This window comes from Calonectris borealis, chromosome 14 (assembly GCF_964195595.1).
Source record: "Calonectris borealis chromosome 14, bCalBor7.hap1.2, whole genome shotgun sequence".
Lineage (NCBI taxonomy): Eukaryota > Metazoa > Chordata > Aves > Procellariiformes > Procellariidae > Calonectris > Calonectris borealis.
The window spans coordinates 12,069,630-12,592,877 of NC_134325.1; the positions used below are offsets into that span (position 1 = coordinate 12,069,630).

Consider the following 523,248-nt stretch of genomic DNA (forward strand, 5'->3'; position numbering starts at 1 on the left):
CTTGAATGAATACAGGTAATGCCTTAGAACTGCTATGCAATTCTTTATTGATGTTATAGGGCAGAAAAGGAGATTTATATATCTATATCATGAGTGGGCATATCCCCAAGCACTAAGTCAGAGCCTTTGAATGCACATTTATTTCAATATTTTCTGAAGTCTCTTTTTAAGAGTTAGTATTTCTCAGTAGCTATTCTTCCTGGCTATTTCAAATTTAAGTAAATCTAACAAGCTGAGCAAATATCTGAGGTACTGACTGCCCTTTCTCTGGAAAAAGGATTTTTCATTTTGTATATCATTCACAAATCACTGCAGAGCTCACACAAAGTCAAAATATAGGCTTATCACAGTGAAGGCGAAGCAGATTTGGTTTTGATTACAAGTTAGATATGAACACCACCTTCAGTGCACCGGGTTAATAACAACAAAGTCACACATTCAAAAGTTAGGAGATTATTGAGCACCTTCAACTTCTATTTGGATCCAAAGTAATTTAAAGGTATAAAGCACATTGCTGTATTGGATGACACACGAATAAACAGTGCAGTAAAGAACAGTAAAGAACTGCATAATATCAGGAGACATTCCTTGATTTACCTGATTAATTTCTGTACAAGATGCTACATGCTCAGAAACCTTAATCCCTTGGCTATCAAACACAAGTAGGAAAAAAAGGTAAAACATTTCAAAGTAGTCATCGCTATTAATGTATTCAGCTGCTATCAGTGGAAGTCTCTTCACTGTGTACACCCATATAAGTAGTCTTGGTTTGGGTCATCATTACAGGTCGCAGCTTTACCGGTACATGCTCTCCAAGATTATTACTACATGAGAGGAGAAAGTAATTTTTAAAAATAGTTTTATTAGATTTAAAGGGATCTTCATGATGATTCAGATGCATCTATAAAACTATTTTGTATTTTCCAAAATATTAGAAATCATTTTCATATACGTGTAAGTTTTAACTTTTGTTCTTTTAATAACACAGACAGATCTAAAACTCTAGTTACTCTGTTTATACAACTTTGTATGATTCCACTGTGAAATAGCTTAGAACGACCTGAAATATTTTTCTTAAAAAAGAAATTATTTAATTGCAAGACACCCTAACTTATAAGCTAAGGAAAAACAGAAGTGGCACAAGCTGAGAAAATGTAAGATAATAGTAAAAAACCCAAAGCAAAACACCACAATTATTTGGGAAGTATGTCCATTCATTCTGAAATCAGCACTTCAGTTCTACTATATTGAACAAATGTGTGTTACGGTCTGTGGCAAAGAGCCAGAAAATTATGGTCATATGGTTGATTTTGAAGAAACTGTTGTACCCTCACAGTAATAAAGCCATTTTTATTATGAATACATTATTCATAATAAATCATAGGGTTATGACAAGTAAGTGGCATTACAAACAAAACAAAGGCAACTGTTTCAATTTGTTTATAATCATATGTTATTATGCAGAAATCACTGAAATTAGGAAGGAGATAGCTGTATGAAAATATAAATGAGCAACTTGGAAGTAGTTATTGACCTGCAAGAAAAGGTTTTCTTAAAATAGTTAAACAAAAGCCGTATCACTTTAAATAAACAGCTCCCTAGAGTTGAACCATTAACAAATTGTCCTCTTTTCAGAATTCTACATGGATAGCATTCTTACTCTTAAAAAACAAACAAACAAACATAAACAAACAAAACCTACAGGAAAGATGGAAAAGGTTCCTACAGGAAAGATGGAAACTGAGGACAAAACTTAATTCATTGTGTTCCCAGAATTGTATCTCTATGATCAAGACTACACAATACAAAGATAATAGCAAGAACCACTGTCGTCATTTTTCAACCTAATTTACACTCCACATTTAGATCTTTTCCCATTCATCCCTACTTCTGTCACATTAAACATTTAGGTTGCAATTATGAGAAACTGTTCCACGTGACAGAGATGGTAAGAAATAATATATTGTAGCTTGAAGGGACTGATATAACTGTGATGATAGTGGGCATTCCCTCACAACTACAATATAAAACTTTCATACGAAAGGATATAACAGTACAAAGACCTAGATGTAGATAAATATTAGAAAGAATACATTTCAGCTGAATGTGTTTATAGCTATATTGGGGCATTTAAAGCCATCATATATATTTAATGGGTAGTGAACAGGAGTCACAGAGTGTAGAGTCCTTAAAGGCAGGCAGTTTGACTAGGGTATTAATTTATCATGGGAACTTTGCCATCCTTTGAAATGGTTCAGTATGCTCTCCCATCTATTTTATGGACAGGTTTTAATTCTAGCAGCATAAGAAGGAAGAATGTAGTCATGATCATGCTTCCCTTGAAATACGCTTGCAAAAGAAAAATTAGTAGATTGTAAGTACACTGGCCAAACCATTTTTATTTGCATCACTTAGCACCTACACAAAAATATTTGGGTTTACAGAAATTTTAATAGATCTATACTAATGCAGAGGTTGTACTTTTTGGTTCTAGAAATGCTGAAAAGAATGCACAATTTTTATCCTGTATGATTTAATATATTTTTACTCCTTCAAAAAACCTCAACTGGATCTCATTAAAAATACAGAGAAAAAAGTTTTCAAGTACATCTCATTATTTTTTATTCTTTGTTTACTATTTACTTTATTTCAGTGTAAATATTTCCATTTGTTCAAGGTCTAGAAATATTCTTTAAAAGGAGCATTTAAAACTATTTGGCCCTGCTTTCTTATTCTTTAGCCGCCAAATGCGATATCTGCTTGAGATCATTCACTGTTTTTCACCTTAATTAATTTCCTTTTTCATTTTTCACTCTTATTTTTCTAAACCTTCTAAATCAAAGAAAAGTGGAGTCTAAAAGCATCAATCTTTCACATTTAATCAGTAACATTTCTGAACCACTGATATTCAGAAAAGTTAAAATGGAAAAGAAGAAAAAAAGGGAAACTCCCCTAGATACTCAGTTTATTGTCTTCCTAAGAAAACAAAGTACAGAAGAAAAAAGGAGAAAATTAAAACTCTGAGTTCCTCTGAGGGAAGAAATCAAAACTTTTGGAAAATAACATTTCTGTTTCATTAATGATTCTAATCTAAAATTTATCTCAAAATTGCTTTTCCATTTATGACTTTTCCTATTATCTTTCCTATTGTGATTTTTCTACTAGGAGCAAAAGAAATTTCCAAGATTCTCATAAGGTAATAAACACACAGAGGTGCCTGAATTGAACAGCAGTGATATTTTTATGGAGGGGAGATCAGGGGCATTCTAGCAGATGAGGGTCCCAAGAGTGCTGCAATAATTTTGCCACATCCCCTTTTCTGAAAATAGTACACATGTATGGCCTCCATAAAAGTGGCTAGGAGGATAATAAGAAGCTGCTTAAATTAATTCTTTCCCAATAGAGGAATCAGTATGCAGAGGACATTGTCAGCAGGACTGATCAGCAGATCTGGGCCACCAAGAGAGCTCGAAACATATTTGCAGGGTGTCATCATCTGTCCATTATGTTCGCTAAGGCAGAAATTAAGAAGGCTTCCAAAAAACATTTTCATTCTTTGGAACATGTTTAAGGCTCTGGTGACAGTAAGATCAAGACCTGAAGTCAGGAATCATTAGCATTGCCTTAAAAAATCTGAGTGAAAACACAAGTTCAGAATGTTAAGAAGCTTAATCATTAATTTCTTGAACTACAAATAATATTTGTCCCTAAAAATATTCCTTGCAGAGCTCCTAAGAGATTAAATTAGAGTAGATTACTTCTTAACAAATTGCTAGTGGACAATGCCTTTCAAATGGTTTATATACATAAGTCTCCTCAAGTGAATAATCACATTTACAAATATGCAAGCATATCTCCATAAATATGCAAGAACAAGCCCTTGTACAAAACCAAAGTCCTGCTTTGATAGTTATTAAATCATCACCCAAAAACAATGCTAGAATAATACTGAAGTGGCAAACGTCAATCACGTAAAAGCTAGCAAGACCCAACTAAAACCTGTTTGTGTTTATGTACTGTAATATTGTTATGATCACATTTTCCCACTGAATCACTGGCTAATTCCATTTACAGATGGATTGTTCTCATTAAGCAAGAAGCCATTAAGTATTTTCAGTATTTTTTTTACTACTAAGCAGCTCCATAATCTACTTACTAAACACTATTCAAACTTCGATCATAAAATTATTCATTTCCTCACGGGATTTTATAAGATGGTTTTCACAAACACTAATGTAGTTTCACAGCTACTAGGAGATAAGGGGATAGTAGAGCCATTCTGCAAATGGGGAGCTGACACCTGCAGAAGTTATGATCAAAAGTGCCTTTTAATTTGTGGATCCAATTTAAATGCCTCCCATCGGATTTTTCAGAGTAATTCTCATTATATAAAACACTATATTGAACGTTCAACACACAGTTTCCATTGCTTCTGTTGCTACTAGGAATGCTTAACACTTTGCAAGTCAGCTCTCTAAACCTCAAACACAATTAGGAAGTTCTAATAACACAAAGTTGTAATTTCTTTGTTAATAGCATTTTGTGAGCTATCAAGAACATATTATAGCATGGGTTTTCAATTTTTTTTAGTTAGCTTAATTTTGTAAGCTTTGACAGGCATCTACTTCAAGCTAGAAATTGCCAAATTCGATGTTCCTGAGTCATCTGCTTCAAGTTAGGCAGCCTCATGGCACCCCTGCAATGCTAAGGCAGCGGTAGCAGGAATGTGGACAGCAGACATCTCCTCGTCCTCAGTTCCCACCATCTGGGACTGATTGAGGGAAACTCCTGCTCAGGTTCAGGTTCTGCAACTTCGGCCTCGAACACGCCCAGTACTGATGAAAAGATTTACAAGACTTAAGCTGCCAAACTAACACACCTTTACTGCACATGTGCAAACTGCAATTTTGTGAAGCCTTTTAAGTCGGTTAAATTCGGGTTATTTTCAGCAAATGTCACATTCCTGATTCCCTGCCAAATTTCAATCCCTGCTCCAAATTATGAACGTACCAAATTTCTCCACAACTTGTTATAAATGATTTTTAAAAGTATGTATAAAAGAGTGGTTTTGCCCAGGCTTATTCTCAAAAATATTTGAGTCATTTTACCTAGAAATTTCTATGTTATCCCTAAGAAAACATCTTGGGAAAGGGGAAAAAAATACCTGCCCAAACTGTCACAGTCTGACAAGGGTATGAGCATAACGCTGTCTTGACCATAAGCATCACCAGCAAGTTCCATCTATAATATATAAATGAACAATGTGGGGAAAGACTTAAACAGGGTCTTCAATAAGCAATCCAAATGAACCAAGACATAGTGTTGTAAGGATTGCAGCATTGTTATTTTAGAGTTACTATGGGTTGCTCATCTGTTTCCAATTTGTTTTGATGAAGCTAATTTTATAGTTTTTTGGTCCAATTTCCTCTTTTTCAGGCCATCTAATTAAGTACAAAAGAATTCCAGTTTTATGACATGGCTTAAAGTGGTTCATTAGTTTTTATACATTGATAGTAAATCTGCTAACACATCACGATTCTGAAGGTGATCAGAAACACTGAGGCTGGTTCCAGATTCACTCCCCTTTACATCAGGGGAAGCTTCAAAGAATCTTAACCACCAAATACAACAGTAGATATGCATTGCAACCAAATATTAGTTGATCTGCAACTACCAATATTAAATACTTTATTATTGAAATTACAGCTACATGCTATAGTCTAATGGGGTGCAAAGGTACTTAAATTACTCATTATAATTGCTAATTTTAATGGGAACAGTAATAAGAACCATCTTGAGCCAGCCACAGCCCAGTGATGCTCAGGTCAGCAGTCCTTATATGGCTTAAGTAAACGAACTCCAGGACACTGCTAAATGACCTCAACTTCATTTCTCTCCTGTTACTAAATATGCATTTGGAACTGCACATGTAGAGACTTAAGAAAATGGATTTTTTTGCCCTTTTCCTTAAATTACAAAGATCAGCGTGTGAAAAATACTTTTAAATTGTTGCTTCTTGAAAGCCAACAAGATGTTCAGCTCTGCAGTGATAAAGCATATGCCATCCCTGCCCCTAGAGGTCCCAATTCAAATTAACAAGAGTAGTATAATGCAAGACAATATGCACACTTTGGTGGTGTATTATGGACTGCACTACACACCCAGCACTTGTTATTGTTTGATCAAGATATTCTTCTACACACACTACCCAGACATGGTTTCTATGGAGAATAAAAGCCACAGTTTGTATACATGTAATAATATTAAAGGAAATACGCTAATGGATCTTTATGAGAAACGAATGTCCTAAAATGACTCGAACCATAGAGCACATTTTTTCATTAAGAAATGCTTAAAAAAAAAGGTATTTGAGTAGTACTGCCTTTCTGCCATACCAGCATACAACTGCCTTTATAACTGGAGTGGAGAGGGGCTCATGCATTGCCTAAGCAAGTTAAAGATTAGAATTAAGCCAAAGGCAAAGAAATACATGAAATGTGGTTATAACACATACAAGCATTGCTAGGCACAGCTGTAAATAGAAGAAAATTATTATACTGTGATGGCAAAACACACACCTACAGATTTGGACAAGATTGCAAGAGATTTTCAAAAGGAAAATGAGAGATATTTTCTTTTCTAGGGAGGTTAATGGAGCTACTGCAGTAGGTGCGCCCTAGCAGGTGGAGGTGGAAGTTGTGGAGCATGCACACACTTGCGCGCTCAGCCACGTAAACGTCACATTAATAGCTCCCTGCATGTGTTAGTGGCCCAACAAAACCACCACTCGTTGCAAGTAATAGGACAATCATGAAGTGGAATACATCTTCTTGAAGTGATCAAGAAACTGTTTTTGCTTGCTGACACTGCCAGAATTACACGGTACAAGCAGAAGTGTTCCCGTTCTAACAAATATTGTCATGCATAGAACAAGTAAACAATACTCCTGTCTGACCTCAAAACTAATGACAATACTATCCTCACAAGCTTTGTTCTCCTAAAAACAGATCTCTCATTCTATGCTTAGTGCTTTTTCTATAAAGCTTTTACTTCAGAACCTATGACTTGTTTGTGCATCAGACAAGGACATTTTTAAAGAGTTAATTTATGACTGGCTTGAACAGAATGAAAGTTTGCTTACCTAGCGTCAGCAGCATTATCAGACTACACAGTCATCGATGAGACAAAGTGAACAAAGTTCATGTGCTACAATAAAATTCTAGATTGAGGATAGACTCGTCCACCTTCGTTGAGATACGTTTTAAGACCAAATCAGACTGGTTGTCATAATCTACTTTTCTCAACAGCATCAGTGAATGGAAGGTGTTACTAGAGTTAAAAATCCTTAAAAGCCAGCCAGAAAATCACCTCTAAAGATAATGATGAAAATAAAGATGTATGCTTAAGGATAGATACAGTAAGAATTCAAAACAGGGAAAAAAAAGGCATAAGAAGAAAAAAATCTGATGTCCCTCAAGTTGGTTCAGAGTAGCAAACACTTAAAATATCTGCTTTAAGGACTCTAAGAACTAAATGTTTACAACTTTACATCCTCTAAGTAACACTTGCACTGAGAATGCTTTTAAACAGTAGAGTTACTCTTAGAATGATGTCCAGAATTTGTCCAGAAGTTTCAAAAAACTATATGGCAAACTCAGTTCAGGGTATTCAGATATGACATGGCTGATCAACCCTTTTTAATGAAAAAGAGAACTCATTATAATAATATCCAACTTTTTTGTATTTCAGTCTAATCTTCCTACAAAAGACTTATACAGGATAAATACACACATACAGTGCACCTCAGTCTGCATTACCTTTATTCTTTCATTTCAATTATGCATTAATTTACATAACATTAATTCACAACAGGCAAGTTGTATTTATAAACCAAGGAGAGTATATATTTGCTACTCATTTAAAAAAAAAAAAAACATTATGGATATAAATTATATCCAACACATTGAACAGTTTCTTATGGTATAATGCTATTGCATGTAAAAAAAAAAAAAAAAAGACAAGCACAAATAAATTAGTCTGTTTACAGTATTCAAGCATTCACCAAGCCTAAAATTTCAGCACATTTCAGCTTATAGGGTTTCATGAATCATTCATGAATGAACACCACAAGCTGCAGAAATATTTCACATCTGTAAGTATTCGCCAACTAAAAAGGACAATTAGTTCTCAGACATTGTTTTGTTTTCAGGTAGCTCTCTGTGATATGTGATTGCTTACACAGATATATTGTGATCCCTGAATTTCTAAAATATAACTTCTTATAAGATCATCAATTTCCAGGATATGCCAGTATCTTCATGAGTAATCAAGAGCTATCCAGTTATTCACAATCACAAATTGTGTGACCTTTACATAGCATTTCAAGCTCTATTTTTTTCAGTTCAGGATTTTATGCAACCTCTAGCTAAGCGACGGAGCTGAGCACTAAATGTCACAGAAGGGTACACCACAATGACCGAAACAGATGTGGGGGTGGCACAGCACCTTCTGTTCTCGCTTCTTCTTTTCCCAACATATTCACACCCACCACTGGTGGATAAAAGCATTGCCTTAATCCTATCTCTATTTTATGTTCTTTAGTTTAAAGTACCTCTAGCATATCTCAAATTAAAAAAAAAAAAAAAAAAAAGAAGTATGAAGAGAAGTGGGCACAATTTGATATTAACTATCTTTCCATTTGAGACATCCCAGAAAGAAAAGCATATTCCTAATACAAAATGACTGACATACAAATCTAGAACTCTTTCCTTCTTAGTAGTTCATAACTGGCAAGTTCTAACTGCTCATTTTGTATATGCGTGATACACAGGAGTTTAAAATTTTTCTTTGTGTTTATTATCACCACGTTCACAACATACTATATTTTAAAAGTAAACAATATGAATGCATATTTTCATAGATCAAAAAATAAAGTCAATAGGCATTTTTATATTGAAAATGAAATTAATTAAAATAGCTAAATACAGCTCAACAAAATAGTAAAATTAGTTGGAAATTCTGCCACAGAATTCCATTTAAAACATAATTTTACATTTTTCTAATAGAGACCATCTTATATAAAATTCTTCCCTTCCATCTCTTGACAAATCAGGACACAGGGTTATTTTAGGAAACTCTAGAACACAGGACTGCTAGGTCTGCTTGCAGCACCAGTGCTCTTGCAAATAATATAAATACAGGATGCAACATCCTACATAGCCAATAAACCAAAAAGCATGTTTTCAGACACCATAAATTTTAACTTTGAAATTTATCTTACAGTTATCTAACAATAACAGGTCTGAATGGTTTATACTGCTATAAAATTGCACTTTTTGAAGCCTTTCATTTCCCCACATTGCTTCTGATGACTGTAATGGCATTTGTGGATCCCCACCTATCACTGTCATATGGTGATAAACATTATGCCTTCCATACTGTTTGTTGAACTTGGTTATGTTATATGACTTCCTGTTCTGGAACATTAAATGTAGCATTTTAAAAAAAGTTATTAATGTTTCAGTTGGAAGAATGCTATTATTTTAATTGCAATCTGATGTTCCTTCTCCTCAGCAGAGATGTTTAATTCCACGCAGGAGAAATGTAGACTCTTCACAAAAGAAAAAGGGCATGCAACAATGGTGAAGAATCACTTTCTTCTAGTAAGTGAGGATAGAAGTAGAAGAAATACAAAATTCTGTTTGCTCTTGCACGCTCTTCGACTCTAGTTCAAAGTTCCCAAGTAGAAATGTCTCTGCTTTCTACTAAGTAGCTTCATAAAATAGATTTAAGCACAAAACCATAAGTAAATCAGAAAGCAAAGGTATCCAGTTGGTTCATAGCTGATAATTTACAATGGATACCACCAGCATTGTCCCTGTCAAAGTCATAGATATGGAATTCTGCTATACTAGTAAATATAACTGATAGATATTATTGCTTCAGGAATGGATATACAGTCTTTTAAAACCAGTATATGCTGATATGCTGATCTTTCACAATATTATTACCACATGTGCAATTTATATATGAAACATAGCTATTCATGGATAAGAGACAAGGAGTGGCAATTCATCACTTTCCCGATCCACACAGACCTGTAAAAGACAATCTCCTTGGGGAAACCGAATTATCGAGGATAGTTGAGACTTAAAGAAATACAAAATTTATCACAAATAGTGTAAACATAATAATCCAGTATGTTTAAGAATCTATCCTTATCTTTGAAAAACAAAGTTTGGTATGTAACTAATTCAAAATAAACAGACATATAAGTTTAACAGAGATATCCAAAAGGTGAAATAGCATAAAACGCCAACACTTTTCTGTTGTCAATTGACAAACAGATAAAAGTAAAACTCTGCTTTTGAAATTGTGGAAATATTCTAAATCACATTTCAGGGGATATTGCATACTTGCAACAGTTTCCAGTTCTTTTTTTATTAATAAGCCAATTTAAAAAATAAATGTAGACATTAAACTGTTGCACTTAAGGGGAGTTAGACTTCTAAATTTTCAAAATTGCTTTCGTAACAGTTTAAAGATCATTGTTTCTTTTCTTGTCATTATGATTGTGATAAGAAATATTCACTTTTTCTTTTGCAGATGCCTTTCATTCATTTAAAACTTAACTGAAGTCTCCTCTGAGTCTTCTCTATCAGTTCCCACCCTTAATATGGTGTTAAAAGCATCCAGAAGCTCCACTGGCTTAGGTCTGCTTGAAGTTCTCAGTGTCTCAGTTTACACTGTGATCACTTTAGGAAGAAGAGACCCAACTTCACTATAGCTCAGAGCTATGAATCTAAAAATCAACAGTTAGCTTTAAAATATGTTCTTACAGGACCCCAATTCATCCAGCTTTGCAGGGATCTACCTAGAGCTTTTCCACATAGCAAGACACCCAACAAAGACTCAAATGCAGAAGAGCCAAGTTTGGTTAGAATAAAAACCTAGAGAAATAATTTGAAACAGAGAAAGCTCAGAGAAGTTGAGGAATACAGAGCAGAAGTGAGGAGGGTTTATTCATAACTGTCACCTGCCCACTGTATGCCCATTACTGGGTCCTTGCATCCAGCCAGCACAAGCACTGCCTGAGTAACAACACGCTCCGCTCAGTGCCCTCCATTTCCCAGGACTTTGTTTCCTCCGAGAGATGCCCAGGCAGACACAATTTCCCTCTCCCTCCAGAGGGACCTGCCTTAGCCAGGAACACAGATGTTTTGCAGAATATTTTGCTCTATGGACTACAGTTCCTGTGGAAAGCAATCAGCATATGAATTCCCAACTGGAACTCTCCCTGAACTTGCTAAAACCATTAGCACTCAGATTTTTTCAGAGGCAGGTATTGCTTCCTACATATTTACATATGTTTGCTGCGATACTAATTCCGTATACACAGGCCAGAACAAAAAGAGTTGAGAAAAATCTCTTCTTCTGGCAGCTCTGGCAATCTTGTAACCCAAATTTCAAATTTATACCTTTGGCATGTAAAAATTTCACTGAAATAGGGAAGACTTCAAAGGGTGCGTAGATGTTCAGAGCTAAACTACAGGGAGACAGAAGCAGCAGGGACTAATTCAGTTGTGACAATTTTTAAGAAAAGGTAACACCGTAATTCTACGTCTGGCTAACTCAATGAGTCAAGCAATAACAGTATCACACAGTAATTTGTGTAGTGAAGGAATTTTCTACCTTACATCAGTGAGCACTGCCACACCCAATCAGCTGTGCTGAACTACGTCTCTTTTAGAAAGCTCTTTTTGAAAACTTATAAATAATAGTAATAAATTTATTACTTCCTTTATTTTGTGGAACATTATCATCATGTTATACCCTCCAAGAAGTCTTTGTTTCACTTTTGACCCAGTCTAAGAAACCCTTTTTCAATCCAATTTATAGCTCTGCAATTTTGATGGCGATGTACAATGAACAAATGGATTAAATAATGCTAAAGAGAACTGGCCTAGCTATGGCAGTCCCAAACACAAAATAACTTATAGGCATATGATACGGGAATAAATCGTTAGCACAATGGAAAACAATGGCTGGGAAATCTTGTTTGTAGAATCAATGACAAAGAAGTAGCTGTTCAAGGTAACTGATCCATGATTCAACCATGATTGCATCTAAGAGCTAAAAGAAAATGCTTAACCTGTTGCTACAGAAGTTGTGAGAAGTCCTGCCAGCCTTGACTTACCAGAATAAGGAACACAGGACAAAACTTGGGAAGAAGAATGGTCCTAAATGGGTCCCTCTCTTATCCTGAATTTTTCATGCATAGTGATATATAGAGGCAAGCATATGAAGGTCTCCATAAGAGAGATTCCTACAGTCAAAAAAGGCAAAAGTCTGGAACCATTAAATTACAGCTCAAGATCCTTTGGGAAATGCAAAGCATCACTAGAACTACAAACACTTTATTTTCAAAGAATATTCTACATTCTGTATTTACACAGGTATTTCTATATCCATAGGACTCTTCAGAAAACTTTATATAGAAATCAAATTTTCATTCACATGTGTAATTAAGAATTAGTAGACCTAAGTCCTAATGATATATGTCATCCTGAGAAAATGCTTTGAAAACTTCAAATGACAGGCATGATAAATTATAACTATGGGAAGTTATAAAATTCCAAATTTTCTATAAAAGAGCCTGAAAAGGAAAAAAAAAAAAAGAACACTCTTTTCATGTATTTGCTTAGAAGAAAAGTCTGGCATCTTTAACACACATTGCTCGTGAAACCCTCTGCATTCAGAAACACTCTCTACATCTGCATTCCACGGTCATCCTTTGTGCTCCAGCATTTTTACAAATTGCATCTGTAGCTCACCGCACATGTCATGGAAAGTTCCTGCAGCTACATTTTCTTACTTCTATTGTTGAAGGTTATTGTTGAGCTGTTCAAGGCCTCTGCTCTGAGTGACTTTCTCCTTAGAAAGGAATATAATTAATCACATTCTCCAATTGTCATTAAATTGTCTTTCAATTCATGTTTCTATTTTAAAAACGTAAATTGCAATCCATATAAACAAGATAGCCCTACTACACTACTAGCACTTCGACACACACTAACAAGAAGCTGTGTTCCACATTCATTTTTGAAAAGCAGATGTTGGCTCAGCAGAAGTCCTTTCTAAGCTGCCTTCAGTATATACCCCTTTTTATCATAAATGATTACCAAACTACATGGCTCAGAGTTGTGCATTGCGCATATTAGATGAGAGCTACATATCAACCAGTTTGCTTTCTCTCTGTGGCAGGAGAAGAACCTGCTTTATGTCACTTGGCGTGTTATTGAGCATAGATCTTCATGGACCAATGTTTAAGTTTCATAAATGGAGGGATATTGTGGATAAGGACCTATTAAATTAGAGTGCTTCATATTTTTTGTTTGGTTGGTTGTTTAACAGTCCAATTACAAAATACAAGGCATTTCTAGTGCCTAAGTTAGTGTATCAGTTACATCAAGATATTAACAAAAATATTATCAGCACTGACTGGTCTATTGTTTCGACTAATTTGTGCAAAAGTGTGGGTATGAAATACCATCAGGAAATACTCAAATACCTTATTCAGTGGTGGTAGAATTCTCTGAAAGAAGTTATCCGCTGAATGAATAATTCATCAGATATGAAAAGTATCAAACAGTTGAATTAATATGTGTTAACATTACCAAAGGTTAAAATTTCCTCTCCAAAATGTTTAAAAAAAAAAGTGCCTTGCACTTTGAGATTCATCTGGCCAACTGTGGACATCTACAGTACAAAAACCCCTCTACATTTAAAAAAAACTAGCCTGCATCAGCTAGTCATCTTAAGTTCCATTTATAGGCAGCAGAAAGAAATGAGCACTTAAATTAACCATACACTAAGAATGTTTTTCCTTTTCCTTATCTTCAAAGGGAGCTCGAGGCGAGTAGCTCAGACAGATATCAGACAAAGATATTGCACAGTAGACATTAAAAGTGAGGTGAGTCAGAGTTCCTGTTCCAGAATTTGTCTCGGCAAGGTGGACAGGATTTTCACATTATCCAAGTCTTTAAAAAGAACAGTTATGTTCCTACATTATGTTACAGAACTGAAATATTGTGTGGACTATTGTATATATTGTAAGTCTGGCAACAGATACCTGGCCACAAGCTCCCATCACTGTGACGTAAGTGGACCTCCAAAGTGGGCAAAGCAGACAAGGTGTGAACCTGAACTTCACGCGTTTTTCCCTTTAAAATAAAAAACCATCCTGAAAAAATCGATGTCATCTTCTAAGTCTGAAATGCTCGTGCTGTGAGCAATACAACTGAATAACGTCCAACTACAGAACAACAGTTCTTCAGCACTCCCGCACTTGATATGCTTCAGGGCTTCTGCAAATCAAGCTCCTCATCATGGCATAGCCATGCTGTGTCCCAGTAAAGTTCTTGTGCTATTTATAACTAAGACATTGTCCTGGTTTCTAGCTGGGATAGAGTTAATTTTCTTCCTAGTAGCTGGTATAGTGCTGTGTTTTGGATTTAGTGCGAGAATAATGTTGATAACACACTGATGTTTTAGTTGTTGCTAAGTAGTGCTTACACTGGTCAAGGACTTGTCAGCTTCTCATGCCCTGCCAGCGAGAAGCTGGGAGGGGGCACAGCCAGGACAGCTGACCCAAACTGGCCAAAGGGATATTCCATACCATATGATGTCATGCTCAGTATATAACACGGGGGGACTTGGCCAGGGGGCAGCGACTGCTGCTCGGGAACTGGCTGGGCATCGGTCGGCAGGTGGTGAGCAACTGCATTGTGCATCACTTTTTTTGTATATTCTTCTATCATCATTATTATTATTATTATTATTTTCTTCACTCCCTTTTCTGTCCTACTCAACTGTCTTTATCTCAACCCATGAATTTTATTTTTTTGTTTTCCTGATTCTCTCCTCCATTCCACCAGAGGGGGGGAGGAGTGAGCAAATAGCTGTGTGGTGTTTAGCTGCCTGCCGGGTTAAACCACAACAGACATACATAAAAGATACACCCAGGAGTTATCTGAACTGTCAGACAGAACAGCAGTCTAGCTCCTGCTGCTAAAGCTCTTTGTCCCATCCCTTTCACAGTCTCTCTCATTTCCTCACATTAGCAGTTTTAGCTATTTAGTGCCGCAGCCTACACAGCGTCCACAGCGGTACCTGAGAAAATGTCTCTGTTCTTCGCACACAGAAGTAGAGCACTATCAGCCATTTCTTCCTACTCCAAGGCTCAATTTGAGCTGCACTCTTTCTTTGTATTTTTAACTGATGTTGTCCAACAGAATATCACACAGTGCTATTTGTATAAAGGAAAGAATTACGGTTTGTTCTTGTTTTCGTTTGTTCTATGTACTTACTTCAATGCTTGTAAGTGGCACAAAAGAGCCAGCTGAGAAAAGCATAGCAATACTTTATGTATTTTCTTGAATGGGCATGATAAACAATATCACTCCTGCCTATTTCTAGACATCCTGAAATTCCTCTGGAAAATAACGACACACATTATTTTTCACGTCTGCTTTTTTCACTTTCACTCTGTCAATTAATTTCCATCCCATTTTAACTAATAATTTAACAGTGCTTTAGCTGTGCTTATCACAAACCTGAGTTAAACATGTTCTTGGCATTGCAGTGAAAAGGGGCAGTGTCCTATCCATGAATGTATGCCTATCTGAACATCTTATTTCACATTTATATTCTTCTTGAAAGTTGTCAGATATATTATGTTGTGTCCAATAAGTACTTTATAAAATATAATCATCTTATTTTAATAAAAGCAATCTTTTCCTGTGTGTATGCATAAGGTGATGCATCTCAGCAAATAAAATTTCTGATTGAAAGATTATTTCCACATCTGCTTTGTTTTCCTTATGATATTAGTTCTTGAACTATTGAATTTCTTACCTCACGTCTCTACAGTACTTCAACCCTACTGACAGAACAGAGCAAATTCGACTCAAACATTTTACTCGTATCTTGAAATTAACTTTCTCGAGGCAATTTCATTCTTTTTCATTTAAATACATCTAGGCAATTTTGCCCTTCATCTGGATGAGATGATTTTTGTATCATTGCTGAATTGAAGCCTATAACACGAGTTGTCATAAATTCATGTCATAAAGACAGTATAAGTGTGACTTCCGCTTCAAGATGTCAGTCAAAACATTTCCCCCCAAATTTGATTTATACGGGTAGCATTAAAACACAGCATGGTGTCTCCAAATTGAGATTTAAAGCACATAATTTCCACTAGGATAGCTCCATACCCATTACCTGGTATAAATTCACTTTAATGTTGAACCATATTTGTGACATGTCTTGCAATTTTTTAGGAATTTTTTTAAGGACTTGGATTAAGCTCTGGGCTAACAGAAGGATTTAAAAAAATTGTCACTTTTACAATTTAAATAAATAATTTTTTACTGCTATTCCAAAACTTTTCAGCTTTTTATTTTTTTACATGAAAATGACTGAATAGTGCTTGCTATTTTAATTCATTTGAATCAAGGACAATCAATTAAATTTAATACAAACCACTACTGCAGGAGCAGTTATGTTAACAATACCTAGAAATAAAGTTGGCAAATATACTGTTCCTTGAGGTTCAATTCCTTTATGTGGCTTTGCAAGTAAGACTTGAGGCTTACTTTGAATCCTCCTTCAGTCAGAGGACTTCTTTAAAGTATTTCCAAAGTGCCCAACTTTCTGCATAGACCGGAAAATGAAATCACAAATTTTATTCAGTATCTGCAGAGAATGAATATTGCATTTAACTTAACTATAGTGCAATGAATCAATTTAACTTTTAAAGAAAAATCTGGGTTTGGATATCCTTTTTTCTCAACCTTTAAATTTAAGAAAAACACAATAATAAATTTGTCAAACACGTCTGAAATCTTAATTTCTGATTTTAAAAAGGATATTGCTGTAAGCACGCCATCTGTAGTACCCAGCTAATTAGGGCCTTGCATTCCAATTAATCAGGAACCACCTGAAATAGGGACAGGTTTTGACTGAACATGAAAATTTCTAGCTATTTTGGCATATGTGTTTAAAATGTTCACTGGCTTTTTATTTCTCTAAAATTCATCAGTGAAGACAAGATAATTTGAAATCAGTTGTCAAAAATTCTTTCATCCAGGAAGTAGTATGACTATTAATGGACCAAACTAAAATAACACATAATGTGCACGTTTTATGCTGATTTAATGCCAGTAGATATAGTTAATATTGATTCATAGTCTGACAACAGTTCCAAAAATCACAGCTCAAACTGGGAGGATAAATGCTACTCTGAGTCCCTAATTGTGTGGATAGCAGGTACAAAACTGGCTCTCTTATATCAGGCAACTTTCCTGATGTTGGGTATGATGATATTATATCTTCGTTCTCCATTTTGCAAATGATACCTAAAGTACCTAGTGATACATTCTGAAAATGTAAAAAAAAGTAAAAAATTTACTCAGAACTGTTTCAATTTTATCTTTCCCCCCTTTTTTTTGGCAATATATTATTGCAAAACTTAGCCAGTTTCAAAGTGATAGGTTTCAGTTGCCTCAAAACTTCATTTCTCATAGATAAATAATTTCTCAGAATGTTTATATTTTACTATCAAACTTTATTATTATGCTGATTCCATACTGCTAAAAAATAGTAGTCTGCAGTACGTCATAAAATGTGTATTGAACCACCAGTTTAACCATTAACAGATAATTAGACTAAATTCACAGGGGCGAGAGAAATGCCTTAAAGGCATTCTGGGGGAAAAAATGAAGGGAAGATGATAGAATTAATATCTGTTTGCATAGGTGTTTCTCTAAATACAATATGTTTTTTTCTTTCCTTGTGGCACACCTACACCGTAGAGAATCGCTAAAATACCACGAATATACTGATTCCTCAGTATTTTAAGGCCGTCAACTGGTTTGACTCATTTATGCACAAAAAATGCCAGTGGAAAACAAAGGAAACAAATAAACCCAAACACATTCCAATACTTGAAATACCAGTACCAGACACTGCTGGGCATACTGTATTGCTAACAGACTGTATGCATATGGACATCAGTGGGAGACACCATCTTACTACAGCGATATTATTGAAGGGGGCTCAAAAAGGGATTAGATAAATCTACGGAAAAGAGATCTCATCCCTCAGTGGCTATTAAGCATGATGATTCAGATGAGCCCATTAAACTGATAATCAGATGGTAATTATTCAAAACAAAACAAAACACAACACAGCACTTTACACTTGCTGTCTGTCTTACACTCTTTTCTTTATCTCCCTCTTTTGCCAACGGTTTGACACAGGACACCAAGAGTCCTTTGGGCTCGATCTTATCGTCTTCAGATTTACTCTTGCTCCAAAGGCCTGTCAGCTTAAAAGCGTATCTTTAATGTAATACATTACATTGTGGTTTACCTTAATTTTCCATATCAGCTCCATAAGTAAACAATAGTCACTGTCATGAGTATGACTTCTTAAAAGTATTTAGGGGCATATCTGGATAGATAGTAAGTGTTTTAAAAGTGAATTCATCAAAATCTGGAATATCTATTAAATTTTAGTTGAAGTCAGGCACATAATTTTTACTTAAATCCCTGTATAGGATGATATTAAATGCAATTCAACTGTTAACATGTCTATGTAGCTCTGTATATCTGCTCCACATCCCCAGCCAGTACAAACCGATAGACAGTAGCCATACGTGCATAGTCTCTGCATTCTTATGTTAAAGAAAGCCATAAATTATTTAATTCAAAATACTTCGGGCATGCATCACAGAAACAATGCTTTCAAATCTCAATACACAAAGCAATACAACACATCACATGCACTAGTTGTTAAACTCTCCTTGTTTCAAAACGTATTCGGCCTTCAATGGCAACACCACAAACTCTGCACTATACATCAATAATTGTAATTTATACACCAGAATTAGTACAAAAATACCATATTTGTCATTCCCAAACACTTCTACAGAAAGAAAGAAAGAAAACTGAATTTCCCTTTCTATATGCTGCTTCCATTACAGCTGAAGTCAGTGCATGAGTTGAATCCTGCAGCAGTGTGTTCCTACTGCTGATTCCTGTATAGATAATATTTAGGACGACTGTTCATCTTTGCACTCAAATGACTGGGCCTCTGCAACCTGTTTAGAAATTGTGATGTGATTCAGATCTTTTCTTTATTTTGCAATCTGATTTACAGTGCAGAATTTTTCTCCAGATTAAGAAAGCCTTTGCTTATCCAGCAGATTTCTTAACTCCTGATACTATGAGCAAATTGACAGCCATTTTACAACCTCGCTGCTAATTGTTATTTGCAAAAGGATTAGCGCTCTATGCCAGCAGTTGCTTTAGTTACTATATGAATATTCATTAGGATTTCATACATAGCACCCTCAGTACTTACAGCTTAATTTCTTTATTTTGTGGCTTTGTTTTCCTGCTTTACCCATCTGTACAAGAAACTGCCATTATCACAATCATGTACTATCTATGTTTTAATCAGAAGATCTGTTTTGTCGCTACTCCTACACAACCTTCTGCAGGTGCCAATACAAATTACAGTCTTCACAGCGCCTCATGGATTTTATCCAAAGACACAAAAGTACTTCTGGTGATCATGATAATGCATGAATAACTTTACAACAATGGAAAAAAAAAGTGTTTACATGTAGTTTTGATGTGACTATCAGCAGTATTCCCAACACTAAAACAGATTGGCCTGTTTAAGACACAAGTATCAAAAATGGCAATGCCAGGATGCACGGGGCAGGCAGTCATACTGGATGTGAACAGCCCCTTTCCCAGGAGTGATCAGATTCTCAAATCCTATGGTGATGTTATAAAACACAAAAGTAAGTATAAGGTCAGAGTATTTCCAACCTTGTTTTATAACAGGAGAAGTATATTTGCTTACATGTATGTTTTGCTGTCACCAGCTATACCTTGAGAGCAACAGAAATCTGAATCTAGATTACTTCATGATATTGTGATCCTTGATTTGGCACATGTATTATTAATAGACTCCTCAAATAATAGTCATTTCAAATTTGATCTCAATGCACTCTTTATTTTCAACTATTGTTTCATGGAACTATTCATCTTTTATAAAGTGTTTCTTTTCTAAGATTTAGATTTATGCTTTTGTGTGTTTTCTTTAGCCATTCCATGTTTTTTTTTTTCCCTATTAATAAACTTTGCTATCCACAATGGCTTTTCTTCTGGTAGCTTTATGAGTTTACTGTTTCTTAGTCATCTGGTTTTTTCCACTAGATATTCTTATAATTTTTGTTATTGCTTTGTCCTCCTATCTCTGTTTCAAAAACCTCCCCGAAAGCCTGATTTATTGATACGAATATTAATGGTAACTATTTCATACTGTTTTCCTTCTTACCGTGAATAAACAACAAAATGCAATTGGGGAAAGCTGAGCACACCTGATAACACCATGAGATAGAAGAAATGTTACCTATAGAAATGGACAGATTTGTAGCATATCCTACTATACATAGATGGAGAAGTCAACTATTCAAGAATAAACCTCCCCAAACCTGTCTAGGTTGAAACAAACAAAGTATTTGACCACTGCAATTCATGGCTGCACAGTACATTAATTCTACTCAATCACCAAATATTACCAAAGGCACCTTATAGCCATATCTTTACAGCAAACAGCTATGTTTTTTTCATAATAAAATCCTGCAATACCATTTCTGTATGATTTTAACTAGTAAAAAGAAATCCTCGCTGATGGGGTACACAGCTGATTTTGACAGGCTACCATGAATAAAAGCCATCTCTATCTTGGTGCATACAGAATTTTACATCATGATAACTAATCCAAGACAATGAAGTACCATAAAGAGGTTTTGATGTCAAAATCTCCCAGTAGTTTTCACTTCTATCCAGTCAGTAACCAGTAATGTCTGTGTTCAGAGTTCAGGTACCTGCTCTCTGCCTGTGCAACATCATGAGCTCATGTTCTTTTCATCTTGAAGCTGCAGCTGTTGGAGGTTTTGAGCAGCTATGATCAAATGTAAGGTGAATAAAACTAATTTCTATGGTCCCTGCTACAGCTTACAGATAATATAATGAATCTTCTCAAAACTTCTGAAGTTACTTTCAAAGCTATATAAGCAACATTGCTGACATCTCAATTCATATGCCACCCCTGAAAACCGTTTTTGATGTGTGGTTTCCTGTGTCTTTTGAAATGGATCATGACTATAACAACTTGCCTTTTTTCCTGTCTCTAGTTGACAGCCCCGTAGCTTCAGGAGTGGAAGCTGACAGCCCTAAGAATAGTTTATGGTTCTTTAGTGATTTGGTCTTTAGTGATCTGGTAATCGCAGCCTTAGAGAATTACCTCTACCATGCCATATTGTCCTTTAAAAACTGAAGCTGCAGAAAATGCATGCAGTAACAGAGAAAATTGCAATATGTAACACAATCTGCTTTAGAAGTTCATGAGAACTTTTCTCTAGAAATACAACACAGGTTTTTCCTTACACAACAAATGTCATCTAGTTAGCACTGCACACAAATACAAGTTACAGTTTGTGTGCAAAATACAAAAAAATACACAAAAGTATGTATAGGAACATTATATGCTATAAACCTAGCACTTCATTTTATAACAGATGCAAGACATTTTATTTCAGTTCACCACTTAGGATAAAACATCTTGTAGAAAGAGAGTATATATTCAAATGTGCTATATAAGGATGAAAAGACATACTCTTCCAGCCTACCAAATTATTTTGCTATTCACCTAATCTCAATGCCAGAGAAAATTGTCATGGCAAGAGAGGATTCATCCCAGAGGTAAAGTAGAGGAAGGGAACTGAGTTAACAAATGAAACTATGTGAGACCCTTTCATGGGACAGGGTGGATGGAGTGGATCAGCTATAGGATACACTCAGACACAAACCTTCCTAAAGTATTGCCATCATCCCATTGTGGTGACTGTTTTAGATGCTTCCTATCTCTATCTGACTTAAGAAGAGGCATGTTGTTGAGAATTAACATTACAGAAAGATACAATGAAGGAGCCTGAGGAGTATGAGTGAGGACCGGGAATGAATCCTGGCAAGTAAGTCTTCGGGATTGAGAAACCCAGGTGACTGGAAGCTGTGCTGGGGACAGAACAGTGTCTCCTGTTTGATTACTTTCCCTTCCAGTGTAAGAATTTGGTCATTTTTTGTGAATAAAGAGGATCACACCATAAAAGCTCTGGAGCCAACTACTTATTTCTAAGCCAAGCTAGAAGAGGACCACAAACACGCAGGTAATTGTGAAGTCAGGTGGAAGAAATTAAAAATTATAGGTCAATCTAAATAATTTGGAAACTTGCTTAAATATCAATAAATTAAGAGGGGAGAAAAGGCTTCAGTTCTTATCTGTATTTTTTTTTCTGCTTTTGGAAACTCCTGAGTCATATTTTCAACATTTCTCTGCAGTCAATTAAGCCTGAAAGGGCAATTCTTTTAAAAATGAAAGCTGAGAGTCTTACACCGTCGAGTGCCTCCAGCAAGCGGAGAAATATTGCAAGACTCACAAAAAAATCCTAAAGAGTAATTTTATATGAAAACAGAAGGGATGTGAGACTTCTATAAATTCCATTCACAGACTCAATTGTATTCCTATTCTTCCAAAAGTCACAATTTTCTAGAGGGCAATTATTTGGAAAGATAAAAAAATAGCAGCCTCACTGATATTTTCAAGACAGTTTTCATTACCATATAGTACTCTTTTTATGTATCTAGTGACACATCACAATAAGAAGACTGTTTTATTTACTATCTCAACCAATATGAGACTCCTAAACAATATTTTAGCAGTACCGAAGAACAAAGTAAAGGGACAGATGTTAATTTATGCATCCATGTTACAGCAAGACATCAGAAAAATTGAAAAGGACAAAATTCAACAAACACTTGTTCATTTAATTGTGTGTATTTCCTGAATTTCCTAATAAGAAAAAAAATCCAGAACTGCAATAGGAAAGAAAGATTTGGAAAGCAGGAAGTCTGAGAAAAAGAAAAGTGTATATGCAGTTCAACTTAAATGGCAATGTGGCAGGACAGAAAAAATAAAGCTGGTGCACCTATGGACAGCTCAACGAGTGGTGTGAGAGCACCAATCTGTAAGGTTCTGTAACGCACTCCAGATGATGCTATTGCTCAATAGCTGTCAAAAATGTGCTATCCACAAATGGGGGGGGGGAGAAAGAAAAAAAAAAAATGTGAAAAAAGATCAACCACAGAAAGCTTAAGGGGACTGAGCATAAATCTATGCAGAAATGTTAAGATTAGATACCAAGCAAGCAACAACTGAACTAAGTGTGAATGTAGATGTCCAGAAATATTTGACAAGCTCACCACTTAGGAGGTGGAATTGTTTAGTGTGATACCTAGGGCTATAACAGCAAACAATGGGATGAAATTAGGAGGAAAGATTTAGGCCAGATATCAGCAAAACATCTCAGCAGAGTTATTGTACTGTGAAATAATCTCCCAAGGGATGTAGCTGAAACCCCATTGTATGGGAAATTGAAAACTAGCTCCAATTAAAGCTAAAAACTTCAATGCAGCAAACAATACTGCCTCCGTGGAATGATGGCCTGGATTGACTTAATAGCTTTTTTTCCAATTTCTATTATACGCCATTGTGGAATGCACAATGCAAGACAGTTTTAGAGGAAGAATGTTTTTCTCAACAAAATATATTGTTTTAGCTAAGTATGCTTCACAGTTTAAACATCTATCACTCCACCAGTCATTACTATAGTATCTGAATATGCCATATGGACAAGGATATTTTTTAAAAAAAGTGATCCTGGCCTTCAAAATTCTGTTTGATCTCCCATTTTAATAGCTGAAGCAGATCAAGTTTAAACTCCATCTGAAGAGATGATTAGGAGCATTCATGATATATAGCAGCATATCAAACACAGAACAATATTACTGCCAGTTTAAAAAATGGCAGCAATGTTTATCACACAAAGCTAAAAAGCCTCTAGAAAGATGGTAAGCTAATTGTAGCAGTCCTACAGAGAATACACATTTCAAACCTACATGTGCACAAATAGTTTGCACAAAACAGCTTGTATTTTGCTTGTATTTTCTTTCCAATCGTGTGCTTACGTTTTCTGCAATGCCTTGCTTTGTATCTGTGCAGAGCTCCTTGGGTGTCCCTACGAGCGATAAAGCCGTGTAGAAAACACTCCAAGGGGCATGATCCCTCCGCACAACATGCACAAGTCACTGGTATGACTGTTGGATGTAGTTTTTCCTCAACAAGCTAGAACATTTCACTAAGCATGAAATGAGAAGCAGCAATAAGACTTGGTACATATAGGATTTTTCCTACATATATATGTCTCTGATAATATAATTTTCTACTGCTGTTTACATTTACCTTTTCCTCATTCGATATTTTCTGCAGCACTACCTCTGGTCAAACTCTGATGTGACTGCAACACGATGAGATACAGGCAAACTTCAGAAATGACTAATTATTTTACACTATGCATGAGCAACTGAAAAAATAAGAAAACACAGCAATTTCATCAAAATTATATGAACTACTTCACTTCCTTTTCCTTATGGATAAAAGGACTTTTTGTTTGATCTACTGACTGAGTCCTGATAATAGCTGCAATACTAAAGGACCTAAACTAAATCTCCCTGAGAACAGAAAACAGTCTCGTATCTTGACAGCTGGCCATATTCAATAACTGGTATGGTTATAAGCAGTATCACAGAAAAGCTGAGGTGGATTAAAAATTTTTTTAATAGGCACTTGAATTAATCTACAGAAACATCCTCTCTTTTGACAGTACGTAAGGCAGTACATAAGTACATCATGTGCATATTTCAAATTAAAATTTAGTGTAAAAAAAAAACCCTATAATATTTTCCTTTAATTTTAATTGATTTTCACTTGCTTATACCACATATATGCTATGTTACAAACAACACTAAATGATAACCAAAAAGCAATCCACCTGATATTCTGAATATATTTTACTCCTATTCTAGCAACAGCTGCAGCAGGCTGTTCTTTGTGCACAAGAATAAATTGGTCTACTAAAGCAACACAGTATTTTCCTGTTTCTGAATGGATTCAGAAGGCTCCAGGCTGAATTAACAGCTGGCCACACCTTGTCCAGATTTCAAAATCTTTCAAGAGATACACCAAGTTGCAAATTTTACACTTAAGGTATGATTTAATAGCACCCTTATGACCTACAGGGTGTAATATAAGCAGGAGCTGTTACAGTGCCAGGGATGAAACTCTAAGCACATTTTCCATGTGTGGCAGCCATTCAGCCTGGAACAGCATTAAAAGCCACAGAATATTATAACAATATCAAGACCTCAGCTCCCTTTAGCTACTTGTTGAAAAGCCACAAAAGCTGTGTGGACTTGCATCCCTGGTTTCCTAGGAAACTTTTCTCTGTCACCCTGGCTGTTCCAAGGTGTCTTGGAAGTATGCAGCTGCAGAAAGCGTTTTTGAGCTGACGAGCTGTGACCGGTGCTGTCAATCTCCCCAGAATCCTCCCCATGTCTGGAAACATTAGTGATTTCACAGGGCATGTTCATGACGTTCATTCCAAGTAGTTACTGCAGTCTACCAAACGCATTTAAATTATCTATAGCAAATACGTGGCATAAGGGCTGGTACAAGGCTAATATCCATTTCTTGAAATAAAACATTTGGGAAAATCTTGCAGCTCTCTTGGGCTAAAGGTGAGTTTTCACCATCTCCAGTAGCTATAGTTTGAGGATCCAGAGAGACCTGGCAGCAGCCTTGTAATATAGGAAGACAATTACATTCTCTTTGGCTTCTAGAAAGTGTATCCCATCATCTTCCCAGGAACAGAGAAAAGTTAAATCCATGGAAACTGCTGACACTTGCAAGAATTTGCAGAAGAGGTTTTTTCTGTTTTAAATAGGAAAACACACGGGAAGTCTGAATCCAGCAGGTAAACAACCAGTTTCCAGAGCAATGATGCTTTTGCATATACGTAGCACCTTTCACCCAAACTGAGCCCAAATTAAAATGTGGTTGCATAGATTTAACAAAGCTACAGTTTGAGGTGTTATTAACCAGAAATCTAGCAGTAGATTTCTAGTTGTATGAGAAAATTGCCAAGAAATTTTTGATGGACACAAGCAGGAAGAATTTTGGTTTCATGGAACATCCAAAATGCAGGAATTGCCACAGCAGAGTACTTACCACCACGTTCAGAAGAGAGAGTCCCCCTCGCAGATCAAGGCTTCTTGTAGTGGATAGTTCTCAAGATTGCTTTCAGCCAACTATTATTCTATCCTATCCCTCCTTAATAGGATTTGTGAAGAAAAATAGGACTATTTATTTTAATTAAAAATTATTTAATTTAGTAGGATTTGAGGTAGTAGTAATGCAGACCAGTTTTGATATCCATACATATATAAAAATGTGCAGCTTTATGTTGCTAAGATTGTATATTTATCACATTTATTCCCAGTAAAACCTTTGCGTTCCTATAGTAACAACTGGTTACTACCTTAGCACTCCTGAAGTTAATGAGCAAACCTCGCACCACTTTTTCTGTCATTAAAGTGTGTGGCACCGTCAGCACAGGGTCTTCATGCCTTTATTCACAGAATCACAGGATGCCGAGGTTGGAAGGGACCCCTGGAGGTCACCGGGACCAACCCCCCCTGCTCAGGCAGTACTACCTAGAGCCAGTTGCCGAGGACCATGTCCAGATGGCTTTTGAACGTCTTCAAGAAGGAAGACTCCACATCCTCTCTGGGCAACCTGTGCCAGTGTCTGACCACCCTCACAGGAAAAAAAGGGGGGGTTCTTATGTTTAAATGGAACTCCCTGCATTTCAGTTTGTGCCCATTGGCACAAATTTGGCTTTTTTTGGCAAATTAATCACTAAGCTCTACTAAGGCACTTGTGAATAAGAAACTGTGTCCCTTTTTAAAAAAAATAATCCTTAAACCTTTTATTCCTTGGTTGTTCTCTTTAAAATGGAGACAACACAACTTGCCTTACCTGAAAAGTGTGTTATGAAAAAGAATGATATGCTCAAAACCTAATATGATAAAGACCAGATAAGCACCTTAGAAAGACAATATGGTTTTAACTAATTTATCCAAACTAAACATTGCTTTCACTGCTTCCATAGGAGCACTTCTCAAAATATAGCAGAAGTAATAACAGACTGCAATTCTTTAAATACACCTCCATACACAGGAATCTGCATTCTAATCCACGAGACTGCTAACTATGCCAGCATACCTGCTCTTAGCATTGAGGCACTTACTAATGGCCTTTGATATATCTGGTATCAGAGATATTTGATATCAGAAAAAAGAAGGAAGCTTGTCACACAATAGTGTCACAAAGTGACTGAGGGAAAGCGTTATCCCAATGTTTGCCGTAACTATATTGCCATCCCAATTAAACTTCCCTGAATACGCAAGGGAATTTCAAAGCAGTTTGCAGTGATTTAACTGTGCAGCTTGCACTGACATTTCTGGAAGTCAGGATGATAAATCCTTTCACATTGCTCTGAAAGTTCCTCAGCACGTTGGAGGCATGCGTCAAAGTCAGGAGAGTTCTCCTAATGAGCCCTGCTCCCTTTGATGTTTCCACTGGATAGCATTTCTGGCACCGAATGAATATTTTAGATGTCTTATGCAAAAAAAGTCAAACAGTTTTCACCTGATAACCATACATCTTACTTTAAAGGCCTTAACTTCTAAATACTGGGGATGAAAGGTAATTCTTTTATGTCCTTTTTGCCATTGAGAAGTAATGCTTTTGTTATTAAAAATGAATAATGTTTCACATTTTGTAACCTTAGTACACATTAGTCAACCAATGGCATTGAGGTTAGAAATCAATATATAAAGTTAAGCTGTGTTAATGTAGTGGATAGCTCATTTCTCAGTTAAAAGTGTTTTAAAACTGAGCACATTCATTTTCATGTAGTCATTGAAAAAGCCTATGGAGAAAATATCTGGAATTTCAAGCAGATTCACCCAAGATTTTGCTGAGCCAAACTTCTGAATGCAAAGTTCAATTGACATGTCTGATTTTAGTATCCTTAAGTACAGTGTTTGCAGTTCACAGCAAACAGTAAAATTTTAAGAGAGAGAGGACTTCACCATTATTGAAAATCAGTGCCTAATCGACTGCATTAGGATGCACTTGCAAAGATTAGAGCAGAAAATATTCTGCCTCTTTCATGCAATTAGAGAGACATCAGAAATGCATAGCAAAGGAAAAAGGTTGCATAGACATAAATTTAAAAGCCCTAAAGAGCAGGAAAATTATTTCTCCTACTGCAGTTTTTTTCCCCATATTTGCAAACCTTCCCTTAGTTTTAGGGGAATGAATGACAGAAAACCTTCCCTTAGTTTTAGGAAAGAATGACAGCCCCTGAGGTTTTGAGATGGTCATTTAAAATCTCTTTGCTGGTCTAAAAGGGTCTGTGCCTTTGCTCATTCAAGAAGGTTCAGAACTTGAAGAACTCATCAGATCAGCACCAGCTTCAGAAAAATCCTCAGTAGGTTATGGGTATGTTACAATGGGAAAGCAAAATCTAAGAAATCAGAAAGCACACGATAAAGCACATCTGGGAAAGATTTTCAGATAGGTTTTTAAAGTACAAAAAGCCGATTTAGCACACTCATCCTCTAGCTCTAAAGGCAAGTCTCCTTGCCTGGCTACAGCACCAGAGCCTCTGGAGAGGCAGCCGTGCCAACACCGAGTGGCACACAGTGTAACAGCATTGGTAGCTTCTGACTTCTGCCCAGGTATCTACGGCAGTAAATCACATCCTAATTCTGAGTCCTATTCAAGAAACACAACCACCAATCTAAGGAAGATTTGATCAAACAGCACATGCAGAATCTGACCTGGTGCTTTGTAGTGACATCTCCTGGAGACTACACCAAAATCCCTGTACTATGACAGAGGCTGCCTAAGGAAATGGAAACCTTTTATTATGATTTCTTTGCGCTTTTTGTTCTGCTCCTGTGTAGGACAGAGGTCTCAAAGAAGGTGTAAGGGCAGGTGTAAGGACCACCTCACATACATGAGAGTTTTTTCCAGTCTCATAGATACCTCCCATGAGAAGGCTTCCACTGCTACAGCTGAACACAAGAAAAGCCAGAAATAAGAGCTGTCCAGGTGGTTTCTCACTCTCAGCCCTGCTCTGAGCATTATCAGTCTCATCCCACCAGCTCACTGGCATAGGCTAACCTTCCCAAAAGCACAGTCAATGACATGACTCGGCCACTCTGCCCAGTCACACGGCTCGTTAAAAGCTACCGAGGCTCCTTCATTCCTGCTGACTTTATGTCAGAGGTTACATTCTTAGAGATACACCAAACAGAGGAGCTCACGGAGACTCTCCATCAAGTTTGGAAAGTACAGTAAAATGTTAGAAGATGATGATCACCTCAATTACGAGGTGAATTTTTAAATGTCAAACTCTCCAGCATTGATGAGATATTATGAAAGCTAGATTTTAATGTGTGGTGTATTCTCTGAGTATTTTTGGGTCATATGTGACAGATAGGTAGAGGGGAAAATTGTTATTCTTCATCACTCTGACAGATATTGCTAGATATACCTTTCAACATTTTAGGTATCGTCTGAACTAAGTGTCATTACCTATATAAGCAACCTTCTACTTTCCATTTTACATCCCTAAGCTCATGTTTCAAAGTGTCCCACTGCATCTGCCTAGCTAACAAGGAGGAGCAAATGATCCAGAACACATTTAATGTCTTCCCCTCACGCAGAACCAAGCCTGCTTACAAACACCAGCTATAAACTGCATTTACATTTGGCAGGTTTCCAGCAATACACAGCACCGCCAACAAACAACAAGAAAAAAAATGCTGTACTCAGCAGAAACTATAGGGAAAGTTAATGTAAAAAGCAGCTTAATACTATTATCCAAGCTAGAGTTTGGATGATTTCCAAAAAATTCTGTATCATCTGACATCTGAAACAAGAAGCTTAAGCACTGCAGCACCAGTGCAGCACAATCACAAGACTAATGCACTGAGTAATAATGAATTTTAGTATTTCTGCAGTAACAAACACTTGAACAGCAGTAAATAAACGTAAGAGAGAAAGACATTCCCTGCAAGGTATCACAACTATTGCCTTGGATTCTAACACATTTCAAGACATTAGAAATTGAAATGAAGTTTAAATAACAATCTTTCACAGGGCCCCATGTAGAGCCAAATGTACACATTTGAGCATAATTCCTTGATGACACATTTAGAAGAAATTAGCTTTGAATGAGAGTAGTTGGGAATTCTTTGCATCACAATATCTATAGTGGGAAAGTCCCCTTATCCTGGATGACCTTCCAGTACGGTATCAAAAGCCCAGGCCTTCCTCAGTATGCTTTATGCATAGTACACACAAAAACTGTAAGAACGTAAAGCTGGCACAGCTAAACTCAAGAGCTACAAAATGAAAACACTATGATTTTCAGCATACATGAAATGAAAAAACTGATTGTTAGCATACATTTTATTTGCCACTCATTCCCTCCTTTCAGCCATCCATTCTGATGCAGTCTATAAATACATGATCCGCTATTTCTCCCCACAAGATTTTGATTCATTCAATACACAAACACCTGCTGAAGAAAAATTCAGCCTTAGCAGTTAACATTTGGCAACATTTTACACAACTGACAACAGGGTTAAGCTCAAAATAGAGCAGCAGTTCAACCTGAAATCCATTAAAATTATTGCATTGTAATTAGCATCAAGAAGACAGTAAGCTTTTAAAAATAGTCTGAGACAAAGCTGCATATGCAACAGATAATCTACATGAACTCGTGCCGCTTATCACAATGAAGATTTTTTCTACTAAAACCAAGAACATTCATTAAGGTGGCGATTATCATGGCAAAAATAGTGCAAGATTAGAAACAATCTGAGAAACTACAGTAAATGAAAGTTAAATTGTTCTTATCTGCCACGTCTAACCATGTCAGCCTATGAGCACACAACCGAGAGGACTGAAAAAAAACAAGTCCACGTAGGTTGTGTGAGCGTGACTTTGCTCTTATTTCTACAGCAAAGGGTTTAGCTCGGTGGGCAAGAGGAGAGCAGTGGATGTTGCTGGCCAGTGGATCTTCATTGACAAACTGATGATGTACCAAATAAATGGACATTGAGCTGGACTGGTAACTGGCCAGACCACGGCTTCAAAGGGTTGTGACCAGGGGCACAAAGTCCAGCTGGAGACCAGTCACTAGTGGGGTTCTCCACGGGATCAATTCTGGGGCTGGTGCTGTTTTAACATCTTCATTAACAACCCAGTCAGTACATTTTGGAAAGTACTTTGCCCAGGGACAAAGTGGTTTTCTGCCATTCTTTTTTTATATATATGTTTAAAAAAAAAAAAAGAACACGACTGAATGGGCAACAAGACTTTTGGAAGAAGGAAGCTCTGAGCTGAGAAAAGCTCTAGTTATTCAAGTTATTCAAGCATTTTCATCATTATTGTTTTTAGCAAAGAGTTTAAAACATCAAACATAAATTTAAAGTTCTAGTTTACAGTCACATTTTACTTTAAATCAGCTTCTGAAACACCAATTTCAGTTTTGCTTAAAAAGGTATAGATAGATTTAAATTCTTAGGGAATGCACTTAACTCAGGATAAATCACATTTTTCCACTGGTTTAACTAAACTAATTTAAAATTGTACTATTCGTGAAACTGGAACAATTCTGAATGTCTGTGACATAATCTGGGTGCCTAAAACTCATTGAAATCTAAGGGAAGGCAACCTCTAAGTGACTTTTGCACAATTTTATCTCAGACCTCAGGTACACTTCCAATACGTGCTCTCTGGATCAAGACTGATCAAATGGACAAGATACTACTTGCAGGTGCACATCTTTGTAGCCTGTTAAAAACTGTTACGCCTCCTAAACACAGGATTTAATCAGAGTTGCCTCTTTGCCTCTAGGTAAGAACAGCTTTTAGAAAATTGCCAAAACAGTATTTACTAAATCCCTTGCTAAAAGCACCTCTTCTTATAGTTTACCTTGCTACAGATAAGGACAAGGTCACATGCTTTAGTCCTCAAATGTTTTTTTCAGTCTGTTTATTTTGACACAGCAGTTGTCAGGTTGGGTTTGGATTACAGCCTAGTGAATCTCTGCTGCACTAAAGCAGGGGTTCTTCCTCCTTCTCAATCCATCCTCCCAAATCCTTACAGCAAAACCTTACCCCAGCAGACAGCTAAGTGCCTGCCATCGTGCATAGTGTAGGTCAGCTTCAGCAAACAAAGTAAGCCCTTTGACAACCCAAATGAAAGAATTTCATCTTTATATCATGTTTCTCTAACACAGCCTGTTCTTGGTGTTTTCACGAAAGGCCACCTATGCCACTTTACATAGAGAATATATTTTGGTGTATGATTAAGCGTGATTTACCTGAAGGGGAGATTTGAGTACAAGGCACAAATATGCAAGGCATCACTCAGTTATCTCTCATTAGCAGTTGCTCTCTCTTCTCAGTTTCTGACAGTCAGTTTAGTTATGGTTAACGCTCCTTAGAAAGTTATCAAGGTCATGTAATTATCTACTTTTACTGGGTCCCATGTCTTCAGCGTCTTCCAAACTAGCATTGCCGTATTTGGGGATAATACACACCAAGAGAAGGACGACTGAAGTCACGTTCCAAGGAGAACTCGCTAGTGCTATGGACTGCATGCCAAAGATATTAGCCTAATATTCCGCTCTGGTATTGCAGCTGATTATCACCTGCACCTATTTTAATCAAATGCAAAGATCTTTACAGCACCCATTAGAACTAATGATGTAGGATAAATATGAAAGAGCATAGTCTCACTGCTACTAAGACAGATGTCAGACACATGTTACAAGTACCTCAAGGTAATACAAAAGTGGCTATTAGTTGTTATTTCAATAGCAAGACTGCTTTCTTGGCTGTGAAAAGCATGAGTTGCACAGAATGCAACAATTTTCTATTCTAAATCTAATTTTTAAAAGTACTTTACAACTCCTGCAGAGATAGATCATTAAGCTACAATGCCTTTAACAGATTGTGTAATGATTAAAGCTTTAAAAAAACTGCTTTGCCATTTCAAGAATCTCCTTGAAAATTCAGAAACTTTTCTATCACTACCCAGACGAAACAGAGACCTCCTAAAATTTTCATGCACCAAAAACCCAAAAGAAACAAAACTAAACCCCAAACAGGAAAAGATATATTATTCCTTTACAAGCAAAAGGATATTTGCGTGGACTCTGAGTGACCTGGTTCATGTCCTTACTGTGCCGTTTGCTTACATCACAAGTAAAATGCCTTAGGTGTCAGACTGCATGTTACTTTAGGGAGGGTCTTTTTCTTTTCTTCTGCCTGTTTTCTTTTTGACAGCAAAATCTGTCCAGAGATATCTTTTTGATGGTTTTTTTTTTCCCCCCATAACTGGAACATTCCCAAGAAAAGTTCTGATTTCAATAATTCAAACATTTCTGACAAAATAAGTTTCATAGAAAATAATAATTCCTGAGCAGTTCTAGTAATGTGTGATATAAAAAGAAAGACAAACAGACTGAAAACCTAATTACAGAATCTCTCAGGGAAAACTGGTTTCCTTCTTACAATGGGCAGAGGCCACCACTGTAAAACACAGGGGATTGCAGAGAGAACTTCTGCCATAATGAATGGGGCTTTACAGGCACACAGAATAGCTACAAATATATTTTAAAATATATTTAAACAAAATATGCAAATAAAAACATATTCAAAATGAAGAAAAAAAATCAAACCGATGCCTTAAAAAGGTTCTATTTGAAGTTGTTTCTAAAAATGGACAAAACCATGCAAAACCATAAGTTTTTCTTAGATCACTATATAGGTAAAGAACTTGATTCAGATTAGCCTGTGGTATAAAGAGTGCGCTAACCTCTTTGAACTGATTTGAACATCAGTTAAAGTAATTACTAAAGTATGTATACCACATCTTTCATCAAATCATTTTTTAATGCTCCCTCGGGACCTTTTTGGACTCTGGCATTTTCTCCAGGACCTCGTTATGTGAGAGAGAGTTACCTGACTAGCACTGGTCACAGGAAGATGCTTCTTCCAGAAAAACACCTGGCAATGTAAGGTCCCTACAACGGCCCCAGTTGCTCTATGGCTACATCTGTACCAATAAATTAAAAATACTCTGAGCTGTTCTCTAGCACTGGGGCCAAATCCTCTGGAATGGTCCATACAGAAATTAGTAAACCTCCAGCACTGAGCTGGCTGCGTTTAATATGCCTATTGGGAATGCTCACATTAACTCTCAAAATACGCTCAGGAATTGTCTGGCAGGGTGAAGCCAAAGCTGTGTCAGGGACCAAGAGAACTATTTAACAGCACCTTTAACAACTACGTTCCTGTACATGTGCCTGCAGCCTGCCACTGTTTAATTTAAGAAATTATATGCTATAGAGGTGGCTTTTGCATATTCTTGAATTATTTGAAGTGCCACATGAATGATTCAGTGCCACAGTTTAATGGGTCACACACATATAGGAATGGAGCGTTTTGCAATTTGACAGATTTCTATGGTTCAGACTTATCACTAGATAAAATTTAAATTAATGCATTTTTTCAAAAACGCAGATTTACAAAAATAGGACAAAGTTGCAATAGAACCAACATGGTATTAAAATTACGTTTTACATCACAGATTGACTCAGCTTCTCAAAGGGCCCCTAAGGTAGGACAAATGTCTTCTACAACATACCCCTGAGTATTCTGGGAGTTAAATACTGCTTGATTCTGTTGTCAAAGACCCCAAGGACATTCAACATCCTTATGCAATGATATATAGCAATAAGTCTATAGTTCCTAAGCATTCTCCAAATTCCCCCCAAAAAGCATTTCCTTTCCCATAAAGAAGACACAAACAAGAGAGATAACGGGTAGAAACTGCGCGCTTTCTTTTACATCCAATAGACTTAACCATGCTAGCAATGCAGAATTAGGAAACTTCCAGCTTCTGCTGTTGCTGATATACCAGTTACATTAGGGAGACTGGAGTTGCTCTGATATAACTTGTCTCGAAACTTCTGCCCATACTTTTCCATTCCTTGACTTAAATTATTTTTATACGTGCTCTGAGCTATGGGAAACCTAAATTCCTTTTCCCAGGAGCACCATGAGAGCTTGCAGAGCTATCACTTATTTCACAGAATTTGTTAATTGTTTGTTTGGTCTAGGGGGAAGAAGATTTTTATAACACTTTGGTTTAAAGAAGTGTTTCAGGAGCACGATTCCTTATTATGATAGTGGCTATATCACAGCTTATTGTATTTCTTATCACCTCCTTTGGTAAAAGAAAATAGCTTATTTTAGAATAAACTTTCTGTGGCATTGAATAGAATGCATAATCCCTGCTTCAGGGTTTTCAGAGACTCTAGAGATCAGCACGAATATTATTCATTGTCACAAACTGATATTAATGAAGCATTTTATTTGAGAATTTCAATGCCCAAAAGACAAAAGACATTCTTCAGTTCCCTGGGGAGGGGAAGGTTATATACTGGTGTCTGTTCTACATTTAGCACTTCACAGTTAACATGGTTCTGTCAGGCTTGTTCAGAATAGGAGCAATCAAAATGAGTACATCAAACCTATGCTTGAAGTTGTACTTTGCAGTGTGAGAGGAAGAAACTTTGCTGCAATATTAGATTCGTACCACTAAAATATTAGTTCAGATTTTGCCCTGCCTTCACTTACAAATCCTTCCTAAACGATGGAAGAGCCTAACTGCTGTCTTCCAGTTAATGGAGATTTGTTCTTAGAGGAAGGTTTACTGAGCCCATGTACAAAACCAAACCCCAGTGGCAGGACAAAATGAAGAAAAAGTTCTCTGCAGGGGAGAAGTTCAACATCTGTGAGGACTGCTGCGCTCCTGCTGCTTTAATAACTGCCAGAGCTGACTTCACTACTCTGCCCAGCCTATAAAAGGAAAATCCTCATTACCTGTTAGAGTCATTCTCTTATATAAACAGATTACTCAGGATGTCTTTTGGTAGTTGTATTTGTCCCTAATGGAGAAGACAGTATGTTTAAATGTCCAGAGAATATGTTCTACCCACCTGCCTTCTTGCAATGGTTAACAAAATAGAAATGAGAATAATTACCAGTGCAAGCATCTCCGATGTTACTTACTAACAGGCTTTTCAGACCTGGGGAAAAGTTTCATAACCTGTAAGGCAGGAGATGGCTGAATTCCACCAGTGGCTGAATTTGAAAAGATAATCACTTGCAAAATCCTCACAGTCAAAAAATTCATTCTTATGTTCTTTCAATAAATTTGTAACACATGTATTTATTTACTTAATGCATCAGAAACACGCTGCTTCTTGCCCAAACACTATAATGCACAGGAAGCAGCAGTGCTTCATAACCACTGCAAACAAAAGCCAATGCTATTCTGAAAAAAACATAGGCTTTGACTTTTATTGAATTCTAAAATCACTTTTATTCATTTTTATTTTGAATTTATACCAGAAACACATTAATCTAACTTTGGAAGCCAGTAGACTTTGCTTGCATGAGGGAAAAATCTGTTTAAGAGTTGTTATTTTTCCTCAGAAGAAAATGGAAACAAATAATATTGTTTCGGACCAATTTAGGGTTGATGGGAATATTGGAATTCCTTGTATCCCCTCCTGTGAGTTACATGGACTTCAGTAAATTACATCGTGTTCAGCACAGCCTCAGATTGGGAATTACAAACAATACACCAAAAGCCTCCAGCTATCAGGCTTATAATAGTAAATATAATCCGCAGTAGGTTACAACTTTCTAAAGTTGTATTATTTTTAGCTAAAGAATGATGTGTGCAAAGTCTTTTTCAGTTTTCTTATTTTATGTAGTATGAAAAAAGTAAAATAAATGCTTCACTGAGCAAATGAAGTATATATAAAATGGCGACAAGTAATTATCTGCAACACTGTCTTAGAGAAATAACACATTCGCTATTTTTGGCATTTCCTGCTGCATAGAAAATGTCTTAATATTTAACTGTGATATGTCAGCCACATTCACTGACCAGCTATTTTCTAGACAGCTCCCTGAAAGGATAATTGTTCTTTTTCTTTTCTACGGACTGCCAGACTGGAATAATGTTTACAGGTTTTGACAGACACCTTACAAAATAAAATTAATGTTTGCAGGAAGTAGATAGAGCACAACTTGCAAGTGACTGAGAAGTCTTGTTCTATATCTAATCTTCAAATTAGGGCCCAGACACCTAAGGAAAGTAACTGTTTTTACACGACAGTTTAAGGACTAAAGGTTGAAAACTGATGAACATATTTACTGCCGTGATTAGGAATAAATTTAAAAAAAAAAAAAAAAAAGGACATTTTTGCCAGTAAAGAGCGTAAGAGTGATAGCGTTTTTAATATCCAGAGGAAGTTACTATTTTCAGCCACCAAGTATTTCCCACCAGGTTCAGTGCATCTGTTATAAGTAACGAGGACCAAGAAAATAAGGCAGGGATTGCAGTCCAGAACTGGGCTGTCTGCTGTGGTATTGGCAACGGACGTAAAACATCTTCAATATCTTTTTTTAGAGGTGATTGACATGTTTAATTTATTTGATGTACTTCTTAGTTATAGGAATAGCAATAATGCAGTGGAAGGATGCTGCACGGCAGAGTTGCCGTGGCAACAAAGCAGTCAAAGTTAAGGCATGAAACATGAAGGGACTGGATACAGAGAGCAAATTCTCTCTTGGCGTAGGAGAATGAGAAGTTTTACAACAAAAGGCAAATTGTAGCAATATAACACGACACTTGCCTGCGACACTGGTAATATCTAGAATTTAGGCTTTAAACATCCAACATTACAATTCCGAATTCGTCAACACTGATAGGCAGTCTGCAAACCATGGCATTCACTTAAGAAAACATGGAAGTTAACAGCCTAAATTAATGGGATAAACCAGGACATCAGCACCACTCTTGTGTCTTACGGCTGCAAAAATGAAACCTAGAGGAAAAGAGATTTCACTTTTTTCCTGTTACACCTCTTGCCCCACACTACGAGCTCTGACACAGGTGAAGTTATCAAACCGCCCGCTGGCTGCCAAGCTGCTGTATATTCCTCCTAAGGTTATGACAGACAAACACCATTCTCGCTGCTCTCTTTCCAAAGCAAGTAATATTTTTGACAGATGGATATAACAGCTTCCATTTTCATTAGCTTCATAATCACTGGAAAGTGCCAGAAAAACACACTGTATTTGAGCCAGTAAATTTTCATGGCAATATTTTTAGGCCCCACTGAAAGTATTTCCTTGTTGCAGGCGCTTCCTTTGCTTCCTTCGCTGGAAATCAAATGTTAACCAGAAATGCTAAGCTTTGCATACTAATGACTGAGAAATAATTGAAATACAGTACAGTTACAACAGTGTAAACTCTAAAGGACTCAAACAGCCTTCTGGAAATACTGAAATCCCCCATGTTTCATTAGTTTGACCATTTCTGTGATGTTGCGCAGTGCACAGCAGGGAGTCAAACCTCCCAGGAGTGCGCATCCCAGCCGGGCTTCCCGAGGCACGGCGTCAGCCCAGACACAGTGATGCTGCGCAGGGGAAAAAATTACACCCTCTCAGGGAAAGAAAATGACTGACCTTTTCTAGTCACCAGAGCTGCTCCGCAGGGAGGCCAGACGTCGGCAGAGGATGAGCAGAAACGTCATGTCAGGTGGCGGCCAGCTGATGTGGACCTTTGTAGGCCAGATGCAAAGGAAAGGAAAAAGGTTTTTATTCAATACTTCTTTTTGAGGTTCATTATTTCTCATTGCACCTGCAATTTGCAACAGAACAAGAGTTTGGTTTTACTGTTTATGTCGTCTTTGGAAGTTTGGAATCACTTACATCCAGTATAAAGGAAACAATCACAACTGTGACTTACAATGTAAATATTTGTGCTGTAGAATTTGTTTTCATTATAAAACATCTGCCCTGCTATTAAGCATAAATGTACCTTTGTTTTTGGACCACTTCATATAGTTTATGTAATACTAAAGCTTAAGAAATCTTCTGTTCACTTTGCACATGGCTTTACGATGAGCAATAATATCACAATTAATATTTCATCTATATATCTTTTACCTGGACTGAAACTGGATCAATACTGTAAACTTCAGCCTGCTGCATCTCTCAATTTAATGAGTACAACAAGCTGCATTAATCACTGCACGGTCAAATTGATAGCACCAGGCATTCTTGAAATGTCTCTTGATATTTAGCTACTACCATTTTGGAGGGCTGTGGAGTTCATTCTATAGCAACCATGACAAAAGTGTCTCTGCCAGGACTCCCCAAGTACAACTCACTAAAATCCTTATACTCGCTTCCCATTCAAGAGCTCTGTAGCAGCTTGACACCGTTAAGCTGAACAGCAATTATTTAACATGACCACCGTATCCTTTTCTACACGTGAGAAGCTTGGGTACAGCATGCTGAAATGTCTTCATCCACTTAAAACTAAAAGTTTTACATATGTAAAATGATAAGTGGACTACATGTTCCTTTGCACCGGCAGAATCAAGCAGAGAAACTCAGTACCAAGACCCCAAACGCCCTACCTCAAAGACTGAGCTACTTCATCCAGTATGTACTTAAGCACAACAGAGTGCCAAATGCCGAAAAACTAATGTTCTGGAAACCAAACCCATTCTTGGCCATGACTGGCACACGCAAGAGTGAAATAATACAGTTTCAGTTTGCAAGAATGATTTTCTACCTACATTTCATATTAGTATGGTGAATAAAAGTGTGGTAATAATTTGGAGGAAATTGTAGTTACCATGGGATCATCAAAATACATTTTATGTGCTTTAAAATTAGTTTTCTTCATTAGCATTATAAATCTATAATTTTAAAAAATGTATCACTTATGTAAACAAATATCTTAAATAAACTTAAAAGTTAAAGTATGTGCTCTTAACTCTACTAATCACTGAGGAAATCTGCTTCTTAGTGACTTCAAACAGGGAAACCATACTGCACTATACGTGCTCAGCCAGTGGCTTGGTAAAACGACTTTACAAAACGTAAGTAGCACAAATCTGCAGCTGAAGAAATTTCTGCTTATTGTACCTTATAATTTCCAATCTCAATCAAGTCGTAATGCTCTACATTTCAATATCCATTTTGTTATCTGTTCCAATAGAATTTCTTAATAAAGTTCACTGGAAATTCAACTTTATTCTTTTGGTGATCACCAGTCAAACTACTTTAAAGAAACTAAAAAGTAACCTAGTCTTGAAATTAGTTGTGTGCCATCCAATGGCTCTATTTCTTTTTCTGTCTTTCTGTTTTCATTAAAAGCATGAAAAAATACCAAAAGCATAAACATTTGCAGTAAAAGTTTTAAAAAAAGAAAACCTGCTAAAAATTAAACTTGACATTATGGCGATGTAAAGGCCTAAATGTATTAAATTATGCTAAAATACTTATTAACAAAGCAATTTATAAAGAATTAAAGGTGTTGCTTTCTAATTACAAGTAAAACTACAAGGCAAATATCTGTTCTCATGTCAACACAACCATTACACCCTTTTCAATGTTCCATGCTATATTAATATCCATACAATATAACAACGAAACTAATGTTAAGATACCTCTTTTTTTCAACTGGTGGTAACTAGTTTCTGTTGTTTAGAAGAGTTTTCCTCGATTACGTTTGCTTTCAATTTAGACAGCAGGTGCTAATATTCATTAAAATTTAGAAATTCAATGGGAATGTAAAAAGCAGATATTTTTAAATTATTATTTTCCCTTTCCAATCTATGAATACAAACCAGGACATATACTTTTTTTTTAAACTTTGGGGTTTGGGTCATATTTTAAGATAATTACATACCTAAAATTAAAATTCCCTGTCAAAGCACCTGCTTCTTGCTTTTCAAAATTTGAGTGGGAACTTACCTGAAAAAGTAGCTTTAAATATTGGGGACACAGTCACCAGAAACATTTCATTCACCTGTTTTGGTGAATTTCCTTTGTTCACTAAGTTTAAGTGAAAAATAAGTGTCAATTTTTTTTTTTAAACTATTTCTATTTAAGTAATGTTGAATGTCCATTTGCAAGCATACAGGTGGACGAATTCCAAGTAAATAAAATTAAGAAAAAAAAAGTTAACCACGTAGTGAAAATATAAAAATGAAGGCTCTGGATAAATGCATCTAAAGCTACGTAACTCAGCACTCTCCTGAAAAGAAGCATAACTTTGAGTGCTTGGTTGCAAATAAACTTTTAAAAAATTATATGCAGTGAGAAATAACCTTTACTTGGGGGGGGGGGGGGGGGGAAGTGTAAAGCATATAGTTTTAACTAAGTTTTCCAACAAACCTTTCAGGGGAGAAATACCTATGTCCTGTGTTCGTGTCCAGCAGAGCAGAGCTGTGAAGCCACTGGCCTCGTCTGCCATGCAGCTATGCAAATACAGTGCAGAAAGTGTCTTTTTTTATTGCAATGTAGCAAACGTGGGAGGGTAATATTTTCTTCCCTTTCATTTGGTTTTGACTGAAATGTTTTTAGGAGCCCATGATACTCCTGGCTTGGCTACATTTTCTCATTATTACAACACTGCAGACACACAGGCAGAAGGTTATTCCTTTGAAAATATATGGTATTTTCCTGAAAATAAAAAATAAAGGGGATGCAGAGGGGAGACACATCATGTGAGGCCTCGGAAAAGCTTGCTTTATAGAAAGCTTAAATTACAGCCAAACTGGGACTGAAAACATCACTTTACCATTCCCACTCTTGGGAAAGTACGCCAGCTCCCAGAAACGCGAGCTGAAGCGTAAAGATAAATGAACTCCATCCTGCCAAGAGAAACCTGCAGCATTGTGTCCCTGCCTGCTGGGGCCAGCCCTGCCATTGCAGCTCCTCCAGCGGCCAAAACAGGCGACGAGCACACGAGTCTAGCTGCTGGGTAACGGAGGGTCACGATTCCCCCACCTCTGCTCCACGCTGCCCGGGAGGGGCGTAATTGGCACTTGAGTTGAAGCATACGCAAGGTCCTTTTGGATCCGCTGCTTGCTTAGCTTGAAAATTAAAAGAAGCTATTGATAGCAATTTATATGCACCAGGATGGCTGCGAGGGGAACTTGAGCATGCCAGATTGCAAGTAGTAATTCACCATTCTGTGACAGCTGAGCAGAACGTAATCACAAAATTTAAAAAGTAAGATTGGGAAGGAGGATGAGAGGACATCAAGTCCTTCTCTCTGCTCTTCTCACAGGGTTTCTATTTATAAGCTTTCCAATAAAATCTCTGTTTGGGGATGGGAATTTAAAAGTGCCTAAGTCACTACAGTTACCTGCAATTTCTGCGTGCAGACAGGTACATTAGAAACAAGTCTCTCTGCTTGTGACAGTTTAATCCAAAATCTGTACATAAACCTAACGTCCTTCTCATTTCCATACTAGAGAGAATGCCACTTTGATAGAAATTACATGCACTCAGATGGATGAAAGACTAAATTTTGTAGACTGGATTTCACTTTTCTTATCTTTATGTTAAAAGACTTCTTTGTGCCTGTAAAAAAAACCCCACTTTTCACACATGTCCTTTCTGCAGAATGTCCATATCAACAGCTAAATACATATTTCCAGTTGCCAGCGCTCCAAAACCCCCATTATCTTAGGAAGAGGGTTTTTCTTCTTATCTTCAATTGTGATTTGAAAATATTTGTTGTCCATTTCTCTTATCTTTTCAGCTTTAAATCAATTTCAGCAGCTTAAGAGAAATGTGGATACTTGGTGCAAAGATGAAGGCATTGGCAAAAGGCTGAAAAATCATACTGGAGAGAGCCAAATCCCCTTTTCAGGAGTAATGCTAATCCCTAAAACCTCAGACATCTGAGAGACTCCACACATCCCTGTTAAGTTACAACAGCAGAACAAACCAAATCTTTTTAATTTTCTATGTCTCACCCTGTGTGAATAAACTCATTTAAATTGCTGATTCTCTCCCTCACCAACGCACATTCACACACATTATTTATTGTGCTTAAATCATACCATTCTCAGATGGCAAATTAAGGTTGAAAAGACTTCTCACGTTTGACTTCAATTCATCTCACTTTCCTGCTCATTTCATAAAAGCGAGAGGGAAAAAGACATTTCACCTACCACCTCTTGCTTATTCCTTTTAAAATGAAAAATGAAACAGACTTAAATACATTCCGGATTACTGCACAGAAGAGAATGCTTTTACCACCAGCGCCTGAATGAGACAGAAAGTATCAACAGCAAATATATTCTTATATGAGTTTTGGTATTACCCAGATGGTACCACTAGTCAGTAATTAATTCGAGTAAAATAAACCGTATTTTTCCACAATCTTGAGATGGAAGAAATATCAGAGGGTAAAAATCTTATCTATGGGGATTCTTTATACTCTTACAGTGAGCAGTCACTATGTATTTTACTTCATATAGAAGAGATTTTACCCGCCTGCTCTTCTCTGCCTTTATTTCCAACTTTCCTCACGTAGCTGCTCCGTGATTGCAATTGGTGCCATAAAACAGTATACCGAACAACTAATACAGGGAAATTTATTGCCAAGGGCAACAACAACAGATACTTACCAATACTACAAGTGAAACTAATCACATTAACCCTTATAATTACTACTGACACTGAGTACAGCTGTGAGCCAAATTGATCACACAGGGGTGCCCGCAATGGCATTGTCACAGCTGGCGCCTTGCAGAGCTCGGGAGGCGGGGGGGGCGAGTGGGAAGTCACTTTGCATCCAAGTTAGCATGAGGAGGATAAAATACTGTCTCCTGAGTGATGTTTGTATAAATTGAAGGAAAAGCAAATCCTCAGCAAAAACCCTGAGACCTCCAGATCCAGTCAGTAAAGGAAGAGCCTGCCTAGCCTGGCTGCATAGGGTCAATAACCAGCGCTAAGCTCTTTTTCCATATCACTCGTAAGCATCTTGTCCAAAAATGTTCTGTCTGACGCAGAAGCCTACATTTCATCACTTTCAACAGACGTTGAAAGATACCGTATCTAGAAATGCCCTATCTTCAGCCTAGACACAACTGAATAAAACACATTTCCGCAGCAGTTATTCTTTTTTGCAATCGAGATATTGATTTGTAAAATATCTTCATGTCTTGCAGAACTGATTTTCCACGGGCTAAAGATTCTCAGAAAGATTAGCACAGCACAAAGTGGAATTAGAGGGTGGATCTGCTTTAGCATTTAATTTGGATGAGGAGTAGACCAGTAGACCCTTAAAACAAACCTCCTGATGGCCTCCACTCACAGTGCTCTGGCTTACTTTGGCAAGCCGCTCCAGAGCAGAAGATCTGAACTCCTGCCGATGAAACTAAATTGGGAAGCGCACCCCAGCCACGAATCGGCGCTCAGACCAGAGCCAGCCTGAAGTAAAATCACCAAAAAAGTGTACAGTGCGGATGCTGAATCCTTAGTAGAATTTTACTCTACATCTGGGTCCACAAGAGTATTCACACACCTAACTACCTTTAATTTAGTACGGTACCAGGCTCAGGTGGGGAGTTCAGGCTCAGTAACTAAGCATCCACAGGATGTTCGCAAGTTAACAGTCTTCATTAGGCATAGCCAGCAACAATTAACCCCTTAACTACAAAGATGACCCCTGAAGGTCAAAGAGCCCTTTGCTAAGTAGTATGAAAAGGAATGCTGTACTGTCGTCTACATTATATTTACTCTGAGACCAAAGGAAGATTTTCACCATCACAAATCTCAGCATGGCAATTTTCACAAGAACAACTCTCACAAGATATACAGAAATACAGAATCAGAGTAAGAACATGTGTTTCAAGCCTTCTATACTAAGGGTTGTGGTATATGCTTGTTGCTATTGCCTTTTGCAGGTTTTCATTTAAGTAAACTCAGAAATACTAAAAATTACCTGTGAAGAAAGCACGTAATATATTCACTTGAACAAAAGGTCCTCTTCAGGTCAGTATTCCAATGAATTTTATGTTATTTCATTTTAGAAATTCCTTACAACGGCACCTAAAGTGCACCAGTGGGTAGAAGAACGAACAACGAAGGAGCACATTCTGCAGAATTAATCCTTTTATAATCTTAAAACAGCAGGTCATAATAATATCTTAAGCACATTATAATGTATATTACCTTGTTATACATTTGAAGTGCTCATTTATGGAGGCAAACAGCTACTTCAGCTGAAATTTTGTAGAAATCTTAATTTTATCAATAAATTGGAATAAAGAGTTTCTACAAACGACCATTCCAGGGATAATCATGTTCAGCATTCACATCATCCCTGGAGATGGCTGGGACTGGAGGACACAGACTTTTTGTCTTTTGGAAGAGGAGGAGGGTGGTAAGAAGAGAGACCCAAAAATGCAGTTGGGACAGAGGCGGATTATCAGTAGCAAGATATAGAGGCAGAGGGGACAACTCAGGAACTGACAGAAAGATGAGATAAAGCACTAGATGTTTTGAACAAGGACAGAAGAATGCGAACATACTTTTACAGGGCAGAAAGAGTCTATTTTCAGCCTGCTTTTGCCATGCTGGAACTTTCCATGATGGAGAAGAAAATAGCACTGTAGCAGAAAATGATTGTGACCTCCTCAACGAACCTGACCTCTGCTAGAGAATGTGCCAGTGTGATGAGGGAAATGAAGAATCTTAATGAGGTAAGAGGAAAGCCGGTCATCCTAATGCAGTGGGCTCCTCCCAAGACATCAGCTAGAAAGCAGCATTCACTGTATTTTGCAATTTTATTTGTATTCATCCTGATTCATCTTTTTTAAAAAAAAGCAAGAATATTCAGGTAGTGACATAATCTATTCGTAAACTTCTTTTTTCCCCTCACATTTTTCCTCTGAAGAATTAAAACGTACACGCAAATCCTGGCAGCTGTAGTACAATCCTGGGGCAGAGGGGTCTGAGGAGTCTGTGCAAAAGGCTGGGGACAGGGAGGTGGCCACCGGTTCTGCCTTGCAGGAGGAAGACAGGTTAACAGATGGCTCAGGAAGGCACTTCAGCAGTCCGAGACACAATCATGTCCCTCAGATCCATTTCTGTGCTACAGGCAACTGGCAATCTCGCGACTCCATTTCCTAATAACCTGGAGAATTAGGTTAGACTGTGCTATAACAGGATCTTTATCACCTTTCTCACTTGTCTCACACCACGCAGACCCAAATGTAAAGGTTATGTATATAGTACTAAATTAAACAGGCTTGTTATCTGCCCCTGAGGGCATATAGCTCAGCATAGTTTGCATTCATGCATCTATGTTGGTTTTATCCCCAAAACAGGTCTCATCCATCCTGCTATGGGGAGCTGTCCATCAGAATTCACACAATTCCCCAAATCATCCATTTACATTTTCAAGGAGTTGCAAGGGTCCCAACCCTGCCAAAAAGCATACAAGCATTTAAATACTATAGCTGACCATGTGCCAATTCTCAAATCTGTTCTCTAGCCCTGTTTAATTTATTGGTATAGACATGGAGATGGAAACCACACAGCATGGACATAAGTCCTTTCTCAGAAAAATAACCAAAAAATTCCCACATGGACAGATTATGCCACATGGCTTGAGGACGAATACAGACAGACATTATTGTCAACATTACCATCCATTTCTCTTTTGTCTATTGTTTCCTTTCTCTATGTCTCTTTCACAGGCAAGGAAGCAAATCTAAAAATAAAGCCCTTTTTTCCTTGAAAAAAGTTACTTGCTGGTAGCCCTTTTTAATCTTCTTCCTTTGTTCCCAGTCAGCTGCTCTTCTAACACAACCTGAATTTGATAAAAGAAAGCTAAAGATGGAGGAGAAAACTTTTTTTGAGAAAGCATCTTCCACAGGAAAGCTACAAGAATGATGTTTTCTTATCTAGACAGTAATGTTTAAATCACATTTTCAGTGCTAGGAAAAAAACATTGATTATTCTTCTCAGAACTAGCAATTTAGCAATCTAGCATTTTAGAAATGTTACTCTATCACACAATGTATATGCCTCTCAAATCATCTGTTTTGCTCAACACTTGTGAAACAATTTCTGATAAAGAGTCAACAAGGACCCCGGGGCATGCCTGCTCTGACTGTTCCTCGCTGCGCCGGGACAATGTGCGTGTGCTGCCAAGCGAGCACAGTAGGACTGGAACCTCCGTGAGACAGAGCTATCTCACACTTCATTTTTTCCCACTCAAGAGACAAAACGTGCACAGTTCCTATTTACAGGAAAGACAAGTCATGCGTTTCCAACTCTCTCTACACAGCAAAAGCCAAAATACATTCCTATTGCTGAAAAATGGAATATCTTTTGCCCCCATCTGCACTGCCACCTCATCTGGAGCTTGCCAGGTAGAGCTCCTACGCAGCCCTGCGGCACGTAACCTAGAACACAACATAGTTCTCAACAAGGAAACACAAAATCAAGAATAACCCTACCAAGCCTTTCCTGCAGTCTGTAAGCCCATTTCTGCTTTCCACCATTTCTTTGCCTTCTTGAGCTCCTGAATATCAGGAGATCAGGTGTACCAAACAACTCAGTTTAGAAATGGCAATGTCACCCCCAGACTCTTTGAATGCAACTAATCCCAAACCAGAGAGATTTGCCTCCAAACTTTTCAGAGGGCCACGGCCATCCCTGCCTGAACCCAGCAGTCTCTTGTGAAACATTTCTTTCTCTCATTGTTAGTCCCCTTTTCTCCAGTCATCACATACACATCTCAGTGTGTTATTGCCAAGGAGCTGGCACCCCATGTGAACACAGTATCTCCCCAAGGTGACCCGCTACAACCAACTCCAGCTCCTGCAGAGCCAACGGCAGTGGCTGGTGATGCTACTGCCCATCAGCTGTGGCTAGCAGCCAGCCAGAACTGGCTCAGGTTGGCACGAGAGTTGTTTGGTGGAGAGGAAAGGAAGGTTTGCTGGAGTAACCAGAACTCGCAGGTGTGTGCAGTAGTTGCCAGGGGCCAGGTCTAGCACCCTGGCATTTGCTTGTGGCGCCTGATTTCTGACAGATTTAGTCCATGTGGCTCCAGGTCTACACAATACCTGCTAAGCCAGGGATGCCTTGAGATGCCTCCGATGCATCGCCCTCCCGGCAGGCATCCTGCTGCTGCTGAGTGCGTAACCAGCTCAGCTACGGCCAGGGCTGAGCAGCTTCCCTCTATGTTTTTGAAGGAGGATGCTACGCACAGGGCACCAGAGACCTGAAGGAGAGGAGATGGTGCAGGCCATGCTGCGTGACTGTGCACCATACAGTCACCTCGAGTGGCCACAGGCAGAAACAAATTAGGTACCCATGCAACCCAAAAACCTAAAGAGCAGCAACAGAATGAGTCCAAAGAATCTTTCTTCGACGTGCCAGTGGGGTGTTCTCAGTATCTCCCACCCATTACACCTTCCTAGCTGTGCTCCAAAGCCAACACAGCGCGGACAGTTAGTAAATCCCATCACTCAGGTATCACTTAGAGCGCTTCAACAGGATAGAATAAATCCAACCAACCTACATCAGTCTCATGCAATTGCCGTTAACATCAATCACAGCTACATCAGTTATTTGCGTAACTGAAACTACACCAGGGACTGAAATCCCAAAGGAGACATGATCTGTGTCTCCCATCTATATACTGAAAATTACACCATTCTATTTTAATTCCATGTATCAAATTCTCACATGGGATCTAGAGCACACAATTTAAAGACCAAGAAAGTGGTTGGTGAATAACTGCAGACTACAAGATTCAAAGAAAATCTGTGCAAAGAAAATTTGCAAATATTAAATCCATCTCAGTTGTTGAGATTCCCCAAGTTCATTTTTTTTTGACAATGGACAGACAGGAAAATCAAAACCATTAACCATAGAAAATAGGTCTTCAGTACAGAAGTCTTTAATCTGGTTGAATGACTGAATTTTGTCTGAAAAGCTCTTACATAAAATATTTCTCTATGATTAGTAAGTAATTACCATGCATTGTTATCAATCTAGAATGTCTTATGATGCAGGGCATAGATCTATTAAGCTCACAGATAATGGACTGAATCATGAAGTCCTTCTTAACACTTTTACATGAATTATTGTTCCAGGTTCCTTTCAATGAAATTGGTCATTTCTAGCATTGTGTTTCTTTTTCTTCCTTTAAATGTCTTAATTGGAGAAAATAAGCAGAAAAGAAACCATCTTAAAGACTAAAAATCAAATTCAGATTAATTCATCCATTTGTTGTTTTGTTCTAACAAATTAGTCACAGTGGAACTACAGTGTCAGAGACATCCGAGTTGGAAAAGAGCTACTAAATTATCTACTATGCCCTCCAATTCCTTAATTGTCAAGAAACATTTAGTTGTATTAAAATATACTACCCTTAACCTATTGTTTTATTTTTCTCAATAATGCTTCTTCTCATACTGCGTATTTCATGAAATACCCATCTCCTTGCAGTCCTTCAAATGTGGGTTTTTTTAGTGCTGAAGAGGAACACCAAGAGCTGTGGTCTACATTTCACCTCCTGCAGTCTAAAACTGCATTCTGCTGGCAGAGTGCTTACTTCTATTTTTTCACTTTTAAGCAACAACTATTTAAATTATTAATGGTATTTTTCTCTGCTGCTTAAATTTATCTATTTTATTCTCTGGTGCTTAAAGAGAATAGTGGAATTAGAAATGGGTAGATACACTTAGTGAAAATCTTGCCTTTTAGTTCCCCATAGCTAAATTACAAATCATCATTTTAATAGACGTCCTCAGTAGTTCATCTTAGACTTAGTGATTACTGCAGCCAAAGTGACTAGGTAAGACCAGAAAATCAGTTCTTCAGTCATCTGTAAGGGAATTAAAAATGTTTTACTTGAGCTGTGATATTCATTAATTTGCTTACCTTTCTGAATTTGACTGGCTAGCATTTCCTTACATTTTGTTTTCTTTCAATAATTTATGTATTCCTGAGAACACCGAAAATATCACGGCCTGTGATCAAGTCAAATCATGTCACGCTCAATAAATTATGATTCAGAATGCTTGCCAATTCCTGAAATATCTTTAATCTTTAATTTGCAATTTAAGGTTAACATCCAAAGAGAAACTATTGAAAAGGAGTGCTACTAAGAAAAGCATCAACCCCCCGAAGACAGAGATTTATCAATGTCACATAACTATTTTAAAAGAAAGCTTCAAAGTTAGATATGTAAGCAATATACAGAAATGTAGGTTTCTGAAAAAGGAGAAAAATAACTTTCAAAGAAAAGCAGAGATAAAGAGGTATTGATGTAGTGCAGACAGCTGCAACAGCAGTATATACTGCAACAGCAGTATATTACCTTTAAATAATATATAGAAACTGTGTAAATGCACTTTAATTATTAGCATTTTAGAGGAGACTTTTTTCCTGTGGTTGAAATCAGTGGTCATTATGTGTTAGCATAATATTTTACAGAATTTTTTTAATAGATGTTTAAATGTAGACATACAATGGTTTTTGTCATACACAAATACATAAAATAAACAACAGAAAAATACAATAATTTTTATGATGTTCTAAGTAATAAATGTAAAGCAAGTAAAGCAGCATGTTCTTTCTTGACTTCCTCCAAAACCTGCTGAGACCATCTCCACCTCAATTATATAAATACAATTACCTTCTCTTTGAAGGGACATATATGAAAAAATCTAGGAACAAATCATACCACACTTACTCACACAGTATGGTAGTTTACTGCTTTGTTTCTTTCCCTGGAAGAAATTAATCACCTGGCATCAGATAGCAGAGTTAGGCCCTTTATTTATTTTGAGAACACTCCCAAAATGTCAAAGTCCCAGTTCACTTTAGGTAGTGCCCTGTTGAGTTAGTGCTCCATTGTTAATTAGAAACGCTTCTAGTTAAAACAATGCAATTAGAGAGGCATAAGGATGGACTAAGTGAAATCAGATGGAGCCATCCTCTCCAAACCCCTCCATCCTGTTAAACGGGGATAGAAATCATACCGAAAATAGATTCTTTCATGAGAAATATGCTCTTCTGCTTGTCAGAAGCAATGCTTTTAGGAAACCTTTTTTCCGTTATTTCAATAGTTCTTTAAAACATGAATGTAAATGTTGAGCTGAGAGAGTTAAACAAGCAATTCAGATCATAAAAAAAGCATCAATCTGTTTTACTCCAGATCATATAAACTGGACCGTGTTACTTCCACGTTAGCATAGATACACTTCTGTATGTTTTGCCCAAGGCTGGATAAACAGGCGTATCACGCACTCTTCTTAGGAGGCATTAGCTGGTGTCGCCAGCGTAGGGAAAGAATGAAAGTTTTGCACACAGCAAATAGTTGCCATGTTATTCCACGTACAGCTATCAAGAAATTCCAGCAGCCCTTATCTCACACATGTATTAGCTTAATGCCGTCCCCTTTAGCACTCTCGAGGCCCCAAGCAGAAAAGGACCCCAGCACATCCCACCTCACAGGATACAGCTCCGGAGGAAGATTCCCACGACTAACCTCTTCCCTGGCTAAAATTACACATTTGAATGAGAGCTCCTTTAATCAGTCCTCAAATTAGAATATTTTTCCTTAACAGTAGCATGGAGAAAACTTCGTGCTGACTCCCCCCGCCCCAGCATGAATCAACTCAAACACACAGCGTACCCGTAGCACAACTGACACCTAGTGCAAACCATCAACCCAGCGCTATAGTCACTGCCAAAAAGACAAGTAGCTGGAAAAATAATTCCTTGGCCAGAAGAAGTAGGAATGTTTCCGGTCTTTGACAAGGTGGGAGAGTAGTGCTGATCAACTTGCTGGCAGGCAGTATGTATACAGTGTAGATGGTTCAAAAAGGAAGCGGGGCGGGGGGGAAGTCATGTGTAAACAATTAATGCGTCTGTGGCAAAGTCTCAACTAAATGGGTTGGTGTGCCTTCTGGTACTTAATTAGTACGCTCTGTTCAGTACATACTGTGTCCCCAGTAAGCAATGCCTCCAAAGCAAATTAAAAGCAGCATAATAAATCTTGCTTTCTCTCCAGACATACAAATCTCTTACTACACATATGTACACAAATACATGTATATGTAGGGACAGAGAGAAGATAAAAAAATAAAGTTGCAGGAGGAAACCAGAGCAACAGCCATCATGTTAATTTCTTATCTTTCGGAGAAATTAGCTTTGCAGGGCTGTGGACCTGATGACAGCCTGCACAAGGACAGAGCTTGGTGAATAATTCAGACCCAGTAATTTTTAGATATATCTCACAACTTCATCATTTTGCAGATCAGTTAAATGTACTTGTATGTCTAAGAAAAAAGCAGCAAAATGTAAACCAATTCATGTAAAAGTTTGAATGCACATCCATGAAAAAAAGTATGTAGCAATATATCTATTTTCTCATGTCAATAATTTTATAACAGTTATAATGCATTTCACCACTAAAGATAAACCTGCTACCTACCAGTGTCTTGGGTTTTTTTTCTGCATTTGACTCTAGTGGGAGTAGGCTGTAACACCTGAGTGTTTTCTCACAAGTCATCAATGCAATAACGAGAGGTTTGGGCTTCTCAGCATTACTATCCGTGTGCTTTTCAAAATGGCCACACTGTAAAAAATGGTTCTCACCCAGCAAGGGAGAAAAAATGATGCTGTATTAAGGCAGAATAGTTTACAAAAGCAACGAGAGACTTAAAGTTATACACAGATTGTGTTTATAAAAATTCATAAGCATTTCAAGTGCACTCCTAAAGGAATCATGTAGATGCTGCAACAAATTATTATATAATATAATTAAACACAAAAATCTGCAACAGTAAAATAGCATTAAGGGACAGATTTGCATTACTGTAGCAGTGGCAGATTGCAAGCAAAGATCCCATTAGAGGTAATGGGAGCTGAAGTTATGATCCACTGTGCACAGTGTCAAAAATAATATCCCTGTGGCTTTGGCTTAAACTGGCAGAGTTAAGGCAGCAACCTGATTTCTAATTCTCCCCATTGTGTGCAGACAGCAACCCTCACAACACCCCTATTCCCCTCCTCCCTCCCAAACACTTTTTCAAGAAATGCACATTTGAGCACAAGGGAGGGAGGGAGGATCAGGCATGCTGTATATAAGTGTGCATTTCCTTTGCTTTTGTTGGTTTAAATCAAGCTTTTACTTTATTTTAGCATGGTTAACGGTTAGAGCAAAGGGCTACCACTGAGAGCTCTGATGTTTTTCACTTTGTAACCATGGGTAAATGACCTTTGGACTGCTGTAGCTAGGCTGTTAGCCAGTAGAAGTAAGCTGCTCTCCCTCTCTAAAATCACCCTTCACTCTTACAGGAACAAATTGCACCAGCCTGTGGCCAATGCATATCATTGGGGACTCCACAGTCCTACGGCTGGTAGCAGTATTTCTGAAATGAAATACTCCCTGTGGGGTCATTTCATACCCCCCAAGCTCTTGTTACCTGCTGTAACAGGTTGTACTTTGTCACTTAAGCTCTTTCAGAGGATGGTCGGCTTTAAACAGACTAGATGCCCACACGCAAATGCTGCAGCCCAGATCCAGTCCAAACCTGTGGGCTGGGACTGTCTCCCATCCTTAAATTAGACCTGCCGACTCCAAAGTGCTGGAATAAAAAGAATGCACATATAGAATCTGTACAAATGCGCATAGGGTTTTTAATAATTTTCATAACTTCTAAGTGTTTGGGGTAACAAGTTTACATTACTGCCGGAAAAGAGCCTTACCCATGGTGAGAGAGGAGATGGGCTTTCACACCTACATGTGGTTGATGGGATGGACTGTACTCTCGACAAGCTTGCAAATGACACCAAGTGGGGGAGTTGGAGGGCAGGGCTACCATTCACAGGGAACTCAACAAGCTGGAGGTAAGACCATCAAAAACTTCATGAAGTCCGAAAAAGGCAGATGCAAAGCCCTGAATGTGGGATGGACCAACCCTGTGAATCCCTACGCTGAGGGGACTGACTAGCTGGGCAGCAGCTCTGCAGAAAATAACCGCGGGGTCCTGACGGATGAGTTGATGACCTCTCACTTGAACCCCCCAGCCTAAATTTCTGTATCGTTCTGCCTTCTAACAAGCTCGCGGCAAAGCCGTCTTATACATATAACGCGTTATTTGCCCTTCTTCTCCATCCAAACATGGCAGGGAATTAATCCCATATTATGTCAAGGAAAACAGACACATACAGACATCTGCAAACTTGTGTCTGGCTCAGCAGTAGCTCTGCTGGCACCAATCATCCAGTGAATCAGTGGTAGAAGCAGAATTAGAAAACAAGAATTACTGGCTCCCAGTTCTACCCGTTATCTGTTCAACCATAATGATTTTACATGAAAACCTTGTCTTGCCTGGGACTGCTTTTGTGATGTGTTTTAACAGCACTGAGCACAACAGCTTTCTGGCCTACAACTGATAATTCTTGGCATTACTGTAATGCAGATTATGATAATTATTAATAATGTGCTGGTGTATGAATAAAGTATGTGGAATATACAAAATTATTCTGGTGCAGAGCAGTGAGCTCTAACACAACAGAAAAAAATAACTCATGGCAGAGGACGTGTGATAAAGTAATAATTGTCACACAAGTGATAACCACTAGGACAAAGGTTTTTTGGGAAAGAACTGGCTTTTTCATGTATGTTTCTACAGTACTTAGCACTATCTATAGCCCATACTATTATGGTCCAAGTAAATTAAAAAAAAAAAAAAAAGATGACAGTAATACAAAATTTGTCTCCAATACGGAGAGAGAGAAAAGGTGAGGAGAATTCATACAGAAGGGGAAAAGGTTTGCTACACCTACACCTCTTCCTCCTTTTTGACCATCTTGACTGAAAAATTTAATAACTGAGTAATCAGAATGACAATTTCTGAATCAATATTCAATAAAACTAATGAACTCTGTTTTCAATGCAAGGCATTTTTGGATTTGGCACACTGTTCAAGCCACTTTTATACTCCCCCTATCACAAACTAATTACAAACATCAATGTGAACGTGACAAGGACAATAAAAGGTTTTGAAGGTATTGTCCTGGCCTCAGCCATTCTGTCATTTCTAAAATTTCATAGACCGACATTCTTGTCCAGCAGATTCAAAAGCTCACTCAAAAACCAGATATATGTGACCTAGGCTCATTTCCCAGGGAGAATACTATGATACTGTTAATCCCCTATAGTGAAAGGGTCAAGTACAAAGTCATGTTTTACTTGAAGTTTGTTCCTTCCTGGAAAAAGAGGTTTTCAGATGAACAGAAAAAAGAAAGAAAAAAACCCACAGTATCATGTGTACTAAGTCAGAGGCAAAGTCTATAAATATCACCCTGAAAGGATGAGAGAATTCTTTGATCTTTTCCAAGATACCTTGGATGATTACTCCACTTTCTGCATTGCTTCTGCCACTAACTGTCTGTTAACTGTTTGATTGTTCTCTGCTGTTGCCTTTTGGAATATCTCTTACTACATTCTATGCTTATTGTTATAACACACAAATATGAATTACAAATGAAGCAGTAGAAAGAAGAGTTGATGGCACAGGCTGAACAAAAATAATGTTTTGATAAATAATATTTAATACCTTTCTCAAAATCCAATGTTCGAATCCTGCCTCCAGTAAAGTAAATGGCAGAACAAGGCATTTCATCCCACTTTTTGGTACAGCTCCATGAGTGTGCTTCAGAGATGAGTGAGAAATCTAGGTAATAAAACAGTATAAATCCTATCATCCTTTGGTTTTCTAGATGGCACCTGCTTGAACAGGTGCAATAATTACTGATTACTGGGCCCTAAATGTCTCTGATCGCAAGCCAGCAAGGATGACTCACAATTTATTTCATATATAGACAACTGGAAAGAAAATAATTTTCAGCTCTTGATTCTATTTTAAGCATTTCTAAAGCATTATTCACCATAGTATCAGTGAAGAGGCTAGATTCTAAAATTGAAAGTCTTCATAGACAACCATTAATCCCCGGGTCATTTATACACAGGGCAACACTAATCATATATCCTTTAGGGTATGCAAACAATATGGGCTCCAATCTCCATATTCAAATGTAGCTCTTACTACATATGAGTGCAGTACATGCCCAGAAAGACCATTAATCTCTTGGGTCTTTAAAATGAAGGGCACTTTTCTAGCAATGACTTCGAACAGCTTAAGTCATGGAAACATATTTATAATTGGTTTAAGTAACTAATTTTGGCACCAAATAAAATTGTTGTTTCATCTTTTAATGCAGCGGAGACCTGCTTCAAAATTAATAATTTAATATCTCTATTAAACAGAAGGAACCCATATAAATTGTACATTTTTATAAAGCTCTAACAATTGTACAACTAGAGCTACATCATCGGTATTGCAACAATCCACCTCTTTATTAAATTTATGTTTCAACAAATATTCATTTCACTTTTTTTTAAGAATTCATTTCTTTTTAGATAAATCTAGAGTCATTAAGTGGATGATGGTAATTCCGTGCCCTGGAATTTTTAATAACACATAATATTAAATGCCTTGAAATGTTTGCATATCTGAGAGGAAATAAAACAGGATCTTTAAATAGAAGTTAAAAATTTATTTGATTCTTAAACATGATATTCTTGAACATGGTATTATAGTTAGCAATAATAAATACTATGGTACTACTCTGATATCAAAGTCAAGTTGTGCTAGACACTGCACAAACACACTAACTACAAGAATTGCCAATGTGAACAGACAAATTAGCAAATGGAGAGGGAACTGCGTAAAGCAATTTGACTCCTGTATCATTAGCCAAACCTGAAGCGGACTTGATCCGCAGACTCCATTCAGTGGACTACATTGCCTCTTAAAGAAGACTGGGCACAATTACATGTTGGACTTTTACCACCACAATGTAATTAAACTGTGACATTGGCACTAGTCCATAAGGCAAATACAGAGTACACTAGTAGTTCTATGCCCTGAAACGGCAAGTACTTCCATGCAATAAATATCTATGTTATAGCAGCTACTGTGAACCCTGTAAGAAAAAATGCCCATTTGGTAAACCTCCACAAAGAAAGGCTCACACTTACAATTTATTAGCATTTCCACTAGAACAAAAAAATTCTGAGGGTATGCATCTTTAACACAGCCCAGTACCCACCTTCCATATTTTATTACTTTAAAAGGCTCAAGAAACAGAGGAAAAGACAAGAATATCAGTAAACCTCATTGTTCTTAGCATCACCAAAGCAAAGGGAGACAGGCAGTTAGATAATAAACATGAAATTAAACAGCAGAGATTCATTCTCTACGCTCAGAAGAGTTCCTTCTAAAAATGAAACTGTCAGCATTGACTATAAATGTTTGTTTATTATTGATCTTTTGGGACCTGCAGTTGTTATGAAGTACTAACATTGCAAACTCTGTATTTTGGAAATCAGGCACTGAGCATTTTGATAGCAGAAGACAGGGGAAATAATTCATCTCTTTAAAAAAAAATTATTATTTTCTAGCTCTCCTTTCATCAGAGCTTCATTTGAAGTTTTTAGTCTCTCTTGTATTAAAAAAGAGTTCTGATTCTGCAGGAAACACTCTCAGTGGGAGGTATCTTCTAAATTAACACACAAAATTGAGGACACCTCTTACAGTGCAAGAGTATAATCTAGAAATAATTTATGGAAACCCAGATTAAAGAAGACCAGGGAAAAAACATAGAAAGTTCTCAAAAGTGGACAATAAGTTAAACATTAGAACAAGAAATGCTGGTTAAAAAGACTGTAATCATGCAAAACCCTGATTACAGTCTCAAGCCTAGACAAAGGATATCCAAGTTGGCTTGCAAACCTTTCACTGAAGAAAATATCTTCTTCAGTGTTTACAGAATTAGATCTTCCAAATTTTTTTTCAAGCTTTTGTTCTAAAATTTCATCCAATTGCATTAAATAAATCATAGGATTAAGTCTTCTGGCTATGTCTCGTCAGCCAGGAAGAGAGGCAATTCCACCACACTGCAAATTGGGCCATCACAGGGGTACTGGACCTCCCAGTTGGGAGCCAGTTTGTCTACTGGGCTGTGCAAAGTTACTTGTTCCAAAACACATGCAGGACTTCTAAAAGCTAGTGACGCACTATTCTGACATTACTATCGTACATCATACATGGAAAGTTGGAACGGAAAATTAGGTAGGTGCGTAACTTCAGGCGTTCCAGCACAGCTCATAAACCTTACTGTGCTGAGCCGGAGTCAGCTTTTTAGGAGCTTCCTTGGCACCCGAAAGCTCTCCAGGGAAAGATAAACTTTGGCAAGGAGAGACCAGGATAGCACTGCTGGACGGAAACAAAAACTGCAGGGAGATGAGATGGGGTTACTCTCCATGCTTACCAGAATCTTCCACCATGAATCAGAGACACTCCCTGTGCAAAGGGTGAATCATACTGCAAAGCAAGCTGAAAATGGAAAACTGGTGTGCCATCACAACGACAGACTAGCAGCCCCCTCCTGAAAATGAGCTGGTAAATAAAGGCATGCATCCTCCTTAAATCCAAGGTGATCCTCACAAAATGCAAATGGAGTGGCCTTGGATCCCAATGAGTCTGTGGAAATGCTGTTTGGGAAGGAAGTCAGACCAAGAAGGGTTGCAGATCATTCCAAACACTTGGACAGCGTTTCAGCCCCCAGTGCTACAGATGGACCCACTACCAGACGTGCAAGGACTCCGTGACCCTGGAGGTCATGGCCTAGGAAAGCGCACAAAAGGCATCTGTGGTCCACAGCACAGTGGATATAATACTCCTCAGGATGTCAATTGGAGCTCAGTTTTCTGCAGGAAGAAATGAGCCATGCTTGAAGGAAAGGAGGATCTTCAATGACAATGGCTGTATTCTGTATTTTGACGTACATTATTTCCATTCAGCTGAAACAGCATGTGCAAAGGCTGCAGTAGAGTGAAAGGGAGAATATGTAGCACAGGGCAGGAATTTAGTCTCTTTCAGATTTTTTCGTCTTTTTCTGCAGATTTACACGCAGTGTTTTTCAGACGGGAAGCGGTAGCTGATGCCATCCCATCCTTTGCTTTTGATTCTTCTAAATTGCTATTAGGTTAAATTCTGATTTAGTAGCTTGACGTACTGTGAAATGACTATAGATTCCAGCTCTAGCCAGGCAAGAAGCCAAGGTAACTGCATTGTGAGAGGGATGGGCCTTGGCTCTGCTCTTGAAAATTTAACACATTTTAACAATTGATTTTCAAATGAAATACGCTTATGTCACATCAAAACAGTATTAGGTTTCCTCCATACTTTGTGCTGCTGAATTCAATTGCCTCATTTGATCCTAATTGCAGTAAAAAAAGACAAATGGCTCCTCACATTAATAATACTCAAAAAAAGGTAACTGCTTAAATTGCATCTAGCAACAACCTGGGATTCAGCACAACCACTACAAACTAACTGCAACGTATATGAAGCAACAGAGACACAAACTTGTATTGGTTATAACCAAAGATTCAAAGTCATCTCTAAGCGTAGTATTCCCAAGCACAACAGAAGTAAAATTTTGCTGTGACAAAGCGTAATTGCAGCAAAACTGGTCCAAGAAGCCTAAAACAGCCCAACACTGGCGTATGAGAAAACAGAGCCCCTGCTCATCTCTAGATGTTCAGGAGCATCTTACAATAAAGCAGAACAATAAACTCCAAATCTCAAGATTCAGATTGCAAGGCTATTCCTATCATGTCTTACTGCTGTTTTGAAAAAGCAATATTACTACTTTCTTATCCTGGGCAGCTCTTTCTCATCCAGCCTCTGCCTGAAGGAACAGGTCAAGCAGACAGGGCCGTCTCCCATCCACATACCTTCAAAACACATAGCTCCCACTGCTTCTTCAGCTTTCCTTTAACGTTTTAAAATATGTACGTGACTTTTGCTGTGGACTGGGTATTTCCAGAAATGAAAACACAACATTAACTACATGGATTTCTTTTTTCCTGAAAAGACTTCATTACGACTGCTATGTTCTCTCATATGAGAAGCAACAAGCTTAAAATATGTTTCCCTGTAGAATATCTAATTATAACTACAAAAATAACCGGGCTGTCTGCTTTGATCTTCATAATTGCTGTAAATTCTAAGTATTGCATTAATTGTATATTCAAGCACCATGAGCAATTGTGTTTATTTCAAACATTTTTCAATTACCAAATCAATTTTCATAGTCACCTTAAAAAAATGTTTCTAACAAGGAGCTTTGGGTATTTTAGCCTAAAATGACAAAGAAAGTTCAGATGCATAATTACGAACCAGGATAAATTGTGACTGCAGTATATATTTACTAAATTTTGCAGAAGTATTAAGGCAACAGTTACTGGAATACAGTATCACATGAAGTTCATATATACTGACAAAAATCATATTAAAATAATATATTAGCAATAGAACACAGAATGATGAAGGTCAAAGAAGTAATGTTCACTTTGATTCATCTTAATGTGAATGAAACCTTGAATAACGGCATCCTTAGTTTGGAATTTCTTGGCTCTTGTTGTTTTGTATCAGATTATCAAATAATTCAAAGGCAAATTTCAGATACTACATAATAGATTTGACAAAACATTACAAAAATTATTTCTATCTTTCTAATGACACCATTTATATAAATAATACTACAAGGCTTTTTAAATGAGGCTTATTTTAACTTGATATTTTTCTGCAATGCTGAAACCAAAAAATATATTGTGGTCTTAAAAGTAATAAAAATGAAACTGTCTATACCCAGATGTGTATCTACTTGAACTTCATAAATGAAACACGAAAGGAAAACAAAATCTCATATGGTGAAAAACATACTGATTTCTAATATCAATCAGTATTAATAACTTAAACTGTCTTAAGTAGCTTTTAAAACTCATTTTATTAGACATTATATGCAGTTTTTATACTATTTTCCAGCAGGTTTTATTTCCCCTAGAAAAAGGTAATTCTAGAAAAGGATTTATTTTTGAAGAGTGCAATTACATAAAAATTAAGAAAATTTTACGTTTTTTACAGTAAATGAAAATTTATGTGTAAAAAGTCTGACCTAACCCTTATTGCCACCAATAAAAATATTCTCATTCACTTCAAGAGGTCCATGTAATAGAATATTTGGACTGATTATCTAAGTTGTTTTTCCATTTTAATTTTTATTTGTTAACAAATGAAGTAGTAAAGGACCACCAATGTTGCATGACTTGTTTGCATAGTTGTCATCTCTAGAAACGGTACAGAAAGTTGTTTCTTATCATAGAATATACTCACAGAACAATTTAGGTGGGAAGAGACCACCAGAGGCCACCTAGTCCAACTGCCTGCTCAGAGCAGGGTACACAGAGTAAAAAGGTGCGTGAATCAGCGCAAACCTTTCCTCCACCCAATACTGAATGCAGAAGATGAAACAAAATATTTATGTGCGGTACCTGTTGCGCAGCACTATATAAAAACAAAAAAATTCCTTTTGCAATCAGGTACAACCAGCAGAGATTCTGGGCGTTATTTGATTAACATTTTCTCCATCTTTGCAAACTGCAGTGCTGTTAACAGTCATAAACTAATTGACCATCCATCTTTTAAAGCCCAGACATCACTTCCCACATCTTAATATCCATGGCAGTAATGAACATGTGTTGATCTATATTACTTCTATTCAGAGAGGGAAAAATGATATGAGATTGGGGCAAGGCTGACGCAACAGGGATGTTATGACTGAAGTGTCCTTATTCTCTTGCCCTAATTCCAGAGTCAGATTACTACTTAAAGTCAAACGACTTGGATTTCCACAGTACATGGTGAAAGCAAGGAGAAGTTTCTCCCTGCAGCACTTTCCGATCCCTTCTGAGTAAAGCACGGTAATTCAGTAAATCATTGTTGATGTTATGATCAGCAATTTAACCAAATTCCTTATCAGCAATTACTTATCCTTTCCTACCAGTAAAATCCACAGTCAGTATTCTGTGTAATATTCACTATATATATACACACACAAGTGGAGTAAGGTCTGACCAGCTGTGCAGAAATACAGCTTCCAACAAATTAATTTGTGTTAATCTAGAGAGAGATGTTCCTGGATTATGCAGAGCAGCAGGATGCAGCAGGACAGCAGCCCTAAGCAGCCCTAAGCAGCCTCTCTTAAAGGTTAGAGTTGTAAGGAAAACTCCATGGCTGACATTTGCAAAGCCAGCTAGGAAAATGGACACCCATTTTGCATTCATTTTAAAGGTAATTTGCCACCTAGGTATTTTTCTCCCTTCCGCATACCTAGAATTCTACACTCATAAAATTGCTGCTTACAGGCTTGGAAATAAGAATCTCTTCCCTTTTCTTTGTTGCAAAGTTATCAAGGGCCTCTTTGTTCTTATATTGTGTGGTTCATTAAAAAAGGAGAACTTTCATTTTCCTTATAATGGAAGTTGCGCCCTCAGAAACTACACATATCCCTGAAACAACCCTATGTGGAATCTGTTGATATCAGATACGTATTTCCCACAGAAACACTCTCACAGTGAAAGAGAAATAGCTTTTCATAAAAGAAACTAAAAGAACTTGAAAAGTAATACAAAACACAATAAAGGAATTTATTTCTAGCAGTGCATTTCTGAGGTAACTATCCTTTTGGAGATGTGTCACAGTTTCCTAAAAGGTTTGTATTAAAAAACACTTTTAAAATACACAGCAGGTTTCTTTAGGGATTCTATCAGACTTCATTTCTAACTGATTTTCCAGAAGTGTATATTTTAATAGAAAAAAATCCTGCTACACTAAACACTAATGTCAGGTAGCAGACGAGCTCCTCCGCTCTAGCCTTCCGCTCATGCTGCACCTGAAGAGTAGTCAGTGGGGAAAATTACTTGGCTCGACTGTTAGACAAATTAATCTCTGCCCTCACAGCCCCCCCAACTTGACCATTATTGAGTGAGCTGTGTGTAAAATGTATCTGCATTTCAGTGACATGTATTTTTAAGCACGTGCTAATGCTGCACACGCTTGCTTGGACACACCACCTCCATTTGTATTCGGCATGTTAAAATTGGAACCTTTCCATTATCCCATTTTCACGACTCAATAACCTCTTCCATTTCTGAAGTTTCTTATCCTTCTTGTGAACCTTTATCTAAGAAGCAGACAGAAGCACCAGGCTGTGCTAGTAAGGAGAAAGTCCCTAGTGAATCCATGTCTATTTTAATCCTTATTTTCAAACCACTTCTTCTGCAACATACACTAATTAATTAATTTCCACATTTACTTGCCAAACTGTATTCCATAAGGAGTGAACCTCCACTGTGACTTCTCTCTCTTTCTCTGTGGACTTCTATAGTATGTACCCGCTCCTTTTCAGCATGTCAAGATTTCTGCCACCCAACACAGCCGCTGGTATTTCAACCACATTACATTTTGATCTGTCCTTCTACTGATAACAAGACAACTTAAGCCTTGCCTTCATCTTTCCAACATCTCATCAACATTTAGTTTCCTGCCCCAAAAATTCCACCAGTTTCTTCCTTACAGCAGCAGCTGCCCCCTGTAAGGCTTTTCCATTACTGTACACGGGACTTACTCAAATTCCACCCTGCTCAAACGTCTCCTCAAATTCCACCTTCTCATTCAAAATCTTACTTCAGTATTAGTAAGGGTAAAATATAAAAGGTTGTACTATCTATTTGCCACCTCTGCTTAGACTACTTTCTTATTTCAGCTCAGAATATGAATCAGGGAATAGGATGTAAAATGGCACGTGAGTAATTTCATGATTATACCAAAGACGTTTTCTCTAAGCTTTAGGTAAGAGATTTTTTTTCTGCTAGATTATTCAAGCCTTGTCTGAGCCCTCACTTTTTTGTAATATTCTTCACCAGCAAAATCAAACGAGGTATTTTTCAAATTGTCTTTCCTGCAATGCATCATTCCATTATTATTTTTTATGGAACTGAAGCACATTTGGATTACATTTGTGCATATTCATTCTTGGATACCATTAACTCAGTATATTTCTAGATGTCTGTGTGCAAAGCCACATTGCTGCACAGAGCAGCAGAAGAGAATTTCAGTTAATTCAGTTCAGCTAGAATGAGGTACTTAACAGCTGTACAACCTATGGACGGACCTTAAATCAGAGTTAAGGTTATCAATCGTCATGCTATGCAATATTCAAGAGAGACATCTGCTGGCAATAAAAGGAAAGAGCACCGATCATGAACTATCATGAAAACGCTACACATTTAATTATGCAGATATATACTTATCCATGAAAATGAACTATTCAGGGCTAAGTAGAAATACCCAATCTGCTGAAATCATACATTTACTTTCATTACACCATTTTCCAGATGCATCCTGTTTCATTTATGATGCATTTCATCTGTTTATGTTGGATATGATTTGCTACATTACACTGCTTCACAAATCTTGTCGTGGGATGGATGCAGCTTAATACAAGAGGCATTTATTTACTAAAAGGATCATACATCTGGTTTAAAGTTTGAATACATGCTCTGAGTGCAAGGTATTTGTAGATGAGAGTCCTGTAATTTTAACAGATCAATGACAGGATGCCATCCAATAACTAATTAATATGTATCAATTAATAGTAAACAATCAAGCTTTAATGCTACCTTAACCAATGTCATCCACAGCAATGGCACTGAAGCCAGAGCAAGTTCGATCATTAGCACAGCACCAGTGAGACGAGATTCCAGCCAGCCTTCCAGTGCTGAAGCTATTTCCCTATAATCGGGCCAAAGATTATTTTTAGACAACTTTCATGTGGGCTAAAGGAACAAACCTCCTTAGCCAATGTCTTAAAATGACACTTAGCCACAGCCTTGCTGGCTTGGTTTGTTTTAGCTTGTGTTTTAGTATTCGTATTTTGAACTTTGTGAAGAGCCAAGGAGGAAAACGTGCCACAGGTGTCAAAACATTTCTGACTGTCCAGCAGAGAATATTTCAAAGAAACAGCGAGGCACAGAATTAGCCATTGCTAGTGCAATATTGCTGATGCAGCTGCCTCGTATTTTATTCCACCTACTTTTTAAATTTTCCAGCATTCTCTTCCCAGCTCTGAAGCAATTTCTTTCAGCCCTGCTCAGGAAGGAGCCCATTGTTCCACCACCCCGCTGCAAGATGGGAGAAGGTATCCGTAAGCAACAGCCATGCTGTTCCCTCTCCAGGATTTATCCTTGGGTCTTAGGAAAACATTTGTGACCAGACTTTCCATTTTCTTTTGGAACACAGATTGCACATAATACCTTATTTTTAAAAAACAACACTCTGGCGGGGTATCTTATGTTCCTAACAGTACCCCTGTTCACATGGTTCTCCTCCTTTCCCCTCTTACTTCTTCATCCCGGTCATTTTCACAGACAATTGATATTTTTGTGACCGTGTGACAAGTCAGCAAATCTTCACTGTATTTGCCCTCCCTCTACCCCCAAACATGTCCTTAAATTAGATGCCCTTTTCGCATTCTTGCTAGAATTTAGTCCTTAAAGGAAGAAAACAGCAGAGGTGCCCCAGAATTAATTGAAAGCTCGTCTTTCATTGCATTAAGGCATTGAACTATTGTTCAAATGAGTCAATTGAAGAGATGGGAAAACAATTTTCCAAGAGGCAGCGGAAAATGGACAGTAACAGACCTGCCTAAACAGTAAGAAGCCCTAGAAAGAATGCTAAAGCTTCAGGGAAAATATATTTTAACCAAAGTTAAAGTTAAAGCAAGGGGGAAAAAAATCCCCAATTATTTCCCTTTAGGAGCTTTAAACTGTTTTCAAATTGTTTTCATAATTTCAGCTACATAATAAAAAAATCATTTCTATGTATACTACTGCAAGATTCCTGCTAGGCTTCCTTTCTAATTCAGTCTTCTTATCCTAAAAAGCCCAGTCCTACTTCTCGTCATCTCTCTCCCAGATTAGAAAATGCTTTAACTCTTAATTGGCTCCACTGAATTGATTTCCATGGCTTTACTCCAGTTCTTGCCATCCACTGTCATCCACATCATCATCATTACTACAGGAACCAGGCTTATCTAAAAGTTCTTTGTCGGAAGTGACCATTTTACCTGACAACAGGCAATCCACCAGAATTAGTATTTCTGAGAGGAATACTCATTGCTTTACATAATCTGTGTTTTTGAATGTGTCAATGGCTCGAGGCACAGGTATTGTCTGAAACGCACTAACTTTAAATGCACGGATTACAATCTGCCCGGTACTGAGAGACTGAAGCTTCAATCAAGCGTGTAGGTCGTTCTCAGGCAGCTAATGATTAAGGTCATCTTACATCTGCTTTTACAGACAGTGGTACTTGGTGATCTTTTCAAACTCTTATGCTTATTAATCAGAATTGGCTTGACATGATGATGGATGGGCACTCCTTTTAAAAGAAAAAGTTATTTATTTTGTTAATGATTTAGTTTATTCTGTTTTCTCCTCCAGATTCTTCGTACATAGGGTTAACCTCTCTGCTGGATCATCTGGTTTTTCATGATTACAGAAAGAAATATACAGAAAGAACTGCCAAAAGCACTGCTGCGGCAACCAGACGTAAAGTTATCTTCCAGTAGAGGGAATAAGGTCACAGCAGCTGAAGATGGAACTGCACAGAATCCATTTAAACCATGATATAGTATTGATATAGTCCATAAGTCTTCCAAATACTTAAACTGATGGATCTTGCAAAGACAAAAAGAAAGAAATTCAACGACAGACCATGATCATCTCAAAAGCCTAAGACATGGCTAAAACATAAGGTCATGATTTTTCCCGAGAAAAATAATGGCCTAACTCTTTCAGATTCATCTAAGCTGTTTAAAATAAAAGAGGAAGGTTAAATAATCAGTCAACATACGCCAGTTGTTATTCCTGTTTATGAAATATATATCTTGTTTGTACACTTTAAAAAATCAGCCTTAAGTAGCTTCAAAGAAAATGCTACCTTTATCATAATTTCTGTTCATCAATGCATGGCAGTAGTAACGGTGAGCAAAGGCATATTGGACTGAAACACTTGAATGACATTTTTGCTCTGAATCAGGTACGCTGTATGATGAAAATGCCTCTTAATGAAACTCAATGTACCATTATAATACAGTTTCACTGCAATCATTGTACTTTTATATTTGGCATGAGCCAGTCTCCATTATTCTAAGTAGTTTATGTAAGTAGCGCAAATTGTACTCGCTGATATGATTTCACATTCCTTGATAGGATGGGCTGCAGCTCTGAAGAGAATTATTACTGAGTCAGAGACCACTCACATTCCAATGCTGCTATAATTAGAAACCATCTACATCTCCAAACTGTGGCAATTCTAATTCTGAGGATAACTGGAACCTATCTTTTACAGTAACTATTGGCAAGTATGAATAAAAACTCACTTTATACACCAATAATATTTACACAGTTCTGAAAATATAATCTTGCACAATGCTAACCCTTAAAGACGTAACAGGTTTTTAGCACAGTGCTTAGCCCCTAAGTATAGTGTAAACTAATAAAGAACAAATCTTACAGATCCATACAAAGGCTTTTTCTGTTAATGCCTATTTGAATTAAGTTATGAGCATATGCATATTCACAGTAAAATCCATCTGAATTTTAGAGGCTTTGCATAAAATCTCCCAAATAAATTTTGACATCTATAGAGTACATCATCATCTGAAAATGCATGGAGCGTCAATTCCCAATACACAAAGAAAAATATTTGAGTGACATGTAGATTCTCTTCCAAGCTCTTTCCCTTCACAACAGGAAAAAAACAAAATATGCAAGCCATTTCAGTACTATTAAATAAACTTTATTATTTTCAAACCTATTAGTATTTATTGTGCCAAGATGAAATGGCTCTGCAATAGGAATTTTAAAAGGTGTTTGGAGTATAGCATATGAACAGCCAGGAGCAAGGTGCAAGACTGCCTTCAGGATTATTCATGAGTTCTATTATTTCAAAGCAGACATGGATTGAGCTCTCTTTAATTTTTTATGTGGTGAACTGTGCCTTTTTTGTGCAACCTTATCTGCTGTGATGACTCATTTCACGTATGTGTGAGGTAGCACCGAACCCAGATCTCTAGTTTAATGCTCAGTGGAATTCAGCTTTCCCACTCCACAGGAGGTCTCATTACTTTCCTTAGATTGCCAAGTATACTCCTAAACCAATATGATTTCCAGAAAAGAGACAGACTATCAAAAATAACATTTCAGAAATGAGGTCATCCTAGATATATTTGGTGGCAAGAAGCAGGGTTTGACAAAGATTCACGTTTAAAGAAAAAGCACCTAACCCACATGCAAACACAGCTAACCAAAGTACCTATCTGCTGAATTAACATGCAGACATTGCTCTATCAAAATAATCTCATTCCTTCTCCATCACCCTACACATACTCATACACAGATACAATGCATAAAAACAGGCAACTTCAAAAGATCTTTTCAGAGAGTCTGCAGGGAGATTGTTTTTTAATGCTACTTTTATTCCATTTATGCACCCTTCACCACTTTGTCTTGCAAAATGCAGCATCTAAACCACTTCTGAAGCCACTGGATTCCCATTCCTGACATTCCATAGAAGAACAGGACATAATGGCAAAGAGAAAAACCTCAAAACATACAAAGATCCCCCAGTTACCAGACTTGAATGCCTTTAAACAAGCAAGTCTAAGTCTTCCAGAGAACTGCTATCTTGTTGTTTCTTACCTCATTTTGTGTTCTTGGAATAAGGTAGGTGTTCTGAACTCAGTAGCACAGAAATCATCAGAGAGATGCAGAGAGTCAAGGTCTCTCTGTGAAAATCTCCAACTTCTGTGATTGAACACACCGTAAACATGTATAAGACTGAAACACCAACACTGAAAAATAGTTTGATTTATACTTTCTATCCAAAATGGTGTATCTTCTTCTGATCCTAAAGATTGGCAGAGACCTACCAGAAGAGAAAATTAAAAATGTATTTCTTACACAGCTAGTGCTTTTTGCATTTCTGCTAATCAGTCCAAATTTCTATTTCAGGCACTAAGTCTCTGGCTAATTTTGTATTTAAATTGAAAACTCATCTCTTAAGAACTTTTTAATTAGCACTTCTTTCAAGTTGTATAATTGTTAATTAGTTGCTCACTGTTAATTTTAAGTTTGCTGGCATAGTGCTTTGAGACTTTATAAATAGCCCTCTGCATATTGGTTTGTATTGTTGTAATGTGACAAATATAGCAGACCAGACACACACATCAGGGAAGGGAGTGGCATACTTCTGAAATGAATTTCACTAATAAATCCTACAGATTATAAACTGAAACCAGTATGAACTCAGTAAAAATGATTCTATTTTATTAATAGCAAATAATATAGATTAATTTATTGTGGTGGGTTGACCTTGGCTGGCTGCCAGGTGCCTACCAAGCCGCTCTATCACTCCTCCTCCCCAGCTGGATAGGGGAGAGAAAATATGACCAAGGGCTCGTGGGTCGAGATAAGGACAGGGAGCGATCACTCAGCAATTACTGTCACAGGTAAAACGGACTTGACTTGGGGAAAATAATTTAATTTATTGCCAATCTAAATCAGAATAGGATCATGAGAAATAAAACCAAATCTTAAAACACCTCCCCCCCTACCCCTCCCTTGTTCCTGGGCTCAACTTCACTCCCGATTTCTCTACCTCTTCCTCCCCGAGCGGCACAGGGGGATGGGGAATGCGGCTTGCGGTCAGTTCATTACGCGTTGTCTCTGCCGCTCCTTCCTCCTCATGCCTTCCTCTGCTGCAGCGTGGGGTGCCACCCCCAGGAGACAGTCCTTCACGAACTTCTCCAATGTGGGTCCTTCCCACGGGCTGCAGTTATTCACGAACTGCTCCAGCATAAGTCTTTTCCATGGGGTGCAGTCCTTCAGGAACCGACTGCTCCAGTGTGGGTCCCCCACGGGGTCACAAGTCCTGCCAGCAAACCTGCTCCAGGCTGGGCTCCTCTCTCCACGGGGCCACAAGTCCTGCCAGGAGCCTGCTCCAGCATGTGCTTCCCACAGGGTCACAGACCTCCTTCGGGCACATCCACCTGCTCCAGCGTGGGGTCCTCCACGGGCTGCAGGTGGGTATCTGCTCCACCATTAACCTCCATGGGCTGCAGGGGGACAGCCTGCCTCACCGCGGTCTTCACTACAGGCTGCAGGGGAATCTCTGCTCTGGCGCCTGAAGCACCGCCTCCTCCTCCTTCTTCACTGACCTTGGTGTCTGCAGAGTTGTTTCTCTCACGTATTCTCACTCCTCTTTCCCAGCTGCTGTTGTGCAGCAGTTTCTCCCCCTTCTTAAATATGCTATGATGGAGGCGCTACCAATGCCACTGTTTGGCTCAGCCTCGGCTAGCGGCGGGTCCGTCTTGGAGCTGTCTGGAACTTGCTCTGTAGGACATGGGGGAAGCTTCTGGCATCTTCTCACAGAAGCCACCCCTGTAGCCCCCCCCCCGGCTACCAAAACGTTGCCACATAAATCCAATACATTTATTCAAATTATTACAATTTGTATTAATATACTGTGGTAGTAGTCACATGTCTAAATCAGGACTGGGTTAAACAGCACCAGTATCTTTTCTAATACAGAGAAGAGAGGCCTTCTGGAAGGGACTCCAAACATAAAGAAACAGAAACAAGTGACAACTTAGATGCAGTACAATAGTTCAGAAACATAGTGGGACTCTTCTACTTATCATTAAGAGACAGCACGACAAATGGCACAAGTGTGAGAGACAACATGCATGAGGAGCAGAAACAAACAAGGAGAGCAGAAGTGTTACAGCTCACTGCCTGCAAACCTATGCATCTGAAGTACAGCACGGCAGTTCCTGTAAAGATTTTTAGAAGCTTTTCCCCTAGAAAGGAGAAAATCTAGTCATTTTTGCTGGAGAATCTGAATGACAGGCAATAAAGGCTGGGGATTTGGGTGCTGACAGTGGGAAGTTGATATAAAATACATTCTTGGAACACCAACATAATGAAATAAACTAAAAAGGGCAGGAAAAAAGACAACTAAACTAAAAATCTAAACTAAAAAGAAGAGATGGCAGAATATTCATACTGGAAGGCCAACACAACTCTCAACTGAGTGCAAAAAATGTCATTTATTAGTATATATTTTAAATAACACATTAGATGTTAAATCCAACTTTTTGACACAACTTTTCAGGGTATCTCAGTGATAAAATCTGCTTTTTTTTTTTTAAAAAGCCATACAAAATTCATGTAAAAGTGGAAGAGCTGTAGCTTTTGTGGCTTTTACAGATTTTTAGAGCAATCTGTGTGAAAACATGAATTCACACACATGCACACTCAACAATTCTGAGTATCAGTATTTAAACTGCATATGTTACCAGCAGCTGTAACTTTTCAAACTGTAAGTATCAAACCAATGGAAGACACTATCCTAGGTATCACTGAACGTAAGTACAAATTAATGTGCATATAAAATGCAAAATAAAAAGTCTATATAGCTTAGATGGTGACACAAGCAGTTAACAGCATAGTTTACCATTCCTGATATTTTAAATGTTGATATTGTCACTGACGCTGCAGACTGCATTGCCTGCTGCCGCTAACATAAGAATATTTTAGTTGCCCTGAGACTTCATAACTTTAATAGACTACCCTCAACTTCTCTCAACAGAAAAGTCTTTCAAAAAGTTTTTAAGCACTGTAGAGGAGTGGTGATTGGGATACTGTCACTACTGTCTTTGTTGGCTAGATAAGTAAAAATTTGCTTCTCCAAAATTAACATTTTCATAAGCACTTCAAATACCAACACTTAAATACACAGAGATGAATGTGCTAAATTTATCAAATTATAACACACTACCAAGTGTATGTATATTACTCCCTCTATGGGATCAAATCTGTATAGTTATTACCCATACTGCAATTGCTGGCCTACAAAGCACATATATACATTTTTTGTCTCAAAACTCTGATCTTTGTATCATTTATGGTCAGTTTAGCTACACAGAATTTCTGTCCACATGATGTATTCATTTGCATAACCCAGGACTTTGGAAACAAATTTTGAATGCCAAAGAAGGCGGCACATGTCTGACCGGTGTGTAACACTACATAAATAGGGCAAATGAACATATCTTTCTTAAAAGCAGAGTTTTTCTCACATCTCACAGCATGACATCCTTTCTCCACCTTGCACAACTAGCCTTCCTGGCAGGTAGACAGAAGTATTTCCTCTCCCTTCCCTGCCTCTTCCCCGATGTCTCACCTGTTCGCAGGAGGCAGCATCCAAAATGCAATCCTGCTTTACCACTAGCTCATGCTTTAAGTAGGACCTTGCATGGACATGTGAAAAGGACCTTATTCCTGAGGCCTAAGTAGAAAATAATATGCTTCTAAACGACAGTATTTTCTCCCATGGGAGAAGTCCTACTGTAACTCATATAATTGACTCTTAAGTCCTGAAGACGTCTAACAACAATGTACATAAGATTATTCTACTATAAAATTTACATAAACCCCTTTGCTATTTAATACAATCTTTGGGGTTATATTAATAGCAATGCATCACCTAAGATGCCTGTACAATTACAAAAATAAACCCTAAAATATCTTGACAGCATTCCCCTCAAAAAAGGTTAGACTGTAACTCTGGAATGTCATCATCTTTATTTCAAAATATCATTACCAAGAACATTATTTGCTTTACAGTAAAGAGGCTATCACTAATTATACATTAAATGAAGGAGAAAAATTTAAGAGTTATGAGAACTGGAAATCTCTAAAACCCATACTATAAAGAGATGCATTATAATCTGACTAATTCTCCCTGCTGCAGCCTTTGCTCTCCCGGTCATCATCTTTATCTAATCTCTGCATCTCTAACTTCTGATTCTTGCAAGCAACCTTTTCTGTGCTCAGCACATACTTATCTGCATGACTAATGCAATCAGAAAGAAAAAGCAGCACTTCTAACATGCTGTAAAACTCCACCAGATGGCACCTAAAGACAACATGACCCACTACTTCAGCATTAGTATCGCACACTTTTTTTGCTGTAAGGATTAAAAAAGGAACCTTTAGGTTCATGATTTTAGCATCCAGCATATAAAACCACAAGTTTTAGGAAAATATAAATGTTTATACATTTTACTTTGACTGATACCAAATGATGAAAGAAAAATGCTAGAAAAAGTGTGAAATTACAACACTTGTATTATGCGCTCTCCTCCAAAAATTTCCTTTTCAGTGAATGCAGGTATCTTCCTCTCATTTTTCAGCACATTTTTTCCCATTTTGTCCCTTTCAGCAAAGGGGCCTTTCTCTTTTCACTAAGATCGATCTTCAGAAACTTAGAATTGCAATGTATCAGGGCCAAAATTGACCTTGACATCTCTTAGCATCCTATCACTGCTAGTTGTAATAAATGACTAAAACTTCACAATATACACATCTGTGTTAATGAATATCCACATTTCACGCCACTTCACTAAAATACAAATGTCAGTCATAAGAGCTATTTCATAAAATAAACACTTTTACTAAATACCTAATCTTTTTCTATTTCTCACTTCTTTTGAAAGAACTCTCTTTAATTCTTTTTTCTCAATTCTTTTGAAAGCAGATGCTTTTCCTTATCACCCCCTATATAAGGAATACACTATACAAATTTAAGATTGGGCTTTAAAGTCATGAGAACCTTACTGGTTTTCTAGAACTCCTTCTTTTCCACCTACATATATACTGACACACAACTTGATATACTTACATTTTGGTTTTCCCTACTGAATATTAAATAATAATATTTTACCTAATCTTTAATAGTTAAGAGGTGGGGAATCAAGGGTGTGCTAGACAGTGCAACAGCAAGACAGTAGTTACTCTACTGTGGTGATAGAAAAGGCTCAGAGAAAAAAAGTCCAAATCCAGTTATTCAAAGTATTACTAATTAAAAAGCATGCCAATATTACCCCAATGACAAAGTTAATTGTATCAATGAAAAGGAAGCTAAAATAGAGCATAAACAAACACAGATATTGAATCAAATTCAAATAAAATAGCAATGTATCTGTTCATTTTGCATGTTCACAGATAAACAGAAACTTATTTTAGGAAAGGTAAATGGAAGCACTGGGCCTCCTGCTGGTTTCAAAAGTAGAGCTCCCTGCAAGGTCTGCATCAGCGCTGTTTTGCTTTCAAAAGCGACCCACAAAGACCTAGGTGAGGAAGGGTTATTGACTTTTACTATACATTCCCCAATTATCGGGCGGCGGGGGAAGAAGAGACACTTACAGGTGCTGTGCCCACCTAATGCTTAGGCTCATTCCTCACATTGTCATACAGAATCAGCTATACTGGTGGTTCTTGTCTAATTCACTAAGAACGGGGGGGGGGGGGGGGGGGGTAGAGATCTTATTATCAGACTTCTCATCTGATCAGTGCCCATTTCAAATATGTGTGTTCCACTCAGAAAATATGTAACCTGTACTGGTATTATGCTGGTACTGGTATTATAAAGCACACTCATATACTGCTATTGCTTCTGACTCCAAGTCAGAGCACATTTCCTAAACAGTGCACATGAAAATAAAATACTGAACGACTCCTGCCACTATCTCTCTCTCCTACCACTTTTCAGAGCACTGACTGTCGCTCTTGTGACAGCTAATGTCTGTAGATCTGCTGAATTTCAAAAAAACATTCACATCAGTATTAGCTCCCACCACAGAGCACTACACCTAAGTACACAGAAGTCCACTTCTAGGAATAGGTAATACCAAACTTCTCATTTTATTCAAAGGAAAGCTTTAAAAATGGAATTTACTCCAGAGCACACAGCAGTCCCTTAGGGGCTGTGTATTGTTGAAGTCTGCTCAAGCCTGCATTAGCACTGCAGTAGACTTTTCACCTCATTTTAAGTGAATTTACTGATCGTAACTAACCTCCACAGGCCCTGCAGTCATCAATCCTCTACCAACAGCACTGGTTCGGCACCTCTCTTACTAAGATTGTCCAGAACACCTCAAATCACCTCAAATCCATCCCAGAAGTCTTCCTGCTGGAAGCCCGAGAGGGTCGTTTTGGCCTGTTTTGACCTCCGCAGAAGTAATCAGCAATGCCCCCAATAGCTGCCGAGGGCTGCAGGGGGGTTGTCATGTTTAATGGAAACATAGCTAAGGCTAACAGAATGCTTTCCCATGAAATAGCAATGAGCCAGCAATGTCACCCCCAAATCCAAATAAAGGATGGAAGGTTTTCATGGGGGAAAACAACCAAATAAACCCCCCAAAAACCCACCCTATAATCCTGAACATCAGATAATGCTGAGCAGTAGCTATCCGTGAGCAAGCACCTTGAAGATGAAATTTTCCCTCACCAATATCCTTCCATCCTCAATATCTGGTTCCCTTATTTCACATGTAGCCTGGGGACAAACTGCTAAGAGACAACTTTTGGACAACACCTTTGTCACTTCTCTTGACAAATGCTACTTCCAGAGCCTAAGGCACCCCTGAAGTATCACGTCCCCGGCCCAGAAAAAAAACTGCTGGGTGAAACACCTGCCCTCTCACAGGAGAACAGCTACGTTCGAAACGTCACCCATGCTTTGGCTCTACACGCGTCACCCGTCGTGTCAGACGTTGGGAGATTCAAAATTTACCCGCCGTCCCCGTGCCCGACCCCCGGCCCGTGCCCGCCCCGGGGAGGCGGCTGCCCGGCTGCAGCCCCGGGGCGAGGCCCGGGCGCCGCGGGAGAAGGGGAGGAAGGAAACGGGCCAGGGCCGGCCCGGGCTCTCCCGGTGCTTGCCGCCGGCGCTGGGAGCGGGCCCGCGACGCCCGGCATGGAGGGGCCCGAGCCCGGGCCAGCCGACTCGAGGCCGGCCCGTCTCCAGGACAACCGCCGTTGGCGGCCGGGGGCTGGCGGGCGGCGCCATGACCGAGCAGCGCCCGCCGCGGCTCCTCTACTTCCCCCACTTCCACGACCGCGCCGAGCCCGCCCCACCCCTGGCCGACGGCGGCGGCCTGCGGACGCCCTTCGCAGCCGTGTGCGGGCCGCGGCAGCCCCCGCCGGCTGCCGCCGCGGCGCCCCACTGGGCCGCGGGGCTGGCGCCCATCGCCTACGAGCCGCTGCGCTTCTTCTGCCCGGCGGCGGCTGCGGAGGAGGGCGGGGGCGCGGCGCGGAGGCCCGGGGAGCAGCCGCAGCTGGAGAGCGAGATCTGCGAGCTGGGCATCCGCCTCAAGGAGCTGGAGCTGCTGGCGCTGGTCGGCGACGGCTTCGACGCGCAGCAGTGTGCGTCCCCCCCGGGGCCGGGGGGCGGGCGCGGGCCCGAGGCCAGGCGCGGCTCCCCTCGGTCCGGGGCCGTCCCACGGGGCCCGGCGACGGGCCGCCGCTGCCTGCCCCGGCCTGTGGAGCGGGGCCCCCCTGCCGCCTCCGAGCACACCTCGGCCTCAAAGGCAGCAGTTGCTCCCTCAGTAACCCCGAAACCTGGTGTGAACAGGCAGCCTGGGGTACCGCCGCACCCGCGGCGCCGTAAGCCCGCAGCAGTGCCCCTGCGGCGTTGGGCGTGAGGCGCCCCAGGTTTGGGGCGCAGCACCCAGCTGTTCCCCGCAGCCGGTGGTGGGGGAGCACATGGGGCGCAGGGAACAAAGCCCTTGTCCGGTGTCATCTACCGCGGTCACTGGTCGCGGGCAGGTGGCTGGGGGCATAAATTAAAGGAGGCACAAGAATTACGGATATGGTTACTTCAGCGCAACGGAACAAAACCCCCGAAGTCATAAAACCCCCGAAGTCATTTAAGTGTTAGCAAAAACCAATTCAGGCGCCATGCAAATCAGGGAGTTTGTACATGCAAAATGTATCCACTACTAATGAGATCCTGCAGTTGTAAATTGGCATTGATGTAAAATAAAGGCCACTGATGACCGCAGATAGCTGGAGACGTAGGGGAAAAAAAAAGTTAAATTAGTTTGTCATTTTAATTTTAAAACCTACTGGCCTTGAAGGAAATACAGGAAATAAAATAGTTCAGCAGATAGTGATTACTGAGGGTTCCAGTAGGGAGGCCAACAACTGTAAGGATGTGATGCTCGTCATTTCCTTCAAGGCCACAGGCTGCCAGTCAGGAAACTTTCAGGAGCGCAAAGGTTACAGGAACACAGAAAAAATGTCCATCAGATACACACATTGAACGGAAGATCTCAAAGAAATTGTGATACATAGTTTGCATACATTTACTTTTCAGAACAGGAGATTAATAATTTGTCATAATTAATCCTTTGTCATAGCAATACATACCTTGTTCCATTTTAATACCTATTATTTAGATTACATGTGAGAAAGTAGTTTTCAGATATTTGCTAGACAAAAAATTGTAAGGAATATTACTGGTTTGCTTAACACATTATTTGATTTTCTTAAAAGTACTGTTATGTATTAATGACAAAATTAATGACAAATTATGTTTCGTTCCTGTTTAGATAAACTTCTGAAGGCACTGAAAGAAGAAAAGGTACAAGGCATGAAAGCAAGGCAGAAGCTGAAGAAATAGCCACCAAGATGATGAGGATTATTTCAGCTGGATATTCTGTCACTATATCACTATAGAGTATTTTAATGGATCTTCGATACTATTTTTCTACTTATTATATGCTATTCTTCTACCAAATTAAAACATACAGTATATTTTCTTGTTGACTTTTTTTGTGTATTATTTATCTGGTACTAGTGACTGATAACCCTACTATGTATTTTAACATTTTCTCTCCAATTACTATAGGAAAACAGGATGGATAATATTTTCTTCAAAAACACTAAGAAATCAACACTGCTGATGTCAGGATTCGTAGCAGTCCATTGATGATGTTCAAGACACACGTAGTAGGGAAACACAGTAATTCCAATACAAAATACAGGGTTTTTTTTTGTTTTAATTCTAAGTACATTAACTAAGTGCAACTGAGAGTGAATAGGCATGGTCAAAAGTCCTATGCCTCTAAGCAAGCTTTAGAAAACTACTTTCATGTTAGCATAAAAATCTTTGTTACAATCACAGTGTATTCTTTTTTTGTCTTTAGTGTACCACAAAATTACAGAAGTTATGCCTTGAGTTAGTTTTTAACAGAATAGTTGTAGAACATTAACTTTCAACTAACATTTTACTATTATTTTAGGACTAATAGTGCTTAGGCTAAAGCCTGTGGCAGTTTTTGGAGTGACAACATCCTTATGTTTGGAAGGCATGTCCTTTCATGAGAAAAAAAAAAGGACAGAGGCAGCGATGATAGATTGAAGATCTGGAGACGATCTGCCATTAAAAAAGTAATGCCATACAGGGCATCGAGAATAACCTAACAAAGTAGTAAATAGGCTCATCAGACTGATAAAAAGATACCAATTACTTTTTGCTGTTCTAATTCAAGAGCGCTAGGTGGCAGCATGAAATAATAAAGTTACCAACCCTGAGGCTAGCATATTTTGGCAAGCAGCTTTTTTTTAAATATTTTAATCTGTTTTTTAAAAACTGCATTCAAGTTGCTCAACTGTGTAGCATTTTAACACAATACGATACCAAAATTTTATTTCCTGTTACTGCTTATTGCAGCATTCCCTCTTTTACTATCTTAATCTTTCTAGCCAGATTTTGATCTGCCCCACACAGCGTTTATATTAAAAAAAAAATCTAGTTTATAACTCCCATTTGTCAATCAGCAAACTACAATAATCACATTTTATCAGAGCAGCTAGGAGATCTTAAACAGGATCTTACCGTCTGCAACTTCCGTTGTCAGCCGGGTGTCTCCGGCAATGTGGCAATTCACGGTTTCATCTGCTAATAAATATGTTTTTTAACGAAACAAGGCCTGAGCAGGGCCGGGGGGAGCGTGGCGAGGCCAGGCTTTGTGCAGTGCTGCGGTGCGCCTCGGGCAGGGCGAGGTGAGGGACCAGGCCCCGGGCCCGCGCAGGAAGCCCAGGGGCAGGGCTGGAGGCAAGTCTGTAACACAGCCCCATGGAGGGTCTCGCCAAGGCAGCCCTAAAACCTCGAAGCCCACTCACAGCCACGCCCGCAACACAGCCCAGGCCAGGGTGGGAGCCGGGGCCAGAGCTTAAATGGGGCTCCTGGGCCCATGGGGCAGAGAGGAGGTGGTGGAGGGCCCGGAGGAGGCCGGTCAGGCACCTGCGGCCTCCTGGTGGGCCCCAGGCCTGGCAGCCGCCCGCACACTGGGTCAAGTGTTCACAGATCGATAGCAGCGACCGCGAGCTTCCTCCTTCACACTACAAATGCATTATGCACTCCCATATAAACATCCTTCTCTTCAGCTTTCTTTAATCCCCTCTTCAGGCCCACCTTGGCACCATTTAATTGCTGCTTAGCTCTTTAGAGCCTAATTAATGACATTGTGCTGCTGGCTAAACAGTTCTGTTTTCACTAGTTGGCATCTTTTAAGCTATTTTACTCCAGACAGCACACCACAAGTAACTTCCAACGTGGGCTTCTTAAACGAGGTGTTTTTACACCTGGCTGGGAAATGCTCACATAACCACCGATGATTTATCTCTCCTTCCAACCACGTCTTGGAGGCTGAGGCAGTAAATATACAAAAGGTAGGTCTAGGTGCCTAAAGAACCAAATTATTACTGAAATACCTTGGAAATCTGGGCTTCGGTGTCTTACAGCTCCCTCTGCAGAATGAGGATAAGAGGTGTCTCAAAGAGTTTTGAGGCTAAACCTATGAACAGATACTGCAATGGTTAATTACTATGAAAATGGGAATCGTATTAGTGCTTAACGAAATGCCACAAGACAAACTTGGACAAGACAAAAAGGGCCAATACACAGAGGCCTTCGAAGGCTTCGCGCAGAAGTAAATTAAGTTAGGTAGCAGAGGAACTATCTTCATTTTCCCAAATCTCCAGAATAATTTCACTCCTAAACCACTCTTAACTTTCCCATGGTTATTGCAAGGCCTACAACGATTTCCATTACATACCATCACTGCTCCGTCACGATTACTTCCCCTCACCTTTTAGGAACTCTTTCACTTTGCATCCAGCTTTCATCAGCCATTACTCACTCAGGTTTTCTTGGCTTGAACAAAGCTACTTTTCCCAGCACACAGTTTAAATCTTTTTCCATCTGTTGTTCAGTTTGTCATATAGCCTTTATGCTAAAACAACACTTCATGTTTAATTACCAGGTGATAAGGCAAAGAATAACATCAGTTAATATGTAATCTCAATTAAAGTTGCCTGGGGACACACATCTACTGAAAAAAATCATTTGGTTCACGTGCCAAGACAAGGCAGAATGGTTTCCCTTGGCCAGCATCAGCCACGGCACTGTGCTATCAGGATGCTTTGGTCAAAGTCCTTTCACCGAGGCATCACAGCGTTCCAAGATCATTAAAGGATCTTCACTGGAAAGCCAATTTGTCCTTCTCCATGTGAAGTAGCACCTACAAAAGTAACTTAGAGACTGTAGGGAAACGTGGGACATACGATGTAATATTTCTGCCTGAAAGAATCCCTGTTTGTACTTTCGGTTGGAAATACTAACACATGCCTGTGCATAAATTTGGCAAGAGAGTAATAAGCTTGTATTAATAGCCTGGACAAACAACCAGTTAAACATAATGGTGCATATGTGTTGATTCTCATTTGACCATGAACATTTCATTTACCTCTATTTTTCTCTGTTTCCACCTGATCTTGTTACATCCAGTAATTTGCTCTCATCTTTGCAGGCTTATGGGTTCATCTCAAAACTGATCTATTTATTGTTTCTTTTGTAAAAATTAAACATATATTAAACAAAATAGAATGAGCATTCTTTCTGCAGTTTTTTTTAATTCACGAAGTATATGTCATTCTTTTTTTTAATTGTTTCTGTTCTCTTAGGCTGCTTAAGGAAGGCTAAACCTTTAGATGCTGGCACAGCTCAGATCTCTTTCATGTAGCTGCCTTGTGACTTGACAAATCTCTCTCTATTGCATTCAAGAAAGAAACATTAGGCTATGATTTTGATTCATGGGCAGAGATCTCAAAACATCAGTAGGCTGCTCCCATTTCCAATTCTTACAAAGGCGGCTTCTCAAAAAGCAGAGTGTCACGTCTTCTCAGCCAGCGTGAGGGCTGAGCAATGACAGCTGTCTGGCTGAGAGAGCCGTCTCCACACCTACAGTGATACTCGCGTGCTCCCCAAGAAGTGCCCTCAGGTCTTTCACTTCTGAAACCTGAAGCAGCCTTGGCTGCTTTATGATAGGAAAAATTAGTTACAAAGCCATTTGAAAACAAGAATGCATTTAAGCTTTAAAGAATTTTATACCAAACAGTTAGGTCCATCAAATTTCAGACTGCTTTATTTTAGAGTTTGCTATGTTAAAATTCTCCAAATAGATACTCAGCCTTATTAAAATGGATCAGTAGAATGTAAATTAATCTTCAAGTAAAGCTGCCTTAATTAGCTCAGGAACAGATTACAGAGGAAATCCAAAAGTACTAAGGTATCATAAAATGATTTTTCTGTTTTCAGCAGAGAATGCTGCATGATAGATTCACCTGTCCTGAAAATTCAGAGCTAATATCTCAACAGAAAGTCGGGAAATCAAGAGCAGCACTTTATGAAACTTGTCTTCTTTTGTTTGTTTGGGAGGTAGAGTTTCTTAAGATCACTGACATCTAGATACTGAATCCAAGAGGTGCCATAAAAGGTGCTAATCAGGAAGCAGTCGATAAGTGGTGCATTTGGCCTTTCTAAGGAAATACATAATTATTAATAACATTAGTCAGTTGTTTAATGTTACACACTAAAACATACATTTGCGAAATAGGCTGAGATTTTGGTATATCTTAAGAAAAGCTAGAACAACCCTTTGAGACAAGTTAAGCACTCACATCACAACTTGTATATATATAACTGTATCTCCAGTATACCATCTGTCCAGAATCTTAGTAGTGATATGCACACTGGAAACTTCATTTATTCTCTATTTTGGGAAGATCCTTTCCTGCCTCTTTTTTTCTTGAAACCACAAAAAGAGGGAGGAAGGATTAGATGTGTTTCCTTGTAGTAAAATGAACTTTTTATTCCAAATTTCTTGCACCACAAATTACACAAAAGCAGTACTGTCAAAAGCATGTACCTGCATTTTCCTTTTTCTTTTCATTTCTCTTTAGACTGACAGCAGGAAACTTAGGCCTGAGTAAATACCGATAAAACCCACAATAACTGACTGAGTAATAGGGGAAGGCATAGAGGACGTTAAGTTGAGAACAAAAATTCATAAAGGAAACACAGGATCACGAGATGATCAAAACCCATGTGCTTGCTGGTGACTTTCCTGCTCACCTCTAGGGTAACAAATGCCTTTCTTCAGAGAGAATGCCACTGCTGAAATGCATGGTTTTAACTTGTGGAGTTCTTAAAACTCCTTTCCTATTCTTTGCCAGGTTCTGCCTCGAGAACATGAGCAGTGGGACCCCTGTGTAGCCCAGAAGGCTAGCAGCTCCAAGGGAAAGGCATACTCGTGCTTTAAAGCAGCTGATCTACATAAAAGGACACGGCAGGAACAACCAATAGGTAGCAACATAGATTATAAGACATATTTTATTTAATGTGCAAATTTGCCAAGAAAAAACATGTACAACTTCAACTAAGCTACAACCACTAACATGAAAGAAACTATTCTATGTACTTGTAAGCTTCATTTGTAGAATCACCCTGTGATTCAGAGTAAAAACAAGCCATTTGGTAATGACCCAGAACATTTTAAATGCCCCCTTTTCAGTGATATGTAAAATTCTACCATTGGTATGGTTTTACATCTGTAATTGCAAAAGGAACCAGTTCTTGGAGATTTCCCTTCTCATGGCATAGTATAAAATTTTAATTAACTATTTCCTTCCTCTTTCAGTTTAATCCCTACACTTGACTTTACAAATCACTCTCAATTTTGCAGCTCTAACTGGCTTCAGAAAACTAATTTTCCCATTTAGACCTGAAACACTTACAAATTTTGAGCGATTTTTACAGACACAGCCATTACACAGTTTAGTTGAATCAAGCTGTGAACAACAAAGATAACCTGGATATTTGTAATCATGCAGAGCTAGACCTTCCCATAATTCAAAGAAGTAAGAAAAGTTCATTTCATCAGAAAGTGAGATCTGTTGCATGGCAAGTGAGACAATTTATTGATATAACATCTCCATAAAAAAAGTGTAGAAGCTGTTATTGGAAAGGCTTCCTAGAACATACTGAAATAGTATCAGGAAGTGGTTTTTTTTTTTCCTTGTAAATTCACATATATTTTAATGCTACCAGAGGAACAGGTAATTTAGAGTCTTGAATGATTACCAAGCTCCATGAAATAATAAATAGTGCTTTGTACTAAAATATCCACTTCCACTCCAGGGTTTCAGTTCCTCTAACATTATCAGTTAGTTCAACCTCTCACCAGGGCTGTGAGAAGACACAGTCCCTTCACCCTGCTTTACAGATGGGGACACTGAGGCATAGTCAGATTAAGCACCTTGCCCAGGACCAATCCAAAATTATGAAGAAGGGACCTCTTATCTCCTAATTTCCAGCTACCCATAACTAGATAGCATCCTTCCTATCTTGGCACAATTTAAAGATACTTGTGATAGTTAATTCACTGAGAGAATACTGGATCAGTCCTGCTCTCCTTGAAACGAGCAGGTGTTTTGCCAAGACTTCAATGGAAGACGTTATCTATATTCATGTCACCTTAATACTAATATGACATCTGTAAGTATCACAAAGCAGAACATGGGCCAAAGCCACACAGTGTCATAGCTAATTAAAAATTATATCACGTATGTTGGTTACTACTTCTATCACACCAGCAGTATATCAGCGAGCTAAAGAGCATACCTGCTTGTGTACACCAATGTAAAAGTCAAATTCAAAATGGACAGCTACAGCAAGACAGACATTAAATGAAAATAAAAAGTCAAAGAACATAGGAATATCTGCGCTGTACATGTGTCCTTTCTAACGAGACCCAAAAAACTGCCAGAACAGACCCTTGGTTGGGTCTGAGCTGTTTCTGCTGGGTTGCTAAGTCCTAAACCAAAATTGAAGCCTCAGTAAGATGGGTTCTATCTTATTATTAAAAAAATTTTTGGCTTCATTGTCTTTTTTTTTTTCTATCAAATATGACCTTGAATACAGTTGGAAGAACCCAACACCAACATGAAGTGAAAAAAGCCTTCCCAGTCTCTCTGTCATAAAAAGAAATACTAAAATTAATTTGGTGGAGGGTAAAGTGGTTTTTTCTCCTACTTGCAGTGTTGAAAGTAGTAGATGAAGGCAAGGACAAAGAATAAACCTCAAGTTTACTTACATTCAGATCTTCCCTGTTTATAACTCTGAAATAGAATATGCTGTTAATATTGCTATTTTTGCACTGTTTAAACAAATGAAGAAATCAAAAGCTAACCAAATTTGATTCCAAGCAGTTAACTTCAAGACTCTTTGACCTGCCATAGTAATAAATTCATAATTACTTAGCGTCCATCCACTGCTGAAATAAAAGATGAACCACATATTCTTCTACTATAGTCACTTGCTTTTTAGATCCTGGTGAATCCCTGGCATAGGCTGCTGTATTCTGCTGCATCACATCTCAAGGTGTCTGTTGGTTAAGTTTGCTGGTGATGCAGGACCTAAAAGCCATTGATTTCTTACAAAAAGCCAGAGTTAAGGACCCACAAATTTCTGTTTTGATAGTTTAAAAAAAATAATCCTATACACAGGCATTCTTTACAAGGTCCCACTGGAGGCTGCAAAAGTCAGTGCTGCTTGCCAGATACACGAGTTTTTAACTGATGCCAATGTGTGTTATGGTGTTTAGACACTGGTTTACAAAGCATAGAAATGCATTGAGCTGCAGTGAAGAGGGACATACTTTGGAAGAAAAAAAATCACCTCCTCTCTAAATATTGTACTCAGTGGAATCGATTTTCTATATAATTTACAATCCTTTGGACCCATTATTGCCTAGTATGTAAATGCGTATTTATAAAGTTAGAAAATTATTTACAGAATGTAATATAGTTTCAAGCTACTCCTTGGGAATGAATCGAGCATGGAAATTCAGAAAAGTCAGGCACTTCTTAAAACAAGAATTATTTTTAACAAATGCAAAAAAATCAAATTCCAGAAACATCTGTTCATGGTATTTGTAATTATTTTCGAGACGTCTGCTATACATTTGACCACCTAACTATTTAAAACCCATTTCTCATCTTTCATGAGCTTCATAACAGAAAAACTGGGAACTAACTCTTCATTACTGCCTCTGTACACCTTAAGGAACCTGAAATATATGGGGCCAAATAGATGGATCAAAGAACTAGTTTCAAAAAATATTTTTGGACATATATATACATATATGCGTATGATACCATATTCCTATTGAAAATCCTTGAGGATTTTCACCTAAAATTTTCACACCTAAAATCAAGGTGATTTTAAAAATATGAAATATTTTACGATTTTGAGGCATCTCAAGAGTTCTAAAAATTGGGACCTAAACCACCTTTCTGCCATACCAGTTTGGTGGCTGTAGTTTTTACATCTGTTGGTATTAAGGGCCACTCAAAGGGCAAATAAGGGTTACATAGGGTAGCCTACCCACCTCAGGGCCCCATTGAAATCCCTGTCCCATCTCCCATGTCTTGTATACAGCCCAAGCAAAAATTTTCCCGGATAACAGGAATTTCCAGATGCACAGTTTTCCAATTGCTTTTCACTCATTGGGCATGGCAAAACATTTTTGATCCAGGATGCGCAATGCAGTTACTCTCAATAGAGATTCTGCAGTATTAACCAGGTATGCCTTCATCACTTGACCATCTCGAAACTTTCTTTTAAAGAGCTAGTCAGTCCCCGATTCATTTACTGACCTATATAAATCTCATTTCCACAAGTCAAGTTTTGCATTATTTATCTGTAAAAGGCAAGAGTTCAAAAAAAAAGCATTCTAAATGAGTACTCTTATCCTCATTTTACATGCCTACACTTTAAAATGGAAAAACATAACTTTGAAATATTTTGATAAGCAAAAAAACCAATCGTACTCAGTCCTGGAGTTATGGCCAAAAAATTAACCCATGAAAAGAAAGTCTAGTACAGAAAGTGTAAGTTACCATTTGACATACTGATTCCATACAGCACTGTTACAAAGTCTACAGTGCTATGTCTAAATAACATTGTAGTAAACAAGCTTGAGCTAATTCATTTCTCTTTGAACACACACTGCTTTGTAAAATTTGCTTAGCAGACCAGTAATGCATCTAGAGTGGTCACAGTGAACTAGGTAGATGTTATCTACCCCATCTACTTATTTTGAAAATGATGTCTGTCTTTCTTACTCAAAAAAGCTGTGTGCTTGTACCCTTCTATGGAGGGGCGGTGAGTGGCGAGAGGAGAGATCTGCTGCATCAGCCCAAGAGCACGCTGAGCAGGAGGGGCTGTTGCCCCGCACGCACCCTGACGAGTGAGCAGTCCTGATCTTAGCAGACCAAACTTTGCCTTTTTCACAAAGCCTTTAAAAAAAAGGCTAATGGTATTAATATACTAACATACTGTATGATCGTCTTTTTTTCCTCCTAATAATAATGCAGTAGAATATATATAAGATGCCATACTACTTGGTGTTGTATTACAAGAGATTACTCTGAGTAACTGGAAACCACTCGTGTTAATTATGCCACTCTCTCATGTGGAACTACACAGAGAATGCACATGGCTTACACGAAGGAGTGGAAGCATTGATTGATACTCTCTCTTGTGGTAGGACTGAGTCTTAATTTATACATATCGGTCATCGACAATGAAAGGAATGCACCTTGCTGAGGACAGCTGCCAAACACAACCATTTGCTAGTAGTTAGCATGCAACAGAAGATCCATGGCTTCCAGATCATTAAGGTACTCCTGACTTATTAACATCCTTCATATTATCTCACACTTGTTCTCTTCCTATCCCATTTCATGTCAGTGAGGTATGGGAAGCCACTGAGATTTGTTTATGTACAAGAAATGCAAGGTCAGGACCGTACCTGATTTACAGCATCCTTGGGTACACTACTCAGAGCTGCTCAGACGTGTACAGGATGCACAAGGTCAGCAAAATGAAGTGACTTCTCCTGCTAGCTCAGAAAACTTGCTGCTTTCAAGCTCCCTCAGACTTTTACTAGAGCTAACTGCCAGCTTCTATTTGCGATGCAGGACTAAAAATGTGCATTAAAATGTAACTAATTCTTTACAGTCAGACATCTTGAAATATAACAAAAACTATAGCTAGTTTATATGTGTCATCCCTTAAGACAGAGGCCTCACTTCAGTTCTGCCACTCAATCCAATGCTGCTTTTTCTACCTGCTTCACATTTTTATCTTACATTTTCTTTCCTCCATGTCTCATCTTTTCAAAGTTAGTCTGAGAAGGAAGTGATCATTGCTTATGATAATTTCCCCATTTCTATATAGAGGATTTACATGCACTTCTGTCAAGTTCTATCCATGATATTATTAGATACAAATATTACTCATATTTCTACACTGAGTCCTAGAGCTTCTCTCAAATCCAGATAATGTTTTTCTCAAAAAATGACTGTCAAAGAGTACCATCTTATCCTCTTACTGTTCTACTGATGTTAATAAATGTCACACATAGTATACTTACTGAGAGCGGTCATTACAGACATACCGAGCAGTAATTTTACGTGCATTTCATTTGCAGATGTTTCTACTGATGATTTACAAGTTTGAAGACAAATAGTGGTGAGAACATCAACATTTTTGTACACAGAAAACGGTATTTTCACCTAAACATTTAACATAATTTTAAAGAAAGTTGGGACATATAATAGAAAAACCTTAATGACTAAATTTTTATCGGTAAAAATGGCATGAATATATTTTGATGAGGTTATAACTTTAAACAGGTATACTTTCTTCTTTGAAATCAATATTGAAAAATTATATTGTAATTGTAGCCATACAAAATGTTTATTATATTACAAATTATTTGTACACTATATTTTCACTTTATCATTGCTTTGTGCTCAGACAGTATAAATATTACAGCATGATTTTGCTTTCCCAGGAATGTCCTTACTGTCTTGATATAATCTTACTTTGTACTTAAAAAAAAAATACAGAAACATATTACAAACAAGATAAAAAGCCATTATGAATGGAGAAGGTAAAATGTCTTTGTGAATAAAGTGCACCACAATGGTTTTAGAGCGATGGTTGAAGGAATATTAAATAGACTGCACATCATCGATACAATAACAAACAAAATTAATTTTGAAAGTCTAACAGGTCTTCCTCAGTAGTATGAAGAGTACTTTGTTTAACTTTACTGAAATGGTTTGTCTTTCTAGAAGGCTATTTAAACATTTTTGTTTGGGGTTTTTCTGTTTGTTCATTTTGTTTGCATGTAGGCATTCAAACCCTGTACATCTACGTAATTTCCAAACTTTTTAATTACCAGTATGGCAAGATATATGCTTGGCTTTATCCTCTATTTTTTGTTAGAACTACTAAATCGCTTAAATTTAAGAATTGATACAGATTTACAAGCAGAACTAAGTGTCCCAAAGATGCTGTTTAAACCTGGTACGTCCTACCTCCTGTGACTCTCTTGGGAATTCATCATAACATTACCCTTCCCAGCTTTATTGCTTCAGCACTCCCATCCATGTGATCGCTGCTGCTTCCATACTTGCAGTTTTAGGATAACTCTGCAAAACTGCAGTCTAAGAGAAATTTATTTCACAGCACGTTTCACTCCTATTGCATAGAAGGGCCTATCTACTTGCAAAATTTCACTGGGCTGAATAGACGAATCATTCAAAAACTGAGGTAATAAAGCTGATGCAAAATGTGGCTGGCACAATTTAGTGTAGATTTCACTTACCAAGTTAGCCTAAGCCAGTTATGAACGAGCTTAGGCTAAATAAAAGTAAGCCGCTCTTCAACTATGTCTGCACTTATGTTACAGCGATTTAAATGACTGAAAAATAAGCAGAATATTGTTCAAGGGATTCTAGTGAAACTTGCACGTATAGACCAATCCTAATAGAGAAATTCAGCCTTGCTCTCAGTGAGTGAAGTTCCCAGAACTAGTCTTTTTATGGCACATTGAGTTTGGCGCAGTATTTTTAAGTTGTTATTTTAAAGTGTGATACTCTTAGGCAGCTATTAATTCAACACAAAACCACATTTGGATGTATTGTATTACACTGATAAGATCAGTATCAGTTAGCTGACAGGTAACTGAGACAGCAGTCTGTCTTTACTAGACTTATATTTATATGAAAGATTGAGTTTCTTTGGTTGTTTAGTATCCAAGTCACCCAAATGTATATTTGTGTACTCCAGACATAGCATGTTTATATTGATCATTAAAATTACTAGGTTTTTTTTTCTTTTTTTTTGCACTTGGTTTATGGAAATTTTCTGACTATAGCAGACTAGTCACATATAAATATACAGCACATATATACATAGAAATTACAAAAATACATTTTATTTATATCTGATTTTTAAATAATAAAAATGAAATTTCACATTTGTTGAAAGATTAGCTATCATTCCAAAAGCTTCTGCAATATTTAAGGTATTGGAGCAGAAGATATCTGTATATTCTAGGATAACTATGTATCACAAGCTCAGTCAGGGTTTATAATATAATTATTTGGGGAAAAAATAGCTCTGCTTTAAAAGTTTGTGCTTCATCAATTTCTTCTTCTATCCCCTATTCTAGTCTCCTGTCTCCTCCTCCTCTCATTTTACTGATGGCCAAAAAGCTAAACGAAGTTCCCTTTCTCACCCCAGTAAAGACCAAAGAAACTCAGGGAAATGAAATGATCAGACAAAATAGCATAAGCAGCTGAAGATAACTAAAAAACTTACTGAAATGAAGGACATTACCTTTAACTCCAGTTGACATCAAACATGCCCAACACAACATATTTTGCAACAACTTCAGTTCCCAAAGCTAATTGCTGAAGGAACTGAAAATAATTGTTCATGATCTCCAACTGTTTTGTACAACTGCAAAAGATGAACTATTGTCCCATTCAACTGGTTTGATTTCTTTTGGGATTGGATTCATACACCAATGCAGTTTAACAATTAGTGACCTTTATCTTGCACAATATAAAGTCAGCATAATTTCTGGAAATGCTCTCTTTTTCACAGAACATTAGTATTTTTGTTAATCCATGTAACCATTTACTTATTTACATGTTAATATAATAATCAGGTCCTCTACATTCAGAACTTCCTAGGTGTGCATTCACTATTCCAGCGTAATCAAAATCAACTGCAGCTTCAGGTAGCACTTTCTGGTGTCACTTTAGTAGATACCATTATTTAAGAAAGAGAAAAAAGCACTGTGTTAAACAGAGGTTTTCTTGTCCAAGCAGGTGTATTCATTATTCCAGGTTGGAAAGACTTGCTCAAAGGTCTCAGGCTTACCAGCTTCACATGCATTCAGAGTGAAAAGCCTGAACATACAGCAAATGCGAATAGCCTTTTCGCATTTCTCCTGGAAGCTTCTAGCACCAATATCCTTTGTTGGCTCTTCACACCGTATTCTCTCACACTGAAAGAAATCTCCTCCATAACTCGTCAGTGGCATTCAGGGACAAGGTAGCCACCGGTTATCAAAATATCATTAACCTTCTTCACAGTCTTCTCTTCTTTCACTTCTTTGTACTGTTAATAGGATGAGGAGAATTGGGGCTATTTACAGGACATTTATTTGTATTACATACTCATCTCAAATTCTTTTGGTTTGAATACGGTCTTTAGAATGAAAAGGCTGAATGACTCTGCTTTGTGAAATCAGCATCCCTTATACAACATCCTGGAGCAAACAATTAACATGGCCACCGCCACACCTACCGTGGCCTTTAGCTAACCGTTTTCTACCGTATTTTCTTCTTTAATCAAAGTTTTCACATGCAGAAGTTATTTTCAACAGCTGTACCTTTGGGTCTGCAAATGAAACATCGTGTGGTGCAGACATGTTCAGCAGCATCTCTAGTGATGATGGGTCATAATACGAGAGCTAAGTGACAAACAATTGCATATGATCAATCTTATCCTTATTAATCAGTTACCTGGCAGCATTTCCTTAGCTGGCAAGCAGAATTATGTATCTTCAGAGCCCTGTTGCTCTACTTTAAGTCATTTCATAGTGTTGACTTTTCAGACAGAGAAAAATGCCATCACTTTGGCACAATTCACAGCAAGTTTGTAACTGAACATTAAAGGAGTCGCTTTCTTGGCTACCCCAGGTTGCATGATATAAGTGCTGTGCACAAAAGACGTTAGACCTGGAACTCAAACATATCTGTTTGCTTCTTGGCCAGTTTAGCAACTTCTTCTCTTATTGCCTTTACAAGGGCAGCTGTAGAAATGTTGGTGAGAGGAGCATCAGACGGGTCATTTTCTGTCAGGCTCTGCTGAGAAGCTGCGGTGGATGGCAAAGGAGCTTGTTCCAGGCTGGGATGCATTGCTTGCTGGCTGTATTGGCGAGGAAGTCGCGAAGGAGAGTTATGTTGGTATCGGGGCCTCGGGTAAGCCTCGATGTATCCAGGTAGTGGAACCTGTAGAGCATTGTAATTACACAAAATTATACAGAACAGTTGACCCATAGTGCCACCTGCCAGGTAATACAAACCTCCCCGGGGCAGAATAAGGTGCAACAGGTAGGACCATATAAGGGGAATGTAAACCTTATACTCCTAAGCGTCCGTTTACAAATGTCTATCTTGGCATGTGCCATTTATGCACATATGTCAATGTACCGCATACTCAACTCCCCAGACTGTGGCAACAAAAACACCTAGCAGGGGAACCATTGCATGTCCTAATTTATCACTACAAAAAGTCAAAGGGAGAAGGCTTTTCTGAAAGTAAAGTTCTCTGCCTACTATTCCTGCTAAACATTTCAGTTTTAAACAGACAGCACTGCTACATTTCAGGACACCGAAAAGCCTAGAACAGAAAAGTAGAGTTTGCTGATTTGCAGCCACTGTCAAATCCAAGTCAACCAAGTCTCTGGACTTACTGTTCCTAACAAAAACTCACTAGATCCAGACAACAGGGATAAGCTCAGGTAATGCCAACCTGGAAACTCAACACTGAAAAATAGGTTTGACTTCTCAGAAGTATCAAGATTTCTGGCCACATTTAACAGAATTACATGGGGGATTCACAATTTTACTCTGTTGTAACTTCACTGATTTCAGCCCCACGCTACACTGGCTAAAACTAAAATAATAACATAGGCCCTTTAGTCACTGTGAGATATTAAATTTCCTTCACAAATCCACGAACGATGATACCAGTCTTCATAGTCCTCAGAAGTTTTTAATGCATCAAATAAAAATAGTATTTATTTATGTTTTGCAAAAGTCTATAAAACGGGAATCTACAGCCCTTGTTTTAAAGAAGCTTTATGTTGTTACAGAAGGCATAACTTATTACTAGGACAAGACAATTTCTCCTTGAGAAAAAGCTTACCAGCTGATCATTCTAGTCCATGCCAATGCGAAGTAAGTAAGGAAAGTTCAGTGATGCTTTTTTATGAACTGAGTGACTCAGAAAACTACACTTATCTACACTATGCTCAGAATACTACACTTACAAGTTAACTGATAAGTTTTCACAATGTTTAATCACTAAAAAGTTAACTTTGTAATTCTTTTTGCTTTAAATGGGAAAAACACATGGTTTTGACTTTCCAAATACATTAAGGTCTTATGTAAGCATACAATACAGGCGGCCAGGCCGATGTCTCAGCTAATTTTTGGATTTCAGTTAGGCTGAGGTGTAAGGTGCTTCACCTACCTAAGGGTGGGTGGCTAAGGCTTTGGTGTGTATGCCAAAACAGAATTGCAGAATTGTAGGTGTCTGCAAGCAGACTGAAATGTCAAGATGTGAAACATCTGCCAATTTTATACACCTTCTGGGGAACATGGGACCTCAGCATGGACTTCAGAATGGCAGCTTTGGACTTTTGCTTAAATCCCATTTTGGGTCTCGCCCTGTGAGAGTTTAACAACACCATGGGTGCTTTTGAAAATCTTGCCACTTCAGGCATCTAAGAACCTATGGAAACCTGGCCAGTAGGATTTATACATGCTCTATATAATCTTGGATATCCATCAAGCGATGAAGAGAATGTCAAACATGTTCAGTAGGGTGTGAAGAGACAAACATAGGAAGCAGGCATGATATGAAAGTGATCATTAAATGCAGTTGCCTCTGTTTAGTTTACAACAGATTAGTCAAAAGACAAACATTTTAGTAGTACAACATGCGAACATGCCACTAGAGGCCACCAGGTTACTACTTTCACTAAGCAGCATGTAGCAATTTGGAAAATAAGTGCTTTGTCGGATACAGTTCCCTTCTCCCACAAAACTTAGTGCTTCAACACTTACCTTTTACCTGAGAAAATAGTACATTACAGTAAATTGAGCTTATAAGATAATTTGTTGTTGTCAAATCTCCTATTTCCTATGTCCTCTTGTTTACAGTCCAGCTAGTGGAAATGCATGAAAAGTAAAGAATTTCAATTTTCACCTTATAGATATTAAGCCTCTGTTCTTACTAATTGTCAAGAAAGCCTTGGAAGCATGATCGAGCTGTAATCTAGAGGCTCAGAAACCAGAAAGCATCCAGAAACTCAAACTCTGCGTATTACTTTAGATTTTTATTTTTTGCAGTTTTATTCAGGCTTTCTGACCATATTACGTAGCTAACACTATTACTAGTTCCTCTAGTAATGATTTTCAAATAAAGACAATTTCTTGACAGATTTGCAGTCATTGGGAGGTGCAAATTCATTGTAGAATCTGAAGTTTTGGTTTCACATTTTTTCCTCTTCTCCTGCAAAGTCACAGGAGGGCTGAAAGTCTGAGTAAAAGGAAGTTACTAAAGCTCTGTAATCAGTAAGTGAAGTTAAAAGGAATATTTGTTTCCTTTGAATTCTGTATTGCCACAGTTATTCTTCAGACAGCTTCTCGCATCCCGCTCCATTCCTCTGCGTACAGTCCACCGGCACTAACTGCTCTTCCCACCTCTTTCCCTGAAGACAGGGAAACCCACAACAGGGTTACGCTCTTCTCCTACACTCTTCTCCTTCCAGAGGAAGGAACTGGGGGCTGGAGACTTGCATTCCAAATTTGTCCTGTTTGTTTTCAGTCTCCCCTTTTGACAAGTGATATCTGACTCTTTTTTCATGGGACTGCAGCCAAGGAGTAGGGATACAAAAGGGAAAAAGAATGGAAAACAAGAAAAATACTTTTCCTGTTTTGTTTTGGATTTGTTTTCCTTCTTCTTAAAGAAATAGTTGAAAATGATTGCTCAGACACAACAGGCCTCCTGGATTTAAAATGTCAGTAGGGTTTAAAACAACCCCCCCAAAAAAAAACCCCAACAAATAAATAAAACAATGAAAAGAAAAAGGGTTTCCATGCTGTAAAGGGCAGCTCTGGGAAGGGAATCTGTACAACGGCATCAAAAGCCTCCAGATGTCAGGGGCACATCAGCAGGTGTGCTCAGCTTACAGATGAACATACTTCTTTTTTCTTGACAGTTCAGCCTACAAATTCAGACTTGCATCTGACAGTCAAACTGAATTCTTGTCCTCGCAGGCATCAGGAGCAGCAGTAAAGATCTGGCAACAAATAGCCGCCCCCAGGAACATTTATATGACCGTGTTGTCTCTTGCTTAGCTGCTCAAAGCCAACTATTAGACTCCAACTGCAATTCACTAAAATATTCTGTTGATGATATGCACAAGGAAATAGAATCCATCTCCCAGTTTGTTCAGCTGAATTGGTTCTGCATAAATACCAGATGTGAGCTTAAGCAGCAGAACTGATCTTTTTTTTCCTAGTGGAAAAAAGCCCTGAATTCTAGAAATTGTTTCAAACATGATAAACTACCGCAATTCATTTTAGGATGTCTCAACTTTATTTCTTTGAAATGTAGGTATACTTTGGGCTAAAAATTACATCTGTCCCTGACTAGGATTGTGCAATTAATTATTTAATTTATGATCTGTCACTGCAGCCTGCAGGAGGACTTGAAACACTGCACAGCAGCGCTGCGGCAGAGTCGGGAGTAGGATTCGGGAGCCAGGCTGTCTTGAGAGAAACGTCCAGGAGGGAAAGATGCTCCCCAGCTTCCAAACAGCACAAGGCCACCTTGAGAGGCAGCATCACCTACTCCTGCCACGTGCCTATCCAAATATTTAACCTCTGTCTTGGGAAAGTAAAATGGTACCTAACCCACCAACTTTGAATGGGTGCCAGCCCCTAAACTAGTGAATGATTTAACTCTCTAAAAAACCTTCCTTACAGTTCGTGGGATGGACAGCTAAAGTATCTATGCCCCCTCTCATAACTTTTCAGTACTACAGATTATTACCATCAGGGAAGAATTATCTTGCTCAGATTCTTTGCTGATCACTTAGCATTGCTTAAAACCCTGCCTCTGCAAATCACAGAAAATACATGAGCTGGAAAAGCGAGGATGCTTACTGAGTCTGCCCACTGCCCTGGTAATTCATTCTCTCCAGCATAGGGCATCCAGGCTTGGTTCCTGTATGCGGTGGGTGGTGTTGGGATAAAATAGCCTGTGAAGCCAGGTCGGTTTGCTGCTGGTATGGCAAACACTGCTGGTACGGTATTTCCTGTTAAGAAAGAGAATAGATATAATTAATAGCTGACGTTTTCAGTTATATATAATGCTTATGAAGTAATAGGCCTCAGTCATTTTTTTTTTTTTTATTGGTGAGAATGTGATCACCATCGGTTGGATGTAAGGCTCCCACTGTCTGACTAGAACATCTCTATAATGCTGGGAAATACTGTAGAAGGCAAGATTTGCAGTTGTCTATATAATCATGCACAGCCTTCAGATAAGGATATGAGGACTTAGTCCTTAGCACTTGATCCTTTAACAACTGATCTTCATCAAAACTTTGAATCATTAGAAAAAAAAAGGCTTTTTTTCCTCTTACATTTGCTTCCTTGTATTCAACTTTTAGCTGTTGTCACCATGGGTTTCAGAGTAGTGCACCTTTCTTTTCAGCAGCAGGTTATAGAGCATTCAGTTTACACAGTAAAACTGTCTTAATATCTCTAGGCACAAAACCTACAAAAATGAGTGAGCGATACATTTAAAAGGCTGTAATCTCAACAACCCCATCATAAAACTTCAATGCTTCCATAAAAAATACCAAGGCTCTACCTGCTCAATTCCTTTTCCAGGAACAGTCTATGACTGCAATAAATTATGCACCTACGACTTAAATATTTCCAGGGAAACCTGTTGACACCAAATCTGTTTTATCATGTCTTGATCAAGATGTATGCATAGGGATGTCCAGGAAGCCTTCCTACTAAAATTCCACTATCATACTCCAAGTTGGGTGGGAGAAACCAGCCTTCCTAGTATGAGGTTTAGCCAAATCTCTGGATATGATTACAGCTGCTCTTTCAGGTAGGGTTTATTTCTGGGGCTCACAGAGATGCATGAAACAATGTGGTTCTTGCTGCAATTACTCAAATTATCCACAGGATACAACTAGGCTGTCTGGAGGACCAGCATCTTATCGCATGCTCCCACTATTTCGCTTGAGGGAAGCCATCATAACTCCATGTATTTGCCAAGTTTAGAATAAAATACAAACAACTTGCTTGTCCAGTAGACTTCTTTCCCCTAGTGCCTATTTACATTTGAAGACAGACACCAGCAGTGTACCACTGCTACACTACGGTCATAAAATCCTCATTCCTAAATCCTGGGTGGGAAAGCTCTGTATCATCTTTATCAGGTAGTAAATAAAGCATGTGGACAGTGTGCTTTGAGTACTCAGTTATAATACATGGACATGTATTTTACTTTTCAGATTCACAGAATATAGCAAAAAAATATCATTTATGTGAAAGCAGAAGAGCCAGTAAACCCACTAAGAACACAATAAAGTACAACTCCTTATCACTGAGAAATGGAAGTACAGTAACGTTGCGTAGATGGGCACTGGCTCTGTACTAGAGTCAATGCAGAGAAAATACAATTCCTGTCCCCCTCCAACTGCACGTCACTTGAATACTGCCACTAATTGCCCTCAGTAGATACAATACCACTAAGGTGGTGGTAAGAGGTGCCGACAAAATGGCAAGACATGGGCATTCCCCCGAATTTCAAACAGAGAATAATTGATAGAAATTAGCATCACTTACTGGCTGCTTCAAATATCTGCCCCCCCACCCCTGCCCCCCCAATGTAATTTACAGTGTGTTTGCTACTCTTAGGGACTAAGTCCTAGCTTTCACTCTGACATCGGGTTGTAGGTGAAAAGGCCCTATGTCAGGGAGGATGCTGGAGTCACCCAGCCCTCGGAGAAGCAGTCACTGGAATTGCTATGGACCAGTGGGATCTATGATGTGTGTCTGCAGGTAGCCACAGGGTATCTCACAGTTCCTCCAGCCCCTTGGTTTGCAAGGAGGTGGGCTAAGAGAAGAGTGTGGGCAATCTTTGTTCTTCCCAGGTCACAAACAGCGCAAGGGTTGCTATTTTAAACGAGTTAGCAAGGCTGGCAATAAGTATTCTTCGGCCATGTACAGAGAAGAAAGTGCTGCTCCTGTAGATGACACGTGGCTTCTACACCAAAATGCTCTTTTAATTTAACCACAGCAAAATGAGCTACTATTCAAGATGAACACTCAATTAGCTGATGCAATACCTTATCCCAATTCTTACTGCAACATCATTATCTTAAACGTGATGTTGATGGGCTGCATGAGCCAACATTAGACTGTTTCATGCCAAATCAGCACCTGCAGCAATGTTTCTTCATCTATTGAGGCAATAAAAAATTATTTTCCTATCAGAACTTTAGAAATCCTTGTTTATTACAGCTGCAGGTTTCTCACAACTCTCTTTGTCTTTCCCTGTATTATAGCGATTTGTAGCACCTATCATATACGAAAGTTTCCTCCAGCTACCCCGAGAATAATTCTAGCAAGCTCCACAATGTACACAGAGGTCACTTTGTCTCTTCTGAAATGCAGTCACTCTTCAGTGGTAACACAACGTACCTGTTTTTAACACACAGCAATAAAGTCTCCACATCACTGGAAATTATAAAAAAAGTATATCACACAGAACACATTACTGCAGACGTGAAGAAAGAGCTCTTGGTAGCGTGGCATATTTTATAGCTTGAAATGCTTTAAAATGAAAGGGTGAGCATCTGCTCTTTTCAGATTCACATGCACCATTTCCAGAAGGTATGACAAGAAGTGAGAGTAAAATGGATCTTTCAAACCTACTATATTTAATTAATTGACAACAGATTTGCATATCCACATTATTATTCTCAGCAGAAGATGTTGAATACAATGCAGATAACTATCACTTCTGAGGAAGCTAAGAAAGAAATTTTTGTGGCAGATTAAGAGAGCAATGTCTAATAAACCTACTAATTTCAAAACTTTGAACTGACAACGTAAAATTTTTTTAATCTTGTAAGCTCTTTTCTATAGCTCTTCAAGAAAACATATTTTGCCAATGAGAAGTTATTTCAAATATTTTCCCAGCTGAATGTTATCCAGATACCATCAAAACAGCGTATCAGCTTAATCTCATGATTAAATCAATTAATTCATAAGCAAAATTCATTTCAAAAGGACCAGGAACTCACTAAGCCTTTAAAACTGGGACATTTAGACCCAAAACAAATTCTGCACTTGAGCAGGAACTACCTTCTCCACAACAGGAGCGGAGGCGAGCTAGCGGCTTACATTTGACTATGCAACAGCACTGCTGCCTTGTTTTGAAGGGAAGGGAGCACAGATCTTCTACTTACCCCCCTCAGCAGCCCACTGCTGTGACAAGACGAGGGGTTAAGTTTCTCAAGAGGAAATAGGGAGTCATAAAACTCATCCCACAGTCAGGTTGGAAAACCTGAGTCTCGCACACGCTATTCTTCATGTCCACATTGTACTCCTCCCTTTCCTTACAAACCAAGCAGAGCTGAATGCCATTAAGCCTCCTTCTGCAGTACTACTTACAGCTCCATTGTACCTACTCTGCTTTCAAGCACTTGGCCTGATATTCTTGACTGATAAAATTAGGGAAGGATCCACCTCACTTCTCCATGCCCCTCACAACCCCGTTACCCGTCTCTCCTGCTTTGGTTGTTTCTGTACATGGCGCAACACAACAGGCGAGTCACCCCGCAGTCCCAATACTGCAACTTCTGCTTTTGCCAGCCAAAACCCTCTGTACGAGCCCTAAAAATTCCACTGGATTTTGTGGTACAGATGAACTGTTTTACTGGGCTTTAATAATTCAGAGTCCTTATCAGTGAGCCAGCAGAATGCCATACTTGAACAAAGACCATCTGGTACATCACTGCTGGATCTTACCTTCAGAAATGACCATTTCCTGGTGCTTCTGCAGGTTGAACAGTATTTTACAATGCAGCTGATGCTGCATTTACAAAGGAGCAATCCTTTGTAGGTCTCCTTCAGTTGCACCAGAAAAAAACACCTAATACAGTCTTTTGCCAAATAATCATCTGTATTTGCTATATCCCATACATTCATTTATATGCAAAATAAATTGTGAGGCTCTCAAAGCTGCAAGTTGGGTCTGCACTACTTTTTCACCTGAGTGAAAAGCTGATTGATCAAGTGGACCAACAGACATCGGAGCTCTTGAACCAGGTGCAAAAGATGCCTGATCATGATGCTGGGCCTGATCTGCCCCACCGGACTCGGGTATTCTCACTTTGCTGCCAATATCTGATGTAGACCTGTGCATTAAGAAAGAAAAAAATAGAAACTTTTGTCATTGTGACTGACAAATGAGATTCACAGCCACATACACGCCTATCAGCTACAGTATGACAAGCCAGCTAGGAACGAGCTATCCCCTTCAGGGTTTGCCCCAGTTCTTATTACAACAGTGGTTTTCAGAGATGATACCTAAAATTAAACAACAGATAAATACCTCCTGAGAGAGGCAACAGCCACAGGACCTGTTCTGGGAGGGACAGGAGGAGGAGGAGAACCCATTACCATCTCAGGAAGCTGAGAAAATCTGTAAGCCTGTAAAGGAGAAAAATAAATATTTTCTGAAACACCAATAGATCTCAGTCAAATTAAAAACCAAAAGAAAGTCAGAAATTAAATACCTGCTTCGTGTGCCGGCCAACAGGAAGTTAACTTTTTGTGGCATCAATAGTAATTGCCTTTTATTTGAGAGTTTACAGTGCTTGGGTGATTTTAGGATGTGGAAGAAAACATGAACAAATGAGTTCAGAGCCAAGATGAAGTCTAATTAAAACAAAACATATTAAACACTCTCTCTGTGACAATTGTAACCTTGCAGGCAAAGCAGATCTGTTACGACTATGTGAGACTCAATAGCTGCTTTGGACCTATAGGAAAAAGATCTCAGTATTTTCACTTCCTCCAGAAACAAAGTATTTTAAAGATTCAGAAAGCATCCTCAGAGCAGCATCCAGTGAAGTGAAGCTGCCTGTGAGCAATGCGTATTTCAAGCTCTTCCTTTCAGCCTTGAAGAGATGAAAAGAAAATTCTTCACAAAAAACCCAAGCTCTGTAACTTTCTAAAGCAATAACAAAGGTCTCAAACAGTTCTAAAAAGCAGAGTAATTCAGAGGAACACAGGACCAACTCACTAAGTCACAAAATTAAGCCCATAGTAATTCTGGATTTCATCACTAATACATGTGAAGGACAAAGAATCGTGTACATGAAACCCATGGCACCCAAGGAATGACAAGTAGGACAAAATTTCTCTTCTAAATTTTTTGTACTGGTCATAATTTTGCTAAATATACTTAAAGATGGGGGGATGATATCTCTCTAGCACTTCATTGACACTTTTCTTCAACACGTTGTGGTTTTGTTTGTTTGTTTTTTTTTAATTATGCTTTTATTGGCAATGCTTCAGAGCAGTGCACAGGATTAGAGATAAGATCAGAGCAATAACAAACAATAAATTACGGGGAGGCTGTCCAGTATCAAGACATAGGCATTTTGACAAAAACAAGTCCAAAGTCCAATGGTGGGACTTTGGCCCTCTGAACAAGAGGTATCTGGTTTAGCCAGAGAAGCTCCCTCCACGAACAGCAGAGAAGGCTAAAAACACGTTACCATGGGTGAGTCACTATCTCCTGCCTGTAGAAAGAGCCTACGGGATTTACATGATTAGCTCAGACTTAACACCTACATTTAGGTTTGAATTTGGCAATATAAATCCCACACTAAATATCAATACCTTTCAGTAATCATCTTTAAAAATTACACAGTTAGACAGTGTTCCAATACCTTCTTTCTCAAATAGCTGCAAAACTGGGTTAACACAGAGGAAAGGTAACTTATCAAATACGGACTTTTGATGTCAGTATCTCTAAGTGAAAAGCAATACAGACCAAGCATCTTTCTCCCACTTCTCGCTGCCACCCCTTTTAAAGCAGGGTAGAGTCCCTCAAAGGCATATCTATGAAAATCATTTTTCCTTTCATGCCACCTACAAAGTCTCCTAATATTTACTTTCACCATGCTACAATGGTATTTAAAGTATTTCTATATTTAGATGGGGAAAAAAAAAAATCTAACAGGCAATGGTACCTTTCCTAGCCAGGGGTTGGAAATACTGATTTTTAATGAAAGAACTGTATAGAAAAAACAAATGCTCTTTGCATCAAAGAAAACATCAATTAGATTTCTCCTAATAGCACTGGACTTGAAATGGTCCGCAATGCCTCTTCTGCATCTGAAAAGCTGGCAGTGCTCTCACAGGCGGAACCGAACTCTTCCTTCTGGCTCCACAAGCCTTTCATCCCACATCTTGCTCTCAGCATGCATTTGTACCAAGTATGAAATTCTCTTTCCCCCCACTATTTTAAAGGAACAGCACATGAGCTAATGTTTCAGATCGGTCGGTGACTCCAGATACTGTTTGAGTATAACAGGGTAGACAGAGACACAGAGGTAGATTTGGGTTTTTCTCTCCTACATCAAAGGAGGCATCTTAAGGGATCACAAAGAACAGTTCACAAACGTGCTGTGGCTTGCACTGAAAATTTTGGGGAAAAAGGTGAAATAGAAAATTGAAGCACTTATTTTGCTGTTCATCTCATAGGAGATGAACTATTTTGAGTGAGTGGCAATATTTTGCTAATGGCTGGCCAGAGGAAATCCTATTAAAGTGAAAAATCCTGTTACGAGATCTGCTACACCACGCTGAGGAACAGCCCGTCCTGGGGACAGCAGTCAGTCCTCTTTGTGCTGAGTTTCCACAGACACCAAAAGCGTTACAAGAGGGAACTCCAATAAAATTTCTAGAATTTCTCCAATGGGTCGGGGCATTAGTGTTTTCCTACATGCAACACATAAATGGAAAAAAACCATTCAGAGGCTAAAATAAACCAAAGTTTTACTGAAGAGGCCTGTCTGTTATAGATTTAGATGAGCCCTTAGGTTCTAGGCTAACTGGCATGATTGTGGAAATAAAGTCACTTCACCAAAATCCAATCAGGAAAAAAAAAATCAGCTGATTTCACAGAAAGTTTGCCTAATTTTATTCTTCAAAATGCGTTTATCCTTTTAAAAAAAAAAGTTGCAATACTTTTGTTGTTCACCAAAAAACAAAACAACTTAAAAAGAGAAACATTCTGCATGGATTCCAAACACTATTTCATTGAAAAATGAGGACTTGTATAATACAAAGGCTAACATTCACTGGCAGAAGTAATCAAATGTGAGATTCCGGACAGACTGCACAGGTACCAGACTGCAGACCACACGTCACCCTTTCAGGAAGGAGTCTGTTGTGGCTAAAACACTGACAATTTAAAAAGCAAACCAGTGAAGAATTTTTAAAAGTAGTAAGTGCGGTTTAGCAGAGAAACTTCAGCCTTTGGGCCCAGGAGACATAGAACCCAACCCTCTGGAACATAAAGTCCAGCCACCAGCAGACACCTGCACCAGTGTCTTCTACAACCCCCAAAAGTCTAAGGTACCGCCTGCCAGGATGCAGGAAAGAAAAGTTAAATCAGCACACAATAACTAAAGTCTAAAGGAGAAACTTTGCAGTTAGCTTTAAGGCTACATTTCCCTGGTTGCAGTATTAAAATATTCTTACCACCTCCAATTACAGATGTATTTGTCTTGGGTGAAATTATTCAGTCTTGCCTTCTAATTACAGAAATATCCATCTCCTTACAGCTCACCATAGGAACTAAAAGGGCAGTGTCTTTGTTTACCCATTGAATGATTTAACTGATTTGATTATTAAATCGCAATCCAGGAATAATGCGCACTTACTGATTTCAGCTGGATTTGGTTTTGCTTTGCTAGCTGTCCTGTTTTATACTTAGCTTAGTAACTGTTATTGAAAGTAGCTGAACTTTGGTAAAATACTCTCACTTCACCTCTGTTAAATGAAGAGAAGCTCTGAGGACTTGGATACGTTACCAGTCACTCAGCCTGCCATCAGTGCCTGTGGTACGGTGCTAGGTCTCACCTTGGGACCCAGAGCTCTGTAACTCTCACTCCTCTTTCCAGAGCACTAAAGAGGAGAGATGGGAGCTGGTCCAGCCTTGTATAAAGAGGGTTTTTTTCCCTGGCCATAGCTCTCTGCTCGACTCAGCTGCACAAATTTCCAAAGCAGTAACGTGATCTGCTGAGGTATAACGCTGGCGGTCGGGCTGTAACTCCATCCTCCAGTCATAGTGCACCAGCTGGATGACAAGGACCCAGCCCAGTGTTGCTCATCCCGTTTTTGGAGGCTCCAGAACAACAGTAAGAGTTTGCATTTTACTAGCTTTTCTCTGCCAGGAGATGGCATGAGCCCCAGATGAAGGAATCCTGTTATCACAGGTCACCCATGAATAAGAGCTACAGGGAATCTAAGTATTAATGCTGGCATATAAAAAAAAAAACCAACACAGAAGGAAAAAAAGAAAAAAAAAGATGCACGCATGCTATGGAGAGATACACAACTGTTTGATGGTGGGACTAGCCAAGAAGTTGACTGCAAAAAAATCAAAGATCCATGACTTGGAGGAGACCTGAAGAAACATAGACCTGAAAAGTGGTTCTGGTTCCCTGAAAGCATATGGCACGGAGGGAAACACTGAGATGGAGATTTGCACGCAGATTTTTGCTGTTTTGCCTCAAACTGTTTACTATTTGTGCTTTATAAAGGTAGAGAACGTCTGTGCTAGAAATCTTACACTTGTATCACCTCTGAAATGCCTTGGCAATAAGAAAACCTAAAGTTGCACTGAAGTTACTGGAAAGTTTGTGGGATCTTGTAAAAAGGTGAGAGTCTAATGTAACTGGACTGTGAAGAGCCAGATCTCAGAAGAGAGTGATGGGCTAAAGATCTTTACACTTGCGTTGTACAGAGACCCAACGGTAAAGGCAACATCTGCATTTGTTCCATCTAAGCAGGCAAAACACTTTTGAATCCAGATTTTGATTTATAAATTATTGTTAACATTGACTTTTAATTGCCACTAAGAACTGAATTTTAAGAAAAGGCAAAAATAAATAATTGTTGGTTTGCATCCTCCTCCGTATAACAAACATCCCAGTGCTCAGGTACCTCTCATCCTCAAAGCTGCCGGAGGCTGCTCGCTCATCCTGCGGCTCCCTCACCCCGGACACCGCCTCTGCCCGTCAGCCGAGCGCTCCCCTTTCCAGCACCTCCCCGGAGCTGCTGAGCGGAGGTGTCCTGGGCAGGCACACAGCTGCTAAGGTGCTGAGGGCAGTAAGTCTTCCATGTTTTTCCTACCCACAGGTCACTTCCCACACATGTCTCAGCTGGATATTTTCAATTCCAATCCTCCATCCCCATTTGAGAACAAACCAGTAAATGGCTTAGTTAAAGTACAGCTCATATTCGTGAAACTAGTGCACAGAAAACTATGAATTAACAGCCCTTATCCAAAGTCCAGCAGCCCGTGCCTACCCTAATCTGTGGTGATCAATTATCTTCAGGAAACTTTTTAACACTGTATTCAAAACACCAGAAAGATAAGCAAATGCTTAGAGGTCCTAAACATGCAGATGATTTAGAAGAGTAATGAGTCTTAGAAAGAAAATAGTGAAGCATTCACCAAAAAAGTATGGCTATTACATTTTTTTTAAAAATCTGTTGCCGTATAATATTTTTAATTTCATTTTAGAAAGAGTCTCTGAAGTGTCAAAGTAATTTAAGTACCCATTAGCTGTCTCTTAAGCTTGTAATCGAATTCTAACCATAAAATATGATTATATGCTGTATGAAGTTCATCGGACCAATTTCAAGGTGCCAGAAATAACCTTTAGCATGATTAAATAGCACCAGTGTGAACCTTTGCAGGCAGTGCCATTGGCTTTCAAATATGTTCAGAATAGTTGAGAAGCAGCATCCCTTAATGTATTGTTTTTATTGTCATGGAAGGAAGTCATAGTAATAGTTATTTTGAACTAAGGACATTTTTCTGCATTATTCTTTTAGTAAGGGACTCCATTTGAAATGCATTCTTTCAAAAAATACTAATTTCTGACCAAAAAAGCCTTAAAATGAACAACTTTTCACACTCATATTGATAGATGGGCTATTTCTCATCTGAAAGCAATCATCTCTTGTTTAGATTTGTACCTGATATGAGAAGGAAAATATTTTGTTGAGGTTCACAATACCATGTGTGGGAATTCAGGGGTGGTTTAACATGCCGATGGTGTGCACAGTGCTACTGTGACTGCTGTCTAGATACCTACAAAATTCCATTAACAACTTCCATCCATGGATTGCAGTTCTTCATTTATTTATTACTTTTATGAGGTAAGGACATTAGCCGCGATTTGAGGCTAGAAAACGAGGGATAAAGAGCGACTTACATAAAGTCAACTAAGAAACCTGTAGAATTAAACCATTGCTAGAGTCCCAAGTCAACAGCTATAACTGCAGGATTGTCCACAACAGCCCACATTTCAGGTCACTCTGATTATTACACTTGGTTCCCGCTCTTGTGATGATGCTCTTCAGTGATGGACCTCATGCATGTTTCATACCCAGCTGCCTACATGCTGTTCTACAAAACCAGATTGCTTCCTAATGTGCATTCAGTGAATAGGAGGAGACATGCAAACAAGTTCTTGACCTGTTGAACAGCCTGGAGCTTAGTGCAGCCCATTCTTTCAAGCACAATTTAGACAAGACAACCTGGCTGCTAAAATAGATACTAAGAGTCTTCATGCAAGAGATGGGTATGGGTAAGCATACATACATAGAACCCACCAGCCGTACTTATTTACTGTAAGCATGGCTTTACCTCTGGTGTTAAGCATGTAAATGGGGCTCCGTCTTTAAAAAATGTGTCTCAGAGTAGAAATATCTTTATGATATTACTAAAGAGAAGTTTCACTTACTGGTCTTGGTAAACTGTACTGATACATTTCTGGTCTGTATGTGGGTACCCACTGTACCCCCCCTCTAGGTCGGGTCATGGTACCAGGAGCACTGGTCACAACCTCCGAGTAGGGCAAGTGCGGTGCTGAGCTGTACGCCTCCTGCCTGCTCTGTCCTCCGTGGCCCGCAGAGGCCAGGCTGAAAGCCTCTTCCAAGAGCATATGCATCTGCTGTCGAACCTCATCAATGGAGGGCTGAGAACTTAAAGTTGAGGTCTCCGAGTGGCCTTTGGCCTGACGGGACCTGGTGTAACTCCGAGGCTCGTTGACACGGTCAACATTTGTTTCTTCTATAATTTCAGGCTCAGTCTGTTGGATGGAATAAAAGCATGTATACGTAAAAAGCTTTACAAGACAGTATTCGTGCTGCTTCACACAAAACATTCTCAAACACAGATGTGACATATACAAAGTCAGGAATTGTGACAATATAGACACATGACAAATATTGGAAAGGAGTGATATGATGCAGGGACTATAATAGCCAGGGACTCAAAGACCCGTTTATGTCCTCCATTTTTTTTCTGCAAAAACTCTGTAGCAGATTAAATTGTCAATGATTCACTTAAAACCAGTTAGAATTAATGTTTAAATTCTTTTCTTAGTTGTTAGTATGAATGGGAGTACAACTGTGCCAGGAGGAGTATGGCTCCCTAAATAGCACCATCACTAGGAAGGACTCCTTACAAGGGACGGCTTGTTACAGCTACAGGGACTGAAATTCTTTTGTGCATTCTCACACATTAAGATTTCAGAAGAATTAAAGTTTAGGAGTTTTCCTGAACTTTCTAACCCAGTGAGGACAACTAACAATGACGCCACAAACTAGGTCCTGTACCTTGCAGAAAATATCCTGACCCAGCTCGGTCATCTTACCTAGCCACCGAACAGTACTTACACAGAAATTTATCCAAAACTAATGTGGGAACAGTGAATGAAGCATGTCCTAACAAGCAGATAGTACTCGTGCAGCTTAACTTTAAGGTTTACTCCTAGAGTAATTCCTTCTGTACAGATAAGTACAAACAGAAATCACCCCCCTGATTTTTTTGCCTGTAACTCCAAGACAGAAAAAACCATCATATCATATTATAAGAACTTGACAGCGAAATACCTAACTTCATCTGTCTTCTGTAAGATTAGTTTTACAGACTATAGTTTTAAAAAATACATGTTAAACGGGCAATCTGAAAAAGCAACCAATTTCTGATTCTTTAAATATCGGTAAAATAAATTCAAGATGCTAGGATAACTGGAATGAAGAATAGGATATGTACCTCCTCCTATATCTAGCATGTGGTTAGAATTGTGTTAGTATTTAAAATAGCCACAAATAAAAGAAGACAACAGGATGTTCTTATTAAAAATTCCAGCACTGCCCTGATAATTTACTTGAGTGCTCTGTAGCTCCTGCTGTGGCATACTTTTTTTTCCAACAGCTTTCTATATACCTGACTAGATAAGCAACAGTGCCCCCAACCTTTTGCAAGCTACGTATGGTCATATATATTATAGGACAGTCATAGTACATATTCCTTATTTGCAGAGTCAAATATCAAACTGACTTTCTTCTTCTAATATCAGCCATTCAGAGAAGAGTTACATGGTTAGCCTAAAAACTGACAATAAATTTAAAAGATCTTAATTTGTTTTCTTTCTTAGCTGTTATAAATAAAGCTTTATTTTGTATTTAATGACAATACAGCAATAGAAAAGGAAAATGAAGGCAATAATTAATCATTTGAATATTAGAATTTAACCATAATTTATACATTTATATTTATACGGTATATTATCCAAATTCAAACCCACAACTTTAGGCTTCCTAAGTGGTACACACATCAGATTGGAGGAGGAACAATGTAATGGCACAAAGTTATCTTAAATTGAAAAACTTTGTAGGAAATCTTCAACTAAATAGTTTCCCTTCGTTTTCTTCCTGCATTTTGATTCCACTGTTATCTGTGTTGTTACAGGGTAGGGTAAATAAAAATCAGCTAAATTTTAGAAGCTTGACTATAAAATGCAATGGTAGTTTGTATGTGTAAGTGCAACCAAAGAGCCTCTGAAATCATACTGTCCCAACTGGATGATAACCATGGCTCTACTATTTCCTCCTGACTGTAAAAATGTCAGTGACTGGAATCCCACAAGAGACTTATTAGTACCCAATGCTGAAATAAATCAGGTTCTCTACTACAACCCCCTTGGTGAAGCCATTAGACCTCTACAGAATGTCTATAATATATCATATGAATAAAGGATGCATATTAGCAGTCAGCATTAAGTCAGCTTTGATTTACCAATATAAAAGTTGGCGTGAAGATTTTGGAGGAAATTGGTGACCATTATTTTTCCTCAAGTTTTAAAATGTATTTCAATTCATCCTATCACTTTCTGATCATTTGCTTTCCTATCAATTGAAACACGTATCATAAATAGATGCCATTATACATTACCATTATAAATGGTTAACATTACCATTATAAAAATCCGGATATTGTTCATACACCATTACTGTATAATACACGGAACTGGAATTACATGAAGAAGGAAAAGAAAGTCCTGTACTGAGAGACAGACTTTATACACTTCTGGCATAACTCTGCTGCTGCAACTATAACAGTAAAATTCTTCATGTGAACATTAATCCGTAAGCTTTTTGAGGAGTTGCATTAATTTAACTATATCAATAAAATTATACCAGTAAATTATTTTGTATATTGATCTCTTAGATATGTATAATAAGGTCATTTTCTTCCCTTTACACCAAAACCAGCCTAAATATTTTCTGCCCTAGTATAAAGCTCGTTAGCAGTCTAGAGGTTCTAGACTCTTTCATTATAGCATTTGCTGTACCCACCATTGTCTGTGAACGTGTTGGAAATAATAAACACGTTAATAAAGTCTCCTTAGTCTACTTGCTAGGTGACGATACTGAACCCTGTTGGGATTATTTAAAATTAAAAGATAGGTACTGTTCAATAATAATCCATTTATAAAAAGATGCTATAAAGGCAAATAATATACTCAGAACGTCAAACAGTAGAACATACGCTCCAAAACAATACAAAAAGCTACGTATTCTATACGGACAGGTATGTAACTATTGACCTCATATCCTGACCAGTTTTTAGCTCTGAGAAACAGAACCATGATTCAGAGAAATATCACAAAAAATATCATTATAGGGAATGACATATTTTTAGAAAACCAAAATTGAAATATTAGAAAGGGGAACCATATTAAAAAAAACCTAATAGTATGGAATGGCAGATTTCTGAGCTCTTACTTCCCTTGTCTTATTTAAAGGATCTGCAAAATCAGGCAGATCATAAACTCTCAGGATTTGGTTGTGCATATCAGTCTAGCAGTTCTTTAGGAGTTTTCTTCAAGAATCTGGGGAATCTTAGTCTCTTTCCTTAAAAACAAACAAACAAAAAAACCCCAACAAAACAAACAAACCACACACACCCCCCAAAAAACCCAACCCCAAACAAAAAACCCAAAGCATTTATCATGGTTGGGAAGATAAACCTCAACAAATAACCTGGGCATACTGGTAACAGCTCAAAAAAAAATATAGAAAGCAACTTGTTAATCTGTAGAAGAAATCTCATGACTTGAAGATAATATGGCCTATTCGCTTCATTAATTTGATTATTTGGAACTGCTTATGAAAGACAAATTTCACCATTCATCGGTGGGACTTGTGGCTAAATAATCTGGGAGGAAGAGGTTAGCAGGAGTCCGAGAAAGCTGGAACCTTTGGAACAACAAAGCGGATGTCAAAAAATGATACAAGATGTTATAGATAAAAAAGAAAGGACACAAGATTCAGCATACAAACCAGCCCTTTTTCGGAGCCCTTTTTCACCCATTTTCAGAGGTCAGATTTACAGAGGTGTTTACTTGCACCTCTGGTGAGATCCATACGAATTCCATGCATAAATATGGACATAAGTGCACACCCCTGGGTATCCTGGGAGACCAAGCCTGCCAGATGCTGGGCACAGCTCCGAGGAACCCCAAACCGGAGTAAGGGAAACCAGCCCACGCTGCAAGCCGAGGTTTGGGAACTAAATTTCAATATCCTGTCCCATTTTCCCCTGGCATTTTCTGCTTTCAGATGGGAAATATATTCAGAGTTAGAAGAGGTGCACTGCAGCGAATCTGCAGCACATCGGGCAAAAGGAATTTTACGTAACTTAACAGTAAAAAAAGTGTGTGCCACGGACACTCGCCCAACCGCAACCTTAAAAGAAAGGCGAAAGGCAAACTTGTGTGTGATGCGCACAGATCTCAGTTTATCATTACTTTTAAGACATTTCAGAATCTGCATAAGGTCATTAATCTACTTCCAAGGTTTTTAACAAATTTTCTTTAAAATATATTTTATATATAGTATACACAATATCTTAAAATATATTTTAAAAGTCTTCTGCTAACTACTTAGGGCATATTAATTTTGAACTAATAGCAGGAGGCCATGCCTGCTCTCAGAATGTTTTCAACATTCATTTCAGGAAGATATCACCTATGAAGAACTACCTTTTATTAGCATATTAAAAAAATCTCTTCCTTTCTTGAAACATATATTTTTCAGGATACTGAGGGAAGGCTGGCTTAACAATGTTTTTATTATCTAAGAACGCTTCAATAATAAAGGAAACATTTAAGTGGGGTAAAAAAAAAAAAAATCTCTTTTTGCAAAATGTAAAACCTATTTTAACAGGTTATACTGTTCTTTTTCCAGGCTACAGCGATGTATCCTAATGCCTCAGAAAGCAGTGAACCAGTCATCCCACTTACATGGCACAGCATGACTCACACAATCTGATGGGAAGTCTCCAAACGCAGGAAATCATTTAAGAAATCTGACACCTACAACATGCCCCGAAGAATTCTGAAAGAGATTTAGACTTCGCTGAACACATCCCCTGACTTTGGTACACTCCTTCACTTTGCTAAAAACGCGTCCCTGGCAGCTGAGAGAGTTGACAATTAAGCCCCACACAAAATGCTTGAACCTACAGGGTTTAGAGCATGAGCAACCACCAGATGAACGTCCTTATTCTCCAGAACGGTTTAGACCTTTTCCAGGGATTGATCTTCAGGGATGGCTGAGCTACAGCATTTTGTACATGTGGCAAAGGATTGAAAAATTCTACACTACCCCAGTGTGGGGACTATTTTTATCCTCATTCTGGGTGCACGCAGTGTCAATTTGCGCCCAGCGTATGTTCAGACTGCACAAGAAAACTAATCTAGCCTTGCGTTGGCCGCGTGAGTTCCTTGGACCATAAATCAGCATCTCCTCTGGCTAGTTTTGACATTTACCTATTCAAAACTCTCCCAGTTCTAATATAGTAAGAGGACAATATCTGCTCTTAGGGGATTTCCACAAAACACTGACACTTGGACTTAAGTGAAATTCCCAGAAGCTGGTTGTCCATTCTTCTGAATCAAGAGAGCAGCAGCAGGGGTACAGAACAGAGGATTTTAATCGCAATGAAAATAAGCTCAGTATCATTGAAGTGGCTGCATGCTTAGAAGAAGTATCTAAATTCAAAATTTAATACTTTGGCAAATAATGAGTTTCAGGGCAAAAGTTTTGTTTGCATTTCAGACTGTAAAATGATGTACAGCTATAAAGTACGTGAAAGAGTCTGTGCTCTGAGTATCCTGAGCCTTCTTCAGGATGCTGAGTGCACGTAACATACTGTAACATTAAATACCCAATGGCACTCTGGCTTCTAGCTTATCAATAGTTTCCTTGTTTTAGGAGTAAGTTAAGACTTTGCTGAGCAAATTTCACTGCATGTATCTGATAAACTTACGTCATATCCACTGTTACGGATTCCACGTCTAGGTCTTTCTCGAGTCACAAGAAGATCCATCTCAGTTTCTCCTGGGCTAGGACTGTTCAAAGACTGCCTGCTTCTGTATACTGAGTTCTTCATCGGTTGCCTAGAAAACATAAAACAAGAAAACAGTAAACAAAAAGAAAACAAAAAAATGACAGGCAGCAGTTTTCCATACTTACCTTTAGTCTAAAATGATGAGGTTCATAAAAATGCCACTTTATTATAGGACATGCTTTCTATGTATATGGAAGTGCTAGAAATAAGTAACGTTATTAAGAGATCATTAATTTTGTTTACTGTTAAAGAAAATAAAGCTACGTAAAAGACACGGACATCATATGTGGGAGCTCATCAGATGAAGTATGTCCCAAGAAGATATCAGAACCCTTTTAACCTCAGGTGATATAATTCAAATTCATAAAAAATAAATAGGTGCTGTTACCAAAAAATAATAGGACCTCCCACACACTCAGATAGGGAGCAGAGATTTTGGTTGCTGATCCTGAGCAACGAGAGAGAAGCGGAATAACGCTCCGCTGAAACAAAACCCAGCAAAGTGAAGTGGAAGAGAGACAGGAGGGGGAGGGAACCGCTTGCAAGATGCTGTTTTTAAACAGCCGGTTTGGTAACTGGCCACAACTTTGTCAGAGGGCTGTACTCCCTGGGATTAAACGGCTTCCAGCATAGCTCTGAGCAGCACTGGGGAAAGGCATCCCTAGGCATCGAGCTTCCACCTCCGTGTGCTCAGAAGCAAGGGGAAGCAAAGGTACTAGAAAGACAGCATATAACTCAATACCCAAAATGTGCTGTTATCTTTCCAACGCAACCATTTCTTTCCTTGTTATTGGTTATACAAACCCAAATATAGCTTTCTCTGTAAGATACAGGACATATCTGTACATAAACTCTTCAGGAGTGGTTGCCAAATCGTGATGCAGGAACTTTGTGCTTCATCAAGCTGTGTCGTTTAAGAAGGCTACATCTAAACCAAAAAAGTTTAGGAGGTGCTGTTCTCATAGTGTATCTGGCCGTTAGGCATTTTCTTGAAGAGCTGAAAGCAGAAGTTTGAAAGGGGGCTATTGAAGGGAGAAGGCTTCGGTGACTTTTCCGTCATTCTCCTGTGCTTGCCAGGTAACGTGAGAGAAAATGCCATCCTGTGCTGGGATTTGATTGAAGGGCAAAAAATGCTTGTGTTAAAGTGAGCCTGTGGCTGAGAGCTCTATTTGAGTTAATAAGGGGGGTAAAAATAAGGTCTCCAGAGTTGTAAATGTTTGGGACTGCCTGAACTGATTACAAAGAGATCTACTACAGTATTTGAGATACTGAAGGGCCTAGGACCATTCCTGTGAGTGACATAAGAGGAAACCACGTTCAGTAGCCTCTGCTCCGTTCAGCAATTACAAAGACTTCATGGTTTAACCTCTCAAGAACCATCAATGAAATGAAAAGACAACACAGTCCAAATGAACTCGCTGATAAGAAGAAATAGTTCTTCAGCTGTTACAGTTTTGGTTAACAGAACTTTTTGCCTTGACAGATTAGAGTAGCAGAAACTGGTTTGCAGAAATCCAGACAGACAGACATTTACATGATCAGATAGGATAAAAGGCAGGACAAAAATTATCAATTTCACACTGCTGATTAAACGAAGTACTCAAGCACGTACTTAATTTTAAGGCAACTTTCAAAAACTTTTGTGTGACTTTTAATCACAAATCTCCACGTGCGCGTTTGAAAGTCCCAAATGCACTGCCAAAGCAGAAGACAAGCAGAGGTTTTGGAATAAATTTCCCCTATAAATATAATATTGAATAAATTAAAGTGCCTTATTTTGCTTCTTCTGAGACTATACTGTCGGTATTACCAGAAAACAGGGGGAACTAGGTTATGCTATAAGGCTAATCAGATCTGACAATCTTTATGTTCCTACATTAAAGGTCTAAAATTTCATACACATTTTACCAGAGGTCCATAAATACTTAGCTATGCAGTTGTGACATTATTTTCTAAGGGATTCAAATATACAGCTCTCTGATACATGCAGGTTCTTGACCTGATTACAAACTATTAAAGAAAAACCCAGAATAGTGCATATCATCAGTAGGCTCTTAAAAATTGCCTTGAGATTGCCAATTAGCTCATTTAAGAAAGTTTTACTAATGAGAAAGGAGGTATGAACGCTAACAACTGGCATTCAAATGGGTTAGCAAGTGCCTCTGGGAACACAACTGGAACATTTTAAAACTTGGATTTTATGGTACGGAAGACTCAAAGGTACTAAGAGCACAAAGCTGTTTGTTCTTGAACAAATCAAATTATTTAGTGGTGATGTTTTGTAAATCACTTTTAAATGCAATTTAAAACGAAACCAAAGTGTAAAAGTGATCTTGAGTAATGTAATCAACCGCATCTTTAATTTCTGATATATTTTGCAAATGTTGTAATAACATGATTTAAGTTAGTGGAATGTACACAAAACAGAAAAGAGTGGAATAGACCTTTTCCCTAGAAACTTTGAAATCTTTGACTTAGTCCTAAGTGATAATATTTAAAAAAAAAGAAATTGAATTTTTCAGTTTTTAATTGCTGTAAATATAATGATACAAACAATGATACAAAGCAGAAAAAGTTAGAAATCAAATCTTTTCAATTTTATGCTAACCTAGATTGCTTTAAAAGCAGTTTTATTTCATTATGGAAATACAATTGTATTGATTCATTTATCAATAACCAAAATGCACATTACCTTGCAGTATTATTCAAGGTTTTCCTCCAGCAGTATGCCATTTTAGCCATCTTATTTTTAGTTAGAAAAATGAAGACAATAATGCTGTCATTTGGAAATTTTAGCATAGACTTTGGAATTGGTTTGTTTGCAAACATCTGCAACATCTGTGAAGTTCTCTAAATGCTTTGTGTCTTTACAGAAAGTGCCTCAGAAATGGTTCTTCTCTCTTCCTATGTAGGGATATAGGCTATATATTTAACAAGTAAATCCAGCAGTCAGCCTTTTATGGTTCAGCTACACAATGAAATCATTCCTCTACAGCAGTATACCTGCCTTCAAGCCGTTTATATCATGCCAGTGATCACTATCTCAAATAGACTATGACAGGTTTACACAAGGCATTAAAAAGCACGCAGAAAAAATGTATTCCGGGACCTTTCAGCACATTGGCACGTGAACAAACAAACATCAGTATATTTAACAAAAAGCAGATGGTTAGCGTTAAAGCTTCATGTGTAATGTTGTAAACATTTCCTACATGGCATGTGACACATAATAAATATCCAAAGTAATGCCTCGGTCCTTCACTATCTGTACAGCGCACAGTCATACTGACATTTCTACTATTTCATTTATGTCTTCTGGACAGACTGCGCAGGCAGACCAGGACTCCTGTGTACTGAGGGTTCAGTATCTTACCTTTTCAGTGCATTTGGAGCAATTTATTCCTCCTTCACTGGAAAACTGCACAAGGAAATGATGCCCCAGACCCTCCAGCAAGGACATAACATACAGTTAAGTCAGCATCTTTTTTTCTTCATTGACCAGTGCAACCCTGGGAAATGGCCCATCAAGGGCAGTATCCCTCAGTCATTTAATTCTAGACCTATAGAAAATCTGATCGCAGTTTTTGCCCAGGTTCTGAGCCATTTATAATTCCCATTACAGTTGTTTTTCATCTCTGTGCCCCAAGGGTGATTGCTGAAGTTGCACTGTGTGCAAAGACTGTGTCACCACCGATGCTTTGATTGCAGTCATGATTTATGCTCATAGCAGAACTTTGGTCTGAGCTTTCCAGGAGATGGGATGCAACATTGGACCTCCAGGCACGAGACCATTTCCAGAGGAACTATACTTCAGCATCCCTTTTTCTCTCATGGATCAACTACTGCTGGTCCCTGATGACAGTAAGAACCAGAGCCCTCGTGGTACAAGGTGCAATGGCAAACACACTCTTATAACCCTTCACACCTCCACCACCCCTAAGGAAGAGGAATCTGCTACTGTGCCATTCCTGGGGTAGGACTGGTGCGATCTCCTCTTTTCAATGTGTCAGCTTGTGCTTCCGAGAGCACCAGCAACGGAGCAGGTCCATCCACCCACCCACCCACCGTAGGCTCAGGCAGAATCAGCATGTACACTCCCCCCTTGTTTCTAAAACGGGGAGATGAATATCACTGGTGTGCCATCTTCAAGAGACAGTGAAGTGTTAATCAAACATTAGTACTGGTATACAGTATGCCAGCTTCACCTCACGGATGAGCAAATTGTGACTTTCTCTGTTAAAGGCACAGGAAGATCACCAATACCAGGTCCACACACATCCTTACAGATACCATCCCTGCAGGACTTACTGAAATACATGGACAACGTACTGGTGGTGTCATCTTATGCCTACTGCAATAGTTATATTCAGATAAAAATAATGACAAAATAATAACACCACTGAACTTTGGAAAACAATGAATTCAGATGCTAACTTCTTGGCTTAAGTCCACTCTCAGTATTACCAAAAAAATTACTACCACTTTTTCTGTTTACCTTACTTGGAAAATGACTCACAAGAACTTGCAACAGTCCCTTCCCTTATTTTTTTGTCTTTCCATTTCTTTCTTTTTAACCACATTGCAGCTGTACCAGATAACATATTTTCATAAAGAATCATGGGTTATATGAATTTTTTTCATAAAGTAGGAGGGACGAGCTGACCATACAGCAAACAGTTGGCTCATTAAGAACGGCCCCTTTGATTCCCTACAACCTCTGGACATCAACTTTCCTCTCAGATGAAGAACTGCATATAAAAAGTCTCACCTGTTCTTAGGCTCAGCAAACGGAGACGAGACATCTGCATCTGGATCCAAAATGTGGTCAAGTTCTTTCTGGTTTTTTTCATACATCCTTTTTCTCTCTGTCAGCCCCTTGTTGTTATCAACCGGTGGGAAATCATAGTACCCCTTCCTCTTGGCTTTCAAGCGCAGCTTGTTGCGGTAATGTTCTATGTCAGACTTCTGCTTCAAAGCCTTGTTCACCTAAAAGGCAAAAAGACGTTTAAAGGATGGTGCTGGGCTGGCTACTTCCAAACAGTATTGTTGGAGTGTGCTTGATGCGCTGCATGTGTCATTTTGCAGAGCGCATTTTGTACCACACCGTGCCATCTGTAAGCGGCGAGGAACTGCAAGTGAACAGAGTCGCTGCATTTTTATGGCAGATGGTTAAATAATTTTAGCCTAAAACCTATGTACCATCACAACAGTGACTCAGACACACCCACTGAAGAAAAACACCGATAATGTTAGCCAATTGTCGTGACCCAACGGCCACGCTTGCTTTTGGGCACCACGGGGAGAGCTCACCGATGAAAACTCTTCTAGGGTCTCGTAAGTACAGAGACATCGCCCCTCACTACACAAAACCTTAAATAAGTCATCACTGGTGGCTGGGGAAGAATTCCAATGAAATACCATCTTATGTTCCTCTTATTTATAAGCTTCCTTACAAATCTGTTACAGGCCCCTGTCAGAGACAGGATCCTTAAATAAATGGGTGTTTTGTCTGATCTGGTACAGGTCTGGTCCCATGGATGCTCCTAAGTATTGAGGAAATTTCCCTCCTGCTTCAAATTGTCGTTACATGGAAATGAGCAATTTACTTGGGCTTTGTGCTTCCAGAGTCAAATTCTACAGTCTTCTCACAGATTTCAAGAAACGTATGTACAAGAGAGCGCACAGCTCCGGGACTGCCATCCTGTTGTCTTACAGAAAATAGATGCTGAAATCTAAATAAGCCTTTCTCTGAGTTTGGAAACTACATGGCACGTCCGGGCTTAAAATACAAGTACGAAATGGAGCACAACAGACTGCTCTAATCCAGGCCCACATGGGAAGCCTGATGACACCGTCTTTTACTGGCAGCAGCCTTCCCTGTTGCTTTTAAACAGCATCAGGGAGATTCTGGCTGATCTTTAAATGACTCTTGCAGTGAGAGTTTGCAAACAAGACACCTCTCTGGCTTGTCCCCATCATGTTTAACAACTATATAAAAGCCTCAGTGCTTTGTAAATGGACCAGTCTTGATTAAATCTATGTAAAAACACAAATAATCATAACAAATGTTTGAGCCAAAGCATGGGTTTTGGCCAGCGCCTGGATCAGACGCTTGTGCCATCCCACTTTGTTCCCAGGAAACCACTGCACCCTCTGTGCGCAGGCTGGAGGCAGACTGAGCAAAGCCCCGGTCCTGCTCCACCCCTTCTTGCTCTGAATGAGATGTATTGCTCAGTATAGAAAGATCAGCTTGGGACCCAGATGATCTATATACATTTCCATGTTCAGCCATAGAATTCATAGAATCATAGAATCGTTAAGGTTGGAAAAGACCTCTAAGATCATCGAGTCCAACCGTCAACCCAACACTACTTTGTCATGTAGACAAAGATCTTATTCTGCTCTCTGCCTTCATTACTCATCTTGTTAAAACTAACATGATGGGAGAGAAGGATATTGAGAAGGTAGGAATATAGACAACTGCCACTTCCAAGGTCACATGCATTCACAGGTGCATTGCAAAAGAGCAGATCTTAAATCCTCAGACCTCCGAGCCCACAATGCTAAGGGGACTTTATACAGCATCAGGGTGAAAAGCTCCTACCAGTCCTCAGCTTTAATAGGCTTAAGATTGTTCCACCTGTGGATGTAGCCAAGGCAACAGCTGGAGACACTATCAGACAGTCCTTACCTCTCCATTAATGATGGCAGATTCCTGGCTCCTATCTGACGCAGCATGAACAGCAGGTAGTGCCATGGGTTTGATAGCTATCAGCTGTACTGATCCAGAAGAGGTGTCGAAGGGGTCAATGGCAGATTTGGCAATGTTATCAAAGAGAATGCCTCCTTCCTCTTCGTCACTCACGGGCACTAAAGCACATCAAACTTATTCAGCATAAAGACACAGATATTTTTACTGCGTGTTCAAGGTGAAATTCAGCGAGCACATGTTTTAGATTAACGATGCGCTCAGTACACTCGAGGAGCAGACCTGGGAGACCTTTACACTGGAAAAAAATCCCATTAGATTACAGCTAACATTATGTATTCAAAGGATTATCTGGCACTCCCCCAAAGAAGGTTGATTTCCAATCTGCGCTAATAAGATGGAAAAAAAAGGAGAAAAAGAACGACACAGAAAATTGTATGCAAATGACAATGAAAGTCAAAGTATATCTTTTGCTAGGTTTCACGTGGAAAAGACATTATATGTGCGCGCACACACACACAAGTCTCCACATGCCAAGGCATCAGTAGTTACACCTGATCTAACCCAAGAGTGCAGCGTTTGTTGTGTCTTACACTGCAAAAGCATGGGCATTCTCAAAATTTGAAAAATAAACCTACTGATTTTAGCAAAAGTTATTAATGCTAAAAATGCCATCTGTTAAAATGAAAGCATCATTACAGTAATGCTTTGGACACTTGATGGTGTCCAAGTTTATGTTATTTTTTTTGATTTGCAAAGCAGTACCTCAGGTGGCTGTAAAGTTAAACCATTAAAATTTCTTAAGAGATAGGAGAAGGTTTCTGAAAAATCTTTAAATGGCACGGTGAAGCATCTTTAGTTTTAGATTTCTATATAAATGGATAACTCACATACAATTGGGCCCTTTCTCCTTCAAATTTTGTTTGTAAACCTGCATCACCTTGTCAGTTGTTGAATCTTAAACCTTTTATCCTCATTTTGGAATAAAAGAATGACTCTAAAGCATGAGCACAAATTCTACAAAGAGACTCTTGCAAACATTTTTGAATAATTATGCTATTAGAGGGAAGAATGTTTGCTCCATCTCCTAACTGACAGGAGCAGAGATCCTCTGCTAAAGAACAAAGTGGTCTGCTCTAAATTTATTTCCTCTGAAAATACACTCTGTTTTAATATTTAATCACTGCACAAATTACAATGGACTTGTATAAACTCAGCAGTTCAGGCAGCCAGTGATTTTGGTAAGAAAATATTTGACAGCGGTAACATAAAATATGAACCCACTGAGTAAGCTTATTATCTTTCTGTCTGAACTCAGTGTGGACTGGAGTTGACACTACTTGAGCTTTTGAGAAATAGATAGTTAAATCACTCTGTCATTAAATATTGTCCCTCCGGCTCCACGGAACTGTCCAAATATGATAGAGTAGTCTTTAGTGGGTCTGAAATCCCCTCGTCCCTTCTGGGGTTGTTCAAACACTCTGAATTTGTATGCTCACCGGAGCAAGCGGATCACAAGCCTGGCTCACTGAAATTAACTGCCAGAATCCCACTGACGACCACGCCACCAGGACACGACACCAGCAAAATCAGATGAACGAAGAGATACTTGGCTGTCACAGACCGCCCTTGAACAGGAGGGCATTTACATTACAATGAGTATAGAAGTGAAGCATGGATGTTCTTCCCTTGGGACATTTTGACTCAGTTCTCATGTAAGTCACCAGATGCAGTTCTGGAAGTGTTGGGTGTTGTCCGTCATTCACTGCTGAAACTGCCACACTACCCTCACAAGGTACCTCCGTTGTGACACAACTATCTCCAAGAGAGAAGTTGTCTGAATCATATTTTTCACCGACAAAGATGGTCTGTCACAATGATTACAGCTTAGGTGAGCCTGGATAGTATCTCATTAGTGGTCCAAGTACCAAGAAGTTGTGGAATCGCTTCCCTTGGCTGCCTGTCTCAGCATTTGCCTGAACCAGACATGCCCAAAAACCCTGGCTAAGCATCAACTTGCAAAACACGATTCTTTCCAAACATCCTCTCTTCAAGCAGAAAGCACCAAGAAGTGCAGCTGCGTTTCCACCCCAGTGTTTCAGAAGAACTGCGCTGGCTGAGACCTCGGCAGCGATCTCCAGGCACTCACAGCGAGCATGACTAGCTACAGATGCGTGGGTTGTCTCCTCAGACCTCATTTCAGGATCAGAAGCCAAGAGTTTTGCTTAATTAAACAGAATTCCTCTGGTTCAAAGACTCATTAAAGAAAAGAAAAATTAAGGGTAAAGAGGATCAGGAATCACAGACGACAGCTACTTCTGATGTGGTACATTAATACCAAAGAGCACCCTCAGTATATCAGCCCTCTCATTTGCAAGCACATCTCCTGCATCTACTGCAGTGCTATTGGCATGGAAATAATAGCCAAATGGGACTACAGCAATTGGAAGTCTGTTCCACCCTAGCTTAGCATTTGTTCATTAATTGGCATTTATAATATAAAAGTAGTTTTCTCCATTGCCCTTTTTTCACCTATGAGTGATAAAGAGAGTTTGTGATCTGCAGTTACTGGCACGCTGCTACAGTTTGTATTGGCAGTGAACCATAAGCAAGTACTGTGGGAATTTTAATATTTGCTCCTATCCATCCCTTCCCAAGAGAATTTACAGCAAGCATTTATAACGCGATTGAACCATAGCAACCTCTAAGCTTTAAAAAACAAACCAAAGGGAGTTCAGAGAAAAGTGGGAGTCCTGGAGCGATTGTTTCTGCTGTGTGGCCCTGCCCCGGGCCAGCCCACCCATCCGAACACCTCAGCTGGGCAAGCGACCGACGGGCACGGGAAGCTGCAGCAAACTGCCCAATTGTTCTTTATAGTCCCTCACAATAAGCACACTTGCTTGTTATAATTAGCAACACGGATTTAAAGCGATGCTTTTAATTTCTGTTTTTAAACAGATGCATACCAACATTTTTATGGATTCATTTTATGGACTCTTGCTCGTACTGTCTGCATGCACACATAGTGAGACTTAGAAGTTCAGCAGCAGAAAAGGGGCAAGAAAATGACTTAATCACCTACTTAACAGAAATTTCCCATCTCTGAAACATCTTGTGCCAGATATCTCATGCCACATGATCCATTGAGATTGAATTATTCTTCCTAGTCTTTCTATGACTAGTACATGAAGACATATCCAAAGCAATCATTTATTCAGGTTGAGTGCCGATTGCAGCGAAGATCAGCATGGCACTGGGTTTTTGAAGAGCAGGACCATCGCTGAAGCTTTATCACCACATCACTGCAGGATTTGCGAGCTTAAAGCTGCTTCAGGGATGCCAGCCTCCAATTTGGGTGCCTCTCTGCGCTATTCCCAGCCGGCGATGCCAGCAGGTGGTGCTACCCACTCGTGCCGCTGGTCCTCCAGGCAGTGGGAAAGGGCTGCGGAACTGCAGCTCTGAGCTGGTTAAGAAACAATTAGACAGGTGGAATATTCTGTTTTTATCTAGTTATTAATTTATACTAAAAAGTTATACTTTTGTCAGCCTAAGATTTCAATACGAAGACCACACAAGATTTCTTCTCTCCTCTTTCTTTCCCTCCACCTTGTCTTTCCTCCTCTCTCCCAAATCAAAACATGTTGGAAAAAAGAAAAGAAGGACTGAAATACTTACCTGTAAAAAAAAAAAAAAAAAAAGATTAAGGAAATCTAAATTACCTGCGGATCAGGTAACCACAAAATACTTGAAACAAAAGCGCTGTCCTGCTCAGAAGCAACCATTTGACCGATTTTGGAAGTCCTCAGAATAACATAGATGGAGAAAAACATGTGAACCCAAAACACAGGAAACTCTCGCAAGCAGGTAGACACGCTCTGCCTTTTCTTAGGTCATTCAATGAAGCATGAAAAATTTTCAAAGATTTGTTTTGTATGAAGGGAATGCAGACATTATAACAATACCTATAGCGTGCAATGAATTCTCTGAGTAACGGAAGGGCTTAAAATAATAGTAAAGCAAATAGATTATATTAAATGAAAATTGTAAGTTTGACGAAGAGCAAACTACGCCACAGATCTAAAAGACTGTCTTCTTAGGAAAGAGCCTGTGTATGAGTATTTCAAACAGAAATACTGACTCCTGAATGTAAATTCATAATGGGGAAATAATTTTCATTTTAGAGAAAATCTCTCTATATAGAAAAAAATCGGAAATTTTCTACATCATCTAAGTCATTCAGTTTGTCAGCTGACTATCTCCAGAAAGGTATGAACAAGAGCTCTTAGCAATAAAGAAAGGTATGCTGCTGAAGGAGTTTATAAGCCTATAAGTAAAATACAAGCTTCCTAACATCAGTATCTGAACCTATTCAGGACTGAAATACCTCTCTATAAGATTCTGCAGTGTAACAGAAAACATACTTGTGTACACCCCCGCCCCTTTCCAAAATATACCCAACTGTGAGACAGTGCGATTCTAAGCCTTTCATGAACAGCACAAATATTATATTTTCAGAGAAGCAGACGGCTTACAGACTAATGGAAGCAGCTCATGATTCCTCCTGGATATTATTTTCTCATATGCAAAGTCTGCTAAAAGCCAGGTCCCGTGTCTGAGGAGTTGCAGTCCTGGGTGTGCCTGGGATCCTGAAATAGGAGTTACCTGAGCAGGTCGTCTGAGACCTCTAAACTGACATTTGCAGGTTTTTTATGAAACCGCATACATGGGGTGTCTACTTTTCTGCTGCTTGCAGAAGCTGCTTGCTTCATTCACTTTCTATGAAGGTTTCTTGTCCTTATAAGCAGAGGCAAGGATCGATCTCTCTGTGGTTATGTCTTCTCCTCCAACCACATCTCCCTCATCTATTTAAATATCTGTCTTTCAAAAAGAGACCATGTATTTCATAATGTTTGTAGAGAATCCATCAGCCCCTTTTCTTGGCTGGCACTTCTGTAATACCATCCTAGGCATGTTCGATAATTAAAAAAAAAATTATTTAACTGACAAGGATGATGACTATACAAAGAAGATAGGGAAGGCATGAGAACCTACAAGAGAAGCTGCTTCTTTAAGAAAGTAGTGCTCCATGAGTTTTAAAAAGCTTTGCAGAAATACTTTTCTGTTTGCACAATAAAACCCTGCATTTATCTTCTTCAATGCTGACATATTCGTGACAGATCGCAACCATCCAGACTGCCACAGGATCTGATGGCATGAACATCTACACACTCTCCGCACTGTTGCTTGGATGAGAACTGCTGTCAGACTCAATTAGTGGCAGAGTAAAGCTCATCTGGAGGGGAAGGCAGACGTGAATTAAGAAATACTTAATTGCGCAACCACCTGCAGATCCCAGTTCCTTCAGAGGTCTGCTGCAGCAGGCACCTCAGCAACATAGGATAAGGTAGTTTCTTGCCATGAGAAAAGCAAGCTCAAAAAGACTGGCTCAAAAAGAAAAAAAGGCAAGCTGGGTTAGCCATGCTGACCTAAAAGAGGACAAACAGAAGTATTTTCCGCTTATCTGTGCATGTTCTTCCACGCCTGTGAACACAGCACCTGGGTGGCCCCAGTCACGCAGCATGGACAACTCGGAGGTGCTGTTTGTTCTCCCACTCCCACTCCGGGGAAAGAGGTGGTGGAGCAGAGGCACCTTTTGGTTTTGTAGGAGTGTGAAGGGGCTCAGAAAAGAGGCTCAGAAGTTCACAGAATAGGTTATAACACTTGGCTGCCTCTTGGAAACCAAAACCAAGTGGAGAAATCAGTGGGAAATGGTGTTGGCTACGTCTGAAGAAACAAAGGGTTCACTGTCACCAGCAGGATGCTAGCAGGGTCACAGTGCTCTCTATATTTAAAACAAACAAACACAAAAAAAAAAAACAGTGGAAAAAATGGAAACATGGGGAAATATTAGGTTATGTCACACAAGCTGCAATCTTTGGAGAAAAAAAAAATCAACATGTAAAGCTTCTGGGAGGCTCAAGGAGAATAGCAACTGGTGCCAATATGAGGGATTTCAGCGGAACAAGTGGATTATTTTCTTCTTTTTTTTTTTTTTTTTTCTTTTTAACCCCACTATGGTTAAATGTCAGGAAGTTACTCCAGAAAAGCCTAGGAGTTCACTGTGAGGGGGTGAAGAGTTAGATAAAGATCCCCACTAACACTCTTTCTGGGGCAAATGAAGGTAATGCTTCAGGATGAGGGAATGAATGATGAAAAGAATAGACTCCTCTCTCTACACCATAAATTCTTCCTAGCACTCTGATTTCTCAGCCTTTCAGAGAGACAGGCATCACGAAAGGAATCATCTCTCGTCAAACCTGTGCATATGCTCTAATGCAGCTGTCTGGGCTCCCTCCATACTGGGAAGGAAAGGCGAGTACCTCCGGAGGAGAGAGATCTGTCCCAATTAGCCGTGACCCTCTGGGGTCATTAGAGAGCTTAGCTGGTTAGGTGAGATTAGGAAGCCAACTTTAAAGGACCAAAATCTGGCAAGATGAAGCCCTTTCCACCCTAACTTGTATTTCACCCCACCCAGCACAGAAAAGGCAGAGGAAGGGTGCTGGATGTTTGCTAGGATACGCCAGATCCCCCAGCTAACTCTGTGTCAAAGCAGACTGCTGTATCGCTGCTACTGCGTTCGATTGCTGTTGCCACATTTCATTTTCATTTGAGTCACTACAGACAACTGCTCAGAAATGCAGAAAAGCTGGCTCTGACGCTGAGCTGCCACATCAGACTGTGTGAAAACTGGTGGCCCACACTTCCATAGAATAAAGGAGGCAGTGTATCATAGTTTGGCTGAGTTACATCCAAAAATCCCTTTGATTTTAGCTAAGCCAATAAACAGCCAAGTTTTCCTCCCTGGTACTTTGTTCCTGCAGACACCTGATTTTCAGATATCCCTACAAAGAACAGAAGGAAAAAAGAATTAGAATTTTATATGACAGCTTCTGCCTGGACAGAGAAAATGATAATCTTAGAGACTGATATTTAAAAAAAGGAGTGAGGCCCCTGACCAAACTGCTGCTGAAAAGTTGCATCTATTTTTAAAGACAATGTCCAAATGCTTGGAAGATGAGAAGTGCTCCAGCTGGGATCCCTAGGAGGAGGAAAGGAAGATTTCTTACACAAGTTTGACTCTTTGCAAATATTCAGCTGTGATGTGTGTCCTTTCATGATGATGAGGTTCAAGTACAAAACTGGGCTCAACTATACGAGTCCTCAGCCCAAAAGGTATGGAGTCATATGCTTCATTAAGAACCGCTAGCAAACTAAAGCCTTCATTTTTCTCAAAACAAACAAGCAATCACACCCTCACAAAGATGCCAACGGGAAGGTTGCAAGATCAAGCACTCAAAGTTTGGAAAAACGACCTATATAACTTTCACTGGCTTCATTTTGTGAGGAGCTGGTGAAAGAAAACTTTTTATTGTAGGCTACTATAGTTCTTTAAGGACGTGTGAGTTCAGCCATTTCCTTCTCCCTGAATGACGTCAGGCTTGATAAAACGATAAGCGAAAGTGCTAATATCCTGTTGTTCTCTCCCACGCTCTCTTACAAACCCGCCTCGGAAATTGCGAGTACCTCTGTTGGCCGATTCATTCATCTCTCAGTCCTCTAACATATGCAGTTGGGCACTTTTAAAAAAAAGATTTTAATTCTTTTTTTTTTTTTTTAAAGTGCCTGAAGTAAATAAAAGCCCAACTCACCCACCAATAGGAAACTTCCTATTAGAATACTAATAAATGTTTTCCAAGAAAAACAAAAGGAAAAAAAATGCTATTATCTTACCAACATTTATCACTATTGTAATACAAATAGATATTTCATTTGTGCTTTCTGTAGAAATAAGGCTCAGCTAAAGAGTTCTCCTGATCCCCCAAAACGTCAGGTCCTTAAGCCAAGCCTGTCAGTCTCTGCTGGTTTCACATTGTTCACTCTCAGCCTTGACACGCTCCATTTGGAGTCACTTTTGATACAAGCCATATAGAGTTTAGGTACTGAGGTAACATCCAGCGCTGTCATTTTTCCATGTAACTAAATGTCAGCAAGAAATAGAATCTAAAATTGGTCTGTAACTATGGCAACTAATGAGCCATTCTAACTTGGAGTCCCCAAATCAAACATGTGACCATCAAGGGATTCATTCCAGTTTTAAGATGCTGCTTTTCAGAGAAGAAAATATGCTGCTGCTTTTGCTGACATGCGCATTAGAGGCATCAGCCCACAACCAGAGAGCTGGAGCAGGTTCAGACAGAACAACTAGCAGAAAAGCGGCTTCTTTCTTAAACTGGAAGAAAAAACAGCCAATATGTTCTACTGATGCTAATCATGCTGGAAAAAGATAAAACCCTGCAAAAAGAACAAAACATCTGAGATGACAACAGTGTTTATAATCATAGTGCTGGGGAACAAAGCGTAAGCTCCGTGATGAAAAGTAATGGGTGCCTTGATTTTTGTTTTTTAATTTCAACTTCAATAGGCATTTGGGATCACACAACTCTAAAGTCAAAACCACATCTGCACATGCATATAAAAATAAATATGGGGCCAGTTCTGTAATTCTGGAAAGGGGGAGGCTGTTTCGTTTCCCATGGCCACATCTTCCTTCAGAAGCTGTTCTGAAAGGGTTGTGTCAGGAAACTCTCTTAAACATATCTTAAAAGATATGCCTACAGCTAAAAAGTCCCCATGTCTTTACTAGGGAACAATGTCTTTATTCCCCTTCACACCTGCGCCTGGAAACCACCAGGCGACCTGCAGGGCCATGGCAGTCGGGTGAAGCAAGTTCCTCTAGAAGAGGCTGAAGTCTCTACCAGAAGGAGGGCTCTGCAGAAAAGGTGTTTCATGCACAGGTTCCTTCAAAGCCAGAACAGTCAGATGGAAACAGCCCACCTATTTCATATTTTGTATATATGCTATACTATTACTTTTCAAACAGGCAAACCCAGCTTTTCCTTTCTGCCACAGAAGCTCAAGATCTTGCAGCCAGCAGTGGTAGGAACAAACGACAGCTAACCATACCATGAATGGATTATACACTAAAGATGTTTTCCTAAAAATCATTTAGCTCCTTTGCTGTTCCTAACAAGGAGCACCTTGACCATGTTAAATAACAATGTTATTCAGGCTTTTTTTCAGAATACAGAAGAGAGAAGTTAATAAACACGTAAATAAAGCAGTTATTAGTTTTCTACATAATTTGAAAAGTGCCTAGTTATTGTTATCAAATAAAGTTGAAGCTAGAATTATAATGAAATTAAGATTTAAAATAAAGGGTCAGTATTCCCTTATACTACATTGAAAGGTTTCTTTAAGTAGCACGTGTATGTTCTAGAAACGCGCTACAGTCCAGATCAGAAGAGAGGATGTTAGGTGTTAGTCAATTCTTTAACAAAGAAACTTGAAATTCTTACCAATTTTCTTTGAAGATTTAAAACCTAACAAAACAAAAAAAAAACCTTCACTAAGTTATTTTGCCTACACATGTAAACATCACCTGACACTGGTTTTGAATATTGGCTTTCCTGGGTAGGGAAGAAAAAAACCAGCATAAATCACAGCTTTTAACACTGGAAACCATAAATGTTGTTCTCTTGTAAAATGAGCTACTTTTGAAACAGTAAAAACATAATTACAACCCTTGAAACTTAGAACCACAAAATATTGTTATGCTGTCTACGTAAAAAAAAAAAAAAAAAAGACCTCTTTGAGAAAGACCAGTCAGAATACTTATTATTACAGGTCTGGAGTAATCAGTAAAGTCACAGGTCTGTCAGAAGAAAGCAGTACAGGTGAGAAACACATAACGAAAGAAAATTAACAACTTCACTTCTCTGTGAATGTGCAAATGTGCATTAATCTCAGTGAAGCCGATTTAAAAACCAGCGTCCTACAGTTATATCAGTTATATGGTCCCCACAAGATGCAATGCTTTACGGTACGTGTATAGAAAGAACAGAGGACACTTTAAAAAAGCAGTATGATTTTGCTGTGCAGAACAAAGGCCATCTCTGGTGCTATGTGTCTGTCTCTGTATTGCACTGTATTCCTGCTAAAGCCTTTGCGTGACACTTTAGTATTAGGCATAACGATCATCAAGGGATGGTATGATTTGATACCAAGATCGCCTCCACAGAGGTTACTCAGGTGATTTACTGGAGAAAGGAGAAGAGACCTAGACTAAGATTTTCTCTTTATCCAAGTCCTCCTTTCCACGCTTACATTTTTTAACAAAGAAGAATTACAGATTTGTGTTCATGACAGAATCTGATGAGACCACATCCAGTTTAATTCCCTCCCTTTAGAGGGAAATGATCAATTAGTTCAACTACAGTGTTTTCTGTTCGTATGGAAAATGTAGCTATGGAAGCAAAGCTGTAACTCAGGAGAAATAAGCAGAGAGACAGACAAAAGAAAACCAAGGAAGAAAGGGGATCGCATTCTACTCTCATCAGATGTTCCTGATACATCTCAAGTCACAAGGTCACCACCATCCACGAAGGGCTTGTAAAAACCACCCCGCGTAACATCCTAGGTGCATGAGGAAAAGCTGTCAGTAAGTGTTAATAACAAAAAGGTACGATGAGGATGATAAGAGATGGAAAATTAAAGCTTTGGATGTCTCACGCTTTCTCAAATTAATTTTTACCTAATTAATTCATCTTCATCAGATCTGGGCCAGCTCAGCAACAGCAGTAATGGAAATTACTCTTTTAGGGTTCTACACAGAAAAAAAGCTGTAAACCCTGTCCACCTACTACACAGCATCACGTCTTCATTAGTTTACTGGTATTTAAAGAAAAAAAAGAAAAAAGAAAAAAAAGTAAGAAAGAAAACTTGCAAAGGCCCGCCCAGAGAGTAAACACGACACTGCTTCGTGTGAGGTTGAGAAATAGTTATAGCAGCAAAAGGGAAAAAACCCGAACAGCTATGAAGAGAAAACGCCTAAGTACTGCTGAAGGCATAGGAGGACGGGTTCAACACAGCGAGTGCTGGGTGGGTGCCGCCACGGGGGGAACTGCCAGCGGCTTTCATCCAGAAACACTTCTCACCGTTCCTTTTCCTTCCTTCGTCTTTTGTCACTTTTTGCGGTGCCATTACTTTCTGGAGGGAGCTCCGGCCGGAGCTGGGCTTTCCCGACCCGTTGCTGATGATGGAGCCGTTCTGACTCGGGGACGGGCTGCAAGTAACCATAGCAACAAGGGAGGCTGTGAGTTCTTCCTCTAAACCTCATCTCAAGGTTATTTCATTCGCACAGTTTGCATCACTGAGTTTTCAAGTCTGATTTTGTACCAAAAGGAGACAGAAAATAAACTGCACACAGAAACACAGTAAAGGCAGAAACAGAGCGACGGCAGGAGAATGCAACTTCTCAATTAGCTCAGGGCTGATAAGCATCTCAGTGGCATCGGAAGCAAACACTTCTCATGCACAACCCCCACAATGACAGAAGCGGCACTGCAGAGGACAAAAACTCCTGTTATCAATTCAGTGTTATTTATCCAGCTAAAACAAAGCAGACCTTTGTTTTTATATATATGGCTAAACTAATTCCTTTATTATTTAGCCTGCATTTACACTCAGCTATTTTGTCAGGCACAATGCAAAATTCACTCACGCACTTTACATGTACGCACATGCAATATGATAAGAAAATTCTCCTTTTTTTCACATAACATGGTTTAGGCAGCACCATTATTTGCTGAAACCCCTAGGAAAATGCTTGTTTTACTCAGCCATTGCATATCCTTGCCCTGAAACTGGTCCCGGCACCGGGTGAGGAGGGAGGGCAGCGCAGAACCACTGCCAGCGTTCAGTCCCAACGAGGGGCAAGGGCAGAAACGAGCAGCGTAACTCTGGGCTGCACTGGGAGCAAGCTCTTCTTTTTGGGGTGGGCAAATTACTCAAAATCCCAACGCACAAGTTGGGAAAAGCAGGCCAAAGTAGAAAATGTTAAATTTGGTGCTATTCCATATCCAAACACAGCGTCGCATTATTTCTACACATGAAACTTGCCACAACAGGGAAGAAAACTATGTACAGGAGCTGTATAGTTTCTCATGCACCTATCTGCAATTTATCACTCTGAATTGTCACGGCCAATGACGGGATAATGTAAAGAGGTTCCATCAGAGAAAAAAAATGGACTTAGTCACAAGGACTTCCATTTACAGAGAAAAAATCAAATCAAGTTCTATTGCTATCACAATGGCTTTATATCCAGAAAATGGTACTAAAGCAAAACAACTGTAAAAACCATCCTGTAAATTATTGCCAATACCATATTGCCAGCTTGAAACATTAATTTACCTCCAGTTCTGACTGCCCTGTCTGGTGTAAGTAGAGAGCATTTGCTGTGGTCAGAACAGGAAGGGACAAGTATGAGACAAGTAATTCTTAAGGACTCTCCTTTGAAGATAGCCTAAGTGGAAATATATATATAGTTTGAGACAGGCTTTTTCCAGCTACAGGGCTTTAGGAGAACTCAGCATGCAACCCAGCTCAGCTCAGCCCAGACTGAGGATTTTCTTGTGAAATTCTATTGAGAATAAATACTCTTGAAAAGTAGCATTTCTCCCCTATAAACCTCTCTGTCACTGCTGATGAAGAATCCCAGGCCAGTAAAAAAATTCACCCAGGGACAGACCAACACCTGAAGAAAATCTGCTCCATGGGGAACAAGGAAAAGAAGTGAGCATGGATAGCTTGCACAATGATTTCTGCTGCCACTAATCTAAATATTCATCCTTTTTAAGTGGCCATCGTATTATTAACTGTGAAGTTTCCTTCAGTGGTAATATCAGAGAAGATATTCTGAGAAGTTACCAGCCACTTCATGGCAGTCTGATTTAAATTGACCTTTCCAGGCTGCAAAGTAGCCTGGATGAAAGAGCAAATACATAAAGGTCAAGAAATATTTCTTCATCTTCAGAAACCATTAAATCCACCCCCAGACACGGCTTCTGGGAATGAAAAAAAGACTAAAATTCTGCATGTTCTCACTTACTCAAGTAATCATCCTGAAGGAGGCAAAACTAACTCTTCGTTATTTGCTTAGAAAGGCACGAAGGTTCAACACATTTTATAATGAGAATAACTTCCCTGCGAATTCCTGGATCAATTTGCTCATCAACGTTTGTTTAAAATTGTGTAGATTAAGTAGAGGGGGATTTCTGCACTCATTCAAAGGACTGAGTGAAGTGCTTAATCACTTTTGTTAGAAGATTAATTAATAGGGCTGGTCTACATTTTTTGTGTGTATTTACACACGGTTTTGGAGAGGCTTTAAAACATTTTAAAGAACAGTTCCTGCAAAGCCTTGACCTGTGGTGGCCCAGCACCAGCAACCACAGCCGGTGTCATGGTCATCTTCCATCTGTCATTTCATCAGAGGACGGAAGACTTCAAAAGGGACAAGTGCTGTTTGGTTCACACAGACTATATAACCTGACTCTCACAGTTCGAGAGATTTGTGGTGTGAACAACACATCGCTGACATTAAAGGGCATAATGGCAGTTTACACCCAAACCCAGCGAAGCAATCGCAGGAACCAGGGGAGTTCTCAGCTGGCTTACTCTTCTCTATTGGTACTCCCTGCAGACAGCTCTCTCCGTATTCCAGGCGATTTACCATACAACCAGAGAAGTATGCCAAACCAGACACCAGCTCAGGATCCTTTGGTTTTCATTTTTCCATAGGGAAAACCTCAGCTTATGACCAATGGGGAGGCCTAGCCCCCATGAAGAGCAGCAGCAGCGGGACCTCCAGCCCCGTGCCGTGCGGGCTGGCACCTTCCAGCGCGGCCGCTCCCGCAGCTGCAGTCGGTTCCAGTGCGTCCCTGTCACAGCGTACAGCGACACTGTCCTGAGTTTTCCACGCTTTTCCATTACTCCAGAGGGGCAAATATCGTTGTGCGTGGACAAGTACAAGATGAGGTGACTCAGCTATGAAGATTTGATTTTCTATAGAATTGCGCTGCACTAGCCAGATACTCTTCTTTTATGTTATCAAGTCCCTTCAAGAGGCAAGGACTGTGTAGCGCCAGTGAACCAGACAACGACTGTTACCTCTACTCGGGCTGTTTACCTAACGGTTTTATTTTTCTCTGTTCCCTTCAGTACCATTCTTCAGCAATAAAAAGCTGATGATCCTCCACTCTAAATTAATTTCAAGGAGAGTGGGTCAAGGAAAAATGGACTTGAAGCATGCAAAACAGCTAGGATGAAGGGATAATCTGCTTTCCTTGCCTGAGATGACCAAGACAAGAAATAATGACCTTCAGCTATTCTGATGATGATTGAGGGTAGGCATGAGGTGAAACTTCCTAATGGGAAAGGTAGTGAAGAACAGATTGCTTGAGGAGGCTGTGATCATCCCACCACTGGAAGAGTTAAAAAAAAGGTTGATAAAGTTGAGTTAGGGGTGTATTTGACTCTGCAGTGGAGAAGAGGAAGAGGCAGATAGCTTCCTGAGGACCTTCTAATCTGTGATCCTACAACCCTGTAGACTTACTATGAAGAAACTGCAAACCTGGGACACTTTACCCTAGACACTGACATTGTCTAGTCTATTCTTACACTCTCAAAAATTTTGTCCTGATGTATATGCTTTGGATCTAGAGGTCTTCCATAACTTAGTGGATGTTTAGGGTTTGCTCTTCTGCTAATGAAGACATTGGGTCCAATTCTGGAGTGACAGAGTCTGTCAGTGGAGCTACGGCAGCTTACAGTGGCTGAAGTCCTGTCTTCTGTTTCATTTGAGAAATGATCAGTGTTCATGCTCCAGATCCCATGTTTCGTTTGGGTTCATCTCTTGTACAATACCAGCATGCATCTGAGAGCCACTTCCCATTTACCTCCTCTAAAGTTGAGTTAGGGGTGTATTTATACAATCTGTGAAGACTTCACTTAATTTTATCTTGTATTTTGCAGCAATCTTACGCATCCAGTGCAGACCAGCATTATGCCAAGAATATATCGTGGAGGAACCATCTGCCACACGCAGAGCCTGGGTGCCAAACCTTACAGGTTTTTCCTAAGCAACCAGCAGCATTCCCCATTCCACCCCTCTGCGGAAACATCCCAGCCCCTACCTTTTCCTTGTTTCATTGGATTTGGCAGTTTTGATGGTGCTCCCATCCTGAATAATTTCTCTCTCCTGGGAGGCAGGAGCATCTCTAACTGGAAGTGGAAGTACGACAGTCTCCTGAGTTACAGGTAAAACCTCATCTTCAGCTCCCTGCTGACCTAAGTGTTGCTTGGCATAGTCAAAGCCTTGTACTGGCTGCAAAAAAAGTGAGAGAAAAGAGAAATATCCACTTCAATACAAAATTTTCCACTACGCCTTAACTTCAATTACATAAGTGACAGGTAAAAATATGTAGATTGCCACACAAATGCCCAACAACAAAGCAATTTTCTGATGAGATCTCCATTCCACATATTTTAAACATTACTCGTTAGTGTAAAATTGATCTTGGCTAACCTTTCTTACCCCGCCGTAACACCCCCAGAAATTCCTTTAACAGACAATGGAAGAATGAACGTACAGAAGAAAAAATTAGAAGGCAGAAAAATCTTGTCGTTGCAAAGAGGGTGGGAGTAATTTATTCCAAATCAAGACAAAGTAAAAAAGGCACACATAAAAGTTTCATGGGCAACATTTTCCAGACAAGGATCTTTTTCAGATCAGTGAAATTATATTTCCCCTTGGCTTGCCAGTGGCCTACTGGGAAGGTTGTTATTGACTTCACTTGTTTCTCTCGGGAAGTGGCATTCGCAAGAGCCTTGCAGCAAGGCAGCCGAGGGCCGCGTGCCCCCTCTCCCGCTCCGAAGCGCGGCCGGGCTTTCCCTGCTGCCTCTGCAAGGAACAAGCAGGACTGACATGTGCCTTCCGGGTAAAGCAACCACCAAAAGGTGGATTCTCTTAATGGAAAATTAAAGCATTTAAGCAAAACTTAACTTTCCAAACTGCATTTTCTATTGGGAAAAAAGAGAAGGAAAAAAAACCAACCTGCATTTTCTATTGGAAAAAAGAGAAGGGGCGGGGGGGAGGGAGAATCACTCAAAGAAATTCCTCACCACCTCTGGAAAAAATATGTGACATAAAAAAAAGTTCTTGCTACACTAAATTGAATTAATTTACCAGAAACTGGAAGGATGCTCTTCCTGAAGTACAAAGACTATTGACAGAATGCTTAAAAAGCACCATAAAATACTTCAGAGGTGAGCAATGGTGATTTTAGCCCTCAAACATACTTTCGGAAATACATCAGAATTAGACAGTTAATAACTGAATAGTCTCTCTCAGGTTCCTGTCATGTTGTCATTGAATATTTTAGTCCCGGAAGAAAATCAGCAGGATAAAAAAAATTGCTGATGGCACAGAAAAAGGATGAGCTCTGAAAAAACATTTTCTCTTGTTCTGTCCCTTAGTAAATCTGGGCTATAGCTATAAATACAGATAAATTTCATAGGCGACCTCAGTCTGAAAAAAATGGGTCTGTCTTCTATTCTTTAAAATAAAATAAAACATGTTTTTTTTTTAATGGGGATCTACATCACATTCTCAATCTCCTGTTTGAACTGAGGCTGATGATTTCTAATGTGCTCACGTACTTCAGTGTTCCTCTGATAAGCAGCTCCAGTGCATTAAGGAGACAGTAACTGGGCTAAGGCTGATTTGGGAGAGCAGACATCTCCCCACATTACCATGATGGAACTTGCAACATATCAGAGAAATGCCAATTCACCATCACCACCCCACGGCAAATCATGACGATACCGCCCCGACAGAGCCTTCTGCTTGCCCTCCTCTGAAGGCAGGGTACCCAAAAGCAGCCACCAAATTAGCTACGAAGGGAGAAAAGGAAGAAAGGGGAGGGAATGAAGACAGGGGAAATAGAAGCTGTGTGAAGGACAGCGAGGAAGAACTACCGCACACTATTCTAGATAACAATATTTTTAATCAAAATATAAGGTTTTTTCCTTATTTTAACCAAATAAGGTTTTTCAACCTTATTATCTATATTAAGTGTTAGTCAAGACCCTCCCAGATATTCTGCAAAAAAGGTAACAAAAGAGAACAGCTGATTAAATCGGTTATTTCTCCCTCCAAGCCTCTGAAAGAGTAGAAGTTGTTACAACTTATACTTCATATCTTATTTTTAAAATAAATAAACAAACAAACAACAACAACAAAACCAACCCAAACCAGAAGAAGCAGAACATGAGAATTACTTAGGAACTCTGCAGAGTCCCAGTTCGGATCTGCCAAAGGAAGAAAATGAAGGATTGTTTTAATCTGAGTTCTACTTACCACCATGTCTAGTAACAAACTGCATTGAAGGAAGAGCTGAAAAACCCATCCTCATCAGCGGACATATTGCGTTAAATAAAATTTGATCTTGGAACCCTGCTCTGTAAAACCCCACAGGAGCAGATGGCTTTACCACCCCTGAAGGGAACTGGCAAGACTAAATCACGATCAGGCACGGCTGAAGCACTGCAAGCATAGATGTCCAATGCAGCCACAATACTCAGAAAGACCGAAGGACTGGGATTTGAATATTGCTTTTGAAATAATAAATGAATGATGAGACCATTAAATTACATTGCCTGGCAAAGGGCAGACTGAATATAAGGAGTTGTTTGTGGGACTTTTTTCCTTGTAATGATCATGAAAAAGACACTGATATTTTTAAAAAAGAAAGAAAAGAAGAAAAAATAATAAAAGAAAAAAGAAAAAAGGATGATCAGTCTCTCCCCTCTACATATATACCCATGTACACAGGCAGTTTCTCTAATCTTTTTTTTTCCATGCCCTTTTTCAAATTGATAGTGGTTGTTTTCTCATGGCCTGCAGTATTTGCTTTTGCTTGCGGATCTTAGACTGCAGATCTTATTTCTGTTTACCTGCAAGCTTATTCTTTTATGCTCTAAAAGAAAGGAAAGGTGACAAATCAGATTACAGCCTTTGAAAAAGCATGCTGTGAATTAGAAAGCAAGGGAGGTAAAAAACTAACATCTATCCAAACCTCAAAGTAAAAACAGTATCTCAAAATAAAAACAGCATTGAAAGAACATTAAAATAAATTCCAGCCAGGATTTCACCGATGTGAATTTATACTTCTTTGAATTTTACAACTGGAGAGTCAATTGAAAAAAATTTCCCTGCAACTTAGTCCGGATGTCCCCGACTGCAAAGGCAATTCGGAACAGCCACACAAATCCTCAGAAAGACACTATAAACTACACTACGTATGAAAGGTCATTTTTTAAACTTCATTTATTTAGCCTTCAGTCTGTTACAACAACAAAGTCATTCCTTAATTACCAGGCACAGGCAGCAATCCTGCTGTGACGTTCCATCACCTCCCCCGGCTACCGAAGGATATTTAACGCTAAATGTTTCATTACCCCTCGTGCTGTGTTCGTGCATCCTATCCCGCTGGCGCGGGACGGGGCCCCGGGAGGGACACGGCAGGCAGCTCTGCTCTGCGAGGACCCGCAGCCTCCGCTGCTGCCAGCGGCATAGGACTGCAGCGGTGAGCAGGCAGCTCCGTCTGCCCGTCCCCTTGGTACGGGACTTTTGAAATCCGAACACATAAAATGGCACTGCTGAAATCCAAGGTTGTGGGTATCCCATAATATTCTCTTTTCCTCTCTATGCTGCTTGCTCGATATTCAAAAGGTATCAAAAAATTGCTCCAGTGATTCAACAGCAAATCTCAGATGCGCAGAAACGAAATATTAAAGCTGCTTCTTAAACTAAAAACCACTCTGCTGTGACTCCACTTGCAGAACAGACTGAGCATTAATCAAGCAGTGTCAGGCACTTTTCTAAGCCATGAAATGTAATATATTCATTTTAAATGTGATACAGATATGTGCTTATCAGCTATTTGTATTGCCAAACTGCCAGAAACATAGCAACTACAGTTCAAGTAATTACCACTATTCCTGATATCCCGAATGCTGGAATTAAAAATAAAAATAAAACTGTTCTTTTCAAAATGACCTTATTTCATTATCTTCTCAAAATACATTTCTTAGCTTTATTTTAAGAAAAGATGCTGAAATCAGGAATGACAAAACCAGACCATTCCCAATCCCGCTGCAGAATTTATCTTCCACGGTCCGTATACCAGCGTATACCCTAAACTAGACCTGGCTGAACCTTTTTAAATGGAACCATCATTGTGAAACTAAGCAGAAATCAATTTAGCTTTCATCTTGAAATGCATCACTTTTTATATAATGAATTAAATTAAATTTTATGGAGTCTCAAAATATACCCAAAAAGGGGAAATGCACTCTAATTGCCAATGTGAGCAAGTCTGCAGGAAAATCTCCTGAAACGAGTGCAGTGTGGATGCTGGGAGCTCAGCACCAATTGTTTTCTTCTGCAGATCCAACTCTTGTCTGGCCACATTGGGTGCTGATACAAACGTAACCTGACTGCATAGGTTTTAACCTGACCATGTATCTTACAGCCTGATTAAATCCGATTTCTCAGGAAAAGCAAAAGTTCAACTTTCTCTTACTTTTTGAAATGACAACTGTGGAATATTAAAATACGTTCAAGTTTTTTCTGTGCTGTAGCTTCAACCAGCAGTCTTTTTTTTTTTTAGATAGCAACTTTCTTCAGCTGTTAAGCATCCCATAATGATGGCCAGCTCAAAACAATGCACAAATTTAGTCTCACTTTGTCCTTTAGCTAGGACCAAGATTGCATATAAGAAGAATCAAGTGGTGCATAGTATTTGCAACAGCCCCTAATAAAGCAAGATTTGCATTTTAGAGGTTTCAACGGGACGCTATACGATACCACTGCAGTGGTATTAATTTTTGTTTGTGTTTGTGATACTGCTTGTTTCACTTTTGCAGATCTACTCATGCTAGTTTGGTAACACTGGATAAATAGATGAGCATACTGGAACTGAAATGGAAATGTCTTTTTGTATCATTTTTGATACAAATGTCTTTTTCCACCTGGCACCAGCTGCACCCATCTGCAACTAACCTAAGATGAGGAGAAAAGAGCTGTCATACGCACCATGCCTTCCTTCAACTCTCCCTCCAATCTACATTTTTCAGCAGAAGCAACAGAGCTGAAATCACAATAATCCTGCTGGCTGTAGCATGAAGAAACCAACGAAAAAAATTATCATTTCAATCCCGTGCCAAGGGAGAAGAACAAAGCCAGCTAAAAGGGCGAAGGACTACAGTCATCCTACTACACACGCTTTGTAGGCTAAAACCTCCTCACTTTGGGTGGCCCTATTTAAGAGCCATTTAATAGCAGCATTGAGGAGGCAGACTTTCTTCGCTACAGAGACAAATCAGTATTCTGTGACATTTTTCTGAGACGGAAAATCAAACTGGAAAGACATTTGATTTGGGAAAAAAAAAAAATCTTGTAATGGATATGGGTTAGTAAATTTAAGGAAAATATTGTTGTTTGAACCCAATCAACAATATCCACAAATAAATTAGAAAGTTCAAACAATCTGAAAGAAAAATAGCAGTGGGAGAAATTTTCTGAAAAGAATTCAAAGAATGTCTTTTCTGAATTAGCAGCTGGGTGAAGAACTTCTGGTTAAGACCAGGTCTGAACTGCTGCCAAAGCCCAGCGCTTCAGCCGCTGCCGCTCGCAGGAGGTAGGCGCAGCTCAGGCCATGGGTTTGAGAACGAGGTCCTACGGAGACGTGCTGCTGACGAGGCCGAGCCATGACATCCCATTTCCCCAACTTGATGAGGGAAGCCTGCTGCGCCCGAACGGCTCAGCGCCTCTCATCACCGCCTGACGGCCTGTCACTGCCTCCGTCTGGCAAGGGACGAGCTGCGAAGGAAGTTGGTGAGTCCCGAGTAGAACAGAAGGGTAATTGCCGTGACCGGTATCAAGGACAGAGAAGTGCAAAGATCCAACCTGTGAGTAACGACCATTTCAATTCCAAACGTCCTTCAGCTACACCTAGCCGAGAAACACCGTTAAAACCTCAGAAAGCAAATGGACGTCTGGGATCTGGAGATCGGTCACTCACTTTAGCTCTCTGAGGCAGGTTCATCATGGTGTCTGGTTTGAAGTCGTTCTTGTTCTTTCTGCACAGAACCGCTGTGATGATGATGATGATAACCGTAACCACAGCAATGGGAGCCAGCACCGCTGCAATGATCCACAGGTTGTTCGGGGGGTTCTTCACCACAGCTGCAGGAAATGGCAAACCAACATTGGTGAGTTCCACGGTGCAAACACGAGATTTAAATTGCTTCCAACACAGCCTTCCACTGTCTCCATATAATAACCAGTATAAAAGGATTGTTAGTAAGCTAGCTATACCTTTGTATTCCTTAAGGAAAAGCAAAGAATCAGTAACACTGTTCAATTCACAAATCCCTGGGCTCTCTTCTCTTACTTAGTAATAGCCAGCTGCAAAAGCAGCCATCAAATCCCAAGTCAAATTAGATGCCATGTTATGTTCATTTACAGAATAAACAAAAAAAAAGTAAAAGTAATATATTCTTAATTATTTTTCAAACACAAAACCAGCTTATAGTAAGGTAGCATGTGTGTTACAAGTATACACATGGGGTCCATACCTGGTGTCAAAGACTTACTGGCTCAGCAAGAGTAAACCGGGAGAGTTTTTTCAAAAACAATGAAGCTTAGCATGCTAATAGTTATTATTGATATCAGTAGGGTGATAACAAAATGCTTCTCTTGTGCTCTAGGAATACTTCATCATAGTTAAGGTCAAAATGAATCCATCATTTCTGAAGGAGGGTAAATGGTGAGGTTGGGAAGAGCTACGTGCAGATATATTAATGGCACCAGGAAAAGGGTATATTTCAGAAATGCAGTGATGCTAAAACATTTTAGATTCCATTTTATCAGAATAAAGTCTCTTAGCATGAACCTTCAACTTGTACACACATAAGAGATCCTCCTGTGACACATGCCTGGTTCTCTCATTTCATTTCTTTCTGGAAAAACACCAGATAATCTCCTTATGATGCTGAATTTTGTTTTAGTGAAATATTTTGTGGACTCCACCATGCTATCTCTATTTATTTTCCTATGCAACTGGTTGCTGGCGTGGACAGGCAGTTGTGAGAATACCAGCATAAAGCAGCCTTTCCCATTTCCTAGGGGTCTAGTGCTTTCAAATGTCATTGAGCTTATTAGCTGTCAGAGGCACTCAGCATCTTTCAGGATCAGACTTCAAATGCATAATGTCTTGTTCAGCAGCAGTTACAAAAGCCAGCTGAAAGTCTGTCTGAAGCTTGAGCCTATTTTCTTGGTAGGTCTACAACTTTTTGCAAAGCCAATGTAGTTTGTTGGGTGATGTAGGACTAGCACCTTTAGGTACATATCTTGCGCACAGTGTGACAGTAACCGCATGCTTAAAGACTGCAAAAAGCCAGGTTGAAGCCTTTCAAGGCTCGCTTTTCAATGAACTTGCATAATTCTAAATTATTGACTTTGGACATTTAGTTTGGGGATGAAAGGGCTGTGGGTAAGGAAACTGAATCTGAATTTTATCAGATAACAGTAATTATAATTATAGATTATTGCTGTTGTGGGAGCAGCAAACAATTGTTGAAAAATTATAATCATTCTTTCTAGGGAACGCAGAGGAAACGATGACCTTATGGCTAATAGGACAGACATTGAGGAACCCTGGTTTATGTCTTTAATTCAGTTACCACCTTCCAGTGTGACCTTGAGTAAGTCAATCCATGGTTTCATTCAACTCAATAAGACTTCAGTGGATTTTGAAGCAAGCCTTTCATTTTGCTATAAGTCAGTGCTTGACTTACAAAACAGGAACATCCATCTTTTTTGTTATTATTCATCTGTCTTGTCTAACCAGACTGTGAGCTCCTGAGGGTAGATGTCTTTTCTTACTGCATTTTGGTACAGAACTTTTCATTCTGCTATAACAGAAATTATAAAGAGTAAAAATGAAGTGCACGCAAAGTATTTTCCTTTGGAATACAAAGACAGACTACAAATACCATGTCCAAAATGAAAGAAATGGATTTTTTCTGTAATAAGGTATAAAGACAGTTCCATCTCCTACATTTCAAATACTCTAGCTTTAGAATCTCAGTTACCCGGGGTCGTAATTTCAATTTCTGTATATTCTCTTCTTAAAGTATTCTGTGCATATTTAACTTGTATGAAAATCTACAGATGAACGAGGCTGCCTTATCAGACCATGGAAGTAGAGTTAGATCATGAGCAGCAGATGTCATATAATTACCTAAATACCCATATAAATCACAAAACTGCACAAAGAGCTAGGAAACTGCTATGCATTATCTATAGCTGCCTTAGTAAAAATTACTTTAAAGAAATATTCTCATGGAAAACAAAGTTGTTCAGAATTTAAATACTAGACTTTATGGAAGCAGGAATGGAGATCCCTGGTTTTAGTCCAATCAAAGTCGGTAACAGACCATGATCAAATCAAGGATCAGGTACAGTATATACTGCATTCTCTGGAAATTATATGATACTTTATTCTTCTAACTCAATCATGGATGATATGTCAATTACTTATTACATTGGTTCCTTCTTTTCCTATCACGACTACATGTAGTTATTTCAATATCACTGCTCCTTCAGGCAGAAATAACGGCACCAGGGAGTCCCATTTTGTATGCTGTTTAGCCGGTAAGGAGATCCAGTACAGAAGTCCACTATATAATTTTAATTCCATCTGGATAAATACCGTGGCAAAGTGGACTGATTCAGTTAGCTAAACACATCAATTCATACATTAAGCTGTTATTGCGCAAAAAACCCTCCAAGGTGCACCCCAGGTTTATGACTGTGGGTCAACTATACAGGAATATCCCGAAAATAATTTTTTAAGAAAACACCTGTGCCCACAATCACTCAGTAACAGATGCAAGTTTAAAAGAGAAATTCAAAACCACTTTACTTTTCAAGAATGGATTACTTTTTTGGCCACATTATTCTGAATGATGCTACCATATCTTGAATCTGAAAATTGCCTATATACATAAGTAGTTCTGGCCAACTTCACTTTTCTGATTTGTGTCTAAACAATATCTTTAACAACCATGTGGTGCACTTTACAAAGTTCTTGGTGAAAATGATTATTTAAAAAAAAAAAATCCCGTTGAGATAGAAATAATCTACATTATTTTGAACAAGTTAAAAAGAAGGGACATCTTGATAGCCCCCACATTTTACTTTGGGCCAAGTTATTTGAATAGCAATTTAGCCTCAGCAGTCATTAGCCTGTGGTGTCAGGGCTTCGTTAGCATCAGAATTAATTCTGACTTTACAGTCCCATGAAGTTGTTTAGTTTATAGAACTGTATGTGTGTAAAATTAGTTGTACAGTAGAGTTTACAGTGATTGGCTAAATAACAGTCGGTAAATAACTTTGATTTACTATGATAAAAGATTAGTCTGTCTTCCATACGAAAAAAAGCAGCCTGACTTAAGCAGCTGCTCAGAAAGGTGCAGCTGCAATTTCTGTGTGATCAATGGAGGCTCCCCACACCTACACTGGTGTTTTCACTAAGAAAGAAGAAAAAAAAAAAAGTAGTAAAAAAGGACTAAAACAGAGAATTTTTAAAGGAACTCTTACGATCAGCTTGAACTTGAATAACATAACCTAGTGTCAAGGCCATCCGCTGGGAGTCAACGGTACTCAAAATTTTGGCAGCTGCGGTGCCCAGCAAAGGTTTCCCATTGTATAAAGTGTAGTATGTCAGTTCAGCCGGCTCCTTGGGTCCTGGAATACGCTGGATTTTTACCATCTTTCAGAAAAAAAAAAAAAGAAAACGAGAGAAAGAGAAATAAACTCTGTTTGTATTATACCATTGCAAAAGCTGTCAGAAGCTACTTGAAGGCAGTGCACAGAGGGAACTCCTTCAAGGCCCCATATAAGCGTAAGCTCCATGCAAATATTCTCATAGGATCAGGGCTTCTCTTCATAGCCTAGCCTATTAAGATCAGTGGGGACTGACTGCCGCCTTAAACATTTTTAAACATAATCCTAAGGTAAAACCCTACACTAAGAAAAGCATGCAGTAAAAAAGAGGAAAGAATCAAATGTTAGGACATTACAGTCCTCTGTAAAAAGGGAATTCTTAAAATCTGTCCTAATATTGAAAATTATACTTTTCTGGCATATTGCAGTTGAAAAATTCCCTCACATTTTACTTCTATATCATTATTTTTGATCCCAGGCTGACAATAAAGAGAACCATGTTTTTTCCATTCTATTCGGCAGAACACCAGCAGAATTTTTACATTGTACCTCTGTCTTTCCTCAGAGTAGAGGAGGTGTCAAACACCTCTAAGGATGAGAGGAAAAAGGAGTTTTGTGGTTCTTCTCTATTCTATTATGGTCTAAAATATGTCATGTTTTCATGGAAAATTTTACAAAGGTTCACACTTTTGGCAAGTAAAAACGTGTTCCTTCTTTTAAATTCTTTCAGTGGGAAAACACACAGAATTGTGGGCAAAGAGAAAAGCAGTAATTTGTTTTTATATCCCACAACAAGTAATTCTTGAAAAACATCACGTAATTAAAAAAAAAAGGCAATAACTTGTCATGCAATTTTTGAAGACAGATCCTCTTTGAATCCCTGACAACCAGCATCAGTTGGCTAAATTACTGAGAAAACAAAATAAGATCATTTCAAAAAACTGAATGGCAAATGTTGCTAAATAAGAGAAAGATGATTAATAAATTACTCAGGACTGAAATCTCTATTTCATAATATGATCTGTGGCCACATGATTTGATGACTAACACCGTATAAAGACTGCTTCATACATTTTTTTTTTTTCAACAAAAATAACAAAGTTTAGCTTTTCTGAGTTACGTAGGAAAGGAAGACCTAGGAAAACTTTTTTTGAATTTAAGAACAAAAGCCTGGAACTCTTCATTATGCTGAATACAAGACTTCATGCTATAATATGTGCTTTGTACCAATCCTCATAGCAAACAGAGAAAATGTTTATTAACACTGATTAACTAATGACAATTTCTAGAAGATGAGAGGCATGCAAAACATGGCTGACTGCAGAAAAAGAAACCCATTCGTAATGCCGTGCACATTGCACTGGCTGCTTTGCTATTCATGAGAAAAAGCCAGGAGACCTCAGCCCAGTTAAACAGTTTTTCACACAAATGGAGGCAGTACACATGCAAACAAAGCCCTTTTTTCAACACGTATCTAGGCGCAACCGATGTGGCGTTGACCACCTGCACGGTGTAGCTGCCCACGGTAGTGGCACGTTTGAATCGTCGTCCTTGCTGATGGGACATCATAAACAGTGGGGCCAAACGCTGCTCCATTAATCTTGCAAAGCTCTGGTTGTTCAGTCCCAGTAATGCGATATCAACCCCTTGAATAACTGTGGGAATGAAGAAAATCACGTATCAGCACATTTTAGACGGACAGATTAAGTAAGACGTGGTCTGCAGGGCAGTTTGGGACAGGGCTGTACTAACTAGCTTAGAAGAAAAATAACTGGGCAGTGTTACACCCCCTCGGTAATTCCCGATGGGGATATAATGTGCTTCTGCTTCAGCCCCTGCACTGTTCTACTCAGATAATGTCAATGATGTTTCAGAGAATAAAACCCTCCAAAAACTTTGGGAGGCCTTCAGTTTACCAAAATGGCTCCGGGAAGCACCTAATCTATGATCTTCAATGTAAAAAGCAAGCGAAAACCTATTCGAGAGCTGCCAGTTTTTATGCTTATTGTCAGATGCTCCTGTTAACTAAACAGCAGTTTTTCATCCAGCAGTTTTGAAATCTGAAGTTAGAATTTTGTACAACTCTGAAACAAAACACGGTATGTTTGAGAGCACTGAAAACTGAATAAACATTTCCTACGTAAAAATTAATATAAAATTAAAAAGACACTGAATTTACATGAAGTTCAAATAAATGATATGGTATGCTAATTTAATTCATACAAATGTATGATTTTTCAATATTATTTTTAAAAAAATCTTTTGGGACCATCATCATGATTTTTTTTAAAACAGCACTTCCATTGTAATATCAATCAGTAAATGCACAAAGGCAAGAAACGGAGTATCGGGTTCATGGGGTCCAGACGGGGAGGAGCTGTACCACTCCCTTCAGAGGATCATAATCTCTGCATAAACTTATTTTTTATCTCAAAATGATGAATAGATATAACGGGCACCAAACCACACCAGCTTTTGGAAGCAAAGTGTAAAATTTAATCTGTTTCATGTCAGGCTCCTTTTCTCTTGCCCTCCTGAGCATCAAACAATTCCAGCTACAGACTCGCCGATTAGAAAGGCTTTGGTATCTACCGGCTCAAAGGTGTCTGGGGGAAAGGGTCTCCTTCTTGCCCAGTTATCACTTCTAAAGTCAAAGTGATTGTGAACGAGGACGTGATACCAGTGAAATGACTATGATAAAACAAGTCTTTTGAAGCCTAATAACATTCTCTGCACCTTCTTTTCTACCAACAGAAAGTTATGTGCTTAATGCTTCAGGCGAAAGATGCCAAAATTCCTGGACCCAGGCAGAGTCTGCAAATCATAACAAACTTCTTTGGTTTAACCGATCACCTCTCTTCCTGGGTTATGTCTACAAGCCTCTTTTGATTTCAAATTTAAATCCAAGTCCCAGGGAAAAAAAGAGAAGCCTATTTGTGTTTTTAAACTCTGAGAAGATAATGCTGCTCTCAGAAGTGCTTAAACCAAAGTGGCATAAATTCTGAGGTGAGTGTTGGACACCGGAGACGTCTCTGTTCAAGACGACAAATCACAGTTATGCCCCAGAGTAACTTTAAATGCTGTTGAATGCAACAGGCAGGGTCAGTGGGCAGCCACTTATTTCTGTGTAAAATTACTGCACCGATGTGTTTATATAATCGAGCACTAAAAATTATTAGCTGAAGTGCATGGAGGAGGGAAGGAGGTTAAAAAGTACCTGTTATCACCCAGTAGTCTCTAGTTGACTCCGAGACATCAAGGTTGGGATACTCCAAAGCTTTAAAATAAAAGTTGAAATCACGTCATAATATTCCAACATCCTACACGATATATGTCCCAAAACTATTTGGTTAACCAGACGGTGATAAACAAAATTGAACTATGGCCCAGGAGGAGATCTAGAGGCATAATTTTCAGGGTTATAATTTCTCTTCTGTCTGAAAAACGACATCAAGTGCAAACAGTACAAGCGCTGCCGTACGAAGTAGAACGTACATCTTCTGTTGCCGAAATACTGGCTGGTACATTGTCTGGGGCAAAGCCCAGGACTGCCCATCACTAAAAATGACAGGTAATATGCATGTGTCTGTTATACACATTGCTGCTGCTTTCTCTCTGTGAGCAATCCCCTGGGGAAAACAAGATGAGATTCTGTGGGGATTCTATGATTTAATCTTTACTTAACCCAGACCACAACTTTAACCTGAAATAATATTAAAAGTAACAAGGATCAGATTGCACCAATCACAGAGTGCAGTTCCACATGAATTACAAACGAGACTAATAAAACTGTGAACACACCTTAGAGCGTACCATTTAAAGTATTACTACCATATGTGTTTACATCTGTGAGAAACTGATGTTTGCCGTTTTGGTGCCTTTTGTTAGCTTTTCCATCTCCAGAGTGCATTAGGCTGTAAAGTTCAATATGCTGCTAATTCATTATACAGCTCAGCATTTTTTCAATAGATTTGTGCAATGTGGAAAGCATTAACACTTGGAACGTAATTCAGAAAATATCCATGCCTTGCATGTTGATACACTGCTATTGAGTTACCGTGATTTTCAAACACCCAAGTGGCTTGAAATAGTAAACACTGTAAAGCATCTGATTGCGCACAGTAACTGCTTTTGAGGGGGGCTTTCACGGCGTGTCCTGGGCTGTGCATTGCCATGACAGACAGACAGAAGGCTCTGGAGGAGCCGCCGGAGTCTACTGGGAAATAACACACCGAGAACAGCAGCAGTATTTGTTTGATAAACTGAAACAACTGCACCGCCACATGAATAAGCATCAAGCCCTTTTCAAAGTAAACATTTTCACAAGACACGCTATCAGTCTGAAGCCATAAACGCTATGTGCGCATTAAGTTCATGAGTTTGCAGTATACCTGTGCGCTGGGAATAGAACCAAGAACTCCAAAATGAAATATAAGCCATGAGGTGTTAAAGGAGCACTAGCTAAAGACTTTATAGGGTCAGTTCATCATGTGCAGGGATCGGCAGAGAAATGCAATACCACACGGGACTCTTACTGTGTGACAAATGGCTTTCACAGCTCCTGATTACCAAGCATACGCCTGTATTGCCTTTGTGAGAAGCACCGTAATCCTTTTCCTATGCAACAGGCCTATTTTGGAGGCCAAACACTTGAACCAAGTGCAACCATCATCAAAACTTCCTCGGGCTTTCTCCTCGTGCTCCTGGATGCCCCACGAAGACAAGTCCTGCACACAGGGCACTCTTCAGACAGGCTCGCCTGCCAGCCACGAAAAGGAAGGAGCCTGTCTCGCGATGGACGGTCCACATCCCTTTCTGGGTCCCCCAGCACACCCTTTGTCAACAGCCTCCCTCCACCTCCCCTTGCCTGAGGGAAGACTTGATGAAAACGCAATCCTACCCTGAGATGTGTCTCTTACCCTGGGAAGGAAAGTCTGATTCAAAAGCGCAAGAACCCATCATTGGGCAGTTCCACCTATTTGTTTGTAAATACCCGATTTAGATAGGTACTGCCTCGCGAATATTATACGCTCCTTCTTTTTCCAGGATTTGCACAATCACCGGAGTTAGCTGTGATTCCTGACTGCCTGGCACGGCGAGTGACCGCTTACCCCACAGGCAGCAGAGTGCTCGCTGTGCCAGCAACTGATGAAGAATTGCACGAGATAATTACTCTGCTCTTGGGCTGTTTGCAAATAAAATGGACTGACAAAAAAGGTAACTTGTGTTTTTTCCCCAGTGCTCACTTTCCGGCAGCCTGGTTCTGCTTTTTCTTAGAATCAGAAAATGAACAAGCACCTTAGTAATTTTACCTAAAGCTACCAATCCACTCAGTTCAGTGTTCTGATCATAAAGATGTATTTGGCTCTATCCTTATGTGCCCCATTATTTCAATACTTGCAAAATGAAAAATTACAAACTACTCCATCACTGGTTTAGCCTTATCAGTGAGTTTGATAGCTACCAGAAGCTTAACCAGATCTTTACTGGTATTTGAGCACAGTATTTCAAATTTAACAAGCATCTCATGAAGATTTACACACAGTGAGATCAGGTGAAACCAGCATCCATTACCAGGCACTGACATACCAGCATGTCCCTGTCTCCTCTCACATCCAGTGAACACTGATCTCCGCCAGTGAACAGATAACCCGGCTCTGCAGTGAGCTTAATTTCACATACCAAGTTTAACAAGCAGATTAAACAGAAATCCCCGTAATCAAATGTCTTGTCCCTTTATTCATTTCAGAGAAAACAGCATGCAGCCAGAGGGCACAAACGCCGCCCAGGCTGCCCAGACACACAACCTTCTCTCGCTCTCTGTTCCTCTGACTCGTCATAACAATTGAAATGCTAGCAGATTATTGACGCTAAAGTGCTTTTAGCACTTTAAAACTGAGACCACATTTTAAACTGAGGATGAAGTTCAGCAAATACACCGATGACTTTTTAACAGAGAAGGGTAGACAGAGCTCACCCACTACCCAAACACACGCTCGAGGCGAGCTACCAAGCCCTGCGACTGGAGCAAGCGCCGCGGGCTGAGCCTTCCACGAAGTAAAGGGCTACGCTGAAGACGAACTTCATGTGCTGCGCTAAGTTTTCCTGAAGTGGAGAACTGGAGAAATTCTGTGGTTTGTTTTATATAAAACTACAATTTTATTTTGTTTGGAACCTGGCACAGGCATTTTTTTATTAATAACAGCATGTATGTGTTTTTCTTAGTTATCTGCCAGTGTTTCTAGCAGCTAAAGTAAACACTGAACCCAGAAAGCCCCCCACCTAATCTCCCCCTCTATTTTTTTTTTTTTTTTTTTTTAAATTAAAAAAAAGTTTAAACAGCAGTCAGCAAAAACACCTACAATCTCTGAGCTTGACAACAAAGCTTATGGTGCTTGCAAAGCAAAAGCCCGATGCTGGCTCATCTGAAGGAGCTGTGTGCTGGGAAGCGCATACTTACATTCTGCAATGGTGAGAGGCGGGTAGGTTAGATAGAAACCCACCAGCTCAGCTGACAGCTGATTAAGAAGGTTGCTGGAAATAGTGCCATTTAGAGTTGTGCTTTGATTGTTCACTACATAAAACAGAGTCACAGCTTGGGAGACATTGGAGGTGTTCAAAATCTGAAACAGAGATAAAGAAATAATGTAGCTGTGTTGTGGCTCAGTTGGAAAAAAAAAGAAAAGAAAAAGAAAAACACAACAACAAAAAAAACGCAACCGAAACCAGCGCAAACAAACAGGGAAGAAGTTAACTTGAACAATGGATTAGATACAGCTCCCTCAACACGATTGTGTAAAACAGTTTGTGGTACTTGAATTCCTACTTCAGCCCAGGCAGAGCTACGGGAGGACAGCAGCAGGCAGAAAAGGTGCAGTCAGGACTGAAAATATTTTTCCCTGTTTTTTACCAGGAAATGTAAGAGGAGGGCGATGCTTATCAGAAAAAACGTTCAGTATTTGATGCAGAGGAATTAGGCCTGTATGTCTTGCTCTCTTTGCCGCCTTCCTAGTGCAGTTATCTAGACCTACATCTTCTCCATATGAAATAAAGGGATATGATGTCTCTTCTCTTCCTAGCATCATACAATTACTGGCTCTCCTCCCCACTTTAGCTCTACGCCGGTCTCTTCCTGAGCCCAAATCTGATGACTGCATTTAAGGACCAATTCTGTTTAGTGAGTACTGGATCAGATCCTCAAACATCAGTTTTATGCAGGAAGCAGAGAGGCGAAGGCAAGGCAGGAATGGCAAAACGTATTTTCTCAGAAAACTCATGCCCTAGGACAAGAGCAATGTTTTTTGGCTACTGATACTGTAGGTAGGGCCAACAGCATTCATGAATGTTGTTTAAATACCCCATTTTTATGATTTGGATCACTAAGTAAAAACATAAACCATGGTATAATAAAAGCATCAGAAGAAGAGTTGGAGGTCAGACCAAAGGTCTGGCTAGCCGACGTCCCCTTACAAATGGCCGGGAGCAGATGGTTGGAGAACGAGCACAGGGCAAGAGAAGAGGACTCTCCTCCGCAGTGTGAGGTTAGCCCACAGCTATGGTCTGAGCCATTAATTATATGCTTGGGTTTAAAAAGGGTCGATGACTTTTTATTCTCTATGTTTGGCCAATAGCTTTTGTTCATACTTTTTCTCCAGTGACACCCGGCCATCTTTAAGATCTTATTACCCACTGTGTGAAAGGATTTTTCTTTTTATTTAAACCTGAGTAGTTCAGTTATGGGAAACTCTGTATGATCCCTCCGATTCACTACACCACTCATGGTTGGAGAACCATGGCCGATTTAATTTCTCCTTACGTGGAAGTTGTTCCATGCCTTTTACCGTGTTGCTGCCGTTCTTGTAGCGCAGCAATGCCTTTTCTGAATCGGCTCCGTCTACTCCAGAACCGTTCCTCAGTTTGTAATTAATCTAAAACCCTCGTACTATTTTCTGTTGCACTGACTTAGTCCCTTGCATGGTACTGGAATAATTTCAGAAAAATTTATCATGAAGATCACACCCTTGAGCCTCTTTCTTACTTCCCAGTTTGTATCTTGCCTCCAAGACCTCCACCCTATCACTTCCTAAGTTGGCAATACCCACAGAACCCACAACTACCACCTTCTTCTAGAGCTATTTTTACAAAATTATGTCGGGGCTTTGTAAGATCTACAACTTCTTCTGTGAGCAATTAGGTCCCTTCAGCATCACGGGTCCAGCTCTTGAAAAGCTTGATAATCACTTTACCTGCTGCAGTAGGGCATCTCTTGCCATGCACTTTTCTGCCCCTCTGAGCTCCTCCAGTTTGAACACAAGCTCACAAGAGATGGTACCAAAGTAACTAGGCAGAGCTCTGAGGACCAATTTTCTCCTGCTGGTAAGCTACGTGCAAACTATTCTGAGGAGCGCAAGTCCATACACAGAGTTTTATCACACGTCAAATACGTATCATAATATCACCCAGAGGATAATTTATTTATTCCTGAAGTATGGCACAGAGCATAAGGGTGTTGGCCCACTAAACATATAAAGTTCTGCAAAAATCAGGCCCTTAGTGGTGAATTGGGGTCTGCGAGTGTAGAACTGGAATGCACAGAAAAAAAGAAAGAAATATGTTCCATTAGCTTAGATCTTACAAAGAGCTACGCATGACACTATACCTGAATAGCCTCAACTAAGAGCAACTAATGTGTCAGAATAACATATTTGGTAAAAATATAAATTTGGAAGAATATTTTTATATATTTATCTTTATTTGAATTTCACTTAAATGATTTAACTGCAAACAGTAAAATTCAAATTCATGAAAATAACAGTAACAGTCTTCTATAAATCATGCATTTATAAGTTTCCTGCAATAAATAAAACAATCTTATTTCAGATGAAAGCATAAACTTACTTCCATAGTGGCTATCAAAGACATTATGTTGAAATACAAGCATACACGTAGGAAAGAATAACCCAGAGAGTTTGGCAGCAGGCACTGGCAGAGCACGCAACGTCGTACCTGAACTGTTAAGTTGTTGCTGGTGTTTAAGACCTTTCTTTCAGCATCCTGAAACGCTCTCTGTAACCGTTGCTCCATGGTCTGAACAAATTTGCATGACTGTATATTGTCTGCTTGACCCACAAACTGCAGCTCTGGAAAAGGAACAACGTATTTGTATGTGGACAAAATGTTCTTGGTTGCATAATTCCTGGGATGTCTGACAGCAAGATGACCAATTTACAAATCACGCAGGCGAAAATAATGCCGCATAAGATCAGTTTATGTCGTTCAAGCACTGCACTAAACTAGCCTTAATTAAGACAAAATGTAAGAATTAAATTGCATTATTAGAGCTGATACTCTCCATAAACAAATGGAGATTGTTTCTGCAGTGATAGATACACAAATGGAGATTGTTTCTGCGGTTCGCTGTACAAATACTTACTCAGAGCCAGGCAGTAAGTGAAATCATTCTAAAACACAAGTTATACTCTTAAATCTTGCAGGTCATTTGCTCTTGCAAGGTATAATCAATCATAATATTGATTCTCATTCTGTTTGTGCTAGGAAAAATACACTTAACTGGGTAATTGCAATAAGTACGTGTATGTAAACAGGTAAGCACACACATAAGAAACCTTTCTACACCTGAAGACGTTGTTTTACAGCCCTCTCTGCCCTCTCGTAGCTTATACTGTTCTGCTGCACTGCAGCTGCTCTGCACGGGTGCTTGCCACAGTACAGAGGGGTTAGACAGCGACCCTGGGTCAGATGGCTGGGACCTAAGTCAAACCCAACGGGTCCAGCCAGAATATATACCATATAGTCACGATTCTCATCTGATCGTCCTCAAAAGAAACGCACAGTTACTGCACACGCCGTCGACTAAAGTCCGTGTTAACGGAACGCCAAGTCTTAGTCGAGCGCGTTGGCTCGCCCCTAGCGCAATGGCACCTCCTCTCCCAGCGGTGCCCGCAGGGTGACAGCGGAGCACCACGCGGGACAGGGCTGCACACACCGCCTGTCCTGCTCGCGCCAGGAACATCCACACGTGAAACCAACGCGGGTCCCGCTGCCGCGGCGGGGCGCGGGGCTGCGGCAGGACAGCAAAGGGCAGGAGCGGCGGCGGCCCTGGGCGCTGAACCGTTAGCGCGCGCAGGGCCCGGCGCGAGCGGGCAGGACCTCGCTCACCTGTTTTCAGCTGGAAGTGGTAGGCGGGAAGGGGCTTCCACGGCAAAGCCAGGGCCGCCACGGACTGGAGATGCGGTACGTGCTGCTTGATGTCTGCTGTGGCGTTGCTAACGCCGTACGCAAGAAGCCTTTCAATTACAGCAGCTGGCATAAAAACCAGTCTGCCCCGCGTAACGTAGTAACCCACTGTTACGTTGTTTGATTGCTCCAGGATTTCAACCTAAAACACACAGGGAAACATATTTTTTTTTAATTTTGTTTGCAGTTCAACCACTGTTGGATGGGACTTGTCATCCTGGATATAGCTCCCTGGCAGGTTTTTTACCTGTAATCCCCTATGAGCCCTACAGGATCAGTTACTGTCATATCAGACATACTATTAGCAGAACTGCTCAGGGAGCTTTAGACCCAGCCCGTGCAAAATGTGCTCCAAATCGAAGCAGTGCAGTATTGCTACCGTAGCTCACATACCTCTAATTTAAACTGGAGCTTCATTCATGTATGTATACTGGGACGTTTTACTTATGAATGTAAAAATACAGAGAATCCAGAGAACATCCAGCTCCTACTTCATACCTGAAGTTCACTGACTTTGTGCATGTGTCCGTCATTGCAGGTTTGGAGACAAATTTTTGAAAAACAAAAGTTTCCAATATTTGATTCTTCAACCTCAACTGTCTCTTCTATACTATTTTTCCTATACTGTCCCAGCTATCACCTATATGAGTAGAAATGACAAACCACAAGAACGAACACACTATGAGCCAAAACATGAGTTGAGTTTTACTTCGAAATTCTGTATTTTCCAAAAAGTTTAAGCCCTGGAACAGGTCCTCCACACTAAGTTCTAGCTGGTTGCCTCCGTTAGAAAAAGGCAGCTTCTCTCAGGTTTACAAGAAGGTTGGAGAAAAACTCTGACAATTTTCATTGCTGCTGCTGAGACCCAGGAATATACAATTCCCAAACCAACTAACGTCATCCAAACGTGCAGCAAAACCGCATGGGGACAAAAGTCAACCTGATGCCCTCTAGTTTGAGCAAAATTACTTTTTTCCTTCCCAGTGGCTTGGTGAGTATAACTCATAACAGCCTTGGACTCAGCCCAAACCCCCGCCTAAGCGCACGGGAACCTGTGTTGCAGAGAAGAGTGCCCCAGCGATCCACCTAAGCCTGCCCTCAGGCAGCAATGCAAGCTTCGTGCAATTTAGCTGCAAAGCGATGAACACGTCTCCCTCGTTTATTTTCAATAAAACGTGCTTTCTCCCTGCTCGGTATTTTCATCCCTGTGGAATCGCACTTGTCAGGTACTGGGTTTTCCAACCAGGGAGCGGACGGTCAGCAGCGACGCCCCATTTACCAGCCCTGCTCTTGCAGTTGGTCCAGGCTGAGCACAGCAGCACTGACCGTGAACCGGAATCATTCCTGAGCTGCAGGGGGAGGAGGAAACTGCTGTCAGCAGTCGTTTCCCAAAACATACCAAGAAGAAAGCTGCATTTCTCCCTTTTATTTCATCAAATAAAATGGCAAAAGCTTTGGAGCGGTCCTTACATTTTTAGAGCCCAGAGTAGGTGCTACCTATGCCTGCTTTCCATAGGAAAAGCTGGGTGCTCCCCTCCAAGAGGCTTCCTGCATCCAGAGACACCACTGGAGCTGCAGCCAGCAGGGATTCTCTCGGTGGGAGAGCTGTTTCGGCGAGATCAGGCAGGCAAGCCAAGCATGCTTACCTGAGCGCTGACATTTTGGTTGAAAGCTTGTCTCAGCACTTGGTTGAGTCCTTTTCTCACACTCTCCTTGAAGGGATTGCTGATCAGCATCCTCCTTGTGTTCAGGAACAGAACTGTGGAACAACAAAAGCCACATGTTGGTTTGAGACATTACCACGCTACTGTTTGCTTTTTTTAATTGTTTTATGTTGTGCTAGCTGGGTGGAGATCATCAAAGCAGCTAGGATTTGCAGCGGCTCCAATGGGAGCAAGAACTGCAGGGGCTCAGCAGCGTGGAGTTCCCTGTTCATCCCATGGCGATAGCCCATTGTTTCCAGAGTGAGGTCTAACAAATGCAATTTCTTTAGCAATAACAACAAGTCTTTGCCATGCTGCCGTTCTGAGTGAGATATGATGCCACTCGATGGCCTGCGGACAGACTGGTGCGGCATTCCCAGGAGACTGAGCTGGTGCTCCGCAGGCAGGCCTATGTAAAGGACGTGCGCTTCATACCTTCACAGCCATGGTTAAACAAACCAAGCAATGTGTTACTCCACTGCTGCAATTATTTTCCATTTAGGAAGTGTCTGTACACTTTCTTCATTAACATTATCACTAGCTTTTTCTTTTTCTCTTATAATTTGCAGAAAGGTTTTTATAGCTGCACTTAAGTACTTTCAATCATATACTGTATACAAGCTACTTCTATCTTTAGAAACGGTTGTTGTACTCATCATACTACTGATGTAGATATTTAGCAGCTACTAAACACACATTAGGTCCAAAAGCTGCTTATTTCATTGTCCCCAGTGTCACTCAGTTCTGTACAAGGTCGTAAACTCTTTTAAGTAGCTATTCTTCTTTGCTGAGATCTCCAGCATACACAGATCTTCTGGTGCTGCGCTGAGCCACCATAAGGAGTCCATATGAAGCCTGGGCAAGGGACCTCTCCAGACCCCTTTAGTTCAGAGTTCCTACAGCCAAGGAAAAGCTGTCTGTAAAAAAACAGCTAGAGCCAGAAGTGGTACTGTTCACAGAGAAAGCTCAAAATCCTCCCATTTTGAAGCAGACAACTCTAAATACTAACCATTATTGTCAAATTAATCTTTAATGATAGAATTAGGTGTTCATATGCAAACAGGGCCACAGACTGAGGCAGGTTACTGCCCTGTCTTCTTCAGCGACACGGACTCCTTACTGCAAGGCAGAGACCAAACCACCATGTCACAGGGGCTCGTCCCTCCACAGAGGTGGTTCTGCTAGATCCCTGCAGTGACCCACTGAACTTCAGAGCACCTGATCTCCCTACTTCATTTGGCACGTTCATTGTAAAATCCAAGCCACGAATAAGGCCAATGCCATCCCCACGCCCTGCTTTTAGCTGTCTGGTTTGTCAGTGCAGCAGCCCCATCCCCAGGTTAACCGCTAACCCCTCATCAACCACTGAAGCCCCACTTTATTTGACACTTGAGTGCATTTCCCACTCATCACCAGTCGCCCCTCATAGACAAGCGAGTCCTTTCAGCAAATTCAGCAGCCCCACGTACCTGTCTTAACCATCAGGTTCCTGGAGAGCCGGCAGTCCAGGGGAGGAGCTGCGGTCATGTTAGCGAAAGCGGCTGCTGCCGTGGTTTCGGGAGGAGCAGGGGAGTTTTCCACTGGAGTAGGGGGAAGCCTAGTTGTTTTCGCTGATGCTGTAATAGATGTCAAAGCTGCTGTAATTGTCAGTGGGTACGGGGTTGACGTTTTGGTGATTTCTGAGCTTGGGAACTTCTGGGTGTCAGTTACTGTTGTTTCTATCTGCCTTGGTACATGTGCTGTGGGTGCAAGCGTGGAAGCTGTGACCGTGCTGCTTTTAGGGGTTATGAGCATAGCTGTCGTGTCCACGGGTGATGCAGTTGTGTTTCTTGCTGCAAAAGGAAAATCTGTATGTGTTCCTACTGAGCTCAGAGCTGATGCCAATTTTGTGGCAGTGTTATTTTTTGTTAGTGTCGGTGTGCTTAAAGCCATCACAGATGGCAAAGGTGTGTTTTCAGTGCCTAGAGAAAAGAAGGAAGAAGCTGGCACTGGTGAAGCTGGAGATGATTTTCTTGTTAGTGGTTTTGCTTCTGAAGTTCCTACTGTAGGTATTGCACCAGAAGATACTCCAGATAACACTGTAATGACAGAATGGGTAAAGTTGGTTGTTGACAAAAAAGGAGAAGTTAGTGGTGTTGGTGATGCATGGACAGAAGTTACGATGACTGACTGCAGAGCGCTGGTGGTAGGGGTTTGCAATGGGATGCCCTTGGTAGCTTTATTAGATATATTACTGGGAACTAGACTATGTCTTGTAGCACTTGTGTCCCACTCCTCCACACTAAATGTAGCTGGATTTTTATCAGCTGTAACCAAAAAACCAGAGGACTCTAATTGGTCATCTGCAAATTCTGGCAAATTTCCAGAACCGATGTCTTCTTCGGTAATAAAACTATGCAGGAATGTTGAGCTAGAAGGCTTGGTTATGGGAAAGGGGGACTCGGCTGGCAGTATGCTGTGGATGGCACCGTTTTCATAGCTGGCCAAAAAAGTCAAGTTGTCAGGGAGCTGGGAAGCCAACATTGGTGTTGTGCTTAAGGTTTTTGTCAGTAAAGCAAGCTTTCCAGCATCAGTTGTTTGTGATTCTAGAGAGCTAGGGAAAGCACCTGTATCATTAACAGGAGGCACATGTAAACGGAGAGGTGCTTCATAGTGTATACTGATATTAATATCTCCAACAGTGAAGAAATTAGCAGCGTTTTCAGCTGTGCTTCCACGCTTTTTTTGCAAGGGGTCAGGCACTGTCAAAGCGGTAGCAAGGGATGAATACCAAACAGGAGATGTTTTCAGTGCAAATGCATCTACATCAAATTCTGGAAAACTATTCAACTTCATTGCAGCTAAGAGTAAATTTGAAACGGTTTGACTAGAGTTTGCATACGTATAGTTTGCTGAAGGGGTGGAGAAGAGCGACTGCTTATTTGTATTCATTTGCTTTTGCAGACTTGAACCTACTGAGTATGGTACATGGTACTCTGTTTCCAATGGAGAAGCGCTTGGAGGAACTTCTCTTATTGCCATTTTGACTGAAGTTTTTACCAAAGGAATACTAATGCCAGCGGAAGACAGCAATGCTGTATCGGTCCACGTAGAAGCCAAAGTTGTGACTTCAGGAGAGCTGACAGGATCTAAATTGCTTTCAGAGTCCACACTCGAAATCCCAGAAAAGCTGGAGCCACGGCTGTCCATCACCGTTGTCGTGGAAACCAGTGATGGCCACGTACGCCACACTGGAGGCATGACAGAGGCGAGATGCTTTCTATCAACTGAAGTCTGACCAGAGGCAAAATGATTTAAAGCTTTTGGAGGTGAATATTCTGCATGTGGGGTCACAACAGTGGGTACTCTCATATTTCTGTCTTTATTTGCAGTTACGTCTGGACTTTCAGCAGCACCAGGTGGAAGATGTGCAGTCCCAAAGATACTAGTAGCAGATGTATTTGTGGTAGCAGGTTCAGGTTTTGAAAGGCCTGTAGTGGAAAAAATTAACAGCACTGGAGCTAGATCAGGACTAGTCATGCCTGTTTCCAAAACAGTGCCTAGTATCTTTGATCTGTTGCGGAGTTCACTGGTTTGGACATCTGAAGAAACTTTGGAAAGCTGAGATCCATAAGGCAGAACACTATTAGCATTAAAGTTTGTGGACATCTTTGCTGTCACCCCTCTTGTGAAAGCCTGTTGAGCTCTTCTTGCCACAGGAAAGCCATCAGAAGTTGGGAGAGTACTTGCAGAGGCAGCTGGCAATCGGATGCCGTTTGCCTGATAAGCTCCATCAGTCAGGTCTTCTGCAAAAGTCTGATTCAGAGCCACCACCGAGTGCTGCGAGGAAACAGTCGAGGGGATTTGCAAAGCATCCTCATCAGCTGCCGCTGCACGGGGACTGTTTGTGCGTGCTCTCCTAGTAAAGGTGCCATTTGTCTCAGTTAGCCAGGGAGACCTTCTGCTTGTTGAAGAGGAGTGTGTTGCATTTCTAAAGAGAAAATGTGTTTCACTTCTAAATGCTCGTACTGCCAGCACTGCATTGCGAGCGTGCTTTGCATCTGGAATGAGTGATTTTGGCAATGAAAGGGAAGACGTGCTCTTTGTTGAGCTGGAGACCTCAGCCAGGCTCTGGGAAGCTGATGACATGAAAGGTGCACTGGTAGAGCCTGTAGTGCAAATAGTCAGTGCTGTGGAAGACTGAGGGAGACTCATTTGGGGTATTAGATGTGGAGTACCCACAGGATGGAAAACTGATGTGGGAACCTCTCCTTCATCCTGAAAAACTGGTGATGACAGAGGAGTGATATCACTGTTTCTGTCAGTAAAGGCTGCCTTAAATGGCTGGCTGCTTGGTTTTACTCCAGTAGAAGATACATTATACATACTCTCATTAGGAAACCGTGACAGGCTTCTGGAAGTTACTGGCAGGGAAGACTGATATGGTTTTGACACAGGAATATCAGAGTACACTGACAAAAAAGAAGTCCTTTCTGAAGGAAACCCTTTTCCCACTATTTCTGTGAAATGCACTGTTGTCGATCCAAAGAGACTGAAAGGCTCGGTACCCGCAAACAACTCAGGACCCTTTCTGTGGTTGACCGTACTGGGATGTACTACAGTGACTGTGCTCAGAGGACTATTTCTGCTTTCACTAACCTGCGAGCTGGCTGAATCTGTGTAGAAGAAACCTTCAGGACCTGCAGACAAAGGCACTTTGATGGGCAGTACAGCTGGTTTAGAAAAGTTAATGGTATGAGGTGACTGAATTACCAATGAGGAGAATGATGGTGATGGAACAGCAGCAAGCATGTCTGATCCTGATGTGCTTTCTTTTGAAATGGAGGGTGTTTCTAATGGTATTAGCTGAAATGGCACAGCTGTACCCGAATGTGTCACTGATGGGCTAGTGGGCAATGTGGCAAACGTACCAAGCTGAGGCAAACCTGATACAGCAGCTATTTCATCGGCACCTTGGGATGATCTCAGGGGCAACTCAGCTGAAACTTCAGCGGGTTCCTGGGATGCACTGTTTCCACTGCCTTGATAAAGGGTGGGCGACAGATGAGTTTGATCTGAAGTCCTGGTTCGTGTGCCAGTCAGTGTTGTTTTTATCATCTGAAGCAAGTTTGCATTCTCTGAAGTCTGTCCCATGGAAATATCAGCTACTGAGGAAGTCTTAGTTTCTGTGGAAGGCCGTGTTGGTGATAGTATAGATCTCCAGTTAGGAAAAGATCCTGTAGAAGAAGCAATGTTGATATGCTGTTGCCCGATACCTGTGAAATAATAAATAAAATTAGTATATTTTTCCACAAAAGGAAGAGGAATTGTTGTCTTGTTGCAACAAATCACAACACAAAATGCATTATGTTTAGTAAAAATAGTGAACTTTTTTTTTATTCAAAGGGCATAAAAATTCAGAGAAAGTTTAAAAAAAAAAAACACACCACAGAAAACAGTGAAAGGTACAATGTGGCAGATTATAAACCCCTCAAGTTGTTTCATCTGACAGAACAGTAAGGAAAGCTTCCTAGACCGTACTATTTCAAAATACTACTTTTAACTGGGATGGTTCAACATATTAAAAGACACCCTCTTAAGCTTGGGACAATTCTTGAGGTTATCATCAGTCACCCTCCGTCAAAATATTACGTGAGAAGATGGGTTTAGAAGCACTGTAGAAAGGGAATAGATTTTGACAACCAAGCTTCACTGACTTGGCGTGCAGTCTGACATGGGAATAGAGCCAGCGTTGGCTGGGTTCCTGTAGGATGCATCTGGAGGTGCTCATCTTGCCAGTTCTAATAATGCATGCAATTATAGACACAAAAGGGAGAAAATAAAACAGGGATGAACACGAGGAAAGGTGGGTAAGATCCAAAACAAATTCGGAGATTAAACTCCTTTTTTGATATGCGCAGATGTACAACGCAGCATTTCAAACACCAGCTTACTCTACACTCCACACCATAACGTTCCTAGGCTTTGTTTTCTTAAAATGATTAGTTATTCTAAAATCATAGCATGGGAAATCTCACATTCCTACTAATTTAAAGATTAAGATTCACTCAAGAGTAAAATTTAAGGGTTTTTTCCCCTCCCGCCCCACCAAGATAATAGTTCAAAACTCAGTACTGGCACTTGCCACCACGCCAAGCTGTGCCCTCCGCACAGCTCCGCAGAGGCACAAGACGGAGCCAGGCCCTGCCCCACCTCCAGCGCATCTGGATCAGACACGGAGGATGCCGACTCCTCCATACCCGTAACGGCACGGAAGAGTAAAGAGGGGCAGACCTCGAGGGTCAGACACTAGTTCCAGCCACCGCCGAACCCAAAGGTCAACAGAGCCGACAGCAGTGAAGGGGATCAGCCCGCACGAAGAGGAGCCAGCCGCAGAACACCACACAGCGCAAGAGAGGAAAATGGGTCACGCTGCACCTATTTGAAGCTAAGTTTCTTTCTTGTGATGCCCTTGTGCTACACCGCCCATCATCCATATGCGCAGGCCAAAGTAGATGATTAGACTGGCTCCTTCAGGCTCCTGTGTGCATTCAACAGGAACATGCTGGAATTATGTTCAGTGTGGCATTTTCACTCTATAAACAAAAACAACCCACGAAAAAACCCCAAACAAATAAACCACAGATCTTCCCTTTTATCCCTGTATTTAAAAGCCTCATTAAGCCATGGCGAAGAATCTTTCCTCCACTGAAATGCAAGAATGAATACAGAATCCAGAAACAAGTTGTTTTAGGGGAGCAGCTCCAGGGTGGGTAACAGAACAGAGCTCTGCCCTTCTAGCAACTAAAAAAGCCCCCAACCTTTCTTTTAACATGAGCTAACTTGCACACTAGCATTTTGGAGAAAAGCAAAGGTAGGCAGACACAGGGCTACCTACAGCAACGAGAGATAAGCAGGCTAAGGGGAAACCCAGTCAGCCTTTATGAAGCTGCACCAGATGATCAGCAGGCTGGAGAGGAGGCTGCAGAGTCCACCAGGGAACCTGACCCACCGGGAGAGGTTTGCAGCACTAAAGAAATGCTGTTGTATTTGTGCCGTGGCTGCTGATGTGTCATTGAGGGACCGGAGACCTAAACGACCGGTGTGGCCTGATTTCTGATATTCTACACGCTCCGCCGTACGTTGGGGGGCACATTGTGATTTATACACAATGCGTTTCGGTGGCTTTTCCTTCCCCGTTACAGTCAGGCAGCTTTTCAACAGAAGGTAGGAAAGAAGACAACATGTATTTTGCTCGACTAGAATGGATTCAAACATATGCTTGAAATTAAGAACTAGATGATGTGCTTTGCAAAATCAGGCCTTAGGCAACCTGCAGTTTAAATTTCTGTGAGGTCATCTCAGCTGATGAAGTCATCATTACCTGATCTGTTACACCTCAAACTGTCTAGCTTCACCTCTGAACTGCACGGCCATACTGAAAAGTGAATGCAAAGCCTTCACGTGGGATTTCACCTAGCATTTAGTGAATGCGAGTCCGAAAGGGGAATTAAACAAGTCAATGTTTTCCTGCTTTCTAACACAGCAAAATATGTCAACATCAATCCGCACACAGTCTGCACCAGTCCTCATATATTTCTTCACACTTTGGTTTAATGAGAATGATTATAAGCAGAGGGACAATATAAACCTGTAAAAGTGTTGATGTTACCACATTTTGACAAGAAGTAAAAGGAAAGCTCAAATAATGCAAAGAAGATAAAACACTGAATAAAAACATTCCCTAACTACTGCTTAATGCTAGTCCTTCAGTTCTTGTTTCTTCCATTCCATTCCAACCGGCAACTTTCCTGTTTACGTCCATTAATGAAGTAAAGCTGTTGAGTTACTGACGGTTTAAAAAAATTTTACAATATTCTGCAACCGATATACAATGCTAGCATTCCACTGCAGCAAGTTTTCTTTGATTCTACCTTTACAGAAAGATACTGACTATCAGTATCTATTTCAAACTTCTGCCATAAATTCAACATCCTGGTAGTGACTGGACGCAGCATGCAAAAGGCAAAATTATCTTCCCAATACATGGAGTTTAAACTAAAGTACATACTCTTTATTTGATAATCAGTAGGATGATATCAACAACTACAGATCCTTATCAAATACTGTGCAAACAAAGACTATATCATGGAAAAAGGGCGGATGTGGGAAAACATTTCACTTCTACATCTATCAACAGCTGAAACACTCGGTGAAAGGAAAAGACAACCAATTCAAACCAACATGAAAGTCGCAATGAGAACTTCATCCCGCGTGCATTGCGCACCGAGCCATTGCAGTAGCTGTTTCTCACGTCTCAGGATTACCTGTTATTCCTTCATACTTCAGACTATTGACTAACCGCCACCTCCAACAATCCTAAAACCCATTTAGCAGTAACCTCATTAAAACAACCATCATTGATTAGGAATCTTTCCATTTGCAATAACAAGAAACACCTCCAATATGCCACAGCAGGAAGTTAAAAATTGATCCAGTTTAGAGAAAATCGCGGCTTTATCATTTCTGAGCCCTTTTGTGCACATCTAAAGGAGTGACAGGGACCAAAGAAGAGCACAGAGGTGACCAAGAGGAAGACCAATATCTTCCCCCACCCGCCTCTACTAAAGTAAAAGGGACAGCAATGGGGAGCACATTAGCATATGCACCTTGTGCCTGTCCAAAGGTTGAAGATGATGCATACGTCTAATTAATATTTGACAGTAAATAAGGATGCTGAAGTTATGCACCTCTGGAGCAAGAAGTCTCAGTTATTGTCCAACTTCTGCCCCTGCTCCCGAGACACCACTGTTGCACGTTATTCTTCACACAGGTTTGGTTATTTCTAGTGAGACAATTATTTGGTAAGCAAATCTGCCCTGGAAAAAGTAGTGGCCAATTAAAATGTCTGTGTGTTTGCCACGCCCATAAGATCTATATTTCATAAAATCATAGAATATCTCAAGTTGGAAGGGACCCATAAGGATCATTGAGTCCAAATCCCTGCTCCTCACAGGACTACCTAAAACTAAACCATAGACTAAGAGCGTCGTCCAGACACTCCTTGAACTCTGACAGGCTTGGTGCCGTGACCACTTTCCTGGGGAGCCTGTTCCAGTGACCAACCACCCTCTCAGTGAAGAACCTTTTCCTAATGTCCAATCTGAACTTCCCTGACGCAGCTTTATTCCATTTCGTGTCCTATTGCTGGTGACCAGAGAGAGGAGATCAGCACCTCCCCCTCCGCTGCCCCCCTTGAGGAAGTTGTAGGCTGCGATGAGGGCATCCCTCAGCCTTCTCTTCTCCAAGCTGAAGACGACAAGTGACCTCAGCCGCTCCTCGTAAGCCTTGCCCTCGAGGCCTTTCACCACCTTGGTCGCCCTCCTCTCGACACACTCTAATAGTTCGACGTCCTTCTTAGATTGAGGCGCCCAAAACTGCACACAGTACTCGAGATGGGGCCGCACCAGTGCGGTATACGAAGACATCAGATTGCTTATCTGCGCTGTGACATTTGAAACCATGGTCCTGTTTGATTTATGCCATAACAAGGCAAGGATCTGTAATAAGCAACGTGAGCGTTCTGTGGATGCCACAGCACGTACTCTCTCGCCCGCCCTGCCTGCCCATCGGCAGGCAACCAGCAAGAGGAGCAGCCGCGGAGAAGCCTGTAGGACCCCAACAGCAGAACTTCTTCCAGGACGGATGAGTATCTGTTTTTTAACAGGCTCACAAAATGAATTCAGCTCCAACTGAATTAAAAAATCCCAGTAAGGATTCAAACATTTCCCTCCACACAAAGGCTAAAAAAAGTTTGAGAACTTCAACTGAATAACACTCCACAACTCTACCAAAGGAAACACAATGACTGTCCAGAGCTTCCTTCACACTGTCGTGGCAGACAAGAAATACTGTTTTGCCACTTTTGAGCCATTACAAAAGATCAACTCAAAGGTATCTTCAACCACAGACTATTTCTGTTGTCGTGACTTCACGACCTTCATTATTCAGATCATCTGAGTTAGTAACATTTAAGAGTGAAGCTGATAAAAAGGGCATATGAAAATTTTATTGTATGACTGACCAAGACATCTTCCCATTATACGTCAGGTATATGTCTTTTCACAACCTTCAGCGTATTGAAGATGGGATTTCAATTTTCAAATGAATTTGCTTTAATTATTAATTTCTGAGACAAAAAAAATATTCACAACCTCTCTTAACTATTGTAAAGGCTGAAGTTTAATAGTACAATAGTATCTATAGAAGAGTAACTAGAGCCACCTAAAGCACAGTGGAAATCCAAACATTAAATTACATAAGCAATCTGGATTTTATACAGGTCTAAATCAATCAGCCCTAAGGCAAAGTGATTCCAAAGATAACTTTAAAAAAAAACACAACCCCCCTCAAAAAAACCAAACCACCAGCTTGTCAGAAACATAATTACTTACAACCATACATAAAATAACAGTCTACTTACAAGATAAGTACTGTTGAGAGAGACCATTTGCTACTTTACCCCCATCTACCCAGTAATAACACTATCCTAGGGCTGCATCACCTCTTAAAAACAATGCCACTAGTATATGAAAAATGCATTTTTTTTTCCTTCTCACAAGTATGAAGTTTCCTACTTATTATTGTTTCACCATGAGAGACTGAGTGATCAAAGGTCAGATGTGACCGATATGGGATATGATAGGGAAATAACAGAAAAAGAATCTCTGCTACACCCGTGGAAAAAGGCAGCACCCTACCCAACGGGTTGTGCAGTTTACTTCTGCTGTTGAAGGATATTAAGTATTACACAGTATGTCAGCATCGACATGCATGTTATCTGAGCCACTTCAGAGTTTCCTAAAATGTATCTTTTTTTATTCCTTAAGAGTTTACAATTGGAAAAATGGCATAAGGAATGCCAATTCCATGGGTCAAAGGATATGAAATATGCTACCAATAAAAGACACAGATACTCAGCAAACTGTTTATAAAACTAGCTATGTTGCATATCAAAATGTTACCGTTACTCTCTGTGCAGAATGGTAAAACTCAATTATGCCTTCATAATATCTGTTATTCCAGCCTCACATTGATGAAGTTATTACATCACCACCGACGCATCCCACACATCTCACCTTTGGCACCATTCCACAAAGACATTTACAGCTTAATTTCACACCTTTTGCATAACGTTTAACCTGTGATTCCCCGCCCTGCCAAAAAGCCTACCTACAAATCTGCCTGCGGAGCCCTGACGCACACAGCCGGACCGTGCCTGTTTCTGCGGCCGGTCTGGTTTGGGTCAGCCCTTGGCGGAACCTGCCCAGAGGGATCGCCAGGCTCGGCCAGCGCACTGGCGGGGAGAGCACGCCAATACCTGCATTTTTGGCAGCTGCCAACCCACAGCTACTACGGCAAGAATGGATGGCGGAGAGGTGGAGAACGCCGCTTCCTTGGGATTGCACTAACTTTCTCAAAAGAGCAACGGTAAATGAACCAGCAGAATAAATCCTGTTCTGTGACCTCCTTAATATCAATTTCTTTACGCAGATTCTGGGAAAAGTTTACAGTAATTCAATAGACTGATTCTCACATTTGTTTCGGTTGTAACTTTTCCCAAATTAGATATTGAGCTTCCAAACCGAAAAGTCTGACCTGGAGGATTAAAACACAGATCTTCTTACCAGCACCTGAGGTTGTTCACATCCTAGCCTCTATTTACCTGTAATAGTCAACAGCCACAAGAGCCAGTCATTAAGAACAAGCACTGCCTCCCATCAAAAAAAGCCCTCTTCCCAGTGATCTCAGGAAACGATATCTGAAAACTGTTATTAATTTATTTGACAACCAGGAAAAATATTTTGTCCCCATACCACAAAATTCTGTTTAAACAAAACAGTTTTTCAGTGAGAAAAACTGTATGAGGAGGTACCATGTTGCACAAAGTTTTCCTCTCAACAAAAAAAAGGTTTGAACTTTATAACGAATATCAGAAAAATGTTTGGATACAGTATTTGGTCATCCTAATTGCACAGCCGGATTTTTGCTGATGTGAAAAGTCAAAGCAGCAATCTCTTCTGTTAGGAACGTTTGTGCACCTTCCTCTTCCACACATTACCCACGGAAACGCACCAGCAGCAAAGCTTTGCATCAAAGGCAACCTTTCAGCTATGAAAGGAGAATACAGGGCTGCAACGAACCCGTATTTCTCTATGAAATGTATTTCAACATGTCCTGCCTTCCGCGCTTACACAGCCCAAATATAAGCTGGCTGGGATTCGAGAGCGCAGAGCCGAGCCTGCAAATGCTTCACGGCTGTCACGGATATCGCTTCAGGAGCCGGCAGACTGGTGTGACTGGTACCAAGTGCCAGCCTCGCCTGGGGTGAAACGCGTCTCCTCGGCCGCACGGGCAGCTCTGCCGGGAGGCTTTAATCGTGTCCAGCAAGCGGGGACGGAGATGAAGAGCACTATAAGAGACTATAGATTAGCCAGGGTAAAATAACACGCTCCTGTCGTCGAGGAAACAGTTCTGCCACCGGCAATTCCAGCTGCATCATCTGCATGCTGTGTTCACAGGGCAGATGTTCAGCCGCATCATCAGGAAATGCAGGAGAAGAGCGTGGCAGAGGAGGGTTTCATCCCCACGCGCTGCTGCAGGATGATCGCACGTAATCATATAGAAACCAGAATGTGCTATGGGGGCTCTTGTCCTTGCTCCCGCTGAATGTACCTGTTACCATTTCTGCATGAGGTTATCAGATTATTCACAGAATTTAAGTGAATGAATGATATAGATATATTTATTTATTATTTTTACTGCTTATTCAGCAACACTTGTAGGACCAAGGCTTTTGTGAGCCTGACAGCCTGCTTTAGCACACTGCTTATCTATTTATTCGTAAACACACTTACATACAAACTTTTGTAAAGGAATTGTGTTTATTCAGGGAAGTTTATATAGACACTGCTAGCATCAGCATGAATGATTCAATGAACAATGTAGCAAAAAAATTCAAGGTCATTTGGGAACATACAATACCAAAGCTGCCAGTTCTCATGATTTTACCTTGAGTCTTACAATATTCAAGGGGCTTTTTTTTTGGGGGGGGGGGGAGAAAAACAACACTCACCCCCAAACAAATAAAACCATTCTTTAAGTGAAACAGACTGTATTAGTATTTCAGGTTTCATTCTTTACATGAAAAGTCTGAATTCTTGTGGTTGTAGGATAAAAGAAAACTAAAACATTTTTAAATCCCATGATTTTTAAGCAAATCACATTTTTAGAGGACTTTTTTTTTTTTTTTAATTTCTGGAGCTGGGACAGACTGTAAGGGAGGTACCAAATTCTGAATGAGCATGAGAAGAGTTTTGGGGCCAAACTCTGACCTGCTTAGAGTCTCTGGGAGCTGGCAGCAACGTACAGGAGGTGTGGACTCAGCTTAGTTTCTCCACTAGTAATTACAAGTCAATGATAGCACAGCTTTCTTACTATACACAATAACAATTTATTTACTTAACTACAAGCTACTCCTTTAATAAAGCTTTCAGAGTTTAAACTCCCCCTGCAAAATCAAATACAAGAGGAGACTGAAGAGAATCCCTGCTAAAAGCCAGGTAGATTATTTTACAAAGGAAAAAAAAAAATTCTTTTCTCCAGAACTTTTTTAAAGAAACGATAGTGCTTTCAAAAGGTTGAACTGGGCACCAAATTACATAATACGATATATTTTGACACGCTGGCTGGGTAACTGTGAATGTTCCCTCGAGCCAAAAAGCTTTCCGCTCACCAAACCAAGCACAACTTCAAGGGAACCTTTTTTGCACGTAACGTTTGAGGCCGTAACCCGTGAGCGGAGAAGACCCTCTGGACTACGCTCCACCAGCGCTAGCACGGCGACTCACCGAATCCGCTGCAGCGGCGGCGGCTTCTGCCTCCCTGCCTGGGCAGGCGCCCGCCGCGGGGCGTCGGCAGAAGCCTCAGGCCCCAGGACCCCGGCGCGCAGGCGCCTGTTCCTCTGGTGCCGCGGGTGCGAGAGCCTCCGGCGGGGGAGGGTAACCAGCGGTTGGCGCGAGCGTCGGCAGCCACCGCGACCGGCGCCCGAGCGCAGGAGCGTTACTCCTCTGAGTGCCGCTCCTTTTACAGACGACAAGCCCAGGAGCAGAGCCTGCTTCGACTCCTGCACGTTATAGACCAAAACAGCTTCCGAGAAGAAAATGAAATCCAAGAATCGCCGATTATCACAGCATCGGCTCTTCCCCATACGTGCACGTTCGCGAGGCACCCGCTGTGAAAGGGTGCATCATGCGGCTGTAGCTATGCAGTGTGCAACCCAAATGCCTGACACTGCGCCCAGACAACCCTCAAACTTCTTAATTTCAACTTATTTCATCCATTTCGGAGCTTCGAAGTTACAGTTTCTAGATGCAACAGACATGCAAGCGCCAAGGCCGGGGGAGGAGATGCTCTCTCTGTTTTCCAGTGACTCGTTCAGGCCACAACGTGAAGGGCAGAGAGGGAGGCTGTGCCCTGGGCACCCCCGCGCCTGCCCGGAGGACACGGAGCAGACCCTCTTTGGGGTCTGTGCCAGCAAGATAACCAGGAGAGAAATTAATCCTCTCTAAGGAGAGATGCGGTCTCAGAGGGGCCACGTATGCAGGATCAACACGAGGACAGAGGTTTCCACAACGTCTTTTGCTACCCTCAAGCTCTTTCCACTGCCTGCGGCCTCTGACTGTAATGAAGGATAAAGAGGGGAAGACCAGGAAAGAAATGTAGGTCAGGCACAGAAGCATCCTGCTGTCTCTGCCTGCACCGCGTTCAGTACTGCCCCACTGATAACGAAAGTCACTGCTCTTAAAAAAAAAATCAATATCTTACTGATTTTTAGATTAGAAAAAGTTCTGATCACACTGAAGAGAGTGTCTGAAAAGACCACTCGACGTTTGAAGTAGAGTAAATAACATACCTTTTTTTAAAAAATGCAACAAAACAATAATCAAGTCCAAATTCTATTCTCTCCAAGGTTTGCACCAAATAATCAGTGTTTGTCCACCCTGGTATACAATGCAATTTCTGAATCCAAAAAAAGCAAAGTCTGTTGCTTGGCCCCAGAACGCACGAAGGTTAAATCAGTGAATGTATAAGATCCACTACCACGAATGAGCTAACAGACAAATATCGAGTTGAAGTGTGGCGCATCCTTCTTCGGCACGTGCGCTTTATGTCAATGAATGAGACTACAAACACAAGCTCTTGCTGAGAAAGAGTCCACGTAAAATGGATGGGTTTTTTTCTTAGATTAGAAAAATTCTTTTCCTGAGCAGGCTTGACAGCACTGAAGGTGAGGACAGCACAGAGAGCTGCTTTTTAAGGCTTTGGGGCTTTTTCTTCTCTCTCCACTTAAAAAAGGAGAGAAACTAGGAAGAAAGCCTTATACACATCATCTTAATTTGTTCTTTCTTATGTCATGACTTTTCAGAAGTTATCAATTTAAAGGCAATCCCTTTTAAAAAAATCTGTTTGTAGGTTTTTTTTTTTAAATTTAATATTGCCCTTTGATTCCTACCTTTCACAAATGTAGCTAGGGCCCTCTCTCAAGAGGGGGGAAACCATTTTCCTGTGAAGGAAACTTCCAGCTTCCAGGGAGCTGTCAGAGAGCTTCCTGAGGTCAGGATGACAGAGCAGCAACTAAATTCTTCTGAACAACAAATCAACCTGCAACTTTGCTATGACCTGCAGTGCACAGTCAACATGAAGTGCAATATACATTACAATTAAAAGTTACATCTTAATGAACTATGCCTATCAACTAGGTAATTAATTCTTAAGCTCCTTGTCTGCTCTACAGAGGTGAGGACTTGGCTCAGGCTAGAAACTATCATGTAAATGTTTAAAAGTTATTTCCATTTTCTATGACTTTCACTGTGCTTTGCACAGCTCATTAGCCTTTATTTTCAGGTTCTTTTCTTTGCTGCATAAAAGTGACAGTAGCTCAAGTTTATAGCAATATGTTGCCTCATTTCAATTTCTCACCTCTTGGAAATTGCTGCAAATACTTGTCTGACAGGACACCATTACTGTCAGGAAAAAAAAAAAAATCAGCCACCCCCACTGTCAGAGGACCAGAGGCTAAAAGCACAAAGGGGGAGTCCAGTCCCGGTGGTAAAACGGTTAAACAACTGCCCGGTCAAATCTGAATTTTCGGTCATGAATTAAAATCCCGAAGAAATGTTATACAAATGCAAATATAGGACATCTGCTTCTGAATCTGAAAAATAAATGGTAACATTGGCAGGCTGTGGGGTTCCCAAGAATGCTGGCGAAATACCCGAGCTCCCAGCCCAGGTCCAGCTCCCCGCGAGCGACGCGCGCTCAGACCACCGCCAGGACGCGGGTCCCTGCATCCACCCCTCGCCTCTTTCCCTGCAACAGCGATGGACCTCTGTGTCCTTTGGGACGCATCCCCCACACGGAGAGCCCGGTCCTATACAGGCTGTACCCCTGCACTTCTCCGACACATTCAGATGCAAGTTATATATTCTATAGTGGTTCGGTATTTAATTTACAGGCATCAACGTACGAGTACAGACATCAAATGTAGCCACCCCAGAGCTCACAAAGACGCAAACACGGGGATAAAGCAGGTAGATGTACTTACAGACTGTAGCTCTGCTCTTGCATTGGCTGCCTAAACACAAAAAATGTCAGTACTAATCAGTGATGTGGTATTAAAAAGTTGATTCTTTTCCCTAAAATAAAGGTATTGGCATTTTCTGTCAAGTAATTAGACAACAACATCTTCCCTGTGAAATGACAGGAGTCCTGAAAAAATCATACAAAAAAAAGCAGGATCACTGCTACAGGCACAATCATTTTTTAGTAATAGCTGAAGTCACTTTTAATTGTAAACCCAGTACATAGTTAACGGTTGCCAAAGTGAGCAGCTGGCTTCTCAAAAATAAGAGGCACTGCAGGGAACAAAGGGCATTATTAGAAAGAAAAGATGCTGCTATTCCCAGACGGTGCCTGAACAGCACTGCCCAAGTTGGTGGACCTCCTAATTTAAATCTCCAAAGTCCTATAGAAAGTTTTGGGGCTCCTGATAGAAAACGATTAAAATATTCCCCCTGAAAAGTTTAAAACAAGCCAAAGAAGATACATTTTCTCCTCCACAGCAGTATGGTTTGCTTGGCTGTCTTCTGCTGTGCTTTAGTTCACGGGACTCACGAGCTCCGTCACATCGCACCTTACAGAATGGTAAAAACAGCTCTGGTGGGAAAGCAATTGAAAATGCTTCGCCCTTGGATCCCCAACTGAAATCCGTCTTTCTAACTTCTAATTTAACTCAGAACTAAACCCCGAAAAAGCCTGGCCCTGTGACCCACTTTGGGTACCGCCACGATACTTCTTGTCACTTGATTGCTGCTCTTTTTGCTAAAGTTTCATAAGATTTTGTTCTCTAAAAATTTCTGGAAGCTATTTCCAAAAACAGCCTCTAACCGAACCAGACCCTAATTTCTTTCCAACCACTCAGTTAATCTTTAGAGACGTGCGTGGTCACTTTTAACAAAAAGAGAAAGACTATGCCCAACTCAGACAGGCTTTTCCTTTGTACGTACACTATGCAGACATTTTCCATTTATGTAAGTATAACTGAATATCTGGATTTTAAAGCTCTCAGGCTAACCAGGATTTTAGGAGCATTACTACTACACTGTCAAACACATGCACTACATAGCATTTAAGAAGGTTTTCCATTAACCTGCTTTATGCTGGTATTGCTATTGAAATGAGATATTTCAAATGAGATAGGGATAACTGGGGGAAACTAATGAATAGAGAGTATTTTTTAAAAAATGAAAGAAAGATATACGAAGAGAAAAGGCATGGAGGGAGAAGGTGCTAGAACTGCCAGGTCATGCAGCCATTCATTCTCCTACGATCAATTAAGAGTTTCTCAGTTGTCAAAATACCAGCATTAAGATCAGAGTCCCTGATGCTACCAAAAAAGAAATCCGAGGCTTTGCGCCAGGTAAGATCAGAAGCGTAAGGTGAAAGTTTCTTCCCATAACCTTCCTGACAGGTGACTTATTGCACAGATCAGGGCAGCGCTTAAGCAAATTCCTTAAGTCAGATTTATGCAACTTCCAGGTACTTTTTCAACACACGCTCTTCCTCCCTGTCAGGATTTACTGGCCTGGATGCCAGGAAAACGGGGAACCGTGCGCACAAACATAGCCAGAGGGGTGACACGGGGGGGGGGGGGGCGCGAATTTAAAAAAAAAAAATCAAGACAAGTTCTGGCTTCACGATTATCTATGCCCAATGCCAGTTCAGACCTCAGCAGCAGCAATGCATCCCTAGGGAATGCCCAAAATGCCTCTTTGCACCTGGGTAACAAGAGCAGGACAAGGTGAACACCACTCTCAAGGCAGTCCCGCAGCCTGCTGGAGACTGCTCCGGCCCCCAAGGAGAGAGACGTCTGGGAGACCCCCTGCCTTGGTGTCTGGGCTAAAAGGCAGGTGCTGAGCTGAACTATCTTAAACTGAAGGCAAACGCTGTATTTGCAGGAGAGGGCAGAAATGAGATTGTAAATTCTGGTCACAGTCTAAAGGTTTGTCTTGTTGACTTTCACATTAATTTCTTTTTCATGGTTTTCTAAAACTGATTTGAATCTTAAATAAAGACTAATAATTCATTTCATTCTTCACCGACTACTGCTTTTTCATTAACAGGTGATACTTAAAATAGTACAAGGGATGTATCCAGAATTCCAATTAAAAAACTAAATTATAACAATTTTCTGCATGAATCACAGTTTTGTCATCTCAGAAATTGTAATTTCAAAGTGATAAATATGCTTCAGTCACATTCCCTCTCTGCAAACCACCAGGCACCATGTTTCTCATCCAAAAGCTTCTTTTATTGCAGCAATTATTTAAAACTCTGCCTAGACATATTAAAATGTTGACAATAACAAAAATAAATTTTGACAACAGAATGCAGTATATTACATGACTTAATAGCATCAATCACAGGATCTCAGCCTGCACTATCGCAGCGAGGCTGCATTGCTATGAAATAAGATGGTTTGTGGCAGCGCAAAATTTAGCTCGAAGCCAAAAAATAAATACTACACATTTATCCCCCTGATAATGAAACAATGCTATAGAATAACAGTGGATTAAAAAGGGAGCCTATACTACAGGGTAAGGCAGGATGTGTTTAAGCTCTGTCTCCCTGTGTGTGGCTAGCTGTGTTCTACCACGAAAGCACAATTTTCTTATTATCTGAGTAAGGTTTTGCACAGCGGGAGAGGAAAAACAACATAAGTTGATCTAAGCTGTCAATTCAATTTGTTTATGAGAACTCTTTCAATCGAAATATGGCCTGCTTTCTTCTTACTCAACTTTTTTTTTTTTTGAATTTAATGAATTACATAAACACATGCCAACCTGTTGTATATGTAGTAAACCTAATCCCCGCTGCCCTGAACCTACTGTTATCACTTGTTTTTGCAAAGCAAGCGTAAAGCTCATTTAAACTCAGGTCACTTAATACCATCTCGTCACAGGAGGGGACTGAAAGTGCTAGCATTATATCTTGACTCCTGTTTTAAAGCCCATCCTTTCTACAAGAGTTGTATAAATTGGCCTTAGTGCAAATAAGAATAAATACCTACCTTTCGATCTGGCAGCATTTTGAACTTGCTTTGCACACAGCTGCAGGAGCAGCAGGGATGAACCAGGCCTGCTGCAGCAACCCGCTGCATCCCAAATCCAGGATGTGCTCTTGGAAATTCGTGGTATTTTTTAAAACCCCATAAAAATACCCCAGAAATCATCAACCATTTTTACTTATTTTATTATTTTTACCTCCCCCCCTCTTTTTTTTTTAATTTTGGTCACCAGCTTTCCCAGGGACTTGAGGCTAACGAGAAACTGAAAGTCTAAATGAGAAACCTGAGAAATCACCCAGTCAGGCCAGGTGTAAAAGCCATAGAAACTAGTACATGGATACCACTAAAGACAAGTTATATGTTCTGGATTCCAATGAGAAATACATTAATTTTTATTTATTTATTAAGTCCCTGCCTGTACCTTTTTTCCCCTGTAAACTATTGCGTTAATTACCTTCATTCTCCAGGTATCACCATCATATGGAAAGAGATACATTAAGAATTAGTAACAAAGTGTACAGTAACAAAGTGCAAGTAATCCAGGCAGAAAAAATCCCCAATTTCAATTTGATACTCAGTAGATCAAAATACAGCATGTAGAAAAAGCATTGAGTAGATCAGAGACAGATTAGAGGTTAAAACGGGAGACACCGCACCTCTGCTCAGGCCAACTCAGCAAATCTAATTTACCAAGAACAACATAATGGATGCAGTGTAATTACTGTAACTGTCATCACCAAAGTCTTTGATACCTCTTGGCACTATCATATGAAAAAAGAAATCTTCAGAAACTTTATTTAATTGTAGATGCACATTAGTCATGCTGTCACACTGCGCCTGGTACCACACAATGTGCCTAGAGGTATGCATTTCAGTTATTCGCAAAATACCATAACGAGCTAAGGGAAAACAACATTTGGGAGGCAACAAATATCATTCAGTGGGTCCCCTCAGTGTGGTGAAGGGCTCTAAGACTAAAAATAAATTAGTATATTCAGTCTTCCATAAGAGCTCAGGCATTCAGCTGTGCTGATTCAACCTCCGAACCAACCTGCAGCCAAACCACGTTTGCTGTGGGGATTTAGAGGAACAGTCACCAGTGATTTAACTACAACTTTTCTCAGACTCCAGCAAAATTAGTCCTTGCTGGCCTACGGTTTCTTCAGGAAAATGTGGTCTCTTTAAACAAAGACAAATAAATGCTCAGGCAAGGTTTGCACCGACGCTGAGAATAACACTGCTCCCTACTTACAAGATATATTGCCAAAAAAAAAAAAGCACACCATTTAGACAAATATCCTGAAAATAATACCATTCCCTTAGAAGAACAGGCAGAGGAGGAATCGCTGTTCAGCGATCAATGACCTCTGGTGAATGACCTGCTGCTTAGCTACCGGCTGGCTCACAATTCAACAAGCAGGCTTGCTTGCAGACAAGCCATTTCTAAAAAACAAAAAACAAAAACCAAAAAAAAAACCCCAAACAACAAAAAAAAAACCCAAACCACCCATCACTGCATTTTCAGGTAGATAATTGATAGTGTTTCTTTCGAGATTTTATTATATATTGAATTATATATATAATTGCTTAGGTAAACTGAAATACAACCACCACTTCAACATCCAGGTGAGTCATAAAGCCTAACCAAGAAAGGTTCTCTCCAAAATCTTGAGTATCTACTTTACCTGACCACCAATTTTTTTTTTTTTAAATAGGAAATAAGCATTTTAAGTCAGTTACCCTAACTCTACTTTCCTGTGGCATGCCGATTTCCCCACTTTACCTTCTCTGCTGTCTCTAGAGGGTTTCAGACCCAGCCTTGCGTGCCAGGCGTCCCAGCCAAACTGGCAGTGACCACAAACCGCACGGCGGCACCGACCCGCAGCCCCCCTGCGGGCAGCCCACCCCTACCAAACCCCTTGTGCTGCTGGGGCAAGTCCCATCTCCAAGCTCATCCACGATTACTGGCTCGGGAACCTGTCTGCTCAGGACGGACGTGGGGAGCACAGACACGGAGATCTGTCCCGTGCAGTATTTTCCATGAAGACCTTTATCCTCTCTATGGGAAGAAAAAAGGTTATACAAAAACATTACCGAATTCTGTGCTCAGTCAGCCTCCCCTCTCTGTTTCTAAGGCACGTAGGGGTCAGCCTGGAAAATAAAGCGATGGTGTCGCATGACACATCAAATTAAAACTGTCCAAAGCCTGCCAAGTCAGCAATATCAGTTAGTTAGTTAGGGCAACGTTTACAAACTTGGTGGACTAAATTCCAGACTCAGTCACCGAAACAGGAGTGACCTGATTTCCTGAGCTGCTTATCCCTAGCAACGTCCGCCGATTGCGCAGCGGCCTGGGGATGCTCAACACTTGAAAGATAAGCGGTCTCTACAAAGATAGCTAACTGTGGAATTCGCATCCCAGAGATAAGACCCCAAATACATGGCCTTCAGCTTTTGGCCTAAAGTATGTTTGTTGCTGAACACAGACAAATTAATTTCTAAGAAAATAAAAATATAAACGGAGGAACCCAGAATTAAGAATATTGCGTTCCTGTGGGATTTCTTCTCACCATCCCTCTACAATGAGGTCACTAAACAGTAATTTAAAATTTTATGCATGTACATAACATTAAAGATTTATACAGCAGCTTGGTCTCCAGCTTCTGAAATACATAAATACATTAACACAATATGAAGGATTCTCAGAGATTTATCATAGTTCTAGGGGCTTTGAAAGTGGTTTTTGGTTTTTTCCCCTCCCACCAGGCTCACAATGCCCGGATGAAGAGCTGCAAATCCCAGTTACTATCAAGGGGGCTGAAGCCTCTGGTACTTCAGAGGGAGACAGCAGCCAAACTCCCGGGGAAACACCCCCACGCCACGATTAAAGGCCAGGCGAGAAATATTGAAATAGAGAATCTGTGGAAGAGAGTTGAGATGGCGACGGCTGCAAGGCAACGAGGAGGAAGGTGATGGCATGGGAAAGGGAGCACCCGGCGTGTGAGCAGGGGATGGAGCCCATCATCCAAAGAAAGGGCAAAGTGCCTGGGGGGCTTCTGGCAGCATAAGACAGGCATAAAACTAGAAAGCTTTGCTAATTATTTTAGCCTACCTCTACTCACTCAGGTCGATCTTGGTGTCTTGAAACCTGGCTCACTGATTTTGAAAGTGCAGGAGGAGCAATTACATGCATATACATCATGTATTCTTCACAAAAAGAGGCTCAATTTGCAAGCTACTTGTCAGCTGAAGTGCTTGAAAATAATTTTATAAACATCTAATAAGTACTTGGCATTTACAAGCTGCCAGGCACATAGTGATCAACATTCTCATGTCGAGTATGGACATCTGCCCTCTGTGATCTGCCCTTTCAAAAATAATAATATTAAATTGGTAAAAAAAAAAAAACCCTCAAAACTGATATATTGTGCTATTCTTTGCAAGGTTTAATTTTTTTTTTACCCTAAAACAAAGTCCTGAGTACTTTGCTACTTTGAATAGATAATTGAGTATTTTTGAGAAAGGTGAAATTTAATGCTGAAGGAATACCAGTTTGTGGAAATAAATACACTTTATTTCCAAGCATATGCTAGTCTGAATGGTGCTAGAATTAAAATAAGGGGGTAAAAAAAAAAAATGGGGTGTGATTCCAAACCAGCTGAAGACAATGGGGAATATTTTTTTTTTAAGTACTTCCATTAAAAAGGTAGTTTCCATTAAAAAAGTATTTAATCTATTGAAGCATTTTGATACAAAAAAGCCACAAGGAAATATATCACAAAATTTCAAATTTTCATTTTTGAAAGAAACATTCTTTTTTTAGACACACTTAGAAAGTAATCTGAAGGTAAATAAGATGAAGATTTAGTTAAATACTTTGTTGCATGTCAATCTGAAACACTTGTGAGAAGGCTGATTGACTCCAAACAGATGTTGAGGAAGTTAATCTGAAGCAAAATACCTTTTTCTGGTTCGGCCAGAGTAAAAAGAGAAGGACCCGTGACTCTTCTGAGGCCCTTTGATTAGATTGTTTGCTTTCTTACAAAATGTTGTATATTTCCCATTAGGTAAAGACAATTAAAATAATCAATCTCTGAGCAGAGAACCGCGTTTTGCTGCAAATAGTATTTATGGAAAAGGCCGAACGCTGGACTGTCGTTGCTGTAGGCTCCCATCTGTAGCATCAGGAATATGGACCAGCAGCACCAGCCAGGGAATAAAAGGCCACATGCACCAGTCACACCTGCGGCCAGACTTTCCAAAGATCCTGGCTTAAACACACTCAGCATTCATAACCAAAGTCGTCTTCTGCCCTCGGCTCAGACCCCAGCACCTTCCCTGTGGTCCAGGGACCTGCACAGCAACATCTCCTGGAAAACTTCCCACTCCTGTCCTCAGCCGAGGGGACGCACGGCTCCCCCGAGAGCCTGGCCCTTAAAGCACTCTCTGTCCCGCAACGCCTTACGAAGCAGTTCTGCTTTTCCAGGTTATTTGTCTCCCGCAGCGAGGGAAGACAAGGGCTTGCAATCGGTGTCGCAGGGCAGCCCACGGACCCAGCAGAGTTAGAAGAAACTGGACCATTTCCTGAGTCAATTGGAACGGTAGTGCCAGATGCTAAACACGGCAGTGAATCTGAAACCGTCAGAAGAAAGAGTACTAAATGTCGTTAATGGGGCAAGATACGCAGTTAATAGACCATTAGGTTAGCTCCCTGTTAAATGTGAAGGTTTTGAGCGTAATCTTTTCAAACGCACCGAAATGCATCAGTCCAAGTTAAACGCATGACTAGAGCCGCTACCACTGCCGAGGCCATAATTAAACCACAGACACCCAAAGACGTGACGTACGTACCGCGACATAACTACCACGTAACTGCAGGAGGCACAGCTTCGGGACCAGCCGCTTCAAGTCCCCAGGCCTGCCAGCAGCCCTCGGTGCCCCCGGCCGAGCGCTCTCCCGCAGCCGCTGCCGGAGCCCCAGCCTCCGGGTTAAGGAAGGCGCCGACGGCGCGTGCCCTCCTACCCCTTCGTCAGAGAAGGTACTTGCTACGCTTGGCCATGCTCGTTAACCGCAACGCAAACAAGCCCAACCTTTGATCCTCACACGGCGACAGCTTCTAGCAAACAATGTGCAAATCGCCTAATTGTTGTAAATGGAGTTTATAGGCAGCTTGTTGACACCTAAAGACTCACAGAAGGGCAATTACATATTTCTATATATAATCTCTCTGAGTTGGATGCTTATTTTGGATACAATTTATTAAAAAAACCCCACAAACTACCAAAACAGATGTGTTTATACACCAGAAGTAAAAGCAGAGCATTCTTAGAAAAGAGTTAGGCGGAGAGAAGACAAATATTTTCTTCTGACAGTAATGGAACAAAGTTGCTGCATTTCCAATGAGACCAAGAACAACCTTTCCCTCACGCAGAGGGGCAAGATTTTACAAAGTACTCACCCAAAACTAATGTCACAGTACTAAATCCCAGTGGCTGCTCGTTAAAATACCATAGCATTAAAAGAAAGGGCATAAAATACACATTTTCCTAAATTCTTCAAATGCCAGCAGATGAAGAAATGCCTCTCGGGATCTCACTCAAGAGAAAAAGAGTTACAACTAGAAGACAAACAGGACAGACTTTCTTTTCAAATTGCTGAGCCCATACAAGCTTGCATCATCCCGGCTCTTTAGTCTGAACTTGGTGATTGCGCCGAGTCCTGAGCTGGATCAAGCACTCATGGACAAGCTGCTGACCGTGCAGCAGGGGAAGGGGGACAACTTCCCTGCTTGTCTACTCCTGCACAATAGGAATAATTTACCTTTTTTTTCTAGTTTTTTTTCTCTTTTTTTTTTTCCTAATTTAACTAGATAATTATTTTATTCAGAACCACAAGAAAAAAAAAAAAGTAGTATCTTCTTTACATGACAAGGAGAGTTCTGCATGCATGCCCAGTCTTCTGAACTCTTCCCGTGGAAGACGCAGAAGAGACCAGACACACACGCCTTTTTACACAGCACCGCATCCCGCTGGCAACCAGCTCCGTAAATTCTGCCCGGGGTTCAACAGAGTTTATGGTGGTTTTCTGTGGCGTGCTCTCATCCATCTGCTCTCCCGTGCATATTTTCATCAGTGTTAAAGCCATTACTGTACCATGAGTGAAATCACGGCCAGATTTGCATGGCTCAGGAGAGGAGCGTTTTGGTATTCTTTTCCTCTGCCCCTAGCTAAGCAATCCAGCCTCCTCACAGCAGCCGCTTCACACTGCGATGACCATTTTTCTCCTGCTAGTTCATGCTGCAAAACAAATTTCTCCTCTAGGACAGATACTTTTCCAGCCTGAAATGCTACACATGTTCCCAAAGTACCAGCATAAACCCTTTAGTGAGCCGTCAGATTGGCCAAAGTCTATGGGTCCGAACCCCGCAGCAGGCACAACTCAGCCTGGAGCCTGAAGCAAAAAAAGGGAGGAAAATCAGGTCACACCAGTAAAACCAGTACTTACCTTTATTTCAGATCTGGTCTATACAACCTGCTGTCTTCAGTCTAGCAGAAAATTCAACCTTTACTAAAACAGGTCATTTCTTTTGGGGGTAGAAGCGGAGAGCGCGGCAGCAGGTAACTAGACCATCGCGGTGACGGTCCCAGAGACCCGGCAGCCACGGGCAGCGCTGCTCTAACCTCGAAACGAGCATTTGCAGACCACAGCACCTGCTTCTCCTGATTTATAGCCCTGCCCTCAACGACTCAGTGGCAAACGTTTACAACAAGGAAGCTAATTACGGGAGTGGTGAAAGAGGAGGCAAATCATCCTCAGGGGGCAACTGACCTTCTTGCCTTGATGAAGCTTACTAATAGGTTTAGCAGGTTATTATTAAAAAGATTTTCTATGTGAGGGATTTTCTTTATAATCCACAGTCCCAGGACACAGAGAAAACACACTTTTCCAATTAGTTAATAACCATAATTTTATTTTTCAAACTGCACAAGTAGCCACAGGATGATAAAAATATGCATTGAAAGATCAGACATTTATGCTCAGACACCTGCTTCTGCAGAACATCCCACGGCAGAGTCCTACAGAACGAGTACACCCAAATGATATGAAAGGGAACTTCAGGAGACAGAAGCCCAATTTTGCTCTGACAAAGAAAATTTACAGCTCAAACCTCTAGAGACTTAGAAGGTCAAGTACATTTATATTTATCACCTCCCACCCCCTGTTTACTCACTGAAAGCTAGATATCACTTTTGTTGGTCCAAAAGCAAAGTGATAAACTATATTCTTACCATATTTTCTTCTAAATGAAAGTACCATTTTTTGTAACTTACTTCAAAAGAATATATATTGCACATATTTCTTGCATGTATCGTTCTTATGAATCCACAGACAATTGCAGATTGATAGGTCCTGAGAAAAACACCTCAAATTCCTCAAAAAAAGATAGAAAATACAATGTGGAAGAAGAAAGACTAAAGAATACAACAAATGAAAAACTCAAAAAATGATTAAAATTTTGTTCTTTCTTTTCAGTTTACCAGGCATAATGCATGCCAATTCATTAGGCAGAATTAGGCTTGTTCTCCCATTATCATTAATACATCTGCATGATTCCTTAGCAAATTAAAGGTAATTAAAAAAAATTACCTGCCACTTGTATTGGCAAAACAATATAAGAAAGTAGCAAATACTTTAGGTACTGTTTTTCTAGAGAGAAGTAGTTTCACTTTGGACACACTGACTGACTGTTGTGCATACGCAAAGGCTTAAGCACATTCCCCTGTGAAGCACAAATACACGTTGGCGATGTTTTACATTTTTGTTTTTCTTAAAATGTGCAGAAACTTAAGGCCAAACTAACCCGCACAACTCCGAGGTGAAGTGGTTATCCAAATCTGAGCTGTCAGCGCCACAAGACCATCCCCTCTGCCTTCTGCTTCTAGTGCCCGTTCACCAGTGCAACTCTGCTGTGGGGCACTTTTTTTTTTACAATGCCAGCTGGGGTTTTCACTACACTACTAATTCAAACAAATAATGGGAAATTTGAATCTTTTCTACCCTTAGACCAAAGACCCAGAGATGCTCAAACGTCATTAGTTCAAAGCTAGTAGTATCACCCACATCTCAGGCAGACAACCTGAAGCCCTCCGTCATGGCATTAAACACACCTTGGTGCAGAGATGGTACACTTAATGCTTAATTGACTAAATATACAAAAATTCTTTTAAACATTATTTCCTTACCTTTTTAATTAGTAGTCATATCAATATATAAACACTTTAGAAATAACATCTGAGATGGAATGGTGATTTGACTTGCAGGAAAACCATGCGTTCCCTTTTATTCCCTAACCGCTAGTTACGCAGACCAGGTCTCCTCCCCTTCATCTAGAGAGGAGAGGATTAAAAGCCATAAAATGTCTATAATGACAAAATCCTGGAGTCTGCCGTGATTCTTCTCCCTTCAAAAGAGCCACAAGAGATGTATGGATCTCACCAGCTCTTTGCACGCACCCCAGCCCGCTCCTCTGACTCTCAGGAGCCTGGAGAAACCGGAGCTTTGTCTCTCAGTGGTTGCATCTCACATTTCCATTTAATGGTTGGAGAGAGAAGGGAAAGATCACAAAGGGCTTTCTGAGAAACTGAAGATCTGTGGGGCTAGTAAGTGGTCGCTGCCCTTCTCCACCAAACACAGAGACCAGGCAGGTCCCGCTCCCAGACCACCAACTCTCCAGGCACCCGCGGTCAGGCACCGAGCAGCACAGCCGCGGCCACGCCGTCTGGACCGGGGCTCCCCACATCAACGCTGGGGAAAAGCCCATCACACCTCCAGCTTCTTCCCAGGCTTGCAGCCCACTGCTGGGTTTGGGTGTGCTTTTGTACCCTACGGAGCTGACACCGGGCTATGATTTCTGTCTCCATGGGCTCCAGCCCTGCTCTTCATCTTTCTGCAATCTCTCTTGATGAAGATCTCAGTGATTCCTCACTTGCAGTTTGTCCTTCATATTAGTTTGGGTGCAGGCTCCTCCTGATCGGGGTGTCCTGAGATGTGTTTTGATCCTACACCCCTTTTCTGCTGTCCCTTCCATTCCTTCTGCACGCAGACGTCCCCACTCGCTCTCTGTGCACACCGATCTCACGCCAAACCTCTCTGCAACGGAGCACCACAGAAACGTGTTCTCCGTGTTTTACAGTTTTGACTGTGCCATCCATTACACAATATTCCATTGTGCTTGAGGTCACTTAATACTTTTTGCTTGAGGTCACTTAATACTTTTTCCAACATAAATCCTAAAAAGCAAGGAAATGCCAACCAAGTGGAAGCTTTCTAGTAGGTGTTTCACCTACAACAGTGATTTCTATATCATTTTAAAGAACTTCTTTTTACCCCCCCCGACATGAACACACACATTATGCAATACGCCATCTTTACTAATAGTACGACATACGTTAATAATTACCCCATCAGCCAGATCAGCATGAAGGAGGACTGGCAGCGTAACGCAAGGGAACAACTTGTGGGAGAAGGACGAAGTGGTAATAGTCTTATAAATGGATTGCCAGTTAGGTCAAAACAAAATGGACTTTACAGATTTTCCTCAGTTATCACCCATTTAATGGCCTGCCAGACTTACAGGCCATACAAAGGCAGGTTTGCTGTGAAAAGATGCTGCCTTGGAGAATGGCCCTAGAGTATTCCTGGAGAGAATAACAGCCATCGCGGAGAGGCTGCCGTCCTGCCGCCCGGGAGGCTGCAACACAAGAACAGAGAGCTTAACAGCAGCATTCTCCTCGCTGATAGAAAAAGGATCTTTAATCTCATCTGGCAGCTTCAAGACAATTATAAATTAAGAAAATGGATACTTTGATTAAAGTAAAATTAATGGCAATATAAAGTAAAAGTGTTTGTAAGTCTGATTAGCTTCTCTCAAAGATACATCTGATGTTACCTGACAATGATTTTAATATATAGGAAGCCTGAAGGAGAGCAAACCATTCAGTGGCAAAACCACCCTCCCAGTCAAACACTAAACTTTTAGTCCCAGCTTTAGTATACAGAAGATTATAAAGGAATAGATTTAGTTTAAACATTCCAAAAATATTTCTCTCTGATAAATACGATGAACTTATACTGTGACCTTCATACAAAACAAAAATTTGAATAGTGACATTTAAGGTAGGTGAAAAATTGAATGAAACTTCAATATCCTAAGAGAAATGGTTCCATAATTAGTACCTAAGTGTTCTTTTATTTTTTACATATCCTCTAATGATATTTCACAAAGAAGATCAGGAAATGGTGAATTCAATGATTATGTTGCGTGCAAAATGAAGCAGCGGTTAATCTAATAAAGTACTCATCTACCTGCAATACAAAGCCGATCATTTCATAAACTGATATTTTCAAATACAAACTACGATCACAAAATCCTGTTATTTAACGATCATTACCTGCCCTGTTTCACAAAGACACGTGCCGCAGGGAAGCTGAGGCACAGCTGGCAGGGTAACTGCTCACGGGTCTCACAACAAGTCAGAGGACACGTGCAACACCAAAGTCAGAAGCCTTCACCCAGAGTCCTGGGTTTGAGAAGCTCAACACCATGTTCTCCCTTTCTATTATTTTTACTGACATAACATACAGATTTTGCACAACAGTGCTGAATATCCCATTTAATCAAAAACTGAAACCTGATGTTATAAGTGTTACTCAATTTGGAAAGTCAAGTATTCCAAAATTAGAAAACGTTCCTCTACAACAGCCTTTGATTGCACACAGACATGCCACCCTTTCCTCCCAACCCTTGCCTTATTCAGCAGAAGGACTGGATAGCAATCAGGAATTAAGATGTCTGTTCACTTTTTTTTTAATCATCCTCTTCATACCATATATTTGCCATATTTGCTGTGTGCACCAGATTTTGGTCATGAGTTCTTGTTTCATGTTTATCACTGAGGATGCTGTGCCTAACAAAATTGTCTCACCCATTCCCCAAATAAAAAAAAGATGAGTTTTCACATCAGGAATCTGAGGTACAGGAAAATTAATGCCAAACTTTGTCAACTCCTCACTGCTTTTGGATATAAACTTGAAATCCCAAGAACCTGATTTTTCTGAGTATATTGCACTTGGGATGTCAGAGTCCAAAACAGACACCAATCACTTCATTTTCTATAGTGTCTTTTGAGGGAAGCAAGTATATTCTGACAAAAAACCAAATAGAAAGATAACTGACATACCTGTAAGCACATGGTATCAGGAAACTAAAAGGTCTCAAGCTCTGTACTAGTCATACATTCTTCATGTCCTTACAAAGCAATCTACCTCCTCCTTTCTCTTCTCTGGTAACGTCCCCAAAGACATTTTAATGCGTACTTCTCTAACTATACTCTGAGCACCTGTATTCATGCATTTAGCTTTGAAAGCTGCTGGTTTTCTTTCAGATTTGAAAGATGAAGAAAGACTTGTGCATCTAAAAAACATAATTTTGCCAAGTCTGCAAGCTGTTCCTAATAAAACATCTTATCTCCTCCTATAAAGGTTGTCCTGTTTATATCCCTAGACCATCCCAGTTACAGCAGTGCCATTAACAAGGTGAGTTGAAAAAGTACAAAGCTCATTACACAGAAAAAATATGAATCGTGAATTCACTTCTCTGCTGACGATCTTCTCTGCGAGATGATCTTTTCTGATCCGTCCCAATCAGAGATTTGTATATGTGGTATGCACCAAAGCGTAAGCAGAAGGTGTACGAACACTAAGCCTTAATAAGCCAAAGACACGGGGAGTGGTATCTGAACTCCCTTACATTTATCCAGATCTGTATAGGCAGCAAAGCCATAGGCTTTTCACACTGGGTCTGTGGATTACAAAACGTCAAAGTCCTATTGCAAATAATCCTAGGATTTGCATTCTTTAAAAAAAGTATTTAAATTGTCAATATGGAGAGCAATATGTTCTATAGCTATTTCCTGTGGAGTTGGTGCTAGATAGGAAGGTGTAATCATTTCTGCTGAACTAGGAAGAAATCAGCTATTGATTGCAAGGGGTTAAAAACAGCTGAATCAAGTCATTAAAAAATCATTAGGATTTATATTTTCCTTTGTTCCTGTTGAATGTAACAAATATCTCATTTAGCAAAAATATTCATGGTTAACAGATGATTTCTCTGCAGAAGAAAACGAGACAAATGGCATATTCTTAACAAATGCTTTTAATTTACAGAGCGGGTTTTGACGTGCCTCCGATTATCTGTATTTCTGGCTTGCCCCTTGTTACAGAGAGATCAGTGCTCTTCTAGAGGAGGTTGACTTGATATGTATGCTCCATTTTTTATATGATTCAGCATTAAATCAAGAGGCATGATTGTTTTCCTTCTCTTCAAAAGACTTTCACATGTCCAAGCAATACTTTCATTTCAATAATACTACAAAGTGTTTATCAGGTAGTTTGCTTATAATGCAAGCCAACAGCATATTTGGTCCCATTGAATTAAATGTAGTTACCTCTGATTCACACACTGAAACCAAGAGAGTCAGGAGCAGGGTCAATGCTGCTCTGAAATATGTTTTAATCATTTCCACTATGTCAAATTGGTCAGATTTTTATCCGTTATAAATCAATGTAAATCCACTGGTGTAACAGTCAAATGACGCCAAGGGAAGATCTGTCCACTTCAATATTGTTCCATAATCACTTAAGGAAGTACATATTCTTAATGGAAGCAAGTGCGTAATGTTCTCTTGCAATTACTTAGCATTTTAATGATTTTGTTATTTGTCATCAGCTTGCTTGGAAAGTAGTATTTTTAAGAGAGAATTTGTGATTTCTCTTTGGAATAGATTTAGATGCTTGGAAAAAGAATAGCGATCCCTTCGGAGTAAACGCTGAGCGTAGTACTTGAGCAGCACCAGCACCATGCCCAGGGGGGTTATGGTCCCTTTCCACTCACGGAACAGAAGAAAAAAGAAATCTTCCACAAAAAGCAGGCAGAGGCTGTGCCCAGCCGAAGGCAGCTTTCGTGAGCCAGAGCAGGGGGAAGCGGGTGGGACGGGCAGGCAGAAGGAGATGGGTAGCCCGTAGGTGGTGTGTGCCAGCAGGAAAAGCATGAGAACAGAACTGACGCGGTGGGATCATGGAAGTGAAAATTATGCATCCACACATTTTATACAAATGGTTTCCAAGCACAAGTTGAAGTAATGCTGCGTATATGCAATGTGACAGTAGAGCCCTAAAACCAATCTTGCTGGGTGGACAACAATGAAATATGAAGACATTTTCAGACTTATACTGGCAACTGAAAAAGGACTGTAGTGCTCTCTGACACCGGATGATAGATCTATTATTAACTGAAAGGATCAAAAGAATGCAACTTGAAAAAGCAGCTGACAGAGCACGTGAGAAAGGCTAGGATATTTTTTTAAGACTATCTCAGAGGGAAGTAGACATTTTCACAAAATGTATAGACAAAATACAAAAAAAAAAAAACTTACAATATTATAGAAATATATCAGCAACAAGCTAAATTAGAATGTGAAGAGACTCAGCATTTCCTCTAAAAATGAGGCTGTAAGATGAAGATTTTCAGGGCAGTAGCTTGGGTTGCATTTTGACAGTCAGAGCAAGCAGATATTCACCTGAATATTACCAGCTAAAAATGCATGCGCTGCAATTATATTCCACTTAGAAAGGCGTTTTTAAATGGGTGTCTTAGAAACGCACTTACCTGCATCAAAGTCACAGAATGCTTCAGTACCGCAACAGCCTCTGCAAATATATAACCTTGCCACGTCGTTGTATCAGCTCCTACAAACCCGAGACTCATAAATCAAAATTCTGAAATCTTTTCTGCAATCTACAAATAGTCTTTAATTAAGCATGTAGTAGTTAAATCAGAGATCAAAGATACTTGCATTTTGTGTATCCTGTATATTCAGCACCCAAGGGAATTGTGTGAGGGATTTCTGCAACTCTGAAATGGATTTAGGACTCCAGGGCTCAGCTTTTGACAATAATTCATTGCGTGAGCCTCCAGAAGGTATTTAATCTGTGCTTTTGTGCCCCACTTGCAGCACGTGTAAAAAGTGATCATTTGAGAGCAGTGATCTCATCTGAATTAATTTAGCGTTTACAGAGGTTCAGTGAAATTCTTGAATAAAGGGATGACAGGTAGCGTAGGAAATGCTATCGCTATTTCACTTCCTAAGAAAACAGCAAGGGGGTTAGCATACGTCATTGTAGAAAAGCTTTACGTGAATAGGTAGAAGAGTGAGGTATTTCAGATATGAGAAGAGTGGGTTTTTATTAGGATCGTGAGCCTGCCAACTAGGCTAACTGCCGTGTGAATTAGAGAGCTTTCCAACGAGGGTTGTGCTAGTGCAACACACCAAATGAGAAAGAGGTAAAAGAGAAAATCCTAAATCTGTCGAATAATTAGCTTTCAATGTTTCTGTAGAAAACTGATGTGTAAAAATTCACCAGCACAAAACTCGGATCATGATTCTGTTATTCTGGAGGGTTTCCATTTACCAGAACGGCCCAGACGGTCAGTTAGGATAGCAAACACCTCCGTGCAGTTCCCTGGAAAACAGCTCACGGTAATAGATAAGGCACAAGATAAACATACCTTATAGGAAATTCACTTGCATCAAACACAGTTTTAGAGCTGCTATTATAAATCCATTGCAAACAGTCAAAGCTCCCATCAGCCAAAAAGAATCTGCCCAAAGCATCTGGAATTTGCAGGAGGCTATAGGAGGTGTATCGTGATGGGATTAACAGCCCAGGTCTTTTCTCTGGGATTTGTTGCTCAGAACATTTGTATCGTCAAAAAATGTAAATTGGGCCTTTGAAGTGGTCTTCCTATAATGAACCTCGCTATTTTTTAACCAAAGGGTATAGAAAATGCAACACAAAAAAAAATTAAAAATCAGTTTAGTTGGACCCTTGATGCTGTGACTGAGGCAACAGTATTCATTGCTCTGGATAAAAGAAAGTAATAATATATTATTGGAAGGCGTGGAAGAACTCATTTTACAACATGCAGGATCTAAGCAAAACCATGACGACTTATTTTATGGCCTTAAATAATTAAATATTGAATAACTAAGGAAACAAACAGTTTTTAGATTTCATTTTCAAAGCAACTCTGAAATGGGTATTCTTTGGGTTTGCTGTAATGTAATTGTTTCTGAATGAGAATTGCTGTTGCTACTGACAAGAGATGGAGTCAAGAGCCCTGTCAAGAAGATGAAGATCTTCATGTTTCCCCCCAGTCCTATGGCTAAGAAAATATTTTTACTGACTAAGCTGTTCTGGGCAAAGACCTCTGAATCTTCTCCTCTCCCAGCACAAACAAGCCTTACACATGGCAATAAAAAAAACATAGTTATGAGTCTGGACCCCATCAATCATGAGCTCAGTTGTGCAGCTGGATTCACCTGTTTGGACAGAGAAGGAACCCTAATTCACCCGTACTTTCAACCATTCAGTCACGATGCTCCTAAGACATTATTTCAAACTGGTAAGAAAGGAAGTGAAGCCAGTGATTCCTTTCAGGTCTCTCATAACTTAAAGCTTGTACAAAAATAGTCCATGGATTAATGGACGTTTTACAATTACCACTAAACATTTTTTGGCTGCCCTTCTACTCATGAAGTCTCACTATTGGTAAATATTGTCTGAAAATTACTGATTGTATGTACATCACAAAACTATACCAAGCATGGTAATGGATAGGTTAAATTTGTATTCATCTATTCTGTGGAGGAAAAAGATCTTTAGCAATAAAAGACATTAAAGACAAAAAGGTGTGCTAACATAGACTTACTACTTCCCGTGAGCACAGATTACCACCAAGAGTAGCTGCTGAGTGGGAGGTTGCCTAATGGGCAACAGCAAGCGAGTTGGTAGATGTTTCACTAGAGCCACATCAGCAATTCTACAGTGAAAAGATTAGATACTGGTTACACTTCGTCAGTATTTCCCAAAGGCCTTATAGCTCCTTTTCTGTCCCCAGGCTCGTACATAATCATCACCCAGTCAGAAAACCTGCATTATTCTCCACAGTGGGGTGGAGAAACCTGTCCTAGTCACACCACAGAGCATGCATCCGTAACGGAAAAGTAAGTTGTGAAAGGACTCATGAGTTAGGAGCAATAAATAAAATGATTGTTCTGGCACCTAATACTGATTCATTCTTCTAAACCTCTCTACATTATCAAAATTACTATTACAGGCAACAAATGCAGAAGCAGCATTAGGTAATACCCTGTCAGGCACTATAATAATGTACCTTTCTTGCACCGTAAGTTAGCAGCAGGAGAAGCTCCGAGTTTTTTTGTCCGGAGCAGTGTATTTGTCAGGCTACTCGAACAGAAATGTTTCAGCAACTCCATGTTTTTCTTTACAGCCCAGCTTTCTTACACCCGTTCCTTTTGCTCCCTCACCACTACATTCAAACAAATCCCCCCCCCCATCTCTATTCTTCTCATGTTGTGAAGTGTTTGCAGACTGGTTTCATGGGCTACCTACCACAATCAGATGTGCTTGCCAGAGGGCTTCTGGGTTAGCCCAGAAGTTCTCTCAGTTCCTAAGGTATGAGAACAGCTAGTCTGGGAGATGGTTCTTCAGATGGCAAATGATTTTTAGTAAACCTAATTCCCCAAAAAAAGCAGTGGACAGGACACAGGAATGTTTTTTTCTACCTAGACAAAGCTTAGGACTCAGCAAGTGCTTTGAATGGACGCGCTCAGTGTTTCCGCTGACTCGGACACCCTTAGCATGATCGCACTGGAAACAAATACAAATATGTTTAAAATAAAATACAGAATGAGGCCAAGAAATGTAACAGCTAAGCTATTCCATACAATGATTATTTAAATAGAAGCAAAAAGCCTATGCTAAGATTATAGCAGACTATTCTTATAGCCTGGTTTAATGGGATTACTAAACACAGTTCAGCTGAATTGTGAAGGTCCAAGTTGTATATATTTTTCCTGTCCCATTTCCAGCACTGGATTTCGCATAAAGCATTTGCAACACAGAATTTCTTAGGAGTTTCTTGCTCTTCCACAACAGCACTATCATTTATGTGCCATATTGTTCCATTTCTTACTTAATGCATCAGATTTTTTGCAGTTTATTTTATTTATAACAAAATCTGAAAATATTTGACAGGGTGTAAATGTACCTATACTAACTGGAAAGGATTCTCTACAGATGTTATGAGTGATGTCAAATGATCAAACTAGGATTTCCTTTGTCAATAAGCATTTTCCAGTAATATCTGCTACATCCCCTATGATGCTCTGACAGTAACTGATACTGAATCAGACGATGGGGTACAGGACATGTCACAAAAACAAAGTGAGAATCAATTACCACTTCTTGCATGCCCTGCAGAAGGGAGCTTGAGGTTCTGTACTGATTCACTCCCAGGAGATGCCAACTCAAATACTCACAACTGCAGTTAAAAAAGATTTGTCACCACTAGGGAAGCACAGACAAGTACTGTCAAGGATTTCTCGAGCTCTAAGTAAGCTATGAAATGTATATTCCTCATCTCCACCCTCACACTAAACAGTCAGTAAATATTGTGGAAAAGTAAGTTACCTGGCTAAAATGTAATTTTGGGTTGAGTGAAGCAGTTAACGAGTTCAATCAGCCATTTCAGAGAACATTTTGTTCAGTGTATTGAAAGTTTCCACTTCCCTCCCCGCCACCGTGTGAGCTGAATCTTCCTGCTGCTAGCAGTTCATCTGAGAACACACCCGTTTGGAACAAGTCAGTACGAGTGACTGGTGCGACCCGGCCAACTCTAACTACAACCGAAGCACCACAGTAGCTGTTGACAGATTGAGGGGGAAATGGGAGAAAGCAGAGTGACGGCGATGGTCTCCACTTAGAGTCCTGGGGATACTCAGCCGGTCCGCAGATTGACTGGCACTCTCAGGTCTCATTCACAGTAGGAGTTCAGCGGCAAAGGAGCACGGCTGTGAGAGAGAGAGAATGACAAGGCTACGTCAAGGTTTTTGCACTGCGCCTGACTGCAGCGTAATCAGTCCTGGCCAGCAATAATACCATCAGCTGTCCCTGGGAAAGAGCTGTATTTTATTTCTAATGTGAAATTGGAACCTTTCAGATGTAGGCAATGAAAAACCCTGATGAATCTTAAGTATTAATGGAGTCCACAGTATTATGTTGTCCTTTCAAAAGAAGTCTAGATGGAGAAATCCTCGGTGGAGCTTGAAAAAGACATCCTGATTAGGCTCCAGGATCGCGTGCGCATGGTCAGCATCATCTCATGTTTTCTCTGTTGTTTGCTGGAATTCTTCTGATAATTCATGTAATTTTGTTCCTGTATACCAACTGATCCAATATTTCAGTTGATTTAATTACAACTGTAATTAATTTTATCTTGTCGAAGAGATAAAACAATTTTATCTTGTCGAAGAGCACTTGCCTCTTGAGGAAAGTCAAAACTGGAAGCAAGGTGCCAGAGGGAGATTACTTCAGTGCCCCTGGAGCAGGGAGGCTGCAGGGTGCAAAACCCTCGATATCACTTGACATCCTGAGGACAATAGCAGGAGAGAGAGAGATGGAAGCGATGAAAAATGCCAATAAAAACACAGACCTTCAATCAGGTCCAGTGTGGCGGATCAGTAAAGAACAGCTTTTGACCAAGCGGACCAAAAAACTCAAAACCAAAAAACCACAGATGCTTTACCTCCTGAGAAGATAACTCACATCAGCAATACAACTCTGCGTTGTATTTACAACCCAAACCTTGGAGACCTTTCAGAGTGGGACCTGGAAGCAGCTGTGGGCTGAATCCTGTGAGCAGCACCACAAAACACCTGAGCTGTGCAGCGCCGATTTACTGCAAAGCATTTTGCTGCAAGGCAGCAATAACGTCTACCTTCCTCCCCTCTCCGTTTTGCTGACAGCAGTTTTTATGCGCTACTGGATCACTCTATGGAATGACCCATGTTGAAATTATTAGGAAACAGTTCAGGTTTTTCTACATTAATGACTGACACAATAAACTGTGTCTTATTTAACTGCTCCATTGTCAGAGCTTATAAATGTAATTTCCAGAGCTGCCTTTATTTTTCACTACCTTTATTTCTAATGGCCTTAGCCAAATCACACGGGGATACTTCCAGTGTGAATTAGAAACCTACTTAATTATTCTGTGGAATAATTCTGATATGCACATGGATGGTGAAACTGAAGCTACAAGGCCAAATTTTACCTCCGCGTACCTGCCTATGATGCAAGGCGGCTTGATGTAAACCACTAGGAGTGGTGTTGAAGGGCCGAATTTTAATGCATCCACTTATTATTTTTGGAGTTGTTCTATAAAACGCTACCTTTCTTTGGGCTAATAACAGCTGAGTCCGTAATAATATAATCATATATTTCCGGACTCAGACCTCCGTTTCACTCTAGCAGTCCTAATACCATACCTCCAACCTGCTCCACATTCGAAATTTGTCCCCACGCATGAAGAAGGGGGTTGGAGGAAGGATGGGGCCAAGCACTCACAGGGACAGCACTAATGACAACAGTGCTATCCTTTCCAAAACAAAACACACAGAAGAAAGAGCCAACAGCCTCCAGGGCTGTGTCAGGCAGCGCGTTGCCAGCAGGACGAGGAAGGTGATCCTTCCCCTCTGCGGTAGCCGGTGGGGGAGCGAAGAAGATGGAGCCAGGCCCTCCTCAGTGGTGCCCAGTGACAGGACGAGAGGCAATGGGCACAAACCGAAATACAGGAAATTCCATTTAAGCAGAAGAAAAACCCCTTCTTTACTGTCAGAGTGGTCAAACGGTTCACCCAGAGAGGCTTTGGAGTCTCCATCAGTAAAGCCAGCCGTCCAACCTGATGCACTAATACTTCAAGTATTTCCACTGTATTTCACTGCTGGAAGTTCAGGTGCCAACTTGCACCCTGAGGAGGAAGACAGTTGGCCTCAAGGAGTCGTGAAAATGAAATAAACCTTTGCAAAAATGCATGTCCTCTATTCGGCCGCAGGCTGCTGTCCCTGTCCATGCCTCCCAGCAAAAGTCACCACAGCAATGGTGTGCTACAAAACTACTGGTTAGAGAGTGGGCTGACTTGATGGAGATCGTGGTTATTATTGTTATTCTGCAAGTGAAGAGAAGCGAATGCCCTTCGGAAGTTACTTACAAGCAAAGGTTTGCCTAGCTCACATATGTCCCCTCCCCCTTGAGCCCAGCACAAAGGCCACCTGAGCCAGGCTCGCGATGCCTGGTTAAACACCCCATGAAGTCCCCCCGCCCGTGGCTGTGCCTCCATCCGTATCACCAACATGACTTGTCTCGTTGCAGGGAAGGGGCACGGGCAGCTCAGCCTCAGAAGTGTCCTCTCAGATTGCAGCAGTGGAGAGGACCCTGATGTCTATAATTTCGGACAGAAGATCATGCGGGTTAAGACCAACATGTTTTCTTGCTGCTACACATCCAAGGCAGTTCCCAGGAACAGGTAGTGAAGGAAGGACAGGTTTGAGGGTGCGACGGCTGCCGGGTTAACTGGGAGACCGGCTTCATCGCAGTGCTTTGCTTGCAGCCTCCTTGTTTAGGGATTTCAAACCCACCAAACTGAGATTAAGCACCACGCAAGCAACTCTTAAATTCCCTTCTCTGATGCAGGACTTGAAAATTGCCTTCTGGGAATGAAGCAAACCATAAACAGACATGTTAAAAATGATTTTGCTACTAATTTCACAAACTGCTAAGGAGGGATTCTTGTCTTTGCAGCAATTCTGTGATTTTAAGTTTCATATACTGTGTCGTTTTATTTTGTGGGTGACCTCCAATACTGCAAAGGCTTTTAGTGTGTTGTTATAAATTTAAGTCTGAAATGAACTGACCTGCTTAATGAGGTTGTCTGTAGAGTTTAATGAAACAATTTAGTGCTGCTTTTTTTTCCCATAAAAGGACCCTGATTTCTCACAGCTACAACAAAGACATCTAAACACAAATTGCAGTTTATAATGCTGTTTGAAAAAAAAACAACTTCTGCACAATTTGGCCACATCTACAAAGCCTGTTTCCACAGTTCCATTCATTTAGTTGAAACCTTGCTTTATTTTTTTCCTGATATCTTCCTGGAAATTCTTCGGTCTCTGTGCCCATACTTTGTGGGGAAAAGAGTATATTTGGCAATCTCAGGTCTTCAAAAAATGGTGGACTTGGTTTTGCTGCAGAGCAGGACCTGTGGTGGCTGGTGCATCGGTTGGAGAAGGCGTAACGTCCGCTTGCATAGCACAGGGCATAGCTCCCGGCAGGGGAAGAAAAAATGAGTGGGTGGTCCATATGTTTCTGAACAATCTTTAGTTCAATTCTTTCTTGCTGGCAGACGCAACCTTCTGTAGAGGACACCAGCCTGGACAAAAGCTTCTGTTATTAACGTGCTAACTATTTTTTCCACCTCTGTCTCCTGCTATCTACTGTTTTCCTAACTGTTTCTTCGCTACTGCTTTCTTCCAAGCGAGGCAGCAGAAGTCACAGCTCTTGCGGCTGAGAACTGGTCCCGGTACCCCGCAGGGTGTTCATGGCTGAGACCATCGCTGGTTACGTGATTTCTCCTTCCTGAAGGGGTTTTGTAAATCATTGCCTCAGACTCTGTGCAATGTTGCCGCACAGAGTTACAGTGCAGGTTTGTTATCCTTGGCAATGGGAATGAAACAGGAAAGAGCACAGCTCGTTTTCATTTTAGTGCCTTTTAAAAAAAGAAGTGTCAAAAGGTCATTATTGGCACGGTGAAGGGCTCCTCTGAAGTCACAACAGGTACAGTATTAACTGTGCCACTGTACATACAGGAGTTGTGACGCAGGGACACTCGCCTCTACCTGTTGGTCAATAACCGGAATACTGATGCTGTGCCAGATCGTGTCTAGGAGCCCTGCGAGCAGTGGGTCACCTTCCACGCATGGGTCGCACGCGCATGGTACGCCGGGATCCTGCTCTGCAGGATGGGTGCCTTGCAGGAGTAGGCTGGTAAGGGGAATAGGCAGTCCTTGGTTCTGCATGGACAAGGAATCGTACATCAATGCAATGACTCCACAGATTATCTTTAGTCACTATTTAAGTACTAATATTTATTCTTTGGAACCCTTGAGAGAGGGGATTGTTGTTCAGGACAATAAGGTCGTGGACCAGATCTGTCCTGATAGACACAGAGTTGTTATGAAGGCATTTGGGTCTGGGAGTAACCACAGGTCTCTGCAGATCCTATAGAACAGACCCTGGCACTTTATTGCCTTACTATGGTTCCAGTTGTGTACCTGTGGGGTAACTGGAAGGGCAACACCTTAGAGAAAGTCATACAGAATGGATGAGGCTGGCAGGCGCCTCTGGAGCTCACCGCGTCCAGCACTGCCCATTAAAGCAGGGTCAACCAGAGCAGGTTGCTCAGGGCCACGTCCAGTCAGGTTTTAAACATCTCCAAGGAAGGAGACTCCACAGCTTCCATGGGCAAAGTTGGAGCATTTGACCACCCTTATGGTAAAAATGGTTTTTCTGCCAAAGAGAATGATATCTTGGCACAGTGAATAAGCTGAGGTTGTAAACTATTCTTTTATGGTAAGATACTATGAAATTCAACAGAGAATGATCTGTTTTCTATAGAACTCTTAAATGACCCTACAGGAATCCACAGAGTGCTCTCTGCTGAGCTGAAGTGGTTTTTAAAAGAAGTTCAATTTCTGTAAAACCCACCGATTCCACCCTTCTAAAATTCTACAGGCCTATTCTCCCGGGGTTCGTTATCCCAGAAATCCAGGTCAAGAGCGGTGTTCATCTACCGCTCACTCCAAACCTCAAAACTAACTGGAATAGGTACTACGTAATGTCTGCAAATTGCACGCTTCTCCACAGCGTATTCTGCAGTTGAGCAGTTGCCCTGATCAGCGTTAGCGCTACCGCTGCAAGCACTGCAGGTGATACTCAGATTGTTGTCTCAGTAACGAACCGCAACGATCTGATCTGAGCATAGCAAACTGCCACTGTAGAACTGTTCACTACCAACTAGACATTTCCAAAATAGACATAAAGCCAAATACTACTTAATTTTTGTTGCATATTAATAGACTTTCAGAAATGGCTGATGCAAGCTTTTGAGGCACCAGGAAGTTCGCTAGGGCAGGGGCAGCCAAAATCACAGCTGCATTTGTGGCGCTAACGCCAGTCGCTCTTGCCATAAAACCACAGGAGGAGCATTTTCCAAGCACGGAAGGACAGTGTTTCTGTTCCTCTGTTTATTGCACCAGTGGCTGAGTCATCACAGCCTCAACAAATATTCTGTAATTAGAGTTGTTCATTTTAACAATACTAAAGAGCTCCGGAAAAACAGCAGTAAATATTTATTACCATTTCAAGATTGAAATACTTCTGCCACACTGCATCCTGCCAGGTAACCTCCTTGGCAGCTCATTTAGAGGGGAATGAAAATTTCCCTCTCAAAGTAGAGCTAACACTGTGAAGCCCTTTTTATAAAGCATCATGAATCACAACCAATTGAAGACTTAAAACGAAGGAAAGACAAGAAATACCCCACCGCTGAGGTACTGGGCTGGGACTCAGGACGTGCAAATTCAACTCCTGGACCTTGTCTACAGCTTTGATCTTGACACAGTCAATGTGTCACGGTGCCGTGTCAGAGGCGTCACGGTGGGGACTCCTGTGGCTGAGGTTGCTGAACTCTTTCCATAATGCCCTGTTTTCACTTCATCGTATGTTTGCTAAACTGGAATATTCAAGAGGAGGTTTTATACATAGATGATTCTTAAATCAAACTTGGAGATACAGGGATGTGGGGTTTCTGTAAAACAGATTACCTTTTTTTAAGAAAACAAAATTAGGGAGGAAATTTGCTATTTTGTCCTCTCAAAAATTACTGCAGCTCTTTCTCTGAGAAACATAAGCATACAGATGCTTTTGAGCAGGAGTGTGAAATACAGAGATGGAGCTATCTTACTGTAAGGAATGTGTCATTTACTGTCCCTATGACTATTCAGCCAAATCTACTCATTACAAGCCTCCGAAAGATGACAGTTCATTCATTCTAAAGACCTGTTAGAATTTGGCAGCATTGTCAAAACTCCCTCTTCTCAACACAAAGATCGGGCCTTAGATTTCTCAAGCTAGACACTCAGAAAAAGAGAAGCCTCATATTTGATTTAAATTATTTGCATTAGCATCACGAACGAACTCTCTTGTGTTCACTCTTTACGTTCAAAAGCACAAAGCCTATCTCGGCTGCCTTGTCCCGAGAGACCCTTCCCGTTCTGCAGTTCATTCTCCACAGTGCAAAACATCTTCCAAATCCTACAACGGAGGCGGTGGTCTCGCAGATAGCAACCCTCCTTTCACAACCCTGGTTCATTCCTAGTGCTTGATCCATTCCTTACTGAAATAGAGAAAAGCTTTCAAGGGCTTAAAAAATAAATAAGAGGAGACTATGACATTAAAGACTCTTCTGTAAGCATTCAAAAGGCAACGTTAGCCTACCTGTTTCCAGACTTCTGCACCCTCCTTGCAACCTGATTGCTATGTCAGTGCCATGCTCTGGTTATACACTAACAAAACAACAGCAACAACAGCTTCCCCCCACCGCCAAACGGTTCTCAAGTCTGGATATTGTACATTAAGGTAACGGCATTTGTTCTTTCCAAATATATGACCATAAAGGGGCAGGTGAATCATACAAGGGTAAAAATTAATAGTACAGCTGTAATGCATTAATACATCACTTTACATTTTACAGCCCTACTGCTCAGGCCACTATAAATTTCATAGAAACACACATAATAAGCAATCATCTACTAAAAAAATAAACCTATTTTAAACTACTAACTATAGAATGATCCTCATTTACTTCCACACATAAGACATCAAATAAAATACTAGTTTCACATTAAATACAATAGTAATTTCTAGGAGACAAGAAATTAAAACCTTTAAGACAGATCTAGTTAAATGATTTTACCCCACAATTTGAAATGCTGTCTGGTAATACTACGCAAGCAAGAAAAAAAATTAGTTATCCAAGCAACTATTAAAAACTCCTTACCCTGGCTATAATCAGTGCAGTTTAGTGTGAGCTGTAAATTATACTGGTTACATTGGCAACTTAAAATCCAGTCACCTCACCACTTAATTATCAACATACATAGTTTAACAATAGTTCACGTATTTCATTTCTGTAACAGGGAATTCTGCTAAATATGTAAAGAAGACAATAGTTAGTAAATCATGATGTATCATTGTGGTGCTAGGACCAAACTGGAGTGCTGTCAACAGGAATTCAATAAAAACAGTAACATGGAGGCTTCTCCTATCCTGATCAGCAATATTCAGCAGTTTTCAGTAAATTAATAGCAAATGAATTCTGCTTGCGACGCAGAAACTCTGCAGGCTGGGCACACTTAGCTGGTGAGAAGTTGCTGGGAAGGTGCCCCAGGTGCCGCCCCACCCAGCCGCTCCACCCCCAGGGCCCATCCGGACGCTGCCCTGAGAAACGAGCGCCTGAGAGGTTCCGAGAAGCCAGTGCAAAAACAGGCATCAGACGTTAAGACAAAACATTACCAGGTGTGTATCAAGTTCAGACTTCCTAATGTGATAAACCGTTAAAAATAGTAACGCTATCAATGTACACCTTGAGGCGTTAGTGTAAACTACTCATATCATAAACGACACTAATAACACAGTGAGTACGCTGAAGGTGAGAAAAATCAACACCGCAAAGGTATTTCATAGCTGTATTTAGAAATGAACTGATTAAAGATGCAAAAAACTTAACGATTAGTGCTACACTACACATGAATTTCCATTTTGATATGAATATGAGTTTATTATACTGCACTTATAGTCCAAATATCTGCCATGGCACTTTGAGATAATTGTTTTTTCTGTTAATCTCATTAAATTACTTTCAGTGCTATAAGTAATAAAATGCTGATTCCATTTCACTGCTGACTGACAGACACTGCTCAATGTATCTTGTTCACTATCAAGATTTAAACTATGCTTATACTGTTTAAAAGCTCTGAAAGCCCTAATCCAGCAGAATTGAATATGCTTCCCGAGGATAAGCAGCAGCCTACCTTCATGTCAGGTTTTACAATATCTATTCAGAATTCAGGAGTCTCCCAAGAATTCGAAATGCTGGAAAAACAGTTTACAGAATAAATTCTAAGAGGTTTGATTAAAAAAAATTAGCTTGGCAGAACAGAAGGCATTTTCAGAGAACCTTCCTGTACTATCTCTCCTTTATGTTTGCACAATGATAATTGGAAACCAACCCAAAGCCACTGAGTTTAGTTCCCATGATGTCAATCATGTAACGCAATTTCAACATTTACGGAAAAGATTAATCAAAAAAATGTCCCATGCAGTTCCCTAAAATAATTTGGCAGTACTTTCAGCTAGGAAAAGTGGAAGACAGACATTTTCTCACTTGCAAATGCTGTCATCACCAAAGAACGCATCACTGGGGAAAGGGAGCAAAAACCAGTTTTGTGGTGTCAGAAGTAAGATGTTCACATTTTATTCCCGAACACCCGATTTAGGCAATATGTTAGCAGGATGGCACAAAATACCCACGGAGTCATTTGGGAATCTGAGCTGAAGAGAAGAGGAGAACCACTCCAGATTAAACTCAAAGCAGTGAAGAAGGCTTTGCACCATCAGCAGCAGACTGAACAGGAGACAGAAGCATTATCAGCTGTTGGGGCAGGACTACCTTTTAGTCCGGTATTTGTACAGCAATTAGTGGTAAGAAGCCTGGGTTTAGAGAGATATGTAATAAATAAATACAAATAAATGAATATAGTCAGTAATGATTCTCTAATCACTACCATGATTGCTTCCATCAATGGTAACTCACGATTTCAAAAATCTCCCTTTGCTCACCTTTTTTTCAGGCTGAAGAATTTTAATACGTTTCTTCCCCATGAAGCAAAGGCCATCACCCAAGGATGATGACGGTGATGGAGACATACAGAGAGTTGAGCAGATGGGATAAACAGAAGTGTTCATCCAGCCCCTGTAACAAACGTGTCGCCGTTCCCATGTTCCTGTCACATTAATTCCGTTAATGAGCACAAAGGAAAAACATATTAGGAGGAGCAGGGAACTACCGGGTAAATGCACACAGCCCTTCTATGGCAATGCACTGGTTAAAGCACACGTGCAAAGCGTGCGTGACGCCTTTGGGATGAAATCCTGCAGCATCTGCAGTACGCTGCTGCTTATTCCATACGCAGGAGCACCCCTTCCTCCGAGCAACACCAGCTCTGGCCCCGTGTCTGTGTGCAACGCGTGCAGGGAGCCAGCGGCTGCCGCTGGAACGCTTCCTCCGTTCCTTCAAGTTTTGCAAAATAATTTTGTGAAAGGGTAAACAGGCATGATTTTTTCCAGGTATTCTGCCAGGTTCTCGCTGGGCGGATGCCTAATGCGGTTGTGCGTGGAGGAAATAAAGGGTAGTTGGGAAGGAAGACAAAGTCTGGGAAAGTAAAGGAGCAGTATGAGGTTAAATATCCTGATAACACGAAGAAATCCTACAGACAGTTCCATTTAATATCCCAAATCGGCGCCTTGCAGAGGTGTAACCCTTTGGGCATCCGCTGGCCAACCTGGGAGAACAGCCTTGCTTCTCATTGCAGGGTGAAAGGCAAACGTACATCCAGGCACAGAGAGCGAGGAGAAACACTGCCCCGCGCACGGCTGCTGCAGAGCCGGCCGCAGCTACGGTAGCAATCTCAGTATAACCGACCGGTGTGAAGCAGTGTGGGTGGCTCTGAAGTCAAATGCAAATCGTGAGTGAATACAAATTTGAGGAAATAAAGACAGGGAAAGTGCTAGCTTCTATTTCTTTCATATATTGCAGAATTGCAGTGATTGTTAATCCATTAACATATAAATCACAGAGCCAGGCACCTTATATCAGATCAAATATTCCAGAAAACAACAACTTTAAAGTTGTCACCTTCAGATAAACAGATGCTGGCCTTACAGAAACACAGGGAAAAAAAGGAGGGACATAGAGAAATACGTACATTTGCATACAAGCCATACATTTACATACAAACAATACATTTACATACAAACAAATACATGCATTTACTTAATATGCCGGTCTATCATAGCTACCAAAACATTCATTGCCATATGAAAGAGCAAGAAATACATATGGGCACATGCATGGGGCAAAGATTCTTCTCACCTATAAAAGGGCATTTGTGCACCATCTCAAGAGCCGTAGGTCAGAGACAGAGAAGTAAGCAGCAGTCTCTGCTCGCAGGCAGTACTGAATAAGCCAAGCATATTGTATCAATGTTGCTTAACTACTGCAAAATGAACGTCGTTTTGTGCCAACTATTTTTAATTCTTTAGTGTTAGCAACATGAAGGGCTGGTGCTTTTGGTATTTAACACTAAAGGCAGATATAGATACTGTGAGCTGAACAAAAACTACTAAAAAAATAACCTGCAATACATAACCTTGCAAACAAGATCAGAGAAGCCAGTGCCTGCACGGATGACAAAACAAACACGAAACTAATACAGCGCTTGGAACAATTCATCACGAGTGCCCCAGGGGCAGATTTACAAATGATGCATGTAAGTGCCTCCCAAGACTTGCAGGAGCTGCCAGCCATGAGAGCTGCCTAACACCTACTCACTTGAGAAGCCTCCAGCCCCTTGAAAAGGCAAGAAAATTTCTGTGCCTAATTTACTCCAGGGATCTTGCAGGCTCCCATCGCAGCTGTGGGCACCTAAACGCCTTTCTAACTCCCGGCAGTCGGCACCTACTCTGGTACCTGCTGTCTCACTGAAAATGACTGAGCGCTGCTGCCTGAAGTACCTATGGCACTTTTAAAACTGAGCCTTAGAGACCCTCGGGTACTTTTGAGTATTTTTTTCTTTGGCAAAAGGCCAAAAAGGACAAATGTGAAAAGAAATAGGACATTGTAAAAGCTCAGCTTATGGCCCATGAAAGCCTTGATGTAAATCTTAGTTGCAATATTATACCCACCAATGAGTAGTAATACTCCAATACCTAAAACATCTGATATCAGGACACAGGGAGTAACACTACGGGTTGCCGCATCAGTTTGTCACCTCAAGAGAACTACAGGGACATTTCAGCAAATTCAAAAAAGCAGTGAGTTCTCACTGGCACCCTCCCTTCTCTCTCCCGTAGCCATGGGAGCACCTTCACAAGCCCCGACCCAGCTACCAGGCACTGATGAGCAGGTCTTAATTTCATTCCAGGAGGCAGCACCTGCGATGAGCCAGGGACAGAAGCTTCCAAGAGCCTGACTTGCTCTTTACTTTTAAGCAATTTCTGCAAGCTCCAACTGCAACATATTGATCTTTTTTCACCAAAATTTATGTTCGTTTCATCTTATTTTACTATAAAATCTTAAACCATACTTTGTTACAATGTAAATCACTGATCTGAAAACTACAGATTGGATCTGGTCCGCTTTTTTTCTCTCTCCAAAGAAAAAGCTGAGCACCAGTGATCTGCATTACCTCTTTATAAGATTAACCCATAAACTTGATACTAGTTAACAATTTCTGAATAATCCCTCAGAGAGAAAAACAAACTTATTTTCAGAAAGATGTTGAGTGTTTGACACTTGATAGCTTGACTGCAAGATATCTTGGAAGACAGAATATAATTTTGCATCTTCTCTAAAAATGTGCACTGAGGGTTTTTTGGTGGGTTTTTTTCCTCTTTTTAATAGAATGTCAATAGCATAGTGGAAAACTGCTGAAAAGTTTCAATTACGGCCACAGTGATAAATGCAGGACCTAGAGCTGCAAGTGAATACTCAGCCGGACAACGCACACGGAATAAAAGAGGACCGTTGCGTGTGTATACGTGTTTGTATATACAAGACCATGTGCTGACAGGATTTTTGTTTCAAATAAGAAAAGCCTGGAGATATAGGCCAAACCTTTTAAGAGGTAATTTGTATTTCTTGATACCTTCTGTTGGCTGAATGAATCAACAACTCTGTTTATAATGTCCTTCGAGTTGCGCTGTTAGCGGCTGGGTCCATGGAAGCGATGCCAGATGTTTGGCATCGCTCTCTGTCCCTAAGCCCAGAAGCGGCTCCCGGCTCCCTGCCCAGCGTCACGCCAACACTCAGGTTTGCTTCCCAGGGGCAGGGGCAGGGCCAGGACCCTCCTGCCCCAGTAAAACAGGAATTGCTGGGGAAGGCATCCTCCTAGCCCAGTAATCCCAGCTCCTGCCCCCCAGCCCCAGAAGCCCCATCCCCTCTTCTCCCGTGCTGCCAGCTCCCAGCGCCCCACAGTGTACCCCAGAAACCCCAACCCTTCCCACGTGTTCGGCCGGCGGCTCCCCGCCTGCCCCCCAGCCAGCTGGCTCCAACACACGCTTCTGCTGATGGGGAGCATCGGGAGCCGGCCGGTAACAGCGGAGTGATTATTATCAGCTCCCGCCCATCTTTGCAGGCACAGGTATCTATGGAGGCAGGAAGAACCTGAGACGGCAGATATCTCTATCTCTGACAAACCCGATGGAAACTGGCCAAAAGATTAAAAAGTTACTGAGGAGGGTTGTACGTTTGTCGGTGTTTCAAAGGGACTGAGAAAAGGAAGGAAGGTAAAACCCATTGCTTTAGTTTTGTTTCCCTAGGAAAGCAAGCAAAATATTACAAAATGTTAGCTAGAGTTTCTTGCACGTTACCTTTCAAATTGTATTGAAAATCGATGCATTTACGAAATCCCATAGAAGTCAATAATATTTTTGTTAAAGGCTTCTGCCAGCGCCAGCACCGTCACTTAGTGAAGTGACTAAGGGAAGGTAACTGTGGGGGGGGGGGCGTCAGGCAGGCTCTGCAATACATCCCCGGCGGTTTGGGTACACCAGACTTCAGGGGCAGCACTCCCACCCCTTTGGTGCCAACAGCGAAGCAGCAGAATCCAAATGTGAGTCAAGAACAAAATGCTACATTTGTTTTGATGACATTAAAGTCAGAAGGAGCTATTAAAAGAAGCTGTAGCAGATGACTGGGTCCCGAAGAACCACAGGCAATAAATTCACGTAGCAGTTTTGTTTCATAACTTAAGTCCTACTTATTCTTTCTTTGTCTATTCTAATTACTCGCCGATACAGAACTAATGTAGAAATCAAATTAAATGCTCAGGAAAGTGTACGAATCAGCTGGCCTGAAAAAAACAACTATTAAAAACAATTAGGTAAATACGTCAATTTAGAAATGCATAACGTGTTTCTGCACGAGCGAATGTACAAACACAAAGCCAAAATGGAGACTGTGATGCCGAGGAAGGAGCAGCCTCTCTGGGTCTCATGGAGGTCTTCGATATTACAGGTCTCGGTGGCCCGCGGCCTTCAGAGAGCATCACTGCTTGCAGATGGCGCTGAGGAGAAATACATTCAGACCTATATTGCCTCTTTTCTGCAAAACTTCCCAAAAAAGTGCTGTTAGCCACTGAGATGGCTAACACTGTAAATTTGTCTAAACTGAGTCGACCAAAGTGAACATAAAGCGGAGAAGAAAAATGGATGTTTTACGCTGAGATTAACTCAGCAAAAGCAACCGCGGGTACAGAAATAAGTCACAGCAGAACGGACGGGTGCCTTCTCTCTCCTCTGGATTTACAGTGAGAGAATACCCCATGATAACTGTTTCACAATACATACATAAAGAAAAGAAATGGTTTTCAATACAGCAAGATCTCTGCTCTCTGAATGTATTACTAACTCAGCATTGGTGATGCTCCTACAATTCATGAAATTTTGGAAGCAAAATGTGCAATAACACGGATTTTAAAAGCCTGAGTTAATTGAATGTAAATACTTCTGTCAGTGCAGCGAACGCAAATGCTAGTTAAAGTAAATTAATTCTTTAAAGCTGATATATGAATAAGTGTACATAATTTTATCTCTTAGAGTCCCTGTGATCAGGAGCCGTGCAACAAAGCCCACGCAGACACAAAAGCAGGGTAACTAATACCTTTCAGACACTTGCACACTCCAGTGAAGACCATAAAGTGTTTGACATGTGCCGGTACAGTACTGGAGGAACAGCGGGCAGGCAGTCAACACAGAAAGTACGTGCTGTACAGAAGCCCCACAAAACGAAAAGCATCGCACATGTGGCACAGTTTCCAACATGGAAACATCGCAGAAGAGCTGGAAAACTCCAGATGAATCAACAAATCCCGGCTCCACAGACACTGCCTGTTCTGGGTTGCAGAGCGGCTCTGGCCACTGCCCGTACGACCTCGGGCACGCGGGCGCCGAGCCCCGCGGGCGGGGGGCACGCTCAGCGCAGACCGGAGGACGTGAACCCTCCCGCGGACGGCGTCTGCATCTGCTGGTGCTTCGCTGGGACTTGCTGGTGCTTTAGCTGGGACGCAGCTCTCGCCTCGGAGGTGTGCCCTGGCAGCGGGAGGGCTCACCTCCCCGGTGCCTTGGTGCACACGAGGGCGATTAGAGAATGGGAGTGAGAACTGCGGGTTTAAACGGGAGGTCCAGTGTAAAAATAGAGATGCTACGCTGCAAATTCTGCTTATGTTCATCTCTTTTATTCCAAAACATTGGAAGGATATTTAATATTTCTTCAAGAAGCTGAAGAACCCCCCTGGTTTCCCAGCTGAGAGAATACATCCCCTACAAGCGCTGGGGGAGCCACAGGGGACCCTTGCTCAAGTGACTCCACGATCTCTTTCCTTGAGTATTACTATGTTTTCTCCAGCAAAGATAGCTTAACCAGTGAGCCTAAAAATACTCCTAAGAACAATTTTTACCACACAATGGGATACGTACACATTGGCAAGTTCTTAAAAATAATCCCTATTATACCCCATTGACAAAAATGTGCACCAGAAACCTCATTTAAATGCCACTCTATCAACACTTTTTTGAGAACAAAAAATAAACTCGTGCGTAAAACTCCATTTAATCTAAGTTTTCCAAATCATATTGCCACCTCAGTTATAAGAATCCACTTGTATTAAATAGAAAGCAAATAAAGTACATTCTTTGCTCCAAAGTGAGATTATGTTCCCCTTTTAGACACGGAAATTATCAAAGGTGCAGTGGTAATATTTGTAAAAAATAGCTTCCCTAAGGAGACTGTGGCATCTGCTAAAATGGCAATCCTTCAATTATTTACAAGAATAAATGCCAATATTACCATTGAGAGGAGTACTGATATAACAAAAGGTTTATGAGTGTTACTCTGATGGGAATAAGTCTTCATACAGGAACAGAGTAATAATAGAGCATTACTTTTCATTACATAATTGCTATCATGGTTTTTTAAACTTTCCATATGTTTAAATAGCATTGAAGAGAAAGAATGACATTCCTCTGATATTAAAAAGACTGTAAAAGAGGAAGGTGCTCTGTAATTAATAAATCTTCATTTGCAGAAGTACACAGTCAGTGCTTAAAAGGCAAAACCATGTTACTTCTACCAAGATATGCTGGAACGCCCAGATATACGCACAGATACTGAAAAGGTGGAATCTGCTGCTTGCAGCAGCTTTCACACACACAAACTGACTTACCGTTTTAAGAACCTGGTAGTTTACTAGCGGATGATGTGAGGTAAGAAGTATGCTTTTTTGAAGTTAATTACTCACAAACTATTTTTCTACGAAAGCAAAGGAACCACGAGAGACCACAGACAGACCAAACTTTCTATAAAAGAGAAGCATGAATCAATATACTTGATTGTCTTCACTCTCAACCAAAGCGTATTTGGATTTCAAAACAAAAAAAGCACGAATAAGAACACTTAAAATACACATATCACTGTATTTTTCTCTTCCTTCTAGAAAGAGAAGTCAACAATATCAAAACAACAATTACATGCCACTCTGAACTGAAATAAAGTTCATGGTATTCCTGAAAATGTCATATTCACATACAGCAGAGGCACAGATGTCTCAGTACTGCACCGGTTTAACTAACGCAGGTCACTTTGTACTCCGTTGTCTGGCTAACAATTGTATCTACTGAAACCACCTACCATTTATTGAAGGGGGAAAACCAATTTTAAGGCACGGGTAACTCAAATGTCGCACTACAGTTATTTAGCTTCCAGATTATTCCTTACTGTATTTTATTTGCACTGTCCTAGTCACTGAAGGGCTCAACAGATTAGCGGTACAACTTGTTGGGCACCTTAAAATGGCAACTTCAATTTCTTTAAGCATGCGCTTTAGGAGAGCATTGGTGTCATCCTGTATATTTAATGCCCTCCATACATTTTCGCCTTTTTCCTTGGTCATTATTGTGACACAAACAGGCAAAATTCCCCTTTCTGAAAACACCTCTCCCAGGTGTATCTCTATAAACTTAGTGGTATTTCACAGGAGAAAGAGCCCGTACTTCAGACCCGACTCCCAGATCAGAGACTCAGTCCACACTCTCTGAGGTCCCTGAGATTCCTCCTATTGCTTCCCACGCGAGCAGGACCAGGCCAGATCTGAAAGCTAAGATACCCATGGTTAGACCTAATTAGTCAAGGAAATACCCAAATAGTTTAAACTATCCAACATCAATGCAGTGAATTTAGGCTGGCTACAATGATGTTAAGAATTTTTCCGTGTGTGCACAAGTAGATAGCATTGTTTTCAGCAATAATTGCCTAGAAAGACAATTTTAGAATCAAATTAGCAGTTAAATAATTGTAGAAATTACACAGAGAGATTTCTTTGATTGGACAGTTGTAATAATAGCTACAGAAATCTATCCTACATATACTCTGCACAATACGCTACATTATTGTAGCCTCCCATTAATATTGTTGAAAACAAATTGCGTTCCGAGAATATGTTCCTGTAAGATTATCTTTTGGGGGTAATTTTAATTATCTGAAAATATTGGATATATTAAAATATCTGATAAACTTTGAATATTCCATACTTTATTATCTCAGTCCTGTTCCCATTATCTGTTACTTTTAATTCATCACTGATTTTTCAAATGAGCTGTTGGCTTTTCGACACAGTACACACTGCCCAGCCAGTTCATCTAACAGGGATCAGCGTTCTGCAGCGCGTGGGAGGACTGTAGTCTAATTTCAGATAAGCATTATATGCGCTACCCTTCGAGCATTCGAAGAGTTTCATTAATTGCAGTGGCTGGCTTGGGGCCTTTTAGAGGACAAAAAGGAGATTAATATTAAAACGCCATTCCAGCCTCCCACCTAGGACACCGAGACCCACGCTGCAAAAAGAAGGAAGCCAAAGTCATCACGAAAGGAAAACAAACCAACTGAAATCTCGCCCAGATGAAACCCAGCAGTAGAGCTTCCGTGGGCTCCACCCGGGCCGGGATTTTCACCAGTGTATTTCCAGCTCCCAAACAAATTCTAGCAAGAAGCACAAGAGGTCGAGCTCTATCTAACACAACCCTAATACCCCAACTCTTTAGATTCATTCGAGGAATAAAGTCTTAACAGTGTTCACCTAGCATCCCACTACCTCTGCCTGAAATACCTCCAAAGCAAGGAATATTAGACAGTTTGCAACTGGACAGACTACTCAACTCGGTGTGCTTGTCCTCTTCTCTTTACCTAATCCCTAATTCCCTCCTCTCTTAAACTCATTCCTATGCGCAGCTCTCAGCACGTGGCCTGATAAACCGATCTCAGGTTTCATAGCGCCCGTTCTGTGCAGAGACACCAGGGACACACGTTGGCTTCCAGGTGTCTCCATGGTTGGTCATGAAACAGAAGCAAGGCACGAAGCCCTCAGAAGTGGCCCCCACACCCAAGTAGTGTTTGGTTTTCCAAGAGCTTATTTGCCATGCATCTTCTTATAGTTTATATTCTTTTAGTGCTAATTATTCGAATTTTGGATATTCTATTTGTCCATACAGGAACGTAGGAAATGCCATCCTGAACCGAACAGAGCCCGCCCAGTCTCCATCAGTCGGTGTGGCCAGGCACTGCCAAAGAGTGCACCAGACCTACTTTTTGGGGGTTCTTAAAGTACCCTTTTTTGTGGCAGCGAGTCCTACAGCCAGAGGGAGTGTGAGGCAGCCTTGACTGGTTTTGAATGAGACTTTTTTTTTTCCTCAGTTGCTGATTGTCCCCTTATTCCTAGTGCTAGGAGACAAAGCAAACAAAGAACGGTATTTATCTTTGTTCTATAATATTGTGACATTTAAACAGGGTAAATGGGAACTGTCAAATAGAGATTTTGATATTGCTGCTGCTGATGGACTGGATTAGCAGAGAAAGGATTTGATTAATGATGAACAAAAAGAGGATGGAATAATTAATGCCCAAGAACGAATTTTTATGGACAATGAATCACTTTAAATTAATTTTATATTTCTATCAGACTGCAAATTTGATCTAATATTCTTAGATTTCAATGAGGCATTTGACTTTATATCTCACATTTTGATTAATAAAATATAAAATGAATATGGTGCATATGCAATAGATTTTAAATGATTAAATTGAGCGGCAATGCTTCTAATAGACTCCCGCGGGGACTGATTCTCAGCCTTGCACTCAACATTTTTATCAGTAACCTGGAGGAAGTCAAAACTACCTCTGATAAAAGTTCTCAGATGACAGCTGGGAAGGTGATGAACAATGAAGCAGGCAGGCAGATGCAGCCAAGTATCAGATCACACATCTGGAAATAAAGACTATAGACCAATTTCACGCGGTAAGAGTGTCTACGGAGGGGAACAGTGATGAAGGGTTATGTCTACTGAGCAGACTGCAGCTTCCACAAGCAGGAGAAGCACTGTAGCTTCAGGGGTTGTTAATCTTGCTCCTCTCGATTATACCAAAGTCTGCAGAGTAGACTTACTCTAAAAAAAATAAATCTTGGAAGCAGAGGTGAATAATCAGATCAACGGGAACTCCTACAGGAGTAACCTTAATTCAATTCTTACCTATGGGGAGATCAGCACTACAACAAAAAATTGTATTACACCTGACGCTGATGCCGATGCCTATTCCTGATGAACCAGGAACACCAGACCAGCTCTGGAGGCTGCAGTTCCAGAGGGAGATCAGACTGGAAAGACTTCAAAGAGGACTCACAAGAATGACGAAAGACGTGAAAAATATGCCTTTGTTTGAACCACCTGAGAACTCAGAGCGAACAGCATGGCTTGATCACAGCGTACGCGTAGCTACGCATGGAAAAGAGATTTTGGAGCTCTTCAGGCTGGTAGATAGGGTGGCTGGAAAATGCAGTGAGACAAATTCAGTTTTGAAATTAGATACATTTCCAAAAGTGATAGGAACGCCCCTCACCAATAATTGTGGTGAACTGCCCAGCCCCTGAAAAATTTTAATTAGGATCGCATAGTCTTTTAAAGGTTACCAGAGCTGCCGCGCTTGTACCCGTCACTAAAGCAAAGAGAAATCTTATGGCCCACCTTATGCAAAAGAGAAATTCAACACCAGTGACTCCTTTGTGACCTAAATGCCTAGAAATCTTTTACCAATACAATTTTTTTCCATGTTCTGTACTCCTCCTTATGGCCGATCACTACCCTTCTCCAACTTGCACTAATCTTTTGGATGGGAGATGACCGGAGACAATGCTGCATGTGCTCAGGAACAACCCAAGCTGGTCAACAGGATTTTTGTATATGGCTTCTCAGTAAAACATAAAGGTGTCTCAGAGCTCTTGGTAGGTGACAATCTAGTAAAATTCCTTTTGAAAAGAACTCAATAATTTCATATTAATTATGTGACAGGACTGCATAAGCATTTTATAGGTGTTTCATTAGCCAAAGAAAATAGAAGGTAGGTACAGAAAATAATGCTTTTTTAATAGCAGTAGAGCCACAAACAGCATCCCATACAATGTCTCATCAACACTCCCGCTTATTCGCCTAGCAAAAGACCACTGCCTGTAGCCAATTTAGAGCCCCAGCTCTAAATCTCCAATAAGTCAAACTTTTGTTTTTAAATAGCAATGAATTTTGGATACCAAACCTTGCATAGGGAAATACATTGATAAATTCAGCTTTGAAAACATCTCTGTTACTAACCACTCTGAGCAAAAGCTGGGCAATTTCAAGTATGTTTATGGACTGCCGGTCAACAACGGACAGTTTTTTCAGGTCTACTTTTATGTGAATGTCTACTTCAGCAGCTACACTCAGTACAAAAAAAAAAGGGTTTGAGACTTTCAGAGTCGGTGCATCAAGAAATTCAGACAAACCTAGCTGAGAATACTGAACTGCTACAACACTCAAATTCATATTGGTCTTAAAATCATTCAGCCAAGGTGTTTTACCGCAAGATCAGAGAAGCATTTTTAAAATTACTGGAAGGCCAGATCAGAATATGCTAAATAAAACAAAAACCATCCGTTTTAAGGATTTCTTAAAACTACCCCTAAAAATTTCAGCTTAAAGACCTCGCATCAAAGACATACTACAATGATAGAAAACTGTAAAAATGCATTCCCTTTCTTAACTAGCCATGACCCCCATAAAAATCCGGTTTTTCATCACTGATACATTCATCTGCCAAAGCTACTCATCAGATTAAAAGAAAACTACACAAAGAAAGAAGCCTGTAAAGGTTTCTTTTAAATCAGCTTTTCAGAACTTCAGTGACGAACAACATCACATAATCTAAGTCATTTTTATTATTTTGAAAACAAAGAACAGCTATTTGGTAACAAACTGTTCCCAAGGATAAACTTCCATTTTTCAACTCTCTTCTTACCATTTTACATTGTTGCCAACATATTTTGCTGGCTTCAGTTATTTCATTGTTTAAGAAATACCATGGAAAACTAATACATCTTTGTTTCCCATTCCTTTGGAATCCGTTTTTTGACATTTTAATTTCCATGCATTTAAATGTTTAGGCTTTCTTTTGACTTACTAACACTGAAAAAATCTGTCTCTTAGCATTGAGAGTTACACATATTTATGTAACAATCTTCTTGTGTTATCCTAGCTAGTAAATATAGAAGGTTTAATTTACAAAAGCCATACCTCTCAAACACAGGGCAAAGACTTTTTACTTATTTTCAGCTAAAGACGCTGCAGCGAGATCATCATATCACTAAACAGTAGAGTGCTGCAGGATAGTTCTGCTGCTTTTTTATTACCTGGGATACAGATGGATTTTAATTTATATTGGCTTGCTTCAGGAATTTTTTATCACCACCCGTCTGCATGAGCACTTAGGAAAACACATCCATACATCTTATCGTGTACAAAGACTTTCCTAGAGAGCCACCAAAATCACTACATGCAACACAGAGGCTTTTTAGTCATAGTAAGGAAAAGGCATACACATGAAGGCAATTCAGGAGAAATTTCAAATTAAGAGCTACTGCTGCTTCCCCAACTGATGCATCAAACCTGGTGGTAATACCTGAAAATTGGAGAATATGCCCAGAACACTTACGTTCTGTGTTTACAGTCTTGCGTAGTTTTTCCTCTAATTTCTCCCATGTATTCTTCCTATTTAAAGTCAATAGGAATCAACCGGGGTATTTCCCTTAAAAGACCACACTGGTGTATTGCTAGCAGGTGATAAAATGACAGACAAGGTATTGTAGATAGTTTCAAATCTACAGCAATGTGTGGTGGAGAAAATGTGGGAACAGGCGCTGTCTTCTAAGTCTGGATTTTTATTTTTTCCATCTTCGAATGTTCTTTCATTTTTCCTTCCTTCCTCCTGCTCCCAGAATCCAGAAAGGAATTTTCCCTGATTTGACCTCAAGATCAAATAGAAATCTTATTTGTGTTACTTTTTGCTATACATACTGTATATACCTCGTATCTGTAAAAGTAGTTGTTATTTAAATATTAATAACATAATCATTTCTTTTCACCCCAAAGCAGCCCATAGTACTTATCTCTTCTGACTTTCCATTTTCTGCAATAACTCCTCTTTTTAAAAGGGAGTAGTCAAACTGAGCTACTTATAGCTGCTGTTGAGAGGCCCTTAAAAGCATCGTCTGTGTTCAAAGATGCACATCAGACACCTATCGGCATCGTATCTCCATTTCAGACTTTAAGAACATTACTGGCCTTTCTTCTTGTGACAACAATTATGAGATGCAGATGTTCCCTTTATATCCTTCTGCATGTGTGTAGGACTGCCACTAAAATGTCAGTTCAAAGCCTGGACTTGGCTCTTATTTTCTTCTTTTTCAATTCCAGATCTTTTGTCAAGAGACCTTTTCAAATCTAAAATTATTGAAAGTTATGTTTAGGGAGGGAGAAGGGAAGACCCTGGTGGTTTTCTCAAAACATTATTTCATTACTCCCTTCACAAACTCTGAGGATTAATTTATGGAATCTAAAAACCTTTGCTGTGGATCCCTGTTTTTGTGTATTTGGGTTTTAGGCACGACAGGAAGAGACCAAGCGAGGCATTACCAAGCAATTTATGGGTGTGAGGGCTTAGGCTTTGAAAGAGAGAAAGTTCACAGCAGTTGCCCGTCTCCTGCTCAACTCCTCTTGGAGCTGCCAACCCAGCTGCAGACTGTGAACGGAGAAGACAGCGCGAGAGCGATGACGGGTGAGACCATTCACTGTAAAAATAAGAACAAGTCTTTCCTATCTTACGCATACGTGATCCAGCAACAACTACAGAAGTCTGGAACGCTCTGGTGACAAGGGCCACAACACGCCGCTGCTTGCCTGAGCGGCGGACAAAGGATAACTGAGCCTGGCGCGAGGCCAGCGGCAGCAGGACCCCACAGTCTCAGAGGAGGCTGCAGAGAAGGGGGATGTATCACCCAGGCTACCCTGGTGGAAGTTCCTCACCGCTGGTCCTTCACACAGCCGTGCTCGCGCCTTCCCAAAGGCAGCCTCTGCACAAGCACCTCTCCCGCTCGGGCAGCTACAGCGCCAGCCGCCGTGCTCTGTCCCAGTCTATTGTACCTGGATCTTCTCTCTGTTCTTTTTCTTTTGGTAGGAAAACTCCTGCACACCTTCAACTCAAGTATACAAGGGTTATTTTCTTGAATTTTTAAAAACTAATTTCTAGAAGACATGTTTGCCTTTTCTTCACGAACCTGGCCCTTAATATTCGAGAGGCAACCTCAGGCACAAAGACCAGCTGTGCCAAGAATACTACAACTACTTCAGGAGCAAACTGCTCTGCGTGAGATGTACAGAAATTGTTTGTCCTGTATCCTGTGCTTCCTCTAACTAAACACCCTCACTGGGAATGTTTTTCTGTGGGGTGTTACAGCTGTGAAATGCCCTATGTCCAAAGCCCACCAGCGCTATCCCCCCTGCTAGTAGGAAAGCAGTGTCTTACCCACGGCCCTCAGGATTAGCAGTAAAATGCAGATTACTTCAGTAAGTGCAGTAGTTCCTTCCTTGGACTCAGCAGAAGGGGCTTAAAACAGAAAATAACCACTGAAATGCTCATTTTTTTAACAAAATGTTGACATGTTTGGACATTGAAGCCTAAATTCATATGCAAATATCATCAGTATTTACTTCAGCAGAAACAACCATTCCCACATGACTAAGAAAATGCCATAAACGGAAAATTACCCACAGTCCCCTTCCTCTTGTTCATCAACCTGACCTCAAGCAAGTGTAAAAGACTTCAGAAAATAGTGCAGTGAAGATTAGGAGGATGCAACGTATCCGATACACTGCTGGATGACTGGACATGACTGAAAATAAGAAGATTTTAAAGTTCTTTTCTAACCATAGGTCTCAAACAGCCAGTCAGCATTCCTTACAGGAAAAACGTGGACACCCTTCAACCTCATCTGAGATACCAGTTGCTTATCTTAATCTACAGAGAACAGTTTCGTCAAAGTTGTTTCAGTATATATGAATTTTAAGTATCTGTATCTATATGAATACTAAAACCAGGTTATTTATTATCAGCTAATGTGGGGAATAACTCAGATCCAGGAATGTAGTGGAAGAAGGTAACTTGTGACTGGTGGATCTATACCAAGCATACCCACCAAATCCTCAAATCCTCCCAAAGAAGCATCTTTTTGCATGCTCCTGGTGGCCTAATCTTTCAGCCCGTGCTGTAGAATCCTTTTGTTTTGAATAAAATGAGTCAGAATTTGAAGTTTTCACTATTCTATCACAGGGTATCTGAGATATCTGCACCTATTTTGCTCTGTTGAGATTATCAGACAGAACATTACAAGAGCAACGTGACCAATCTGAAACTATTGGTTTCCCAAAATGCTGGATTGGTAATTCAGGAGGTGCAGAGTGCCTTTTCCTACGTCCTCACCAATCTCCTCAACGCGGAGCTGGATCCAGGGAAGGACTCGCGCCCCGATACGCTCGCAGCCCTCGCCCCTGCGGCAGCTCCTTTGGCATTGGGAATACTGCCCTGTCCGCTTCCAGATGTGCCAATTCTGGTGCTTTTTGTGGAGTTTCAGGGGCTGAGAGGCGTTGAGTCAGGGCTCAGGTAGCTGCCATCCACGGTCCGTAGGAGGCAGGACTGGCAATTTAGCAGCTGGCACGGAGCACTCTCCGAGTTGCTCAATCAAAGCTCCAGCTGCGAGAAGCAGCCACTGCGCTGGAGGGGTCGTTACTGTTTTTGAAATCATTGTTAATTAAGGTGAGATCTCACTGTGCTAGTGTTCAGCAAACACAGGAAGAAATGGACCTTTCCCTGACAAGTTTATCATGCAAACAGGCTACACAAACAAGCTTGAAGGATGATGGAAAAAGTAAAAGGTATATTTTAATGTTTCTTAAAACTTCATTTCCCCAGGCCCCCCACTGCAGCCCCTCTGATGAGCTGATTAAGCTCATGGGCAGCACAGCGGAGAGCAACATGCCTTCTCCTCGGTTTTACTCAAACAATAGTGCCATGTGTATTTACCGGCTGAGAGACAGTCCAGCGAGACCAGATCAGCTTTCAATAGCTGCCGTTCGAAGTTCCACCCATTTCAGAAACGGCCTCTCTCTTCCTCCCCCAAGGAAAATGGTTGCCCACAGTTCGTGCCTGGTTCACGAGGGAGTTTCACCTGGCTGGAGCATGGTAGGAGTCAACCCAAACCCGCACGTTCCCTCATTCGTTTTCTGGCTCATTATTTTTTCCTTTCTTGACAGATATATTGTTTGACTGAATTTTTGCAGTCGTTACTCTATAACCCATCAGAAACCACGGTTATGTACTTCTGATTATGCTGGACAATGTAATTTCATTTTCAACCTGGATTCAAGCAGCGGTCCTGGGGATGACATACTGTGGAAATTAATGATTAGCTCTGCGTGTCACTGAGCAGTTTTGTACGTATCCAGCTAAAGAAGTATAAAATACTTCTAAAATTAAAAATAAAGCTTCTCATCTGCTGTTGAAACCTAATCACTCCGCACTCGATGGTGAAAGTGTCCCGAGGCACCGACCAGCGCTGAGGTCTGGTTCTGAGCCCCTAACACAGAGATTACCAATCTCTCTGCTCCCAACGCCTGGTCCTGTCAGGATCTTTTTCAGGAAGATCTTTTCCCTTTGTGTTGAATTTTATTGAGATCAAAGGAAATATTGTTACCACAGCTATTTAAAATCATCTCAGGGATCAGGAAACTTTTGAGTTGTCTTCTGAAGCACGAGCACCAGAGTAAAACTTCTCTCTTTATCCTCCATGCCCCGAGTTCCCTGCTTCGTCCTCATACACAGCGATGCCACGTGTTGCACATAAACCCAGCAGAAGAACCAAGTAATTATCTGTGAGCGTGTACATAGGTACAGACATAATTTTCCCATAGATGCAAATACTCCCCAGTGGAGAAAGCTGTGGGGTAAAAATGGTGCGTGACAAATGCTCTTCCCAGTATTTAATGCATCACGTAACGCCACTTGGACTTCATGGCAGTAGACCAGCTATATGAACCGTATACATTACAGCAATAATCAGAGGAATCAGTAAAAGCTTGCTTAACAGAAATCCAGAATTACATGTAGACTGCCCTATGTAAACATAGAGAAGTTAACCTTCTTACACCAAACTAATGTTCTTGATTGAAAATCTGGCTCTAGTACGTGTTTGCCTCTGACTTTAACGGGAGACAGTATTTCAGTATCTCACTGGAAGACAGGGCTTTCTGTGTTGATTGACACCCAATTTACGCACCTTAACAATCACAACTAATGGTAAACACTGCATAGGACGAATAAAGTTTTACTTGCATTCTCAGCTGTAACGCTCAAAGCTATTAACTACAACAGACTAAGTACCTTCACGTAACTACCTGATCGTCTAAAATTCCCAGGTAATGCCTACGGGTGACAGTATTTTCACCGTGTGTGGTATGCATACCATCCTTATGTATTTTGGCTTGGCACCACTGTAGCTTCTCACCTCTTTTTTCCAAGCTGTAGGCTATGAGATACCTACAAATACATTTTTTACTTCTATTGGACTTCCTCACTTAAAAGTGAGATAATGGCTGTGTCATAAAGACATACAGACCACAAAGAAAGAAACAGAATATTAATACTTTTCATTCTACTCCTGAATCTAATGATCAAGTGTAAAGAGGTGTCTTGTTGCATTGTCTGAAATACCTCAGCTTTTAAAATTCAGCTCTAAGAAGCTGGCTACCTCCGAGTGAAGATACATTTCATAATTTAGACGTGGTGCGAGAGTTGATGTGAAATCCAGACTGAATTGTCAAGCACAGGTAAAAAAAATAGCCATTCCTCTGATCATGGGTCAATTTATCTTATAGAGATAAATCAAACCGCAGTATTTACATGTTCAGAACAAGTAATGAAGTATGAGGCACTGTTCTGCCAACCTATAACCTGCAAATGAGAACCCTTATTATATTATGGCTATAAAACTGACATCAGTTGTGTATGATTACTGTACATTCATGTTAACAGCTTCGAAATGTGGATCCACATCCCTACTCTTTTCTTAAATCCATGGGATTAATCTAGCCGTATATCAATTTTAGCCTTTTTCTATTATTTTAGCATAGCCTTAGAATTATATTTGGCATCTGTAACTGGCACATACAATAACTACTAGCAACAGTAATCATTTCTGCATTGAGGTCACCGAGTATATCGACTGCTGTAAGAAGTCGGGAGAGTGCAGAATACTGCCTGACTCAAAAAGTCAAGGGAAACAGGAAAAATATAACCCAGAAATTGTTGGAGCTCTCAGCCGCATTTGAGATGTAGCGCTCAGATCTCAGCAGAGCTTGCCCTCTCCTAACCCCTCCTTATCTTCCCCTCCTCCCCGCCACACACATACAGAATCACTAGAAATGATCCTTTGGTTTAACAAAAGCCTCTGCCCGTCCCTCTTTCTCTGCAAGGAACAAGAGCTAATCCAACTAGCCTGTCCCATAGGAAAAGCTGTTATTTGTGCGTTAGCCAGGAGGACCAGGGAGACGATTGCAGCGCAGGCTGCCTACAGGAAAAGGCAGGAAACCCGAGCATCCCCTTTTCACAGGCGAGCCTCTGTTCAAAGAGCGGGTAAAAAAGGATGCAGAGGACAATGAGGAAGAGCCTGGATTTTCCCCCACGCGCAGCACTACACGGCACAGGGCGGATTTCACGTTTTCAATCTCTCGCCTTTGAGAGCACGGCTCAGACGCGCGGGAGACCCTCTGCCATTGCAGCCGGGGAGGCTGTTCTGCAGGCGGCGGCAACTTCCGCGCAGGGAAGCCCGAGCCTCCCCGCAGAGCCGCCCTTCCCGCGCCAACGGCGCTTTCCCCGCGGGCAGGGCGGGGACCGCGGAGCTCCGGGACCGCGGTGCTCCCCGCCGCCGGCCCGCCCCGGCCGCCCGCCCCCGCGCCCCGCGCCCGCGCCGCGCTCCTTACCCTGCTCGGCCCGGGCGCTCGGCAGGAGGGCGACGATCAGCCCCAGCAGCAGCACGACGGCCCCGGCCAGGCCCGCTCCGCCGCCCGACGGCGGGGCGCTGCGCGGGGGCGCGGTGCCGGGCGCTCCGCCGGGCCCCGCGGGGCGCGCCCCGCTCCGCCCGCCGCCCGCCGCCCGCCGCCACATCCCCGCGCCTCGCACGGCCCCGCCGCGGCTCAGCGGGCAGCGCTGCCCATCGCCCCGCCGCGCCGGGCTCTAGAGCAGCGGCTGCGCAGGCAGGCGGCGGCGGCGGCGGAGGAGCAGGAGCGGGGGGCACCGCATGCTGCCGGCGGCTCTGCCCGGGCGCCCGCCGCGGCCGGAGGACGCGGTGCCGGTGCGCCTCAGCGGCGGCGCGGCCCCTCCGGCTCCGGCGCGGAGAGCGCCGCGGAAGGGAGCTTCATCGACAAAGGGCTCACGTCGCCGCCAGTCCCGGCCCCGCTCCCCGCCCTCCGAGCGCGGGGAGGCGGGGAGCGGAGGCGGCGCTGCCGGGGCCGCGGGGACCCCCTCCGCCGGCCCGCGGGGCGCCCGGCCCCCCGCACCCGCCCGCTCCGCCCCGGCGGCGGCGCGGCCGAGCCGGCGCCCTTCCCGAGCCTTCCCCGGGGGAGCGGGGAGAGGCGGCGGGCGGGCGGGCCGGGCGCTGTCCAGCGCGGGCCGCTGCCCGAACCGGCGGCCGCGGCAGCCCGGGGAGAGGGTGGCGGGGGAAAGGCTCCGCGCTCTGCGCCTTCGAGGGCACGCTGAAGGCAGCGTCAGCTCTCGGCCCCGATTCCCGCCCTCATTTTTTGAAGCAACTGTGCCCAGCACTGCGTTTTCGGTGTAAATGAAGCTGCGCCCACTCACACAGTGGTCCTGTGACCTGGCAAGCCTAAGAGTCCTTCTCTGCTCACCTCGGGAGCCATTTATTGCCAGCTGATGTACCTGCGAGTCTCCGGGCCAGGACATCTCCAAAGATGGCCCTCATTATCCTAGGTGCCAGCGAGCACCTCTTCTTCCGAAGTAGCCCAAGCCCTGCCACCGCACAGAGCACCACTGGCAGCATTTCTGCAAGTGCAGAAACAGCTCTGAGAATAAAGAAACTGGAGCGTACCGCAGGGGTTGAGCAAAGGGGCAGCTACGTCCTCAGCCACCCAGTGTGCAAACACAGGAAAGGTCTTCTCCTGTCGCCCCTCTCCTGCACTCACTCTCTTGGTCACTCCCTCCCTGCCCGTGACTATGCTCAGACCTCCAGGCTGAAAGGGGAGCTTCAAAGGACAGAGGTTTGCCTCTGCGATGCTTAAAGGTACACCAGAAGACCAACCGGCACATAAAATGCATTATGGAGATCAGAGAAGGTGAGCCCCAGCAAGAGGCAGAAGCTGCCTCAGTCACAGTCAGACCAAACATCATGGCAATTCATTTAGTGTTTTCTGTAATTAGTATTTTCAGCAGAGGTCATGTGAATTCTTTATTCTAATACAGTTTCTTTCCTGGCACTGCTTCCTTGAGTTCTTTTAGTTCCCAGATCATGTCTGTGGGCGACAGACGGTGATGGTGGGAGGAGGAGCAAAGCGAAGGTGGGCTCGCGGCAGAACGTGCTTCAGGACCCCGAGAGCTGATTCTGAAAGGGCGCAGCGTCGCTTACGTGCGGGAAAGCTGCCCCGGCCTCCCAGCAATTCCAGCAGAAAGGAAGAAGTCATCTTTTTGATATATTCTTAAAAGTCAGGTTTGAGGTAGAGCAAGCCCCAGCACAGGCTAGCCACAGCTTTACGTCCTGCTACCCAGCTACTCACAGCACCCCCGAAGTCCTGATGACCCATAACTACAGATCTATCTGACTGGTTTAGCACACTCAGAATGTCACCAATACAATTACTGGGCCGCTAATACGTCCCATTTGTGCTGCTTTACTCACTTTTTCCTCAAATCACTAATTCATTCTATGCAAAATTAGCTTTCACATGATGACTACTAATGATTATCCACAGAGAAAAGATGGCAGTTGTATGATTATTATAGTAAAATAGGTAGCTTACTCATCACTCCGGTTTATTTAGGGCCAACGTATTTAGTGCAGGGCCCTCTGGTGGAACCTTTTGTTATCTTCAGGGAGTCCTGTGTAAAACCCATTTCACTATTTTCATATTTTTCTATGTTTTGTCATAACACAGTCTTTGTAATAGATCCATCGTTAACTTAATTTTGACAGTGCTTTTTCCTGATCTAGCTCTTAACCATTACAGTCATCTCTTAATTTTCCATTATACAGTATATATATGTGTGTACGTATTTTGTATATAACACAAGTATTTTTTTTTCCCTAGCAGACTTAGTTGTTATTTCAAAGTATTTTCAAAATGCATATTTTCCAGAATGATGACTGGATAGGATCTCTTACAGTTAGTGAAAAATCACCGAAGTTTTCCCAAGGAACTGTAGTTAGCTACTTCCTAAACTTACCTTTCCCAATTCTATTTGTCTTCATGGGCCAGAAAGATCATTTCAACCTCTGGGGGGTATCTGTGCATCCATACTTGGTGCTGAGATCTGCTTTCCTGCATACATGTTCTCCTAGAGTGTGCACGTGCTCTGTATACTTGATATCGGGTACTTTCTGGTTTTTGCAAGCAGCACATGCTTTCCCTTCTGTGATTGCACTTGTGGGAGAGGGAGGTGGAGTGTACATACTTGTACCCTGGTTTCCTCTCAGCTATGGAATCCTTAATGCTAGAAAGTAGTCCAGATTCTAGAAGAGATGTCTTCTTATGGATAAAGAATCAAGATGCCCCATGCCAGTGAAGATCTACTCTAGTTGGCTAAGGAGATGTATTGAGTATTTCTCCATAGGACCAGTATGTCTCTCGCTGGGGAAGAGTACTACTCTACCATGCTACATAACGACAAACCATAAACACAGAGACAAAAATTCATGTTTGCATGGATTCTCCAACCTTTGCCCCAGAGCAATAGGTTGACATCATCTGTATGACCTTGGTTGAAATGAGTAAAACCTAGATCCAAAATTGCCTTGCTTGCCGTAGACCTACCACAATCATTTTGAGTCTTGCTTGTCTTTATGAAGGAACCCATAGGTGAGAATCTCATTAATAAAGGAGAAAAGACTAGTGGCCATGCAGCGACTTCTCCCTGAAGAAGGTGGCAGGCCGTGGTCTCTATCTTTGCAACAAAACAGTTGGCATTTTTTATTTTGATGAATAAACAGACCAAATTTATGAACATCTCACTCCACAGACAAAACAACAGAATGGAGTCCAGTCTCCAGGCACCTCTACCAACAGGGTGTAGATGCTCCCAACCTGCTACTTTAGGATTTAAGGAGAAGAATCCATGCAAATGTATTTCAGCCTCTCGGCATGAAGCTTCACTGTTGTAACAAAGAATAGTCAGTGCTGCTCCCCACCACAGGGGCAGCTAGAATTACCTGAATCTGCTTAGAGCATTGTGCTGGTTTTGGCTGGGGTAGCGTCAATTTTCTCACAGTAGCTGGTATGGGGCTGTGTTTTGGATTTGTGCTGAAAACAGTGTTGATGACACCGGGATGTTTTCGTTATCGCTGAGCAGGGCTTACACAGAGTCAAGGCCTTTTCTGCTCCTCACCCCACCCCACCAGCGAGGAGGCTGGGGGGGCACAAGAAGCTGGGAGGGGACACAGCTAGGACAGCTGACCCCAACTGACCAAAGGGATATTCCATACCATATGACGTCATGCTCAGTATATAAAGCTGGGGGAAGAAGGAAGAAGGTGGGATGTTCGGAGTGATGGCGTTTTGTCTTCCCAAGTAACCGTTACGCGTGATGGAGCCCTGCTGTCCTGGAGATGGCTGAACACCTGCCTGCCGATGGGAAGGAGTGAGTGAATTCCTTGTTTTGCTTTGCTTGTGTGTGTAGCTTTTGCTTTCCCTATTAAACTGTCTTTATCTCAACCCACGAGTTTTCTCACTTTTACTCTTCCGATTCTCTCCCCCATCCCACCGGGGGGGAGCGAGCGAGCGGCTGTGTGGGGCTCAGTTGCTGGCTGGGGTTAAACCACAACAAGCATGTACTCAACTCTCCTAAGAGAGAAAATGCACCTTCTTATAGGTGAAAGGTAGGAAGATACAATTAGCATCAATCACCACCAAATCCTATCCGCGATTTAATATGCCTTCCTGCACAGCAGGATCTCACTGGTGTCAGACTGACCATCTAAGTCATGGCGTCATTCAGTGTGGGAAGAGGGGCAGGAAGGGCTACGGCATTTCTCCAGCGTTCCTGAGCTCTGTACCGCACACGACATGCATTACAGGCCTATAAGGAAGTTACAGCTCTTTAAGCGGGGAGCAGCAGTATTTCACAACCCTACCAAAACTTTGACTCACGCTGCCTCAATTCATTACAGGAGCTGAAGTCACTGTATGTGGGAGTTGCACTGATTAATGCGAACTGACCGTGATTGTCAGGACTGCACTGCTTTGTGAGTGATACCGAACAGTAGCTTCTCTGTTGCCTCCCAGAGACTGATCATTTCTTCAGCTGAAAACCTAAGCTAATTCATTGAGAAAGCATTGCATCATCCTGAACCAGTTTGTCCCACTACAGATCTGTAGCATGTGACAGCTCCATTGGCTCTCAAAGCTTTTCCTTGAATGAATCTGCTATCACAACTGCAGTATAAATTTGTCCTTTGCATTTTAGTGACAGGAAAAATACTGACCAGATTTTAAACTGGTATTAGTCATCCTAAAGACAGCCGAGAGGAAGATTACTTACTGATAATTGTCTGTCCTAGTCCTATCCTTCCACAGGACGGCAAAGAGCCAGTTGGACATTATTACTAATAGAAAGCAAGAACAGAAAGGATTTCAGAGACCACATATTCCCCCTGAAAGGCTCAGGCTGCCTTTCCTTGTTTGCTAGATGTTTCCAAAATCAAGAGTGTAAAATACAGCAATATAGCGGCCCTATTTTCTACGGGAAATGATGGATATAGACACCAACACCAATGCACATTTAAAAGTCAACAATACGCAAGCCTAACTAAAGAACGAAAAGGAAGCAGCTTTCACAGCAACAGAGGTGTCTGTAGAATTCGGACAGATGCGTTTTCATGTAGCCTAAGGTGTAGTGCTGCAGAAGAGCTTTGCAGACAGTACGACCAACTTGCATTGAAGAGCGAGCAGCTGTGAAAGATCAGTAACAGCAGCACCTTGTGTTTAGCAAAGTAAAGCTTTCTGTCAATTCTGAAATAGTTCGGTATCAAAAATATATTGCACTGTCATTTCAGTCTTTTACATTTCAGTCTTTTACATTCTTAAATGCGATGTTAAGCACAGAAACCCTGCTACATCATAAACATGCGTACCCAATAGCCTGCTTCGTGACAGCTTCCAAACCACTAGATTTCAGTAAGCACTGTAACCCCACAGCAGAATGAGCACATTTGGCTGGCAACAGCACCGGCAAATGCACCTTCCGTGGACGTCTGGTCCATACCAGGCTGGCCATCTGGAGCCACCGACCGTGTGGGGCCACCTGCGGCAGCGGGAGCACCTTCCTGCTGGCCAAGCAGCAGTTGCCACAGGCTTGGTACGAACTTCAGCAGCAGCGATGTATCTGCTGGTACCTGGGCCAGATAACCTTTTTCTAAGGTTGTAAAAGTGGGACAACCAGAACAAAGAACCTTCAAGGTTTGGCTACACTAAAGGCAGAATCTTAAGATCCTCCTAAGCAAACCTGGAAAGTTAATAAAATTTAAAATTTCAGAACAAAGAGAAGCTTAGTCAAATGATTATATCAGAATTTTAGAACCATCCCCATGAATTTTCGAACCGTCCCCATGAATTTTCATCACCTTTACCTTAATCCAACCTTGATGGAACACAGCAAAAAATGAAAGCCACCAGAAGTCATCTGCTGCAATATATATTTTAATTCAAAGTGAATCTCGACAGTAATACACCATAAATTCTTATTTTGACACTCACCAAAATAGTCACCTGGAAAACCCGCTTTTTGTGACAAAGTACAGAAGGCTTGGTCACATTTAAATCACTGAGAACTAGAAAGAAATACTATCGCAAACTGTAAGAGACATTACATCCATAAAAAATTTTCCCAGTCCTCATATTGTAATATTGCACAGTGCAATTGCTACATGGCGAACTAGTGTAGCATAGAAATCCAAAGCAAAAAAAAAGCCACAAGTCTACAAATTGTTAAACAGTAACAGTTCAAACTTATTAATCAAGTCTCTATCACTGGGTATTTCTAGAACAAGTCTTCCTACAGCTTGCAGTGTGATTTAACTTTTACTTAACACAAACCAAGTTAATTAGCAGTAAAAACAGAAAATTTAAAAATTAAAACCAAAAAAAAGTTAATACAGTAGCATATTTGACCAATAAAACACCCTGAAGTAAAGTTAAAAACTGAACACAAGAAATTCATATAAAATCTTGCAAATTAAAGTAATATGCAGATATGCAGTTCCATAGTCATGCAGTGTTTTATTTAAAAAAGGCATTAAAACAGTAAAGTGTATAAATGCTTCTCAGAGGATGACTTTTTTCACAGAAAAGGCCCTCGCCCTGAAAGCTTTTTTTTTCTGCAGATGGGCCCCGGACACTTGCAGTGACAAGAGTCCATTCTCTCAGAGTGTATTGCAGGATGGGGGAAAAGTCACCCGGTATATTGAATTTAAGCTGTGGCAGGATCCCAAATATTTCATTCTTTGAAATGCAGACATTTCTAAAATTACAATACATAGAAAGAGCAGCAAATCTAATTTGGGGCGCATTTACAGCAACTTTTTCCTGCATCCGATAGGATACTGTTGTGATATACAGGTAATTGTGTCAATTTAACAAGCACGTTAGCTTAAAACCTTAAGCACAGTAAAAAGAAAGTACAGTAAATACATTAGACCAATGAAGATCCCCATGGCCCCAGAAAAAAATGCAGTATTTTTTTGTTATCACAATACAAAATTCATTTACTCCATTTGCACTGGTGATTCTTGGTGTGTCCATTGCCTGCAATGGAGTAAGCACCAAAAAAACGTCGCTTCCCAACACAAGGGAGTGAACAGAAAACTATCTGCTGGACCATATAGCACAAGTTTGAAGTGGTAAGGTGGATATCCAATTTGAGCATTTTCTTGACTCCTTACATTTAGGCTTTATATATGTGTTGATAAGGTTTCAAATTAATCAGGATACTCCTAGTTTCTAATGTATACTTTATATACACACACTTGTACAAAATGCATAGAGTTGATTACTAAAAACACTGAAACTTTTGGGAAAAGTTAGGTTTCTTAATTTTCAGTGTGATTAAAAATGTACTGCTGGTATTTTTATTATTTTTTTATGATCTAATACTGTTGTATTTTAGTTATTATTTAAAAAATAAATCAAATGTAGGCACATTTATTTCATTCAGACATTCATTAAATAAAACACTGCTTGTGTTAGTGGAGTAAAGAAAAAGATTACCAGTTATTAGCTTATTGACAGAGTTAAACTCAAATGCTTTGCACTCTTATTCCAGTCAACATTGCAAGGATTGTATTCCAGATTTTGTTTTAAAAAAAAGTTAAGTCAAGCCTGCAAGATGCAGCTTCTTAAGTGTCTACACAATGCCAATATGAAAACATAAAAAAATTAAGTTACATCAATACATCCACTTATATGCAGTGATGAGCTCAAAGTTAATGGAGATAAAATACTGATGCAAATAACACACCCCAAAAAAAACATATGCAATCATCTTCCATCATTTACAGTATAGTAGTTACGACACTTCAAACATGAAAACAAAATAAAATAAAAAAAAAAACAAAAAAAACAAAAACAAACAACCAAACCCAAAACCCGGCTTCTATTTCATGTAATTAGACTTGTACAGAAATTAGAAGGCTAAGAAAGAACTAGTTAATCACCTAATTTCACAGCTATCTGAAGTGGCAATCATTATATAGCAGCTTATCTATGATACATTCAAGGTAAATGATACAATTTATTACTTGCCCATAAGCTAAAACACAGCCTCAGCTTAATACCTTCTGTAAATCCCATCTCTACACTACAGTATACTTGAGGTCTATGAAAAAGTAGCTACCTTTTATAGGAAATGGATGATTAAGTCTTTGGTGCTGCAAAAGCAACTTCATTTGAACAAAACAAAAAACGAAAGAGACACACTTTCTAAGGAAAAAAATAATGCAAAAAGCATGTAATTTACGTCCCTGACGGAATGTATTAAATAAGCAAACACCCGCAACAGGCTAAAACAAATACTATAATGTAAAAAGACTAAAATCTCTCCCATGCATAAATGAAAGATTGCACACAAAGAACTCACATCTTTTCAAGCTTCAATAGTAAATATTCTGCTACTAGTTATTAAATACTGCATGGTTTGCTCAAGCTAAGATGAAACCACATCATGGATCAATGAGCACTTGGCTTTTTCTCTCATTAGCTAGTCAGTCATGCCTACCGCACCTCTAAACATTTTATTATATCCAATTAGACAAACACTTTTAAAATAAACTACTTAGTTTGTATTGCAGTTCCATTTACCAGTATGAAATACTGTGTTGTGTGTCACTACTCAATAGCTACTGAATCAACTTTTCTTAAGCACTACTAAAGTCTTGTCTTGAAGCTAGATCATTCTGGGGGAAAAAAGACAGCAAAATTCGGCTACAGCAAAACATGCTGCCTTCTCAAAAAGGAAAACACACCCAATACTAAAATCATACCACACAAAACCCAAAATGAGCATTACGCTATCAAAAAATCAGCAGATCTGAATTTTTAAGTGCTGCAGTCCTCAACATTTATATATAAGTAATAACATTAACAACCTCAAATATTTAAGGCACTATGTGTGGGAACAGTTTACAATGCAGCTGAGATTATTAGGACAACAACATTTAAGAGCAATGTTTAGGCTTTTTTTTTTTGCCCATGCAAAAGACACATGCAATGTGAAGAACAACAGCTCAACTTTTAGATAAGTGACTCAACATTTAAACACCAAGATACGCAATACAAACAAGTTACTTCTATACTGTACTGCTGACATATGTGCATCTGTTGCTCTAGTTCTGTACACTGAATGGCTTCCCAAATGTAGACGTGTCTTGCACTAGTTAGAAGGCAATTTTATAAAAAATAGCAGGAGCAAAACCAGATTTCTGCTCCCATAAGTCACCTGTCTAAAGTTACTATATAAGAAGATAACATGACCAAAGACAAGTTATACCAAATGTGCAAAACACATTAAAAGTGAGTTTTTTAAAGCTCAGAGTTGTTTAAATTGCACCCAAGTCTACATGATTCAAAAAAATAATTTTCCTGTTGTGCCATGGCTAATATTTAATAAATACCATGTTTCTTCTGAAATCAAACTTCTGTATCATTGAGCTTCCTCAATATACTGTATCTGAGTTCTCACATAAATGGATACTGGCTGAGTTTTGTTGGACTCAATGGAAATCCTGTGTAAGCAGGTGATGCTGCAATGTACGAATGTGGTGGGAAAATCGGTTTGTATTGAGTCTGATGAATGGTTGGGGAAGGTAAGAGACGGGGATTTATGCCAACTGGAACTTGGTGTACCATACCACTGGGATGAGATATATTGTACGTTGGATGTTGTAACAAGGGTCTTGAGGTACACGGCGAGGCAAGGAGGTGGGCAACAGGTGCAGCAGTACTAAGGGGTGCCGACGACGGGTACGGAAGAATAGCAGGCTGTCCTCCAAGGTGGGTACTTCCAGAGAGATGCGCGTGCACGGTAGTGTGATTTGGACTTCCTTGTGGAAGGGAGAAAGCATGACCAGCCACGCTGGCTGGGATGTAAGCCTGCTGCCTCCGATGAGCATAATTTCCGTTCCATTCCTGCGGCCCAGATCCAAAGTGCTGAACCTGTCCACACACAGAAATGGGCAGGTCTTAATATTTCTAAGTATAAAGAGAGTTTGAAAAATGGAATAATGCACTAAAACTAGTCAACTTAAAATCAAGAGAAATATAGAGACAGGAATAGTTAAATGCTTAAACAAAAAAAAAATATTAGCTATTTAGATAGTAGCACAGACAGGAAATCTGACAATAAGAGATGATAAACAGAACACAAGTCATTTTAATGCTCTTGCAAAAAAAAAGAAAAAAAAAGATAAAATGCCATGCTGGGCTGTTTTAACAGAAATACCATGTATCACATGAGCAAGGTGCTTATTCCACTCTACTCAGCACTGGCTTGGCATCAATTGGAAGTGCTGCATTCAGTTTGGGCACCATAATGAGGCACAAAGAGGACAAATAGGAGAGAAATTTTAGAGGAGAGCAGAAAAAATAATAAACGGATTGAAAATATCTGAGACAACTAGGCAAACAGAAGTCTAGGGCTATGATCACAGGAAGATGTGGCAATCATTAACAGTTATAAAGAGAAAGACTAAAAATCAATTACTCCCAGTAAATGATGCAGACTTCAAACTACATAGGGCATCTACCAAAGAGGGAAGGATCAGCATAAGTTTTTGTAATGAAAATAACGTTCTACACTTTCTGCCAAGAGGCTGAGGAGCTGCAGTCATTGAAAAGATTAAAAATTAATACTATGCTGATCATATTAAGGTTTGCTTAGAATTAATTAAACCGATCCTTCTGCATAATCATGCAGAAGTGGAGATTGTGTCACCCACCCAAATGTTTCTTTCAATCTAAACTATTCAAGTCATTATTGGTAAATCCTCTTATCTACATATAGCATGCTTGCATTTAGTATTTAACTTACAATTTAATATTCACAGTTACTCTGGAAGACTTACACGAACAGGTACTGCTCTTATATTAAATGTACTTCCAGATATCTAACCAAAAGCTCAATGCAGCTACAGCTCAAAATTAATTAATCAAAAGAGGCTTAAACTTGATGTCATGTGTCAACTTCAGTTCTCAGCCACAGGAGACGTATTTACTATGTTGTCGGGTAATGGTCAAAGTAGCTTTTAAATTAACTTTGGGTATCTTCCAACATTGGATTGAACTACAGTCACAACCTCTTCCCACCCCAGCTTCACTACCTGGCAGCAAAGGTAAGAAACAGTTGGGTTTGCTAAGCTCTATCTCATCTCCGGATACTCAAACTATAAGCATTTTCATGCACACTACTAACAGAACAAGACTGAAATATAGGCCATTTTTAACTGCACGCTATGAGCATTTTAGCGTTTGGATGTAGGAAAAAAAAATATGCTAACATATTTTTCATTTTGTCTCGTGCTTTGATTTTGTGTAGGCATTGGTAATTTTCCCAGTATGGCTTTTCTATCATTTTTAAAAATAAAGTCAGCTGCTTTAAAGAAAATGACCAGAAGTGAAAGATACTTATGACTTGCCCAGTAAGTTGAAATCCATTTTCAAGATTTGAACACTCCTGCAATCAAGTTGTGGACAACCTGCAGTTGCCATTTACAGCAATTGAAATTGTGAGCATTCAGCATGTTTGGAACGTCAGGACAGGAAAAATACTGCTTAGATGTGAGTAAGTACACATACCTGACTGAAGTTTATATGTTGCTGATGGAATGCTGATGCCAGTTTTTGCTGACGGTTTCCTACAATAGAAGACTGGTTTATTCTTCCCAGGACAGACCGACCCTTTTTCAGTGGCTGGCATGTAGCATCTTCCAAGATATAAATGAACAATGTTATGTTTTTGTTGTCACTATTCTCTTCTAACAAAAGTTATACAAAGTTTCATTTGCTTCAGCATGCAAGGAGAAATAATAAAATAATACACTAATTAAAGTCTTAAAAAACAACACAATTTAGAAGTGTTTATTACAGATTAGCAGATACATGAGTAGGTCAAAATCTTCATATGTATGACTAGTGAATAAATATTCAAATTTCTATTCTTACCTACTGGTATAGAAAGAAAAAAAACACCTGAACTAACTTACCTGTATTCACCATCTGTTCATCAAGATGTAACCTGTTTTCAAGTCTCATTGGTGGTACCACTACTGTGCAAACAGCTGATTTGGTTTCAGGATTAACCGATGCTCTTGCTTCCTTATTTTTATTGGTATTGGCTACAAAGCCATTTTCCACAAATGGGCTGTCATGTCCCGAAGAGTCTGAAGTTGGGGAACCATCCACCGTATCACATCCACTTTCCTGTTCGTCATCTGACATACTATCAAAAAATAAAAGTATTGCATTGAAACAAACACATTTTCATAATATAAATGCATTTTATTAAATTACTACATAAAATTTATGGAAGTGAAACTACCCAAAGGTGGATAAAAACGTTACATTTTAATTATACAAGCACAGACATTCAGATGGCAGTTCAATATTCAAACTTTTTCTACCCATAAATTGCAAGGCTCAGAGAAAGGAAGTAACTTCTACATAAAGACTTAGATGTGTAACCCAACTTGCACCCACTTTGTAATTTATTTTTTAAGTAATCTTGTACTTATAAACCACCTGAAATTTAGATTTTTAGGTCAAATAAAAGGTTGAAGAAGATTATTTCGTTTCTTCCTGAATCAAAACATAAAGGTCTCCCGACGGTTATTACACTAGCAATAGACAACATACCGATCTAATTTTCTTCTAGAAATCAGCCACATCCCGGAGTCGCCGAAAAGCTGTCCCTGGGGCCCGGGAGAGTCAGGATGGGCTAGAGAGTGCTGAGGAAGTAATCTGCACAGTGGCAGGCAGCTCCCTCTCATCTGCATATCAACCACCAGCAGCTACACTAGACCTTACCTACTGAAAAATTAGGTTCCTCTGAAGCTCCTCCGGAGAGCACTGCCTGTGCGTGACTGATAGATTCTTTTTCGCAGATTTAGATTAAGGAGGCAAACGCAACCCTCTATTTACACGGCAGCTATTTTGGCACTTGTGGTCTGTGAAATGCATGCTGGTCAAGTGGCGCAAACTCATTCATTATACCACTGCATCTACCAAAGCAGCTGGAAGGGGAAAGAGGTGGAGAAGCCAACTCATAATAACAGCCTTTGCTAACATTTATTGAAGGTCCGTGCTTGTATCAAAAGAAGAAAGGGCTAAGAAGATGGTAAATGCCAGCTGCCAGAAGCAAGACCACAGTCCAATCAGTGGAACCAGAACCAAATACCTTTTAGACAGCAAGTAATAAACAACCTGGGAAAGGAAACTAATTTACGATGAGGTATATTGCCAGAAAAGATACTAATCTCATTTACGTATTATTTATTACACAAGCAAAAGGTACATCACAGACCCATCATTAACAAGAACAAAAAACAAATTTAACTAGTCCTCAACTGGGACTGTAGTGAGTATGGATTATATAGATAGCAAGAGACATCCTTCACTTTAGCTCACTTAATGGAGATAAAATGAACAGTATGGGGTGTGAGTAAGTAAGTGTAGATGCTAACAAAGTTCCTGGTTAGAGAGGACAGACATGAGAATTAACAATTTCTATAAACTAGAACATGAAAACCCCAGTTTATATTAAAAATTGGTAGAATACATGCTTAACTTAAAACATGAAAGTAACAGCACTGAATTCACTAACCCCTAAACATACGGTCAAGTCCTTTGGTGATTTTATAGCTAATGTAACAGGTCCTTATAGCATGGTGATTAAATTAAGACAATATAAATAAAACCATTTACAAAATTTATTTTTTTGTGAACAGTACTTTGACACTATGAGGGCCAGCACAAAAACCTGAAGTCTTAGTAAACAGAGCTAAGTAATCTGAATAGTTTTTTTAAGTAACAAATAGTGATACTGTGACAATTACTGAGCAATTAATTATATTTCTATATTCTTAACTTTTTATATTCTTAACTTTTGATTCAAGTTACTAATTATATGACTTAATATAAGTCAAATGCTAATGAAACCAGAATCTGACACACTCCTCTACTATTGACACAAAGTTGAATTACAGAGGGGAAGTGAATTACAGGTCAGTTCCTCGCAATTCAAAGAAAACACTGTAAAATCAAGCAGGTCTTCATAAGAAGTTGTCTGAAGTTTTGAATGTTTTGTTATTATAAAGGGTATCGTAAGCAGGACTGATAATGTTAACTATCAACCGGTAAGGCTGCCTGATGCCTCCCAGTATATGACATGTCTTGTTACCTAAATCTTTACTAAAATTTAACCATTCGAATGGAAATTCTTCAAATGCTGCTAGTTAATCTCTTGTTTCACAGTCAGAAATTACAAATTCTTGAAAATAAGACCAAGGAAATATACCTGGTTTAGACCATCTATATAACCGGCAATTTTTTATTTTAGTATCTCCAAAGTCCCAGAAATGGCAGAAATTTGTCTGGGACTATCTTCTATACCAAGTCACCCCGAAAAAATGAAAAATCTATCCATGTGCTCCATTATTATACTTTTGTTGTTGTATCTAGCAATTGTGTCCACAGAATGAGTTGGATCGGTTTAGTAACCCAACAGAAAACTAATCCACCCAAACACCTGTGTGACTGGATGAAGCGTAACACAAAGCTGCATCTTGAGTAAACTTAAAACCTTTCCCCAGTCCTAGCACTCACCAGACTATACAGACTGTTCTAAGACTCCTTAGAATACGCCTTCCCAGCCCTGGAGAGAGAATAACAACCCACTACACCTTTCAGTGTATTCAGCGTCCAGTACTGCAGAGATTTGTTCACTGAATCCAAAGATTTCAGGCCTTACATAATACCAAATGGATGACTAAATTGTTCATGCACAGGTGTTTTTATACCCCCCCCTTTTTTTTTAGGGGAGAGGGCTGTGTTTATATAAACAGAATCATTTATATATACAAATTATCCATTAAAAGCATCATTAAGTCAGGCTGTCCAAAATTTAAAACAAATAAAACTGCCTGTACAGACTAGCAGTTCCATTTCCTTGTCAATACATGCTGTGATAGACTCTTTAATTACTTTAAACAAACTTTTTTTTATTAGGACTCCAATCTTACTCATTTTGCACAACAAAACTGCTCCGAGTTTGAATCACTCTTGTCTATATAGAAAGCTATACCACAGAAAATAGGAAGTGAACTGTAGAATAAAAATAAAAGAATTGGTCATGCTTATGGCAGTTGCTTGAAAAAAGTGAATTGTATCCCTAGGTCACAGAATTTCTGTGGGATATTGGGTAAATCATATTAAACCAAACTTTTCATCAATACCAGCAACTATATATCTCAAATGTTTCTTGGTCCACAAACTCGTATCTAGGAATCTGATTTGTAGAAATGCCATAAGTAGCTACAACTAAAATTTCAACATATTCGCACCAGAAGGGCAGGGACTGAAATATTAGGAAAAGCCATTTGCAGGTGCCCCAGCCAGGACATCCCAAGTCAGTGGGAATTTCTGACTGTGTCACAGGTCCGTGTTTTACGAGTGTCACACAGATAGGTGCTTTAGTGTGAAGCTCTCGGGTATTGTAGAAGAAAAAAAAAAAAAGCCGTAAAATAGTTCAGATTTACATTGAATGTTTTTATAAGACTGAATTTTTAATAATGTGCAAAAATGAAGGCTTAAGCTAGACACCAAGCAGTGAAGATAAAAATATTTAAAAGCTGCTCATATGAACAGTGTTCACGTAAGAGAGGCTTATGTTTGGTAGCAGAAAAAAGGCATCAATGTCATTAAAGATTACAATACAAGATACACAATGGGAGAACAAGAGGGTGCAAAAATTAAAGATGTTCTGGTAACTTCAAATCTGTCACATCCTACTTTAGCTTACTTAATTTTGCAACCTTAGTTTTGTTCTAAAGGAATTTGCATGCAACACGTTTATATTTTCTGTGTGAACATAATTCATTCAGTATTCTGAAAACTTCCAACATAGCAAGATGGTTCTGTTAGGAACAATAAAAGAACAGTCTATGCTGTGCAACTGTAGGCCAATAAATTAATTTTTAAATATATCATTTAGCCTCACTAGATGGCAACACAACAAGACCTTCGCATTTTTTATTATAAACCGAGTCTGCTGTATACTAGGATCTTTCTTTTTACTGAAGGGAGCACAGCTTTTTACCTGTTGGATCTCTTGCAAGGAGATGGACTAGACTGTCCCGAGGAGCTAGTACTCAGAGTGCTATCAGGACTGCTGAGAGAACACACGCGGTCAATGTTCAGGGTGTTCTGGCAGGCTTCACAGTCAAGGCTACCTTTACACCTACCACAAAAAAAGAAAGAGAGCAAACATAACATCTCTCATTCGTTCTTTCCGTACACCACTGACTTAGGTGTAGCTATGGAATAAAAAGGGGTCAAATATTAGAAAAGGTCCCTTAAATGTAAATTAATATCCAATTCCTTGTTTCTTTTACATTTGAAACAGATTTTTAAACCTTTTCAAAGTTCTTCTGGAAATTCTAGACTAAATATGCATTTTTTGAAACCTATTAAGTGAATAAATTTTTTCCTGAATCACTACTAAAACAAATAGATAAAAGACTTTACTACAACAGTTCAGAGCCTTGAAACATTTGACAAAGTTTAGATTTAAAATACAAGTTCCTCCAGTTTAGAATCATTACAAGAATCATAAAGCTGAACAAACATTAAACTTTTAAGCCCTCATTTAAAACGATACATGCTTCTTTGATAGCTTTGTGAAAGAAAACTCCTTTGGGGGACCACGATCACCATCTGCTTTTATACCCAAATGCACACCTTTTCATACTGTTAGAGAAGTATTTTTTACCCATATATATGTAATACTTATCTACTGGATGCTACTGCTAGAATGACATTGATTATACAAAGCCAGAAGACTGATCTTCAACAAATAAATAGGGTATGACAATATTAAGCAAAAAAAAAAAAAAAAAAAAAAAAAAGCTGGACCAAAAAGTATCCTGTTTTGACCAAATCTGTTACAAAAGAACAGTAAATTATTTGTTTCCTGTTGCAAATGCCTAATGTACACAGATTAATGAGGTAGACTTTTGAAAGTATTTTTCACTTTCAAATAACACACTGCTACAGAGTTAACTTCTCAGTGAAATTTGGTTAGAAGTGCATTGTTTGTCTTTTTCTAACTCAGATTTATTAAATACAGTAGCTATGCTAAGACAGCTATATTTAAGTAACACCTTAATAAAAGTAAGCATCGATTCTTACTCTCTCAGTGAATGCGTTCGTCCTATGTCATCTTCATCTGTGTCACTGCTGATGGTGATCACGCTGACTGCTGGGCTGGGGGAACCGGCAATGAAGATAGCCTGGCGCCGTTTGGTTGAAAGAGGTGAATCAGGGTCCAGCCTGACCGATGCTTCACAACAGTTACTTTCCTGTCCTTCTGAGTTATGATTGTCCTGTGCTTCTATACAACTTATTCTCTTTACAGCCTTCAGGTTAAGTATCTTTGGAGATATAAAGGCTGAATTTTGGATATTGGTATTTTGTAACACATTGCTCCTGCAAAGAAAACACACCATTTGACATTCAGTGAATCTACCAACAGACCTGAAAACTGCACTATTTTCGACAAAACCAAAGCAAGCAATGTAGGCTAAAACACCATTTTTCTAAACTAATTCAAAGAAAAATACAAAACAGGAAACAGAGTCATAAATACTTGGCACATATGATTTCAGACATTAATAAAAAAAATCCAGAAACATGCTAATAAGAAGCTATGTTGCCGCATCCAAACTAAGCGATATCTAAGACTGAAATTTGCAACAACATTGAATACAATACATTGAAAATCCCATTTTCTTATAAACGAAAAAAGAAACTAAAATCCCGTTTAGATGAAAAACAAGCAAACAAAACCTGGCCAGATTTCCTGCAAAGATTTTCCCTGAAAACAAAAGCTTCTTGATGAAATCCTTGTTTAAAACAAGACTGCTGAAATTGGCCTCTGTAACCCATTATTAGGGCATCCCACACCTTTGCAAATACTTTGTATGGCAGCGAGGCATATTTTCTTCGGCAAGCAGCTAAAGTATTTTTGGTCACCAGTGAAAGACAGACTATTCTTAAGACGATTGTAAGGCATACTGCAGCCCTGTTATATAGTATCTCTTTATTTTTAGTTGTCTAAAGCTGATATATCCTCATGCACATAAGCTTAGGAATATCTCATTAGAACTACCACAATATATTCTTATACCTTCCCAACGGCTATAAAGACAAATTTGCTATCATGATAGGCACATACTAATCAAAAGGAACTAAAACCTCTTACTATTGCAAGTATTTTTCCACCTAGAATGTATTACCGAAACAACACTTAAAACTTAGGGCAGAAAGAATAAATTTTCCCAAAAGACCGTTTAAGTACAATTGTCGCTAACAAACATGCCACTTTTACAGGCTATTCCCCTGCCCACTGAACAGCAACTACAGATACACTATCTCTGAATGTTAGAAATACTCTACCAACCTGTTCTGACAAAGTTTGTTCCTCTTGGTAGCTGCAGGCTGAGGCCAGACAACATGTGCAATGCCCACACTAATTGGCTGAGGGGCAGACAAGGTTATCTGATGTGTTAAAAGAGGCTGCGGTATCATTGAATTGTAATGGGCGCCCTGGGTAATCATCTTCCTGAGAAAAAATAAAGGAAGTTTTAAAATGCAAGACATTCATATCCGTAGATCCTGTTAAATCAAAGCCATTAAGGTATTGCACAAAAATACGTGGACTTACCCCCAGTCTCCAAGCCTCTGTGGACCAGCCACAGGATCAGAGGCCAGAGATGTAGCAGGAGCTGCCACTGGTGCTACTTGCTGCCATGCAGGAACCAGTATTTGCTGGGTCTGATTCGACCATGTCTGTTGTGAAGGAGAGAAGATTTCATGATGCAAAGAACGACTGAATTTACATTAGCTGCTTGTAGTTCAGCACAAAACAGAAGAGGGACTGCAACAGAACTCTACAAGGCAAAAATATTTACCAACTAATAATAAAACAAGTAAGATTTTTATGTTAAAGTAAGCCAACCTGAGAAAGGATTCCTGCTCGAAACTGTAGTGGCTGAATTGCGTGGGCTTGGGTCACCAACGGAACTGCATTATCCACCCTCAGGGAGAAACTGGTGGGTTTACTATGGTTTGTAGGAATTCCTATCAGAGAGAAAAACACATACCCAAGCTTTAAGCAGAACACCAGTCTTGCATGTATTTTCTGAGCAGAATGCAAACATAAAGGATAATTTTACAACATTTTACTATTTTTTTCTTGATATGTTTATGATCTAATTCCATAATTTCAAACCAAATAAATCAACACCTAAAAGACTTTTGTTCCATTATGTATCTGCACAAATATTTGATGCTGTAATTTCCAGAAAGAACTGCCAATAGCCTCTATTTGGAAACAGACTACTAGAAAGCGGAACCACTTTGGCAGGAAGTTCTGCAAAGCTAAGCATTTTACTCTTCATCACAAGTTACATTAAAAGTATTTGAAAGGAAGCAGACAAAAGTAAGCAGAACTGAATTTCAAAGCTTCTCACAGCTGACTCCTGCATGTCTCATGCTCTGTATTTCCAGCTAGCTGAAACCCGTTTCTCTTGGCTCTTACAGCTGGCAACGCCACATTTATAATGCCCCTATTTGTTACCAACTCTTTTGTGGGAAACAATGTAAAATTTTCTGTGTATGCTATCAAATATCTGCAGTAGAATCCATAATCCTGTTCCTCCCTTTATCAAAATAATGCAAACCGTAGCACTGTTGGAATATTACCACAAGAGCATAATAGGAAAAAGATGCATCTCATACAGATTTCATTATTGTTACAGGAAACTAACAGATGTATAGCAATGCTGCAATGTTTACTAATAATAATAATTTTTGACATAATAATGTTAAACTAAAATGAAAGAAGAATTTTTTTCAAGAGATATTGCAACAGAACAGCTGTGCTAGAAGAAAACACTGGCTAGGCAAATATACTAATTTCATCTTCTAACTGCACTTTGTGTCTTGTGCTTTAGTCAAAGACTGAGCAATGGATGTTTGGAGGTAATTACCAAAGAACTAATAAACTAAAGATTAAAAGTGGTTTGTTTTTTTTTTTTTTTAAATCTTTACAATAAAGGATGAAAGAAAATCTTCATCTGATGTAATTCTCTCATGTCATAACACAATACAAAGTTATGACCATGCAGTCCAAAACTTTTAATTTTGAAACGCTGTTGACTAATTTTTTCCACACAGCCATCTAGAACAGCAACATCTTAACTCTGCCAGTAGTAGTGAGCTTTAGCACTTCAGATATTCAACAGAGCAGCCAAGCAGGGAAAAATTGAACCAGTGCCAGATATCATTAATATCCCTTTCCCTCCGTGCCAGCAACTCAACTTGTCACCTATGTGATGAAAACAATATATTCCCTTCATTCAAGCTGTAGCAGAATTTAAATTTGGAAATTTATGATCATACTAAGAATACAGTATACGGATCACAGATGAAGTATTTGCCTGTACTGTTTCCTTTTCTATAATCACTTTATTCATCTGGGTATAATGAAAACAGTAGGTTTTTTAAATTATGAGATATGTCATTGTGTAAAGCATATATACAATTTAAATAAGAAATTACTTAGCCATACTAAGTGCTCAGAAGGAAATCTGAATGAAGCCATGCATTTAGCTCATACAGCCTCTGACACTCTGCATGGTGAATACTCGGAGCCTCCATGAGTTTCCGGAACTCATGATAGATGCAGCAGCCACAGATAACATTACTGATAAAGTCTGCCGTATTTGCCTTTATTTAAAGAGATAAAGACTTCCTGGGCTCTAAGTTTAGGTTAAAAGTGTTCTGGGTTTTTTTTCCAGAGTGAATCTAGTGTGACTTCTAGAACTTCAAACTGCAGAGGGAGAACTAAGGAGGAGTTTGAAAGTCATTCTTAAAAAAACCTACTTCCTATAAACTCCATCATTTCAAGATCTGGTCTAAACATAAAGCTAAACCATCACCAAGACAGATAAATTTCATCTTTGGAAATGAAGACTATAATCAAGCTAACTTAATAAACAAACAATATAAACTACCTTTCCCTCTCTATAAATGACTATTACTAGGATAAGAAAGGCTGTTTTTCATCAGCTCCTCTCTGATCAGCCCATTATAAACAGAACAAACAAGTTTTGTTTGATATGTTCCGCGATCTAAATGAGGTTTTAAAGACTCCTCCAAAAAATAAGACCCTCATTTGCATGATGCAAATGTTTAGGGAAATAAAGGTCAACTGCATTACCATGTGTCCTTCTAGAGATGCATATGCTTATTTGGTCATTTTCTACACTGCGGAAATACTTCTGCGCTAGCATTTCCACCTCGCAGCCTTCCAAATGTTTCTGATAATTGAACCCTCAGCCAATTATTTCTTTCCATATGCTTAAAACAATCTTGTCCTTTGTAAAATAGAAGACTTCAGCCAATCTGCCCTTTCCTCCTCACAGCATGATGCAATCAACATTCTCAAAGATTTAGTTATATGTTTTTCAGCCATCAGAAAGCTGCGGCAGTTCTAGCTAGCATTATAACCATAGGACAGTAAATGTAACACTGTTTATGTAGGGCAGCTACATCCTGAAATGAAGCCCCAGGTTTCCAGATGTTCTCTTAAACATTCACTTGGAAGTCCAATTAAAAAACCCAACTTTATTATCTAGACAGATTTATCACAAGAACTGTTATATTCTCTTACCCTTACCCCTAGGATACCCTAGGGATGGAGGGGTGGGGGGGAGTGACCCACAAAACAACAAAACAAAACAAAACCAACAAAAGAAACAAAAAAACCCCAAACAAACAAAAAAACCCAAGCAAACCACCACAATCAAACCAACAAACAAAAAAATCCCAACACACGCAACCACCAAAAAAGAAACAAAAAAACCACACCACCCAAAAACCACGACACTGATATTCCCCTCATCTTTCTTCTTTCCTCTCAAATTTTATTTCAGAATACCAATGTGTCCCTCTATTTTAGCCAAGATATATATATACACACACATATACATATACATGTGTGGTATATGACAATGCGCTCTGGATATTCTGCAGATGCTGATTTGCTACTTCTTTCAGAAAGGTGCAATGTATCTGGATCGGACTCACACGCTAATTTTTTTATGACATAATTAAATTCTTTTAAATATATAGCTTAAGTGAATATAATGGAAAACTGCTATACTGCTAAGAGACAGACAGCAATGCTCATATTTCAGGAACTGTAACAATTAGAGTTCAACATACCTTGAATAGTTGGAGGACAAATAATCAATGCCTGTTGGAAAACATCACTGCAACCAAACTGAGCAGTTCCTGCCTGCAGCGGTATCCCTTGGTGCAAAACTGAATGGGCAGATGCAGTTATTGCCTGTGGGAGCAGATTCAATACAGGCAACATTATAACTGTGAATCTAAATCTCTCACACACTTGTCCCACCAGCTTATATAATAAACAACTAAAATAACTTATAGAAATTAAAATTTCAAATACATTTCACAGGAAGCAATCCCGTTTGGCCACCGGAGGGCACCACAATACAGCACTGCTTTGCTATGGCAAAGCCAGTTTGTAACTTAATTTTGAAACCTGCTGAATTCTAAACGGTTGGTTTGTTTGTTTGTTTAAAAAAACATTAGGAAAAAATGAGAGTAAAAGACAGAAGATTTTGGCACTTTCTAGATGTACTTTTTCAATTATGAAATTAATTAGAGAAACAGCATTAACACAATTTGTATTTTAAAAAAAATGTTTTTACCTGACTTCTTACTGGACCAATTTTGGTAAAGCTCGCAGTCAGATTAGCTGCACTGCCTGAGGCAACTGGTCTCATAAGTGATGTTTTATTGCGATTACTTAAGTCATACAAATTTGATCTGCATTTGCAAACATCCATGATATGAAAACAGGACTTCACTCTATCAAAACCAGAAAGTAAGTTGCTTTAATTAGAATTTCATGTTGTTAAATGTATAAAACAATTCCCCAGAACAAGAAAAAAAGAGTTCAAAGCCCACAGTTCCCAATTTCACAGAACAGCATCATATACAGAAGCAGAAAAAAGAAATACTGCTATTACTATGTTCATGTCAAGCCTTTGTAATGCATATTTTAAAATCAAGAAAAATACTGCTCTTTCCTGCTCCTTGTAAATAACACCATTTTCTAACAACCGCGTACAAGCAGGAATGATAGTAGACTAAATGGATGGGGAAAGCTCTTTCTTTCAGTGAAATGCTTGCACTTTAGGAAATCCACAGTGAAATACACAGTTCCAGAACTGCAAGACAACTTTCAATATATTCCATATTACCTTCTTTTATGCATTGGTTATCTGAGATGTTCATCTCAAGAGGAAGTGCCTACCGTAGCTCTCAATGACTGACAGGAACTAAGGCTCTTCATACTTCCAAAAATCAAGCCCAAGTTTCTGCAGTGTTGGAATTTTATCATATAAATGATGACTTAGAAATCTATTGCTCTAAATGTTACTTTTCAGAAAAAAACATAGTTATTCAAACAGTTTCCTTGACCAAGTAGACGTGTGTAATATTGCAAGCACTTGAAAGAATTCTGTAAGACTTTACAAAAATGACAAAAGATTTTTCTCTCCGATAGCAGATGAAACAACACTGTTATACACATGCATCATGACAACGGAGATTTAAAAAAATAACTTTTGTGTGTTACATACTGGTTGCTATGAGGAAAATCAAGGAGGTGCTTCATGGTAACAAAAGAATGGTTCAGGGTCTCAGCTGGAGTGATTCTTAAATCAGCGTCGATCAGCAACATTTTCTTCAACAGACTGACAAATTCCCTCCTATCTGCCTTCTCTGCCAACAGGTCACTTCCTTCCAAATCCATCACCATGTTCACCTGGCATTGAACAACACAGTCAGACAGAAGACATGCATATTCATTTAACTCTTTCTGTTATTGCTTTCTGCTATAAAATACTAATATTCCACGATTTTATCATGTGGAGCACGGTGAATTTGCTAGCTTAGCCCAGTACAGTTGGCTTGGAATTGGAATTTTTTCTGCACACACTACTCCCCTTGCACCCTCCCCAGCTAAAAACCTCTGAAGGCTTCATTCCAGTCTGGGACTTGGAATTTAAAAAGTAAGGTTTGGGATAAAGATCTTTATATGGTCTAACTTAAACTACAGAGGTAGTCTTCAAAAAAGAATTTCAAACATGTATTAATACCAATCTTGCAAAAAGATTTGATTCTCTTTTCAGGATATGGAAAAGAATGAAAAATTTCCTTTTGTTATTGACTAGAGAGCTATAAAGCTAAAGAAAAGTGCAGAAACCGCTAAGTTTTTTTTAAAAAAGGAAAAAAATGATTATATTGAGAATTATATTGTTAAGATAGCAGAATTATACTGGAAATTATACAGTTAAGATAGGATCCATATGCATTCTTTTTTTACCCAGAATGGCAGATAAGGTAGAATAGAAAGTATACATTATACATAAAATTAAAGGGTTCCCACCACAAGAAGAAGTACCATTGTTTAACACAAGCAATGACAAAGGAAGACCTTTGTAAAAAGCCAAAAGGACCGACATAGCTAGACATTTTCCTCAGAGCAACATATACAGAGAATAATGGATATGTCTGATATACAATAAATAATATTCTAAGAGGTGTTTATTTCAAACTAGTAAAATGTTTTAAAAACACACATTCCTTTTGCAAAGGAAGAATGCTTTAATACTCACATGCACTATATCATCCAAACTGTTGAAAATATACTTCCGGGCCTCTTTAGACTTCATACCTGTCTCTGCCTCGTGCTCTTCCAATGTCTCAAAAAAGAAGAGGAAAGCTGAGTTTACAAGTTGGCAATAAAGGACACTTACAGCTACAAAGTAACTTTACATATTTATCAGCCTACTAAACCTGTTTTTTAAAAAAATAATTAATATTTCAACTGTATATTTGTATGCTGCTTTGCTGACTACTTTCATTTTCTAAATCAAAATACAAAAACTACTGAATTTCACAGCCGAGTGATCACAGTACTGGATTACAATAGATGGCTTGTAAATCACACAGGAAGTGCTGAAAGCCTAGCAAAACATTGTTTAATGAAACTCTCTTACGTGCTTCTGTTTTTATGTATCACAGATTTTCTATTACTTCTATTTTACACATTTCCTCAAACTCAGACTTTTAACTCCAAACAGCAGCAACATCATATCACTGTTAAAAAAAAAAAAAAAACAAAACCAAAACCAACAAAAAACGACAACAAAACCAAACAAACAAACAAAAACACACACCAAAAACACCAGGCAGGTTCTGTTCAATTCTCTTTGCTTTCTCTTTTCTTTTGTTATTTTTATACTTTTATTCCTTTGCATACACAACAGGTGGTGTACGTATTTTAAATACAGAAGTATGAAACAAACAATTAAATCGCAGAGAATGAATGCGATCACCTATCCGTGATTTATGAGCTGGAATACCACTTTCTGTTACAATTTTCCTCCTTCAACACGGACAGCACCAGGAGGCAGGTTTTGTTTTAAGAGTCCATGTTGCAGGGGGCAAGGCAGGACTGCAGGGAAAAAATTTTTTTAACATGGAGATTACAGAAAAGTTTCCAAAATTAACTCTGACAAAAACTGCAAGTAATGACCAATGGTCCGTACCAAAACTCCTTTCTTCCCCCAAAACAGCATTTAGTCTGCTGTGAGAGATTTAACCTCTGAAATATAAGAGCTTCTGAAAATGGGGAGAGCTGTGTGCATCAAGAACTCGTTCAGGTTCTCCGATACGGAAAAGGCAGATCAACTGCCCGAAAAACCAGAAAACTGGAATAATCAGGATGGTGTAATCGGAGAATCCTTACACAACCCAACGCGGCAGCGTTACAGCAGGGCAGCACTGGGCCCCGGCCGCTCGGCCCCACGCGTGCCGGGGATTTACCAAGTTACTGCGGGGAGTTACACAACTTGTGCTTTGAGCTCGTCAGCTGTTTGTTACTGCAGAGGTTTTATGTCAACTGTAACTGTTTCCTGACTCCCCAAGTAAATTTGGTGAAGCAGCGCCATGAAGTACTACAATTTAAAAAACATAAATATTTGCATAGGAAGTTAAAGCTCTGCTTATGGTCAGTGTGCAATAATGTTGCTTAGACAGAAGGCGTGCAGACCATAAAAGCACATTTTTTTTAATTTCATCTGCTTTCATTGTATTGCAGCTTTCAGCCTGTTTTAGCACGAGACCGAAGGAAATGAGCTGTACACAGTCATATTGTTTCTTAATCCCCTTTCTCCTAGGAACTTCTGCTCCTGAAGCCAGTTTTGACTATATTTTGACAGAGCAGTTTGGGCCTCAGAGACAAATTCTTTAAAGGAAAGTGAAAACCAGTGACCAAGAAATAGAAAAAAAACCCCTAATTTAGTATCTCTGGAGATAATTTGAATTATCCCAGAAGTATCTCTGGCTTAATTTGAATTCAATGCTCTCTCCACCTGGCACCCGTGCACTGGTCGGCCAGCCACCACGCAGCCTCTGGGCCAGCCGGAAGGGAGGAAACATGGGCATGAGCTCGGAGCGCTGGTTTTGGGGAATGGGAAAAGTGGAAGGGATAGGGAGCAGGGACTGATAAAAATCACAGGAGATGTGGAAGGGAGCTAACAACATCATAGTGAACGTTGGCCTCTCTGGCTTCTCTGCTCACAAAATAATACGCTGTTTTCTACTATATTATACTGTTTACCTTTAATCTCCAACTAGAATATGGTGCATCCGTTTCTCTACAGAAGAATCTTGCAGTTTTCGTTCCCATGCTTAACAACTGCTCTCCTGGCAAACCTTGAGTCTGTGAAATGTAACGAATCTGAGGAAGAAGGGAAAAAAAAAAAAAAAAAAAACCATGGGAAATAATTTACCTCTGATTTTCAAAATCAGATCCACGCAGTTAAAAATTTGACATTTCATTTCAAAAATGGCAAAATGAACCACCCTCAGAGCACCATAGTTTGACAACTACATCTTACATAGGAGAGAAACCTAACACTGAGCGCTTGATACTGCTCTCTCCATCTCTCAGAGAACGCCATACATAAACAATCCTCTGAAGTGACCTACATAAGCAAGCTTTTAAAGTTCAGACACAGAAATGAGGAGCTGGGGAAAGTGGCTGTCATTACCTCCTCAACCCATTCAAATCCTAAATGTAGGATTAGAAAATTAGTAAGCGTGCTTTGCTTGTGTACAGAAGTTTGATGATTTTTTTTTGGCATACTCTCATTATACAACGCTATAAAAATCTTCCCGTTTGCTGTTTCCAGTGTATCTTACGCGTCCGATACACCTGCATTTCAAGCAAAAGCTCCACTTGGAAAGGGAGTGCACATACAACCTCCAGGCATCCAGCAAAAGATCCTGTGCTCGTCTCAGAAAACTGCTACTGAATGCGATGGGAATGGAGTAGCTTTCTGCCTGAAATGGTCAGATGCTCTTTTCCACTGAAATGATTAACACGCATTTATTTTAGAAGATAATTTACTATGCATTTTTCATTACCTTTCTTACAGTTGATGATACAATGTATTACCTAAAATAGTTTAGATTCAAGGCTTCGACGGAAATCTGTTGAAACAACACGTTATGATGTGTTTTTAATTCCTGTGCATGCAATGTTAACTCACTGTACATGGCGGGAATTATCCCAGAAGTAATACTTCTTTAAAAATTAAAAAAAAAACTTGCAGAAAGATGAATTGGAAGAATAATTGGCAATAATGGCAAACTGAGCTTGTTGCAGGTCGGGATGGAGGGAGTACGGATTCTAGCAGCCAGGGCTGAAGGTCCGGGGGGAGCGAGGGCTGAAGGGCGCTGGGCAGGGTCCCCCACCACGCGTCTCCACAGAGCGGCTGCTGGTGTGGGCCAGCCCCTGGAAAAGGGGGAGCAGCTGGGGAATAAGAGAGAATGGAAGAAAGGAAAAAAATCAAAAGGAGAGAGCAGTGAAATACACCGAACCAGAAACTGGGAGATAAGATGAATTCAATGGAAGACAGAGGACTTGAGAGCTAGGAGCACCTGAGAAGAGAAAAACTGATGGGCAGTAGAGAAGAAAGGTACACGCAAGGCTTCTGCTGAAATATGCGTGACAGACCAAAGCGGGGAGGAACTAAATGTAATGCTGCCAACTTTTGGTATTTGGTATCCTCCATAATGATGAGGAAGTAAAGAGAATCCCACTCTGACCAGAACTCCTTCTAGATCATTTAGTTGTTTTCTAAGCCTATTATAAAGTCTTAGAAATTAGAGGGGGAAAGACAATGCATTTATTCAGAAATTTAGCAGTTAAGCACCTGTGCCTGTTTTTAATGAGTATTAAAGCTCAGAAGAGATGGCTATTTTCCACTGAGAAGTACAGCTGTTACTAGATATAATCACAGATGAATATAATAACTAAGAGCTTCCTTTCAAGGGCTTGCGTGTTGGTTGCCACATGCCAGGGGGACAGGGGGAAATGCAGCACAAAGCCCTTGCCTGTTCGCTTACTCGGTGACACACACCACGTAGCAGGAGGAAAGGAATTTCCTTGGGAGCCGTCTCCTACGACTGCTGTACTCGTGTACACTGAGGAAAACCCTGAATCAAATTTCTCCGAAGCAAGTTTTGCAGATCTGCTTAAGCACAATGACAAGGCTGACTAAAGCAAGGTAATTCCTGCTGGTGCAGAGGAGGTTACAGCTCCTCTTCCACCATGACTTCTCTGACATGAAGATCAGACAAGTTGCTAGACAAGTTCTTAACTGATGATTCCTGCAAACTTGAATGATATGTCTTGAAGTGAATGTCTTTTAAACTCAGTATTCACTTGTAAAGCAAGCAGAAAATCTTATGGGCATCAAGATTAGCCCCTAATCCATGCAGTCCTTTGCATGAAGCACAGCATCTTGGAAGGTGGATGTCATTGGTGACAATGTTGTTTACTTGCACTGGCTGGCAGTATCTAGAGGTCGAACCGTGTTGGCCCTGGGCCTACAATGGCAAGAAACAAGAGACAGGAATACGCTGTCATAAGGACCTGGCTGTCTAAAACTGAGAAAAGATGAGCCAACGAGCACCGTGAAGGTAGGCACTGCGCACCGTACCAAACTGCCTTCATCTGCCTGGGTTTCATACATGACAAGATGGCTGCAGTGCAGCAGGGGAAAGAAAGTCTTTTTTTTTTCAAATGAGACTCCTCATTATTCTGAAAAAACATCCTCACAATCATGAGATTGAGCTTTACACTGTTACTGCTCTCTGTACAAAAGTCAGAGGCTCACAGCTATGTAAGCCTGTTGGCACACGTTAACAGTCTGGGCTGCTGCCATCACAACAAATCACAAGTTAATTTGAGGAAAGAATTGGGACACGGGCAGCATTCTCCACCATTCAAATCCCTACTGCATCGTAAGTGACTGAAGATGTGGTCCAAAGCCACGTTCCACATGCAGAAGCAGCATCTGCCTAGATGTGAGATCATGATCAGACGACCATGAACTGGGCTTACAGGTCCTTCCTCACCCACAGCAGCATCCCTTTTAACAGCTACTTAACAGCAGTACAGGGTCAAAAGTGAAAGTAATTCTGGAAATTACATATTTTGGCACTTTTTTTGAAAGTCCAGATCTCCTGCAGTTTCTTTCAAAATAAGAGGTGAACAAATTTGCCAAGTTCTTAGAAATTTTTGAGACAGTATTACAGATTCTTTCCAAAAACAAATGCCTTCACTTTTTCCATATAGAACATCAGGAATTACATGGTTGTTAGTTGATTCCTCTTTTGTTCTCCATTTTAACAGCAATACCCTGCACAAAAATCTTCTAAATGCATCAAGACCTCAACCCGTGTTCCATTCATAGCTCACTTCCTAGCCATGAAACACTGAATTTTGTGTAAATGAAGGAAACCGAAATATGAAATGTTACGAAAATCAACACAAAAATCAATATATCCTCTGACAGTGGTTTTAACAAAAGGATTTTTAGAAAAGTAGGTCTGATCTGTAAGCACAGGGAGCCAAAAGCTCACTACATGAAGATCAGGATTTGAATAACCTAAACAACTTGCTGAAGGAACTGCCCCCAAACTGCTGAATGAAAGATGTAGAAGTTAGTATCAAGCCAGTGCTGCTACATCTGGGATTTTCAGATTTCTTCACTTTCAAAGTTCAAAACCAGGCAGGGACAGTCAGAAGGCTGATTACTTCCAAATCTCCACATTATGCTAGAAAATTAAAGACTTCTCTCTCTCAAGTGTTTTAAATAGAAAATATTCTACGTCTTTCATCAGAAACAACTTTTTTTTTTTTTAAGTCAGCTCACTAATGCCAATGGTATCAGTAGTTGAAAACTCCAACAAAGAAAAGGCACAGCTTCAACAGCTTCAAGCTTTACCATTGCATATATACAGTATTATTGCGACAGCTGATTCTCATTCCTCATGAAGTATAGGCTCTCAAATCTTTGAGCTATACTGGATTTCCAGAAAGCATCAGGAAGTATTCAGAAGGCAACTAATCCTGACATCTGAACAGACATTCCAGAGTCAACCCCGTTCATGGCAAGTGAAAGAGAGATTACAATGCAATGATAGTGGCCACAAACTGGCTTCCATCAGAAAAAGCAGCTTCAATACTAAGAGTTATTTGAGGGGGGAGGGAAGGGGAAGAAAAAAAGGACAAATTGAACTTTAATTCAGAAAAGCAGCACAATATATAGTTTAGTCTAGAAACAGGATTTATGTTTCTAGGACAATCAATAAGACTAAATTAAAAGCATTGAACAGACTTGAAGAAATGCTACTTAATAGGAGATGTTATTAACATTTGAAATCCTGGATTTAATGATCTGAAATTCTTAAGTTGCAGAAAGTATGCATGTGCTTGTGAAATTTATTCTACTACCTGGTCATATTCCAGTGCTCCTGGGTACAGTGGCCATCCAAGAAACAGCTCTGCAATCACACACCCTAACGACCACATGTCTATGGCTTCACAAAACGGCAATCCCAGTATGATCTCTGGTGCTCTGCAAATTAAACATGGTTACTGAATTTTTTCCTTGGGGAAACAAGGTAATTCAACAATCCAACATGACAAAAAAACCCTGTTATTTGAAAACACAGGCTAATTATTTCAATAAAATCGTAACATTGGAAATTGCATTTTTCTTTATCTAGATAATCCGTGGTAAAATTTTGCAGCTCTGAGATGGTTTTTTCCTACAAGTATCAGTTTGCTACATACATCAAAATAATCAATATGACTTAAAAACAGAATGTCACCGATTCAACATTTTTGGCTTCCCTCCATTATGTCCCGAATGATTTGTCCACTCAATGTCATACGCCTGTAACTACATTCTAAACACAATACAGTCATTTTGTCTCAAAAACAAACAAGAAGTTTTATCTGAAAATACACTTGCACACTTCCCAACCGGACAGTACACTTAAAGCTATTTAAAATATCAATTTAATTACTGCAAATCCTTTAATGCACTCAAATCAGTTCAATGTGACCAAATCATTTAAATGAAACCGTTCCACTTGCTAAAGAGACCAGGACTTATTTTTCACCTAAAACAAATGTGAATTATTTAACCAACGGCATTTGAATTTATTTCTGTACTCAAGAACCAGAAAAATTGGTATTGACACAGCTGCTAAACAGGCTTTTAACATTTCTGTTCATGTGGAACAAAACTCAGGTATTTCACAGATATCCATTTTAATTGCATTTGTTCTTTTTAAACCTTCCCTCCCAGTTCATTCAAGCTATTAACAAAAGGAAAAATAATTCAAATATATCTGCATGCTAATATAGAAAGATGCCTGGAGACGTAAAATACTATTTAAAGCATCACACTATAAAGTGATTTACTTTTAAAACAGACAATCTGTTGTTAGCTTAACATGCCACAGAACAGCAGGAAGGTGGTTAAAACTAAGAGGGTAACTCCCACGGCAGCTGGGCAGGACAGTAGCATTCAACTGACCAGGTAACACGCTGGTGGGAAAAAATCACGATTTCTCACCTGTGTAAAAGCTTAAAAATCTTACACTTCAGCACATGCTGATGTATCATATTGACATTCCACATACAAAACAGAATCTCCGATCATAGTAAATTCCTACGTATCTCATTTATCTTCTCCTCTGACATTTTCCTTTATAAAATATTCTTTAATTCACCAAAATGTACCGGATTGGGAACAAAGTCCTATTTTCATGCTACATTGGGACAGAAAAGCTATTTTGTAGTATACAGTAGACCAAGAGCTGAAGCATCTCCATCCCTTTTCACAAGGAGTAGTTGGCAGAAGCTGTACGTAGACATACTCCAAGCTCCAAGGATGCACGTTCACTGCCGGGGACGGATGCCTGACGCTCTGCCCCATCCCTGACCAGTGAAACCACGCGGGCTTCTGCTACAGGGAAAATCCGAGACTTTCCACAGATAAGAAAGTCTACAGGACAGGATATTCTGTTAAATATTCATGTACTTTCCATTCATGCCAGCGCTGCAGTTCTTCCCATCCTTGTCACAAACCGTTTCGGATGCGATTATATGAAGGATAAATCTTGTCACACTGGCGGTGAAACTGGAGAGGCTCAGTTTTCCACTGCTTTCAAAGATTTGATTACAATAAACTTCTAGGGATCAAACATAACGTATTTTTGTAATGCGGGATCATGACATTGCAGTAAGCATTAGCTAGTTTCGTTATCTGAGAAATAAATTTAATATATCTAGATGCCACAAGACTAGAAATAGCCATAAGAAACGTCTGCCTTCAGCTGCTGGCTGGGTGCCAGCCTGCGTTCGGTTGTTACAGATCTCTGTTAAAATACGCTTCCTTTTGTTGTATTATGTTACAGCCCTGAATAGTTAATGAATATACACACAGCCTATGGATATAGGGGCTTTAACAAATGCTTCTGCTAAAATAAGCTCTTTAAAACCTCTTACATTTACTCAACAGTTAATATGTGCACCGTACAAAAATAGCCACAGTCGGTCAGTCTGTCGCTCGTCTCTTTTGAGGGATAGGATTGCAAATAAAAGAAGGATAAGGGTAGATACGATGATAAAAAAAAAGAATGTTTACTGTATTTCACAATATAGTAATCTGTTAGTTTTTCACGGGTACCAAGTAGTTCTGCAATACCAACAGAAGTGCTAACAAGTCTGAGGAAAAGGAACGTACTTAAGGAGAGGCAAGACCGGTGCTCCTCACTTCCCAACACTGACCTACCATCCAGAAAGGCAGAGGAAATAAATGTGCTCCCAAACAGGGCTACCTGCACCTCACTACAGTACAGGGAACAAAAATAATTTTCAGGCTAGCTTGAAGTGAGGAAGATGAAGAGCTGCCGCTCCACAGAAATGTCAAATTCACTGTTTTTCAGGTTCAATGTCTCCTACTGTTGGCCTTATGCTGATCCTTAAAATGGAGCAACTCTCCCACAGCAAAGTTACAAGAGAACTTGTACTGGGTCTGATTATGTTTAGATTGGTTGTAACCAGCTCAAATATTTTTGATAAAGGAAAATAGTTCGTTAACGGTATGCTCAAAAGCACCTTTTTTTTTTCCTCACTCCTTCTTTTAAACTTCCAGTTAAAATCCATTTGGACAACTGGGGAGGAAAGGGTTAAAGAGGAGGGAGTCATTCTTCATTTTTTATTTTTTTAAGATGATCCACAGCTCTTTTTTCATGTAAGAAATATTTTTACATACAGCTTAAAAGGAAGGTATTCTCTTTCCTAACTACAACCATAGACATTACATTAAGCGGTAGGAACTCCAGGTGTCCCAACACAGTCACTTTAACACCAGATTACTCAAAAAAGACTGTAACTTGGTACATCTCTCTCTCAAAACACCACCACACACACACGCTACTGCTTGGTATCTACTGCAGATGACAAGGTGCTCAGTACACCAGAAGCTACTGTAGTCCCCAACTTAGTAAATAGCATCTCTTTTCCCCTACCAAGACATCCTACAAGGAGAACACCAGAATTTTCTAAACTTTTTAAGGATACCAAATCTTACTTAAATGTACTTAAATGAAATTTAAAGCAAGATTTTACAGAGAGAACATCTATTTCCTTCTTATCAATGTTAATTAAACATTGATTTCTTATCAATGTTAATTGAACATTAATTAAAAACATTAACAGAAAGCTTCATTTAGAATTTGAAATGCAATATTACTACACTGGAAAGAGTCGCTTTATTAAGCAACAACTCTGAGATCAACACATCTGAAATCCTCCTTTCTGGCTTGACACAGCACAGCTCAATGCAACTCTCCTGAAGCAGACTTTTCAATTGGAAATATCTAAAAAGATGAAAGACGCCAATGAATATTTGCTTCAGCTGCTTGTTTGGGTAGTCACATTTCTATTTATTACATCACAGACCATGAATATACATATTATTTCACAGGTTTTTGAAAGCTTATGAGGAAAGAAACCACAGAATTTGTTCTGTTAAATTGCTAGAGACCAGAACATTTCATAAAATAATTTAGCTTCAGCATGTTAGCCAGCTTAGAATGAAGCTACAAAAGAAGCACATTTGAAGAAAAGTGAAACAATTCCTCAAGGCAGGATCAAAAAACAAACAAACGAACAAGCAAAAACTACACAAAAATCAAAACCTTAGCATAACAACAGAAAAATTCTTCCAACCTTTACACTGGGGGAACAAAGAATAAAGAGCAAGAATTAGCTGTATTAAAAAAAAAAGTCATGACAAAAACTCTAAAGAGTCAAGCCATTTCAAATGATCACTACCTGTAAGTCTTTGGTCAGAAATCCAATTTAGAACAGAAGTTAAATGAAAAAGCTAAAACCCAACAGCTAATGTACATAATAACAACTGAGGAACAGCATAAAACAATAAAAACAGCAGCTTCCTGGAACAACTAACTTTATGAAAAATTCTGTTGAATGCACGAATAATTTCTCAAACATGTTCCCACTGAAGGTCCTATAACAATTGTACGTACCCCATCACACATCAAGGAAATGAGATTAAAGACTGAGCAATTTTTATTTCTATTTCTCTTCTGGCATATGAAAGGATCAATGTATCTACTGTCTACCACATGCCACTGCTTTATTTATTGACCACCAGGTTGCCACTCTCCAGATGGGAGAAGCGTATATAAATAGCCTTCCTCCTCTCACGTCTCCCACTCCTTTCAACACATCCATGTGATTTCTCTCCAAGACTAAAACCTTTAGCCACCACCTATGCCAACTTCCCTGCCAGAAACTGAAGGTAACGGTGCCACATGAGGAACATGGAGCTACTTCCTCTCCCCAGGTGCTATTGCCTGGACATTGGGCATGCTGGTATATCCTGGGCAGTGTTATCTCTTCATTACAGGTTTTGCAGTAAAATTCCTTTCAAACAGGCATGTAAGCCTTATCAAGCCATTTTGACTTTGCAATTTAAAACACACTGAATAAAAATTTTAATGCTGTCTCTTCATAATTTTTGGCTTCTGTATATTCATATAGTTGAAGGTAAATGCAGACAGTGTTTCTAATATGAGCATGCAACACAAAATTTATACTCTTCTCTCATAAGCCAAACATTACTACCCCTAATTACCACTGTTCATTGCGACAGGGCCTAATACTTCATCTGCTCAGGATACAGCACACTGTCATCATTATAACGAATACTTATGCAAAGAAGTCATCAAAAGGGTAGGATGTTTATCTTTTTTTATTAATGACTTGTTCAAAGCCAAGGATCAAAAGAACTCAGGTAAACGAGTCCATTTTGCAAGAGTTATAATCAAAATGGTTTACAAACCTGACAATAACACTTCTTCCCCCTCCACTACCATTACTAGCATAACACAAGCATTTACTTTATGAAAGAAATAACTAGATATGCATTGAGAGATGCGTAGTTGTTCTTCTAAAGAAAGGAGGTCTAAGAGAAAGATCAGATGCAGTGAATAAGTTAATGAGAGATGGTAATGGGCATTCTAACAAATATTCTCATGTACAATTCATTTTCTTCAACTACCAGTCTTCATCATGAACGTGGAGGAGTGCAAACCTTTCTAAGAGATCTGCAAGAACATAGGAAAGACTCTAGGCTAGAGGGATCCAAATCAAGGTGGCAATACACAGAAAACAACGCACAGGCAAGTACACTTCAATAATCTGAAGGATGCAATGGGAATGAACCACATAATGACAAAATCTGTGGATGATGAAGGATATAAAGAACAGTTGGTTCTCTAGTGCATTTGTGATGGACTTCAGAAGGAATTTCAAACATGCAATCAGATCAACACAACGACATAGAGCATACATGGTGTATAGTAAACCATAGTGAAAATTAATGCATATTATTCATTCATTAATTAATTACCCGTAAGAATTAATAGGTTACAGATTAACCAATTTTCCAATGAAAAAAATCTAGACAAATTTACAGATTACTCGAGAAAAATACCTTACAATTGAGAGCAAAAATAATCAGGATATCAGTGTTTATTTTTAAAGGACATATTGAAAATTATTATGCCTTATATAAAACTAGTGATAATCCCTCACCTTGAATAGTGTGTGTGTTCACTTTTGAATTCTGTGTTCAGTTTTGGTCACCCCCATCTGAAAAAGGATACATCAAATAGAAAAGACGCAGAGAAGGACAATATAAATTAAAGACTTGAAGAGACTGAAGTACAAGAAGAAACCCTGGTTAGAACTATAAAGCTTCAGGAAAGAATGAATGATCCGTAACATTACTCAAATTACATATAAAATAATAGAAGAGAAGCAGCCAGGTGTTTCTAATGCCCTGCCTCACTACAGAAGACCAAGGAATCCCCCACCCCCTTTGAGATTAAAGACTGATGTAAATATAAAAGTTGGGGTTTTTTAAAGCCAGAATACAATGAGCCTTTGAATCATGGGCCACTGTTGAGGTAAAAAAATATTAAAGAGTATTTAAGAATGGATCAACAGAAAAAATATCCACAAGAGCTCTAGATTAAACAGTAAGGTTCATATCAATGTACAATAAAAACAGCCATCAGAAGACACTGAAGTGCAACCTTCTGCTATGGTAAATTTTCTCCAGCAACAAAATACCAGAATACATAGACTACTGATCTGATAACATATGTATCTCTCATTTCCTACATATTAAAATCACTATTGTTGCACACAGATAAGAGCTACTCAAGCAAATCCCTTGATCCAAACTAAAAAGTCTCTACAATCTTCTTCACGGTCAGAATAATTTTTATTCCTAATGCCAATTCGTTAGAATAAGAATTATGTTAATAAAATTTACAGAAGTCTTTAAAAAAGTTGTGTTACAGATAAGATGTTCACTTGAGTGATTTTTTTTTTTTTTTTTTTTTTAAGAACACTTTCATAGTTGAATTGTCTCTTGCTTTTAAGCCCATTGAGACGTTAGAATACAGATTGGTAGTGTCATGTGTTAACGTACATTTGGTCTTTGAAATGCAAGTATGGTACACTCTGCCAGACGACGAGCTTTCCTCCCTATCCTTTGAAAGGATTGTTGCTGTAAATCTATAATGCAAAACTGCACTATAGATTTACATTCACAATCCTGGCCTTCCTTTTACAGTTTTCCAGTATCCTTTTAACTCTGCTATGATTAGGCATTAGGAAGTACAAAACCAGCAAATTCTGATTTTTTTTGGTTTTGTGGGTTTTTTTAACCTCTAAGAAGGTAAGAGGATTTAAACTGAAAGCAAAAATGTAAGTGCTCAGAAAGAGACTCTGGAAACGTTAGTTAAGCTGGATAGGGGCATCTGTGTCTTTGAGGTGGCAGAAAAGAATCAAAAATATCGCTTTGCAATTTAGGGCTATGTCACCATATATCACAAAACACGGGGAGAACAAATATGTTCAAGAAGATATGAGAGGTTATCCCCTCATTCATGATTTCACTCCTCCTTTGAAGGACTTTGGCGCACTACCAGACCCTCACATGGCAAGTGATAGTGAAGACAGGAGGAAATGAGTCGCCGTATCTCCTGTAAACTTCTAAGGCCGCAGTATTGCTGTGGTGGTGTCCACAGCGCTGCGCAAAAGGAATTCTCATTTCCTGGTAGAAAAAACTTCGTTTTAGCATAATAAAATTTTTTCATAGAACTACGCAATGTTCAATGGCTAGAAAAGACCTACTTAACATCACAGCCTTCCACTGTTATATATAATGTACAAGACTGACGTGCAGCTGCCAGTTTAACTTTGAACCCTGATCCGACCTTTAGAAGGAGACAGGATTTAAAAACCTTAAATAGAGAGTAGCCCAAATATGTAATTACTTACTAAAAGAAGCAATCACTGCAAAAAGAGTTAATTTGAACATAGGGCTCACAACAGGGACAAAAAAAGACAACAGGAAATCAAACCAGACAAGTAACAAAAAAATCTTAGGTAATTTCATCAAATAAAACAAAATTACAAGCAAACTACTCTAGCGCTCTTCCCTGATACTGAAAAAGAATTTTGTTTTAAAAGAGCCATCACAAACTTTAACCTAATACATCTTCTCTTACCACTTACAAGAAGTACTAAAGATAATAAATATTTAGTTTTTCCTTTTTGATTTTTTTTCAGCTGAGAATAATAAAATAAGAAATTATTTCAGCAGATTCTTTTCCACTTATTCACTATCTCTAGTGAAATGAGATGTTGATTTTATTAAAACCAGAAGATGTTTATGCTCCCGCCTTTTCATGATTTTGTTTTTCCTCAGAAAGACTGCAACTTACCAAGTGATTTATTTATGTACTTGATATGCTAAGCAGTTTTTGAATTACATGAAAATTAAGCAAAGTAGATACTGATGTAGCAATATAATGAGGAAAATTATGTACAGAGAGACTCTTCAGATGCTTTATTGGTAAATAAAGTTTGCAATTTAATACATTTTATTTATGTTTTGGATAGCAAAGTGTCAATATTCAAAGCATCAAATGAGGTTACTTACCGATAACTGAATTTTGACAATATCCTTTGTGCACTTGCGCTTGTATGCTTTACTCTTAACTGTGAGACCACCTTGCAGTGCTTTATCCTTGAAAGAGTCGAGGGTTGCAAGAGATGGTTGCACAGACGTTGCCTCCGTCCTCACCTGCAGTGGGGAGCGTGCTCTGCCTAAACATCGTGCGCTGCTCGTACCGACAACGTCAAGGTGCTAAATAAGGCGCAGTTTGGATGGCACACCGAAGTCACCAGTGACAAGTAACTCCCTTCTTCTCAAACAGGCGAATTTCCTCATCTCCTGCCTTCCTAGGGAGTACACAGTTGCGTGTGCAGCCTCCCAAATCCTGCCCCAGAGTACAGGGGATTAAAGGCTGTTACAGGTGTGTATGTATGTATATACACACACACACAGAGACTGTCTGAATTCTTGTTTTGCACGTCTCTTACTAGAAAGACCCTTTTTTCTGCAGTTTTGCAAGCAGTCGTATAGCCTCCATGAGCTGCAATAACAGCCTATGCATCTCGTTTAATGAGACTGTCTGTCGTACAGTGTGTTGGTCCTGACATGCATCCCTATACACTACAACCACTTTTGGGGGGTTTTCCCCCTCTCTTCTTTTCTTTCTTTTTATTGGGGCAGGACAGGAGGAGGCATGGGAAGGGAAAAGAAGCAACACCCAGAAAATTAAAACATGCAAAATCTTGTGCCAAAACAAAAACCCAAGCTGAGCTGGTGAATTGTCCAGATTATTTTTGAAGAAAACCTAGCTTGAAGTTATCTTGCTTGGAATAGAGATAGAAGTTAGGGCAAGCACAGGTAACACATGGAAGACCATGCAGTGGGGCAGGTGGCAACCACAAATCGGTGGTTCCACCCCGGAAGAGGATCAAACACTAGCAACGATTTCCAGCTCTGAACAAGCGTAACAGAAAAATGAGAACAGCACAGTGTGGGAGACTTCAAGGCCTCACAAATGAGAGATGCCAGATCTTAACTCCCCCCACCCTTTGCTTTGTTATTGTTGATTTTGTTGGCATATCAACTTCTAACTCTATAAGGGTCTGTATGGACTTGCAGTGCCCAAACACACCAGCTGAAGAACAGGTAGGGAGTTTCTACAAAAGAGCAACAAGCATGGCAGTATTTGCTTGTAGCATCCTCGTCAAAAATAGCAAGACCTTTTAAGTCAGTTTTGTGCGAAGGCTTCTTGTGCTTTCACCCCGCTGACGACACTCCTACATCTGGACTGAGGGTACAAAGTCATGGTGGTCCTAGAGAAGCAAGCAGCCTGATCCTGCCATAAAAACCCTACCAAGGGACTCCCACCAGACGCAAGGCAATGGAAAGAGGTATCAGTTTCTGATATGACTGATTAGCATGAGGCTTTCTCATTTATTTACATTTAAATGGATTCTTGCTTTGGCATAGTTCAGGTAAAATAGCAAAGAACGCAAGAATATGGCTGTTACGTCAAGAATCATGTGAATCGTAGTATGTTACTTTATATTAACTAGCTATAAGGAAAAAAAAAAAAACAAGACAAAAGGAAAATCTACCCTGAAGACACAAAGGAAAATTCCTTTCATTCTGCAGCAACACTTGCAAAAGAGTTTGCCCTCCAACACAGGGCAACAACACGCTTGCCTGCTGCAGGTCTGCAGCTTAGCCCCAAGAGCTCAATAAACCATGAAACTATTTGAAATCATTTTCTAGCACACATCTGTTGCACAACAGTTCTTCAGGTAGGCATACTGCAGTGGAAATGAACACGCCATATAGATACCTGAGAAGGTAAGAAAATCTGATCACATCCTCGTCCACTGTGAAAGATTTTTTTTTTTTTTTTACTGCTGATGTGCACCCATCTGGATGATGTAAAGTGATATTCTGATGAAATTCTGCAACTCAGATTGATAAATTTTGACTTAAAATTACATTTTTTAAATTATTGAAAGCTCACCAAAAATCAACACAAATATTCCCGAACAGGCAGAGCAATGTCATGTCATTCATCTCTCTCAGACCTCCAGATAATTCTGTATTCATACAAACTGGTATGTTTATCTTATTTACCTTCCTAATAATGTTCTACATAGTATTGGAATAAGGCTTTCACAGTCTGTTATCCTGACTTGTAGATAGAAGGTTGTTGCCCACGACACAATCCTGCCCTCAAAGAAAAAATTTGTCAGAAGAAAAAAAAAAAAAAAAGGAAAAAAAGAATTTGTGATTTTAGAAAAATGTCAGTATTTTCGTTACACAAAATTTTTGTAGTGATACTGGATTATAAAAACATTGTCAAATCAAGAATCAAACACTGACAACATGACATCAGGAAAAAATAGAGAGAGTAGGCTTGTAAAAGTTGTTTTATTTTAAAAGAGAAACAAGCAAAAGACTTACAGGAGAAATGAACATTTAAAAATAATTACATCAGATTAACAGCGACATTTGATCACTTAAAATTCAAATATTCAAAGCATATACAATTAAAAAAAAGTAGTGTCTAGCAAAAAGTACTGATGCCACAGCTCCACATAGGGAGATTCGTGTCCTGTTCACTAAATAAATGGAACACCAGAATCCATTTCACTTTGGATATACCCCTATATAAAGTATTACCTAGTCACTTAAGAGCTATGTCAGCTGCTAAATGAAAAAAAAAAAAACAAAAAAAAAAAAAAAAAGAAGAAAGAAGAAACATTACAAGAAAGTTATGACAGAAAACCTACAGAGCAGCAACTGAGGCAGGTGGGTTAAAATACATGAAATTAAATCTGCTTTCTCAAGGCTACACTAGTAGAGACTTTTTGGTGAATAAAAATATTTTTAAACACGTCTACATTCTAAATCTACGGCTAGATTCATACCCAACAGATATATGTCTGGCACAATGTTTTATTGGGATCTGCTGCTTCTATACAACAATGCAGAAAAATATACCCAACATACAGTACACACCGATGTTCAACAACCTCAATTTTAATTTGTATGCTGCATAGTAATTTATGATGCACTAGCAAGTGAACTGACTGGCTGACCTGGTGAGTTTTTCCCATACAAATATCTATGATTAGACCTCTGGGTAAATATGACACCACCAGAACAAGTCACATCCCTACCCACAGTTTAGTGATCACACGAACATAATCACGGGGAAATACTGAAGAGCCTAAGCTTTGGGGCACTATGGAAAATCATCTGCCAATGTTCTGACAAAACTAAGAAATTACATTAGAAAATTTAAAAGGTTATTTTTTCCTCCCCGCTGAATTAAACTTATGGACTGCTAGCAAGGAAAATTACCCAAGTCTATTTTGGTAGACTAGACTGCAAGACTTCAGCCTTCCAGTATGTCACATCACCTGCTTGCCACCGCACTGCAGTCTGCTGAAAGAATCCATATGCAACGGTCCCTTCACGTGTTTCACCCCAGCCTTGAACCCCACCAGTACCAGTCTGCTGGTTTTTCCCTGTTTTGTTCTCCGTAGATACCTTTTCCTCTCTGCTTTTTTTCCTATTTTTCCTTCCCTGGTATCCCATTTTAATTTATTTGTCCTTTCCTGCTGAAAGGAGAGCCTGTCTATTCTTAGAAGAGTGTCGGATCCTAAAATAAACTGCTTAACTATGTATCTATTACATCCAGATTGATGTCATATCAGACCCTGACAACATGCTGCAACAGGAATGCAACTACAGCAAAGAACCCCAGCATTTCTGCAAGCTCTGCTTGCAAAGACTTTTAAAGTAAGATTAGATACAAAAATGTAACACACTCTACCCAAACGTTAAAACATCAGGTAGGTTTTTCTTCCATTTATTCTTCTCACTCCATAAACATTGATATCATTTTTAAAGCAGTTCTTGCCTGATATCTAATACTAAAAACGAGACCCTCTACCATCACACTAAAGAGGAGGAAATCAGGGTAACCAGATTACACAGGGAATTCTTTTTGATCAACCAGAATGTTATAATTTTGCTGTCAGAGCAAATAAAAGCTAAAAACAGGTAGTGCAGTTTAAAGAAAAAAGATAATAATGGGATCTCGATAATAATTGGGTAACAATGGGAGCCTTTCATCCGAATAAACCCTTTGAGTCCAGTCCAGGACACTAATAATTGCGAGCAGCTCATTATTTACGGCTAAAAACTTCATTCTGTTCCCAATATAGACAGACACTCACGTTAGAAAAAGGCACACTTGTTGACAATATTAACAGAAGCAGCAAGGATCAAATAGACGGGGAACTTTCCCCTCATTTACAGAAGTGCTACTGCTCAAATAGGTCTGCAGCACACGGATTGCTCAGTGCCTTGAGCTGGTGTTGTATAATAATTTTTGTCTCCAAGAGAAAAAGGAAAGGTAAGCTATCTTCACTGCCCGCTCTTCTCAACGTACGGAGAAAACATTACACAGAATTTCACAAGACTCGACAAGACACTCTGCTGGTAAAGTGTGAGGAGCAACAAACATTTCCTGAACTTTAAAAAAATAATAGCAGTAATTATTTCATGAACTGCCCTTTCATTTGAACTATTAAAAAATGCATTAATATAATACCAATTATTAAGCCCTCTAAATATGTCCTAAACTAAGAATTGACATATATACCACATAAAATCCATAATCCATCTAAGTACCATACTATGTCAGGGACGTAGTCTAGTTTCAACTTTCAAATGTCTTGCACCAAAATACAAAACATGCCAACTAAAAATTTATTCAAAATGCCAACAACTAACAAAAATTGCAAAAATAAAACCATTGGGAAGTCTGACTATTTTGCATGTGACACAACCTTTGGCCAAACCCTGAACACTGCCCTGAAGGCTAATGTATTATCAGAGTCTACACAGTAGGAGTATTTACTGGGAACTCCGGCTCTTTGAAAAGATGAAAGCTAAAGTTCAGTTAACAAATCTCCTCTAAAAAGGTATTTGTGATTTCCTTGGAGATGTGGAGAATTCACACTTGTTTTGTTTCCAGCATATATGAATTTTCCAAGGAAAAAAAAAAAAATCCTCAAATCACAGCGTTATCTTTTCTTAGACCCAGGAACTATTTTTAGATTATGTTGTCATACCACAAATTGGTAGGACAAACTTTCAAAGGCCAGCCCTGCATTACGTCATTGCTTTTTAGCAATGCTCCCAACGCTGGCCTGGTTGTGCCTTCACTAACAGAGTTAATATTTCCTTTTGGGTCAAATTCATTAAGTTTTCTGTGATTTTTGCATTGTGTTTTTCACTTTTAGGAAGAAGTCGATCTAAAAATGTAAGTGTAACCTGTGTATGTTAAAATTGGGGGGGGGGGGGGGGGAATCTCTTCTTGAAAGAAAAAACCCACCTCCCAAAAGCAGCCCAGTACTGCTCCGTTTCAAACCCCGTTTCCCAAGTTTGCTACCTGCAACCTGAACAGTCCCTACACACACACGCTTCTATCAGTGGGGGAAATCTTTGCGGTTTTCTTCTATATTCATGGAATTCCCGTAGTGTCCTGTACACATCGGCCAAAGATTATAGGTGAAATCAGACAGGATCATTATCATCAGCTCAGGGAGATTTTTGTATAACATGAATTTCCCCGAAGTCAGTTTGTCTGAATGTTTTCCTTGTGAAATCTTGATTTTAAGATTAACAGCAGTCAAGAGTCAACTTTTCATTGACTATACATGAATAAGAAATTATATTATCCATGAATAGGGTAGCATAAACTATCACAAGCAGAGCAATATACTTAAAGAAATCCTTGGCAGTAATCCCACTGCCAAGACAGACCTATAAATTTGTTTAGAATTATCCAGGAAGAACTGCTGTCAACCAGCCTTGAAAAGGCTCTATAAACAACACATACGTTAATGATGCTGCTGGGACATGAGTGGCAAAATTAACCATTATCAAGCAATTGCTGAGATGCTAGAATACTTGAAGCCTTATACAGAAACAACCTCTTGAGAATAAATAGTTGGAAACAAGAACAGCATCAAATCTACATCAAAATAGAAGAGAGTTAGAGGCTAGTAACATAACCTTATGAGGAAGAGAGTCCATTAGAGTATAATGATAAATAAGAATATTTTCATTAGCCATTTCAGAACTAGACTAGATGACAGTGAAACTTTATTATTATTATTTTCTGGCTCTGACGCTGCAAATGCCCTTAGACAAATCAGCTTGTACTGTGATTCAAGATTACAGGTTTTTTAAAAACATATCTAACTAAAAATAGTCAACTGGGAAAGACATAAAACCCAGCAGACATCCAAAAAATCCCAAAAGCTGCATTTTTTGAAAGAAATTTTAATCTGAAGACAAAAATCACTACAGTCTACAAAAAGTACGTCAATGACTTACCAAGTCTTGGCACGGTACTGTGAGTACCTAAACACAAAAAGCTACTTTGGTGAAGTACCAAGGAAGGAGGTCTTTACCTACACTTAGAGACCTCAAGCAACTGTCTTCGGAAATAAAAGGCAAGATGGTCCTGTTCCAAAAGAGAGATCATTACATTCTGCTACCATTTTATGTTCTCCAAGGATGGCCAATGTAATATTACAGTGTTCACTTTAAGGCTTATTAAGCATCACGTAGCAATAAAGTGCATTACGATTACTAAGTTTTCTCTCAAAGGTGGTTACAATTCCATAGAATAAGAAGTGATCATATACATTTTTGCAAGTTATAACCATAACAGTGGAGCATGTTTATGGACCTGCTGCAGTTAAACCTAATGTAAACAGGTTTACATGATTTATAAAACTGCAGGTGTGAAGGTTTCTCAAAGATGCCAGACCTGTTTCTAAATCTTTTGTATTATTTCAAACATGACAAAAATAGACTCATTATCAATTGCATATCCCCGATTTCAGTTTAAGCTCACATGCAGTTCATATGAACTGTGGCAGATGACCAGTTGCCACTCACTTGCTTCCATTACCTTTCCAATGTCAAAGCAGCATGGTGAGCTATCAGGAACACCAACCAACCAAGCAAGCTAACAAGCATCATCAGATTTTATCTGCCAAGATCGGGGGTAAGGAGTGTTCAACTTTTGTTGATTAGTTTCATCAGAGGAAAAAGGAAAGGAAAAAAACCCTACAGTCAACCTCAAACATCCGAAACAAAAAGATTGTGCTCAAATGTTTTACATCTGGAAGGCTTAAGGACTCTATAACAGCATCTTTTAATAGAATGGCATGGTAATCTCAACAAGGCACACTGTTACCAGCTCTACCAACTTCAGGAGAGCTACCGAAAACAGGCTTTGTTCTACAGAATAAGCACATACCTCACTGTGTTGTGTATTTCTTATCCCCCACTGGTGCCAGTGTACCCACTGAAATGAGAGACAAGTGAAATCGTAGAGTTTCTTTGTTTCACTGTTCAGCGTAGAGAAAAAAAAAAGTATGTTAAAAATCTATGAATTGAGAGATTGAAGTTACAATAGGAGTTAACTGAAGTAAGTCATCATGCATTTAACGGGCTATCTTCTTCCTTCTAGCTGATCCGAACCATTGCTTAACTGCCGAACCACTGCCCGTACCCCCAGGAGAAGAGGATGGGAGCCGAACTGTGTCCAGGGGAACTCTATGGTGAAAACGGGCCCCTGGGGACACCTACTTATCAGGCAGGTAAAGTACAGAGCACTGGCTTCATAAACTTCTCCAAATCAACAGTGTGTCTCAATGCAAGCTTGCTATGATTTAAAAAGCAGTGTATAAATGCAAGCATAATTACAATTGTCATAACGTTTGGTATTTTCTAAATAGTAAACGGCAACGGGCAAAAACTAGCTGACAAAGTCAATGCTTACATGTATTAACACAGCTTTAGATAATAATGTCCTGAAATAAATACCACCTAAAGCCACTGACTGCATGTGCTACCGCTTCAATAAGGAGATATTGCTGTGTCATAACTGTGTCAAAAAAAAGAAATGACAAAAATATCGAGGCAATATTTACAAGTTGCATGATTACTTTAAAGGTAATTATTTAGCTAGAACACATGACTCCTATTTCCCTATGAAAGGCTCTCTACTTAACTGGATTAACACACTATTGATAGCTAAATTCCACTGCCGGAGGCTACTGTCAAGTCATCATTTCCAGAACAAACCTATAAGCTATTTTCTTTATCCTGTGTGCGACGATTACAACAAGCTCATCATGAATTTGCTCCCAAAGTGCTCTAAAAAAAAACTGCTGCAAAGAACATTCAAGAGATGCATGACATAGGATTACCTGTTCTAATGAAGTTAGACCGTACATCAGTCACAGGTTGGAAGGCTAAATACAGTTTGCAGCCAAACAAGAAATTAACATCTAATTTTTCAATATTGTCTTTTTAGTTTAAAGACGATTCAATTTTGATGCTGTGAAAACTATCACCTAGAACTCAACTCCAAGATGTTTTCTAGGGAAAGCAAATCCAGCTCTGAATTCTCAGCCAACATTTCTCATGAAAATGTTTATGTTTTTCCTATCAAAAGCAACACTCACAGATATGTACACTCATTTTCTCCACCCACTTCTTAACACACATGCGATACGTGGGAGATTTATTGATACACAGAGAAGTTAGTTAGGAGAGAACAGAAGTAACCTACCTCAAAATAACTATTTCTTGCACAAACATGCATTCAGGGTAATGCTACTGGAAAACACACCCTGTCCTGCGCTGCTCACCTTTGCAGAGCCCTCCCTCGCCCTTCCATTTCTGCGGGATGGTAACGCAGAGGTAGAGCACGGAAGAGGAACTCCTGACCCCTCCATTTTCATGCAATCACCAAGAGCCACATCAATACAAGTACAGCCCTCGGGTTTTTTTGTTATCTCATTCCCACTTGTAGCATCTAACTAGAATCAGAAAGCAGCAAATGTAAAGTGGAGTCACTGTTTGTGCTTCACACAAAACAGAATCAATTTTAAGTTAGGTTTAGTAACAGGAAGAACAACAACAAAAAAACCACCCCAACTGGTTCCAAACTGGGGAATTTTGAAGTCTAACTTCCTTCCTCCTCTCCCAACAACACTCTTAGTTTCCTGATGTTAATAACGCCGGGTGGGAGACAGAGCACAGGCCTTCCTAATGAAGGGCCCCAAAATGTCCTTACGAAAGTCCAGAGGGGAATAACCAGAAAGGTTAAAGTACACCAGGAACACAATCCAAAGAAAACACTTTCGTTAGGGACAGAACAGGCTGATGTGCTAGCTGCAGACAAAGGACTCAGAAAACAAGTTACAGTTCCCTCATTCTGTGCCAGCAAAAAGCACTACCCTACTGTACTCGAACAGAACTGCTCGGAAAATTTCATGAGACCATCTTTCTGACAATTCACCCTATTTTCCTGGGCTCTTGCCTGGCTCAGCAACATCAGCAGCCAACGATCACATTTCAAAGCATTGGTCACTCATGCAATAAAATTGTCTGTTGCACCACAGAGCAGCTTCTCATCAGGACCTCTTTATGCAACAAATACAAAATCTATTTCATAAAACATAACTGGACTGTGGAGCTCCACTGCTTGATTTGGCCATGCCAGAAGTGTACATCTTTCCAAAAAAAAAAAAAAAAAAGGCAACAAAAAACAACCTTTAATGTGCTACTAGACACATTAGATGCAACCTAAGGAAGCTAATGAGCTCAGACTGCCAGCAGCTAAGAGAATATACTAGGAGCTATCAATATAAACGTACCTTCTTTGCTGCTTTGTCTTTGCTTAGGCTTTCACTATTGGTCACTATCAGAGACTGGATAGTGACTGGATCTTTGATCATTCAGAGCTGGTTTTATATTCTTCAGAAGGTTATTAGAGGCTCATATGTGTATTCTGCAGCCCTTTGCCTCATTCCGCCTTTTACTGAATGGGTTACATTTGATACAGGAGGAATAATGAGATTAAGCATAGGAAGAATCCCCCTTTACAAAGGAAAGGATATTGTACTGACATCTAGGTCTGCTTGAAATACATTTGTTGTTTCACTGGAATGTGTGTCTAATAGTTATTTTCATTTTTGTAAAATGTATCAAAAAGATTACCCCAAGCATGCATTTGTCAGTTGTGCAAATTCCACAAGTCAGGTTTCAAAGCATGACAAAGTTTTCATATTTTTCTTAGGCAAGTCATACGTGAGCCCAATGAAGAAAAAAAGACTACGGCTAATGAAAAAAACTTGGAAATTTAGTTTGACTATAAATGAAAAGTACAAAAACTAAAAGATTTTCTTTAAAATCCCATTTAAATTAAAAATTAAGTTTCACAAAGAATAAAAAGAGACTGTTTAACCATATCATAGATTAATGCCCAGGGAAATGGGTATTAATCCCTTTTGGCTACCAGCTCTTTAGTAATGTGTAACAGTCCATTCAATGCAAGAAAAAAACAAACGTGTAAATAAAATAACAGACATATAACAGATTTAGGAAGGAGGAAAAAAAAAAAAGATATTTTGACTTGCAAAAGAAAGTGTTCTTAATTGCACATAGCTCCTTTTTAACAACTCCCTTTGCATTCCTACCTCTTTTACACACTAAAAATTCTACCGAGCCACATCGCCTTGAGCTGGCAAGGAGGATGGGAAGGGTCCAATTGTGTAAGATGTTATTAAGGCAGCAAAGCTGGCTACTTAACTGAAGATACTTAAATACTCAAAAATAATTACACAGATTAGCCAGTTACTCTCAGACTGGAGAGCTGCCTACCTGTAGCGTAATAATGAGTTGTTCAAACGCACCCTCCCCATGTGCATTCTGCGTTAGATATCCATGCCCCAAGGGCTGACGGTGGGAAATGCTGAGCCTTGCGTGTTCACCATGTTTACCACGAGGCAGAATAGGACTTACCACTATTCCTGGTACACCCACATGCTTGATGAAGGGATGAAAAGATTCCCCAACCACAGAACTAATTATGGTATATCAATAAGGTAAATATCTCCCCCCCCCCAAAAAAAAAAGTTAATTTACAGGCATAAAGTGTTTTTCCTTCAGAGCAGAACAGCAGGAACTTGAACTCCTAAGGATACCTAGCAGTACTGATATCCCTAAAGAGGCATCTGCTCGAGATGCTGCGGTTAAAGTACAGTGCCTAGTGGAAATATGTGAAGAATCCCACACTGCAGTCCTTCAGATGTCAAGTACCAGTGTGTATTTTAGAACAATCTGGGCTAATTTTAATTTTTCAGATTCTTTCTCATAGGCTCAGAACTACAGAAGTTAGGCACAAAATACTATATGCTAGTTAAAGCAAGGAAGACATTATAAAATATTTGTTCCTACAAGGGAGGGTGAAAAAAAAACAAATGACACAACAAGAGAAAAATTAAATACAGCAATGCACTGCTCTGAGAAGACAGTCACATAAGTACAGGTATATACAGCTACATTTATCTTGACATGATTCTGAGCGTGCACTCTCTTCCCATTCCCCAACACATTTTTGGGTGGGGATGCCTTTTGCTTTTGGGGGTTTTGGACTTTTTGTTAGTTTGCTTTGGTTGTTGGGTGGAGGTTTTTTTGTTTGGATTTTTGTTTGTTGGGGGGGTGGTGATTTATGGGTGTTTTGTCTTGTTTTTTTTTTTTTTAAATAAAGTTCCCTGCCCCGTATGCATGGTTTTCTGTTCTTCTTGAAGTAGCAATGCCAGTCATGAGAAGCAAGCATCAAGCAGTGAGCTGGAGAGAGAACTCACAACACAGGCTCTTAGTGAACATCAGGAAATTATTTCCATTTTAGAAGTCAGGAAGCTTTTCACACATTTCTCTACAGGTTTTTGTGACAGATTCTGCAGAAGAAGAGAACCTGCTGTCATGCCACACAAATGTGAACAAGCTTATCAACAACTGGACTTAATTAGACTTTGTTGTTGCTGTTTTTTCAGATTTGCACTACTTCTCTCCCCAGACAAGAATGAACAACCTTAGATCTCTATTTTGCCTTCTATAACATGCAAGGGCAACAAGCATATTTAGTTAGTCCAGAGCTACGCATGCGCTGACTAGCCAGATGGCTACTGCAAAACAGCAAGGGTAACAACCAACTACTACTTTTTCACCTTGCAGGAATCACTGGTTTGAATCTTCCCTCTGCTCTGCAGCTGCTGTTCGTACTGCTGGTATTGGCACCTTCAGGACTTTTCATCTGCTGTCAGATTTGGTTTGAAGTACTTGAAAGTTTTGGTGGTATTGGGACAAACGCACACTTATGCACATTAAGAAGTCAGCCAAAAAAGCTCAGAAGTCAGCTCTGAAGTTTTTCCAAAAATCCCCACTAGATTAGACCCACCCAGCAACCACTTTATTTCTTATCGCAGGAGTTTCTTGCATTACCCATTTCAGAACTGTGACTGCAGGCAACCAAATGTCCCCTCCAACAAGCTGGTCACGGTCCATCTTCAAAACGGGTGCTTTCGCTTGTCCTCACAGCTCACCACTGGAAAGTTACAGATGCAACATACACAGAAAAACTTCAGAGATTTATCTGTAACCATTCTCTAAAGATTAATGAAAAAGTCAAAGAAAACATTCAAAGAATCTTTAAGAGGAACTACACTGACAGAGTCTTGTGCAGAAGAAAAATTGAGCTACACCACTATAACTTCAGAACTGAAGAATGAATCCCCTCAGATGACCGCTAATAAGCTGCCGTTAAACTACAGAATGCTTGTACTTTTTGATTTGCTAATACACACTAGCCTGTGTACTGCCTTTCATTTTTGCTTTCACCTCAAACCCCGTCAGTCAGTTGCTTGACAAAACGTTAAGTTTGTCTCACAAACGAGAGAGTTCTTTCTTAAGGCACAGCCCCGGAAAAAAAACTAAGCTAAGGGAAAACTGTTTGAAAATATCTTTATAAACTTCTGAAGCAAAGCTGAAATCAAAGCACAGCAGCAAGGGGAAACAAGTTGTTGCATCCGATTTTATGCACGCTTTAAGACACACAAGTGATGCAATTCATGAACAACAAAGACTGAGGGCATGCATGCGTGTAATACACGGCAGGGGGATGTATAAATAAAACACAACCACACCACCATACCAGCAGCCTTTCACATTGTTTAAGCAACCAGAAATTAACACACTAGCTTTCTAAGAGGTACGCATTTTGGTACGTAGTCCCTGGCTCCCCAAACGGCGTGCGTTAGCCCCATGCTGCGGAACGGCACTGGAAGCAACCAGGGGTGCAGCCCCGCACCAGCGCGGGCAGGCGGGTTTCTGGTTCCTCCTCCTCCCGCTCTAGCCCCGCACCGGTTCCCGTTCACTTCTGTGCCCAGCACAGGGACTCGGCTCTTCAGGAGCCACCCTGAAGATGCCTGACGAGCCGTTCCCTGGCGCACGTTTGAGCATGCCACCGGCAGGCTGCATCGCCTACTCCCCGAACCGCAGGAACGCGGCTCCTCCAGAGCACTCGCCCCGGCGGTGACTCAACACACACCTCCCCTCCAGCGCCAGCCTGGCACCCGCCATCAGGAACGTGGGGAAATCCAAAACAAGCACCATGCACGAACTAGGAAATTGCAGGTCTCCTGGGTTGGGAGGGGGAACAGCACTAATTACAAAGTAATTAACTTTTAATAGAGGTTTAATTCTGTCAGTGAGGGAGAGGAAGGGCTGAGGTTATTGTTCTGCATTTGGTATTCCTAATTGATGTAACACTGTCTTCCGTGAAATGGTTAAAACTGATACAGAGTATCTATCCTGGGGGAATACGGCCTATATACACTGGTTAACTAAACGATTTAATGGGCATTACATCGGCATTATTTCATACAAGCCTGCAACAGTCAGCCAGTGGACTCATGTAAGCTCGATCCTCCATTGACACAGAATGAATATGCTGAAGTGTCAAAAAATAGCTAGAAAACAGGAAACCGCATACGGCATGACCTCTATCCGATCTAGTAAATCTGCATTAAATGCCAGACTAAGTTTTGGGGCTTCTCTTTTAATTTTATACCAGATACCTCTACATTAGAACAGAGGTGGGGGGAAGTAATTTGATATCATTTGTACACAGGCTAATAATGATGCTACAGATAGAAATACACAGAAAAAGGTGTTTCTCATATGTAAATGCTTAATAATCATAGCCAACGTAACCTCAGAACAACCAGAGATGAAGCGAAATAAAATTAGTGCTAATTAGGTTGAAGCAATCCTGAAGTTGTTCTCTCAGGAAAGCAACTGCATGGCTACAAACTGACTATCCCAAATGGCACGTGGCACCCCTCCGTGAGCAACATCCCTGTGAGACAGTAATTCAGAGGGCAGAGTGGAGTACTCGGGCACTAACGACACACACTAATTCCTGATTATCCTTCTATGTAATACCCTACAGTGCTGCAGTTTTTTCCCCTGTTAAATATCTCAGTTTCCTAACTTTTTTGGTAGGTTTTTAACAGCTAAACAACTGCTGCCTATATTAAGCACTATGTTAAATAGGAAAATTACACAGAGCAAGACAACACTGGGGACGTAAGTGGTGTTGGTCATGAAAAAACAGGTCTCCATCAACTCATGAGAGAAGAGTCTCATACAGTTCATCTACTGGTAAGGCAGAGAGACCAGTAAAGAAACAGCAAGAAATAAACTTCAGTATCAGTTAAGCACCTGACTTTTGTTAGTACCTCCCTCTACAGAAATTACTCAGCATAATCAGACAGACATCAACTTTAACTACAGAGTTTTCCCAGCTACTTTGCACGTACAGGAAAGCTTTTGATTTAAGAATAGTTTCTTAATGGAAGTTGCTGAAATAATTCAAGGCTAGATGAAAACCAAAGCACAGTCAGAAGCCGTACCGTATAATCTACAAATTATACCTTCCTATTCTACTTTCTAGGGCTTTTGCTACCAAAAATGCTGAGGCCCTCTAGCTCCTTCTAGCTACTCTTCCAGAGACATAAAACGTCCAAAACTGGCTGCATCTCCACACAACACTGTGCCCAGTGCGATTGCCTCATGATGGGAATGGCAAGTGCATCAGTGCACAGACACCATCCTGCAATCCCCTGTGCTACTGCCAGAAACAGAGGAGCAGCTGGAGGGTCTCTCCAGCCCTGCTCTCACCCACTGGTAGCAGCCAACACAGAATTCATTCATCAGGTAGTTCTCTGGAGAAGCCAAAAACCTATGGTATAGCCTCTGGATTTACCATAAGACAAAGTCCACACCCCACAAACTACAGCCACTTCACTGAACTCAGAAACTTGGCCACGCAGAAGATGTTTTAAACGCACCTCAGAAACCATGCTTATGGTGGGGGGCGGGGACGGGTGTGTGGAAATGCTGATGAAAACTTCAAGGTGTTAAAAACACTCCTAACACAATACCCATAGGCAAATAGCATACTGTATATAAAGAAATACACACTAGACCTTGAGCTAAAACAGTACTGGAGGCAAGAAGTGAGAGATTAATTATCAAGGGTGAGAAGATTAACAGCTCAAAAATTTAAAAGTTACTGGGTTCAATAAAAGGCACTCAGCACAACATCCAGCGCTATTAGTGCAAACACTTTTGACATCAGACCTTTTTGGCAAGTATCATGAAGTGCTAGTACCAATTTGTGACCTACAGCATACCCTAACAACTCAAATCAATTTTAAAAATTATGAAGTTTTTCGGTTGATAAAACTACAGTAATATGCAGTTTAAAAGTTTCATATAGTCTTACATTTATATAAAAGCCTTGTACATAAGCAAGGTAATGCATGCAGTTTTTCAAAGTTATGAAATGCACATATCCAAAAGTTATCGGGGAAGTAAGTTTTATTGAGAAAGTAATAAAAATAACGAAAAAACTGTTCCAATTCAATTCCTAGAGTCAATTTTGGACAATTAAAAGATATTTTAAATTCACATTGATTTTGAACCTGCAACATCAAAAAAATGGAAGTTTGCTTGTGTTCTATATGTTTTTATACACACATACACACACACAGAGAATACTGATATTATTGCTAAAGGAACAGCTCTTTTTCCAAGATTACCTATATGTACTCCACTTGAAACAATAAAGCATACTCTCATGAAAGATTTCATCATGAAGTATCTGGTGTTTTTAAATATTTTGAACACTTAGTATTGAATGATTGACTATAAGGATAACAACTTATTGTTCTCAAAAATATCCAATAAGGCATTCAAAACACTGATACAAATTCAACTACAGTGCAATTCTGAATTACGGGAATCGTGTAAAGAGATGGTATTTTGCGAGAGATTGCTGCGCTGCCCTGGGACAGCAGAAACATCCTTGGTATTTACAAAGAGGAAAATGGCAACATTTACAACAGTCCTTAGAGCACAGAACAAAATTCCACAAACGTTTGATTTTTAGCACCAAGAAAGCTTCCTGTGCAAGCAAACTTCACTGGCTGCATCTCAGTTGCACACAAACAGCACAACCGGCAACTGCTCTGTTTTACCGCTTTAGGTAGTTCTGACTACGGCAGCGCAGCACAGCGTGCACCATGAAGGTAAGAGTGAGAAGTCCTGAATCCCATTTGCCGCAAGTTTAACAGAGAAATGAGAACAAGTTTGACTTGCCTGCTCTGAAGATGCATTGTGACTATCTTTTTTTTCCCCTCAAGGAGTAAGGGCTTTATAGCCAGGCTCCTACGCTGCTGCAATCCACATAATGTAGTGCATTTTACAGAATATCTGATAATTTACATTTGATACAAAATTCCAGATACCATGCATTTCCAAATAAGCTATTTTTAATAATTTATCCTTGAAGCACATATTGTGCACTGAGAAAGACATTCTGGTCATAATTCTGAATTTATCTTTACGCTAGTAAACAAAGCTTAGACTTTTGGAAGCACAAGGGAATTAAGTGAACCCCAATGTATTCTGAATCTACTATCATTTAAGTGGGCCTTCACTAAGAAGTGTGGATGCAGTTGTTTTTCCATTACTAAGCAGGCTAATGGTCAGATTTTGGTATTAAGACACAGGAGCTGAAGTCCGCTCGCAGTCATACCATGCCATACAAGCTGGACAACACCACACGGACAGAAGACAACGCTTCCCACTGTCCATCTTCTGTGGAGGCTTAACACTACTAGCTTGTGCTTCTGCCCGCTTCCAACCACGAGCACGTGGGACAGAAGGCCATAGCATTGCCCCCTCTGCCACATACTTTGCATCTACGCCTGCAGGGAGATTCAGAGTTTTATTAAATCCTTCACAGGGATAAAAACGATTTTACTTTTTGCCTCACCAGCACAACCTTGTCTGCATAAAGACTCACCTACTCGAACACAAGTACTACTGGTTTAAATTACATTATGCCTGCCCTTTAATCAACCGTTGCTGCCCAATTACCAACAAACCAAGATTTTTAAGCACAATGACACTTCACATGTTCTTAAGGTAACATCATAGTTTCAAAATGCAACTGCTTGAAAATCTTATCTGTGAAATGCTTTTGGCTTGCTTCCCCCAGCCACCTAATCCAATTTCACTTTTTAGAAGGTATTTTATTAATAGTCCAAACAAAAATCCCTCCAAAATATTAGCTAGCACTGTAGGATCAAGGACCTTCAAACATACAGTATAAAATTTGACAATATGGACATTTCAGGCAACTTATTTTCATACAAATTTTAATTTTACTTAATTACATCCCAAATACTCATTTTTATGTCAGGCACCTCTACCACTTTCCAATTAATGCCAGAATTCACAAAAGGATTTTTTTCTTGTTGCTGTTTTGTTTTTTAATCGTGATGGTTTTGGTCTGAACCCACACAAGTGTTGAATGTTCTAAGTGTGCCCACATTATCTATTTGCACTTGTTCAACCTGCTTGATTTTTAGATCAACTGAGGCAGTTTGCCTTCTGCGGCTAACGGGATGAGCCCCCAGCTGTGGTACATCCTCTCCCTTTCACAGGCTGTGTCAGCAGAGCAGCGGCTTGGCCAATCTTTGTGTACTCAACCGCGCAGGAAGACTTCTTCCCCCATGCGTCTGCTTCATCCTCCTCACTCGTGTTGGAGACTGTGAACTGATGCAGGAGGTAGCCTTCACCCACAAAACAGCTCTCCTTCGAAGACAAGGATGCCAGAGGGAAGAGACAGGGGCTGATGTATAGGCTTCACTTTCAATCATGTTGATTTAGATCTAGTACTACCTGCTCTTACAACAGAAATAAGCCATATTTTCAAAACAGGCACAGTGGGACCAGTTAGACACAATATTTACAAATACAACTACTGATATTTTCTGCAATTAAAATATCCAATAAATCCGCACTCACATACACACAGATGTATGATGAACAAATCTTTGTGACATAAATATCAGTGCAGTGAAAAAAAGGATCACATTTCAGTAGATCTATTTTAACGTGTGAAAAATAAAAGCTGCTTCCCAAAACTTTAGTCATGACAAACTTAGGTCTATCGTTCAACCTCAAAAAAATGAAATACAGCAAGAACCAAGAGCTCTTTCGCCTTCAATATTATGAAAGAATTTCCCTCTGTTCAAACTGAAGCAATCTAAAGATCAAGAGAACCATCATCTGAACTCTGATTTAAGTTGTTGCTCCTGCCATCACTATTAATTTGAAATCTGGGCTGACATTACTAGAATCTCCAGCAGGTACATGGTACCTTTGAATGCTTCATGTGTTATCTCTGCTTACGTTACTCGGAAAATTTCTAGCTCAGAAAAATGACCAACTCGAAGGTTGGCCGCCATTTCATCCACTCCCATCCCCACTCCTCTGGATCTTCAGAAACAATTAAACAAGGCCCTTTTCCACAGCAAGAAAAAAAAAACCACCCCACAACAAAAAAAAAAACCCACAACAAAACCAAAAAACCACACCATTACCAAAAAAATCTACTCTTATTTTCTGCTTCTATGAACAGAGAATAATAAGGTATTAGAGACCACGTTATGTTGACTAGAAAATAATAAGAGAATTGAAACTACATTTGTTATCAAATAGCTATCTAAGCATGAAGTTATGATGAGCTAAGATTGCCACTCCTGAAGGATACTTATAATGGTTTTGGTAAGGTCCCAGTAATCATGAAATAGAAGTTTGAAATGGGAAGTCAATTAAACAATTAATGAACACTATGCAAAAAGTGCAAACAAAACCTTGCCAAAACAATAAAGCAATTTGTTCGCAGACACAAGCCACAAAAGCTTATCTTGACATTAAGTTCTGTTTGCTCAGATAAGAAAATAAACCAGCAATCACAGCCCTGCAACTTTAAAGGGGGGGGGGGGGGGGGGGGAATTAAGTGTCCCAATTCACTTGTAATAGCAATTTCTTACATTATCAGGACTCTTTTCTTATATATACTACTGACAGTAACCACGCTTACAAGTATAGCAGCTGACTTTGAACATGCTGACCTTGAGCAAGCAAACGACCTTAGCAGCATGTACTTCTGGCTTATTTCATTGCAACAGCGAAACAGCCTCACCATCTATAGTAGTCTAGAGTCTCTGGCCACCACCCCTGACTATTTTAAGATATCCCAATACACTTCAGTGATGCACAGTTCAAAGTGATAGAATAACATCTGCTAGCATGTTGAAGTGCAAGTTGTTTACAGAGGCATTTTTAGCTTGTTCTCATACTGTGCTTCCCTAACTGACAGAAAACTCAATTTACTAACAGAGCTTTGCTTCTCATTTAACACCTAAAACCCAAAATGTTAAAAAAATTTTGAGCAAGAATTTTAGGCATTGTGAAAGGAGAAAAGCTAAGACATCCCACTCTAGATAAAGCTTATTTAGAAACTTTAAGTATGTGACAGCAACGGGTGGTCTTGAAAAAGCAGTTGCTTCCTGAGATGCCAATTTTGCACAAATTCTCCCCTCGGTCGTCCTTATAAAGAAAATCTGTATTAAGATAGGTGTTTATTTGTATACAAGTTTTTAACTGATATTTTAAACATATGTAAGGTATACGTCGATCTGATGTTAGGAGAAGAAAATTGACAAGTTACTGGGATGCAACGGATGTGTTACTGAGTTATAATAACCCATCCTGCTGACAATCCTAACCTACAAAAAGAAAACATGCAATTTAACAAGAACACTCTAGGGACAACTGTCAGTCTGTGTTCTCTGGAGTCCCTGGGGTGACAAGGACTACATCTAATCAAGTTACAAAAGCCAGTGAGAAAACAAGCCTCTCCAGGAATATACGGCCACGAGAATTTTTTTCTAATTTTGAAGGAATGTGTGTAAGAAAGAGGGAGAACAACAGATTAAATAAATTTCATGAATTTGAGGGGGGAAAAAACAGCATAAGTTGTTGGTGGTTTATTCTGAAACTAAGTATGAAGCTGAAAAAGTAATAAATAAAAAGCTGTCCTAGAGCAACAGCCTCAGAGCTCATAGCTCTCGCTGCAGCCCAGCCCATGGGCAGTAATTAAGCCCCAGAACTCAACTACTTTATTCTTTTTCCAAAACCCTCTAAAGCAGAAGAGATCGCACCGGATCAAATCACTCTTCCGAGCTGCAGCAGAACTGACTGGGCGAGTGAAAGCAATGTCAGGACCACAGGACACAATGATTATCACTCTTCCTCCATCCTCTCTGATCCTTCATGGAAGAGGAGGGTAAGCCGAGGAGAGGGGGAAAAGCCTGCTCTCGTCCAACAGGAATACATCCAACAGCAATTTTTCCATCTCTCTGAGCTCCGCTGCAACACTAGTGACATTTGGCATTTTGTCTGGAACAACTCTGTTGATTAGCAACTGAGTTGCTTCCTTAGTTGGAAGACTGGAGGGAGGATATCACTGTCTGATTCAGGAATGAGTTGACTCCACTGAGTGCATCTACTCACATCATTTGCTTTTCCTTGTGGGCACATTGCTGAATAACTAGGATCGTATTTTACTGCTGTCACCAGCGGAGCAAAAAAACGTTTCCAAGCTACGAGCATCCCTTAATAACCAGACACCTTCCATTCAGCCAGCATCACTCAAGCTGTCCATCAGCCTAATGCAGGTTCAGCTGGCGCCCCATTTTATACAGAGATCGATCATATTGCTTCCCATTCATTTCATTTGCCCAAACTAAACAGCAGCTTGCGTACGGGCCGCTGGATGCCAAGAGGAGCATCCTTCCATCCGGAAAGTGAGTGCTTGCTCTTGAAACATATTTTCAGTAAAATTTCCAGTTGTACTCTAACAGCACTACAGTCTGATACAGTGTGATGAAGCAGATGTTTCCTTGGGAGACAGGAGGCGAAAGGTAGGAAATGTAACCGTTGGGGCAGCTACACAGGCAACTGGAGCAGCGACTGTTCAACTCCCTTCGGAGGCTGTGCACAAGGAGCACGCAATGAAGTAACACTCTCACTCCTACAGCCGCAATGGCTACTGTTAAGTCCATGATATTAGCAGGATCTTATGAATGATAAATTTTGTAAGGTTTACTGAAGTCTCATTTTCAAAATCCTGTCTTTTAGGAAGACAACCCCAGATTTAATCAAAATGAAGGTGATTCTCCTTCCCCTTGAAAATCAATTAAGCAATAACTCCTCCCAACCAACAGAAGCCCTAGAAATCACAAAGCTCTGCGCACACAAACACTGCTATAGCTCTCCCTTAGTGACCTACACTCGACATGCAATGCAAACATGGCAATGTGTTTTATGAGTTCAGTTGATATTACAGCCAAGCAACAAGTGGGAGAAGGAAGAGGCTTCATCGTTACCAAACCCTGCCACATAAATGTTACCATTAGACGGAACCGTGCATCCTCTAAATACAATTTTACCCGCTCTGAACAACGATTGCATAGTATGGGCGTTCAGAAGGCATCGCTAACTGTCATGTGGGCATTAGCTAACGAGTGAAACAGAACTCCTTAACCACTGGCGTTGCGCACAGCTATTTCCAAAAGGGGAAATTACACACAGGTTTCAACAGAAGTCCCTCTGGGAAAAAACTCCTGGAGGGAGTACCAGAAGAAAGAAGAGGTCTGCTGTGAAACCAGGGCTAGAGAGTTATCTCTGACAGTCTGAGAAGGCCATTGCCTCTCACGGCAACAGAAAGGAAAGTAACTCGGCTCCCTGAAGCAGATGGTCAGGACTACCTTGACCATTTCAGATCACTCGACTCTCCTTGTAGGTTACTGCTCCTTGGAGCCTGCCATGTCGAAGCCCCTCTTCTCACGCTTGCTTCCCTAAACACATATAACCTCAGGAGAGGGGCAAAGCAAAGGAAAATGCCTTCCACAGGGAAACACCATGCCCTGGGAAACACTTCTGCCTTGCCAGATGAGTGCAAGATACCAGACTTAGAAATAAAAGAAATGTGTCGATTCCCCTCCTCCGCAGCCTGCACCATGCAATAAGGGGAAAAGAAGCTTTTGATTTTGGATAAACACTCTCCTTTTTGTGATTTGGGGCACAGCTGACGAAAAGGACAGCAACATACTTATCATACCATTTCCATATATGACGAAAGCTTGATCACCTCCGCTGTATGTAAGGGTTTTTTCTTTTCAAAATGTATACACTGCCTAGTTATTTACCTACTTAGATCACTCATAAAAGGTCAACAGTCTTAACGGGTGAGGCCAGCAGCAAAGAAAAGGCTTAAATACCAGATCTCTCTAGCCCATAGCTATTAAAATCCAGACCAGCATAAAAACAGCATGTAAGCACAGACACTGTCTTTTAGGGAAAGAGTATTCAGAATAACATCTCATCTTTAAAACAAACAAAAAATAATAATCTGTGACTTAAGACAGCGTACTGTGACTAGTATTTATTCATATCCATACTCTAATTTCTAGCAATACATAACAGCCAGGAGCTTCCAAGAAGTAATGAAATGTCAAAAAGTATTTTTATACTTGTTTTAACCATTTTCTTACTTTCTCTTTGCTTGACAAAGCTGAAACAGAAAAACATCAAATCATTATCACGCCATCCAGTTCATCTCCATTTTTCTGCTTGTTTACACCCTTTTAAAATTCAAAAGTACTGTAATGTCTCCAATAGTCATCATCATGTCACCCCTTCTTCTGCTATAGACTAAAGTAAGTCAGCTCATTATCCATTCATCTGGCTGTATTACGTTCCCTGCCTTAAGTCCTAATCCTCTTATTATTTATTTTTCCAATTCATTACTCACTTCCTCTTACAGATGTAACATACTGATTCTACCGTTCAAAATAAACACCATAACATTAGACTTTGTGGCATTCTCCATTCTGGCGATAATTAGCTCGTGACAGTGCCATGAACTAAAAAAAAAAGCAGCCACAAGATCAGGAAAAAAAAAAAAACAACCCAACCCTTCTCTTTATTCACTTTCACAAAAAGTGGGTTTCTCTTGAGCATTCAACATACGTTTCTACAGACACCGGTGGACATACGCTTTCCATAGAGAAAGTGCAAGTCCTATTCTCAAAAATGACCATGGCATAAGTTAACAGTGCTGCCAGAAATAACAGTTCCTCCCTTCTCCCCAGGCCACCTCCCTCCCTCCTCACGCTGGCACGGGCACTTGGGCAGATGCGGGGCGAGCAGAACGAGGGACAGGGACAGGGTTAGTATCACCCCCGGAGCAGGACGGCACCAGCACCGCAGGGTTGAGAAGCAGCATCCCGATGCTGCGGGGATGCAGCCCTGCTTCCTCACAGCCCTCTCATCCTACACCGTCGTTTAAGGGCATTTCATTCCATCCTTTTCCAAGACCTCTGATCATAAAACAGTCATTTAAAAACAAAATACTTCTGCTTAATACCTTTTTCTTTAAATTCTTGGGCCTGGCTGAGTGCTTTTGCACGTCAGAAGAGGCCAGGTTCACATCACATTGACTTTAATAGGATATTTCCCACTAAATCTAAGGATAATTCCTAGGTGAACGTAGTGTGCTGTGCCTGTCACTTAGTGAATCAAAATCCCAGGCACTGTCACCTCTGACCAGACAAGGATCCCCACTGGTAGAAATTACAGGTAAAGCTCATGACAACACACATACAGCTTGCACAGAAACAATTTTCAAAGATTGTATACAAGAATACAGATGGGATCATGCTAATAAAAGAGGTACTGTAGGGAACAAGAATTCTTTAAAAAACATTTCCAATTTGAACTCTAATTGGATTAATTTAGCTTGAAGCTTTAAAACATTCATTTAAATAGATTTTTATTTCTTGCTAAATAACCTAAACAAACACATAGCACCACTGAGCTGGGGAGGAGGAAGAGAGAGATTTCAATGTCCCAGCTGCTGCTTGATTTTTTTTAAAGGGTTTGTTTCAACATGTCATAGTCAAACAAGTCAAACTTGCACTATCACTCCCACAGTGATACATGGTGGGAGTAACTTTTCTAATACAAAAAACATTTAAGTACAGTTATATTTTATGAAGTAGCTCCTTATTTGATTGACAAGAAGCACAATCTCTTGCAAAATAAATTCCATCTCAATACAGTATATACTCTGAAGGTGCTTCTCATTCCTAAGGCTTTTCTCTTCAAATTTCCCTGGCATCATCTATTTTGAGGCCTTTTGGATCAAATCCCTCTTTCCTGATACTATTTACACTAGTCAGGTGCTTCCAAAGCAATAAAAAGAAAGTTTGAGAAGCTACACAAAGTTAATTTGAATCACACAACTGGTGCAGAGCTATGCATCCACAATGAAATCCAGCATGCTAATTTTCAGAAGTAAACTTTTTGCTGAAAATAATTTTGAGTATAGTATCATTTTTTTTTCAAAATTAAGTCAGTTCCAAAATTATCTCAACCAATATTTAACTTAAATATAATACCAAAACTATTCAAGTAGACAGACCCTAATGTTTTTTTTCTTTTTGTATGTCCTTTTTACTTTCAAAAAAATACCGACTTAGATGCTACTTTATAGAAGGATTGTAAAACTATACAAGATAAAAGAATGTGATCTTCTACTGAACAGCCTAAATATTTACAAAGCACTTAAGTGCAACTTAGTAACTAGGGAATTTTAGGGAATTCTACATGAGTCTGTATGAATATCATTCAACATCATTGAACCAAGAGAAGCATATATACCCACGAGTTTTATTCGGGGGCGGGGGGGGAGAGAGAGATAGTTTTGAATGTACATCCACAACGAACCCCACTTACTCACACTTCAGTGCATGTAATGCAATACAAGTATCCAAAATGGGCACAAGGTGCCAAGGAGTTGCACACTGATCTTGCCAGCATACAGACCTGCTAAACCCAGTAAGCATGTCAAAATTCTATATAAAGTATAGGTGCAAAGGAACATCAAACCAAGTAAAACAAAACTCCGCTAAAATTCGTATATAGGCAATGGAATAAGCACAACAATGCTATGTCTAATGAGCCAAAAGTTTTCACTTCCAACATGAATAGCTGTAAAATATTTAAAATTTTCTTCAAATTACTCATTGTCCTAGTTTACTAGCTTTTTACTGAATTTGCAGAGACAGGCAATACCCAGGACATACTATTGTAATGATGCAAAGCAGAACTGAAAAAGGTCTTCAATCAAGACAAGTTCAGTTCATAAAGAAAACAAAAGGACCTCAGATGCTAAATACTAATAGCTTTTACACAGCTTGGATAACTATATGAAAGGATTAAAAAACAAAATCAGAAATATACCTCCATTTTGAGGCCAATGTAGAATGCAACCATGTACCCAGATCACTTTAAATGCCTGCCTGGCATCACCTTAAACATTTAAGTATCCTATCACTCACTAACTCCAGAAGTTCACTGAAGTCCACAGCTACTGAAGGCACTCAATCAGAATTGAGTTTATAAGAACTAGGCAAAATATTTACAAGTGCTGGAGAAAAACAGAGGCGTTTACATAATCTTTGGCAACAGGATATAAAAATATGGCACTTCTAGTACACTGTCCAGCTGCTTACAGAAAAAAACATCATGTTAGGAAGGCAGGAAAGGCATCCTAATCAAGCAAGTGAAAGCTAAATTTTTTTTCTATCTTCCTTTTTAAAAGTGTCATCAGAGGTCTCAAAATAACAGTAAGTGATGACTTCAGAGTGCAACACAAAACGTACTTCTAGAAAAAAATAGCACTATAAAAACATTCAAAGCAAATATCCACATTTAAAATGGTAACCAGCCACTTAACCTTAGTATGGCCTTCATTCTTAGATGGCCCTTATGTTTTTCAAATTATTCTTATTAGTTATCTTGAAGAGTAATTATTTAAGTCATTAACTTTAATAAATGCTAAAACCTTGTTCCATTAAAAGTTAAAAACAAAGTAAAAGACACCTACCTGTAATACCGAGATTGTAAATAGGTTGAACAAATAGTCTTTGATACATGGCTGGCAGACCCAAAATCTATTACTTTAACTCGGTAAGGCTGCCGAACGGGATCCACCAACATAATGTTTTCTGGTTTGAGGTCAGCATGGATTAAACCCAGACTTTTTAGTTTTTTCAGTGCAGTGGCCACCTGTTGCAGAATAGGCCGTATTACTTTCAGTTGCAGAGGGCTGAATTTGTTTTGTTTCAGGAAGTCATATAAGTTCTGTTCCAACATCTCAAAAACCAGACAAGTATGGTTACGATGCTGAAAGCATTCGTAGGCTCTCACGAAGTTAAATTCATCAGCATTTTCAGTACTTAGTCTCGCTAATATGCTCACTTCTATTTGTCCTTGGCGTGCATACGAAGGATGATTCTTCAAGATTTTGATTGCCACAATCTCATTTGTCCCCCTTTTCCAGCACTTCACTACTTGTCCAAAGGTCCCTCGCCCAAGGAAATCAAGAACCTCATAAGTGTTTTTCACAGAGCACAATACCTCATGCTGTACTAACTGGTAATCTCCATCACCGCTTGTACCACTTTGTTTTGAAGTTGCAGCCGTTGTCACAACCGTCACTGGGTTTCCTATGTTGGTTTGCAACATTGCAGGCAGGATGGACAGTTCATCAACAATCTGCATCGTGCCGTTTTGATTATCCAGCTCTTCACTCTTACGCTTCAATCCACATCGCTGGGGTCCTTCCAGGATATCTGACCGGCTTCCTTGCGTCCCAGCCCGAGGTGCCTCTAACTGAGCTTGCTGCGCCCGCGCTGCTAACGCTTTTGTAGCACCTGCAATATTTTTTAAAGCAACAGCATTTGACTGCAACACAAAGTTCTGTCCTCGAGGTGTGTCAAATGGGTTTTTAGTCTGAAAGTACGTACTAACCCTGTGGGGAGGAATTCCAAAGTTTTTACCATTCACATAGATTTGCGGGTAGGTTCTTTCGTGGTACACGCAACTGCTTGGTTCTAGTTTGAGTTTCTTCACACTACAAAAGGCACTTGACTGGGTTTGATAAACATATGGTGGATAGACCAAGACTTGTGAGGCCATACCTATGGAGAGAGAGAAAAAGAAAAAGCAAGTGAGAATCCTGCACTCATATTTCCAAGCTTTGCAGCAGGTTCCTCTTCTAAAAAAGTCAGGACACGAATATATTTTCCAAATGAGCTAGCCTGAAGTTATTTTGTATTTAGTTTCTTATGGCCAACAGCAAGGTCATCATGCCTTGCCACCGTGCACACTCTTCAGCACACAAGGACTGCGGCAGCAGCAGGTTACAGCAAGAAGTGTTTTTGCTGGTTGCACAGGGCAGGGCTGAGATAGCCTGCAGCAGGCCACTACTAGTAATTTTTCCAGTGGGGAAACTACCTTCATGCTATCAAAAAATCAGCTTTCATTTAAAAACCCCCAGTATTTCTACATACAAAAGTATTGCAGTGTTCAGTAAGGTAAATTAAATATCCAATTCATATATTTATCAATGATGATGTAAAACAACTTAAAAGCTCTTAATTGTGAGCCGACGCTACCTGTTACACAAGTTATCCGACCTACTGATCGTAAGCACCATCGGGTTTCTGAGAACAGACGGACAAATGACAACTGTCACTGCTCCAACAATTTCACCATGATGAAAGTGAAAGCGATCAGGCTGTGTGATGGGGCCCAAAATACCTTAGGGGCATGTGTATGTTCACATAGACAATTGCAGCTTTCTGGGTAAATTAAGATGTACAGTAATCTAATGCATTCACAAAAGGCAAGCGCTTTCTCTAAGTTATACACCATCCCATTGCAGAAGTTTGCACATCAGTGACACAGCTGTAGGGGGTAGAGGCACCAATTTCCCCACCACCACCACCTTCAATTCAGATTTGGAAACTAAATATTAGCCTCATACAGTCAGATATGGCAATTTCAAGAGTTGGGCCATAGAAAACCTGCCTCTAAGGTAACCTGTTAAATTAACTAAGTATGATATTCTACAGACCTATAAAATATGTCCCTGATCATTTCTGAAAACTGGGCTGATAATTGTAGGTAGAGAACTTAGAAGGACAGACTTCTCACGGAAAATTTCTTTTCAAGTGAATGTGAAAGGAAGAAAAAGAATATGTTTATCGATATGTATTTTCTATATTCTGTATAGATTTTTCATACATTTTTTAATATTTTTTTCTGCCAACCCAATTACTTCCTTCCTAAGGGAGAAGTGAAAGTTAGAATAAAAGACTATGGATAATTTTAACTTTTGAATTCCCAGTAAGGCTGAGATCAAAATTTCAACCTGAATGACTCCACCTTCCTTGAGGTCATCACATTTTCGAAAGGCTACGCCTGTACAGCCTCTCAGAAAAAAACACTTGCAGCTTGGAAATTGGTAACGAAGAAGAGTTTTGCCCAAGAGGAGGCAGTTTGCCAGCCCGGGAAGCCCCCGAGCACAGCAGCCCCGTTCTGCATCGCCCGTGTGACGGCGCAGGATTAGTCCCACTGCCTCCCCAAATTCACCCTGACTCAGGACGCTAGGTCTACGGAAAGCAGAGCCACAAGACCGTCCCGGCTCATGCTCCACACCATACCTCCCTTTCCCAGACACTAAGCGGAGCGTGCCAGCACAGCATCCGAGGAAGGAAGACGATGGCAGCAGTACCTGGCCTGCACACGTAGGACGAGGAATCTCAATTCCACTTTAAAATGCAAAGACCCCACCTCTCGGATGCTGTACCTTCCGGCTCTCATCTCTGCACTGACCCTGCTGTGCCCCTTCCAGATCCGTCAAACACCAGCCTTAAACTTTTATGTCACATAACGCTAAACACTAAGAAAAAGGCATTGGATGGATCCCAGTGTAAATGACTGCAAGGTTTCAGGGAAGTTATGGCTTATACCAGTCCGATGAGCTCTCAGAGACAAATTCAATACCAGTAATACTTTAATTGAATCACTTTTTCATACCAAGTGCATGAAGATTCTGGCAATAAGTATTTAAATCACAGATGAATCATATAAAACTTGAGCCAGACATTGCAATGACTGATCAAACGAAAACTAACCAAACGCACGGCATAATTATTCTGAAGCTATGATTTGATTTATGGAAATTAGCATTTAAACATCTTAAGAGTGATTAAAATAATCATACCATCACCTCAGTTTAGCATCCTATAATGGTTTTTGCCCCAGTAGTAGAAGAAAACTTCAAAGCCCTTTCCTTTCCAAAGCTGTTTGCCCAGAGCCAGACAATGTAGAAAGCTGGAGACCGCCAGCAGTCAAGCTCTCTCGTCACCAAACATTATGGGATTGCCACTAGCCTCCTGCTCCACGCCAAGGATTTAAGACTAACTCTCAACCTCAAAACAGGCAAAAATTCTCCAAGTTCTTAAATTCTCCCCTAAATAACATACCCTGTTACAAAGTGCCTGGTGCACAGCACAAGCATATTATGACTACAGGACTTACCCTCTTTGCTAAAATAATTACATTTAAAGGAATCATTTACCCTGATCACATTACTTAGAGCTCCAAAATCAACTCTCACCGATCACCCCGGAGCATGCATACGTCCAAACCTACTTGGAGCTTCCAGTGCCACCTGCACAGCTCAGGCCAAGCCAAACCTTCTGTCAGCAGCCCACCACTCTTCCAGTTCTTCTGAGATGACTCAAATACCAGATTTGCCACGTTTACTCCAAAGACACTAAGTCTCCAAACAGTATTTTTTTTTCTTAAGATCTTTCCTTCAAGGACCCTGTTTTTTAAAAAAACTCCACCTCTTTCACACACATATGCATGAGAGGAGTAAAACATTCAACCTCAAAAAACTTTTAAACTTCAAAAGAAACGGTCCCTCTTTTCAAGGTGACACTACTGTGTTATCCCACAAAGTCTGCAGACAGGAGAGTTCAGATGCCCAGTGCCACCTCCGCGACTCAGAGGCTAATGTAGATGACAAATCTAAATGCCGAGCAGACTCAGGAGCATGGCTACACCGCTAAGCTCCTCAGCAAAAACAGGTCCAACACGAGCAGCCAAAGCTGCGCTGCCCAACGGGAAGGAGCCTGGATGCCTGACCCGTGGGCGAGAGGCCTGCCAAGCTGCAGCAGCTCCAGCGGGTCCATTCGCCTCAGATCTGCTGTAACCAAACAGCAAACGTCTTGCTTGGTTTAACTTCTGGAGAAGGTATTTGCCCATGTAAGCATGTCACCAAAGCTGACAGCACAAAGTCAAGACAATTACTTTGAAAAAGCAGTGATAAACCTACACTGCAATTAAGGAGGTTTTCTGAAGACAGGACAACAGCCTAGTGGGGGGGACTACAGCCCTCGAGCATGGCCAAAGAACCACTCAAATCCTTACCTGAGCCTGTTGGGATCACTGGCATTCAAAAACGTGTTGGTTTTCTATAGGCTCATGCGATTCAAACCAGTCCAGAAGGACTGGAAGCACACAGTCCCAGCTTTCTCCTTAACATTAATTTCAGTTGGATGAGAGAAACTAGGCTATCTTTATCATCTTTGGGGGTTTTTGTACTTCCTACAGGCTTAGCTCCATGACCCTGAACTCCAACCATACTGTTCTCAGTTCTGTTCTCAGCTAAGTAGTGTTATATTGAGTTATTACACGAACATTTTTAGCAACGCCAAGGAAAAAAAAATTAAGCACTAAATAAAATTGATGACACACCCTAGAAGAACAACCTTTGATGCAATCATGACAGACTGAACTAAAAAAGCCCAGTTTTACTCCAGAAAAGTAAAAATGGTCTTAGAGTTCTCGTACTAGCATCTAATTTCTTAGCTTCCCCTAAACATGTTTCCCTTACCCCCATAAATTTGGGGGGGTGTGTGTGTGTTTGTTTTAAATATATACTCCGAGATGCAATCACATTTGGAGAAGCTACAGTATCTTCATATAACCAATGAATAAAACACTTCTATAGGTCTTCCCATGAAACAGGCACATTAAAAATCCTGCAGCATCCTACACCTGAGACTGCTCAAAGACCTCTGCCATGCATGTGCTCAGAAGACGTTTCAGACAGAAGTGCACTCTTTACTATACATTTACATATATGTTAATGAAATACACCAGAAGAGCAGGTAACTATCCAATACAACCAGCTGCTGGAGGTCTTCGCTTTGAGAAGCTAAGTTTATTAATAGAATTCATTTCCCCCCACCCAGATGAAAATCCAGCCCCACATCCAGAGAGCAGAGCTGCACAACAAATCTTAAAGAGAAAGGGAAAATACCATGACAGCCTCTACTATAACAGCACTGCCATGTTATGGGGGCTTTTTTGTTGGAGTGGTTTTTTTGGTTTGGTTGGTTTTTTTTTTTGGGGGGGGGGGGGGGTAGTTTTTTGGGGTGTTTTTTTGTTTGGTTGGTTTGTTGTTTTTTTCTACTATTTTGGGGGATTCAGGTTACAATATAATCCCATGAATAGCTACATTGGAAAGAGTGAAGAGTTACTGTGTTGCAGGATCAGGCTTTTTTGAGCAGGTCTTCTGATTAAAGCAAATAATAGAATGCACACTGTGCCACAGAGTGCATTCCTCCCCGCCTATCACAAACCATTTCACTGAGCTTATACATCTTTCTGCACATTTCTTATCGAAACTACTCCTGCTTCCTCATACAAACTGCAGCTTGTTAATGTAGATATAGCCTGACAAGCCCAACAGCACTGTAAGAGAGGGATGTGCAGAGCAAAGCAGCTGGTGCTAAAGGAAAGAAAAAAAACAACCTCATTCTGTGCTCATTTCAGGGAGGTTACTTGAGCCTGAACACTCATGAGCAGCTGACGCGCATCTTCCTGTTACATTTCATTTAAAACAAATCCAAATGTGTGCACTACAAGACCGCTCCAGGATGCAAACCAAAGTAAACAAATCCATCAGAAGATGGACTGAAGAGCGCAATCCCCCGGTGAAGTACCAGAGGCAGCCCCGGCTACTTGAGTAGCTTCAGACTCGATCTTCAGTTTTGGTCTCAGAGAAGTCTGTCCATTCCCCCTACACACATTTTTAAAGCTCTTCTCCTTCCCGAAGTGCAAGATGACCATCCTAACCTCACTCCAGTGCAGTGACCGCTCCTGGGCACTGGCACACACACGCTGAAGTTGGCTCCGGAGTTCTCCAGCTTGCTTTGCTCCGATATTGAGGTTGCTGCACCCTGCCTCATGTGCCAGCTGCTGGTGAATACTGCAGGGGATGCGGAAAAGAAAGCCTGTCTCGAGACACCTACCAACTATTATTACCTCTACACAGGGTCCCTTTGAAGGAAATGAGCCTTCTTGGCTCTCAGTTTGAAGCAGAGAGAACTGGGAAGTCTGCACTTCTCTTCTTAAACATTACACAAAACGTGTAAATTTTGATCAGAGTTAAGACTGAATTCTGTGTGCTTCTGAAGAAAGTATGAACAAAGTAATGAAGTAAACACATTTTAAATAAGTAAATTCATTTAAATAAATGAATAAACACATTTTGACAAAGTAATGACAATAAACAGGAGGTGCTTCACAGTTTGCCCCCCCCCCCCCCAGCTTCTCTCTACAGAAACTGAACAGAGAACCAGGCAGACATTGCTCAGTGAAATGGAGCACCTCTGGTAATGTCTTGCTAATGTTCACCTTGCTGTAACAATGCTCTTTACTTCTTAAAATTATGTCTCCAGCCTTCTCAAGCAGTCCCAGGCAAATCCATAAACATGACCAATTTGGCAGACTGCAACAACCTCGAGAAGCACAGGCTGTTCCAGGCCTGACCACCATTAATAATTAACTATAAATTGACATTTCCTCATGACAGAGTAAGGCGGGGGGGGTAGCAGAGTAACCAGTTCGTAAGACCACTGCAGTGCAGCTGTAGAGAAATGGCCATACTACACCCTTAATTCTTCTGCAGAATAAACAGCCCTTTTTAAATGCCCGGAGAAGTGCAATTACTACGTTGCTGCTGTTGCAGCAAAATCCCCAGCAGGCAAAGCCTAGCCAGCGGCAGCCACCTAATACTATAGTTACAATTTAACTCAAGAAAACTTGTTTTCCAACTTCTTTCAAGCCTCCATCGGTGGGAACCGGTTCCAACACACTCACAAGCCTTCTCACAGTAGAGCTGGGCATCAAGGGAGACTTTCTAAAAGCTCAGTAACTTCCAGCAAATGCACAATTTGAGCAGTAGCACTCATGAAGTGTTTTATTTACATTGTGCATCACTTTGAAAAGACTGTAAGGATACTAACTGTTGTTTTTCCCAGGTAAAAAAAATTGTTCTTTTTATATGAGGTGCCACCCAATAACTTTTCAAGTTATTTAGCAAATACAAAGCTGAATTAGTTGCCCTCTCTTTCCCCCCAGAAGAAACCTTATTACTGGTAGTAGCAGCACCTCTATGTTATTGTTTATTTTGGATACGTAGCTGAACAAGCTGTACTGATGTGAGCACTTTCATACCCATGAACTGTTCACCCTGAGGAATTCCCTTACTCCAGCTGTACGATTCATAACAAAGCACTGGCAATGGAAGCATCTCGCAATTTGTAAAGGAAAATCCATCTACAGAAAGTGCAAAGAGTTAAGAGATACAAGCCCAGGGAATTCCACCCCCCGGCCACCTCGAAACCAGCTCTGCAAACAGAGCTCTGACCCATGGAAGGGAGGGAGTGGAGCAAAGGAGAAAGCACCGAGGTGTTTCAAGTAACATGTGCCACATGAATCGTTTCCTCGCATAACCACGGAGGCAATACTGGACGTGAGCTGCACAGGCACACACACACTCCATCATCGAGGACAGCGAGATGCAGAGGCGGCTCTGATGCTAGCTCACCAAAGAAGCCAACACCCGGTTCTAGGGGTAGCAACCAGAGACCCAGAAGTTTAATTACAAAAGCAAGGATTACTTTAATTTCTTTGATTAAAACATGTAAGATGTTTCAAAGCTCAGGAATTTTGGCCCATCATACACCAACAAAATTAAGCTGAGCCAACGGTAGCCTTTGCCTGCCATGAAACCTCAGTCCTGCACAGATCAGTGCCAAAGGTTGAGGCTGAAAGGCCAGAGGTTGGTTCCAAGCTTGGAGAGAGTTTTAGCGAGAATCAAACAATAAAGTGATCCAATTTTGCAGTTGTAAAACGCAGTTAATACCTACCTAAGAAAAACATTACAAGGCTGACTTTAAATTTGTGCAACATTTGAGATTTTTTTTAATTGGACACTACCAATGTTACATTGGTACCAGAAATTGAAAGTATAAGTTCATTTAAGTGTGATGCGAACTAGTCTCAATTGCACCATTGTCTCAATACTTGGAAAAAGAACTAACGCCACACACTGAACACAAACATATTTTACATAAAATATCAGAGTGAACTCCTATGACTCAACACTGTCATTCGTACCAGTAGCAGTACTGAAGAATACAATCACTATATTCATATTTTCCACAAATATCAAAAGCTAAATCTTGTGATGCCAATATGACTGCAATCATAGTTAAAAAGACAAATGGACAATACTTCAAGCATTTATTTTTCTGCTGGGCAAGAAGCTGTTATGCAACTGAAAAGAAAGCACAAGCAGCGCAGTATCGGCCACCAGCCCCGAAAGAGAGCACGCCCTCCAAATCAGAATGTGCCACCATCAACACAAACGGCGCATTTCAACCAGCCAGGGCTTCGCCAGCCTAATCTCTTCTTTTAAAAGACTAATTCTTTTTGAACCTGAAAACAGTAGGCACACCGAAATAAAAGTCCCTATCGGCAGTGTTTAGGAGAGCCCACACCTTCGGGTTCTGCATGATGGTACGGTGCCGAAGGATGTATTCAAACTACTGCTACTGTCTGTCACTCTTCACCTGGACCCCTCTTACTGCATTGAGTAGAGAGGTAGCACATAAAGCCACACTTTTTCCATTGCTGTCAGTATTTCCAAAAGATTTTGCCACCTTACCTAAAGTAGAAATAAAACTTAACAGAGGGGTTTAGCTCAAACTGCCTGTTGGTAAACCACTTGCTCAAATGCTGCTGTTTGTTCTTCTTCTTTTTTTTTTTTTAAAAAAAAAAAAACAACTACTTTCTGAACAAATATGTATGCCATGTTTCCTTCGTATTTCCAGCCATTTTATTTTTATTTCATTGCTTAATTTTGTGTTCTTAGTCTGCTGGGCTTTTTTAGAATTAGAACTGGACCAACCTAGCTAAGAAATTTATTTAGGAGTTTCATTTTAGAATAGCTCTAGAAAATATCAAATGGAGCTCCTGTAAGAACATAACTCTAGATGGCTATTTTCCTCATTGTTACTTCAGTGTTGTTCCTTCACCACCTAAAACTTAGTATGGAAAACAGAATGGCTGGTATGCCAGAACATCTGCATGCCCATGAAGGGATCCTACTTACATAAAGTTGATTCTTTGTCAACTCCTCTAAACTACTCAAGGGGGAGAAAGTTTATCCAAAATTCTCTCTCACCCTTTTATTATAAAAGATTTTCAGCTGGACAGAGCAGACATCAGAACAGCGACACAAAACTACCGTTCTCCCCACAGGACTCGCACATTAAGTTTGCAACAGTGGACGCACAAATAACCTATCGAGCTCACCGAGTCTGACGTGATGCAAAAATTTGCAAATCAGGGTCTACTGTAGCAAGAGAGCACGGTTCAGGAGGTATATAAAACTGTTTCCTACACATTGAGGATTACCTAGCAGTAAGTAGCATTTGAGTTAAAAGTTTCCCCAAATACATGAAAAATCATAATCACTTTTCCAATAAAACCAACAAGAACTTAGTTATCAAGCAGTTACTGAGTTGCTAAGACAGCACACCTAGATCATATTCAAATTCCTTCTGCAACAGAAATGTTACAGTAAATACGAATTCTTAATCCTTTTTTTCAAATCTGACTTAACTGTAAAAAAATAGACATCTAATCCAACACACTTCTCTTGATTTATCTTTGAATGCTACAGTCTTCAGTTCATTCACTTCAGCTATAGCCAGCAGCAACTTTCAAACATATACTTAGTGAGGTATATATACACACACATATATACACACACCTCAGTAGGTGTATGTTTGAAAGTTTATGTATCTATACACACACACACAGAGAATGAGAACTCTTCAAAGTCCTAATTTTTATCTTTTTTAGAATACAAATTCCTTACTTAAAACTGTGTTTTAAATAATATTTTTTATTAATTTATATAACAAGTGTTTTTCTTTCATTGTAAGCAACATCATGAAGATATCATTGGTTGCTTTCTGAAAATAGCGGTATAAATTAAACACGGCATATGTAGAACAATGAAGAAAGAAGGGAGGGAAAACAGGGGAAACCACTTCTTTCAGATTTCTAAAGACATGGAGGAAGCGGCATTTCCTCCGGGCAAAAATCAGTGCATTAGAAATGCATACTCTCTCACAGAAGAGAGTGCCTCCTAACAAATCAATAACTGTAATGACTTATATTATAATGTTTCCCAAAGCTACCAGTGCAAGAAATTTCTCCTTCTCCCCTATACAGAGGAACTTACTGATTTAACTATACAGAAAGATGTGCAAAAGGCAAGGCAAGACTACATGCAGCATATGACTCCACTAGCTAGAGCTGATAATACTGATAAATGTATGTCAGTTTTTCCTCTGTTGTGTCCCCTTCCGTGTTTAATAATCCTGCTATTTGTAGAACAAACAAACTTTTAACATTCACTTGTTTTCATCTTTAAAACGAAGTTTAGACATCTCTTCAACTGAGTTTTAAAAACACATTTAGTCTCAAAGAGCACTTGTCGCAAAGAGCTCCCAAAATATTTCTTGAGAAAAGCTCCCACGACGTCCTCTTGCAGGGCTCAGAGCTGCCACAGTCAAAGGAAGAAGTTAGCCCATAGCATCATTTCAAAACCCATGAAGAAAAGGTATTAAAAAAACCCTTCAGAACCTCATGAAAGCAATCCATTCCTATTAGGCTGAATACCAATTAATTTCTTGAATCACAAAATAAGTTAATATTAATAGATAAGGAAAGAGGAGACAAAGAGCTTTTTTCTTCTCTTAGGAACAAAGCCTGTTCCTTCCAAAGGGCTTCACAAGTAAAATCCCAAACACCAAAATTCCCATATTAAACAGATTCAAGTCATAAATAAAGAATAAGATCTTACAAGGACCCTCTCTACCCCTATAAATAGTTTAAATCTTCAAAAACAACCTGTGGAAAAAACTTCTCGGATAGAACAGACAGATTTTAGACAAGCAAGCAATTCTAATCATTTAAAAAAAAAAAAAAAAAGAAAAGAAAACACAGAATAATTGAAAGGAAAAGGGTAGGAAGTAGCAGATGACCGAAGTTTCTAGGAAAACACAGGAAGGAAGAAGTTTACAAGGCAATGATGCAAATTAACAGCTTTTCAGTTAAAGAGGCAGAAAGACATCTTACAAGAAAAAAATAAAAAGCCTTCTGGAAATTGTGCAAGTTCCACCAATTGTTGTGTACCAACAGAGGCAAAGCCTGCACCATAGGGAAGAGGGGGAAAAAAATGAGTACATTTTTACTCAAACTAGTGGAATAAGGTAAAGGTTAACACACCATTTTTTGTAAACACTGACAAAGAACCAAAACAAAGTAGCAAACAACAGAGACTAGGGAAACACAAGAGAAGAAATGTGTTTTCGTATCTACATATGAAAAAGTAAATTACTTTTGAAAAGTAAATTACTAAGGTTTCAGACAAAATTGTACATATAGATAATTTTTATGAATACCTGATGCTAGTGATTACTCTTATCTTCCAGAGGGAGCTTAAATCCCCAGTAAAAAGAAAAAAGTTTCTTTGCTTCCCTTATAATAAGCTTTGCATTGATTACCAGGATTGAAGTTTGTATTCTCTCTGCACTTTTGCATTTATATGACAACCTCCTCATTCAGACCTTGAGCCCATGCTATCTCCTTTCTGTGGGTAGGCACTTGTTTCAGTTGATACCAGCAGGACCGGGGAAAGGTTCAGATGTCAGTTCACATCCAAAGACGCTAGGGAGCCAGCCTGGAGGGATGCGGTCACGCTAACAAAGGCAGCAAACATCTCTGCAATGAAGACACTCCAGCCCCACACAAAGTACAGCTGCACCAGTTATCGCAATCCCAGCTGTTCTACTGGCAGTTTTCCTGCCCAGCGACCAGTTTTGCTATCTCACTTTATCATGCTTCACAACAAGGTGAGCACAAGCTGAGGAGACCCACTTCCATGTCACAGTTCACCTTCTACCCAAGAGTCAAGTAAAACTCCTAAAATAACCCAAAGCAAGTTTTCTCAGGTACAGGACGCCACTTGCCCCAGGGCAAGGCAACAGCCAAGCTTCAGCTTTGTGATAAAAATCTTGACTCACCCAGCAATTTAAGTTCTCGCCAATCTCATGCCTTGGAAGTTAAGTGTCCCGTCACATAAAGCCAGCTGCAGGACAATACAGTGTAGTAACCTAAAGGAGCACAGCCTCCAGTACAGAGAAGGGTAAGTGGATTACAGAGAGTGGTGGATTACAGTGGAAAGTGGCTGTGAGCATCTCCCACCTGCAGCCACACCCTCCTCTTTTAACGAGGATGTTAATAGGACTCTGCACAGGTATTAGGTCCTGAGCTTTCTTGTCCCTAAATTTTCCACCACTTATTCTGAACAGGTAGTTACTGTGGTGCCTATATATTGAGCTAGTAATGTTTATACAAATATGAAGGGATTTGATTTTCATTTGACCATAGTTGACTTTTTACATGAACAGCATTAATCATACTTAATTTGTAACATGCTTTAAAAAGCACTAGTTTTCTAGAACTGTTAAATTATTTTAGCAAGAATGGAAAGAGTCACATGAGTTTAAGATTACTGGTTTTAAAAATAGTTTCTTTGATGGGAGTGTCATTCATAACATGCAATAATAATTCTCTGTACATAAGAACCCAATTACTTTTTTAATATTGAGATAGTTGCTGTAGCTTTGATCATACAAAAAATATCTGAAAATATTTCTTATATCTGTTTTGTCTTCGGATACTTCACTGGGTCTTATTTTATTACTGTGTTTTGGAACTTGAACTTAACATTTTTCTAGGCTTCATCCTGTTATACCCAAATACTGTAGGGCACAACAGAGCTGGAGGAAAGGCCATACTTCCAAAAAACTTCAGCTTTCCCAGATGAAAGCAGCACAGGAATATTTTCTAATTTTTGCTGAAAACACAAGGTGAAAAGAGACTGTACAAAGAGTTTGCATAATGCTGGGACTATTAAATATGTAAAGTTAGTAACACAGGGAGAGATATTTTGAAATTAAACTGATTCCAAGTCACTGAATAAGAAAAAAATCAGAACTAAACTACTTGAATTGACTTGCTTAAAAGACACTCCATTTATTTGGCTCTTCTTCCATTTTCAGGCAAAATTGCTAAGCTACAGATTAAACCCATTTTGTCAGAAAGTTACTCACTCTCAAAATTTAAGTGGAATATTAAGACACTATATAAAAAAAAGGGTCATAATGGGAAAAAATACTACAAAACTGTACAAAGATTATCCCCAAACTGCATCTAAAAAACAAGACTCACACCAAATCTTGCCATCTTTCCCAACATTCACTATATTGAAATAAAACAACAAGAATTGGGGGGGGGGGGAGGGGGAAAGAAAGAAAAAAAAAAAAAAAAGGACCTACCCTGTAGGAAATACTACGCTATCAAATAAAGTCACAGACTAAAACCCACTTTCACAATTACACGTTGTTCCTCTGTTCATCTGTCACTCAAAAGTTAGTGCCTCTGAAGAGAAACAGAGCTTCAGTTTCTCTAGAAATCTGTAAAAGAGATAGAGGCTCTAAATTAAAATGGTCTATAGAGGGAGGCGGGGGAAGCCAAGAACAGGTAACAGGATTTTCCAGGCTTTATGCCTCATTATAGGTTATTTCAGGTCAAATAGAGGGTGTTCACTGCCTGTAGAAGTCAGAAAAGGTAACCCATTGCTAATTTCTTTGTATTTGGTTTCACGCACAACCCAACCAGAGTTCTGAAATACAGTTTCAGATACCTAGAGATCTGTCTCATACTTCACTGGAAGAATGAGCTTTTCTTCTTTATTGAAAGTAATACATATTTTCCACTCCATCTCCGATTTTCAGTCAAGAGATCCGAATAAGTAAAAATAATATTTCAGTGACTTCGAAACAGAGACATTAACTTAAAGTTCCCCAGCATCGAACTCTACTCTTACTTCCCTTATTTTCAAAGGCAAGAAAATGTCATAGTTAGACCAGCTGAAAATAAGTATTTGACCAGCTCTGAGTTTACATAACCCATCTATAGGAGCTTCATAGTTTCAATGAAGAAGTGCTAAGGCTGTTTTCTTCATCAAAATAATCCTATGCCAAGATTTCTGAAATTCTCCTATAACTGCACTATAACATCATCAGGGAATTGAAGAAACTCAGAAAACACAAAAAGGTACAAACAAACTTTTTCAAGGTATGAAAGGCGGGTACTGTTTCACAAAATTCAACAGCGAATGCGTAACTGAGGAGCGCGGGTATCACCACGAGGATGTCCTACTTCCATGTTTCTTCTTCCCTCGATCGAGTATCACCCGTAGATTCGCAGGCCTGCTCTACCTGATTCATACTCCCCTTAGTCAGTGGGGCAGTTTACCTCAGCTGTAATGCTTCTATATATGGAATGAAATAATTATCTATTCAGTGAAGCTAAGGCTTGTCTAATTAAAAAAAAAACCAAAACACCACAGATGTTCTCTGCTTTCTTTCCACAAAGTTTTGTGCAGAAAGCGATACTGCCTACAGTAACTGTTCTGTATGTTCTGTATGGCACAGCAGCCATAGGCCACAGTACCTTAACAGACCTCACACTGCAATAGCAAAATTTAGCTCAACTAAAAGTAGTTTTCCTTCTGTGTTTAACATTCCTCTGAAATACATTTTCGGCCACAAATGACAGCGCTGTGCCCATTACCAATGCTTTTCTTTGCCCCTCACCCCCCATAAGAAAGCCAACTACAAAATTCCTGTTGCAAAATGCACCGTTTTGTCAAAAAGATCTTTGTTGCTACAATCAGCATACTGGCAGAACGGAAAATAGAAGAAAGAGAATATATACTGTTAAAAAGAAAACTATTCTAAAAACAGGAAGAGTGCAATCCCTTAAAATAGTACAGAGAAGTACATCCCTAAACACACACGTTTGGGGAAGCACAGCCTGATATTCCCACATGTTTAGGTTGGGATTTTCACGAGAATTAAGTATAGTTAATTCTGTTCTACGCAGGAGCTGGTAAGCTAACACTCTGCCTCTAAAAGTGCTGCTCAGCGTCCCATCCCCTTTAATGGACACAATCAATCCCACAGATGCTTTTTGAAAAATCACCTCCAAAACAACATTTGTTTTGAAGCAACTGCTCTAAGTTGAAGCACGCAACAAGAAAAGCAGCACACACAAATTCTAATATTTCTATCAGTTGTGCCAACTTCTGTAAGATGAGTTGAAAGCTCATTCTTCCTCCCCACACCCTGTCTTTGTCTCTGGCATTTCGTTATGCAGGAGCCGGTCTCATTTCCCTGTTCCTGTAGGTAGTTGTTTGAAAGATAGGAGGGAAGAAACATGCAAACACAAAAAACCTCAAAGAAAAATCACAGGCACTGGCAGAGACCCCAGGTCAGGGGCAGCTTCCCAAGCAATTTTTTAATGAAACTTTATTCCAGCTGATGGAATCTCCCTGATTACAAAGTGTCCTCAAACCTGGACACAACCTGAATTAGAGCACCTAGCCAAACATATCTGTGAAAAAATAATTTACAAGCACAACCAATGCCACACCCTGAGCAAGCAGCAGAACTCGCACTACAACAGAAGTCCCCGGTAATAAGCGCGCTAAATCAAAATTCTATCTAATTCCTGTTTTACATGATTATAAACATCATCTCACAGTGGCAATGTGCACTACCATAAATGGTTTGCGGCAGCATAGATAAAGCAGTCGCCACTGTTGTATCAGTATCAGTTTTCTCCCGGTAAGTCCATGTTAACACTTTGCTCTATTTATTTGCGATCTCACCATGCCACTTCGTAATACAGTCTTGACCTATTTTCCAGATGCTTAATTAATCTCTTTGCTGGCTGCCACGCTTACTAGACAGTTACTGTGTGAATTTTAAACTTAGCTTATAGAAACCTTTAGCAAATTAACTCTTACTTTCTGACATAACAATAATTCTGTAAGTTCTCAGACTCCAGCCAAGCTTTTCTACTTCGTGTGAAATCAATCACAGCATAAACTTTTTGCAAATGATGTAATGGGAGGTAATACTGGGGGGAAAAAAATAACCACAGAAATATGCATTGTTATCAGCAACTGCAGCTTTACTTAATATAATTGTCTCTCGTGTTAATAACACGTTTTCCCACAATTTAAAGATACTAAAGTAACTGAAATAAACAACGTTATATGTCAGCAGCAAGATGCAAAAACATCAGCCACATAATTTCTGGGAAGGCAAGCCCGGGAGTCTCAAAACAACTTACCAAATTAACAAAAAAGGAAACCATCGCAGTCTTTGGCACTGACATTTTAAGTCAGATGCAACAGTTAGTAACAAAAGTATAGCCTCAAAAGAAAGATATTTTTATATATGTAAGCACACAGTACTGACAATTGAGGGCTTCGTTTAAATTAAAAAAAAAGAAAAAAAGAAAATCACTATTTCCTACAGCGTTAAACACATGCAAACGCATCTGCCAGTTTTATAATTGATAGCATGATGAATCAAGAACCAGAACGAACCCAGCACAATCCCTGCTGCAATCATTACGTTAAAGCCACCAGCAATAACCCCCTCTGTTTTCACAGAGCTAGTTCTTGGGAACTGACCAAATTTTAAAGCGACAACTTCCTTTCCAGTTGTTTTTATTTATACCGGCCCCTCAGCACCATTTGCTCCTCTCGCCCCAGCGCCAGCTTTCCCCACAGCACAGGGGAGGGGGTCCCGCGGGTCAGGGCGAGGGACGGGGGTCGGGTCCCGCCGGGGCTAAGAGGAGCCACCGAGGCGGAGCAGCCGAGCGCAGGACCCGTTACGGGAGGAGCCGCCGCCGCTCCCGGGCGCCACCCGCGGGACCCCCCGCGCGGCGCGGGGAAGCGCCCGCCGCCGGCCGGCCCGAGCGCACCATACAAGGAGGCGGCCGCGGCGCGCCCGGGAGGGGAGCGGGGCACCGCCGGAGCCCGCCTGGCCCCGCGGCCGGTAACGGGCGAGGCGGGCGGCCACGCCTCCCCCCGCCGGGCGGCGGCGGCCTCGCCCGGCAGCCGGGGCCGCGCCGGCGGGCTCGGGCGCTTCCCCGCGCCGGGGAAGGGGAAACTTCGCGGACGCGGCGGAGCAGGCGCCGTCGAGGGCGACGGAAGGAGAAGGGGCGCCGCCCGCTCCCCGCCGCCGCGCTCCGGCAAGGGCAGGGGCGCACCGCGCCTAGGCGGCGGGCGGCAGCCGCCGCCGCGGGGCAGGGGGGTAAGGTCAGCCCCAGCCACTCGCCCCGGAGCCCCCCGCGGGAAGGAGGCGAAAGCCGCCGGCGGGCAGAGGCAGCGCCCCTTTCCACCCGCCGGGGACGGCGCCGCTCCTCTCCCAGCCGCTCACCTTCACGGATCGGGCCGCGCTGGCGTCCGAGCTGGAGCTGCCGCCACCGCCCTGGGCATGTTCCGGGAGCGCCACGGGGAAGCGCCGCTCCGGCTGGGCTCAGCCCCTCACCCCCGCCGCTCCTGCCGCCGCCGCCTCGGCCGCTGCCATCTTGTCCTGGCGGCTGGGAGGGAAGAGCCCCAGCTCAGCCCGCTCGGCAGCCCGGGCCTCCGCCTCATCTTCCCGGGGAGGGACCCAGCCCGCCCCCGGCCGCCGCCTCCTCCGCCTCCGCCTCCTCCCGCCTCCGCCGCTGCCCTGCCCGCGGCGGCCTAGCGGCGCCCACCGACGCCCATCACCCCGGAGCGGCGGGACGAGGCCCCGCCGAGCGCTGCGGAGGGGGCCCGCGGGCTGCGCCGCACCGAGGCCCCGCTCCGGCGTGCCCCGGCCCCGCGCCCAGCCAGCGGGGCCCAGCCTGCGGGGCCCTCCCGCGCCCGCCCGCTCGCTCGCTCGCTCCGCCGCCCGGCCCGGCCCGGCGCCTCGGCGGTAGCGGCAGCGCCCCCGCCCGGCCCCGCCGTGAGAGGCCCGCCGCAGCCGGGAGCCGCCCCGCGCCGCCGCTCTCCGCTGCCTCCCCCGGCGGTGCGAGGGCTCCGCTCTCCCAAGCGCGGCGAGCCCGCAGCCGCACCGAGCCCTCTCTCAGCCCCTAAGCGCATGGACAAAACTCCCCCGCCGGTCACGGCACTCCTGGCTCGGACGAAGCCGGGCGCCGGCGCTGCAAGTAACGCCTGGCGCTTATCCTGCCCTGGCGCTGCGATGAGGCGAGGCAGGTGTGCGGCCATCATCTCCCCTAGCAGCAGCTTGGCGGCGGAGCCGAGGTGGGACCCTCTGCCTCTTCACCACCAGCTGACGGTCCCCCCGGGAAGCCGTGTGAGGACAACTTGAGATGCTCCTACCGCTAACTCCCCTCTGCCCGCCCCGGTCTGTCACTACCTGGAGGAAGGCAACCTCGTGCTTTCGGAGAGCTCCCTGAGGAGCACCTGCAAGACCCCCACTAGTCCTCCAGTGACAGCAATCCTAACCATCAAACACCAAATGGTGAGCTCTTCTCCCCCATCTCATCAGCTGCCAACTCGCATAACATTCACAGGTACGTAACATGCATGATGAGGAAACTGGCATCAGGGAAAAGATCTGACTCTCAAGACCAGCAGCTTAGAAGATGACAATGTGAGAATGAACATGTGAACTCCAAATTCGTTTAAATGAGTGCTCTTGCTTTATGAGGTGAAGAGACTCCCCTACCCAGCCCTGAAAAATAACTGTGAAGCACCAACCTGCTAGAGCCGGTCTGCCATCTTTCCCCGACGAGCGGTCCCTGCCATGTTAGCCAGATACCGTCAAACACACCACTTGCTATACAAGTAACAGGACGGAGCAAATGTAATGACCACTTTGTGCCCCACGTTACAGTTCAGCATTTTGCCTTGCTCAACTCTTGACAAAATAACAGGATACACCCTCAGTAACAACATGCCCCTAATATTATACATCACTTAAATATTAGTGGTTGGTTGTAGGACTGGTCAACTTCTGCAAACAGCATTCTTGACCCTAAATAGTATTCAGCTGATGTGGGGCGAAAAAGGAATTACTGTTTGCCTATAAAGTAGTTAGCCCCAAGATAAATCCTTGGCTAAAGCTGGACATCACATGCTTCTCCACCTCTTGCCAAAAATAACCAACAATTTCTTTATTTACTTGCACAACTACATGTACTCTCCTATTTTTCTCTCACTACTTGTTCCAGTATTTTCAATGCACGTCTGCTTGATTCTGACCTTTATTTAGGTCCAATCCTTGTAATAAAGATTGTTAGGATGCTAAGTCAGAATCTGAATTAATTAATTGGAGAAGGCAGAGTTATTGTACGGAAGTACTGAAGCCTAACATTGGAGTTACTACTGTAACACCACCAATACTCAGTCTTGTAAGTAATGAGACATATAATTTAGGGGTGGGGAAAAATAGGTGGGTGTCAATGTTAGTAAATTATAGCTCTCAAGAGCCACTCATCACATCTTTTGCTTACTAATTTTATAAATATTAATCAAGCTTCTCTTCACACGTCCCCTAAAAAATAACATCCTACAGAATTATTCAGATACACATTTTATTAACATATAATCCATTTTAAAAGACTTTAAATGTTGATAAACATTGTTGATTACTTAACCATACAAACTCTAAAATGACTTAACAAAATAAAGCATTAAGTATATGCTGAATCAACCTGTAAGTGTATTTATTTCATCCGCAAACGTAAATTGGCATACAAGTCACCCCAAATTAAACGCTTGTGATCTACTGAAAAAAAAAAATCCTTCTTTTCAGCTACTAACTAGTCTCGACATATTTTTACAGCTGTTTTTTAAGAACTATTTCTAGCAATTTTCTTATTTTTCACCATGCAACTTCTTATAGTTTGATAACCAAAACGATCCAAATATGGTTGTAAAATTGAATGATACTGATCCTCCAGAAATAAAAAAAATTATGAATCCAATGTTCCACTGACACATTTGCACAATTTTCATCAACTTTCAGAAATAGATTTTAATTTAGGTTTAGAAAAGAAGGAGGTGATTTTGGGGTGATTAACCTCTCCTGTTATACTGGTCTTTCTCTCAAGTTTTGAGTTGGTCACGTTTGCTAAATAACAGCCTCCCAAAACATCTCACCACTGTCAGTTTTGTCCTCGTGTTCCAGTTTTTGTTAATTAGATCAAGCTAGACTTCCACTCAGCCTGCAACAGGAGTATCATCAGCATGTAATCAAACTCTCAAATCTCTTTGAAACTCCTTCAGTTGCTTTTGTGGAGCATAGCATCTGTCTGAAGACGCATTATTTGTCCTTACTTGGGAGCTGTTTTGACTAAAGGCTTCTTTGTGCTCAGTGCAAATTTAATCATACTTAAAACTAAAGGGCCCAAACGACACGAAAGGTCCAGCTAGTGCCATTGCAAGCTGAAGTGCTGAATCTCCTCCTTCAGTCAACTACTCGTAAGGCTTACTTTGGCCACAGAAGAGTTTTTAACTACCCCTAACATATGGTAAGTCTACGTAAGATGTATCAGGGAGTTTTAAACGCTCTGATGAACATTTCTATCAGAGGTTAAATACAACTGTGCCTGAGAAGCCCCTCATGATTTTTTTTGCCATCTGAAAAACAGTAAACACTTCCTTGTCCTAATTTTCTCTTGGCAGGTACATTGGTGCTGGTAGGCAACTGTGGGGTTAATACGGAAACTCCTGTTACACCTGTAAGTAATGTGGACTACTGATACCATTTGGAGAGGAGTGTTTTGTTTCAAAGTACTTAAGTAACTCAGTGGAGGGAGGCCCATGTCATTTAGATTCTTTTATAGACTTCAGCATTGAAACACACACCTCCACAGGCTCTTTGTTCTGCCTTGTTTCTATAGCTTTGCAGAGGATAAGCAGTAGTTAGGTGTGAGTGCTCAGAGTGGAAAGAAGAAACAGAAGTTATAGAAGATGATAATTGCAATGGACGTAATCTATTATGCAGCAAAAAGAGATGATCCGAGGACAAACGCAGGCTAGAAGCTTTTGGCAGCACACCTACCAATGACATTTCGTGCTATTTTTGTTATCAAAATCCCAAGTGTAGACACAGACAGAAAATGCTTTGGCTAGAACTATTTGTTTTACTCATCAAACTGCTATAACCTGTATCATCAAAACACGTTTCACAGCCAGTATGAGTTGTTTATATCAGCTTATGAGTTGTTTATATCAGCTGGACTCTTAATTCTTGAACAAACTTGAGTCCTGAACAAGGCTGTGCTATTAGAGCTGCCCAGAGTAGCAAAACCACAAAGATAAGGATGGGAGAAGGCAAGACCATAGGGCTGTAATTCCATCCACCAGGCCCTTCACTCAGTCATTAATAACATAGGGTGCAATTGCATGAAACAGCAAGCCACACTCAAAGTTCATCACTGTGAAAAGGGAGAGAACTGGTCTTTTACAATTTTCTTGATCTGCTCTCCACCCATCCAGTTAAATTATCCCGGTGATAACTCCCCGTTGCTGGCGTTGAACCCCCCATTTAGCAGATTCAACTCACCCAGCAAAAAAGGGTTTTCTTAGGTGAGTTGCATCAGCTCAGGAAAACACTCAATGAATGTCAGAGGTAACACAAGGAGGAAGGCAGAGTTTTTCTTTGTCAGCTAGTAGGTAGAGCTGTGCAGACTTCAGTTTAGTTTTCTAGGTAGAAATTATGAAATCCACACAACCCGGAAGCGTGCTGGTTGGCAACGTGGTGTTGTGACCACTGAAGGTATCCAGGCTGTAGGTACCTAACCTGAAGAGTAAGAGCAACCAGTACAGATCAACACAAGGAGGGGTGGAATAGGGGAAAGTTCCACTTCAATTTTTCCTTTTTTTTTTTTTCACTTTCAGGGCATAGTCTTTAGTCTTTCCCTCAGTATTTAGCAATATCTGTTAAGCAGGAAATTAATTCGTGGTAGGATTTTAAATTATAGTATTACTTTACTGTTTTTCACATTGGCTGAAATATGTTTACAATATTTATCCTCTGAAAACAGAGATAAGACTGGACAAAGTTAACTTTTTTTTATCCTTGCAATTCCTTATCTAAAGTATTTTTTTTAACTGATGTAATCATCACTGAAGTATGACTTGTATTATGAAAAACAAGCATTCAGTGTGACGCATTTGGATTAAAACTTTTCAAGATCTAAATTCCTGCTGAAACCTGTAAAGGGATCAGAGTTAAACTGATAGAAAGCGCTTTTTTAAAACATAAAAATTTAAATTTACACTTTCCACTGATTACCATCATATTCAGATAAACATAGTTCAAAGTTCCCCAGATCCCCTCCCCATAGATTTGTTTGATAGACATATCCAAAATCCAACCTTCTGTTGCTGGGCATAAATGGAAAATGACTTTCAAATTTAAAGCAAACATACACTTTGCTCTTTTTGCAACAACTGGAAGGTCAGTTGAGAAGCACTGTATTTCCTCAATTAAGAAACTCACACAGGTTTCTCGATGCAGTTTACATTATTTAAGTCATTTGCAAAAATAAGCACGGATATTCAAACACAAATTTCAGCTTTTATTTCCATTTTTTTGCATCAAAATACTACTTTCTTTACTAAAACAGCTTTAATACAGGACTAAAAAAAAAAGCGAGGGGGGAGGCATTTTGTTTATTGCTTGCTGTTTAACTTGCAAGTTAAACAGCCTGGCTCCTCCATAAGATTTAAAAGCGGCAAAGGACAGAAGACACCTTCCATGGGGTAGTGGTGGTTTCTGGGGCTTTGTGCAAGGAGCATGCTCGTGCCGATGTTCGTTTCGTGAAGACATCACCGTTCCTGGTGGATCTCCTAATGTATGCATGAGGAGCGATCCACTCCTCTTGTGAGTTGTAATTTACCATGCTCTGGTTGCATCGCAGAGCAACCTTGGAATGAGCAAACTTTATCCTTTTTGGGTGAAACTAAACCAGAAGATGTGATCCAACCGTCAGTGGATGTTAGTATTCATTTAGTATGGATAGTAGGTCCTCAGCACCAACTCTTCAAATCTGCTTCTATTGGGCTGCATCAGAGGAAACAGCAGAGCTTTCCTGCAGTTTGTTTTAATTTTTCAATGAAGAAACATAACCTAACAATTCTTCAAGGCTGTTTTTTTCTTTGGTGAGCACTTAAAATTTTTTTGAAAGCTGTAAGTCCTTGCACAAAATTGGCTGTTCATTATTTTTCTTAAGGAAAGCAAGAAGAGGCAGTTCATCTTTATAGCTTTTATCTACATGATAACCAAAAAGATTTTAAAGATTCCTTCTACATTTCCTAAGACTTACCATTTTAGTCGCCCTGTCATTATCTTTGTATGCAAGACAAGTTAATTTCCTGAGAGTTACCATTAACACTTGGTAGAATTTGAAATAGCAATGTCAGGATGGTGTATGAGTTCCTTAGAACTGGGTTTTAAGGGCTGAGGAAGAAACAAGGAGAAAGACAGGCAAGCAGAAGAACAATTTCAGTCTGTTTTTCCTCTTTGTAAGAGCCACAGAAGTAGATCATTCCTCATGCATACACCTTAGGAGATCCACAAGGAAAGGGTATATCTTAATGAAACGTATCATGATAATGTAAATTTGTAGTTTGAGACTGCAAATTTTCTTGCAAGAGTCTTTCTAACTAGCTATTTTCATGTAATTATTAGCCTTTGTGGTGTCTGAGTGTCTTTCGCATAAGTATATTTAATATTCACATTTTTCTTCTCTCTCTCCAGCAGGAAAATAATTTGCAGTGATTGTTAGGATTAATAAATGTTAAATGTGTACAAAGATCCAGTATGTTTCTATGTTTGAGGCACTTGGCAAGGACAAGTATAGTATTTTACAATATCAGAATACTACACAACAGAACTGTGAGAATCTGATATAATCTGAGAAAGATAACATCCACGGCAATCAATGAAAAGTAAGAATTATAATACAGAATCACACTGACAGATTTAAAAAAAAAAGAAAATGCAGCTTTTAAATTGCTGGCATTAAAAGCTACACTTAATTTTGGAGCCAAGTAGTAAAAATAATCCATTACCAAATTACTGATATCAAAACATTGGAAAAAAGTATTTTTACTTAACATAAAAAGTTAAAAACACATTGAAACACTTTTTCTATGGAGGAGAAAAATGACTTTTTAAAATAAAAAACTTATTTCAAACTAAAATTCCAATGATCTAGTGCTAATTTGTAAAATCTTTAATAGAGAATATTGTACTTTTTATTGTTGTTTTGAAATGAGCATCATTTCTGCACCCTATACTTGAGAATATTCATAGGGTACCATCCACTAATATTACCAACCATTTCATTTTTACAGTTGAGTAATCACTTCTTTTTTTAGTGACTGATACATTGCAAGATCAAGGGTTGCAGACAGATGAACACCACAAATGTTTCAGCTGACCTCACTTTCCAAAATGCATCATTCCTACAAATAAACGTCATTAAACGTAAGCGGGCAGTCAAATTACAGAATTAAAACATAATCTGGCATTACTCAAGTGAATAGTTGCTTATTAGCAGGTCTACTGACTCCAGGAAAACTATTTACTTGAATAAAGATTTCTGGGGTTGTGCTTTTGGGGCATATTCCAAAGCCTTTTAAAGTAAACAGTCTGATTAACTGACTCCTAGTTTAGGCTGACATTTTATCGTGGCAGGGAAGTTTTATCTTAATGGAGAATATATCACTCTCCTCCACAAACCACAGCAGACAGGAGTGAAGCCTAGTTTAACTCTGTCAGGCACTGAATCACATCCAAGCCTATTTTAGAATTAAATGGAAGAAGACCTCGTTACCTGGGTCCCTCCAACCTCACCGTGAAAGCATTTGAGGACTGAGCCCGGGCTTTGCTATCAGCAGCTAGAGTCCAACCACATTAAAAACAAAAAACAAACCAAACAAAAAAAAACCCTGGTGCACTGGTGTAAGGCCCTATTACTAATCTGTCTGTGGCACAAATCCTTCCTGAGAAGCAGTTTTATCCAAGTCAATTTGCACATGGCTTGCAAATGTTCACCTACACACTCCCTTAATAGTTAAATAAATCAGAAACTTATCCATATGTTTTCCTACTTTTTAAAAGCAGATATCTTAAAGTCTTCCTTATTTTCCCCCCATGAGACATCATTAATGACATAGCAATTAAAAATATCTTCTAAAAATTTAAATTACCACATTAGAGACTCTCCTCCTAGAATGAACAACAGAAAAGGCACGTTTTAATTACATGGGTTATGAAACCAGATCAAACCATTATAAGGAAAAAACATTTCCTTCTTTAGCAAAGAACATATTTTCCTATAAATGTGTTTATTCTGAGATATGAATATTCTAATGAAAATTTTCCAAATGTTAAAAAATTAACTTGTGCTTATTTTTTTTATTTTTCTGTTCCCAACCAGTACCAGTCCAAATCTGTTCCAAAGGAAAACGTGATGTTCAGCAGCAGTTTAATGAATTGTTTTGACCGAGTGAAATACACCATGTCCACTCCTAGTAATGAGACACTTGGCAGAAAGTATCACATCACAAGAACAATAGCAACAGATCGTCATTATGGTTCACAAAATACTGTAACCTCTGAGCAATCTCTCTTCAAACAATGGAGGGGAAGATAAGGTAACATTTGTACTTGGCTAACTGCAAGTGCAGTTGGTGGTGGCGGTGCTTTAGCCTGTAACATTTTAAGTTTATAAGCATTTTAATCACGGGAAAAGGTTTATAAATATTTTCATTTGCCTTTTTTTTTTTTTAAGCATACTGTTGTTAGTAAGACTTAAAACTCATGTTGTTTTCTGACTTAGATACAGAGACTTTTGATTAAGCAACAAATGTTTTAGTGTAAAATACACTAAAATATCATCACAACATCAGTTTTTGAAGACGACATGTCTACCCATGTAACATTTTAATTAGATTTGGGGTGAAGGCAGACAGGAAATCAGTTTGTTTTTCTGGCTTTATCATCTTTTGATATAATTACCACTCTCTGTTATTGGAACAGAGAGTACAACCCTACACATATATGATCTGATGTTTAAAAGAAGATGACAGAGCAGAAGTGGAAAAGAAAATGGCAAATCTGTATCTATAAATAAAAACATGGTCATAGACATCATGTTATGCTCAACACTAAAATGAACTGCGATGAGATACGACAGGTGAGAAAACGAAGGGACAGAGACTGCAAAGCATCAAACATTATTGCTACACCAGGAAGACTGAGCCTTGCTCGATCATGATGAGATTTTACTGAATGTGTACATGCAAAAGTTTTAACGCTATCTTCAGAGTTTTGCCACAACAAGGAAATGATCTTGCTGTAGCTTTCTTGGAGGGAGTCACAAGTAATGGAGGAATTGCCATCAGGACACAGAGGCACAAGAAAAGGCCCACAGCATCAGTCTCAGGTGCTAATTAAAACAGACTAAAGGTTTCAGGAAAACAGAAAATTGGAGAGCCTTCTACAAATATGTTATTTTTGTCAACACTATACTTGTGACTTAGAAAACACAATGTCTACGTGTGCTAATATGTACACTGAACCTCAAGATCATTTTCAGATTTTCTTTTTTAAATACCAACTGCATGTCTCGTAGAATAAGATAATGAACTGGCATGTGTTACATAAATAGTACATCTGCCAGGGATTAAAGTACTTCCATTCATACATCTTGTGTCATATTTTAAAAAGGAAAAGGTGTACAGCTATTCTAGACAAATACAATTTAATAAGTGTAAATTAATTTATCCTTTTCCTACTTCAATGACAAAAAGCACCTTTGTAGACTTAATTATTTTTCTATATGCATTTTATAAAATAATTTAAATAAAAAATACAAATCTGAGAGTAGACAGATCTTTTAATTAAAAATATGCTTGGTTACTCAATTGAATTTATTATTCAATTTCATTCAACATTGTAATCTATAGTTCTAATTCTGGATAATACCTCAAAATGTGTTAAAAGTGCATCTGGTAAGGAAATATATCACCTATCACTCATGTTTCATAAAAATACCTAAAAGCAGCTCAAGGTCATAGCTAAAAGGGCAAGCGTTAGGGCACAGACAGAAATACCCCAAAATTAAGGCATGAAAAAGAGCAGAAAAAAGCACTACTTAACCAACAGGTATGGACTTTTCAACCAACCTGTCTATAGAGTAAAAGCAACACCGTTTAATTCATTGAACATATTTTAAGGTATTTTTGAGCCGTAAGTACTTAGTGTACATGTGTATAGCCAGTTTTATATCTGTTTTTATTCACTTGTTTATCATTTATACTTAAGCAGAGATTTCAAAACAGGGAAAGGACATGCACAGGTCTTGGGAAGCGGCGTCCCAAACCGTAGACGTGGAGTCATGACTTGGAGAGAAATCCTGCGGGTCTCCCCACACAGAGGTCCCAGGCGGACGGAAGGTCCGTGTTCAGCACAGTCTCCATGGCAACAGTGGTGGGCATCGCACCCAGGGTACCACATCCTATACTACAGTCAACATGCAAAAAAGCAGTCCTGTTACTAGTTTTGCTCTCCTCCCTATACCTCGTAGAGTTTCCTTTTATACTTAGTTTTCCTCTTCTAGTTGTTAATCACACAATATGATTATTATCACCACCAGCACTATTAGCCATTAACCATAATGTATTCAGGAACAGGCCGGGGGGATCAGCAGCATCAGGGCTGGGCATAAACTTTCTAAATCTGACTGTAGAAAGGAAGCTAATGGACAGTTATGCACAAGCAACGCTGGCTAAATTAATTCCTGGTGCAAATCCATTATGGTCAGTAAAATTATTTCTAGGCTCCAGATGCTTATTGATTACTGAAGAAGATTTGCACACTGAGTATTTTATTTATCAAGTTTCTTACGTATACAGCTATTTAGATCAATGCTAGAATAACAGTAATAAGTTCCATTTTCATTCAAGTATCTCCTGGTGATTTGTGTGTTATAACTACTACATAAAACTCAACCAAAATCACATAATGCTTAGATTAAATTACTAATTAACAGGACTTAGTGGAAATACGCAGAATGTTAGTATTAATTTTAATAGACATAGAGATAGTAATATTAGCAGAGTAGCCCAAATTATGGACCAGAATTTCATGGTCAGGAGTCATCTAAAATACAAAACAAAATGATGGCTTCTGAATTAAATCTTACAGAGCTTGCTATCTGAGCATCAGACAAGAGACAACAGATGGATTCAGATAGAAAAAGGGGGTATACAAGGGAAAAGGAGACAATATTGGCCAGCACTATAGGCAGAGTCATATCAGTGCACCAGCTGCCCGCCTGCCTCAGGAGTCCTTATTTCCTGAAGGAAGAAAGTTTGCCAGTGCCAGTGCTATTCATTACTGTAGGGCTGCCAACATTTTCCCTCTCCTGAAAGACAAAAATGTGTATACCATGTAAAGCCCAAGAAATATAATACCAGTCTCACTGAAATCTTCAAAAAGTACATCACTGACATGGGTGGGATTGAGATTTTACTGATATTTTCCCATTTCTTCAAGTGCTGATTACATGTGTATCAACATACCCTCAAAAGGCAGTACCTGGAGATCAAAATTTACTCAGAAAAGTAAAAAAATTAAAAAAAACCACAAAACAAACAACAACCCAAACCCCACAAAAAAACCACAAACAAACAAACAAAAAAACCAACCCACTAAAACCCGAACTGGACTGTTAGTGTGGTTCCATTCATCATTACATGTCATATAAATATGGAAATCAGCTTTTTATAGTCTGGCATGATGATAGCTATTTACTTATGAATTTAAAAGCAGTATAAATATTTTTGTTTTAACACATGAAATGTAACTATCAGTCATTAAACATTCTTTACCATTGAAATGCATTTCTTTAGCAGATGCAAATTCATGTATTATACTAGAAACTAATAACTATTTCACAGCAGGGTATAAGTAGCTCTTCATTCATTTTTTATTAAATAGTTGTATCTATTACATGTGTGGAAGATTGCTTTAGCTGCTTATATAAGGCTTTTAAGCCAGAATAGCATTCCACTCAGCAGATGATACTGAAAAGCACTAGTTTAATTCAATAATTACTTCTTTAACTTTCTCATATTTCAATTCCAAGCTCAAAATATTCTCTTTAATTAAAAATACAATAGGAAATTGCTTAGTTATCTAGTTCTTTAACAGTGTACTTCTTAGCATAAGGCACTTAAAACTAATTTAATCACTATCTGTAGCCTTTGCACTAAGTGGTGCTTAAAAATGAGCTGGTTAACTCGTGTCCCTTAACTGATTTGCTTTATAGACCCAAGGAAAAAAATCAGCTCCTAGCTGTATTTCTGATCAGTGATGGGAATGTCTGGATTGCAGCAATGTGGTCATTTATCCTTTTCCCCTTTCATTTCAGTAAGCGTATCTTTCAACAGTAGCCTCAGAAATGCCTTCTGACTCATTCTGTCATTTCTAGCATCAATCGCGTTTACATTATTTACAATGATTTTATATTGCCTTTTGTACTTATTACCCTCACTAAGCAACTGTGGAATCAAACTTACTCATTAAAACATCTTTGGCAAAGCTCTTTTCTGAATAATACTTTTCATTTAGTTTCTTTTCAAAGTATAATTTTTAAAGCTTGATGTTTATCAGACAAACAATAATGAAGTTATGAGGCTTCCAAAGTGATTTTTTTTTTGAGACCTCTTTCTAACCTTTTAATTTAAATCTTAATTTGGAATTAGTTTAATACGAGAAAGTGAAATCTATTTTTCACTCTAATCCTAGGTCAATATTAGATCAGAGAATTATTTTATCTGAGCTAGAGAGCATATATTTTACTATTAAAAGTAATCTGTGGCAGGGAATATATCTAATGCTGCTTAAAAAAAATTAATTTCAGTCCACAGACACAACATTGTATTTCCACAAATCACAATGAGAAGTCCACTTTTTTTCCCCAGACACCTTAAAATAGTTTTGTCTCTCTGTATACTGGTCTTGCTTAGTTGATGCTAATGGGTACCTAGAAATGAGGTAGTTAAGACATCCACTAACAGATTTGCTTTAGACATCTGTAGAAAGATTCTTCTACCTAAGACACATCAAGACAGCCCTCAGAAGTGATTGAGCTGAAGTATATTGGAAAAAAAACCATTATTTAAATGCAACAATTTGATTACATTGCAACATGTTGACATTATTTATTACAAATAGCTACAAAATCACTACACTTTCGTGAATCCTTCCCATTTAGTTGAATCAGTCTTTCTTATTAGAAAATCAGGTTTAATCAGTATTTCCCAGAAAAGAATGGTAAATACTGCAAAACTTGCTGAACCTAATCTAAGTGCTAATAAAAATAAAAACTCTCCTAATATTTTATTCTGTAAAAGAACCTTACAAATATAATCCCATCCCTCGCATTGGGAATGTGCAAGTATTATAAATCGTGTGGTTTGGTTTATGGTTTTGTTTTTTTTAAAAAAAAAGGCAAAAAAAAAAAAAAAAGCTGTTCCCTCTTCCACTGATAGTCATTCCCTTATTATTAAAGCTCTTGAAATGAGTTTGTGTCATAAGGCCAACTGGCACATCCCATCCCACAGCAGGGAGTGCTGACTAAAAATGCCTCAATACCAGTTTCTGACCAAGCAGTGGCTCAGGAAAACCATGGTTGCTGCCAATCATGTATTCATCATGTTGCTCAATTATCTGAAATGCTTCTTAGCAGGCTGGGAATGACACCCTCCAACAACAGTGGATGTGGGGAGCTGCACCCCACCATCATCTAAAAGACAGACAGAAAGGGAAGATACTCATGCCCCAGAGCTTAAGCTCATCTTTCTCTTCCCAGCGGCAAGCTGGTGGGTAGTAATTATACCATTTTGCCAAAGACTTTTCATAGAATCATAGAATCATTAAGGTTGGAAAAGACCTCTAAGATCATTGAGTCCAACCATCAACTCAACACCACCATGCCCACTAAACCATGTCCCTAAGCGCCTCATCTACACGTCTTTTAAATACCTCCAGGGATGGTGACTCAACCACTTCCCTGGGCAGCCTGTTCCAAGGCTTCACCACTCTTTCAGTAAAGAAATTTTTCCTAATGCCCACTTTAAAGCTCTCTTGGTGCAACTTGAGGCCATTTCCTCTCGTCCTATCGCTAGTTGCTTGGCAGAAGAGACCAACATCCACCCCGCTACAACCTCCTTTCAGGTAATTGAGAGCGTGATGAGGTCTCCCCTCAGCCTCCTCTTCTCCAAGCTACACAGTCCCAGTTCCCTCAGCTGCTCCTCATAAGACTTGTGCTCCAGACCCTTCACCAGCTTCGTTGCCCTTCTCTGGACACGCTCCAGCACCTCAGTGTCCTTCTTGTAGTGAGGGGCCCAGAACTGAACACAGGATTCAAGGTGCGGCCTCACCAGTGCCGAGAACAGGGGCACAATCACCTCCCTACTCCTGCTGGCCACGCTATTTCTGATACAAGCCAGGATGCCCTTGGCCTTCTTTCAGTGTTTTTTAAACTGTCCCCTTCAGTCATGGAATGAGAGGCATATGGTGACACCTGCAGAATTTCCTCTCACTGATGTCGTTTCAATGCAGAACTAAACCACCCATGGATGTGTCCACAGTAGCTGTGGTGTTGCTTTATGTCCCTGACAGTCCAGCAACACGGCAGGACTGAAAACCAGCCAAGGAATCAAGAAACAATGGAAAAATCATGCCATTTTTTCCCCCACCAGAAAGCTTTATAGTAAATTTACTTTCCAGTGAAGGGAAATCATAGGGCTCTGTAGCGGACTGCCAGGAAGTACAAAATCAGCTATACTATCAGCGAAGTTTTGATTTTCTCTGAATGAGATGATATTAAACTTTACAGTTAGCTCAGCCAACACTGTATAAATTTAACAACGTTAAATTTAATCACATTTAATCATTTTCTATCCTATATTAAGAACACATTTCTCCTGGGCTGCTTGATTATTTTTCCATTTCCGGAGCTCTCCCTCCCACACACTCAAAGGTTAAGACCCTTCCCTTTCTCCTCGTGTGCCGTAATTCTGATCGACTCTGGGAACTGAGGTTTCTACAGCGCAGTTTTGTGCCACTGCCGTCACAGCCTCCGGCACAGAGGTGTGCCAGGGCACGCGCTGTACTCCAAGCCCACATAGCTGCTGGAACGGTCCCCGCGGGGGCTGCCAGACAGAAGCAAACTGGAATAGTTCTCATCTTTCACAGACACCAACTCAGCTCCTGCTTTAGCTTTAGGAATGGGAAGGCTGTAAAGGTACCATTTAATCATCTGCATTCTCCACTTTTCTCTTCCAACTAGCATTTTGGTTTGTCTTTTACTGCAGGTTTTAGAAACAACTACAATATTCAATTCATTTTCTATTAAAGGGCATTGTATTCTCAGAGTTAAATTTCTAATATAATTAAGTTTTATTTTGGTTTGGTCTGGGGACATGACAGCGGCTAACCCAATTCGCTTTTATAGATCATATTAAATGAATCATAGATGAAGATAAGTTTCCTAGGTCATTCAAGGTGAAACAGAATTTCAGACATAATACCTTCCTGTAGAAGAAACAATATTTAGATGACTATTGAACAAATATTCGCAATAAATTCTAACAAACACATTGCACTGCAGAAGGAGCAGTGAAAACAGAGACACTGTTCTTTCAGATTTTGTGCTACATGTATTGTATCAAATATGAAGCCTTGCCCTGACACGTACAAAGCACTGGATAACAGTATGAAATCCCAGCGCTGATGAAACTCTGATTACCACCCACCGAAATGCCCAATTCCTCCCATGCCTTTTGGTGTATTTTTCTCCCCCTAGTTGGCTGAGCCATCTAGCTACAGTTCTGAAGTGTCTGTTTGTTAGTTTCTGTGTCTCTTGGGGGGGGTAAGAATTTTTATTTCTCCTCTGTTTTTTCCTTTCTTATTCCTGAAGAATGGCACATTCTCTAGTTAAAAAAAAAAAAAGTTTGAGATAGAGTGTGAGATGAGGAACCCTAATTAGTGAAACAACTTCAACATATGTATTTTAAATTTTTCAAGTTTACGCTACACATTATCAAACAAAAAAAATCTAGGGTATATCAACCAGCTAAGTTATTTTGTTCTGACGGTACTACAAAATCCCATTTTACGGAAATAAAATCACAGTTTGCAATGTAATTAAAAAGAAGAAAAAAAATTAAAGGTTGGCCAGAAATATCAGTAACATATGCTTTTTATGAACAGCATACTGCAGGAACCATCTCATCTCCTTGAATAAGCATTTACTCATCCTTGTTAGCAGATATATATGCCTACTTGTCCTGTAACTTAACACTGAAGGCCAAATTAAAAAGATGTAATACATCATTTGCTGAAGAAAACAGAAATTATCCATATAAAAAGTTTATTATTTAGAAGACTCTTAAAAGAATGCCAACATTGATTTGAATTGGCTCCAGGTGTTACTCTGCTTATTATTCGGAAGGCTTAAATTAATTCAGTAGCACTTCACTCTGACACAAAAAAGGTATGCTGCAAAACCGAAACCAGAGTAATAAACTTTGACAGAAAGAAGACATTAATAGGAGCAACCAATGACAAAATAAACTGTAGATCTAAGCAATGGCTAATCAAGCCTAAGAGGATTTATCTAATTAATCCTGTGTTGCACAGCTATCCAGATTGCTTTTCCGTCCAATCCATATTGTAACTACTCATTACTTACTCTTAGCTTTCTAGAAACAAGTGACATATCACGTAACAAGCTAAACAGTATTACCTATTTTTGAACTGGTTTACTGTACTACTGTGTAAGCAGTTGGCTAATGCACTGCAAAAATATTTCCAGCGCTCCAAACTGTTTGGAATTCTTTTTTAAATCACAAACCAAATGGTAACAGTAAACATTAATTATTTGGAGACCAGCATCTGCCTTTAGAAGGGAACCTCTTTTTTTTAAAGAAATTGTGGAAAAAGAACTTCATGTCTGCATACTTCATGTTTGGTTTTAAGTTCATCAAAGAAAACGTACAGGGTAACAAGAAGTGTATTGTCAAAGAAACCCAAATGGTTACAGTTTAAAGGCTGCTCTAATTGATAAATTTAAAATATCTGACAAAGAAGCTTCAGAATGTGGCAGGTGTGTGTCATGTATAGTTTTACTGTCTAAGTAAAGCAAACATATGAAGAGATTAAAAAAATAGATTAAGTGTTTTATAAGCTACTGCTAGCCTACACTAGCCAGCTGAAGGCTTTAAATAATTTAATCCCTTCAGCAACTGCCAGTCCCAACTGCAATACTGAAACAAGGTCTGAATTCAGTTTGAAACCCAACAGGTGCAGTCTAATACTGCTTCCTTAATTCAGCTACTGATCTATGTTTATGCTTGTAGAGGACAGCATATCCTTAAATTCACCATGGCATTAATTAAATTAGTCTAAGTGCCTCTTGTTTTATCCCATCTTCTACTATCAAATTTACCTCAGACAGTACTCTGTTTCTTTCCCCTCCCCTCTAGAAATGCTCTTCGTGCCAGATGGAAGACAAAGAGTTCTCAAAAAGCTTTTAAAATAGATTTTTCTTTATATGTAAGTTATATAGAAATACAAAATAAACCAGGGAAACTGAACAATATAAAACATTTAACACTGATTTTATTAGCTTGAATTTTAATATTTCGAAGTGGAAGGAGGTATATAAAGTTAATGGCAAGCACAGTCTCTAATGGCATACCACCACTTGTACTCGGTCTTTTCTTTGTATAATCCAGGCAATTTAAGTTGCACCTGATACAAATAAGCTATTTCTCATTTTATATGCTAATTATTTTTACCAACATTTGCTAATAGCACAAACTAATGCATATTACCAAAAGTAATAATTCACCAGAAAAAAAGTCAAAGTAAAAAAGCAGCACTACTATGAAGCTTCTACCAACAGTAACAGGGATGGGTTTTTTCCCCATCTCTTTCAAGTCAGGGACAGTTTAACAAAGCACAGGGAAACACTGCTTACTGTCCTACTTCCCACAGACGTTTAAAGTCTAACCTATATTTTTTTCCAATCACAGGACAAGAGAAGAGGAAACTTCCCACCACCTTACTTGTTTCACTCTGCCAACAGAGCTGGAAGATGAGACAATTCAAGGCACAACTTCCTTTCTCTTTGTTGCAGCCTGGGGCATGCTCATACTTGGGATGCATACGGAGAGTTTTCTCTCTCAAGCAATTAAGCATCATGTTTGGCATATGCAAATGAGAGGATAGCATTACCTTTTAATGCAACCTTAACTCAAAATTTTTGCATGCTAAAGTAGTAAGGCACTGAAGTAATGAAGCCAGCTCAGATAGGAGATCATAACTCAATGTCATTCGATCAATCAATCCTATAATACGCAAGTGACATGCAGGCTTATGAAAATGAAAACAGATTAAATGTACACTAAACCAAATTTTTTTCTTAAATACCAAGCTGCTCAAGATATTAATACCTAGCTAAAAATGCAAAGATTGTCATCCATAAAAAAAAGTCCTGTGACTACAACAAAGTGAACTCTGGTGCACCAGCACAGATTTGAATTTCCAATAATCCTATCAGCACATGGACGAACCCTACTCTAAAGTTTATTAAAAGTATCTTTGAAATCAGATAGAACGTAATTATTTCCACAGTTTTGTATATACTGAATGCAACTTTTAATTATTAACCAACAACTATTCTTCTGATTATATGAAGTAATACAGGCACCATCCATTCTCTATTTTAAAACTGAACGTATTGAATTGTACATTTTTGTTTCATAATTCATCTTAATGTTGATGTAATACAGTTTTATTAACATTTACAGTGTGTTCTCTGATCACACTTGTACTTCAAAGCACTGAATGAATGAATTTTTGGAGCACAGAGCAACCCAAACGAATTCAGAGCTAGTGATATGGCTCTACCACTTAGTTTATACAAATCTGAAATTTAAAATTCAGATTCAAAACCATCTATTCCAGGATTATGACTTCTGAAAGAAGGAAAAGTCTGGAGGGGAGAAAATTTACAAAAGACAGATTGTAGGAAGGCTCAGTCAGTGATAATATCTTTTTATTTTATTATTTATTGTATTTTATTAACAAAGCCTAGTTTTAATTCAGAAATCCCTATATATCAATAACTGACAAGATTTAGGATATATAATTTTATTCTTGTAAAAATGTATTTACATGAACAATTTTTAGTCACATGAATAATCATTGCCTAAGAATTTCCAGTGTAATCTTCTGGGATTAAGAGTTTGCAGAATCAGACCTTTGTTAAGTATTTAATAAACATGACGTTAATTGATGCTAAAAAAAAAAACAACACCCAAACCAAAACAAAAACCAAAACAAAAAACCATGGCAGTAAAATACTATACTACTGCACAGAGTTTTGGGGAAAAAGTAGTGGTTTTATGAAGACACTCACTCCCAGAGATGGCTGGTTAGAGAAGGTGTGTAAAAGCTACCCTGATATAGTCCTAGAAACTAAAGCAGTCAGCCAGACATCCAAAAGATCTCAAAATAATAATTAGTGGGTTAGTTTAAATTCCAGCCTTTGTGTTTTTAAAGTTCACTTTGTTCTCTTTTCTAAAACAGTTGCTCAAAAAAACCCAATTAAACTAAACTTATAATGTATTTTTCAAGGAAGATTTAGAAAAAAAAAATCCAGCTGCTGTGAAACTAAGAGACTCCTAAGACTTGCAACTTTTGATCAGAAGGCATTGCAGCCTTTCCCTTCTATGTCTTGTAGAGATTTAAATAGGGGATAGAGTCATCTTGGTCCTCTTGCCCATCCCCTTTCTGGCAACATTTGTCCCCAGGTGTACACACATAGCAGGAGAAATTAATATACTTTTTCTTGCCTACTTGTTGTGTGAAGGGTACACGATGCTCCTGGTAGCTCTTATACCACCTGATGCACAAAAGCCAGGCAGAGTCTGGCTTCTCATCGAAAGCAGCATTCCAAATCCATTTTTCTTTCTGCTAAGCTACTTCTGCTTTATTTTGTTGTTGATTTGTCTGCAGAAGAGTAGTGATACAAGACAGAAAACAATACTGCTTGCTAGAGGCAAGCACAATCCCAAAAGACACAGCCTAACTTTTCCTCAAAGTTCTGCCAATGTACAGTATTACTGACTTGCAATGTTTCTGCTATTCAGGTCCTGGGAAAACTCACAGAGAGGCTGCCAAGCTATTATGATATAGTGACATGGACGTATGTCCAAAACGGCTCCCATGCAGGCTGCTTGGCTATATTACATAATAATGTAAGTATCCTTTTATTGTATCAGGATTATTTCATGAAAGCCATTGTCTTATCTAATCTGGAATCGTTTAGTGGCAGTAAGGTACTTTGGCCTTCATCGTTCCTTGGATGAGCAACAATTGGTCTATGTTCAGTCTTTACTTGGAAGGGATCACAGCCTGAGAAGAGTCAGAGCAATTTAAGGTTACACTGGTGGGAACGCCCTGCTCCCTGTTGTACTGTATCTCTCTTGGACCATTTGTCAGTATTTTGGCCTGTAAAAATTTCTATGGGAGCAGACAAGGCTGCTCTAGAGCTTCCCAATTTCATGATAGATGTTTGCCACAAACCAAACGGCATCTCCAAATTAGCAAATAATATTTGCCTTTGTACAGCATATTTTTTTCAAAGCCTGCAAATAATGTTTCAAACACACACTTATGTATTTTAGTAAACAGAATCTGGCAGAGAAGCAGAGTGTAGAGAAATCCAGCCCTGCCCTCCTTGTGCCAATGTGAACTTGATCACTAGTTCTTTGAAGTGAATAGTGAAGTCTCAAGTGTCCACTATACCTCTGTAAAAAGAGTAGTTATTATACAGGTTAATTAATAGCCTTGTTTTATGGAAATAAGATTAGTAACTCACTTCCTATTCTGTTTGGATTCCATCCTACACCCAGTCACCTCAGCATGACTGTCTTCATCTAGTCAAGTAAATGACAGGACTAACATTTGTCACCTGCAGTTTCTTTTTCCACCCCCTCCAGAGGAGGAAAAGTTAATGTTAAAAGAATACCGCTTGCACTTGGGAGAGAAAGTGGTTAGCTCTGTGTTAGTTCTTTGTTACTGTGGGATTTAATTCCAATGGCAAGCGGCAGCCCCCCTGTTGTCAAGTGACTGTAAGTGATACATACTAAGTGATACACAGAACACAGTAGTGGTCTACATCCAGAACTGCATTACTGCAACGAAAGGTATCATGCCAAGGATTAACCTAAGCTGTGCAACTTTGCGTGTTAGCGTGGCTCTGCAGCCTGTAACTCCTAGTCACCATTCATAGATGTATGATGCAGTACACCCAGGATGTGCATTTCCTCATTAGACTTTCTTCGGGAACGAAGTATCATTGATTATATGAGCTAACCCTCCCCACAAAAACCCTTACAGTTTCCTCTCACCATGACACAGATAGTTACTACATATGTAATTTTCAGCAGCTGACTAGTATAGCACCCACTCTATATGAACACGTGACCACTCAATCTCTCCTGAGACCCATCACATAGTGGCCACATGGCTTTTGTGAGTGCTCTGCTCTCGGTCCAGCCAAGCCCACCTACCACGCCGCATGCAGCAAGGCCCTGCTAAGAAACTAGCAGAGACAGGATTTTTCTGAAAGAAGTCTTAGTCACTTGCAAAGTGTGGCAGAGTAAGGAAAACTTCAAATACTTAAAATGTAATTTCATAAGTATTCTTACTACTATTGTACTTAGGACTATTATTTTCCTTCCCCCCCTCCTATTTTTCCCCTCAAGCTCATTTTCTAGTTTTTCCTCTTCAGCATTTGTACCCAATTCTATTTCAAGTTGTGTATGTAGGGTTTTAATTACCTTCTATTTTGGGGCATTAAAAGATTCTGAATCATCCCACCTTCTGGGAGATTAGTAAATCCAGCGATTACCAACAAAAACGCTGCTGAATGCCTATTATCCATGTTAATTATTCAATTAAAAAATATGCTGGAGCCATCAGCAGGACACTTCCATTTAATGGTTGAATAGAAGAAAAAAAATCTTTCAAAATTGCTCTAAAGCAATTATTTTAAAACTTGTTTTTCAGAGCTAATCTGTCTCCTGTACTTCATGCTGGTACAATAAAACCTGTGCATGGAGGTCAATGGATGTAGCAGCCCATGCAGAAATCATTCAGTAGATACAGAGGCTTGTCTTGGACACCCCACTAAGATGAAGCCCTCATTCGTACCCCTTTTTTTTTTTCCTTTCTGCATGTGTTTTGAGTAGAATACATTTTGTTTCTGCCTAACCTTTTTAGACACAAGGATGCTGCCACATGTGTTAGTATCCTGAAACTCTTCTGGTTTTACTACTTTAAACAAACATTTATGATCATGAAGAGAGTTTTTAGCCTAATCAAGCTTAGGACCATGAGTAATCCAGAGTCTTTAAGAGTGACTTCTCCTCTTTCTAACACTTCTGTGTTTTGACCTTTATTTTTCGTCCATTTTTTAATGTTGATTTTGCATTCAGAGTGCCTATATGCCATCTTGGCGTCTGGCTATAGTGTGAAATGAGTTCACTGACTAAGCTGGCGAAGAAACCCAGCAGCAGGTGGAAGAGTAGCCTGGGATGGAGCCTTTCCTAACAGGTATTTACACCACAGCCAAAGCACTCACTGAAATATGCTTCCTCCCAGGCCTCTCAAGCTGGTCTTAAATTCATATGTGCCCTCATACTTCATCACCATGGCAAATTAAGCTACTCCAAAACTTCTCCAAATCCTACTAACAAAAACCTGGGCGCATTTCAAAGGAGCCTTTCATTTCTGGGATCTGTTTGTGGCACCTGTGGAACAAGTGCTAGGCAACATACAGTAGTTTGCCAAAACAAGTGATTTTGAAATTAGCTAACCCAACAAGCACCACTACATTACCTGTCTGAGGTTGCCATTATAACATTTAGCCACCATAAATAAAGATGCTCTAGAACACAGGATTTGAGCAGAAAATACACCTGGAGGTATACCTGTATTAGGCAACAACTTGCAAGGCTTGTCTGCCTTTTATACTCTCAGAAGGATTTTCAAGAGGACTTTAAAATGGAAGCCACCACAGAACAGTATCTACACATACCCTGCTTCAAGGAAGGATAGGAGCAAATAGTTTTTTCCCAAGAGGTGGCGTATGCAGGAAGCTTGTCACTGCCTTCTAATTCCAGTTACGGTCTCTGCCCATCCTACCAGCAAGAGCAACATGGATGTTAACATATAAAATGGGCTCTGTGGAACAGAGCAGATAAATGGTAGTCAGCTGTGCATGATGCAAATGAATGGGTCAGGGATTACCATTAAAGGGGCCTGTCATACATATTTGTATACATATTTTTATATGTACATAAATATACACACATGCTTTATAATATGAAACAAGGATGAATATATAAGCTTCAGACTTTCTATTTTCAGGTGCATTAACATCTGCTGTACAGACACAAAAAGCCAAAAAGGTTAGACAAACAACTATATGCAACTTATGACTTAATATGAGAGAACTGTGTCTGCTGCCTGTCTCTAGGGACTGTTCTTTCATTTGGGGCTAACTGAAAAGGTTTCTGCTTCCTATCTATTTCTAGCTAAATGTAAAAGCTGTGAATTGAGCAGATCACTTCAACTATCACAACTGCACTTGTTTAGAACAACATAGTCGTATCCTTCATTGGGTCGCTCTGCACCTTCGTGCGGTTAGCATGGACAAAACACTAGTGCTCCATGGAGAAATTTCTCCGTATGAAATAGAGAAATTACTCTTCCCAGGCCAACCTGGGAATGATTCTGCTCAACTTTCAGTATCAGACTTGACAGGTGAGAAGACTGCCATCTGATAAAACCACTCACCCATCAGCTTCATGCAGGCTCAGGTCAGCTGATGAGCAGCATTTCTATTCTCTCCTACCCAAAGTAGGGCACTTAAAAGTAACACAAAATCCAGATATTTAAAAAACTTTTAAGCATTCTTTTTACATTACTATTTCCATCCCCATTTGCTTTTCTCAGTTGCTTAACTTAAAAAAAAAAAAAAGGGCAATTTTCAATCCAGAGCCACTGTGTATGTGTATGTAGACGCCTGACACACCCCTCTGACTTGTTTTTATGGGAGCTGCACAGTAGTCCTTGTGTTGCCTCAGTAACAACTCCTACTCTAGGATACTTGAGGAAACCAGGGCACAATTTAATGAGTACCATGGCACGTACTCTGTAGTCCTAAAGCTACTTCAGTAGTGTCTGGGAGGAGGCTGTTTATTTCTTACCTTGACATTTACAAAGAGAATATAAAGTAGACCCTGTCACCCATGACACATGTGCAAATCCCAGTGCTGTGCAGAGTAATGTGGCACAGTTACTGGCACAAATTATACCAGAGAAATGACCAGAGTACGTGTATTGGGTTTGGAGTTTTTTCCTAAATATCATTTACTTGGTTTTTTTAACCCTTTCTGAATGCAATTTATTAAATCAAATGTTCTATAAGGAAGAAAAGACATAAAAAATAAATAAAGGGAAAAAAAAGACAATAAAAAGAAAATAAAGTCTTATGAGCCTTTAGAGAGAATAGGGAAGATCCTGCAAGGAAAATATCCCAGCTCAGCATCCACTAGACTAGTGACGTTTTACTGCTCCCCAACCGCTTTCTGGATTTCATATGCTGACTTGCTAACAGAGCTAGCCTACAGTAAAGAACCGGTGAGCTGCAAGCACACCATTGGTAGCAAAAACAGCAATGAAAAAAGCAGGACAGATGCTTTATGAAGAGCAGAGATGGATGTGACAAGATTCTCAAAAGCTGGTAGGGAAAATTTAAGAAGTAAGCAAGTAAACAAGTTAATGTCTTCTGCTGGTTTTACCTTTTTGCTCTTTGTACTTGGAACCTTGTTTATAAAAGCTATTTACTTCTCCCCCTACTGAAGCAGTCTAGAGGTGCCATACCAGTCTGGACTGAATGCCCCCTTTTTTTTTTTTTTTTTTTTTTTTGCCTTTTTGCTTTTCTGGTCAGGAAACAGGCAGAGGATGCAGGCCAGGGAGCCAACTCAATAATGATTTTGTGATTCTTGCTCTAGAACAACTACAGCACCTCTTCACATTTTTATAGTAATTGTTAGGGACAACCAGACATTATTCTTGTAATTAGGGGACAAATGCAACAGTCTACAGGATCTGACAGATCTGATGTGCAGAAAACAGCATTGCACTCAGAACAAGATGGCTACTTCAAATATACTATAACCCCATTTTGCAGCCAAAGCTCTGCAAATTACAAGAGATTCTTTAAAGCAGTTGACTAGTAAGATCTTTGTGAGCTTTACAATTAATTTCTCTAGGATCAGAATTTAATCCAAAACCAAGGATAATCTAATGACAAGAAATAAGGATCCAACAGTCAATATGAAATGATAGCTATGTGGAAAGCACAAACTCTCCAGATGGCATGTTTGGACTTTTTCTTCCTTTAGTATTGATGACCCCAGGTCTGGCTGTTGTTTATTTTTATAGTATTTTTCAAATTACACTCCAATTTTAAGCATTTATTGCTCTTTAGAGATGGGTTTGACTGTAAATTTCAGTGCTGGTTCAAGAGTGCCTACAGTTTGAAAGAGGGAATCCCTTCCTTACAGAGAGACAGGCTTTGGCACATTGAAGATTTTAACTTTGTATCTTACATTTTTTTATTTACAAAATTGGATAAAGAGAAAGCAAAGAAGGGCTATTACTCTTTCCTTACTCTATCCTCCCTCAAGCTCTTGGTATCTGCTTTAGCCTATGGCAGGTTTAATTCTAAACATTTTGATACTGCATTCTAAAGATTATTTCAGACAATTTTTTCAGTATGTGCCCTTTTTTAATAGAAACAAACTGCATTAATCACTAAAAAGAACTACGCAGAAGACTAACTAATGAGATCTCCTCTTTACCCCAGTAAAAAATCTGGGCAACTCCTATAAAGGATATTCTATAGTCATTTACAAGTACTCATCATAGAAAAGTAATACAAACCTTTCTCTGAATTTTATCATTTTACAAGTGCCTAAAGTATTCCCTTACCTTTTTATTCTTAGAATATAATGGGAAAATGTATTTACTCAAAATCTTTCTAAAATACAAAAGAAATTACTTTAATTGAATCCTATAATCATTAGGAATAATATTTTTTCTGAATTCACAAAAATAAAAGGTAAAATAGTTTCTCTCAAAATAGCTGCTTGTGTTTCATTCCTCTTTCTTACATTATTGGAATTTCTCAGTCATTTGTTGTTCACTGTCACTCAGATGTTTTACTGAAATAGATGGCAATGCTACCAGAAAGCTCTGTCAGATGGCTCTGAGACAACATGCTATATCACCTTAGGTGTATGTAACTTACATCCCACATTTGGTAACAGTTCAGTTTGTTTTCTAGAACCCTATGTCAAGTAACCAAAATATGAAAAAAATGTATAAGCAATGCCCTGAGTATATAGAAATAATAGCATCAGCCCAAATAGCTCCTAAGGCCTGTCTGAATTAAAATGTATTCAAACATTATGAAATATTTTAAACAGATTTAAGAAAAAAAAATCTGTATTTCCAGATCCAGGACTGAAATTGCCTTTTCACCCAGACACCTTATAGCTGGGTTTTATAAATGCCTTTGTTTATGTTGTTACCATCATGTTCTATATGTCCTCCTTTTTAATATGAGTTAAATATAAAAATCAGAACGAATGAAATACAGCTGGGAAAGAGAAACTGCAGTTGTTTCCTCAATTTTATATATGTAGATATATTTATAGGCATTTTTAAAAGCTTTTATTAGACATTTAAAATGTATTTAATCTAACTAGTTAGTTCTCTCAGATAGCAATGCTTCTATTTGAGTATTGGTGACAGATGCTCTAACTTTTAAGTACAAAGGAGAGGGATAAAACAAGCCTTAACAGTTTTTAATCCATATTATTCTTCCAAGGGCTTTGAAAATATGAGTAAATATGGTTTCAAAATTTATCATGATTGTAAGGGTCATTTACCGCCATATTTAAAATAGTGGCATTTTTCTTCATTACCTCTTGGTATTAACTTCTATTTCTCACAGCGTTCTTACTTGTCTGGTGCATACAGCGGTGTTTTCTCCTACAGACTTGAATATCTTCGGAAAATAAAAGATATGTAATGATTTGGTAAATAGCTTAGGCACGGTTCTTTAACACTGGTAACTAGTACAAAGAGCTAGCTTCTGCGAGAAAAATGCAAAAAAGATCATGAATTTATAAACATATGAAATCTCAACGCAAACCTGAAAAGGAAAGTAGCAAAAGGAAGGAATAGGATTTATTGTGAAAACCAGCAGATAAATGTAACAAAAGCGTATTATAAAAGTGAGTCATACAGCAAAGGAAGAAACAAAAAGCAAAGTGGGAGGACAAAGATACTGCTGAAAAAAACACATTGAGCTAGATAACATACACAATGCATTAAGTCTTTTAAGTGCTCTAACACAACCAGCCAAACCTGCTGTCTTTCAGCTTTTTAAACACAATTACATCCTTGATGAGCAAAGAACTTACGAGACACTATTATGTGCCATCCTTCAGTCTATTACATATGCACACTGTCATCAGTTAGCTTATCATACTCACTAAACATTTGTCTTCAGTATGTGAACCAAGAAGTAAGTTATCAGATGCTTTTCAACAAGATTTGTATATCCCTCCATAATACCATGCCACTGTTGACAGTTTCCATGCTGCTGCCATGCCCTCGATCTCACCAGCACGTAGACAAATAGAGCTGCCTGGCTCCATATTCCAAGACATACAGGACCACAGCATCCTATGTTATTTCTTGCTTGCACACAAAAGAAATTAAGGGATAACTTCTCTGTTCATCTCAGGGATCACGGGATAAAGGAGGCCCCTAAAATTAATTTCTTAGTAGTAACAAAGTTAATGTAGAGGTAGTCTGTCACACAACATAGAAATAGATTCTGTTCTCTCTAATTATTAGTATGGAGACTTGTTGCTCTTTAGGCATGCAACATTTCTACAAGGAGATAGCAATGGGAGTTTCAGAAGCTGTTTTAGAGCTGAAGCCCACAACTAAGCAGCAACTAAGACTGCATTGACACAGATCCATGGACTGAACTGGTTCTGTTCTGACAGACCAGTGATTCTTACATAGGCTGTATTTCACTCAGGAACACAAGCACATACTGCAGAAAGCACATTTTTATGTTTAACCCACAGTAGGTCCAGAGCTTTTTATATGCATACAGCTTTGTGAGAAAGTCCCCTGGTACTTTTAGCATCCAAACAATAGCCCAAAGGCATGTTTCCACCATTCTGTGAAAATAATTATTACTAAATTGTTTCAGATCTGCTGGCAATATGTTTGTAACTGGGAAAGCTACAGTTGTTGTAATGGGCACTTGGATTTACAAGGTAATTAGCATTGACAATATTCCCAAACCTACTCTCATGTCTGAGTGGATGGCCTTCCCAAACTGTGCTGGGATACATACATCCTTCTGTGCTTATAATTTCTAACAAATTACAGAAATTAAAAGGAAAGTTGTGGGATTCATTCACTTTCGATCAAAGTTGCATTGAAATCCTGTTTTTCATACAGTGGAATGGATGCATACTTCTGAAACACAGCAGCTCTTGTTCTGTTGCTTCAAGGAACAAAACCAGGACAAACTACCACAAGAGAGTGACAACAGAAAGACTGAATGATGAGAAATAAAGGCAGATAATTTCTGGTCAAGGAGCAAACAAATATAATAAAAATCCACAGTGCACTCATTTTGGTGTTAAATCATTGCAGGATCATTACGTTTTGGGTAATTTTGCATGCACATACACACGTACGCAACTAAAATTATAGTAATACATGATAAGAACTGCTTCATGGCCTGTTTTGTAGTTCAGCATTGAGGGTTTTAACTGCTTCACTGTATAGCGATAGCAACTCACAAACAGTATGTGATAATGTATACCATAATCAGGGAGGAATTTTCCCCAGGAATTGTCCCCAGACAGTCTTTGGAAAGTTACTACTTGGAACAAGAGCTAATATACAAGCATGACATTCCCTTTTCTGCCTCATTGCCCTCTGTATGCTAATAAAATGAAATGACTGTTCCAGAGTAAACACTCATCCATGTATTATTATTTAAAAACTGTCAAAATAACACAAGGAAAAAAAATAACAAATGCATAAATGTAACATGAAATGAACTGTAATGCAAGATTTAAGTACAATCAATATATAATTAGAGCTGTTTAGAAGAGGCAATACTTTTCAGACTGTTGACCTGAAGGATAATTTTTTCTTATATTTAGGCTGAGACATTTCCTTTAACTGAGATTTCAAAGTGCAGTGTTATGCTATTTCAGAAATACAACACCAAAGCAAATTCTACTATAGCATGTGGTGGTTGAGCTGAGGTATCATGACTGAGGTTCAAATGCTGTAACTTCACTGCTAACGACAAGCTTAGCTAATAAAGAGAATGTAAAAGCACCTCTTTAGCTTTGTGTCCCTATTAATTTACTAAAAAATAGCACACACTAACACTTGGAATCACTGTTTTTACTAGAGAACACAGCTCTGTTAACATGAAGCCCAACTTCTTATGGGAAAAGACCCTGGCATTGTCAGCTAACATTAAGTGCAAATTTAACTGTCTGCTTGTCTGATCTGATCACCATGGTACCCAGATGCTTTATAGATAAATATGAAAACGTAATCCTTAATTCAAAAAGCACGCAATCTGCCAAGGTAAATTTACACAGGGATAAACTCTAAGGGAGCTGTTATTTCAAGTGCAGCATGCAGGTCTAACTCTGGACTAGGTAACATCACCCATATAGGAGATATGCACAGAGGTCAGAAACATTAGTTATTTCTTCAAAATAAACTTTGATAACCATAAACTCTGACAATAATTGCATTAGAGACAGAAGCGTAGCATAAGGTGGGACACACAGGACAGTCACAATAGGTTTTGAAGGTGAACTAAGGCAAGGAGTATTTTGTGGTTCAAGCTGTACACCATGAATGTGGAAGGAGGGGTGATTGCTATTCCAGCACCAGGAGGGTACTGGCATTTCCAAGATTTGTAAATCAAGCTTGCCCAAAACACGGAGATTAAAATAACCCTAAACTTTGGCTTCTTTCACATTGCTTCTAGGTTTCTGAGACTTTACGATGTACTTGGATCATACAAACAAGCTTTGTTTTGTAACAGAAGGAAACTAACTTAGAAGACAGAAAGATTGATTGATTCTTATGTAAACCCTTGTTTCCTGGAGCTGAGCTTTCAAGTAAAACATCAAATACTATAGTTGCATAGCAACCTCCCCACCCCCATTACAGGTGGACTGGTTGGCCAGTTCCACCTTTCCTGTTTCTCTAGGCTGCACAAACACAGTGCTTGAATAGGTACGATTTATGTCAGCAGGGTGAACCTCCTAGTCCGTGGACAACATGTATTTAAGAAAACAAGAGTTCTACCCAAAACAGCCTGAGGTGGAAACCTGTGATGTTCTCTGTTTATGTATTCCAATATATTATGAAAATGAATAGCATCTAATGTCTTATAAACTTACTTTTACACCCTCATCTTATGATGATTGGATTATTCAGCTAAGTAGAAGGCATTTGAGTGCAAGCAACACTATGCTTAGATAGTAAATTTTTATTTGTTGTTAATCACTAACATTTTTGGAAGCACTCCAGTATTAGATCAGATAATCACAATTAACACTAAATTTTGTATCACTGTGAGAAATAACTGCAATCAACACTATGTTTTTAAAAGGCTTTGTCTATGTATTTACAACCAGAGTAAACATACACTAGAAAACAACCGAGGCTGAATACTGGTATGCAAAAGTGTGCAACACCAATTACAAACCAGTATGCTCTGCCCCACCTCACTTTGTTCTCCTTTTTATTTGTTGGATGATGACTACTATGCTAAATACTGGCAAGTTCCCTCTTTGATTTCCAATCATCCTTTGATGCCTCTATTTTCCTTCCATATGCTTCTACTTTCTGCCCTTATAATTACCTTTGAGTATTAATACCCTTAAAACCAGGATGCGCGTGACTTTTTCCTAAAATAAGATAAAGTTAAAATACTTTAATAATGATTCATCGTTGCAAGCTGTGACTCATAGTAGGATTCACAGAAAGCTACTTCTGATGTCAAATAATAATATGGCAGGAAAAAGTCCTGTAATCTAGACATAAAAAGACACGAAGTTACTGCCATGCCATTTTCTCTGTTGGGCGGCTGCCAGGTACGTGCTGCTTGTCCCCTCGCTCTGCTTCCAGCTGCGCTGGAGCGGTGTTTGTCTGCCACCTCCCGGGTGAGTCACAGTGCTGGGGACACGGAGTGGTCGCAAGCCAACAGGGACAAACCGCAAGAAGAGATCTAGGCATGGTAGTGGTCATTAAACACATTTTAACTACTTCAAAAACATTTAGGTTACAAAGTCAAACTCAAAAATTTGAGAACACTGCAATTAGTGAACTGTGCTGCTGTATTTGTATACATTACTTCATTTTTACTCCTCTAGCTGCAAGGCTTGTTTTGGACTCCACCTTAATCCAGTACACAGACAAACAGCATTACTCAGTTGGGGGGTTTTTTGTTGGTTTGGTTTTTTGTTTGTTTGTGTGGGGTTTTTTATTTGGGTTGTTTTTGAGGATTGTGTTGGTTTTTGTTTTTGTTTTGTTTTGTTTTAAAAAAAACTTTGTTCTGCAATTTGAGTTTTTCTAGATTTCTTCTATTTTTCTGCCTGGAAATTTTGTCCAGACAGAACTGGAGGATGTTAGTCTCTCTCTGATTTTCAGACACTTGGACACTGTTGCAGCCTGGTGGCAGGCATGCAGGAATGTCATAGAAATGGCTGCTGGACATGCGAGACGGACTGTGCACGTACCGGAGAACTGATCTGCACATATACTATACGCCTGAAGCATTCAGGACATGTTGGACTCTGTGTGTAGACTATAAATGGTACATCCATAAATATCTGTCCACAAAGCTTAAGTAAAAAACCACTGTAACCCTGCCTTTGAGGATATCCAGCTGTTGGCTTAAACAACTTTCAGCACTATTTTCACTGCTTAATGTTTCATCATTAAAATACAGTTTTAAACAGAGACAGAGATCCAGCTTCAGATTTCATTTCATTATGGTAAATTTTCCAAAGAATCCACAAGGTAATATAAATAAATGTTGATGAATACTAATACTGATCCACAACAGCAAGTAGTGCTGTTATAGAAAGTAGTGTTATAGAAAGAGAACAACTACTTATACTGGGAAAGAATGCCGGAGTAAAAACAGAACAAGATTTAGAAAAAGCTTGTTTGGTCTACATGTGGATTATTTATACTTTTCTTGGAAAGCTGAAAGCTGCTTACAAAAAATAAACGAGGCAATACTGTGTTAAATAGCATTAAATGATAGCCAATTCAAGCAAATGAATTGATGTTGAGGAGGCGAGAATTCAATACATAATTTTAACATCTTATTACACTATTAAAATACATTACTGCAACTATGCAGTCCACTACAATTATTTTCTACTATTCACCCTAGTTATTCACTAATCCATTCACCTTTGTTCTCTGCTTATATACTAAATTTCTAAATTAGTTTCACTCCCTAAATAAACTCATTTTAAAACCTGACAAATTTCTCTCTATTCTCCAAAAAAGAAACTTCCTTTCATTGCATTACACCCACATAATTTACCACTGCATGTCACTGATTCCCTTCTTAATTTCATAACAGACTCTGATCATGAAGCCCGATATACTGGGTAACAGGGGATACAGAATTTCATCCTTTGCTATTGCTGTCATAATTTATGTTTCTGTTCCTGTAATCTAGACACCTTTCATGACACATGACCCTCTCTGCACTTTCCATATTGTAAATCTCTACTGGGACGATAATCACCAGCACCTCAGACACTAGTAACTGGAATAACGCACACACAGCGTATGCCTACCATGCCTTTCTTGCGCAGATTGCCTACAGCAGTCAAATGGGAAAGATGACAACAGAAGGCACGAATCAGAAACAAGACAGAACTAAAACGAAGTAAGACTTCTCCTCCCCAACTACTGATGATAAGCAAGACCACTACTGGATCCAGCAACATAGAAGCAGCAACAGACCCAATACTCAGGCTGCATCATTTTGACATATTAAGGTCTTCCATATTCCAAACCCCACAGTGCATGTATCAGTCTGAGTCTCACTTAATGAGCAAGCAGCTCACTGCTCCAATCTCCTACTTCAGCACCATGTATTTAGAGCAAAGAAAGGCTCTCTGTAGCACTGTGTTGCATGTGACAGGGTGATAAGAGTGAGAAAATGCCCAGAAAGCAAGCTATTTCAGAGAATATTACTTAGGCAACAGATCTGATGCCACAGCTCCTACCAGTCACGTATCCATCCAAATAGTTTCACACATTGACATTCCTGTCAGCTGAAAGGTCCTTACAGGATACCATTTTCAGCTGAGCACTATTGCCTTCCCCTCCCCACCACCCAAGTCCCCCAGCTGCTTCCTTCACTCTTCACTACAAACTCCAGCAGTACGAATGCAGAGCCCAAGAAAACAAATTCAGCAAAGCTTCCTAGCTTGGGTTTTGCTTTCTTCCTCATCTTTGCCATTGATGCAAGCAATTAAAGAGACCAGTGGATGTCAAATGGGGAGCAAAACCAGTTTGGCAGAAAGATGAATTTCATTCTTAATTATGGCCTATGGGAATATAAATTTAGACTACCTTCTTTTTTTAGTTCACAGTATTCCCATGGTGGGATCAATTTAGAAATATAAAAGGACAGATTATGGGCTCTATAGGAGTACTCAAGTACTGCAGAACTCTCAGCTGAGGAAACAACAGGGCCCACCATCACCCTGGCCAATAGCAAGACAGGGTCTCTCAGTTTTCAAGTCAAACTGTCTTCACCCTACATATGCTGAAATCCACCTCAGAGGAGGGGTGACACAGCCCACAGCCTCCAATAATATTATGACGCAGTGGGGGGGACAATTCCCAGCATCCTCTGCATTCAGGTAGCTTGAGATTCAGCATTAACACATAGAAATTAATAGGGCAGTTCAAATCTAAGAGCTGTAAACATTCTCTCTAGCATTGAACAGACATAATTATATCTGTGAGTGAATCCTTTTGAAAAAAAGTTTCTGAACACTGTTTTCAGTTGTTATAGAGTTCCACTTAAAAGGGTTGCACAAAAACTGTGATTTCATAACTAGTATTAAAAAATAATCTGCTGTAGCAGCTAAAATCACTTGGAAGACAGGTATGTCAGCTCTATTTGATAACCACTGCCCCAGCTCTGTGAAAGCAGCTTCCTTTCAAGTTTGCTCCACTTTATGGTTTGCCAAGATCTTGGCCTGGCAGCCTTTAAGGTTCAACATCTGTTTGTTTTAAGACCTCATTTTCTTCCAGTTGTTTCTTCTAAGTGACACGTAATTTTTGTCTATTTTTTCCAAGCAGAAATATTTAAGTGCCACTGAACTGCAGGTACAGTAGTCTTCATGTTCAGTTTCAGATTTGTTTTCGATTTCTGCAACACTCACTCACAGAGCAGTATAATCCACAATAGTTTACTTGTTAACTCATAGCTTGCCATTAAGTTTCATGTCAATTACTGAACCAAGCATGAATCACTACAGCATAGTAAATATTAGCAATGTCCTGTTGCTTTGATATCACAAACCACCTGAAAATTAAAGTGCAGCCTTCCCAAGCAGACAGGCCTGTAATCATGTCTTCACTGCTCCAGTTACCTCGGGCTAGAAGCCTTGAGCTACTCCACTTGAGATGATGCAGCTTCAGAAGGAAGGGAAGGAACAGCCACATCCTAAAGCGACATTTGAGCTACGCAGAAGGAATTAGCAACTAAGTAGTTGTAAGCTTAGCTGTTGCATCCCCATTATTTGCTCCTACACCATCAACAAGAAAGTTCCAAATCAGCCTGTCAAATGGGTCAACTAACATAAACTTACAATACTACTGAACTCAAGCCAGTAGACTTTTGCATGAGGCCCAAATTTAAGTTACAGCTAGGCAAAACTTGAGTTAAGCTAACACTGTTATATCTAAACTCTAAATTTAAGACAAGGAAACACTTTCAAAGTTACTTTGAAACATGATCTATCATTTACACACAGGTTTTATAAGTAATACTGCCCCTTGTGAGATTCACATCAAAACATAAACACCTTCATTATCACACACAGTTGTGAAAAAGTTCACATTTAACTGCAAAACAAGGCAAGCTATTAGGGCTGAAGTGGTAAGGTACAACGTATCACTAACAATTTAAAATTTAATTTTCCTTCTGTACATTAGTGGTCCTTTTAATTTTCTCCAACCAACACACTAGAGTTAAGACCATGTATTAGAGCTGTTAATTCAAGCTATCACAGCAACACTTGACAGAAAGGGAATAGGCACTAGTTGTATTTACAGCAGCTGGGGTTTTGCCCGAGGTCTGTTCTATGCATGGAATTACAGAAATCAAGAACACCACCAGTTTAAGAGATAGCACGTTATTTTATTAAGTGGGGTGAGGGGCTACAGGAGGTAAGGAGCAAAAGTCTTAATGACATTAGGCATCACTTATTTTGCGCTTTACTAACTCGTGCTATTAGGCAAGCAAGATGTCATTGGTGCTGTCATCATTCAAAAACACCTTTATCATTTTATGAAACTGAAGGCAGCAATCCCAAAACCAGAAGCAGCTAAAATTAGACTAGAAAAAACCAAAGAACTAGAACAAAATTTCAACAGGCCACTAAAGCAGCTGACACTCTGTAGACCTAGAAAAACATACCTATTATCTAATTAGAAGTTTCACCAGCATTGCTTTAAGTGATTACTTACAAGGAATTGGTTCCTAGATGGGAAATGGAAAAACATTACACTGATGAGTTGGAAATGCAGTTTTTTTGGAAAGAAATTGTATTTATGTATCAAATATTTTCAAAACGGAGTCTGCTGTGACTTGGAAGAAATAGCCCATAAGAAACAACAAATTAGCCTCGTATCACAAAACCACTATTCTCTAAGAAATCAGAGAACAGGACAGCTTATCTATCAAGACAGATTGATAGGCATATTTGTATTTCACTGTTGAAGAATAACAGAAGCAAAATTCTTCAATATTAAGAAGAAAAATGTTACTCCACAGTTTGATCAAGTAAGTGTTTAGTATCTGCTCCCTTTTTTGGGGGGGTCAAGCTTCAGGAAAAAAGGTTATATATTGTTTTTCTTTGTCCTCTTTCCACACATTACTGTGGTTTAAGAAGGTGACTTTTGGAAGATGAAGCAGAAAGGAACCCAAACAGTGCTAGTATCAAGTTACTTCAAGTATTTTTGCATAAATATGACTGTATTATACAATTTTAAGAACACTTACACTGCTGTTGTGAAGGCAGCTAAGTCAGCTTTCACCTTGGTATCTGCCAAGCCTCCTTCAATGAATTTGTTTTATGTAACAGTTAGTTTCTCTGCAATGGCTGATTCAAAGCTCTCCTCTCACAGACAGGCTGGTGATTACTTTGTAAATAAAGTTAAGTAGCTTTAGGGGGAGCTGCCTCCTGTGTCCTTGAGGTCTTTTGAGACGATGACCTCTTAGCCTGTCTTTTGAACTTGCTTCCTTGATTAACAAGAGCTCTTTTGAGGTGGAAGGGATGGGTCTACTGCCATCAGACATTGCTGACGTTACCTCACCAAGGGCAGAGTGCCTTGCTGCAAAGAAGTGACTGTTCAAGAGGCAACGCTTCGTTAACGAAATAGCCCATGACGAGCCCGCAGGGCCAGGGCTAGAGGTTACCAAAACCTCATAGTTTCTGCCCACTGTCCTTCACAGTTTCAACAACAAGCGGTCCGCCAGGAAACGGGGACCGAGCGACAGCAGAAAACGCCCACGCTGCGACCCTTACAAGCGTCATGAGTACGACTGCCGCGGCCCCCAGGGCCCTGCTCAGCCGCCCTTCAGGGTAGCGCCCCGCTCGCGGCTCCGGGGCGGGCCCCGGTCCTTCGGCCTGCCCCTACGCGGCGGGAGGCAGGTGGGGCTGGCCCGCGGGAGACAGGCCTGCCCCCCACAGCGCCGGGAAGGAAGGCCGGGCCCCGCCACGGGTGCTGGGCCGAGGCGCCCCCCTCGCCGTCAGAGCCTCCCTCAGTCGCCTCCCGCGGGGACGCACTCACTGACCACTTCCGCCCCGGCGCCGCGCGCTGCCATGACGCACTTCCTCCCGCCCGCCGCTTATACCCGCGCGCCGCCACACAGCGGCCGCTCAGCACCGCCCCTGCTTTTCCCGGCGTCCCCCGCGCGGCGCGGCGCAGCTCCTCCCCCCCGCCCCCGCTGAAAGCCGGACCGGAGGTGCCGCGCCGCCATTTTGTCGCTAGCGCTGCTGGAACTCCGGGCCGCAGCGGTTGGCGTGACCGGTGGAGCTGCCCGCGGCGGCAGCGCCGGGCGCTTTTTAAAGGGGTTTTTAATCTGTTTGGGGCCTCTGTGCCCCAGGCCTGTTTTAACACGCCATGTCCGGAGAGGGAGCTGCCGGCGACCAGGTGAGCAGGAGGAGGGTGAGGTCGCAGGCCGCTCCCTGAGGGGAATAGTAGGGGCTAGGGCCGCCGTGGCGATGGGGCGGCCCGACCTGGCCCGGCCCAGGGCTGCCCGGTGGAGGCCGTGCTGTGCAGGCCTCGGCGGGGCTGAGCGTATGGCGCAGCGTGCGCGGCCGCCGGCCGCCGCCCGGAGCGGCCGTTGCGCTGGCGGCCGCGCCGCAGGCTGAGGGGAACACGGCCGGGGTGCGGGAGCGCGGCCCTTGCCTCTTCCCTAGGCCCGTAAGGCCTGCCGGTCTCCTCAGCCGCGCGGTCGGCGGAGGGCTCCCCTCCCCCGCCGCACACACCCATTTTGAGGAACTCGAGTTTATGCCGTCAGCGAAGCGTTGGCGCTGGGGGAGGGTGGTGTGCGGAGCTGCTCCCAGCGCCCGCCCTCGGTAAAACCGGTAACGCTCCGAAAACTATGTCTCTTTCAGTCTTCGCGTTTCTGGTAAGCAAGCTTTAATTCAGGTCGAGGTGGACAATAGACACTCCAGTGAGCTTCGCTTTCCCCATCTCATTTATTCGTGGTCATTGAGTATACCCACTCCAGAAGAAAATTGAAACCCAGATAAGCTGTTTACACTGATATATTTGTAGTGTTTTGTAAAGTGAGCGTTTGCTGAACATATGTGCTTCACATATAAGGCTGTGTGCCTCTTTAACAATACCTTTTCCTCCAGAATAAGGCATTATTAAAACACCTTTAAATTAGAAGCAGTAAAGATATGCTTATTTAATAAAGAATCTTCTTTATGGTGTAGTATTCTCGCTCTTGGGGGGGAAATAACTACTGTTTCCGTTGGTTTTGGCTTGTTTTTTTTTAAATATCCTAAATACATATTTATCACAACTTCTTATTTTCTAGGCAGGTGCAATCAGCGTGTTGTATGTCATCTTTTTAAATTTGGTATTGCCATGAACTATCTCCTACTTACTGGCAGAATTTCTCTAAACAGATCTTTTTAATAGTTAGGGCTATGTTTAAAATCGGTATTAATTGGAGGGGTGGGGACGAAAGTTCCTGACTGAGGGAGGAGTGATTGATAACACTGTGGCATGCCTTAGTGGCCAAGGTAGCCTACAAAAATACTTAAAATTAAGCTGGTGACTTAATGCTCCCTTAAGAAGCTTTTCTTTGTAGAATGTCCATCTCTTTACAAAACAGGTTATGTTTCTGTGTGTCTGGGCCTGTACTCTGAAAGGGTGGCGTATAAACTCTTTCGAAGATCACCGATTCTGGAGGGGCGTTAGAAAGGCAAGTGCTCAGAATGTAAAATACCCAGTTTCTGTCACATAAAGAAAATATCGTATCAATTACCAGCCTATATGCTCAAAGCTGGTCAGGTTAATAAGTATACTTGTAGTATGTTTAAGTAAGAGATTCTTCAGAATGGTTTACTTCATCACAAGGTAGATGGCTACAAAGAAGTAAGAATATGCTACAATAAAATTTTGGTAATCCTGATGTGTGATATCTTTCATATTTGAGCTTACCCACTCCAATATATTTTTCTAAAAATTACATTGATGTTTAATTGCTTAATTAAACTGCTGGCTAAAGTAGTGTGTTTCTGTAGCTTGTAATACATTACTATTTAACTTAAAACCTTAAGTCAGCATTGTTTTTCTTTATTTTCTTTTGCAAGGGAGAATTTAATATGCAAAAGGTTGAATTATTGTCTGCATACTGAAGTAAAAGCTATTCTGGAAAGTAACAGCTTTAATATTGTGATGCCATATCACAGAGGGTTTTAGCATTCAAAAAATTGCAAATCATTATTTGCAGCCATAAAGCATGTAGTTTAACTTATGGCTTGGATTTTGTTTTTTTGATCCGTATTAAGGTTCATCCTTTTTACCCATTGTGATGACTGTTTTCACGTTGGGTGCACTTTAAGTAAAAATAAAAAAAAACCCCAACTCTCTTATAGATCGGGTTAAATTATATTTTTCCTACTCCATCCTCTTTATGAAGGCCTCTGGATTCTGGTTTCCTATAAGTCTCTGATTTTGTTATGGTCAGTTACCTTCCTTCTATCAATTTTCTTTGGTTTCATTAAGTTGTCCTCTACATTTTTTTTTTCTTACCCTGGCAGACTTCTGTTTCTTACTTCTAATGTCAAGGCAGGCCATAATTTGATATTGGTGTCTTTAGCAATACTACCATGAAGCTTTCAGCATCCTAGGCTACCACTCATCCAGTAGTGGGGCAGGTGTACCTTAAGTAAGTGTTGATGCCAGTCTAACTGGTCTTACAGAGCATGATAGACCTAAATTCACTGTGTCTCTGGGGAAGGAGGAACAACAAAGCATTGTGATTGGGGGGTGCCTTGCTCCCTTCCCCACACTGCAGCTGCTATGTATTGTAACTTATTGTAACCCAGAGCTATCTAAAGGGTACTCTGACTTCACAAGCACGATATTCTTAATGTTCCTTTCTGTAGGAAGGTGAAGCTAGGCAGAGGTTGGATTGCGTCTGGCTTTCCTGTTTCAGGTTTCACCTGCTGCTTCCATGACCAGCTTCTGAGTTTTTGGGTGCCATTTTCACTGACAGTCACATAGTTAGATCAGTATAAGGAGGTGACTGTACACTTAATTTGCATCTATGTTGTGCATAAGATATACACATGATAGTGCATAAGATGCAGATGTTAAAGATCTTTGACAAATCAGAATTGTTAGCTCTGACTCACTGACATGCAGAGGTGTCTGCGTCTTGCTTCCCAGATCTTAGGGTTCGGAGGGGACTTCCAGAAGCAGCCAGGTGAATAACCATTGCCATCTCCAGCAACTACAAAGTTGTGGTAGTGTGGGAAGGAAGAACAGTGAGTGGAATGTTGGATGTAGGGAGGGTGGGAGAATTAAGGTATTGTAAGGTTAAAGACCCAGCTGGGGTTTAAGAGGCTTTATTGTACCAGGTGCAGTGCAATTGAAATGTGGCTTTACTGCCTTTAGGCTCAGCTTAGCTCCAGGCATTGTTAGTCTGCTTTACTGTCTAGATCAGGAGCCTAAGCTATGTAGGTTGTCTCCTCCTTGTATCGTTATTGTAGAACAGGCTGGGGCAGGGGGGCAAAGAAATGTGATGTAGCCCCACTATTGGCAGTATATTTTAAATTCTTGCACTGTGTTAGCTATGCTGGACCCAAATTAATTTCTACAGAATCAGTTGAATGATGTCAGGACTTAAAATCTGTTAGGTCCCTGCCAGACTCCTGGCAAGGTCTACATGATGTTTAACAAACCAGAATTTAGAAGGTCGGTTTTTAGAATACCGAACACTTAGCTCTGTCTGTATCATAGAAATCCACATTTGTAGACTGAAAGGCTGCATCTGCCACTGCTTGCCAGAAAATTCCGTGACAAGCTCTTTCCAATCTCTTAATTTGTCAAGGTTTCAAAGAGTACATGCTTGCACCTATGTATGTCTTTACATTTTTCTGGACCTTAATGTACACATCTAGCTTCATTTCAATCGTGTGGTGGTTGTTTCATTTACTCTCTAACAAGACCTAAATTTGTTGTGCTCTCTGCCTCTTTCTACTACGGCAAAACCACTATTCTTACCCACATAATAAATATATACTTGCCAGGCATCAGTTTTATCTAAGACTTGACGCAATATTTGCTTTACCCCTGCATTAGTTGCCTTCTGATCTTTTAAGGCTAGAACATGCATTTCACGCTTCCTGTAACTGTTTCTAAGATACGTACCCCAGTCTGCGATGCATCTTACTTTACATGAATATGAATCTGGTCCAAGACTGAACTGTGGGGGAAAAAAGCTGTCTGTATTGTCTCTGTGACTATAGAAAAGACCTCTAAAGCAGTCTATTCTGGTTTCTTACTGGTACTTTTGTCCTTTCCTACTCCTTCTTCTCATTCATGCCTTGTGTTTGTTTGATATAGTACATCATGTAAGTTTCTGAATTCTAAATGCAACAGTAAATGTTATTGTAGTTAACTTTAGCTTAACATTTTGAAAATAGATGTCATTGAGCACAATACTGAAAGCAGAAGTTTATTCTTGCAGGGTTGTGTGGGTTTAGCATCTCAGGAGGAGCCATTTGAAAGAAACTTAGAATCATAGAATCATACAGGTTGGAAAAGACCTCTAAGATCATCGTGTCCAACCGTCAACCCAACACCACCATGCCCACTACACCATGTCCCTAAGGGCCTCATCTACACGTCTTTTAAATACCTCCAGGGATGGTGACTCCACCACTTCCCTGGGCAGCCTGTTCCAAGGCCTGACCACTCTTTCAGTAAAGAAATTTTTCCTAATGTTCAATCTAAACCTCCCTTGGCGCAACTTGAGGCCATTTCCTCTTGTCCTATCGCTAGTTACTTGGGAGAAGAGACCAACCCCCACCTCGCTACAACCTCCTTTCAGGTAGTTGTAGAGCACGATGAGGTCTCCCCTCAGCCTCCTCTTCTCCAGGCTAAACAACCCCAGTTCCCTCAGCCGCTCCTCATAAGACTTGTGCTCCAGGCCCTTCACCAGCTTCGTTGCCCTCCTCTGGACACGCTCCAGCACCTCCATGTCCTCCTTGTAGTGAGGGGCCCAAAACTGAACACAGGATTCGAGGTGCGGCCTCACCAGTGCCCAGTACAGGGGCACGATCACCTCCCTATTCCTGCTGGCCACACTATTTCTGCTACAGGCCAGGATGCCGTTGGCCTTCTTGGCCACCTGGGCACACTGCCGGCTCATGTTCAGCCGGCTGTCAGTCAGCACCCCCAGGTCCTTTTCCTCTGGGCAGCTTTCCAGCCACTCTTCCCCAAGCCTGTAGCGTTGCCTGGGGTTGTTGTGGCCGAAGTGCAGGACCCGGCACTTGGCCTTGTTGAATCTCATACAGTTGGCCTCGGCCCATCGATCCAGCCTGTCCAGGTCCCTCTGCAGAGCCTTAGAAATTGTAAACAATTTCTATATCTTAGCTGCATTTCCAGGGTCAGTAAGTTCCAGGTATACCAAAAAGAATTTAAAGGGGAAAATGTGTCTGTCTAAATGCTCACGTTTGGGAAATAGTCTCGTGAGGAAAGAATGGTAGTCATTACTAATCTAAACCTCTCGATTTGTTCAGAGATATAAACCAGCCCAGATTATGGGGGTGTGGGAGGGGACAGTACTTAAAAAAGTATCCTTTTTAAATTATTTAAGATGAATATGCTGGGTTATGTCTGTTAATAGTGACCCAGTCTTAAAGAACAAAAATTTTTTCAAGATTGTGTTCACAGCTGAATTGACTTAGTGGTAGAATAGAAGAAGGCAAGGCATTAAAAACGGGTTTAAGAAAGTGCAAGGATTGATAAGGTGTAACTATAGTGTAGTGAAGGGATGTGTTACTGAAGATAGGATTTTAAAACTTGTTCTGTGCACATACAGCTATAACTAAACTTTAGGAAAAAAAACTTAGGCTAGACAAACCTGTAAATTAACCTAACTGGACAATTAGCAATGCTTGTTAAGTTGCATGTTAATGTATTTGAAATTGTATTCATTGGGTCTGTTACAGTCCAGGCTATGCTAAACTGTGCAACAGCCAGCCAAAACCTCCATACAGTAGCTTCTATCTTAATGGACAGAAAACTCCTTTTGGCTGTTGAACCAATTTGACTGAGCTAGCTATTAAAATTCCTGCCTTTTTGTGTACAACGGCCTACATGTCTTGTTTGTAGAAGTTCTCATTTAGTAATTAGTGGTAGTTTTTAAAGCATCTTAAACTGGCCACTTCACAGGTGGAGCAGCTGCTTAAATACATTTCCTTTTCACTGCAGAAGATCCTTTTGTGGAAACAGGAGGATGCTTTAAGCAATTGGATGCATTAGGTGGTGCAAATAGTTGAAAGAGGTGTTTCGCTAGGTATTTTCTTACACACTTTGGAGTCATGAGGGTTCATTCTCAGAGGCCTGGGGAAACTGTTAACTGTTGCTTTTAGCAGTAAGGTATAAACCAAGAATTCTTCCTTGAAGGGGATTGATAAATAACTTTTAGTAAATACTAAAAGTCAACTTTGTTTCTTCTGTTCTTGTTCCCTCAGACATGCTTTATGAATTCAAATTTGGTTTTTGTGCAGTTGATGTATTTTGCAGGAAGGAGCTCCTAGACTTGTTGGATAATTTGGTTTTAGGTCTTTTCAGATTTTGGAAACTGCGGTCCTAAAGATCATTTTACACTCTTAGTATCTGTGAAACTAAAATTCCATTGCTATTTATCTGTGTGTAAATAATGAAAGGGAAGCTGTGAATCGGAATAGATGGTAATAATACAGATACTTGTGGACATGGAACCTTAAGTGCTAAAATAATTCCATGACCTTCAGAGGGTTGTTTGTGGGATAGGAGCCCAATTACGTGGGAGGTATACTGAACACCATTATCAAAAGCAGAGGAAAAAAGTATTTTTTCAGTTTGTATGCAACAATTCTTTGCAGCATTTTTTTTTCAGGCAGTAAAGAAGAGTTAAAAGCCAGTATCTATCTGATTAGGTGCAGTTTTATGGTAGTTTAACCTGATCTAAGTTGTGACTGCTAAAGTCCTGTATGGTTTTGCATCCTTTATTTTGCATCACATCTGATCCTGAAATCAAGGAGTTGAACCATTAGAAAGTCAATCACTTTTCTAATAGGATTATTTTTCTGCTGATTTAACTGTCTGAACTGGCTTGTTACAGGATGAGAATAACTCAAGTGCTTTTGTTAACCAGAGGGAGGGACTGAAAATGCTTATAGCGGCAGGATCATGGCAATGAACAAATACCCAAGAATTAAGTATTCACAATGTTGGATATTGGCTGTTGTGCAAGCAGTACAATTAAAAATACATAATCAAAAGGCACATAGCCTTGAACTGTGATAACAGCAGATCTAAGCACAGAGTGCAGTTAACATGCAGTTTTCAAAACTGGGATCAAATGTCTTTCTGGCTATAGTTGAGCTAGGTTAAAAGTCAAGCTCCTTGTTCCCTTTCACTGCGTGCTTGCAGTGGATGTCCTCCCAGATTTGATGTGTAACTGAATGCATCTTTGCTCACACTCCTAGTTCTGGCAAAACGCTCCAGACTGGAAATCCTAAGTGTTGATTTCTCCAAAATATAAGGAGTGATTATTTGTGAAGGTGCAAGGTAATGAGGCCTTGTTTTGGCTCAGATATAACCAGAACACTGATTTGTCTGCAGTGCAGTTTACCTCTCTGAAATGTGGATGGCTTTTATCCATCCTGGAGAAGGATAGGGACAGGAGAAGGAGTGCTCACTGGCCTTAAGAAGTTGGGTGTTTCCTTCCATATGATATAAGGTACAAGCAATTCCAAGCAGTCCAGTTTAAAACCCTGATCATATCGTTATTTTCAATTCTGTAGAGCTCCTATAATTTTTGTCTTGTATAACTGCATGGAGAACTTTATCTGCTGCTACTAAGTGAGTATGTGCTAATTTAGGAAATTAGTCTTTTTTTTTTCCAATAAAAGAATGAACATTTTATTATGCTCCTTCTACAGATTAGGAGTCCTGTATCATACTTACAAAATTAATGTAGGATTGCTATGATTGTGCATCTTATCAGCATTTATTTTTTGCCAGCTTAATTTATTTCAGCCTTTCTGAGTTTATTGCCCTGTATCTGCATAGGTGAAATCAAATTCCTGGAAGCCTTAACTGTTTCACTGCAGTGTCAGCTGAGTTGTGTGTCACATGGAAAGGTTTGAGATAATACAACTGAACTACTACTGAAATAGTTGAGGTGTGCTTCAGTGGCCCATTCTACTTTTTCCTGTTTGAAAGTCACTACTTACAGTGCAGGACCCTGTGCTTCCACAAATGCTTCAGTTGTTTTTGTAGGGTGGTTTTTTTTTATTGTAGCTGACATTAATAGTACTCCTGATAGGCATTTCTGTCTAATGGAATGCAGAATAATATATGCTTGATTGAATATTTGAGGCAAGTAGATTTCACTGAGATGAAATATAATGAGAAGTAATGCTTACCACTGATATGGGCAAATTTGAATTCGTGCTTTATTGAATAAACAACATTTTGACTTTGGGTCATCTGTGGAGATAACTTACATAAATTAGTCTTTAAACTTTGGAAATTTCAGCTTCAGTGCTGTCTTCCGTAAGCTGAAATATGTTTATGCATGTCATTTTGGAAGAAATAAAACCACTAGTTCATTTCATACTGTTTTGCATCTTAAGTCTGTATCAGTTGAACTATAACATGCAATGTTACAAAGTCAGAATTTTGATGGACTTAGGGATGTAAAGATATTCATATGGAAATTTATAAATTTACTACTTTTGAGCTGACAACTTTGAGCTACTAATTTTTAATTTGATTTTTTAAATAAAATTAATTTTATAATTTAGTTTTCTGTGAGACTTGATACTTGCCTTTCCAGCTACACTGCTTTGCACTGAGCAATTAATGTTAAGAATGACTCAAAAATTTAATCGCAAAGAATAATGGTCTTTAAACTCCTATAAAGCCCCTCCTACTGATTTTTTTTCCTTTTCCCTTTCATGCATGGGTGCTATTACATGTCAGTTTAAGAGTTCTGCAACATTTTTGATCATTTGTCCACTTTATAAGTAAATTTAATTTTAAATCTTTTAAGGGATATGCCTTGAATTATATCCTGCTAGTAGGACTGACACAAAAACTGGTAGTGCTGAAAAATATTCAAAAATATGTAGCTTTTTTAAAAGATCAAGTTGAATTGCAATGTATAACATAAGCAACTGTTGTATAGTAGTGCATTTGCAGGTGTTGACAAAAGCAAAGGGGCAGGGCACTCCTGAAAATAAAGTTGATGTTCCTAAGTAATTCAGGCTTACTGCATTTGCTAGCCCCAGCTTTTTCTTTTCTTTTTTTTTTAGTCACTGTTTTGTACAATACTTCACTGGCAGCTTATCTTCATATAATGCCACTGTAAATGGTCTTCTAGTAAAATCCATTAATAATACCTTGGATTTGTATTCTTTCTGCTTTCCTTCAGGAGTGATGTGCAATAGTGATTGTCCTGGTTTCGGCACGATAGTGATGCTTGTTAATTTTACTAGAAGTCATACCTCTGTAGTGTCTAGTTACCTTCTCTTTCCCTTTATAAGTGTGTGATGGCACCTTTGATAGGAATATCAGTTCTTTGTCCAGTTTACTGTCTTTTTCATCTTCAGAGCTATGTATTGACCCTAGATCCAATATTAAAAATTAAAATTATTTCCTTTTACAGTAAATAAGTCACACTGCGCTATACAATACAGAATCATATATTCTAACAGAAATTATGTAGCTAACTTGTAAAATTTCACAAGAAAGGTCTTGTAGTAATAATTTACAGGTTATTATCGTTACATCTCACGAAGGCAAGAATTTAATTGATCGTGTGATTTGGGACTTCTAACATCTGCCTGAAAATGAGTCAAGTTTGGAAAGTTAGTAAAAAAGCTGTTTGGAGTACAGGTCAGAACAATATTTCATGCTTAATAAAAAACTTCATATAATTTAGGGTTGTAACAAGCATGTATTTTAAGGCTTGTCTGTATGTGGTCATCACATTGTAATTTTTTTCATCTACTTTGTGCTAACAGTGTTAAATCTAGAAAAAAATTTCTGGAGATCATAAAGTAGGATATTTCCACAAGTCTTTAAAAGAACACTTAAACCTATACTGTAATAGTAACAAGTTAACATTCAATTTGGTAAAGCTTTTAGTATCAGAAAAGTTTTTAAGCTCCAATATGAATGTCTGAGTGTAAAAAAAGCGGTTTAAGGTAGTTAAGGTTTAAGGAAGGCAACTGTAAGAATACACTGATGGACAGAAAGTTAACAAATTGTGCTTGGATAACATGTATATGTTGCTGCTAGAACTGTCATCTCCTAGTTTCTTGTTAAATCTGTAATTTGTGATACGAAATACTCACTGTCCTGCATATACAGGAGTAATGCAGTAACTGGATTTGTTTGGCTGAGGTCTATAATAAAAAAATCGGTCTGAATTTACTTTTTGCATCTTAAAAGTTTCAGGTCAGTAAAACTGTTTAAAATTCATAGTACAATAAATTTTCTGGCAAACTCAAATTTGTTCTACTGTTTCAGAAACATTTAGTCAGTTTAGTCTGGCTTTTTAGTCTAGTTTTTTAGTCTGGCTGGATCACCAAATATGTAGAACTTGTTGTGGTAAGAGTGCGTTACCTTACTAGGACAGCTTGTTTTCCAGATAAAATTACAATTTAGTAACTCCAGCATAAAACCTGAGATCTGGAATGTTACACTGTCAGAATGTTGTTGTTAGCTTGACTTTGTAGCTGGGACAGAACTTTTCAAACTCTACTGGTGATCTCTTATTTCTTCTTTCTAATTTTTCTAGACTGCCGAATATGTCCCAGAAAAAGTGAAGAAAGCTGAAAAGAAACTAGAAGAAAATCCATATGACCTTGACGCTTGGAGCATTCTCATTCGAGAGGCACAGGTTTAGTGACATAGGATTACATTTCCTTATCTATGGTCCACTCACACTATTTGGTTCTGGAGTAAAATCAGCATATTCATTTACATAAATCATAATATTGTAAATGCTGTTTTGATTTTCAATTTTTAGAATCAACCTATAGACAAAGCACGGAAGACCTATGAACGCCTTGTTGCCCAGTTCCCCAGTTCTGGCAGATTCTGGAAACTGTACATTGAAGCAGAGGTTAATATTTTTACATTTTTTTCTTATATAACATTTAATAGGAGTTTAAGTTTATACTTTCATAAGCGTAAGTAAGATAGGCACATAATATCTAGGGAAAAAGGGATTTTAAATATGCCTTGCCTTTATTTTGTAAAATAGGTACAAAGGAGTGATTAAAATGAATTCTAAAGTATTGGGTCTTTTATGAGTTGATGATTGTTGCATTATGGAATTGCAACAACATTAAAACCGTTTCAATGGTATTGGAGTGCTTTAGCCTTTTATTTACTTGTCGTGTCAATTTATTGCCTCCCGTGTCATTTATTTAGAGGACTTTTTTTTTATTTATATGTACAAACTTATTTGAATAACTTTCTGTGAATGTTTGGATCTTCTAATTTTTTTGCTTTCTTAGGGAATTGAATGCTTCTGTGAACAGTGGTTTCAGGGAGGGTGTGGGATGGAGGCTGATTTCTGGAATGAAAATGCTGGGAAAATGCATTAGCACAACTCATTAGCTTCTAAAAATCCCAACAAAAATTGTGATTGTTTACATAACTATATAAAACTTCCCACTAAGTGCATTGATCATTTAAACAGTCTTTAATGACACGCCATGAAATGCACTGTATAATCGGAATTTTTTTTTTCTGTAGCTGATATTTAATACTAATACACATGCTTTTTGTGGGCATCTTCTAGCTGCACATTTTTCTTAAGAAACAGATCTTCTACATGCTAAACTAAAGGGGTGGGGACCTGTGTTCTGTATATGAGAAGCGAGATAGCTAATTTTTTTTCCATTTATGTGAAATTTTCTAAGCAGCAATCTGAGTGGCAAAACTGCATTGTATAGTTATCATATCTTATTTTACATTAAATTACATATCCAAATGTGTTCTGGCAGTAAATTTTGAAGATTATTAAATAAAATTGGCGTCATGAGAATCTTAACAGAAATTTTTATATTGCAGTTTATGGTAAGATGTTAAAAGTGCAAAATAGTCCAACCTAAATTTAATATTACCTAATTAAATATCGTAGAATTCTCACTATTTTGCTTCTAATAGTTTGTAGTAGTGGTTGGAATGTCGGTGATTGGACATATTTGGGAGATATTGAATGCACTAACACATACAGATGTATGTTTTTCCTTTTGGGACCCTGCAGCCAAATCCATTCGCCTTTTGTACCCTGCAATGTTTGCTACAGGATCTAGTCTTTAGAATCTACTCTAGTTTGATGATTACATTAAGTTATCTGATATCTGTGCTTATTTAAAGCCTTTATCTTTCCCATGCCTCAAATTTAAAGTTGAATAAGACCACCTCAGAAAGGCTGTACTACATTGTAGCTCTTTCAGCAGAAAGTACTATTATCAGTGTATAGCTTCTTGTCTGAGGCTTCTTGTCTTGAACCATGTTCAGAGATGAATTGACAGACATTACCTCCCTTAACTGATACCTTTTAATTAATTTATAATCTAGCAGTATTTAGAAACATTAACAGTGGCAAAGCTTTAAACAGTCTAGGGTATAATTTTTTACGTGCTTCTTCAAGGAAGGAAGATCAGCTTCTACCCAGCAGGTATGGTAACCGGGTAACACAAGGTAAATTTGAGAAGGAAAGAATTGGCATAAAGATCTCTAGCTCCTCTGTGTGTGTGTGTGTGTGTCTGCCTATAACTACACTTCAAACGTAAGAGAAATGGAATATATGATTCTGTTATTCAAAACAATGGGAAAATGGCTACACTTGAAAAGGGTTGTATTTGAAAGAAATGCAAGAGATTACTTTTTAGAAATTTATCTCTCATCTTAACAGGCAGATTTTTAAAATCCCAGTTATAACTTAAATTTTCAACTTTTCTTTCTTGGTTCCAGTAACTTCTCTGAAAACTCACATAGTGACTGATTTAACTTAAAAGCAACATGCTTATCTCTGCCTTTTTTTAGTATATGTAACCATTTGTAGCTAGAAGCTGAAATAACTTTTTATTTCCAAATTCCTCTCTAAAAATACATATATACACACACTTGGGCACTGTTGTCAGTGTTGTTTTAAGTTGCATACATATGTACAGTCCCATCTGAGAGTAAAGTAAAAGTGAAATGTTTTCTTAAATGGTCTTTTAACAGCATGGTTGAATATAAATTAAGACTTCAATTAATTTTTGAAGGCTACCTGAGATACTGGAATTGTTTTGAGGCTGCTTTTATTGCAGCCTTAAGATGTACAAGGAATATAGGGAAGATATTTTCCAAAAGCTTTTTTCCTTGGAAATCTTAGTAGTCTCCTCCTGCTAGAAAGTTTGTCTTGATAGATATTTCCAGCCTTGAGTTGGGAAAGTAAACCTGTGGTAAATCTTTGTTTAGGATTGCTTTTGATTCACTTTCACTCCCTCAGTATTTAAATCTGAAAATTGCTAGATCTTCAGTCATCTGTAAGCTGCGTTTTTCCTCATGTCAAAACAAGCATATCACTTTCCTCTTTAACGTGATAACGTTTCCTCTTTGCATCACAGAAGGACAAAAAGGGAGAGGAAAGTGGGGGTTGTTTTCTGGCAGGTTGTCTTTTACTAGAGAATTTTGTCCTCTGAATGACACAAATCTGAGCTGAATATTATTACATAGTGGTGGTCTATTATTGGAAGATGAGCTAGGGTGAAGGTTATGATTATGGCCTTACAAAAAAGGAATTAGCCCTTTAACAGCTGTATTCTTTAAAACATTGTTAGAAATCTTTAAATTTCCCTTTGCCTAACTTGAGGAATGTGTTCTTTTTGGTCACTTCCAATCGTCAAGTAGAAATCATTGTTTATAATCTACATGAACAAAAACTGTTTCCTTGCATATGCCAGTTCATTTTGTAATGTAAAACTTCTAAGTGCAGGCCTTACTGCTGTGATTACCTCTTGTTTTTATGACAGTGTTTGTTCAGCTTACTGACTGTTTTCCTTTTTGTGTATGACTTTGTTCCCTAGTGGAATATAGTGTAAAGCAGTGCTCAGCACTTAGTGGATCATCTGACTTGTTGCTATTGATATACAGACTATGCTGAAGTAACTGAGTACTTCACGTTTCCATTTTATGTGCCAAGCACCGATTTACATGCTCTGGTCTCTGTTATGACTGGTTATGACTGGTAGTCAGTAGAACATGGAGATTAACTGGGAAGAGCATGCCTTGACAGTTTGTTAATGGGAACTCCACTATTAAAGTTTGAATTGGTCAAAATGTTTTGATTCTCACACTGGTTCTTATTTCTTCTGACATTCAAAGAAGCAGTTGCAGGACATAGAAATAAAAGAATTGGATGAAACAACTCCCAGCTCACAAAGTTTTTGGGTCATAGCATTTGAATGCTTGAGACTTGTGAGAATAGAGTTCCGTTTGGTGAATTTGACAGACTATGTAGTCTACTTTTGGTACGTATTTTAGCAAGTAAAATAGTTAACTTGCTATTCTGCATCTACTAAAATTTAGGAAGTTGTACAGTAATGCCACTCTTTTTATTCAGACTCTTTGTTTTCTCTAGTTGCTTAAAGCATATTTTTCTCTTGATACCTTTCCCATAAAAATCTACTTCCAGAAAACTTGAATCAATTCACGTGTCAGTGCCTCTTTCACAGTTTTAAAAAGGAGCATGTAAGTCTCAGTCCCACATGTGCCATAATGTTAAATTCATAGATCACATGATCTGGATTCTAGCCTACTCTGCTGATTTGCTGTGTCTTCTTGGGTAAGTTATTTAAACTGTTTTGCCATTATTAAAACAGATACGTACCTACCTCACAGGGTTGTTGTGAGGCTCACTTTAGTGATTAAAGTGCTTTTGGCATCTGGCTAAAAGGTGCTACAGAAATGTAAAAATAAATTCTGATGTAATACACCCTATGATCCCATAGACCCAGCTGTCTATTACTATTTTCTTTGTCTCTTTGACTGTTTGAATCATCTTTTAGATACAGAAAGACTTGATACTGCTTTTCATGCACTTGAAAGAACTTTTACTTTACCAGTGTTGTAAATATTTCAGTAGTTCTGAAGCAAGCATTTGAAGTTGTCACCTTTTTCTCTGCTAGTTTTCTTTGAGAAATCACCAGGTTGAAAATCCTCTTAAGCACACTTATTAAACTATGTTCATGTATTTGCAACATTTTTTTTAATGATCTGAAGAATTTTTAGTTCCAGTTGCTCTAAGTTGAAACTTTAATCTGTAATTGTCCTGAATGTTTCAGGCCAGTTCACACCACACCTTTTTACCTTTTTCGTTGTTGAGTATAATATTACGTTATATCCTGGTCACATTGAACTGTTGTTAGTAGGGGTTGAAAGGTTGCCATAATTAAAGATTTAAAAATCATAAGCACAAGACAGTTGTGACAAATACCCCAAGTCTAGAAACAATAAATACAAAGCTAGTAACATGTGTGTAAAGTGTTTGGCTGTTAATATGTATTTTTCGTCTTGCGAATTTTGCAAGTAAGACTCCTGTGTTACTGCTTGTTCTAAAGAAATGAAACTAGATATATTTGTTCAGATAACTTCTATTTGATATGAACACTTTGAATTTTAGATGTCTCAGTAACAAACCAGATGCTGTATGAGGATTCAGAGGGTGGGACCAAAGCTTAGGGTTGATTGTTTTGCATTTCATCATATGCAATACATCAGTATCTTTAATTCATGTAATTCACACTGGTGTGGATACTAGTCAGAATGTATCATTTAACGTTCTTGTATATGAAAAATGTAAATAAAACCATTTAGAAAAATGATTGTTTTTGTTTAAAATGTTTGTGTTTCTTCAAAGCATTTTCTTCCCCTGTTTTACTTTAATCTGGTTCTGAGTTCAGAAAAAAATTGTTATACATACCACCAAAATTCTTCTGCTGGGGAAAAGTGGGAACTGACTTCTGTCAGGATGAAGTTGGAGTGATCAGAAGTCAAAGTAGAATAGACTTCTTGGCTGAGATTCTGGTTAGTGGTACTTTCAACTGAAAATATTGTATATATCACTAGCTGATCTTTGTTAATTTCTTAATGAAAGACATACCCATTATAATCCATGCCCACCCTGCTAGTCTACCACATTTCTTATAGTAAACTTCTGCTTTTGAGAAACTGCTGTACAGGTGCTCTGTACAAACATCCATATTGCACATTCTTGACTACCTCAGTCTGAGATTTTAATCTTTTTTACAACTGTATTATTTATGATCTTTTCTTACTCATGTGTGGACTTGTTCCATTCCTGTTAATAAATGTTGTTCTGTCTGTGTGATTATTGTAGATTTGCACTAGAAAGTGAATGCAACTTCTTTCCTGTCTTTTCTACTCAATATGTAAATACAGGCCATGTACATCTTGCATAGTTGCCATGGTCCTACAAGTTGTATAATATCAGAAAGTTATCCACATAATTGACATTTGTAGTTTCAGAAGATGCGCGGTACAACACTAGTGGGTTTCTTTATAATTCTATTTTCTGTATTTGATCATAAAAAATACCATGGGAAAGTGTTAGGAATTTTAATTTTTGAAGTTGAAGTGATGCCTAATGAAGAGATTACTATGGACCCTCTTCTATAGTGTGTTGCTGTTTTCACATGAATAAACATGACCTACTTCCTGTTCTGTTGTATTCTTTCCATGTGGGGTGACAGAAACATCCCTATTAGAAGTGTTAGTTACATAAAACTCTTGTTCACAACACTTTTGAAGTCTTGCTTTCAGATGTAACGAGAACAGTGAAAACTTTTCTCATTGTGTGCTTTCTTTTGTTGAAGTCATTTGCTGATCCTTCTGTTTATGATTTGAGGGGGAAATATGTGTGTTAGGTCAGGCACAAACTTGAGCTTCTTTCTCATGTCTGAACCTGAAAGAACCAGAAGTAAAAATATAGAGCTTTCTTGTGTACCCTGTATTAGCTCATTAGACAGATTGGTTATCTTCATCTGCATGGGTGAGGGAACTATAATCATAATTTCTCATTCATTTCTACATCTCTTCCAGCTTCCAGTTGTCAGCTGGTTGAGTTCCCTGATGCTCTTTGTTCCATTTTTGAGAAGCCTGGTGGCTGAGAGAACACTTTCTGTTAAACCTTACCTATTAGTGCTACTACATAAAATAATGTTTGATTTTATTTGCTGCAGAGTTTCTTTGCAGACTATGAAAAGGCTTTGAGTCACTGCTGTGATGAAATACAGTGGCTTCTTTTAGCTAGGAACTTCTGTGAAGGCAAGCCATTCATTCCGGCACTCCTGTGTCCTGTTAGTACAAATGTTCTTCATTTAAGTGTCCATTGTTTTTTCCCCTTGTTAGGGTACACTTTTTTTTACTGATGGCTTCAATGTGACGGGTGTTCTACATTCAGTAACAATTTTGGACTTCTGCAGTGAAGTGTTGTGTACCTAATACCGTAAGCTTTGACATTTTTCCTTTCTTACATAAAACAATTCAAAAGTGAGAAGAAATTATATGCATTGGTGCATAACTGTACCATGGCACAGACGGCATTCACATTTTTTTGTGGCATGTTGTATACATGCAGTTAACTACACATGAGAAGATTTTACGGTGATTGGAATCTGATCTGTCCTGGGGTTTAATTAGTTTTGTAGTGACAAATGTTCATAGTGTAGAAGCATGGGAGCATTTCCAGAGTTCACTGGAACTGTGGCATCAGAAATGTTTCAGTTTAAGGATAGGCATTATAAGTAGAAAGGCATTCTTTTTAAATTTAGTTTGTGGACAGTTTTTAGTAATACTGCTATAGAGTGGAGTCCTATTGCATCTTGAGACAAGACTGTTTAACAGAACTCACTTCTAACCTGAAGTGTAAGCATTTCGTCTGGCTCTGGATCTGTTCCCTTAGAAGCAGATTGTACTAAGCCATGTGACGGGGTCCATGTACTAATCTTAGTTTTAACATGTTCCAGTGAGCATACATTGCTGATCTATTAGTAGATCCTGTCACCAAAGGTCTTGTAGACTGACTGCTGGGCTAAAGTTTTTCCGAGCTTTAATATCTTCAACTTTCTCCAAAAGGAGGAGAGCTGGGATTGTTGGTATGCTGAGGAAGCTTGGTAACTGTACTCATACTTTCACGCTCACTCTGTGTTTCAGCAAAACAGGAGCTCATGCATATATCTAAATTGCATAGGCTTTATCATTGTTAATTCGAACTGTTCCTCTGAATCAACTAATTTGAAAAGTTAAGTAGTGTGATGGAGGGTCAACTGTCTAACCTCACTTGATTCCTGTAATATAACTATGCAAGACTTAGACTTTCTAATGAGGGCAGCTTACTCTCTCCAGTTCCCCATGGTTTGCGTTAGTGCATGAAATGGAGAATAAGAAAGAACCAGTGTGAAACTGAAAAGAGAAGTGACTGTACACCCCATGGCCATAGCTGAACAAACTCTTACTATAAACAGTCTGGTATTTCCATACTGGTTTATGTGAGAATGAATATCGAATAAATTTTAAAAAATACTTTGCAAGTCATGCATTTGGACTAGAAAGATAACTTGCAAAGTGATGCCTAGTTGTTTGATCTAGTATTTTCTATGTCCAGACTAAAGCAAAGCCAAAAACTTCCGTCAGATATCATCTCTCCTGGAAATACAGATTTTTTCAAACACTGATCTTACTGTTTAAGCAAAATAAAAATAAACTCTCTACTCAGAGGTTAAAATGGGTTAGATTTACAAAAATGAGGCAGCAGGTATGTAGTTATGTATGGGCTGTCCTGCAGATAAAACAGACGTGGTGAAGTTAGCATGTGAACTGACTTCATCGTGCTCGGTGGAACTACATTTATACATTAAACTAAGTATGTTTAAGATGTTCATAGTGTGACCAAATAGGAAAAAGGGCAACTCAGTTACAGCTGGGTCTTTGTTTTGTTTCCCTTAGGAAAGGGGAAGATGCCTTGGCAAAGAATAAAAAGTTGCAAGGGCCTTCCCCACTACCCCCCCCTCCCCAACATCTTCCGTGTGTTTCTCCTGCTTGGAGAATTAAAATGTATAACACTGTTGGCTCTGGTTGGTGGCATTTTATAGAGTATGTATGGATGCTGGTACAACTTCCAGATAAGTTCTCTCTTAATTTAGGAGCTGGTTTAACGTGTTTTCAAAATAGTTTCAAATTGGAATTTGAACTATGAAGTGATTTATCCTATTTTAATACTGATACCATTCATCTCAAATCTGCTTTCAGGCTATATGAAGGGGAGGAAACGAATGTTGTATTTGACTTCTGTCAAATTCTGCATCCCTGCAGTTTCTGTTAAGGGCTTGTTTCCCAATATATACACGTGTATGTATTACTTAGGCAAGTGCTAGATCAGAAGTAAAAAAAAAAAAGTGTACTCAGTATTTCCGGAGTTAGAAAGGAAAGTAAAGCAACAATCACATGCACTATTTAAAATTCACTGACAAAGTTTTGATTATTTTAGGTTTTATGGTTAAATGAAAACATGCTATAGGTTCCATGCCTGTGGATTCCTCAGGAATCTCTCAAACTATATATGTATACATGTTCATTGATGTGTATATACATGTTTATGTAATAAGGTCACACAGCATAATTAATGTTCTTTTAAAATCATACTAAATAGAAATCTGAGTGTATGAAAGTTATCAGTGCAAATTGTGTACAGATAATTTACTTAGATTATTTAGAAGTTTATAGGTACTCATAACTTAAATAATTTGTGCATAATCTTGAAGTGGAATATGTTTAGAATAACAACGAATGGAATTATATTATATACAGCTTCAGTCGGAGCGCAAAAACATGACTTGATGTAATGTGTAAATGATGGGAAAACCAGCTAGATTTCCTGCTTTACTTTTGTTGTCTTGAACCCAGTATTGGCCTGCCTTCTCTCCATTCCTCCCTATCCATCAAAAGATTATTTTTGTATGTTTTCCTGGGCAGAATTAGAAGTGTATTTGCTGTAAGAATTGTGGACTCTATCAGGTATTCCTATGGGCCGTATCTTTCAGTGTGCCCTTGCAGTTCATCTTTCCGATGACAAGGAGATCCCAGGAGTCCTTACCAAGAAGCTGTCTTTGGACGGTTCAGACATGTTCTTTGAATTTAAGAAGCATGATTCTACTTAACCATTTTTGATGGGGCAGAAAGCGGGGGTGGGGGGGAGATTCCCTAGTAATGAAATAATATTTGTAACTTTTTTCTGCCTTTCTGTAACTTTCCTGATTTTGTTTAAAAACAAAAAAAAAATCCAAAACTAATCCCATGACAAATCTTTTTACATCCTAATTATTGCAGAAGAAACTTGGTGCTCTTAATGTCTCTTAGTTATGCTTATGGAACTGCATGGCTGCTGGTGAGATTGTAATGGTATTGCGTTTGTAAAGCACATAAACACATTTAGCAGCCTATGATATGCAGTATGTTGTGGGAATAGATCTGAATTGAGCTTCATTTAATCTTTCCCTGAAGTTTGGTTTAGTTAATCTGTACAGTTTACTCTTTTGTACTTTATCACAGATGCTTAGAAGATAAAATTGTAATTACATTGTATCATGCAGGAGCTTGAGGTCTAAGAAGCCCTCTCATTGATGTTACTATTGTGGAGAATAGAATGATGGTAGTTTAATACCTGTAGGCTTTCATCTACTTAAAGGTGTTACGCACTTTTACTAATACGCAATTAATTTAAAGTGAAGATAAGCGACTGAATAAGTTTACAGAAAATTGCTTTTGTAACACATCTTGCTGGTGGAAGTTTAGCTTGCAGCTTTCTTTCCCTCGGCCATGTCAATTGACCCCTCTCCCCAGATTTTCCATAGATGTTGTAGTAATCAATAGTTTTAGTACAAGCAGTATGCTTTGAAAGTCTACCTGCGTAACCTGATAGTGCTGATGAGTTCATACATGAAGAAACATTTCCTTCATACTAAATTAGAATGGCAAGCCTTACACCAAGAGCCTTAGTCTAGCAGTTTTAATTTCACTAGGGGAATTTCATCATTCTAGTACTGACTGACTGTGGCTTTGGGAATTGTAAATTCTGTCTAATTGTAAAATTGTGCTAGAAATGCTTACTCTGTGGTAATGATGATCATTATATAAAAAGTAACTGAAAGAAAGTACAGTTCATTTATAATGAAGAATGTAAAGTTTCAAATGGACTGGTCTTAAATAGACTGGGATGAATCTTAAAAAGGATAAATAGGTGCCCCTGACACCCCTACTAGCTACTTTAACCTACTAGAAAACCTACTAGGTTTTCTTTATAAAAATGCACTCTAAAATAGTCCCCAAGGCACGACTTTTTGGTTGCAAGTCACCTGAAAAAATGCTGTGGATGCAAGCTAAAATGTTTAATACGGAGCAGTGTCCCCAGCCCTACCCCACTCCCTAAAAAAAGGAATTGCTGCCCTGGTAAGTGTATGTTACTTGCCCATTATTGTTGCCCGGTAGCTAGCATTCCTGAGGGAAATGTTATCAATATATTCGTATCATTCTGCACAGTAGTACTTGAGCAGGATGGGCAGTATAAATAGTTGTTTAAAACCTCAGAATATTCCATGGTATTTGCCCTTGATAAAATCTCAGTGCTGGTAAGCCTGAGCAGGAAACTCTACAATTTACTGTTAAAGGATAAAAGTTTAATTTATCCACATAAAATGTGACTAAACATAATTCAGGCTTTTTTTTTTTGTAAATTCAATTTAAGACTGATATTTAAAAATTATATTCCACATGCTTTTTTGTGTGTTAAAGATGAGTATTATAAGAGAAGTACTATGGAATTTTAAAATGAGCTGACAGACTTTTAATTCAGCAGAATTTTCTGGCACTAAGCAGATGGAGGTAAGTTTCTCTTTTCATAATGCCACAAAGTTTCTACTGTTCTTGCTACTAGTTTTAGCTGTTAAAAAAAAAATTACTATTGCGTAAGAAATCTCACCTATTCACAAAAAAAAGGCACAGAGTTAGATGTTACATGTTTGTCATTTTTACTGACATTCCTAAAATTTAGTTTCACCTCCAGAAAAGTTTTGTGATTTTTTTTTTCTTTTCCATTTGCAGAAATTGTTAAAATAAGGTCAATCTGTGGGCTTTTAAAATTTACTAATGAGAAAAATACAGGTATTTCTAAATAATTAAATATGATAATTCTTGTTGATCTTTGGTCTGAATCAAATGGCGACACTGCACTGATGAGGTGTTATCATTAGCTTTCATGACAGACTTGCAGTGATCTGTGATTTCTGCAAAAGCTCAAACATTTTTCATTGCTCTTAGAGTGTACTTTTGTGCCTCCAACACATAGAAATCTTGACCAACTGTTAAGTTGCACTAACTACTTGAATTCGGTAGTATTATCTGTTTTGCCTTTTTCCCAGGCTGGCAGAGTTGCTAAAAACTGTCTGGACTACGATCTTTTTCACCTGTGTGAGCAGAGTTTTCTGCTACGATCTATATTCGAGGTCAGTTCTCTGCCCAAGCACTGGCTGATTCAGTGAATCACAGAGATTTTGTAGTGATGCTTCACCATGTTGCTAAGTCTTCAGACTGGACTTCTAAGCACGCTGCGTCGCCATGATGACATACACCAAAAACGAGTCAAGCACCCGTCGTCTTCCAACGCTAGGCTAAAGTTTGAATGCGGGGAAATTCACCCATTTTCTTTAGAACCTTGTCTGCTTTGCTGTGAGCTGCATCTCCTCAATTTAGGTAGTTTACCTTATGGTGTGATATCAGTTCTCTCTTTAATGCTTGGCCAAATATTTTCTGCCAGTGATAGAGATTATCAGTAAAACTGCTGTGTTAGTTACATGTTGCTTTTACAGATGGTGGTTTGGTATTGTGTGCTTGGTGTCTTTACATCAAACCAAGTACTGCTCTTGGCATCCTACCTTAAAGCAGCCAAATATAACAAAGAAGAACTATCTTAGTATTTCTGAGATCCCTTGTGTGCTTCTGTGCAAATCAGGTGCAAGAAATCAGCTGAGAGCCTGCGTAATATTTTTTAATGCAATGCTTGAAACTGGCAGGCATTTTGCAACATTCTTTAATACAAATGCTATCTGAAAGTATTTTGTATTTTTCTGTCCAGTGTTTGTCTACATAACAATGCATCTGTCCTAGCAGTTAAAAGTAAAGTCCTCATAGTCCGAATCAAATAATTTCCTGTCGTCCATCTACTGAAGAAGCTCTATTTTACAGAAAATTTTAGAACACTTTAGTTGGGGTTTCTGAATCATCAGTTATAGCAGAAAAGCCACAAAATGCCGAGTTTGAAGGGTAGGGGGAAGAAGTATCAAACTGACTGGATCTCCGCTGTCTCAAACAGCAGTTTCCTAGAATAGTCTAATTCTACATGGACACCACTTGTTCGTGTCAGGGTGTAGAAGCAAACTCATTTTTCACTGTGAAAAGCAACAAAGAAATGAGATTATTAGTATCAAACAGTGCTTTACTGAAAAGAAACTAATTATTCAGAGTGCTCTCTAGCAAAGGAGGCAGAACTACCAGCTGTATTTATTTGTTCTGTACTGGTGTACGTAAAAGTAGCAATTCCACTTCTGGTCAGTAACCAGGGTTTTCCTTCTAACTTATGGGTCAAGGCTGACCTTTCTTCTGCAAGTCTAGGGGTTTACCTGTGCCAGTGTCCTTTCGTTACTCCAAAATCAGAGTCTTTAGCTTAAATACTTGACCCTAACTTCTGGTATTTCTTCTCTATATGCTGAGATGGGGAGAGGTGGGAGGAAACTGGGATGTCAGTTGTATTCCATCTCTCTTTTGCTAGGCTGCTTAGGCTGTGAGTTTCTGTATTGCTTTTATGATGGGCTTTCACATTTCATCTTTCTCACAAGACATGAAATAAACTGTAAATGCACCTACCTAGCTGCATGTGAAATGAATGTTAGCACGTGACATCTTTTTGTATTGAAATCAGAAGTCAGAGCAGCTCTTCTCTCTGCTAATCCGACATCGATGAATTTAAAATAGGAACTACGTAATGAACTTGTGAAGACAATTGTCTTTACAAGTCTTCTGTCTTACAAAAAGTACAGCTGACTTAAATGGGTTTTTAATCTTATAATTCTAATTGCATGGAGTGTTTAAAAGAAAAACAACCACAAACCAACCTCACGTAAGGTGTAAGTAATTTTGAGTTGACCTGCAAAATTAAAGGCAGTGTAGAGCTAATCCCCCTCTCCCTTCAGTAGAAATGTCACCTACATAGCTTTCATTTCTAAAGCATGGGAATGTGTAGTTTGTATTTTTATTTTCCAACTTCAGTGCATCTCTGTGTAGCCAATTATTCAAGTGTAAGGGAGCTTAATAAGTTATCTAAGCACTAATACCAACTCATATAGATTTAAAAGTACCTGTATGTATATTTTTGTCTTTATCCTGTTTTATGAATAGTGGGGCTATTCCCATAGATGGAAGCCCGGCAGGCTTAGCCTGCCTTTAGGTTAAGCCTTAGCTTAACCTTTGAAAGCATCAAGCTGAAGTTTAAAAGGGAGGGAGAAGGGGAATCCACTTTGAAAATGGTACTTGTACAGTGTTTAAGTGGGGAAAGCAGTATAGCATTTAAATTTTCTAGAAACCTGTTTTTTAATGTACTAAGCGGTCTCATTAGCTGGGATAGTAATTACACTCGAATTCAAGTATTCTGGAAACAGAGGTCCCAGAATAGTTGTGCAGAGTCTGTCTGCTTAAATGTTTTTGGATCAAGTCTTTAACCAAAAAGATTTGCATTGTTCATGTGGTTTCGGATTAGGCTGTTTGTGATCAGTCCAAACTTGGTAACTAGATATTGAGAAGACCCTGCAGTAAAACTCATATGTTGAAGGAAATTATTAATTCTTACTACTGAATGCTACTTTTATAGTGAATTTTGTTTCCTCTTCATTGCCAAAAGACAGATATCTGGATGTTTAATTCTGTAATCATCTTTCAAAATACAATCTTTCCTTTTTTAACATTATGGATGAGACTTTTCAGTAACTGATTAAGAATATGCGTTCTCAGTAGAGAATTTCCTTGATTTCTGACAGATATATGAAGGATTTTTGATTAGGGCGGCTGCCTGTATTAGAAAAATACGTTAATTCCCTGAACTTGAGCTGGAATATCTCATTGCTGTAGAACAAAAACATCTCAGTCATTAGGTTAATCTTACATTTCTGAGGCAGATTATTTTCCCAGTTTAGCAAATGACTGACATAATAAATGTTTCTTCATGATTTTGTAGGAAATCCATGGCAAAGCCAGGACCCACATCCTTTCCTTATAAGATTATGCAATGCAGTTCAAGTGCACTTGGTTTGGGTTTAGTAAGGTTTGTTTTGTATACAGTGTACATCCTGTCAACTGCAAATTGATGCTGTGATGCAGTTGCAGAGAATTACTTGTGCCTGAGCATTATTCTCCACTATTAACTAGTTAGATTTCTGATTCTTGTTTTCCTGTGATGAGACAACTGTCTTCTGTGGTCAAACATTAAAGCCCATAGGCACCTTTCGAGGCTGATCTAATGGTTTTGAGAACCATTTTTTGGGCCATTTTTGCAAGAAATTATTGGAAAATTGCTTTTTACATTCCAGCCGTGGAGACAAAAATTTAAGAACAATTTGTCCTCTGCTGACAGGCCAAGCTAGTCTTGTGCTAATATTGTAACAGTAAGAAGATTATGCTGTATGATACAACTACATTTTCTAGTGCCATTTTTTACTCTTTGAGCAACTTGTGTTGCTTTTTCTCAGGATAATTGCTTGTTTGGCTGTCTTTATTTTGGAGAGAGCTTTTATTAGACCAGGTCCACTCTAGAAAATGGAAGGAGTTAATGCATGGTCTGTGAATGGATTTGACCACTCAAAAGGGCAGAAGTTCTTTTTGGTCCTAAGATTTCTTCATTTGGACTATTAGACCTTTTTGCTAAGTCAGTGTGGAAACTGTTTAAGGGACCTTTGCTGCCTTCTAGATGTATTGCTTTTTCTTTAAAATAGGTTTTATAGGATCCCTTTAAAAAGTAAGATCTCTCTGAAATTGTAGCTTGTTCAGGTGTATTATTAACACATAATTTTGGTGAATGAATGGAGAATTCTTAAAACGTTCATACAAAAATAATGATAATAATTATTATTATTATTTGATAACTTTATTCTACAAAAATAAATTTTCTGAAAAATCATAATTCACAGTATGAAACAATTACGGTTATCAAACTTATCCTTTTCTGCACTTTTACGCAAGCATATTTGAAAAGAATATATCAAAACTGTAGGCACGCAATGAGTGTCGTGGGAAGTCATCAAACTATAAATCTACTGAGGAACTTAACACCCCCTAAAAAGTCCCGTTTTCCTCAGCTATATCATCAAATTACATAGAAAATCATCACTTCCTTAAAAATTTTGTTTCTTACTTCCTCTGAGATATTTTGAGGGTACCAAAATCAAAGGAGAAATGATTTTTTTCATGAGCTGTATGTTACTGTAATGAACACTGATATCTGATAAAAGTCAAAAGCAACTAGATGAGATTTTAAATTAAGGGTCTTAAGTTAGATCTTAGAGCATTTCAGGGTGCGAGATCTGTGTAATGAAACAATTGGCTTTTATTTTTTCTAGGTAGTGATACCTCACATACCCATTATAATATGCAATCTGTTGCAGCGGTCTGATCCCTGCCTTGTGTTTAAGGTCCTAGTGTTGGCAAGGAGTTTTTAGCTTGGGTTACGGGGTTAGTGCCTCGCTAGTGATGATGGCAGACTGCAACATATCTGTGCTCCTCAGTTTGGCAGCCTTGTGTAAAATACTGGCGCCTATTATCTTAATAAACTAGCTGAAAAAAGCATTAGAGGTGTGCGTATGTCCAATTCCATTATCCCTGTTGAGGGACTGTTTGCTTATGATACGTGGTTGAGGTAGACAACTGGTATAATTTATCTGAGTTTACAAATTGGGGATTGGTAGCCCAATGAGATGGGCCAAATACCTTGCTTTTATGCTTCCGTCTTAATTTAACTTTTTAACTTCAATGATCCGGCCAACAAATACGACAGCAAGTCTTTAATTGCACTTTGTCATGTTAAGATTATCTTGCAATCCACGGTGCTGTATGTGCTTTTGATTCCTACAAATTTGTTCCTCTGAGAGTTAAACCAATATAAAATTAATTCTAGGCGAAAAAGCACTGCTTCTTTGTGAAATGGCTTACTTCCTAATGACTGCAAAGGATATCAGTAGATCTGTTAATGTTAGCCATCTGAAAACACTTTTTAAAACTTGCCACTGCTTCTGTGAAATACAAAGGCATTGAGAAACAGGAATGAGAAGCGGAAGTGAACTGAAGTACGTAGGAAGAACCAAAATGCAGGAAGTCGGGAAGGAAGCAAGGTAGTTTGCAGGAGTGTGAATGTGGGGTGATGTTTTCTGCAGTGGCTTAAAGTGAGTGTGAAGTTGAAGAGGAAACTACAAGCCACAGGGCATATTGAAAATTGACTTTTTATTAAAATGAGATTTGCAGACAAATTGAGAGTCTAGGTATGAAGTTGAATCTGGCTAGGGAGGAGTGGAAAATAGAAGGATGCTTAGCATTTGTAAATGACTGCATGCAGCTAATATTACATTAAATTTTATAATGGGCAAATTGCCTAAATAAAAAAGGTAATGATTTTCCTGATTTGGAGAAGATATTAAAGAATGAGTACCACAGATAAAGATGTGTCGTACAGTAAAACACAATAAATACCGAAGGTGCAAAGAACACTGGATTGTCTCCCATTATTTGGAAAAATGATTGGAGTAGTAGCTCGTACTTCCCAATTATGAGCATAAAGCTAGATGCTGTTACAGAAAATATGCTTGCACATGGCAAGACCTAAACACCTAGAACAAGTTCTTGTTTTCTTGAAGTTTTCTTGAGCAAGGAGTATGAAAGACATCTTCCTGATGTTAGGTAGCAGGTCTTGGTGCTTTTAGACGTGCATGTCGGTAGGAGTTTTACAGGCACATTGTAGAACGTAGAAGGTGAAGTGGATGGTGCAGTTCAGGTGAAATCGGTGGGTAAGGACCGGTATCTCAGAATGACTGTGTGAAGCTGTTAGATGCAAAAAGTGAGCAAAAGATAATGTGGGAGCAAAACTGACTAAACAGGAAGGAATGGATTAAAATTTCTATTAAAATTTTTTTTAAAGTAACTAGTAATAATGTAGTCCTGTCTTTCTCTAACCAGGAAATACTAGTTGCCATCTACTAAAGGTGGTATGACCACAAACAGAAGGTGCTTATTAAAGAGGCCTTATGGTCTATAGATTTTTAAATTGGCATGCAAGAACTGCTTACACTAAGTAAAGAGCAGAAATATGAAAAGTGATTTGTGCGAGAAAGCGTCACTGTTGATTATATACCTAATATCAAATGCTGTTGGGGACAGTTGTCTTAAAACATTTGTGGAGGAAACTTAATCATTTTGCATGGAAGAGTTTGAGGAAATAGAACAAGGAAGAAAAGCAAGCAGTACTGCTGCTTTATATGAGCTATATGTATGTGAGCTCTACCCATACAGCAAAGAACAGTCAGTACGGTAGACTGAGGCAGGACTCGCAGGTAAAGAAAACTTAGAGATGCAGCAACTCTCTCCTTCACCCCCGATTTCGAGGCAGCTTTTAGATGTCAGATCCATAGGGCAGTGAAGGAACAAGGTAACAGAAGTTGTCTATCTTTTTTTTTTTTAAGAGCATGGAGTGTGCTTTTCATCATGACTTGAAAAGGGCTGTTTCTGCAGCTTTACCTGAATTATACTAATCCACAAGAGATATTTGCAATAATGGGACTCAGTTTGTCAGGAAGAAAAATTGCAGCGCAAGTAATAACATGAGGTGGGTTTGGTGTTTAAACATAACCGCAAATCTGAAATTTTAAAAGTGTGTTCTGGAAAGGAAGTAAAATGTACAAACAAGCAAAATGAGAAAAGATAGCAGAATTAAATAGATGGGAAGAAAGGGGAAATGAGCTTGAGAAATCTTCATTTTTATAATCCAGATTGAAAACAAAGGGAAGAAAATAGATATGTGACATCAGAAAGAAATGAGATAGTGAGTGAATCAGTGATTGCAATTCAGTACCATTCTCAACTAGAAAAATCGTTTAACAGTTTTGTCACCACAAAACTTTTCTTTAAGGCTGCCTATAAGGAAATATTGCTCTGTTCAGCCTCTGGCTAGTCTCTTGGTAGTGGTGCCTGGAATTTATGCTTGCTTTTCAAAGTATTAACATGTATAAAATGCCTCACTGCAGGACCAAGAGGCCAGCATTTTCTGTGAGGGAGTAGAGGCAGATGCTAGTCCTAAAGATTTGTCTGGACATGGAAATTAATTCACATTGCACTAAGGTGTAAATTAAAGCACAACAGCTCTTTTTTAGTAACTCCGTCTCTGATCTCATTTCTTAATGAAGTCCTTGTTCTTCTTTACACTGGAGTAGATATTTAGAAATTAGTGGGGTATATAGTTCTTTAATATTCCAAACTATATTAGTAGCAAAGTTAAGTTTCTTTCCTGTGATGCATTAATCTTTATTCACTTCTATTCACTTTATTCTATTCAATTCAATCCATTTAATGTACGTTTGTTCAGCAAGGTTGTCCAGATTCTCAATCCTTGTATTACTGCACTTCTAGAATGCAGACAGTTTGCTGATACCTAAGGATATTATATTCATGTATTCTTCTGGATTAATTTCTTTCCTGATGCATCTGAAAATTAAAGGTATTGGGTTTTTTAGTCTAATAGATTAAACAAAAAGACATCGTCCACTTGCAGATTTTTTTTTTAATTAGTAATTACTTGTTTACGTAGTTTTTTTAATTAAGAATGATTTAACTCCGTTTCAGCTGGGCCATACGTTACTCTGTCTTCGGAGTAGCATTTCAGTTTCTTCGTTTGCACTCTTTTCTGAAAAGACTTCCGCTCTGAGCTGCTCCCTCACCACCCCCGGGCGGGTGCAGCTGGATTCCTCCCTTTCCCAAACTTCCAGATAAATCTATTTTTAGGCTCACAGTTTTGGAAATAGTCTTTTCGAGTCTTCAGGCATGCCTACTTTTTTTTTTTTTACAATTAGTCAGATGGTGGAGATGTTCGTGTAGAGATCTCTCTAGGCTGCTGCCTCTGAGAGGAGAAAGGTTGGTAGAGTGTGTTAACCTAATGTGCTTTGGTTAATTGTTCCTGAAGGCTATTAAAGGCTTGGGCTCATGAGGCTGTAATGATAATTTTCAAGAAGTTAGAGAGTGAGGAACAACCTTGTGTATCACTGGCTATTCATGCAGCAGCTCTCTAGCTCTGCCACTGTCCTGTCCCAGTCTCCCACTGCAGCTTGACTCCTTATGAAAAATGCTGCCCTTCATTTACTAATGATCACTTTTCCAGCAGACAGAGCTGCCTTTTGCTGGTTTTTTTGGTCTTTAACAGAAAATGGTGACCTGGCCCAGAATTTTGCTACAGAAAGTTAACATTTTCACTAGCTGCCCAGTAAGTGCCTGTTGTCATATTTATATATGTAGGATATTATCAGATAATTGGGTTTGCAGAATTACAGGTCCTGTTCGTTAGCTTAAACTTAAGACTTAAGTCTTAGTTACTGAAAAGTTGATTTATTCTTAAATACTGTGAGCAAAAGTGTATCAAAGTATATCTAAATATAAATACAAATACGTGCTAGTGTACATGACAGGCCACTATTTTGTTAATCAGGAAACAACTGTGAAACCTAAAAGAGGGTTGTGATCAGGAAGCAGACTGCAAAATGGTGCTTTTTTTTTTTGGCTCTACATTGTAGCCATGTATATGGCAGCTGTGACTGCATCCTGTAAGGAGACTGTTTTTCAAGTGATGACATATCTAGGTGGAAACAACATGGTTTTTAAATTTTGACGTAATGCCATGGTTGTGGAAGCTCTAGAAATAATACATGTAGTAATAGTTGGAGACATTTCATTTAGAATAATTTTAAGGAAGTTTTCAAATCATTGTATGGCAGACTTTGAAATTGAAACACATAGCCATGTGAATGTGAAAAATTACACCATACTGAATGAAAATACTTAGAATGTCATCTTACTACATTTTGAGAAAATGAGTTTTCCCATACTTGGTGTACTGTATCTCTTCCTTGCAGTCTTTCCTAATAGCAAGATAAAAGCTATATTTTCACAAGGAATATTAAAACTCCGAATGAAGACTGCAGAAATATCGAATCATTCAATCCTATCTGGTACAAATTGTAGCAAAATTATATATTACAGAAATTACATCTGCAATTATATGCTAATGTTTTTAAATAAAGGATTTCATTGGTTAAGCCTTGGAATATCTTGCACAAATGAAAGATGTGCTTTGTTCAGCATACGTAAATTCTACAACCAGCTATCTAGGCAGTTATAATCCAGCCTCCTTGGGTTAATGACCACACACGAGTGCAGTATTAGTCCTGCATTTCACCTGCCTTTCATGCACTTGAGCAGAGCTTGGTTTGCTGTTTGCTATTTGCAAAGGTAATTGCTGTTATTTGACCTGTAGGAAAACGAGTTTGTCGTGTTAAGTGCTCATGCAATTAGTCGCTGACTGGAAGCTTCAGCAAATAGCAAAAGGCTGAATGTGCTAAAGATAGAAGAATGCATTAGCATGTTGCACTCTCTTCATCCTTTCAAAGATTACATTGCTTTGAGGCAGTCTGAGAAGTTTGAACTGCTATGGTCCGAGCAGTATTTATTCTGCAAATAGTGTGAACATCTCTCCAGCCAGCCCTAACCTGTATTTTGGAAACAGGTAGAGAAGCGTGGATGTGTTTTATTACACCTACAGTTCTGTACTAATAGAGACCCAAATTACATCCCACTGGACTTGACAGTGGGTAGTTAATTTAATTACCTAATACCTGGTCATCTAACTGTGTGAATGAATGCAGGTCTTTTAACTGTGAGCTCCCTTCAGTTAATAAGCAAAAGCAATACTTCCAAATGCATGCATGCTCTGGTGTAATTTTGTACTCTGAAACGTATGTTGTGTATGTGTTTTTAAAAAAACATTAAAGATGTTGCATACATGGTAGTATTTATAATGAAACCAGATTTTAGGAGATAGTAGTTCTAAAAATACCAGTCACTATGAACTAAATCCTGGGAAAGTTAACACCGGCGCTGCTGTGGTGTTTCCTCCTCTCCCAGCCTGTCCCTCATCAGCTGGGCAGTCTGCCAGTGGCGCGTGGCCTTTCTCTTCAGGTCCCTCTTCCAAAAAAATGTTGGAGAGCAGTGCAGGGGCGGTGGGGAGGGGAGAGGGCAAGAGGATCTACCTCACTGAGGGGAGAGCTGGAGGCAGCGGATAAGGGAACATTAGATTTTATGCTTGAGAAAATAAATTATTTTCCTTGGAAGATAACCACTGAAAAAGGAGAGGGAGTTGGGATATGGAAATAGATGAGGCCCAGAAGAAGGAAATGAGAGTCATGGCAGAAAAAGCCCTGCAGATCCTTAGGTGCTATGTGCTGACCTTGCTTCCTTAGGAGCTTGGTCGAAACCAAGAAACACTGAAAAGGTTAAAACAAAACAAGCAAAATTTTTAGGTTTGTGTTGTATGTTTCCAGACAGCTACAAGTAGTCTTAAGTCTTTAGATTAATAGAATCACTTGCTTTGCATAATCATAAATGATACATATGTGTTTTAATAGGTCTATTAAAAAGGGTGTAGTGTAATTTATGGATTAAATTTTGCCCTTGAATGTTTGTGAAGCTCGTTACTGGGAAGCATGTTGTGTATTCTGGGAAGAAATTTGACCCTGTTATTATGAATTCATCTGATTACAAAGCTGATACAGTAGTGACATTTCCTATTGGGAGCATCAAATTTAAAGTTACTCTTTCTGCAAAACAGGTGGAATTTCTCATTGTCACAGGCAGAGGAAGGCAAGGTCAGATGTGTTTTACTACAGGAGTGTCCAAGTGTAGCTGGTCAGACTAAGTGGTCTTTGTATAGTCTTCAAGGATGGAGGGGAGATATTCATATATACCAGTTTTACCTTAGAATGGCAATATGCCTAAGCTCATTCTGTAGGTGGTGGAGACACTCATATATGTTAGCGTCCATGAGGGTAACGCCTACCTCTTGAATTAAAGCAATCAGAATAGGGATACAGGCAGCATTAGAAATTGAAGGAGAATCTATTGTAAAGATCTATAGTACACTTTGCTATGTTTGTCTTTAAGGACAAAAATACAGTATTAATATCAATCCTTTAATGCTTGTCCATGTCTCATCCTGTGTCTGTAATAGGAAAAACAAGAAATGTAACAGAAATGAGTGCCGGTGGGTCCTGGAGGCAGTGTGTGCCCTCTCTGGTGATGGGCTTTCCCCTCTGCCAGGGCTGCCAGGATGTTTGCTTGGGCGCGGTGGGCCAAGAAACGCAAACAAATTCCTGCAGGAGAAAAAGCTGCTCTTCCCTCTGGCTCTGGGGGCTTGGTAAAAACTCTCCAGTGAGAGAGACCCAGGAAGCATTGGCCAATATTGCTTTTTCTTTTCCTTTATTTTTAACAAATCCTGCCAATCTCCAACCTCCTAACTTCATCGGTACCAAGATTTCTGAGTTTTCAGATATCAATATCAAACCACTTGTGTGGATTTAACAAATACATAAAACTGACTTGAAGTCCAGATGTGGACAGCAGCTTTTCATATATCTGATAATTCATGTAGAAAATATTTTATTCTTTGAGTCATGACACATGCAAATAAAGAATATATTTTTCTTAGCAAATATTTTACTTTTCAAGATCATTGGTTATTGGAAGTGCATGTAGTCTAATTGATAAGTATTCCTTGCGTGCCGTATTTTTGATGTTGATGGTGGTGCCACGCACTAATAGAACTGCTCTAGTAAACAATTAAGTGGGATTACTGCGCACTTACTTAATGCCGTATACAATTACTGAGGTCAGTCTGGGTCACTTATGCTGAGCAATAGTTGCCATTGGGCTTTTGGGTGACAAGGGGCAGGAAGATGTGCTAAGCAGGCAGACAGCATTCACAGCCCTGTCAGCTACGTCTAGGAATTGTCTTTGGCGTAGTAACTCAAGGCAGATGTGGAAAACATTTTTTTACGTGGCTAAACCTGGAAGGCGCACTAATTTTGGCCCTGCCTGCTTATAGCTTTTCATTCTGAGCTTTTAAAAACTTTTTTGGGTCTTGTTGAATAACTACAAGGTGATGCCTTTTGTCAGTGGCAAAGCCATGGATTAATTTTATTTAATTTTCCCAAAAAAAGGATTTATACTATCTCCTGGGGATTCATTCTTTTGTTTAAAAAAAAAAGTTTCTGCTCATCTTCATCGTATTGAAGATTTTACATGAGTAAGTACAAGGGAAGAAAAGCGCAGGCAGCTGTGCTCTGTGCTAGACACACAAACCAAGATTCATTTGTTCTGTTCCACCCGGTGACCAAGGATAAAAGGAGTTTGCAGGGGGTGGGAGGCGTAGACTGAGAGCTCTTGCTCTTTAGTGAGATTTCAATCCTTTTCGTCATATTCTAAGAGGTGCTGAGAATCCTGAAAAGTTACTGTCAAAAAAGGATGAAGTAAAAATGGGAGATGTCTTTTTTTGGACTTTACGGTGGAGGACAAATTTAAAATACAAGAAGTTATTTTCCTTCAGCTAGAAATAGGGCAGGATCAGACTCCTTAATTTGTGTCCACAAAAGACTTCTGCCTAAACAGCCCTACAATTATTACGATAAGTGCTTTTTAAAGGTTGAAAGATTGTGCTCTTCTCGCAAATAGCTGTGAGAAAGTGGCAGTAGGATACGTTCCCGTCCCTGAGGGTGTGTTGGGTCTGCGTGTCTTACGGCAGGGGTTAGAGGTGTTCCCCTGGGACAGGCCACCTCCTGGTTTGTTCTACTTAAGTGTTATTTCAGAGCAATGGTATTTCTGTAATCAATCATTTCTCTGATCAGCTATCTTTTATCTGAATAGTTTGCAGAAAGACTTTGTGAAAATCCTGTGTGCAAGGCGTCATTAGGCTTCACTTCCTGCATTTCGACCCGGGCAGGGTAGTGCTCCAGTTTGAAAGCGGTACGGGCACAAGGGTCCGCTCTGCCATGTGTGACATTAAAGTTTTTCTGCAAAACTTGTTTGAATTCTCTCATTTCTAATGATCTTTTTCAGGAGTGAGAGAACTGGGGATACTCTATGGGACCCCTATGTTTAGGGGTCTGGGAGGCCGGGGTGTTGCAGGGGTGGAGAAACTGGGGAAACAGCAGGCAGGACAGGCAGCGCACGGTGCGGTACAGGACTTACTATTTATTTTAGGCCTCCTGCAGATGAGACTGTGTTTCCTAACGCATTAAAAATTCTCTCGTGCTTTAGAATGAGAATGATAGAAAAATTATGTCATTAATACGTGGTGCAAAAGGGTGCTGTTTACTGCCTACCGCCGTGCTCCTTGGGGAAAAGGAAAGGCTTTCAGAGCTGTTTCTGTGGCTCTTGGGTTTCACACCAAGAAAAAAGCTGTGAATCTCCTAAATAAACAAAGAGCAATGAGATTTAAAAGGGAGTTTTGATACTTTAAAAAAATGTAATACAGCGTAACAAATCCTTATTTCGTTAAAGATTCTTTATTTCAACGCAGATAAGCATCTTCTACAGGCATTGTAGATTTTCCTTGTTTCTACAGATTGCCTAGGATGTTAACGTAACTGGAGCTAATAAATAAACGAAGGGTGCCAGTCTGCCCTCTACATCTGCCTGCTGCTTTTCTGTGTCCTATCTGAAAGGCAGCCTGTTACTTCAAGACTAGGTTCCACCCTCTGCCCTCGCGGAGTGCGTGCTGTCTGAATGAAACCAGTGCCGAGATGTGAGCGCGGGTTGGTCCCTCCTGGGAGGGAGCACCAGCACTGGGGGCAGCTGTCAAAAAACAGCGTCTCCATGGTTTAGTGTTCCCTTATTCAGCATCAGCGTATTATAGCGAAGTGTACTTTGAGAAATAAATATTCAAATAAAATACATTTATTAGCCTATTAGTTTTGTAAATATGGTGGTTTACCCTTTATTTACTAAATCCTGATCTAGAGGCTTTGGTACCTAAGTCAATACATGCACTTAAGGCAACAGAGTACTTTAAAATAAGAGGCTAAGTCTGGGCGTCCAAACCAGAATACAGGAAAGCAACTTTACCTACTGATACCTAAATTTTGGCCCTAGTGGAAGTGAAAAATAATAATAATAATAATAATAAAAACCCACTAATTTTGAAAAAGCTAAGCAAAGTACATGATTTTTATATGTTTAATTATATTTTTGCAACATTATATGGTGTTACAATGTTATTAGTTTAGGCAGCCGAAGTGCAAACTGGAATGCTATATAGTACTGTTTGAAGAATATATTCCTTCTCTTCTAAAATAGTTTCTTAAGTGATTTGTTTTTTTCTGCTTCCCTATAGATTAAAGCAAAAAATTATGACAAAGTGGAAAAGGTGAGTCCTATCAATATATGTAATATACCTTTATAGCAAGAACAAGTATCTTGTGATTAGGCTAAAGCAGATTGAAACGAAGTATAGCTGGCATTGAATGCGCTGTTCAAAACCACAGATAAGAAGTATCACTGAAGTCGATCTGCTGTTGCTACCAAGCTGTAATCAGTGAAGTGCGCAGAGGAATTTCTCTGCTTAATTTGCTTCAGTTCCTTTGCATAGCACGGAGATGCTTTGGTCAAAAGGAACAGTAGTTTAACTTATTCTTTCTTACAAATCTCAATCATAATTACAAAGATTATTTTAATTCATACTGTATAGCTTTAAAAGTAGAAACCTAATTTCTGTATCTGGAATCCTGATCTCGTCTTCTTGATGTATTAAACAGTTATTTCAGCGATGCCTTATGAAGGTTTTACACATTGATTTATGGAAATGTTACCTTTCCTATGTACGAGAAACCAAGGGGAAGCTACCTAGTTACAAGTAAGTTAACAGACCTGCTCTGAATTATTCTAGTTTTATGGTGAATCTCTTCTTGTTTTTTTGACCAGGGGGTGGGGAGGAACGTGGGTGGCAAACCTGCCTGGGGATCTTCTGGTAGAGTGTCGGGGGCATAACATATAATCTGCATTTAGAAAACATTTTCTTTAAAGTTTCTTTAATTGAGCTTGCTGAGTAAAATGGCTCCCTTAGTCTGGATCCACATAACGAGGTGGGACAAGAGCGGGAGAGTAGCTGGGGTATTCATGCCGGTTCCCCGCAGACGAGGCTGGTGCTGGAGCCAGACTGAAACACGCTTATTCCTCGCTCGGGACCTTTTGCTGTCCTCCCCTGTTTAAAGTCTCCACAAAAGTCAGCACTGATTCTAGCTGAGGTACTGTATTTGACGAGCAATAGTAAATAGTTCAGCAACTAGAGAAAGTTTCGGAAGGCATAAAAAGGCATAAAAATCAGGGTGTCATAACTTTGGGATGCATTAATCTTCATCCCTTTTCATTTACTACGTTTTGCTTGTTTAAAATCCTGCAGACTGAGTTTAATGCTTTTTCTTCCTGCTTGAGGTTTCAAAAAATATCAGTACCTTTCAGCATCTATAAACTGTTTCTTTCCCAGCCCACCATAATTTCTTTATATTATAACTGGCAAGATAACTAATGCATTAACAGGAAAAAAGCAGATTTTTTTAAAATTTATTTTTACAAGACTGTTTTGAAACAATTCAAAAAAGTACCAGCGCTGCCCCTATCTTTTTATCTAATTTAACTTTCCTCTATTTTTCCTGCTAATATGGTCAAGGAGGCAGTAAGGTACTGAAAGATGTTTGGGAGAAAAGTGGGAGAGAGAAAAAGCTGTTTTCACTGAAACTTGACCAAGGAAATATTCTGTGAACATTTTAAATTTGGGGAAAAATACTTTGAATTTGGGGGGATGAAAATCACGTGCAAGATTTTGGCCAGTTTCCACATGGGGGGGCTACTCCTAATTGCCCCAGCCTTCTGGTGTTCCTGGAGAAATACAGCAAGGTTTGGGGAATTCTGGCGGGGGAAAGAAACCACGGGTAGATCTGTCAGCTAAGAAGATGTAGAGAGCGTTGTTTTCTATCTTCTCAACTTCCAGTGCACACAGTACACGTGGATTTCCACTTAATTAAGGAGGGGGAATCTCAGGAACTGTTAGTGTGCTAGATGGCCACCAATAGATATAAATAATTTTCTTAAAAAAATAAAACAAACAAAACCCTAAATGCAGAATTTAAAGCTATCTGAATGCCAATTTTTACTCTCAGCTGTTGAATGATACTTTTCATACCTCAGTGTTTGTTTAGAATTTGCTGCACAAAAGAATACTCTTAAATAAAGAATTTTTTAAATACTAAAGACTTGCTCTATGGTCTTTGTGGTTTGTTTTTTTCCTCAGAGAAAAAATGGCTCAGGCATATGATTTTGCTCTGGATAAGATTGGCATGGAAATCATGTCATACCAGGTATGTTTTTTTTATCAAAAACCATTTTATTTCTTACTTTATAAGAAGTACAACTAAACATTGGTTTCATTATATGTAATATTTTTTCTCACATAGATCTGGGTGGATTACATCAATTTTTTGAAGGGCGTGTAAGTACCTTAAAAGAATTTTTTTTAAGCTCAGTTAATGTAATGTTGATGTTCATACCAGTTATGATCTGTAATAGCTGACATTAATCTCTCTCCCCACTATTTAGAGAAGCAGTAGGATCTTATGCAGAAAACCAGAGGATAACAGCTGTCCGTAGGGTTTACCAGCGTGGTTGCGTGAATCCAATGATAAACATAGAACAGCTCTGGAGAGATTATAACAAATACGAAGAGGTAATCAAGAACATGAAATTTGTTTGTGACACTTAAAAAAAAAAATTGTATAATTAAGTGTGGTGCCCAAAGTGTATCCACTAAATAATTATGTGTAAAAGAGATGACCGGCAGTATAAACACGTTTTGCACGTGCAGTATGTCCCAAGACCTGTGGCAAAACTGTACAGGTACCTGAATGGTAATTATTTTTTATTTTAAAGACTTTCTGTAGGATACATTTAACTGTCCCATTTCCCAGTTGGCCCAGTAGAATTGCTGTTGAATTAGAAATCACTGGTATCAATGACAGAGAATATATTTAATGGAAGCTAGAGCAGATCAGCTGGCAATGAGGGCTTGCTTCCCCAAGGAGGCGCTCCCCTCCTTTCAGTTATGGTTGAACAGGTACAATGGCATTCAGCTATGATGGTTTTGACTTCCTTCACGGTATTAAGTTATGTGGTCTCAAGTACATATAAAATGTTCCTCACCATCCTTCACCTGAAGCCATCACAGCATCAATTCAGGTAAGTCTGCTGCCACGCTGTCTTCAGCAAGCGTAACCTCAGCTCATTGACCGTGCAGGCTAATTTGTAGCTGCACCTTTATAGTGTATTTGTAAACACGTTTGGTAATGGCTTGTTAACCTGTCCCCGTCAGCAGAGCTGAGATTGCAGAAGTGAGGGTGGGTGCCCTCGTGCTCAGCACCGTCAGGCAGGGACGCTCACACAGCACTCGCCCTTATCCTGCACGTTGCGCCCGGAGTTGCGGGTGCCGGCGTGCTGTGGGTCAGCTGTGGGTCAGCACTGAGCAGCAAAGAAGGGACAATTTCTCTTCCCTTCTTGCTAATTGTGCAAGTTGTAGGGTTGGTGACCTGACACTAACAGAGCCACTGTGCTTAACCAGTGGGAGTCCCTCCTGGCATCCACAGCCACGAGCGGGCTCATCACCCCGTCGGGATTGAGGGATACCACACGTAGCCTGCCGGCCACCAGGGAAGATACTCAGCAACGTGCCTTCTCCCGCGTAGGAAAATCCCCAGTACAACTTCCCAGTAAACCTCCTCTTCCCCTCCCACGTAGCAAATGAAGGCTGTCACTGCTGGTTCCTGCTACTTCCACCAATACGTAGGGAGACTGTCAAAACGATAGCTGAAACCTGTCCTACATTCGGTCTGTATCTTCTAGTCGAGGCAGCTCTGGCTGACACCCGTAACACAAACATAGCTCGGGCTGTTCAGAGTTGCTGGAAGCCGAGGGCCGGCGCTCTGCTCGGACACGGGTTTCTGCACGTCCCGTTCCGGCTGGGCTGGCCTCGAGGGAGAGGGCTGCTGCACACAGGTGTCCTGGCACAGGGAAGGAAACGCTCCTCACCAGAAGGCTCTTTGGGGGGGAATCATTCCTCACATCGGTAGCCCAACAGCACAGAGATCATGTGCAGGTCTCGGTACGAAAGGTTGCTGGCTGTTTGCTGCAATTAAAACACTCTCAAGCTTCCCTTTAGCTCGGTTGGTAGCCACCAGGTAGCAATATCAGCCTGTCGGTCACTAGTATCTTTAAACAAATGGTCAAAAGTGGCGACACCCCTAGTGAGACAGAGAAGTGACAATCTTTGGCTCGCAAAGCCGCACGGCTGCACCTCGCGAGGCTGGGCTGCATCCTGGGAGAACATTGCTGCGTCCTCAGCCCGGTCCTGCGTTAAATGGGGCATTGCTGGTTTTGTATGCTGACTGGCCCGGGAAGCTACCCCAGACAGCCCTCACCTTGCTTCTGTAGTGAGTCGCTTCCCAGCTCGGGTGCCTGTTTGGAATAGGACTGAAAGCTGTGCTCACCTTCCTCAAAGTCCTGGCAAGCCACGCCAGCAAAATACCCCCCGACACAGGCGTGAACAAAAGGGCGGTTGCTTGTCCTGCCATAAGAGCGGTTCTTCGAGATTCTGTTTGTGCCCGGGACCCCATGACCAGGCCTGTGTTGCTGATGTTGAGATGTGGGTCGTGCCTGGGGGCCTGCCTGCCCCAAATCCCCGCGGCTCTTGCACGGCAGGGCCCTCCGCAGGTGCCTGCGGTCCTGGGGGGGTGTCACTCTCTGCAGGGACAGGTCTCAAGTCTCTCCGCTGACAAAGGAAGGTGTATGGCAGGGTGTGTGTGGAACATAGCCTCTTCTAAAAGCTGTCAGTTCCTTCAGGAACAGAGGAGAAGGCAGAGCTTTGAGGTCAATCTCTGTTATTTCTTGTCCAAGAAAACTGAATTGCTCATACCCTGTCTCAGTCTTCACCTGGTGAAGAGAGGCAGCAGCAAGCTGTGACTCTGACTAGTCACTGACCAGGGTTTAAAAGGAAAAATGTAAATCACAAATACATTCTTTCCACTTTCTCCCCCAGCAGGTTTATGTAAAGTTCGTTGTATTTTTGAAAGCTGTAAGTGATTAAAAATATACTGAGGTGCTTCAGGTCAGTTGATTTTTAGTAGTGAGTTTATTCTCTGATAAATAAGTTCTTGCCCATATGTTTATTAGGAGAAATGTAGTACCTTTTGAGATCAGTATTTTAAAATAACTTTGTCCTTTTTGCTCACTTTTGCATCCCCTTTCAAGCTCTTTTCTGTATGAAATGAGATTATGTATTTCCGAAGTGAAATTGCACATTCCCAATTCCTTTTTTCACCGTTCTGCAGGGCATCAATATTCACTTAGCTAAGAAGATGATTGAAGACAGGAGTAGAGATTATATGAACGCACGACGTGTAGCAAAGGTACAGCCTTCTGTTGACTTTTCTTTGTTCTATTTAATTCTACAAACTAGCATTAAACTTGGTTCTTATTTTCAAATAAAATTGTGTGTGAGCCTAATAAGGTTGGTATGCTAAAATATTTGTATCCGTTTTATAAAGCGTAACCTAAAGTAAGTGTTTAATGTACTTAAATCTGCTGTTCAAAACATTGCTTCTCTTTCAGGAATATGAGACAGTGATGAAAGGTCTGGACCGCAATGCTCCCTCTGTCCCCCCACAAAATACCCCACAAGAGGCTCAGCAGGTAGACATGTGGAAGAAATACATCCAGTGGGAAAAGAGCAATCCTCTGCGTACAGAAGATCAAACTCTCATAACAAAAAGAGGTAACTAGGTATTGTGCTAGGACGTGTAGAATTGTGTTTCTTAGCTCCATTAATGACCTCCAGCGTAAGTAACGATGTGATTTAGTGTTCAGGGATCATGCTGGAGCAGAAGTTGATCAAGTTTCTTGAATTGTGTGGGTGTTTCTTTTAAACTACTCTTTAGTTTTTGCTCAAGCCAAGCTGAAAGTAATACGTGGATTTTGGGGGACAGTCGGTGCTACAGTCGTGTGCCACCGAACTTTCATTGGGGGTCAGGAAACGGTGGAGCACAGCCTGATTTTACGGCTGATGTTCTTGAATGAGTCCTGCTTCTTCCTCTGTGGAGGAGGCAGGTTTTAGCTGCTGGTTATAATTCATAAAGTTCCTGGCAATATAAAAGAACTGCAGCTGTGATCACTGTATTCAAAGCCAATTACTGTTAATATCGTCTGATTTATTTGCTGGGTTTTGTGTTTCATACTTCCATTGTGCAAGATGGTACCATTTCTGCGATAATATACAAGGAGCATTTCTTACCTTTTTTCCCCAGTTATGTTTGCCTATGAGCAATGCCTTTTGGTTCTGGGACATCACCCAGATATCTGGTATGAAGCTGCACAGTACCTCGAGCAATCTAGTAAGCTGCTAGCTGAAAAAGGGGTAAGCAGATTGCCATTGGTTTTCTTTCTTATTTCATTGCGTTGACATGGTGTACTGTTCATTTTTCCTCAAATGCTTAAGAACCGAGGAGGGGGGTGTGAAAAATATTTAGCACCGTATTTTGTGTCATGTTCAGAATTTTAAAATTGGGGCTATTTTAAGAAATGAAAATGTTTGCATTTGAGGTAAGAATTACGAAAAACTATTTCAGTGTTGGCCAGTTTTAGGTCTGGGGCGGGGGTTGGCCTGATTTTGTGATTCCTTAAGTACTGGGGAGCTTATTGTCTCTTTATTGGAGTACTGCATGGAAGTTCACTGGGACTTTTCACACACAGAAGATATTCCGTAGATTGGCCTTCATTGTCACAGATGCTGAACAATTGTATTATCATACTTATTTTATAACAGGACATGAACAATGCTAAACTTTTCAGTGATGAGGCTGCTAATATTTATGAAAGAGCGATCAGCACTTTATTAAAGAAGAATATGCTTCTTTATTTTGCATATGCAGATTATGAAGAGGTGAGCAAAAATAGTGATGTACTGACATCAAAACCCAAAGACATCTCTCATCAATAATGTCATTTATTTGAAACATGCTGAATACACAGAATTCTATAGAATTAATTTACTGATTCTTCTAGCCTTAACCTCATTCAGTGTTTCTGAGACTGAGCTGACAAAATGGAGGGGAAAAGCCCATAGTATGAGTTACAAAATTTTTGAAAATCTACTGACTTTCCACTTAAATATTGACTATATTTTTCAAATTACTATGAAGTTGAAAGACTGATAGATTTACGTTTACCAGAGCATCAGCTTCTTCACTTTTAAAATGGGGATAAAGAACACCTTTCTTATACAATTCTTGGGGGTTTAATGTTTGTATTTGCATGGCTGTGAGGGAAGATGGGAGGCACCCGATACTGCAGCTTTCTCGAGAAATCTCTTTACCCAGGCTGCCACCATATTGCACAGCCTCCGTAGCGAGCAATGCCCCGACAGTGCTTGGTTTTGCACATGAACCATCAGCAATAAAGGCCGTTTCCCACCGATCAGATGAGGACTATGGAATGCTCTGCAGGATATGTTTTGCCCACTTATCATAACATGGAGGAGTCTTTGCAGGAAGATCCTGAGTACAACAGCAAACAAAACCCCTTTGCCCTTAAAAGAAGAAGCCTTCCTTGGCTTTCAGTGCAGCCTCTTGTATCCTAAGCGTACAGGCGATTTAATTTTTTTAAGGTTGCACAATACGACTTGGAGGGCTGCAGCTGGCAGGGAACAGAATGGATTATTTGAAATGCGTAGGCTGGAGAGTGAAGAAGGTGGTTTTCCTAGCTGTCTGCACGTTACTTTTAGACGGAGGTAAAGGAAACAGTCGTCTTATTCCAAACACCTACCATGGCAGCTCTGCTGCAGTATTACTAAATTAGAAAAAGACTTCAGAGATACTTGAAAAGCGTGTACGTAAGCACTAGTGGGAAATTAATGTAGGAAGTAAAGAAATGACTGCACAAGACAAAAAGATGTGTCTGAGTAAAGGGACTGATGTACGTAGTGTTCAACTGGGGAAAAAAGGAAACAAAAATTTCAGTTTTTTCTTCAGATTTTTGCATTCTCACAGGTGATTGTAATAGTATTACTAAGCAGTCTGTATTTCCTTTTTATTTACTTAGAGTCGAATGAAGTATGAGAAAGTACACAGCATATATAACCGACTCCTGGCTATTGAAGACATTGATCCCACCCTGGTAAGATGATCCTTAGTATTGAATTTTTCCACGTTTGCATGGATGGTCACCTGCCTACACTCAGAGAATGGGGAAGTACTTACAGGAGGTCATTGGGTTGCAAGGATGATTGAGCTGGTGGGGTACTGAGATGACAGAATTAGATTAAAATTTCAGCAAGGTTGTTAATTATAGCCTTTAATCCACTTAGATACACTAAGTCATGTGCACTTTTCTCCTCTGTCTCTTTTGGAGAATCTCTTAAAACAAGCAATGAAGATATAAGATATTAAAGATTTCATGATGCAGCTCATAAGAATTGGTGTATGTTTTGTTGGCTCAACTAAAATGTCACTTGGCCTCTCCTTAACTGATTGAAAGCACGTTGCCTTTGCCCGTTGTTCTCCCTACATAGAAATACACCATACTGTGTACATGTAGTTTGCAAATAAATTCATAATGCACCATGTAAGTATCAGAGAGTATTGCTGTACATCTGCTTAACTTCTATAGTAAACAACATTGTCTGTAGTGCCAGCTGTGCTAGTACTGAACAAATGGTGTGAGAAAGTAACCTGCCCTCAAAATGTTATTTAGTTTATAAATAGACACAACAAAGCATGAGAAGGAAAAAGAAGGTCCGAGGTCTAAAATTAAACAACAGGTCAGTGTCAGGGGAAAGGTACCCATTTACTGACACGTTCTATTCATTAAACACTGATCATAATGCTTCCCAAATACGCATTTTCTGAGAAACCACATACCAGTTCCTCCTATTTGAGGAATGCTGTTATTTGTGATCTAATTCAGAGTGGAGGAAAGTTAAATCCCAAAGAAATGCAAATCACAAATTGGCCATTGAATTAAATAGCACATTCCTTATTTCCTTGATCGGGTATAAATATTTGCAGACAGGATGATTTGTATCTTGGATTGTATAACGTACAGTAAAATGCTTCACCAAGCCTTTTGACTGTTCCTTAGCCTTACGGACATCTTAACTTTATTGGAAAGTTACCATTTTTACAATAAGCCTCTAGTTCTCTGAAGGCACCAGCTTATGTAAATTACATTCATCTACTTGCCTCCCCTTCTTTGAAAAATCTGTGTATTAACTATTGTCATTTCAGAGGATCAGTCCTAGGTATATTCCATTTTTTAAAAAAAAGTATATAAAAACTTTGCCTCAGTATTTATAGCAAAACAACATAGAGGCACAACACAGTCTTGTTTCTATTATGACTTATTAGCTGTATTTTGTGAGTAAAGATTATTTCAGATATAGTCAAAAACTTTATCATATCCTGGTATTCTTTGTTAGCACTGATACTATATAAATATTAATACGCACCTTAGGTTTATATCCAATATATGAAATTTGCAAGGCGAGCAGAAGGCATAAAATCTGGAAGAATGATATTTAAGAAAGCAAGAGAGGATGCCCGGACCCGCCATCACGTCTATGTTACAGCAGCTTTAATGGAGTATTATTGTAGTAAGGTAATCATGTATGCTTAGATTGATATTAAAGTGTCAGGAGGGTGCATAGCTCGCTGAAGCTAATAACATTTTTTTTTTTAATGTTTGCAGGATAAGTCTGTGGCCTTTAAGATTTTTGAGCTAGGGCTGAAAAAATATGGGGACATTCCAGAATATGTACTGGCATATATCGACTACCTTTCTCACCTTAATGGTAAGTTTTAAGCTTTGAGAGGTCTAATGAAGCATTCATGGGCCTTCTCTGTGAGTTTAGGTCCAGGCCAAGTTCTTTGTATTTTAGTTTTAATTCTTCCTGAAGAGCAATGAAACCTCTTCATAAAACTCCGCAACTAATTTGGAAAAAACTCTTCTCTTTTGTCCTTACTGAAGTTCCAGAAGTGCATTGACATTAGATCTTGATTCTACTGAATAGAGGAGAGTGAACTTTCCAAATTGCAACTGGCCTGCATTGCAGCAGTTTTAGAGCACCCGCTATGAACAGTGGGGAGTACGCGGAAATCTAAATCCCGAGAAAAAAGATCTATAGGAGGTTGAAATCAGCATGAGAGGAGTGACGGGTTAGTTGGTCGCTACTAGAATTAATTTAAACTCGTTCTCCCCAAATAGGTGAGATGAGCAAGATATAAATGCAATATTGTGAATATCGGTCCTGCTTGGAAGTGGCCGAGGAGCTGGTTCGCAATGCAAAGAGCGGGGCACGGGCAAGGCCGGCAGCTCCCTGCCTGTGCCAGCACCGGGGCCGCGGGCTGGGAGCCCCGGGCAGGAGGTGGTGGCGGCGGCGGAAGGTCTCTGTGAGGGATTCCCTGCTGCAGGAGTTAATGGCGATGTTAGAAGAAACCCGAGCTGCTGTGGGGAGCAGGGGCTGACAGAGACCTCTGTGTGGAACTGTCCTGCTCCGTGTTTCACGGGGAATTAGAGAAGAGGGAGAAGAGCAGTTCATCCCGGGCGCTTCCCCTGCCCAGTCCTGTCTGCCAGATACCCATTAGATTTTCAGATTTCTTCAGGTATTTCTTCAAGTATTCAACGCTCCAGCTCAGTATTTGTAGCACGACACCACAGAGGTGTAACGCGATCTGGCTTTTATTACGAATAGCTCAGTTTTGCGAGCCAGCCGCCACGCCGCTGGTGTGAGCGGTGGCTGCAGGTAGCCGTGCTGCTGGATCTTCTGAACCTCCCAGTGCGTTCTTAGGCGCCGGGCACCTGAATCTCTCCTGTCAGACTACAGTACCTTTTTTTTTCAGGCTCTGAAAGTTTGGACAGGTTTAGAACTTTTTTTCTTCCTGTGAGCTGTAATCAGAGAGATTTTTTTCAAGTCAAAGTCTATTTAATTTTGAAAGAAATTATTTTAGGTCTACATGAATATTTGCGATGCTTCCGTAGACTGCCATCAGAAAAAGTTGTCTTAAAACTTGCCAGTGTATTGCTCTGGCTTAGCAACCCCGCAGACTCTACTGAAAAACAAGAGAATTGATCACTGAACTCCTGTAAATGTAAGATATGGTAAAATACACAGCGAGAGAGACAGGGCAGAAGCTAGCAGCGTTAAGAACAAACCCACCAACCGCTCCATTCCCCCAGCTGGCAACGTACAAAGGCTGACTGCTCTGTGGGAACCAGGTCTAATAATTTCGGGAGGACTTCTGAGGAATGTACAAGTATATTAATATTGCCCTAATTTAAAAGGGAAGTAATGAATTGAAAGGCCAAACTTGAAATTAGCGAGTTATGCCATTGTGATAATTAAAGAAAACAGAAAAAAACAGAGATCCTGAAGAGATGCCAAGCAATAGCTGTGCTGTTATAAAAGAACCTGTATTAGGATCGGTTTGTTGCTATCAGCAAAAATAGACTTTCAAATAACAAATTCACAGTAGAATTTAACACTGGTAAAGTTTTATGTAGGCGTTCAGATTTTTTTTCTACTTACTGAAATTCAAATCCAGGTATCAGAATGTCAGCCTTATATTTAATTCAGTGTACACATTTCTTTGAATGGACATGATTTTAAATTGTCTTTAATATATCTTACTCAGTGTGATTTTTCTTTTTTCTTTCTATTTTTAAAGAGGACAATAATACCAGAGTTTTGTTTGAACGTGTTTTAACTTCAGGGAGCCTTCCACCTGAGAAATCTGGGTATGTCTGCAAAAGCAGTTTCACTACACTAAAAAAGATACATAACCCCTTTCAACTACAAACATCCTAAGGAAATTAGAAAAATGAACAGCAGGACAAAATTAGGTACAGATGTTCCTTCCCCTCTTCATGCTGTCTAAAATAGCAACAACTGTGACAGATTTGTGAAAGTCCCTATCCCACTTGCAGTGAAATTCATTGATTTATTGACTTTAAAACCTCATTGACGCAGGATTGTTGAGGATAGAGCGCAAAATCCTCCTGCGCAGACAGGATTCAAGGGTTTGAGCAGGCGGCGTGGCTGATGACACGTATTGCTCACCAGATAGGTGCCTTAGCTAGACGGGGAGGGGGAGTGGAGGACATCTTTCAGGAGCATTATGTTAGAGAAGGTGAGTCAGGAATTTATTGAGGAGAATGCTGAACAACTCCCAGCCAACTGAAAATAAAATAGGGAAAGAACCAGAAAAGACTTGGATTAACCACTCACCACCACATTTTCATTACTACTTTTAAGATTTATTTCTCTGAAAAAATGCTTATCAAACCCTTTGTAGTCCAAGTGTTCAGCATTATTATTCTGGTAGACACGGTCATCAAAACTAAGAAATCAAACAGCGCACATTCATTCTGTACTTTAATTCTGGTCTTTCATGAGAAATATTTTTATGTCCATTTTAAAAGTGAGAAAGACCAAGAATTTAAAAGCTGAATCTTCTTCAAAGGTGAACTCCGAAGCTAAAATGGAAGTTGAATCAAGTCCAGAAATATGGTCAGATGTTGCTTAAGTTATGTATGAGATTTTCCACAGAGAAATAAGCAGTAACTGTATATATTTTGGGCTACATAGAATTCTGAAGTGCTGCCTATTGTGTTATAGGGTATTGCTCTTGCCTGCTAGAATATGCTAGTCTATGCAGATGAACTACATCATAATCCTATTCACATATCAGGATCAGAGTGAAGTTCTATGTAGCGGGATGAGTGAAGTCTATTTGTGCATCTTACACTGATGATAAAAGCTCACCTCAAATGCTGAAGTCATTTACACCCGTAATCCTTTCCTTTCCATAACAAAGTCCTTTACGATCCACTAGATTGAAAGCTTTTACAGAAATATATAAGGCACTGGGAAGGTAATGCATGTTATAGATGCATCTAAAGTAAATAATAGAAATGGTCGTGTGTTCCCAGATTACCTCCTTTGAGTCTCTCCTCGTGTGTTTTTTAATTGGGTGTGATCAGTAATTCCTTCTCCTTCAGCAACCGTCTTTTCATCTCTTTTATAGGGAAATCTGGGCTCGGTTTTTAGCTTTTGAAAGTAACATTGGTGATCTAGCTAGTATACTGAAAGTTGAAAAACGGAGGTTTACGGCATTCAAGGAAGAATACGAGGGTAAAGAAACAGCTCTGCTGGTAGACAGGTACAAGTTCATGGATTTGTACCCTTGCTCTGCTAGCGAACTGAAGGCCCTTGGTTACAAGGTAAGTGGATAAGAACACTTAATTTTACTGTTATTCTTTTCAGCCCCAGCACACTTAAGCAATTCCTTGTTTAGGGCTTGCCTTACACTTTTTTCCCTTGGTAGAAAAGCAGGTAAAGCGAGCCTGGTGTGCCTCCTCCTTCTTGTCCTGTTGGGCAGCGCAGTGCCAGGGGTTGTGGGCCAAGGGCAGAAAGGAGCAAGGAACGTGACCAAGAGGTGCAACCTGACGTGTTCATATTTACCTCGCATCTTCCCACGGAAAGGTCGATGTGTTAATGCCATCACCACTCAGCTACAGGCCTCCGCTTCAGACTGAAACCGGAGCTCCTTCAAAAACCAAAATTCTTTTGGAAGTTTGTATGAAACATCGCTGGCTGCCCTTCCGCTCCAGCTGGCAAAACTCCCCTCACTTAATTGAGAACTGTATCAAGGCAAACATACTGCAGTCCAGTGATTGCTGCAAATGGCTGAGGAAAATTATCTGTAGAGATCAGCGGCTGCCTGCTTTTTCTCAGTTGTTTATTACGGCTGAAGTGCTTTGATGCTGCTACTCGGAATTTAAAGTCTAGGCCAGACACCTGTATCTGGTGGTCTCCCATCTCGTTTCGGACCACATGTATTTTAACTACTGTTTTAGTCATGTGGAAGGCCATAACACTTTCGAAAACCATTAGAACAGAATAAAATGTTGATTTTATTTTTTTTTAAGCACGATGTAAAATAGGCTGCCAGAGAAGCAGCAGCGGCTCTCTTGGAGGAACTGCTGTTTCCCATTTGCAGGAAGAGAGAACAGGAAGAGAACCTTCAATTCGTGTCTCAAAAATAGTGCCGCAGCTTCCATTTATTTCTTATAGAGAAAAGTAATCTTTGAAAAATACAGAAGTCATCACAGTTAGCAAAGCAGCTGAATTGTTGGTCTTCACACAGTTGTAAAATAATCTGATAGGTGGAAGTAAGTCACATTGAGCCACTGAATACTTTTCCTATAACGCAATTGGGACAAAGTTATTTTGAAGTTACAGGTGTGCTTACAAGAAAGTACATCTTGATAAATGCATGCGAGGTGGTGTGTGCCTAAGATGATTCAGCCCTTGGGCTGATTTCTGTTGCTTGTAACATGCCAAAATATAATCCTGTTTGAACTGATGCTTTGCATGCCTGCTGACTGCCTTATGCTTTATTTCTTTTCCAGCGAAAGCAATCTATGGAATGAAATGAGGGAGAAATGATAGTTGTGAAGGCCTAGTGGTCTGCACCTGTTCACCTAAATCTTTTTAACCTAAAAAAAAGGAGCCACTCAAAAATGATAAATACAGTCCCATTCGGTAACAAAAACAAGTGTTTTCACTCCCAGCTGGGACACTGTAGGACTAAAATGTTTGATGAAAACATGCAAGTTTTGCCCAGATGGTCTTCTAAGAGGACATCTGAAATTATAATGATGACAAAGTGAGAATAAGCGACTGGTCTAGAGAGATGTTTTGTTCTGCAATTTAAACAAGCAATGTGACCCTGCCAAGTTCAGTGCTCTCTAATTGCCTTTCGCAGGATGTCTCCCGTGCCAAGCTGGCAGCTATAATTCCAGACCCTGTGGTTGCACCTTCCATCGTGCCTGTTCTCAAAGATGAAGTAGACAGAAAACCCGAATATCCAAAACCGGACACTCAGCAGATGATTCCATTTCAGCCAAGACACTTAGCACGTAAGTCAGATGTTCAGTCGGAAGTGGTTATATTTCACCTGGCGGCAAGTTATTAACCTGTGTGTTTAGCAAACCTAATCACAGAGACTCTTCTAGTCTTCAGTCCTCTGAACATGTACTTAAATTTTAGGCTGTTATTTAATCGGATTGCTAAAGGCATATATATTTTACTTACCTAATACTAAGGTCACACAGAAATAAGTACAAGTAGTTTGGGGTCTGGTAAATGGTAATGAGCTGTTATACACACTGCTCATAGACTTCAGATCACTGACTTAACAATATGTAATTAGTAGAGGCAAAAGTGACAGGGTAGTAATTACTTGCATGAAATAATAATGCTGCAAAAGCAATTCAAGTCTAGCTGCCTTGCACTGGATTCATACAGTTTTTCTTCCCACAGCTCCAGGTTTACATCCCGTCCCAGGTGGTGTCTTTCCTGTTCCACCAGCAGCTGTAGTTCTCATGAAGCTCCTGCCACCTCCTGTTTGTTTTCAGGTTTGTTTGAACGAATTCTGAAAACTTCAAAAAGTTGTCGAAGTATCACTCTATTGAAAATACTCTTCTAAACTTTTTTTTCCCCCCTCGTAACAAATCAGGGTCCCTTTGTTCAAGTGGATGAGCTCATGGAGATATTTAGAAGATGCAAACTGCCAGACAGTAAGTTATTTGTTCACTCTGGAGTCTGTGATAGTGCTGCATATGACTTTGTTTTACATATGGATATTGCTGTCTAAAATCCAGACCTCATTTACAGATGTGTAATTATTATTTGAGAGTATACTATTGAATTGGCTACATTTGTAGGTTGGAATCTACGTAGAGATGTTTGTACATTTAACTGTGGGGAGATCGACAAAAAGTCAAAAAGTTGAAAATCACCAGCTGCTACTTTAATAACATTTTGTTGGTAACCATTAAAAGAAGGAAATGAAGATTTTCAGAACAGCCTTTAAAAGAAGCAAGGCATTATTTCTAGCAGCATTGTAACTGTAACATTAAACTACACATTTGCAGTGTGGTAAGTTCACTGGTAGGCATAACTCTGAATGCACCTGTTGCAGTGCTTGAGAACAATCCAACAGCAGTGTTTTCTGAGCTCCTGCAAAGAAGGTAGAGTTCTGAAATATAAAACCAGGACAGATCCATACTCCAGGCTTCATGTAAACGATGGCAGGTGATAATATGCTACTTTTCACCCCCTCTGTTAGTTTAAGGAGCAAATGATCAGAGAGAAAGCTAGCTAGGATTTAATTTCTTCTAGAGTGAAAATAAAACATCTATTTAAATTATACATGGTATTTTTGAAGCTTTCTCTGTTGATAAGCAGAAACTGACTTGCTATGCATCCTTTCTCATGAATCACAAACTGGCTACACTGTCTCCCCAATAGGCTTTCCTGTTTTATTAAGCTTGCAAATGACCTCGATACTTGTGTAAAGGGAGGTCTCAAGCTGAAGCAGCAGCATTTACTTTATAATTAGTGTTTGCCATAGCTCGGGGTTTTAGACAGTCAAGACTTGATTTTTAACGTTTGTAGGAGAATAGGGTAGGAAAACGTCTCATGTTCCAGAAATCTCCACAACCTATCTATCTTGATGTCCCTGCTTGCATGCTTATTTCTAATCAGGGAATTCAGTTGCACCAATTAATTTAATCTTTTTCTCTTTCTAAAGCTGTTGATGAAGCTGTACGAATAATTACCGGAGGCCTACCTGAAATAGCTGTGGAAGGCAATGGACCTGTGGAAAATAACGCTATGCTCAATAAGGCTGTTAAGAGACCACATGAAGATTCTGACGACGATGAGGAGAAAGGATCTGTAGTTCCCCCTGTACACGACATTTACAGAGCACGACAGCAGAAGAGAATCCGGTGAAACAAGTTTGGAGTTCTACTGTGACAGACAAAGACTTGCATTGAGTCCGTCAGTCTCTTAAAAGTCAAGCATTTAAAAGGGACAGCTGCAAACAAAAAAAATCTTGAAAATGGTTTTGTTACTGTGGTGCCTCTTCTCCCATATGGTTCTTGATCTGAAAACAACCGGAACAACCTTAGAATGTGCTCTGAACAAAACTGGGTTTTCAAAACCAAAAGTGCAAAATGTCAGAACTGCATTTTGTTCTTCAAGGGTGTTCACATCTACCACTTGAAATCTTGTGGGTTTTTCAACAGTTTTATTTTAAAAACTGGATGGCTTATACTTGTGAAGCATTTTTAATTCACATTTTCTGGAAAACAGTTGTTCTCAGTTTGTTCATGTAGTGTCCTGCCTTATTGTTCGTTTTTATTTATGGCAGAATGTATGGAATCTGTTTTGTAGTTGAAAATGGAAAAAAACATTCCTTTAAAATAAAAGGATATCCATAACATCATGCCTCATTCTGGTTTTATTCAAACACAAGTTATTTCTTAAATATTACTCAGCCACTTCAAAAGCGATGTTAATAAGACCATCACAAGAAATTGATCAGAGCATACATATTAGAATTAGCTTTTTTTCCATTTTTCTAGAGGATACAGTATACTTTTGCTTTTAATTCCATGACTGTTTAAAGACGACAGCATCGTAAGACAAACTCGGTACGTATTTCTAATGTAGATTGTCCAGGAGTACTAGCTAACAGGGTCTGTTCCTGGATAACTGCATTGGTCTTCCACTTAATGTACAAAGCTAAATGTTAATGTATTAGCTACATAGTTTAACCTGTTACTTTCAAACAAGCTAACAAAAACACTATATGAACTTCTGAAGCAGTTTCTATGCATACTTTAGATTTTACTTGTAATTGACTCTGGTAAAACCGTAAGAACCCCTGTGGACTACAGGAAATTCAGATACTTGGACAAGTGGAAAAACATTCCCGCCCCCAGCAGTATAGATGACTGTAGGTCAGTGCTTCTATCCCCTACCAGGCTGAAAGGTGAAACAGCGTACGTATAACCATGTAAGTGTTCACGTGGAGGTAGGGTCTGGCCTTATCAATCCTAGAATTTCTTTTTTGCCTTGCCGCTTAATTGTATCTCCCTATTTTCTTTAAAGAGGATGTAGAGAAACTATTTGTCAACTGCTATCATTAAAAAAAACCAACCTGGGAGAATCACTAACGTGATTTGCGCTTGTGGGCTTTGATTACAGTCTCTTCAGATCCGTACTGTGGCAAGGCCCGCACCACCACCCACGGAGGCACGCGTTCCCAAAGGTGAGATCGGAGCCAGACGCGAGTACTGCGCTTTTTTCTACATGAAGCCTTAGGATCTGCTGCGAGCAGAGATGGGACTCGCCCTACCGACCCTGCGAGCAATGCGCATGGGCTAGTGGCCGCACAATCCACGCTTCCATGTCAGAGTAAGCAGGAGTTGGCCATCATGGACATCTGGACCCTGAATTCCAGACTGGGAGCAGCCACCTCCTAGATTAAGCAAGTACAATTTTATCTATTGATAATGCAGTCCCATTCATACTTTTCAAAGCCTTTTCCAAGTATGTTGTTTCACCATGATGCCTCCTCCCCCCATCCTTGAAATCATCCCTTAGAGCATCTAAATTTTTGTAGTATGCGTAATTCACAGGGGCCTTTAAAGGCAGCTTCTAGGCAATACTAAAATATAAAATAACAGCAGCAATTTATAACTTCTGCAACTCTCATTTAACAAAAATGAAAAAGGCTTTGTCTTGGTTTTTTTTATATATCTCTAGCAATAATGTTTCTGGTAGCTCTTTTGTTACGCAGACTACTGAATTAATTTTTTTGGAGCTGCAGAGCTATAGGCTGTATTTTGAGGTGGATCCTGCACTAATAACTGAGTACAGTAAGCAGATGCAGCAATCTTGAAGACCTCTGTAGTATCCTTTGCTGATTCAAACAATGAAATAGACCACACCAAAAACCTACTCAGAACTTTTTTTTCTGGCTAACCAACCTACTCATTTTTGAGTTATCAAAGAAAGATTCAAAGACAGACATCCATTTTACTATCTGAGTACATTTAGCCAAGAGAAAAATCACTTTTCTGAGCTGGTGATCTACAGGGTTTTGGTGGTTTTTTTTCCCGTGGGGAACGGGGTTTGTAATGAATGAGAAAAGATTTGGTTTATAGGTGCATAGGCTAATACGGAATAAAAGGTCTTACTTATCCTGCATTCCTCCAAACTCGAAGTTAGCGCAGCTATATCCACGCTGACATTTAAAGGAAAACTGGAAAGGGAATCAGCAGTGATTCATAATCAAGCGCTTCCTTCTAGAAGTTCTATTATTTTTGGTTGGCGAGTTGATTAATAAAATGAACCTGGATGTTAGCAATAAAAGGGCCCTTTTATTTATTTATTTTACATAACTTGCTGGGTTTTTTTAAAAAGAACACCACATTCTATTTTGGGTAGTCTAGTACTTAGGACACTTACTGTTTATAACTATGAACTTTGCTTTCATAAAATCATCAAATTTTGATTACTGTAATACAGCATTGTGCTCAACTAGAGGAAAGTTTCAAATGTACTTACCTCCTAGCTGAGTTTGAAATTGCAGTAAGGCTGTAAGATCATTGAGCTCTTCTGTGAACACTCATCTACACAACATGTAGCTAATTAAATTCAAGACCTACAAATATTTTAAGTTTCAAGAACACCTCTACAAAGTGAAAAAAATCTACTGAAAATATTCCCTGTATATTCAAACTAACATTAAATCACTCACTTCTCACAGTACATTAAAGTCACTTGTACTTCTGATAGTGCTCTGCACTTCCTGGATATTTTTGAAGACATAATTGAATATGCAACCATCTCCAGTTGTAGTTTTAAAAAACAAGTAAAATTTTCAGCCTAAAGTTTCACACACTTTAAATCCACCTTCTGAAAATGACAAAGATTTACTTTAAAATTAGTATTTCACATAAAAAGGAGTAAACTACTAGCAAAAAAAAAGGTAAGAAATGCCACTTTTATCAAAACGTTTTAGCTCTGCCCTTCTGAAGTCTTTACAAGAGATAAATACAGCTGCAATCTATAAGATTGCCACCTTTGTAAGTACTGTACATAGCAGAGGACAGTTACCCAATAACCAGAAAATTTGCTACAAAAATATATATTATGTGTTTTGTAACATCTGCAGGTAAATGGCAAAAAAATGCTATTAAAAAATGCAGTAAAATGCAGAAAAAACTAGTAGCCTACCATGCTAACCATAATGTTACAATAAAGTGCTGTTTGGCTTTGTTTTTTGCCTGTTAAAGTTTCTCTTACCTAGAATTTTAGCTTTCTTCTTAAGTCTTTAAAGTAAAATTTTTTTAAAGCCAAATCACTCCTTCTGGGAAGGACCATTGCTAATCTGCTCTGGATTAATTAAACTAAATTCACGGTAAATTAGAGTAAAATGCCCTAAAATGAGCCACTTAAATACAAAGTTTGGTTCTTAAACTTGTCCTACCTAGCATCAGCTCAAAAATCCAAAAATTGCAGCCAGAAAACTACCAAGACATCCCATCCCAAGGTGCATACTTACATTAAAAATACCTCTCTCTCTTATCATTTACTTCAGAACCCCTTTTGCATCTCATGTATTTTCCTCATCAGTCATCACTAGTGAATTAAAAGGAACCAGTATTTACATGGAAAGCTGTTTTCCTAGACAAATATTGGTGCAATTTTTTAAAATAGCTGACAATACCATATTGGTAGCATACAAACTGGTTTTATGATTCTTCTGACTTCCCTGCAAGTTGGGCTTCTTCCTTAGTCAGTATTTTGCCAAGGACTGCATCATAGTAAGGGCTGAAGACCATTTTGTTGTAGTTGACAAGACGAACATACTTGACAGCAATCTCTTCCAGCTCTCTTTGAATAGGGCCTAATCCTCCAGGAACAGCAGGTAATGATTTCTGGTGACTAGATGCAAGATAATTCTCCAGAAACTTTTCAATTCGAGAATCTGGAAAAATTGGACCAAGGGTTTTGGTTTGTTTTCAAAAGAGACAGTCAATTAGAAATAGTGCAATTGCATGTGAAATACACAAAGCCTGAACATAGTAAACAAGTAGGTGAAACGTAAAATGAGAAGCCACGCATGACATGCCACCAAGAGTGTTACAAAGACAGAGGAGCGGTCACTTGCGAACAGAGCACTTTTGCCAAGGCATACCTATTAGCTTGCATATGGTGTTATCCGCACTGGCCACTGCTTGGATTTGCCCTTTAAGTCCAGACTCTCTCTCAGCCGAGAATGGCGTAAACCCATGCTGGGAAAGGCAGCTGTTAACTTCAGCACACACCTTTTCACCGATGGTAGCCAAAGATTCCTGCAGGTTAAAGGAGCTAGAGAACGTGGAGTAGAGCATTACTTAGCTATATTAGCTATTCACTTTTTTCCCCACCTTTTAAAAGTAAACTGTCCAATTACAGTTGCCTTATTTACCAAATGTAATGGGAGAAGCGTAATCCAAAAAAGCCAGAACTATAAAGAATAATACATTTTATATATGTGAAAAATAAAGTTGAGATATAAACCAAGGAGGCAGGATAGCATTAAAGATTTCCAGCCTGAACAATCCATACAAATAAGAGCTGACTTTCTGCCTACGCAGACAGCTCTGACTAATGCAAAAAACAGTTATCGACCCATAACGTGCACAGCAATCATTCTAAATCTGCGAGCGCTCAAAGTCTCGAGGGAGCCTGGCCCAAAACGTGAGCACGGTTAGCTGCTTGCACTCTCATGCGCCAACCACGAAAAACATCCTCTGAGAAAAGGAGCATGTACATATCAGAACAGAGCAAGAAAAGACAGTTCTGTCTGAGTAAGTTGAATAAAAATTGTCAGCCTGGACTCATAAAAACCCTCATCACTTCCTCTACGTATTCTGCAGTCCACAGCCAGAGAGAGGCTTAAACTGACTATTTACTAGGGTGAAAACAGAACTACACCTGCCTCTCTGTGAGTAGGATTAATCAATACTCACGGAAGATGCATTCCTGTCAGCAGCACCTTGACAATGGTTTTGATTTTCTCAGCAAATCCAGGCATATCGACGAGTGCCGGGCCTGCTGCACTGAACGTGACCAGAAGGACAGTCCCAGTCAAGAGGAGCTGCTCCAGCTCCAGCTGTATTTCCTGAAAGCGGCTCTGGTCCATTAGCACCGTCTGCAAAGAATGAGGAAGCCAGCACAGAATAAAGTCAGAATGCTGGGCTGTGAAGTGACATTGTGATGCCTACCTATTGACAGCAGCAAAGATAAGACAAAGACACAGAAAAGAGCAACTTATGCTCAGCCGGCGAGTAACAGCAACAAAATGAAAAGAATTAACTCCTTTTTTGCAATGACGTAAGTTTCAATATTGAAAAAGAAGTACCTATTACAAGAGCTACAAGAGCTCTCAATCAAGAGAGCTTGTACTTGTTGCAAGGCTACAAATCCAAATAGCTCCTGCATATCCCAGAAATAGAAAAGTTGAACAAGCACAGAAATCAATTTTTCTGTTAAATACCTACTTCTGGAAAAGGCCTGTTCACATGATCCCACTTTAGGAGCTTCAGATAGGCCTGATTTTGTACAGCAGTGGAGCACAAGGCGGAAGCTCCACCAGTAGCACCATCACCACTACAGTGGGGAGGCAACATTTTACATCTCAGCTTTGCAAGATCGTCTGCTGCTTCTTGCAACCACCTTGTGACAAGGTCTAAAGAATCTGGAAAAGCAGGGGAAAAAAAATCTTGTTAAGAAAATTCCTTTTCAAAGTTAGGTTTTTCCACCAATAATTTCCAAATAATCCCATTAGTTACTATTACTAATACCCATGATATCGGTTATTGACATGCATTTCATTTATTACATTAAGCAGGACATCTAAAACAAAATTAAAAGCACACAGCTACAGGAAATTGGAGGTGAGATGATACTAGCTAATTATGCCCTAGACTGTATTGAAATGAAACTAAACTCCAGTGTACTAAGTGCAGACTGTTGTTCCGACAGATTTTTTCAAACCACAGTTTTGGGGAACAAGCTGTCATTTACCACATGAATTCTAGAACTTACAAAAAAATCTGATTTCTTTTCATGATCTACAAGCAAAGACACGCAGTTTACTGGGAGGTCAGAGGGGAAGAAAGAAAGGAACAAAGTCATACTTGGCTGTTTCTCAAGAAACTCCTGAAACTTCTTTCTTTCATATTCAGCAGACTGCTGCATTAATTTTGGCCTAATACTACTGACAGCGAAGTTTGCCATATCCATTTTCATTAGGTCTAACACAGAGAAAATTGCTCTAAACAAACAAACAGAAAAAGTTATTCAAGGCTGCAGATGTTTAAGAGGTACTATTTACAAGACTTATTACAGATTGTCTAAGGAAAGAGCAAAAACATGCATGGGAAACATTAACAGGGTGCTTAACAATTTAAGAGCATGAGACAGAGAGAAAGCTTGAGCAGGCATGTACATGCACGCATGTGCCTCTTCCAAGTAAAAAAGCTCCTGTAAAGCTCTCCTGTAAAAAAGCCTCCATGGAATTAACTTTACTAGCTCCATAGATTATATTTCCCAGGATGTGCAATATCGTATGTGGAACACATAAAAAGACATCTGGATTTCCAAGCTTGCATACTATCTCTGTTGGCAGCCTATAAAGCCAACCTCAGTGGGAAGTGAACAGTCAGACCCAAGGCAAAAAAAAAGAAAAGGGGGGAAAAAAAAAAACCAAACCAAAGAAAAACACCTTAATTTCAAAGCAACCTAATTCCTGCTGGCAAGTCAATCCCGAACTCTTGGAAGCTTATCAAATTAGAAAATAACAAGGTTAATGCAATTTCTTCTAACTATTGAGACCTCGAGCTGTTCAGGTGAGAATATGGTGACAAAGCAGAAGCCTCAGTGCTCCCAGATGTGGTGTGTACACTCCCTTTAGAACTGAAAGGATATTATACAGGGAGTGGGGTGGGGGGTAAAGAGAGCTCAAACTGGGAGGAAAGGAAGAACTGGTTGGAGAACAATAATACCTTTTTCCTATGCTCCTGCTTGCTTCTTTTCCCCTTCTGCTGTCGATACGAAATTCTGATACAAACTGACCACTGACCTGCTATCTTAAGGCCTATATGCACTTGGCATGTAAGAAAATGTCCTTCAGTGCCATGCAGGAGCCAGACAAATATTCCAATTCAGCAGAACAAAGAGGGTCCTTGTTAAAGACTTCTGGAGCATCTCTCCCCCTCACACCACAACTATATCCCTTTCCCTATCACTCTTTTTTTCTACAAAGATTTGCAGGTTGCCCTGCTGGACACACCCTCCCCCCCATCTAAAATTATTTAAGGTACTCTCAACATGACTAATAAATAGCACTTCAGTACCTGAACAGAGGAACTATTTCATTAATATCTTTCAGTTTCTTAATTTCTTCATCTCGAGCAGGAGCACAGAGAGTCCCCATCATCCCAATAACAAATTCGACCAACTTTGAAATGTCAAGGGCCCCATTCTCTGCCTCCTGTTTTATCAAATCCAGATCAAGAACTTCTGTAATCTGGCTTCTCAGTCTAGTATGACCAGGCAACAAGAAAGACAGGAGATTCTGAAATGGAAAGTTTTTGACAGCGCATTAGTTCTACATATCAAAGACTACAAGGATCAAAACGCTTATTGAACCACTTTTTATTTAAACTAATTGCCCTTTACAAGTGGAATCTCTTTTTTTTCTTTTTTTTTTTTTTTTTTTAACCAACTATTCACCAACTCCAAGTGTTTCAGCTCATTCTGTATGATACTGAAGTTACTAAGTGGTAAATACTCTGTAGTACAGATCGTACTTAAGACTTTTGTACCTGGTTTTGTCAGCCCAGTGTTGGGGCATCTCATTGATTCCGTAACTAATACCACTGTCATAACATGAAGGAAGCTTGGAATTATGAAACTAGTATTGCTTACCATTTATTCATCTTACATGGTTTTGCATTTGTTTTTACATTCAAATTTCTCCTCTGGGGTTCTACAACTTACATACGTTCACAGACAATGATATAGTAATGAAAAAGATCAAGAGAGTCCTTTATGAAAAGCCAAACTTCAACCATGTTTGCCCATTTGTATCAATGCAGCTACACAAATTCAGTAAGTTACCTTGACACCACATCATCTTACCTCTTTAATTTCTCCCAATAGTTTAATTGCATGGTCGTATGTCGGTGGATCTTCCTTTAGCTGAGCTTCCAGACAATCCCAGAAAGCTTTATGCACAATATCTCTCACTTTTTTTTCTAAGCTGTGGGTAAATATCACCAGTTAAAAAGAACAATACTTGTCTCCGCACCACCTTACATAGATAACCTGCAGCTCCTGAAGAACAGCATGTAATAATATGAATGTAATGTAATAATGAATATATGACGATTAACAGAGAAGAGATCTGTCATTTTAAGTTACTCAGAAAAGCAAGAAAAACTGGACACGGGATTTGGAATGGCTTATATCCTAATAAAGGGTTACACACAAGCAAAGGCGGCTACAAATTAAAATCCTTCAAAGTATCTATCATATGCTACCTCTAAAGTAAACAACTGGAAGAAAAAAAAAAAAGAAATCACAAAAATTACAGCTTGTCTTCAAAAGACCAGTATTCATGTTCCTTTTAAAACCCTCACTAAGGAAATGCAATTCTACCAAGTAAAATTCATTAAGTAGACCTAACAGAAACGAAGTAACTTCCCGACACAAAAGCTTCTGCATTTCAACGCATAAATATTGCGACTACTCTGAGATAAAGGCCCAGTTCAGTTTGTGCAAAAAAATGAATGAATTCCACTGCTTCAGAAAAATTCCTAATTCAAAATACTGAAAGTTACTCCTCTTCAGCAGGCAGGCTCCTGTTCACGCCAGGTTTAACTCCAACACCAAAGAAGATGCTCACAGGTACGCGCGCACACAAAGAACACCCACAACAAACACCAGATTCCCAAGGCTCCGACTCCATGTGCAGCTGACGTTCAGGCAGCGCCCAGAGGCACTTACGCCCTGTGGCCCCCTGACTGGCCAATACGTGCTCTACTGACAGCGCGTACAACTGCAAATACAGTCACAACTGCTTTCTCCTCCAACCACTCGTCTACACGTACATTCAGGCCGCAGGGGACCCTAAGCTATACAGACACACACAAAACATTTAATCCAAAGAAGATTCCAGAGTCCCTCTTCAAGCAAAATCTGAAGGACTGCTCTTTCTTTTCTAGGTGGTAAACAGCTGTACACAAAACCCTCACAAAAGCCAAATAAAGGGATCATCTAAAGCAGCCTGGCCCATCACAAAGCCCAGGCACCCCTCAGCAAGGTGACCTCTGCAGTACATCTGTGCCTTGATCAGGTGAAGAGATGCAAAGCAGCCACTCTGGTGAACAACTACAGCCACTGCTCAGCATCAGTGAGCAAAGGCATCCAACCTTCCAAACTACAGCATAGTTTCCCAGCTCTTTCCCTACCTTTTTTTTTTTTTGAGGGGGTGAGTTAAAAAGAAAGAATGGAAAAAGGAAAACATGCTAAAATTCTTCTTCCCTGAAAAATGCCAAGATCAATTTTATGGCACTGAGGCATACCAGAAGAGTTATCCATTATCACAGCACATTTTCATGTGAGAAGTCCTTGTGAAGGAACACGGAGCAGAAGCGGACACTGAATAGAACAGCACTCTCTTAACTGTGGGACTTTAGATGAAGCATTTATTCCCAGCCATCAACTGCCAACACCTGACAGAAGTTCCCCCAAAAGCTGCTGGGACAGAGAAGATAACGTAGAATGGGGAGAATGAGCTTTGCACGTCTCAGGTGTACTTTCCAAACGCTTGCTTCAGAGGCAGCATTTGTGCAGGCTAGAGACAGGCCCCAGTTCATGGGACCACACATGAATTGCACGTGACCTGCAAGTAAGGCAAGAAAGGAGGCCTGGACTACACCGCCTGGGTCTGTCTAACAGACAAGGCAGACACTGGAAGACGGTCTGAGAAGACAGATCAAATCATTGCTTGAGCTCTAAAGTATATGAGTCTTGATGGACAACAGAGATGTCTATTGTCATGCGCTAGCTCAGTTAAATGTTGTTTGTCCTCAGCATTTAAGGGGGCCACAATTCCATTTCCTACCAACTCAGAGGCTGAAACAAGTGAACAAAGTATAGGAAAGACCCTCATCCGCTCCATTCAACCCTTACTCAAAGGCAATTCCTGCTGGGACCACGAGGTTCAGTGTATTTAATAGCACGCGCACATTTTCTGTGGTTACTATTGTTCAGCAGCCCACAGCCATTAATAAACCACCACTGGTATAATACGCCGGTGTCAGAGCTGGAAAGACAGGAATAGTCCAGGTGAGAAGGGAAGATGAGACTCTTCCCATTACTGCCCTTCAGTCAGGGACGATTCTAGTTCCAAGCAACATCCTCTCATTACTAACGCTAACGAGAACCACTGTCACCTTGTTTTGGTGGAGATGGGCATCAGACCTTTTGTCTCAATACGACCACTTTCTACAGAAGACAACCAATGCCAGTCTTCTAAGAGCCATCTGTAGCATATTCTCCTGCAGCACCCGTGAAGGTAATGTGCTCTGGGCTCTCTCTCTCTCAAACGTAGACACGTACAGGCAACACTGGTTCCAATGTGGACCAAGTTTCTTCCATGAAATGTGCACTTAACTTTTACAAATTAACCCAGGAAACACATTGTCAGCCACATCTCCCTCTGTGTGAAATAAAAAGGAACAGCAGATGAAGCATCTGTCGATAGGACTGGATCAGCTACGCGGGCCAATATGCGACCAGACATCAGAACTGGGTCAGCTACACCGGCCCATATGCAACCAGACATCAAGGCCTCTTCTGTTCTTCCTCTCCCCTCGCAGCAGGGGAGAGAATTACTGTAGGTCAGAAAGAGAAGGAAAGACTTCAAACTTAAAAGGAGAAGGGACTAACCTAATAGAACATAGGAATCTCTTCCCAAAAAATACCTAGAGAAACAGACTGTAGACTCAGAAAAAGCTAAAATGATCAGTTTCATCTTGCTCCCCCAGGCAGTGAAAGCTTAAAAGATGCTAAGAGCACTACCTGCATCTGCCGCTAGACTTGGGTATTCAGAAGCCTGCAGGCTCCTAGGACAAGGGGACACCGACAGAAACCACACCACACTGGGATTCGCCCCACACATGCCCAAACAATTACCCCAAGAGGTTCAGCTTTCACACACACACATTTCTGAGGAAGCAGAACTGCATGCTTACATTCTTCTTCTTATGCTCTTTCCTATCTCCTGTCAGGCACTGCCAGACAAGATACTAGACAGAGCCTTTGTCTGATCCACTGGAGCTGTTCTGCAGTTCTACAAATGCAAATTTAATTGATGTATCTGTTTGGTAACAATCTTACCTGTGTTCTGGTAATTCAGCTGGTTTTATCTGGAAGTCTCCATTAACAACAATTTCGTGTGCTAATGCCATGTTGGTTACTCCCTTAGCTGTTTCCATGAGCTCTTCTATTGACACAGGGCGAGGAGGACTAGCTGCAACATAAATTACACTGTCAGACAGTTATCTATAAAAGCCTGTGGAAAAAAGTCTGCTAATACTTTTCGACCCTTTCCACCTTCTTGACAGTACAAAGGGCCAAAAGACAGTATCATCTGAAGATTCTTCTCCTTTCCTTCCCCTCCTCTTCCCAGCTGGTGGAAGAGACAGGTTTGGAGTATTACAGGAAACAAAGGAGTGAACCCAAGTTGATATTCTGGGCTCAGTATGTCAATTGCTTCCAAGTTCCATCAAGCTCTTTTAAGAAACAAAAACAAACCTCACACCCCAAACCCCCACTTCTTTAGGATTGCTTAACATCATTTTTCTCCATACTATAGGAAGAAATCATTAAAAATACTAGTATTTTCACTGCACTATTTCCCCAATTATCGTGCAGATGTTGCCATTTCAATTCTACATTTTTCAAGGAAGTGACTTCATCTCTAAAGCAGTCGGCAAACAAACCACCATTAACATTAAGCAATAACGTACTAGTAGCTAATTATTCTCACTACTTCCAGTGCAACTGGCACTTCTCCAAACTCCTTTTCCCCAGGGGCCATCCTCCAAGTGACAAAGGACATCAAGACCTAGCCCCAGCACCAATGCCTACGACTTCTTCCTCTGGCAGGCATTTGGGACTGACAAGGATGAACAAGCAGCTTCAAATTGGGCCCTGGGGCATAGCAGCGAATGGGAGGAAGCGCCAAACCTGAAAAAGCAGGCCAGTTTTCATTAGGCAGGAGACAAAGGTAGTGATGACTGTAGAAATCGAGAAGGTAGAAGAGGGACAGGGACAGTTTCAGAAAACTTAATTTGCTTCCTGGATGCAGTGGGAATTACAGCTCCTGATTGTTCTGGACTACATACCATTCTCCTGGGACACTACTGGCATTGCTGTAGTGCAGGAAGTGTCACAGCCCTAAAAACAAGTCAACATAAAGGCAGAGAAGGTGCCAAGGCTGTAGGCCACGCTGGTTAGGGAGAGTAACCCCATCCCCACCGAAGCCAACTGAAACCTGTTGCCACTGATTCTTTGTGGTAAAGATTCCTCCTAGCTGTGCCAGCATCAGTGCAAGCAGTGCGTGTGGGTGCCCTGCAATGCCTTGCCAAAAGTTAGGAGAAGCGCCACAGCTCTTCCCTGGCCCAGGTATTTGATAAGAAGGAGAAGGCTAGATCATTAGTGTCCTCAGGTGAGGCAGACAAGAATGGCAAGCTTCATCTCGGCTCCTCCAGAAAACTTCTAGCGGAGCAGAAGCAGGGAAAAGAGCCACAACAGAATTGCCCTAATGGATCGATTCCTCTCTGTAGTTCATTCGCTTTGACTACACTCCGGGCATAGGAGCGGCATACTAATTTTCAAAATGAAAGAAACCAACCAGGGATCTTCATAGGCTGGGTTCACTGACATATGTTTTAGGCAAACTATCGTGTCTGCCTCATTTGATAATCCAGTTTGATGGGATTTAAGCTAGTAACATAGAAAAGGTCCTTTAAAAGTAACTGTCCATCACCTGTCTGCCATTCAAAGCTGTTCCAAGTATAAAGAGTATGGTTCCAATGTGCTAATTTTTCATTAATATCTTGTTCTTTTCATGCAGTGCTCTTAAATGCTTATTTCCTTCTGCTTGGAGCTTAATCTTGCACAGTGACTCTGGGAACACAGCAAGGATTGATATTCTGAGAAGAACTAGCAGGACAAGAAAGTTCACAGCTGAATGAGAGTGCTCTTGTCCAACTGCCAAATGACTTCACTCCAGCAGTGGATGCACTAAAAGCTAAGACTCTTTCATTTACCAAAGAATGCTCTTAAATCATGTTACTTCATTCTCATATTATGTCTGCTCCCTTACAAGAGGGGAGGGTTTGAGACCAATGACTTCTTTGTGGTACAATGCAGTGCAAGACTGTGCTATGCATTTTACTTTCACGTGTTCATAGCTTCCCTCCACACACACAACGCGCTTCCTATCAGGCAACCAGCAAGACATAAGAACGTAAAACTCCCTCAGAACATCTCCTCTGTGTAACATGACACTAAACACAACACTAAACCTCAAGTAATAATGAACACTATTAAAAAATAAAAAGAATGCAACAAATAAAATGTTACATGCTGAGACACTCTCTACAGAAATTTGGAACTAGTTATCTGAGCAATTCTGCCTCTTTGAATTGAATCCCTGGGACCAGAAAATTTCCTCTTGGTTTTATCTATAGATTTGCCAGAAATAATTGGTAGCCATATTGCACCCAGCTTCTCATGTTAAAAGCAGAATGACAAAGAAAAATATGCCCCAGGAATAAATATGTGGTCCTGCTTGACACTAGAAGTAGTATTAGGATTAAATATACAACTTTCCATCTGTATTGGGAGGGGGGTGACAGGACATTACTCTGTTGGTAACAGCCTTCCTTGCCCTGCAGCAGAAACAGAGGCTGCAACAATCCAGAAGGTTCAGCTGATAATGCAAACAGCAGCAACAGTTTAGCTAGAATATACTGGAGTAGTGCTTATCCTTTCCGTGAGTGCCAGCACACAAAGGTATCTAAGATATATGCGGCTCAGAGCAAACATGGTTATTGTGAACAATTAAGTACTAAAACAAAATGGGGAGAAAGGTGTTACAAACAGTTTCAAAGCAATTGATCAGGAGTCACACAATATTTAATTGCAAAACAGTCAAACTTGCACAGAGTGCTATAAAACGCCATGATTGTCTCCACCAAAAAAATTATAGAATTTACTTTTTTTTTTTTTTTTAATAAAGCAGTTTTGCTTACACTTCGGTGTATCATCTCTGTGTGACCCCGGAGCACTCTGTCGTATTCTTTTTCTGATAGACTGATCTGGGTTGTCCAAGCTCTCCTCTTGACCATCCTCCAAACCACTCAACTTTTCTTCACTTGAACGTGGCTTGTCAGGATTCTGAGACATTTTCAGTTGGTTCTTTTCAGAAAAAGAAAAAAAGATGAAAAAGGGAATGAATAAGCATTTTCTGACATGGTTGAGTGGGAAAACATCACCAGAAGTCCTCCTAATTAAGAAAAAAATAAGAATAAAAGGAATCTTACGAGGAATTATTTGGTGTCATTCCCATAATGGTAGGGGACCTGGGCTCAATGACTCACTTCCCATCTTACACAAAACGGGATGCTTTCAACACAGCTACCATTTACTTAATCTGCATTCCTAGTAAGTTCTCAAAAATCTGAAACTGTTCCCTCGCCATAATGCATACAGATGAGAAAGAAAAATATATTTAATTTTCTTTCTTAGCATTGCTTATGAAAGAGCAGTGAAAAACACCTTCAGAATAGTATTACAAACATGTTTTACAAAAAGATTATGCCAAATGAGACATTTCCCCACTACATAATGACAAAGCTTTCTGAACATAACGTACTCCTGAACTATGATCTGCCCCAACTGCTCAGAACTTAAAAGTTTTCACTCTGAGCCATCCAAATGCATTAAGAAGCAGGAAAAGGGCTAGAGATAAATTAATATAAAATTCTACTCCCCTATTTTTATTCCATGCAAGAGTCATGATTTATGCATAAAATACCAGGATTGTTTAAAAACAAAACAAAACAAAACATTAAGACAGTAAAGAACATAGTTATAGTATTTAAAATATTTGTTTATTAAACATTAGATATTAAATAATATTTATATTACATCACAGATACCTGCAGTGTATTCAAAGTTACACTGAAAAAATGACCATTAGAAAAGCATGTCTCACCATTCATTATCTTCACTTACTTCATCTTCAGATTTCCCTCTGAAGAACGTAATTTGCACATCTTACCATTGAAAACTCTCTATCATACAAGAAGCTACTGTTCAGACTTCAATTTTACAAAAATCTGTTAGAGAGCATATGATGTCTTTAACTCAATTAAATAACCTGGATGTTCTGTGAAATGGGAAGTCAGGAGGACTCTGCCTTTCAAAAAAAGAAAAAAAAAGCAAGCTCCGGGAAAAACAACAACTTCCTCTTTCACCTAGTATCCCACCATCCCCACTTTCAAAATTTGAAAGAAACAAGCTCTCAGCAAGAGATCAGCCTCCAGAGGCACCTCGCAGCTACTAGGGAAAAATACTTGGCAGCGTCAAAGACTACACTGAAGAGGATGCAGCATAAGCAAGCAACAGTGTAGAAATATAAAATGCAGCAGTGAGATTTTTTTATTTTCATGCAACAGCTGTAATAACTAACCCTACTCCATCAGTGCTTAAATTGATTGCGCCAATGTGATTCTACAGGACAGCTGGAAAGCTCAGTGCATATAAGAAATGGTTTTGTTCTACAGCAATGACTCAGGATCATCATCTTGCTAGATGCACAAGATACACACCAACACGCAACACTTGTCCACAGCACTGTGTGATTTCTATTTTAGAAAAGAAAACAAAGCATAAAAAGCATGGGATAAATCACATAGGAAAACTAAGAGATCAGCACAGGTATTGTTAGACCCATATATTAGCCCCCACTTCTAGCTGGAACAGATGTCCCTGCCCCAAACGCTTGATCATCTCCCCCTTCACAGACACAGACAATCCCAGCTGGGACAAGAAAGCGGTAGTCTGTGCAGAGCTGCAGTCATATTGCCACCCTTTTAACTAGGGCAGAGATAGCCTCCAGCTAGGTGTAACGCAAGGTGTCCAAACCAGCACGCAAGCATGAAACCAGTGGGAAACCACTGGTGGGAAACCAGTGACGTGCTGCAGGAGAAGCAGATCTCCAGTCTAGCGGACAAAAGGTCTGTTACTGCAAACAGCCTAGCAGCAAGAGGACGAGTACCTCTGTTAATAAAGAAGCAGTTAACAGAGAAGATCACAGCAACTGTTGCAATAGGAATTATAAGATAGGACTGGTTAAACAGAGGAGGGAAACGTGTTGTTGCATTTGGCTAGAATAAAAGCATTACCATAAAGGCTTCCACCTTCATTCAACCAGACTAGACTGTTGTTCTTCCTATATATTCTCTTCCACAAAGCACCCTCCTGAAGTCAAAATTTGAAGCACAAAGATGACTCAACTAAGACCTACTTAGGTCTTCAACGCACATGACGCTTCATAGTGCCTTGCAATCTCTCACTGCACTTTATCCTCACTACTCTTAGAAAAGTAGAGAAATATTATAATATATCTTACTTACAGAGAGGAACCTGAGGTATGAGTTAAGTTTCTTGAGGACTTACAGAAGATAAATGACAGGGCCAAGACGATAATCAGTCTCATAATTGCTATCCCCAGCTTTGCGCACCAGGCCATCATTCCTACCACGCAGGCTACATCCTAAAGTATTGCCTTCCATAAAATGGCAGATCAAGAGCTACACTCTCAGAACGAGCAATTTCATTTAAATACCATTTGTTAAAAAAAAGTCCTATTTTAGCTGTGGAAAGCGGGTACAAGAACTCCTGGGCCATTCTACCACATGACTGTTCAGCAGATGAGGTAAAGAGGCACACTTGTTGGTTTAGTTGTTTAGTTTGCAACAGTCTCCTCTTTTCTGCTGGATTACTGCTATTATTTGCCAGAACACATCTAGAACAATTCCTCATTCCACTGGGTAAATAAGCTTGACAATACCTCTTCCAAAAGCATCATCATCATCTTTCCTTTCACAGAAACAATCCTGACTCTTAACAGAACAAAGTCTACTTCTGGGCACTTTCCTTCAATTTCTTTTTAATAAAAATAGAAGTGCAAGAGAAAACCCAGCAAATTGAAATTTAAACAAAATATTTTCCACAGGTTCTTTTCATCAAAGGTCCTCAAATCATCTGATGCACACCAGCATTAAATAAACTTCACTGTGCTTCTATGGAGTACGCACAAGACTGAAGCAGCTCCTCCTAACTTCAAGCGAGATATGACTCAACAATAGGTACGGGGATTACCTGCAGGCCAAACACACAAGCCCTGAAGGCCACCTTTCTTCAAGCTCCGTTCCAACGCTGAACTCTCTCCTCTTCCCTCTGTTCACCTGCTGTATCAACACCTACTTTCCCTCGTAATCCACTAAAAGGCAAGCTACACCTCAGCTCTGCGTGGTGAAGCTACAGCACGTCTTCCGTCCCTCTTCCAAACTAAAAGGGACGCTCATGAGCTTCCACTATTTTCCCTATCTGCAGCCAGTTCTGTGTAAGGCCCTGGAAGTCCCGGTCCATCGGCAGGGTCTACCAAAAGAAAGCATACAAGGTATCGTAACGAAAACACCATACCACGAAGCAGCAACGTTACTATTCACCCCCTCACCCTCCCCAGGACCGGGCACCAGTTTTCCTGCAACACTTTCACACGGGCTCGGAAGTTTCACGGCGCTGTCCCCGCACTGCCCAGCCGGAGCGGCCCCAGGCACAACGCCAGGGAGAACCACCAACGGGCCACACGGAAAACGAGCCCCTGCGGCGCAGCCGGGGGGTGTTTTTCCAGAGGCCAAACGGGCAAGGCGCGGAGAGAAAAGGGGCCAGCGCTGAACCCCAGCCACCTTCCCCAGCAAACGGGGCCCGGAGGCTGGGCTGCCCGGCAGCGCCCGCCAGCCCGAGAGCCCCCCGGAGCCGCGCCGGCGCCCGCTCCCAGCCCCGCCGGGCCTGGGGCCCTCCCCGCCGCCCCAGGCCCGCGGAGGCCCGGCGGCCTCCCAGCCCCGCGCCTCCCCGCCGCCGCCAGCCGCCTCGCCCTCCGCCTCGGGCCCGCGCTGCGAGCCGGGGCCCCGCCGCCTTACCGCTGCTCGGAGAAAGAGCCGCGGCCACCGGCTCTAACGGGGCGGGCGCCCAGCCCCGGCTCCTTCCTGCCGGCCGGCGGTGCGAGGCTGGGCCGGAGGCGCAGCCCCGGCGCAGGGGCGGGCCGCAGCGGCTGCCGAGCGGCGCGGGAGCGGCTCCGGGCGGCCCGCCCCGCGCTGGGCCCCGCCGCCCCTCCGCGCCGGGGCGGGGCGAGGAGCCCCCGTCGCCGCTCTGCGCTTTTATTGGGGTTTTTTCCCCCCAAAGTGGGCCTGGATGGGGCACCGCTCCCCTCTGTACCAAGGGCGTAAGAATAATCAATATTACGGCTCACTGCTGCTTTTTTGGGGGGTGGGGGGTGTGCCTCTATCTAACTAAGCAAGGAGCAGCTTCCTGCAGCGCTCACAGCTGGGCCAGAGCAAGAGCTGCACCCGATAACCCAGATAAAGGGGGGTCTGCCCCTACCGCACTGTGCTTACTTAGATTAAATCCACCCAGCAAGGGAAGGCACTGTTCTAGGCCCAGAGCAACCAGGGAAAGGAGCCACGGCTTTTTGTTGCTGTCCCGCTGGAATGTATTCACTTGGACACTGTTACCATTATCCCTTCAGTCAAACTTAAATCTTGGGTACTGTTAGATGAGCGGTAGACGAAAGGCCACGCTGGCCCTGCCTTGTACCCATCAGCGAACACCTCCTGAACGTCTCTCCTGCCTGGTTCTCCTCTGCAGACTGCTTTTCAGTAGCCTGAAAGCAAGGTTGGCACCAAAGCCAACCCAGTGACTCATACAGTGCAGCGATATCTGTAATTCAGAGCTCGTACTCCAGCAGACGATGCCCATAGGCGGAACTCATTTTTGAGACAGAAATCTCATCCTCTTAACAGTGAGGTCAGCCCAGACAGCACACAGAATCAGGAGTTAGAAAGGGAATATGCTTCTGCTGGAGAGGCAACCAATGCAACACCACAAGTAACTTAAGAAAAATATGATCGGAAATTCTAAGAACAAGAAACCGCCTTTCCATCCCATTTTAAAGTGTGGGTTAAGCCACTTTTTCTGAGAAAGTGCATTTATAATCAAAAGCTTTCAGTTAAAACTAAGAACTACAAAAAATAACTACTAAAAAGTGTTACACTTCCCCCATACTATTAGTTTTCTTTTAGAAGTCCTTTCTAGCTGACTAGAATAAGCCTCTTACATGTTTGTCTTCCATCCCCCATCAGAATACAGTAATACATTGTCTTATTGCACACCAAGTCATCATCTCGCTTTCAGAGAAAGTACTCTGGAGAAGCAATAACCAGTGGCAACAGACATCACTAATGACTGAAGAGTTACTTCATGATATATTACAGAGTACTATCTCAAAGAGGATTGTGTTTTTAAAAATAGCTCACCACATGGCTTTGTAACAGTTATTACTACTTTGTCTTCGTGATTAAATTACCTTTCATCCCAATTAAACTAGCTTTCTGCCCCCCAAAGAGAACAGAGCTCTATCGACACTGCATACAGAGCAAAATTTGTGATTTCTTACAACAGTAACTCTAATGAAGTTTTGCTGGCATCATCCCAAAGATAACTCCACAAGAGTCAAAATTAGATCTCTGATCACGCTATATATTTTCCTGTTTGCAATTGCCTGTGTGGCACAGCTTGGGATTTCCACTGTATACTAGACATAGATAAAATATACAGCCATAAGAAAATTCAAAGGCCTTTCATTTGTTCCAGCTCTTTTCCAATTACAGCTGGTGACATCAATAAGACTTACAGGCAGAGCAAAACACTGCAGGGATGACGATAACTAGCCATAAACAGTATGTTCTGTGGCAACCAAAGCCAGACTGACTTAAAAGTCCAGAATATCTTTACCATCCCAGGAGAGCCAATGGGAGTACAGGGTACAGAGTAGGATTCAGCTGGGAAAAAGTCACCTTTCCTGGCAATTCCTCAATATGTGCCATTTTAGCTTAAAACAGCCTAGTAATTTGTCATATACATACACAGTATAGTTCGCTGGCAAGCTTGAAGAAAAGCTGTGGAATATCAAGCAGAAGATGTTATTCAGCTCTGTCCATTACACAGCAAGTCAAAGATCAACGCTACATGACAGAGTCGCATAATGCAAGGCCAATTAGAAAAAACTGTTCAGCATACAATTAGAAAAAACTGTTCAGCATAAAATTCAGTGCTGGGGCAAAAAAAGGCAGAGAGATCTCATTCATGGAGAAGTGTTTCCCATCTCAGTAATTCTGATTCTTGAATAGAGGGAGTCAACAGGCTTGGCTTTAGGTGAGGGAAAGGAAGGATTATTTTGGCCCTACAGCAGTTAAGAATGAGCAAAGCTAAACTATAAGTACAGGCTAAACTTGGGTACCATTGGCTTTCGTAATAATTGTATAAATTCCATTCATTTCCACAAAATAATTTTATTAGATACATGAATACAAAAGATTTACAAATATATTAGTGTTTTCAATGCTGAGTATAGAAAGTAATCTGTATTTAAAGTCACACACACATATTAGTAACTCTGTCTCCAAAATACTGCATAAAAATACTTGGATTACTACTATGAAACTGACCTAGCAGTCTCTTTCTCTCTTTGTCAGAGAGCTTTGAATCTTCATCAATAGCTTTCAATAGAGATAATAGCTCATCTTTTGTGGTCTTCTCTGTATTGGAGCGATACTCTCTTTCATCAAGTTTTTGGCAAAAGGTGTAGCCTAAAAGGAAACAGGAGACATTCAGATAGTTAACACCAGCATCAACCACCCTGGAGATTCTACAGACCCAACCTCCTTTAGAGTCAAATTAGAACTTGTTACAGCAAGCTGCATCATCTCAGTCCCTTCTATTTCTCATCTGGGTGCATGACAAGAATAAGTTCAGTTTAAACTGTTACCTGTTATCTTACTAGGATCTTGGCCTTTCTGCAAAGCCACCAGTTTATTGCTGACCATTTTATGCAGTGTCCCTGGGATCTTGAATAGAAAGAGAAGACAAACAGCAGCTTAGAAAAAGGCAATTCTGCATAAGCATACAAGATAACAAAAACCTGGTCATTTTCTAGCACTTACCTTTAACACATCTTTTTGGTGATCCACAAGGAACAAGATCAGGAGGTCAGTTTTCCCTCTGGATAAGGTTTTATTGTTGATAATAGCTTTAGAGAATGTTCTTTTCACAACCATCCTGTTGTCACTCTAAAGTATAATGTGAAATAATGATCAGAAGAGAATAATTAGTCTCCCCCTTTAAGAAGGGTGCTGCCTTTGTTCTTCTAGAGTCCTTGCTTCTCCTATAGTCACATATTTAAGCTACAAATGGGTTTCTGACCAGTATCTGGGACCTCTAGATTTCAGTAAAGCAACATGCAACATGTTAAGTATTCAAATTTACCTCCTTCTGCAGCTTGAGCTCAGAATTATGGGCTGCAACAGCCATGAAGTACAGTAGTCTTCTGAACTCCTCCCTGACTTGGCTGTCTAGAAGTTTCAAATAGAGTTGAACAGCTTCTAAAGATTGCTCCATCTTCCCATTCACTGGGGAGAGATAAAGGTATCTATTGCCATATTTATTTAAATAAATGTTACAATAAAACACCTAAATTAGCCACTGAAGAGAAGTTAATCTCTCTAAACAGAACTGGTCAAACAAAGCAATTCATTCTCACAAAAATTTCTCACAGGCTGATGAGAGCTGTTTGCATACAAGCTGAGAACAGCCCACACCCAGGCTTTTAGCCTGATATTTAAGAAAGCTCGCTTTCAATTAAGTTCAATTACAGTTTGGCCATCTTGAATGGAATGTGAAATAGTGAAAAAGGAAAATGGTTCTGTTGAAAAATTAATGACCTCTTGTTGTGGAAATAAAGATATTTCCACATAAGTATCTTCCAAATAAAGATATACCAAGAAATGAGGAATATGTCCTAGATAAATGGGCTAGCTTGATAAATTAATTGCAAACTATTCTGTAGAGCTTCACTAAGTTTTAATTGGCCTTACTATGCAGAATACCCGTTTTAGATGTGTGAATTATTTGAATGAAGTAGGTTGTACTAGTATCCTCCCTTTATCATGTAGGGAGGAGGAATGGGATATAAATGCAAAATATTCCTACCAACATGGAACAAGAAGAATAATCAAGGCAGAGGAGGATGAAAAATAAGGAGAACAGGGATGCAGAGATGTTAATTGATGACTAAAACATCAAAAGCTTTCTAAAATACTGTCTGAAATGCACATTTCTATGGACCAGAGGGGAGAGTTGTGAATGGGATATAAAGCATCCACACAGCTTTAACTTTAGATCTTACGGCCTAAGTGTTTAATATTAGACCATATTTATATTTCAATTCCCATGGATATTTAGTTTCTATGGATACCACCTACTACCAAATTATAGAACTCCAGTTTCACAGCCATTCTACACAGAACTGAACACAAACTACAGAACTGCATATAGTCAGGACCAAAATTTCTCTTTATTTCAAAGCACAGTCTTCATGACTAGAAATTAAAGTCAAAATCAACATTTAAGCTTGGCTGCTGTAGTAAATACTGTCAGTACATATCTCACATAAGCTTAGGAATATAGCTTTATTTTACTCACCTAATAGTTCTGCAATTCCTGAATGAATTTCAGATGCATGGCTTAACAGCGGCTCCTTTTTTTGGCCGTAGTATTTACCAATATTTTCAAACAGCAGCAGCTTCCATGTGTCTGCTTTATCTGGTTGATCAGGCAAGTTCCTGCTAATATCTACCACCATATGATCTGGAAGATATTCCAAGCAATCTATTGCTGCTGAGAGCCATTCATCTGTTCTAAAAGACAGAGTGGTTTAACTTTGTAGCATTACTTAGTGATGCCTTTCAGAGTTGGTTGCATTGTTTTTCACAGAAAGTAGACTGGTTTCTCACTGCACGAGAGTACTTAAATACGTGGTACTTAAATACATTAGAAATTGACAGAGAAAAAAGATACTTTTCTTGACACGCTCAGGTAGATCATAGCTGTATACCTCTTTGTTATGCATTTAATCAAGATGTCAAGATGAAGAATTAGTAATGCACACAGGTAAACAGTCACAAGCAGTTAAACTTAAAGTTAGTGATGTCCTCTACTGTTAGACAAGGACATAATTATTGCTAGATAAACAGAAACCTGAATCCTGATCTGATTCAGATTGGTAAAAGTTTTTCAGACTATGTTTTTAACAGTTTCAGGCTCAGTGTTCTTGGCTTTTTTAATATAGTAGGGGAAACTAAACTATTCCCTCACAGGTAATTTCTTAAGGAAAAAAATTCAAGATGATAGCAAAATGCTCTATTCGTCCCTCAACGCAGCAAACAGTTTCCCCTCTGGATACTATCAAATACTATAATTGCATTCCAAAACTCTTCCAGTGTTCAGCACAAATTGTCTCGGGTACTTCTGGTTTACAGCTTAGCAATTGGTATTTACCAATTAACCCAGTCAAGTCTAACAGAGAAAAGTGCCTACTCACGTCCTTTCTGCAGTACTGGAGACTACTAAATTTCTATCCAAAGATAAACCGTGCTTTACATTCCTATGAAAGCAGAAAGTTTTTCAAAATTGCAGAGGTGAGTGATGAATACTTACTGTGAGTCACTGAAAGCCTTGAGAATCTCTCTGTCTAGGTAGTTACTTGTGATGACATATCCAGTTCCCTTCCTTGGTTGTGGAAGCTGAGGTCTGATCTCTTGGTGCTCAAGCAAAGACTCAAGGAGCGGAAGGTCTACAAGCTGCAGCAGACGAGCAATTGTTTGTTCTTGCCATACTTCATTAATAACTGGAAAGGGTGGAATATACAAAGCACACGGAGATTCAGCATGTGCAAAAAGTGAGATTATGAAAAAGACAACTCCCCTTCCTCCCATCAGTCCTAACCTAACAGATTAATTTTACCAAAATAAAGATTTACAGTAGCAGAGAGTGTGGCCCTTATCACTTTAAGTGCATTTTATCACAGCAAAAGGAAGGAATTAGCCATTTGTTTAGTTGACTACAAGTGTCAGAGAACTGCTTTTCTGATAAGTCTGAAGTGCCTTACATTCTTTCTGCTCCAATTTGCAAGCCTTCTTTGTTCTAGATAAGGGATTAAAAAAAGCGCAACAGTGACACTATCCTTATCATAGCTTCCACAATTATGATCTGGCTCGAGTTTTGAGAGTTTCTAGGATGCATTAGCATTTTTAACCAAAGGAAAAAACACATTAGATCATCGTTTAGTCTGAGCGAGAAGACATGAATTGTCAGGAACAGTTTCACACAATACTGAAGGAGCGCAGGATGGTGCAGATACACAGTTAAAAAGCTAGGGAAGAGTTTTAGCTAACAGTAGACTAAGTCAAGCATAGAAGTGGTGCTGGTAATTGAATATTATGAAGAACATTCCTAACTCAAGTCAAACTCTGCACAATTGTGTATTCTTCTCCACAAAATTCAACACTGATTTATTTCAACTAGAGATAATGGGTCCTGCCTGATGAAATAAAAAGGTAAAAAGCAAGCCTGCAATAAATATAATTTGCCTTTGTTATGACATGGTGTTCAAAACAAAATACTAAAAGAGTCAGTTTGACTCCCTCTCCAATCTGACAGGCATAAGCCTTTCCAGTCCTACAGTTATTATCTTCCTTCTCTCACAAACAAATGACGATACATTATTTGGCTTACCTCGAGGGGACAAACTATCCGAGATGTTTACTTGAGGGGCATTTGCAGGCTTTAAACTCAGGTTTTCCCAGAGATCCTCCAAGCTTTCTGGTTTTACAGGAGTAGAGTGAAACAACATGCTCTTCTCATGTCTAAGATTAAGAAACAGTTTTAATACATATTTATATCCATATATACAGATAACCAAACATATCATGTAACACATAGATATGGATAACTGTCCAAGATTAAAAAATGTTTTCTCTATATAAATATTTACACAATCTTCTCCTCCCTCTGCTGCACCCGACACTTTCTCTGTCCAAGTCGCACAGGAGAATGTATGATACCTTAAAGAATTATTTGTGTTCAACAGTTGCACGCAAGCGTATAGTTCCTCTCTTGGAACTTGTCACAGCTGGCATCAGCAAGCTACCTCAATTACCACAGAAAATCTAAGAAGAGGAAAAAGTTAAGGAGGGGAAATTATTTGAAAAAACCCAAACAAAATTCCCCCCTCAAAACCTCCAGAGTTTTAAGACATTATTCCTAATGGTGAAGGGAGGACAAAAATTAAGAACTGTTCTTGAAAAACCTAGAAGGTTATTGCTCCATAGCAACACCATTCCTAAAGTTATGTGACTTGTTCATGACATCAACTAACGGAAGGCTTCAGAAACCTGTCACCCATTTCTGCATGTTAACTGGTTCTTCTCATAACTGCTTTCATATGATATCGAGTAGATAGTGTAACAACTTCAGCCACAAAATTACTATTTCTCCAAGCGTATTTGTTTAACTTCTAGAGCTTCTTTGTTTTAGGGCACTGCAAAATCCTTTTGATGTCCACTATCCTTGCTATGTATGTGACAAGCTGTATGTATCAATAGATCTGTTCCTTTCACTAAATGAAGAAATGTAATCCAATGGGTCTGTGCCCTGCCCAGAAGAAACACACCTTCATTCTACACTAATAGAACATGAATAACCTTGTTTCATGACTGTTTGTCCGACATATTCTAAGTGTTGCTTTAACAGCCTTTGTGATGAATATATTTTTAAATACCGCATTTGATTAAAGTGTTTTTAATGTCTCACGAATTCTCCTCTTTCCAAATAAAGACTTGGGGCAGTTTACTTTAGCACGGAACAAGACCTAGTTGGAAGTGGGGGGAAGGAAGAGGGCGCAGAAGCAGGACCAAGGAACTATCCATTTTTAACCTTTGCTTCTAGAATTTTCTGATCAGCTGGGATGATGCACTGAAGTTCACATTTGCTACTCTCATGAACACATCAATTGCGTAAGGTATTTTCTTTTTAGGTCAATACTATCTGCAATTTTCAAAGGTGCATATTGCTAAAACTATTGCAATAACGACATGAATGTAGTTTCTTGTAAGAATATGCTGGAATACGTTCAGAGGTGAACACTTGACAAAAACTGTTTAAGGGAAGTTATTTGGCAAAGTGTCATTTACATAGCAGTGTGTTCTGTTTTGTGATGGTTTAGTTAGTAACGGGGTTTTCTTTGCCCACTCCTGAAGAGACAGGAAAACAAAACCTCACAATTGCACTTCCCTCTGGTTCTACGATGGCATGCAATAGCATAACAGCATAACAGCCTCCTACCTGGCCTAGGAACAAGCCCACGAAGAAACAGCTGAAAACATTTCAAAAAGCTAAATTCGAAGTGTAGTGAAGCTAAGATAATGAAAGAAGAAAGAAATTTTTACCTGTTTTTTCCTTAAAAACTGGATGGATTACTGGCTTATGCCAGAGCTAGGTGCACAGTAACTAAAGATTGTTCCATTGCATTAGCCTGATGCACCTGAATTCCAGTTGGTTATATTGGTTTAGAGCCCAATAAATCAGTATCTGTAATGCACTTAATTTCTACCCTGCTACCCCCCGCCCCTCCAAGGCAATGTGATAACAGACACAGAAAAGAGTAACTGACTGATTTACTCACTTCAAATTGCCGTTTCCTACCTATATTCCACCCACAAACATCTGTATAGTATCTACTTTTTTCCCTCCAGGTCTTGTACAACAGTTTTCCCTTTGCTCCCCCAGAATACATAACATTTTCCTATCGTGAAAAATTTCTTCTCTTCACATTTCATGTACTAACCTTTGTGGTGTACACTGCTGGTAATCTTTATCAAGTTCCATTTGGTTTGAGACATTTGTGAATCTGTAGAGGCTACTGCTACTGTCTTCAAATACAGACCGTTTGTCTTTTCCAAAGACCCTAGTTGAAACAGCCTCAAATACTTTGTAATCCATCAGCGCTTGACATACACGCACTATTTTAGCACGGGAAATATCAACATCCCCAAAATACTTGTTCTGTAGAAGATGGGCAAAGACAACATCCACTGCATCTGAACCAATAAAACAGTCATGATAGCACTTCAGGTTCTGGCGACGCTTTTTCACTTCCACTTGAGTTTGAAGTGCATTGATAATGCTGCTCCAGACATATGTTGCTCCAAATGGTTTCTGCGCCAAGCTAAAGCCTAAGAACAGAGAAAGCATAAAGATTGAATTCATGCTGCAATTAGAAACAAACTGCCCCCCTTCTGGCTACTAGCTTTCATGAATCTTGCAAGGATTTAAAAATCTTTGAGATTTCCAGTTTGGCTTGGGTTGCTCATGTATTAACATTTTGTTACTTTCTTAACAAGTCTGCCTGCATTGCACCTATGTATCTCTCTCTGGTGGTTGCTCTCATTACATTAGCCTGAAGCTTTGCAACCTGGAGCTTCTAACTTTTTCAGCCTGTCACTTTGACACTCCTTTTGCATGCTCCTCCATCACCTAATAGTTACACTTGCAGAACCTACTCCTAAGCACAGGTTCCCCCAACCAAAAGCTGGCTGCATTAACTCCCCAGTTCCTCTACTAACACTGACGAAACTGTACAGCTGGGCAGGGGAAGAGGGAAGCAGGGACGAAGAGACACATCAGAACCTCATTTCCTACAGGACTGTACATTCACACAAACTACCTAGTATTAGTGCTTAGGACATCACTAACAAGATCAAGAATTCTCTTGAGACACCACCCACTTGACACTCCTCCCACAGAACAGCCTTCTACCACCACAGCTCCAACTGAGATTTAAGTTCTGTGTACTCAATGTCACTTCCTTGAGCCAACCAGTCTTCCCTCCCCCAAAAAAACCACTGAACTATTACTCATTTACCAATCTGATTAAGAATAGCATGCTAACAACTAACTGTTTGACCAGAGGCTAGACTCAGCCTCCACAAGGACTTAAAAATACAGAATACACTTTATAAAGTTTGCAGGTGGCACCTAACTGGGAAGAGTTGCAGCCACCAGAGGGGCTAGAATTAGAATATATGTTTCTCAGTAAATCAGATGAATAATTTATTAAGAGAGAAAGCACAGGAAGAGGAGAGAAATCAAAAGTTGAAGGACAAAATATGGAATGAGGGGTTGGCAGCACTCCTACAGAAAGCCATCTGGGGTTATGACAGACTTCAAACCAAATGAATTAACAGTCTGATGCAGTGTTTAAAAAAAAACAACATGCAACTCATTCTGGAACATATTACCATGAACATTTTCCACAGAGATGCAGGAGGTATTTTTTCTGTTCTGTTTAGTCTGAAGTGGCTTTAGTTAAAGAATTGCATTCCAATTTTGGGCACCAGAGTTTCCAGCTGATTTCCATCTACCAGAGAGCCCAGAAATTAGCAAGTTGGCAGAGGAGGGGGGGAAGTTAGGGGGACAGTAAAGATGGGGGGGGGAGGGAAGGAAAAGAAAAGAAAAAAGCAGGGAACACAATTGCATTTGAACGCATCAACACTGTTATAAAGGACAGCAACAGCTATCTTCAGAGCCATTATCAAATAGACACCTGCTTTCTGAAAAGATTCATGTCAAGAAAAAAAAAGCTTTTTAATACAAGGCATTGAACCAGACTGGGTAGAAACCTTCCAGAACCTCCAGTTTCCAAAGCTTTAAAAGTACAGGACAGACACAGCATGCACTTGCTGATACTTTAACCTGATGACACCTTCAGGTAGGCAGAACAAACAGAATACAGAATTTCCTTTCAGCCCTATGTTTTAATAGCTGACTAGCCTGTTTGGAAGGGAAAAAAACCCAAACCCAACACCACCAAACATACATCAACTCTGGTTTCCGTTGCTAAAATAAATATCAACACATACTACCTGCAACAATTCTACTATTAACCACTGCTTTAACACCTCTTCCTTCCACACGCACTCCCCAAAATCTTCCAGGGGGAAGTGGTATTAAGTGTGGCATTGAGTATTAACGTTACAAGGTTTTACAAAGTTAAGGTGCTCGAAGTGGGGGAAGAAAGCAGAAATTGTTCTCAACAAGCAACCTTTAGCCCTCTACGTTGCACTAACGAGCCACCTGCTTTTTAACTTGCTTCCAGGACAGAAGCAGCTGCTCGGGTCTCCCTGTTACTCACCGCCGGCCGCAGCCCCGTGGGCCCTTGACAGACACCGCGTTCGCGCCACCGCCGCAGCCGCAAGCCCCCTCGCGCGAGCCGCGGGGCTGCCGCACGCTTGGGAAGCGGCGCCGCCGCGGCGGCGGCCGAGCTCGGTGAGGGGCGGCGGCGAGGCAGGCGCGAAGCCCGGACGGGGCCTCCCGGGCGGAAACGCCTCCGTCCACCGGCGGCGGAGAGCGGCCAACTTTTGAACCTCTGTGGAGCGGGGAAAGGCGCCGGCACCGAGCTCCAGGCGGGCAGCGGTCAGGCGCAGGGCGGGACGGCTCCGACCCCCCGAGCCCGCGGCGGGGCGGACCCACCTCACCTCCCCTCCCCAGCTGTCCCCACCGCGCCCGGGCTGAGGGCACCCTGCCCGAGGGGGCGCCGCAGCCCGCTCCCCGCTCCAGCCCCACTCAGCCGCCGTCCCGCTCCCTGCCCCGTACCCGGCGGCCTGGCGGCGGGGCTGCAGACAGCGCTGAGGCTCAAAGCTGCCGCCTTCTCCCGCACCGTGGCCATGGCCGGCGAGGGCTCCGCGCACTGCCGCGCCGCGCGCCGCCGGCGGGGAGAGGTAGCCCGCCAAGGGGCGGGGCCGCCGCGCCCGCGCCCACCCCCATTGGTCATGCCCGGCCCCGGGGGCGGGGCGCGCCCGGCGGCGGCGGTTGAACGGCTGCTCGCGTGCTGCCGGGCTGCTGCGGGCCTGCCGCGAGCGCCTCAGAGCAGCCGGCCGCGGAGATGGCGGCGCGGGGGGCGCCGAGATGAAGTTCAGCCGCGCCGCCCTTCTTCTAAGGGCCTGCGATGGCAGGAGGAGCAGCGAAAGCCCGTCCAGACACCCCGCCCCAGAGCTGGGTCCAGGCCCATCCGCCAACCGGGCGCAGCCTGACCCGCGGCCGGGCAGATTTGCAAGATTTCGTTGCTGTGAACGTGAACACCAGCAAGAGCCATAAACAGTGTCTCGGAGAGGGGAGAAAATGCAGCAAAGAAAATGCAGCTAGGTTTACCAGCATTATGACTCTGGTGCGAGAGGGTAGTGCTGCTCTCAGCTGGATAACAGCACTGTCTGCACCGAACACCAGAGCTGTAAAATCCCTGATGCTTTCCACAGCAATACAAATGCTACCCTGCATTCTTAGCAATAGGATACATAACCTTGTTGTTAGAGCACAGAATGCAAATTTTTCCCTCTATTTACTGTGTAATTTAAAAAAATCAAATTGGTCAGCTCTATTTCTTTAAGTTAACCCGAGAATAGGCCTTGTATGTGACCATGGATGAACAATTAAAGTGTTCTTGCCTGTTACCAGGACACATCTTGAACAATCACGTATGGTCAAGATTTCCCTCTGATGTCTTACATGAGCTGTTTATTATAACAGCAGGCATTTTTTATTGGAATGAAATAATAAATTCACTTTCAGGGTAATAAAAGTTTTTTCTACTGTCTGCAGGAAACTGCTGAGAGATCCAACATAATTTTCTACTAAGTATTCAGTAGTTGATGATTCTTACTCACTGTAAGTGTATTAGAACAACATAAAATTCAATAGTATTTTTGGATTGATCTCAATGGGAGCAGACACAAAGCCAAACTGATCTCCACGATACGCAAACTCAAAAGTATATAATGCACACTAAAGACCAAATAATATAGATATTACAAGTGATACAAAAATTAAATTTGAGTTCTCGGATTATTGAACTGGTAGTATTGAACCATTGATGGTGGTTTTGCAAAACAAAATCCCCTGTGAAACTTCAGCCTGTTCTATGAGTTCTGTGCAAGCAGGTATAAAACGCAGGACATCTGCTATCCACTGAAGCTCAAGTCAGCCTTCTTTTATCCTTATTTGTCACACTTAAAGGTAGGGCACTGCAAGTTTGTTCATTGTATACAAATGAATAAACAATAGACTTCATTTTAAGCCGTGAAAAATTGGATACAGGGAACTAGACACCACAAACTTAAGGCAAACAAACATTTCTTCATGTTTCACTGACAAAGCAGTGAATAATGGAGTTCTAAGAGTGGAAGTTCTTGTTAAGTTTTTTCAGATAAAGAAGTCTTAAGTCCCTGGGCTTAATCCCAGAGAAAAAGGAATCTATTCAAACTGCAGCAAAAAGCTATCCTTTGAAAATGAAAGTTCATATTGTTTTTCAACAATAGGAAGTGACAAACAGAGAGTTCTTTCTTGGGGGAAGAGGGGAAGATGTTAAAAAAAAAATAGTTCTGACTCACAGGTGTCTGTTTTGACAGTTGCCGTTAAGAACCTAATAAAAAAATATATAATGCATGGGTCAATGGGGATTTCCATGATACATTATTTTATTATTCCCTACTTTTGTAAGTTTGATGCTAGACTTTTTCAATGCATTGCCAAAATATATTAACTGCAAAACAGTAAATGCCCGAGTTAATTTTGATTTTTAAAAATAATTTATTTTTGTACAGCTGTTGAAATAAAGTGATGCAGTCAATCATTCTGCAATGGTTCACCACAATCTTGAGAGAATTTAGAATTACAAACATTTTCAAATAGGAGGTGTACCAATCAGTCAACAGGAACATTACACCTTACATCAGAGGACAATTCGTCAAAATACTGCTTGCAGGGAACAGAGTGAACCACGGATAACGCACTGTGAGCTGCTAATCTAGAAGGTTGTAAGATTTTTATCCTTGTATTTTATTACTAGGTGATCAGCAGTCTACCCTGGATTTCTGCCCCTACCTCCGTGTTTCCCCACAGCGACCACAACCATAACACACCAGTTTGTCCATGGGCAGATGGCAGCTATTGGCTGGTCAGCCAGCTGTTGTCAAACAGTATCTGGTATCAAAGAATGTTAAAAAATGCTATACATCTTTTAATGTTTCTTACAATAACATTATTACAAAATGCTTTCCTAAAGCACAGATATATTTTTATGTAATTATTGATATATACATAATTAATTCATTTAAACTTTATACAGTCATTTAAAAGAATGCAATCTCGTGCAGCCAGTACGGTCATTCTTAGTCGGTGTAATTCCTTAGACTGTGGTGGAAAGATCTCAGGATGAGAGTGCCACATGCTGTATATGGCTTCACCTTCCACAGTGGTTTCCCCAAATTAACCTCCATAAAGTTGAACACAGGATGCACAAAAGAATGCCAGTTACAAAGACATAATTAACATAATTCATTCATCAAATCACTTAGGACCAACTTAGTGGCATTCCTACATGCACATGGAACAGTAACCTTGCTCCAAAAGCAGTTCCACTGAAACATAGAGGACTACATACAGAGACAGATGCTACTGTAGTTAAATATATCAAAACCTGGTCTGAAGGCTGTAAGTCTGCAAGGGAGATTATAAACAGCACCAGTGAAGGAAGTTTGATGATACCAGAAGCTTTACTGTTGGCTCTCTATCTAATAATGTTATCTGAAGTTGCACAGAACAACAATTTTGTGATCTAGTTATGGTTATTTTTAACAAATTATGCAGCTGAGTCCTAATTTGTACAGTTGTGTCAAATTCTTTGAAACTGTTACAAAGAACTTTTATAGTGAGGAACAGCAAAAGAAAAATCTATTTTGATTTATTTCCAGGTCATCTAGAAATGCTCCTACCAACCACAACAGGATCGAGAGAGCAGCCTACGTTTTGAAGAATTTACAAACTTAAGTTTTCAAGAATTTCTGCTGAGTCTCATGTTAAGAACTGTAGGGTTTAATTAGAAGCATACAGCAGAAACAGTATTCAAATTCAACAGCCACAATTTCAGGCACGTCTGCTGCTCAGGATCTGATTAGCTTACTCATGTCAATTAAGTGTTTGCTTGAGGATAAAGATGATGATAAAGGCTAAAGAGCCACATTCAGCTCTTCTCTGATTATGGGGAAAGAGAAGGCAAAATGGAAACTTGCATCATCACAAAGTGAGAAACTGATGAATACCTTTATGTAAAGTGCTGTCTAGCTTCTTCCATAATGAACTTGGAAGCTGGACAGCCAACCAGTATTTGGATGTGAGAGCACCTGTAATTTCCAGGTATTCCGGGCACAAGTGGAGGAGATATAATTGAACACAAGACTTCACAAAGTAAAAAATGACTGTGTGATTAAGTCTTTCCATGTCATTATCGAAAAGACAAAAGTTGGAGGATGTGTGGCCTAAAAAAGATGGAAGCATATTAATAGAAAATATGGGGTGCTGTTGTTTTATCTACGGCAGACCAATGCTTGGTTAAGTGATTGGAAAATGTTATGTATTCTTGAAAGAAACAAAGGAAAAGGCTGTTTCGATTTCAGAATTTTTAGAAAAACTGAAAGTACCCTGAACCTGGAAAATAAAATGTTCCAAACCCAAGAAATGTTCAATGTCCCAATTATTATTCACATTTTAAGTGCCAAAAAATAGGAAAAAAATATTGATTTGTCACTGAAAATTGACTATGAAATAAAGAGGCATTCTTGCAGAAGAATACTATCCAATTTCTTATTTTCAAAAGAATTTAGATCCCACTTTTCTGAAGGATTAACATAGACTCTGCATTTCAAATGCTAATCTTAAATCTCCTAAACACATCAGACTATAGAAGGCTCACTCTCTTATACCAAACCTTTTTCTTTAGATTTCAAATGTCTTCCCATAACAATATACGCTTTAAAGATTAAGTGTATGTCAACACAGCTTAAATTTATATATACATACAATTTTATTGCCATAATTGCAAGGATCTATTGCACCCAATCTTTATGGCTGTTTCTGAAAAAGCGTAGCAATTAATAATTACCATAAAAATTAGAAAAATATTCCAGTTATTTAGAACAGTTACTCTTTTGTTTTTTCCCCACTTCAATATCAACAATGCCTGCATTCACTGCAGTGCTGAAGTTGGTGAAAGGAGAACATTTTAAACAGTAACCCTTAAAATGTTGCTCCATTCCATTCACAAATGATGAGACAAATGGAATTTTGACATATGGTTCACTGTCACATAACGATACTCATGTCAGGGAAAATAAACAGCTTCAGTTACAGAAATTACTATTTTTTAAGTCACAGTTATCATAACATTATCAAATCCCCTCTATTTCATTGCATGAAGATACAAAGTCCAGTACATGGTTTTTTAGTACTGAAACTGTCCTATAAAAATCAGAAAACTTTCTCTTCCACCTTTTTTAATCTTAAATTTAAGAAAATGAATAGCTATTCATATAATATTGGATTGCAAAACGCTATTTGATATGCTAGACAGATACGAAGGAAGCTGAAAGAACTCCCGCGGTGAATCTGCTGTATTACTAAGTAACATGTTCTGCTGTTTGTACTAAAGAGCACGAGAGGTTTGCTTGGGGCTGGACTCCGTGGGTCAGAGAGGACTGACACTTTCCCTTACAGTGCAGAGCAGGTTATTCACAAATTCACTCTGCTTAGCCCCAACTTCCCACCTATATTTGAATTAAAAAAAGATCATTTAGTAGTAGGTTCTGTGGGATACAGTGATGCCATCTTGCAACATTCAACCCATGATGCCAACCACATCTGTCCCACCACGAAGAGGCTACTTGCAGGTGCACTCCTGCTTGGGCAAGGGTACGATTTAATCCCAAAGCCCAAACTTCAGTATTTTATACTGACGTGAAATCTGTAAGGATTCCACCCTTGCATTTTTGAAGAGACTGGAACAATAAACAAGTTCCCAGGACAGAAGCTTCTGGATGACTGACTGAATCAACAAAGGGCGCATTGTTAAGGAGCGCAATCCTTCCATTCCTGGGCTGGAATACCAATGTGACTGTGGGACCAAGTCAAGCAGGGCAATGGCAAATGAAGGGCAGGGAGGCAACACGCTGAGCCTGCGCTGGTGCACACTGACCTCCGGTGGAACACGCTGCACTCCGAGTAAGAATCCATGCGCAGGGGCTGGAAAGGGAGCGAGTCAGTGCCAGGATTACTTGAGATGGCTTACTGTAAGGAAGTGTACAGGGGGCAAAGACTATTAGCGATGTCACCAAAAACACAGGGACAAGCCTCAGCTTCTCAATCTTAATAAGTACTAAGGAATGTTGTCTTAAATGGATTTTTCAACTTTTCCTCTTGTGAAAGTTTTCTGGGACTTTCAAGAATGATTATATATTACAACCAGAGATTGATTACAGCACGCCTAAATATGCGCAGGATGGCATGGTCCTAGCAATGCTCTTTGGATAAAGACTCCTCACAGAACAGTAAAGACTGTCATCTACACACCAGAAACCTGTTCAACCCGAATGAGCAAGTACAGTCAGACACAAATAACTGAAATGCCAGAAATTACCAACTGCCCAGCTGGGAGTTACCATTTCTCAGGGGAGCTGCAGTAGCTGACTGAATGTGAACTCCTGTATATGGCAACACAAAACCGAATACACTAACTTATGTTACTACTGAAAGTGGCTTTAGGTAAGTTCACAAAGGAGTAGGGGAGCAGCTCTCACCGGTTTATACAATTGTGGAGAGCCTGCGGAGGTCCAACTGAATGAGCAGTGATTTCCAGCTGAAGCATGGTGAGGTAGTAACTTAAACTGATCTACCAGGGACAAGTTTCATGTCCCTACTCCCAAAGTAAGCAGCCACTAGTGGCACCAGCTTAATGGGACAGAAGGGGCTGATAGATAAAGGGGGAAAAAGTGAGAACTCTAAATGGATTTGCCAAGCATAACTGAATTCCTGATTTTGACCATTTGTTTTGACTTCTTTAGAAAACAGCTACATACCAATTATATTTACATTGAATGCAAGGCTTGTGTTCTAGAGCAGAGGATCAGGCTTATTGTTTATGTATGCTACAAGCAGGAATCTATAATTCACCTTTTATATTACTGTACAATGTGCTGGGGCCACCAAACTCAATTGTGCCATGTTTTGCCAGGCCCACAGTTTAGGATGGGAAAATGGCCCTGGAAGCATTCTGCAGAGAGCCTTGCTACCCCACTGAAACTCAAAGAGAACTTGCAGAGATGATGTCAAAAAGAAAGTAAAAAAAAAACAATCCCTGGCCAAGGACTTCTTATTACCTTTTTTTTTTTTTTTAAAAACCAGCTGGTTCCAGAATTGCAACACTTGGATTCTCACAGAACACACAAGCTTTCTCTTCAACTCCTTTAGTGCAAAGTCCATTGACTGTGGTCAAACTACCTCTCTGGCTGTTTAAACAAAGTTGCTGGACCTTGCACTGAAGCAAATAAAAAGCATTCACTTACTCTCTTCTGTTACCAAAGCTGTAGGGATAGTAATTTCTACGTGCTGACCAACCACAAAAATCTGGGAGGTTTCAGAAACCACGAAAGCTGTTTTACTTAGAGAACAGATCTAAATCCTTATTCTCCCGGAGCTCTGAATGAGTTACTAATTTGACCTAAACACTGATGCTTCAGCTTTTATTCAATTATCACACCATTTACCTTCTGTTGCCGCAGAAAAATATGTGATACATAAATAATGCACAGACAAATCACACGAGCAGCCACCACAGTTAGAAAGGAGAGGATGACGCCAAACAAAGTAGTTTTACTTGCTATTACAAGTCCCTGGAAGTCTTAAAAGGCTACAGCATGTACTCCCAATTATATAGTTTAAGATTTCAAGTAACATACGTAGAATAAAGAGAGACTTAATTTAATCATAATTTGAATCAAAAACACCATGAAAAAAATAACCACAGCATTTTAAATCGAATTTTTAAGGCTAAGCATAGTAGCTGGAGCCAAGAGTGGCCGCTTCCATCTATAACCTTTATCATATGCACAGGATCAGATACACAATTCAAATTCTCCTGTGTGTGTAAACATCCCAGTGTGTCTAAAAGAAGATAAATACTCCAATTTTGAAGCTGTTACACAACCTATATGATTAACAGTTAACTCCTCAGCATGTTCCATTAGGACTCAGTTACATATTTTAAAGTTAATATATTAACTGTATACTAGATGGAAATTTTACAGTTTAGTTTACTGCTAGCATCATTACTCACCCATTTTCATGTTACTCCTGTTCTCACTAATGTGTACTTGAATGCCCCTCTTCTAATGGCTATTTCAGTATATGCATATACACACATTCGTCTACATCAAGGTAGAAGACCTGAGTGGATTGATTAAAATATTAGCAACTTACTTCCAAATAAATTCCCTTAGTTATGTCAAAGTCCCAATTTGCACAGGGCTGCAGCATTTTTTTGTTTTTATTTGGAATGATCACAATTCAAACTCTCTACACACAGAGAGAAATCCATTCATGCTATGACACAGTCCAAAAATAAGGGTTTTTTTTAACCCTTCACATGGACATCTGAAAAAAGGTAAGTGCCAAACTTTTGAAGATACACACGCATTTGCAAAAATAAAATAAAAATTCTTGTCTCAGACGATTGCAATACAAATACTTCTTAAAAGGGCTTTTGCTCTCATAGTTGTTGGAACATTGACAATACAGGACAACCCATGTAGGAACCATGGTCCGTTAATATACACGCTCAAAAATGGATTATAGTAGGAGGCAATGAAAAACCACTGCTTCTATGCAGAGATACGCTGGCATCCATGCTTTTCAGAATTGAAGAAAACCCTTTTTGATAGCAAAACAAAAGGCAGAATTAGAATTAGACTCAATTAGTCTTATAAAGCCATTGTGTGGGGCAAAATGCTAATAGCCCTCTGGTGGGACTCTCTGCTAGGAACGTCCACCTGCCACCAGGTCACGTTGCTGGCTTGTCATTGCTTTTCAGTCATATATACATTGCAGCATGCCTAATTGAAGCTATTTCCTAACTAGGACCACTCCCAACTCCTACACCCTCTGCTTCTCAACTACCTCCAAGAAGCTCCCCTAGCCTCACCCTTTCCAAATTCTTCTTTTCCCATGTCCTCCTACATATGACCCACATTTCTTCTAACTTCCCACCCCTCTTCTCCCTCAGGTTCCTCCTATATGAACCATCATATACATATGAACCTGCCCACCTTATTCTGAGTCTGTTTTTCCTAAAAGGAAGGGCCTTAACTGCTCCTTCAGTCCTGCTTATGGGCACTGCTGTTATTGCTACTTCCCTCTACTCTTTGTCTGTCAGGTAGCTAAAAAAACCCAACAAAAAACAACCAAAACTAAATACACACGCACAAAAGAAATAGCCCAGTGGAACTTTTAAAAGCAGAAACCTAAGACATACCCAGGACAAATGAGATAAACTTTTGCAGGGCTGTACTTTCTGTTTGCCGTTTTCCCTGACTCACCTTTTATTTTTCTCCTTTATAAATAGCTTGTTCTCTGTATTTATTGCTGTGTTGTTATAAGAGATCAAATTAAAAGAGTTTTAAGACAGTTTTCTGTTCTTTAGTTTCTGGAAATGAAACAAAGATTTGTTAGGTTTTCTACAGGAGAGGCAAATACCTAATGCAGAACAAGTTATTTTGATTGCCTAAGATACTTACCAACAAATTGCTGATAGTAGGAGCTGCTGTTCTCCTTTAAAAAGCTGCATATATTCACCTTCTTGCTTTTTTCTTTTTTTTTTTTTTTTCCCCTTTTTAAAAAAAAAAACAACTTAATAAATTATAACCTGTATCTGGAAGGCAGTATGAAAATCTTCAGCCTCCACACTGCAATGGGACATTCTCTGTGCCTACCCACTTCCCAAAGTGTTTTTTGGAGAAAACAACAATCAACTCCATGGGCAAATGTCTCATTTTAGACTAATCTTGGTTTGGGAAGCAGCTCTTACACTCAGGACATTAAAAAAAAAATTCCAGCCCTCAGAGTCACCTTTTTCTGCAAGCAAGTGGCTCAGAGAACGCCTACCATGTATCTTATGGCCAATAGCCACATCATGGGACTTCAGCCCTCTGTGTGTGGGAAAAATATGCGTAAGAAAATATGTAGAGCAATTCATTGTACTTGGGAGGGGGGAAGACTTAAACTCTCTACAGCACCATTTCTTCCCATAGGTACATAGAGATGATATTCTAGCTTAGCAAGAAAGAGAATAGAAGAAAATAGCATAGCTAAAAAACACCTGAATCACAGCAGTAGTCTCTCTCTTACCCCAATTGTCTGGCTCCTCACTTATCACATCAGTTTAAGACCTGGGGGATATATTGTGAAAATTAATTCAGAATATTTAGAACCCATAAATGTAAAAAACCAGATAAACCAGACATGCTCAATCCATGCAATATAACAGGGGGAAAAAAAGACAAAACACCCAACAAAACTAGAACCGTATTTCTTCATATTGAGATCAGAAAATGTAGTCTAAATTGCCAATTTTTTTCCAACAATCTAACTTTTCAAGACTTAATATTTTAATAATAAATGACTAAGCACTATAAGGTTTTTGTTTAAAAAGTGTTTTCACTTTAATAGGTTTAGTTAATAACATCATGAATGGTACAAAACTGTCCTTTTTCACATTTCCATACATTGTATTACGGACCACCTGAAAATCTGGACTAAGAACGCATAAAGTGTCTCTTAATTAGCCCTAGCTTCATTTTTGCTGTATGTAGAGGAGATACGCAGAAAAACATGCATTTATTAACAATGACATGTTAATATTATCTTAAACAATAAGATAGGGCAGAACGTGCATTGTGTAATGCACAGGTATGTAATAGGGTAAAAGAGACCAAATGTCAAGTGTTGGCAACAAAATAAGAAATGATTGATGACACACTGACATTTTGTGACCATAGTTTTAGCTTTTCTGTTTTAAATAGTAGTAAATATTTAAATAATATTTAAAATATATTTCCCTATGGAAATCATTTACTTGGAAGACAGCCTGTAAGATCTGACTTTTTAAAAAGTAGTATTTCATTTTGACAATACATGAATACAATACATGTCATAGAACTTCAAAGACCCTAAAGTCCTTAGCCATTTTCAGAAACAGTATGTCAATCCAATTTTGTCTCTGATTTTTTGCTAGCAAAACTTTGGAAGTAGCATCTCAAAGAAAACCTGCCTTTAAGAGAAATACTGTATTTCAATAAAAACAAATCTAATGTAAATAGGGATGCCACACTAAAGTAAAAAACAGTGGAATTAAAAACCAAGTAATTCATCATGCAATTAATTTAATTTCTGTTTTGCTAATTCATAGTCTAAGGAGGGTTTTGTTCCTTCCTAGTGCATCTTCTCTTGCAGCCAAATGAGTGCTCAGTTTCCACTGTCAGATGTTAAGGGATGAAGACCTCAGTGTTACTTCAAGGGGAAGGAAAAAAAAAACACCAAAGGATTGAGGTGTGGGTGCAGAATATTATCTAAAATGCAACAAAACAAAGCAAAGCATTTGTGCAAAAAAGTAATTTGTACATTGACTTTTTTCTAAGTTTGCTTCAGTATAAAAAAACCCTCTTCAATCCCACTAACAAAGCTTTATTTTGATTTATGATCCTTCAACACAGTTGAGAGTTCCATGATTTTACTTATTCTAATTTGGTAAATTAATAATCCAGCCACCATTTTTGCAGCCCAAGCAAAGACAGAAGCTCCATTATATTAATCTTTAATAGCCTGGGGTAGTTACTTTCATTCAAGACAGGTTTTTCCTGTCTTCTACAGGCACAGGTGCTTGTTTAACTGGCCTTAGGAATAAAACAGCCAAAAACAAGCCAGGTCACCTTCTATGGCAGTGCAGAGCATCCTGGCCAGTTTTTTGGTTTGTTTGGGTTTTTTTTAAATGGTTGTTGCTAAAATTACCTTCTTTTCAAATAGGGACAAGCTACTCCAAAAGCCTCTTGTTTCTTTTTTCAGCTTCTAAGGACTTTGATTAAAACAAGTAGCTTCCTAAAGCTACTTCTAGATTCAAAAATCTAAAGTATACAGTAGCAGTATAGAAATCATTTAGAAAGTACAGAGACCTCTCTCAATTAGTTGCTTCATAGTCGTATTAGGAAGGGATGTGTAAGACACGAAGTCTGATGAGTTCTTTACTATACCATCAAGGAGCCAACTTTATTGTTCCTTCAGTCTGCATCCTAATCATTTTTAAAACTACAGATTAGGAATCCCCAAACTGTGCTGTGCATATCACTGTAATGTGACAACAGAACTCTGCCTGGGCAAGTAAATACCTCTCGTGAATCTACACACACTGCCAACCACCCCCACCAATAAGGGAATACACTAAGTAAATTTGGGAACACCCACTATTGATTAAAGAGTATACCAGGCACATTTCTATTGTATCTCCAGTGTGCATATTTACATTAAAATAATTTTAGCTGATTGCTACCAACGTTGGTAACTTTGCTGTTTGTTTTCACCATATAAACTCTAGCTCCTACCAGATTCAACACAGTACAACTGAAACAATAGCAACTCTTCAACCCTGTGTCTACCCTTCTTTTCACTGTGAAAATGAATTAGCTTCATGCTTGCTCCAACAATCTGCACATTCTTCCTAAACCAAAACCCATCTCGCTCTCCTTGACTATAGTAGACATAGCAGTAGCACAATGCATCTGTTAACATGACAGTGAGCTCCCTTTTTAAAGCAAAACCACTATGAAGAGGCTTTAAAAAAGGCAAGGGCACATACCCATTTCTGTTCACTGTAGTCTGCATACAAATTGTAAAAGAGAATTATTGCTTTTAAAATATTAAAAGCTTTGGAAATATGGTAAACATCCTACAAGGTTCTAAAACTAATCAGCTAAAATTCTGTACATGCTTTAATATTCAAACCTCTATTTGATTACTCAAGATCAAATCATTTCATTTTCACATCTATTCATTAAACTCTTTATAGTTCTAAGGTCTAATGAATATTTAACAACTAAATAGGATCAAAACAGATAAGGGGAAAAAAGGTCACATGGCAATGAACGTTATTTCATTTGGCCAACGAATAGTGAACCCTGCTTTCTTGGCTGAAATTAAGGCACTAAGTGGTAGTGAAAGGATAAAGGAATGAATTTTTTTTTCTACATTATCTGAAAAAAGACCAACGTGACTATTTTTTTAGGACGCCAGTAGAGTACATATCCATTCTCAATGACTCAGTAAGGCATTCTGTTGGCAAATTTAAAGAAAATGTTCTCCTGATTAGAGCCCATTACATTCATTGTCTGAGTGTGACTAGTGGCACTACTGTTAACAAACTGGAGGGGAAAAAAGCTACAAAGATGTCTGAAGACTTGAAAGGCACCAAAAAGAGAACAGCTCTGCAACTGCCAGTTCTACAAACAATTATGTAAGCTGTGTTTAACACTGCATAAAGTCTGTCCAATCATCAATCTTTGTTGACGAAGATAAAGTGTAGTAGCTCTTCATTTAAACTCTCAGTTAATCAAGTGCTAGTTTAGTAAGAAATTTATTTTCATGTATCAGAAAATAATTGCAGTGTCTAACACAACTACACTCAAAGCAAAACTAGTCTAGTATGCATTATTCTGGTTAACACTGAAGCAAACCTGTATAAACAAAAGGGTTACCTCGAGATATATAGTTTACAATATGAAATCAACATATAAATGAATAGGATTTACTGAAAACAATGGGAAGTGTATTACAAAGATACATGAAACAATTTTAACCACAATATTTTCTCTGTGAAAAATACAACTATTAGTGAGATAAAATGTACAATTGAAATTTTTTTTCCAAAAGAAAAAAAAACACAGTATAAAGGAAAATATTTTTTTCTTCAAAACAGGGAAAATAGTTAAGGTCATTGTCTTTCATTACAATATAATTTGACACAAAAAGCAGTCATAGGATTGCACCAACTCCATGTTCAGTTTCCTGAACATGACAATAGTAAAAGGAGTCCATAAAGCATAATGACATTTCTGGATTTTATGATGGCAACATACATATGCAGAAATTGATGTCACTCCGGCTCTGTTCACAAAATGTACAAAACTCTAAATTTGGTGGCCAGACATGTAAAAATTAGTTCACCCCAACGCTGATTTTTCTGTTGCTTAGTCAGGGATGGAAAAATCTGTAGTATTTTAAGTGTTGTTATCTTTTTAGCAATAAAGAAAAAAGTATATGTAGTGCATGCTTTATCACTTGTCAAAAACATTTCTGAAAATAAAACTAAGTTATCCAGTAGTTTACAAAATAGAAAATAATTCTTCAGGTTAAAAATGTGGTTAGGTTTACGTTTAGTTCCATCTCCAAAGGACTGACTTCCTTGGCAGCATCACTTTTCCTTAGCAAGAGCCAAGGCACAAAGTTCCATGAAGAGAAATAAAAATGGCTATGAACAAGAACGCAGTCTGGCATTGTAAAAGAAATCAGAGCCTCTCTCTGAGCTTTCTGATCCATCAGGTTAGTGCCGTAGAAAAATGTGAGATTTGGGATACATTTTTGTTATGAGCATTTCTGCTGGACACGATTCAAAAGTTCACCAAACTTTTCAAAAAGATCCTCCACCCATTTTATATTTTTCATGCACAGCTGCACAATGTCTTCCTGTCCTAGATCTGCACTCTTCTTCTGAACAGAAGAAATCTATTTAAAAAAAGAGAAGGGGGGTAGAGAGAGAGATGCATACACATATACATGTTAGGCTGCCAGCATGTCAGAATTTTCATTTTTATAATATTCTGCAGTTAAATACGAACCTTCTTTGGAAGAAAACCTTTAAGCTTTAAAAACAAGGGCAAATGCCCCCAAAAATGCATTTCTTAACAACTGAGCCAGAGCTCAACTCTCTTATTTCTGCTACCTGGAATACTTCCACCAAGGATTTGCAGAAAAAATAAAGGAGTGGGCATTCTAAGACAAAAAATAGCTTCCAGATCTGAGGAGTTACACACACTCATAAAATTTGTTTCATTTAATTTGGGCAACAGTGAAAAATACTTACCTATCCTGAGGGAAACTGATTTCACACAAAACCTTATATCTGAATCTTTTGGGCAGCAGTGCCCATTAGGGGCAACGTATGTGCTCAGCATACCCTTTTCATTGCCATAAAGAATTAATTAAAATAGGAGGCCACAATCCATACTCATTTACCAAAAAGAAAAGAACAGTCCCTCTAGTTGGACTCAATTCCCTCAATAAATTCCCTCAATGAATGTAAAAGTATCTCAAAGAGAACAATACTTACCTCTTCTTTACATGTTAGGTATATGTGATATTTGTAATGATGGAGTGAGTGATACAAAGAATACAACTGTATTTTTTCTGGATCTACCGTAAACTCCTGCAAAAAGAACAGTTATTTTAGGTAAATTCATGTTATTTTCCAAGACAGAGATATGACAGACATTTTCTTCTGTGAACACATTTGTTTTCAACAATTCAGAAATGGAGTATTTCATTCAAATAATTGCTTTGACATATTTTGGTACACTGTAATTTATATTACATCACAATTATCTCCTATCTCCACCTTCCCTATCTCCACTTATTTTATCAAAACTAAGTTTAAGAATGCTTTCAATCCCCCTGAATGCACTGAAAGTCTAAAATGGGCAAGACACTCCTCAAGAACTACTGCAAGAATTACCAAAGCTTAACTATTGATGGGTATCATTGATGGGTATCATTGCAAAAATTGATGGGTATCATTGCAAAAAAGCATACAGTTTGTGCTTCAGAAGAGCTGATCTATACTTATCTAACACTTATGTTACTTTGGCAAGAAACATGAGCGTGGGCTGTATTTACAGGTCATTTGTTTAGCCACTATTTACTGCTGGGAGGCAAGCCTATGTGAGCCAGTAGCTAGAAAAATCTAGTTAAAGTGTTCCCTAGGAATACTATGGAAATAAACAATGTGTACATCTCAAGCTTTACCACGTTACTTTTTAATTTTTTTTTTTTTTAATTTAAGATACATAGCTTCATTCTGTCATTGGAAATGAGGAAAGGAGCAATAAAGAACTGGATTTTTAAAAAGTGTTATCTAGTCTCAGTTTTTACAGTGTTAATTTTTCATTTTTGATCTAGAAGCCATTGTATCATTTCCTTTAGAGATTTTGCAGCAAGTTTAAGAAACTGTTACCATTACAAGCTACACAGTGATTCTACCACAACTGCAATGTTGAAGGCAAAACGTTGCTGCTTCAGCAACAGCCCAGGAGGCTGACTGCTACGTAGAAACGGAGCCTTAAGTTCAGTCCTTGCTCTGGTGGCGACAGAAGCAGAGCAGGCTCTAGCAGGGCTCTGCTGTTCGGCACGCTACAGCGGGTGAGAAGCACCGCAACAGCAGAGCTCACCTCTCCCTTCCCATCCAACCACACCTACCGACTGCTGCCTGCGTAAGGGAAGCAGCATACTACTACATCTTCCTGCAATCTTGAGTAGTTGCTACAGAAGACTTCCTGTATAAATATATACAGGATTAGAGCATTTGGTTCTAAACATAGAACTTAAATAGCAGAATAATTATGACATCATTTATTATATTTTGTCTCCCTACTGGAATATAACTATGTTTCACAGATGAGTTAAAACAATGATTTAGTATACTGCTTTAAATGTTGTTTTTTAACATTCCCTTGTTACAGAAAAACCACCTCACTCAACAAAGATTTTATATTTTGATAAATCTACCAAAAATCCTAATACAGTATTTTATATAAATGTGGTTATCATATTAGAAGTCAGATGGTGGCAGCAATAAACCCTCTAAACACTCACCTGTGCTAATTTAGTGGTTGATTTAGAAGCCCTTAGTGTTTTCTTGTTGTAAGATTTACCATTCATTTTGATCTTAGACACAGACATTCCTCCACTTTTTGTCTTAGAATCCCGAGTAATCACTGTCAGTTCAGGAAAGTTTTCCAAAGCGTTCTTTAAACAGAGCGTATAAAGAAAAAGGATTATGCAAAATTCAGGAATGACCCAGACTGCTGATAAATTGGCCATTTTTCTTTGAAAAGTTAAGAGTGCAGCCTATTATAAAACAATTCATTCTTCCACAAAGACCTGATAAAAGGTCTTTATCAGATCAAGCAACCATATACAGTTTGAAAAGTATGACCACCTGTTCTTGACTACTGCAATTTTTTCAAGATGAGATCCTTTTATTGTAGCTCAGATTATCATCTGTGATTCTTTCATTAGAAAGAGCAAAAAAAGGCTCCACTAGGCAATTTTTACCTTTTAAAATGCTTTCCATTCCATTTCTACCCAAGAATCTCTAAGGCCCAGTTACTTGGAGATGCTTAAGTACTTAATGCCCAATCAGGCACGGGAAGCCTGCCAATTGTGGCAGGGACTGGATGCCTAAATATCTTCGTAAGTTTTGTCCCAGCTTTTGCAAAATACAAATTAATTGCATCTTATAATATCTGTAAGGTAGAAAAGCTTATGCACAGTGAAGTACATGGCTGGTTCAAAAATGCAGAAGTTTTTAAGACATTAACTCATGGGAGTGAACTACATTTCTACCAGCTTCAATTCTACATTATTTGCATGAGTAAATTTGAATACAACTTTGTTGTAAAAATACAGCATTATGTTAGCAGCTGCTTTGAAATAGTTCTGTTATGCTATATAATCTGGTCCTGAAAAAAATATTTCAAGTTAAATGAACATACATATCTTCGTAGTATACTCCAGTATGAGAGAAAAAATCAGGCATACAGAAAAATGTATCAATGCTGCAGCTTAAGGACCTAATTTGCACTAATTTGGGTTAAAATACGAAGTTGACTAAATTTTTGTACTTCCTTTTAACAAGCAGTACTAGAATTCAACAACCTCCCCTGCCTATAATTTCTTAGCACTTTATATACATCAGCCATTTTTCGCTTTATAAAAAAACATTCTCAGTAAAAAGCTGTAAAATCTACTGCACAGGGATACCTGCATAGTAGTAGCAGTAACCTCGACTAGCTAACCTGTCCATATACAATATTCACTGCAATGCTTTCAAACTGGAACAGCAACTTCAACAGGTTTAAATTATTTAGGTTTTCTATCCACTGTAACAGCCTTCCTGAAGGTTGACTTTGAGCGTCAAGGGGCTTTGGCCACTTCTGCCTTCTTCTGGAGAATTCCTATTAACCAGAACAGTTTACATGGCCGGACCACTGACCTAAAACAGCCAAATTGAAATTGGAATGAAGAAGAAAATACTAGTGATTTCCACATCTTTGAAAGCACAAGACATAAAATGGTGATAATTATTTCCAAATTTAATTTACATAATTTATCTAAGATGCTTCATTTACTGAGCTTCAACTAAAGCGGCAGTAATGTTTTCTAACTTTGTTTATTAAAAACTATAACCCAGAGGACGTGATAAACTGTTAGAACTATAAAGAATGTTACAGGCAAAGCTACCAAACACTGACTGTTAACTTCAGTGTCTGATTTGGTTCATAATACAGTATTAAAATATCCCATATTAACTGTATCCAGTGAAGAAAAAGAACGTTAAATTCATCTATGCTTATCAATGCAGAATGGTAAAAATATTCGAACTGAATGATGCTCATGAACAATAATGACATTTTTCACTTATTGCTTCCTTCAGTGCCTCATTCAGCTGTAATATCTGAACTAGTCATTTGACCAAAGCTGGAACAGAAGCAGATTTTCCTGTATTAATCATCAGATTAACCTGAATCTTGAAGAGTATCAAACACATTCTCCTAACCAACACAAACACTTATGATGACAAACGGGCATTTCATTTTTGTCCAAAATATTGACCCAAGGATGGCACAAATTGGTAACTTCATACCAGAAGGCAAACATAAAAGGCTTTTTATATCACAGTTTAAATCACAAGCAGATCCCTTCCTTACATCCATAACTCCATATACTTCTTGCAGATCATACTGTGAAATACAGGCTTAAGCTAACTTTAGATATGATACATAATCTGCTTCTAAGTGAACACATATGAACTCCAACTGAATAAGCAGCTGTTAGTATTACAGAAAATTATATTAGTTTTTTTCCCTTAAACTGGGAAAAAAACCAAAATAAGCTACATCTCACTTTGTGTATACTCTGAATGTAACCAGAATTCTACAAATTCGTATCCTACCTTAATGTGGCCTATCTTCTCTGCATAGACAGGTCTCAAAAGAAGCAGCTATAGAAATAACTATTAACACAAAACTCTTACCACGAAAGAAAAACAAAAATGAAGGGTTAATACATGCTACCTCTCTGAGGCTCTGTGTATGATTTGAAAGTACACAGCCCCCCCCATGCCCTCCTACTGTAAGGAGGAAGCCACAAGAAATTCTGTTCAAGCACATACAAATTGTAGAGCTGTTGGGAAAACAACATAACTAACAATAAAAAAGTCCAAGAATTGTGTGAATTAAAGCTGTTTCACTGGTTGATGATGTTCTCATCCCTGAAACAAGGTCACTTAGTGTCCCACAAGACTTACCAGGAACGGGCTGTGGGGAAAAAGATCTTTTAAAGATTTAATGATGAAAAAGCAGAACTGTCATGTCTCCTATTATCTCCCTCCTCACCTACCTCTCAAAAATAAGCACACAGCAATACAGAGGGACATCTAATTCTCCAAGAAGTGTCTCTGTACTGTGGACATAAGGGGACAGGAGAAAGACAGGCAAAAGAGCAAGTTTGGTCTGACGGTGTTTATAGACAGGTCTGCTCTACTGTTGTTGGTCTCAAAACTGTTACAGGAAGAAATAATCAAACTGATTATAGACATCAACAACTGGTTCTCAGACATGAGTGAAAATAACCTTAATTCACTTTACTGCACTTTTGAAATCTGCACTGTTGCTTAGAGGGTGAGTGGGAACAGTAGGAACCGCAGTGATTATCCTCCTGTTTACCTTCTCTCTACTGAGATGGTATGGCTGCTCTCTTCCCTGTCCACATCCAGACCTGGTTTTTATTACCGTGTCAAAGTTGCTGTAATATGGGCAGTGTTATCCACACTTTTCAAGATACGTGAAAGAGTGCACAAATGAGTTGTTCTCAAGTCCCTCTGTCCTGGTTTTAAACTACTCTGATCATGTTCTCTACTTCAAAGAAGTTCAGACATCTGTTCCACAGCATAGCTATTTCATGTAAAAGTTTATTAAGATTTTTAGGCAATACAATCACTTAACCAAAAGCTCTAGAAGGACAACAAACATTTTACGTTAGCAAATTTGAGAAGCTTAAAAGAAAAAATGCTTGAAAATGAACCAGAAAGCATGGGGAGTAAAACTAGAACTTTACCTTTGCGGTATAAATTCCTCCATCACAAAATGTTCTCCAAATGCCACATGCAAGCACTGAATTTATAGCATCTCTTTCAAATCCACATTCACTTCTGTTACAAATTTGCCTCCTGAGTTTTAAGTTGTGCCTGCATGGTACACATTCAATGACTGACTTATTTATTTTAAAATCTTAGAATTTAAAATAGAATACCTTGAAAGTATGATCCAAGCGTAATTTGGAAAGCAGCCTTCTCCTGTTGTCATTGAGCATGCCATCAATTTTTCTCATGTGAGGCAAAAGTAGCTCATCTAAAAGAAATATAAGAAAAATGTAACAATTGATTATTAAGAGACACACAGTAATGAGATTCCTATTCAGTCTATACTTCTACCCATTAACATAAGATGTGGAAGTAAAAAATAATGCACTTTGCACATAAACTAATTTCAAATGTGAGAGAAAAATCTCTTTTTTTGGATCAGCCTCCTAAACTGGTCTAGATATTATGCAGTTTAACTGTTGACTGCAATCCTGCTCCTTCTCTGACTTTTCTTTGTTGAAAGGAAAAAACTAAGATAGAGCAATATAGAGTATAAATCTTAGAGACAATTTCAAACCATTTCCTAGATAATCCTCTTCTGTGCAACACAACTGGCAGTTTTATGAAGACAAGTATGTGTTTTTGACATTCGCTATTCCATATTACAAGAGATGACCCTGCTGGCCTTTATAACAAAAGAAATCGCGGAAAGCGAGTACTGATAAAAGTTATCTGATAAACCACTGTAAATTGCCCAATATACATTTGAACATAGGCATGTGGCCGTGAATGAAAATTTACAGCTCAGTATAGACTCTTTATTCAAAAAGTCAATTTCTTCGCTTTTAGTGGGACTACTGACATAATGCATGGATATGAAACCTTGAAGTAAGTGTGCATTGATGCACAACCAGAGCAAACCAGGAAAGGAGAGTCTAGAAAATAGTTCTTTTAAATACAGGCGAACAGAATATAGTACAAAGCAACAGCCTGCAACTAAGTAATATGTGAAATGATTGGTCTTTTGGGACCTTTATCTTTATACATGAGTATTTTGCTAAATTTTGAAAAATAGAACAGTTTTGACTTTTGTATCCTGGAGTCCACTATGGTAAATAACTCCAGAGATTTTCTCCTCAAAGAAGAAGTGGAATACAATTTTCTTTGATCAGAATTTGAAGGTTTCAGATTTTGAAAAGCAGAATTTTTAATAGTAGCAAGAATCAGAACTACTTAGAGTTATAAGGATATTTCTTCATAAGAAAGTAAACACATATTTGAAACACTGTAATTTGAAATAAATGTTTGCTAAGATTTTAAAACATAGTAACAGCAGGAACAAAGAGCTCAGTTCTGACATTCACAGCACAAGCCTAATATAACAAAACAGACAAAACAGTATTTCTAAATTACTTTGATTATTCAAAGAGATAGTGCAAATACACATATATATATATATGCACACACATGTAAGTAAGTGTTCCTCAGATGTGGGAATGTAGCTAAAAGTTTGGTGGGGTTTTTTGCTTTTCTTTTTAAAAAAAAAAATACATTTGCCTTACTGATTAATAACCTTAAAATCTAATAAAAACATACAAATGTTAAACATACTGTACCATTGCTCTTTTCCAAGGCTTGCATTGTATCTGGATCCAAGGCAATGCTAACAAGCAACTCCATGTAGCTCTTAAAAGTCTCTTTCATAGCTCTTGTATTCAAAAAACGAGTAACAAGGGGAGCTGGAGGTACAAGCTCTGAAAATTAATCAGAATATAGTGATTTTTTTCCTTTAATATCCTGCAAGTATTTGTGTTTTTCAAAACTAAAGGCTTTCTCTCTTAAAACAAAAGTGACCTCTACTGGTCTCCCAAGAGATTAAAACTCTATACCATCAGAAATAATACTCAAACTACTCACATGCCAAAACCAGGTACAAACACCAGATCTGGTAAAAATGGTACAATTTTTTTGTAGAAACACGTACAATTACTTGTAAATATCAGCATTTAGATTATCATATTTTAGGGAATTTAAACATTTTTCTATTATTGTAGGTGAAAGTCTAGAGAAAAGGGATAATGAATAACTTCAGTGAAGCAAAGTGTCCTAAGCGCAGGTTTCATGTCAATGCAAGTACCTCCTAAAACCACAAAACTCAAAGTCGTCCAACAGAAAAACATTCAAAAGCACTAATGCCACTTAGTGGCATACCGCTGCATACCATCGACGTCAATCCCACCTAGTTGTCCAACTCACAAAAAGCATGTAAAACAGTTTTTTATCACCAAAGCAATGTAGGCATATTTGTGCTTATTCTGAGGAAGCTTTTATTTTTTGATAGACAGCAATTTTAAACATGCACATGGAGTAGTCATCAGTATTAGTAAGCATTCTGGAGCTTTTTATAAGCTCCATGTATGATACCAGTATTTTGCAGTAATTTAGCTAGCGAGGCTTTTAAACTTTCTCAGACATCCACATTTCTATGGGTGACTATCATCATCAGGTTACTTGAAATTTTAAATGTGGACGGCTGTTCGTACTAATGGTTATTTGGGTAAGTTTGCTTGAAAAATGTTATTTTAAAGGTGCTTGCTTCAGCAGAGGCACTGTTCCAGTCCACCAACCCTAGCTCATCTATAGTTAAAGTCACAGAGGCCAACATGCTTTGGAAATACTGCAATACAAAGCATAGGTACTACACTACTAAACTATAGTTTAACTTCAAACATACAGGAAATAAACAAAAAACTGCAAAAAACACTGTACATCTGCTACCACAGGTAATCTCAATAAACATAGTACACTTGAAAAATTCCTTCCTGTTCTGGAGAATTACTGCAAACATCGTATCTCAACGTTCCAAGACACCATGAAATGTCTCAACAGCAAATCTGCTCAGCAGGCTGCATTTGAACAGCTGGCATTTAGACAAGCAATGAAGCAGCCAAAAAGTCAACTGCTGCTTCTCCTTGGGTTTTGAAAAAACAACAGTAACATCTGAATTCTGCCCACATCTGCATACAGACAGGCATTGCAGGAATGTTATTTTAGACATGACATGGCGTTGCAATGGACAATTAATGAAGAATTTGATTCTTGAGATGTATTCGAAAATCAAATCGGCTCCTTCTCCTGCAATTGTACCTGTCTTAGAAAGCAAGTGGTAAAAATATCTAAGGGATAAACTACGTTTGAGGTAACTTCAGTTGCGCACATTTGCTCTTACACAAGCAACAAGTTTTAAGAAATCAATTTTGCGTTGGCACTGTCAAATTGATTTTTTTTTCCTGAGGCTAGTAAAGAAAAATTTGCAAGATCGAGCAACATATTTTTATAATATTATTTTCAGTTAAGTTCAAATAGACCTAGATTGCTCACCATCCTCATCACTCTGGGCCTCAGGTGAAGAATCAGACTGCGAAGATGAAAACTCTTCTTTCCACTTTTTCCTTTTCTTTGGTGGTGGTTCAGCCTTTACCTTTGGCTGTTTAGCTTTGGGTTTCACAGAAGAGACTTTTGTTGCTGTTGGTTTTGGTGTTGGTGGATCAGGGGTTTTGTTGTTGCTACTACTAGGTTTGCAATGAATAGTCCTGCAATATTACGAAGACAATCTTTATGAAAATAATTACCACACAAGTTTTGGCATTAAATAAAATAGTGATAGCCTTATTTAACCAGATTATATTCCCCACAGATTATATATACTTATTTCATTGTCACATGTAGCTAGGAATTAGGTCATACACACTATACTACTGTATTTTTTATACAATGCTTAACAATTATTCTCAACTACCTATGATTAAATAGTATTCCAATTTTATAACTAGATAGACAGGCACAGAAAGTTTAAATTGCCCAATGTTAGTAGAATTTCTGAGCTACAGGAGATTGGAGCTAATATTGAAATTGATTATGGAATGAAAAAAATCAGACTTGACAGACTTGAGCAAATACTAGTAATCAGTAAGATTCTCTGACAAGGTGAATTTGGGATATTGTATCAATACAAAGATGGGAGAATATCAACCAGGTAAAAACGCAGGAAATGCAGGATCCTGGAATACAAAACCAGACAACTCCTCTCCTTTCTCTTCCCACCACCCAAAACAGGAAAGCAAACAGGAAACTTAGTATCATAAATACAAAGTTATGTACTTTAGGACTAATAATGCAATGCGGAGAATACAATTCTGGGAAGTGCCAGGCAAGATTTTTTGTCCAAATGGGAAAGTTCAAATGGTAAAGCAGTGAAATGTGCAGTAGAAACATTGTTAGTATCTTCTGGAATATTGTGAATAATTCTAGTCATCTGTGAGAGATGAAGATTTCAAACTGAAACAGATGGAGACAATAGATACTAGGATGATTAGAGGAATGGAAAGCCTGCCTTAGACGAGGAAGTTGAAAGACCTTGATTAATCCAGTTTAGTGAAACGAAGACAGAAGTGGAATCTGACTGCTCTCCAGAAATACACCACGCAGTAGAAACACCAGGGAAACACAGACATAAAAGCCAAAAACAGTATTGAGAGGAGAATATATGGATACAAGCTAATCGTGACCGTGTTTTGACTAAAAGACAGGATTGTTTCAGAGCACTGGAGGAACAGGTTCTGGAACAGTCTTCTGTAGCACAAGAAAAAAAGAGCATCAAAATCCTAGCTAGTTTTAAGTAGATCACGATCATTTTATAAAGTGATTATCTGATGGCATTGCTTTCTTTGAGAACAAACTGGACTTAAAAAACCAGTCATTTCTTGAATGAAGAGCACTGCCATTCTTTCATTGCTTTTTACTAACATCTGATAAAGAAAACATATCTGCATTAAATTATAATCATTGAAAAGCCATAATTAGAGAAGCTTCAGATATCATCTGAAGTTGTAGGAAAATAAAATAAGCTAAGCATTGAAGTGTGACAGAGTTTGTACAATACAGAACCTGCAATCTTTTCCAAAAGCACAATCAAAGGTCAACACAAAACACAACAGCAAAACCCTTAGCAAGTGAGTGACTTGAAGTGAAAACCTTGTCAGAAGGAAAGTGACAGAGGAAACCTCAGAGTACCCACGTGAGAGACTCTTACGGTCATAACATTTTGCAGGACCAGTAGTATATTTACTAGAATAATCAAAACCATATGATGTTTACCCTGCATTCTTTACACAGCTCTCCAGAGTGACAGATTTGTTTGGGGTTTATTTATCCTCGGTGGTGCTTTAAAAGGAATACCACTAGAATTATTGATTTTTAAGGCATGGATAGAGGTTACATGGGATGACTCAAAGTGATAAGGCTTTTTTGGGCGGGGTAAGGTGGGTAGGGCAGGTGCAATAAGAAAAGTAAAATATTCTCAATGTGCAAGGACATACAAAAGAAGGAAAAACATCCTTGCGACAACCAACTTCAACAACGAACTTTTGCTTTCAAATTAACTTTCCAGGATTGAGAAGAAAGCATGGTACATGAGGTTTAACAAGGCCCAGTGCTGGGTCCTGCACTTCGGCCACAACAATCCCATGCAACGCTACAGGCTTGGGGAAGAGTGGCTGGAAAGCTGCCCAGAGGAAAAGCACCTGGGGGTGCTGGTCGACAGCGGCTGAACATGAGCCGGTAGTGTGCCCAGGTGGCCAAGAAGGCCAACGGCATCCTGGCCTGTAGCAGAAATAGCGTGGCCAGCAGGAGCAGGGAGGTGATTGTGCCCCTGTACTGGGCACTGGTGAGGCCGCACCTCGAATCCTGTGTTCAGTTTTGGGCCCCTCACTACAAGAAGGACATGGAGGTGCTGGAGTGTGTCCAGAGAAGGGCAACGAAGCTGGTGAAGGGTCTGGAGCACAAGTCTTATGAGGAGCGGCTGAGGGAACTGGGGTTGTTTAGTCTGGAGGAGAGGAGGCTGAGGGGAGACCTCATCGCGCTCTACAACTACCTGAAAGGAGGTTGTAGCGAGGTGGGGGTTGGTCTCTTCTCCCAAGTAACTAGCGATAGGACGAGAGGAAATGGCCTCAAGTTGCGCCAGGGGAGGTTTAGATTGGACATTAGGAGAAATTTCTTTACTGAAAGAGTGGTCAGGCCTTGGAACAGGCTGCCCAGGGAAGTGGTGGAGTCACCATCCCTGGAGGTATTTAAAAGACATGTAGATGAGGCGCTTAGGGACATGGTTTAGTGGGTATGGTAGTGTTGGGTTGATGGTTGGACTCAATGATCTTAGAGGTCTTTTCCAACCTTAATGATTCTATGATTCTAGTATACTGGGACAGGATGGTCATGAAAGCAATCTGGAAAAACATACCTAACTTGCAAAGTCCACAGGATACGAGAAAACAACACACAAAAATTCATAATCATTACACCTGTAGGCTTCTACCCTTATGTTGAGTATCAGGGCAAAAGATGACAGAAAGAAATAGTATGTGGAGCCCTAACACCTCTAAAACGAATGATCATTGCAATCCACAGGTTCAAGGTAGGGAAGTCTTGATAGGGCAGTAATTTATAACTTCATTTCTTAAAGCAGTACACACAGTTCTCAGTTTCCAACTTAAAGCTGAATTAACATAATCCTGAGTTGTAAGTCTTGTTTATTAAAACAGGTGTGTTCTTAATATGAAAACAATATGGCAAAATGAAAAACAAATTGAAATAAAATACCTTGCTGACTGTACAGGCTTGCTTCGTGGTTTTTTTGAACATACTCTGACATATTCCTTTTTGTTTGCATTTTCAATGAACTTAACATACACTCGTTTGTATTTTGTTTTTGCATCCCCGAAATACCCAAGATACTAAAAAAAAAAAAAAGTGTTTCTGTTAAGCAAAATTATTCCATTTAACAATTAAAAATTTAAATACTAAAGAAAAAAAATCAGTTTAAAACCAACTTGTTTACATACAAAGATGAGCCATCCTCCAGCATTTATAATTTAAGAGAAATTCTCCAATGGATTTCCACATAATATTTAACGTAAGAAAATAAGGCAAGAGGTACTTTGGGCTTCATTTTCTCCTTTTATTTAATCCTCCCCATGTGTTATCCCAAAAAGATTATCTGCCTGGCAAAGGGCTGCCTGTTGAAATTGTATCCTATCTGTATCCTTCCCATCGTGGAAAGCAGTTGGTTCACAAGCCTGCTTCCACTGACTTTATTCTGGTTGTGAAAACTTTTTCCTTTATGCAGGCTGAGTGATACCAAAGAACCCATGCTGGAAAGCAAAGAATCTGCCCATGAATATATTTAGAGAGAATTTTAGAGTAGGAGGAAATCAAGAAACCTTTCTTTTTTTTCCCCCAAGGATGCTTGCTAAGAATGTATGTCAGAATCACATTTTATTTTGTTTCCTAGACTTCCATTAAGTAAATCAGTTCCCATGAGGCTTCATAAGGAATTTTTAAGACTCACACTGTTAGTAGCAGCAAACTCTCTCTGTCCATCTCGCACTTCAGGAACAAACTTTTGCAATAAAGCCTTCTGTACTTTCCAAATAGCTGGAGGCTCTTTTCCTGTTTGCAAAGCAACCTGTAAAAACATAAAATTATTTGCTAAAAACAGCGCTTATTTTTCTCCCAGAAGTGTGTTTGTGCATTATATTTTTTGAGCAAGTTACCCAGGGACAAAATGGAAATAAGTCATTCAAAATTCCAAACCCTTAGCCATTACATGCCATTTTCATCAAGACAGTATGACATGAACTACAATAAGTATAATGCAATCTACAAATTTTACTTTCACAGTGATGAAGTTGTGCCAACCAGCTTTGCCTATGGTGTGATGTCTTAGCTCATGTACCATGCAACTGAGCCACAGAACTTTATTTTTTAAAATAATATAACATTTTTCCAATTTTTTATTCTTTTCCTCTATGAAATATTTTTTGAGACAAAAATGCAAGAATCACAATAGGTAGCAAAAAGCCTGCAGGTCCCTAGAGATTCTGTAGAAGCAGCCCAGGTACATTACAGCATGATGCTTGCACTAATGTGAAAAGAGAGAGTTCAGTATGAATTAGTGAAGCAGAGTTTACACTTTCAGTTCAACTTAACTAAAAAAAAAAAAAAAACACAAACGAAAGAAATAAACACCACAAAGCTTAAAATTCAAAATATCTCATAAGAAAACTTACTCAGTTTTATAAGTGACAAAGGAGTATTTTAAAACTGATAACACTTGTCTTATGTGACAAAGCTACATGAATTCATTTAAAACTTAAGCTCAAGAGGATGAACACATAGACAAGTAATCAAAAATATTAGAAATTAATGGTAAGAATATTGCTGGTTATGATACAACAAAAGGAAAGGTAAACGTGCAGAAGAATTTAAAATGGAGAAGCAACAAAACCAAAACAAAACAAGAAATCAAAGACAAGAAGGAACATTCCCATAAACTCTTGTGAAGAGCTGTACTGGTTGCTTATGGAAGCCATTTCTTGTTGGAATAGCAAATAGAACCTCTTCCAAAAAAGGAAAAAAGACAACTCCAAGATCTTTTGCAGAAGTCATTTCTTCAACACCTTACACTTGAAAGCCTACTACTATCTTAAAAAAAAAAAAAAAGGTAATCAACAGCCTGTGAAAAAGTTGCTTTTTAATATTAAAAAAGGTAATTCCACGTTCCACCAGTACATAGATTTACTTTATTATGTATGCAGTATAAAATGGGTCATGTACATACAAAACATATTCATAACCTGCACTAGAAAGACACCTTTAAGGTATTTTGGCAGCAGCCAGGGAATATTAGAATAGAAGCAGAAAGCTAATCTGCAGCCTTTCCCCTTTTGGTAGTTTGTCGAGGCTAAATTCATATGGAGGATTTTTTGTGATTTTTTTTCCCCACAGCAAGTATTTGGATTACCTTTAGTGCCTCTATATCTTCAATCTTCACTACAAATTCATCACGTTCTCTGTACATGCCCTCTCCTCCACTGTCCGAATTCTCCTCATCAGTACATCCTTCTATTGCAACAGTTGCCTGTATTTTTGCCAATTGGTCTGAAGTCACAGCATCCTGTTGAGCTACTTTTAAGGGGTCAGCTGGATTCATTTTCTCCTGCGCATTGACTACAGGAGCAGTTGTCTGTGGAGATTCCTGCTTTACTACAGCAGTAGCGGCGGCGGCTGCAGCAGTAACAACTGCCACTTTTTCAGCTTCTGAAGAAAAAAATCCAAATTTTATTTAAACAAATTATCAAGGATTAGCAACGTAAAATGGGAACTAGATTTATTTTTCTTCTTTTCAGTTACAATACATACTAAAAACAATTATTCTAGGAAAAAAACCCTGTTCTAAGAGTTAAATAGAAGCATTATCTTGGCCACAACTAAACCTTAAACAAAACCAAAATATTGTAGCTAATATACCTGTGTTTGTATTAAACTGCTGCATCTACTAGCAACTAGAAATAACAAAGATGAATGCTTCAGAAAACAATTTGATAGTTACAGCCACGATCAACAGGAAATACTGTTGTACTTTGTGTGAATAAGCAAACACAACAGTAAAGGTTACAACACTGAATCTTGTTTCCAGTCCACTGATAAGTCATGTTTTTTTAAATTGGATTAAGGAAAGAGAAATACACATGAAATATGAAAACATTTGCTGTATGACTTTTGGACATTTATCATTCATATCTTGTGATAATGTAACTGGAAGTTCCAGGTTAAAACTTTGGCAATATCCTACTAATTTTTAATATTAACAGAGGTGAGCAATAAGAACTGATGATACAAAACAAAGAAGGGAAAGAACATTCTTCTTCTCCTCTATGCCCCAGAGCCAAAGGAAACTCCCACTTTTCTTTCCCATCTGAAAAAAATTAGAATCTTTTTTAGATACTACTTTATACTCTTTTATACATATTAGTTTTAACACTGACTTGCTGATCTAAAAGAAATCAAGTTATATTAGCTATAGCATAACTACTAATATCACTTAGAAAACGAGCTTCAAAGCTGAGAAGATAACCATTTTACAGTTTTGTTACAATCACTGTTAATTGTTGACTTTTTCACTTGAAAAAAATAGAAAAAAGATAACGTGACATATATTTTAATAAAAGGGATTCAAAACAAATTATTTAAATACTAAATTAATATGTCGATACAAGCTATGTACCAGATACATGAAGATTCATTAAATCAATTCAGTAAAATTGCTAAGCCATGAAATACTTCCAGATATATATTCTTCCAGATATATATCACACTATTGCAAATATATTGTATTTCTTGTTCAGTGAAAGCTATGACAGCTTTAATTAGACACAACAGTATCAGCTCCCCAAGTATATTTACACATTCTTCAGAACAGCAGATAAACATACATACACTACTTAATACTACCAACAAAAAACCGTGTTTTAGTATTTGTCTTTCCATACTTATGTGTAAAAACCGACAGAAGGAATTACTAGAAAATGTGCAAAACACCAGCAAGTAAGAAAGAAGTCATTACTAAGCATCTTGTATACAGTCTTGTATACAACAAAACAGGAAGGTGAATTCAAGAAATTGGTGGTATAAATATTACATCCTTATGAATAATAAAGAAGATACAATAATATTGTAAAAGAAATCACTGCAAATAAAACACTAATGGAAATGCCCACGCAACAAAAAACCTTTGAAATATTCCCTTGGGAAGTTGTACATAGAACACGGCTTATTAAAATTAACAAGCTTCAGCAAGAGGCTCACACCATGGCACTGTCCACATTTTGGCTTTCTGTGACAAAAAAGTCACTGCTTTCTTGTTTAAAATACATATTCAACTGAAAGAGACATGAGGAACTTCATCTTCTGTAACAGACTTTCTAAGATGCATGAACTTAACATAACTTAATAGAAACATCCACAAAAGAAAACAGAACGGTAATTAAGATGAAGTATTGTTTAGTATATCATATATTCTGCAGAACTTTTTCCAGTATTTTAGGTCTGATTATTACAATTTAAGTTCAATTGTGGTACGCATTTTTCAGTAAATCATGTCACCCCTAGAGAAAAAAAAAAATCTCCTTCTCTCCTTTAATCTAAAAAGAGAAAAAATTACTTCATTCTATTTTGTTAAGAACCAGCCCACGGGTCATGCGTCCTGAGAAGAGTTTAAGAAATGTTTCATTTTCTCCCTGTGATTATTTTGGAAGGTAACAGCATTTCTCTTGACTTAGTACAGTTACATGATTGGCTGGATAGTTTTTAATTGCTTACCAGAGAAAAACTTCACTGAAAAGGTCTATCTAGGCAAAAATATGCTGTATGTTGAAAATACTTCAAAACAAAGCAGCATCAGTTAAAAGCTGATGCTTTTAACTGTAACTGACAGCATAGGTGTAATACAAGTGAAACTGAAAAGTGTGTGGAAAACTTCACTACTACTGTGATCAGTGGTTGCCGCCTGCCCCTCCCTGCCCAATAGAACCCTTCCCAGATTTTGTTCTTTCATTAGCAATCTATCAACATGAAGCTACAAAACTCCTGATTAATATAGCTGAAATCAAAGTCAAATGATTCCCATCTTGGACAAGACTAGCCAAACCAGTGCTCAGTTTACAAGTGCAAAAATTCTTTTCATAAACGTATTCTGTGCAACTCTTACCATCACAGAAAGTGCATGTTTAACTACCTAGGAAGAACCTAACCTCTGCTGATGGCAATGATTAATATGTTCTCTCGCTAGAATTTTTTATAAAGAGATTTAAAACCTCTGACATGATGGTTTGTTGAGGTTTCCAGATGAAAATCATATTTAGCATTCTAAGCCAGAGAAGAAGAGAACAGACACCTTATTCCAATTCCAGGCTAAATAACTTTTTGGCATTAGAAGAGTCCTACTTAAGTAGCATGAAGAAGTTTATCTACATATTTCCTAATTGTGGAAAACACTAGTGTAGTTCATAGTCAACACACCTTTTAAACAGAACTCTTAATTATGGCTGTGATTAAAACTAAAACCAACCTTTACCTGAACTGAAGGCAACTAAAATTATTCTTTATTTTTTCCCATCAGCTACAGAAATCTCCTTCAACATATGCACTTGTAGTAACTGTTTTACCTGATTTGTTCTTTCTGTCAGATGTATCATCCAGGGCTGACAATGCAGTAGAGATACTCTTCTGAAGATCGTGATTACCCCCCACAGAATCATCTTCATCAGAAGAAAATGAAGGCAACGTTTCTAAATTTTTCTTAAGTTCTTCATCAACTTTTTTGGTTGGACTTTCTCCACTAACCTCAGCAGCTACAGGTGCTGCTGCTGCTGCTGGCTGAGGCTTTGCAGAGGACTGTAGGCAAGGGGCACGAACTATTTGGGTAACTGGTCGCCTAGTCCTGTTTGGCATTCGTACAGCTGGAGCTGAAAACTGTTGCCTAGGCCCAGACTTTAGAAAGTCTAAAAAAGATGCGATAAATCCTGTTTTGACTTCAGGCTGTTTTTCTTCAACTTCTTTAATTTTTTGCCTCATTCTTTCCTGATGCTGGTAAGTATCATAACAACTTTCAGAAACAGGAGAAGAGTATGTCAAACATGAGTCATTTCCTCTTGAATTTTGACGTTTACACTGTCCACTTCTTTTCACCTGTTTCTGAATCGCACCGTCATCTTCTGCAGCATTTTTGTTTTGGCTTTTTCCTTTGCTTTTTTTCTTTTGAAGGTTCCCTTGAATTACATCTTGGCATTCTTCTTCAGTTCTACTAATGGTTCCATCTCCACTTTGGGGCACAGATAGTGGCTGCAACGGACCCTTTGACTGGTTACCTGCTACTGTACCATCATCACCACCCATATTAAAATCATTCTCTGAAGCAGCACTTTCTTCACTTAGACTCTTACCACTTGAAACAAAATCTGCCTCTCTTGCATTCAGTGTACCATCAGCAGAAGCATCGTTATCTTCTTCAGATTCATGGTTGATGCTAGATTGTTTCTTGACTGGAACAGACCCTTGTTCTTGCTCCTCTTGACCAGGGCCAACGGCGGGAGAGGTCATTCTTGTTGGTACATTTTGGTCAGAAGTTTCAATGTGTTGTTGATCAAGGTTCGCAGTTTTTGTCTGTATTGTTGACACTGGTGTAAGGTTTATAGTAATTTGGCCTCCATTCAGAGAAATATTAGTTATGCTTGCTGGCTTTCCAACTACAGTAGGTGAGGCACTGAAACCAGAAGACACATGTCTTACATCCATTGACCGGAACTGTGTTTTAGACTCCTCCCTATTTTCAACAGACTGGATTTCCTCTTCATTAGAAGCTGATTTGGCAAAGTCAGATGGTGTCACTCCACACGCTGCTGCTGTTGCTGCTAAGATGTCATCTACATTGGATAATATATTCCTCTCATCACTGAGAAGTATAGATTCTGGGAAACATATTGAACTTAGAGAAACAAACTGATTTTTTGAATCGTGTTGATTTGTCTGAGTAAAATGATCTTTTGTTGTCAAATGTTGCTGTAGTGGTTTTGAGGGCTCAGAAATGTCCAGTTTCATTACTTCTGAATTCTGAGTATGAAGCTGTTGCTGAGAATGACCGCCATTACTTTGAATAATATGACCATCCATCTGAAGGAATGGATGTGTCACCTGTTGAGGACTCTGTATTCTTTGCACTTGCGGTGATGCCTTTGCTTGTCCTAAACCCGACTGCAGTATTGACTGATGAAGAATCTGCAAGTCACAGGCTGACTCCAGAAGTACCTGCGCGCTGGGCAAACACAGCTGATGACCATGCCTTAAAGCATGAGGTTGAACCTGCGATGGTGTACTAATGACTTGGCCTTGCTGTTCTTGAGTTTTACTTTCATGTACCTTGTGCATAAGAGAATGTTGCTGGTTTAGTTCTTTAGCACTCACAGTTACTTGTGTTGTTTGCATTAAATTGGCTGTCTTTTTTATATCATGGCTTAGGCTAGTAATATGGCCAATATGTTGAGAAAGTTGTTCTACAGAATTGATCATTCTTTCATCTTTTTTTGTTCCTTGAAGAGTAAGTCCAACAACTTGATCTTCAAGACGAGAGTTACTTCTGATTACACTTTGAGAGTATCTGTCATCTGCTTTTGAGACCCTATAGGATGCATCCTGAGCATTGATTTCCTCATCGGTTAGCCTTTGAGTGGAAGATTCAAGAGAAGCTTGCTGTTGCAATGCCTGCATATCCTGCATTGATAATTCCTCCTCTTGTTTTGATGAGGCATACAGATTAGAGTCAGACTTCCTTTTAACATATGACTTTGTTTCTGAGGAAGGCCTGTTGTTCTGCAGTGCCTGTGAATGAGCTGGGGATGCAAAAGGAGGAGACTGGACAGATGGCAAAAACTTTTGAGACTGCGGAGAGGAGGATTCTTGTGACTGAGAGTTCTGAGAAGCATGTAAAGAAATATAGCTCTGATTAGGACTCGAGGCTGGAAGAGTTTGTATCCGAGGAGAGGCATTAAAGGAAAGAGAAGGAGATGTTAATGTTAAAGACTGCCCTGAAGAATAGCTTTCTGAAGGACTAACAGCTGATAAAACTTGTGATTGAGATGAAAAACTAACTTGGGATTGGCTAACTGGAGATAAACCCTGAGAGTGACTAGAAGAGTAGCTCTGAGATTGGCTGACTGAAGAAAGTTCCCTTGTTTGCCCAGAGTAGTTCTCATTTGGAACTGAAGTCAATACCTGCTCCTCTGAGGAGTAACTTAGAGTTTGACTATCAGAAGTAATAGTTTGCGATTGCCCAGAAAAAGTCAACGTTTTATATAGCGAGGGCAGCTTCTCAACCTTGCTGGATGAGAAATCCTGTGAGTGACTAACAGGTGGCACATTCTGAGCCTGCGATGAAACATAGTTTTGGGACTGGCTGACCGACAAGAGGCTTGGGAGCTGTGCTGTAGAATAGATCTGTGCTTGGCCTGTAATGACAGAACTCTGGTTTTGTGCAGTTTTGGCATAGCTTTGTGTCTGCACAGTGGGAGCAACACTTTGAGGTTTGGGAGTCTTTGTTGACCTTGGAGGCTGCTTTGTGGAACAGTTTTTCACTTTTGCTGTGGAAGCAGATGGAAAACCAGGTGATGGAATTGCAGATGTGTACGACTGAGCAAGTTCCACTGAGACTTGAGAAGTCTTCTGCTGTGGTCCTCCATTGCTCACCTGAGTAACATCTCCAACTGGACTGCAGGATAGTGCTGAGTGCCTAGATGTATCCTGAAAATTAACTCCACTTGTACTTGTTAAATAGCTGTGTAAGGAATGCTGTGAAACAGTCAGTTGAGCCTGAACAGACTGAGTACTTGAAGGCCGCTGATGGTGTTTAATAACACTACATTCTCGCTGAAGTGCTCTATCGATAGAAGCAGTGGAACCAGTAAAGACAGATGTGCTATATGCCTGAGAAACCTGCTGAGCTCCTCCAAGGGTTGAAGGCAACAAACTAAATTGAGGTTGTAAAAGATGGGGTGCAGATTCTTGAGCAGAACGATATGTTGATGACTGAGGTGGTATACTGGTACTTAAAACAGAACTGCCTAAGCGCTCAAATGTCAAAGCAGTTGGAACAGTGCCTTGCGATGTTTTAATCTGTAATAAAGGATCATGAGTAGTTAAGAGACCATTTGATGTAGCACTGAAAGTAGTATCTTGAAGAGTAAGAGAAGGGGTAGTAGCAAAGCTTCTGCTGCTGAAAGTGTTGGGATGCTGATATGCTGATAAAGCAGATGTTGGTGGAAATGTTCCAGAGGTTGGCAAAGCTCCAGTAACAAATAGTTCTGTGGCTGTTGAGGAATGCATACCTGGAAAAACCAAAAACAAAACAAGAAGGAAAAAAGAGCATAAGGGAGCTTTACAAGTTACAACACACTGCATTTCTATAACTCATTTAATTGTAAGATCTTACAGCATTTACAAATATAACCTTCTTTAGAATCACCGCCCTTTTCGACAAAAACATAGAGGGAGGCACTTATTGTGGGTAATTTTCAAACTGGAAGCACAGGTTTTTTTAAGAATTCCAAATATTATACCTACAGTGAATTGCTGAGGGAAAAAACTCTTATCCTTAAGATGCAAATTGTGGATAAAAAAAAATTGTACAAGATTAATTCTGCTTTGAAACTGAAGGCTCTTCATTAGTTATTTCAGTTTAAAAAAATTTTCATAGTAGAGGACAACTGATCAAAAGCCCTGGACATTTTTATATACAGTAAAAAGGCAAAATGACACCTTACCAATTGTAATACATATACAGTTAGAGGAGCAATTTCATCTCCTACATTTACCCTCACCAATACTTTTATAACTCACTTTATGTGAAACATTTCAGAGCTTATAGTGAAATAGCTAATGGCCTATACACTTTGCAATACGTGTTTCTTAAAAGAGGGCTTTGACTTTCAATACAAAGAATAAATACGATTTGTATGCTTTCTAAAGTGAGAGTCCAAAATACCCACAGACAGCAACTATCTGCACAGTGCAACAGCAACTATCCAACTGAAAGGTATAATATTACTTATTTGTATCCGGACATTGGTATGACATCCTGGCTTAAACAAGATTTCTCAACAGAATACACTACTCCAACTGAAATAGGAGTGTGAAATTCCTTTGCATCTATGAACAAAAGTGAAGAAGGCAAGTTTATTCTCAGAGAGGCTTAAACTTCTTGTAAAAGAATCTGTAAAGGCATCAATTTCCACTGGGAAATTTACAAGGGTATGTAAATCAGAAAAAGTTAAAATCACTGGTATAATTTGACCTTTTTCAGTTCTTCTTGGATACCTAAAACAGTTTTTAGCTTTGGATCACTTAAGAATAAATAAAAAAAACCTCTCATTAAATAAAGCTTGTTTTGGGACAAATACTTCAGTAAAAAAAAAAAAATCAATTTTAATTTCAAAATATATTAAGTCCTCTTAAACAGATCGCAACTTAATCACACAATTGCTTTGGAAGTTTCAAATCAATCTGCGAAATAAATTCTTTGTTTCTCCCTTTCAGTTCAAGACAAACTGATATGAAGAGACATGATACTGAAGGAATGCCGATGTATTTTTCATGAGTCAACAATAAGGTCTTTCTGAGTAAGAAAGCATAAGCAGTGTTTTAATGCTTTTTTTTCCCCTATTCTAAAAAACTGCAACATCATGTACAACTGGATTCTCTTTTACTGATCCCTATCACTAATACAAAGGTAGGGGCATCCGGAAGCGTCAAAGAAGGGGAAGAATTTATACCTATTTTAACTGCAGATGTTAATTTCTCATCTAATCTGTATTTTTCCCTTCTCTTCCATTCCACCTACTATGCAGGTATTTCTTAAACCAAACTAGAGCCAGTCACAGAAGCACTATTATGGTAGAACTGCTGGGTTTTACATTTTACTTTTGTAGAGGAGCAGACAAAAGGTATGGCAAAGGTAGTAAGTTGTGTGCACAGACACCCCCCACTACCCTAAGAAATCAGAACACTGACAACACAACCCACATATCAAAGGAAGACTTGGTAGGACAATATAACAAACACACTGTTCTTCTTTTCCCCCCAAAATCAGTAGTTGCAGGGTTTGGAGAAAAACTCAAAGTAAAAAGCCCTTCTAAAGAAAGGTCACCTTGAAGAGCGAAGAGCACTTGTTTTCCCTCATCAAAAAAGTTTGTAGAAGACAAAGCTCTTAAAAGACACTTGGGAGGATTGAGGGATACAGAAAAGCAGCAAAAGTATTAAAGGACAACAGAAAGCTCAGAGAACTGGTAATATTGAAAATGGGCTTACTGATGAGTTCTTAGTAATGAGTACTGAGAAGTCTCTCAATCACTGGTATCAACATCAAACCCGACCCACAGCATGTCTCCCCATTCTTCACAATTCACTGTTAGGCAGGCTGCAATGGAGAAAATGCTAGGACGAAGAAAAAAAAAGATTTCTTCCCAGCTGACAATCTGATGTGACGATGGGTCATCACAACTCTAAACACCACTGATTTATATTAAGATTTTTTGACAGACTAACAGTGTGCGTCTTCATCTGTGCTCCCACATATCTGCTTTTGGCCAAGGTGAATAAAAAGCCGCATTCTCTCTTCTCAACTTTTTGAGTAGCTCTTCACGGAATGCAGCTGCACATTACACTTAATGCACCAAGTGCAAACGGTCAACGAAACGATTGTTAAAACTGTTCCCTCTTCCTACCTTATGCCTCCTCCCCTAAATCAGAACCAGCGATCATACAGCTGCACTGAGACACAGATCAGCTTGCTGATACAGTGGAAAACCATCCCACCAAAGGAAAAAAAAAAACCACCCAAACGTTTTCTGTCAGATCAGCAAATAGATGTGATTCACTGCACGGCTGCATAATCACTACATAAGATTAAGCATAACTTGAAGCTACCCACAGATGCAGTAGCAACACTTGTCTTGGTGTGGCTGTCTGTAGCAAGCACAAAATATGCAAAGTTTCCTGATCTGCACAGAAGGCTTGACAGATGGGGGAGGTTTACAGGAGGCAGTCAGTCTGCCAAAAAAGATGGCATGTTTGTTTATTTGTAAATTAGATCCCTTATTTCTATGCGACATGTACCTCTTTTTGAGAACACATTGGTCATTACTTCTGTGTACAAAGGGGCTGAAGTTATCCACAGACTTTTAGTAGTAATATCACAGAAGAAGAACTATGACAGGGAAGAGTTTGAGAATGAAAGATCTGCTAGGGTGTACAGGTACCTGAATATGCTTATGGTGTTAGTGAGACTAATTCCAAACGAAGTTGGAGAATACATTTGACTCGTTAGACAAAATAATATCCTACACATCTAAATTCCTTCTAAACAATTAGAACTTCCGCTCATATAATTCTTCTTCTAATATAATTGTCCTGCTAATATAATTTCATTGATTTTGAGATTTTTAAATACCGAAATGGAAAAGAGGTAGAAGACATGTAGCCTTTTCAGCTGGTCAGGATATTTTTGTTTCAAATTCTCCCAAACATGCAGTGTAATCATTACAAAATTTTATTTCAAGAGAAATTTTTCACCTGTCTGCCAGGAAGGAGCCCTGAATTGTGGTAAAAGGGTAGATCCTGAAGAGACTGCCTGAGCAGTACGAGACTCAATAGCAGAGAGAAAATTCATAACTGAAGAAGTTTCCTTAGTGTTACTTCCAGCACTGTGCATACTGGTATCAAATATTCCTGAAAGACCTAGATGAGGGTGGAGGGAAATGAAACAAAACAAACAGACAATTCAGATGAACTTATAAGAAGCTCAATCAAATAACAAGGATATACATTCATAATTCACTAAAACTAACCTATGAAACATTAGCAATATTATTAAAGTGCACTGATTTTTCAGTGTTTAACTGTGTTAACAGTGTTGCAACTATAAACTGGAACTTGAGTATACATTTTAAAATCTATTATTAAATGTATGTCAAATATGATGCTTAAAACCAGTATTCAGGTCAACCAATAAAATTCTTCCTTCATTTGAAGATTCACTGTTCCACTTTTTACATGAACTGTTTAAACATTCAGAATTCCTTCTGAAACGGGTTCAACTTCTCTGTATCAACCTTTCCCCCTTTGGGCAGTTTGTAGCAGTTTGGACTTCTCTGCAAGACTGGCACAAGAAAAGGGGTTTTGGTGGCATTCCTGTTTCAACAAACACCTTTGTGTGTTCCGCATTGCTCACACCTCTCAACAGCAGGGGGCTCAATGGGAAGCACTGGAGAGATCCAGAGTTTTGAGTAACTGAGATTCTGTCAAGACTGCAGGGTCTACACCCTGAAACATTCTCTGCAGTTCTGACCCTCCATCATCCTGATCGAGGCCCTAGTCAAGAGACTGCAAATTCCAGCCAGCACATGAGCTCAAATATCTTTCCTTAGAAACTGGGTTGCAAAGCGCGCGTGAAAAGGTCATGCTTCTGCCATGAAGACAGAGTATCATCAGGATCACAGACAGATCCTGATGCAGATGTAACATCACCTAACCTGCTACTTATTTAAAGCAAATTTTAACTTTCCCCCAGCACTACGTCTTAGTTTGCACATAAAAGTACTAGCAACAGTGTGTTCAAACTTGCATTAGTTTTGCTATTTGCTTTAGTCTAAAAGAATTGGCACGATTTCTGCAGCTGGCTTTGAGGCCTACTTAATGCTTGGCCCTTATGCGTAGGCCAAATCCTGAAAAGCTGTATTTTAAAGAATAAATGCAGTTTCTTTAAGAACCAACAATAAGTTATTGAGCATAACCCCCCTCTTGTATTTTCCTTTCTACTTACATTTTGATAAAAGCTAACAACTGATTGTTAACTTTCTACTACAAACTCAGCTTTTCCAATACCACTTGCCACCACCTGCATGACAAACTCCCTCTGATTACAAAATCCATCAACTTGAATCTAAATTATGTAACAGTTTTTTTTTTTTTTCTTTAGCTATTTAAGCTGTAATCTCATGATATGGACAGTTACCAGTAGGATGGTGTGTAGTAGAGTATCCAGGAAGCTGATGAGAAGCTGTATATGTCTGTCTGTGAAGAAGATCTGTTTCTGAATGTGATGAATGTCCTCCTCCATAGCTTAAGCTAAGGAAGAAATTAAACATTATTAACAAAAATATACAGCTATAGAAACAAAGTACAACTATGAAATCCCAACCACAAGCTAAAAAGTTGCAGAAATAAAAGAGAACACAAGCCCAAGGTCTGAAAGATGTGGTTGTGCCAGGACGTCCCTAAAAATGTTAAGCAGTTAAAAAAAGTACTACAAAACCTATCGAGCCAAAGGGGGAAAAAAACCCAAACACCCTTACAAAAATCAAAGTTGATCACAGTTGACAAAGGACTAGGTCAGAAAGACAGAGGTCTTCCTAGTTCAACTGTAAGAAGCATTGGATGGACACTGTTTGTAATGATTTACTGATGTAAAATCTGCAAAACAGATGACTACAAATACACGCCCACTTTAATATTTCAATTTCTGATTCCATTAAAACTTACAGGACCACATTTAATACAAAGGCTGGAATGTCTAGGAAGCTGTGGGAGCAATAGCTTTTTAAAGATTTTGTTAATTTTGGTAGGATTCTAACAAAATTGACAGTGAGAGCACTAGCAAGTGACAAATCTCAGTCTTCAGACCTCCTACCATTAAATATAAGTTAATGATCCAGAGTTTTCATTTAACGTATTGAAATGAGTCATCTAAATTAACATGATGTTTTAATCAGGCTTAATGGAAGCAAACTGAAAATATGCAGCCTCTGGGCCCATGAAAAAGCAATAATGCAGAAAAAGAAATGCGACCTAAACATCAAGCAACATTAGGAACCTGTCAAAAGTGCTAATGATTTCCAACTTAAAAGGCAGAAAAAGGAGGGGGAAGCAAAAGAAAACCCCAAAGTTTTCAAGCTTCTACAGATTCAGCTCCGTACGGCACCTGTCAAATGGAAAAAATAAAAGCCAGCATGACCGAGTAACCATTTATCTTCTTCTCTTCTTGCCTTTTGGATATTAAGTTTATAGGTAGCTGCTACTTACTCCAGTGCACATGTGAGATTGCTTTAAGTTCAAAATTCAATTGTAAACAGATGCCAAAAACCCCAAACGGCAAAACCCACAACCCTCCCTGCTGACTGCTGTAAGGGAGACTTCCCTTACCGTCTTTCATCCCCTGGGATGAGGGGGCAGTCACTCTGCATAAGGGAAAAACTGAACACTTGATGCCAGGAATCATGACATCATGGGAAACTTTTATAGAAGTCACCAAATAATAATATAAAAATTGGCAACACTACTGGATTTGCTTCGTTTTCATTAAGACAACAAGAGGAGGCAGTGGAGATCTGATGAGCCTGTAAGAGCACTGTGATCTCCACACATTATGAACTAGCAAGAGCCTGTCTGGAAGGGACACAACATTTCAGCCGCCTAGATTAACTTCTGTGCCCGAGATGCACTAACAGGGGATATATTTTCCATTTCAGCTGCTTATAGCATAGCAGTGCTCCTATAGTCAGCATGCCAGACTAAGGCACAAGCATAACGAATGAACAAAAATCCTTTGAAAAAACAAAGAACCTCAGCTACTGCTTTTCTCAGTTGCAGTCACTGTCTAGCACTTTAACACCTTTCACAGCAATAATTACCTTTTAGAGAATAGCCAAACCTCAATTCAGACTCAGCACATCGACGTGCTTATGTTGTAGAGGACAGATCCTTGCGCAGTTCAACACTATGTATCAGCAACTATTCTATTATATGCTGACTGAAATCTGCATTAAAAAATTCTAATATTTCCAGACAAAAAAAAATTGCAGTAGTGTTCTGCACATAAAACATTATGCATGTAATAAAGCCAATTTAAATGTAAATATTTTTACAAGACAAATTCTGAAGTTAAGGTGGTTTGGTTTTTTTGAACAAACTTGCATAGCTAGAAAAAACATAAAACTTAGGATACATGATGTAATAGATTTTACTCAGTTTTACTTTCAAGTTTTCTTAAAGCATTTACCTACATAAAAGTATGTGATGCTGACTTTGCTTTCATATACGTTTAAAAGGCAAACTATGAAGGCAAACTACATATATCGCTCATACAGTGGAACACCTTCCTTTTCCTGTTTCAGGTATTCTCAGGCTGAGAGGCACGTTTGGCACTGTAGTGGTGTTCCAGGCAAGCAGGCCAACACTTTGCAGCAAACATACTTCCAGATGAGGTGAGACCCGCAAAAAACGGTACAGAAATCGGTACAGATTACATCAAGTAATTGCATCATTTTTCCTCTTACATTGTCACAGTAGGAGGTCATAAGCAAAATGTGGATGAACTTTACTTTAAATTAACCACCACAGAACTTGGGAAATTGAAAAATTAGTTTGCTGGTTTGGTGGGGTTTTGTTTGTTTGTTTTAATTTGAAATTTCTATTTATTCTGGTTGTTTGGTGAAGATTGTGATTCACTTCCCCCACTTCACTCCCTTGCAATAAACACCTTTTTTGTAAAGGAAACACACAGTACACACAAGACTACAAGACAGCCTAAAACACACGCTTGTAGACATGAGGCAGAACACTTTGAAAGATAAAAGCAACTTGTAAAAGAAACTTAAAGTTTGGAGGACGCTGGAATTAACACTGGGATACAAAATAACCTCTAGACTTAGTATCTCAAAGACCTTTTTACTAGAATCTCAAAATTCTAGTAATTATGAGCATCACAAGAATACTCGAAGTATATGATGACTTTTTTTTTTTTTAAATACAAACTCCCAGGTCATAGTTAATGCAACCGCAACCTCAAAAATGAATCTGTCTTTCAATAAAAACATTGTATTTATTAGAACAGTTAATTGTTTATTGTATAATTACTAGTTGCTGGTATGTAGATTCTTATCTCAAAAAAACCCTGCATATATGCCTTCAGTTTACATAAGCTTACCCTAAACACAAGCACAGCAATCTGAAAGAAGATTACTGCCTTAGGGTTTCTTTTTATAAAATTTAGCTTTTAAACAGATGAAGTCATACAGCATGTAATTCACGTATCAAAAATACATTAAGCGTGGCAAATAACATTATGGCTATCTAGTCTAGCCTTTTGTACTCTGGTTTCCAAGTTGTTAAAATTCCACATGAGTTCTCACTTATACTGAAATGTCCGATTAGTTACTGAAGAAACACATTCGCATTACTTGGTACGTTGTTATTTGTTATCATTAGTTGCTATATAGTGTTCCAAAAACACTTCCCCCTTAGCACTGATACATCACAGTGATTTCTCACTTCTACTGGCATAGTTAACTGCACAATGGAGTGATTACTGCTAGACAGGAATACAAATTTGACATACAAATCTAGAAAATAGTTTCCTCCCAAGTATTTTTCATTGAAAAGGTCAATTCAGTTTTAATATAATATTTAAGTGTCCTTTTAGAGATGTTCTATAAAGAGCCATCATTATTTGTCATTGCTGTAATGATGCAATCAAAAAATCCTTATGACAATGAAAGTGAAACGACTCAAATATTAATCTGTTTTTTTCAGCTCCACCAGTTGGGCTAACAGAAGATTATTACCTCTCCAGTAGAATTTCTAGAAAATGTATAGCTTTTGCATTTAATTGTTACTAAAATACCTCAACCTTGATTTACAACTCCTTTTTGCTAGCCCATATTAAGTCTTTCCTGAAATCAGCTCTTCACATATCTGTTTATATTGCTATTCTTATGATAATTTATTTCCACAGCATTCTTCAATCTAATAGTTTCATATGAATTCAGGTCTCCAACTGCTAAAGGTTATTGGGTTACATTGCACTCGCCACCCTCCTCACCTGCCAACACAATTACCTGGTTTGCGCTTTACGCAAGTGATAGATGCATTTCTCAATTTCAAACTCAGATGGAAGGATCACTTATACAAGGAAACAAAATTTAGTTGCAATAAGCACTGGACATACAAGTAAGCCTTTATTTTTAATTCTCTCATTTTCTTCAATAACCTTGCTGTCCTAGGCATCCATACAGAATGAAATACAGGAACAAAAACACCTTAAACAAGTATCTTAGTTTACATGGAAAGAGGGCATTTTCATCTTTCTACTTTATTTTCTAGATCAATTTTCATTAGAGCTTCGCAATTTTTAAGATTTTTTTTTTTTTTTTTTTTAAGTTTTGTAACAGCAATTACTCAAGCTCTAGGAAAATGTATAATGCCTACGTGAAAAACAGACCTGGACTTTTAAGCAGCAAAGGATACTTCTGGGTGCAATACCTTGTTCTTTTGTTCTTAGACACTTGTAACTTCTACCTGTGATATAAAAGAAAATTGCTAAAAAACCACACTAAATCACAGAGTGTTTTCAAAGTATTCAAACGGTGCAGGCTGCGCTGAAAGTGAAACCGGACACCTACAAGACAAGTAATTGCAGGAAACTCCTGGCTGCAGGAGAACTGGAAAGGCCCAGCGCTCCCGCCACACGAGAGGGGAAGCCTCAGCACCCCAACCTCGGGCTCCTGCGCAGGCTAACAAGTCTGAGATCCAAATCAACCAAACCCAACGCAACAAAAGGCAACAACACGCACCATACAAGTGATCAGAACTGAGGCAGACAAGGGAAACGATTTGATTTTGACTTTGGGCAGCCTGTTCGACCTTACATGAAAACAAGAGGAGCTTCCTGACTCCTGCGGGGAGATGACGAGCCATAGGGACCACTTCTAATTAAATCACCAAAAAGGAGATTAAAAAAAATAGTGATAGCCTCATACTTGACAAGGAAATACCTTAAAACTCTCACTTTGCATTTTATCTGACTTGAGATATGTGCGAAATAGGGGAAATATTACTCAAATTTCCCCCTCTACCCCAAAGTTCAGATCCTTGGCAAAGAAGTCTCTCCCTTCAACACACTCCTTAGCTATGCAATAGCGAGTTCCAGCCAGAGGCCGAAAGCAAAGCCGCTTAAGATCCAAACACCACGAAAATGACAAACACATTTCTAAATGTTAAAAATACTGTTCTAAATATAAGGTATATAAACTGATATGCAGCTTACATCTCTTTGTCCACTATATTTGATTTTAAACACGTAAAATACAGCTCCAGCTTGCATTATCTGCTGGCAGGTTCGTATTTAGACTTGTTTTAATATTAGATACAATATTTAATATTTTGCTTAAGTATTTAGCTTTGTTAATTTGCCTTTACTCACAGCATCCCATGGAGACAGAATGGAACAGTACTAGTTGGAAACATTACTTGAATTTAACGCAGATAAAATGGAGGGTAAATGGCTTTTTAGCCAGCATGCGCTTCAGCTGCCCATTCTAACCCCAATGGAGTTCACCACCATTTGCTGCCATCTGACTAGAATGTAATTCAGCATCTAAGGTTCATCTATCTGCAGCTCAGAATAAAATTAAGATTTAAAAGCAATATTATAGGTAGATATATTTAATCAAAAAATGGGTTTGATCTTGTATTTTTAAAAAGCAATGACTCTAAGAAAGCAGAATCATAAAGGGATTTGCCTAGAAAGAAAGTTGCTACTTAAATGAGTTTAATACTGTTAATAACATCAAATCACTCCTGTCCAATGGACAGGCCATGCACTTCTGGAAGTTTAAAAGCAAGCCCGTACAGACAACAGAAAATGTTTCAGAAATTAATTCCAATAGGAAACAAAGGAAAACAAACTCCTGCTCAGCCCAGAGACTCATTTCAGTGCAAAATATTTATTTAGAAATGTATACAATGTGATTTTTCACCTCTATTTCCCAGCCACAGGCATACTGGGGAAAAAAAAAAAAGACACTGCAAGAACAAAGTTGGTTCAAAGCTTGCAAATGTTGGCAGGTTTGGGAAAAAATGGAAACCAGCCTACTCCCTGCATCTAATTCCCCTGATCCTCTCATAAGATGATACAAGACAAGACAATCCTTAACATTTGAAGATTCAACCGACATTTGCCCAAAGAGAAAGCATATTTAACAGTCTAGAACAGTTATAGTATCCACATGACAAACGGAAAAAATAATCTGCTACTTGCAAAATAAAGTCCACCACGGAGAAATTAGAAGAAAAGCATCTCTAAAGGTAATATGTCTTAGAAGGTTTGTAGAGCATTCCTTTGGGAACTGCATACATCTTTAGCATTTGCCTGGCTTGTTTTTGAATTACCACATAAAAAATAAATAGATGCCAATATTTTAAAGGATTATTAACTATCTAGTAATATTATTCTTCAAGATAAAAGATGACTTTTAGAAAGATGGAAAATACAGAATCAGACTCCAGTACTATGGTATTTCAGCAAAACACAGTTGACAATCTCAACTGTCTGTTGGTTATGTCACATTCTTCTCTTTTAAATTACAGACTACATATTCAATGTAGAATATATCAGATCGTAACACACCAGAGGCAATCACCCTTCACTCTTTCATTAAAGATGAAGCTATAATGTTAATTTCCCACTTCAGTTCATATGCAGAGCCACCAAGAGCACAGCTGAGACCACCACCACGTGGCCTGACGACTGCCTCAAGGTACTTGTGAGAGGAAACACTCATTACTTTCTAACTTTCTAGGAGCTGAGATAGGAGCCTTTAAGAAAGATTTTGAGGTAGAAAATTACATGCAGGAAACTGCCTGAATGACCAAAAGTTTATGCTGTTCCTGTGGTTCTTTACCTGAATACATGTCGTATCTTAAGAGAAGAAAAAGATTTTATGGCAAAAAAGGTCCATCTCCCTTTTATTCCCATGTTAAGTGTCTGAACTCTTTATGCTTGATCCTTTTAAAAATAAAAAATCCAAAATCGCTTCAGGAAAGCCAACACAGTCTCACTGGTACTTCAATACCTGACTGCAAGTGCTGGCTTGTCTGATTAAGTAACCTGTGGAGTTCTTAATAACAAAGACAATTATAATTCTGTTTTCATAAAAATCAGTTGAACTATGTCTTAAAACTATGTATGTGAAAACTAATACTCAGATAGAAATGAGCTATTTATAAACTTCAACTTCAGTTACTATGGAAGGACTGGACAAGCTACCTCATGTTCTTATTTTTAAGGTATACAATGTAAATTACCTTTTTGCTGAGGTTATCTATGGATGAAATGCAGTACATTTAACAAAAACTTGTCTTTTATATCGCTACCGTTTCTCTTGGCTTTGACTAAAATTCTCAGTAGCCTAACCAAAGCAACTTTCTAAAAGAAATTTTGTGGCTTACAAAAACCAGATACACAACAAAAGGCAAAAAAGGGTTAAAGTATTTTAAATTTAGAATTAAAATTCTAAATATGAACTACTTCAAATTCCTTTAATGAGAAACTCCAAAGCTCCCGCCCGCTAGCAGGAACCCAGAAGGTGGAGGAGCATCCAGGGCTTTCAGGCTCACTGCCGCATACCCAGGAGCAGGGCTGCAGGAGTGGGGGTGACTGCCTGGCTGCGGCAGCCCCACACCACTGCAATCCCTCCGGCCGTTACCCCGCAGGGCGAGTGGGGCTGGCAACACCAAGGCAGGTTTCTGTTGGAAACCCCTCCGTGTCCTATCAGGAATTTTCAAGGATTACACAAAACATCCCACAGGAAAAAATGCCAACCATGTTTAGATCTGAATATTACAAATAAAACTGACCATAAAGCGCTGTACTAGTTAAGAAGCTCTTCACAGCCTACCCATTTCCCCCTCCTCTTTTCTACTGTAACAGGGCTGCAGCCTGCCTAAACCATTCTATAATAATGCCAGTTTTGAGCTCCTGATGCACTTTTTAAGATTTCAAAGTCTGGAGAGGAGCTTCCAGTGTTCCTGCTCTGAATATTGATGCCTAACTTTGAAGTCCTCATTAACTCAGTATCACCACTCCCCACATCTAAACAGACACTGATATGACCACATTCACCACCCAATTTATATTATAATGCAGTGTCAGAAATAATTTCAAGCCATTTGTTCGTCAAGCAATGTTTTGGGGGTTCACACATCTTCCCTGACAGCTTCTACTCTACTGCTCCCTGCAGAAAAACAAGTACCCATTATGGTCTGTGTAGCTTACAACATGGAAAGAACTGCAATCTTCTTTTCTCGTCTTTTGAGGCACTGGATTATTTTGTCACTACATTTATTTATCCTCTTCTCTTACCTTTTCTCTATGAAAGAATGTTCTCTTTACCCAGCATGGAGAGAATAGCTGTGATTTTTTTTTTTTTTAATTAGTAATACTTCTCTCCTACAGAGCTTTACTCACAATTTTAAAGATTTTTTGTAACGTGCAGTAATGGAAATCCAGCACTTTTTCTCCAATATGTGATGCTATTCTGTCGTCAAAAGCGTACTTGGAGATATTTGAAAATCTTCTCAAGATCATCACGGCATTAATGGTTGAGCACACAGCATAATCCTCTATTATGGTTGGCCGAGATACGCACAAAAAGATTTCATTACTTTTAATAATAAAATTTTATTTCAAAATATAAAAATCAGCAGAGCATTATCTCAACATGCGGCTTAGCCACACCAGTGCCTTATTAAAAATACAATTCATTTCAGCTATCAAAATGCTTCTCAACCCTTATCCTCCCACAGTTATTACAGTGCCATATTTTGTGGCAAGCTCGAGTATTACCTTTGGGATACTATAGGAATGCTTGATATCCCATTTCTTAATAAGCCCTTTTTTTTCCGATTATACGGAAAAGATGATGCTGAAGTTGAGATATTCATCACAAAAGAGGTAAGAAGTGCAAATACATATGTCCTATTGACCGACAGAGCCGTCTTAGGCAACACCTCTTTTCATTACCAAATCCTGAAGCACTTTACAATTGCAGACGACACCAAGCTGGGCGGGAGTGTTGATCTGCTGGAGGGTAGGAAGGCTCTGCAGAGGGACCTGGACAGGCTGGATTGATGGGTTGAGGTCAACTGTGTGAGGTTCAACAAGGCCAAGTGCCGGGTCCTGCACTTCGGCCACAACAACCCCATGCAACGCTACAGGCTTGGGGAAGAGTGGCTGGAAAGCTGCCCAGAGGAAAAGGACCTGGGGGTGCTGGTCGACAGCGGCTGAACATGAGCCGGCAGTGTGCCCAGGTGGCCAAGAAGGCCAACGGCATCCTGGCCTGTAGCAGAAATAGCGTGGCCAGCAGGAGCAGGGAGGTGATCGTGCCCCTGTACTGGGCACTGGTGAGGCCGCACCTCGAATCCTGTGTTCAGTTTTGGGCCCCTCACTACAAGAAGGACATGGAGGTGCTGGAGCGTGTCCAGAGAAGGGCAACGAAGCTGGTGAAGGGTCTGGAGCACAAGTCTTATGAGGAGCGGCTGAGGGAACTGGGGTTGTTTAGTCTGGAGGAGAGGAGGCTGAGGAGAGACCTCATCGTGCTCTACAACTACCTGAAAGGAGGTTGCAGTGAGGTGGGTGTTGGTCTCTTCTGCCAAGTAACTAGCGATAGGACGAGAGGAAATGGCTTCAAGTTGCGCTAAGGGAGGTTTAGACTGGACATTAGGAGAAATTTCTTTACTGAAAGAGTGGTCAGGCCTTGGAACAGGCTGCCCAGGGACGTGGTTGAGTCACCATCCCTGGAGGTATTTAAAAGACGTGCAGATGAGGCGCTTAGGGACATGGTTTAGTGGGTATGGTAGTGTTGGGTTGATGGTTGGACTCGATGATCTTAGAGGTCTTTTCCAACCTTAATGATTCTAAGATTCTATGATTCCAAGGAAGAAATTTTTTACAATGAGGATAGTGAGACACTGGAACAAGTTGCCCAGAGGGGTGGTAGATGCCCCATCCCTGGAAACATCCAAGGTCAGGTTGGATGGGGCTCTGAGCAACCTGATCTAATTGAAGATGTCCTTGCTCATTGCAGGAGGGTTGGACTAAATGACCTTTAAAGGTCCCTTCCAATCCAAACTATTCTATGATTCTATGATAATTCCATAACCCATGAAATATCTTCTCCTTTAACCTTGGTAAACTAAGGCACAAACACTAGCCCACTAAGATTTACAAAAGAGGTCAACCCTCACAACCGAGTTTCAAACACTCGGTACTGAAATAAGGAAGGTTTCATGAAGTTAAAATTTCTAAGAGCTCAGTATGCAACATACTGAACCACTGTGAAGATCAGTGGCTTCACGGCTCACAGCTGCAGAACTTGCACAGAATCAAGGCATCTGCCTACATTTGAGACCACAAACCTTACTATCCTTGGTCATTCATACAGCCTAGAATTCAAGGCCATTAAATATTCTTTAAGTATTCCAGCACACCTACATGTCCAGTACACACTACAAGGGCTAAGCAGCTCATATGAGCTCCTTTAGAGTCAATAAGGAGGCATCCCTATGACTAACACCACTTCTATCCCAATTTAGGAGGTGTGCCCAGGAAAGATCTAACATATTAACAACACACAGTTCATCATAAAATGCAGCAGCAAGAGTCCTTTACATTAAAGGAAACATCACGGGGTGTTACTACCTACTTTTACAAGGAAAATTGGCACACTCCTTGAATTTAGCTCTTACACCTATTCATCAGTGCTCTCTTCATCCTAAAACAGATTTAAATTTACATTTTTAACTTTGCAAAGAGGTTGGAAGAAACGTGGATACCACATTGTCACCAGTTACTGTTTAGCTAAAAGTACCATATGAACCCAGTTGCTTGTGAATGCTTCAACTAGAAAACGTGCACTGTTCAAAACTGTAGAAAAAGAGTAACAGCTACACGGCATTTATTTTGAGATGGGAAAAACTTCACTATATAAAATAAATTCCTTAAATATGCCCCAGGTATTGATTTAAGATTTCCTGACATTCAGGCAGATGTCTAAACAAAAACAAGTATTAATAGAGATCAAAACTGTACACACACACAAACTAAAAAATTCCTTTAATTGGTGAAAAGCCTGTATTCCCTTTTAAAGAGAATAACAAAAGGGCGTTTTTTGGAGGGGAAAAGAAGAAAATCCCAGCTCTCTTCAGTAGCACTGAGCATCAGCTCCAAGTCACCAGTTCCAGCAACAACTGAAGGTCGTTAACAAATGGCTGCTGTTGAGAGTCTTAAGGAGTTAGTTTTCTAGGATCACTCTTTGTATAGTAAATGTTTACAATCAAGAAAAACCTATTAGAAATCCTATCCTTGGCAGGCTCAATAGAGAATAATGAAATGGGAGGAACATAGGAATTGAAGGATTATTCACTGTCTAGCACTGGAATTTTTAACACGAAGAAGAGAGAGAGTAAACAGGATGTGGTGTGAAACACTAAGTTGCCATATTTCTGAAAGGGATTTCCTGGTCAGAAAAAAGTGCAACATGGAACGTGCAGCACATGCTGGTACATTCAGTATCGCCACGGAACACCAGCCCGATAGCACACACACCATGCAGGCGCAGTGGTCATTAGTCTGGCATGTTCTGGATGTCCAAAAGCTTTCAGAACAAGTTGCCAGACATCTGGAAACGCTAGATGAAGGGCCAGAACCCTCAAAGTCTTCTCACACAATGCTGCCAGGTGAAAAAGAGGGCTATCTCCAATGAAATCTAGATGCATGACAGCCCCAAGTATAATTCATATAGGGTTATTAAGGAATAAATGTTCCTTAGTATCCTCCTAAGTAAATACTATTACTCTAAGATAAGGATGCCTAAGGGTGCCTTCTTCCTGCTAAGTGTAATTGGTTACACTTATACAAGTCCTAAGCAAGCAACAGAGGCAGGCATGTAGAAGGAAGATGAAAAACAAGAAAAGCAATGCGGGCAAATAAAAGCTTGTCTAAACATATGTAGGTTCTTGCTGAATTGTTTTGGAATAAGAAAGTCCAAGTGTGCAGAGATTCAGGAACAAAAGCTTCTTGCCCCTATTTATTGTAACCCATGGTCAGAGAGGTTCTGAGGATGCTATAACTGTAAGTGTTTGTTGATCCCCAACAGCCCGTTCAGAGTAATAAAACAAGGGGAGGCAACAGGAGTAGCAGAAGAAAAACCAAAAACTATGAAATCTGCCCAGTGAGTAAGTAAATCTAGTACTTAATCACTAAGAGCTCCATTCTCTCTGAGCACATTATTCCTATTTGCTTAAAAATTCTAAGAATTTTCCTTTCTCTGTCACTTGCATGGTACCGCAAGAAACGCTGTGCTGGAAAGGCTGAACCCTGCATGCTGCTCAAAGTTATTTTTGTCACACTTAAGGCTGCTAAGGAAGGTCTGAAGTGAGACTACTAATGTGTTGCCTTTTAACTGTTTTTTGGGTTTTGTTGTTGTTTTGGTTTGGTTTTAATGTATGGAATAGGCACTCGTACAAAATAACTTTTTGACATGTAAAGTTGTGAGTGCTTTGACTAAATACAAGAAATCAAAAAATCCAAGGAAAATACACCCGCTCTATACGGAGCTCTAGTATTGTTTAGAATGAATATAATCCAGTCATAGGTGCTTTTTTCCTGACAGGAACAAAGATTTTTCTAAAAACAACCTCCTTCCTATGACAGCATCATGCCAGAATCAACAGCATCTCCAAGAAAAAATAAAAGGTGGGCAAAAGTACAGAAGAAACAAAGGGAAAAGGTTGTTCTCTGGCAGTATAAAGTAAACGCCTACAATTAAAGTTAACAGGATGAAAGGTAAAATACACATATGGGACTGAAAGACTTTTTGCATAGGTGGAAGAATACAAAACCCCTTTCTTTCAGAACAACATATTCAGCAACCTGTGTTGAAGTTGTTGGCTCCATGGGAAAGGGCTCACATTTGAAATATCATTCTAGGTGATCTCAAGAGAGGTCAAGCGCTCAACTAACACAGACACTTACTAAGTGCTCTCGGTATGGAACCAGGCAGTACCATTTGGGTGGGACGCTCATTGAAGACAGTGACATTGCAAGGCTAAGCCCATCTAAAAGCCGCCCAGGACTGCAGGGCAGAGCTCCTGCCGAGGCCACGCAGCTCACTCCTTACAGCTCTGCTCCCTGCTCATCCCCTGGTGCCACCTCTGGATTCCTGGCTGACAGCACAGGTACAGCTCTCCAACTCAAGAGAAAGCTAGTCACCTTCTCGGTCAGGTTAGCTTTCTCATGCATTAACAAATTAGATCAGCTCGCTGTGCAGTTACACAAACACCAGAGCCAACGCAAGGGAGGAGGAAGGGAGCCCCTTTCAGCAGCAGTGAGCCTGAGCAGAGAGTTCAGCCATCTCATGTAACTGCACCCTCAGACTAAGTTTCAACTCGTTCCTTCCGCACACTGCTCTATGTCACCATTTCTCACTGCATCAAAGTGACATAAAACGCTTAAAATGCTTCACGTAAAGTCGTCGTTAAATCTTAGACAGGTAAGCAGCATATAAATCCAAACAAGCCTATCTGGCTCATTTTGAAACTTTAGCAAAGATTTTACAAGATGACCATACATCTACATCTGAGAAAAGCTGAGGGGCATACAGGAAGAATGTGTTCAGCCTCTCTGTTCAGTCAATCTTTGACCTTGTCACAGCTGTTATTTCAGTGTGTACTGAATGCAGGTTAAAACAAGAAAGTGTAAAAAAAAAAAGAAAAGAAGACCAACAAAAGCTAGCAAGTCCCTGTAAGGTATCTGTGCTACACTGTAGAGTACCTGTGTGTTATTTTGTGTGTATAAATGTTTCAGATTTAATATCTTACCAAACTTCCTGTCATAATTTATAATGACCTACCTTTTTATATGTTTATAAAGTTTATTTAATCCTTCTGTGTCTTTTCTTTCAATAGCAAATGTTCTAAATATATTCAGAGTTTATGAGCTTTACCTTTCAACATTTGAAATACTACACCATAGGGAATTTTTTGTACGAAACGTGTTTAACAACAAACATTGTTTTTACCTCTCAGAACAATTTCATTTGATGAAAGAAAATGTTCTACGCTTTTCTAAAATACACTATCTGCACTTTTAGTTTCTATAGCTATGCAAAAATCCATCAGAATTTAAAATTGAGCCTTAATTAAATCACAATTATCATACAGTTGTTACAATAAGCATTAGTTTGACAGCTATGCAAAAATACAAGTTAAAAAAATCATCATAGCCATTTATCATAAAAGTTTAAGTCTCCCACTTACGTAACTTTGCATATGAAATATCACTGTAACTAACTCATTATCTTAGATTAGCTGCTATAAATATAGGCTGCACTAACCAAATGTCAGTGTTATCTATTGTAAAGAACCATCTTGAATTAAATCATATAAAACCCCATACGCTTGGGTAGGGCAGAGATGGACAAGGACTACCAGGCATAAAGAAACATCAGAGACCACGGTGGTCACCATAAAATTTAAAACAACAACAAAATAATTGTGACTGACATTCAATCACATATAGCAGAAGATTTGAGTCCTAGAGCTGAGGTGAAAACCAAACAAGAACAGTGAGATCCCTCCACTAGTAAAAATCCTTCTCCGCATATAACCCTAAAAGTACCCCCAAGTCAGACATATACTCAACCAGAAACCTCATCCGTTATCACCTATCTCCATTTCTCTTTCCAAGCAGTTATGATAGTCTCTCAAACTACTACACGTTCACCTGTTTTCTGAAGACCACGTTTTTCTCGAGCAATTAACAAGTAAGCATGGCATACATATTTGCTTTCAATACAGGACTAGCTTTAGACTGTGCCACAAAAAGAGACAGTTTCAGCACAGAAGTAAGCTGCAGAAAAAGGTCAAAAATGGCAGTGTGCCCATAGAACCATCAGAAATTCCTTCAAGATGCTGACAGCCTATGTAAAGGGGGGGGGAGGGGAGAAGGGGAACGCGGGGGACAGGAGCACCCCTTTCAGCCCCCTGCTACAGGGCTGCCATGGCTGCACTGTCCAAGCACATTCTTCAGTGCGAGCGATCTCTGCTCAGTTAACGCAGTGATTCAAGTGATTTCCACCAGCTCCCATCCCCGTTTCACTATCTTCTCCTATTCCATGGGAAAAGTTATGTCACAGCAGGCCTGGTAGCAATGTCCTTATAATACTTCACCACACATTTCCTTTCAGTTGATAGGAATAGTGCCATTGCACAGACAAAACAGTGCCTGCAAGAAATAAGGAGCAGGATAAAAACCAGATGGCTGAAGTTAAGCGCAGGAAGACAGGAGCAATGCTTGTAGGGAGGAGAAATCATTTTGATGAGCTGAGACTGTGAACATGGCCCTCCGCACAAAGGGAACACAGCCTGCCATGACACAGCCTGCAACAGCATAAATATGAAATAAAATTTGAATGAAATATTGTTATCTATATCACCTAAAGGCTGAATTCTTTTCAAGCAAGTACCAGACGAACATGACACACATTTTTTTAATTTAACATCAGGCTAATGCAGCTTCAGCTGTTTAGATGACTACCTGTCAACCACAATCAAAAACACCATTTTGAAAAACGTGAAGTGATCTGTAAGACAAGTCAAGAACATTGACAGCATTTTCCCTTACAGTACATATTTATACCTTTACGATTTGCTTCCAGCTGGTACAAGCCTTGGCAGTGATAGGCATGACTCTTGCATCCCAATTCCCCAGCAACTGGCTCCATCCATACAAAGACAAATGTTATCAGTGATAGAGGAACCAGAAACACCTATGCAAGCCCAGACTGTATTTAACATTGCGTCCAACAAAGTTCAAATCTTTAAATCTTACTGAAGACAGGGTATTTTAATTTTTACAGGGTATTTTAATTCTTACTAAAATGACCTGAACTCTAAGAACCTGAACAGAACTTCAAGCACAAAATATGATTCATGGTATTTTCCCTGCCCTTGCTACAGTTAAAAAAAAAACACATTTCAGTCAACACATTTAAAATGCATCATGCATCACCATCTACACAGTCTCGAGATGAAACTTTTAAGAACTGAAAGCAAGGTCTTCTTGACATTGCTTCCTAAAGTATAGCATAAATATTGTCTTATCAAGAATGGATTCAGTAATACTAATTTGCTTTTTTTGATTAACAATTTGATTGGTAAAGGTAGCAGGCATTGATCCAATGAGCTTCTGCACGGTACTTGTCTTGGGACTGTTCTCCATGCCATTTCAATTAAGGAATTCCCAAAATATACAATTAATATTGCATCAATATAGCAGCCATTAAAATGACTAAAGTTATGCTTTGAAACCAGGGGATTTTTTTGAATACAGAAAATAATCATCAACCAGTTGTGTTTCTTCTAAGATCCCAGAGGGATCCACTCTTGCTCCTGCACTACATAGTCTTAAATGACCTCGAAAATCCAAACCTTCCTCATGGAATAGATGGCATGATCCTCAATAGATGATGAGAATCAGCACAAGCAATACAGAAAGGAAATGTCACCAACTTCCACTGAAACCAACATAGCAACATGATCAGAAGTAGTTCAACAATTAGGAAGAAAGATTAGAAAGAACGGTAGGAGACCTTACTTTGCCATGTGGGCAATTCTGCAGAGAACGCAGCTAAACATAGCTTCATGGGGCAAGGTTTTAGCCAGAAAAACTAATTCTCTGTGAAACAAGGAATCTAGAGCCTCACACCCCAGGGAGGTCCTATTATCTTCTTACTTCACATTGACTTATTTGCTTCTAAAATGCAATGTCCACAATTCAGGAAGGGTGACAATAAATTGGAGGGGATCCAGGAGAAAACTAAGAGAATAACTGAAGTAAGAAAAACAAAAAAAAAAAGAAAAGAAAAGAAAAGAATGTCTGGTAACAAACTTCATAAGATTATTTTTCTTAATAAAAAGAACATAAAGCAAGAAATTAATCAAAATTCATACTCAGAAAAACATGAGTTATAATGGGATTTGAAGTGATGATGAGGCTATTGCAAGATTCAGGGGCTAGAAACTAAAGGTAGCCCTCTTCAGATCAGAAATAAGAAATAAAACACAAATCAGCCACTTGCATACTTTACCAAGAATTATGCTGAATTTTGCCTCATTGGAAATTTTTAACTGCACCTTCTAAAACGTAAGCTCTAGTTTCAAACACAGATTGAGAAGAGAAAAAAAAAAGTCCTATGGCCTGCATTATGAAGAGGTCAGACTAGATGATTGCAACAGTCCTTCTGACTTGATAATCTATTAATCTTATCACAGATCAGAACACACGCCTGACCACCTTCAAGACTGAATGCAAAGCCATCTGTAGGCGCACCTATTTTGACGGTGTATTTTTAGTCTGAGACTATCTTTTACCTTTAAACGTCGCTGAGATTGGAACTGCAGATATAGCAAGCTAGAGACATAAAAGGCAGGCGATAACAAAAAACTCGTCACTTAGAAAATACTCATGTTAGTTGGCAGAGTTATACAATCAAAAAGCAGTCCGAAGCCAGTAAGATATCCTGTATTTTTTCTGCACTTCCCGGAACTTTACAGAACTCTCCGTGGGACTGAATCGCTCCAGACAAGTTTTAGCAGAGAGGAGGCTCCGCACGCCCAAGAGCAGCGCTTTAGAGGAAAGAGGTTAACCAGCCGTAGCAGAGCGAAAAACAACGACGCGGAGAAAGAAAGGGCGAAGGGGGATGCTAGCGCGGCGCTTGCCGCCACCGCCGCCCCGGGGGCTGCCGGCGCGGGGTGAGGTCCCCCGGTGCCCCAGCGTGGCAGGGCCCCGCCGCCCGGCCGGCAGGCAGCATTGTTCCGGCGGGCAGCGCCGGTGCCCGCGGCCCCGCGCACGCAGAGCGCTTCCCCCGCCGCGCCGCCGCCCCCGAGCCCCGCTTCCCTCCCGCAGCCGGGCAGGGACGCGTGAACTCTTGAACCCGCGCCGCAGCCCAACGCGAGCCTCCGGGGCGGAGAGCAGCAGCAGCGGCGCGCCCTGCGCGGGGAGACCGCCCGCCCCGCCGCCGCGGCCGTCGGACAGCGGGGAGCTCGCTCCGGCCGCCCCACGCCCGCTCGGCTCCACGGCCGTGTCCCCAGATGCGGAGGCCCGGCGGACGCGGCCCGTCCGTCCGCCCCCTCCCCCCGCGGCCCGCCCGGCCTCGCCCGCCGCTCCGCGCCGCTGGGCCCCGCTCGCCCCCGGCCGCGCCGCGGAGACGCCCCCCGCCACCCTGCCTTGCTCCGCCGGAGGGGGCCCCTCGCCCGCCTCCCCCCGAGGCGCCCTCGGCCGCCCGCGGGCCAGGCCCCGGCCCAGACCCCGGCCTTTCCTGCCGCAGCCCCCCCGGCGGACCCTCCTCACCTGGGCTTGAGGCTGCTGGCGCCCCGCTCGTAGGCCCAGGAGGCGGCGGGCTGCGCGGCGGCCGGGGCCAGGGGGTCGGCGAAGCTGGGGGTCGTCGGGTAATTCCTGTCCATCATTGGGGCAGGGCGCGGGGCCGGGGCAGGGCACGGGGCCGGGGCGGCGGGGGCTCCGCTGGGGCCCTGCGCACAGGGCGGCGGCGGCGGGGACCGAGCGGCGCGGGTGGGAGCGGCCCCCCCTGCCTCATGCGGGGCGGGCAGCGCCGCGGCCCCCTCCCCGGCGCGGGCCAGGCCGCCGCGTCCCGGCCCCCCTGCCCTGCCTCCACTCCCCTCCCCTCCCGCTCAGCTGCGGGCGGCGGCGGGCGGGCGGCTGAGGGGAGCTGCGCACGGCGGCGGGGGCTGCGCGGCGGCCAGGCGGAGACCCATGTCGGGCTGCTCTTTCCCAGGATGCACCTCCCCCGCCAGCGCGCACTGGGGCTCACGGGCTCCGGCTCCGTGGCCGGGGGGCAGGGAGGCCGCGGCGGAGGGGGCCGCCGCCGGAGCGGCCGCCAGCAGCGCTGGCGGGGGGAGGAGAAGGAGGTCTGTGACTGGGGAACGGGCGGCCGCGGCCCGACGGGGAAGCGCGGCGGCGGCTGGAGGGGAGCGTGGCGGGGGGCGGTAGCCGCCACCGGGGCGGGGTGGGGGGGGGGGCTGAAGGCGGGGACGGCCGGGCCGGGCGGTGAGGCGGGGGGAAGGCCGGTTTCTCGGCGGGGCCGCGTCAAGTGAAGCGCTGGCGCTTTGTTGGAGGGGCCGGGGCGGGGCCATCTTGTTCCCGCTGAGGGGAAGCGGCGTCAGCGGCGGGCAGCGCCGCGAGCCGCGGCCTCCGGGGCGGTCGCCGCTGACAAGATGGAGGCCCACAACCGCCCTGCCCCGGCTGCCGCCCCGAGGCGGCGGGTTGCCTCACGGGGAGAGCATTGTAAAGCAATTTGTAGGGCGGCTCTCCCGCCCTGCCCCGGCGCGGGGGGAGGCGTCCGGGCGGGCGGGAGCGGCGTCACCGCCCGGTGACGCCGCTCCCGCCCGCCCGGACGCCTCCCCCCGCGCCGGGGCGCGCCGACCCGCCGCCCTCCTCACAGAAAAACTAAATTTGGGGGAGATATAAAATAAAAAAACCAGGTGATGGGCGCGGGGGTCACCGGGAGAAGCTCATCGCTGTGTTTCCCTCAGGGCAGCCCAGAGCCCTTGCATTGCCGCTTCAAGCTCCTGCGTGCCGGTGCTCGGTGGTTTAGGTTGGTCATCGCTCTGAGGATGCTTTGTAGAGGTTAAATAATATAAAAGCACAGCCCTTCAGCTAATTTTTTTTCGTGTTACAAGCTAAAAGCCTCTAATATATATAGATACATAAGAGCTTTCCAAAAGACGTAGGCGTTCTCGATCAGTAAGTCATTGCAAGGCCTGGAGTCTGAATAGGCCAAAAGTCAAACAGCAAGAGGAACAGACAGAAAGAATAAGTATTTAGAGCCGCCTGATATATTGGCAGTAAATTCCTGTATCTTTGGCTGCGTGCTTGTTAAAGTATAAGGGAAAGGGGCACCAGCTGTGCAGAACAGGGTAGGAGGAAAGGGGACATCCGTGCGGGGCAGGGGGATGGTGGGTGGACAGTGGTGTCTTGCTTTCCCTGCAGGTTTAAGGTACACAGGCTGAGATGAGCAGGAGTGTGCCTCAGAGGTAAAGATGAGGAATATGCACTTGAAAGAGAGAGGGCGACTGCACCTGAAGGCATTGCTCAGAAGAGGAAGGTGTATGCTAATAAGTGAGTCTTTTGAAGATTCAGTTTGTATTACTCCAGGCAATATCGAACTACAGAGCAAAATTAATTTTGTAGTGAAATGCAGAGTTTAGAAACTTAAGTACAGCCAATCAGATTAGATGCAAAAAAAAAAGAATGAAAAGTGGAGTGCTCAATATTAAATGAGAAAGCAGGACAGTAAGAAACTTCAGGAGGAAAAGCTGAGGTTCTGCTTTTCTCATGCCTAGTTTCAAGAAGCAGCAAAGTGAACTATAGGAAGAAATTCAGTCTTGGATCAGGAGGGAAAGGTAAGTGTGAAAGTCATCAGCACTGACAAGACTGAGTGAAGTCACCCAGAGGCCAGGGCAGAGGGAGGAGGGAGAAGAAGAGAAGCGGCGTACTAAAGCCAGAAACCAGCAGAGTGAGTTTTCCTTGTGTTTGCATAAGTTAGCACCTGTATTGCTTGCAGCTGGAGGAGAGTATGTGGGCGGTGGGGGACCTTCTTTCGCTGGGAAACACGAGGGTTGCTGTTTTACATATGAACGAGGCCTGATGACAGAAAATTACTTCAGTTTTATGCTAATGATGAAGCACTTATGGTGCTGAGACTATTGAAAGTAGCATTTCCAGCGGGGAAGGACCTACAGGTTTTGATTTCCCTGCAGGATCTCCGCTAATCTCCATTATAATATACTTACAGTGCATTGTTTCCCTCAAGTGGGCCTGAGGGAAGGACGATACATGGACCTAAGTGACACGAAATGCATTTTCCACCTAGCTGTAGTGTTTGGTTATCTAGACCGAGCGTGTTGGTGTGGAGCTACCTTAAAAGTTTCTCGCCACAAATTTGGAAGAACATATTAATAAATTGTAAAACTGCTAGTGTTTTGTTTGATTTTTTTCCAACTAATGGCAACATGAACTTCAAAGAGTACCATAATGTATATTTTCATTAGAGGATATTTCTCTGAAGAGAAGGGGGGGTTGTTAATACTGTTAGATACGTGGCTGTAAAATCATGTTACGTGAGAAATCACAAACAACAAGCACCAGTCCAGATATACAGGCAGGGAAACAGAGACACAATTCGTTTAGATCACTAAATCAACTAATTGTCAATATACCACAGACACAGTGTTTCCCTGAACATTGTTGGAGTATATCCTCTTTCTTGTAATCAAATAGTGAAGTTGAGTGAAACAGAAGTTGTGACAGCTGGTGTTAAGTTTAATTTCTTTTACAGGGTTTTAACAGATGTGGAGTAGACTGAAAACTTTATTGCTGATGTCCATAACCACCAGATAAAGTCAGTTTATCCAGTAGTTTGCTTTTCCTGTGTATGAGATAAATCATCTTGTCCTGATAAGGTCAGTTTATCCAGTAGTTTGCTTTTCCTGTGTATGAGATAAATCTACCTGTCCTGACACCAGCCAGTGAGACTTCTGCAGTTTTCTCACTAAACTGATCCCTGCTGCTTGTTGCCATCCTCTGTCTAGGAAAGCTACTCTGAAGTTTGTGCGTTTTATCTTTTTGTAACCAAAAGATATGTTGTAACATCATTCTGTAAGGCAGCAAAAGAACCTGTTTAGAGTAAGTGCTTTTACAATATCCTGATATCCATGATACTTATAAACAGCTTTTCTGAAAGATGTCTGCGATAGAAAAAATCCTTTGATAGATCCTGTTAATTACATATGTTATTTTAATGTGTAGATTAAAGTGTACATATTAAGGTGCGTATTTAGAAGTCATATTAGACATGTTCATGATTCTGAATATTGAAAATATTTTGATTCTTGTGTTAGTAAGGAATGCTGTCATTTCAAATGCAGCAATTACTTGCTGTTTAGGAACTGAGCTGTGGTGGGCTTTAACACCGCTGAACGGTAGTTCGTAACTGAGTGCCTGTAGCCAGTAATGATATTGTATGTGCTTATCTCTCAAGTCAAGAATTTAATATAATAAACATATTTTGCTGAAACATAAGCTAATACAATTTTTCACTCTGTTTAAGAGCAAAATCTTAAATTACAGCACTGTAACACAATCTATGCAGCATACTAGCCTGGGGCAGTACTGAATTTTTGTTGCTCATTTCTTTCCCTAAATGAACAGTCTCCACTTGGAAAAATAACATAACAAATCCTTTAAAGAGTCAAAACTGTCATGTGATGGTTAGGGGACAGATTTAAGTACTTAAGGTACTTTAATGGGAATTGCCTGCCTAAGGTCCGAGGAGGGATCGTCAAAGCTGCAGCATGTGCTGCTGCCTACAGGTGTGGTGTGGCAGCAGGGCTGGGCTGCCTTAGCTGCTTGCTGACACCCAAAGGAGAAGGCCTTAGTCTCCCTTCCTCCTTCCCTGCCCCACCCTCCTGCTCCTAGCGATGTGCACTGGCCACAAGGTGAGCAGTAAATTCACTCCACTGGCAAAAGAACATGTACTTTTTTGCCAGAGGTCATTCTTCTGTAATTTTGCTGAGCTGAGTCAGCTTGCTTTGCATCAAATGAGTACTGGCTCAGGGCAAGCAGTGGTAGTGTGCAGCTAGAAGCAGCTGGGAAGGGAAGGAGATGACAGAAAAGAGCAGGGAACTTTTACTTTTGATGATGAGACGTTGACTTGGCTCGTGGTATATTCAGTATAGAAATCTCTAGAGTCTAGGCGTGCTTGAGGCTATACTTCTGTGGGCAGTAATGGGCTTCTCTGCCCATATGCCAGTTCAGCCAGAATCAAGCCAGCTCTGTTGCAGAGCTGTGTTAGCTAATATACACTACCCCTTAGGGAAACTTTCCTATTTTCCTCTTTCTGTTTAAATAATTTAATGTTACACGATGCTGAATGGCAATATTGCTTTTTGAGGTCTAGTTTTATGTCCAAAGTGACGTATGCCGAATGAAATGCAGGATCAAGCTAATGGGTAGTTGGCAGTTTTCTGTGATTTGATCATAATTAAAACCAATATATCAATCACAAATCCAGGGCCAGAATAATGTTCCAATTCACATGTGGCATTGATTGATTTATTTGTAACTGATTTATTTATTTAGTAACTTCTTTGCTGCCTAGTGTGCTATTATTATTATCCATGTTAACAGAAGAACGTCAGCCAGTGTTTGAGGTGAGTGTGATTGAGTATTTTGTATGTTGTATATGTACAAGACTGGCCAGGCAGAAGGCTACATGGTATGTTACAGCTTTAACAGTACCACAGATGTGGATAGCGTCACTAAGGGTCCTTGTGCCTGCAGCAGCAGGTGTTACTGAATGGCGTGATTCTTCAGAGGGCCAGCCGTTGCTGCCTGTGCTTTTGGCATCCTTTCCGCTGCAGGTACAACAAATGTGCCTCTACAAGGCTTTTCCACTGTCTCTCCCCATATGCCCTCTTCTTCCACAGAGGGCATTGCTCCTGTCCTTTGCCTTTCCATAACACATCTTGCCTGGTTTTGGTCTTGTCCTGGCTCTTCCCTCATGTTTAAGTTCCAAAATATTTTTTTTTCCTTGCATTAAGAGGCTTTCAGCTAGATCTGTAAGCTGTTGGTTTTGCAGCAAAATTCTTGGTATGCTTCAGGGCAATTTTTGATGGGCTGAAAAGAATCACAGAAGAAGAGTCAGATGCACATGCTGGATCAGCAGCTTCAGCTGTTGTTGTTTGAAGAAAGTAGTTAAAGGCACGGCATGCGGTTAACGCTGCAAATCTGAGATTACAGCTTGGTTGTTGAAAGTGGACAAAAAGGATTGTATGTCAGTTCATAATAGTACTTTATTTTGGAACTATCACAGTATCATAAATAGTTCGCTAACATACACAAACATCTTAGTGGTTAGCTTTCAGTGGCTAACCATTTGTCAACAAAAGCTCTAGAAATGCTCAACAGTTAGCCTGTTGAGAGAACGAATCTTCACGATTGTTTGAAAATTGCGTTTCGGAGACTTGAAGACATTCTTCTTTGAAAACTTATGTTTCAAAGGGAAAACATTCAAATAATTTGAATGCATCTGATCAGCTGAAGTTTGAAGAAGTTCAGGCCAAAGCTGAGCTGAGTCTGATTTACTAACAAATTCTAAAAAAAGCGCAAAATGAAATTTGTGCAGTGTCTTTTTTGAACACTGATGGACGGTAGGCATCCACTTACAGATCGTGGATGCAGCACCTTTGTGCAGGCTTTGTATGTGTGCTGCCAGGCTGTGGTATCTTCATGAGCAGCAATGGGTAAGTAGATCAGATATTATGCAGTAGTAACATGAGTCTTGGTTAGGCCTATTATTAATCACTGACCGGGTTTTGTTGTTGTAATTGTGATTCTGACCAAAGCAGAAAATTGCAGTTGCTTAACAGATTAGATTTTGCATTTAATTTCACACATGGCCTCTTTAAACATAAAGGTAGACATTAAGAAATGTGTAAATAGGGAAGAAAGTGCTGCCTTTCAAAGAGCACACTTGGTCTTGGAGCCTTACAGCAAATACTCTCTTTCTTGGTATTTACATATACTAGTCTGTATATTTGTTTGATAAAAAGCTTAAGTATATGTACAAACAAATGAAGCAAAATCTTCAGAATTTATTCTTTTAAACTAAAGTTTATCTACTAAACCACGGTCCTTCTCCTGACATGACAAGAGATGACTGAGCTGGTAGAAAGCTCACTGCAGCAATGAGATGGAAGGCCTTGTTTCCTTCACTTTCCCAATCCTCCGTCTGGTCCTGTGGTCCCACACCTTCCAAGGTGCCACCACCAGCACTTGGGTTGATTCAACTCATCCACTCACAAGAAAGCTGTCTACGTTTTTGCTGGATGATTTATGAAGGGTTCTAATAAGCACGAGATCTGGTATAAGGTAAGTGGGAGAAATATGCAGTGGCATGTAGGAAAAAGAAAACTTAAATAAAACCTTTGCTCTTGAACAAACTCATAGTTTTAACTCTTACTAGGTATTTTCCTTTGTATCGTATCCATGCTGGGTATTTAACGTTAAATACTGGATGTTTAAGTATTGAATACTTACTTTGTAGTTACTTATCTTTGGAGAAGTTGAACTGAAGCTGCTTGAACAACTTGAGCAATCACAGGTGTTTATTTCCTAAATGAAGTAGGCACTGCATCAGAAATGTAAAACCTACTATAAGGCCTTTTCAAAACTTGTATTTAAGTGTACCAGTTTCCAGACTGAAATATTTTTCCTGATCCTTTGAGGTCTGGGTGCTACTTTTAAAGTGTGGGCTTCTAGAGGCTCCCAGAATGTAGGCAGCAAGATGCCTGCATTTGATGGCCCCTTTTATTTCAGTGTTTCTGTAATCTAGGTGCTATGCAAGGAGCCCTGGGGACTCTGAAAGCAGGAGGGAAAGGAGGAGCTAAAGACCTTGCAATCATTATGAAAAGGCTAGAGAAGCTGTGCAAGAAGAGTGGGAGGGGACCAAGTGCTTGGGAACCATGTCCAGGAAAGAAAAAAAAAAAAAAATTAGCAGCAAACAGGCGAGTGTGTGCAACAGCAGATTATGAATAGACACAGAGAAGGAAAAAAGTTCAATAGCAAATTATAGGTAGAACAATAAGAAAAAAAAAAAGGAACAGAAGGAAATGAAATGTTAAATGTAAAGCAAAAGTAGTTAATGTAGTTATATGTATTTTCAACATGGACAAAATTTACTGCTTCAAAAATAGCCAAAATACATTTGATACTGTTCTGTTATTTTCCATATAAGCAATTAGTGTAGTTGCCATTGTGAACAAAGATAATGTATGTTATGGTAAAATAGAGGAATGGTGTCCACCTGGTGAAAATACGGGGAAGCTGCTCCCACAGGGGTCAACAGCAAACTAAATTGTATTTTAAACACTAATGGAAGTACTATTGCTTCCCTTGTTGGTACATCATAGGACCCGCTGTTCCCAGCTGGAGTTAGTCTTCTGCTGACATTCAGTATTTTGCCAAATTAGTCAGGACAGTTTTGCAGTAATTGTTTTTGATGTTTCAAAGTGAATGGGCTGGCTTTCTATTAAATGGACAGAGAGTTTAAAAGTTAGATGGGAAATTTTATTAATTTGAGTTTTGGCTAGCTTTTTTTTTAAAAAGAAAGTAAGTAGTGTCAGAATGCTGTAAATTTGTTCAACTTCCCCATAATTTTCAGAATTGTTGAAATCCAGTAGGTACAAATGTCCCCTTTTTTTTTTGTATTTGTAGCTAGGAACTGTATAGCTAAAGTCATAATAAACAGATGACATAAAAGACATTTTCCAAAGAACTGAGATCCTATTTTCCCAAGACTTTTACTGAGAATCTGTACCCCACCAGCTGTATTCCAACTCTCAGTTCAGTTGACTGATTAAAAAACTTAATTGGATGTTCAAATATAGGAGGAGATTCTGGTATTCTTTGGGGAGTTCTAGCCAGCTGGCTCAGCTCATCTTGTGTGGTTGGGAGAAAAAGCACACATCTGACTGTTGTCTTCCAGTGGGCAAAACAAGAGTGACTTAATTTAGTGTAATTCGCTGTGCTACAGTATTTGCTCTATCTAGCTGCCCTCTTCTGTCCCTCCTGCTTCTCTGCATAAGTTTGTCCTCATTGCACGATGCATACCTTCACTTCAGGTTGAAGTCACCATTACTAAACGAGGAAGTCCTGCTTCTCACATTGCTTATGCATGCCTGTTCTGGTCCTTACTGGAGTGATCTTGCTCACTTCACTGACCCTAAGAAAGTGGATATTTTTTGGCCACGTTATTGTGTTAAATCTTCTCAACAAAGGTCTGGTGAAAGTCAAGGAAGATGGAAGGGTACAACACCTACTTCAGTTGGCTTGTTTGTCTTGAAGACTTCATCTTCAGTGACTGCAGTTCATGGTTCAGAACCTCAGATGCTTAAGTGAACTAGAGTAGTGAAGTAGGAAGCTTCTGTCCAGAGCAGAAATTCCCAGTGTTAAAACAAACCATGACCCTTTTTCCCTGTCGATAAGTGCTGAAGAAGAGTGCATGCAGTTACCAACTTCATTTAAAAAAAATAAAAGGGTTGTCAGAGTTTTTTTAACTTTTTATCATAGGCTGAATTAGCATTTTCTCTTTGCTATGATTAACCTGTATAAATGTTTATTTGCAAATTATTTTGCAAAATAATATAGAGACTAGCAGAGTTTAAAATACTGCTACCCCTCCTCCACCAAAATGACAGCACTTAACATCAAAGTTAGAATTAAAATATAACCAGTGACAAGTGCATTCAAAAGGCTCTGTCAGATGAGTAGAAGGAAATATGTTCATAAGATTAAGTAACAAGAACTGTTTACACAGTTCAGAAATGCCTGGAAACAGTCAAAAAGTTACCACCTGAATAGAGAGCAGTGTACTTGGGAAGAGGTGCTTAAGATTTTTGAGAGGAAAATACATCCAAGTTCTTGACTGTGAAAATGATAATAGTGATAAATTTGTATGTGATAGGAATTAATTGAAAGACATTTACAGTATAGAAAGAGCAAGCTCAAAGTGTTTGAAAGATGGCTTTTAAACCTGGTGTTTCCTTCCTGTTCTCTACATCAATGGAACAAGTGAGGGTAGCAGCAATAAAACTTTTGTTGGCAGATGAGACTGTAGATAGAAAAGTTTGTTGGGTTTTTTGTTTGTTTGTTTAAAAAAAAAAAAGTTTAAATGAACCCGTACTGTTGATCAAAGTAATCAAACAGTGTTGCTAATAACTTCCTACCGTAATTAATGTAGCTTATTCATGGCTGGTAATCTGAGGAAAAACAAGGAATTTTCCTATGCTTTCCAAACTTCAAGTATACTTTTTAAGGGCAGATCAGCCTCAAACATTCTAGTTAATATAAGTAGGCATCATTAAAACAATAAAATGCTCTAAATCAGGTTTGGCAACTGCATTGTGGTAAATAATTTGGCAGAGCATTGTACTTTTTATTACCTGAAGTCATCAGTTATTTCATTTTTGGCTCCAATCCCAGTTCAGCTGAAGCCAATAAAAGCTTGCCATAGACTTTGATAGGACCAGAATCGAATGCTTCATGACTCACACTTTGATGAACTGTGGCGAGGCAGTGCACTTCCATTTGGTACTTTGGTTTTGCTCTTCTAATGAAGTCATCAAAAAAACAGAAATACATATTGCTTATAATACTATTCATCAGAGTATTTGATAAATCAAATAGTAGGCTTTCTTGTTTCACTGAAGCAAAAAACAGGTTAAGTGATATATTTTTCAGTCGACAGAGCCAGAGGCCACCTTTCTGACCCTCAGTTATTTGCTCCAACTAATAATCTGTCCTTATTTCTAAAAAGTTGCATGCTGTAAGCTTGTATGATGCTGAAAGGGCAACACAGGAAGTTTTTGGAAAATTCTTCAAGGCAATGGCTAGCAGCATTTAGTGTGACATGTTTAAACCTGTTCTGAAACAGAATTTAAGAATTACGTAATTTTTCCCAGTGTTTTGTTTAGACACTTCTGTTTTCAACTATCATAGTAGATCTCTGTTAATTCACTTAAAGTCCACTGCCTTTCCTACTGGCCCTTGAAAGACAGTCCAGAAGTCCAAACACTGATGATTTACAGCTGTACACAAATTAGATGAAACTTGCTGCTGCTTTGCTCCTCAAAATCTACCTCCTCCTCCCACCTAAGGACACTTGTATTTGCTGTTTTCTATGTTCTAATAGCAACTGCATTTTCAAAGGAAACTGCATGTAAAATTTGGAAATGTGGCAACACTTCTGAATGCTCAAGTCACCATACCCTACCTCTTGCTGATTTTTTCCTCTGCTAATCCTGATGAATCAGAAATTCTAAAAAGAGACAAGATAAAAGGTAGGAGTGTCTTGGGCCAGGAATCAATGTATGAAAGAAACAAAACAAACTCAACGCAAACAACTTCTATTCAAGGGAATTTTCTCCCTTTACAAGGAGAGGTAAGTTTACATTATGTTCAACTAAATTTTAAACTTTGCTCCTTATTTATAATAAGCAGAATGTGTTTTGCAAATTGTCATGTTACATGCAACCAGTATCTGAATGTCAATCACTGCATATTTTGAGGATCTTCAGGGTCTAAAGTGCAGATTCTTTGAGTACATTTGAAGTGTTATACCCTACAGAAGGTGCAGTTTACTGCCTAAAGAGCTACAGCATTGATGTTTAACAGTTACACCATCTTAAGGCTTTTTATTAATTGTGAAGGTCAAGATTTTTGCTTGCTTTGCATGGAATCATTTGCAAATGATTTCTAGGAATAGTAGAAGAATCAAATTTCAAGTGATTAAGTAGGTTTCTGTACAATTTCAGTAGTTTATTTAAAATATGACTTTGCCAGATGCGAACATTGCCGTAGTAACATTAAAGCATCTCTGAACTCTCACAAGCCCTGTGAAATCCCTTTCCTTGAAAGTGCTTCTGTCGGTCCCATTAAACTAGTCATTTTTGAGTCCCTGGAAAAGTCTAGAGAAAAGTGTGCTCTATAGCTCAAGATGCACATTAACAAATTTTAAAATTGTTAGCTAAATGAAAAGGAAATACAGGAGAAATGTTTTTGCAAGCTTGTAATTCCATAGCTTCATTATAAATCTGTATTTTGGTTATCAACAGTGATCTCACACAATTGAGTTATTTCAGTCTTACAGAATAGTAACCTCCAAGAACTTCAAAATGCTTTTACAAGTAGGGCAAAAGTCAGGTGAAGCTATCCTAACACGAGGATTCCCCCATCTCTCAGTAAGAAAGAAGCTGCAAAGAGGTTTGTGATTTGTCAAAAGCCAAATCTGATGCTGAAGCTTTAGGAATAAGAACACGGTCCAATGTCCATTGATACCAGCTGGGTTGTATGTATTTTTCAAAGGGCAAGACCTCCTTATGTAGCATTTTCAATATACTCTCTTTATATTGCAAGATTTGGAGCATTTTCTTTTTTACAAAAGCATTTACAGATTAAAAATCTCATAGCAATCCTCTGCATCTCACTCAATAGCACTGTAGGTTCTAGCATGTTAAAAAAAATAAAACTCAATGAAATGTTACATATAAATATTCAACCTTTATAATATAAAGTGCATTTTAGGCACCAAATGAAAATACCACTTGCTGCTGTCAGCATTGGCCAAATGGGAGTGTGTGTGGGGGGGGGGGGTTGGAATTCGTTGCTGCTTAAAAAACGTCATTGTGTCCAACTATATAGCTACTGTAATACAAGAAAACACCAGCTTGACATGTTGCCTGTGAGACCCTCTAATACGGCTTCCTGCGGCTAGGGGAAGCCTTTTCCACTACGGTGCCATTTGACTAGGAGGTAAAGGGACAGCAGTGTTGGTCTGTGACTTGCTCAGCAAGATCTGTAGGCCATAAAATGCTGGGGGTTGATATTTTAATCAGACGTAAAATTAAGGGTGGCTACAACTGGAGATACAGAAATTGTGTTGATACAGTTAACCAGTAACTCCCTGAAATTCTTGACTATTGCTCTGTGGATACTGGTTATTTATCTAGTATGATGTTTCATTCTACTTAAAAGTATCATTTTGTCATCCCAGTAGGGCAATACATACTTATGCAAAGTGCTTCTGTGGGGTAGTTTGGTCTTTGATTCCACAAGCTAAATGTCGTTCTCAACATTCAAATTTTTAAACTGCAAGAGAAGTATTATCTGTGAAACCTGGGTACTTTTTTAACAAGGGACAAATCTCTAGCTATTTGCTTAACATCCCCTGACCCATAATACTCTACTTGTTCAGCACTAAATACCAGGTCGAAGTGAATACCAAAACCATTTGATAAAAGTATACTTTGTCTGAATGGGTAATGTGGCATGCAATTAATCGTTCCTTTTCATCCAAAATTATAATCACAAAAATACAACAAATTGAGTAGTGTGTTAACCAGCAATGTCTAAAACAAACCAGTGTAATCCAGAAGCAGCAATATATATACATTTGAAAGATCAAATAATGAAATAATTTTCATACTCAAATCTATTACTAGAATGAATATAAAATTCACACAGCAATGAAATGAATATATCAAACAACAAAGTAGACTTCTTATGGTGTTTAAAGTATGAATAGTCACAAAAAAGTTAGTGTCAATAAAACCAATTAAAGTACTGTTCCTTCTAAAGAAAGAAAAGATGAAACTATTAATGAAACATCAATAGTATGATGGGATGGCTCAAAGTGCATATGGAAGAGGGTGGCAGCGCAGGACGTATTCTTTATGCATTCCATTCTCTTTGTGCAATAACCTTGTGCAAAGAATAGTCCTGCAGCCTTTGCAACAGATCACCTCTTTTCCCAAATGGGATTTTCACTTGTTCCTAGTTGTGCTAAAGATCTTTCACATTTTTGTAAACTGTCTTGCAATATGCAAGGTAGCACGCACTTTTTAAAAAAGTATGTTATGTTTCAGTAATCCCCCCTTACCGCAGAAGGAGGTTTGTGGCTAAGGGGCAGGAAGAGACATAGACTTTTTAAACACCCGTGCCCCTTTTGGGGGCCCTGGATAAGGGGGTGGTGGCACATCATATTGTCCATCTGAAGTAACTGCTTGCTCATAGGTTGGTAGTCCTGAATCATCAGTTCTGGGAGGAAGTGGGTTTAAAGAAAATTCTTCATGCCTTCTGAAGATGCTAGATGAATTACGTCTTCTACTTCTTACATAATCCAAGTACCTAAACAAAGTTAACAGCATTATAAGTGGCAGCTTCTGTTTTAAAGGGAAGAAAGAATATAAAGTCTTAGTTGTAAAAAAAAAACCCAAACAAAAAACCCCCACAAACAAACAAACAAAAAACCCATACAAAACCAAAACAAACAAAAAACCCATAAACAAACAAAAAAAAACCCCCACCAAAAAAACACTTGCCTTCAATGATCATAAAGACCAGAAGCCAAATACTCTCTCCAAACCATAGGGTAAGAAAAGCTCACTAATGTGAAATTTATAGGGAGGGGGAAGCACAGAATCCTCTTGTATGCTTTTCAAGTTTAGGATAAAGGAACGAGGGCTAGAGAATTGGTAGAGAAGCATTTCCTCCAACCTACTTCATTTCACATCTGAGGTAGAGTACATGCCATGAAGAGCACACACCCTACTTTAAAGAGCGAACAGAACACGTTAGGCTTTCCATTGCAGGCCCCAACCTATTAAAATTATTCCATCTTTTTAGTAAGAATATTTTGGAACAAAGAACACGCACAAAAAAAAAACCCCAAAGGTACATCAGCCATGCAAGTAGTGTTTTATGTTTTTGTGTTATTAATTAACTTCAGCATAACTACTGCTAGTGCTCACCTAACTTTGCTTCCAGGAAAGTAAGAACTAGAACTCCCGTTGGATTCTCTGAGAATACAGTTAGACCAACCCACAGTGATTTTTAAATTCCACTCTTAAGCAAGAGTTTGTTTTGGTGGGTTTTTTTTTTTTTAAGGCAATGAAATTCCTTACCCTGGTGGTTGCCTTGATTTGCATCTACTTTTGCAGCAGTAGAAGATAAGCAGTACAATTATAACTAACAGCACTCCAGCAGCAACTAGACTGATGAGAAGTCCTGTAACATTAATCTTTCGTAGTGTCTCATCACCTGAAGATAAAACATTAGTTATTTTCATTATGCGTTCTTTCCATCTACATAGTATACAGTACTCACTGTGAAATACTAATTTTGCTGTGCTATAAAGCTGTTCCTTTCCACAAATGTCTAGCTTGTGGTGAGAAGCCATATCTGTGCAACACACCCGAAGAATACCATTCACATTTAGCTTAAAGCAAAAGTGAGTAGATATTCCCTTTTCTGTACATAAAACTGTTGAGAAGTTTGTCTTCTAATGCCTTTCAAATATTACTTCATGTACTTGCGACCTTGATCAAGCTGCAGATCCTTCTTCAAGTCATACTGACCATTTTTTAATAAAACATCTGGCATAAGACTACTCTGAACCTGAATCAGACTATTAAAGAAGGGGGGGGGAGGGGGTGGGACAAACAAAACAAAACCACAGGAAGCATCTACAGAATTACTGCAAAGTTTACCGATTGTGTAATAAAACAAAGAAATGGACAACAAAATTCATACTGTTTTTACCTACAGACTTGTAATGGATCCCACTGTGAGTAAGATGCTTCAGTGAGTATGTTTTATTGTATCAGATAATGCAATTTACTTGCACAGTTCACAGTAAATTTCAGTAAAAAGATCAATTCTGATTTTGCTAACAATGCATGGTGTATTTTTAAGAACGTACTATTAAAACAAACAAAATATTGCAATATAAGAAAAGAATAAAAAGATGACTTACCTATTTTTATTTTAGGGCCTTTAGTTGAATAGTCTTTCCAAAAATCCATCTATAAAAACACAAAAGATCAGATTTATATGAGCTACATAATTGGCAGGCTTATTGACAATTTTTTTTTTAATATGGTACTGTGGGCAAAATTTAACAATGGCATAAACAGAAGCAACTCCCGCTGAAGGATCTGTACTTGCTTATCCCACTGTATTTTTCTCATACATTCAAGTTTGCATAAAAATTACAATTTCACAAAGAAGAACATGCCAGCTGGTGAAAAAGAAAAGTGCATTTAATTGTCCAATGTTACCGCATACTTCTGCCTGATTACAGTAGAAGTTAGCATATATTCTGACACTAAAAAAATGCTTACAATTAATCCCTACAGAAGAGTATTAATGAGGCAAAGCCAAGTTCTTAAGAATCAGACATCTGCATGAACAGTATTTGAATTCATATCAGTAATTGAATTCGTATCACCTATGAAAAATAATGGGATTCATTTAAGAGAAAAACCTTCATGTTGCATGACTGTTATGCATTAAATGTGTTTAGCTATAATTTCCACTTTTGCTACCCAGCAAAAGACTCTAAGATTCTGATTTAACACTTGCACCTTTTTCTTAGGAAAATGCTAGCAGTGGCAAACTAGCATTTCTGCCTTCAGGATAGGAGTATATTCCTTGCTCTTTCTGCAGGTTAGTGCAGAGCACACCTAAAATCACAAAGAGATTCTCGCTGCATGCAGCAAGAGCCAGTCTTCAGACAATCATAACGTTCCATAATTGGGCTGAAAGCTTTCTTATATATTTTTTTTTAATACCAGGTTTCTTCCAAGCTGTATATAAGTAGCGATTTAGAAGATAATGCTATAGGAATACTCAGCAATAGCTGAACTGCGAATTTGCTCCATACTCCTCTTTTCTAAAACACTTCTTTGGCATGACACAAGGACACAATCAGCCAATTAATACATAGAGCATGTGGAACACATTCAAATTGGATGCTGAGAAGTTACTAAAAAAAAAAAGAGATTCTGAAAACACATATAGGTATATCCACAAGCAGTACGTCTGAAGTTTCATTTATATTTGTTTGCAGAATTGGAGCCCTTATCTAAAGTCTTTAAGACAATAGTACACATTCAGGTGTATTCACTGTGTATCTAAAGCAATAACCCCATCTAATTGGGGCCTCTACTTTTACAGTAAAATAAGCAATCATTTTAAGTGCTGTTTTCAGAAGGGCTACAGTATTTAGATACAGTAATGATTTAGTCAGTAATCTCCTTCAGTATATTAAATTTAGTTTGAACAGCTACCGTTTTATCAGGGTCTTCAAAAATTTCTCTCGCTTCTTCATAATTGCACAGCTCTTCAAAGCATTCTCTTTCCAGGTTATCCGCTGTGAATGCTTCAAAATCAAATCTGTTATTCAGAAGATGCCGTCCAATGAATAAATTGGCCTCCTTTTCTGATGTGAACACTAACAAAAAAAAATCAAGTTGATTTAAAACAAGTTGGTATTTTTAAAGGATGGTTAATATCTTAACAGAGCATATTGAGACTCCTTCTTCCCCTAGCATCTCTCAACTACATACAGGGAAAGAAACATCAAGGTCTCCTCCTAAAATGTCGTCTTCACTGCTAACTTTTCTAACTATGCAATATAAAATAAACATATTTTCCTTTCTCATAAAGCATTTCAGCTATTCCTTATACTGGCCAAGAGAATTTGATTTTCATGACAGCTGTTGTTTAAGTTGTGGTATTATCCCTCTGGGATGTGGGCATAAGTTTTTTACTGGAGTTCTTAAGAACAAAGTAATAGTCACATAAAGCAGAAATTCAGTCGGATGCAAACCCAGCAAGACACTGACCTATTGGAGAAAGGAGGCAAGGGTGGAAAAAAAGGGAAAAAAACCAAAAAACTCTTCCTTCTAAAGAATCCTCAATAGACATTTATCAATATTCTGGTATCTTTGGGTTCCAAATTTTGTTTATGGAATTCGTATTTTAAGTCATGGCAGCAGAGTCCTATTCATTTTGCATTTATTCTCTTTCCACAATCGTAGCAGCAATTTTTATGTAAAGGTTGGCATATTGCCAAGTTTATTTGTTTTAAATTAGTCTGTGATAGAAGTTTTACTGACAACAGGCACTTCTGAAGACATTTAATTCTTTTCTTCTTTTGTGCTTATTACAGGCTCCATGAGGCCTCATGTTGTACGTTGTGAGGTGAGATTCCAGGAGAGTTCAGTGAAATTATAGAAGGCTTTGGAATACAGGAATGCATTTTCTCACCAGGCATTTTCCATAGTCAAGTTTTAGCCTGCTCTTGCTACGGCTTCTTTAAAAAAAAAAAAAATCTTTATATGACAGAACTAGTTTTCTGGCTTGGTTTTCAGTGAAAGCCTAATCTGTACTCCAAGAAATTCAGACTATTTCGTTAAGCAAAATGACTAGAGGATTATTTTTGCAAGCATAATGCAGAAACAGCATTGTTACATACCAAGCCAGACAGCTAAAAAAGGAGATGAGATTCAGAATAACGTTATTCAGCTACAAATTAGCTCTGTGTTCTTGTTAGCTTGTTTGGCAAGATTATCACATCATTCAGGAATGTTTACCCTAATAGTTACTGTTAGATCTTGCAATGGTATCTCAAAATGGTTTGCTCTCTGAAAACTAAGAAAACTGCAGTGTAACTTGCATATTGGTTGTTTATGTCTTAACTATTATAGTATATTGAAGGGATATTACAGTATATATTTATATAATTTATATAATGTTACAGTATATATTGAAGGAGCCACACATATGCATACACATTTGTGTAGGAAGGAAAATTTGTTATTCTAAAGTAATTGCAAGAAAATCTAAGCTTAAAATATTTATGCCATATCTAAGAGTAACCAGAGAGAAGGACTTAATCCAAAAAGATCCCCCAAACCCACAAGTGGAAAGGGAAAAGAATTACATGGAAAAAAATATTATCAATATCTCGGTTGAATGCAAATTGCGATAATAACTTCAATCTTCTGAAACAGAGATCTTCGGTTTTGCTCAGTAGTGTTTCATTCCTTACCATGCAAGTAGTATTCGCTATACTTCTGAATTAACTAAGATAATTGATGCATTTTAATTAACATGGAATGCATAGGTGAGCTGCCTGGAGCCTAGGACCCCTAATTCCCAGTGATACATGCTCCTTTTCTCTTTTGAAGAGTCTTTATCCATTTATCTGCACTTTCTTCATTTTGTAGGACATAGTCAAAGTACACCTACCTCCATCTCCGAATTACCTACAACCTGGTGATTTAAGATAGTATTTGGAGAATGAAACAGATGGATTTGAATTCTCTCCTATACGTGAGGCAACCGAATGCAGTTCTGCAGTCCTTAAGCCATGGTTCAACAAAATGGTAAATCCAGTTTTAGGATGCCTAGCATTTGATTAAAAATGCAGCCACACAATGTGCTGAATAAAGTAACTCTGCTGGTAAAAGATGTTCAGAAAATGCTGAAGGGGTAACCTCTCCATGCAGGTATCCCATAGTCTTGGCAACGGTTCTACTTGCTAAATGATTGGATAAAGAGTTGGGCCTCTCTCTTTCCAACTCTGTCTTTAAAGGAGTGATCTGGGCCTATTGTCAGGAGAGGGCTCTACGCTGTGAACTCACAGGAAAGAGGCAGCCTGGCAGCCCAACATTTCATGCCCCAGAGCAATATGGATTTTAATGAATAACCCGTCTCAAGCATTTTTCTGCTAGCCATGTTTTCTGCTCAACATACTGCCCTGAAGGAGCCTCCTGCTCAATGTGATGACTTTTTAAAGTCTGCCTTAAGGTTTCAGCACTCCTTATCCACTGAGGAAACTGGATAGGTAAGTTTCAAATTCCTTTTTGAAGCTCTGATGCTTAAATGTGAAGTATCACATGGCTTAGCATCCTAGTGCTTGAGTCCTTTTTGGGAACTTCATTTGTTTTTACCTCAATTCCTCTCCACTTCCCTCCCGAAGTGAAGAACTGCAATAGCAGCACTATGTTTATCTTTCAAGGTGTTGTAAGGGCATCTGGTATTGAGAAAAATGATCGATCTCAAAAAACAAGCAAATAAACCCTTTCAAATACAAAGCAATTTTAGATATACAAATAAAACTGTGATGTTCTCAAATAGTACCAAAGCAGTACTGTCTTAATACAAATTTCAAACTTTGGGAATTCTGATGTTCCTTAGAGGATTCTGATTATATCAATGACAATAATCCTAGAGATCTAAAGAAAGCTCAGTTGTCCCAATCTGCACTTGCTACTGGATCTGATAAATACTTAATAATGATACCCCAGTCAATTATCAATCATTTCAGTGAAAGATATTCTAATATTCTAAAATTAAGTATAAAACAGCTTTATTTTTTTAATGAAGTAAAAAAGAACTCCAAAACTATTTACATACGTAAAAAGATTTCTCAGCAGAAGCAAAGTTAGATACAGTTTTATTTTGGAAAGCATAAAATCATGTTAAAAGTAAGTTACCGTCTTTCCGTTCCGGTTGCTTCAAGTTATTTAATCTCCCTGTGCAGTGAGGAAACGCAAACACCATCACATGTAGTTGACACAGCAGTACCAAAAACGCAAACATGGCGTGGTATCTGTCAGACAGAAACTAACGTGAGTTAACAGATAAAATGACAGTGCAATCTTCTGAAGCGTCAGTGATGAACCTTGAATGAATCCCATAAATGAAGTCATCTAGCGCAAGCACCTACATGCAGTTGAGGCTAATGGGTCCCTAGAAGAAAAACGCCGATCCAAACTGGTCCTGCCTGTCTCCTGTGTCCTCCTTGCTTACGTAAGGTCCGCACCTGCCACCGGGCGCTCTGACCAGGCCGTCCCCCGCCCTCCCTCCCGGGGCAGCGGCTGAGCAGAGCAGCAGCCCGGTTAGCTGGCGGGTTAACGGGGACAGATCACGGACAAGGGGGTGCAGGTACGCCCTGAAACTTCGGAGCGCTCCGACTGTGCTGCCGGAGCAGCTGCAGCAGGTTATAAAAGCCACCCGGCGTACCCAGGCGTACCTTTTGTCAGGAGGAAGCCGCTGCCAACCTCCTCACGCCCAGCACCCCGCAGGGCAGTCTGCACTCTCCCACCTAGGATGACTGTAGAAAATAAGAATGAAACAAACCTGAGTTCTTCCAAGAGACGCCGAGAAAAACACGATCGCCGCCTGAAGCGGAGAGCTGCGGCGACCACCTGAGGGCACCTCGGACGGCAGGGGCACAGCCGCCCCGCGGCCCTGCCGGGAGCTTCTCCCAGCGGCTGTCCCGGCCCCCCACGGAGCCCGCGGCCGCCCGCCGCGGAAGAAGCCCGCTCTGCCGCCCCCCGCCCCGAAACCAGCCCCCGCTGTCGGAGCCGACTCGCGTCGGGCAGGCCCCGGCCAGGAAACGCCCCCCGTCCGGCCTGGCGGGGAGAAGCAGCGCCCCGTCCCGCTTCCCGCCGCCCGGCCCTACCTGCCCCGGCGAGGCTCCGGCGGCGACCCGAGGAGGGCGGCTGGTGGGGCAGCGTCTCTCAGGCTGCTGCTGCCGCGGCGCTTCCTGGAAAGGGCGCGGCGGAGTCACAGGGCCGTACCTGGGTCGCCGCCGCCCCTGCCCGCGCCGCCCGGGGTCCGCGCCTCCGCGGGAGGCGGCGGTGGCGGCGGCGGGCTGGGGCCTCCCCGGGGCGGGGAGCGGAAACGCCCCTCGAGCCTGAGAGAAAAGGGGGTAGCCGGGAGCGCCGGTACGGCTGGAGAGGGAGCCGGGGCGGTGGTAGGGCTGGGGCTCTCCCTCGGGCACCGGCCTGGGCTTCCTCTCCTTAGCTGACGGCCGGGATCCCTCTGAGGAGAAGGTAGCGGTCCTTCCGTCGTCTCTGAACACCTTTTACTGTTAAAACTGACTTTTTCTCCCTGGGGTTAATCATGATGCTGAAAACCTGGTTTGGCTTTTTACTCCCCAAAAGTAAAGCCCTTGGCCTAATGGCAGGGTGTCTGCTGAGCAGGAGCTGTGGAGAGGGCGGTGAGGCAGCGTACCTTGTAACTAGCTGCTTATCCACAATAAATTACTTACCTAACAGCAAGCTAGAGTGTTTTGTCTGCACCGGGCTTTTCTGTCCAGGCAGCTAAGCACAGGGGAGAAAGGACCAGTAAGTTTTGCACATGTGAAAATAACTTTGGTGTGGTTTGGGTTTGTTTGTTTGTTTTTTAATCAGTGAAGCAAACCTTAACATACTTCTAAAAGGCTAGAGAGCGGCAATGTGGTTCCCTGAAATGCAAGAGGTTTGTCTCCACTAGCACATGCCTGCTCTGGCGGCCTCCCTTCGCTCTCCTTCCCCGTGCAGAGGAGCAGCCTGACATGGAGGCCAGGTTCAAGCCCATCAATCAGTGGCTGTTCTGGCTTCCCCAAAGGACAGGAGAGAAGCAGTTGAGTACTTCACATTTGCTTTAAGAGTATTTTCCCAAACCATGTGTGGTGTTTGGCAAGGACAGGAAGTGGTACTTGGAAAACCTTTAAAAGGTAAGGTTGAGAACGCATTTAACACAGTGTGCTGGTAACATTAAATATGTGAAGAATTTTGGGATGGGTTGGGTTAAAAATTGTACCCCAAAGAAACTCTTGAGACATGTGGGTGGAACGATTTTGGTACCAGGAAATCCAGGCACTGAGAGAGACTTGTGTCTGTGCTAGCATATCTCCTGTAGTGACTCTGGATTGTGTTATTTATTTAAGTGCTGGAGTGACTTGTCTATGCGGAAGCCGGAAAGAGTAGAATAAGGGTATTGGATAACACTGGTGGAAGTGATCCACCCGGATTCCCCGGAGAAAAACAGAAACTTCTGATGTGTGAAATGAGAATTGTTTAGAGGAATTATGACTGTAGTTAAATATTTACTTTATGACATCAACACACTGCAGTTAAGGGGTGCTCGATGAATATATAAGTTACAAGCTGGGGTGGCTCTAATGCTTTTTAGCTGGTGGAGATCTCAACAGAAAACTTTGTAGTATGATTGTGTCTGTGCTTATAACACAGTGGAGGACTAAGATAATATTTTATAAGAAAAGAGGAGTATAGATTGTTTGTTATCCAGATAATACTAAGGAGACAAAAATACTTCGTTGCTACATGCTGGAAAACAGGAGAAAAATGCCATTACTTTGTAAAGGACCTTACAACTTCTTCCTGTGCACCTCTACTCAGCCCTCACCCCAAGTTCCTACATGACTGCCTCTGTGAGGATGGCGTCAACCAGCAAAATCCCTGCTGAGAGCTACAGTGCAAGGGCATGAATGCACAAGAACTGTGTGGTGTGTTTAAGTGTAAGTAAAATACCTGCATGTGTATATGGAAACTTTTTATATGTCATAACAACTTTGTATGAGGAACCTCTGCTGTGCAAGCAACAGGTAAATCTCCATGGCATTATGCCACCATTGCATATCATTATTAAGAGAGAGGGGAAAAAGATTTTTAGAATTGCTTATGTATGTTGTCTGGGGATTGGAGGTGGATCCCCATATCCTCAGGGCCCAGCCCTGCCTGCATCAGAGGAGAAGGCTCCAGGCTCCCAGTGTGGACTGAGAAACACATCAGCCCTATCCGAACTCTCCGGTGGACCTCACGCCTGCTCTGAAGGTGGAGGAGCAATGCAGTAGAACTCCGGTGGGAAAAGCCCTCAGATCTTTAATGCTCGCTAATGATTACTCAAATGTTTTTGCCTGTGTGGATCTTAGCAGAAAATTTGTAAGTGTCTTCTGTCTGTGTGTGCATGGGTGCTTGTGTATGTGTGGTGGAGGTTTTTCAAAACCATACCATACAAAACATAAACAGTAGAGATTATTTATTATTGAGATGTAACAAGAAAAGACTAAGTTGTTATACATGGGAAAACAGGAAAGGGTGATCTTTACTTTGGAAACGACCCTTTCTCCTGTGTGCCCCTTTTTGAGCTCAGCCTGCGTTCCCACATACCCAACTCTGTGGTCTTGAGGATTATCTATGAAATCCTCACTGAGGGCTACTATACAGGTACACAGATGTGTGAAAACTCTGTAAAGTGTTTATATGTTAATGTCTACAGAAAAATGAGCGAGAAGCTGGTAATGGCAAACATTGTAACAAGTGTACATAAGTCCTCTTGTATTAATGAGGTAAACCTTTCTTGTGTTATGTCGTCACCACATATCCTTATTAAGACAGAACAAGGAAAGACCCAGCAAGGTTTATCCCCGCCCCCCATCAGGTGTAGATTGACTCTGTTATTCCCAAGGTAGGAGCCACCCCTGTTTCTGAACTATACCTGAATTTTTGCTGTCCCAACCCTAAGACTCAAGTTTGCTGTTTAAAGCATCATTACAATAGCAGATGTAAAGAAGACAACAGTGTACACAGCTTAAGCTAATTATTATATGAGGAAATATTAAAATTTTCAGATTATGCTATAGGTAATGACTAAAAGTGTGCTTAAATTCTGATTTGTTATACAGATTATATAAAAGATAAATGTAAGAAAAAAGGGTGCAGCAAGTGCTTAGAATAAACAGACTATCTCCTGTATATATGCAGTTTTCAGCATGGCAGAACGATGAGTAGCTTTTGCATATTACCTTCCTACTTGTGAAGTAATTTTTCAGGTAAAATAGCCTTGATTAGTAAGCTATGTGATGAAGAAGCTCAGAAAGATGGAACCATCAGTAAAGGTGTTATTTTCCTCAACTTTTTCAGATAAATACCTGTAAATAATATAGTAGATATGTAATTAAAGATACTTGGAGAGATGGAAAATAGGAAATTAATTTAAATCACTTGCTTTTAACATTGGGTGAATCTAAATTCACATTTCTAAAAATATTTTTAATTTATTGGCTGTAATAGCTAGCATGCTTATTTTACCTGTATTTTAGAACTTCACTCGTTACCGTGAAGTTTGGTAAAATATTTTGGAGAAATTAAATAGGATGCTGTTGAAGAATTGAACCAGAACTACGTATCTCCTCACAAGAGGAGGGTGATACCAATCTAAGATGTTTATGCAGTATTTATTTGTTTCTGCATATATTGATTACTTTGTGCAAATTAATAGTGGTGTATTCATTTTTGTGTGGTAAAGGATAATACGCTTTACTGATTTCTGATTGGGAGGACTTTGGGTCAGGAATGCATCTAATTCCTTGTTAACTGTGTCCCATTCGGATTGTGCTATAAAGGATTTTCTTTTGATTGTTTGATACAGTATCATAAAAACTAACACCTTTTATCTCACCTCAATATGCAAATATATCCTACCATAATTTGAGTATTAAATACTACATGAGCAACTGAACAATAACTACAAGAAATTTATCAATTGATACGATAAACTGTAGATAGAACTTCTAAGCATTTGAATAATGAAAATGACACAAGTGTATAATTGAGAATGACCCCTCTCATGGACTTTGGAAGCATGTGCATCTGGTTCGTTCTTTGTAATGGTTTTTTTGATGTCCTGAATCATATGGTATAGATTTGTCCTTTATACAAAACTATTCAAAGTTCTCATGTTTGTTAACTAAACTTCTGTCCAGGTAGCTTGATTTAGAAGTAATGCTTTTTTACTAAAGATAATCTGACATAACTTAGATTTCAATTATTGGTTTTGTACAGTTAACAACAAAATGCTTTGACTATCGCATTCAGCAATAAGCACTTCAACAAACAAGTGAACCATATAGAATCTTGGATAACCCTGTTACCCTGTTCCACATAGTATATGCTGTAGGGAAGGGTTATTTTAGACCAGGTCATATTTGGAAAAGGCAGTTACTTTTTCAGGTACTTCCTAGTGTCCTTTCTGCCTTCCTGTAGAAATGCCTGGTTTTCCAGCTATATGATGAAGAATATAATTATCTTAACATGATGAATTATATTATGTTGTTTGACAAACCATCGTCAATTAAATCTTTATTTGGAATCAAGATTACTATTGTAATGATGCTATAATAGAATTTGAAGTGTATTTTAAATGTTCTTAGATTTCTGATACACACATCCCTTTCGTTTTGGTTAAGGCTATCACTTCATTCCCACAAGACATGATGAAGTCTTTTAAGTGTTCATCATGAGATTCTTCGGAATTAAGAGGTTGAATTTAGCTGATAAACTAACTTGTGCTGAGGTTATTACTTCTCTCCTTCAGAGGAGTGTTAGTGATTTTTCTAATTGAAAAAAAAAATAAGCTGGCACAAATATCCTATGGTAGTGTAGGGGGGAAAGCAAGAAACACATGTGAGAAAAATTAGGTTTTTAATAACAAAATAACTAGGATTTTAAGGACAGGTTCATAGATCAATGTCAGTTGTTAAGTTTCAGAATGAGGCAGGATTTTTCCTAAAGATTTTTTTTTTAAAAAAAAAGCCTACACCTAATTTGAATATTTAGTTATTAACCACTAAGCTGTTGAGATAATTTTTACTGCTCAGAAGTAATGGTATCCTCTTGTAATAGCACATAAATAACAAAAGTAATTATACATGCAATTAACAAAGTTTGTTATTGTCAGCATGCTAAACTTTATGGGAAAGTTACTCAATGAAAATTAGCTTACAGAGGGTCAGTAAAAGCCTTGCAGGACTGAATTTCACATATACTTGCCTCTGTATTCAATATTTGAAAGGGAATGGAAATGTTACCAATACTGATGGGGAAGCAAACACCCACTCTGGTATCAGTAATGGGCCTGGTGCTCCCAGCTGGTGAGTGCTGTCAGCTCCCACTGAAGGCACCGAAAATGCTGCCCATCTAATGGGATTAAAATTCTGTGTTGTCAGTTGCTCAAAATATTTTTAGATGCAAACTAGTATGTTGTGAGATTTGTATGTACGTGTCCTGACGTGAGAATTCCAGGAAATGGTCCGTGGAAAACTGTCAGTGTTAATTGGCTCATTTAAAACAATGCACTCCCAAATATATGCAAGATAAAAAAAATCCATGTCAAAATGTTCTGGCAGCGTGATGAAATCTCATCTGCTTCTGGCTTTTTCTTGATACAGTTTTGTTTTGGTGAGATGCTTTTTTACTAGTGAAACCATGCTCTTTGGTTTTGATATTTAAGGTCCCTAGGCATGAACAAAAATTTTTGGCCTCAAGGAGCAGGGAGTGGGGGGAATCTGGTCGATGTGTACGAATATTTGAACGGAGGATGTAAAGGTGATGGAGCCACTTTCTTCAGTGGTGCCCAGCGACAGGACAAGAGGCAAAGGGCACAAGCTGAAACACAGGAGGTTCCTCCTGAATGGAAAGAAATGCTCTTTTGTTGTGGGGGTGACTGAGCACTGGCACAGGTTGCCCAGAGACCTTGTGGAGTCTCCATCCTTGGAGATATTCAAAAGCCATCTGGACCTGGTCCTGGGCAACCAGCTGTAGGTGGTCCTGCTGGGGGGTGGGTGGGAGTGGTGGACCAGATGACCAACCTCCAGAGGTCCCTTCCAACCTCAACCATCCTGTGATTCTGTGACACTGTCTGCTTCTAGTAGAGCAAAAGCCCTGATGTTTCAACCTCATCTCAACTTTCTAAGATCTGTGGTTAATATTTAGCTCCTTAACTATTTCTGTTGCATTATCTTTTTCATCTCAGTAACACATTTCTCCGTACAGTTGATATCTTGGACTTAAATTACTTCCTATTCTTGTTCACACTAGAGGGAGCTCTCTGGTGGCCTTTCAGCTTACTCTTACCTCTACTTTCGTTTACAATTCTGAATGTTCCTGCTGAGAATCTGTTATCAAAGTATACAAGACAAACCTGTATAAAATATGTCTTGAAAAGGTTTCATTTTCTAAGAAAATTGAGCTTTCAGTTTATTTGTGGGTGAAGTAATGTAATACCAGATTGACAGCTTTGGCTGTGTTTTAATGTTGCTCAGCTGCAGCAGTAATGCAGGCTTCTGACTTGCATAAATGCAATAGATAGTGATGTTTCTGTTATGCTTGGCATTTATTCTGGTAGCTGTGGAGATATATTTGTAAACTTTGTATTTGTTGTGTATAACTGCTGTGATACAGTCAGTTTCTATTTGGTGTGTATTTGATTGATCCACAAAGAATTTGTTTGTGATTGTGAGTGTGTTGCTTGAAGACTTAAGGTGAGAAAGGAATTTTTAAGAAGTTTTCTTTAGACATGTAATCTTAAAAATTCAGCTTATTTCCACTGGTGAGTAGAAGCCAACTTTAATTGGGTGAGGTGCTTATTTTAGGTGCTTTTATCCAAGCAGATGTAATGGTTGTTAGAGTTGATAATAGATCAAATTTTTGCTATTTTTCATGATTACTGATTTTACAGACACTGGTGTTAACCTGTATTTTTTTCCCTGCATATTGTAACTTGCCGTTCTTTTTATGTTGATCACAGTTTCTAGAAAATGGTCTAGCACGTTAGAGCCAGATAAAGAGCAAAGTGAATTTTATTGAATTTGAGGAAGTAATCGGTGAGAGTTTTCAGGTTTTTAGTCCAAATGAGAGAATGCCACATGTGTGAGGTAAAGCCAGTGCAGATCTGTTATGATGCAAGTTATTCTTTGCTATGGTCTAAAACCTGATTCTAAAAATACTTGTAGACTAGACAGAAGCAAAGATTTTTCTGAAAACATTAAGGTCAGTGATGATGAGCTGCCTAAATAGTCTTTCTGCCTAAGAAATTATGCAGAAAAGTTAGGTAAGCAGTCTCTCTACAAAGAGAGGTCCAGTGGGGAGTACTGGTATGACTTCTTTTGGCTCACTTTGCTTTGTGGACTCGAAAACACTAGTTTGTTTCCAACAGAATAGTTTTAGTGACTGCATCTCAGGTGTATATACAGTTCTTGACCCTTACAACAAAGGCAAAATATTTCACAATGGTTGCCAAGCTCTTTAATGCTTAACAAGCGTTCCTTCTCAGGGACATAATCTAGATTATCCTAGGCAGGTAAGCAAGCAATTGCTTGACTTCTGCTTTAGCTCAGGAAAAAGAACACAGATGAACAATTTGGCTATGGAGAATCTGTTGGATAAATGATATTGTAGATCCCTTAAATCATTGAGGTGGCTCACGAAGACCAGGTAGTATGCTGCATGGCCATTGTGGCACCTGTAACTGTGCTGCCGTTACTGAAGGGGAAGTTCATATAAGTAAGAAGGAAATAGATAAGTTTGGATCAAAAGTCTGGGCATTGGTCTTGTATTCTAAATATTCACAGCATTCTTATAATGCCATTGTCATCTGACTTATGGGTATGCAGGCTAATAATGTGTACAGTGGCAAGGATGATAAGTGTAGTCTTATGTTGCCCCATTCATGCAAAGTTTTTGTTGTAAATTGGAAAAGACTACTGAGTCTTGGCTCAAGACCAAGAGTTTGAGAATGCTTTCTATAAAGTGGTTTTGGTTTTTTGGGGTTTGTTGTTTTTTTTTTTTTCTTCTGGAGGTTGTATAGTTGGATATGAAAAGTCTTCTGGAGTTTCCTTGCTGCTTGATCTCGGGGAGCATTTTTTTTTAATTAAAAAAAAAAGTCCTGGGAGAGGGAAATAATATGGTGTTTTCATTGGAGCTGTGACAGAAGGAATTTGTGTGACATGGAGGATTGCAGGGCCCTCAACCTCCTCCATGAATGCATGAGGCAATTAAAACAGCAATACTGGTAAAAGCCTATCAGACTTTAAATTTTGATAAATGTTACATCTTTGGAAGGGGTTCCACTTTGTACTGTTTTAATTATATGGTGGATCATAAATTTTCTTCCCTAAGGAAGAGAATTTTTGGTGGTGGTTTCTTTGATTATTTCACCAGTGACTCGTTTCCTCAGGTAGTTGAGATCTTGTCTGCTGTTTAATTTTTATCTGGACTTCCTCTTGTTCTGCTTCTTTAAGTTCCCCTAATAGGGGGAGGTAGACTTGAAGTTTGGTTTTACTTCTCTATGCATTAATGTTAAATTGTTTCTCTGGGCAAAAAAATGCATCTTATTTTGTCTTTGCAAATTATGGTTAACATATTAACAAAGATGCTGTGTGGACTCACTCAGAATTTTTTTTTTTTTAAAACAAGCTACCAATCAAGCAATAAATTATCTAAATAAGTGAAGAACTTGTTCTGCTTCTTCCTCTTCGTTGCATTTTACAATTTATTGTTGGTAGTTTTGAAAGAGAAGAACTATTCCAGTGGAATGAATTAACCAGGTAGGTTGAATCATGATGTGTGAATGCTTTTGAGTCAGTCTTGCTTTTGTTTAATGTAAACTTTGCGTATTTAATTCCTATACTCTGTGTGTCTATAATTAAGATGGTGTTTGTTTGACCAAACAAGAACTTGCCATTAACTTCCTAGTAAGAGATCAGCTGTAATTTCCCCCCATTGTTTATTTACTTACTTGTATTCCATTTTTTCTTCTTTTATAATGAGAATAATCTCATCATAAGAATTCAACAGATTTCTATTAATATTAATTAAGGTGGAGCCCATGAAAAGGAGGTGGCTTGAGGAACTTCTGCAAAGACAAATCATCATTGACCATGTAGGGCTTTTTCTGTCTTTGGTGTGTAACTTGGGGAATAATTTTGTGTTTGGAGTTTTTGAACCTAGAAAATGAATGCAAACAATGTTCCAAGCTTTTAAATAAGTAATATTTTCAGGTTGAAAATAATTTGTGAGTTCTAAGTGATTATTTAGGACAATCCCCTTAAAGGTCATTGTTTTTCAAGGATTACAAAAGTAGTTTGGCCCTCTGCATTCATGGATATTTTTTTTTTTAATTTTATGCAACAAGGCATTTTTTTTGTAATCAAGACTGTCCAACAGTTACAGATCTTACTAAACAGAAATTGGTGGCATTCACTTGGGAATTAGCGGTAGAGGTTAGAGTCTGAGCTTGGATTTATAGTAACTGCAGTGCAATTTCAGAAATAATTGTCTTCTGATTTAGTTCTTAAATTTTTCTTTAAGAAAAGAATAATACAGTAACTTATGTGAAAGATGGTAGAAGATGCAAAGTCAGCCATTTAAATTTAAAAACTAAAAAAGATGAAATTAAAATAACCTGTGTCTATATTGATATAGTTTTGGACAGGTTTACTTATTTGTGCAGGGAGAGAGAGGCCCCATAAAATAGCGTGGACTTTTAATTGTCATTGAATGAGGGATGAGAAATTATATTCCCTGTTTAATGCATTTGAGGTACTTGAGGAAAATTAAGTTGTAGGAGGCTCTGTTATGAATTTTCTTACTGTTTTGAGCCTTTAGGCCAAAAGTGCATGAAGGACTTAAAGGACTGACAAATCTAACTTTCCTTATGTTACCAGCTCTTGGATTCCACTGTTGTATTCTTGTATTCAGTCCCGAGCTTACATTTTGGCCAAAGCATGCTGTTTGCTAAGGCATCTAGTCTTCATCTGAAGATACCAGATGGAAAATTCACTATTGCCATCACTAGGTTTTTTTTTCAATGCTTAAATGTCCAAGTTCTTTAGAAAATTGTTTATGAATTATTTTTTCAGTAAGAAAGATGTTAGATAAAATGATTATACTATTTATGCAATAGAAGGCTAAATAAAAATACTGCTGGCATAAACTCACTTTGAGGTGGTTGACTTTGCATAAAAGAGTACTAATAAATGTAAATAAAAGAATATAATGATGCAATTGTGGAAGTACACCATATGAAATACATTTACAATACAAACAGCTATAAAAACATTGAGTGCATAGGAAGTAAAGTGAGTAACTTTGAGATGCTTTGTAAATTCCTCTAAGTACCAATACACACATGAAGATATCTAGACACCTCAAGGTACTTTGCGTCATTCTTCAAACTAAGTGGATGATGCTTTTAAAAACTACAGTTTCTTGTTAGAGCAATCAAAAAAACATTTTTCTGATGCATGTAACTATATGTATGAAAGCATAGACACTTAGGGACACGTTATAAGCTGCGAGAACATAGGTACAAAAATAATACAGTCAGAGTAGGAAGAAAGGAAGACTAAACAATATGCTATTTAACTAATACTACAAAAATTACGCTAGAAAAACTGTTTTCAGATACTTTTTTCTATAGACAGCTTTATTATACTGGGTTTATATGATCCATTTTTTCAATATTTTTATAACATGAGAAAATGTAACAAAAAAAATAACCATATGCTACCAAACTGCTTTGAAAATATCTGTTTAGGATTAATTTAGAGAATTCTTTCAACCAAAAAGTATGTGTATATATTTATCAGTTTAATAAAGATATATTCAATTAATTTTGAAAACCAGAGTAGAAAATTAATTTCCCTCCCACAGTCTTAATGAAGAAATAGAGAAACTAATTTCCCATTGCTGTTAGAGGGGTAATCCACTCCTTCACATATTAAGAAATTAATGTAACACATCCAGTCAGCCAAAGAGTCTCTGATTCTTCCCCTCCCCCCCAATCTCTTACACCAGCTTATTTTGTATAATACAATTATGGAGAACTAAACTGAAAGAGACTTAAGTCTTTTTATGTCTTTCAAATGCCAGTATGTGCTAATTTTAGGTCAGATGCTGTACCCAATAAAATCATCCACTGAATTTGATAGTACTTGCTAGTTTTCATTTTCTTTTGAGAAAAAAAAAGAAGTATGTTTAAAAAAAAACAAACCCCAACTAAATACCCCACACCCTTTTTAAAAAATGCCAGAAAAATGTTAAGGAAGAATTGTGACTGACTTGATATACCTTTGTAGCGTTTGTGGCTTTTTATGTGGTCAAAAGGTCATCCTTTTTATTTGAGCTAAATACGGAAGAAAGATGTTTTCTTACTTTTATTTTAAAATTGTTTTGAATCTGATACGCTTTTTTTTATGCTAAAATACATTTGAGCAGAGTTTTATAATTGAAAAACCAGGTCAACAAGTTATTTTAAGATATTGGAAATGGGTATTTGAGAGATGCTCAGAATTACAGTACTAGAAATTATTTTCTTGTCTTAAGAGAGACTTCATTTTACTCACATAAGCAGCTTGATTTTTGTTTTTGTTTTTGTTTTTTTTAAAAGAGCACACCCTGCACGAGTGAGGCAGTCGCTGACAGTACACTCAGTGTGAGTGCAGTATATGTCCTTAATGTAAGGACGAAAACTATGAGATTGTGTTAATGTTCCTTTAAGGAGGCAGTTCAGATTAAGAAAAAAAAAAAAGGCGGGGGGAAATCTCAGATTAAGGTTTTGAAACTTGTTACTTGTAGCAGACATTTTTGGGGTTTAATCTTCTTTTGATGGTGAGTGTTCAGCAAAGCAGTTGGTTGTGTACATAACTTTAATTTGTGAATAGTATTATGGATAGCAAAAAGCTAAAGGGTAAGTATACATTTAATTGATTTCTTGATCGATCAGGACTGCTTCCACAACAGGCTTATTAGCCATCACTGGTTGGTTGGTTTCTGTGAATGTGGCATAATTCAAAAAATGGGGAAATATCCAGAGCAAGAAGCAATGAAAATACAGCTGCTCTAAGGACAAAGGATCTAATACACAAAGCTTTTTTTGAAAGACTTGACACCATAGAATATAAAAGGACTTAAAAAGCAAAGATAGGAGGCAAAAACCTTTTTTTTGATATGCAGGGATGATGGAAAGAAATTAATTTCCCTTCTTCACATCCCTCTTCCCACACCCTGGTTTCAGCAAAAGTAACAAAAGTAGTATAGGAAGACCTACAGACCCATTTAATGTGGGAGGAAGAGAAGTGGAATTCTGGTGCTGAGCTCTATTTGGTTTTTCGTTTCCAACTGTGGCCTTGACAGGAATAAATCTCATGTTACTGGTGACAGTCCAAATTATGTCCCCGTCTAATAGATCTAGCTTACATATTTCAAAATTTCTGCAAAAGAATGCTTTCTGAATTGTACTTTGGAAAATATTACATTTACAGGTATCATTGTTTCAAATAAATATTTTCGTTTTTGCCAAGGGAATCATAGGATTACAGGGGGAAAAAAGCAACTCATTCCACAGTGACTATGTTACGTTTCCATAAAATGTGATTTATGTGTAACATTAAATATACATAACTATTTGCTATGAACTTTATTGAAAGACACTTGCACTATACAATTTACAGAAGTGATGCTTTCATGGAAGTTCATGCTGTTGTTGAAGACAGTAATCAAGGTGAAATGCAAACAATCTTGAGTCAAAAACAAATTTTTTTTTTGTACATTCGTATTTGAATTTTAGCATAGAGAGGAAAATAAATGAAAAGGGTCCCCCTATATCAGCTTCACATTTGTGTTTTGTTTTCTTTTAAGATAGGACATATATTTCTACAAATCACTTAGATAGTTCTATTCCCCTTGTCCAGGAAATGAAATAGTTACTGGAAACCTATTTATTTCTCATGTTCATTATCCCATTTCTTTTTGCCTCTTTCAAGTATGATCAAGCAAAAGTAATGGACCCTAATAGCCAGTTATTAGATGACTTCAGCTTGCATTCCATGTTAAATGTAAATCCTTGATAAATAAGTTCCTGGATACCTTTTCATTATAGTGCTCATTTTCACATTATACTCCTATTATACTTTGGCTGAGTTGTATGATTTTGTATCCCCTTTCTTGCTCTTATATCTAGGTCTTCTTCCATGCAACAGTTCAGCATTGATTTATTAATGATATGAATATAATTATAAAAATGAATGCTAAGTTTTGCAGCGAAAACTTACTTAATTGGTAAAGTCATAAACTGACACTATGGTTACTACCTAAGTAACGAATAACAGCATACAATTTTGAAGCTGTTCTTCATGAAACTGTTTAAAATGTTGTGGTTGTTCTTTAAATAGTGCTATTATTAAAAAATTTGCTGTTTTAATTCTCCTACTATTTTCTATGAAAATTGCAAAGAAGAGTTGGACAAAACATTTTGTATTATCTGATCTTTAAATAATCCAATTGTATTTAAGATGCTATGCTTGTTGTGTTATCTGGCTCTCTTTATCTTGAAGTTAGTGGGCGTGAGAGCAGGATTGAGTTCTAAATACGTAAGATTTTGCAGTTGAAGGTCAAACTAAGTATTTGTGTAAAATAAAAGGTCAATTTCATTGAAAAGTGAAAATCCACTGGCAGATCTTCCTGAACAGATAATATATTCCAGTTGTGCATTTCCACGTGTGTTCTAACAAAGTTGGGCTGTATACCTCCCAAAAGTCAAATCACCTTCTCCTTAGTTTTGTGTGCGCTTTAGTTAAAAAATACAGTTTAAGCAAAGTCAAGTAGCTAAATCTAATTTATTGTGCCAAAAAAAACAGTTTGGGGGAAAGTAGTACAAACTTAAGGCAAAGTACTCATATGCTTCAGAACTACATAGCAGGATGTATAAGATAAGGAAAAAAGTACCAGATACGCCTTTAAAAAACAGATTATCTCCTGGGTCCCGTTCACTTTAGAAGTGAATTTACGCGTGGTGTCACTAGAGGGCAGAGTTAAGGATGTGGGGGTGCATTAACTGCGTTTCCGTGCTTCGATACGTTACCAGTGTGCTGAGCATGGAGCCTTTCTGCCCGGAAGGCATCTGCTCCTCTTCTGCTGTCCTTCAGGGGGAGCTGGGTGGGGGACGAGGGCTTGGAAGGACGCTCGCTTCCAGGGAGGTTTACGTTTCAGACTGAAAAGGATTAAGTGTCCTACTCTTACGTATTGCGAAGAAAGTAACATTAACTGTATCATGGAGTTAACTGTATTAAAATGCGTCCTGCCTCTCCCCGTGCCCCGTCGGCAGCGGCCGTGGCTCAGGCTCACCTGAGGAGAGGAGCGCCCTCCCGCCGGCGCGAGGCGGCAGCCGTTGGCGTTGGCGGGAAGGCGCTGTCAGGAGGGTGGGGAGGGGAGGGGCACCGTGCAGCCCCGGCTCGCTGCCCGGAGAACGGGGTAAGCCGGCGGGGAGGTCTCGGTGCTGCCTACTGGGTGGTGCTGCCGTGGATTTGGAGACGTGAGGGTGGCTGTTCCGGCTGGAGAAAGCTGCTTCCTCTCTGGTAGAGGGCAGGGGAAACAAGGTTTTAAAAAAGCAGTTTTCCACTGGGCCTGGGAGGCCACAGTGCTGTTAACCTTGGGCTTGCCCCGGGGAGAGTGGCGTCTTTCCTCATTTTTATTACGTAGGGCTTAGACTCTTGCTTTTCATATGGATTTGCTTATGCAATGCCCCATCCAGAGTCTGGAAATACTTATTTAAATTTCTAGTCAGGCCACATACCTCTCAACATGAGAACAGTTTCACCATGCTACGGGTCTCTGAGGAAAATATGTTAATACCCGGTGCATCTTTTCTGTAAGTGCCACCTTTTCCAAGTCTGTTCTGTATCCAAATGGACAAAAAAAGTACATGAGAGTTTCTCCTCCTTTTCCTGTGTGTCTCTCCTTGCGCTTGCATGTATACCCTCACTTAGTTTATTTGATGCTTATTGCATTGCTTGTGTCTGACTTCCAGTGTATTTCAGCCTACAGGTAACTACCGAGAATTGGTCCTGGTTTGAAACCAGGGTGTCTTTTCTGGTTTAGTTTCCTCTCACACCCCAGTGTCTGTTGCATGTCACTATAGCCATGGTGATAATTTTTAGCTGAAAAAATAACTAAACGTGTAGCCAACAGCAGAGTGCTTCAAGTTGCAAAATTTATCCTCAGTAGGAAAGCTTAATTCTTGCCTTTCAGTTAGGGATTTGAACAAATATGTAAAACATCTATATTTACTGAGTATTTCTAGTAAGATCTCAGTCACATTGTCTCTCATGTTCGTGGTAAAGGCTAACATGAAAAACGCTTTAAAAATACCATCTCCAGTATATTTATGTGTCATCTTAGAAGTGTTGTTGTTTTGGTTTCTTATGCCTTTTGCATTCAAGTTTTTATGACTATGCTATGTAATTATGGTCTTCTAAGGCATCTTTACAGAAACATCATGCATTCTGTCTTCTGTCCTGCAAAAATTCTGTACCTGTTGATCATGTATTAGACTGGGTGCCCAAAGAGGGGGAAGAACATCCACCTGTTTTCTGCAGTCTCTGCTGCTCTGGAGTTTTGGGGATGCTGTGGCATGGGGAGGAACATAAAACTCTGTCGTGGTACAAGGCTGCTCCTTGCCTTCTGCCGTTCCTGACCTCCTGTGGGAGCTGTTCCAAACCTGGTGCTGCAGAGACGTTCTTACACTAACCTATAGCAGGATGCACACATATAGGATTAGGAAATTTTTCTGATGATGAGACTGGTATTTTTTTCACTGATATCGATGTTATCTGTGATGCTCAGGCAGAAAAGAAACAATTTTCTTATCATATTATGCACTATTGAGATAATAATTTCTTTCATTTTGAAGCTTTACCATAGGGATCCCAAAATATTTAATAATAATGTTAGTGTAAGTTGTGTTGAGCAATGGTTTGTAGAGGAAAAAGTGGTACTTCTTGTCAGACACATTTAAAAGAAAAGAGAAGAAAAACAAAACAAAACAACAGCCTTCAGGCAAATCAGTTCTTTCTGAATATAAAATAGATATTTCCAAAATGTTGGAAAGAAGGTAAAGTGCCTGAAATTGCTGACACAGGAGATTGCGTTTGCTCCTCCTGCTGCCATGTCCCTAATCTTTTGGATTAGATTTAGCCAAGAGAGCAATTTATTTCCCTTAATGAGACTGTCATGTAAGAAATACTCCACAGCTCAACATGGTTCTGAATGATGCTTCCATAGCAGACAGCCTTCTTTAATTGATAAAACTGAATTTCACAGATCTTTAGATCTCTTGCATATGGGTATGGTTTTCTTCAATACATTCCTCAGTGTAAATCTGCTTAATGTTAATATCATATTATTTTGGACTGATCCCTTACTTGATGGTGTTGAGTCTAGTTACTTCCTTGTTTTACACTTGATATAGTTATTTCACAACTATAACTACAAATAAGTAGCAACTGCCACATCGGAATGCTACTTGAATACATCTGCTCTTTTTGCAGAAAGTAAGTGACACGTTGCAAATGAGTTCTAAAAACTGCAGTTGCTGCTTGCTTTGAGCTACCAGAGTACTTCTACTGGAAGTTAGTTGGAGCTCTCATTGCTTCTGATACCTTAGTCCTTGCACAAACATGTTATTAAGAAACGATTTAATTTTTGTTCCATGGCTTTAGCTGTAATTGCGGTGCATGAAATATGACGACAGCATAGTTCATTAGGTTGTCGACTAGGTGGCAGTATGGTGTTTAAAACGAAGGTAAACTGCTTTTTGGCTCACTAAAAGACCTCTAGATTTTTCCGTGCCTGTAAAATTTGGGTAAACCTGGGTTCTGTTAATCCCTTGAACAGTTAATGCCTTTATACTAATAGGTAAAAGGACGCTGACTAAATCTTGAAAAATGTTAGGATTGAAAGGTTAGGGAGAAGGAGAATTTAATCCCGCATACGAACATGTTGTAAGTAGATACACATTTTTACAGTCTTTAGAGTGCAGCTGCCTTATGTTTTCCTCTTTTCTTAATTTGAAGTGAAATGAGTTAAGATATTTTTTCTGCTAATTTCTTAATAATCTTTTTTTACTTGCGGTTGAAAAAATCTTCTGTTATTATCTATCTTCTTACCGTAGTATTTCCTATAAAAGAAAGATAAAATATACCATGTAATTATTTTTTATTACAGAAGGTAAGGATCCTAAAAATATATTTCTGTGTTTGTTAGACCTAACCAACTTCTGTGATATGGAAACTTTAAATCAACTGTTTTTTGAAAATGCCTCAGCTGGCTAACTTGTGAAAGATTATATATTTTCATCAAAAGAATTCAAATTATTGAAGGGATCCTCTTGTAATGGGCGAAAAATGCAGATCCCAAGCAATGTAGTACTTGGACAAGCAGTTCCAATCTCTTAAACTTCATCCAGAAATCAACAGGTAGCTAATACAGACTTTGGAGTAACTGACAAAATATGCTTAAACATTTCACCCTTCAAGTTACATTTACTACAGCTCTGTATTTGATGGAGTAATCTTTACTGGATTATGATCTAAAAAGCTGAATTGGGGCACTGTGATAATTGCTTGAAACACCTATTTTCCCATCAAAATCAAGTAGTGCAGATGGAATAAAAAAGGCTGTCAGAGGGACTTGCCCATATGCTTTCTGGGTCATCAGTTTGGTCTTCTCAGGAATGTGTTGTTCAGCTTCCCTTCATTTTTTTGTTGTCATACGATGAGTATACATATAGCACGCTTAGCCGTTATATTTAGATGGGTTTGAAACACAGATGAAGATGTTAACCATATCACCATATTTTATAATAATTCACTTATCTGTACTGCTTAACAGTAGTTTCATTAACATGTTGAAACAGAGTTGGGAATGCAGAGTCTTACAGAATAGCATATAAAAACTTCTAGGCAAATGAGAAAAACAAAACAAACAACCCAGACCCGTTACTTCTTGACCAAGAAAACCTGAGGATTCTAATAGCTGAGACTTCTTTGTCCAATGCTTTTCCCACAATTTTATTAAAACCTGAAATTTTGAGAAGAGATGAATAACCAACCAGATTGTCTCAGATTACTAGTATCTAATGATGTTTTTGTCAGCAAAGATTCTAAGGCATGTTTTTAAGGTCAGTTGTTGTGCTCTATTAAGAAGGTAATGTTGGTCTCCCTCCCGCAAAGGACACAACACTTTCCTGGGTTTTGACAAAGGCGACTTTAGAATAAGTGTACAGCTTCCAGAATGAAAATCTTTACACTTACCTTGAATTTAAACAAATGCCATTGAATTCAGGCCAGAAACTTCTAATACCACAGATAAGGACAACTTGGTGTGACTAGGACTATTTTTTCTTTGGAAAATAAGAAATAATAGTAAGTTCACAAATCTATTCCTTGGATAAAATGCACTCAATTGTGGGATATCTACTATATGGAATAAATCTGTTATTTTAAGTCTTCAGCTGTTAGAGCAGCAAAGAACGACATCTTTGATTTCTTTAGTAACAGGCTATATATTATGTTCACTGTTTGTTTCAGAATTTCTGTCATGAGCCCTCTAGACAATTCTGTCCTGTTTTGTAAAGGTAAACAAGTAAAAGTGTAACCTCGAATTTTAGGAAACAGCATGAAAAAGGATAGATAGAGTAGATACAGCAAAGTATTATTCATCCATCAGTAAAGGGATAGAGAATGTTCTCCAGAAAAGCCTTGAAGAAGCAGTCTGGTTCCACCAGTCTTCAAAGGTGTATTGTCAAAACATAAATTGCATGCTGATGGTAATGTTGTACTTGACTCTTGCACTATAAAAAGCAACACATGATCCAAATTAGTGCTCTGGGCTAATTTAAAAATCCTGTAGTTGCAAGGTCAAGGAGAAGAATTACTGTTCCCTTCCATTTAGTAGAAGAGAGTTACAACTGGACTTTTGTGTATTATTGATGAACGAGTGAGGTAGAAGGACCCTTTGCCTGACCTGGGGCAGCTGTTCTTACATTAAGTGTATGTTCACCAAACTTACATTTATTTAATATATATATGAACAAAAAGATTCTATGGAATTTTAGTAGAAATAAATATTTATTTAGAATTAAAATTAGTATAAAGTGGTCCTTTAAAATAAGTACTTTGCATTGACAATACTACCTGATTTGCTGTAAAATTCCAATAAATCATACAATCTTCTGCATTCAAAAGCCACAAGTCTGCCCCATCCTTTCTCTAAATGATTTTTTGATTTAAGATGATATGACTACAAAAATACAAATATTAGATTTTTATTGTCTTCTGGTTTTGAGCCTTATTAAGGAGTCGAGGTTTTGATATTATATTTTCAAGAACATAATGCTTTGTAAACAAAAACCAATATACTGGTATATTAATCTTAGCTTTTAGAAACCAATTGTCTTATAAAGTTCGCAATACACTTTTGAAAACTGAAAAGTTTGGGATTTTTTTAAAAATTGATTAATACTTAAAGCTTTAGAAGACTCTGGAGGAAATACTTTTTTTGTATGATGCTATAATGATTTTTAGATCATCATGATAACAGATGACTGAGTAAATGCAGTTAATATTTTTAACAGAACTGTAGAGGAGCGTTGTTAAAAAACGAGTTGCATGGTGGATTATCTTCTAGGAAGGAAGTATTTTTGTTAAATAGCACCCTGTTGTATGCAGATACATAATTTCTGTAATTGCTAGAGGTAGT

General features: G+C 39.7%; 8 protein-coding genes and 2 long non-coding RNA genes across 27 annotated transcripts; 3 read left to right on the plus strand and 7 right to left on the minus strand.

The window, feature by feature from the left end:
* The first annotated feature begins 76,010 nt into the window (after positions 1 to 76,010).
* Positions 76,011 to 77,626, plus strand: C14H11orf91 (chromosome 14 C11orf91 homolog). The gene is made up of 2 exons (XM_075162783.1): positions 76,011 to 76,368; positions 77,556 to 77,626. The coding sequence occupies exons 1-2, from the start codon at positions 76,011 to 76,013 to the stop codon at positions 77,624 to 77,626; spliced, it is 429 nt and encodes a 142-aa protein (XP_075018884.1).
* Positions 77,627 to 88,097: 10,471 nt separating this feature from the next.
* Positions 88,098 to 221,662, minus strand: KIAA1549L (KIAA1549 like). Its single transcript, XM_075163833.1, has 22 exons — positions 221,479 to 221,662; positions 160,901 to 161,245; positions 157,460 to 158,068; positions 155,934 to 156,046; positions 154,210 to 154,429; positions 153,037 to 153,170; positions 150,491 to 150,653; positions 147,248 to 147,307; positions 145,534 to 145,685; positions 143,905 to 144,076; positions 140,321 to 140,484; positions 134,369 to 134,559; positions 130,328 to 130,455; positions 128,690 to 128,713; positions 119,256 to 119,434; positions 117,333 to 117,550; positions 112,484 to 112,613; positions 106,605 to 106,952; positions 100,163 to 100,260; positions 99,820 to 99,965; positions 95,680 to 95,831; positions 88,098 to 91,731 (listed from the first exon to the last, which is right to left on the minus strand). The coding sequence occupies exons 1-22, from the start codon at positions 221,660 to 221,662 to the stop codon at positions 91,453 to 91,455; spliced, it is 4,209 nt and encodes a 1,402-aa protein (XP_075019934.1). The 3' UTR covers positions 88,098 to 91,452.
* A 5,735-nt stretch (positions 221,663 to 227,397) lies between these two features.
* On the minus strand, positions 227,398 to 341,447 carry HIPK3 (homeodomain interacting protein kinase 3). 2 transcript variants are annotated; one of them, XM_075163227.1, is made up of 16 exons: positions 340,659 to 341,447; positions 286,822 to 287,917; positions 252,452 to 252,575; positions 248,264 to 248,383; positions 246,255 to 246,341; positions 245,217 to 245,401; positions 244,281 to 244,440; positions 243,769 to 243,892; positions 240,497 to 240,618; positions 240,203 to 240,327; positions 239,939 to 240,100; positions 238,669 to 238,965; positions 237,578 to 237,718; positions 233,469 to 233,704; positions 233,062 to 233,189; positions 227,398 to 231,423 (listed from the first exon to the last, which is right to left on the minus strand). In XM_075163227.1, the coding sequence occupies exons 2-16, from the start codon at positions 287,913 to 287,915 to the stop codon at positions 230,947 to 230,949; spliced, it is 3,582 nt and encodes a 1,193-aa protein (XP_075019328.1). In that variant the 5' UTR covers positions 287,916 to 287,917; positions 340,659 to 341,447; the 3' UTR covers positions 227,398 to 230,946. The 2 variants fall into 2 exon arrangements, with proteins under 2 accessions (XP_075019328.1, XP_075019327.1); XM_075163226.1 differs by lacking the exon at positions 340,659 to 341,447 and adding an exon at positions 304,526 to 304,749.
* A 127-nt stretch (positions 341,448 to 341,574) lies between these two features.
* Positions 341,575 to 395,052, plus strand: CSTF3 (cleavage stimulation factor subunit 3). 4 transcript variants are annotated; one of them, XM_075163232.1, is made up of 21 exons: positions 341,575 to 341,812; positions 352,209 to 352,310; positions 352,440 to 352,535; positions 378,003 to 378,035; positions 378,424 to 378,521; positions 379,956 to 380,022; positions 380,119 to 380,153; positions 380,261 to 380,387; positions 383,041 to 383,118; positions 383,321 to 383,483; positions 384,013 to 384,122; positions 384,531 to 384,647; positions 385,805 to 385,879; positions 387,215 to 387,358; positions 387,449 to 387,551; positions 389,425 to 389,494; positions 390,784 to 390,979; positions 392,527 to 392,680; positions 393,084 to 393,178; positions 393,280 to 393,340; positions 394,357 to 395,052. In XM_075163232.1, the coding sequence occupies exons 1-21, from the start codon at positions 341,783 to 341,785 to the stop codon at positions 394,557 to 394,559; spliced, it is 2,157 nt and encodes a 718-aa protein (XP_075019333.1). In that variant the 5' UTR covers positions 341,575 to 341,782; the 3' UTR covers positions 394,560 to 395,052. The 4 variants fall into 4 exon arrangements, with proteins under 4 accessions (XP_075019333.1, XP_075019329.1, XP_075019332.1 ...); XM_075163228.1 differs by lacking the exons at positions 341,575 to 341,812; positions 352,209 to 352,310; positions 352,440 to 352,535 and adding an exon at positions 376,600 to 377,488; XM_075163231.1 differs by lacking the exons at positions 341,575 to 341,812; positions 352,209 to 352,310; positions 352,440 to 352,535; positions 387,215 to 387,358 and adding an exon at positions 376,600 to 377,488.
* Positions 395,053 to 413,116, minus strand: TCP11L1 (t-complex 11 like 1). Of its 7 annotated transcripts, none has more exons than XM_075163233.1 (11): positions 412,961 to 413,106; positions 412,137 to 412,415; positions 409,001 to 409,166; positions 406,077 to 406,209; positions 402,813 to 402,933; positions 402,026 to 402,246; positions 400,808 to 400,944; positions 400,169 to 400,365; positions 399,638 to 399,819; positions 398,821 to 398,993; positions 395,053 to 398,610 (listed from the first exon to the last, which is right to left on the minus strand). In XM_075163233.1, exons 3-11 carry the CDS (start codon positions 409,152 to 409,154, stop codon positions 398,375 to 398,377), a joined length of 1,554 nt encoding a protein of 517 aa, XP_075019334.1. In that variant the 5' UTR covers positions 409,155 to 409,166; positions 412,137 to 412,415; positions 412,961 to 413,106; the 3' UTR covers positions 395,053 to 398,374. The 7 variants fall into 7 exon arrangements, 5 of the variants coding, with proteins under 5 accessions (XP_075019334.1, XP_075019336.1, XP_075019335.1 ...); XM_075163235.1 differs by lacking the exon at positions 412,961 to 413,106 and adding an exon at positions 412,495 to 412,512; XR_012675752.1 differs by lacking the exons at positions 412,137 to 412,415; positions 412,961 to 413,106 and having other exon boundaries at positions 395,053 to 396,093; positions 397,185 to 398,610.
* A 2,255-nt stretch (positions 413,117 to 415,371) lies between these two features.
* Positions 415,372 to 424,686, minus strand: DEPDC7 (DEP domain containing 7). The gene is made up of 9 exons (XM_075162784.1): positions 424,584 to 424,686; positions 421,777 to 422,164; positions 419,667 to 419,797; positions 418,590 to 418,779; positions 417,576 to 417,790; positions 416,361 to 416,503; positions 416,039 to 416,164; positions 415,864 to 415,942; positions 415,372 to 415,684 (listed from the first exon to the last, which is right to left on the minus strand). The coding sequence occupies exons 1-9, from the start codon at positions 424,654 to 424,656 to the stop codon at positions 415,470 to 415,472; spliced, it is 1,560 nt and encodes a 519-aa protein (XP_075018885.1). The 5' UTR covers positions 424,657 to 424,686; the 3' UTR covers positions 415,372 to 415,469.
* Positions 424,687 to 426,558: 1,872 nt separating this feature from the next.
* LOC142088180 (uncharacterized) lies at positions 426,559 to 433,391 on the minus strand. The gene is made up of 4 exons (XR_012675754.1): positions 433,136 to 433,391; positions 432,148 to 432,257; positions 430,012 to 430,103; positions 426,559 to 428,164 (listed from the first exon to the last, which is right to left on the minus strand). It is a non-coding gene; the product is annotated as an uncharacterized LOC142088180 (long non-coding RNA).
* Positions 433,392 to 434,183: 792 nt separating this feature from the next.
* Positions 434,184 to 483,331, minus strand: QSER1 (glutamine and serine rich 1). 8 transcript variants are annotated; one of them, XM_075163239.1, is made up of 14 exons: positions 483,011 to 483,231; positions 464,780 to 464,892; positions 463,339 to 463,503; positions 456,387 to 460,097; positions 453,185 to 453,480; positions 451,730 to 451,846; positions 450,982 to 451,115; positions 447,709 to 447,920; positions 445,944 to 446,081; positions 444,498 to 444,595; positions 440,778 to 440,930; positions 440,166 to 440,315; positions 439,240 to 439,335; positions 434,184 to 438,635 (listed from the first exon to the last, which is right to left on the minus strand). In XM_075163239.1, the coding sequence occupies exons 1-14, from the start codon at positions 483,124 to 483,126 to the stop codon at positions 438,495 to 438,497; spliced, it is 5,640 nt and encodes a 1,879-aa protein (XP_075019340.1). In that variant the 5' UTR covers positions 483,127 to 483,231; the 3' UTR covers positions 434,184 to 438,494. The 8 variants fall into 8 exon arrangements, 7 of the variants coding, with proteins under 7 accessions (XP_075019340.1, XP_075019346.1, XP_075019344.1 ...); XM_075163245.1 differs by lacking the exon at positions 440,166 to 440,315 and having other exon boundaries at positions 483,011 to 483,331; XM_075163243.1 differs by lacking the exons at positions 464,780 to 464,892; positions 483,011 to 483,231 and adding an exon at positions 462,076 to 462,201.
* A 1,317-nt stretch (positions 483,332 to 484,648) lies between these two features.
* On the plus strand, positions 484,649 to 486,747 carry LOC142088181 (uncharacterized). The gene is made up of 3 exons (XR_012675755.1): positions 484,649 to 484,795; positions 485,020 to 485,192; positions 486,015 to 486,747. It is a non-coding gene; the product is annotated as an uncharacterized LOC142088181 (long non-coding RNA).
* A 7,343-nt stretch (positions 486,748 to 494,090) lies between these two features.
* On the minus strand, positions 494,091 to 502,794 carry PRRG4 (proline rich and Gla domain 4). Its single transcript, XM_075163247.1, is given in 7 exon segments — positions 494,091 to 496,420; positions 497,197 to 497,332; positions 498,048 to 498,096; positions 499,363 to 499,526; positions 502,579 to 502,690; positions 502,692 to 502,748; positions 502,750 to 502,794. Coding segments are annotated over 7 exon segments (792 nt in total). The 3' UTR covers positions 494,091 to 496,191.
* Positions 502,795 to 523,248: the final 20,454 nt, after the last annotated feature.

Bases quoted from the DNA above. Each gene is read 5' to 3' on its own strand.
- C14H11orf91 (XM_075162783.1), top strand. From the start codon at position 76,011: ATGACCGAGCAGCGCCCGCCGCGGCTCCTCTACTTCCCCCACTTCCAC. The intron at 76,369-77,555 runs GTGCGTCCCCCC...GTTCCTGTTTAG, and splicing joins CGGCTTCGACGCGCAGCAGT to ATAAACTTCTGAAGGCACTG.
- KIAA1549L (XM_075163833.1), bottom strand. From the start codon at position 221,662: ATGTGGCGGCGGGCGGCGGGCGGCGGGCGGAGCGGGGCGCGCCCCGCG. The intron at 140,485-143,904 runs GTAAGAGTTCCT...CATTTCCTGCAG, and splicing joins TATTCAAGTTCAAGCTGATC to CTGTGGTGAAGAACCCCCCG. The intron at 106,953-112,483 runs GTAAGTTTATCA...TCCATCCAACAG, and splicing joins TCCGTAACAGTGGATATGAC to ACTGAGCCTGAAATTATAGA.
- HIPK3 (XM_075163227.1), bottom strand. From the start codon at position 287,915: ATGGCCTCACAAGTCTTGGTCTATCCACCATATGTTTATCAAACCCAG. The intron at 246,342-248,263 runs GTAAACAGTATA...TTCTTTTTTGAG, and splicing joins ATTCTAGTTGGAGATTAAAG to ACATTGGAAGAGCACGAGGC. The intron at 243,893-244,280 runs GTAAAAACATTT...CTGCTCCCACAG, and splicing joins TTGGTCCAGTAAGAAGTCAG to GCAATAACTGCATCTGCCCA.
- CSTF3 (XM_075163232.1), top strand. From the start codon at position 341,783: ATGTCCGGAGAGGGAGCTGCCGGCGACCAG. The intron at 378,036-378,423 runs GTGAGTCCTATC...TGTATTAAACAG, and splicing joins ATTATGACAAAGTGGAAAAG to TTATTTCAGCGATGCCTTAT. The intron at 384,123-384,530 runs GTAAGCAGATTG...ATTTTATAACAG, and splicing joins AGCTGCTAGCTGAAAAAGGG to GACATGAACAATGCTAAACT.
- TCP11L1 (XM_075163234.1), bottom strand. From the start codon at position 409,154: ATGTCTCAGAATCCTGACAAGCCACGTTCAAGTGAAGAAAAGTTGAGT. The intron at 402,934-406,076 runs GTAAGATTGTTA...ATTTACCCACAG, and splicing joins GCTGAATTACCAGAACACAG to CTTAGAAAAAAAAGTGAGAG. The intron at 399,820-400,168 runs GTAGGTATTTAA...CATTCTTTGCAG, and splicing joins TGAACAGGCCTTTTCCAGAA to ACGGTGCTAATGGACCAGAG.
- DEPDC7 (XM_075162784.1), bottom strand. From the start codon at position 424,656: ATGGCCACGGTGCGGGAGAAGGCGGCAGCTTTGAGCCTCAGCGCTGTC. The intron at 419,798-421,776 runs GTTAGTACATGA...TCTTAATCTTAG, and splicing joins CAGCAGTGTACACCACAAAG to ACATGAGAAGAGCATGTTGT. The intron at 415,943-416,038 runs GTAAGTGCTAGA...TTTCTATTCAAG, and splicing joins ACCAAAAAGATGTGTTAAAG to ATCCCAGGGACACTGCATAA.
- QSER1 (XM_075163239.1), bottom strand. From the start codon at position 483,126: ATGATGGACAGGAATTACCCGACGACCCCCAGCTTCGCCGACCCCCTG. The intron at 460,098-463,338 runs GTGAAAAATTTC...TGGTTTTTCCAG, and splicing joins GGCTCCTTCCTGGCAGACAG to GTATGCATTCCTCAACAGCC. The intron at 451,847-453,184 runs GTAATCCAAATA...ATGTTTTTACAG, and splicing joins AAGATATAGAGGCACTAAAG to GTTGCTTTGCAAACAGGAAA.